Source organism: Mesocricetus auratus, unplaced genomic scaffold (assembly GCF_017639785.1).
Source record: "Mesocricetus auratus isolate SY011 unplaced genomic scaffold, BCM_Maur_2.0 Super-Scaffold_6730, whole genome shotgun sequence".
Classification (NCBI taxonomy): Eukaryota; Metazoa; Chordata; class Mammalia; order Rodentia; family Cricetidae; genus Mesocricetus; species Mesocricetus auratus.
Window position 1 is genome coordinate 72,571,335 of NW_024429184.1, and position 576,716 is coordinate 73,148,050.

Consider the following 576,716-nt stretch of genomic DNA (forward strand, 5'->3'; position numbering starts at 1 on the left):
AGTGGTAACAGTGGAGAAGACCCACTACCCTCCCATGAATGCTACTTCTCGTAGAGAGGGAATTGCCTAGAAAGGAGTGGAAGCATGTTTAGTTCACCCTCTGTTGTGATAACAGAACAGCACAGAGTGGGAAATTTATTGGTTTATCATTCTGGACACTAGGAAGAGTTTGGTGGAGGGGCTGTGCCTAATGAGAGCTTTTCTACTGCTTCATAGCATGGGGGAAGGTGTCATGGGAGTAGAAGGATACAGGGAGAGAGACTCAACTTGTCCTCTGATAAAAGCATCTACTCATAAGGGCAGAATATATATGGCTTTATGCTTTCTAAAGGTCCAAGCTTGAAATACTGTCACAAGGATAATGACAATTCAACATGGGCTTGGGTAGAAAAACATGTTCAAATAGTAGCAGAGGCTTTGAAAATCAGCACCAGTTGCATGGGTGGTTTAGGTTAGTCATGGCTTCAGATTCTCTTACAAGTCATGTGAGATCCCTCATGGGCATTCTGTGCTGGTGCACTTGAGTCACTGTTGAACAACCCAGAGGAACTTTTCTCATATCTCCGACAGGCCCAGCTTCTGGTCCACCATTTCTTATTGATGGGGGATGTCCTTCTGTATATATGTTTCTCTTATTGATTGATGAATAAAATACTGATTGACCAGTAGCCAGGCAGGTAGCCTTGATGGGGCTACCAGATGAGGAGAATGATGGGGAGAGAGACGCAGAGGGAAGCCACCAGGAAGAGACGCCATGTAGCTGCCCAAGGAGTAACATGCAGGATTATGAGTAAGCCACAGCCTCATGGCAATACATAGATTAATAGAAATTGGTTAATAATTAAGATAGAGCTAGACAATAAGAAGCCTAATCCACTGGCCAACAGTTTAATTATTAACATGTCTCTGTGTGCTTATTTGGTGCTGAAGGGCAGCGGGACCTGGTGGGACAGAAACCTCCATCTTCATCTTATCACTTCTTCTTTTTTGTGTTTTGATTTATTTTCTTTCAAATGTATAAGTGTTTTGCCTGCATGTGGGCATGTGCATCACAGGTGCTCAGTGCCTATGGAAGTAAGAAGAGGGCTTCTGTTCCCCTGGAACTGGAGTTGCAGATGCTTGTGAGCCATCATGTGGGTTCTAGGAATTGAAGGCTAGTCCTCTGCAAGAGCAGCACTGCTCTCCTAACTGCAGATCCATCTCTCCAGCCCTTTCCTTGTATTTACTTAGTCTGAAAAATAGTCAGACTTTCCCTAAATTTACTCTCATGGACTATATAAAATAGTACTACACGCAAATCATTTCTGTAAAGTTACAAGTATTACAAGGTTCCTTTCTCTTAAAAAATCTGTCAAATGAAGTCTGTTCACACCTTACACAGTCGTGCGTTTCTTACACTGGTTACTGTGTGTCAGACAAGATGATTTCCAGGTAGTTGTGAGCTCATGCCAGCCAGCTGTCTTCTTGTTGGCACTCCTCCCATTAAGCCTGCATTTGCTTGGTACATAATATACTTAATGTATGTGTCTTGTTTGTACTGTGTTATTATTTATGGTTTAATCAAGACCACCACACCCTTTACTTTCAAAATGCATTTTAACAGTTAACATTCTTATTTATTGCAGCCAATTTACTGTGACAGAATTTACTTCTTTTTTATCATTTTTTATTTTAATTTTAAATAGCTTGTTTTACATGTCAATCCCAGTTCCCTCTCCCTCCCCTCTTCCCGCACTCCCCTTCCCCTCCTCCATCCCACCCTATTGCCAAATCCTTCCACATAGGGGATATCTAGAGTCTGTCATTTTACTCTTGGTAGGGTCAAGGCACTCCCCTAAGAGTCCAGACTGAGAGAGAATCTCTCTTTGTGTTATAGGCACATGAAGACAGTTTGTATACCAGGGATAGACACTGATCCACAGCTCAGGGTCCCATAGGTTGCCCAGGCCTTCTCACTGACACTCACATTTGGGGGGTCCAGATCAGTCCCATGCTGGCCTCCCCACTGTCGGTCTGGGGTCCAAGAGCACTCCCCTGTTCAGATCAGCTGTCTCTGCTGGTTTTGCCAGCCCATTCTTTGCCAATTTGCTCATCACTCCTCTCTCTCTGTCACTGGGTTCCTTGGGTTCAGTTCAGTGATTAGTTGTGTTTGCCTCTGCTTCCATCAGTCACAGGATGAAGGCTTCCGGATGGTTATAGACATCAAGTTCATTATCAGGAATGGGCATTCGAGGTGGTCCCTCCACTATTGCTTAGCTTGCCAATTGATGTTATACCTTTAGATCACTCGAGGTCACTCTGGTGCCTGATCTGTCTTCGATCCTATGATTCCCTCTTCCCCCTATTCTACCCGCACCCCCTCAACTTCCTGTTCCCCCATGACCAACTCCCTTCCTCTTTACCCCCTCTATTCTTCCCAGGTCCTACTCCCCCCCCCCACCCCTCGCCGTGTTCCCCATCCATTCAGAGGATCTTGTCTCCATCCTCTTCTCTTGGGTACTATGCATATATGCATATCTTTTAGGTTCTTTCCTGTTTCCCAGACTCTCTATCTGTGGAAGTGCAGACTGGCACTATCCTGATCCATATCTAAAATCCATATATGAGTGAGTACATACCATGTTTGTCTTTTTGCGACTGGGTTACCTCACTCAGGATGGTTTCTTCCAGTGCTATCCATTTCCCTGCGAATTTCAAGATTCCATTGTTTTTTCTGCTGAGTAATACTCCATTGTGTAAATGTACCACATTTTCTCTATCCACTCTTCAGTTGAGGGGCATCTAGGTTGCTTCCAGGATCTGGCTATTACAAACAATGCTGCTATGAACATAGTGGAGCAGATGCCCTTGTTGTATGAACCTGCCTCATTTGGATAAATGCCTAAGAGTGGAATTGCTGGGTCTAGTGGTAGATTAATTCCCATTTTCCTGAGGAATCTCCATACTGATTTCCAAAGAGGCTGTATGAGTCGGCATTCCCACCAGCAGTGGAGGAGTGTTCCTCTCTCTCCACATCCTCTCCAGCATAAATTGTCTTCGGTGTTTTTGATTCTAGCCATTCTGACAGGAGTAAGATGGTATCTCAGAGTTGTTTTGATTTGCATTTCCCTGATGGCTAAGGATGTTGAGCACTTTCTTAAGTGTCTCTTGGCCATTTTAGCCTCCTCTACTGAGAATTCTCTAATTAGCTCTGTACCCCACCTTTCAAGTGGATCCTTTGGTGTTTTGGAGACTTGTTTCTTGAGTTCTTTGTAAATTTTGGAGATTAGCCCTCTGTCAGATGTAGGGTTAGTGAATATCTTTTCCCATTCTGTGGCCTGCCTTTTTGTCTTTTTGACTGTGTCCTTTGCCTTACAGAAGCTTTTTAGTTTCAGAAGGTCCCATTTGTTAATTGTCGATCTCAGTGCCTGTGCCACTGGTGTTATGTTTAGGAAGTGGTCTCCTGTACCAATTCATTCAAGGGTACCTCCCACTTTCTCTTCTAAAAGTTTCAGTGTGGCTGGATGTATGTTGAGATCTTTGATCCATTTGGACTTAAGTTTTGTACAAGGCGATAAACATGGATCTATCTGCAGTCTTCTGCATACCAGTACCCAGTTATGCCAGCACCATTTGTTGAAGATGAATTCTTTTTTCCATTGTATAGTTTTAGCTTCTTTGTCAAAAATCAAGTGTTCATAGGTGTGTGGGTTAAAATTAGGGCTTTCGATTCAGTTCCATTGGTCTACCTGCCTATTTTTGTGCCAGTACCAAGCTGTTTTCAGGACTATAGCTCTATAATAGAGCTTGAAGTCAGGTACGGTGATGCCTCCTGAAGTTCCTTTATTGTATAGGGATGTTTTGGCTATCCTGGGCCTTTTGTTTTTCCATATAAAGTTGATTAATGTTCTTTCCAGGTCCTTGAAGAATTGTGATGGAATTTTGATAGGGATTGCATTGAATCTATAGACTGCTTTTGGCAAGATTGCCATTTTTATTATGTTGATCCTACCAATCCAAGAGCATGGGAGATCTTTCCATTTTCTGGTATCTTCTTTGATTTCTTTCTTCAAAGACACAAAGTTCTTGATATACAGGTCTTTCACTTCCTTGGTTAACATTATCCCCAGATATTTGATGCTGTTTTTGGCTATTGTAAAAGGTGATGTTTCTCTGATTTCTTTCTCAGTCACTTCATCATCTGTATATAATAGGGCCACTGATTTTTTTGAGTTTACCTTGTATCCTGCCACATTGCTGAAGGTGTTTATCAGCTCTAGGAGTAACCTTGTGGAGTTTTTTGGTTCACTTATGTAAACTATCATATCATTTGCAAATAGTGAAAGTTTGACTTCTTCTTTTCCTATTTGTATCCCCTTTATCTCCTTTTGTTGTCTTATTGCTGTAGCTAGAACTTCAAGTACAATATTGAAGAGATATGGAGAGAGTGGACAGCCTTGTCTTGTTCCTGATTTTAGAGGAATTGCTTTGAGTTTCTCTCCATTTAGTTTGATGTTAGCTGTTGGTTTACTGTATATTGCTTTTATTATATTCAGGTACGTTCCTGTTATCCCTGATCTCTCTAGGACCTTTATCATGAAGGGGTGCTGGATTTTGTCAAAGGCTTTTTCAGCATCTAGTGAGATGATCATGTGGTTTTTCTTTCGCAGATTGTTAATATGGTGGATTACATTGATAGATTTTCTAATGTTGAACCATCCCTGCATTCCTGGAATGAAGCCTACTTGATCATGGTGGATGATTTTTCTGATGTGTTCTTGAATCTGGTTTGCAAGTATTTTATTGAGTATTTTTGCATCAATGTTCATGAGGGAAATTGGTCTATAGTTCTCTTTCTTATTTGTGTCTTTGTGTGGCGTGGGTATTAAGGTAATTGTAGCCTTGTAGAAAGAGTTTGGCAGTGAGCCTCCTGCTTCTATTGTGTGGAATACTTTGACGAGTATTGGAATGAGCTCTTCTTTGAATTTCTGGTAGAATTCTGCACTGAAGCCATCTGGGCCTGGGCTTTTTTTGTTTGGGAGACTTTTGATGACTGCTTCTATTTCATTAGGGGTTATAGGTCTGTTTAGATTATTTATCTGTTCTTGATTTAGTTTTGTCAAGTGATATCTATCCAGGAAATTGTCCATTTCCTTTAAATTTTCAAATTTTGTGGAGTACAGATTTTCAAAGTATGCCCTGATGATTCTCTTGATTTCCTCAGAGTCCGTTGTTATATCCCCTTTTTCATCCCTGATTTTGTTAATTAGCATGTTCTCTCTCTGTCTTTTGGTTAGTTTGGACAGAGGTTTGTCTATTTTGTTGATTTTCTCGAAGAACCAACTCTTTGTTTCATTGATTCTTCTCAGTGTTTTCCTGGTTTCTACTTGATTGATTTCAGCCCTCAATTTGATTATTTCCTGGTGTCTGCTCCTCCTGGGGGAGTTTGCTGCTTTTTGTTCTAGAACATTCAGCTGTGCTATTAATTCTCTAGTATGACTGTTCTCCAGTTTTTTCATGTGGGCACTTAGTGCTATAAACTTTCCTCTCAGCACTGCTTTCAAAGTGTCCCATAAGTTTGTGTATGTTGTGTCTTCATTCTCATTGAAATCAAGGAAGTCTTTAATTTCTTTTTTATTTGTTCCTTTACCCAGGGATGGTGCAATTGTGCATTGTTCAATCTCCATGAGTTTGTAGGGTTTCTGCGATTTGTGTTATTGTTGAATTCTAATGTTAATGCATGGTGGTCTGATAAGATGCAGGGGGTTATTCCAATTTTTTTGTATCTGTGGAGATTTGCTATGTTTCCTATTATGTGGTCAATTTTAGAGAAGGTTCCATGTGGTGCCGAGAAGAAGGTATATCCCTTTCTATTTGGGTGGAGTGTTCTATAGATGTCTGTTAAACCCAGTTGGGTCATAACTTCTATTAATTCTTTTGTTTCTTTGTTAAGTTTCTGTCTGGAGGTCCTGTCTAGCGGTGAGAGCAGAGTGTTGAAGTCTCCTACTATTAGTGTGTGAGATTTTATGTGCATTTTGAGCTTTAGTAATGTTTCTTTCACGAATGTAGGTGCCTTTGTATTTGGGGCGTAGATGTTTAAAATCGAGACTTCGTCTTGATGTATTTTTCCTTTGATGAATATGAAGTGCCCGTCTTCATCTCTTTTGATTGATTTTAATTTGAAGTCTAATTTGTTAGATATTAGGATTGCTACGCCCGCTTGTTTCTTGGGGCCGTTTGATTGGAAGATCTTTTCCCAGCCCTTTACTCTGAGATAACATCTGTCTTTGGTGTTGAGATGTGTTTCTTGTATGCAGCAGAAGGAAGGGTTCTGTCTTCGTATCCATTCTGCTAGTCTGTGTCTTTTTATAGGCAAGTTGAGGCCGTTGACATTGAGGGATATTAATGACCATTGATTGGTGATCCTTGTTTGCGCTTGATTTATTGTTAGTGAAGTTATTTTGTGTAGTTTCTCCTCCCTTTTTCTTTTGGTGTTTTGTAAAGTATGATTATATATTGCCTGTGTCTTTGTGAATGTAGTTATCTTCCTTGGCTCTAGGTTTTCCTTCTAGCATTTTCTGTAGAGCTGGATTCATGGATACGTATTGTTTAAATCTGGCTTTGTCATGGAATGTTTTGTTTTCTCCATCTATGGTAATTGAGAGCTTTGCTGGATATAGTAGTCTGGGCTGGCATCCTTGTTCCCTTAGCGTTTGTAGGACATCTGACCAGGATCTTCTGGCTTTCATCGTTTCCATTGAGAAGTCAGGTGTAATTCGGATAGGTCTGCCTTTGTATGTTACTTGGCCTTTTTCTTTAGCTGCTCTTAATATTTTCTCTTTACTCTGTAGGTTTGATGTTTTGATTATTATATGGCGAGGTGACTTCTTTTTCTGGTCAAGCCTATTTGGTGTTCTGTAAGATTCTTGTACTTTCATAGGCATATCTTTCTTTAGGTTAGGGAAGTTTTCTTCTATGATTTTGTTGAATATGTTTTCTGTACCTTTAAGTTGAAGTTCTTCACCTTCTTCTATACCTATTATTCTCAGGTTTGGCTTCTTCACGGTGTCCCATATTTCCTGGATATTTTGTGTTAAGGATTTGTTGGTTTTGAGATTTTCTTTGGTCGATGACTGTATATCCTCTAATGAGTCTTCAACACCTGAGATTCTCTCTTCTATCTCTTGTATTCTATTGGTGATACTTGCATCTGTAGTTCCAGACTGTTTACCGAGCTTTTCTATTTCCAGCATCCCTTCATTCTGTGTTTTCTTTATCGTTTCTATTTCAGCTTTCAATCCTTCAACTGTTTGAGCTGTTTCCTTAATTTTCTTGGTTGTTTTTTCTTGGTGCTCTTTAGATTCTTTGAGAGATTTGTTTATTTCTTGAATTTTTTCCCTCATTTCATGGATTTTTTGTTTTTTTCTTCTATTTCTTTAAGGGATTTCCTCGTTTCTTCTTTGAGGGTCTCCATCATCTTCATGAAATAATTTTTAAGGTCTGTCTCCTCTTCTTCATCTATGTAGTGCTTTTCTGGTCTTGCTGGTGTTGGATCCCTGGATTCTGGTGGGGTCATGTTGGTGTTTCTGTTGCTGAGTGATCTCTTATTCTGTCTTCTTCCCATCTCTTCTTCCAGTGGGTGCTGGTGGGGTCTTTCCGTCTCCACTGGTCTCCTTCCTTACTGCAGCTGAAGCTGGGGATGCTGAAGCTGGACTCGCTGGGGTTGGGGTCTTGGAGGGGCTGATCTCTTTCCTGTGTGGGCGGGTCTTCTGGAAGCCGGGAGCGGCCCCGAAGATGGAGGGGGATGGGTGATGGGCGGGCGGTCCCCGCTGGAGACCCAATCTCACCTGAAGCTGGGCTCGCTGGGTTGGGGTCTTGGAGGGGCTGATCTCTTTCCTGTGTGGGCGGGTCTTCTGGATGCCTGGAGCAGCCCAGGATATCGTGGGGGATGGGTGATGGGTGGGCGGTCCTCCCCGCCGGAGACCCAATCTCACCTGAAGCTGGACTCCCTTGGGTTGGGGTCTTGGAGGGGCTGATGTCTTTCCTGTGTGGGCGGCTCTTCTGGAAGCCGGGAGCGGCCCCGAAGATGGAGGGGGATGGGTGATGGGCGGGCGGTCCCCACTGGAGACCCAATCTCACCTGAAGCTGGGCTCCCTGGGGTTGGGGTCTTGGAGGGGCTGATCTCTTTCCTGTGTGGGCGGGTCTTCTGGCTGAAGCTGGACTCCCCGGGGTTGGGGTCTTGGAGGGGCTGATGTCTTTCCTGTGTCCAGAATTTACTTCTATTGTTTTGCCTCTCATCATAAGAACAACCATAGGTTTGGTTTTTTACAATTATTCTCAGTTTTCCTGTGTGCATGTCTTAGGACATCTGTTCAATCAAAGGAGGTATAATGGCCAACCTCTCTCATTGTCATCTGTGTTTAAAAAACTTTAATGGAAGAGAAAGAAATTAATGATCATACTCTTACATTTGGTACAAAATTTACAAGATGGTTTTCATTTCAAGACAGTACCAGTATATTATTTTAGTAGCTGTATTTTTCACATGTTATTTGACCTATGTGCTATTATTTTCCTGTACGATGTCCTTTGTGATGACCATTGCTTAAGATGTCATCTTTTCTCTACTGACCTCAAAATGCCATATAACTAAATTCATTCCTATAAATATATAGAGATTCTGTTGCTATGTTTTTGTGGGGCTTATTGATTTATGTTTTCTTGTGCCTGTGGCATCTATATGGATATTGCAACCCATACTATGTTGAAAGGATAAGTCCATCATGTCCTTGTCTTAAAACAGCTGACTATTCTGAAACATTTGACCTTTAATTACACTTCCTAATTACTTTGTCAAGTTTTATAACACAACACTGGTGCATTGTCTGGAGTTAAGTTTATAGATGCTTCACAAAAATGGCATTCTATATTAAAGTTTCTAAGTCAGGATTATGGTTTGTTTTCTTTAAAAAACTTCCCTTTAAATATAAACCTTATTTTTCATATTGTGTTAACAATTCTTACACATTGTAAACATGAAGTGACATTAATAAATACTCCTTCTTCTGTGCTGTCAGGCAGTGGATACTGAGTTAATCATGTTGTTAGTTGTTTTTGCACACTGTTGGGTCAAGGACTGTAGAAACCAGGAATGTCTGTGTCTATGCATATCATAATGCCAATTGAGGGCCCACGAGGGCCAGGGATGCTGCTCTTCTCTGACTTGAGGATCCAGGCTACCTCGGATTTCTTTTCATGCATTGGCCTCTTCTGGACTGTGTTTAATGGTGTTAAAAGCACATCTATGCTGCTTTTACACAGGTAGTCATATTTTGTGTATCTTGCTTACTTTTCCTTTCAGGCTACATTAAGAATAAATAGGTTTTATTTATACTTGTAACCCTAATATAATATACCACATGCTTATTTTAAAAGTTTGTTGAATCAACAGAGTTAAAAACATAAATACTACAAAAGGATTCTCTGAGCCTACCAATTAAAATTGTAGGTTTCAAATAATTTTACATTTATCGTGTAATATTTGATTTAAAGAGCCATATCCTACTAAGTTACTCTAAAGAAAGAAAGAAGGACCTTGCAAGATGGTTCAGCAGGTAAAGGTGCTTCCTTTGTAAGCCTGACAACTGATTTTGATTTTGGACTTAGTGCAAAAGCAGGAGAGCAGCAACTCCACAAAGTTGTCCTCTGCCTTCCATTCTTGCTTTCATGGGAATGCTCCTATATACTCATGATGATGATGGTGATTATGACAGGAATGCTCCCCACAAACTGATGATGGCAATGGTGACAGTGATGGTGGTGGTGGTGATGATGGACATATTTTTAAAAACAAGCAAATTTTTGAGACAGGTTTCATTTAGCTCAGCCTGACCTTGAATTTTCAGGGTAGCCAACATTGAATTTCTGGTCTTGCCTCTACTTCTCAAAAGCTGTCATTTTGGGTACTTGCTGCCATGCCTACCTGAAACAAGCAAATCTTGTAAACATTTTCTTGCCTGTCTTACATCTAATCTTTTCCTTATCAGGTTATAATATTTTTACTTAAAATAATATTACTATGTGTATTATGTGTGTGTCTCTCTCTCCCTGTGTATTATGTATATAATTATGTTAAGATGACCACAGTATATATGTGTGTGCTTCTGTGTGTATGTGCATGATGTGTGTATGTGTGTGCTATTCTGGACTTTGATGAATGAGGGACAGACTTCTGTTAAAATGACCCATTGTGTGTATGTGTATTTGTATGTATCTGTGAGCATGTATATGTATGTGTTCATGGTGTGTACATATCTGCATATGTATATTATGTGCATAATATGTGTATGTATGGGAGCCCACGTGCCATGGTATATGTGGAGGTTGGAATATAACTTTATGGAGTTGCTTCTTTCCTTCTACCTTTACACAAGTTCCAAGAATTGAACTCAAATGCTTTCACTCATTGACCTGTTATAATTGCTGGCCTGCTTCTAATATGTTTAAAAGTTTTATCTTTAGTGAGTGTATGTACAAGCAAGTGTCTGTGTGCATGTGTGAGTGCCTGCATGCGGGCATGCGTCCGTGTGTGTGTGTGTGTGTGTGTGTGTGCATGTGCTTGTGAGCATCTTGTGCGTGTGCACATGAATGCTAGGTGACTGAAGAGGTTAAAGAGTGTTCTGGAGCCTGTGAAGTTGGAGTTATAGTAGGTGTAAGCTGCTTGATGCAGGTGCTGGGATCAGAACTCTGGGCCCTATGGTAACACAGCAATTACTCCTGGTGCTGAGTGTGTTTCAAGCCCACCCACGCCCATTTCTAATTTTTATCAATTGAGATTTCTACATATGCAATTCACTCTTACTTTACCAGTGTTTTGGAGTGCTCTGTAAACCTGTGGAACTTATATCGACCATTTTTAGAACAGAGACAAGTCTTCAAAAATAGACTAAGAAAAACAATTGCATGAAATGTAGGACTAATATGTAGAAAAAGGAAACACTTAGACACATGACATTTTAGAAAGTACATTTGTTTGTGGGAAAATTTTCTCATTTAAAGTCAAGAAATTTAGTTTCCCTTTTAAGTTTCTGTTGCCACAAACATTTCTTTTTGCTTTTATATTGTTTCTAGGAGAATATTCTTTAATGATTTAAAAAATACAGTAAATAAAATAAACATTTTAAAAATGAGGTTTGGCATAGTGAGATATATTTAGAACCCCAGTAATTTGTTACTCAGAATACTGAGTGAGGCAGGAAGAGCTCAAGTTTCAACTTGGGCAACATATGAAATGTCTCAAAACAGAAGGAGAAAAAGAAAAAAGTGACATAGTTTAATCATAGATATTTATCAAGTTTGTTGGAACTCAGGCTTCCTTATTTATGTCTTTTGGTCCTAATGTCTTGAAAATAAGTGTGTGTTCGTTCCCCTGACCATCACCTCACCCTAACTGTACCCTGGTCTTCTGGACTTCGGAAGAATGAGGAACAGACTTCTGTTAAAATGACCACAGTGTACTTTATTTAATGATTTTGGTACCTTGTGTTGCAATAAAATAAAAAAAAATCTACAAAATCCAAATATATAAAATTTCAAGTTTTCTTTTTTTAAAGTTTTACAAGAAAAAAATCAGATAACCCAGGAAATTTATTCATTATGAAGCACTACTTCCCACTTCATGTCATCACAAATTGCAACTTACTTAACTGACCAAAATAACTATGTTACTGCAGTATAGCAAATACTCCACGCACTGTGCTCCGAGCTAGAGCACTTGGAGTCACTGCCCAGGACAGCAGCTCCCGCCAAGAAAGACACACTTACAATCTGAATGCTAAAGGAATGTCTGGATATATGGGATTGGAATATGCATATCTCTCTATATATATTTACAAAAAGAATTTAATAACTCATTTAATTCTTTTTTTCAAATAAAATTCCAAATACATTTGTACAGTGTTTACAAAGTAAGAGCACAGGGCTGGCAGGTTTGCATCTGAGGCCAGGCACCATGCTGTCCAAGGGGAATGTCTTCACGTTGCCTGCACACACCTTATTTTTGAAACGGAGAAACACAAAGGTGGCGACTGTGTATCAGAATACTATGTATGTTGAAGTTGGGGAGCTGAGAAACCAGTGGCCCATTCTCTTCAGGTTGCTTTTCATCTACCACCATTGCTTTTTTTCCAAAGATAAGTTTAAAAAGCAAAAACTAGACAGAGGAAGAAAACCACAAAATATTTAAGGCAAATAAGCAAATATATACAACCTCTCTTTGTGTTGGGTAGAAGTGAAGTTTTTTTTTAAATCCCAAACTATGCTTAGAAACAAACTAGATAAAATTCAGATGATGGAAGTTGGGTTGCTTATGCCATTAAAAATTTCTGAAAATTGTTTCCCACCAAATAACATTTTGAAAATTTCAGTGAAATAATTTGTTAATTGTGAAGTGAATGGTTTGTGTTTCTAAATCAAACAATAGTAGCTGAGGTAGTTAAATGTGAAACTTGGACAAAAAATAATGGGAGAGCAAAGAACCGATGTCAGGAGCACAAACCCTTGCAATTTGAAAGCAGGTTCACGGTTCACCCTATATAGTGGTTTTATGCACAGCAAAGTGGTTGTCCTCTTGGATGCCATTGGTTCAGCTAGAATGTCAACACGACTAATGCTTTCCCAAACTCTTGCTTGAATGCAAATACTGAGGAAGCAAGGTTCCCAGTCTTCCATTTGTAACCAGTTCTTTCACTCTATATATTAAGCCATTATACAAAATATCTGTATTTATCATTATTAGAAATTCCAATCTTAACTGTAAAAGAATGAGGGAGAATGGTTAAGAACCAAAAGGTGGGATAGTATTCTTTCACGTTAGCTCTAAATCCAGGCTACTGTTTGGCTTCAAAAAGGACAGACATCTCTGGTCTCCTGTTGACTCTCTGCCTTCTGAGAACAGAAAGTCATCTTCATATCCATTCACCCTGTCCTTTTGAGATTGCTGAGCTATCTGGCTACTGAGAAGAAAAGCAGGATTTTTTCTTTTTTCTTTTTTTCCCTCCCTCTCTTCCCTCCTTCCTCCCCTCCCTCCCTCTCTCCTCCCTTCATTCATTCCTTTGTTCCTTCCTTCCTCTCTCTCTCTCCTCCCCCTCCCTCCATCCTTCCCTCCCTCCCTTTCTTCCTTTTTAATGCAGAAGCTTTAAACTCCTCATCCATTGTGTCTCATTGATCACAGAAGGGCTTTAATGAGGCTTAAACAAACAACTGACCAAAGGGTTTATGGAAAAAGTGCTGTGAAGGTAATATATTAGTGATCTAATTGACATAAATAAGCTGGGAGATAATTCTTTGAAGCAGTAGGGAATTTATCTCTGTGTGTCCATGTTTACTACTTGTTTATTGAAAAGAATGCTAACCAGATGTAGCCATAAACCTTGACAGTTGTAGTTACAAAAATGCAGTTACGTGATGCTTAGTGCATGATGGGCCTATAGCTGAATAATCACATACTTCTGTGCTAACGGACGTGTTGTTGGCACTTGTGCTTTTCTCTGCTGGTAAAAACTCTTAAGCCATTACTTCAAGAGGCTGTCTGGCTCTCACAGACTTAGATTCTATGTTGCTCTGTGTGACAAAAATCTCTCCATAGCATGTTCTCTTCACTGCCTCCTGCTAGTTCTAGCAAACCCACCCGAAGCTAGACTGAATAGTCAACTTTAGTTTTCTGTATAAAACTGAATAAATACAGACGTTTATTTTCATGATAAAAAGGACACACTTTGAATTTGTGTAGAAAAATATTGATATTGGAGGGGATAGAAATTGAGGAATATCCAAATTACTTTTACTCATGCATTGTACTTACATGATCATTCTATGGTAACAGTCTATTCTGGCGGTACAGATACTTTTAAGGTGTTACACAATTTTCTATGTTAAAGTCATACTTCAGAAAGCCTAATGTCATGTATTAGAAATGTTTAACCAATTTAGAAATTTAAATATTTGATTAAGTCCATTGGAAAACAAAATTTAGAGTTCAAAAAGATTATACTGGATATCAATATAGTATATAATCAAGCACATTGTGATTTTGAATTCACTCATCAAGGGAAAATTTGGAAACTATTTTAATTTTTAAGACTATAAAATTTATTTTGTAAGTGAATATAATTGTTAAACAAGGGTACTGAATAGATCACATCATAAAAATATTACCCCTATTTCTAGAATAGTTCCACAGGTGTATTATTACTTCATAATATCACAACTATGATTCAATAATTACAAATGTTTATAACACCAAATCATATTATTTGCACTTAGTTCTGGTTAAGTTTAGTAACTTAAGCAAGGGGATATACATTGCTTTGGCGGAGTTGTACAGGATTTTCACTCAGGCTGTTTTTCCTACCATTTTCCTGCCTTTTTAAACCTTTCATGGAACTAACTTTAGTGTATCACATTTATGCAAATCCATGCACTTCCCTATATTGCTGAAGTCATTGTATAAGCACTTCTCTGAAATGTTTGAAATATATTTATAATGTGGTGAAGACAAATCAACTCAAGAGTTCTAAGCAGTAAGAAGATTTCACAGTCTTCCATTGCAAAGGTGTTGTGTTAGGAATGAAATGTGAACCAAGTTAAATGATTCCAAATCCAATCTTAATACTATCTTTATCCAGGAATGGATTCTAGAATATCAGTTGGCATCACCAGTACTGAACTGGTTCTGGAAAATGGGGGCAGTCATGAAAACTCTAACAAAGGGCCAGATTTTCCAGATGTGTTTAGTACAATTCATGTTGATTAAGAAGAAAGTGGCCCATCTATGTGGAAACTCTGTGTCTATATGAGGGATTACTTGTTTTCATTAAAAACTTACTATTTATACCTAGACCTTTAATGGAAAAGTTTCCCATATAAACTGGAACAGCTGCTGCTCCTCAGACAACTGTGGCACCCACCCTTCTTACCCCTGTGATGCACACAGTTCTCTGTGTTTTTGCAACTTAGCAAGAGGCATGGTGCTCTCTAGCCTCACGTTCTTTACAACACCCTATGAGGTAGGTAAACAAATATCCTCACTCTTTTACATGGGGTCAATGAGGCCAAAAAAGTTTTGAGGTAAAGAGATAGAGTAGGGATTAGGACCCAGGTGTCTACAGATTCCTGGTTTCTTTACTACTGTCACTGGACCACATACCCTCATGCCACCATACCCAGAATGGAATATATTCCATAATATAAATGGATATTGTTTCACATAGTATCTTTAAACATGTTTAAAACAATCATAATATTCAACACAGGGATTTCTGCTTTTCTATTAATCTATAAATTTCATATCAATCACCTTTATTGAAGGTCATAGATGAAAGAACTTTTCTGTGTGTCATTGCCAATCACTGGCCACCTTTTGTTGCAATATCAGCCAAACATCAGAGATTGATGATTTAAAATCCCAAGGAAAAAGGGAAAGGCAAAACCTTAGAGGGTGGACAAATGTGGCTTAGTTGTGAGGTTCAGGTGTCAAGGGAAACTACATCTAAGAAAAGGAGAGACAAGAGGAATTTTATCATCTGCTTCATGATGTTATTCTTGGTTCTGAATGTAGAATTTCACACAATCAAAATGCTACCTGGGTCCTTGGGAACGTTTGCACTGTCTTTGGAAACCCCTCAAGATGTTTGTATAGCTCAATGCCTCTCCAAGATCTTAGTTCACCTACAGTAAGTGCTTCAGAGCAAGATGTGGTGCTGAAGTGCTCTTAAAGGGAAATAGGTTGGACAGCTTGTGTGTTTTTCTGCCAAACTTCAGATCAGCCAGTGAGGCAATCATTTGACTGAGGATATCCATATCTTCATCACCCAGCATATCAGAAGGGGCAGGATCAACTTCCTAAGGCTACCAGGAAGAAAGAGATCTGGGCCAGTGTGGCATCCTCAGTCCACCTTCTGGAAGGCAGGTTTCCTTCAAGGTCAACACTTCTTTTTCCCCTCATGAAGAAATGTGGCAGGGATTAACTGGGGGAATACTAATATTACAATATTCACAGTAATCAGCAAGCACTTGTTAACTAGAATGACATCAGCAAACCAAATCCCAAAGCTAGATAATTAGTTTGATCTGGGGAAACAGACCTTTTCGTCCAACTGCAGCCATAAAATTCACCATGAAGTAATTGCATCAAACAATTTAAACAGTTTTAACTTTAAGTTTATAAGGGACACTTAAAATGAAAAGTTCTATTTGAACAATAAAAAGATAGAGATTTTATATTTCCCTTAAATCATTTTGCCCAATAGATTTTGAAAATGTTGAAGATTTACAAACAGCAAAATAGCAATGATAAAATTCTGAAACAGTGAAGGCTAAAAGAAGTTTTCTTGCCCAGAAAAGCCAGTGAAGGGCCTCTAAGAACTGCCACTTTAAAGAGGTCCTCATGCAGTTATGTTTAGCATACCTGAGACACAGCCATCCAACATCTTACACTCATGCATTTTCAGAAGGAAATAGAAATAGACTGCAGTTGCTCTGCACTATTTATTTCTCTTTGTATAACAAAGAGAATTGTTAGCAGCAGAATGTCACCATCAAAAAGTTACTGCACAAGAAAGTCAAGTTCCACCTGCAACACCTGAGCAGTTTGTCTCTCTACACCAGACAACAGGATTGAAAACAGTATGCTTAAACACCTGATCTCTCGCAGAGAGTTTCCTGATGTGTGCTATCACAAAACCACATGTGCTCCTTGAATGATTGACTTCTTGATTTTTCATAGGGATGTTTGCATTCATGTGAACAGTCTTTTACTTTTTAATAATGCTTCAGTATCTACTTTGGTTTGGTGAAAATTATTCAGCAATCATCTGGAAAATTCAAATGGTGAAAGCTGATAAATAAAAAGAAACTCAGTCATGAGGAAAAGTCAGGACTTTGGGGTGATCAACAGTCTAATGTTTTTTCCTGTGGGAAAATTGCACGGCTATCTTCTTGTTTTCTTCTATTGTTCTGAAAATTACTCACACAGGACTTATGAATCGTAGAGTGGGTACACAGATAAGATGACTGACTGATAGAATCAAGATCCAAACCGTGTTGCAAGAAAGATGATACTAGCTAAACTGAGCTGAGTGCGTTTGAACACAGACCTGTTGTGACTGATATATTTACAATGGGATGATGAGTAAGGCCATGGTAACCCTGAATCTCATTGTTATTAAAAGAGTGATACTTAAATAGCTTATGTTTAATAAGTAAGAGGGATTTGCAATCTCTTGTTTTATAATCCACCAGAAGCTCTTGATGGACAGACATTACAGGACCACTAATCAAGGAGAACCATCAGAGGGAAGGTTTTCCTAGAAAGAGCCACTCAATATGAAGCTTCCTGCATGACCTCTATCTTTCCATATTAACCAGGCCTTGTCCCTTCATAAAAGGATATGTACATAGCCATAATTATGGAATGGCAGAGATATTTTATGTGTCTACGATGTAAAAACGTGAGTGTTCCTGACAAGTGATAGACAGGTTTTCTTGGGCCTCTACATTAGTAGAAATCTTCTGTCCTGGTACTCAACACTCCTATGGTCACACTTACTCCTGAACCTTGTTAGAGAGGACTGTTACTGTTTCTATGTCCCTGCAGTTAACCAACTCATGATACATTACACAGGAGGGTGTAGGTCAGAAAATGAACATTTTTCAGCTTGTTAGTTCTCGTTGTCTGGCATGTGAGGGTAAGCCACAAGGGAGGAGGCTACCTTTCTACCATTCTTTCTACTTGTAGTGGTTATACCCAGAGGTTGCTCTGGTACATGGCTTGCCTGGGCACCAGTGTGGATTCCCAGAAGTACACTCATAAGCTCTGGGAATGTCCTCATAGAGCAACTGAGATGCTTGTGTGGGGACATGGTGATCCCTGCTCCATCTTCTTCTCCTTCCAGAGTGCTTATTGGACACACTTGTTGACTTTCACCCTTTTATCTAGATCTGACTTCTAAAACTGATGCCAAAAGTGTAGATATAAATTTAACAGGGTCACACGCACATCAGACTCTTACATACTTTGTAATTATATCTGAACTCTGACAACTTCACTTTCACCTTTATTTGGAGAGAAATGGAAGGAATCATGATTGTAAATTCTCAGTCCACCTGTTTTCTTATAATAAAAATGTAGGCATTAAGGCCATTTGGTTGGTCATCTTTAAGGTCATAACAAGATTTTATGTGATCTGAGAAGCCATAGGCTAGTTGATTCCTTGTTGAAATGGGTTTTGGTTTGGGACTGGTAATGTTACCACTTAGGAAGGCAGGCATCAAATCACTCTATAACTACACCTTTAAGTTAAAACTGCAGATTTAACCTCTGAAATTGAATTATCAATGAAAACATTACACATTGGTTATTATCATGCTGACAATGGAACAAATCAAAAGCGGCGATGGTACTCAAGATAGATCAGTTATTAAAAGATGACAGACTCTTTCCATATCCAAACAAGTGGGCTTCAATCCACTTGAAGCAAGTCCCTTTGACCCATACCCATTTCTCTGAGCTATACAAGCCCCCAGGAAGTCACTGACTGTTTTTTTTAAACAGTTCTTACTAGAGAAAATAAAGAAAGAGGATGATAACATGGACACTGATGGCATTTGTGTCGAGGGACCAGGTAGCACAATTTCCTTAGCTCTACTTCTCAGAGGTCTGTTTCTTCAGGCTTGCATACATCGGGCCACAGCACTGAACCAAGTGTTCCTTTTCCATGAACTGATTCATGTTCTGTTCCAGTAGCTTGATTACAATATTACAAGTCAAGAATTTGCAAGATTAAAGTGTCTGTTGGATTAATTAACTGCAACGCATCTCCAGTAAAACTTGACAAGTTCCAAGGTACTTCTGTAAAAAAAGAAAGGGACCAAAGCATGAGTACTCTGAGCAGTGGGACAGCTTGGGCCTTGTCTGCAGGCCCTGACCCATTCCACTCCTCTGTTCTCTTTACAGATCTCTGCTTCTAAGTCAGACCAAGGGAATGTTTTCCCCCAAGTCTTTCCGACCAACTTTGGAGATCTATTCCCTTATTATGCACAACACATTTGAAGGGTTTTAATGGAATTTGAGTATTATAGTGTTTAGAAAGCAAGTTCTAAAATGACAATTCTTCACCAGCCAGCTAGTATCCTTTAGTTACAGGGCAGTGACCTGTTTTTCCTGTTTTTGAGTAGAATAAAAAATCATGGGTGCTCTACAGAAAACCACTAGTCAATATTTAATTGCTGTGTGAACTGCATGGCGCTCAATACACTCAAGTCAAATGCTGGCTTTCCAACCATAGTGGATTGCAGTGTTAGTGTGCATTAAGACATGTTGTTGTTTTGTAATAAAAACAGGATTTTTTTTTACAGTGATGGAAACTCAAGACATATTTTCAGCACACTTAGGGGCATCTTAGAACTTACTGATAATGAACTAATTTGAAATAAATAAAAGTGTTGATTGGATACAACTCCATGCCAGAATGCCACTACAATTGTTAAATTAAATTAGCTTAAACACAACATCTCCATTTGTTCCTATTTGCAACACTTGAAGTAAGAATTTGATTAATTCCATTTTAATGCAAATTAAGCAGCAGAGAAAGGAAAGGGCAACCGGTTTAATTTGGTAGATAGAAGTATAATAAAAACACAAACCTCATATTTTCTGATACTAATAACAGAGTAGGTGGCAGGTTTCAGTAATAGCACAAAAGAAAATTTTGTGTTATACTATGCTACTAATATTTGCTTCTTATTGTAATTAATTAATTTGATGTTAAGTGAGATCTTTGTTCTGCAAACATCTCATCAGTAACTATATGCTTCTATTGTGTGTCTAAATGTCTAAAAAGTAATAATCCGGAACTGAATGTAATGATGGTGGTTTGAATCTCCGTGGTCAGGATATAGCATTACTGTTCCCTTTTTTCCCTTATTAGTACTGGCGTAGGATCACATTTATGTTGTTGTCTCATGTCTGTCACTGAGTGCCAATTGCTTATTGGTAGAATTATAAGAAAATCCTAGAAAAGTTTATACTTCTTTACTGTTTTAATATAGGATTAAGGTCTGATGTGATAAGAGAAATGTCAGTGTGCTGCAGTAGAAAAGGTTGGGAGATGAAGTCTAGAACCAGCTAAGCATCTAAGAACTCCCTTTGAGTTGCTAGGATGCATGGCTGTTTTGTACCTGCTTATGATCTAGTGGCTGCAGCACAAGGGTCAGGCTTGCTGAATAAATGACCAAGGGAATCAATCAGGGTCAATCATGTGACACTGATTACAAAACTCTATAAAATAATGCGGATTCCTTTTATTATTCTATTAAAATTACTGACCTCTGACTTACCGTAATTTCTCTGAGACCTGCTTAACTTAAAGTACTGTAGTAAGATGCTGCTTTGAATTTGCAATAGAAACTGAACATTGGGAGGATTACAAATCCAGCAGCAGATTTGGGAAACTGGTTTATTATTTGCTACTTTTTAAGCATCTGTTCAAGCAACACACACAGTTCCTATGTAATGCATGTTTCTATGCACTGGCGTCAAGGGGTGGGCTAGCACTCTTCCTCCTATTTCACTGTCTTTAAACTAAGAGGGTAAAGAATATGCCAGATGCTTTAGAATTCAGTAAATATTTGATGAACACTTGGTATATTCTTTGAATCTAATTCTTCAATTTAAGATAACATTTCTAGATTAGTGCTAATGCTTTAAAAATTCTCTTCAACCTTCGTGACATAAGACATTAAACAGAATTTAGCAAAAAATAAGGCAATGGAAATGAATTACCTTATAGTATTAAGATGATGTTGTCTCAAACTATCTGTTTCACTAAGTAGCTTTGAAAAGTTATATTTCATTCTGCTTAATTGGTTAATAATGTGAGACACAGAGTACAAGGAAAGAAGTCTCAGGTTACTTTATATTTCAGATTTAATCTAGTGCAGAGTGGGGTCATGGAGTGGGGACAACTACCTAAATGGAAAACAACACTGATCCTCACACAATATTCAAGTTCTTTTGATAGAGACCTTCATTTCTCACCATAGACAGTTCTTTTAGATTTTCATTTTGGTAGACATACTTGAGTTTTATGAAATGTTCCTGGAAAAAATAGGGACATGATCTGGTTTTCCATTTGACTTGCTGTATCACAAGTAGGCTTGGTGGGGTTGCCACAATTCTTGGAAATCTTTCAGGTAGTAGAAGCTGGGCCTAAGTTTTATTTCCATGTTTCCCTAGCCTGGCTATGCTGCCTTTGACAAGCTGCTTACCATCTCTGGGCTGAAGCTGTGTCATGGGAAAGTGATGTCACTCACTGGTGGTTGTGAGGAGTAAGTGGGATCTCAGAGGTGAGTGTTTTCAGCACAGTGTTAGCAATGTTGTAAATTCTTAATAATGATACTCTATCTGACATGGGAATCAGACAGCAAGGAAATCTACAGGCAAACAAAATAACCAAAGCAACATTCCATGTTTGTGTTATGTCATTATAATGTGCAAACATTTTTAACCAAATGATTAGGCAAGTCAGAGACATCCAGCATCCTTGAGTGGCAAACCTTAGGACACCCAGTTTACTAAGTTTTGTGTTTCTTGGCAGGATTACTGCATGCAATACAATAAGAGTCTAATCATTGCTTCCTCATGGAATCTATGGAAGAGTTCAGGTAGATGGTGAGGTTATCTGATGCCTTGACCACTCTTCAGAGAGTTTCTGAGCCGTCATTTCTGTGGGCACATGGCTGCTTGCCACTTCCTGCATTTGGCTCTCTGCTATGGTAGATGCTTTTGATCTAGCCTAATTGCTACAATTAGCAAAATTAAATGACTCATTACATTTTATCCAATTCCACCCACATGCTGCAGTTTTCCTTCCAAATGGGTAATGATCCTGTTGAGGCTGTCCATCGCAAGAAAGTACCCTGAGTCTAGCATGGGCCTACTTTCAGGGCAGCAACTGGACAAGCCCTGTTGGCAGATGTTTGTCATTACCTGATGCTATAGGTGCCTGAAAGAGGAGAAGGGATGTGACCTAATGTTTAGGTCACCTCCCATCTGGATATAGGTTGGGGAAAGAGATTCAGAAATGGGAACTAAAGTGAAATCACCCATTCCTAGTCACATAGAAACATTGAATGTTGGGCAGCAGAGGGCTGGCAAAAGCATCAACTTTGACTGTTTGCAAAAGTGACACTGATTAACTAGTCAAAGGAAGGGGAAATGATCTGTATCCATTACTAAAATTATAACAAGGTCCATCTCAGTCCTGCTGTGTTGTCAGCTTCTGCCTTCCCCATTCTCCCAAAGTCAGCTTCTGAATGACAGTTGGGCCTATTTTAAAAGAGGGTTTAAGGAATTCTCCTTGGAAACATAAAAATGCAGGCATCTAATCCAAGCTGTATATAGAAACAGTCATGGCTAATGGCAAAGATATGTGGTGAATGCAAGGGAGCATATATTTAGTCTAGAAATTGGTTCATTAGAAAAAACTCTCTGGATTCTTGTCTAAACATTGTGTCAGAACTTGCTTCCACCTGGTAGCATCTGGTACATTTGAAAGTGACTGTATCACCTTACTTAGCACTGTGTGGACATAAGAGTTTTCATTTGCTTAATACAATGTGCTCCAGGATCTTTGAAGTAACACAAAACTACTTTACTAAGTCACTTAAAAATGAGATGCTTAAGGAAGATAAAGTTCACTCAAACCAAGAAGCATGTCTTATAGGCCTGGACTGTAAGGACAGTTGATTTTTAAAAAAGCATGGAGGGTTCTTGTCTAAAAAGTCACATGTCAATAACATATCACTTCCTATGTATTAAAGAACAGAATGTACTTTAATCTTGTCATCTATATGTTAGCAACACACCTATAAGTGATATATCAAAAAGTCATGGAGATTAAGTTCTTCCCATGAATTTCTAAATTTGTGTGTGTATACTAATATGAGTATCTATCTGTTCTTCTGTCTTTGTCTGTGTATATATCATGTATGTGCTGAAGGGCATATGTGTCATGGTGGGTATGTGGAGGTCAAAGGACAACTTTGTAGAGTTGGTTCTCTCCTTTCAATATTACAACATTCAGGGTTCAAACTCAGGTCAGGTTTGCATCTCTGTGCAGTGAGTAGCTTTGTTACTGAGCCATCTTATATACACATACCCCCAAGCAATCCATCAATCTATTCTTTCTTTCTGTCTATTTATCTCTATATCTATCATCTATCTCCTATCTATCTATCTATCTATCTATCTATCTATCTATCTAACTATCATCTATCTAATGTATATGTGTGTGGGCAATCACATCCCATTAGATGTATTTGAAAGTCAGGGGGCAGCTTGATTGAGTTAGTTTTCCCTTCTATCATGTGGGTTCAGGGTGGTCTGAATTCATGCTATCAGGATTAGTAGCACCTTGGCCTGAAAAACCATATTGTCAGCCCACATCACTTCACTTATACACCAAGTAATCTTTGTGCTTGGGGATTCACTATTTTACATTTATCCTCAGATTATGGTTATCTTTGGATAATCTTTGTAATTTGTCTGTTGCTAACACTTGAGTTAGAGAATCTTAAACTCTTGGTAAGGGGTTTTATTTCATCTTTTGAGTTAACAGTTTTCATTACAAATGAATTGTCATGGATATCTGAAAAGGCAGTTAAGACACAGTTAAGCATGATAATATACGTATATAGGGAATGTAAAGGACATAATTTCTTGGGAAGCAGACTTTGATAAGCATGGAAAACTGCTTTTCACTCACACAAAGGAAGTCTCAGCATAGCTCAGATGTATGTATGTGTGTTCTTTAAGTATATATTAATTCAGAAATGCTAATTAGGGAGATTTTGATCTCTTTAGAAAACATCACCATCCCATGGAAACAACGACTACCATAAGATAGTAAGATCATCCTTTAAAATGAATCAAAGCAGATTCAGACCCTGGCATTCTCAGCCCAAGACAGAGTCTTGCTTTCTCATTTGGATGCTAGCCATTGCTCACCCTTTTTGACTATTTTTTAGCTGCTCTGTGCAGAGCTTCATGTCAGATGAAAATAAAATTTTAGGAGAATTAAATTTGTTCATTTGGGCATTGATGATGCCTCATTGACTCCTGCCTCCTAACTCTGGAGTCTGTGTTTATGTTCTACATCAGTCTGATGACAGCATGTCCTTCCTGAACCAGCAGAGCAAGACTAAGTTCTGCCGGAGCGATAATATGATTGCTGCTTGCTTTTCTTACATTCAAGAGTCACACCTGGAACATGGTAGATAGCTTGTTTCCTTAACAAGAATTCATCTTTCATTGAAACATCATGATCTCTGCATAAGTCAGATCCAAGAACATTTGCAGTATTTTGGAAAGTTTTGGAAATTCAAGCTTTTTACATCTGTCTGACTAATTATATTACTATCAAGACAAAGCACAGCATATTATCTTCTATATATACCTCAGCTGTTTTAACCCTTTACATGTTACATGCGAGATCAAGTTGAGAAGTAACTTAAAACTTACATGATCAAAGAGTGGATGCTCCTGTTGTCTTGTTTGGCTGGACACTATTCCGACGTTAACTGTTATTCACTCACAGAGTCAAAGCTGCAGACCACCTGAGAACGGCAGTCTCCGAAGCTCATCAGTGAAAAGTTGTCTTGGAACTAATGAAGTTAATAACTCATGGTTCTGCACACCAATGAAGTATCTGCACAAATTAGTGTGATTTCCTTCTACACTGGAATGAGGTGTGTTCACCATTTGCTGAGTGTCTTCCTGAAGCTTTACTGGCAGCAAGGTAGTATTTCTTCATTCCAACAAAAGACCAGTTAGTGTATCATAGTGGAAATCTTGCTTGAAGGATCAAATCATTGAGTATTAGGAAATATGTCTGGTAAAAATTGTCTTAAAAAATTGCTTTGGGGCTTTGTACCAAAAGATGTCCTAGGTTGAGCCCTCTGTCCCTTCCTGTGGATGTCATGTTGGGGACCACAGTCCTTCGATGACATATCCATTATTGGTGGTGGCTCTAGAACTTGACTATTATAAGTGAATATAAATGAAGCTGACTTTCTTTCTTCTTTTTTTGTGACTTGATGAATCTTTAATATATTGGCTGGGTTAGTATAAAACCAGGGAAGGAAGTTTAAGACATCTTCCACTGTGGTCAGGTTGTTCTAATGGATGGATGAAAGAAATCACTTACATCTTTGATTTCCTGGGAGACAGTGATCAGTCTTCACAAGCCCTTTCTAGTTAGGCTACTTCCCTCTTCACTTGATGCTCAGATAGCACCCTGGTCAGGTTCCTGGGCCATCAAATTGCAAAAAGGAAGGTAATCTCATCGAGGACAAGTGTTTTCATTCTGCTGAGGCAGGCTGATGGATTTGTAGACTGAATTCTAATGTCCCAAGTGAATATGACATTTAATGTATTTTAAATAATTCCAAGTCTATAAAAAAAGCAACAATGCCTATATGTACACCCTATATTTTTATTACAAAAATATTGAAATAATCCATGAGTTATTCCACTCTGCACCAACTATAAAAAAATACTATCAAAGTTTGACCGGCACTTTTAATGCAACAAAAAGCACCATGACCAAGGACGCTGAGAACAGAAAGCGGGAATGTTTACTTGCTTTATGGAGGTATTAAAACTCAGAAACTTGTGGTAAGAGCGTGACTTCACAGATGATTTGAATACAAATGTTAGCTGATGGTGTCGTGTGCCCTCAAGCAGTTCAGGCAGTTTTCTTACAGCATACACACTACATCTGTATGCTTACCCTTGCTAAAAGGTGTCCCAAAGTCCCTAGGAGACACATCATGTTGACCTTGAATGGGAAGGGATAAGTCTGTACACAGTGGATAACCTGGTTATTCTTTTCTTGTCTGCTTTGGGATACCACTTATTCTCTGTTTGGGGGGAATTCCATATCAGTTCTGTGATTGGACAAAGTTTGGCACTAGAAAGATGTGGCATGTGGTTTCCAGAATCACACCTGCTTACCATGCTCATTCTGCACCTGGAAACAGGCCCTCCCTCTCTTGTGGCTCTGTGGGTGCATTCCAAAATGAACTGCACACACCTGAGAATCTCACTCTTATTTTGTCGCTCCCCCAACTACTCTTTGCATATAGATTGTATTTTTGCAATTGAATACTGAATCATGAGTATCATTTAATTTACATCACGGACATTGAGCTCCTTGGTCTCATCCAAAGCCATACATGTGCTGCATAGGATTTCTGTCATAAAGAATGTTTGCAACTGCAAAAACCTAAGGTAAAAACAAATCCTGAAATGAGTAGAAAAAGAATCATTCAATCAACACTAGTACATGTGTAAACACTTGAGTTTGCTGTCCACGGTGCAGGCTCTGCCACATATGCTACTTGCTTCCAAATTAGAAAATGGTTTGTGAAATCTTTCTAAGCAAGGTTGCTTTCTTCCTGGAGTCTGCTGTGAGCTTTGCATCAAGGAAATCACCTAAGATATTTTTTTGAGATTTATTTTATTTCATGTGTATGGGTGTTTGCCTGCATATATGTCTGTGCACCATGTGTGTGCAGTGCCTGAGGAGGCCAAAAGTGGGCATTGGACCTACTGCAACTGGAGTTGCAGGCAGTTGTAGCCACCAAGTGAGTGCTGGGTCCTTTGGAAGAGCAGTCAGTGCTCCTAACTACCGGGCCATCTTCCTAGCCCCACCTCAGCTCTTTCAATAGAGGGCGGTGGTGGTAGTGGTAGTGGTGGTGGTATGTGTATGTGAACATATTTATGCACAAATCAGAAAACGCCATCAAAATACCTTAATGATGAGAGGCAACATTTTTTTTTCATAATAATGGTGCCCTTCTGTGAATGTGCTCCAAGCCTGTGCTGGAGGAGTTTGGTAACAACAGTCATACTAGGCTGGCATTACCCCTTTAGGTGGACTAAGAGACGCTCAGCACTGCTGGCTTGAATGGACACCAGCAGCAGGTAGTCAGCTAATGGAAGATCAAACCATACCATGACAATGTTTGCACTAAGAACATATAGCTCATTGCCCTACTCTTAGATGAAGTGTCATTATTGCCACAGCCCTGTTGTCATCTCTTCATGGGGACGTTGTGGCTTCTTCTGTTTTATAAAGTGGTTTCATACTCCAGCCTCTCTTGAATAAGAGCATCGTCTTTGTACTGCAGCCTCGGAGGAGACGGGGAACATTCAAAGGCTAAAATAGCCTTTCTCAGGCTTCGGTCCAACACATGTCTCTCCCACGCTGGGTACCTATTCCTGAACAGGTCAATTTTAATGACTGATTCTTCAATCCGTGGTGGTCGAGATGATGGGGTGGGTGGTGCGGTTGGTCTCACCTGAAACACAGGGACACATCCATCCCTCTCTGTAAATTTCTGATCGCGGTCACTGGCAACACTGCGGTTGTTGGAGATGGACCGTAGTGTGCTCGTGGCCACTTCTGGAGGCAGCGAGAAGGCAGTAGCAGGGTCATCACAAGCACAACTTGGTGACTGCCCAAATCTGGGCCCATTGGGATGGAAGAAGGCATAGTACATGAGCATAAAAACAACGCCTGTTAAAAAACTGCTGAAAACCACACACAGCGCCGGGATGGCAAATGCATCTGCAATCTGGGGAGCTTTGTAGAGGTACCAGAGTGCACTCAAGGCTGTGTTTTCCAAAAGGATTACAAAATAGTAAATGAACAGCCTGCAGCGTGTCCTGCCTTCCTTGACATTGAACCAACTGAAGATGTAGATGATGCCCACCACCATGTCAAACACAATCTCTTCCCATTTGGTGATACAGAATTCTGTCTCACAGTGAACAATCCAGAAGGTCATGATGCACCAGTGGAGGACAATGAATATCCCAAAATATAGCTGGAAAACTGAAGCGAAGAGGGCGAACGTGATGACTCTGGCGGCGATGGTGAAGAAGTGCCAACAGAACTGGATGATGACGGCCATGTAGCCAATGGGTTTTTTGTCATCTCGGGAGTCCCGAAGAGCCTTCTGGTAGGAGGCTAGGGCCCACGCCAAGGACACAAGGGAGGCTGCTGCTGTAAAACCTACAAAGGCAAACAGGAAGACATCTGTCAAAAGTGAGAGACAGTGATTGTAGGGATGCAGGCATTATGTTGGCCTGCTCCTGTTACCTGGCAGAATGCACTCAAGTGGTATCCTGGTCAACCCAGAGTTCCATGATTGTGTAGTCTTCACGCAGGTGCAAAGAACCCCTTTAAAAGAAAAACTCTGCCCACTCTCTTTCCCGGTTCTCTTTCCTCTCTCTCTTCCTCAAGGTTTCCCTGGGGAAGACAGGATTTTTCCCTGTCTCCCTCTTCTCTTCTGTCCTCTCTATGTCTCTTTATCTCTTCTCTCTTTCCTTCCCTCTCCCTCCCCTTTCTAATAAAACCTCACTTAAGCTCTGTCTGCTTGGTGCATTTGTCCCCCACCATGGTCACCCTTGCCTGCCATGGAATTCGCCATGATCTGCCACTCAAGGATACTCTCAAGCTTTATCATCACAGTGATGGTAAAGGAAGTCAAGTCATATGGGTCTGGTGGGTTGGGGCAGGCTAGCTAGACCTCATCAGAGGCGATGAATGTCTGAGTTAAAACTCAGACACTGGACCAGACAACCAGATGGAAGTCCTAAAACTGTCCTCTGTGAAGTGACAAAATTCTGAAAAGGCCTGAGTTAATGGGACCACAAATCCAGCACAAGGTCTGGGAAATAATGGTGGGACTAGCTTTCAGTAAGGGAAAACTGCCATGTGCTGTTGCTTCAACTTAAAAAAGTGTTGCCTTCATATGTGACTGTTTGCTTTTGAAACCAGTGTCCTTTTTTAAAAGTGCTAATCTCATCAGCTTAGAGAGTCTTTCAGTATTTAAAAGGGACAGACCTAAGAAAAAAAACCAGACCGACTAGTAGCTGAACAAGAATGATGGAACTCATTTCCAAAGGCAGCTCACTCCTTCTTTATGCTAAAGATGAGAGTCCGTGGAACAAGTTTGCTCTTATTTCTTGTGACACCTGGTGTGTGAACCATTCCTCTAAATGTCATCCAGTATTTTCCCTGCAGATTTTGTACCTGCTTACTGCCTTACTCTTGAAGGAAGAAATGTCTGCTCACTTTCATATACTCTTTGCTTTTCATAAATTAAAAATTGTACAGAAATCACTTTAGTGATTTTATCTTCAGCTCTACTTGGCTAGTATTCTCTCAGAAAGCAAGATCTTTCCATTGATTTCCTACATTCTGGCTCTGTTCACTGTGTCTCTAAGTTCATGTGTATGATACAGATGTGGATACTATTAACCTTAAAACACCAAGGTTCCCAGGAGAGACCTCTTTTGGAGAATCGTGTTTTGTCAACCTATGTTGCAGCTGACTTGCTTTGGGAGCACTGACAGAATTTTCCAAGACTAAGAAGGCCTCATGGCTTGTAAAGTTCAGCTGACTTCTCCATTGCCAGTCTGTCACTAATCATAGATGGGCTGCACCATAGTTTTTCTTCTTCTTTGGGAGCAATGGAGGGTACATGGAATTGGTACCTTTCTTTAAAAAGTACTTTTTTGAAGAAACCTTACTCTCTCCTACTCATATCAAATGAATTTTAAAGAAGTTATAATGGAAAGGAGTAAAACTGATTGGAAATAAAACACTTCTTACCAATCATCTTTGAATGTTCCCAAATATTTACAAAATAGTTCCCAGCAGTCACTTCTCAGCCTCCCTGCAGTTCATCAAACGGAAAACCTGTTCATTTTTGTGAGCACTGGGACCTTCAATTTTTTCCTAGCCAGCATACTAATTGCTAGAAGTATTACTCAGCTATGAATGGTCAGATATCACCACACAAATGAGTTTATGATAATTCCATTCCTGCACATTGGAAAATATCAATTACAGAAAAGTCAGGAATGAAAAGAGAAGGAAGAGTAAAAACAAACAAACAAAAAAAACAGAGGAAATGAGTGGATCGGAAACAGGTGACAAGGTCATATATGTGACCAACGTATTTATGATGAATTTGTGATCAAATAACAACGATTTTGCCATTTGAATCTTAACATCTGCTCCACAAAGCCTAGGAGCTGCTCATTTTCTCTTTTCATCAGTACCATTTGCAAAACTACAGCCTGCATGACCCCTTTTCTGAGATGGCCCCACATAGGCTGACCCCAAGCTCCAATCCCCCTGCCTCATCCTTGAGCAGTGGGGTGACCGTGTGCTGCAGGCAGCCTCTTGAACAGATTGTACTCTGTTTTTAAGGTCGCTCCTGGGCTGTTGCTGTGCTAAGAGGCCTCTTCTCTTGTCTCACACTAGCTTCCTTCAGCAAGTGCTCCAGGATAGAACACTTGGGAAAGACAGTGACTTATGGGCAGGAAGTTGTAACCCAAGTCTGTTTTCTAGCACTGTGAAGTATGTTGAACATCCTTAATCCAAAAGGTGTGCTTACATGACGTTCCCTACCAGGCCTCATGGGATGGGTCACTATCAAAATGCAGTCACACTAAAAATACTGGGTAAGGTGACTTTTAGAGCATGTGTGCAAGGTACATATGAAACAAAAGAATTCTTGTTTGACTTGAATCTCATATTTAAGAATGTATAAGCCCATCTAAACAAGTATTCTGAATTCTTGCACCCTAATTAAAAATTTGGTTCTAAATGTTTTAGATAAAGCTCAATTTGTAGTAGCTGGAGGACACAGCATTGTCAAGGTACCTGTTGCCAGTGGTAAAAGAATAGAAAATTAATTGCTTCCAAATTTCCGTGTAATCTTTGTGAGCAATTCCACCTGTGTGACACACTGAGCATTGAAGATGACAGGCTGGAACTACAAAAAAAGGATCACTTTGACTTGCCTTGATTTCTGCATACATGACTTACAATTAAGAGGACCTATGTCAGAGAGAAATTCATGCCAACCTTGATTCTTTTACCAATGAGTGGGCTTCTCTTTTTCATTTTTTCCTATTAAGTCATTAATTTTTCTTGTGTTTTTAATTGAAATAGAATTAATCACTTTCTCTCTTCCCTTTCCCCCTCCAGCCCCTCCCAGCTACCATCCCTTGAGTCCTTCTTATGACTTCCCCCATTCTCAAGTTGATAGCCTTTTTCATTATTGTTACATTCATTTGTGCATGCATAAATGTGTATACGTAAATATATTACACACTTCATTTAGTAGTAAATTATTACAAAACAAATACAGATCTAATCAGAAGTTCAAGGCTATTTTAGAGTTAAGTTCCCTAGGGTTAATTTATTTTCTAAATCTACTGTCAGTAGCCCAGTTTCATTTCTTACAAATTACAATAAATCAGTTACAAATTTGCACCTGCCATGGAGTGCTTAGAGTAAGTTCTTTATGCAAATACCATCAACTTGGTTGCTTGCAATGCTAATGTAGATTCCCTTGTGCACCCCTCACAGATTCTGTGAGTTGTGGAGTCCCTTACCCTAAAGTACATCAGTGCATGCTTACTATAGTAGGGAAGTTTTCTTCCGTAATTACACCTCCAGCCAATTTTGCATCAGTGCAACACATTTTACTCACCTACCATGAGTTTTCGACTTTTGTCAAATGGCCTAAATGATGTCCACTCTAGGCTGCATCTAGGGTAAGGTTTTACATTTAGTAGCTCCCTTGATTTAGTTTTCTTTAGTATGGACTATTTCACCAGGCTCTCTTTGCCTTATCATGATACTGGTATATCCTGAAGAGCACAGTATCTCAAAAAGGAAAGTAGTATTCTTCATTTGAAATTTGTTTTTCTTTCTGTATGACTACACTTAGGTTATACATTTCAGTCAGGAATACACAAATGACATAGAAAAACAAAGTTTTACCACATTAGATACTAAAATATAAAAATTCTTTCTATAGTCTCTGTGTTTCATATTGCTTATGAAAATGTTATTCTAATGGTGAAACTGGCCAGAGGGAACTTAAGAGGTTTATATTACTCTTTAATGTGTAATATAGATATAATACCCTTTAGCCTACCTAGCCATGATTCATGTTTGCTGAGAAGAAATTGAGCCTTACTTTTAACAGGTTAAATGGTTCATCTCCCCTCCTTAATCTACCTCAAAGTTAACTCTTGCTTTCTCAAGACCAACCTTTGTTAGTTATGTCAATTTTCTCTCCATTCTATTCTTCTATCCATCTCCTTACCAGCTTCTTTCCTGGACCTCCAGCGTCTTAAGAAACACTACTCACTATTTCAGATATGCTTCTTGCTGCTTTTGTCTTTCCACTTTTGTCTGTTAGTCTTTGAGCTACTAACATTAGGAAGCAGCTACCCTGGGGGCCTTTTCCCTTCCCAGTCTGAGTCTTTCCCTATCCTACAATACCTCAAGCCTAGCACTATCCTGATCACCCTCCTTTTTGAGTTCTGGAGTCATGTCAGTTTATTTGAGACCTCATCTGGAAGCAGCCTAGTCCTTTGGTGACAATCTCTGATTTCTCTTGGAGGGTTTTTTTTTTTTTTACTGGGGGAAAGTTAATGGGAAAGGGGGAGATGGGAGATGGGAGAGGGGAGACTGGCCTCTGGGGACAAGAGCAGCAGAAGAGAAGAGAGAGAGGGTGGGGAGAGGAGGATAGGAAGTAGCCAGGGCCCTTTTAAAAGGGAACATAGTGAATTTGCACAGGTGGTGATCTCAGTGGCTTCAGCTGAGGGCATATCCTGTCAGAACCACAAGGACAGGACAGTATGGATGCCTGAATACTAACAGCATTGGTTGTAGTTTGACCCTCAAAGTTCATGATTTTGAATCTTGACTCCCAGTGTATTGTTGGTGACATGGTGGACACTTTAAGAGGTGGGATCTGATGGGAAAGTGATGAGGTATCCCTATGCTCATGAATAGATTAATGCCCTTTCTTAGGGATGAGTCAGGACTTTCCTGCCAGAATGGATTCTTGGGAGTCTAGAAATTCTCCAGATGCTTTTTGTTATGCATGCACAGTGCCCCCTCCCACTCCCCTCCCCACATTCCTATCATTGTGATGCCAGGTGCCTTGAGGCTTTCTCAACAAGAAAGCTTTTACAGGCTGGCTGCTCCTGAGGTCCTGGTGTTTGGAGAAGGAACACAGCTCCTTCACTTAAACCAGGAACATGTTCAGCAGAGACAGTAATGGTCTGGGGTCAGGGTCTCGGGTGAACTGTGCCTTCTGATCCTGAGAACCTTTCTCTTCCACCTGTATGGAGGAGCTGTGGTTATCAGTCCCACGGCCACTATGCGCTCAGTCTCTAAAGTTCTTAGACACCCCGTGTTCCCCTGGTGGAACATTGTTTGATTAGCTTCCTGCTAACTTCTTCCCATTTCCCCTTTCAGGAAAACTCTTAGATGTTGTACTTCTTAAGGAGCTTGCTTGGTATAAGACATAACTTGTGCAACCGTTCCTTGCCCCAAACCCCAGATTTCCTGTCTGTCTGTCTGTTTCTGTCTGTCTATCTTCTCTATCTTCTATGTATCTATGTATGTATGTATGTATGTGTGTATGTATGTATGTATGTATGTATCTATCTATCTATCTATCTATCTATCATCTATCTCCTTTTTTTTTTTTTTTTTTTACTTTGTCATCTCTTGACCATTTTCCTCTTAGGACGCTGTCATTGAAGAATGGTCTGCTTGTCCAGGCCAGGAGCAAGAACTGTCACCTTGTTCTGCTTGAACCCCATAACCAAACCAAACCAAACCTATTTTTTTTATAAGGTATAGCTTTGGGCATATTACTACAGCAAGAGAAATTAATGAAGAGCTTTCTGCAGTTATTTTTCTCCAGTGTCCCAACTGTATTCCATGGCTTTGTTCCAAATCCTGACCCACTTTCAAGGCTTGTCATGGCTCCCATCAAAAGGATACAGCACTGTAAATCTTTGCTTTTTATCTCAACTAACCTGTGCTCATATGATCTTTCTGAGATTTTGTATCTACAGGCAGCTTTAGTGAGCAGTGCAGGAAATTGATTATATTAGGATTTTAAAGATGACAATATTTCCCCTTGGAAATAATGAATACAGGGCTGGGGGACACTTGGGAATATACTTGAATGACCCCTTGGTTTTGTAGCTTCAAGACTATGAAGGGGCCACTTCTAGGTTTTAAATGTAAATTGGCTCTTTTCACAGGTGTGTTTCCATGTAAGGTGCTACCCTCTGTACAGCACTTAGTCCTGTTTGTAATTATGTTTGTTTAATTATTGTGTTATTTTTGTTTGTTAGAGGAAGCCTTTAGGCAATGTATCTTGCTTACCACAATGCATTACACGGTGCCTGAGACACATCAGAATTGAAAGTAGCAACTGGGGGCAGAGAAAGCATACTCCAAATGCTGAGCCAGCACCATTGTGTGCACAAGAGCTCCCCCATCCTGCTCATTTGTGATTTCAGTGAGGGTTGCAAATGTCCCAGACACTGTAGAAGAAAACCTGTCACTTTGTTTATGGCCTGGGTGTAAACAAGCTTCCTGGAAATCCCTAGGGACTGCTTCATAGGAGTGATAGTTTAATTCCCTAGACATAGGAGGCTCAAGGGAATTGAATAAAGTGCTCTAATTCTTTGATCCTTCAACAAAAGGAATGGACCTGTCTCTCTCCTCCTTCCAGGGGAGAAGAGTACACAACCTTTTCCTGCATCAGGCAAGCCAAAACTTGTAGCCACCAACTGATTTATAACTGGACTGCAGGAAGCAATAAACAGTCAATCAAACAAACTAACAGCACTTCGAAAGATGTTGCTGTAAAAAAAACTTTAAACATATACAAAATTGGAGAGGGTGATACCAGTATCGCCTTCCGGTGGAATCAATAAAGGCTGTTATCCAACGACCATTCTCTCTCCTCTATGGCAGGCAGAGCTAAGTCACTGCTTCATTGCAAAAGAGCAGCCTTGCACTGAGTCTTGCTAAGAAACTTTATAGTTTTTCCAGAGTGTTGCAGCTCATAAACACTGGCAAGGAGTTCAAAACTACAGAGAATGAAGGAGTTCAAAGTTGTCACCACACACAGGCTAAAGTGATTAGGATGGGACACAGATAACGACAGTAAATTTGACTCTTCCATAGTCAAGACACAGGGACTATCTACGTATGAACGGTTGATGACCTAGAGGTCCAATTAGTGCCACCTTCTTAGGCATCAGACTTCTAATGCTAAATTAGACTTCATTTGCTTGTCTCAGCCCATAGCAGCCATGTTTGTACCAGGTCAAAGGTTCCTATTTGGAATTCTTTTCATGAGAGGGATCAGAAGCACAGGCCATGGGGGAGAAAGCTTTCTTTTCTCTTTGCGCTTGCTTTCTCACTTATTAAAATAGCTCACTCTGTCTTCTTGAATTTTCATCTGAGGGAAAATGTCATCCAGTTTGAGGTAAGATGCATGGTCCAAGAGGAGCAGGTCACAGAAGTAATGTTGAGAACCAGAATGGTGTCCAATTTCCTGACAAGGTCAGAGAATTCTTTAGAGTTGCAAATAAAGCGTCAACTCGGCATGTGAAGGACATGATAACCAGAAAGTACAAAGCTTTCTGTTCACTGACCTTTGCTGGGTAAGTACTGTAACAGTAAAGAAGACAATTCAAGGTTGGCCAAGTCTAGAACTCTCTGTTTCTCATATCCAGAAGCCAATTTCTTCTTTATTTTGAACCCTGTAGTAGTTCTGATTAAAATATTTGCATGTTTCAATATGTTCAGTGTTGCTAGGGATACACAAGCATTTTGTAATCCATCTGAGGATCTCATTTTCTCTGCAAATCGAATTGCAGGGTGGCTGTGCTGTGCCAATAATAAGAGCAGCACTACATGGAAAACCTGGGTTTTCATGTGAAAGGAATTCAAGAAACTTGTGGGAAAAAGTAAAGTATCTCTCTTCCATATAGCGTGAAAACTTGTTTCCCTCAAGTAAACCCTTAAAAAAGTAAACCTTTTCTTAGAGTCCACATAGTAGTTTGAACTTCGTAAGACACATGGTTCTCTGTCATCACCATTAACAGTGAAAAGCAGCCAAAGACACCGTGTGCACCAGAAATGACGGGGTAGTTTGGGTGCAACACACACGGTTTGGCTTCTTCCGGCCTGGAAGTTAAGAAGCCTTATGTCCAGCCAGTGAGCCAAGAAAATTACAGCAAATGTCTCAGTTTTGCTACATCCCACACATGACTGGAGTCAGGAATGGGTCAGGTGGAGAGGGCTGCCCCTTCATCCCTAAGAGGATCTAGGAAGGAGCACAGGAAACACAGTTCTATAAACCTGATAATTTTAAGGAGAAGTAGGTGGGGATATACTAAGCGGAAGGACTAGATGGCCCTGCCTTCCAGCTGACCTGGCACATGTCATATGCTCTCTTCTGTACCCTGCTTCCTGGGAGGCAGGCTTCTTCTCTCAGTCTGACCCCTGACTATGCTAGTACAAATGGCAGATGGGAGCCTTATGTTCCTTCTTGCCCAATGCTCTCAAGGTGCTCTGGAACTCTGAGATGTGTGTGGATTCAGTAGCCTACATGCTGTAAATCATATACAAATGTTACCAGCATTAATGATTACTGGTCTGCCTGGAGGGCCTGTAATGCTGTTCAACCCTGGAACAGTGACAGTGACTGGTCCTGAGTTTAAGTTTCATGAGGTCTGTCCGATCATCCACACTCACAGCTATTAATTCTAAAGGATTTGAAAATGAACCTGACATGGTAACATTAAGCCTTACTGACCAACTAGGACCTGGGCATATAAAACTGGGAAGGGTGAGGTATGTGTGGATAGGTGGAATTGGTAGAGACAGTGTTGCCATGTGGTGTTCATGATGACACTAAGTGAAATGATACTTGTGTTGAAGACCCTTGAGAGACAAAGCTGTTTTTTGGTTAGGAGAGATGGGAAGAAGTTAAAATGTGACTCTGTCCAGAGAACTAATGTCTATGATAGGAGAGTTTCCACAGGAAAGTACATGGTATGGGACATATGGGCTTTGCCAAGCCATAGTCATCTTTGATGTACATGAAGAGTACTGGAGCTCATGAGCTCCAAGATTAACATCCTTGTCCTCTCTCTTCTCTACCCATCCTTCAATTTATCCCCTTAAAATTAATTATTGAACACCTGCTACTAAATGTAAGGTCTGATGCAAATACAGATCTATTGAGGAACTGAAAACTCATCGTGGAAAATATATATTTATAACACACACCCATATTTACAGCAGGGGAAAGGTAGAGAAGACAGAAACAACTATAATCGGTGGGTTAGTTTTGGAGGAAGCAGTGGTAAGGAATGAAGAGAGGGAGAAATTCGTGAGATGGCTGAGGGTAAAATTGTTTGCCATGCAGGCTTGAAGACTTGAGGTCCATCCTTGGAACCTGTGGAAGGATGGAAGGAGAGAAGCAACTCCACAAATTTGTCCTCTGATTTCTGTATATGTACCATGACACTCATCCACCCCCATAATCAATACACAATTAATTAGCTAATTAATTAATTGCACAGAGTGTACAGGTGTAGCTGAGGCCTGGCAGATATATTTCAGGTGGGTTGCAGGAAATGTGACCAGCAAAAGATGGAGGTCATGGCTGTGGGTTCCAGGCTTTGAAACTTTACTTGATGACAGTGAAATCTACTGCACCCACTGGGCTCATGGGCTCCTTAAGTGGGGTGGTGGTCTTGAGTGAACCAGGGTGATAGAAACATACCTGAAGGAGGTGGAGGCATTGACATACATCTAGGGATTTCAATAGTATAGGGAAGTTTGTGCTGGAGTTCCAGTTCCTATTATAAGTTGATGGGTCTTGTATTTATTGTAAATAGAAAATTACTATTAGTCATTTCAAATTCTGGCTCTGTTCTTAATTTTTCCCATAGCCACCCTCCTTCCCAAGGACACTTTTTTTTGATATTTATGAGACAGGGTTTCTCTGTATTGTTTCGGAGGCTGTCGGTCCATCGGTCCAGCCTGGCCTCGAACTCACAGAGATCCGCCTGCCTCTGCCTCCCGAGTGCTGGGATTAAAGGTGTGTGCCACCACCGCCCGGCCCCAAGGGCACTTTTATGCCTAAAATTGAAAGAAGTTTTATTTGAGAAGGTTGTGTTAGCTGAATTTGAGATGAGACTGCATTTTTTTTTATTCTGTTCAGAGATAAGCAAGACTCCCTTGGTAGGACAATCTTAAACTAGAAGGAGCCCTTGGTTCTGTTTACCTGTGCAGAGTACGCATGCCATTTTATTTGGAGGAAGGAGCTGTTCAGCAGAAGCCATGCAATTGAAAGGAAAGGCATAGTCACCTATGATGGTTAAGTTTAAGAGTCAACTTGATGGTACTGAGAAGCTACTGGATAGGATCAGTAAATTACATCATGCTGTATTGGTGAGGCCTACACAATAGGGAGGACACACTCTGGATGCTGGAGGTGTCATCCCATCAACTGAGATCTTGATAGTAGAAGAAGAAAGAGGAGAAAGCCAGTCAGCAAAGGCTTTCTTGCTTGCTCCTCCCACACTCTTGCTGCTGTATGACTTCTCCTCTATAACATGATGACCTGAAACCTTTGTCATTGGTAGACTGAAATTCCCGAGGTGAGAAGCCACAATAAGCCCTACTTCCCTCAAGCTGTTTTTCTCAGGGATTTGTCACATGAAATGAAAATCTAACACCACACCATGTCTGGGTTTTCAGAGATGTATTATGTGGGAGGGTTGGTGACTCCTTTTTGGTAAAGCCCACGTAAGAGGGACAGTTGGTCCTTGGGTCTTCTTGGAATTGCATGCAAGAAAGAAGGGTGGCTGTCCAACTTCACATGTGGATCGTAACAAAGGGGTCATACTTAGATGCCTTGTAGGTCAGAAGTCAGAGAAAGAACAGAGAGGATGTAGAGATTGGAGGTAGTGGGGAAAGAGAAAGGCTGTCTCAACTCTGCTGAGGTACCTATATCACACAAGTTCATTTGATTATTCATGATTGCTTATTTTTCTGAGTTTTCTGCCCCTCACCAGTTTCTGACAGAATTTGAATTCTGTTAAGAACACTCTGTCTTTAACCTGACGTAGTTTTCTGTATCTGTGTCATGATCCCCAGTTACTCCGCTGTCCTCTGGAGTTAAAGAGCAGGAAAGACCTTTGCTGGGATAGAGGCTGGCATCTTGCTGACCACTCTATTTTCTAGTGCCTCTCCTCCTTGGGTTACCTTAGTTTTTCTGCAATCAATAAGAAGAATGTCACTCTGTTGGGACTGTTAAAGATGGTTGCTCTCTCATACGGACTGCTTAGTAGTCACTCCCTATGTCTCCTCATATTTTGTCAAGCTCTTTATTTTGGGGGGGCAGGGAGGCAGGAGCCATGTAGCATTTATCATGTACTAGTGTCTTGCGGGAGACACTCAGTGCTTTTGAGAAAAGAGAATTTCAGAGAGTAGAGGTCTTCAGAGCAACTGGCCAAAGGATAAAAACCACCCAAGAGCACATCACTTTGCTCCTCCATGCGGCTGCTGAGCCAAGCTAACAGTGTTCAGGATTTAGGATTAGAATCAGGTGGGTATGGGTCTGTGGCTCATCCTGCAGGCTTTGAATGAGTGAGTTGGATGCATTCCCTCTTACTTCTTCCCTAGACTGAGATCCCCATCAGATTCCAATGTGTCACTTTATGATTAAAGTGAACTGCCTGCAATGGTAACTTCCCAAGTTTCTCCCTAGTTAAAACCCCTCAAAGACACTCTTCATGGCCCCATAAAACAAGTGACCATGGAGTCTTCACACATTCCTGCAATACCAGGAAATGCCCTTTTCCATTGTCCTGGAACTCAGTGTCCCACCTGTCCATGATATCTGACTACAGATCATAAGACCCTGCCTGCCCTCAGAGATTCCAGTCACACCCTCTGCAATACTTCCTTTCTAGGCATTTGTCTTCACTGAGACTTACCTGGTTCCTTCTCCCCTAAAATGCAGTGGCGGCCCTTCTGCCTGCTACATGCTTGTGTGCCCTAACCACCTGCAAAGAGTCTAGATTTTAACTCTCAGCATGAGGAAAATGGGCTCTGTGGAAGTGTTTTTAAGAAAGTTCTTAAACAGTAGGTACTGTCTTCATTGTTAAAAAATTACAGTATAAGGGAAAGTGCCTAGTTATGTAGGTTACTAAACAGGACTGTATAATTTCTTGTAGATAATCCCTGGGTGTGTCAAAAAGACTAGGAGGTTTCATGGGGGGATGACCAGAACTTCCTGGGAAGGGAAAATAGAAGAGATTTCATGAGTGAACTGTGGGCAGGTGCGGATGAGAGCATGAGAGATCAGGTTTCAGGGAGGCATATGGGGAGAGTACTGAAAGAGACTACTAGAAATGGGGTGCATTTCAGGGTCAGGTAAAAGTCTGGCAAAGGAAATCTCCCAGTAATCTACAAGGATGACCCCAGCTAAGACTTCTAACGATAGTGGATACAGAACCTGAACAGGCCATCTCCTCTGGCCAGATAGATGGGTGCCTAGCCCAGCTGTCATCAGAGGACATCATGTAGCAACTGATAGAAACAGATGCAAACCCACAGCCAAACATTAGGTGAAATTCAGGGAATCCTGCTGAAGAAAAGGAAAAAGGATTGGAGCCAGAGGTCTTGAGAACATCCCAAGAAAGCTCATAGGATCAACTAACCTGGACTCATAGGGGCTCTCAGAGACTGAATGGACAACCAGGGAGCCTTCATGGGACTGACCTAGGCACTCTGCATATGTTACAGTTGAGTAGCTTGGTCCTCTTGTGGGATTCCTAATAGTGGAAACAGGGGCTGTCTCTGACTCTTTTACTGGCTCTTGGGATACCATTTGTCATACTGAGTCACCTTGCCCAACCTTGATACATGGGGAGGTGTTTACTCTTACTGCAATTTGATAGGCCTTGTTTTGTTGACACTCATGGGAAACCTGCCCTTTCCTAACAGAAACAGAGGAGTCGATTGGGTGATGGGAGCAGAGATGGATTGAAGGGAAATGACTGGCAGGCAAGGATGGAAGGGAAACTGAAGCTAGGATGTAAAATAAATACATTTATTAAAAAAGAATATCATTGGTGTGAGAGATGCCTTCCTTCTAAAAGGCTAGAAGATGAAACCTATCATTCTTACAAGGCATGGCCCTTTGGGAGCCCTCAAAACTTCTAAGTGATGACTGGGTTACAGGATGAGGAGTATTGAGACCAACTCAACTGCTGTGTACAGCTTTATTTTGGGAACTAAAAGCCTTTCATCAGCTGTGTCTAGAAGGTCCCTCAAATGCTGAGTGTTAAGGCTTGATCCCCAGAGTGGTGCTATTGGAAAGTGGTGGAAGCTTTGAAGGGGTGGGACCTGTTGGGTCCCCAGCCTCTTTTCTTTCTTTTGTGTTTTTTAGCTATGGAATGAGTAGTTTTGCAGAGAGATACTCTGACCATGATGTGTGACCACTGGCTCAAAGCAACAGGGTCAATTAATTATGGACTGGAAACCCCTAGACTATCAGACATGGTGAACCTTCTCTCTTATTAAGTTGACTACTTTATATATTTTGACACAGCAACAAATATCTGACTAATATATTTACCATATATAATCATGGCAAGATTCATTCCTAATCATAGTTCTTAGGGTAGAGTTTTCTTAATTTTTTAAACAAGATTCTATATAGGAAGATACAAACCTCAACATGACCTAAGAGATGACTAGAGATATTTATAGCAAGGTCAGCAAAAGAAAGAGAAGTGGAGAAAATAAATGTTGTGTTTATGGGGCTGGGGGACTTGCCGGTCTGGCAAGCTTTTGTGGGGCCTTTAGGATATGGTGAACTTACATCCAACTTCTGCAGGGCAACCTGTGCCTGACATTATTGGGCATCTCCTGTTGGTTAAAAAAGCAGCAGCTTATTCTTATAGCTGCTGGAAACAACAGGCTTGGCCCTGGGCCATTCTGTGCCTGGGCTACTACAGTATAGCTTTGGGAACACCACTTTTCTTCTCAATACTGACCCATTAATTAAAACAATCATACTTTGGCCTCAATTCGACTTGGAGTTGGCTTTTTAACTGGGGAGCATGACTTTTGTCAACAGTTCCTGTGGGTTATCTGTGTGCCTGTCTCTATTTCCCTGGAGTCATTTGGACACTCATGTCCATGCTGGGATCCTAGAGGCTGGAGCTTGGAGCCTGGTGAGTCAAACCACCCCTACTGTGTTGCTTTTTCTGGCATAGGAGCCAATTTGGCTCACTCACAAATTTATATACTAGATGCCCACAAGCCTGAGGACCAGGGGTATAAATTTACCTCCACCACACAATAGCAATGTGTGGAAAGACTGAGCAAACAAACAAATCCCAAGATGGTAGAGTAAAAATTAAATAAGCTGGGCTTGGTGGGGTAGCACACTTGTAACCCCAGTATCAAGAAGCAGAAGCAGGAGATTCCTGAGTTTGAGACCAGTTTTGGTGACAAAAAATTCAAGGCCAGACTGCCAGGGTCATAGTTCAGTGGGAGAGCACATGCCAGCCATGAGTGAATTCAAGGTCTGTCTCTAGTAAAGAAAGTTGATGTAGGAATGAAAGAGGATGTCATCAGACACCCCTGGGGCTTATAAGCATATTGTTGGATTTGGGAGACTGTTCTGTTTAAGAACAAGATAAGCAGCACATATTTGCCTGATTTTAATGCCGCCATTCTTAGCATAACATTTCTCTGTCATAGCCACTGGGTATTCTTCAGGTTAGCTAGAACAAGGGATTGAGTTTGATGCACTGTCCTGGCCATTGGCACTCTCGCCTGTAGTTGGGGAAACAATGTATGTGCATCTAATCTAATTGGATTGCTTTCAGAAAAGTGAACTTCTGTTACATTTTTTGTTAAGATAGATGAAGAAGCTGGGTGGATTAATCTTTATTTTGGTTTTTATTCATAGCTAAAAGTTGAAAATTCAAAAATTCTGATTCTGGATGTTTTAGAAGAAATTATATAAGCAAATAAACATTTTACTTATCATACACATATAAAAAAGAAGAGAAAAGCAATAAAAGGAACTTAATGAAGTTTGAGGGTTACACTTACAATATGAGCTTGCAGTTAAGTTTTTGGCTGTTACAAATCGTTCTTTAAAGGCAACATAGGCAGTGATTAAGCACATCAAAAGTAACTATGGAGAATTGTGGACAGGTGCTGTAAACCACCATGAACTCAGTGTAACAAGATAATGACATGTTACAGTCAGGAGTAACCACTGAGAAGTATGGACAGGAACTGGAGAACCACCATGAACTCAGTGTAACAAGCCAAAATCCTGTTATAATCAGGAGTAACCCTGGGGAAGTATGGATTGGCGCCGGAGAACCACCATGAACTCAGTGTAATATACTAATGGCCTGTTCCAGTCAATATCTAATCCCACTGCTATTGTCAGGGTATATCATTAATGCTGAGTTGCTAACAGCAACTTGCTAGTTCACATTCATGCTGCTTATGCTTCTCATACAAACACGTACAATCAACAAACACTGGTGCCTGGCCTGGCTCCAGAATGCTCAGGGAGACCCTCTGTCTGCACCTGTACTAACCCATTTGAATTCCCTGGGCTTGCACTTCCATTTTGTACCCGCACTTCACACTCTAGGCTGACTTCTCACTGATATACCATGAGATACCTCCTCTCGGAACCCATAATTTCCCATTCCTCTGGTATTGGAACCCCTCTGTGTGTTCCCTTATGTTCTCATGCATAGTTAAAATTAGGCTTCAAGCTACTTATCAATCTTCCTTGCCTGTGGAATTCATGAAGCCAGGAATTGACTTCTGTCTGCTGCTGTGCTCCCAGAGACTCTGAAAAGGCTTAGTGCATTTGATAATTACTTGATAAATTGCACTGGGTTGAGTTGAATGGAATTTGGAGATGTTCTAAATTGAAGTATTGCTTGGGTGCCATTCTGGCCCACAATAAAGACACAAATAATGTGTCTCTGGGACTGTTTATTAGTGTCCCTGGGGATGAATTGGCCCTTGGGGACATCGTATAAAACACAAATCATCAGGAATCCAATGTGCATTTATTCCCTGATGAAGACATGCTGCTAATAGGACAGAAGTAAATTAAATGCATGCCATCAGCAAGGGTAAAGGTTTTTCAATTAGGATATCGTATGCTAGTGAGCAGTAAAGGAACAGTCATTTCCCAAGACAAGGACCTTTATGTAAAAATGATCAACTACAGAATCAAGGCTCTGCCAATCTCCTGAATATGTGAGGATAATTTACATAACTATTCAAATGTGTATGCGGATGTTTTCATAGAGTGAAGTCTGGATTGCACTTGTCTCAGAATTTGGAGGTTAATAAAGTACAGAGAATTGGACATATAATTTAAACACACATATACTTATGGTAATGACATGTTCACTCTGAGTCAAATGTCACTGTTATGCCTGTTTTGAATAACAAAGTAACAAGAAAGACGAGACAATTTACTGTAAAAAAGAGAAACTTTAAGTAAGTGATTAACAGAAAATAATGAAAAAGTAGTAGCATAATTCTAGGCTATTTTCCTTTCAACTGATACTTAATTTAAGCTGGAGGTTCTGGAAAACCAAAACGAAGGGAAAATAGTTGGTTAAATAATTTCCCCATTGTATAAAATGAGAACTGGTTCAGGTAGACTATGCAAACTACAGTGATTAACCATGGTGACCATAACTGCACAGTGTTATTTGCATAAGGAACTGATAGAATAAATTAGATCCATTTGCATTTACAGGAGGCCTACATGGGTTTCCTACCCATGCAGCATGAGACATAATGCATGCAGAATGAGCCCAGCATCTCAGTCAAGAAAACAGAAAATCTGCTTTTATCAGATACTGACTAGGGAGGGGAGCGTTGATCTTAGACTGGCATGTAATCTTGGACAGTGAACTGGATGTAGTCAGCATTTCTAGCAGAGGGGATACTAAAACAAAGCTAGGCAGGGACCATGAGCTGACAGTCTGAGGGTTTCAACCAGTTCTTCATGAGACTCCTAGACAAAGCAAGTTACACCTGAAGATTTGTTGCCGAGAGCTATGACAGAGCAATGTACTGCAGACACACCTACTGTGTGTATTGACACACACTGTTCTTTCTGGTTAGGGGCCTTGATTGGCAGCTTTTGGGGCTGAATAAAATTCTCTGGAAGCTTTTCAGGCATAGCCCCCAAACATACTCAGGAGATCTCCCCCCACATCACCCACCACCCCCACCTCTCTAAGTGTATTCTTGTGTTCTGTGGGCTGGCAGAAAACACCAGTTGAGTGGTCTGGCTATTGAATCTCTATCAAGATACATGCTGTGTGACGGGAGAACCACTTTAATGTGTCTTTCTGTCTTAAAAAATGAAACGGCATCTACTTGTTTGTTAGAAGTAAAAATAGTCATAAAAAATCCATATTGGGTTGTTCACAATTACCACTAAATTGATAACCCTGCCTGTAATGTTTGAGCATGCATGTTTTTGCATGGCATAACTGTGTAATGATCATCTTCCAACTGATTATTACAAGTATCCTGCTGTCTGATTGAGTTTCCCTAAGATTTTCTTCTTAATATATGAGACATTAACCAACCATAAAGAAAACCAATAATGAAACAGGAATAAAATAAGAACATAGACCAATCGAACTGAATGACATTATGTCAGATAGAACACAGTGTAGCCACAGACAAGCTCTAAAGTGCTAGTAAGATTGAAAGTACACACACACACACACACACACACACACACACACACACACTTCATAAAGAGACCATAAATTTGAAAGATACCAGAGGAGGTGTGCTTGATAGGGGTTGCAGAAAGGAAAAGGAAGGGGGAAAATGATATAATTATACTATAATCTCAAAAACTAAAAATAATCTCAGAAAATATAAAGTACAAATTCATGTTTAAGTAAAATGAATGATCACTGGCAGATATGTAGAAGTTAAGTGACACCAAGGAGCCAAAATGATAAAGCAGAAATTGCAAAGGACAATGGAAAATAACCCAATCACATAAAAAGAAACAGGTTGCCAGGCGTTGGTGGCACACGCCTTTAATCCCAGCACTGGGGAGGTAGAGGCAGGTGGATCTCTGTGAGTTCGAGGGCAGTCTGGTCTACAGAGTGAGTTCCAGGACAGCCTCTAAAACAATACAGAGAAATCCTATCTCAAAAAACCAGAAAAACAGTAACAGGTTATCAGAAACAATGAAGCACTAAATCAACCGTCTAGCTTCATAGCTTAGGAACTGGGAATGCGAAAGAGACCAAGTCCACAGGTGCAGCGCACGGAACTGGTGATGATGAGAAGCTGGAGTAGAGGGCAGGGAAAACCAGGTCAGGAGAAACAAGTTTGGTACCAGATATATCAGCTGTGTATATAAAAGACCGATGGCACTGGCCAATCTTTATCCAGACTGACTTGAAAAGGAGAAAGCATGCAATTTGTTAAAATTATAAATGAAAGTGACAGTTGTGACCCTGCTCCTTGAATAATCTAGAAGAAATAAATATGTCCTTTGCTGCACACATTATCAGGATTGAGTCATGAAGGAATAAAGAATCTAAACAAACCTGTAACTTGTGGGTTACTAGATCAGTAACAAAAAGTTGTTAACAAAGAATATCCAAGAGACCTGATGGAGCCACTGGTGAATTCTACCAAACATTCAAAGAATAATCAACAACAATATTCTGCAAACACTACCAGAAATTTGAAGAGAGTTCAATGATTTTGTCTAATCCCACGAAGACAACACTAGCCTGACAACAAAGGCAGACAAAGAGATTGCCGGGAAAGTACACGCCTAAGTCATCGATAAGCATCGAAGCAAAAGTACTCAATAAAATTCTAGCAAAGTCCATTCGGGAATCTGACAAAAGGTTTACATTCCAGGACCAAACAACAAAATGTACGGCTTAATTAAATACAAACGGACCGAGGATGTAGTCACTGAGCCAGCTTGCCTGGCACAGCATGCAAGGCCCTGTTTAGGTTTAATCCCCAGGACTAAAAAACAGCAACAATGAAACAAAACAAATACCCAAAACATAAAATAAATTAACATAATGCAACACACATTGACAGGATGTGGGGTGGAAATCATTATCTCAATAAACAAAAAAGGTGTTTAATGAAATTCAATACAATAATAGTAATGATGATGATAAGCTCGTCCAACTAGGAAAGAAAGAAATTTCTTTACCATGCTAAAGGTTATATATGAAAGGTCTATCAATGTTGAAAGTCTGAAGGCTTTTCATTTTAAGATCTTGTTAAAAACATGAACTGGTAAATTAGTGTTTAGCAGGACAGAATTTCAGTTTGAAAAGATGAAATATTCCTGGAAATGGATGGTAGTAATAGTTTTAGAACAGTGGTTCTAAATCTATGAGTTGTGACCCTTGAAGAGTTGAATGACCTTTCACAGGGGTTACATATCAGATATTCTGCATACCAGATATGCACATAGGATTCATAACAGAAGCAAAATTACAGTTATGAAGTAGCAATGAAAGTAATTTCATGGTCGGGGGTGACCACAACATGAGGAACTGTATTAAAGGTCACATTAAGGAAGGTAGAAAACCACAGTTTTAGAACAAGGTAAATGTGATCAGTTTTGTACCATTCACCTAAAGTTCGTTAACATACTATAGCCATTTTGTACCATTTGTATTTCGCCACAATATAAATTCATTATACTTGGTTAAGTTATAGGATCACTAAATGCCAAATTTGGTATATGTCTAAATTTCTACAAAGATAAATCACATGTGCTGCTTTAGACTCACTGGCCTATCTAGTCTGCACCAACTCTCTTGTCAGTGTCAGACCTTGTGTTCGTCTCTGAGCTCATTGCTTTCCAGCACCCAGTGTTTTACAGGTCTGAAACTCATGTAATTCCACCTCACGTCACCAGCTGGTATCGTCTTACCACCGTGAATCTGCTGTGTGAAGATGTTCTCAGTTACACACAGAAGTAAGGGCTTTCCTGTGCCTTTAGCTTTGAATTAGGCTTTGCTCTTATCAGTCTGACACATGGACCTCAGTTTTGTCATCTGTAAAGTAGGAATGGCATTAGTCCTTCAGAGCACCGAGCAGATGGAAGGAGGGCACAACCATGGAGCTCCTGGTACTGCTAGAAGCCTCTAGAGGGTCAACAAGGTTCAGTTTCCTCTTTACCCCATACATTCTTCCTGGTAACTGTGCCACATCTCAGCACACAAAGAAAGGGGGAGCACAGAGAAAGGTGGCTTAGCACATCATGCGGGGAGCTGACGAAGTGTAACCAATATTCTCTTAGCGTTTACTGAACAGCATGTTAAACCTCAAGTCAAGAGGCAAAGCAGACATGGCAGAGGTGACAGGAAGTCCTTAGAGAACACTGGTCACATTTTGTCAGCGTGATAAACTAAGTATCAAATGACATTTAGTCAGCTTTACTGACAGACCTCAGGGAGAATAAAGTTGGCCACATGGATCTTTGTGAATACAATATGGTTTAGATACTGTTATAAATATTTTAGTTAGCGTACAAATAATGAGTTTCACAATGACATTTTAATATTAATGTATTACTGTACCTTGCTCATATTTGATACCCCATCGCCTTCTCACATTCCTTCTCTCTTGTCCTTCCTCCCCTTTGCAGGTTCTCTTTGTCTTTCTATAGTCCCTCTTCTGCTTTGACATATTTATTTGTAAAAGTTTAAAACTGTGGTGTGTGTGTGTGTGTGTGTGTGTGTGTGTGTGTGTGTGTTCTCGACATGTGAGAGAAAAAAGATACCTTGTCTTCTTGGTCCCTCTCCCTGGTTTCTTCTTATAGACTATTTTCTCCCCCATTACAATTGTCCTTCTACTTTCTGTCATTTATGTGCATACATATATTTCTCCGTCAAATCAGACACATGCACATATTTCTCATTTGAGAGAAAATGTGGTGTTTGCCTTTCTGAATTTGGCTTAGGATATGCCATTCAATAGTGGTGAAAATAATGCTAATGTTTCTAGAAATGCAGACAAAAATAAAATTAATGGCAGATAAAAAAGAACCCGTGGATGTTCACTTACTGATTACTTGCCTCTTGTTGCTGCTGTGTTTGTGTTTGTCAGGTTTCTTAGTTTATTTGAGGGAGAAGATGTTTCCCTATAACTTCCGTTTTACTTGCACTCAGGTGCTGGTCATTTCTATGACACACAGAGAGTCCCAGGGGAGATGCTGTGGATAGGAGGAGGATATCCTACCTTTCAAACTCCAGGGAAATAAGATGCAAGAAGTGAGAAGGACAAAAGAATATTACCAATGTCCTCTCTCTCTTACCTTCGAGACCCACAAACACTGTAGTTCATATATAGACACAAGGAAGACACATATAGGGGTAGATATACTCGTTACCTGGAAGGAATCTCTAGGCTTCACACTGAATTCTGGCTTCAACACAAACAAAGCAAAATCAGAACAGAAAAATATGAGCAGAAGACAGGGCAACAGCTGGATTTTAGTGGACCACTACTTAAGTGTGAAATTAAGAACAGATTGATACTGTTAGTACATGATGGCTCTCCTCAGCTGCAACCGCTGCTGCTTCTTCTTCCCCTCTTTGTGAGTTTCGTCCTGGGGCTCAAATCTTCGAGGGGGCTGTCTCATACCCCGTCTGTGTAGCTGTGGGGAAGGTTAGCCCTCTTGTCCTTACAGAACACACATTTGGAACACTGCTCATGGTTCTTTGTCATAAATTTACAGCAGAAAAGACATTGTACAGGCCACTCAGTTTTCTAAAGGTAAAGTTCCCTCCCACCAATTTCTGCCTCCAAGACCTCCAGAGATAACCAGGGTATGCCACATGGTAGGTGGAAATGCTTTTCATATGAGAACAGGAGCACTGTTAGTTGGCCTGATTAAGAAGCATGGTAGTCACTGATCTCTTTAAAGGAATTCTAAATATACTTCAAGCACTTAAAATAAGAACAACACCTTGATCTTACATTTGAATGTGCTTTCTCACACACTGTCTTAGTACACACTGTAGGTTTGATACTGTGCACTCTCAGTATTTGACGTTGGTATCTGTAGCATCTTGAATTGTGAAGAGGGAAAGCTCTACTGAACGGAACTAAGGCCGTTGAGGAAACAGGTGGTGTGCTGGTTTAAGCTGTCTCCTGCTCATGAACTTTTGGTTACTTCCTTCCTTTGAAGGCCAGATACTCAAGGTATCATAAGGCTTTCTGGCTCCTTCCAGTTCCACAGACGCCTCGACTTGGCTGAAGCATCTTTTCTTTATCATTTACTGGGAATGCAACTGCTCACACATACCCCTGTTCTTTTCAACTCCAGTAGATGCTTCCCACTGGCTGCTGGCTGCTGGCTGCCCAGCGTCTGCCTGAATAGGTCCATTTCCTGTAGAACACACATATTTCAGGCTACCTGAATTAGTGTTTCACAAGTTTCGACTCTTTAAAAGACAGCCTTCTCACCTTGTGGGTGTTCGGTTTGAATTTATTGGCATGCTACTTTCTTCTGAATTCTAAAGGTGCTTTCTCATTTAACTAAATAAAATTGATGACACTTCATCTTTTGTCTGAATTAAATGGTCACAAACAGGCTTTATGTGTGTCTAGTGAAGATGTTGCTCACTCCAAACATGAGCACTTGTCAAAGCAATGTCCTCGAGGCCAAAAGCCTGTGAATTGGACCTGATGAGGTAAGTCCCTCCATAGTACATATATATGTCAATTAACTGTGAAATCAGTACAAGAATCCAAAGTTAAGGATGTAGGAGGAAGGAAATGAGCAAAATCCTGATGACTTTGTTCCTGTGAACTTGGGTTTCAAGGGAATGAAGATGTGGAGAAAGCAATGTCCCTGAGGGTGAATGATTTCTGAAAAGTTTGATGAAGAATAATTGGAAAAATAATAGGGAGCATTATTTCTTCTGTGTAGGGAGACAGTCCCAGGTAGTATAGTGGTGACATGGGCTCTTTGAATCAGAGGAGCATCTGTCTAGACAAAGCAGGACCTCATTGCCCAGTGTTGTGATGGGCCTGCATGATGGAGACACTTCAAGCAGTCCAGCAAGGCCAGCTAAATAACACAGGCCAAATAAACATCCAATGTTAACAGGAATTGAAGGGCTCTGTGTATGACTGTCACCTCACTTCATAGCAGACAGATAACCCCCAGAGACTACAACATCTGTCTCTGAACTGCTGGACTGCTCATATCAAGATTAGTGAGTGCAAACATGCTCGTGTACATGCATGTGTGCATGAGTGTGTGTGTGTGTGTGCACGTGTGTGTGTTTGTAGGGGTACATACTCTGACTGTTCCCACGCCCTAACCAGATTCCCTCTAGGAGCAGAGGGTGACCATAGATATTGGCCTTTGTTGACACTGAGACTTGATTTATTCAAAAAGAGAGATTCAGGCTCCTTTGGTCTTTGCTTAACAAACATGCCTTAGATATACTTTTATCAGGCCTGGTAAAATGGTAATACAAAGCCTGGTCTGGTTGCCACTGGTATGCTGGCTTCAGGGTTATCTTGAGGAATGAGTGAGAGAGGGACATCCACGGTGAGGCCAGATATCCTAGGTCAGTGGGTGCAGATGCTTGCAGAGAACAAGAGATTTGAGGTTTCATTCTGCACAGAGGAATAGTGTTGATGGGCCCTGAGAAAAGAGGAGTTACCACTAAGCTTGCATTTTACAGGAATCATTCAGGCTGTGGGATGGTCACTAGGCTGAGACAAGGGCAGAAGCAGGACAGCTAATTAGGAGCCTAAAAATAGTTGAGGAGGATGGGAAAGTGAAGACAAGAGATACTTTCAAATAAGCATCAGGAGTGTGCTACTTGCTGCTCTGGGTTTGGATTGGATGTGAGTGGGGCTGACACCAACATTTGACTGAACAAATAAAGAATGGTGTTCATACTTCTTGAAGTAGGAGTCTTCTTAGGGAAACAATGAAGACACTGAAGTGAATGACTTCACTGAACCAATTTCAGAGTAAAATTACTAAACAGTAAATACTGGCCATTATTTTCCCAAAGGAGAAGCACATTTAAAAATGCAGCAGCAAAAAAAAAGCAGCATATGGGTATTATGGTCTGTTTAAATATATACATAATTCTTTTGTAACTATTTAAAGATCCAGTGGAAGACTTTTTCATAGTTATATTTTAAATAACACAAGCAAGTCTATCGTTAATTTCCTATTTGACTTTCAGAGTCTAGATTAATTACACAATGCTGTGGGATTGGCAGTTTGGTAAATGGGCATCTGGAGAATATTGCTTAGGATCTTTAGAGCCTGAAATGTTTTTTCCTGGATCATTAGAGAGAAATGGGGCATTTTCATGCAGAAAGCTTTCTTGGTAAGTCAGTCCCTTGATCGTGAGGCAAGTGGAATGAAATGTTTATTTAACTTTCAGGTGTAAAGTGGTAGAGACGCTGACAAATCCCGTTTTTCAGGTGGGGCTCAGTGAAGAAGGGATAGACTGGGTAGACAGTCTATTCCCCTGTCTATCTATGGCCCCCTGTTATACTGGAGAAACCTTATTTGTCAGACAATCTTTGTTATGATGTGATGACTGTTCATGAGAACACTTCAACTATGTGAAAAGTGTCAAAGTAGGAAAATTAATTTCCTACTTTACTCATATATGTTATTTTATTTGAACTGTATCAACAGTACATATGACACAAAAATATTCAAATATAAAATTACTTGCAACAGCTACCTACTCTCCCTTTATTTCTTGGGTCTACATTTTTGGCTGCTGTCCCCTATGGAGGATAATTAGTTCACAGCTCCCTCTAATTGCAGTTTGCCTTTACAATCCCAATGCCCATGGTTTATGTGAGGAGTACTCTGCAACCACGAGGTCTTTTCTCATTGTTCTTTATTTCTAAAGGATAAACTGAGGTCAGAGAAGTTACTGTCCTAAGATCATACGTGTAAGGCACAGGATCAGAAACTGAACCATGACCACTGAATGACTCAAAATCATGATGTCCTCAGAAAGCAATGTATGACTTGTTGATGACCACTATCTAGAGATGTCTGTGCAGTCAATCCCTAGTCCAGGACTTGGCTCAGATACAGGGTAAGAGAAAACAAGGTTGCTGGCAGGAAGGGTTCCCGAGTCTCTATTCTGTCCATTAGGCGTAACTAGAAGAGCTTGCCTGCCCCTGAACACTTCCACCCACTGAGGTTTGCATGTACTTATTGCTCCTTACCACTGCCTAATGTTTGTCAGTGCCTGCGTGTTGTGGAATATTATTTTAGCTTGGCAAACATGTGTTACATTTGTTTATGCTGTAGAATATTACTTTAACTGCGTAAAGGCGTATTACATTTGTTTCTGCTGCATTTATTTAACAATGTAAGGGTGTGTTTAATGATGTAAAGATGTATTGCGTTTGTTTCACCTTGCCTGACTAAGTCACATGATTGGTCTAATACAAGGCTGAACAGCCAGTAGCTAGGTGAGACAATAGTTAGGGCTGGCAGGGAGAGATACTAGCAGCATGCTCCTCTTGATGTGCCTGTGTTCCTTCCTCTACTCCAGTCATCCGGTACTTCCTCATCCTTTCAAAGACAGAGTGATCTGCACAGCCACCCTGTGGGCCGTATTTATGGGGACAGTTAATGTCATCTTCATGATAAATGACAGAATGAAGCAGCAGGATTCGGTCTTTAATATATCTCTCTGCTGGCTCAATATAAAACATGCCACCACGAGTCTGAATGAAACCTTCAAATCTTCCATCAATGACAGACCCATGACTAAAGCTTCCTTCTTCACCATTAATATGTCCAGTGTAAATATGAGAGGTATCATAATCAAGTACTTTATTTGATGTTTCTGCTTTAAATTCATCACTAAAAAGGGAAGTGCCCCTCTTCATTCATAGGTTGAACTGTCTTCCATGGGCATGGAAAGCTAGGAGGAAAGAAGAAGAGAAGAAGGTAGGAGAGGATGAGGGAGAAAGAGAGGGACACGCTGGGGCCAGAAACCAGGCAGCCACCATCCAGCCATCTACTGGAGGAAGCAGGAAAGTCAGATATACAGAAATAAAAAAGATTTTAAAACCCCAAGGCAAAAGGTAGATAAAAAGAAACAGATTAATCTAAGTTAAAACAGCTAGCCAGAAATGAGCCTAAGCTAGGCAGAGCATTCATAACTAATAACAAGTCTCTGTGTCATGATTTGGGAGCTGATTGGTGGCCCACAAAGAAAAATCCTGGTACACCTGTGTGCCATGGTCTCCTTGCAAAACACATGTCAAAGTCCTCCAAACTCCAAAGAAGCTTCTGGAAGGCCATCAGGGGGTCCTTGATTGAAAGACTGAATTGATTCCTAAAGAAACATTTCTGAGTTCACATCCTTAAGTTAACTTGACCTCAGTGTTATATCTGGGGCAATTCTAAGGTCTTTTATATATGATGACTTTGGGGTGTGAATATGAGCTTTTGGTAAAGAACTTCATCCACTATGGATATACAGATACAAAAGTGATTATCTTATGCAGTGTGGACCATAAGCGATTACTATGATGATTGGCAGAAAATCAGCATACTGATTTCATTCCTAAACTGGAAAGATGAATGCTGTCCTGGACAGGTAGTGCTATTGGGTGAAGTGTATGGCTATCAGTGGCCATACTGCTTACATATGACAAATAGCAAAAACTGCCATCATTTATCAAGAGCTTAAATCCATAGTTCCATTACTTTTCACAATAACCTTCTGAAGTAGGGATTAAGACCATTGCTATTTTATGACCAGAAAGACTGAGTCTTAGTTTGCAGAGTAGCTGACCTCAGAAATGATGCCAAGCAATGTTGTTGATTCATTTGCATGCTTGGCGGTTTTCACTCTCCTCTAAAACACTGTAGCTAGAACCCTGCAAACTTCATTTTTCAGATTCTCTGCTCAGTTTGGTTATTTTGCTGGGTCTGGGAAGACTCACAACAAATAAATATGGGTAGAAAATGGAAACGTCCTTGTCCTGACAGTGGACAGTGTCAGCAGTTACACTATCTCTGGAGGGAGGCATGGATAGCATGGATATAATAGCCAGAAAAACTTGGTCTTCTGGAATCTAGAGCCTGTTCAAAGTATGAGGTGTGTGTGTGTGTGTGTGTGTGTGTGTGTGTGTGTTTGTGTGTGTGCATGTGCACACGCTTGCATATATGTACACTTGGTGATATCACTCTCACTTGGCATTCTGCATTCTGCAATTTCTCACCAGCATATTTCCTAGATTTGCTTGAGGGCCTAAAGGGCTCACATTTTCCTGAGGATAGCATCCTCATATCCATTTGGCCTGAACTACTTCTGAAGCCTACTGTGTACAGTCCACAGAGGTAGGAAGGATCCATTCTCCAGTCCTGAAAAGCATTTCCTAGCATAATCACCACTACCTTGCTACCAAGGTTCCATGTGAGTGTCGTGTGCACAAACTCTTTAGGACTGCACAAGTATAGTGCTTGTAGGTTCACAGGGCCTATGAGAATAAACTCAGATGGACAACTGTAAGTTTGACAAGTCTAAATTCTCAATTCAAATATATCACCTGTAAGTTTTGGAAATGAAAAACATAACTGGTGATTGATTAGGACATAAAGGTGTGTGTGTGTGTGTGTGTGTGTGTGTGTGTGTGTCTGTCTGTCTGTCTGTCTTAGGAATGAAAAGACTTCCAAGCCTAATTAACTGGTTTTCTGAGTGGGGTTTTAGACTTCTTTTACTAGAGGGATGAATTAGGTAATGTGCTTACCTCGAATCCAGAGAAGGCTCAATGGTGTTTCTTTAGAGTTATGCCATCATTTTTCCGGTAATTACAAATGGAACCCTGCAAGTCTACTCAGGACCCATGTTGTGGTTGAGTTCTGTTCAGTTAACTAGGATAGTTATTGCCTGTCCTAATGGATTCAAATCTGCTATATCAGTAAGGTTGAAAATTAAGTATAACAAAGGGTAAGAGAAGTAAGTTATGGCATCAGGTTTGTGTGCAAGGAATGAACACGTGCTTGTGCTCAGGTACTTTCAATCTTTAAGATAACTTGCCCATGAGAAGGACTATCTTAGACTACTACTGAATTTGTAAGACATTGACAAAATGGCTCCATTTTTTTCTTACTCTAAACATACAGACATGCAGGCAAAGCATGTTAGAAACTGTTTGATGGTTCACACAACAAGCATCCCTGGGTCCACGTCATCAGCAGAAAGGAAACCATTTGAGACTAGTCATTTCCCCAATGTGTTGACACAGGAAGGGGATCTCAGTGGACCGCTTCCCTGGAGGAGAATGATGCTGATGATCCAGAGACTGAGGGGTTGCAGCATGTGTGGGAAAAGTACTGGAGAATATGGGCAGAGAAAGAACTATAGATCCCTGCCATCTAGACTGTTGATGGATACAGAGTGAACCCACGCATAAACCAGACAAGAATCAACTACTATGCACTAAGCTGAGCTTACAAGCAGCAGGGGCACTGGAAGTTCTGATGAACAGAGTGCTTAGGATATTGAGAAAAGGATCCAGAGCTGATGGACGTGGTGGCATATACTCATAATCCCTGCACCTGAGAAGAGGAGACAGGAGGATTACCGGTTCTGTGCCAACCTGAACTACCTAGTAGGTTTGACTTAACCTATATGACAAGACACTGCAACAAACAAACAAACAAACAAACAAACAAACAAACAATCCTCTCCAAAAATCTGAAACCAAAACATATAGCCAGCCACATACCCTACACAAAAGCAAGTAAGCAAGCTGCACAGATGCTTGCCTATACAGGCCCTAGAGTGGAGGATCTTTCAGATTTGCCCTAATATTGCTTAAAAATAAATTCTTAAACTGTCAATCTTATTAGCAGGTGAGTTAGCTTCCTACCAGGACAATTTCTGCATTCCTCAGTTTGAAGGAAGACAAAATCTTTCAGACTCGCAATGCTCCACGTCCAAACAGAAACCACTGGCACATATACATGTTCAAAATAATTATTAATAAGTCAGCCAATATGAACAGATCCCTGAGTAGTAAATATGATGCAGCCAGCCAAGAGGCTTAGGCCCACTGTAGTGAATGTGCCCACGAATGCAGAAAAATACAAACAGTGTGAAAGACATGGAAAATGGAAAAAACGAAAATGATGTTTCAGAGAAGAAAAACCAAGACCAGAAACAGTATCTGTGCAGGATGTGACTAGCAAGATAGACTTCATAAACCCAAAGTCAGCAAACACAATGCAATGTGCTAGAAAATGGGGGTGGGGGGAGGAGAAAGAGCTCACTGACCTATGAATCAGTAGCAAGTTGTGTACCATATGTGTAACTGGAATTCCCAAAACAGGCAGAACAGTCCTGGGGAGAATAAGAACTGAAACCCGAGGTTTTCAAAAGTATAAACCAAGAATCACAATAAACCACCCGATAAACAAATGGGTGCACACTCATATATGAACAACACACACAATCAGAACCATTTCCTAACCAAACTGCTAAAACACTGCAAAAAAAGGGGGGGGGACAAATTTCCAAAGAAGTAAGACACAATAGACACCTATGAGTCCAGAGAAAAAAAGTGGGAATGAACCCATGCAAATACCACAAGCCCAGACAAGCTGTTCTGGTGTAATTGCTGTTGTAATGTATGTGAAGTAGGTATAAGATATGTGACCAAAAACAACTTCAGGGAGAGAGTATGTTTGGTTTGCAATTCCAGTTATAGTCCATGATTTGGGTGACCTCAAGGCAGTAACTCAAGCAACTAGTTGCATCTCTTGCATGGGCAAGAGCAAGGAAAAAACAAACACATCGTTGCTTTCATATTCTCAACTACCTTTCTCCTCATATATTGTTGGGGACCCCTTGCCTAGGCAATAGTGCAGCCTGTAACTGGATATTTGACTAGACCTTTATATATCAACATATGTCAACAACCAAGACAAAATCCAATGGACACGCCCACAGGCTAGCCTGATTCAAGATAACTGTGAGAGGTTAACATTTAAAGCTAAGCAGCGCATGAACCCGAAGGCCTTTTTTTTTTCCTTTCCAAATCCGGTGGTCAAATCTAGGGCCTGTGCACTCCAACATACCTGAAGCCCAAGGAGGAAAAAACCTTAAAACAGTTGGCATGAAGATGACAGAGGCCCTTAAAGAGGACGTGAATAAATTCCTTATAGAAATCCAGGAAACACAAACAACTATTCAAACCTGAAGGTAGAAATAGAATCAAAGAAGAAAACACAAATGAGGGAATTTTGGAAATGAAAACTATAAGAATTCAAACAGGAACTACAGTGCAAGCTTCACCAACAGAATGTAAGAGATATAAGAAAGAATCTCAGGTGTTGAAGATATGCTGGAAAAAAAATGGATACAACAGTCAAATAAAATGTTAAATCTAAAAAACTCCTGACACAAAACATCCAGGAAATTTCCAACCCTAAAAATAACAGGAATACAAGAAGGAGAATACTCACACCTTAAAGGCCTAAAAAATATTTTCAACAAAATCATGTAAGAAAAACTTCCTAGCTTAAAGGACATGCCTATAAAGGTACAAGAAACTTACAGAACACCAAGTACATTAGACCAGAAAAGAAAATCCCGTCGCACACAATAATGAAAACACTACACATACAGAAAAAAAGAGAATATTAAAACCTGCAAGGGAGAAAGGTCAAGTAACATATAAAGGGAGACCTGTCAGAATTATTCCTGACTTCTCAATGGAGACTCTGAAAGTCAGAAGAGCCTGGACAGATGTCCTGCAGAACCCAGGAGAGTACAAATGATAGCCCCAACTACTATACCCAGAAGCATCTTCAGTTACCATAGGTGGAGAAATTAAGAAACTCCATGATAATTTTAAATAATATCTATCTACAAATCCAGCTCTTCAGAAGGAGGCTTAACTACACCATGAGAACATAAGTGATATATTTCTGTGAATTGTGTAACATTTGAAAAAAATGTTGAGTATTCTCAGCTTGGCCACCGAAATGCTGAAAGAAAAAGACATTAAACACACTGAAGTTTTTGATCCCTTTCAAAACTAAATTTCTTTAAACTTTTTTCTGTTTAAAATTAATATATATCATTTCCCCTCTCCCTTTCCTCCTCCCAAAGCAGTAGTTCTCAACCTCCATAATGCTGTGATCCTTTAATACATTTCCTCATGTTGTGGTGATCCAACCATAAAATTATTTCATTGCTACTTCACAACTAATTTTGCTACTGTTACAAAATGTAATGTAAACATCTGATATTCAGGATATCTGATATGTGCCCCCAAAGTGGTTGAAACCTACAGGTTGAGAACCACTACCTCCCTTCCATGTGCCCCAGACCTGCTCCCTCTCAAAATCATGACCTCTTCTTTACCTATTATTGTTACAAATGTATGTCAATGTATGTGTCTATGGCTAAAAACGTACGTCTGTCACATCATCTAGTTGAGGCAGGACCAAGGCACCTCTTCACCCCCACACCCCTGTGTCTAGGCTGGGCAAGGTATCTCGCCATATAGAATGGGCCCCACTAAGTCAGTTTGTGCATTAGAGTTAGATCTTGGACCCACTGCCAGTGGCCTCATATATTGGCCCAGTGACACCATTGTCACCTGTATTAAGGGAGCCTAGTTCAGTCTTATACAGGTTCCTCATTTGTTAGACCTGAGTCAGTGATCTCTCACTAGCTATGGCCAACTGATTCTGTGGGTTTCCCCATCACAGAATTAATTCCTTTGTTCATATTTTTGTAAATGTTTTCTTAACACAAATAGCAAGTGCTTGAAACCTTCTTGTTGGGAGATAGATGAATAATTTTTGAGAAAGAAATGCTGTTACTATTGAAGAATGTCTTTGAAAAGTTAGTAGAGTGTTTTTAGAGCTGCAGTAGGAAGAGTAACGGATTCCATCTCATTCCTGCTCTACTTCCACTTGCTGCTGACACCTTGCATTTATTCCCCTTGATGAACTGATAGTGATGCATTATTATCAAATGCAGCCTGACTCCGTATTAGCATTCTGTTTCTTTTGTATATTTTATGGTCTTGAATGAATACTCACTGTCCTGTATCTATCCTTACAGTATATAGAATCGGTTCTGTGCTGCAAACACACTGTGTCCTGTTTCCTCATTCCTCCCTCAACTTCTGCCAATCTTTGATTTTTTTATTGTCTTTATAATACTACTTTTTCTAGAACATTATTTTGTTGTTGCTGTTATATACAGGTCAATTCAACTGAGATAATTCCTCAGATGAGGCTTTCTTCTTGGATGACTCTTAGTTATGTCAATTCAACAATTAGGCTAACCAGGACACCTTGAAGGTAAATATTAATGTCATAATCAATATGGCCTATAACTTCACACTTTGGAAGGCAGATTAGTACAGTGTACCAATGAAGTTGTCTGAAGTTGCCAAACTGCTACAGGGGATGAGGATGCTTAGCACTGGAGGCCCAGGAACTGCACAGACTGTAGCAGCAGCACTGGAGAAAACTATGGATACTGCATGGTACAAATGGGTACTAAGGACAGCATAAGGTAAAAGTTTCATACTCCAGAGTTCCCCGGGATTTGTACAAAGGATGCACAGGCTGGGTCTTTAGATCCACTGAGCACAATACACAGCAACATGACCAAAATCACCTTAAGGACTTGGGGTACCAGAGGAACACATGTCCATAAGGCCAGGAAAGGCAGGACAGTGGAGCAGGAAGCAGAGAGATCACATCTCAACCGCACACCCAGGAAGCCAACAGCAAACAGGAAACAGGTCAAGGCTGTAAACTCTCAAAGCCTGCTCCCAGTGACATACATTCTCCAGCAAAGCTACCCCTTCTACAGGTTGGTTCTATAACCTCTTCACACAGCACCACCACCCGGGGTCCACATGTTCAAATATGTGAGCCCATTAGGGTCATTTCTTGTTTAAACCACCACAAAGGCCTTAAGAGAACTTTAACAAATAAGCGATGCAAATGACTTTAGCAAGCACACGAAAAGATGTCTGTTTTCAGGAAATTTAAAATTGAACTAATAAATAATCACATTATGAGTGGCTAATGCAAAACACTGGTGACACCCAAGTGTAAGAATGTGGAATATTCACTGCAGGTGGGAATGCCGAATGGAGCAGCTGGTTTGGAAGACAGTCTCGTGGTTTGTTATAAAACTGATACTTCTCTAATCACATAACCCAGCATAAGTACTCTCACGTGAATTACCATCTCATGTCCACATAAAATGTGTACAATGACGGTACTTAACTTGTCACACCTTGGAAGCAACTAACAAGTCCTTTGGTAAGAGAACAGATAAGTAAATTGTGTTGCATCCAGATAATGGACTACAAACTAAAACCAATTGAGCTGCCACGCAATAGAGTCTTGAAGAATATTTGAAGGCACAATGGGAAGTGAAGCAGACAATCTGAAAACCATACTGTACATGGATGGGTAGGACTGACTGTCAACTTGACAGAATCTGAAGTCACCTGGGGGAGATGGGCGTAGGAATGTCTGTAGGCTGATGTGGGAAGACTGGACCTCTGTAAATGGCACCATTTCCTGGCTTGGATGTTTGACTGTACGCACAGAGAATGGGAACTAAGGAGTATTGTTCATTTATCAATCCCACCACCTTGAGTTCCCTGCCATGGTAGCCTGTACCTTTGAGCTAATCAATCATAATATCTGCTATTCTGTAGAAAACCAGTTACTATTGTTATTATAATGTAATTATTTTTAGGAGTCAGCACATTCAATTATGAAGTCTTGTGAAGCAGAAATACCAGCAGCCCAAGTTCCAGTATAATTTTGTGTTTAAATGGAGCAGAAAGCTGATGTTCTAACACAAACATCCATGGACAGCTATATTCGTTCTCAACTTTAGTGCTAGCCTGGCCTTTAGTGGATTGAATGGGACCCACCTAAATTGCATAGGGCAACTGCTTTGTTCAAGCTAATAATTCAAATGTTAATCATTTCCAGAAATACCCTTATAGACATACCCAGAACAATATACAGCTAAGGAGCTGGGCATATTATTGCCCACTCAACTTGACATATAAAATTATATGATTTTCTCCTTTAGCACATCAGTCAGGTAATTACATTGATTTTCTGATATGGAGCCAGACTTGTATCCTTGGATTAAACCAGAGTTTAATATAAACCAGGGTTTAACATGATCTTGCTATAGAATTCTTTTTAACATATTGCTCCACACTAGATATTAATGTTTCATCTGGATATTTTGCATATGTTCTCATGAGGAATATTGCTTTGAAGTTCCTTAGTTCCATATTGTTTGGGAATTAGGATTATATCAGCTTCATAGAGTAAGGTGGAAATGTTCCTCCTTCATTACTGTGGGAGATTGTTAAGTCCTAATGTGAATTCTTAAAAGATCTGCTAGAGTGTCCAGTAAAGCATAAGGCTGTCTTAACCTTGAATGGTTATTTCCTTCCTTCCTTCTCTATTTTGAAGTATTTTAATGTTTACTTTTATTTTTTAAAACAATTTTTAAATTTTATATAGCAACCCTTGTTCCCACTCCCTCCCCTCTTCCCAACCCTCTACTTCCCCCATTAACGCCCCATTCACTGCCCAGAGAAGGTGAAGCCTCCCATGGGGAGTCAACAAAGTCTGTCATGTTACTTTGAGGCATGACTAAGCTCCCCCCACCTATATCTAGGCTGAACAAGGTATCCCTCCACAGGGAATGTCTTAATGTTAACAATTCAGTATTATTCACAGATATAGGCCTATCTAAATAATATACTTTATATAGTTTGGGTTAGGGAAGTTTTACATGTATTGAATCATTTAATGGAAGTTGTCAAAACTTGAGTGTAATGCTATTCCCAGTATTCTCTTATTTTCCTTTGGAGGTTGCAGGATCTGTAATGATGTATTATGGCATTGCTAACATGCAGTTATTCAGTATTGTTGGAAGTTTGTCAGGTTTGCTGATCTTTTAAAAGGTCTAGATTTTTGTTTCATCATTTTCCTGTTTTTAGTTACATTACCATTTCCCCCACTTCCTTTTATGACTTTAATTATGTCCTTCCTCCTCATTATTTTGACTTTATTTTGTTCTTCTCATAGGTTTATATTCTTATTTCATTATTATTATTATTATTATTATTATTTTGGCAAGAGGCTTTGAACTTCTCTCCGCACTGCTATAGTCACTTACAGGTTTTTACATGCTGTATTTACATTTGGCTCTGGGTGATTATTAAAAACAAACTTTAGGCTTCATTCTATACCAGTGTATCATTGAAGCCTGTTGTTCAGCTTTTCTCTGTCCTCTGCTGATCATCGAGGAACTTGGAGGTCTGCTGAGATCTTAAATGCTGCAGATTTGCCTCTATCCATTTTATACTTCGACTTGCTATTGCTTTTTCCGACATAAAGCCCATTTCCAGGCACACTCAATGTTTTATACCACACCTTGAACATTCCCTTCTTGAGCCTTCCTTGACGTCTCATTTTTGTTAATATTTGGAATTCTTTGGCTATCAAGTTTTCATTTCATAAGCAACAGTTGCACAGATACCTTAAGGTTATTCCATAAAGAAATCTATTCTAAGCTTTGTTAATTTAGAACAACCCTGTGGCTAATAGAGACAGAATGAAGAGTGATGATTCTGGAGAAAAACCTGATTGCCTGAAAAGAGCAATCAGGTCAGTGTGCAGGACATTTTTTCTGTCTATGGACATCAATTGTTTGCACACAGCTGGAACACTTGCTGGTCCTAACAACCTGTGCCGTGTCACCCACCTAAAAGGTTAAGTTGTGTTATCAGTTCACACTCATGTTCTTTTGCTTTGAGAAGTTGAGAAAATTTCTCATGTTTTCTGACTTATTTTTCTGAACAGAATCGATTACTATTCACTTGCAAAATGCCTGGAGTAAGAAAATCCCGTGTCTGCAAAGTTTAAAAAATATATAATTAATACCAGTATGGCATGCAATTTCACAGAATATGATTATAGTCTTTAGTCTGAGGGAACAAATATATCTAATTGAGGCCTGCTGAAGAATAAAGAATAGAAAATCATTTTTAGAAAATACACTCAAGGAAACTTACTAGGTAGTGAATCTAATGCAAACAATTATCTTTTATTATAACCCTTTGAATTTATATTTCTAAGTTCAGTGAGTTTAATTAAATGATTTTTTTGGTTAGTAAATGAATCGTAAAGTAATACTTTCTATGCAGGCTAGTACATGTGTTTATAACTTCAATTTAATAAGAAATTCGCCAGTTAAAGTGACATCTGCTTCTTGCCTAGAGTGGCATTCTGACCTTATGTGGGATCATTACAGGATCTCCATCTCTTTCTTTGTGTTGCTCTGAACACCACTGTTGCAGTCACTGTGGACCTCATGGCTGTCTTCCCCTTCATTCTCACATAGACTGATCTCGTGTTAGTGCCCTAGGCAGCAGTCGTCACAGGGGGATACTTGAACTCACTCTGTCCTTGGGAATATTGAGAAAGGTTTTCTCATCTCTAATTGCTGTTCGTATCAGTTGTTGAGCATGGAAGTCACCGGCTGACCCTTCACACTGTCAGCCCTTTCCTCACTGCCTTGATGTTTAATCTATTTAGCATCACCAATCCCGTGTTATTTGTGTATTATTTTGCATATGCTCTTAGCTGCATAACCTGTGTGTATATTTTGTCTCTTTGACCACATTTTAAATGCCTCACAGATGGAGAGAATGACTTGTTTCTTTAGTATTCGGGACCAATGCCTCTCTCAGGCCTCTGAGGCCAGCAGGTGTTCATTAAATGCATTTCAATGGACTGGTTTTCCACATACACGCTCAGTTTCAGAAGACTGACCATGTCCGGGGAGCACTATGTGATGCAGCGCCTGGAAATCCATGCATAGACTTCCTAATGAGACACACAGCTACAGCATAGCATGCATGGCTCATTTGACTTTATGTGAGGGAAGGGACCATTTGATACAACCTTATTGGCATCCAATAGGGATCTGTGATTAATTAAAAGCATTAGTGAGCACTGGTGCCTGAGAGGCGGAGGAAAAATTATTTGGTGTCTATTGTGATTATTTCCTAAATGTGCCTCAGATTTTGTCTGATCTAGTTCTTTTAGTGTACATTTGTTTGAGGAACATAGAATGATAGGTGATATTTCATTTAAGCAGACCATTTCTTAAAATCTCAATATTTTAGTTTCTTTTTCTTTGTTTTTGTGGTTTATATGTGCATGTGGATGCACATGCATGCTTGTGTGTGTGTGTGTGTGTGTGCATGTGTGTGTGTGTGTGTGCACCTGTTTCACTGGTGTAGATATGTGGATTCTTAGAAAGGCTACCTGACTTTTAGATCAATGGAAGAGCACTAATCCATGCTAAGGAATGCACAGAATTTAGTCACATGTGTGAACATTGACATCTAACCCAAGATCCAAGGTTTAATGTTCTTGTGGCAGCTAAGTGATCATTACATTAGTGCACATGGACTAGCTCTAGAAAGGCTGTTTTAACTCAAGGGCTCCTATGGAATTTTATCTAAAGAAAGAAGTAGGAAGGAGGTACTGCACTTGCTTAGAGAAATGCTGCCTATGTGAAGATGAGAACTTGAAGTCTGTTTTGGAACTCAGGCAAGTCTGTACTTTGGCTCCTTTCTGAAAACAGGAACTGCATAATTGACAGTGTCTGTCTTTTTGCTTGCCAAAAATCTTAGAGCTAAATTTAAAGCCCAGTCATGCCATTTCCGTAGCACCATAGCAGCTAAATGTCTGTGCTGTTTTGTCCCCTGGTTCTGACATTCCACTCTGTAGTTTTCGGGTGCCTTCTGCCTGAAATCATCCATGAAAAACTGCGAGTGAATACATTCATATACATTCATACAATAAATGAGAGGGGTGGTCGCTTTGCAGTACAGGGCTGGTGAGGATCTTGAACAAGTCACTGAGCTGCAAAACAAGCAGGTATTGTTTTCTCCCGTATCACAGGAGTGTAAGGATGGATTCAGGCCAGTACCTTTGTAAGGAACCATGCAATTCACATTTTGTAAGAAGGTCTGAGTTGTAAAGATAGAGCCATTTTTGCTCTAAGAATTCAGAATCGTCACTACTGGGTGTGCAAAGATGGAGGTTTCTGCCACGAAAGACAGAGGACATCCCTGGGAAGGATTCTGCCTGCAGGAAAGGAAGGCATTGTGAGCAATGTATCTGAGAGGTTGGACATCAGTGGGGCAAATGATGTTATGACCTGCTGGCCCTTCCTTCCATACTGATGCCGGGGTCTCTTGGGAGAGACAGATAGAAATGAGGAGAACAGTTTCCCTGAATCCCCTGTGAGGCACTGAAGTCAAAGGCTACAACACCAAGTCACTCTGTGAAACAAAACCTCCTCTTGCTGTCTGCATTTCCTACCATTCTCCATATTCTTCAGACTTCTGCAGTCTCCGGATTGACTGGTTACCCTGTCCCTGGACATCTTCAGAAATATCATCAACAAGGTTTGCCTTTTAATGGCCAGGTCCAACATCTCATTACACCAATACCTTTGGAGTCTGTCAGTGTTCGTCATGAGTTCTGTGAGTTCTCTGCTTGCAGCACTCTGTCCTCTCAGACTGATCCCTTTTCTGTAGCTTGTCTTCTAACACTGGAGGAAACCAGGGCCCTGTCTTGCACCTGTTCCCTATCTTTTTAACACCACACTTTAGGATTGTGTGTATTTTCTTAACAAGTTATAAATGCTAACAATAGGATAATGGCGCATGTTAATTATCTGGCTTCTAAAGTAGAATATGTTCACAGATATCTGACTGAATTTACATTTGAGAGTCCTCCAAGAATAAGTGGAAAGAGGAATTGAAGCTGGAGAACTGCAGATAAGTCTAGACATGGCCAGCCTTTAAAAGACACATACTTTTACCTGAGTAGTCGAAAGTATTGAGGCCCACCTAGCACATCCTGTCCTGGCTACAGTTCATCTGTCATGTGGACCCTGGCAAGACTTAAGATTCATCTCTACCTCAGAATTTTCTTTAGTTTTCTGGGGTGACAGTTCTAACTGCAGAATGATCATTACTATGCCCTGAGAATTCAAACTCATCACCTCTCTTCATTTTTCTGTTCAACAGCCTGTCTGGGAGAATTCTAGATACGTTTTCCTCTCCATACCCTTGTGTGGCCTAAAACTTACCTGCATTTCTGTGCTTTGTTTTGTAAATTTTCTTCTTTAAAAATTATTTGTATTTTTTAATTTTAATTTTTAAATTTAAATTTAAATTAGAAACAGGTTGCTTCACATGACAATCCCAGGTCCCTCTCCCTTTCCCTCCCCTCCTCCCACGCCCTACCAACAACCCCCTCAGTACTCTCTCTTTTCCCCAGGGAGGGTGAGGCCTTCCACGGGGGTGTCCATAGTCTGTCATTTCATCCAGGGCAGCGCCTACACCCTACCCCAAGAGTCTAGGGTGAGAGTGAATCTCTTGTTGTTAGATGGACACCCAAAGTCATTTGTATGCCAGGGATAAACACTGATCTACTACCCAAGGCCCAATAGATTGCCTAGGCCTCCTCACTGGCACCCACATTCAGGGGGTCTTGATCAGTCCCATGCTGGATTCCCAGCCATCAGTCTGGGATTCAAGAGCTAATCCTTGTAAGGTCAGCTGTTTCTGGGGGTTAAACAAGCCCAGTCTTAATCCCTTTGATCATCAGTCCTCCCTCTCCGTCACTGGGTTCCTTGAGTTCAGCTCAGTGTTTAGCTGTGGGAGTCTGACTCTGCTTCCATCAGCCACTGGATGAAGATTCTGTTTTCCAGACTTTCTGGCCGTGGGATTGTAGGCTGGCATTCCTAAAATCCATATATGAGAGAGTCCATACCATGTTTGTCTTTTTGTGACTGGGTTATCTCACTCAGGATGGTTTCTTCTAGTGCCATCCATTTGCCTGAAAATTTCAGGATTCCATTTTTTTTCTGCTGAGTAGTACTCCATTGTGCAAATGTACCACATTTTCTCTATCCACTCTTCGCTTGAGGGACATCTAGGTTGCTTCCAAGTTCTGGCTATTACAAATAATGCTGCTATGAACATAGTGGAACAGATGTCCTTGTTGTATGAATGTGCATCTTTTGGATATATGCCTAAGAGTAGAATTGCTGTATCTTGGGGTAGGCTGATTCCCATTTTTCTGTGGAATCTCCATACTGATTTCCAAAGTGGCTGTACGAGTTGGAACTCCCACAAAACTGCCACTACCAGCATCTCCTATGAGCCTCGCTCTACGGCACAGATGAGCAGGCTTTAATTCCAGAGGCCAACCCTGCATGCTAAGGTGGGGCTGAGAACATCCATTTCTAATAAGTTCCAAGTTAATGCTGAAGCTGGAGACCCCAAATTTTTTGAGGTGATGGGCTTCTTCCTTCTGTCCCACACTGTTCCACAGCCACTGGACACTTGTGACTACTTAGCATTTTAAATGTGACAATGTCATTGGAGGACCAAGACCTCAGTGGTTTTCTGTGGCTGGTGGATATGCGATTGGACTGCATAACTCTGTTCACTGGCAGGCTGTTCAGGACAAGAGTTTATCCAGATTTTATCTCCACTTAAAATTCTGGGGTGAGTATGCCCGAGATCAAGGACTTAATAGACATGCTGCTTTTCCTTGCTTCTCAGTCTCCTTGTCTGCCAACATAGAGCATTTTCACAGTGATCACAGAAAGTGATTGTCAGAACTCAGTAATTATATTTATAATTATAATCATTAACCACAACAATAATTATTAATTTCTTGGATTTTCAAGTCCATTCTTTATAGGTGACAATCTTGATTTCCAACCAAAAATTTCATGGTTTATCTTATACATTAACTTCTTAATTCTTTGAAATGCTTGCATTTCCCACAAATACTTTAATCTCACATACTTTTACGCTTTTGGTAGTGTTGGTTCCTTAATGGTGCATCCAAAGGATTGTTTTTTTAAATCTGTCTGCTTTTCCTGGTACATAAAATAGAGTCAATCCCCTGTTTCTATCACATACCCTGTCCCCTTTATTGTCCACACTGATCTTTTGCTAGAATGTATTCAGGTCAAAGACGGTTCTCTTTCAGTTTTGTTTGTGCAGACCCAGTGCTTCACAACTGCAGGTACTAAAATACAATACACTTGCTAAATGTTTAGAAGGTAGATTTTAGTGTTCCCTAACCAGAAGAAAAGTATTCACACCTCTGCTTCAAAATTGTTCTAACTAGCTATGTGACCTCATGTCAGCTGACCTCACGCCAGCCACTCTTCCACCTGCACAGTTGGTTAAGACTTTGTGTCTGATATTTTTAGAGACACAATCTTATAGCAAACCCCTCGTTCCTCTGGCTCTTCCAGTCTTTTGCAGTGATCCCCAAGCCTTAGTTAGGTGCAGGGCTCTTTGTCCACAACTCTGCATTTTAAACAGTTGTGGTTTTGGTAGTGGTCTCTGTAGTTCCAAAGAGAAGTCTCTGTGGAGGAACATACAGAGTTCTTTTAAACTTATCTCTCCATTTCCTCTGGTTCTGTGTTTATGGACTCAACCAACAGCAAATAAAAAATATCTGGAGAAATTTTGCATCTGTACTGAACAAAGACTTTTTATTGTCATGATGATCTAACCAGTACAGTATAAAACTATGACATCTTCACTGAACTAAGCATTGTAAGTGTATCAAGATGTGCTAGTTATGGGATGATGTATATAGCTTCTATGTAAATGCAATGTCATTGCAAGTATGAGCCTTAGCAGCCTTAGATTTTTGCTTTTTAAGCTTCAGAGGGTTCTGGACCTAGTTCCATGCATGCTAATGCATGGGTTATATTGTTTTACTCCCGTATTAATTACTGAGATTTCTTTTTTAAAGGAAGGATTTTTAAATGATCACTTTGTCTTAAACTATATATTCTCAAATATTTACAGAAATATGAAACACTGAAATTGAGGCTTTGAAAACAAAGCTGAAAGTCAAATAGCTGCCCAGGTACAGAGTGTGTTCAGGCAACAGCAGGTATTTGGGAGGCTGGATCATAGGCACCCTCCCAAGAGGAGAAGACAATAGATCTTAGAAAGCAAGGATTATTCCTACTGTTGAAGAGTTTCATTGCCAGGAGCTGCAGTTTGTTCCTATTCAGCAGGAAACAGGGAAGCACAGGAATGCTAATGTGGTTATGGTGTTTTGTATTAATCCTATCAAAAGAGGTAGGGGGGAGATACAGAAATTTCAGCACTATTCATAGGACACTGGAAGTCTGAATTGATGTCATGGGAAGAACTGCAAGGAAGTTAAGGAGACAGAAGTTATTGCAGTGGACACAAATAGGGTGAGAAAAAGATGAAGAGTTCCTCGTGCCCACACACCGAGGAGGATTGTGGCATAAGTGCAAGGACTGTGGAAAACAAGAGGCCCAGGAATCCTCAATGACATCAAATAAGGAAAAATGGCAGAAAACCATGAGCCAAGGCTAAGAAGAGTTAGAACAGGAAGTGATTGGTGTGAACTTCCTGTTTCATAGGTGGGGCAGATAAGGACCTTAAACCCTTTAGCTATGATTTGATCATCTGTGAATGAAGGAAGAATCTGAGACTGACTTTAATAGAGAATTCATAAAGTGGTTGATGTTGTTTTGGGGAAACACTTCGTTATTTTGAGCATCCACAGGAAGGATGGATCTTGTCTGAAAGACATGCCTGCATTGGTCATCCAAAGGTTTTTGTTTGTTTGCTTGCTTTTATGCCATGCCTTAGATCACAGTATAAAATGAAAATGTAACAGGGAAATAGTTATTCAGAAGTGGGGAGAAAACTACAGAGCAAAGCAAAACACTTTGGAAAACATATGTTCTATCCGTCTGTTTTCAAATACTCCCAGCAATAATTTGATAACCCAAAACCAAGAATTAGAGAGACAAAGATTAAAGGTGACACCTGTGTCTGGAATGTTTACTGAGTGATGTGATGCATTTCTCTTCTCTCCGGCTGGGTACCTCAGGTCAAGCACTGTCTTATGTAACAGTTAGATGACTGGAGGACACTGTGTCTCAAACATCTATGCATGTTACTGTCCGCCCACTATCCCTGACCATGGCCTTCTGAGATGGAAGCTGGAAACCTCACTTGACGTTTTAGAAACAAAAACCTAAGAAAAAAATGACAAGCACAAAATGCTTTGTGTGAGCACTTTCTGGGAAGATGCCTGGGACTGGAATTGCTGCTCATGTGTTAACTATATACTTAATTTTCAAGAAGCCACCATAATGCTTCCCAAGTGAGATGACTATATTATATGGGCACTGACAAGGGATAAGGGCTCTGGATGAATGCATTCGTACCAACACCTGGCACTGCCAGTCTTTTTACGGTGAAGCCATTCTGCTGGGTATTTGGCTTTACTTTGTATTTTCCCAATTACTAAGATGTTGCCTGTTGTTTCACGAACAGACTGTATAACCACTAGTCGTCTCTTTGCAGTGAAGAGTGCAATCATGTCTCGCTGACCTTTTGCTGAGTTTCTTATCATGTTACCGAGGTATAAGAGTTATTTAGCTCTTAATGCAAGTTTTATTTTACAATGCAGTTTTAATGTATTCTATTCCAGCCTACAGCTTCTAATTTCATTTTCAAAAAGTTCTCTTCTGGTAATGAGAAATTTATCATTTTTGTGAAATTTAATTTTGGTTATACTTTGTAGATCAGGCTTACAGTGTCACATTCAATAACATTTTTCCTAAATAACAAAGTTTTTTTCCTCTGTTCTCTAAGTTTTCTCGTTTCAGACTTCATATTCAGGTTTATGCTCTGTTTTGAAATACTTTCATGTCTGACCTGAGCCAAAGGGCTAGGTTTGTTGCTTTTCCAGATGACGATTCCATTTTCCTAGCAGTTATTGAAATGGCTTTTCCTTCCCCTGATTTGCCTTGGTGCTTGTCAAAAAGAATTTATTGTGAGGATCAGGGTTTGGCAAGGGGCTCTATGTCGGGCCATGAAGGTAGCAAAAAGAAGCCCCCTGAAACAGCCCAAGAAACAGGCCAAGGAGATGGATGAGGAAGATAAGGCTCTCAAGCAGAAACAAAAAGAGGAGCAGAAGAAACTCGAGGAGCTGAAAGCCAAGGCTGCTGGGAAGGGACCCCTGGCCACAGGTGGAATTAAGAAATCTGGCAAAAAGTAAGCTGTTCCTCATATCTGAGATGATGGTGACCCTCTTCCATTCCTCTTTAAATATCTGGATTCCCTGCCATAACATCTTTGCCACCTACAGCTAGAATGAAGTGTTATCTTGGAGTTTGTCGTACACTGTAATAAACTTTTGTAAAAAAATTAATAATACAATGGCTCATTGTCCTAGTGTTCAGCAATTCCTACCTCAGCTGTGAATTTAAAGTAGATCCAGTCTGGAATCCTACCAGAGCCTGCTGTTTCATCTTTGTTGTACTCTGAATTCTGTGTCACTTTGAATTAAAGCAACTCATTAAAAGGCTTAAAAAATTGATTGTAAAGGGGAGAGGTTATTTCTGGACTCTGAAGCTGCACAGTTCCATTTGTGCTTATTACAGAATGACTATATTCTTCTGTAGCCTTGTGGTTAGTTTTGAAATTAGCCAACGTACATTCACCAGATTTGTGTTTATTATTTAGTTTTTGTCTCTTCTAAACTTTATGCTTTTCCTATAAACTTTTAGGATCATTTTGTCAACATTTGCTAACCAAAAGCCTTGGGCAAGTTTTGTAGGATCGAATAGACAATGCAGATCAATAGTCACGCAAACAACAATGTTTTCCAGTTCATGAACATGGTGTATCCTGTTTCATCCATGTGTGTGCACGAGTGCGCTTGTACATGCATATGCATATTGAGGTGGGATTTTGACATCAGACGTCTTCCTCAGTTGTGCTGCATTTTATTTTCTTGGGCAGGTTCTCTCTCTGAACTCAGCACTTACAATTTGGTTAGCATAGCCAGCTGTCTTCATTGGGAATCATCTGTCTCTACCTTAGAAAGTAGGAAATAGGCTATTATCCCCGCCTAACTTTTATGTGAATGCTAGGGGTCTAAACACCCATCCTCATTCTTGAGTGACAAGTGTGTTTTCCACTGAGCATCCCCCTAGTCTCATGAAAATCTTAAAAATTTCCCATATCTTTTATGCATATATATAAATGCATTTTTCTTACAGTTACCCATCATCTTCTCTTGTCCTCACCAACTCTTGTTGACCACCTTCTTCCCAAGAAATCCCTCTTACTTCTGTGGGTTTTTTTTTTCTGGGGGGGAGGTGTGACTCGCTGAGTACGTTGCAAGTGTGTGTGTGTGTGTGTGTGTGTGTGTGTGTGTGTGTGTGTGTGTGTGTTGGGTGTTGTAGAGTACCTAAGACTTATAGTAGTTTCTTTTCAGCTTTGGGAGGATTCTGAGTGTTATTTATTCACAGACATGCTCTTCCCCAAACCTCTTTTCTTTTTGCAACATCCATTTCACATATGTTAGTATGGGTAATATTTCCTCATGTTTTGAGGGTGTATTATTTGTTAGATTATCGTGCTTGTGTTTCCAATGGAGATACTATCTATTGATCTGTCTTTCTTTCTTTTTTTTTTTTTTTGATTTTTACGAGACAGGATTTCTCTGTATTGTTTCGGAGGCTATCGGTCCAGCCCGGCCTCGAACTCACAGAGATCCACCTGCCTCTGCCTCCCGAGTGCTGGGATTAAAGGCGTGTGCCACCACCGCCCTGCCTGATCTGTCTTTCTATTCACTGCTTTGGATTTTTTAAAAATCAAATCTGCTGTTGACATCACATTGTTTATTTACTTTTCAGCTCTATAATTACTATTTGACTCTTTTTACTTTTTAAATGTTTGGTTTGATCTCATTATAGAAAGTACCTATTGGTTGGGTCACAGCAATCATACTTTTCTTCAGTTGTTTGCTAAATTTTAGCATCTGGGTGTACTCAGAGTCATCTCTATGGCTATATGTAAAGAGAAACCTTCCCGCCAGCCTGGTTCCAGAGCCGCATCAGTCCCAAATAAACACACAGAAGGCTATATTAATTATGAAGCTGTTGGCCTTGCTTGTTTCTTACTGGCTAGCTCTCACTTAAGTATTTACCCCATAATTGTTAATCTAAGTATTTCTCTTACCGGAGGAATTTCCATGCTTCCTACCCCATGGAGGTTACATCTCAACTCCCTATGTTTCTCCTACCCAGAGTCCTCCTGGGCTCCTAGTCCCACCTATCTTAGTTCCCTATTGGCCAACAGTGCTTTATTGACATATACACAGGACTTCCCCCATTAGCTATATATGTTTTTTCCTGGGCATTTGTTACCTGATTTTTTTTGTATATATAACTAATTCTTCTTGAAAATGGAAACTTTGGAAAATACATGCTGGCAACTCTGAATTCTGGTTTATTTTTCCTGATGATTCTGCTGTTTGTAACTTCCGTATATTTAAACTGTTCAGTGGTTTCTCTCCTGTGTCTTATGGCTACTAGGGTTGCCTGGATAACTTAGCGATACATTTGGGGAGAATTTTCTCAAACGGCTCCAGCCCACAAGCCTCTTCCCACAGCTGGCTGGTGTTGACACTTTTGAGTTCTACCACTCTCAGGTCTGCCTTGACATTAGCTGCCTGCCAGGCTTCCAGGCATCTCTTCTGCAGGTCACGACTGTGTGGGAAGCTTATGCAGCCATTCTATGGACCTCTCTCTGCTAGTGCAGCCATGTGTAGTAGTTTTCATGGGAAACACCCATAGGCTCATATATTGAAATATCTAGTCCAGGATGGTGGTACGACTCAGGAAATCTTTAGGAGGCACAGCCATGCTGGAAAAAGTACATCACTGGAGAGAATTTGTGGGCTCGCTATAAACAAGCACCTTGTTCTTTCTCTCTGCTTTCTTCATGTGGATAAAAATGTGATGAGTCAGCTTCCTGCTCCTGCCTCTGTGACATCTTTCCTGCTACGAAGAGTGGGCACTATCCTCTGGAGCCGTAAGCCCAAATAAACTCTCTCTTCTACACACTTCCTTTGCGAAGGGTATTTTGAGGTGACTAATGCTGTCTGTTTAATTCATCATTGTTCCACTGCCTGTCATAACTGCACCTGCAGCCTTGGGCTGGCATGGCTGCTGAACCTCTGGAAAAACTGTAAGTCATCTTTTGCTTTCTAATGAGTTTGTTACTGACAGTTGATAAAGCAATGATTTTTTTTTTACTCATTTCCTAATTGAGACAACCAGTGCCACTGACTTCATGTCTAGTTTCAGGTGGGAAAAACAACTGTCCCTATAGATTGAGTCTGGAGGAGAAATGTTTGGGCTCTGCAGAAAACCACAGGCTTCTACTGTCCTTGCCGGAAGCTCTACAAACATATTTTTCATAAAGATAAATCTATTTGTTAGCTATGTTGGTCAGTTTTCAATTAATTTTAGGCTTTATAAAGATGAGAGTTTACTATCTTTTAACATGAGCTGTGGTGGAAGCTACATTGTTTATATAATAAAGAATATCATATCCATTCTAGGACTACGGGAAAAATTTAAGGGTAAGAGCTGTTTCCAATCAACAGAGTCCTGGCCACAGAGCCACCAGCACTGACATGGCCTTCCCTGATACTTGTGCCACCCTGGCTGCTTCCTGGTAGCTACCTATAATGCCATGAAACATGAGACACATGCTCTGTCTCTAGTTTCCTCTTGTGCGGAGAAAGAAAATGCTGGCCCACAGGCTTATCACACTGTATTTCACTAACATAATATATGATGTTAACCATGAGGGAGATCTCTAGCTGCAGCTGAGACAAATAGTAGGTAAGAAATCCAAAATACAAGAACGATATGGTTTTATAAAATAGCAGGGGCCAAATAAGAGAAAATTTAATAAGATGTAGTAGTTAGTAAACTCTCCCTAGAGCCTGTTCTTCAAACCATGTCCTTTCCATTGGACAAAAGCATCTCACTTGAGAGATAGACATCACATAACTAGTCAGATTTCTGTTCAATAGATAAAAACCTGGCCACATTGTTTTCCTGGTTTCATGTGGATGCCTAAGACCCCTTTAGTCATGATTGCTGAGAGAATGTTTAGATTTTTCAAAGTAAGTTTTATTTCATACTAACTACTTTTCATGTTAGTGACTGATCATTGTGCACCCTACATTCTGTCCTCTGGCTGAAAGTACAGCTATAGAGGAAGATGGTCATTTGATTGAGTCACTCATTCTCACAGCTGTTACTACGTTATACAAATATAACGAAGTTTAATAAATTGTCTGGCAACAGCAGGCTTCTGAATAGAAATGTAGAAAATATGGAAGAGGAAATCAATTCCTGGTATCCTAAAAATAATCAAAAGATGGAAAGAAAGTACAAAATTGTGAAAACTTGGCTGTTCTTTTTTAGCAAACTTGACAGGCATCTTGCCTGCAGGGACTTTGTCACTAGGGCTTAGTCTTAAGAGTGAGGGAGGCTGCTGAACAGCTTTCACTCTGTGACTCATAGCCTACATCTTACCTAGCGTGTCTGACAAGGAGGCTTCAGTTACCGAGAGGTTAATGTTACCTCCTTCAAAAAAGATAGCTTAAGAGACCAAGTTAAAGACATCTCAAAGTCCCCTGTCTTGGGCTCCCACTCCTCCAGCTCCAGAGAAAGAACAGGCAGAAGTGTGTAGATCTTGTTAGCAGTCCTTAAAAGCCTACAGCATTCCAACAGTAAAGACCTAGGGAAAAATGTCTTGCCTGAATTACATTGCAAGCTGAAACCTTTTCCTGTGTGGGGCAGCCTCTGGGCTATCTGCTAGACAGCATGAGCAAGAATCCTTTCTCAGCACTCATTTTTAAGGAATGAACTGTAGCTATGGAACTATCTGACATTGACATAGTAAAAAACAGTGTCAAAGCATTACAGACCTTGCAAGTGAAACTGTTAGTCCTGCACCTGTTACTATAGTTTACCCTCCTCACCCCATCAACTGTTTCATTTACACTGTTCTAACTCAGATCTGGGTGAAGATCTTTCCTTTGTCTTCACCCTTGGGATGACCCATGAACTTAGCCTTTTCCAACTCTTGGACATGCGATAGTTTTCTTGACCTTTAAAGTGTCACATATTGCTGGATAGATCACTTTGTGACAGGCTCTGAATCCTGAGACCATCAGGATAAATACCTCCATAGATATAGAGCTCTGTAATTTTGTAGTTAGCCACTTTCTATCCTCCAACATGGTCTCAGGTGGTGGTGGCTCAGGCCCCAGGCATCTGCACAGTCTTCAATAGTAACAGGAGCCGTGGACATTGACATAGACCTTGACTGCATTAGGACCTAGACATGATCCTCGGCAGCAGCCTGTTGGGCCTGGATGTTACCATGTCCCTGTGATTTGAGTTTAGTAAATCTTTGTACCCTGGAAACCCCGTTCCCAGTGGAGATGCCCATGGAGCAGCCATGTGGCCATGACTTTGGGTAGTTTTAGAAGTCTCAGAATAGGCATGCTGGTGAAGACACTAAGCCATTATCCCTAAACTTTATTGGGAAAACTCATTAGAGTGGAACAAGCACCAATATCCTTTTAAAGTTTTCTCCAACCTCCATTTTGAATAGCCTCCCAGTGCCCAAATCTTGGAAGAGTGGCTGAGCCTCTCAAGGCACAGCCCAAGTATCACATGGGGATTTAATCTCTAAGACTTGATAACCCAAAGCCAAGCACCTGTCTCTGCAGATGCATGGTGGAGGATGACTTGGTATTGAGTGAGAAGGTGAAATCTACCAATATGGAAGATGCAGGTTGGGACATCAAAACTCACAACTGCCTGAACTCAAGAAGCACAAGAAACTTGATCTGAGGTTTGCATAAGTGTATGTGTGTGTGTGTGTGTGTGTGTGTGTGTGTGTGTGTGTGTGTGTGTGTGTGCCTTGCTCATACAGGCCAGAGGCCATTTGTGGGAGTCAGTCTCTCCTTCTACCCATGAATCTGGGGATTGGAACTCATCCCAGTTTTCATTAGGTGACTGGAGCATTTTCTGATAGGCAATGTGGGCTTTTGCACCCCCATCTGCTGTAGAACAGAACACTAGCTAAACAGGAATGGGAACACCCCACATGAGCCACCACTGCTCCTTCTGGAGAAACAGCCATCATGTAGGCGTTTTTCTTCTTTTCTTAAGGTGTGTTGTGGAGGGAGGTACAGATCATGTCTTCTTATCTCAGAATGATCATTATCAAGATACATTTGGTCAGGGGCATTCCATTTTTCCCCAGTCTGTATTGCTCTGGGAAACCACTTACTTTTCTCTGGTTCTAATGTAAAAATATCTGGGAAGGATATTTTTAGCATGAGAGTTGAATCTATGATTTTTCAGCCCTGTTCTCTGTTAGCTACCCCTTCTCTACAAGTCACTTTCTTACATTAATGTCATTTTGTTTTATTTTGTGACCCACTGAGATTAACCAGGACTGTCTGTGTGACCATAAATTTGAGACTGTTTTTGAAGCCTCATGGTCATGCCTACATGGTTGAAGACAATGGTTCTCTGTCCCTTAGAATCTATCAATAGCCAATATTTCAACAATGAGGGATAGGACCCTGCGAGGTCTTCCTTGACTCATTACTGATTAATGACAGGCCTAGTCTTGTTCAGGCCTAGGGAAGCAACTTTAGCTGATGTGGGATCATGATTGTGTCATGCACAGAATATACCACTTTATGACCTCCACTCTGGTTTGGATAGTCTTCTTGTTATCTTATATATGGTGCTCCCAAGCCTTAGAGGGGTGGGATTAATGTCTAGTTCAGGTCTGAGCACTCAGCCATCACTTTTTTCCTCTGAACTTGGAGCAACATGAGTCTCCTTTACATTTATCATTGTTTACTGCAAAGAGAAACATATATAATTAAGCCTGAGAGTTACATTTGTCTATGGGTATAAATATTTAGAAGGAAATTTGGAACCATGGCAATTTACCAACATAAAAATAATAAGCTCCTCCATAGATCTGAATTTCTCCTTAGCCTTGGGCTTATGACTGGATTTATAATACCATGAATGAATTCTGTCTTTTGGCATATGCTCAGAGTCTAAGTGATTGGTTACCCCCATAACAGTCATGTCACTATTGTACAAGTGGGCATACCTTGTCTTGCAGATTGACATTTAAGTTTATAGGATTCATAGCTGATGAAGCTTGTCAATTCCTTTTCATCCCCAGTAGCCTGAATGGTTCTTTCAGCAGTCTGGAAGCTAGCCAGCAGAAAGGAAGCTTCCAGCTCTCATTTCCAGGTTAATTTCTCCATGTCTTACAACTAAAACATGTGTTCTTCAGCAATTATGTTTTATCATTTAGATATGATGAGCAGTCAAGAAGAACTCCTGTGTTGTTTTGGGGGTTTCTAGGGCTGCGCTAACCATTAACTTCAGAAAAGTGGCAATATAAAAAAATGACTCTACAAAATAATCAGTAGCCTTTCTCTATACCAAATGGTAAACACACTAAGAAAAAAAATGAAACAGTGGCATTCATAATAGCTGCAATAACTCCATTGGAGTAAATCTAACCAAGGAGGTAAAGGACTTCTCCAATGAAAACTTCAAACTCAGGTTCTCCATCTTGCGTGGAAAGTACTTTTACCACTGAGTCGGTTTCCCAGCAGCCATTACTTATTTCTACAGAGAAGCCTGAGAATTCTTACATGTTAACTGTAGATATCATGCTTCAAATTGCTCCCCTCTTTTTTCTCACTTTTATTTTTTGAGACAGGGTCTTACATAACACAGGCTGCTGGAACTCGGTGTGTGGCTTAGTCTGACCTTGAACTCTTGACTCACCTGCCTTCCCTTGCAAGTGCAGAGCTTACCGGTGTGCACAATCGTATTCATGCTTTATTTTTAACTCCTCCTCTGGCCTATATTGTATTGAACAATTTCTCTTTGCCCATTCCACTTGACATTACTTTAGAGGCCACATGCTTTATTCTTAGAGGCCACTTTATAAATCATCCCCTGAGTGTCTTGACCTAAAGTCTAAGTCTGAATCTTAGTCTCCCTCTTACGTATTCACCAGACTGGGACTTTGTTTAAGTCTATCTACCCCATAAAAATTTAACTGCTTTTATTTTTCCAGGATTTAAATTCTATCTTCAATGTTAAGTCCCACAAATAAGACATTTCTTTTTTATTATTTAATACCATCATTGCTTGTTTATGTTTACCTGCATACTAATCTCCTTTTACCTTTTGTCTCATTACATCTTGCATGTCGTGCTTTCTTTATACAATAGTACTTCTACCTAAAGATCAACTGTTTTATGAGCTTATTTGGTACTTGTGTGTTCGTATTAAGTCCTGTTAGTTTTGCTTTTGTATTATGGGGCCAAAGTATGTTTCACTCAATACATGCTACTAGGTTGATAAATTTCCCCTTCTCTTCCTCTTCTACTTCCTCCTCCTTCTCCTCTTCCTGTCCTCACCTCTACACTTTGAAGATCTTACTCCAAAACAATATGGCTTCCATCTCTGTTGAGAGCTAGCACTTAGTCTAAAATGTATTTGTTTTCCAGAGCCTGACATCTGAGACAAATGTATTTTTTCAAGTGGTTTTGAGCTTTTGAGCCAGAGGCTGTGCTTGTGTCTACAATAAGCCATGTTTTCAGGAACAAGGACCACTGGTCACTCCTTAACATTGATTTTGGCAGGTTCATTTCCTGGCATCTTCTTTATAAGATTTCCTTTTTATCCTCTCTCTGTGATCTGCTTCCCGTGTCTATAATTCACTTACCTTCTGTCATGGGGAGCCTGTTTGGGCCCGCTGCTATAGGTGGTCCCCTTTGAATTGAGCTCAGACTGAGTTAACTGATCTCCTCTGCATCTATATCTCAGAGGGCTTTGTTCACTTAGACATTTTGCATCCAGGATCTCTCCTGCCATCCCACTGGCTATCTTATCTCTCTTGGTTGCACTCAAGATGGTCAGCTTTTTCTCAGTCCCCCCAATGCTACTGCTTTGCTCACTGCAAGCCACTTAACATTTTCTTTGAAGATTTTCTTGTTCTGATTATCTACACACCCAAACAGTTACTATCAGGCCTGTCTGGAAACCATATAAAAAACCATTTTTAGTGAGTCATGCATTTTTAACAAATGCAAACCTATTATTTATTAGTTTTCTTCGGTGTCTTCTATTTTCCAGATATACTTTAAAGACTATGTAGTATTGTTTTATTGAATCCTCCCTATCACCTCCCAAAGTTGGTCACATTAAAAATCCCAGTTTTATAAATGAGGAATTGAAACCCAGGTAGGTTAATGCTATCTTTTCTTGCTATTCAATACTTAGGGTGGAATTACCTGGACAGTCTGCTTTCAGAGACACAGTGTGCTCTGTGCAGCATGGCATTTGTCTGAAGTAATGGATTTTAGCAGGTCACAGAGGAACATTTGGCCAGTGTTGTCTCTCTGGTGTCATTACATTCTTACATCTGTAGGATTTTGAGGGAGTGACAGCAGTTTACCCACAGAGCCCTGAAGCTGACTACATAGATGTTCATGAGTATCGTGAAACTGAAAAGCTCAGGTGGCTGCCACCAAACCTGAGAGGAGATGATGATCTTCAGACAGGCAGCTGCTTTGCTACTTAAGCCCAATTCAAGAATCATAGGAAAACTTCTAAATCTGATTTGGGCTAGAAACCTCCCACTTTAATATAGCAAATTTAATAAGCCCTTTGCTAAAATTATTTGCGGATTTGGTTTGGATAGTGGAATCTTGTTATCAACACCTTTATGTTCAACATACTGCCTTAACAAAAACATAATTTTTTTCTCTTTTCTGTGAGGGACATATATTCAATCTATGTTGAATGCTTGAGTTGGAACAGCAAAATCTCCTAACTCTTTATATCACGGATTCCTCTTCTTTGTTTAAAAGACTAGATAGGGCAGAACTACACTACAGTGAAAGAAATAAAAATGCTACACATACACACACACATACACACACTCTAAGACTCTGAGAGCTTCCTGGCACACACAATCTCTGGGATCAGTACCCCTACCCACAGCTTCTATGATATTCAGATCAATGAACCTGTGAAGCCTGTAAGGTTCATGAAGATAATCAGTCCCAGCACCTTTACTTTGTAGAAGGGAAATGGAGATTCTTACTAGAGAAGTGACTTGCAGAGTGGCCACTCATGATCTATGCCCCCAAACTCTGTGGATCCTGTTATAGAGGCATGAGATAAAGCCATATTTGATGACATATACTTGGCAATAAATCATCAGTGTCTGAGGCTGGAGGTCAAAAGACCATGGGGAGAAAAGTCTTCTTTGAGTTATAAGAAAAAAATCACAACCCAAGAAAGCAGAATGCTTTTCCAAAGTAATGGAAAAGGACTTCTGAGGTCAAATGCGAATCCAGCTCAGGAATTTTCCAGGATAGACATCAACTTTTGCACAACACCATTCTAATTCCGTTGTGGTAAATATAGTCTTCTGATCAGCAACTTGTCAAATGCATTTATTTTTAAATCCCTCTTTAGTTAAAAACACATCTGCAGATGAATCTCAGCAAAGCTGCAGCACCAGTGGCTTGCTCTTTACTTCAATGGTGGTGCCAGTGATAGATGGGCAAGAGTTACGTCTTGGCTGTCTAAATATTGTCACTAAAAATAGAGTCACAGTAAAGCAGAGCACCTAGACATTCCATGGGAGTTGAGAGCCTGTTAAATTGTCTGAAATAAGAAAATCATTTCTGATTGAATGACTCATACAGCTCACATAAAAATCCCATCCATAGCCGGATGTGTTCATTAACGATTACCACAGAGCAAGAAAGACTTGCATATGTAGGGGAAATGGTGTGCTTGATAAGCATGAAGCATTGGATAAAATATGGTGTATTAAAAGCAATCTGTAGTAAGGTGCCCTGTTTGGAGCAGTTCAATATGGACACAATTTTGCAGAGCAGTGCATGTTTCATTCTCAAGCAGAATGTTGGTATCTGCCGACTGTTACCTGGAAGGCACCAGGACCGTCTAACTTGTCTCTAGTATATTTATTAACAGACTGTGCAGTTAGGGTGTAGGGTACCCATCTGAACTACCTTATAGTGAATGTATGAGTGGCCTTGTTCACTAATTATGGATGTTTAAAATGACTTAAGCATGTTTAAGTGTGTATAGCAAGCCACAAACTAAAGCACTGCTGATTTTTGTAGTGTTGTAACAGGTCTGCAGACCTTAGCATGACTGATTCCATCATGGAAGTACCATTCAGCCCATAAAATTCAGCACATAGACAACACTGCCTGCAAAAATGAAAACAAAGACCTAATCCATTAAAGTTCACAGATCTCATAAAGTCCTTGAATGTATTAAGCTTGCTTTTTGGCTTCTGTAGTTTTGATTCCAGCTAACTTAAGTATGTCAATCCAGGATGTGTTTTATGTACTTAAAAAACTCACTCTGAAAAAGACTCAGGACTTTGCTGGAGTGTAGTTGACAGGCAGCTAATAGTAATTTCTATTGACTTATAAACCTATGTCTGAGTAGCCTTCTCTGGTGGATACCCTATAACAGGTTAAGGTGTTGTATGTGAGGCTAGAGGGTAACTCATTATTTGTATTCTTAAGACTTACTTATTCTTATTTTATGTGTATAAGTGTTTGCCTGCATGTATATCTATGTATCATGTGTGTGCAGTGTCCATAGAGGACAGAGAACATGTTTAATCTCCTGGATCTCAAGTTATGGACAGTTGTAAGCCACCATGTAGGCATTAGGATCCAAACCCAGGTCTAGAGAGATAACATTAATTAGCATGCCAGGTAAGCATGAGCTGGTAACTATGTCCACATTGACTTTGAAGACAAAGACATATGTCATACAATGGGCAGATGCAACATTCCTATTCCAAGTCCATTTGAATTAGATTGTTCTTTCACTGAACAAATGCAAAAGTTACAAAGTAAAAAATTCAGTGGAGATAATCTTCATGAACAGCCAAGGGAGATCCAATTTTTATTAACAGTTTTACATACACAAGGTCAGCATATGCACAGAAGACTGTGTTTGCAAATACTATGTGAGGACCATGACTTCTATGCATGCTAACAAAGTGAAAGTTTTGTCTCCATGCTACCAGCCCCATGATGTGATCTCCTTTTCAACCTCACATGGATATAGCAATTGGATTTCAGCCAATTAATATATATATATATATGTATTATGACATTTGCACATATTTTGAGCATTAACATGAGTAGAAATTTAATAGCAAGAAGAATAATAAAAAATGAGGGTTTTCAAGCTTACAAAGAGTTCTTTATGAAATGTTTTCAGAGCTGCATTTAATTTTTGTTCTGCTAGTGAGGATATTTAAGTAGACAAAAGGTTAAACTAGGAAAAGTTCCTTTAGAACTGTTAAAGTCAGTGCACACATTGAAGTATAGGGAGAGTGGCATATGTATGACACAAGTTTAGTACTCCAACAATGGGGAGGCCCAGGAGTGAGGCTTAAGAGCTCAAGGTCATTGTCAACCCAGAAATACACAGTAAACTCAAAGCCAGTCTGACCTACATGAGGCAGCACATTTCAAATAAAGAGAGGATGTGGAAGGAGAGAGAGAGAGAGAGAGACAGGGAGAGAGAGAAAGAGAGAGAGAGAGACAGTGACAGAGAGAGACAGAGACAGAGAGACAGAGAGAGACAGAGATAGAGACAGAGAGAGACAGAGAGAAATAGACAGACTAAGGAGAAAATGCTGTAATATTTTAAGTCATTTTTATTTTCTTAATAAGTTGACTATATTTCATATTTTTGTGTATGTGAGTTTCTTGTTTAGTAAGAAAAGGTGTGTGTGCGTATGTGTGTGTGTGTGTGTGTGTGTGTGTGTGTGTGTGTGTGTGTGCTACTCACCAGCTGCTGATAAAGTACATGTGGTACCTTACATTTTTATAGTATAATATGCAGAGAGGAGAAAAAGAAAGGGGAAACAGAAGCTGACTAAGGACGGACTGCAGGTAGTTGACAGTTGTGTCATGCAAGGGAATAGGAGCCTATTGTTTTACTAGTTTTAGTTCTTACATGAATTTTTTCCCCTCCCTCTCTTCCTCCCTCCCTTCATCGCTTCTTCTCTCCCTCCCTCCATGTCTCCTTCACTTCTTACATTTTTTGGAGTCAGGTAAGTGCATAAAATGTAAATTTGATAGTGAAAGTGTCATCTCCAATTCGAAACTTCACAGTGTGGGGGTGAATGTTTTAACTTCTCTTCTTTGGTTCTGGTTAGTTTCACTGAATGACATTTTGTATTTGCAAGTTATTAATAATACATTTTAATGAATTAAAAGGGAAAACAAAAGGCGATGCACACTATATTGAAGACAGAATCTGATTCCTGTGCTCTGCCCCTTTTCTCCACAATTCCTTCAGCTAACCCTTAGCATCTGTCTGCTCAACACCACACAGTTAGCTCCTTCTCTTCAATTCTCTTGATCAAACTTGCTTTCAAAGGCTTCATCTGCTTAAGGAGTGAACCCCACCCCACCCTACAGATGACAGTGCCTATTTCTCTGGGGGTAAAATAGACTCTAGAAACTCATTTACAAATATCAGCAGAGTCATAAGAGAGCAATTCACGAACAACAGGATCCAGTAACCTTGGAGCACTTTTCGGTTATTAAACAAAGACCACAGAGCCAGATGAAGGATAACTCTTTATGAGTCATTGGTCAGAGAAGCTCCAGAACCCCCCTTCATGTAATAAAGAGGCAAGCCTCCTCAAGACATGCAAGAGAGAATCTCAGGCATTGACAACATGATAGAAGAAATGGATACTTTAGTCAAAGAAAATATTAAGTATATAAAAAAAGGAGGATTCTGGCACAAAACATCCAGGGAACCTGGAACACTATGAGAAGACCAAATCTAAGGATAATAGGAATAGAGGAAGGAGAAGAAACCCAAGTCAAAGACACAGAAAATACTTTCAACAATATCACAGATGAAAATTTCCCTAACTTAAAGAAGGAGATGCTTATAAGGGTACAAAAAGCCTGCAGTACACCAAGTAGATTGGGTCAGAGCAGAAATTCCCCTTAGCATATAATAATCAAAACACTAAATGTACAGAATGAAGAAAGAATGTTAAAAGCTGCAAGGGGGAAAGGCCAAGTTACTTATAAAGGACAATCTATTAGAATTTTACCAAATTTCTCAATGGGGACTGTAAAATCCAGAAGGGCCAGAACAAAACTCTACAAACCCCAAGGGGCCACAGATACCATCCCAGAGTACTATATCCAGGAAAACAAATCACCATAGATGGAGAAAATATGACAATCCACAGTAAAACCAAATTAAGCAGTATCTATCAACACATCCAGACCTACAGAACTTTTACCTGAAGAGTATAACCACACCCAAGAAAACACAAAGAATGAATACTCCCAGTCCAGTAAATCAAAAGAGGTAACAGCAGGTACCACATGGCAACAACAAAGTAGCAGGAATCAACAATCAGTACTCATCAATAATTCTCAACATCAATGATCTCAATTTCCCAATAAAAAGACACAGATGGATATGAAAACAGGATCCATCCTTCTGTTGCATCCAAGAAATAAACCTTAACATCAAGGATAGATATCATTGCAAGGTAAAAGAATGGAAAAAGAAATTCCAAGCAAATGAACCTAACAAGCAAGCTGGTGTAGCCATTTTCATATCTGACAAAATAGACTTAAAAGTAAAACTAACCAGAAGAGATAGGGAAGAACACTTATATACTCATCAGAAGATGTGGCACATTTACACAATGCAGTATTACTCAGCTGATGGGGGAAATCTTTCTTTATATTTGTTTCTCTTATTGGTTTATGAATAAAACACTGATTGACTAATTGGCCAAACAGGAGATGATGTAGTTGGGCAGAATCAGGATATAATCAGGGACAAACAGGAAATCGTGCTCCTCTTTTCTATGGAGGTGCTGAGCAGTCATCACATAGCAAGCAAAGGAGTGGCAGGTTCAGCATACCCCGGTAAGATAAGACCACATGGAAATACTTGGATTAATAGATATGGGTTAATAATTAAGACAGAACTAGACAATAAGAAATGCTACTCACCGGCCAACAGATTTATAACTAATACAGCATCCATATGTTTATTTGGGGCTGACAAGTGCAACAGGACCTACTAGGCCAGAAAGCTCACAGTACACTTAGCTGCTTAAAAAATGAAATCATGAAAGTTGCTGGGAAATATATGGAACTAGAAAAAAATCATCCTGAGTGAGGCAACCTAGACACAGAAAGGCAGATATGGTATGTATTTGCTCATATGTGGGTTTTAGATGTTAAATAAGTGATAAGAAAACTAAAACAGCAAAACCACAGAGGTTTTTCATAGAGTAAGGGACTAGGATATACAGACAGATCTCCCTATGAAAGGGAAATAGAACAGATAGGGATGGATGGATGGGGGCAGGGATTGTGGTGGTTTGAAAGAAAATGGCCCCCAAAAGGAGTAGGAGTATTTGAAGTTTCCAGTAGTGGGAATGGGTTACATTTAATTGAGTTGTTGGCCAAAGAGGAATTTCGAAACAATCTAAGCTGTTGCCAAAACTATAGTTTGCTCTCCATAAACTTATGGCAAGCCCCATTGTTAAAGAAAACATCTACACAACCCACTGAACTTGAATAAGTGAAGCTGGTGCCTACATAGAGCTTTTACCCTTTCAAGATAGCACATGTGATATAGGAAGGCACTGTACAAGCTACTAAAGAAGAAATGTAAACACCAACCCAGCTACAAACTCCTCTATATACAATGGTGTCTTGATGTGGGAGGTCCTTCTGTATCCTGCAAATACATGTTACTTTTATTGGTTGATAAAAAAAGCTATTTTGGCCAATGTATAGGCAAAATTTAGCTAGGCAGGAATTCCAAACAAAGAGGCAGGGAAAAGAAAAAGGGCAGTTTACCATGTAGCTTCCAGGGAGGCAGGATCACAAGGCATTACTTAGGTAAGCCACAGCCAGGTGAAGATACATAGATTAATAGTAATGGCTTAATAATTAAGAGAGAGCTAGCCAATAAGAAGCCTAAGTCATTGGTTAAATAACTGTAACTCATGTTAAGTCTCAGAGTGGTTATTTCATTAAGCAGCTGTGGGACCCAGTGGCTGGAGAGAAAACCTGTCCAGTGGGATAGAGATAGATGGAGACAATTTCCTTCTACAATGTCCTGCCTGCAAGATATGTTTGTGCAAGGGTGGCACACAGCTTATGGGAATAACCAGCCAATATCTGATTTGATTATAGGCCCACTCAGAAGATAGAGTCCATATCCAATGTTGCATGAGTGACTAAGAACCTGAGACTAGATACCACAGTGGCCTAGGGTAAAACTGAAACTACTATTCTACTAAAAGATCACAGTAATAAATAACTCCTAATGGCATTCTACTAAACTCATATATCAGGTATTTGCACAGCCATTATTAGAGAAGCTTCCTCCTATAGCAGATGGGAACAAATACAGATTCACAGTGAGACAACATGAAGAGAACGAGAGACCTCAGTGCTAAGTGTGATGTCTCCATAAAATTCCTCCATTCAGGCTTAGGGAACACTGAGGAAGAGAAGGCAGAAAGAGTGTAAAAGCCAGAGGACTTGGAGGACACCAAGAAAACAAGGTCTAACACAACTGGACTGACGCAATATGAGCTCACAGAGACTGAGGCAGCGTGCACAGGGCCGGCATGGGTCTTCACCAGATGAGGTCAGGGCTGAAAGGATAAGTGGACACGCTCCCATCCCTAACCCAGAATCTATCTAATTGATAGCCACTTGCAAATGAAAGTTTAGTTTTTTCCAAGGTAGTCTTACTGGGGAAGCAAACTATTCTTAAGGGTCAGCTGCATGCCCAACAGTAGATGGCTGACAGAAAATGAACTCAAAGGCATCTTTGGAGTTCCAGTCTCACAATGTCTTGTCAGATTTTTTTCTTTTTCAAATTTTAAAAATATTTTATCTTTTTTTGTTCTCTCTCTCTCTCTCTCTCACTCTGTCTGTCTGTCTGTCTGTCTCTCTCTCTCTCTCTCTCTCTCTCTCTCTCTCTCTCTCTGTCTCCTTTCCCCTTACCCAACAGGTCTTTTGTGTATATATCATGGCTGCCAGTTTTGTGTTTTTTTTAGGATGCCTGAGTGTGTGAACAAGTGGGTTTTTGCATGTGTATCTGTTTATCGTGCCTTTTGTGGTATTTTTTTCCTCCATTTGTTTGTTTTGTCCTATTCCAGTGTGTTTGTTTTATATTATTTTATTGTATTATTATCCTTTAGAAGTCTGCTTGATTTCTAATAAGAAACAGAAAGTGGGACAGGAGAGGAGGTGGGGAGGAAGTGGGAGGAGCAGAGGTAGGGGAAATTGTAACCAGTATATGTCATATGAAAAAATCTATTTTAATAAAAGAAAAAAAGATTTATATGAAAGTAATAGTAATTTTCCTTTTTATACTTTTCAATTTTTATGCTCCTTGAAAAGTATACCTGCATCTATCCATAATAAAAATATTAAAAACAGAAAAATATGTCAAAGAACTACTTTTTAAAATAGGGATTCTAATAAAATGTGCAAAACAGACAGACACAAAATATTTAACTATTTTAAATAATATCAAATTCCAAAATTTAGACAAAAAGATCATAATAGAAGAAAAAATCCCATTCTGCCAAGTTCTGTGGGCCAAGGTAATCGGTCTTCAGCTGTAGTCACGGCTATCAATAAAACTGGCATTTAAACCACTTGAACTTTGATGCTGAACAACTTTTAACTGAAGTGAATTTGCAATCTATCTACATGCAGCTCAGCATTTGCAAGAATAAAGAAATTCTGTCCACTGAAACCACCAAGAGGTTTCTGTGTGAAGTAGGGCATTTGGTGGGTTTTGTCTCCTCTGGAGTCACTCTGCTCCATCTCGTGGAGAAGACAAAACATCATGTGAGCGCATTCTGTTTATTTTCCTGCCTAATCAAGGTCTAGATAGTCTATGACATCTGAATTATTAACCAAATTCTTTTACAAATATTCTTAATTAGGGTTTTCACTGTGAGATATTATGGTTGACATGCAGCTGTAAGAAATAATGCAGAGTGATCTATAACTATTTGCTCATCCGCCCTACCCTCATGCTAAAGTTCCAGATGAATCAGGGTAAACCATGTCCCAACACCCCATAACTCATATGCTGAAGTTTTCATGCCCAGATAGTCCAGAACATTCTGGTGGCTGAAGACAGGGTCTTTAAAGAGGTAATGGAATCCAGTCATTTCTGTGAGCCTAACTGCAAAGCCACTGGTATAGAGAAAACCAAGTTTGGCACAGGAAGAACTAAGAAGGGGAGAGAGGCCTTAGCAGAAACCAGTTCTGCCTGCAGCTTGGTCTTACATGTCCAGATCCAGATGCGAGAAATGAATCTCTGCTGTGTAAGTCTGATACTGTCGCTGCTGCCTTGGCATGGGCATAATATCATGTTAGGGAGTTAATGTCATTACACAGACCCAAGCACAGCTGCTTCGAGTGTTTCACCAGTCATAAGAGCTACTCCTACGGTTGCCCATTAGCCTACCCACCTCCCCATCTTTACACTGAGGGAACAGGTCACCCTCCCTTCTCTCCTTCCTTTGCCTCCCCTCACTTTCCCCCTTCCTTCTTGATTTTCTTCATCTTTTTCCCAGCAGTGATGGGGACTGAGCCCACAATCCTTAACATACCTGGCAAGCCATTCTACCAATCACATGTATGCTCCTAATCTCCTAGTGTATTCTTTATCTATGTAATCTTATCATCTGAAAAATTTTACAAAAGGGGTGCATTTTGTTTGCTTGTCTATTTTTATTTATCACTTGTTTCTAGTTTAGGAGTATTTAGGATAAAATTGCTATAAACTTTGATATGTCACGCTTTGTGTGAACATGAAGTTTAGTTTTTAAACATGTGTCTAAGAATGCAGTGGCTGAGTAATAGAATACAGTGATCTCTAGCTCTTCATGAACATGCTGAACTGTCCTCTGGACCCGGATTGTCTTCCACATCTATCATCTCTACATGAGGGAACCTATTTCTTTGTGTCCTCATAGGCATTTAGCATTGCCACCATTTGTAGTGTAGCTCCTCAGAAAGATGTGTGGTGAGTTTAAGCCATACAAAATCCCAGCACGGAGGAGGGAAGTGGGCATGAAGCCCCACTCCCAGTCAGGAAGCCATTAGCAATTGATGGCTGCGTAGAAAGGGACAATCAGTTTTCTTCTGTGAAGTGGCACTGGGTATATCAACCACACTCTTGGGTGGGCTCCAGGCTAAGGAGTGTCCGGCTAACACAAATTGGCCTCTATTTTTTTAAGAGAAAAAATAGAGCATCAAGTTGGGGGAGTAAAGAGGTGAGGGAGGACCTGGGAGGAGTGAGGGGCTGATAATATGATAAAAATGTACTGATTGAAATTCTGAAACAACAAATAAAGACGTTAATTTTTAAAAAGGTGCCTCCATGTGGTTTAAAGCTCCATCTTTGTGAGGGTTATGATGTTGGACATCTCTTCCCATCTGTATGTATATATTCTCTCTGGTGATGCATCTTTTTTACAGCTTTTGCCCATAGTTTCCATGGATTGGGTTTGAATGTTATGTTTTGAAATTTCTTTGAGTTCTGGCTCCTGGCCTTTGTAAGCTGTGTGATTAATGAATATTTTCCACCAATCCACAATTTACTCTTTAGCTTCTTTTATAGACTCTCCTGCAGAGAAAACATTTTTAATTTTGATATAGTTAAATTTATAGTTTTTAAATGTTTTTTTGCTTTAATTCTAGACATCAATGATTTTCTTAGGTATATCTTCTAAATGTTTTTAGAATTCAAGCTGTACATTGAAGTCTGTGACCTACTTTGAGTTAAATTTTGGTAAAAGAACTCAGATTGTAGATGCAGGTTTTCATTTGTTTACTGCTAAATAAAAGTTGCTACCTTTATTTATTGATCATCCTTGAAATTTTTTTTGTATAAAGGAAATGATTTCGGTACAATTTTGTATCTGTTCTATGCTAGCTCTATCCATATCTTTATCTCCTAACAGCCCCATGCAGTCTGTATTACTACCACTGTGCTTTGCAATTGGATAGTCTGAGCCCTCCTTGTTCCTTCTTCTCTTTCCAGACTGAGATAGTTTCATTTCCTTCTATGTGAATGTTTCAAAAAAGTTATCTATATCTAGAAAGTATATGGTTGAGATTTTTAGGAACTTTATTCATTCTGTATTGATTAACTAGAATTGATATTTTTATCATTTTCATGGTGCATCTCTATTTATTTGAATTCTCTGTGATATATGTAAGTAAGTTTGTAACTTTTAACATAGGTAATGCCATAATGGCATGCTTTGTTATATTTAAACTGATGTGAAGGGTTTGGAGTCTCATGTCCTCATTTGTCTCTACTGACACAGGGAAGGCTAGGAAAAAGGGATTCATCACCACCTGGTAAGGATGAATGCTGAGGCCCCTTTGCTAACACTACCCAAAGGCATATGGGACATTGTACTACAACCTGGTCAATTTGGGCCCAGAAACTGGGTTTTTATTTGTTTGATTGTTTGACAATATTTGACAAGGCATACTAGCTGTCATCTTAAAGCATTCTGTCTTGCTAAGAATGGTTTTCCTGGTTATTCCCCTACCCCTGTTGGGAATAAGGCATTGTGAGGATGCATCAGACAGCTATTTTATCTGTACTTACTGGCATCATGATGTTCCAGATTTGAGCTCTGTGACATAAGAGGTAAAAATGAAAGTTTGGAAACTAAGTGCTTTGATGCTCATTGGGCACTGAAGGCTCCTCTCTGGTCTATATCACTCTTCTGCCTTTCTGAGTCTTTAAAATGTTTATACCATCCATATTTTTGTTTCCTCATTGTGAGGAATAGGGACAGATAGTGTATTTCATCATCCTGGAAGTGGAAGTGGTACAAACATTTAGATGTGTAACAAGTTGTAAAAACTACACCATCTCTCCATGTGCTGGAAATAGTCTTACTAAAATTTATTATTATTTTATATAATATTTGTGGTATTGAGGATCAAAACCAAGTCTTCCCAAGAACTCCACCACACAGCTGCATCCCTGGCTCAGTCACGATTAGTTCAAACCAGTGCTCATCTGGACTGAGAGGCTGCCTCCAGCCTGTAGAAGCACAGTGATGACAACTGCAAGGTTGACCTTCAGTTAGCTTGACTGTCTATCAGGTAACAACTACACCCTGTAAAGCTGTGGCTACCAAGCTTCTTTCCATCATTCTAGACTTGGAGAACACAGCCAGGACTTAATACACAAATATTGGATCAATACACAAATGATATGTGTGGGATGATATTAGTATCTAGTAGGTAGCATATTTCTGAAGCAAGATGTTAATATAAGAGAACCTGTTATTTAGTTTAGAAGAATTGGTGTTGCTAAAACTAAATTCAATAATTGCATAGAAAAGTTTACATAGGCTGGTCCTCTTCTGCCCACACTCAGGGCAGGGAACAGAGGTAAGCCCTGGGTCCCCATCTTAGACCCAATTTCCTCCCTCTCTGGGATCCCCTGACCTGGGGACTGCAGCCAGGTCGACTCTAACCCCGACTGATGACCAAGCTACCAGAAACCTGCAGAGAGAGCGGGTCCACTCCTGCCCGCACTCAGGACAGAGGACAGAGAGCAGAGGCCAGAGAATATTGGATTTGCTTGCACCCACCAAAAGGGAACCCTGGTTGCCTACCCACCAGGAGAGGAAGAGGCTTTTACTACATCCACTGGAAGAAGTGATGGGAAAGAGGCAATATAAAAAGACACTCAGCAACTGAAAAACAAATATGACACCACCAGAGTCTAGAGATTCTACATGAACAAGAACTGAACACCCCAGTGCAGATGAAGCAGAAAGAAATGACCTTAAAAACACCTTCATGAAAATGATAGAGGCCCTCAAAGAGGATATGAGTAAATGCCTTTAACAATTCAAACCGTACAAGGCTTGAGAGATGACATGGAGACAATAAAAAAAAACATGGTCTGAAAGAATGCTGGAAATACAAAAACTGGGGAAATGGTCAGGTACTAAAGATGCAAGCATAATCAATAGACTACAAGAGATGGAAGAGAGAGCCTGGCGTTGGTGGCACACGCTTTTAATCCCAGCACTCGGGAGGCAGAGGCAGGCAGATCTCTGTGAGTTCAAGGCCAGCCTGGTCTACAAAAGTAATAGATAATCCCAATTTACCACCAGCCATAAGAGAAAAGGGGTGGAAATCAACACACAATTCCACCACCATCAACCATTCTAAACAAACAAGAATGAGCAATCAAAGGTCATTAATATCCCTCAATATTAATGATCTTAACTCTCCCATAAAAATGCACAGGCTAACAGAATGGATTCGAAGATAGAATCCATCATTCTACAGCATACAAGAAACACACCTCAGCTTCAAACACAGAAGTTACCTCAGAGTTAAGGGTTGGGAAAAGATTTTCCAATCAAATGGACCCAAGAAACAAGCAGGGATAACAATACTAATAACAAACTAGACTTTAAACTGAAATCAATCTAAAGAGATAAAGAAGGTCATTTCATATTAATCATATAAGAAATCCACCATGATGAAGTCTTGATTATGAACATCTATGCCCCAAATACAAAGGCATCCACATTCAGAAAAGAGACATTAGTAAAACTCAAACCACACATAACACCTGACACACTTATAGTTGGAGACTTCAACACCCCACTCTCACTACTAGACAGGACTACCAGACAGAAATTTAACAAAGAAAGTAATAGAAGTTATAACCCAATTGGGTTTGATTGACATCTATAGAACATTCCATCCAAACACAAAAGAATATATCTTCTTCTCAGCACCACATGGAACCTTCTCAAAAATCGACCACATACTTGGCAACATATCAAACCTGAACAGGTACAAAAAATTGGAATAACTCCATGTATCTTATCAGGCCACCATGCTTTAAAGTTAGACTTCAACAACAACACAAATTGCAGAAATCCTACAAACGCATGGAAATTGAATAATGCTCAATTGCACCACTGCTGGCTCACAGAAGAAATGAGAAAAGAAATGAAAGACTTCCGAGAATTCAATGAGAATGAAGACATAACATACCCAAATTTATGGGACACTTTGAAAGCTGTGCTAAGAGGAAAGTTCATAGCACTAAGTACCCACATGAAGAAACTGGAGAATAGTCACACTAGGGAATTAACAGCACACCTGAAAGCTCTAAAACAAAAAGAAGCAAACTCACCCTGGAGGAGTAAACAATAGGAAATCATCAAATTGAGGGCTGAACTCAATAAAGTAGAAACTAGGAAAACAATCCAAAGAAACAATGTAACCAAGAGTTGGTTCTTTGAGAAAATCAGCAAGATAGACAAACCTTTATCCAAACTCTCCAAATGGCAGAATGTGAACATGCAAATTAACAAAATCAGAAATGAAAAGGGGGACTTAACAACGGACACTGGGGAAATCCAGAGAATCATCAGGTCATACTTTGAAAACCTGTACTCCAAAAAATTCAAAAATTTAAAGGAAATGGATAACTTTCTGGATAGATATCACCTGCCAAAATTAAATCAAGAACAGATAAGCAATTTAAATAGACCTATAACCCCTATGGAAGTAGAAACAGTCATCAAAAGTCTCCCAACAAAAAAAAATTCCAGGGCCAGATGGCCTCAGCAGAGAATCCTACCAGAAATTCAAAGATCAGGTTATACCAATTCTCCTCAAAGTATTCCATGCAACAGAAGCAGAAGGGTCTTTGCCAAACTCTTTTTAAGAGGCTTAAATAACCTTGATACCCAAGCCAAACAAAGACACAACTAAGAAAGATAATTTCAGACAAATATCCCTCATGAACATTGATGCAAAAATACTAAATAAAATACTGGTAAATCGGATCCAAGAACACATCAAAACAATCATTCATCACGATCAAGTAGGTTTCATCCCAGTGGTGCAGGGATGGTTCAACATACAAAAATCCATCAATGTAATCCACCATATAAACAAGTTGAGAAACAAAAATCACATGATCATCTCACTAGATGCTGAGAAAGCCTTTGACAAAATCCAACACTCCTTCATGATAAAGGTCTTGGAGAGATCAGGGATAACAGGAACTTATCTAAGCATAATAAAAGCTATATACAGCAAACTAACAGCCAACATCACACTAAGTGGAGAGAAACTCAAAGCAATTTCTCTAAAATCAGGAACAAGACAAGGCTCTCCACTCTCTCCATACCTCTTCAATATTGTACTTAATGTTTTAGCCAGAGCAATAAGACAACAAAAGGAGATCAAGGGAATACAAATTGGAAAGAGGTCTAACTTTCACTATTTGCAGATGATATGATAGTTTACATAAGTGACCCAAAAAACTACCAGGGAATACCTACAGGTGATAAATACCTTCAGCAAAATGGCAAGATACAAGATCAACTCAAGAAAATCAGTATCCCTACTATATACTGATGATGAAAAGGCTGAGCAAGAAACCAGAGAAACATCACCCTTTACAATTGCCAAAAACAACATAAAATACCTTGGGGTAACCCTAACCAAACAAGTGAAAGACCTGTATCACAAGAACTTTAAGTCTTTAAAGAAAGAAATTAAAGAAGCCACCAGAAAATGGAGAGATCTCCTATGCTCTTGGATAGGTAGGATCAACGTAGTAAAAATGGCAATCTTGCCAAAAGCAATCTACAGATTCAATGCTGTCCCCACTGATATCCCAGGACAATTCTTTATAGACCTTGAAAGAACAATTCTCAACGTTATATGGAAAAACAAAAGAACCAGGATAGCCAAAACCACCCTGTTCAACAAGGCAACATCCAGAGGCATCACCACCCCTGACTTCAAGGTCTATTATGGAGCTATAGTCCTGAAAACAGCTTGGTATTGGCACAAAATAGACAGGTAGACCAATGGAATCCAATGAAAAACACTGATATTAACTCACACACGTATGAACATTAGGTTTTTTTTTTTTACAAAGAAGCTAAAGAAGGCATCTTCAACAAATGGTGATGTCATAACTGGATGCTGGCATGTAGCAGACTGAAGATAGATGCATGTATATCGCCATGCACAAAACTTAAGTTCCAATGGATTAAAGACCTCAACTTAAATCCAGTCACACTGCACCTGTTAGAAGAGTAAGTCGGAGATACCCTTGAATGAATTGATATAGGAGACTGCTTCCTGAGCATAACATCAGTAGCACAGACACTGAGATTGACAATTAATAAATGGAACCTGCTGAAGTTGAGAAGGTTCTGAAAGGCAAAGGGCACATTCAACAAGACAAAAAGGCAGTCAGTCCATAGAATGGGAAAAGATTTTCACTAATCCCACATCTGACAGAGAGCTGATCTCCAAAATCTACAAAGGGCTCAAGAAGCAAGTGTCCAAAGCACCAAAGGATCCAATTAAAAAGTGGGCTACAGAACTACATAGAGAATTCTCAACAGAGGAGACTAAAATGGCTGAGAAATACTTAATAAAGTGCTCAACATCCCTAGCAATCAGGGAAATGCAAAACAAAGCAACTGTGAGATACTATCTTACTCCTGTCAGAATGGCTAAAATCAAAAACACCAATGACAGTTTATGCTGGGGAAGATGTGGAGAAAGGGAAGACTCCTCCACTGCTGGTGGGAGTATCAACTCATACAGCCACTATGGAAATCAGCATGGAGATTCCTCAGGAAAATGGAATCAGTCTACCACAAGACCCAACAATTCCACTGTTAAGTATATACCCAAAACATGCACATTCATAGAAGGACATCTGTTCCATTGCTTTATAGCAGCATTATTTGTAATAGCCAGAACCTGGAAGCAACCTAGATGCTCCTCAACTAAAGAGTGGATAAGAAAATATGGTACATTTACACAATGGAATACTATTCTGTGGAAAAAAAATGGAATCTTGAAATTTGCAGGCAAATGAATGGCACTAGAAAAAGCCATCCTAAGTGAGGTAACCCAGTCACAAAAAGACAAATATTGTATTTACTCACTCATATATGTATTTTAGACGTGAATCAGGGGAGTGCCATTCTACAATCCCACTGCCAGAGAGGCAGGGAAACAGGGAGGACCGTAAGAGACATATACATGGTACTCCAGAGAAGGTGGAATGAGGCAAGATCTCCTGGGCAGATTGGGAGCACAGCATGGGGGAGAGGAAAGGGAGCCAGAAAAAAGATAGGGAGACAAGAGGAAGGGAGAGGAGGACATGGGGGAGCAGGAAAGTTGAGTTGGGGGAAGAATAGAGGAGAGCAGGATGAGAGATACCATAATAGAGGGAGCCATTCTAGGTTTGAGGGGAGATCTGGCACTAGTGAGAACTCCAGAGATGTACAAGGATGATACCTAATGTCAAACTAAGCAGTAGTGGAGTGACTACTTTAAATGCCCCTCCCTCATATTTATTTTGATAACTATCTTACATACCTTCCTAGACCCTCCATCCAGTGACAGATGGAAGCAGAGGCAGACACCCACAACTAAACACTGAACTGAACTCCTGGGACCCATTGACAGAGAGTGAGGAGTGATGAGCAAAGGCGTCAAGACTTGTCTGGTGAATTCCAGAGAAACAGCTGACCGGAACAAGGGGGAGATCTTGGATCCCAGACTGATGGCTGAGAGGCCAGCATGGGACTGATCCAAACCCCCTGAATGTGGGTGTCAGTGAGGAGACTCAGGCAATCTATGTGGTTTTGGATAGTAGATCAGTTTTTATCTCTGGCATACAAATGGACTTTGGGGACCCATCCCACAATGAGGGATATTTTATCAATCTGGACACTTTGGGGAGGACCCTCCCCGGGACGAAATGACAGACTCTAGAGATCCCCCATGCCTCCCTGGGAAATTGAGTGGGGATAGGTTGGGGGGTTGCGGGAGCTTGGCGGAGGGAGTGGGCGTGGATGGGAGGGAGAGGGAGCTGGGATTGACATAGGAAGCAAGCTTGTTTCTAATTTAAATGTATAATTAAAAGGTATATAAAAAAGAAACATTACGCTAAGGGCTGTGCCTGTACCATCTCATTTGTCTGGTCAGCGTGCCAGCGTGGCATCCTTGTTTCCACCTTACAGATGGAAACTGAGGCTTTCTTAGAATAAATCGTTCCCCAGAGAACAGGACTCCGCTGGATTTCAGAGATTTAAGGAGTCACTGCCCAAACTCTGTCTCTGGATCCGGAACAAAAACCAAGAATGACTCCAGTGAGTCCAGTGCTGTCCTTATAAACTAAATAGTACAGAGTGTGGACTCAGAGGTCTTTCTTCCTTGCCTATTATGAGCAGTCTTAGGGATTTTGAGGAATAGAGATGTTCAGTCTCTAGTTCTCACGACCTGATGCTGCTGAAATGTCATCAGGCTAGGAGAACTAAATCAAGAAGGAGGAGGGGGGGAGGGGAGGAGGAGGAGGAGGAGGAGGAGGAGGAGGAGGAGGAGGAGAAAACATGTTTAAATATAATGCAAATATAAAACTTTCTGTTTTGAAATTTTGTAAAGAAATGGTGATAAATTTTTCACATTGTGTTGAATACTTGCCTGATAACTGCAGTTTTAACAATAATTAGTTCACATTTACATCATGAAAAACAGCTTTAGTATTTACGTTCAGCTGCAAAATTATCACATTACTATTAACATATTCTTTTAGTCTGTAACCATCTTGGTAATAACCATCTTATATACTTCTCCATGAGCACATCTCTTCCTGTTACTGGATATTACTTCTATTGTGGTGGAGCATTATTTATTTCAGCTGAAATATTTTTGGATTGCTACTGAACATCAAATTTAGTAACACTATTATTATCTGAATATATGTTATTACTTGAATATATGTTTTATGTGAACACAAAATGCAGTATTACAGTAATAATCTAAAAGGACTTTTATTTACAGTTACCATAATTTGCATGCAGCATTGACTTAATTTGCTTTTACTGCTTGAAAATTCTGGTAAATAACTTGTTGCAAATAGCAAATGTGGTAGGAAATCATTATTCCACAAAGGTTATTATCATCATCTATGAACTTACAGAATGTTACTCAATATTTAAAGAGAGATTTATTTCTGTGACAGAGGGAGTCTGTTCCTTTGTGTTCACATATTAAACATATATACAATAAACAGATTTGACTGCTTAACTTTTGTTTTGCATTGTTTGGGTTTGTTTTCCAATTTCAAATCCGTGGTTGACTTGATTCTAATCCAATTTATTCTACATCTCTGAGTCTATTTTTAGTGTTTGATTCAAGCATAAATTTCTGGTGTTAAAATTTGCTCACTCATTCATTCTCTCATTTATTTAGATTCTTTTGTTATTGGTTCTAGGGATCAATGAAGAATACATTCTTATTTTTCAGCATGTGTAAGTTCACTAGTAGAGGAAGAAATGTTCAAAGATGATGTATATATGTTTGTTTTCAGCCTGGCAAATGACAAGATGGTTGGGAAAGTGACTCAGTAGACAAAGTGCTTGCTGGGCAAACATGAGGACCTAAGTTCAGATCCGGAGAACCATTTTAAAGGATATAGTTTTGCTGTTTCATTTGGTTTTGATAAGCTGGATTCTGGCAATCTGAACTCAGGTTATAGACCTGTACTGTAAATGACATTACCCATTGAGCCATCTCTCCACCTCTGGAATTTTATGTAGAACATCGTGCCATTTGGGTCTTAGTAGCTATATTTAAAATTCTACACTGAGGCCCATGGGAATTTGTTTTAAATGGCTGCTGTCTACCATCTGATGTTTTCAGTCCTGTGACAGGCAGTTTGGGTTGGAATAGCTGAGAGTAGTAGTGAAGGACAAGAAGTGATGATTATACTACTTTCATCAGGGATTACTTACTGCATTCCCCTAGCATGTGCCAGGTCCAAGAGATTTATTGGGAAATACAAGTAAAATATTCCATAAAATGTACTCCATAAAATACCTTTTTCCACCTGTAGTTATTCCCCTGGTGGTATTGATATGTACTAGAGGCAAGTCTTTGTGCTTTTGGAGAAAGAACAATGTGACCCTTGGTTACTTAAGCCATTGGGTTCATAATTAGGTCTTCACTTATCAGATACCACATACTCAGCGTTAAAACTATTAGAAACACCTTAGATATGTTATGAGTTTCCTTGGGCTTCTTTTCTGTCTTGCTTATAAAATGAACATTATGAATAGCTACTGCTAAGTTATTGTAATAAAGTGAGATAATGTCTGTAAAGCATTAAAACAGTGCGTAGGCTCATATCAATTGACGAAGTTTAGCTATAACAATTATGAGAGTGGCTGACCAGGCACGCTTTCCCTGTATCAAAGCAAAGGTTTGTCTAGTGCTAAGAGGATATAAATGTGTCCTTTGTTTATGGAACCATGAGTAAACATTTGAGAGACAAGCCTATGATTTAAAAATTTCGGGAGTTCAGGTAATGTCCTGAGGTGATATGAAGCAGGTGAAAAATAGATTAATAGTTAATCAGTGTATAATACATACTCATGCAAACAAGATCCCTCAGCTGAGTTCCTGGGAGAGGATAATGTATAGAGATGCTATAGGGATGCAAGATGGGGCTGCTCTTAACACCAGGGTACTTAGCTGAATCACCTACTGTTTACAGTACTACAAACTTTGTCTTTGGAGGGATGAGATTCATGAAAAATCTACTGTTGTGGTGGTTTGTAAGCTCCAATAAAACATACAGGTTCTGTCATATATAATCAGTTTTATTGGAGCTTATAAAAGTATACAACTCAAAAACATATCTTTCAGTATATAGTATTTATATTGACATAAGTGCTAGATTAAAGAAGACCATAAGTATATTCCTAGTTTTCTTGAAGTTTGTAGGTTAAGGAGGAAATCAAGACATTAAGGAAGTACTCACAGAAGCCGAGTGTTCTAGAGTAATACATAGAATGAACCGTCAACCTGAAGAATAGCAAAGGTTTCCAAGCAGAAGTGATTTGAAAGTGAAATTTAAAGTTGAATAACAGAGTAAGCCATATGAAGAATGGTGATAAGAGCCCCAAGAGAAGCAGGAACAAGTATTTATTGAACAATCCAGTTATATGGAGAATATTTCTGCTCAGCTGGCCATTGTGGTTAAGTGTTTAAGTTATGAACCAAATTTGGTATTAGAATGGTTTTCAAGGTGAGTGTTGTTCAATGGATTAAGCTATTAAAATACACATTGTCATGAACTTAATCACATGGTATTCATTCTATAGGTCTCACATTCATGTATTTATTGATGTTACAGAGACAAGTAATCCATCAGTTATTTATCCTTTCCTCTCCTATCACCATCACTCTAGTTTAGACCTTGTCACCTTTAATGTATTCATGGATTTCCTTACCTCAAGGTGTGTTTTCATACTCCAATTTCTGTTAAGCTGTGCTGCAAAATTGTTTCATGAATTGTAACATTGATTATATCAATCTTGTTCTTATAGATTATCTTACTGTTTCCTGGGTCTGTCAGTCAGAGTAGCTAGTAACTATCTGTTCACTGTGGCATTCAAAATCTCTTGTCTGACCCCATCGTGCATTATCAGTTGATTCTGCACCACTATTTCCCCTGGAAGTGCATGCACAATGCTGGGTCTTTCTTTGCTTTCTTGTGTCCTTAGCTTTTGTTTAGAGTAGCCTTCAGTTTCAGAAGATTTGACTTCTCTACCTAGGATGTGTTGACATAGTCGCCTCATGGACCTATTCAAATGTTCTCCTTGTGAATTTCTCCTTTGGCCTTGTGATTTCAACTTTGATTTCTCTCTTTCTCTTAATTTTGGATTGCTATGCCCATACACAAACATAGTAGTGTATGTATCTCTGGTCTTTCACAAGAAACATATTCTGATGCTCTGGAGATAACTACTTTATTACTCCATATTGTATTTTAATATATTTTAACACAACCTTTTTCATACTTTAGGTGGCCAACATGCATTGACCTCTATCGATTATATAGTTATTTCCCATGCTTTATTTGATTTATAAATTGAGAGGTCCAATTGTATTCATTTTATTTGGTATGGCTTTCTATAGGAAACCACTGTTTTAAGGATTTGTATATCTTGTATGATAAAGATTATAAATAATCTGTATTCACTCATTTATTGAGTCATAAGGCCCATGGGATATCAATATATGCATCATTATAGCACCGGTGAAAGCACAGGAAGAAAGACACAGTATCATAGACTTGGTGAGTAGCCAAGTAGAGTCTAGAACCAACTTCTGCTTTGGGTTCTGTCACCATAATGCAACTATTTTTTCCTAATTTTTTTTGTCTTCTGAAGACTTAGTTCAATATAAGTGCCACTGCTGCAAGCAGTACTTTTACAGTATACACAAATTCTAATTAAAATCAAATATGGATGCCATAGCAAAATGAAAAGAGGGATTACAAATTAGTTTTGTATAGTTGGTATCGTACCACTGAATTTTTAAGTAATTTTCTTTTATGTATTCCTATCTCATGAGAAGAGATTGAGAGAGGAGGGAGAGAGACAGTGAGAGGGAGAGGAAGGAAAAGAAGGAGAGATTTGAGTGGGAAGTTATTAGAAGGCCTGATACTTGTAAGTTATCACTGTGGTCCATTGGGTAGACCAGAAATCTCTCTGTCTCTGTCTCTCTTTGTGTTAATGTGTGTGTGTGTGTGTGTGTGTGTGTGTGTGTGTGTGTGTGTGTCTGTGTGTCTGCCTGCCTGCCTCTGCTCTTATCTACATAAACTATTTGGTAAGGTGGGATGATTCCTTAACTTAAATTTCAATGACAAGTTTTCATATTTCGCCTCTTTCCCAATTACTTATGATCCCTGGAAAATTGCTTAAAATATCAGGGTATTCATATCTTAATCTGTAAACAAAGTAACTGTGAGAATCAAACAGGATAATATATGGGAAAACACTTGATAAACATCAAAACACTTCAGTAAAGTGAAGTGCTGTTAAAAGTGTTATTGTTATTTGAAGAGAAAAATAAAGCAAGGGCTCGAATGCAATCTTATCCAAAGAACAAATTAAAAGTCTAATTACTTGCTTATTACTGCCTTAGAGAAGCATTTTATAAAGCCAAGATAGCAGAGCTCTTGCTGAGTTATTTTGAGTATTTGCAAGTTCTTTATAATGCTCAGATTTATTAATTGTATTTGTAATTGCACCATGGGGTAAGAACTTTAATAATCTGTAAAGAAAATAAAAACTTAAAAACATTTTAAACAGATGGTTTAGCATACTCTCTGAACAATAGCCAAACGATAGTGATAGATATCTTTGTGGATAGTTCTTGCTCTAGATTTCAGAAATGAACATCTTGTATTTTGCATAACATTTTTGAGGGTAGTTTGCTTGATTTATTGTCTGTCTTCTTAGAGAAACCTATTTAATCCAGTATGTAAAACACAACAAATTACAAAACAGAAAAAAATCACAACACAACAAAACAGGTTTCCTCCTGTGTTTGATTGGAGATGCTGAGCTCTTTACTATAATTATCTGGACCCACTTGTAACCTCAGAATGGCTTTATGTTGCTATCATTAGGTCGTGTTAAGATCTGAATGTAGAAGAAAACAATTATAAGACAAGAAAAGACAGGGGGATAGTTTCAGTATCTATTCTTCTCTCCAATTTCCCTGTGCATCTTGAGAAAAAATTGTCAAGCCAAATCCAAACAGAAACATTTTTGACTCTATTTGTGATGAAGAGATCAGTCAACTATTGATCTAAATGAGTATCTCGACAGTACTGAAGGACAAATCAATTCATTATTAATTTGATAAGTAGCAGGACTATAACTAGGCCCCAGGAGGTCATCTCTTAATTCCTCATCTACTTAATAATGTATCATTCCATTTAAAAGCCTCAGGGAGCTAGACCAATTATGTCATGCAGTAAAATATTTGGATAGCATTAACATGGTAATAAAACATTAAAATAAAAATTGTTAGAACTCTTGAAGTAGATTGGACCATAGAGTTTAGAACCATTAGAATAAAGTTGAGTTTAATACATTTGAATAACAAACCTCTCAGGTTTGCAATTCCCTGTTCTCTTCTTGGTTTTAATATTAATTAACTGAGCTTGCACCATATACTGGATACTGCAGTAGATAGTTAGAGATATTTAATAAACAAAGTGCCCCCAAACTCTTTTTCTCTGACAGCCTCTTAAGAAAGACCATCAATCAACATGTCTAAAATCAGAGATGTAAGTGTGATGAAAATAAAACACTCTGAGACAAGTGGGAGAAAGCCTTCAGCATCAGCACAAGAGGAAAGTATGGACTGCAGGCCCTTTCTAAGGTGGCATTTTATTCGGTGCCCAAAGAAGGGAAAAAATGGCCAAGGGCTTTGGGAAGGGCCTTCAGCAAAGCACACAGCGGTGGCCACAACATCTTTGAACAGACTCAATTTGGTTGAGGTTGAAGCAGTGAGTTTGGCCTGGGAGGGTTCAGGGAAACATGGGAAGACATTGAAAGATTTTGAACAGAATCTTTCCATTTTAACAAGGTCAGCTTGGCTGCTGTGCCAAAAGTAAGGTGACAAGAGCAATAGAAGAGACAAGTTAGGGCATCCACCCAGGCTAAGCCAGGTCGTGGAGACCCTGGATGGGTCAGGCTTGTGAAGCAGGGAGAGGCTGCATAATTATGGATCTATTTTTTAAGTTAAAATCAATGGGCTTTGTTGAGAGAAGAGGAGTCGCTCCCTCCCCTCCCGTGTGTGTGTGTGTGTGTGTGTGTGTATGTGTGTGTGTAAATGCATGTTTTCATGGAGAGTAGGACTACTTTCAGTTGCAACAACTGGAAGGATAAGCTTGGCATTAACCGACATGAGAGTGTGACCATTACCAGATGCAGGAAGAACCATCAGACCCATTGTGCCACACTGGAGTTTTTATGCCTTCTGGTGCACTGCTTGACTCCAATGCAAAGGCTAATTTGGGCAGAAGTAGGAGGGGGTCACCTCTTTCCTTAATGAGGAGCAACTTGAAGCCTCCACCTTCAGAGGCATGGCTGAGGCTTTTTTGATAGTAACATCTATGATGGTCCCTTCCTGGCAAGTCCTTCCTCTCCTCCCTTCACAGGACCGTTGTACTGGAGCTCATGCCAATCATGTTTCTGCTTTTAAACCTCAGTCTGTTTCCCTAGGAGTCTGCCTTAAGTAAGACACCTGCTGTGGGTACCCCAAGTAGAAATCATCTTTTTTCTTTTGGCTTAGAAGATGTTCTTTACATTTGATTCCATATATTTTCTGCAGGGGCACAGTGAACATGACCTAGTCCTTCTCGGCATTATATGTTCAGTAAGTATAAAATGACATCAACACTTTACTGTGATGTTTCTGAAGAGAAACTAAAACAGAAACTGAAGGTGGGAAGCATCCCTTTAAACTGAATACAGAGGTCATTTCCTTTGTGATTCATACGCATCAAGAAAAACCAGAAAACAGTTTAGCTACTGTACTTTTTCTTTCTTTTCTTGAAATTTGAGGTGTTGCCTCATTCTCATTGGTGATGGTGATGTCACGTTGTAGTCAGTTTTCTCCTCAGCCCTACACCCTAACTGTATTTGTATTCTGCAAAATTTGACAGGGGAACAATCTAAGCAATCAGCAGCAGCTTTTCTGTGCATACCACACAGAGAACACCAGCTCTGACCATGTCCTTCTGAGTGGACTGGCCTGTGAACTGAATTTCTCACTGTGTGAGATATTTAGCCAGCTACTAAGCCTGGGAAGAAAATGGAGAAGGTAGCATCTCTCAACCTGTGCTCTAAGTGCAGAATAAACCGAAAACTTCCACTTATCCATTCTCAAACAGCGCTCCAAGGACATGCCCACAGACCTGCTAAAGTCTCCAACTAGGGGAGAGGGAGCTCTGGATTTACTGGTTACGAGGGGCTAGAACTTGTGACCCCCCAGTGTGTGTAGTGCAGAGGCTTTGGCTCACAGTGTATGTAGTCATTTCAAACCAATGTGTGGGTTCCTGGACTGAACTCCATTATTATCTTCCATAACAATGGCTGTCAACCTGGCTGTTTGTGGACATTCAAATACCTATCTGCCATGTGCCTGGATCCTCAACCTGAAACTGTGGTGCAATCCCTTTGCAGTATGGCTTGGATGTCAGCATATGTAAAATTTTCCACAGGTGACTTTGATGTTCACACCAGTTTGAGAACCTCAGGTCTTTGAAGTTTTTTTTTCCTTGCCTAAAAACAACTAAATAGAAAGCATTTAGCTAGATATAATAAAATGACAAATTGTTGGTGCAACCAAGTTGTCAGTTGGTGAAACTAAGTTGTCAGTTGGTGTAACCCAGTTGTCAGTACCCCTCTGACAGATTCTACCTCGAGTCACCCCTTGGTCATGATCCTACAGCTGCGCTGGCCTCTACAGTCCGCCAAGCTCTCACAGCTGTCAACGATTGTCTACCTGACTCAGATTGTTTAGCGTATCAATGCAGAAACCATCTTTCTATCAACAGAACTGATTTCTGCCAAATTACAGGCAGTCAGATCCCTGCGTGTGCAGCAGTTATTCTTAGTCCAGCAAGCAAAACTGCAGTTAAGAAACTGGCAGAGTGAGCAAGAGATGGGCATTCATCCACACTCAGAGCCAAGGCATCCTGGGAAGAGCTGCTGAAGAGGTCTCTTCTGAAACATAACCACACGCCCAAGCAAGAGTCTTTCTTAGCTTTCTCTTTTCCATACATTTTTGCTTTGTTTTTTACTGGCTTTTTTTTATTAGCTGGATTTTCCAGCTGTTTAATCTCTTTCAGTGTCTTCCTGCAGCGATCTCTCCTAGCTCAGCATATTCATTTAACATGTAAGTCTTCAGATCAGGCCTTTAATTACAAATTTAAAATTATGATGAGTGTAAACATAATAACCTCATATTGCTTGGTGTTCTCCCTGCTCCTAAAGGCACATCACTCTGTTTCTGTGGCCTCAACTTTGGCCCTGCCAGTACTCCAAGCTCCAAGCTATGAGGTTACCATGGTTTTATCAGTATGATTATTATTGATAATTTTGATGGCTTTCATTTACTACTGGGTTACTTGATGCTGGGTACCAAAGTAGAGGATGTGATTCAATTTTCACAACTATAAGCTGTTCGTGTATGTAAATGTAGGCGTTTGTGTATGTGCATGCAGGGAGTATGTTTGTACACGTGAATGTGTGCATATGAATAGGTCTATGTCAAGGGTCTCCCTCAATCACTCTTTAGTTTGTAAGACAGAATCTCTCAATGGAGCTTGATGATTCAGAAAGACAAACTGTCTAGCAAGTCCCAGAAATCATCCTATGTCTACTTCCCCAGCAATGAATTGCAGACTTGCACTTCCATATCTTTCTCTTTAATGTGACTTTTAGGGGACTGAACTCAGGTCCTCATACTTGGCTGCAAGCACATTGCTCACAGCCATCTCCCCAGCCCAAATGATAAGGCTTTGACTTGTTCCACCATGACCTCTGTCTCTAACTACATAATTTATGTACTTTTCTGCATGTTCTAAACTATTTCCTGATGAAATCTTTATGGACTCACTTTGACTTGTGATGGGATGACACATGGTGGCTTAGAACCCACTATAAAGCTCAAAGTGGCCTTGAACTCGTAGTAACCCTCCTTCTTCACTTTCAAGAGTACTGAGTTACAATATTAACCAATATTATCTAGAGTCTTAATAAAGTATAACTTGTCTTAATATTAGAAAATAAAATGATGTATATTCAACTTTCTTCTTCAGTAGTGAGTGACCTTTGAAGGAGCCTAATGGTTTACAAGTATCAAGATGTACCCTAGTGTTCTGTAATAATAATTAGTTGACTTATATTCAGATTTTTCTTCTCTTTTATCCCTGATAATAGTATGAGACACTCAACAAATATTTTCTGAGAACAAGGTGATGGGGAATGTTCTTATATGTATATGTTTCTCTTATTGGTTAATGAATAAAACACTGATTGGCTGATTGGCCAGGCAGGATGTGATATAGCTAGGCAGAATCAGGATACAAGCAGGAAATCGCTCTCTTCTCTGTGGAAACAGTGAGCAGTCATCATGTATCAGGCAGGTCCGGCATTCCCTGTAAGCCAAGACCATGTGGAAATACATGGATTAATAGAAATGGGTCAATAATTAAGACAGAGCTAGCCAATAAGACATCAGCCAACAGTTTCATAATTAATATATAGTGTCTGAGTGTTAATTTAGGGAATTTAGGGCAAGGTGGCTGGTAGAAAGAGTGCTCCTAATAGCAAGGTATGGACCGAGGGGCTTATTTGTCTTCCTGTACTACATGAAAGTAGCTAAGATGTAGTGCGTTGGGTTCTGACATAGCTATTCTTTACAACTGAGGTTGCATATTCTTTGTTCTGCCTTCTCCCAGGGTCTAGGTGTGACCTTCTTCAGTTCTGAATCAATGCCTTTGCTGCCTCTGAAAAACTGAACAGGATAATCAGAATTCTGAAGGGCAACACTTTCCAAATAGCTGAACTGAATAATCTTGGATATAAGCAGGGATTTTTAAAGGCAGCACGTATTGTTGTCTGGCACTTCATTGTCAAGCTGTCTTTAAGATTTCAGGGTTTTTTTCCTGCATGATCACAGATTATTGATAGCAATGCAAGACACACTTAGCCTGTTTTGACAGGACTAAATATTCTAAATGGGAAACAAAGAGAATAGAGTATAGCTATCCTGGGTATCTCTCCTTAGTCTCTACCCTGTAGATGTCGAAATACCATGGCACTTTTCTTGATGCTGGCTGGAAAAACAGTCTTTAATAATATTTAGAAGGCATGGGAGGACCATATGGTGCCTTTGTGTTATTCCCAGATTCCTTACAGACTTATGATTTAAGATGTTTTTGGAAAATAGCATGGGCCATAGCAGTGAATCTTGTGGTTTTGTCCTGACATTTGAATAGAAAGAACAATATATTTGTGTCAGGATTTTCTCATATAGTGTTTATGAACCCCACATTCTGGCCTTCATATACTTATGTAGAGCTTTTTTCTTGAGTACACAATGTGTGAAAAGGAGATTTGTTTATTAAGCTACACACAGTGGCATCTATCTTGGGAGCTCTTTCTTAGATTATTTAGCATGGAGATGTCCCTTTCAGAAACTCACAGGAAGAGCACTAAGACTGGCTAGTAGATGTGCTTGAGAGTATGGAAACACAGTCCCTTCCCTACCTTTGGTGGTTAATATCCATTGCTAATTTAACAGGATTTAGAGATACCTAGGAGACATGCTTCTAGGCATGTCTTTGCGGGCATTTACAGAAAGATTTAATGGATGAGAGAAGACCTACCCTCAATGAGGGCAGTCCTATGGGCTAGATCTCTGGAATGAATAAAAAGGAGAAAGTGAGCTGAGTCCCAGCATCCATCTCTTTCTGCTTCTCTACTGAGGATGCAACTGGACCAGTATCCTATTGCCATGCCTTCCCTGCCAAGTCCTTCCTTCCTTCCTTCCTTCCTTCCTCCCATCATACCTTCAATCCTTTCTTCTTAATGTTGCTTTTGTTAATTATTTTCTTACAGCAAAGACAAGAATAACTTATACTGAATCTTAGCAGAAACTCCCTATGATAATGGAGTTCCCATCTGACAGCCTACCTACAGCCAACCACTCACACAGCTGAAACTAAGATAAGGAGGATTTATTTGTTTAAATTTGTGATTTTGATAACTAGCAATATATAATTAATACAGTATTAAACATATACAAATCATTTCCCTTTTATACCTACAGTTCTTTTCTCTGTCCCTTGTGAGAAAATACAAATTTATTTTCTTGAGGCATTCACCATCTTTTATTCTACACCTCAGATATCTGCCATTTTTTGTACTTTTCTATAAATGTATAGAGAACAAAGACTCAGTGCTGATGGCTTTGGAATTCCTGTAGATCCCAGGAATGTGTCATGTTCAATGCAGATACTTACTAAATTTCTGACTAGTAAATATGTAAGCATATCTTACCTCAAGGACCAAAGAATGTCTAGGTAACTGATGAAGACAAGGCTTCAATTTGTTCTGTTAACCATTTCCCTTGATTCTTCATGTATCTTAATATAGCAGTGAGTGATTTACCAATATGGTCTCTGAATGAGTTTTCTTTCTTACCGTCGAAGATCCAATTTAAGTTTGATTAAATTACTGGGACCATTGTTGTTCTACAATGTAGAATTTACCACAAGTGCATAATCTCCACTCTACTCCTAAAAGGACATAGTTTGTATGAGGGAGTCATTATGGGAAAGCCAGCAGGAAAAAGAAAAATTGTCTTGATTAACAAGAAGAACTGGGCTCACACACAGCAAAACAATATTTTTTACCTAAATTTTAATTATATTCTTCTCTCCAGGTTTTCATCATCTTTTAGTATAAAATATCACCAGTACAGAGAAGTGAGGAAGTCACAATTAGGTGGAAATGTGAGTCTGTGCACTAATGCTGCTCATCAAATGGACACGGTAAAGAAACCACTGTATCTCTTTAGGTAGCCCAGGCTGGCCTGGGTCTTGAAGTCTTGAGCCTCTAGAGTGGTAATGTGATGGGCCTACACCACCATACCCAGCCTGACTGAGTTTTATAGGTCAAGTACCCAGTTATTTTTGGAAAGAAAAACAGTTGTTTCTATTAAAGGATATTTAAGGGATACCATTTTGCTGCCATCACAGAAATCAGCAGTAAGGAAAAGAATCAAGCAAATCTATCTAAGTCTGTCATAAGAAAGAAAATTTGACATACTTCTTTGTCAGAGGGCCAGTATAGCAGCTGATGTGTTTTCATTTCTTCTTACAAGGAAGAAGCAGTAAGCAGCTACAATTGTGTCTGCGCCTTTGTGTGTGTGTGTGTGTGTGTGTGTGTGTGTGTGTCTGGACTAAATATTATTAACCCCCAAAAGGGGGGATGTCAATAAGAAATCCAGGATAGATGGGGTTTTGTCTCTGAATCCCACTCTTCCTCAGGTTGCTGTCAGTAACAGTGTCATCTGACTGAGACATGGGGATGCTTCTGCCAGTGGCTTTAATTACTTTCCCATCAAAGACCCATTGAGAAACTTCAGAAAATGTATCTTTGCTTCTGGGGACACTTTAAAGGACAGGTGATTCTCTGGACTCTGTTGCTCATTGTCAATGGCAGGAAATCACTTGGTTTTGCTCCCCTAGCCAGGTTGTTCAGGACTTGCATAGATGCTGTGGGGAGACAAAATCCTGAGAGGGGTGGTTCTATGTCTTTTCACATCATTGATGTGTCTGTTTCTTCCTGAATCAAGATTCTCTGACCCAAATTCGATCAAGAAAGTATTTGAATTTTCTTTCTTTCAAATATTTTTGTAAGTGGATTTGGGGTGGGGTTGGGAATCCAAGTGTTTTAGTTTCATATTTGTTTTATCTGGCCCATGTGATTCAAGGGAGGAGGCAATGTACCTGGGGGAGGGAGGTCCTGGTGCATATGTAAGTAAAAGCCTTCCTGGAAGCCAGGCCATTGGCTGCTGGTCTGGATGGCTTAGATCTTTCATTGCAACTTTAAGGATTTTGCTGCTGTTGCTGTTTTGTCTTTTCTCTGCTTCCCCCTCTTCCTTTCTCTCCCCTTCTGCGCTGCTGCAGCAGCTGCTGCTTTGAGATGCTGTGCTTTCTCCTTCCTTGCTTGGGGATTAGGCACTGAAATCACAGACTAAAAGAACTTCCTTATCATACAGCTTTCCCTTCCCCCTCAACTTAACAGAGAGGTGAATTCCATTTTCCTGGTTGATCACTGAAGCCCAGGCTTCAGTGATAATTGGCTGGGGCCATGTGACATCTATTCTTTGTCTGCTATTCTTCCATCATTAGCTAGTCAAGGGATCCACACACAACTCCATGGGCATCGACGTGTGCTCTGAGGCCCCTTTCCTGCCTCCAGTTGAAGATGTGAGGTTTCTTCAGTTGATGAGCCTTATGGAATTCCCCACTGTCTTCAAGATGTTGAAGTGAGATATAGTTACCCTGGGTCTGTTTTCATTTCTGATTTGGGAATACTAAGTTCAAATTCACTCAGGTGAGCAACTTTAAAGGCGTGGCTTTTCAGGGATGCATACACCGATTCAGTAGGTGACAAGATGTCTTGCCACTGACCTTCATGTACAACTTACTTCAGTGTCCTCAGGAGATCTAGGCCCAAGGGACGAAGTGGATAGTGTAGTGTGCCTTTGTTACCTGGGCTGTTTCATTAGGTGGTGATGGGTAAAGCATTTTATCATTTTTTGTTTCACTCAGCTTGACAGTGGTTGCTGGGTGTCCGGAAAGGGGGAGAAAGTTTACCTTCTTCATGGGTTGCCAAGTTCCCTCAGAGCAAGAGGCAGGGGCTTCAGTTTCTATCTTGCTTCTTCAAGTTTGCTTTTTGGGTGTCAATAGGTAAGAGTTGACTAGAATGAGAACTAACAAAGTTTCTAAGTGTTCCTCATCCTTAGATTCACTGCATGTGTCCTGGCATCTCCAAATTAAACAGTTTTCCTTGAAAGAATTGGATTCTGACAATTCACTACTTATTGTACTAGATATAACAATAATAATAAAAATTTTAGGAAATCAAAACATATTTTCTGGCACACGTAATGTGCTGGATTCTGTGCTAAACATTATATGTGTTTTGTGCTGTTCTGTTCTAAAAAGGAAGGAGTATCAGTTATAATCCTGATAATGAGGGTGGGTAACCAATTTTTATATCTTTCCTTCTTTAGCCTCTGCAGTGGCACAATAAGAGATGAGGTAGAAACCTTAAATTTCTAGACATAACGAATAGCTTACATATAAAGAAGAGTGGTGATAGAGAGCCCTAGTTACCAGTATAGGGATAGTGGGTGCTCTGAATTGGTCTAAATAATAAAATCCCAGAGTTATTTACTGAGGAAAATGCTGAGAAATCAGAGAGAAGGAGCAAGTCACAGCACACCTAACCTCCTTAGCATCTCAGCAGACAAGGGAGCCAGTTCCTGTTTCTCCCTGCTTATATCCTCCCAGCTATTTCACTTTTTGTCTGCCTCTCTAGACCTCCAGATCTCTGTGGTTAGCTAGCGGCAAACTCCATTCTCTGATCTTCAGACAGGCTTTACTTGTAAAAGCAAGGTACCACCACATATCCACCCTTTTGTCTAATATGAGAAAAACTATATACAAGTACAATAAATATATGCAATATACAGGCAATAAGTAATTAACAATGTTTAGTCCACTAGCATTGACAAATTTAGAGAAAATAGTCCATTATCTGTTCTTTCTTGATGAGTCCAAAGTCTTGTATCTAATTTACTTTCTATTCTTATTTTCATTATCAAATTATCTTTTAATGTCTTTCAAAACTATTATACTTTACACAGTTTTAGTGAGTTTCTTAACTCAATCTGGTAAACAAGGAAAACTACAGCTGTACTATCTAGTCTTCAACTCTCCCTGAGACCTGAGAAGGAAATGTTAGCTTAGTAAACAGGAAGTTCGAGCAAGCAAGTTCCAAAAAAAAATGTGAGAAATGACAGAAACAGCTGTCTGCCTGTTTCTCCCTGCTTATATCCTGTTTCCTCTTGGCTATCTCATTTCCTGTCTATCTGTACAGACCTCCAGACCTCTATGGTTTGCTAGTGGCAAGCTCCACCTCTTACTTTCAGATAGGTTTTACTTGTACAAGCAAGATATCACCACACTGGCCTAGGAAGGAAGACCTCGGGCACAAACAGCTGGGGAGCCACATCAGATCAAGGACTGCAGCCCACTTGAAGACTCAATTCAGGTGAATGCACTAGACCCTACAGATCCTTGTTTGGAGACATCATTGCTTACCCAATGGAGTCTCAAAGCCCAGGAAGAAGTCAGTGCTGGAGTGATTCATGAAGATGATTTAAGAAGTCAACAGTGTGGGTCAGTGGAAGAAGAGGAGACACAGATAAGAACTGGTTGGCGGATATTTTACCAGGTTGAACAGAATTGATCTCAAGCAGAGGACAATGTGTTTTCTTGTCACTGAAGATGTGCAGCAGTCAGTGGCAGTACCGTTATGTGGCTTTCCTTCTGCAGCTGCCTGTTCTCCTCTTCTTAGTCATCAGCACCCTTACATACAGTCTTTTCTGGCTACTAGGGTTAAGTGGGAACTCTCATTTTCTCATGCAAATTTATGTTTAAAAAGAGATCCCAGGGCAATAAATTGTAATTATTTATAAATTTTAACTATGTTTAATTGATGTGTAACAATGGTACATATTTGCAGGCATAATTCTGCTGCTATTACTAGCATGCTCACATTGTGTGATAATAGAATCTGGGTATTTAGCATCTTCATTGCTTGGTGTATTTATCACTTTTGTGATGAGGACATTCTAAATCTCCATTTCTATCTATTTTGAGATATCCTATACAATATGAGTAGCCTCAGTTACACTACTATTTATGCTATATGTGCCATCTAAGCACAGCTAGATTGCTCTACTAAAACTGAAGCATGCCTAAAAAACTCACAACTCTTTCCTAATTCATGGATGAGCCAATCACAGACCAAAGTTCTCCTGATAATAACTGCAATGCATGGGCATTGAATAAAAGTATCGTCAAATGGCATGAGTTGGTCTTAGTTTCAAGGTCCCAACAAGGCATTTGTTAGCTCATGTTTTCTCTTATGGGAGAACAGACCTTGATGATCCTCCTCTACAAAAGAAGGAAGGGAAAAGTCACCACCTAGAGTGAAGTCCATGGAGTCTTCTCAAAAGAAGCTTTCCCAGAGGTGAGCTGCAGTGCCCTTTGGGCACTTGGATTAACGAACACAGGCCAGCATCCATGCGTCATTGGTAATACCTTACCTTATCCCCCAAATTCTGAAGGTGGGCATTCGTAAACACTTAGGAAGTGGAATTGGGTCTCAGAGAAACTCTTTCCTGGATGGACAGGAGGAAGCATGGGGCAGCTTTGGACTCCAAGCTGAGTGCATTTGCTGTACCGGCCCTCTTGGAAGTACCTATGCAGCTGCCTGTTAGGTGAACAGGATCATGGATAAGAGGCTGGACATGTCATGGTTGTGGTGGCATCCACGGACAGTGCACAAGGTGAGCTGCAGGTGACATTGAAGCTCTTCTAAGTTAGTGACCATCAGGTGGGACATTGAAGATCACCTGGCTGATTAATGGGCCTCCATAATCTAAGAGTGTCTTACTTCCTTATACTGGTCACGATATAGGGAATGATAATCAGAAGCTCTGTGTGAATTTCAGGGATATTCCCTTTGCTGGAGACTCCTCTGGCTTAGATCAGATTGTGAACACATAAATAAAAAAAATCCGTGACAGAATTAGAAGAAGGGCAGTTAGCTTTATAGCCTTCTTTTATAACTGATGTTCGTTACCTGTATGGAACCCTTCCTTGTCCCCTAACATTTAGCCTTTCTTCTCTTTTCTACTAGTTGTGCTATAACACATGTTCATTAGCTTCCTCTCAGCCTGTCCATTTCGGCTGCCAGGCTCAATTCTTTGCTACACATGCCCACTCCGACCATTATAATAAAGACACCTTGATATTGAAAGCCTGGGAAAGGTTTTCCTCCATCCAGTGAGTGCTAAGACAACTGGGATTGTGCTGAAAGCCCAAGCAAACGTCTCAGGAAGCCCAGAAACACTTGAAAAGAAATGTCTAAATCATCTGGTCTATTAAGGCATCAAATATTTCCACAAATTGTACCAGACATTTCTTCTTTGTGGAGAGACAGGGATTTTGCAAAGACGTCAAACCACATAAGGCAGCAGGTACAACACAGCATCAAGACATAATTTGTGCTTGTCGTCCTGTGAGGCAGGAGTTACTAGGAATATACCCAGTGAGTGAAACAAAATACAAACACCATGTGTTGCCCTACCATGATAGACAGGAAGATGCATTGGCAAGAGTTACTGCTGTTTCCTCCTACACCTGCATATCTATTTTTTTCTTTCTCATGCACAAAGCAATACAGGCAAACATCAAGAGAGCTCTGGTCAAAGGCTTACACTGAGAGACAGAATGTGCTTGGACTGGACAGATCGCAGCCTGTGAAATGCTGAATTTGTTATGTGTGTATTGACTACAGAGATTAAAGTAGTGGAAACAGGTTAGGAAGATAAGAGCACGGGGACGTTTCTGTGATCAACATGGAAATTATATGGGCTTATTTGTTCTTTTTGCTAGAGATTCCCGATGCAATGACTCAAGTGCAAGGCACAGTAGAGTTTAACATACAGGAGCATTCAACAAGAGTTTATGATGATCTTAATTGCTGGATACAACTTCAGCCTAATTTTAACAACCTCAATCAAAGAACGAAGGGATTGTAATCTGAGGATTGTTTTTAACACTAATAACAGGGCATAGGGATGCATACCTCTAATGCAAGATTTAAGATTGTGTTAACAGTAGGATTATGAGCTCTTGATCAGCCTGAGCTACACAGCAAGTTTCAGACTGTAGGGAGAGACCTGATCTCAAAAATACTGTAGTGGTTGTATGTGATTATATTTCCTTTTATCCATCTGTGTTCGCATCATGTATTCTTCTATTCACTCAATTATATCAGTTATGTACTTATTACCATTCTGTAATACCAACAGATACTAAGAAAATCTGCATATCACTATCTTCTGCAATACGGGATACTCTAAAACAGAGTTTAATTTAATTAAAATGAACTATTCAAAAAGTATGTATACACTTTTAGAAGCTGCTCCCCTCTGCTTTTCCTTTTAAGACCTTAGCAGTCTGGTTGTCAGCAGTAAGGGGTCTGAACTAATAAGGAACCAACATTGGGGCCAAGCTGTGAGGAGAGCAGCCAAGTGGGTCCTGAAGACCAGATGGATTTCTGCAACTGGACACTTGCCAGGCATGAGCAGTGAACACTGTTCCATTAATTCAGTTCCAGACAATGACTACGGCCATGATTCAGGCCTCTGCTTCACTTGCCTTACAATTCACTTTGTTCATCATTATCCTGAATGCCATCCTAATTCTGCTGAGTCCACAGAATCACCAAGGCAGGAAGTGCATACTGATTTTGTTTTTTTCTTTTTCCATTTTAATGTGTGCATGTGTAACACGCATGTGCGTGTGATGGTTCGAAGTTGATTCCAGGAATCAATCTTGATCGTCTTCCATCTGATTCCCGGGGAACAGCTCCCAGTTAACCCTATACTTTTGCTAGTCTGCTTGCTCTAGGATCCTGTCTCTGTCTTCTAAACCTGTCACCCCAGAAAGCATCTCTATGCTGCACATCTCCCCTTCCTGCATTTATTGCAGTTTTTCCAGACTAATTTTCATGACAGTGTTCCCAAAGCCTTGGAGAGAGCAACATACATATCGTATTTATAGCCAACTCCTTGCTATTACTTCTTTCCTTTTAGTCATATTATGGGTTTCTGCATTAACCGCTATCTGGTTCAGTAAGAAGCTCCTCTGATGACGGCCATGCATACCACTGATCTATGAATACCAACATGAATATTTAGAAGGCTAATTGATGTCATGACTATTTAACAAAACAATAGTAGTAATTCCCAGGATAGGGCCTATTACTAATTTTAGCTCCAGCTGGATTTTTCTGTCTTGTGACCAAAGTATGTAGTGCCTTCAGAAATAGGGTCTTACCATCAAGTTCTTATAAGCCTCCAGAGTTCTGGAGGAGGAGCCTTGGTTGGCCTCTGGACTCCCTCTGGCCAACAACTCATAAGGAAGCTTTCCACACCCAGCACTGAAATTTTTAACTTATAACTCCTGAGAGGAGCATTATTCTCCATTTGTGTCACAAATGTCCAAACTTAGTTTTTAGGTTCTATTTTTAATAAGCTTATAAAATAACAGTTTTCCACATGGCTTTTCCACACATTCTTAGTTTGGGTTACTTCTTCCTTCCTTGTCTTTTCCCTACCCTCCCACTCAACTCTCCCCTTAGATCTTTCTTACTTACCCCCAGTTTTCTGCTCCTCTACTATCATGTCTGATATTTTCTGTTATTCCATATATCTCCCTCCAAGGGCTCTTTCCATCTTCATGGACTTTACAAGCATTCATTAGTAATTATACAACTCTAAAAATTTATACCTAGGATTTGCTTAAAAAGGAGTACATGTGGTTCTTGCATTTCTAATCCTGGGTGACCTCATTTTGCGTGTTTTCCAGATTCATCCATTTTCCTGTAAATTTCTTCTTTACTGTTAAATATAATTTCATTATGTATATATACTACATTTTTGTTATCCATTCATCAGTTGATGAACATCAAGGCTGATTCCACTTCCCCACTGTTTTGTATAGAACTGCAATGAACACGGAAGTGAAAATATCTCTTTTAGTATGGAGTTCCATAGAGGAGTATATGCCAAGTGTTATAGATGAGTCATATGAAGTTCTGTTTCTTCTTCTTTTTTTTTCTTCTTCTTCTTCCTTCCTGTATTCTTTGTGGAGCTGATTTGGTGGTCATAAATTCAATTCAGTCTGACTTTGCAATGAAGACCTTTTCTTTCTCTTCAAATATGATACTATTGCAGGGTATATTAGACTGGGTTGACAACTAGGTCTTTCAGAATTTGAAATATCTTTCTAAGACCTTCTGAATTTTAAGTATTCCATTAAATTGTCAGCTGTTATTCTGATGGGTTTGCCTTTAAAGGTGATTGGGCCCTTTACTCTGGCAGTTTTTAATATGCTTTCTTCTTTCTACATATTTTGGTTCTTTCACTATGATATAATGTGAGGGTTTCTCCCAGTTATGTCTTTTTGGTCTTCTGTGAACCTCATGAACATGGACACCTTTTTTTTCAATTTGAGGTATTTTTCCATGTGATTTTATTGAAATTATTTCCTATTTTGTTGTCATGGAGTTTTTATTCTTTTTGTGCCTATAATTTGTAAATTGTGCATTTTCATGACGTCCCAATGACTCTGAATGTTCCATTCATAAGCTTTTTAAAAATTATTAAAATTTATCACTGACCTTCACTGAGTGATCCAACGCCTCCCTCCACCCTGTCTTGAAATTCTATCATCTGTGTGATTCATCCTCTTGGTGTGACTTCCCAGTGAACTTTTTATTTAACCATCTTCACTTTTCATTTCCACCATCATTTCAGTTGTATTTTCCTCAGCACTTCATTCCCTTTATTTAATTTCATATTCATATCATGATTTGACTTCCTTATTTCATGCAACTGCTTGCGTTCTTTCGGAATATATTCATGTTCTAATTTTCCTTTTAAATTGTGTGTCTGGAATTTTGTCTAGGTCATTTTCATTGGGGACAATTTCTATGGGACTGGTAATTTTTTGAGGATATAAGTTGTCTTGCTTCTTCTTGTCACTAGTGCTTTTGTACTGGAACCTCGTCATCTGGGGTCAGATCATTGCTTAAGATTTTTGTTATTTTTCATTCAAGTCATCTTTATACTTTCAGTGGAGGTATTTTCAGTGTTCAGGAAAGTCCAAGTTGTGATCAGAATGAAGTGACATTTTTCGTCTTTAAACTGATCCTCAGGCCATTGGGCTCTAACACCAGACCTTTACTGGCAGCTGAGCACTGCCTGCAACTGCAGTAATTTTCCAACAGTAAATACACTGTGAAAATAGTGTCAGTTGGCCACTAGGCAGTCATTCCTTAAGTACCAATTATTTGGTGGAGAAAAGGGACCTGGGGGGTACTGTGCATGTAAGCATGGTAGTTATTGAGGCTATGAGTGGGAAAATAAGAAAAAGAAAAAAAGCATCCCAGGGGAATTAGGTTTCCAGAAGCATAGGAAGTAGAGCAGACACAGAAGGATGGTAGAGTCAAAGAGAGAAGGTGATGGTGGGCGATATATGGATGTTTTAGATAAAAGGCAGACTGAAAAGAGAGGTAAAGATCTGCACTTAAATAACAAAACATCTCTCAGGTGTGTGAGTCACAAAGAACTCTGTAAACCAGGGCACTGCGTATTCTCTAGGAGAGGTAAAGGAAAGATGGTAGGGTACAGAGACAAAGAAGAAAAAGAGATGGGAACAGTGAGGAACCGAGGCGACTTATTCCATAAATAAAGAACAGCTAAAGAGGGAAACAAGAGGTAGGTGGAGAATGATTTGAGGCCTCAGCCTTAACCCTTATCTGCTAGGGAGGCCTGTGGTGGGAAATAAAGTATCAAGTACTTGCAAATCTTATATGGTGATCAGGATCTGGGGCTCAGTTTGGGTATTCCCTGCCTCCAGTCTCAACCTAGAGCTGGGGCAAGAGTGTGGGCATGCTTCCCAATAGAGCTGGGGCAGGAGAGTGAACATGCTCCCCAATCTCAAAATTTTGTGTCTTGCTCATCACACAAGGAATTCCAGGTTACAAAGCAAAAATGAAAGGGGGAGGGGAGGAGAGAGGGAACTGCTTTGAATTATTCTAAAAGTCCCTAATAATTTTGAACATGAGCTGCATTTATAACCAAAAACACCTGAAATCTGAAATTCTCCAAAATTCAAAATGTTTTTGAGCATTTACATTCCATCACTAGTGAAAAATTCAATACATGGCCTCAAAATACAGGTTCATTCAAAATATTTTATAAAATAACCTGCAGACTATCTATATTTGGATATTTTTCACTTGTCTTGTGATTTATTCACTGGAATTTTAAGTTCGTATAGTTTCGTTTAATTCATTTTCTGTGGGGGGTCTTGTAGGTCCAGCTTACCTTGAAATCATTATGTAGATGATGCTTAGATTTCTGATTTTCCTTCATCCATTTCCCAAATAACAGATTGCAGGCATGTGCCACCATGCCTGGCTAGCTGTTAGGGCTTTGTAAAGGCTATATAATTCTCTTTCAACACTTGAATATAGTAGACAAGAAAATTTTCTGGTATTGATCAGATGGGCAAAAATTTTCAGAGATATAAAAAATGTCATTTGCGGTTGGTATTTTCATAAAAATTACTTACTTTTGTTAACATATAAATATTAACTTTATCATTAATTTAATTTAAAGTAATGTGATAAATCTGTATTTAAATTTTTTTTTTTTGGTTTTTACGCGACAGGGTTTCTCTGTATTGTTTTGGAGGTTGTTGGTCCAGCCTGGCCTCGAACTCACAGAGATCCGCCTGCCTCTGCCTCCCGAGTGCTGGGATTAAAGGCGTGTGCCACCACTGCCCGGCTGTATTTAAATTTTTGTTTTAACTTTTAGGAGGGGGACAAATGCAAACACACACATACACACATATGTATGCATTATTTATTTACCTACCAAATCAATACAAAGGCCCTTTCCAGTCCTCAATAATCTTTGAGAGTGAAGGAGAATCCTACTCACTAAAGACACGAGAATTGCTTGTCCCGCTAGGACATCCACAGACCTAGGTGTGAATCCTGACACATCCCTTAGCATGAAGGGCTTTGCAAGCTGCTCTTCAGTGTTTTACCTTTGGATGTGGCTAATGTTCATGTCAAGGGTAATTCCGCAGGTTTGATGATGCAGGAAAGCAAGAAGTCAAAGCATCAGTAAAAACTGTGGGTAGAGTGCTTGGCTGCTAGCCTGTCAGCTTTCTTCAGCTCCAGTAACTGCTGGGTGGAGATCAGGGGTTGTGTCAGTCCCTTTGTCCCCAGCTGGGTGAAAAGGCTGCATTTGTGTCCTTCAGGGACATGACTATTGCAGGTGCCTTCTCTTTGCCTCTTTATCTATGCTCTCTTGAAACTCCATGATAATCACAATACCTCCCACTTGGTCTATGCTCTGAGACACCAGATGGAAAGAAACGGACCATTTCCCTCACAAAGGGAACTGTCCTCAGGATAGGCATAATAAACACCAGCACAGCCAATGTATCCTGTCACCTCAGAGAAAAAAAGCAGAGGATAGAACATTTGGATAACACTTTCAGTATTGGAGTGGGGGAGTCAGCACACGTCTGTATATCATTTGGTGCTAGCCTGTGGTCAGTAGGTTGAATATCACTAAACTTGTGAGAAGTCTGTAGATGTCAAACACTTGGATGGGGTGAATGGATATGCTAGTGTGATATCGTGTGATGGTACTTAATACAAAATTTCATTTTGTTACCTATATATCTAATGCCAAATATGGAAAGATTATCTTATTCGATGTTGTAAGTGTGCTTGTGCTTTGCCTGCACTTAACATGACGTCAAGTGTAGAAGTTTCAGCATTTTTAGATTTCAGAGCATTTTGGATTTTGTCGTTAGATTAGGGAAGCTCAACATATATTGTGCTTCTCTTTGGAAGGAGTCTAGGATTGTCCTAATGAGGTGGAACAACACTTTGCGAAGGTATAAACAAGGTAGGCATCATTGCGTGAGTGCATCCCAGTTTTGTGCTTTTCCTACTATGTCTGCCTTTAAGTTTGTATCTCCAAATTTCTTTAGGCATTGACATATGTTGCTGTTGTCTTCAAGCCATCTTGGAGATGAATATCCAGCCATTCAGCAGATACAGGCAAGCTTGTGAACACAATATTAAGCTAGAAATATAAAGCACAGCTGCTCTGGACTCAGATGCAGTCATTACATAGGTCTAGGCCTCCATCATTTCGTGGAATGTACTCACCAAACTCACGAAATTCTAGCCCCTTCTACTCACCATTATAGTGAAAGCCTCTTGAGATTTGAGTTAGTTCTGCGGATTCAGAAGCATGGGGATGAGTCAGACTTGGCTTCAGTTTGTACTTAGTCTTTCTGTCACAGTCTGCCCATGGCGCCCTGACGTCCTCATTACCAACAGGAGGTGTTTCCACCTCTCTGCTTGAGCCCATGATCTCAAAGAGGAAGTGATTTGCAGCATTTCTCCAAGTCTCATGTCTTCTTCAGCTCCAGTTCAGACACGTGGCATCAGGGTGACCAGGGTCAAGAGGTGCAAGGGGAAGTTTGATTTGCAAGTCTCAAATGGCTCTCACGTAACTCAAATTTAAGAATTGTTTATGATGGCCTTGGGGTACTCATATGTCACAACGGCAGTTTAGGGAGTTTCAAGAAAACACTTCCCAGAGCCTTTTGAATGGAGCCTTACTTAAGTGTTTCCATAGAAGATTCCAGATGTATTCATAGTTGGTAACCAGGATAAGGAAGTAATTCATGGTGTATAGAACAGAGTGAACAGTACCTGTGTGGACGGTTCTGTAATGAGGGAAATGTGGGAATCCTGGTGTGAACTAGACACTGACATGGTATTTAGACATTACCCCGGGGCATGGGAAGTAAGCTAGAAGTAGACACAAGAATCTGAAGATTGGCAGTCAGTCGCACTAAGGACAATTTAGCTCAAGTACAGAAGGTATGTTTCTGCTTCTGCTGGTTTCTTTAGCCTCTGTAATCGCTCCCTTGGAGGTATGGCTTATGTATTCCCTATTATAGGAGTCGGTGCACTCTTTCTCCAGCAGTAACCCTAGGCATGCGAAGACTCATAACCAATTTATTGCTAAGATGTTGAGAGACAAAGGTTCAGATGTAGGTGTAGGTATCCTAAGTGTGAGGTTCACACATACTGATTCTATTTCTATATTTTGCATCTTTAGATTCAAACAACTTTGGATTGAAAGTAATAGGAAAAACCGTGTGTATATTTACAAACCTCTAAAGTTGTATACTTTTTGCCTTGCAATTATTCACTACATGATGCAATAGAACTATTGCTTATAAACTGTTCACATTATATTAAGTGTTGTTGGTAGTTTAGAGATGATTTAAAGTCTATGGAAAGATATATGCAAATTATATACAAATGCTACCCTGTTTATGTAAGGGATTGGAACATCACAGGATTTTGGTACCTGTGTGTGTCCTGACACTGACTCCCAATAACGCCAAGGTTCAATTGCATTATCATGTTGGGGCACTGGGCCTGTGACACCTGGGTTTCTGGATGTTCATTCCCTGGCCTGAAGTACCTAGCTGTCCCTGCCTTGGAAGTTTAGCATTTTATACACACACAGATTATCTGTACTGGGTTTTGGTGACGACTTTCACAGCTTCCCTGTCACCTCTATTCTTATGTTCACTTTGACCATGAGTTCTTCCTCCCAGGAAGAAAGTTTGGTGCTTCTGTCTGAATTCTGTTGTCAATCTTCTGAGCTCTGTCCTTGCCCATGGCTTCATATGCAAAAGCATCAAAGTCAGAGAACCAGAGGAGCAGCCTCCTTCTTGCAGAATCCAATGATCACATATTTGCTTTCCTTCTGCCCTCATTCTAAGTTCTCAAGGTCTCTAGAGGGTTTGTACACATTTTTTCTGATTGAGCTGCCTTTTCAGCTCCTCTCCTTATGGGGAAAATATGCAAATGACTTCCTTGGAAGAAAGAGAGTGATAGCACGTAACAATGGAAAATCTAAGAAATTTGTCAGTTGACCTTACGATTTACTTATAAATGAGGTTGGCACAATTCAGCACATTACAGTTGGAAAATTCAAAAACAAATACAGAAATATTCTTAAAACACATTTAGTTTCTGAAGTCTTGCTAGGCATCATTAGTTTATTTTTTAAAGAACTCAAATGTGTCTGAAATATTAATATGAACAGCTAATGGCATTCACGATACATTCTTCTCTGAAGAAACCACAGCAAAGTAATTCTAGTTTTTCTTCCCCTTCCTTTCTGTTCTAGTTTATACTGAGAGTGCCGTTCTCAGGCCCCAGTGTTGAAGGCCTGATACCCAATGTCCTCTGCAGCATCTGATGGTACTGAGAGATGCTGGGACCTTTAGGAGGTGGGCCAGCAGGAGGAAGCTAGTTCATTAGGAGTGGATCTTTGAAGGGGATGTTGAGATACTGGCCCCATCATCATCACTCTCTTGGCTTCCTAGCCACAATGAAGTAAACTTCATGTTCTACAAAATGCTCTTATCATGATACACCACAGGCTCATCCGGTGATGCAACCAATTAACGTGAACAGGAGCTTGATGCCATGAGCCAATATAAGCCTTTACTGTTTATTTTCTCAGGAATTTTGTCATGGACACAGAAGATGAAAAATAATAAAGGTAGAGACTCTGGCTATGATATAGATGAACACTGTCTTTGGGATCTTCCTCCTGGACTAGTTTTCAGTTTTCATCTTCCCTGCTGCTGCAAGCCCCTGGTGATGCTTTGCCTTTCAGCTAGACCACACTCTCAAATGGGTCCACAATTGCCCTGAATTTTCCTTCACATTGATTTCTATCCTTTGCGAGAAGTTCCCTTTTTGTTATTTCCAACAGATTATGTGCTGGGCATTTGTCCAACTCAGTGATACACACAGGAGTATGAAGTCCAGCTTCATTATCCCCTAACAAATTGCATATATGTATGAGTTCTGGATGGACTGAGTTATGTGGAGGTCAGCAATCTATGATTCCAAGTAGAATATAGTGAATGGAAGGGCATGCAATGCCTGTTTTCTCCCCCCCACTCCCACCCCAATGTGTCTTCCCTGCTTGCAGAATGTTAGTGTTCTGGCTAGTATTTCTGAGGAAATCCAGCGGAACTCCTTACCAAGGTGACTCAAACACCCATCACTCTTTCTCAGTGGCTCCCATGAGGAGAGGAGTATGCTATAATCATTTTAGGTGCCTCCTCATATTATTCCTAAGCCTACTGTCACTACCCCCAAATCACTTCACAAAGCTCTGTTGGTGGTCTGAACACCTCTCAGAGGCAGAGATATTCACACAATTAATTTGATTTATACAAGAAAGCTGATAATTTCAGTATTCATTATCCTAACCAATATTTATACCACTTGCCATAGGACTAAAATATATCACCAATAGAGTGATCATTTATAAAATTATTTTTTAAGTCACACACCACCTGATTAACACTAGCAGTTATTTTGGTGGTATATCTCCATCGGCCTTGATTTTTTTTTTTGGTTTTTCAAGACAGGGTTTCTCATGGCTTTGGAGGCTATCCTGGAACCAGCTGGTCTCGAACTCACAGAGATCTGCCTGCCTCTGCCTCCCAAGTGCTGGGATTAAAGGCATGCACCACCACCGCCGTTGGGCTCAGCCTTGATAATTTTTGAATGGCAGTTCAGTGCAAAGTGATTTTAAAATGAAGGTGAACATTGGATGAGGGGAGACCATAATCAGATCATATTGTTTGAAAAACTATCTATTTTCAATACAAGAAAAGTAGGAAAAATGAAAGCAAAAACAAGAAAATGTCCTTGCACACATTCTGATGTTGGGGACTATCAAACCACAAACAAGAAAAATGGATTGTGGCACATGAAGGACAGGTAGCTGAAATAGAGCAGACTGAACAGCATAGCAGATGCTCCCAGAGAGAATAATGGGAAGGCAGCTGAGCCAAAGAGGATCATGGGAATGCTGGTAAGCCTGTGTGTGATTTCAGTAGCTCTCTATGACCACACTGTGAAAGTCAGACATGTTACATGTTACATCATGTTATAGTATGTGTTGGTAAGATTATACCCTTACCCTCCATTAAAAATGTGTAATTCTTTGCTCTATGAGCACTGCACCATTAAAGTCTAAATCATGTCTTAGTGAGTATAATAAAGGAAATTTATTTTAGTAGTGCTTGGTTTATTTTTTCAAGATAAAGATAATAACTGTTTTAGGTGAATGAGAGCTATTTTAGTTGGTTCCCTTCTGGCAATGGCTTTCCTCAAATAGCAAGGGTGTTCTGTTGTCAGTTCCTAAAGTTTCTAAATACTGTAGTAGATGGTAAACACATTGCAGCCACAAGCCACTTCTTCATTCTTACATCTGTAGAAGGCAGTCAGTATCCAAGGGAGACTGAATGAAAGAGCTAGTTAAAATTATAGTGAATGCAAACATTGGTTTGGATTTCTGTTGCTTGGGAGAACATTGAGAATGTAGTTCTCTTAACTTCAGAAGAGCAGTCTATTTTTGTAATCTTGACTACCAAACAGAGGTTATTTTTGCCTACTCCATGCATCTACTTCTTACATTTGTTCTGTGTTCCCAAATAAGCGTTCATTGGTGGGGGTAGGGGATGCTTTTTATTCTTCAAATTTCGCTTTACTCACAATTCCAAAGTTCTGAAGCCCTAGCCAGTCACCAAGGTGCTTGGGAATTAACATGGGGAGGCATACAGGTACCACCTCCATGTGTTTGAAAAATGAAAAGTTTTTAGGACTAATTTATTTGCCTAGAAAAAAACAGAAGCATCTGTATTTTATAGGCAGTGATTTAAGACAGCTCAGTCTGCTTAAAGGGAATGTTTGATTTTTACCAACCTAGCTTCCTTGCTTAAGATATTTAGCTGGAACTATCATTTCGTTTGCTTTTGTTTAACATTTACCCTCTTGCCAATTATTGTAGACTGTTCTGCACCTTTACTTGATTAAAATTCTGTTCTTTTTTAAAGTGAGTCTGGTAATGAGCCTCTCATAGTCTATTATTTTGGGAAAAACACAATGTATTGTCTCACTTTTCAGATTATGAAGTTTCCATCATTTTCTTCAAATGATTCCATTCACTTATTGATCCTTGCAGAATCAGTCATTTCCATTGGCATTTCACAATGTTGTCGGTACTTCTAAACACCCTCAGACTTGTTAGGTGAAATTCCTTTTCTGTCTAGAGTTCCCCTCAACCCTTAGGGCATTTGATGATTCTGAAATACAGTTGTAGAATACTAACCAACTCTACAAAAAGAGCTTTGTCCACTTTCATGTACATGATTTCTGGTTTGAGTCTCTATCAGTCTTCTACAGTGAACCATGACTATGCCTAACAGTGATCTTTGAAGTCTCCAAAAGGAGGATGGGATGCCATAAAGACAATTTCAGTAGGTCTATCACACCATTATGCTGAACAACACCAACTAAAGATCAGCTTTGGACTACAAACTGCTCATAACTATTTAGAGGGAAATGCTGAGAGATCAGAGAGAAGGAGCAAGCTACAGCACATCTTACCTCCTTAGAGTTTCTGCAGACAAGAGAGCGATTTCCTATTTCTCCCTTCTTATATCCCGTTTCTGGCCAGATACCTCACTTCCTGTCTGTCTGTACAAACCTCCAGACCTCTATGGTTGGTTAGTGGCAAGCTTCATTCTCTGACCACCAGCCACGCTTTATTTGTACAAGCAAAATATCATCTCACAGTTCCTTTTGGAACGTGAAGACTAATGCTTAGTTCATGTTTACAGTCAAATTTCAAGTGAAAAGGTGATATTCCCATTTCTAAGATGTAATTTCATTACTTTTCAAATAGTATTTCAAATTTACTATTCAAAATAATAGAACAGACATATTTTCTATATTTAATATGTTTCTGCCAGATGCATCTACTATTCTTATAATTAAAATTGCCGTTGGTTGTCATGCTGTATTTTGTTTCCTTTACAACCCTACAAGCTTCCTATCCCCTAAGAGCCATATTTTCATCTCCCCAGAATGCTTCCTCCATGGCCTGGAGTAACTCCTCCTTCAATGACCCTTCTGTTGGTGTTGAAAGACATGTAGATATGAATGGCAGGTCTCTTACTGTGTTTTGCTGCAGTTATGTTGTTGTATCATCTATTTATTTTTGTAGACACAGATTAAAACACATAATTTAAAAAAAATCTTTAGCTAATGTCATTTTAAATAAATTTGAACTGTAAACCAGTAATTTTTTACTTACTTCCTTATTTTTTTTACTTAGAACACTTTTATGGTTTTTCATCATTCTGTACTCTAGGAGAGTTTAAAAATGATTGAAAATAATATCACAATTGCAAATGTGATTATTAAATTTAAGATTCCTTTGCAAATTTATTTTTGTTTAGACTATTTATCTCAGTAAGCCAGTTTACCCTAGTTGTCTGCAGTTATTTCTGTAGATTTCTCCATCATGATCTTGTCCTCCCTTGCTCATATGTTCCCTCCTCCCTCTCTTTGGAAAAAATACATTGAAATATCCAAAGTGGGTTTTTTATGTTTTTTGATAAAAAGCAAACCTCAGACACACTGAATCTGACAGAAGAGAAAGTGGTGAATAACCTTGAACACATTGGCACAGGAGAAGAGATTTTGAACAGAACACCAAAGCACAGGAACTAAGATCAGCAATTCATAAATGGGGGCTCATGAAATTGAAAAGCTTCTGTAAAGCAAAGAATGCCAAAGCAATAGCCTATAGAATGGGAGAGATTTTTAGCAGCTTCATATTTGATAGAGGGCTAATATCCACAATATATAAAACCTCAAGAAACTAGACTTTTAAAACAAAATAATATGATTTAAAAGTAGGGCATAGATCTAAACAGAGAGTCTCAACAGAGGAATCTCAAATGGCTGAGAAACACTGGAACAAATGGATGTTCACCATCCTTAGCCATCAGGGAAATGCAAATCAAAATGACTTTGAGTTTCCATCTTACCCCTGTCAGAATGGCTAAGATTAAAAACACAAGTGACATCTCATGCTGGAAAGGATGTGGAGAAAGAGGAACACTCTTCCACTGCTGATGGAAGTGCAAACTTGCACAGTCACTATGAACATCACCATGTTAGTTCCTCAGAAATATGGGAACTGCTCTACCTCAAGACCCAGCTATACTACTCACTGGCATATACCTAAAGGATGCTTCCCCCTACCACAAGGACATTTGCTCTACCAGGTTCATTGTTGATCTATTCATAATAGTCAGACCTTGGAAACAAACTAGATATCTCTCAACAGAATAATGGCTAAAGAAAAATGTGGTACATTTACACAATGAAGTATTACTCAGCTATTGAAAAAATGATATCATGAAATTTTCAAATGTGTAGAACTAAAAAAAAATCATCCTAAGTGAGATAACCCAAAACAAGAAAGACAAATATGGCATGTATCCACTTATAAGGGGATACACTAATTCAAGTTATAATCCATAACCCCAGAGAAGGTAGATATAGAGGAAGAGGTTAGGGAGGACATGGATCTCCCTGGGAGAAGGTAATAGAATAGATTTTATGGCTAGACTAGAGATGGGGATATTGGAAATGGAGGATCTAGTGAGGAAGGTAAAGAGAGATGGGGTTGATGGAGGTAAAGTGGGGAGAGACAGCTGGAATTATGGGGCATTTGAGAGATGGTACAGAAACCTAGTTAAGTGTAAACTTTCTAAAATAAATGAAGGTAATTTTAATGAAGTCTCCTAATAATACAAAGTTCCAACTAGCCATCACTCATCACCAAATGAAGTGTCTAGTACTAGCAATGGGTTATATTCAATTGAGTTGTTGACCAAAGGCATCCTATGAGAATCCCAAACGACTCAGGCTGTTGCTAAGACAATGAGGTGCTCTCCATAAAGTGGCAGCAAGGTCCCATTGCTGAAGATGACACTCACACAACTCATTGGACATGGAGAGGTTGAGATGGTGCCTACATAAAAGTGTCGCCCCTATGTTCTAGTGTCTTTGATGCAGGAAGGTACTCTGTGGACTACCAAAAGAGAAACGCTGTGATCTACAGTGCTGTCCTACCTTCAAAATATGCTAGAGTAATTGTGGCACAGAAATTTTGGGAGTAGCCAACAAATGTCTGATTTGACTTAAGGCCCACTCCATGATAGAACTAATGCCTGACACTTCTTAGGTAACCAAAAATCAGAGACTAGATAGCCAAGAGATCTATGGTAAAACCAAATACTACTGATCTGAAAATAATAAAAAAATATATGTAGAGATAAAGTGACTCCTAATGCTATTCTACTATACTCATACATATATAAACTTCAATTTTTAAAACCTTTTTAGAACCCACTAATAAAAGAATAAATCACATAGTGTAAATACTTGTAATTTCTTTTTGGTATTAAAATTGTATCTCTTATTAGGCTTTCTATTGCTAATCATTGTTCAACTGAAATTGACAAATTATACCCTTATTTATGATACTTATGTTTTCATTGTGATTCATACAAATATCAGGAGAAGCCTAAAGCAGTAACTTAACTAGAGATAAATACTTGTCTTTTGTTTTGGGTTTCAAATATAACTTAGCCAGAAGCCTATATCTGATCACGGACGAATGGTTAAATTTATCTCTGACCTTGAAGACAACATTACTTCAAGCTTCAATAATCACAGGCAGGTTTCTACTTATTATAGTTTGTTTCTGTCCTTAGAATTTTTGTCCTATAACCAAAGGTCTCTTACCAAAGGTCTCTTTAGGAGATCTTGAACATAACAATTAGAATGTAAGAAACATCCCTTATCAAGGATGTAGACCGTAGTCTTGAGTCAGAGGGGGGAAAAAGATAAACATTAGATAGATGAGTTTTAACAGGCACTAAGAACCTGAGGACTTGGTCATGTTTCCAAGGAACTGGAAACAGCAGTAACCAAGTAGAGGAGAGTGTTGCCATGGATGTAAAAATACTCTTACAACTTCCCTTTATTTCAGTAGACATTTAATAAGCACTGGGACTAGCAGAACCTGGCAAACCAGAGGTACTCAGTAAATACTCATTATGAGGAAGTGATTGTCAAACCCTGGAATAGACTCTCTAGGAGGATAAAATCTAGTACTGACTTTATTTTTTTATTATATGGCTGTCACATCTATATTTCATTTTTACTATTCACCAGCAGATTCATTCCATCTTTTTTGAAAATATATTAAAGCACACTCTTCCAATGTATTTTCTTATGGATTCCCTGAAACAAACAGAGTCCACAGGGCACTATGCCTACTTTGTTATATATTGCACTTTATTTTAAGGGGTCAGTTTCATGGTAATCTGAAGTCCCCTGAATATGACATAGGTTCTAAGCAGGTTACAGAGACTCTGGAGTGACATACCAGTTACCAAGAAATCATTTTTCATTACCATGGAGACTGTATGACTTCTGGGGCTGCACTAATGAAGTATTAGACCAGGTAGCTTCAACAAGAGAAAATCATTGTCTCATCGTTTTAGAAAGTAGTGGTCCTAAATCAAGGTGTTTACAGGAGTATACACCTCTTAAGGTGGTAGGGAATATTCATTCAGTCCTTTCTCCTAGCTTCTAACTACATATCATCACCATTCCAGTTCTTGCATAGCATTCTCCCTTCATGCACATACCTATGCCCAATATTTTAGAAGTTTTATATTGGATTAAAATTCTTCCTAATGCTCTCATTTTAACTTGTTATATCTGCAGGGACCCTGTTTCCAAATAAGGCCACATTCTGAGGTCCTGGGGTTGGGACTTCAACACCTCAATTCAACCCACAACATAAATATTAGTGGTAAGTTATCAGTGGAAACCAGTTAACTGTAGTTATGTATATAACTACAAGTTTTCCAACTGGCTGGAGAAACTTCCTGCTACAATCTGATATGTATGACCTCAGGAACTGCTGTTAAATCCTAGTTTCTAATCTTTTATAAGGTGGCACCTCTGGGAGTGTGAGTAGGTCATGAAGAGAGTATGCCATGAGCTGGATTAACACCCATGTAAAATAGGTAGTGTTCTCACCTCTTAGACTATGTGAGCTCACAAAAAGAAACAGCCATACATAATTCAGTAAGCAGATCCCTACCAAACACCATAGATACTAGTCTACATCTACAAAAATAAGACAAAAAAAATTTGTGCTTTTAAGCCATCTACACTATCACATTTGGTTATAGTAACCAGAAAGGAATATTGATAAGGAAAACTTAAGAATAATAGACTGCTCTTTAATTTTCATTTTCCCAAAAATTCTTTAGAGTGTGTGTCTTTAAAAACAAGCTATGGTCTTCATAATCTCACTGCATAAAAGACATGCAATAAAAGCACTGTGAATTAAAGGCCAACCTCCCCCCTCTCTCTCTTTGTGTGTGTGTGTGTGTGTGTGTGTGTGTGTGTGTGTGTATGTGTGTGTGTGTGTGTGTGTTGCAGGGCGTCAGACAGATACCTGGAGGTCCGTGATCTCCAGGTTCAATGAATGTGTGACTCTGCCTCAAAAAATAAATTGAAGCATGATTGAGGAGCACACCCAAAGTTGACTTCTGGCCTCCACATGAATGACCCCCTCAGATCTATTGAATGCCTCAGAAGACATACTTCCAAGAAAAGTAAAGAAGAAAAAATTGCAAGAAGAATTAATCCTACTAATTAAAAATGAAGAACATCATTTCTACTTAGTCTCACATTGAGAAAAGGAGCCACCAAGAGGTGTTTTTACTTATCTACATGCATTCTTAGCTCCTCTTCGGGACTATATCCCATGATAATCAGAATTTCTAAAACTCTCTATATGGAAGGCAGTACAAAGAATTTGGATGCATAAAATACATCTTTTCTTGCTATTGCATTTGTTCTATGTCAATTTATCTTTTGGATGTAAAGTAATGTCTCTCCTGTGGGTTTTCTGAATGGATTTAACATAATATCATAATATACTCACATAAGTTTATGTACTTTCTAAGTGATGAGACTACACCCAGGCTGTTTTTGTTATTGCTTTTATCTCTTAGCAAATATGCCAATGTACACATCAAAGGCACAATTTCTCAGAACAATTTAAGACTATGAATTGTGACACAGTATCTGTGAGGACACCGAGTGGTGCGAGAGTTACTTATAATCTAACAAGATGGAACAGGATATCACAAGATACCATTATACTATTCATACCAGTGCACAATTTAACACCTGTGAATTACTTATATCCAGAATTTTCCATTTGTTGTGAAAGAATTATCTGTACAGACTATCTACTGTGCCAATAAAGCAACCTTGAATCAAAGGACAGAGTCAGCGATTGGCTGACAGTGATTAGCAGTAGAGTTCTCAGAGAAGTTAGGAGTGGGCTAAAGCGACAGGAAGTGAGGAGGAGGACTTTGACAACACAGCCCAGGAGGGACAGGGTGTGGCCATTGTTATGGCTGCTCTTGTCCAGCATCTTCTGAAAAGGGAGTGCCCTTCTTCTGTGTTCGACTTACTGATCCACTTTCTCTCTTGCTATTTTCTGGGTCATCTTCTTACTTGCTCATTCCCCATATTTCCATTGGTTTTGACAATATCCTTAGGCTTAGAATCTCTCTTTCCTCTGTCCCAAACAAACTTAGATCCCTTGAGGCAGAAACACTATAATTCTCTTTGTCAGACTTCTCCATTGGCAGAGCCCCTCAGCCACTGCCTGGCAGGTAGGGGACAATAACTTTCTTCTTCTGGAATGAGCTCCTGTTCTATCGTTGGGGTTCTGGGATGACAGATGACCCGAGTCTGTATCAGGGTGTACAGCACTTCTGCCTCTGAGTGAGCTGGGGTATGGAAGACCATGATATAATTTCTCAGCTAGCTGAGAGCTTCAAGGCTTCAAGTGGGGGAATGGACCAACTCATCTCCCAGCTTTGGTTGTAGAAGCTCTTTTCCATAGGTGTAGCCAAGAATCACTGTTTTCCCACATGGATCCCCCACTTCCAGGATGGCTGTAGCTGTGATAAAAGAAGACCACTAGACACACCCATCCAGAATGGAGCTTCTGTTAGCTGCTGTGTGAGGTGGGATACACCCATACCAAGTAAAATAGAAAGACTCCCAAATGCTTACTCATTTTAGAAGACTAAGTAACTCCTTGAACAGGAGCTTCATTACATTTTTCACATGTGGATTCAGCCTGGGGCTTGTTCCTCTCAAGTGACTTTTTCTAATCCTGGTAACTTCTTCAACTTAGCACCTTTAAATACTGCACCCATACAGTGTTTCCATCTTGCAAACTTTCACAATATGGACACAAGACTGTTCTTTGGAGGTAATAAAGATTATGTGAAATTTGGAAGTTGGGTATATTTGCTAATGAACCAGAGTTACCCATTTTCACCACACTGTGTGGGATGGCACTTTCAGAGATTCCATCTTTCTGCTTCTCGTTTTTCCTGGTTTCTTGACAGCATGCATGGACTTACTGTTATCATACCATATTCCCTGATTACCAACTTGTAAGCGTCTCCTAGATGTTTTGCTATATCTCTGTTTTCAGGAAAATATCTGTTCCAGTCATGATAAACTTGTTTCAGAGTCATTATTCAACTACTCAGTGGAAAATAAACAAAACCCACAAAGCCCTCACTTAAAACTAATATTTGTTGTCCTAACTTCCAACTTTTGACTCTTCTCCCCCCTGACTATATAAATATGGGTACCAGGGATGAATGTGCATCTCAGAGTACTTGAATGCTTGCATGGGGTCTTGGTGTTGATCCCTAGCACTGTAGAAAGCATGCATAATGGTAATGCTAGCATGTAGAAAGTTGAGACACGAGGGCCAGAAGTTCAAGGTCATCCTTGACTTATCATGAGTCTGGGGCAAACTGTCTTTAAAGGCAAAAGAAAAGAAGAACCATCCCTTGCCCCCCCCACACTTCTGCAGTTCAAATGTAAGCTATAAACACAGTTTCTAGAACACTTCCTCCCCACTCAAACACTGTATCCATGATCTGATAAGTTCAATATATATTAAATAAAGAACTATAAAATAAACAATATACTTACTGCCCTGCACATATCTCCCAGTGTGCATTCACCTTTTCCTCTGGAATGTTATAAGGAATTTTCCCTGAATGGTTTTAAAGGTGAGTGACTTTGGCTTGCTCCTTCTTCTGTCTGATCTTTTTATCTGTCTCTGAGTTTTTCTTATTTAGACCAATTAAGAACTACATTTACATTTTCCCATGTGGATTCAGCCTGGGGCTTGTTATTTGGAGCCTATAGATCAGCTAAGGAAGCATGGTGCTGTTCTGTTTCTATTCCTGCTTGGAATGACGAATACTACTCTTCCCAAGGTTATATCTGTGTGTACCAAAATGATGCTATGACACCAACGACTTGTGGAAGTGAGTTCTAAATTCTCACTTGTTGCCTCCCTCACTAGTTATAGCACAAGTTGGAATGTGAGACAGATTTAAAAAGTGGTGTCTCCAGGATCACTTTTCCTGACTATAAATCCTGACTCTGCTTGCTTTCTTCCTGTAACAAGTTAATTTTTATAAATACCATTAGGACCCAAAAATAACTTCAAAATTTTCTCATCAAATTTGAAGTTATGCAATAGGGATAATAATAAAACTTGGTAGGTTTTGGGAAGACTAAATCAATATATTCATTATATTGTAATTAATAGGAACATAGGAATGATTTCTGGAATTTCACTAGTTAACATAATCTTACTAATTCCAAATTATACTTATTATTTTCCTATAATAAAAAGTCAGATAAACCAGAAAATTAAAAACCTACATGGAAAGTTCTTGCTCATCCAAACATGAAGACTACATATACAAAGTACCTCAACATCCCTTTCTATTGAAGTGACTTAGCCTCCTTGTCCCTTTCCTGGACATGTCCAATGTCCATAGCCTCTGCTGTGTGAGGCAAGGATCCAGACCCATTCTAGAGATTTGTGATTTATAAAAGAATGTCTTAAGGCCACAGATACCATAGAGCAGATCAAAGGCTGGGTGGACAAGCTTGCATTTTGCCCATGTCTGGGGTTTATAGTTCTACAAATGTGGTTTCTCTCAATGATTCAGTAAAGCTAGAATCATTTGGCAATTAATGAGTTAATATATCTAAAATCTCAATGTTAAAAGAGATACTTTATAAAATGAATCAAAATCCCATCATTGGTGGAAACACATGAAACTGGAAGCCCTTTTGTCACATGAAACTAATCAGACACAGAAATTTGTTGATGCTATGTTCTTAGAAGCTGAAAAAGTTGATTTAAACAGAAGTAGCAGAATAGTGTTCACTGGGGCTTAAGACAGGAGACTGGGGGAGTACTAGAGGATGGATAACAACTCTCTAGGCCCAGTCACAAAAGAAAGACAAGGTATAATGTTGTATGGTAGGGGATTATTTCACAGTGATGTATATTTTATAAGGAGTAAGAAGTGTTGAAAATTCCAAACACATGGAGGGTATAATTTTCCCAATTCATTTTTGAGACTCTTATACATTGTGCTGTTTTACCTCATCTCCCTGTCCTGCCACCTCCACCTTCTGTGTCCCTGTCACTGCCTCCCAAACTCATAACCTCATAAGAACCAGAAGCCAGGATGTCTGCTACTCAACAATGTCCTACAGATAGAAAAACAGTTCTCATGAGATCTCACCAGTGTAGTCAGCTAAACAAATCAGCATAAGGACAATATCAGGTGGCATTCTGGTGTAGATAAGGGAAATTTCCCAAGGTCCATCCCTAAATGAAAAAATATAGGCAATTAATTATGTTTTTGAAAAGGGAGAACCAGTCTTTCCAGGAGCAAACGCCTGGTAGGGATAGGACATCTTATCTCATGTAGTCAGCCCTAAATAGATGTACACAGGAACAGCACTAAATGCAACGTACAATTATGAAAGGATATGGAATGATAACTATTCTGATTTGATCATCACATTGTGGATAACACTGTAGCACACGAGTATACACAATTCTTATACATTCAAGAAATAACACATTAAAAAGTGGGATGTTTGCTCAGGACATAGGATGATGAAACTTAATATTAGCTGGTTATATCAAACTATCTAAACTATCCACTGGCTATCCAAACTACCCCATGGCACAAAGCAATTTTTCACAAACCAATTCGCCGTTTTGGATGCCTCACGGATGGAATAAATACCTAATTGAAGTCTTCCAGAACTGAAGCTACGACTTCCATCTGCCCTCTCTTTCTCCTTTCTTTAATAAAGCTGCTACAGTGGCCCTGGTGACATTAAGAATCTCCCAGCCACCTTCATTGCTATACTGTCCAGAACAAACTGCCTCAGACACATCAGCTGAAGTATGTTCACCCTTCAGTAACACAGTATTGTCTTTATTCTGCTTTTCAGAAAACCTACCAGCTTGCACTTTGTTCCTTGGGATACATTCATAACTGCTTTAAAAAGTGGCTATCTGAAAATAAATGCTATCACTTGTGTAATGGTGTCATGTTCAAAGTGATCTTGTTCCAGGTCAGTGAGTTCCTCCACTGGAAGAAGGAATTCCATTAAAGACTTCATTGGAATTCCATTAAAGACAAGCCATAGTTTAAGTTCTCCTAAAACATCAAACCTCAGCATCAGACAGGTAATCACTGCCTCCTTGGTGGTCTAGGATGAGGCAAGTTGACAGAGGCAACTCCAGCAATGTCAGAGAGATTTACAGAGCAACTCTCCTTTTTTACTAGCTGCATTCAGGATTTGCATACAATTTACATTTTTGAGGTACTTCCCAATAGAAATAACTCCTAGCAGGAAGGACAGTGTCTATTTCTGACTCTAATTTGAACTTTCCCCTTGTCCTCGTGTCTATCTTCTGAATCTCAGCTTCTATTTGGAAAGGGACAATAAGAACATGTATTACTCATGTGCTAGGAAGACAGATGTATGAAATGAGTAGAGAGCTTCAAAGGAAACTTTTAATAGGGATGTTCTTTGCTGAACCTCACTTAGCCTGAAATCTTAGCAACCATTCAAAAGACCAGCCATAGTTAAAAACAAAGATACCAGGTTGGGGTCCATGAGCTCCCTCTTGTTCAGGTCAGCTGTTTCTGTGTGTTTCACCAGCCTGGTCTTGACCCCTTTGCTCATCACTCCTCCCTCTCTACAACTGGATTCAGTTCAGTTCAGTGTTTAGCTGTGGGTGTCTGCTTCTACTTCCATCAGCTGCTGGATGAAGGCTCTAAGATGGCATATAAGGTAGTCATCAATCTCATTATCAGGGGAGGGCATTTAAGGTAGCCTCTCCACTATCGTTTAGATTGTTAGTTGGTGTCATCCTTGTAGATCCCTGGACTTTTCAATAGTGCCAGATTTCTGATAGCTGGGAAACCAGCATAGGGCTGATCCAGACTCCCTGAACGTGGGTGTCAGTGAGGAGGCCTCAGAAATCTATGGGGTCTCTGGTAGTGGATAAGTATTTATCCCTAGCACACATATGAACTTTGGGAGCCCATTCCACACAAAGGTATACTCTCTCAGCCTAGATACGTGGGGAAGGACTAGGCCCTGCTCCAAAGGATATGACAGACCCTGGGGAGCAGAAAGGGTATGGGATAGGGAATTATTTGGGGGCAGGGGAGGAGAGGAGAGGAGAAAGAGGGAACTGGGATAACATGTAAACAATTTTGTTTCTAATTTAAATTAAAAAGAATAGAAAAATGAAAAAAGTAAAGAAAAACCAAAGATACCATATTAGTGATTCCAAAATACTTTCATTTGCATTGGCAACAAAATGTGAGATTTCTAAGTTGAGAGAGCAACAAAGTATTAAGAGTGTAATATGTAAAAGCAAAGATCCGAAATATACCATATTTGGAGTAATTTTAACTTTTTCATTTATTCACTGAGGCATCTTTCCAGCCCTACAGCTAATTTTTTTAGATAGATATGGGATTGGTTTAGAGGTAAATATTATTAATATTAGATCCACCAAAAATAAAAATGAACAGAATATTGGTGAAGTGTAGTGGGCTTTTTCTTTTGGGTCACCAACCAGCTCCCAAATCATGACAGGGAGACTTATTACTAGTTACAGATGCTTGGCCTTGTCTTATGTTGTTGTTGTTTTTTTTTTTTTTTTTTTTTTGCTAGCTCACTATGTTTTGCCTCAGGGCATTTTACCTTTCTTTCATTCTGTATATCTTACTTTTATGTTTCCTTTGTGTCTGTCCGTTTTGCAGCTGCCTGGCTTCTGACTTCATGTTTCTCCCTTTTCTCCCTCATTCTCTCTTTTCTCTCATTCCTCGAGCCTAGATTTCTCCAACTTATTCTCTCTGCCCATCAGCCATGTCTATTCCTCTACTGCTTACCTATTGGCTGTTCATCTTTTTATTAGACCAATCAGCTGCTTTAGGCAGGCAAGGTAAAATAGCACACATCTTTACATATTTAAACAAATACAGCATAAACAAATGTAGCACATCTTTACATAGTTAAAGTAATATTCCACAACAGTGACATGCTTTATAGATTGAAGTTAAGATCATTTTACTTGCTTAGAAGACTGGGCTTAGCGATGACCTGGCTAGTGATGTAGTTCACCACCTATGTACGTATACGTCTTTAGTCATGCCTAAAGTGGGTGTGGTTAGTGGTGTGGTAAACTGCTCTTTTATTACCTCATCTGTATGCGTCTCTAGTAAGTCACATGGTTAATGGCGGCATTGTTTTCCTCCTACAATAACCTACTTTGATTTTTTTTATTAAATGTATTTACATATTTGAGAGTCTACTACTTGAGTCAGTAGTAGGTACAGTGGTGGGGCCAGCAAAGTTACACCGTGAGGTCAACAGCAGCAAGTAGGTAGAGAACTGGGATTCCTTTTTGGTGATATAGTTTCATATCTCTGTTAATTTGAACTTCAATCATACTTAGTGTCCCATAATGAATTATGTTAATAAAGTGAAAATGTTAAAAATAAGTGTATGAAATGTTCAAATATCTTCTATGTTTATGTTGCTTTATAGGCTTGTTGGGAAAGATATCACAGAACTCACTTTTGGTTTCCTGAAGGAATTTTTATTAGAATATATAGAATGAATACATATTTCTTGATTGTTTAGATTATTATAAGACTAGTTTGTACTATCTGTATGTTATTACAGATATTTCACAATTTTTTCTCATTATCCCTTAAGTTCCCACTTAAGGGTGCTAGAGTAACAAGTGTCAAAATCAATCAGGGTTTTGAAGACATCAGGTCTTTGATTCTGTTTTCCAAGATGCCACAATGGATTTAGCACCAATCATCCTTCCTTTCCATTTAAAACCATGCTACATTTGATTACCCTGCAGGGATGCTTGGACATGTTCAGGGAAAAATGATGTTGCCAGAGTCCCTTAGTCAGGCTCTCAGCAAAGCAAAAATAAATAAATAAATAGATAAATAAATAAATAAATTTTAAAAAAGGCAGCATTGAGGGGACATAGTTCCTCTACATGCAGACTCTTTCCATTTAAATTGTTACTTTAACAGCAGAAGGATACCCAGATAATGCCATCTGAGTCAGATAGGTTTATGTTTAGAGCCTTAAGGTGCATGACAGTAATGAGCATCCATAGTGCTCATAATATTTGAGCAAGTGGTGAATTTTTGTAGCCTTGGAGAGGAAAGAAATTTGCTTCACTTTTTAGATTGATGCTCAGTTTTTAGTCTTTCTCAGTAGAGAAACAGTGAGTGAGTAAATGTGGAAAGACTGTGTTCCTGGACTTCAGTGGCATAGGAGATAATAGCAAGGATTGACAATTGTGACTGCATGAGATTAAAAATCATCTATTTAGCAAATGAAACACTCAGGAAAGTAGGAGAAATATAGATTGAAACCACACTAAGAGCCCATCTCACCCCAGTTAGAATGTCAAAGATCAAGAAAAAAAACTAGCAAGTGTTGGTGAGCGTGAGGAGGGAGGTTGCACACTATTGGTACAAATATTACTCAGCAAAGCTACTATGCAGTGTAGTGTAGCAAATATACAAAGAGCTAAAAACATGCTGCCATATGGCCCTGCTATATCCTAAAGAAGCCAAATCAATATATAACAGACACCCACAAGCCTGTTTATTATAGCACAGATAACAGTCAAAGTATAGGTGTCTGTCAACAGATGAATGGAGAAGATAATAGCATACACACATACACAGGAGTATTAATCAGCCATTAAGAATGAAATTATGTCATTCGTAGGAAAATGAATGGAAATGATGAGCAATATATTAAGTGAAATAAGCCAGGCTCAGAAACATAAATATGTCATGTTTTTTCACATGCAGGATTTAAAGTTTAAAAGTACTTAAAAGAGGAAGAGACACTGAGAAGAGGAATAAGAGTAGAGTGGAGGTAAAGGCAGAAGAAGGCAATGAAGAGTGGATGAAATCGAAGTAGCTGATACATGTGTACAGTGAACCTCATTAGTTGGAACAATGAACATATGCTAATGAAATAAATAAAACAATTAAAATAACAGAGACATTAAACTGAATAAATTTGACATGCCTTGATGGAAACTAAAAAGCAATATTTCTTTGCAGTAGTCCAAGTGATTTAGTGATGAACCCAGTCCTACAAATGTAATTCTTTCTTTGGTAATGGGGGAGGGGTGGAAGGTGCAACACCTGACTCCATCTGAGGCACATTTGGTGAGCATGAAGCAAGATGGCTCATGGATGCATTATATTGCTCTTTTACATTCAGAGAAGGGAGGAAGATAGAAACAGACAGAGTGGGGGAGGTAGGCAGGGCCCTTTTAAAAGTGAATGCAGTGAATATGCACAGGTGGTGTCTTAATGGCTGCAGCTGAAGGTGTATTCTGTCAGAACTCCAAGGGCAGGCTAGTACAAATTCCTAAGTACTAACAGTAAGCCGTCTTGATGACTTATAGTATCACACATTTGAAGGAATCTCAGCATATCTACTTAGCCAACAGCAATGGTCATCTATGGTGGTTTATCTGGAACAGGAGACTAAATCATGGTGAACTGGAATGAATAATTAGATGATAACTGTCAGGGTTTTATTTGATTCAGTTTTGCATGCTGACCATTTGTACGTCTAAATAGCTGAGCAGTAGTCAAGTAGAAGGGAGACTGGAGACTCTGATGGTAGCATGCCTTTTCTTCACAGGTGCAAAAACAGGCATCATCTAAGGGGAGTGAGGCTCACTCAACCACTTAGGCGTGCTGAGACTTCATCCATTGCCTGCAGTCTGGTTACTACCATGTTCTACTTCCTCTCTTCTTTTAAGTCAGTTTTATTGTGATGGGTAAAGAACAAGGTCTACATGGAGTTCTAAAAAAAATACAATGCCCTTCAACTTCCGGAATTGAACATTACTTCATCTCATCCCCACAGGCAGTTCTACTTTCTTGAATTTCATATTAATCATCCCCTTGTTTTGTCTATGGCGAGCCACTTCTCTTGATTTTCAATACTTCTTTTATTATGAGAGCCAAATGCACAGATGTTCCCTGAAGCACAATGGATATTTTATAGCACTAATATAAGAATTCTCAAGCTGTAAAAACAGCCAATTAGGCTTCCAAATCAATTTTGCACTTGGCCTGCCCTATTTAGCCACCAAGTGTCTCCAGATCTGAGATGACACCACTGATTTTGACCACTAACGATTGCTTTCTAACTTGTTCACATTGTTTGGTAATCTAGATTTGTAAAAATAATGAACTCCTCTGGGAAATTCTGCTTTATTTCCTCTACACTTACTGCATTATTTTGTACTCTTCATTATAACACACTGTTGTTTCAAAAGCAGAACACAGCAACAACAAAAATCCTTTGCAAGCATTAACACTGCTCAGAGGAACAAACAAAAACTTTTGTACTCCAGCACTGTCGGTTTTAATTTCTATTCCCCAATGGAGACTAAAATCTGATTGGTATCATGGTAACATGTTGCCTCAAGCATTGAGTAGGTATTACTCCACGTAATCTCACTCACAAATTCTTTTTATAAGTGTTAGGAGAGGTGTGATCTGCTCCTGGAACTCACTAAATTAAAAAAAACTGAAGAAAATCTAATTAGTATTTCCAGAGGTGCATTTCTGGGTCTGGTAATATCAGATTACTGCTTCCGTTTCTTCACCCTTGGTCCACAACTACATGGAGATGTTCCAGCCCCAGTGGAGGGTGGCAGGACACTGGGGCAGCAGCCAGGAGCAAAGGCACAAACATCCAAAGTTTGGGTTTTATTTAACTTGTCTTTGCATGGGTTCTTAAAGAGTTGTTTTTTCATTTATGCTTTTACTCCTCCTTCTACCTGTCTTCTTTCCTCTTTGCTTTGAGGAAACAGCAGTGACATACCCCTGACTCCATCCCTGGGTTACTTTGGTAGTGCAGACTGGGATCTGAGATGGACACTTTTGACTTATGAGTAACTTTTGTCTAGGATCTAGATTGGTACATCAGAGCCAATTATTCTCCATGTGACCTGAAGGAAAGAATAATACCCAATTACTTGTCATGTGTCAGGATGACACATGCCATCCTGTATTATGACTGTCATGGTTTATGGTTTATGTTACAGGATCAGCATCCCAGCTGTGTGTGAACTTCTGGGCAGGGGGTTGGGGATGAAAAAGTGGACTTACTTGTTATGATTTATTATTTGTACTCAGGCTATGCACTCACCCCAGACTTGGTTTAACATGATGAAGCCATGTTTTAAGGAATTCCAAAGAATCTCGGGACTATAGAAATGATGTTAACACACAAGAAATATTCTAATTAATGTACTGAGAAGCTAGTTTCCATGTCTAATGGAGTAGATGAGATATGTTAAGAAACTTTCAAGAAAAGGTGCAACTTTTTTGTTCTAAAAGATGCATATTCTTTTTCTTTCTTTCTTTCCTTTTTGTTTTTTTTTTTTTTTTGGTTTTTCAAGACAGGGTTCCTTTGTATTGCTCTGGAGCCTGTCCTGGAACTGGCTCTGTAGACCAGGCTGGCCTTGAACTCACATATGAGCCATAGCTCTGAACCTTTAGATTTTAATGCTGAATTATGTTTCATTGTGTGGATGCCGCATATCTGGCTTATCAGTCATCAACCATTGGGATCATTGCTACAAACTTTTGCTACTGCAAATCTTTCTTGTATTAAAATGATTGTGCATGTGCCTTTTCCAGACCCCATTTTTAGGTTTTGGAACAAATGCCCCGAGGAAGCATTGCTTGATCACCTTGTAACTGTGCTTCTGTTTTTCCAAGTAACACAATATAGATTTCTGCAGTGGCAGCACCATCGCGTAATCCTATGAATTATATGTTACATATATTAGTGCATCAAGTCCTTACCATGCTCCTGAGCACTTATTTTTGTGTGAGACTTTTACTTGTCTGTGCTTGATAGTAGCCATCCTATCACCGCAGGTGTAAGCTGTATCCCATTGTTGTTCTAACCTCATGTCCCCTGGTCACTGGTTCTGCTGGCCATGTTTCATGAACTCACTAGCAATTTTTATACTTCCATAGAGAAATAGCTCTTCAAGGCTTCTGTTCAGTTTTGAATTAGGATGTTATTTTTGTTGTTGCTGTTGTTGAAATACTAAGGATCTCCCTTCCACGACTCCCTTCTGGTGTTAGGAGTCTATGATGTCTATATTACTTATTTCTTTCAAGAATAAAACATTGTAGTTTAGATAATACAGTTTTACTGCCAAAGAAAACAAGACTATCCGTGGTTAATACAAGCAGGCTGTGAGGTTATTGAAAGCATGAGCCGATCCATGATGTGTTTATCCACATTGAAGCCCTGCCACACCCTTCAGGATACAACAACTTCCTCTATACCCAAGTCTCAAATCTCTGCTTCAACCCATAGCCTGGAGTTATTTGAATCTTGACCTTCAAGGAAGCCACTCTTGGGGTTTGACTTGAGCATGGCAGTTTTCCCTTTGGATGTATAGTTTCTCCTTCCCTGGACTTCCCAGTTCCAAGTTCACTTCTGTGGACCAGAACAGGAAGGGAAACTTTCTTGTTCACCTCTTTAACCCCATGCCAGGGTCCTTTTATACTGATTCGCATGTTGCTGACCATTGCTAGGCTATGAACCTTTAAGGGAAAATGGTTTTAGCCATCTTCCCTTTTGGAATATCCAACTCAGTGCCCGGCATGTGCACATGTTCACTAATGTATTTGAAGTAAGTGAATGTAACAATTAATGAGGATTTCCTTCAGGTTCTAATTAAAATACCACAGCCTGCCTTTGTAAGATGTGTTGCTGGACCCATTAAACAGAGTGCCTCATAGGACACTTGAACTTCCTTAGCATCAGAGTCAATGTTTCCAGCCTCCTAGGTGAGCAGAGATAGCACCAGGTCCAAGTAAGGGCATGCAATCTCCTAGTACTCTGATTTTTCAATATATTTCTCTCGAAGCAATTTTTTATTTTAAGGGTCCAAGATTAGCACTTGATTGATTAGAACTATATATCTCCTTCTATATTCACAAAGTATTTACACTCTAAAATAAGCTCCAAATAGTTTCTGTAAAAGACTCACTTTCACTTTTGTAAATTCCTATTTATCTTTGAAGTAGTGGTTTGCATTTATTTATTCCAAAGATCTATGCTAAAAATATTTGCTTATATTTAGGAGTTATGTTCTAATTGGTTAAACTTGAGTTTTAACTCATGGTTTTAATTAACAACAATGAAACCTGGAGTACCAGCCTGGGGTTAAACCTTGTGCTATGGTTTGAATGTGGAGTTTTTCCCCCAGGCCTGTGTGTTCAATGTTTTCCTCAGCCTGGTGCTAATGGGAGCTTCATAGTAGGTCACTGGGGATGTGTCCTTGAAGGAAATTCAATTTCCTTTTCTCTTTAATTTCCAGTCACTATGAACTGAACTAGAGACCTCCTTTTTGGTGTTCTCCTACCTTGTTGTGGGTTCAAATCACTGAGGTCAAATGACCAGGACTGGAACCTTCAGTAGCATAAGTTCCAAGTAATCTTTGCTCTTCTTAAGTTTACCATGCAACTATTTGGTTACCATAATGGAAAGCTGTGTAACACATCTCCAGGCCTGAAGCTCAGCTGTTCCCACCCTGTCCCAGAGAAGTGAATGTTCTGTAGCCTTTTTTCCAGTGTTTGAGCTGACAACATTAGGGATGCTTAGGAGCTTTTGGAATTGTCAATTTTCCTAAGTCTCATGGACTCTTAGACGTCTCGTACAGCTGAGGAGTATAATGAAAACGCTGACGAAACCTTAGTCAGGCAGCACTCAGCAAGCCTGTCCCTCTGCAATCAGGGGCTCATTGTGAGCGTTGAAGAGTGAATCTTCATGTGATTTCATACCAGCACATTTCACATACTGATTGAGTCAGTTGCTATCCTCAGTCTTTGACTCTCTCCTATGTACATGAAGTTCTTGTCTTAAAATTTTTCTTATGCCAATCATAGGAAATATCCTTATTATTATATCATGAGCAGTGCTCTTTTTTTCAGCTGAGTCAGTAGAAAGTATAAACTTAATGTTAAAGAATGCAATCTAACTTCAGTCTATTGAATAAACAGAAAATTCAGGAGTTTGCATTTTATCATGAAGCAACTAGGATTTTGTGGGAGCTTCCCTCACGAACCCGCCCAATCAGAGTTAGGTTAAAAAAATCACAACTGTACAACTGTCTGAAGTTTCATTTTTTTGAAGCCACTGGATTAGACAATAAAGAAAAACACTTGAATTTCTTATTAGGTTGCCCTCACCTGTCTCCCTTTGTGTCTTCACTCATCAAACAGTTTGATTGCTATTTACAGTGGCTATTTTTAGAGTTTAAAGGATGTAAGCATAGCACATGGGTGTTCATCTGAAACAAACATCAGCTCTAAGTTTGAGCACTGGTTAAAGGGCAGATAAATGGAACTCAAAAGTGGGATTATGATTCCTTGAGGGTGCAAAGTGCTGAAACACTGTTGCAATTTTGGGGAGGTTAGCCTTCACCAGAGAAGTCAGTCCTGGGAAAGTAGAGTCAGGAGGGCTTGCACATCACTCATGGCTAGCCCATGGCTTCTGCATGTCTCCTATTCATCTCAACAAGGTTGAGACAACAGGGTAGACACTTCTTCCCAGCATCTTTCTCAGTCACCACAGCACATGTACCTTCATCACAGTTTTGTCTGTCACCCTGCACCTGGACACACGAATTTGCTCACTTATTAGAAGCAAGGAGAGAAAAGGGAGAGGAGGAATATTGAGTGGAAACCTACCAAGATTTGTGCTTGATTATTGGAGATAATTAAGAGAACCTAAAAATAGTCAGAGCTCTTATTTCATATTATGCTGAAAATGACTCAAATTCAGAGCTATTCACAGCTGTGTTGGGGGCTGATAAAGCACACAGTTGATTTGAAGCACTTGAATTAGTGATAAGCAGATGCAGTCTGTGGTCTGCTAAGTATAACTTGGTGTGGTACCATGACTCAGACACTATGGACGGTAATAAAGAGATCAATAATATCATTACCTATCCTTTATTCTGCCAATACACTTAAGCTGGGTGAACAGAAATGGCCCCCAGACAACATAAGCTTTGTAAGACTCTCCTTGCAAAGTGATTGCTGGTGAGTCTTTGAAATTGAAATCCATGTATGTATTGATTGAGCAGACTGGTAGTTTTCTGTTTTGTTGATTTATTTTCTGATATCTCTAAACGTATCTGCATTCATTGGGCGATGCAAAACTACGGGTTCACACGATACATGGAGCTAGGGATGCACCTCAGGGACAGAGGATGAGCCTAGCAAGTGCAGGGCTCAGGGTTTGGATGCTAGAAGCACTATATAAATAAATATGAAACAGGGCAGGAAACAGCTGCTAGTGGACAGCACTGCTGTTAGACAAATATGTCAAGTGTTAGCAATCAACCCAATTTTGTGCAATAAACTTCCTTGATTATGTTACTCAGAGGAAGCTATGCCACCCAAAGACACAGACATGTAACAAACCCATGGCCTCTCCCTCTAGTTCTCTTCACTCTGCCAATTCTTACATACAGAGCATGCCTTTTTCCTGTTGCTTCTTCATAAAAATGTATTAGGTATTATTTGCAACCCATCTGGAAGTCTGCTCTTCTCTGGAAAACTTCTGTCGCTCTGTCAACCTTTTCTGACACTTCACTTATTTGAATGGAGAGGCAATTGGTTTCTACTTTCTAGTATTAAAGAAAGAAAGAAAGAAAGAAAGAAAGAAAGAAAGAAAGAAAGGAAGGAAGAAAATGGCTAGGTAAACATATACCAGGATTCTCCAAGCCAATACATTTTGAGTGCCCATGGTGTTTGCCCTCTTCTCTATAGTCCCTATTTCCATGAAGCTTGTCCTTAGAAGTGGGTGAGAATATGATAGAGTATTAATAACACACAAACATGAGAGTAAATTCCAAATACCTTTGGAGAAAGTATTGCAGCATCTGTCAATGACAGAAGAAGCTATGTTCTTTCAAAGTGACTGCTGAGCTCTGTACTGAATGAAGAAAGGAGGCCATGTGAAGTTATGGGGGAAGAGCAGGGAAAGGACCAGTTCACACAAAGCCTCCACTGAGGTAGCAGACATGGCCTGTCTAAGGAATGGGGCATGGCTAGTGCTGCTGGACATGGGTGACTGCAGGAAGAATGGAGCAACACAGCGTTCAGACCAGAGCATTTTGCCACATACTCATCCTATTTCTAGTTGGTTGTAGGAGTCATCAAGGAGTTTAAAGAAGGGGGAAAGGAGACATGAATACCCAGCTTCTGTGTGGCATACGGAGTGAGTACAAATTGGGCCCACTGTAGAGCACAGCTGGGCTTTGTTTAGGACTACAATGTTCTTGATGGGATAGTGAGGGGGAGTCACATCTGGATAGTATTTTGAATGTAGAACAGGCAGTTTTCTAAAGGAATAGATTAAGGGGTTAGTGAAGAAAAAAAGAACCTTTTAAAGTAAATTAAAAGAAGATTGAGATACTGTTCATTAAGAAAACTAAACTCACAACATCAAACTTCATAGATGATTTGAAATAATCTCATACATAGGCTCCTATTGCTGCTGGGAATATAAATTGTCAGCCTCCCTGTGGAAAATGATTTGGCTTTCTCTCCTAATGTTCAGTGCATACCTGATGACTCAGCAATTCGCTCTTAAAAGTATTAACCCAACAGAAATATGCAAATAAATGCATAAAGTCATAAAACATCCCTAATAAGAATCACCATAATACCTCTGATGTTAAGAAACACTTCAACAACCATTGGATGGATAACTAAATTGAGGCTAATCATTACAGGGTAGTAAAAATGAGTAAATTCCTATCACATACTATGTATACATGCCTGCAGACACACACACACACACACACACCTTTATAAAAAGTTGAAAATAAGTCGTGTGTTGGGGGGCATATGCCTTTAATCCCAGCACTCGGGAGGCAGAGGCAGGCAGATCTCTGTGAGTTTGAGGCCTGCCTGGTCTACAGAGTGAGTTCCAGGACAGCCTCCAAAACAATACAGAGAAACCCTGTCTTGAAAAAAAAAGTTGAAAATACTTTCTCAGAATAATGGTCCCGCTTATAAAAAGGACCAGGACGCTGGGCGGTGGTGGCGCATGCCTTTAATACCAGCACTCGGGAGGCAGAGGCAAGCGGATCTCTGTGAGTTCGAGGCTGGGCTGGACCGACAGCCTCCAAAACAATACAGAGAAACTCTATCTCGTAAAACCAAAAAAAAAAAAAAAAAAAAAAAGACCAGGACATCATGCAAGGTGAAAGCAGAGCTTCTGTGGCATTAGTCACATTCTTTCCATGTTGGTAGTAGTTGCTTACAGTTGCATATCCTGCTGTATACTGTGCTAGACTGTGTATATGTGCATTATATATCTATTGCTTATGTGTTATAATGCTCACAATTATTAGGCAATACAGAAAGAGGGTGAGAAGTGAGGAAGAGGATCTAAAAGACGAGACAGAGCATTAAGGAGCTTTTCTGCCAAGAGCAGGAAAGAAACATGATGACAAGTAATATGGGTCCACTTTTCTCTTTAATAAAGATGAAAATTATTAGTCTGTATAGTTATATATTGATGAAAATGATACAGTCTATTTTTAAATGGACAATAAAAGAAAGGAAAGAGGGAGGGAAGGAAGAAGAAGAAGAGAGAGACTTATTGGATAAGATATGAACAGATGAGAAAAGGAGGTATAGACCTAGAGTCACAGCACATAGTCTTGGTCCACTCAGAAGAAGAGGAGGGAGGTAGACGTAATGATGGAAAATAAGTAGCTTGTATTGTATTCTTTATTCTGTGCCACCAGAGTAAGGAGTGAGTTCACTTGTTTAGAGTAATGAAAGTTGGCCATTAGAAGTTTGAGGTCACAGAAACCAGGAGATTAGTCATCATGGAAGCAAGAAAGTGAATTTCAAGGAGAGACAAGGTAGGATTGCTGGATAATGCTGAGGGGTCACTTGAGATCTCTGGGTGTATTCTTAAGGAGAGACATACCAAGTGTTCGCTTATCCACTGGGATGTTGGTTTTACCTGATGCCTCCTACAGTTCTTGTCAGGAAAGCATCTCTGAAATTGCATTGATGAACTTGGTTATGAAGCCTGTAAGCTGGGAGCAAACACACCGACAGAATGAGGCTGATGGAGGCTCTGTGGGCTATGTTTTCCAGACTCCTTGAATGGGAGGGTTCTGTTAATGTGTCCTTTGTGGGAAGGTGCCAGGTGGGTAGCAAGCAGTTCTTTGTTCTGGCTGCAAGCCCAAGCTGGAACCCTGTTGTCAAGCCCTCCAAAGCTCTGGCCTCTAGTCTTCAGCTCTTGTCACCCTGGGTACCAGACCAGTTACCCCATTCCTTGAGAAAGTGTTTATACTTTTGGGCAGTGAGAATATAACAGGTGCAAGTTCAAATAGCTGAAGGGTTTTCTTGTGTTTGATATAAATAGATGTGGTAGGTCACCAGATCCTACTCTGTCATCACAAGCAGCCCACTGCTCAAACCAGACCTTAAACCTTTCATTTTCTTTTTAAGACTAAGATGTAGCTAGTTGGGCTATCTTTACTTTCTTTAGTTTTTTTATGTCACTTTCTTTTCTATGGATAGTAGTGTAAGCTGACATTGTGATTCTTCACAGAATTCTGTAACATTTTGGGTCCAGAATGCTGTATGATTCAAAGATTACATATAAAACCAATTGTAATCTACAATATCAGATTTTCTGTGTTTTTCTCTTTTCATATATGCTATATTCTTGCACTCCCTGGCTTGCTTCATGGTAGACCTACTGGTGTTGAGATCTTGTCCCCTTGGTCATCTAGAATTTGCCTGTGTGTGCCCTTCATTTGTAATCTGAGAAGCTTCTTGACCCCAGCCCTGAAGCAGGCATGTCTTTCTAGGCACTCATCTCTTGTTTTCTGCACAGCTGCTTCTCATCCTTTCTACCTCCGGGGACTGGTATATATGATTGCCTGACGTGATGTCTTCATTTTGAAACATCTGACATGTTCTTTCGGGGGGGTGTCCTCTAATTATCACATCATCACAAAAAGAAAAAGGCAGCACCAAGCCATCTTAGATACTACAGTGAGGGATGCAATGGCTGGGGCTGACTGCCACTCTGCAGACTGCTCTTCCTAAGTGCTGTGCAGGGCAAAGGAGACATTGCAGAGCATGTGGAAGGGGGGGAGGCAAGGCACAGCCTTCACCATCCACTGCATGGGAGGAAGCACAGATCCTCCACCCAGGCGTCTAAAATCAGGAATTTTCCACTGTACCCTGGTCCCACCCAAGCTCCCCAAGGCTGTCAAAATTCTGTTTTCTCACTCGTCTTTCATCAATCAGTTTATGTGTTACTAATTAAGCTACTTTAACCAAACTACACAGCAAGAATTTAAGTTTAAATTACAAAGAACATTCAAATGAATAGTTCTAGGAGCCAAAGGAGCCAAACTCTGGTTGAGTGTTTAGCTCAGCCTAAGGAGAACTCTGGTGATGGGCTGGAGGGAACATGTTGGACACTTCCAGTATTAGGAGTATGAGGTAGAACATTGCAGGGAGAAAAATGCCCTTTGAGTTCTTAACTGCCTCAGTTACAGTACTGAACTGCCATTATGTGCAGATTATGGACCTGGGGTTGAATACAGTAAGTAAAGGAAGATTTGATCAAACACATATATCAGATGGTTCCTTTTAAGTTGGAATCTGGAATCTGTCAAATCTGTTTTAAGATGAACAAAGGGCCCTGAATTCAGACAGAAGTTTACGAAGATGTGAACTGTGGGCAGTTAATGGTTAATGGTTTCTTCAGTGGTGTAGCCATTTTTAAGTCTCACTGAAGTAATCCTTTGTCCATGCTCATGAAAGCAACCCTACCTCAACTCAGTGGGTTATTAAAAGAAAGAAAGGAGAGAGGGGTGGAGGTCTTAGCATAAGGGACTGGTTGAGAAGAAGAAGGGGATCAATGACAGTGGGAGGGAAGGTGCTGGGGTGACTATAATCTGATTAAAACACATATATATGGATGAAAATGTCATTACAAAAACTGTTCCTATGCATAATTAATACATACTAATAAAACAAGTTTTGCACACCACACACACACACACACACACACACACACACACACACACACACACACTTTGAAGGCTCCTTCTAACCTTCTAAGCTTACATCCAGATAATGTAACTGTGCATTCTGGAATACACACAGACATATTGTGTGTTTCTAAATATGTTTTGTTATGTAGTTTTTAGTGTCACATTTAACACAATAGGAAGTTTTGGAGCAGATTTTGCAGAGTTTCATGCATCATTAAACACATAATAGACATTCAATAAAGGTGCCAATGAACTAACTAAAATAGAAACTGCAAAGCAGATAGAACTAAAGGGACTTGGATGACAGTCCACTCCCAGATTGGCACTCTGTCCTGTCCTTTGCTTCTTGTACAGAAATACAGATGTGGAACTGGCAGGTTCAGAAGACAGTGACAAGTGCACGAGGCAAAAGGAATGACAAAGGACAGAGCTTCTTCTCTGAGGGGCCATAGTAAGGTCTCTATCCATTTTACTATATTGTAGATCAAAAGCCTGTGATTTAGATCCTGAAGCTCATTGCTAGACCATGACAAACAAGGTGGTTTTCATGATGCAGAGAAGTCTTAGTTACTGATGGAACCATTTTCTGGATGTTTTAAGAAAGCCTATAATTTCTGAGTTCTCCAGTAGATTCACATGATACAAGACAGGAAAAGAACTCCTAGGACTTAGGACCTCTACTTTGATATATGGTACAAGGCTGGTGTCAAATTTGCCATTATAAGGATGACCTTGAACATATGATTCTCCTGCCTCCACCTACCAAGAAAGTCAGGGATGAAATCCATGGCTTCTTCATGCTAGGCAAGTGCTCTACTGATTGAGGTACACCCTACCCACTTCTCTTGTCACAAAGGCACACAAGGACATTTGGATTATGAGCAAATGTGAGCAGAAGTTGTTATAAATTATTTGCTTTTGGTTTAACAAAGATTTCCTGAGTACATGACTTGAGGACAATATCAGCTTCATAACTAACTGACTATCAGTTTATAAAGAGTAAAGTAACTTTTGGCTTCCAATCTTGGAAGTTTTGGTCCATGGTTGATTGATCAAGGTGGTTTGGGTGGTTGGTGAGGAAATGCTAGTGGCTGGAACATGTAGTGGAAGATGATGTTCATGTCATAGCATCTGGGGACAGAGTCAGAGGAAGTACCAGAGCTCAATACCCCTTTCAAAGACCCCTTCATGCCTAAGCTTCTTCTAATCACCTCTTGGATATTCTGCTGTCTTCCAACAGCACTATGCTCCTTTGGGAGACATTTTATATTCAAAACACAGAAGTCAGTAACTCAATTGGCTTACCACAACTGATTATACTTGAAAGATAGAGAATGTCATCTTTCTAACCATTACAGGCAAAGTGGGCAATTCAAAATGAAGAATTAAAGCCATTTGGAAACATGAGAAGATCTAGGTTGGTAGATTGGCACTGGCTCAATCTTCCTTCTTCCATTCCTTCCTTCTTTCCTTCCTTCCTTCCTTCCTTCCTTTCCTTTCATCCTTCCTTCCTTCTTTTCTTTCTTTCTTAACATACATGGTTCCTATGAGGAACATTGTTTTTGAATAAGGCTTCAATGTAACTAACTAGGTGTGTACCTGGCTTTCAGAGCCTAGTACTGTACTGTACTTGTGGTTGACTGTGGCATGGGAATAGCTAGTACAAACATTACATAGTTCACTGTGGTCCTACACAGCAATCCTAGGGCTGCTGTACAGAGTACATCTTTGGACACAGGGATTCTGCTGAACAAAGTCTGTGGACAACAGTCTGGCATGAGTCACTTCTGAGAGATGTCTTTAAACAAACTAAACTCTAGTACTTCCTACATATGCCAAATCTCTGGGTTTTCATCTAAAATAACAGAGTAGTATATCCACATCATCTACACATATCCTTTTATGTACCTCAAATCATCATCTCTGTATTGCTTATGATACCTCATACAATGTAGATGCTCTGTAAATCATTATGTTTGGAACACAAAGACAAGGAGAAAATAGGCAAGCTCTGACCAGATCTACTTAAGGCCCAAGACTTTTTTGGTTAATTGAATTTCCAGATGTGAACCCACGCACATGTGTGTTCAATACAATCAGAAGGTCACCACCACAAAGTCAGAAGGGACTTCAGAGACCCTCTACTCAGCCTGCCACTTCACTGTTTCCTTGATATGTCATGACAGCATAAGCCTGACCTTTGACTTGTGCTTCCACTATTACAATGAAAACAAAACTCCTAAGTTCTTGGTCATTTGTTCAAAGTTCTAATCTTCCTTGTATCCTTAGGACTTTCTAATTCCTTGTCTTTTGACATCTCAAAATGAATGTAACTGACTGTCCTGGAGACCTGCTGTTTTTATTGTCACCAGGCTTCCTTTTAGTGAGGTTCAGGCATATCCCTGCCTGGGACTTTGGTTTTCTTTCATACTTGTCAAAAGGCCTGGTCATTCTTTCTTTAGGAAATTTCTTGTACTGCCTTTTCAATACAGACCCATTAATTTGCAACTAAATTTTGAACTGTTTTTTTCTACTTTCACGTGCTGTTTCCTTGTTTTAAAACATCAGACCCCTACCCAAGACTCACTCATTCAGAACTTTTATTTTAGCAAAAGTCTCAAGTAGATAGGTGGTATGCACATTCCAGCCTTGGAAGTGATGCCAATGGTCTTTGCCAAGCACACTGCATTCATTATCTCACTTAATTTCCACAGTCTAGTGAATTAGGCACCACTTTCATCCTCCAGTACACACAGGCTAATAGAAGCTTAGCCATGATGCCTAGCTGCCCACGGATCTTGGCTGAAGTTCAGGATACTATAAGGAAATACTAACTAGGCCACAAAAACTAGACTAGGCAGCAGGCAGGCCTAGCTGAGGAGGGTGCACTGCATTCTAGAGTAGAGGCATGGATGTGCCAGGCTAAGGCATAGGGGAAGTTAATTAACATCTGAGACAAGGCTAACACCTGTGCAGAGGCTTTAAGTGGGGAAGAACATTCAGACATCCTCAACACACAGAGGACAAGAATGTGACAACTAATGGAGATGATCAAGTGACACAATGACCTCGAAACTTGCTCAGGCATTGAAGTTTCAGTGAGTGCCAACAGAAGGGCTGAGAATATTTGTAGGTCCAACCAGCTCTAAAGATCTTTGCAATAAACACAAAGAGGCTAGCAGAAAAGGAGAAGGGTGGATCCCAAGTGGTAGACTTGGTCATAAGGGCATGTGTCAGGGTGGAGCTTGTTTGCCAAGGGAAGTGAGAGCACACAGGCTGCCTCTGTTTGTCAGTCCCTATACTCTTCCTGCCAGCCTTCTTCTCTCTCTCTCCTCCTGGTATATGACACAGATATAGGGAGTGCTGTTGGTGGGAGAAGTCCTTCTGTGTATATGTTGTCTTACTGGTTGATTAAATAAAGCACTATTGACCAATAGGGAAGCAAGATAGGTGAGACTAGGAGTTGAGGGGGATTTTGAGAAACAGAGACACAGTCAGTTATGATGTAGGATGCAGGAGAGGTAAGAGGTCCGGACCCTTTCTCCAGTAAGAGAAGACCATGTGGAAATACTTAGATTAGCAGTTATGGGTTAATAATTAAGTCAGAGCTAGCTGATAAATCATAGCAAATGGCCAACAGTTTTACAATTAATATAGTGTTTCGTGTGTTATTTGGGGGCTGAGACAGCTCAGGACTCAGGAGGCAGGCGGGAAGACTACACATTACACATCGTGATAGCCTTGTATTTCAAAGCAGAGACTCCTTAAGTGCTCCTTACACACAGTAGGACTGGACCCAGGAGTGCTCATTCTCTAGAGAGGAGCAGCTGGCTAGCTCATGTTACAGAACTCAATTGAATAAATGGACGAAAACCATTGGTTTCTCAGGCTTGAGAATTATCTCTGTCCTGATTCATGTTCTCAGATCCGTACTCAGGCTGTCTTCCAAGACCAGGAGGAACTGAAGGATGATTCTATTTGCCAGCTCTCCCCTAAGCCTGTCAGCCTCCAGTACAATGAGGCAGCACTGACTTAATAACTCAATAAATGAGGAGAGAAAAAGGATTTTCACAGTTAACAGAGTTTAGGCATAACCCACTTTTTACAAGGAGAACTCAATTTTTAACCTCTGTTTTTAAAATGTCATATTTTTTGTTTGATTTTCTTTTTGTTTCCAAGAGTGTCCATCAGAGGAGGGGTGGCTATAATTGGGGAAGAAAAGCAATTTTCCTTTTATGGTGTAACAGTAGTTTTAGTCATAGTCACGTGAAATGGCTCCCAGACTTGGGATGATACTCAGGCTGCTAAGCAAGTATGATTTGAGATTTTAATTGAAAGCTCTTTGGAAATACCTCACAGGTTTCCTGTCTGTTGGTATATGTTTGGAGGACTGTGCTTTTCCATTCAAATCCCATGAATTTCATCACTACAGATGCATGAAATGCATGTCAAACTAAGCTCTTTTATTGAATTTGCTTTTTTTTCTCCAGAAGGAGAAGGCTCAGTTCTTATAGTGTATATCAATTTCATTCATCAGGTGGTTCATTGTAAGAGGTCATCCTGTAGAAGTATCTCCTCTAATAGATGTCCTTTCACAGCAGGGAGTCAGTGAGCAGACTCATTGGTATTCAGCTGTGGAGGGTTTGTGGAAGACCCTCTTGCTTGGTGTGTTTTCATTCTATTGTCTTGTAACAATATCCTAGTCCCTTCATTGTTAAAAATCGGCAATGATAAAATCAACCTTATGGGCTTAGTCACCATCTATATTCAGGGGCTTCCCTGACTCTACTGGTGGTTATGGTCACTGTGCCCATTGATCACTTAGGGAATGACACAGTCCCTGCTTCTCTGAAACTTGATAGTAAGCTTTCTTTGGCCAACACTGAGGTCCAATACATAAGCCCAGAGTATGGCTGGCAGAAACGAAGGCTTAGTAGATAAAGGAAAAAGAAACTGTGTCAATGAAGAAACTCATTTCAAAGAGACTCAAACTCTGGTGACCTTATTTAGGACAAATAATCTGAGAAGACTGAGTACTGGACCAGGCATGGTAGTATAAACTTGTAACTTGAATACTTTGGAGAATAAAGGGTTCCTTTGGGGCTATAGAATGAGACCCTGCCTCAAGAACACCAAAAACCAAAGCAATCACTTACATGAAGGATTGCCTTCATGTTTGTGGTGTGTGTGAGTATGTGTGTCAGAGTGTGTGTTTGTGTGTGTGTGTAAGTGCATGTGTGGTGTATGTGTGCATGTGTGTGTGCATACATGTGTGTGTATGTGTGTGTGGTGTGTGTGCATGTGTGGTATGTATGTGTCTGTGTGTGCTTGTATGTGTGTGTATGTGTGTGCATGCATGTGTGTGTGCATGTGTGTATGTGTGTGCATATGGGTGTGCGTGATTGTGTATAAAGTTCTCTAACTGAGAACTTGGCCTTTCCTCCTTGTTGGGGCCACAATAGGTAACCCTTTAATCTTTGACCCTCATCCTAGTGTTGCTAATTATTGTTTTGTTCACATTTGAATCTCAGCACTTAGGAGGCAGCAACAAGAAAACTGTTTAGCTATACCAGAGTTACTAAGTTGTTCTGAAGGTGCACCCTGTGTTTTTGGAGGGTATTTTAGTTTTAGCTTTTTTATTCACAGAACACTGAGCATTTACCTGACATTAGCTACCCACTAGGCATTCACTCACTAGAAGAGATGCCAGAACTGCCAGATAGTTGGAGATTGTCTAGGTATGTTTGTTTATGTTTGTCTTATGTTTTATAGAGATGAGGATTCATGCAGCCTAGTGTGGCTCAAACTCACTTTGAAGCTGGCCTTGAATTCCTAATCCCCTGCCTTTATCCCCAAAGTACTGGGATTAAGTAACAACACCCAGCTCAAGGTTGTCTAAGACACCAGATACCCTGTGTAGTGTCTTACTGTGGAGAGAGCTGAATGCCAGCTCACTGTCTACACCCATCAGGTTCCACTGAGCAGCCACTCACAGTTTATATAGTCTCCCTTTCTCCGTGGTGCTTTTCTCTGCTGTTTCTGTGTGAATGCCCAGTTTCTCTTTCTTACAACTTGTTTTCTAGCACTTGAGAACCACACCTCATGAACGTTTGTTCCTTTCTTTTACTTAATTAAAATTATTTTCATACACTATATTTTTATCATATTCCTTCCCCTCCCTCACTTCACCCAGATCCACATTACTCTCCTACCAACCTAAGTTCATGCTCTCTCTCTCTCTCAAAAAAATTAACAAGAAGAATACAAATCAAACAAACAAACACCCTCTAGCACAAACAAGACCTATACACATTTAGACCAGCAAAATTCCATCCATGGAGAAGAAAAAGTGGATACAAAGTCCCACTCCTTACCAAGAAGCTAGTTTCAATTGATACCTGCTGAGAAGGGAAAGCCAATCTTCTCTGGTGAAGTAATACTGGTGTAGGAACCCCAGCCCAAGAGCAGCTGGCCAGCAGAAAATGGAATCCATGTTTTTGTGTGCTTTTTTTTTTGAAGCTTCTGAATATAATGCTCCATACATAGTGTGGCATCACATGGAACATTTGCTATTATGACTCTGGGAGCTCAATGAACTTCTCTGAAGCAGCCATATTTTTTACAGATCTACAAAGAGCTCAACTTGACCGAGGGAAACATTGTGACTGTAGAAAAGGGTAAATTATTTTTGGGCTGTTCTTGGTGTCTTGTTACCTGCTGCTGCAGCAGGCATGGCACCTCTTACCTTTCAGAATGTTTCCTAAGCTCACCACACTGATCTTCTACCAACCTGGCAGCTGAGAATATGACAGGGACACAACTCAAACCCCCTGCCTGTCTATAGCTCACTAGTCCAGTGACCCTAGTGTGGGTTTTATAAATACACTAGATCATGTATTTTCTTTTCTCTGAATATAAAACTTTCTATGAAGGTGGGCAGATGTCAGATATCTGTAATTGCCCACTTGGGCTAGGAAGGCAGGAAGTTAAAGAACTCAAGTCAAAGCCTCTGCTACACAGCAAATTTGAGGGCAGTCTGTGCTACATTTGTTTCTGTCTTTAAAATATCCATTAAAAGCCTGAGGGGTCAAGTATATCACAAGAAAACCCACAGAATTAACTAACCTGGGTTCATAGCTGCCCATAGAGACTAAACTGACAATCAGGGAGCCTGCATGAGACTGAGTTAGGCCCTCTACATACATGGCAGTTGTGTAGCTTGGGACTTCTAACAATGGGAGCCGGAGCTGACCATAGTGCTTTGGTTGGGTTTTGGGAACTTACTCCTCATACTGGTTCCTCTCGCCTAGCCTCAATACAATGGGGTATTGAGTCCTACCACAGCTTGATATGCCATGTTTTGTTGTCATCCATGGGAGACCTATTCCTTTCTGAACAGAAACAGAGAATGAGTGGATGGGGGGAACAGAATGGAGGTAGTGGTAGGGGCTGGGAGGAGAGGAGGGAGAAGAAACTGCGCTCAGGATTAAAATAAATAAAATTAACTAATAATAAAAGTTGATTAAAAATTACAAATAAATAACAATAAAATAGTGAACTTCCCCATGGTGTAATATGCCATTCATAACCAAGTTTCTGTCCCCAAGTTATAACTACTCACATTTGGTTCAGAACAGACAGATAAGATACAGTTGGTAGTTTCATCTCCACAGCACCTTCTGTATTTCTTTTCTGTTATATCCATCCTGGCATCTATCTCTAATTGAAAACACCCTGAAAAATTTAATGTGCTCTTTCTCTAAAAGCTAGAAAGGCACTGTAAATTCCAACATCATTCAGATCAAGTCTCTAGCTAGAGCATGACAGAGCAGGGCAATGATGTGTGTGACTCAGACAGCTCTGCTGAGGAGGAAACAGCTTGCACGCTGCGCTGTGCTGTTCACAGACATTATCAGCTTGCTTACAAGATTGAGAAACACACCAGGAAACATGTTAATCAGAAGTGTCCTTTACCTACCATATTTAGACCAATTTATTCACTTATATCTATAGTAAACCCACCCTTCTTCGTGCCTTATTCTAGGATGGATCTGAGCATCAATCCCCAAAGAAATATCAGGACAGCTTATTATGAATGCAACAGTCTTGCTGATGATATGACAAAACAAAATATTAACCAGATAATTGTCTACTTGCCATAAAGCCTATAGTGCAAAACAATATATTGTTAAATATTTGGAACATTTTCCATATGATTTTTAAAAAGAATCATCAAGGTAACGTTTCTTTTTCATCTTTCCTTTTCTATTTCCTAATGTCAAAGACAATGGTATAGATTATCCATATATGTATTAGAGAGAAAAAATAGTTATTGTTGTCTTTGTAACTTTTGCAAAGTATTCTACTATGAAAACAAGGGTTTGACTCTGCCTATAGGGAACAAGCACAAAAACATAAATCATATTTTTTGCTAAAAAGACAGCTGAAGGACAAAGGGGATAGTCTTTCTATTAGTTAACCATGACAGGCAATGGTGGAGGAAATATCATGCATAATTCACAAATCATGTGCAAAACAGCAGACATACAAGAGTCCTGTGTCAATGAAGGACTCCAGGCATCCTTGGATTGTGACAAAAGTAGCCAGTCTCTCCCTCAATTCAGAAAGCAAATTGCTAATACTTACCTTGGAGGGCCTGTAAGCTGTGGGTCTGTACAATAATGCAGAGCTGCAGGACCAACTGTGGAGCACTTTCCAGAAAGGTGGCTAGCAGGTGCAGCATGCTCACATCCGCATACTCGTACACCATCCTCCAGTAAAACCGCCACCTGCCACTCTCCCCGCTCTGCCGACTTCGAATACCTAAGTATATTGTGTGCAAATACCTGAGAGGAAACACAGAAAGAGGATAGAGATGAGTGACATCTTGAAATTCCAACTCCTAAGTCATTTTCCTTTGGTACAAGTCAGCATATTCAAGCATGTTCATAGAATGAGGAACTTGGTCACTATTAGAGCACCCACAGTCTCACAGCTCAGTTTGGAGATCACAGTTCTGTAAGTCTCAGCCATCACACTGAATTGCAATATAAAGGTGGGAGGTTTATGCCAACTGTTTTTATTCATAGTTTGAGCAGAGGAAAAGAATACTTTTGCATTTATTTACTGCTATGTTAGTAATGTACTCCAGAACATTAACTACCAGAGAGTAAAGTGTCTTTTATTTATGTACTCTTATATACTTTATTCACTCAGTGAGTTCGTACTGAACACAAGGAGCATCTAATATTTTGTACCCCCCCACCTGAGGAAATATAGACCTGTTGGAGAATTTTGGATAGAAAGGAAAGGAATCTGATTTTCATTTTATCACCATTGGTAACTGCTTGGGAAATAGAAGGCAATAGGTACTAGAAGAAGCACAGGCATTGGACTGAACTATTGGAGGACCCCAACTGGGAGAAGATGCAAGTGGTTCTTGCAGTGGAAAGGCATCTGAGCTGGGGTGTGTCCTAAAGACTTCATGGACAACTTTTGCATTTTGAGGGACCAAATAAATAAATAAATAAATGCACAATGTCATTGCAATTGTCTTTGAATTCCCACAGAAGGCTCCCCGAGTTATTTTATTTCTGGGTCCCATTGGGAGAAAATCATGAATATTCATGACATTTTGTTGCCATGAGTTTAAAGGCTACAATCAGCTTCATGGTCTGTGGTCTTCAAGGACTGGGACTCCTGAAACAAGAAAACATGATTTTCCTACCACTTTGAACTCACAGTAAACCTAATATTATTGATAGGATTCTTCTAGAGAAGAAAACACGTATTTGGTGTATTGGAGTTTCACAAGTATGAGACATAAAATGAAGCCTTCCAACAACACACATATAGAATCCAAATACTTTAAAACCAAGGAGAGTGAGGAAAATTATAACATGTCTTAGGTAGTTTTCCTAGATTGTATTTAGTGTGCTAGGATAAATAACATCAAGTGTAGTAAATTACCTATTTTCTGTGAACAGCTCAACATTGGTACATTAATATTGTACACTCGCCTCCATCTGCAGAAGTCCTTTCCTCTCACAAAGCTGTTTGTGAGTCCCTATTCTGATTCACAAACCGCTCCTACCCTGACTCCATTCTCCATGGCCCCTGGCCTTTGGAAACTTCCAGTCTCCTTTCTGTCTCTGTGAATATCTTTCTCCTAATTATTTAAGTTTGACTGTACATTATCTGTCCATTGACTTGTTTATTTCAATTACTATAATATCCTTAAGGCTTATATCTACACTGTGGTAGGTGTCAAATTCCATTCTGGATAGGAAGTTTTTAAATACATGAGTCTTTACAATATACTACTTGATGTGTCTAGTCTACAAAAGAGTGAAATAAAAAATATTCCTCAATAATTTCTTGTCTATTACAGCCAAAAGTCTTCCACTAGGAGACAGGAGCAGAGGAGGTCATGTGAAGTACAAAGCTAGTGATATACCTGTGCTCTTTATATTTAAAAGTAACTACAGGTGAAGAATATGCATAAGAATTTCACTAAAAATTGGTTACAAAAATATACAATATGAAATCACTTATAGAACAAGAGGGATTGAAGTTCAAGTGCCCAACAGGGTGTGAATCAAAACAGTCTGTTCACTCATTGTACCTTAGGGGTACAGGTCCCAGGACTCCCTTCAGATACCCAAATCTTCAGATGTTCAAATCCCTTACAGAAATCCTGTGCACATCCTCCCCTATCTGGATATAATCTCCTGATTACTCATAACATTTAATATAAAGCAAATGAGAAGTATCAAGAAAGGTGTGTACACATTCAGCTCAGATGTGATTTCCTCCATTTTGGAAGCAATGTTGGTTAAATCTGCAGGAACTTTTCTAGTCTTCCTGAGATTTATCATTTGAATATGCCTATTTCTCTTTGTACTTGTGTCTCTAGGGTTTCCCCACAGATCATTTTCATTACTGACATGAGTTTTTAAAGTGCCAATCCCCAACATGGCTTCTTATATGGACCATGGTAACTAAATCATAACAATCCCCACTTCATATTTTTACTGCAACATTATAGCCTAGAATCATGGGATGGATAAGCTAGAGGGATTTAGGGATCAGTTGCCAGGGCTACAGGATTGAGAAATGAAGAAGGGACCAAGATCCCAGGTATTCTGATGCCAAGACTGTAATCGTTTATCATGTCCATCTGGCTTTAGTAATTCTGAAATTTACCACATATCAGACACAGATATGATTCATTATATTTTCCTGTCTTCTACATGCTTTTGTTGTTATAACTGAGAGAAAATAAGTGTCAAGGTAAAGAATTTTAGATCTAGATAGAATTTGGATTGTGATAGCAGTTCCAGGACTCTGAAAGAATGATATGTTGTCTTAGCCTGACATTTCCATTGTGTAATTTATAAAGGATACTGAAATCTTTAAAAAGAAGATGAGATTATCTGTATAAATTATCTTCTGAGCAGTCAGTAATGTCAGATTCATTTAGAATAAGTCTGTCTCTTTCAGGAGTTAATTGGAGAACAGCAAAGATACCATAAGCTTTGCATTTTCTTATCAGTTATCTTCAGTTATACTCATGTCATCATGCGACTTAAGGATATGTGAGAGCCACCTTATCTCAGGTTTTCTAAATCCAGTAGACAGTCATAGCTCTGTTTCGATCTCCTATCTTTTCACTGGTGTCACATGTAAGCATCTATCTGTCTGTCTATATATCTACTCTGCTCATTCATCTACTATCTACCTATCTATACCTACATACCTACCATTTACTTATCTATCTGCCATCAGTGTACTTATTTAATCTACCATCTATAATCACTATCATCACCATTTTTCAGTAATCTGGTCAACTGAGATGCAGCAGATTACATTATAACTATACATTTATGGCAGGAGATAAAGATGGATAATGGCCAGTGTTTAGAAAATAGCCTTTGTACATTTGAAATAAACAAACAAACATACAAAACCCTTGTTTCTGTGACATCTTTATTAGCATGATCCCACTGGAAAAGTATTTATTCTTCTTGGATTCTATGTGTCCTATACTCTGACTTGGAGTTTCTATAGATGAAATTAGCAAATATGGTACCTCCCTCAAAATTATTGTGAAGGATAGATGATATGGGGTTTCACACTTCTTCCTCATTTATTTTCCAGGTGTGTGGCCCAAAAGGACAAGCAGTCTTCTAGAATGAAGAAACTCATGGTGAAACTTCTATGGGCATCAACATATTATGGATGTTATAGCTATATAGACAGATAAAAATACATATATACACATTTCTATTATATATGTATATGACTCATTAAAAGGAAAAGGTGATTTGTTTGTTTCTGCTCCTGACTAGAAATTTTGTTTGTGGTCATATTTATTCAACCATGGAGTCTAACAGTGTTTCTGTCAGGGTGTATCCTTTGGATGCTCTTCCAAAGGGGAGAGCTTTTCACCTACCATCCTACAGAGAAACAGGAGGCTCTAGGTTTTTTTAATAAGTTGATAATCTAAGTTGAGCTTCATGTCAGGTGAAGAAAGGGAGCTCACTATGTTTACTTTTTGAGAATAAACTTCTGAATCCCTGTTGGTTAAAGAACATACATCCTAGAGGATAGTGTTGGCCAGGGACAGTCGTAGTAATGGAAGCCTCATTTCTTTTCTGATACTCATAGTACGGCAGGATGGACTCACAAGAATCATACTTATGGCTATAATTTGCTTGGCATAATTACCAAAGAGCACCATTTAAGCAGGAACAAAGTTTGAAAGCTTTGCCATCAAGGATGAATTCCTTTTGAACCTAAGGGTAGATTAATCAGCATGGGTCTTTCGTCACTGCCACTGAAAATGCTCCTCAAAAGCCCTCTTTGAATTATAACTGTGTCATCTACATCTTTGGAAGGACAGTCATGGACACAGCATTTGCCTTTCTTAGAGTAGGACTCGGTCTTTCTCCAACTGGGTAGCTATCATTATTTATTCCAAGGGAAGCATGTTAATGGAAGGTGTAAGTTTTATTACACTATCAAAGACCATCAGCCATTCTGCACCAGTTTTCTCAACATAATCTCAAACCAGCAATATTTCACTTTCCTAATTGTTGAAGATGTTTCCACAAATACACTAATAAAGACATGAGTATGTAACCTACTCCTACCACAACACAGATAACATCAAATCGCTGGGCATTCTGAAAATAGAAACTGCATTGAAACTCCTAGCTCCTTTTGATCAACAATTTTCAAGTGGAAAAAAAGCACAATGGAGCGAAGTATGGTGTCAAAGGTCCATAACCTTCTAGTCTACTCAAGAGACTGAGGTAGCAGTATCACAACTTTAACTCTGACCTTCACTACAGAGTAAGTTTAAATTACCCTGGGCAACTTAGTAGATCCTTTCTCAGAAAATACAGTTTTAAAAAGAGAGTTGGAGTATAGCTCATTGGTAGAGAGATTACGTAGTACAACACGTTTCTAAATTGAGTCTCCATTACTGGTAAAACTTCAGACTGAAACACAATACAACAAATGTGACAAGCTGGGGGAGTGGGTTTTCCCCAAGCATTTGGTTTGTGAAGCATTACATAGATAATATGTGATTCATTTAAAATTTCATGAGATTGAGTATAATACATATATAACTCATGTTTCAGGTGGCCCTTATATAAGATTTGATCACGTGTCCTATTAGATTCTGATATATGCATAATTGAATCAGGAATAGCTCTAAATATATTAGGCATATACATGCTAAGCCTGAATTCTTTCACTAACTTGTGGCACATTAAGTAACTTAGCTGCTAGCGGGTGTTATTTTTGTTGCCTGCAAAATAGAGTAAAATCTGGTCAAAGAAGGCTTAGATATACAACACTAATAGACAGCAATCTCAGAAAGTGCTACTTTCTTCTGTCGTCTGACTACAGACTTTACTGAGTAGAGGTATGTTAATGAGAACTGTACAACCTGTGCAATAATTTGCTACCACAGCAAGTTCTGCACTGGCATCCTAAGGCACAACCACACTGTATACAAGGAGCTCTGACTCACACCTAGGCTCCTGACACTATCTCCTTCTATGTTGCCATTGTCACAATGCCTGACTGCTCCACCTTTCATCAGCAGCACAAAAACTCTCCCCAAATAATTAGCAGTTTGCAGTGTCCTTCTCAGAGGGCAGGCTGTGAATATTCAGTGTGGAGACAGGGAGAGAGCTTCAGGATCTTCCTGGAAATCCTTGACCCTGACAACTGTTTCCTCTCTGCACTAGCCATGTTTTCTCTCCAAGAGGGCTACAGTGCTTCTCCAAGTCCCCAAGCTTTGGCTCGCTCTGCATACAGCCCACCCCAGGCTGTATTTCAGTCTCCTTTCTCTCCCACCAGATAGAAAAATAGTTAGAATTAATTTGGGTTTCAAAGAAGAACACAGATCTGATGAAGGCTATGTTGCATGGTGTGCACCCTTGTCTGCTTGTACAATACAGGCAGTTTGTATTTAATAGAGATTATTTTTATTGATTTCAAATGTATTTTGTGGAAATACAATTCATCTATGGTATAAGGCTATTTTTGTTTTGTTTGATTTTCAGGCGTACTTCCTACATAAAGATACCAGTTATAAAAATAGTTCCCTTTCATAAATTCCCAGAACTTAGAGGCAAAAATAATGAAGATTTTTCTCTGATAAGTAATTTCTCTTGTAATGGGCAGTGTGATTACCCTGTGTGGGACAGCTTGGAAAATCTAACTGAGCTAGCTGAAGAAATTCCTGAATGTGGAAGGGAGGTTCTACATCCACACATGATGCTTCATAATGATTTTAGCTATATCTCTGATAATAAACAGCATTTATTATCATTTTTATTACTGAGTAAAGTTCCTGGTATGTAGCCCAAGCTGCCCCAGATTTGAAGTTCACCTGTCTTCACTTTCCACATGTTGTGGCTGTAAATGTATACCACCATGTCCATTCCAAAGTCACTCTTTTTTTCTAAAGTACTTCTTTGCAATGATATTTTAAAAGAAAATATGTGTTAAAACTGAAAATAGAATCCTGAAACAAATACAACAGTGACTGTTGTTTGATATTGGCATGGTAGCTGCTGTAATCAAAGCCCTCAAACAGTTGTGTTCATTGGCAGAAATGCTTAGCTGTACTTTAAAAATGAGGCTATTGATATTTATTCAGGATATAATCAGAGCCTTTGTTCTAAGCCTGGTTTGACAGATCTTATGACAACCAGAAAAGACTGTCTGTGTGTCTGTCTCTGTCTCTGTCTCTTTCTCTATCTGTCTTTGTCACTGTCTCTATCTCTATATGTCTGTCTGTCTCAGTCTGTATGTTTCTCTCTTTCCAATTATATACAATGCTTTCTTCTTTTAAAAAATTAAGATTTTGTTTCTCCAATAGCTCCATAGCACTTGATGTTAGCAGACCTATGGCATGTATCATTTTTAAACATAACTGAAAACCAGTAGTCCTGGGGCACCCGACTCACCACATCTACATTTGAACAAGTAGGCAGGAGGGATGGGAAGGGTAGAAAACATGGGCTTCTATATGTCAAAAGGTCCTGGTGCCTTGTATGGGTTCTGCAAGAAGATGAATATCATAGGCTTGATTTTGCCAGCAAAGAGCCAACTTGCAGCTGCTTAAAATTTGAGGGTGTCTACATCCATACTATTTTGAATGTGCCAGATCTTGCTTGAATGGTTCAAGCTACTTAGGTCCAAGGGCAATGATTTTTTTTTTTTTTGGTTTTTCGAGACAGGGTTTCTCTGTGGCTTTGGAGGCTGTCCTGGAACTCGCTTGGTAGTCCAGGCTGGTCTCGAACTTACAGAGATCTGCCTGCCTCTGCCTCCCCAGTGCTGAGATTAAAGGCGTGTGCCACCAACGCCCGGCGGGCAATAATTTTTTAATGAGGCTTTTTAACTTCCATTGGAATTGAAGTTTAATTTTAATAAGTATGTATTCACTCATTCATCTTTGGAGAAGAAATTAAAACTGTTTCTTTTCAAAATCACAGCAGAGCTAGACAATATAAATATAGTGCTGCTAAAAGACAAGGAGAAAGGACCCCTGAGTCGGAGCAGACGGGTCGAAGTAACTGATTGCTTGTGACCAGAAGTGGTAGCTTGTGAGCATCGTGCTCTCCGTTGGTATATTAGGAGCCTAGCGGAGTTTATTGCCCATGGAGGTCATCAGCCATCCCCTGAGAAGCAAAATGCAAAAGGAAGAAGAAGTTTCTTTCTTCTCCAAGCTCTTAATGATTGGCTTAGTCTGGAGTTTACCATAGGTCTCCTCTGATTGCCTAATCTCCAAGACTCACTGAAACACTCTTGAAGGGACTCTGGTCAGTTCAAGCATGGTGAGCTTGGCTCTGGCAGGTCTTGCTCTTCTCCCCTATTCCCTCTGCCTCTGTAAAAACCATTAGATGACATTCCTGAAGGTCTGTTCCCTTAACTGGCTATTTTTTCCTCCTGAGGCTGACTGCCAAGGTGCAGCTATCAAAGTGTTATAGTCCAGCAATCAAAAGTCCCTTTTGGCTAACCTAACTAACATACCCAGTTAAAATTGAGCACCTCATTCTAACACAGGGTTTCCCCTCGTACTGTTATAAACTGCCATGTGCCGTGTCTGTCTCCTCTCTCTCCAGTGGCAGTCCTTTGTCTTCCCCCCACCCCACATGTCAAATATCCTGGCCCCCTTTCCCTGGTTCCTTTCTCTTTCTCTGCTCTTGTCTCTTATTCCTTGTTTCTTATCCCCTGCCCTCTATAACTCTGGAATCAAATAAATCTCCTTTGTACTGAGAACTGGGTCTTGGGGGTCAGGAGCTGATACTTTTCCTTGCAACTCTGAGGTATGAGTTTGTGAGATGTGATGTTAATTCATTAGAAAGGAAGCACACACTCATTGTACTGACTTTTCACTTAGCCTGCTTGCCTTATACCTGGAATTTTCCTGGAAATATCTCTACATAACATGGCATAAAGTTTAACCCATAGTTATTTTCTGATAATATTTGTGGATCAGCCTGTGTTCTCAACTGTTGTAATACTCCAGAGAAAACTGTCAGACTAAAAATGGTTGTAGGAATTTGACAAATGGACTGTGAAAAGCAATGTGTTAATCATAGCAGGGTTTGGATGGTTCCCCAAGCTAAACACTACAATTTCTAGTCTTTGCAGGAAAAACTCAGAGCCTTGGTGGTTTCCTACAACAGTAGTTACTATAAAGATTTCCACCCCCTGCTAGGAGGTGTCCCTAAAAATAAAAGTCCTGTATTTTTTTATTTATTCATTCTTTAGTAGCATTTACTGAAACAAATACTGGAATATTGGCATTCTTTTAGCACATGAAACATGTTCTTGTTTGTTAGGGGGAAGACAAGTATGGTGGTATATTATTTATGATATAATAAAGATTGTCTGACGTATTAGAATGCAAAGTCAGCCACACTAGTTAGCTATAGAAGGTAGGCAATAGTGGCACATACCTTTAATCTCAGGACTCAGGATGTATCTTTGTGAGTTCATGGCACACAAGAGTAAATTAGTCTAAAAGATTAACAGAATTTATGCCTTTATTCCAGCCCTGCCATCTGAGATTTATTCTCCAATCACACCAAGGAGAGGCAGCAGTCTGAGGCTTGGTGGAGAGCTCATGCAGACAGTATCAGCTCTATCAGTCTGAGGTAGAAATAATCTAAATGCCTAGGATGAAATAAGTCAGGAGTAGGGCAAGGAGTGTTGAGGTACTTTCTGGTTTAGATGTGGAGCTGGGGAAATTCAATGGAAAGATTTAGTCTTTGTTGAAATCTAGAAGCTGGGAAGCAAGTCCTCTCCATTTGAAACCTGAGCAGAGCATGCTAGGCAGAGGATAAGGAGTAGATACGCTACACCAGAAGCAGGTCTTCCTGTAGGGAAGCTCCTTAAGACAGAAGGTAAACAAAGAAAAGCCTGAGATCAGACCAGGTGCCTCAAGGCAGGGAGCCTGGTTGAGATGCCTGGAAGAGGTATAGACCAACTGAATCACTTAGAACAGGCTCTTCAACCTGTTGGGCTACCTGCAGGCTGCACAGTATATTCCAGGCTCCCAGTTTTTGTGAGCTATTACCTGTGCTGAGGTGGACTTTGGTGATGCAGTTGACTGAGTTATTTCTGCTCATGTAAGTATCCCTCACCCATATTTCTGTAAGTAACCCCAACAAAACTCACTGGTTCACCAAGCTGGACTTTGGTGTTGTCTGTACTTTATCTAGTGTAACTAGACATGTGTGTAGCATCTCCCTAGGAAAAGTTTCATCTCAGAACACAAGTGAAACAGTTTCACAATTTGAAAGATAAGAGACATGACAGGCTCATCATTTCAGGAAAGCCTGCAGAAGTTGTTTGGAAAACACATAAAGGAAAGCAAATGTGGAGTTCAAGAAAATGCTGTGGTATCATGACATGTGCTAAGTGCTATTTGCTCCTGGATAGTACTGTGAGGAAGAGGCCATGGTAGCAGCATGGGGAAGAGGCCATGTTGGGTCTCTAAAGTTTGTTCTGACATGCTGGAAAATGAAATACCATTAGCTGAGACTGTTTAGATGAGTGTTAGCAAGTGACAGCTCTAGACCTTTACACTTGCAATGTCTCTTAAGTACTGGAGCAGATACTTGGAGTGAGCATTTGGATTTAGGAGTTTGAATGGAGGCCTAATCTAAGGGGCAGTGTTTGGGCATTGCAGCACTTAAAACTTTAATACAAGACCAAGCAGTCATATTTCTATTTCTACCCTAAATAAATTTGATGGGTTTGTGTCACCAACTAAGAGAGCTTTACTATTGTGGCTAATTTTTAATGTTAACTTGCCACAAATTAGAATCACTTGAGTAGGAAGCCTCATCTGAAGAAGTGAACTGATTACCTCAATTGAAGGAAGATGATCCACCACATTTGTGGGCAGCACCTTCTGGTAGAGGAATGATGGAGGGCGATTACTGTTGCATGTTTGACCTTCCTAGCTTCAGAGTTTATTTTCCTTGTTGCAGCTGCAGCTAATTCCATTAATTGTGTCAGAACCAGAGTTTCCAGATGTCTATCCTAGAATAAAGATCAGTGGGAACTTCCAGGTTTTCAGTGACAGATTGAGACCGCTGAGGCACCCAGGCTTGTATGACCTGATTGTCAGCCTTCTCAGTGAGGGACAGCTCCTGAAGGACTGCTCCAAAGATTGAGACAACCATCCTGGTGGAATGATTAGCTGCTACGTTCTTAGTCAGCTGTTGTGCCGTTTTAATGTAAACTGACTTAATCAACTCATATATATATATATGTATGTATATATATATGTATGTATATATATATATATATTCCAGAGATTCTGTTCATCTAGAGCATCCTGACTCATACAACTACTAAAAGCATCATGCCCAAACACATCAGGTATCTCCTATGAACAGGAGATCCAGCTTTTCTTGGAGAAGTATAGATATTGGTATACTACATGTCAAGGCCACGAGTGGAGGTTAGCTATCTACCCATGAAGATACTAGATTTTCAAGCTTGGAATGTTTTGTGATTCAAATTATATCAACTTGGTAAACTTTCTACAGCATCTAAACAAAGATGGTGTTTTGCCTACCTTTCCCTGGGTATGCTGGTAAAATTGCTAGCCTGAGAAAAATCTTTTTAAAGTAATCAGTTGTGTCAGGACAGTACCATAATTAGAAAATGAAGAAAGGAAATTGAGAATCGAAGGGTTTCTTCCTGGCAAGTACTGAGATACTGGTGCCTGGCTCATGGCCCCTTCATATTCATATTCTGAGAATTTTGTGTGAGTCTATATGCAAGGCATCCTGAAAGGAGTTTGAGTTGATGCCCAGGGCACAACACTCTTCAACAGGCTCACAGAAATGGTCAGACTATTGCTCCATCCATCAGATGATATGACTCTGATAAATATTAGCTAATAGCACTGAGAGTACCCAAGGGTCTTAAGTTCTAACTGCTCACGGCGCTGTCATTGCTTTTCTCCATGCTTCTTTTCATAAAATGACCTTCAAATAGATGTCTTGTACACAAATTTTTATAATAATTAATTATAGACTTCCAGAAGCACAAAATGGTGTACTTTCTCCCTTTGGACACAGTGTTCTCTTTGACATTGTCACTGCAAATTGTATTTTGATTCTTCAGAGTCTCTAGTATCAGGTCTACTGTCAGTGGTTTCTCATTGCATTGAGATGCTGGTGTCATTCATACAGAATACTTTCCCTGGGTTCTGCATGCTCACAGTTCTCCTGAGAGATGGTTCCATTCACATAAGGCCCAAGAACCTCCCTCTAGGTTAACTCAAGATTACCCAACTGCTATCCATTCCATTCTGAAGTTTCTATTTTATTCACTCAGTGAATGTAAAAAGTCTTGATTCTTGATGATTTCTAAGTAATGGGTAACAAAGAGGCTTACTTGTGAAACATGACTCTGATCCATTGTGGGTAACTGCTGAGGATTCTGGGACATCCATGGAGCTCCCCAGCACCAGAGAGTAACACTGCCCATTGATGAGCAGGAGCTAGTGCAGCAGGAATTGGCTTGACTCACCTTTGTGGCATTTAGTCTTCACTCTCTTATGTTGTCAGCTCTTTAAAATAGTAATACAATTGCACAGGCCTTCCTTCTCCTTCATGTTTATCTAATTAGTCTAAATCTTGATTTAATAATCAAAATTTAAGGTTGAATTATGAAATTCAAAGGTACACACATGCTCATATACACATGTACAGTGCTAAGAACAACTTAACACTATACACCATGTAAGCAGATTGGAAATTATACTTTTGTCGACTGATCACAGTTACATGAATGTACAACGGAATATAAAGGGTTTTACTTTTTCTTTGTATTCCGCTATACAGACCTCCCTGACAGTTCTCTGTCCTTTTATGTTATATGCATATTATTATCAAGTAATATCTCCTCAATGATTTTCTTTAGATTCACAAAATCAAAAAAGAAGGGCTATGAACATGAAGTCTTTCAGGTTGTAGTCTGAACTGTTCCTGTCATTTGTGTTACATTTGTCACTGTACTATGGATTCAATTCATCAACATCAATTAAGGCTTGAATTTTTTTGTAGATGATATAGGAAAATAACTTGATTTAGTGGATGACTTTTATTAATAAGAATAATAGCAAAAGCTATAAAACACTGGTAAGTTTTTTCCTGAACTTCTATTGTATATTTTGGAAAAGTGATTCATGGTGATGTGTTAAATATTAAAATTAATGTAAGATTAATTTAAATTTACAGGGCAGCTTTTCTTAATTCACTGTCTAGCACACAATTTTTAGCAAGCTGTATAAATAACAAAGACTGCCTACATCCTTCTGTTGTTTCACTGTGGCCCAGTATATTAAAATTAAACTTGCTAAAATTTTAAAACATACCACCCAGACTTAGACATCAACTTGGCATAGACTACCTGCTGATGGAAGCCCCAGGAACTCGTCTCAGCAGTGTGGACCTGGATATTCTCAAAGTTTGTTGTGTCACTCAGCTTTCCAGATGAGCATACACGATCAAGCATTGGGAATCCAGGGTGATGTTCTGTCTAACAGATAGATGGGGGAAATTATCAGGCCTCTCAAGCATTATAGAGGTGGTGTAATCCAGTCCCTCTGATTTATGAGGAGCCATCAACATGGGAAGGTTAGGTCATGTATGAAGGTAAGCAGGAAGTCCATGCTACCTCTATATAGCTAGTCCAAATCCATGTCCTACTAAACTTGGAAGCTTATGTTGCCAGTTCAGGAAAACATGTATTGCCCTTGCCAAAACAGGAATTTGCCCTTCTTCCATTAAAATTATATTTAAGTACAGATTATCTTGCTCCCACACCAAACCTGATACACAGGATAGAGGCACCACTCAAGTGTTGATTTCAGGCAAGCAAGGCTGTAACTGGGTTGTGGGTCCTAACACCAACTTATCTTCTAGGTAGTGGCTTGGGAGACATCTCACTCCATGTATAGCTCAGCTTTATCTGGAACAACCTTAAGCATCATCTGAGGAGTCTTAACTTTGGAACCCGATAACAATCAAAGATGATTTTTCTAAGTCAAACCACAGAGTGTAGCTTCTTGGTACTTTTCACTGTATTGTATCATGCTTCCCAGAACCTACAGTACTCTCTCCATCTTCTATCCAGCCATTTGCCGAGTCTTGCATGGGTATAATCTTACAGTACCTTGGCACTGTGGCCTCTTCTGCTCTTTTGTTTGAGGACTTCTTAGAAACCAAATGTTAACCCAGTAACTGACCAGCGGGGGTGACAGAAGCTTTTCTTCCCTCTCTCTGCTGTGTGTCTCCCCAGTTTTGCATGGTAATGACCAGGTGGGCTGTGTGCTATGGGCCGACTTTCCCTCCCCACTTTTCCTCTACTCCCACTCTCTGTAACACCCAAAGTAAACCAAATCTCTGCTTCTGTCTGGCTCCTGCTTTGTAGGGACACAGGCTAAGATGTCTGCCGTCAGTGAACCTGCAGCTTTGTTCTTCTCAGGAGCTTTATGGGAGGGGTAGTAAGGAAAACAGCAGTCATCCAGGTTAAACATGCGAATTTTAAAAAATCGGGAGTACAATTAGCACTTTGCACATGAGATACCTCTTCATTTTTAAGTGAAAGTATCTCTCACATCTGTGGGGCTTTCCTTTTCTGTTTGCCTTTGCATTTTTAAACTTAATGCTCAGCTCACTGAACCGTACAGTGCACGTCAAGTTCTGTGCAGCTCTGAGGCTCACCTTTGTTTGCCAGAAGTGAGGGTGGGAGAAAAAAACAAGAGACACGCTATTCATAGCAAAAGGAAGATGTTTCATATTTCACACAGCAGTGAGGCATCCGTTCTCACCTGTTGGACTTTCTCACAACACAGTGAGATAATCAACCTCTCTTTTCTGTCAATAATAATAATAATGATAGCAATAATAATAATAACAAAACAAACTGTTGTCCTATTCCCAGGAGGACCATGGGATACAGAGCTAGGGAAAGCTAACAACTTCTTTGAGAAATCCTCCACCTCATATATTTCACTAATGGTTTTGGATTAGGCAAACATTTCACAGTCACACCCTTATATCTACCCATTTTTTCCTGCCCCTGTCACCACTATATGTAAATTCATTCCCTCTCATCTCTATCCGATTGTCCCTGTCACTTTCATTGCCTTTTTTTCTCTCTCTCCTCACCTCAAATTTTAATATGACCTGACTACATATTTTCACTTTTCTCGGGTATAAATCAACAAAAAGAAGTGAAAAAGTATAGTATGCTATATTTCTGAGTCAAGTTTATCACATATTTAGGAATGTGATTATTAGGTGAAAAACGTGGTCTTTAACCACTAAACATCTAAAGGCAAGCTGAGTTATACACACACCTCCTGAAATGAAGAGCAAGCCAAGCATGAATTAGTCACTGGGATTTTTGAATATAGCTTGGTCACAGAAGTCTTGTGTTGATATTTCTAGGAAGTATAATTTCTTTCCTAGTGATCATGTTGGTGGGAGGGGCCATGGACATCCATCTCAATGAGGAGGATGTGGTGTAGCATTGCTATGACTCACAATGTAAGGATAGGCTTGGGATGGGTAAGACAGGACTGGGGAACCTTGGAAAATGACTGGCTCTGGCCTTGTGTAGAATGCAAATCCAGCTGAGTGTGCTACAGTATGTGTCCTGGCTTTGCTTGGAACTTGGGTGATGCTCTTGGCATCTTCTGTGAACAGACTTTAGGTTGAAGGGAATCCAGCTGGCAACATTCAGGAGGCTGAAGTCATGATACTTTCTAATGTCTGGATGTGGGAGGGAAAATCAAACATCTCAAGGCGATTGAGAAAGCTGAAGACATTATGCAAACATTGCTCAATTACTGGTGACATTTTTGGGACACTTAGAGACAACAAGAATTGCTCTTTCCTCCTTCAGTATGTGTCATCCAAGGAATGATAAGCTTCAACCTGAAGCCTACATGTGACAAGTTCAATGGACAGAAACTGGAATGGATGTTCTCCTAAGGTTTGGATGATACTATTGCCACACCATGCTTGCATTTCTATTGCAAAGCTGTGTCTCATTTTCTGCTGCTGGGAACCCTATGACTTTGGCAATTGGCATCCTATTTTTGCTGGCTCAAAGGTCAGGCATACTTCTTTTTCTCTATTTAAAATGTCACAGAAGTCAAAGTTATTATGGAAAATATTTGTTTTCCCTCACATATTTGCTACAATCCTATGTCAAACATAGCTCTTTATGTCTAAAGAATGTTAATTTAAGATGAACACAATCACTGAAAAGGAATTTTGCTACATTTATTTTTTATTAAAGGAGATAGTTCTACTTGATTGCAAGGTCTTGTTGAAGAATGGTTCTGGTGAAATATAACCTTAAGGTTATTTAAACTGACAATAACCTTAATTATGATGCACTAGAGAAGCTCACAAAAGTTCAGTATGACCTCCCAGCTACCTCCAGCAATGAATAGATGATACTGTTGGTTAGAAATTGAAGGGAGCGCTCTCTTAAACACAATGCTTTATTATTGGTTCTGCTAAGGACAGCTCTTTTCCTTCATTCTCTTAATTCAGGGACAGTATGAAAGAGGTCTTAGAAACAAGAAACGGATTTCTGTTTTGCTTTCTTTAAAGCAAAATGGATATTTGTAAAAAAAATTGTACATGTTTTGTTTTTTTTCTAGATGGGAGAGAAACCTAACAAGTTCAGTACAACCACCCTGCCATAATGCTCTATTTAGATGAGGGTGCTAATGATGCCCCTGCTCGTCTCTTGTATCTCCTGCCTTAATCTGTTTTTGCTGCTATAACAGAATTCCCAAGACTAGGTAATTTGTAAAACAAAAGTCTTACTTTGTTATATGATTCTGGAGGCTAGCTAGGATGTCCAAAATCTGTCAACCTCATCCAGTAAGGGCTGTTTCATTGTGGGATGTAGAAATAAAGACGTTTGTGCAGATAAGACTAACCATTAGGATGAGCTCTGTGACAGCCCACTCTCACAACAAATCCAGTCATGAATAAGTATGGACCTGGCCAGTGTCCATGGTCCTGGCCAATATTTCATAAAGCTTATTTCAAACTTGTCTCACAAATTGCAGTAATGTTTTTATTCTCATGTGGTGGAATCAATACAATGTGCCTCAAATACTTGAGACTTGATTTATAATCTCATTGATCAAGGCACAAAAACAGTGCAGGCATGCTCATGGTCTTAGTACTTTAACTAGTGAATGGCTTGAACAGAATGTGTATCAGAGTAAAATAGATACACATAGGATTGCTACACATTGAGGATAAAGGAGTTACTGGGGTTAAAACTTGGACATATAGTATTGAATGAATAAAGCATATTGAAAAAACATACTTGGAACATGGTTGTGTCAGTGGTGAGGGACAGACACACAAGTTTACATCAACCTTAGTAACCTGGGTATATATTCTAATCCTTCAGGGATATGAACTCAGGCCAAATGCAGGATTTCTGGCTTCAGTGCAAAAAAAGCATTTCTGTGCTTGCCAGTTTTAAGCAGATAGTGAAGTATTATTAAAACTATTTTAATATAGATTGAAGAGAGTTAAGAGAAAGAGAAGTGCTCACAGAGGAAGACACAGCCAAGTGGTGCCGCATGAGAGACATACCCAACTGTGTCAATGCAATTTCCCAGGTTTTCTATATTGCTTGCATTTAATTTATACAAAATTCAAAAACAGTGATAAATGAACTAATCAATTGCTTTTCTCAGTGATACAATACAAAGTGATAAATATTATAAGAATAATAATTTTAAGAAAGTTATTACTGTAGGGAAAAGCAAGATGGGATTTGAAAAGTAAGAAAGATTTTAAGACTATGAGTATAGTAATTAATGACTTAACACAAGTAACATCATCTGGAGAGAAGGAATCTTTACCAAAAGAATGTCTTCATAACAGTGGCCTATAATAATTCTGTAGGGCATCTGCTTGATTGATGATTGACTTGGGAGGGCCCAGCCTATATTGAATGGTGTCACTCTAGGAAGGTGGTCAAAAATGTATAGGAAAAACAAATAACTGAGCAAGATAGGAGGAGCAAGCCAGTAAGCAGCATTCCTCTATGGCCTCTGCCTCGGCTCCTGCCTCCCAGTTTCTACTGTGTGAGTTCCTGTTCTGATTTCTATCAGTGATGGACTCTGATGTGGAACTGTAAAGCTAAAAAATAAGCCCTTTCTTCCCAAGCTGTTTTTGGTCATGATGCCTTATCACAGCAATAGAACCCCCTCTACCTCTACACACACACACACACACACACACACACACACACACACCACCACCACCACCACCACAACAACAACAACAATAACAACAAATGATACATTCATAAACATATATTGAATCATTGAACTTTATCTACATAGTCATTAAAATATCTTTTCAACATTAAAGAATTAAGAAGTCTGGGGACAGAGATGGATGAGCAGTTAAAAAGGCCCTTGCTATTCTCACAGAGGACTTGAACTTGGTTCCAAGCACCTCTGTGGGCAGCACCTCCATGTGGCGGCTCATAACTGCCCATAACTCCAGATCTAGGGATTTGATACTTCCTGCTAGTCTTCCCAGGCACCAGCCCTCATTTGCACATGCCCTCACCTTCACACACATAATAAAAACCACAGTTATGATGGGTGGATGGAGAAGAATGAGACTATAAGGAAGACAGAATTGTGAGAAGGGACACGGTGGTGTCACAGAAGTCAAGGCCATGCATCCCAAATGCAGCCCTTAAATAAAAAAAAGGACAGAAAAAAAAGTTCAATGGGAAGTCAAAGGATTCCATTATGCCTTTCATCTGTAGAGCAAGGTGTTCGTCCTGACACAGTTCCTGTGCTAATGGAGTTGACTTGATCAAAGACTACAGTAGTGTCCAGTAAAATTGGCAGTCACATGAGGCAGTGGCCCTGATTTCTACCAGATATGTTTGTTCTGATAGAAGCATTTTGGCACTCAGTGGTGTCCATTTGCTCTGGTTCACCTGAGGAGTTGGGTTCATACAGGATGGAGACCTGTTAGTTGCAGTGTCTAAGACACTGAAGGAGTGTCTTAGAAAGCAAAGATCATGAGGTATTTGAGGGTAACAAAGAAAAGGGAAGACAGTTCTTTCATTCGAGGACATTGTGGCTACCTTGTTTCTATAGTATCTTTCAGTCAAGGACATTGTGGTTACCTTATTTTTTTATAGTTCTTCATCATAACCAACTCTGAGTCCTCAGCAGTTGACACTGAATGTTTTTTTGTTTTTCTAATGTTTTTAATTTTATTCACCTTTATTCATGTATGAATGCATTGTGTGTCATGTTCCTGCCAACCTTCATTGAATCTCTCTTTCCCAGCCAGCCATCTCCCTCATTTCATGTTTCTTTTGATGTGTACTTAATCTCCTTGTGCCTCTTAGGCTCAGGAAGACAATCAAATATTTTGGCTTTTTCCCCAACTGAAATTATTTGTTGCTTGAATGGACAGTTAAATCTGTTGTTTAGCACAGGAAAAGCACAGCTTTTCAGCCACTGTGTTTTCAGTGACAAATAAGGCTTTCTGGACTGGCTAGCCCAATAGAACCCATTGAAAGCCATGGCTACTGGGCTATTAAGCCCTTGCATTCTGTAGTAGATGGCACAAGGAGAATGAGTGCTAAAATGAATGTGGAGATGGGAGAAGTCAAGTTTCGTCTTTTCAGTAAGAAACTGAGAGTGGAGGTGTGTATATAATGACTCCCATTAGACTGCATCTTTGTTCTGCTCTATCATTGGGTGCTACCTCCTCCTAGCCAACCTGCTTGGCTGGGAAGCACAGGTTCTACAGCATGAAACCATAAAGACATGGAATTTAACTCTACCACCGCTTATCTGGGAAAACAAGGTGATTATTTTTAGGTCTAAAATATATATATATATATATATATATATTTCTTAGGATTATAAAACCAGAAGAGATGAAAGTAGTTCTTCCTTTGGCACTTTTGTGGTGTGTATTATGTATGTACTGTGTTCCTACGGGGGTATTTTTCAGAGTGTCTGTTAGATACCCAAATTCACGAATGCAGAAGTCTCATCTATAAAATAACATTGTATTTGAATAAAACTTGTGAATATCCTCCTGTACACTTTTAAATCAACTCCAGGTAGTTCAGATACCTAACACAGTGTAAATGCTTTTACAACTCATTATTTTTTTAGGGAATAATGACCAGTAAAGACATCTGCCTATGTCCAGTGTCGATGAATATTGTTTTAAAATATTTCTAATTTGTTGACTTTGCTGACATGGAATTCACAGATATGAAGAAAAATTTGCATATTATACAGTTTGAATTTTAGTGTAATGCACTCCAGCAGTCTATAAGCTCTTTAGGGGAAGGAGTCACAACTTAACTTCCTTTGGAAAGTGGTGACATATATTACAATTTTATACCCGGGAATGGACATAAACTGGAGAAATATTGTCTCATACTATTATAAGAGAATGGCCCACGAGGAGCATGGCAAATGACATTAGCATGTGACTTGTTTGGTGTTTAACAGTGGTTGTGTCAAAAGGGTGACATATCTAATGTGTACAATGAATACTTACATTTTATATATTATGCTAATGTTCAAATAGCACTTTTGATTTTCATAGAAATGGAAATTCATCAAAGAATATGGAATAGTGAAGTGTTCATTTCTCCTCAGTATGAATTTGATTAGAAATGTTCTTATAAAAATATCAGAGAAAAACTAGATTATATAAGAGTTCCTTTGATATAACTTGATTATGAGTCTTCCCAAAGCAGTTTTCTCTCTCCCCTTCTCTAGTATTCCATGTCACCATGACTTTAATGGTTTTATGTGGAAAAAATTAGTTTCAGAGAGAGCATGCTAGCACAAAAAGAAGAAAAAAAGAACAAAACTCAGACAACTTACCAATTTCCTAGGAATCCCCGATCTCTTGCTCCAACAAAATGTATTATGCCAGAACGTTCCAATCCTAAGACATTAATTTTCATTTTGAAACCAAATTTTTATCCTGAGATGTTCTTCATTGCTTTGGATCTGTTCTGTCCTACTACTGAATTTGTCATGTTTGATAAGAGGCACCTGCTGCTGCCTCAGGCAGCCTTCTTGGGGTGTGCCTTCCTGTCTGCACCAGAAGTTGATTCAGGACAGTAACAGGTCTGTGTTCATCTTTGCAACGAACACTCCAGAACAGCATCATGCTCAGTGAAGCAGGACTTCAGTGGACACTTTAAGATAGCAAGAGCAAACCCCAAATGAGGTGCTTCTCACTTGACAGGGCATCCATGTAAATCCTTTGTCATTACATTTTCCTGCTCCTTGGTTTGGGGCTGTACACTGGTTCACAATGGGGCATACGTGATAAAGGGGACAGAATAGTCAACTAGGTCAAATCATTTTGTTTGCACAATCTAAGTTTCCTTCACTTTCTGAAGTTGAATAATATGTATTTAGTACAGTGCATGTAGCCCTTGTCTAAAATTCATGGGGAATATTTGAGATGGTGTTATTTATGTTCTAGATTTAAGAATATTTGCATATATATAGGAACTCTCCTAAAGATTCAAATGTAAAGTTTATTTATGTTTTGTGCATAAAAACATAAACCAAAGACACTTATTTTTGTTACCAAACAAAACCACTTTGTTGTTTTGAGACAGTCTCACTTATGTCCTGGTTGGTCTTAAATTCATTATGTAGCCTAGGCTGGCCTTAAACTCATAGAAATCCCCCTGACTTTAACCTCTCCAGTGCTGAGATTATCAGCATGAGCACTACTCCCAGCTTGAAAGGTAACCTTATAGATATTTTGAGTGTGCTTGTTTTTTGACAGTGACATATCACATGAGGCCAGTTATGAAACTCGCCGCTTATGACAGCATGTGGTCACTCAGAAAGTTTTAGATTTCAGAGAAGTTCAGGCTCTCAGATTTCGATTGCTTTAACTGCATTCCACAGCAGCTACTTGCTGATGCTTGAGGTATGTATAATTGTACGTCCGGCTTCACTCATCTCAGGATTGCCTTTTCTGTTGACAGTTATGTGTTATGCTTCAAACAAAATGGCAAAGAATAGGCTAATTTAGTTTCAGATTAGTTTGAAACTCTTTAAATGCTCTTTTACTTATATACTCATATTAAAAGGGTTATAGGATAACACTGATAAACATTCAGTATTACAAACAATTCAAAACAAGTCATTAAATTCAAAACAAGAACACAGAAGCATTAAAACAATGGTTAGCAGAGAGCAGAGCAGGAAGAAAAAATATTAGCTATCATGTACCTTTTCATTAAATAGCAACATGCTTAGGGAAGTATCAAATAAACAAGTAATCTTATTTGGCAAAATAATACAAAGAACAGTATTATGCTTTAATTATATTTTTACTGAGTCACTTTATCTATCTTCCTCACACTCATCTCGGGGAAATAAAACATAATCTGAAGAAAATCATATATTCACTGTTATTCAGAATGAAAAACGGTTTTCGTATTCTTGCATGACCAAGTGTTTTACAATGTGGCCACATGTGGGCTCCAACGGACAAATGTATCCTCACTCTTTCCTCACTGAACCATCTTGTGGACCCTGAATTGTTTGTTTCCTTTTGACAGTGAAGTATGGGGTTACTTTAATTCACTAAGCTCTTCCTCAAAGAATTTAAACTGAAACTCCAAACTCAGAGTCAGTGACTATGAGGTTACTATGGCTGACTGTGTGTGTGTGTGGGGGGGGGGTTCTTCAACGTTCTGTGAACAGTCATTAAAGAAACATTTAAGTGCAGAATTCAGATGAGTTAAATATAAAGTGATTGTTTTGATGCCATATCAGTGGCAATCTGGATAGAATGCCCAGAAAATGAGAAGAAAATTCTTCCTAAGTGAGCAAGATAAAGATTATCAAATTTTGAGGCCCATGCCATTCTTTTCAGTTTTGCAGGACTGCTGTTTATACAGACTCAGTCATTAGAAGAGTTTTGGTTATTTTTTGAGTTATTTTGCTAATTTAGAGGCAGGATTGATGAGCAACACATAAGAGTTAGGGAGTGAATTGTAGTGAGAAAACCAAAATTAGTTTCTGAGGTACAATGAAATGAGTTGGTATACTCTTCTGCTTTGGCACTGTCCTACCCTCATGATGCTGAAACAATTTCCTTTTAGGGTTTAAGAGCTCAACACCACAAAGTCACAGGTATTTTTCCAAGGATGACTTTGGAATATTTGTTCTGATTTGGTTTTTTATCTTAAGACACTGCAGACCAACTTGACCAGTAAGCAGATGAAGCAACAGAGTTACACCTCAGCTCTCTAGGGGACCTGGGAAAACCCTTGGCCACCACAGTACTCTGCTTGAGGTTTTCCAATGTTTAGGCAGTTATACATTTGGGTCTTTTTCACCTCAAGGTTAAAGGGAAAGTTTACTAACAAAAGATTTCACTCCTGGCAAATGTTGGATGGAGGACAGGCTCAGTAAATGAAATTGCAAGGACATTTTGTCTGATGGAAAAATGACCCCACAAAGAAAGTACATACAAGGGGCAGGACATATGTAATGCCTGTAGCCACAGATACAGTGCAAATGATGTTTCAAGATGGAAATTGTAAAGCAACAAACACGTAGCAAGTAAAATCCCAGGTGATGCCAATGAGCCATGCAGAGAATTCCAGCTACTGCTAACTCATCTTCCTGAAACACTTACCTTGAGATCCTGGTTATGGAAGCAACTGAACAAACAAGTGCCTCTCACATGTAAAGGAGGAAACTGAGTGTTTAAGCACACCCACAAGATTAATCAGCCCTGGGGTGTACTCCTCCCATGACATGTTACCACATTTCACCCACTATTCTGCCAGCCTTAGTTTTTAAGCCATAGGAAATAAATGTTTATTAAAAGCTTTCCAGCCAGATAGTCTTTTCCATTTAGTAGTTCTCTGAAAATCTGATATCCATGTTATTCCCCTAAGAATCCTTTTGGCTGCAATTTACATTGAATATTGAATTTGCACTAGGGAAAATTCATTAGAAACAAAGAGTGCAAGCTTTCCTTTTCACTTCCATCCTTTTAATTCAGTCTAAACCACCCTGGCTCTGACTCATACTGAATGCATTTGAGGGTTGAAGTGGCGAACTGGTGGGGTGAAACCAGAGTAAGGGATGAAAGGAAAGGAGGGATTGGGATTTACAGTGCTATGCAGAGGTGGGGTACAACCAGCCAGAGGAAAGAGCAAAGAAAAGAAGAAAGAACAGGGTGTCAAGAGCGTGAGCTGAAATATGAGCCTCCATAACCCTGTGAACTCTGCGAGCCACGCTTCTAAATCAGAATCAACATGGCTGTTTTCTAATGCCACCTATCATGTATGCTTCCGGCAGCTTTCCATTTCAAGGCTTATGAATCTGTGCCAGTACAAACTCGGGAAAGGAGGGTTTATCTAGATACACCATGGCTTTAATGGATACTACTTTTTTTATAGACTATTGGTGAAGCACATCTTTGGGGTTTTCTGTACTGACATGGCACAAGTATAAGATGTGGTTTTGAGGATTAAAAAGCTCTTCTCAGTGAGAACGAGTTGTCTGTTGTGAATGGTACAACCTAACAGGCAGTCACCTGAAACAATCCTCTCTGGAAAGTCCCTGCACGGAATAGATGACATCATGGCATAACTCTGTTTATTCTACATCACTGGCCAAGGCTGGATAGGAAATGTAAACACGTGCATGCTTCAAAGAATTCCTCTGGAACCACTGAACTGTCAACTCTTGACTCTTAGAGCCCTAATCCCTTATCTGTGTGTCTTTGGAGCTCAGCTGCATTTTGACTACACAACAGTTGGGCATACATGAGTGCTGAAGCTCATCGCTAATGAAACCAGTCCATGGCACTTCAAACAGGTCTCTGTCTAGCTCCACTCCGAGGTTCAGTTGATAGAGTGTTCTAATATGGGATGCCCTCCCATTAGAGCATTCAGAAAGTGCACATAAAATCTTGAAGATGCTCCATGATGAAAAGATGCCATGATGTCACCTACTCCAGTAATGCCACTCCCAAGCATTGCTAATTTCTTCTCCCTGGAGCCTACAACAAAAATGGTCTATCAGGACACTCCTTCAGTGGAGACCTTCATATGACTTGCCAGTTCTCCAAGCAGCTGGCATTGTAGAAGAAACTACCCTTTCTTCTTGACCACATCCTCCTTGTCATTTACTGGATAAAATAATAATAATCTATGCTCCAAGTTATAGGAATCTCCCTTGTTGTATGGGGAGGGGGTTGGTCCTCCGAATTCAGTAGACTGTAATCCATCGTCTTTCCCTCTCCCTCTTGCCATCCTCCCCCTTTTCCTCCTGCTCCATTGCAAAATTATCCTACCTTCTTTTTGTTGTTGCTGCTTTGAGGGGAAGCTTAGGAACAGGTTGCACTTTCAACCTTATGTATTTTTTCCTGTTTTTTAATGAAGAAATTATAGGTAAAATGCTTTAAATTTCTTAACAGAAGAAAGGGAAACTCAGTCCTGTTTGTTTTTTAACTGTGCTTTGAAGTTATTTTATAAACACCATTTTAGATGCCCACTCACTATCATATAGAATAATCTTTCTTTAAATGTAGTGACATGTAGAATTTTATTACATGAAAGGTCTTGCCATAATGGTAACATTTAGTGATAAGTAGTAGTACTTTAAAGACAGAATTATTAATGCTTAAAGGCAAATTCTATGGTTAAAAAGAAAGTTTGCATCTCAAAGAAAACAATCCTCATTTCCAGATCTCTTGGGAGTCCAGCAGCCCTCAAGGACTCACAGGCACATCTCAGTGTGACAATTTCCCAGTAAGCCTAATGTGAGGAGAAAAGGCAACATTTGCAGCTATCCTTAGTTCAGTGCCGCCCAGAGAAGGATGCTAGAGGAGGGTGGGTGCACCAGGGTGCCTTCAGACAGAGGAGAGCTATTATAACTCTGAGGTCTCCCAGGGTTTGACCTGCATGCCTATGGCTGGATGTAATTGAATTATCTCTGGTAGGAGGGACAATATTCCTGACCTAAATTCAGGATATCTGCTTGTCAGCATTTGGCATGAAGCTGGCTCATAATTTGAGTCACATTGAAAAATCTTAATTGCTGTAATAATTGAGTCTGCCAAGTTTGCAGTTGGCTAAGGTCTAATAGAAGAATTTTAAGCAAAGGATGGAATTTCCACCTGGTGTTGGCTGAGTCTGGAGATGTGGCTACTGTTACTTGGACACATTTATTTTAGGACTTCCTACATGTCCTGCTTATCATCAGTCATAACTTACTGTAATCACTAGCAGTCATGACCAACAGAGATTAATCTATTCTTTGGAAAGGTAGAGCACTGCAGGTGTCCAGAGTTTAAATGTGAGGCCAGGATAACTCACAATAATGTTACAGAGGAACTAGCTCCAGGCCTTATCTCTGCTATAATCCATCATTCTGTATACACTGGCTGCAGAGAGTGCTCCTGTGTGCTCCACCACAATGCCAGTGATCCCAGGGTGAAATTTAATGGTGATAAGTCACAGACCTATCATTAGAAGCAGCTGGGCTGACCTGAAGTTACTATTGACATTCTGTAGAACGACTTTGAACAGTATGGGATGTGCCCTCAATGTGACCCTTGTATCTTTAGATTTTTTTATTCTGTGTGTGAGTGTTTTACTTGCATGTACATTCATGCACCCCAAGTATACCTGGTGCCCAAAGAGGTGGTGTTGATGTGGGTGTGGAGAATCAACATAGGTCTTTTGTACCAACACCAAGCCAAGCTCAACCCTTGTTTCTTTAATGGCAGCTTGCGTATGGGCTACTTGACCAGATTAAATAAGTGGATACCCACATCTAATGGTTTTGACAGTACCCTGTTTCTCACAGGATCTTGGGTCTCTTCTGCCTAAACATTATGTTGTCATTGTTAGCTTGTGCACTTGTTTTGACTGGAGACAGCATGTCAGCAATCTGCTAAGGCTACCATCTCCAAAGCATAAACACCACTTTGATGTTTTCCTCAAGTGGATTTTAACAAATTAGCCATTCCTTCAATTCACCCATTACTCTAATAGCATCCTCAGAAAGGACTGGACATGAAGCCTGGGCAAATCAATGTTATATAGCTTCTTGCCAATTACTGTTTAGCCTACCCTAAAATATTCCTCCTACTCATGATAATAACATTGTAAAAAAGAACACAATGTATATAGCAATTTTATTTTGAAGAGTCAATTAGGAAATCTATCAAAACACTAACAGACTGGGAAATGCATAATAATAACACTCTACTTCTATGGGTTTTATCCACCAAGGGAATTATGAATGCTTTATATAAAATACAGGATTAAAACAGCAATTAAAATGCTATAAACCCAGAGAAAGGAAGCAGAATCATGTAACCAAACAACTGTGTTATGTGAAATTCTTTAAGAAAAAATAATCAAAAGCTCCATTTTATTTAAAGAATCTAAATGGAGAGCTACCCAAAAAGGTTCCAGTTGGATACATAATCTGACAGCTGATTTCCTAATCATCTTGCTCTGACCTTTTTTTGGAAAACATATATTACACAAGCAACACTCAATAGGCTTGGCAGGTTGTACTTGAATATTTATGCATATTTGTGTAAAAATAATAATCAAAGAAAAACAGGCCATCAATTTGAGAAGTCAGAGAGAGTAAGGGAGGAGGTTTAGAGGGAGGAGACATGGAAGAAGATGGAAGAAGGAAAGGGAAGGGGGTTAGTGAGGAAGCTGATTTTAATGAGCAGTTTTTAATTAAAAATAGGGGGAAATGCAGATTCCACATAGAAATCCACCAAATCAAGTCTAGTCTCTTCTGTCTCCATCCCATTAACAGGTGGACGACAGCCAGGAGGAGTTCAGCATGCTTAGGATTCTAGTGATTAGAGCTTTCTCGAAAAGAGGGGGAAAAAGACACCGTTTTCTGGTATTTAAATCTGCATTGTCCCTGATGAAATTCATTTCGAAGTTCCTAAATTATTGAGTGTTGCTTTCTTCTCTGAGAGGAAATGCCCACTGCTAATATGAAGCATAAATGCCTTTGGGGACAGTCATGGTGACAAAATGCACAGTGACAGACTGATCAAAGGTAATCATAATGAGACTATTAGTATTCCCCTGTACAGGGGTGATGGTCATCACATCCACACCTGAGTGTCTAGCTAATATTCCCTTCTTGGTCAAGCTGCACACAGTCTTGTCTTGTGTTAGAAGATGGGAGATGGAAGGTCGAGTGTGGGGAGGGGTCATGAAGTTGCTGAGCTACCCATGCTTATGTAAGTAATCCTAGCACATTTACTGCTTCTAAGTGGGGCTTAGACAGAAGTGTGTCTTGGTCTGTTGGTGCAGTATCTGTAAGGAATTTCTATGTCTCTGTACGAAAAGTCACTCAAGGACGGTATAATAGTGCCGAAGGGGGCTGGAGTCTCTGAGGGCTGTATGGGGTCCCCAGATATCCACCACATGAAGGGATTTGTGCTTTTCCACCATTTGCGAGGGAGTTCTGGCTCCCTAAGCACTTGGGCGAGCCTCCAGGAAAGCAGGCTGTTCTAAGGGGAGCTCGGATTCCCCAGTTTGTTCTTTTTTCCTCTCTGGGACACAGACTCTTCTATACATACTCATTGCCTTCTGTTTTCCACCCTGAAGCTCCTACTAGGGACCTCTTGACTTTCAGAACAATGAGCTCCTGCCCCCAAGTATCTCCTTTGTCAGTTATACAGTCTTAGACATTTTGTTATAGCAAGAGAAAGTAGACCAAGGCATCCTTCATTATATAAAAAGTAATCTTTGGAAAACCATGGAAAGAGAGCATCTCTAAACAAGATCCTTCAGGGTTACACTACATTAAAGATAGACTATTGTTTTAATATTCTAACATAAAATATTGATGTTAAGATTAAACTTCAATGACCATACCCTAAAGTGCATGCAATTTTGACAATTTACAGACTAATTGTACAAATTTTTGGGTGTTAAATTAAAGTCCTACCTAAATAGGGACCTGAGAGGTGGCAGAAATGCAGAAGGACATCAACTTATTAAATATGCAATGAAATTATAATGCTGTTGTAATTGGACATAAAAGGAAATGGAGTAGACAACAAATTTATTATTAAATCTCACTTTCTGAGTCTTTAAAAAAGGCAATTTATTTTTATCTATTTTTTTGTCTTGAGTTGCCAAGTTATGAATTGTTGGTGTTACCTCCAACTAATCTGAGAAAGTAGTAAAGAAACTTAAAGCAGCAGAAAACCCCTGAACTAGTCTCCCATTTTGAAATGGAAATGTCTGATTTTTCTCATTGAAAAGAAAGAAAATAAACAAACAGGTTGAAAAACAAATCATAGTAGGCATGGGCAAATTCTTTCTTGGCTCTCTGCCTAAAAACTGCAGCACAGGTTTTAGAAGTGGTTACATGTTGCTCTGAAAGAGGAAAAAAGTCACAGGAGGAGGTACACGGCTGAAAGCCTCTTGGAATAATTATCCCCATTTGACCATGAAATTAAATTGTGCTAGAACAGGCTGTTTCAGAACACATCTAAACCAGAATCTAGTTTAGTGGATGCTTGACTACTGTGTTTGGCTAGATGAGGAAAACCCAGAGCATTGTGAGTGCAGAGCCATGGACGCTCCTCTTTCTTTTGTAAAAACTAAATCACAGAGATGCTTTTAGTTATTGTGGTCCTTATATAACTTTTCTGCTACCATCCAACATGCAAGAAAAATGAAAAGGAGCTTAAGCCTTCCTAACATGGGCTCTTTCAAAGAGACCACATGTCCCTGGTGCCTCTTCCCCTGTAATGTGGGGACTTAATGGAGGCATCTTTTCTTAGGATGAGAAACTGGAGTTCTATTCCTGGCTGCTCATCTCTACCAAACTGCATTTGACCCTAACAAGCAGTTCATGCAATTTACTTAGCACCTGGCTTCCACATTCTTTTCAACTTAATCTCCAGTAGCTTTCTCTCTTCTGATCTGGTCAAGCTGGGTTTCTTTTAGTTCCCCAATATCATGTTCTCTGTTTTTGGTTAGGCCATTTTGACTACCTGTTTTGTTAAATCATTCCCTCCCCCTTCACCTAATGATGAAAGCCCTATATCACTGTTACTGCCCCAGTTACTCTCCTCTGTGGTCTTTGGCCTCCTCATGCCTACCTTTTTCTATTTGGTAAGGGGAAAGCTGCTGGCCCATTTCCCAGTCTCCTACATATAAGAGCCATTTAGGCTCCATCTTGCAGATGATATTTATATTCTCCTGTATTCCCTTGGGTCCCCGTTCCAATTTCAGGCACAGCAGCCTCCTGTGTGGTTCACTCCCTAAAGCCAGTCACATCTCTTTACCAGGAGCAGATCACCTGAGGCCAGAATTTCTGATCTGACTCATACTCAGAGCAGGAAGTGTCTGCAAACTGCCCTTTAATAACTGTGATGAGGTCATCCATACCCTAGTTTCCAGCAAGGGATGATTCTGGGTGGCTTCTATGATCCATCTCATAGCAAGACTGACATCATCCCTTCTCTGTCCCACTTCTCTCTCCCCAAGTTTTGTTCTGTGTGTCCCTGAATAAGCATTCCATCAGCAAGGTTTTCCACAGAGAAAAAGAGTGTTAACTTTAGCTGTGTCATGTCATCAAACTTGCTTGTGAATAACACTTTTGATGTCAAATATAAGAACTTATCATCTAGGTCTAGGTTTCTATTTTACCCCAGCTTTATAGACTAAAATTTTACACTCACATCTATGATCCATGTTAACTTAATTTGTGTATTAGGTGTGGGGTTTAGGTTGAGGTTACCAGTTTTCTTAGCATAGGAATGCCTAATTGTTCCAGCACCATGGCAAGTGATTCAAGGAAATCTTGATATTTCATGTAGAAATCTAGAATTTCCACATTTCTCCATGATTGAAACTATCCTTTCTCCCATTGCCTTTCTCGCACATCCTTTTCAAAATCAGTTTATACAATGTCCTGTTATAAAATTGTGTGTCCTGCTTTATTAATTTCACAGTCTGAAGGGAAAATTTTAAAATCTGTAAGCATGTTATATTTATTGGTGGCTCTTTCTCAACGTAGATCTGGACTGAACATTTCCTTGTGCACCGGGAGGCAAGAGGTAGATACCAGATATCCTCCTCAGTGACTCTTGATTTTGTTGTTTTGACACAGGGACTCTCACTGAACCAGGAACATACCAATTGCCTATCTTTGCAGGCTGGTGAAGTCCAGAGATCCTCCTTTCTCTGCTTCCCCAGCATGGTCATGCCTGGTATTTTATGTGAGTACTAGTGATCTGAACTCAGGTCCTCCATGTTTACATGGCAAGTACTTTACTTACTGGGCTATCACTTATCCCTGGACTAATTCATTCTTTAAAATATTTGTTGCAATGAAAGTAAATAACTCAAACCAACTCAGCACAATTGATTGGTTCCAGTCTTTTTGAATCATGTCTTGCCACCTTATAGACCATTCAATCTGCTAAGGAATGGGTCTTTTTCATTGAATTATAGTTTTCTGCTGTGTCTCTATATTTAAAGTTGAATACCCGCCTATAAAATGGAGATGCTGAATATCAAGACATAATAACAATGTCTCAATAAACACTTCTTTAATGAATGAAGACTACTATTATTCCCAGATTATAGGAACTTTCTCTCCCTACATGCACAGTTTCCTAGTAAATATGCACACAGCCTATTCCTCCCTGTATAGTAGGCAAGTATACCTTCCTGTAAACATGGTCTTGCCTTCTCTAGTGCTGGAAACTGTAGTCTGCCCCCTTCTTCATCCAGACCTTCTAGCCTCACTTACTACTGTTTAGATTTAGCTCAGAAGAAATCTATGTCACATATCCACTTACAATTCAGATGCTTTCATACTTTTTTATTCTTGTCATATCTATCATAGTTTATACATTGGGAGGTATAAGGAATAAATATGAATTTTGTTTGTACAGGGGAAGAGTTTGCTAAAAATACCTTCATAACTGTATCAAATTGTGTTTTTCTTGACAGTGATTTGGGGGGTTATTAGTTTTTGTTGATTGAAAACAATTTTTGGATCCCATCTTTCCCCTGTAGTACTAGCATTTGTCACATGCTTACATGTGTTTGATGTTTGATGACAATCATATTGCACAATATTTAAAATTTATATCCTCAAGACTATTGTGAGGTATTAAATCCAATTTGGGCAAATAAGGTCTGAAAATTGGGGTTGTTAAATGACATAACCAAAGAACAAAGTTAGCATCTCCAGTATCAAACCATAGAGCTACACATTGCTTAGTGACAGCTATACTTTCTGAGAGATTCACTATTAACTGTCCTTGTGGTCCATGATATAGAGTGCATTTTTATGAGCAAAAATAGCTATATTATTGGAGATAAAATTTTATGAGACTACATTATCCATGCAGTCCATTAGTGATCAGGTCATTGTTAAGAGGCATAGACCTTTCAGGCTAATTTGGAAGAGATGAGAAATGTTCCCAAGGCTGCTCTAATGTTCTCTACTGTCTCCAGATTCTCTAGGAAATCCTCACACCAGGAGCATCAGGACCCAATCTGCCCAGTTCTGTGTTCTTGGTCTGGGGGAGCCCTCTTTAACATTCATTCTTCATCAGTGAAATGCCTTAAGTCTGTGCTGTACAACACGGCTGTGGATGACCACTTAAAAACTTAACATATGGAACTGTGGGAATGGAAATGTGCTGATAATTAAGCTATATATGAGCATCTGAGTCTAGACCTTCTCCTTGGTGCTTATGTTTATTGGCTGATAAGAACTTAACTACCTCTTCATTTCCTACTTTTTCTGATTTATTACCTAGTCTTACAAAAATGCAAATAAAGTATTTTAAATTTTATTAATTTTACTTAAGTATTTAATAATCTCACTTTTATTATCTCTGATATTATAAGCTTATCCTTTTGTCTCTGTTAGTAGACTGTTAATGAGAATGTGAGAGAGTATTTTGGTCCTCATCTCATCATAATTATTCTTAAAGTGTGATCTTAGCTTTCTTCTCCTGTTTTCTCTTCCTACATCATCATTGACCTTCTGGAAGTCCTATTTGCCTGGAAGTTCTTGAGTGTGTGTGTGTGTGTGTGTGTGTGTGTGTGTGTGTGTGTGTGTGTGTGTGTGTGGTTGGGGTCATCTTCTTGTGTGGGAGGTCACTATGCTGCCTTGACTTTTGTCTTGCAGCTTCTCAGGAAAAGACATCTGATCACCTCACATTGGTGATGCCTCATGGAAGACAGACCAGCACCTCTCCCCTCTTTTCAGAAATGTTCACACACTGCTATGACCAAACACCACTCGACCCCCTCCTTTCAATGGTACACTGAACTCTTTTGTTACTTGTTCATAGATGTCCTTTTTATTACCAAATCCTTCACTGTCCAAACATTTTCATTATCATTGCTTAGACTTTTTAATATGGCTATAACAGAATATCTGAGACTGGGAAATTTATTAAGAATAGATAAAACCCAAGGGTTGACTCTATTTTATAACAAGAATGTCCTATGGGAAGGTAGAACCACACCTCCTTCTTTCACAGCTTCTACTCCTCTCAACATTATTGAAGAAGGGGTCACATTTAACATGAATTTGGAGAGAACAAGCCATATCCAAACTTGATCAATTTACTCTTGCCATGTATGTCACAACCACTTGAGCTAACCAGCCAAAACCTATCAGAAACATCTACTCAAGAAATCTGGATGCTGCACATATCCATTCTCTGATTTGTATCTTCTATGAGCAACATCTTCATTGTCACTCAAACACAGTTCCTGCTACTTTTATTTGACCTTTTCAGGCTCTGTCTCCATATGCTGGGCCTTTTATACAGCCTCCAGTATGCTCTCCATCATTTAAGTTGTTTGTTACTAATGGTTTCAACTCCTTTCCTTTGCTGAGTCCTGTCTCTCACTTGGCTGACCTCCAACCCAAAGCAATTGATCTGCCTTGTTCCCCTCTTACAGAGCTACAATGTACTGCTGGAAAAGCCAATCAGTCAACTGACAGTGACCACAAATTTGTGGTTATTCAAGTTCCCCAGGGTGCCAAAACTACTAGTGCTGCTGGTGTTCTCAGTCTCCTTCAGTTCTCTTCTCCAGGAAGCTGCCTCTCTCCTCTAGCCCAGCTTTCCAGTCACTGTGAGTTCACGATAACTAAATCTGCCCCTGGTTCAAATTCCTCTCCTAAGGCACCTCAATTTTTCCCATATACACTACAAGAACATACCCACTGTGGTTTGCATGAGAAATGTTCCCCAGAAGTTCATGTATTTGGTCATTTGGTACCAGCTGGTGGCAGACTGTATGAAGCTTTTCAGATGTATAGGAATTGTGTCACTAGAGGTGGACTTGGAGAGTTAATAGGCTCACTCCATTTCTGGTTTGTTCTTTCTGCTACTTGCATGCATAGCTGAGCTATAGTCTATCAGCTTCCTGCTCTGCCTTCCATATAGACTATTACCCCTCAGGAAACTTAAGCCAAAATAAATACATTCATCTGTAACTTTCTTTTAGTTATAGCCTTTCATCACAGCAATAGAAAAGTAACAATGTCCAAAACCATTTCCAGCCTCCTCTGCCACGAAGGGGCTTTGTCTGTGTTCCCAGCCTTGGTAGATTGTGAATCTGACCATATGCTCACTGGGGTATTACAGCAGTCATGATGGTCATCACTGTTTCATTACTCTTTTTTCCCTAATTCTCTCCTACATTTCCCCCTGTACATTCCATCTTTCTATGCCAAGCAGTTCAGTGCACATTTATTTTACCTGAACTCTGGTATCGTTTGCTGTATTTTCACTCATTTCTAGGCACTGAACTATCTTTAAGAAATTTTTTTCTCAGAAACAAAACTACCACATACTTAACTGACATTCCTTGGTAATCCCCACCCCTTTCAGTGTCAAGTTCACATTCTAATCCCTTTGGCCTCCAGAAAAGCTCTCTGGTCTCCAGGCTTGTACCTCCCTATGCCCTTTATCTCCTCAAATTGACAATCAGGGCAAACTCAGCGTCCATCGTCTTCTCATTTGTGACAAGGCTAGTTTTTTTTCTCTGTCTTGTGCTGTTCATTCTTCAGGGAATATTTTTATCCTCTATTTCTTTCTTAGTGGGTACTTATTAGCACCTACTTATTAAAATTAGCAGAGCCAGACAAATCTGTTTTGAGAATCATTCCGTAAAATCACTGGCTGGTGCTTTCCAAAATGTCAGGAATAAGAGACAAAAATAAACACATTTTTGATGGAAGAGGATGAGGACTAAAAGCAGTAAGTGGAGAGAAACTAGACACCACCTAACCAAGAGAAGATTCTGTAACAGTTGGACAGTTGAAGAACATAGTCTATGTACTGCAGATCACACTGGAGTTGGATCAGTGTTAAGTTCTTGGAAGGCTGTCATATTAGAGAATGACATTTTTCTTTAGAATACCCATCAAGTATTAAAGGTTTAAGGTACAGGACATCTCAAATCTATGATATGCCAAAATAAATTTTATGTAGAAGAGTTATTATGTGTGCAGATATAGTTGTATGATGCTAAATATGTTTATAGCATGTGAATGCATATATATGTGTGTATACATAAATATGAAGAGAGTGTGAAAGCAGAAGCAAGAATGAGGGAGAAAGAGAGTAATAATAGGGTAATGTGTTAATTTTGTTGAATTTGGGGAAAATCCATAGGAGATCCAGGTATTCTGGTGACTTTTTCTGTGAGTTTGAAATTATTTTTATAAAACCTGAAAGAGGAATTATAGGACTCTTTTATTCCAGCTTTGTATGTTGACTAAGTAGATGTGGGGAATTCTTTTCTCAACATTATTTTTGGCATGTAAGAGCTAAAATTAAAAGGTGCTATAGAATTCTTACAGTGTAAATATTTTATTTAAAAAGTTTCCGGATAATGCACTTCTGTCACTATTTCTCTACCCTGGAAAGAAATACTATGGTGGGCAGAGAATAGGCCTCAGCACTTGAGTCAGTTGACCAAGCTCCCATCCCTAGCACAATCAACAAAATTATGATGGAGAATAACCTTGAATAAGTCACAAGATTGACTCAAGAAAGGCTAGATTTCCAGATGAGAGTTTATTCTGAAATATGGCTTTTGTATCTTTTTCTCTCTCAATGCCCTGCTTCCACCCCTCACCTGCAGTACCAGTGTAGTGAACACAGGAATGAACCCTGAATGCACACTTATGAGTACCAAACCATGCCCTAACGACAAAGTAAAATCTAACGTGTGGAAAATAGCTATTTTGTATTTTGTTTTCTACTAAAATGTACTTAGTCTCAAAAAGTGTTTATGGATAAAAGCCAGAAAATTATACTGTAAATAAGAATATAAAGAAAAGAAAGCTTGTGCATACATCCTCCCCAGAAGTCTGGCTGGAGATGTCTGATGGACAAAAGTCATCTAGACAAAGTCCTCTTGAGAAATGTCTTAGATTATCAGATTGCCCATATATCTAAGGAGGCTGATCTTGCAGTTTTTAAGAAAAAAACTATCCCCCAAATTTTATAGTTTGAAAATTTATGACAGTTCTCTGATTCTCCTTCCTCATTTCATGGGCTTCCCAGTAAAATGGTGACCCTGGTCTTTTCCCTAAGAAAGCATATTTTTGTAATTCATAATTATGTTATATGGTGCTCTATGTTCAATCACAAAAGTCCTAAATGCAGAATTCTCTATAGTAACTGTGTTGTTATAGGGGTTTTGAGAGCAAGCATCATCTTGTTCCAACCTCTGTTAAGTATCAGGCACATACACATTTCTTTTTTGGGGGGACAGGGTTTCTCTGTGCAGCTTTGGAGCCTGTTCTGGAACTAGCTCTTGCAGACCAGGCTGGTCTTCAACTCACAAGTGCTGGGATTAAAGGCGTGTTCCACCATCGCCTGGCTAATTCTCTAAATTTCCAAAGGAAGTCGATTGCAGTAATGGGCTTCTAGGTTTCATCTACATTTGTTTCTTCTACAAGGAAAATAAAATCTAAGCATTGGAATAGATAGGAAAGTCTTTTGTCACTGAAATTAGTTGTTTAGAGTCCTAACAATTAATTATGATCGAACTATTAGCTTCTACCCAATATCTAGTAATGGGATGACACAGGTTAGCTGCTCTGATGGGTGTTAAAAGACACTTCTGCAGAAAAGAGAAGCAACAATAACTGGCTCCTAGGTTTTATACTATACCTACAGATTACCCCCCAGTAGATGGTGATCATACAGAGACCACAGAATGGAATAAGAGACTTTCAAGTGCTCAGCTCCAAACAGGACATCTGTACTATACCATATTCTCAAGGCTCAAGGATCATCATGGAAGAAGGGCAAGTGTTTGTCAGAGCCAGAGGGAGTGAACATCTATAACAAAAATTTATTTGCTGGCTATGACAGCATTGTTGCACACATGAACTCATAAAATCTGAGGCTACATACATGCACATGTCAATCCCAGAGATCTTCCTGGATCTGCCTCCATGGAAGTGGGATTACATACATATGGTAAGTACACAGCTCTTTCTATGACCCTGGGGATACAAACTCAGGTTCTTTTGCTTGGGCAGCAAGCTCCTCACAAACAGAGCCATCTCTCCAGCCGTTTAATGTTGTGTCTTGTGTGGAGAACAAATTAACTGTTGCCGTGATGCAAACTGTGAGTGAAAGGTGGGAACTGGGGATGGCTGCAAAGGGCAACATGACAAACGCTCCTGTTGGGACATCATGCTTTTCAAGATTTGACCATTGAGGCCAACTGAATAAAAGGAAGGAGAATTTCTCGCTATTATTTCTTACAGCTGCATGCCAGTTTGCAACTTTCTTCAAATGAAAAGTGGAGTTAAAAATACAATAGAGAAAATGACAGTTGGAAGAGCCAATGGATGTCTACTTCAAGACATTTTGCTCTATGCTCAGCTTAAATATTCTCCAAGTATAAAATTCATTATTGTTTGGCACAGAGTGAGGGTGAGACTGAAATTACTTTTACAAGTGAATTAAAATATCTTGTTTCATTCCAGAAAGCACCTTCAGGATCCATTGTAGAAGCACTATTTTGGAAAATTTGAGCATAAAGTTCTTTAGTGAATTAAATGAATTTTTACATCCCTTACTTTTCTTGGCAACACATTTGGCTATTATTTTTTAATTAACTGCAAAGCAGCAAAGCCTACAATTAAGTCACCAGGCATTGTATTCTTCACATTCAACAGCTCTTTCACCCAGCCCTTGAAAACTGAATTGCTGCCTTTGTATATGACTGAATGCTGTGCATTCCCTTGGAGAGGACACAGTGGCCTGAAAATGGATAGCAAGTCCCATTAATCTTCTTGGATATAAAAGAGGAAAGAGAAGAGGTGGGGATATACCATGTGTAGTGAGATTCCTTGGGTTCCAACAGTAGGGCAGAGTTGTCTTCCGTTTTCTAACTTGGTTTGAAGGTGGAAAGCCTTTAGGGAGAATAGAGATATGAAAGGGAGGAAAGCCCAGCAGGTCATTGTCCTGCAAAAAGCAAGCTACCAGGAGCTACTATCATGAGACTTTACTGCTTGTCAGCACAGTGACTGGGGAGTGGGGGGAAAGCAGACAGGGCACAGCTGGATATCCAGCTTCCCTTGGTTCCTGGGCTTTCTCAGCAGAAGTGGAGGCCTTTTGTGTGCTGAGGTTACTCATGCCTGTTTGCATGTCATAATGAGTATACATATTTGAAGTCTCTAGAACTTTTGTATGCCCAGGTTTAAATACATTTCCTTGAATTCCGCAATGCCACATATATGGCCTCTTTGAAATTCACCCCTGGCTGGCACCTGATCACTAAACATGAAGATTGAGCTCTCACACCTGTATTTCTAATCTGCTTCTCTATATGTCTATTTATTTTTTGTTAAAAGTGGTGTTTTTTGTGTGTTGTATATTTTAAGACCTATAAATCTTTCTGTGTCATTAGAGAGGCCCATCTCTGCTTTATCTGAATAAAGTTAGTGACCAGGTATCTTTTCAAACTTTGCTGGTTTGCTCCCTCAACAGTCACTCTGCAGGGTCATTGTAGTCTTTTCTTACACTTTCTTCGAATTTATCTACCCCTTGGAGCAAAGCCTTTGGCAGACTCCTGTTTTCAACCCTCACAATAGAAAAATGAGAAAATGTCAGGTAGAAGCCCTGGAGATGTGCTGCTGGATTTTTCTTGTCCCACCAGGTGCTACTGACACTTCAGTTCCAAATAAACACAGAGATGCTATATTAATTATTAAACTGTTGGCCAATAGCTAGGGTTTCTTATTGGCTAGCTCTGTCTTAATTATTAACCCATTTCTATTAATCTATGTATTTCTACATGGCCTTATCTTACCAGAAAACGCATAGTGCTTCCTATCCTCCCTTTCTTCACAAGACGACTCTCTAGTGGGCTCTCTCTGCCTTCCTCTCCCAGAATTTCCCACATCTCTTAATCCTGTCTATCTTCCTGCCTCTATTGGCTATTAGCCAAACAGTGTTTTATTCATCAACCAATAAGAGAAACATACATACAGAAGGACATCCCCAATCAGAGGTAAAGCAGGCAGGGATGACTAGTGTAAACTGTTCACTTGGCTAAATCCAGAATGACCAGGGGATGGGCCTTAGACAGTAGTTTGGGTATTACCTTGGTTAGGTTAATTGATGTAGGAAGATTCATTGTAGATGAGACTATTCCCCAGGCAGGGGTTGTCCCTAATTGTGGACATGGCATGACCAGTTGTTTCAAGTGTCTTGCTCCCCTGACTTCTCTTAAATTGTGAACTGAAATTAACCCTTTATGTAATGGGTTCTTTTGTCATGACATTCTACCACAGGAACAGGAACCTACTGAGACACATTTTCCAGGGCACTCAACTTACTTCCCATTTTATGAACTCCATGTTTCTCTTCATAGACTAATTCTACCCTTCCCATCTTCAGGCCTTCTAAGACACTCTTTATGGGGCTTATTGCTTTTTCCTGTTCTGTCATTTCACCTTTCATTGTCATCCATTTCACAGTTGCTGCCCTAAGGAGCAAAGCCTGGGGACAATCTGACAACATCTGTAGGAATTCATTCTCATGAAAACAAACACCATAGCTCTTCCAGACCTAGGTGAGCAGGGCCCCTACAGCACTCTCAGGAGGCACACAGTCATCAGTGTCTCAGGAATTCCTGGGAGCCTCTCTTCATTTCCACCAGAAGATAAGCACAGGGTTGTTTCTCAGTGTCCAGACTTAAGTCATTGCCAAGCTGGAGATGTGCTTGCCTTGCCTGAGTGAGGTGCTGAACTCAAACCCTCATACTGCTACGAAGGACAGTGAGGATGAACCATGGCCCTGTTGATGTTGGCTAAATGCAGTGACTTGCTCTTAAGAATGGAATGGCATTTCAAGTGAAATGTGTCTCATTTGACACTACTACACTCTGTGACCAGGTCACAAAAATCACTATTAATTCCACCGCCCATGCTTTGGGGGAAGCCAACTGGATGCTCTGGAAATATTCCTGAAGCCATATAGCAAAGAGGCCAACAGTGGTCTGGGAGATGAGCTGTGTCAATAGCTTCATAAGTGAGGTATTCTTGGAAATGGATTCTATAACACAGTCAAGTCTTTGAATGGTACAGTGGTACAGTCCTGGGTGATTTTTTTTCTCAGCAATCTCATAGTTCTCTCAGCCACAAAACACTCTGTTATGCTAATTCTGAATTCCTGATCCATGGAAATTAGGAGAAAATAAATATTCATTTAAAAAATACCAACCAATAACCAAAATTTAAGATAATGTTTGCAAATGCCAAAGAAGTGGCACATTATACAGGTTAGCACACTTATAGGTGTGATTCCTCATCTTGTCATGGCAAAAGTCTTTGTACATCTTACTGGAGAAGCAGGTGACAGGTAATTCTCCAGTTATCAGTATGAGATGGAAGAAAAGGAGTACGTGCTTGGACACGTCAAGTACTTGTATTAACTTCTGTTACCAGCCAGTCTTCACTGAGGAATCATAGTGAATGTTTAGCCCCAAAGAGGTACCATTTGGATTTCTCACATTAGAAATTGACAGAGGCAATGCCTGGTGTTGTCCTGTTCCTCTTTCTTAGTAATAGTGTCTCAGTATCACCAGCTATGAAGTAAGCTGACCTTAATCCTGACCCAAGGCCAGTAGGCAGGAGGAGTGCACAGCCTTTAAGGACAGGGCCTACAAATACATAAGCACACATGCATATGTGTATTTCAAGTGCAGAAATATGCCTAGCTAATTATTTTACTATAACTTAGCTATGAGAAAGAAAGGTCTGCAATGTCTTTTAACAGGAGGGAAATATAACTGACATTTCTTCTCAAACATTTCTCTGACTGTGGAGATGGAAGTGTTAATTCCAGGGCTCATTTATTAGATGCTTTTAATCCAAGTCACAGCTAACATATGCACAGCCCTTTACAGTTTGTAAAGCACTTTCACATACCCTAGGAGATTTGTCATCTGTATCACCGACATGTCAGGAAATGTTGACAGACAGCATTCTGAGACTCAGAGGGATTTAGAACAGCTTGCACCTCAGCACAGTGGGTGGCAAGAGCCCATACTCCAAAGAGGGCCTTTAGCTCTGTGTATTCTGAGGCCTTCCCCAAGTCTCTCCACTGTCGTGACAGGTGAAGCTCTCAGTCCCCTATTGAGCATACAGAAGTAACACAAGTCATTATCATGTGCATCAAAGGAACAAAAGTGGTGCCACGGCTCCAGCTTCTTTGACTGGAGTGGAGCCAACTGCATCACAGAGCTGACAGAACGCAGCTTGCCCTGCCAACCTCCTGGGAAGGATCATTTAGTCAAGGAAGAGGCACCAGTAACTTTGCCAGATTGATTTGGGAATGTTCAGTATCATCCACAAAATCCTGGACAGGGTAGCTTGTCCATACAGATTTCTTCTCTGAGAATATACAGTTGAGGATGCTTTGGAAGTTGTTGACAGAACAAACCAATATTCTATAACATGGAAAGAGAAGGGACTCAACATATCTCATAGCTAAATGTCTCCTATTCCCTTCCAGTCAGGAATGAATCCTGACAAGTCTAGGTTCCTCTTCCCTTTCTGCACACCAGTGAAGCAGCACTGGCCACAGTGCTTACGGTTCCTGACAGGGAACTTTCTAAAGTCCTCACCTGGAGTAAGCATTTTTCCCAGCTAAGCTCCAACTTAGGAAGTTTCTCACTTCCCATTTTTTTGAGACACTTTCTTCAATTATATATTTAAATTAGAAACAAGCTTGCTTCCCATGTCAGTCCCAGCTCCCTCTCCCTCCTGTCTACACCTGCTCCCCGCACTAGTGCCCCCAGTCCCCCACCCAACCCTTACTTCATTCCCCAGGGAGGGTAAGGCCCTCCATGGGGGGGGAGGGAATCTCTAGAGTCTGTCATTTCATTCCGGCCCTCCCCCAAGTGTCTAGATTGAGAGAATATCCCTCATTGTGGGATGGGTCCATTTGTGTGCCAGGGATAAATATTAATCTACTACCCAAAGCCCCATAGATTGCCTAGGTCTCCTCACTGATACCCACATTCAGGGGGTCTGGATCAGTCCCATGCTGGCCTCTCAGCCATCAGTCTGGGGTCCAAGATTTCCCCCTTGTTCAGGTTAGCTGTTTCTCTGGGTTTTACCAGCTCAGTCTTGACCCCTTTGCTCATCACTCCTCCCTCTATGTCACTGGGTTCCAGGAGTTCAGTTCAGTGTTTAGCTGTGGGTGTCTGTCTCTGCTTCTGTCTGTCACTGGATGGAGGTTCTAGGATGGCATATAAGGTAGTCGCCAAAATCATTATCAGGGAGGAGCATTTAAGGTAGTCACTCCACTATTGCTTAGTTCGTCAGTTGGTGTCATCCTTGTAGATCTCTGGAGCTCTCGCTAGTGCCAGATCTCTCCTCAAACCTAGAATGACTCTCTCTATTATGGTATATCTCGTCCTGCTCTCCTCTATTCTTCCCCCCACTTCCCATTTTATACCTCCAATTCCTCCTCTGCCCTCTTCATGAGCACACATATCCCTTTAGATTGGTGATATACATGCATGCTGCTGAGCCAACAATCACTCTATTGAATAAAAGAGTTCATTTCTTTTAATGGGCATACGTTCCTATTTGATGAATAATTTAATTTTGTCAACAGAATTCAGTTGAGGACATTGGATCATTATTTAGGTTAAATCACTATCTCCATCAACCTAATAATTAATTTTACAAATGTACAATTAGTAAATTTTCAAACATTCTTAGGAATGACAATAGCCAGATACTAAGAGAGGGTAAAAATAAAATCTAGAGTAATTTTGTGATTTCTCCTAGAGGCAAATCAGAGTTTCATTTTCCACTGTACCTATTGCCATTTAAAACATGGATATCATGAAAGACCTATGTTTTCTCCAGAAGCAAATCAGAAAAGTGGTAGACAAGACACTCTTTGTATAGTTTGTTTTGGCAAAACTTTTAGTTCAAATTCAGAATAAAATCTTCTGAGATCAACTTAGAACTGTTGATTTGGGGATTTCAGTTTGATGCTCACTGGGAAATGGGTTAGAGATTTTAGAGAGCAATTTTGGAGTCTTTTGACCTAAATGAATGGTAATATTTTCATCTAGTAGAAACATTACTAAGTTTTGTTTTCCAATTTTATTTTCACTTTCAATAAAACCCTGGTTCACATAATGGCATATGAATAATTGTTGTTTTTACATCTCAAATCAAGTACTTTTAAAAAAATCAGGTATCTTATTAGTTCAAAGTGATCTAACTCCTTAGCAATGATTATAAATGGATAGGAAAAGTGAAGCATTGATATTATTGCAGTCATATCTTAAAAGCTTCCTCTCAGCAGGCTGAAGGTTTGCTGCATTCTGAGGTGCTTCTAAGAGCTGAAGGGAAGATGCAGTGGAGGAAGCAGGTCTTTACAGGCATGACTGTGAAGGGATACTGGGGCACAGGCTTTCTGACCTCTTAATGTGCCTCACCTCAGACCTGAAGCAGTATGATGAAGCAGTGATAGATTGAAACCTCTGATGTTGTACAAAAACCAATTCTTCATTTTCTTCTTTAAAAGTTGATTGTTTCCTGGAGCCCATTCTCTTTGGAGGGATACCTTGCTCAGTCTAGATATAGGGGGGAGGGCCTTGGCCCTGATGCGGTGTAATGTGCCAGACTTTGTTGATTCCCCATGGGAAGGAAGCCTTACCCTCTCTGAGCAGTGGAGAGGGAGTGAGGGAAGCAGAGAAGGACAGGGTGGGGGGAAGGAGGACTGGGATTGACATTTAAATGAGAAAACAATGCTTTAAAATAAAAAAATGATTTAAAATGAGTAGATTATGATTAAAACTAAGAAAACAAAAGTTGATTATTTCATTTCAGGTATTCTGTCATGATGAACATCAACACAGGATTTTTTTTATTTTATTAAAATAAACTATGTTTAGAAACTTGTATGCATGCTTCACATGCCAATCCCAGCTCAGTCTCCCACCCCTCCTCCCTTGTCCCTCCACCAGCCCTCCCCCAGTCCCCCACCCAGTCCCCATATCATTCCCCAGGGAGAGTGAGGCCCTCTTTGGGGGGGATCTCCAGAGTCTGTTACTTCATCCAGGGCAGGACCTAGCCCCTTCCCCATGTGTTCAGTCTGAGAGAGCATCCTTCCATAACACATAGGATTAATCAAGTAAACTGTGAGCTAAAGTTGTTCTTTTCAGTGATTTCAACATCAAAAAAATGTGAGGAGAGCTAGGGCACATAATTAGAAAACTAGAGAGAGTGGCCCCTACTGCCATAATGTGGGCATGTACAAGCTAAATAACAGCAGGCCCTTTACTAACCAAATGCTGTGTTTAGGAGAGTCTGAATTAAGTAAGCTTACTTAGTGGGTTTTTCCCATTTGTTAATTTATTCAATGTTGACAGCATAGTCAGATGCCAAGTCCAAGGCCTTACTGTCTAGAGAGCAAACTCCATTTGGGGTCAGATGAAGAGGAACACGGTTCTCACAAAGAAACATACCCATGTTAGCTAATTCGCACTAAGGCTCCTAATGCAACACGGAAGGGGGAATGCTGCTCTGCTCATTTGCATTTTCCTGAAACAGAGTTCCAAAGCATGGCCTTAATACCAGGTAGCTTAAACAGAACAGAAACACAGTACAAAGCCAGAAAAACATATCTGGCTGTCAGTATTGATGTTGCTGCCGTTACTCACTGGATGTATTGCTCCACAAACAGATTAAAAATTTGTTATGATCATGTAGTCCCATTGTCATGAGAACATGAGGGGGAAGAAAGAATGAACACATGGCTAGAGGGTCACATGGACAGCATTTTCTACTGTAATAGTGTCACCACTTTTGTTCACTTTATGCCCACCTTACTGTTGGCTTACACTGGAGAAAGGAAAAATGATGACATTATTCGGTGGAAAATTACAGCAGCTCACACCTGTTCTACTCATCTAATTATTTGTTGGTTTGCAAAAGGTAAGTCTCTCAGGGAACAATACACCAAACAACTATCTCCTCTCTGGAGGAAGCCAATATGTTCTCACCACAGACTTGTCCATACAGATAATTCACTGAGAGAAGCAGGCACCCCAGCACACCATTCAGTCTCTTGGCATATGCACAGGTGCCCTAACCTGAAAACAAAGGCCCTTCTTGGACAAGGGCATGTCTTAAGTTGTCCAGCCATGACAGTTGGGTTACCAATATTTAATCTCAAATCCAACGATCTGAAATCCCAAAGTGACTATTGATATGATACCATAAGTAAAAAAAATCATATATCTGACTTCTTGTGACAGCATATAGTTAGAATGCTGACACACTGAAAATATATTCTAAAATTACCCTCTGAAAAACTACATTATCATCTCACTATATGCTGAAAAATCCTTTAACAAAATCTAACACTGTTTCATGATAATGATCTTGGAGAGATTAGGGATAACAGGAACATACCTGAACATAATAAAAGCTATATACAGTAAACCAACAGCCAACATCAAACTAAATGGAGCAAAACTCTATTCAATTCCTCTAAAATCAGGAACAAGACAAGGCTATCCCCTATTCAATATTGTACTTGAAGTTCTAGTTAGATAAATAAGACAGCCAAAGGAGCTCAATGGGATACACATTGGAAAGAAAGAACTCAAACTTTCACCATTCGCAGATGATATGATAGTTTACATAACTGACCTGAAAAATTCTACACCTTCAGCAAAGTGATAGGATATAAGATTAACAACAACAACAACAACAAAAAATCAGTAGCCCTACTGTATACAGACGATAAATGGACTAAGAAAGAAATCAGAGGAACATCACCCTTTACAATAGCCAAAAACAAAATAAAATATATTGGGGAAATGACAACCAAACAAGTGAAACACTTGTATAACAAGAACTTTGAGTCTATAAAGAAAGAAATTAAAGAAGATACCAGAAAATTGAAATGCTCTTGGATAGGTAGGATTAATGTAGTAAAAATGGCAATCTTGTCAAAAGCAATCTACAGATTCAATGCAATCCCCATCACAATCCCAGCACAGTCTTCACAGACCTTGAAAGAACAATACTCAACTTTATATGGAAAAAAACAGAATAGTAAAAACAACCATATACAATAACAGAACTTCCAGAGGCATCACAACCCCTGATAGCAAGCTCTATTATATAGCTATAGTATTGAAAACAGCTTGGTATTGACACAAAAATAGACAGGTAGACCAATGGAATTGAATTTAAGATCCATATATTAACCCACACACTTATAAACACCTAATTTTGGCAAAGAAGCTAAAATTATACAATGGAAAAAATAAAGCATCTTCAACAAATGGTGCTGGCATAACTGGATTCTGACATGCAGAAGACTAAAGATAGATCCTTATCTATCACCATGCAACAAACTTAAGTCCAAATGGATCAGACTTCAACATAAATCCATCCACACTGAATTCCTTAGAAGAAAAAAAGGGAGGTGCCCTTGAACAAATTGGTACAGGAGAACGCTTCATGAATATAACTCCAGTAGCACAGACACTAAGATAGACAATTAATAAATGGAACCGCTTGAAACTGAGAAGTTTCTGTAAGGCAAAGGCTGGTGGGAGTGCAGACTTGGAAATGAATATGGAGTTTCTCAGGAAAATGGGAATCAGTCTACGTCAGGATCCAGCAATTCCACTCTTGGGCATATACCCAAAGGATGCACATTCATACAACAAGGATATATGTCCAACTATGTTTATAGCAGCATTGTTTGTAATAGCCAGAACCTGGAAGCAACTTAGATGCCCCTCAACTGAAGAATGGAATGAGAAAATGTGGTACATTTACACAATGGAGTATTTACTCAGTGGAAAAAAACAATGAAATCTTGAAATTTGCAGGCAAATGGATGGAACTGGAAGAGACCATCCTGAGTGAGGTAACCCAGTCACAAAAAGACAAGCATGGTATGTACTCACTCATATATGGATATTAGACATAGAGCAAAAGAATACCAGACGACATCCACACCACAAGGAAGACCTTAAGAGAAAAATAACATGGTTCCCGAAGAAGTGAATGGGACAAGATCTCCTGAGCAAATTTGGAGCATGGAGGAAAAGGGGAGGGAGGTAGGAAAAAGAGAAGGGGAGAAGGGGAGGGGTGAAGGGGGACAGGAGGGATCAGGAAGACTGTGTCAGGGGAGGAATAGAGGAGAACAAGAAAAGAGGGAGCCAGTATAGGTTTAAAGAGAAAATTGGCACCAGCGACATGTTCAGAGATCCACAAAGATGACCCCAACTAAGAATCTAAGTAGTAGTGGAGAGGCCGCCTTTGATGCCCTTCCCCTATAATGAGATTGATGACTACCTGAATTGCCATCCTAGAGCCTTCATCCAGTAGCTGATGGAAGCAGCAGCAGGCATCCACAGCTTAGCACTGAGCAATACTCCTGGAATCCAGTTGCAGAGAGGGAGGAGGAATGAGCAAAGGAGTCAAAATCATGCTGGAGAAACCTACAGAACCAGCTCACTTGACCTAGTGAGAACACAGGAACCCCAGTTGTAAAGCTAGAGAACCAGCATTGGACGGAACCAAATCCTCTGAATGTGGTTGCCAGTTAGGAGGCCTGGGCAATCTATGGGTCCTCTAACAGTGGAACCAGTATTTATCCCTAGTGTATAAATGGACTCATTTCCTTTGGAGTGATACTATTTCACCCCAGATACACAGAGGAATCCCTGGACCCTGGACTTTGACTGTCCCCCATGGAAGGCCTCACTGTCCTTGGGGAGAGGGTATGGGGTGGGTTGCAGGGTTGGTAGGGGGAATGGGAGGATAGGAGGGAGAGGGAATGAGGGGATTGATATGTAAAATGATTGTTTCTAAATTAAAAAGAAGAAAAAATTTAAGTTACCCTCCAGTTAAAAAAAAAAACCTCTGAACACATTAATGAAGTGTTTTTTTTAAAAAAAAATCATGAATTCAGACTTGTATCCCACCTTCAAGATATCTCATTATGAATATGCATATATTTCAAAATAAAAAACATTTCAAATAGAAAATTCTTCTGATTCCAAGGATCTCCAATAAGAGATAATAACTACACTAGATCAATTGATTTGAGTTAGGGTGAAGTTCCATGACAGAGTTCCTGTTTAGCATTTGTAAAGCCCTGGCCACCATCCCAAGTATCTCTCACAATAAAACTATGTAATTTGCTTCTGTCTCATTCTCCCCTGAACTCCTAAAACACAAACTAGAAGAGACAATTAAGCAGGTTTAACAACCTGTGCCATACTTATCATGGATGGGTAAATAGGTCAGTAGCCTAGAGTCCTTGATGAGATAGTAGCCTAATAATGGATATCTTTTCCAAGAACACTGGCAAGATGGAGAGAGTAATTCTTATTTTGCAGAGTTGGGGAAACTGGAAACACACATTAATGAAGCAAACCTGTCTTCAGATTTCTCTGACATCTGCTGTTGTCTTTTCTGGGCTGATAGGTAGAAGAAGGATTAACTTCCTGTCTTGGGACAGACAGAAGACAGGGAGTCTCCGATACCCCACCCCACTACCTGACTCCCACATCCACCGATGTTTATCTCAGCTCCACAATCTTCAGTTTTGGCCCCATCACTACCCTTCACAGTTCAGGTATATCACATCACAGAAGGGCAAATTACAGGTTTATGTTGACAATAGCTGGACACTTTATAAGAGAGCAACGTCACTGTTGAGACAATTCTAATACATTCTGCCAAGGAAAGAGGAGAGTACTTGAGAATATCCCTGCCTCATTCTCCTGTGTGAATTTACAGACACTCTGCATGTCAGTGCCTTGCAGAGCCCTGGGTGTGGAAGGTGGATCACACAGCACTTGTAAAGCTTCCTCATGTTGCCTGTATTCTAACTAAGGCAGGAGACCATAAAGAGATACCTTGAAGTTCTGTGTTATGATGTCCTTGGTATTGGATGCACCTTAATGTGTCAGGAGAATTTCAACAGTGGAACTGATTAAACAGGAAAAAGGAAAAACACGAGTCTTGGAGTCATCCTCTGAGAAGGTGTGGGGACAACATGTTCTTAAATAAACATGATTTTCCAGCAGCAACCAAAGATCCAGTTTTCATGTTCCAATTTGTGCTTCCTTGATGTACCCACAAGTTGGCTTAATGCTCCCAGAATTACCCAGGAAGCTCACACACTGTAAGCAATAGGCAGTGGACCCAGTGATCCTTCCCAGAGGCAGTAATTGCAATGTGCTCTGTGAAGAAGTTAAGCATAGAGGCGGGACTATGAGTGACACATAGATCTCCTTGGGAGGGGGAAATAGAATAGGCTTTATGGGTGGGGCTGGAACTAGAGCATCGGGTGGGAAGGTATGGATAGACAGCTGGAGTTGAGGGGCATTTGAGGGGTCCTGGGGAAGCAGTGCAATGGAAACTTCCTGAAATATATAAAGGTGATCACAATGAAGTCTACAAGTAATGGGAGAGAGTCCCAAATGCCCATCTCTTATCACCAAATGAAGCTTCTACTTCTGAGGCTGGGTGGCATCCAATTGAGTTATTATCCAAAACGATCTCATGGAAATCCCCAAACAACCCAGCTTTTGCTAGGGAAGTCAGTTGCTCTCCACAAACTGTGAGCAGAACCCCATTGCTGAAGACTGTATCCACACAACTCATTGAACAACAAAGAGGTTGAGCTGGCCTACATAGAACTTTTACACCTAGTGTCTTTCAAAATAGGGAATTACTTTGCAAGGTACCTACAGAAATATATACACCAATTCAGCCACAAAGTCTTTGATTTACAATACTCTCCTGACTGAAAAATTTGAGAGGCCAATGGTGGCATAGACATTCTGAGAGTAACCAACTGATATCTGATTAGACTTAAGACCCACTCCATCATAAGGAACCCACACCAAACACTGCTTGAATGACCAAGAACCAGAGACTAGAAAGCCTAGAGTTCTATGGTAAAATCAAATACTGCTGGTCTTAAAAAAATCAGTGATAAAATGACTTCTAATGACATTCTGCTATACATACAGATAAGTGTCTTATTCAGCTGTTATTAAAGAAGCTTCCTATAGCAGATTTGAATAAATACAGAGACATGCAACTGGATATTAAGAGAGAGGGAGGGAGAGAGTGGGCCTTGGGACCCCAAGCTCTATTTGGGATGGAGGACAGCCAGAGAACAAGGCCCTCTGAATCAATTGAACAAAGCTCATGTGAACTCACAGAGACTGAAGCAGCAAGCACTGGGCCTGCCTGAGTATGTCCCAGGTCCTCTGTGTATGTATGAGGGCTTCCAGTCTAGTGTTTTCATGGGATTCCTGAGTGTGTGAACGAGTAGGTCTTTGTTTCTTGTGCCTTCTCTTGGGCCCTTTTTCTTCTATTGGTTCTCCTTGTCCAACTTTGATACGATGATTTTTGTCTTTCCTTAACATATTTTATTTTGTTATGTTTTATTGTTATCTCTTAGAAGCCTGTTCTTTTCTACTGAGAGAAAGAAAGGGAGTGGATCTTGATGGTAGGGCATGGGGGGACTGAGAGGAATGGAGGGAGGGCAACTGTAACCAGATGTATTGTATGAGAAAAGGATCTGTTTTCAATAAGAGGGAAAAAGAAGAGACAGGAGAGTGAACCTATGAAAACTAACAACAGATTCTGGTCTTGTCACCAATAAATAAGAATTAATTTTGCTTATAAAAAAGCTGTGTGATAGCACGTTATATAACATTTTAAATAGTTTATATTTTATAAATTAATGGCAACTTGTCATCTATGACTCCTCATTATATTTTAACACAATTTCTGAACCTAAATCATGATATAAATTTTCATTAGCAACCTAAGTTGTTACTGCCTTTACAAAAATTCTTAAACAGAAATTAGCAAAACAAATTTTAAAAGTTACAGTGACCCAAGGAAGCAGATTATTTTAGGACAAAAGTGTGAAGATGTTGATTACAACAGTGTGTTTACTGATTTTGCTGAAGTAAAGAAAGACAATATTTTCAAATAATACATAATAATTTGTGTGTTGTGTCTGATGTCTAATCCTGGTCTCTGTGAGCAGACTCCCCCATTTCCCCATGCCATACATATAAAGAAAATAAGTGTTTGAAATTCATTTAGATATGATAGACTAGCTTCCCTGTGTATTGTCCTACAAGTTTAGAATGTCACAGAAGTGTGCATATGTGCAAGCATATATTTGTACTTGTTCCATACCTTTGTCTGTTACCAACACGCTAATGGTGTACTTCTCTAGTCCACTAAATACTCATTTACCACACTTATGAGTAGCAACTTGGCATATCAGGTTCACACAGGATAATGATGTCTATGAGATGCAGCAATTGCACAATAACCATTTTGAAGACCACGTGTCTGTAGTTCAAGCTCACTTCAGTGAGGTCTTTATATTCTCAAGGCAGGATGTTCTATAAACCCAAGTCGCAGCATTTTGCCAAGGCTGGCTTAACATGCTCTGTTGCTTTTGCATGGGCTTCCTCTGAGTACTGTCGCCTCAGCTATTTGTAAAGACAGTTGATTAAGCCTGGTCCTTACTGTTAAACCATCCATAAATAGCTTCATTGTTCCTGGCAATACTGTAGTTTGCATGGCTCTACCTAAATATGTTTCTTATTTTTGTTGTTGTATGATTGGCTTTATTTTCTTGTTCCCTTTCCAGTTCAGGTATGGCATGTTGATGCTTTTCTGGAATATACAAAAATAAAATAAAATTGCCCTCTTCTAATGATTGCATAACAGAACAATCGATAATGATTTGTTTCTGTTTTGAAATTTCAAAAACAGCAATTAATGTGTCTAATATTTACCAAAATAGAGTGAGTCAAACTTATCTCATTCCTTTAAAAACTAAGGCAAATAGCTCGTTTCTATAACAGGACTCTCAGAATCTGAAGGGTTCAAAGGACTGAATAGCAAATGGAAATAAACACAGATTTTATTATCAGATAACTAAAAGTCAACATGAGGAACTAAATTTCAGTCAGCCAGTGTTCAAGCCATCTTCTGCAAAAGCTGACAGATGATGGAGAGGGTAGCTACTGGTTTCTACAAAAGTTCTCATTTCTTCACTAGTTTTTATATTGTGATGTTTACTACTATGCTGCAGCTGCTTGAACACAGGGCATTAAAAGGGCACTTAATCTTTTTAAATGCTTTGCAGACCACTGGAACAACACCCAGAACCATCTATGTCGTAGACTATATAATGTAATTGCTGAGAAACTTTGTCAAAGTACTTTGACTTTACATTATTCATTACCATAGCAACACAAGGGAAGAGTACATTGATGATGTTGTATTAACATGATATCGGAAGCCTAGGAGAATAATGGCACTTTAAATACTGCGGTGCATGCAGTTCTGTTAGTAAGGGTACACCATGCAGAATGATTTTGAGCTTTCAAGAAAAGGACTTGTTTTCCTTAAAAAGTTTTTTTTGCCAGTTTTACAAAGGCCTTAAAAAATTCCACTTTGAGAAACAATATGAAGAGAGCTTGGAAGATTTTATGTTCAAAGAAGTACTAAAATATTAATGGAGCATCTACTAGGCTCCTTTCTTTCTTTCTTTCTTTCTTTCTTTCTTTCTTTCTTTCTCTCTCTCTCTTTCTTTCTTTCTTTCCTTTCTTTCTTTCTCTTTCTTCCTTCCTTCCTTCCTTCCTTGCTTTTTTTGACAAAAGGGGAAGCAGATGTCCCAGCTAGGGAAGGACAGTGGAAGAAAAGGTGAGCTCAGGTGCATTTCTTGGCCAATTACCCTCCAGTGAGCATGCTGCATTCAAAGCGGAATTTGGAAAACACAAAAACCAAAAATGTATTTCCTAAATTCACTCTGGCTGTACCATGTGATTTGAACTAGTAAACTTAGTATGACTCAACAAATACTTTTGAAATTTGCTTGGAATAGGAAATTTCTTAAAGAGACATTTCTACAAAGACAATAACATCCTGTTGAAATGCCAAAACATTCTATTTCAAAGTATAAGTGCTAAAGATCAAAGTCCTCAGTTGATAGATATATTTCTCCATAAAATGACCTGGTTACAAGGAAAGATAATGCAGTCTAATAGCAGTGTAACATAATTAAGATTATTTTCTGACATTCTCTAACTTAGTTACATCTAACCCAAAATGCTTTTATATTGTTCATCTCTAAATGAATATATTTTTATATAATATATTGAAAGAACCAAGGATAATCACATATCAGTTTTCTTCCCCCTGTGTAATTGAAAACCAGGTTTGATTTTCCATATTCTCTTTCATTTCAATTGTTTAATTTGAATTATCCTTTACAATAGGTATTATAAAATCCATTTGTTCTTTCTTTATAGTAATGGCATGGTATCAGCTAATGACAATATCATACTCTTAGAGATCACATGTTTGTGTCTGCGTGTGTGTATATGTTTGTATATGGTGTATGTGTGCACATATATGAGTGAGTATGGTATATGGGTACATTTGTGTGTGTGTGTGAGAGAGAGAGAGCTCATGCTGTGTGCATGCAGATGCACATGTGTGTGCACAAATGATGGAAGCCTTTGTATCTTCCTTGGTTTCTCTGTACATTATTTTTGAGATGGTGTCACTCACCAAACATGAACCTCATCAACTCGGCTAGACTCACTAGACAGAGAAATCCAGGGACCCACCTTCCCTTGCCTTCCCAACTCTGAGGTTATAGGCAGGTTCTGCTATGGGCAGTTGGGATCTGAGCTCAGGTCCTCATATTTGTGCAACAAGCAGATTCTGGAGTGAACCATCTCCCAAAGCATCCAAAATCTCAGGCTTTAAAAGTGTTATTGTATACTTTATTTCCATTTAGTACCTTAAAATAGAGATTTGGAGTAATCAATATTTTAACTTTTTTTTTTTGGTTTTAAGAGACAGGGTTTCTCTATATTGTTTTGGAGGCTGTCGGTCCAGCCTGGCCTCGAACCCACAGAGATCTGCCTGCCTCTGCCTCCTGAGTGCTGGGATAAAAAGGCGTGTGCCACCACCGCCCGGCTATTTTAACTTTTTAAATTGAATTGATTTTCTTCAATATGAAAACATATTATTTTCAAAATATTTGTACAAATGTTTTAGTAGCAATGATTTTATGTAAAGTATGTAAAAGTCTTGGTGAATTTAAAGTAAGATCTTAAAATTGCAATGTTATAATCTTTCCTTAGGAAGGAAGATGTAGTTTAAGATAAGTTTTCATATTGGAATCCTATTTTTTACCCCAGGCACACAAGAAAGGAACCCTCTCATACTGGAATTTGTATTTGGTATGGATTAAGATTTGCAAATCATTAATTCCCAAATTATATATCACAAAAACCTATGACAAAACTCTAAATGGATATAGGGTTTTCATTGAGGGCACTAAATTAAAATGGAGTCTGTGTACTGGCCTCCAATCTAACATGGCTGATGTCCTTTGGACATAGAAAGACAAGCAGCAAAGCTGCCCATGTGCAGAGAAATGATTCCTGAACACAGAGGTTGGCATCAGCAAGGCTCCAGGACAAGCTTTGCCTCTCCATACCTTGATGTTAGTCTCAAAGATCCAAGAACTGTCTCAAGCCACCCAGCCTATGGCAGTTCTCATGGCAGTCTTAGTGACACATTTTCCCAAAGGAACACTGCTATCCATTTATCTCCCCTTTTCTCCATTAGGGTTCTCCTAATCACTTGTAGGTTGCTTCAAATCCTGAGGCTGTTCAGGGTCTTCATGTCAGTTGCTGGGAATATGCATGGTCAGAAAGAAGTAAATGGTTCTGAGAAACACAGACTTTTCTGTGTTTTTCATGGGTTTTTGGAGCCAGGATCTTGCTACACAGCTTAGGTTATACTTGGAATAGCTGTGTAGGCTCAGTTGTCCTCACACTCTCACTTCAGCTTTCTCAGTGCTGAGATTAAAAACATGTGCCACATAGCCATTGTATAATTTTCAGAATAAGGAAACAATACAAAATTAAAGGGCTCTCATATGCCCCTTCTTTGAGCTTCACAATATGGTGCTACTGATTCATAAGGAATCTAACAATGACAGTCTTTATTTTAGCCATGGCAGCATATAGATGTACACAGGCACAGATGCACATACGTGTCTCTCCATTTCACCCCATACATACATCCTTCTTTTGCTAATAGTATGTTTCTTTGATCCTGTTCTAGAAACCCTGGGAAAATTAAGCTAATGCTACTGTACTGCTTTCTTCCATAGAATGGAGTTATAACACCACTTCACACCATTAGAGACAGGCAGAGGAATTCTAGACATTTTAATAAAATCTTAGCTAACTGCCGAAGGGGGCAGTGGTGTTTATCAGAAGAGTTTATGCCCAATAGCTTACATATCTCCAGACATGATTAATTAATAGAGGAAAGTAAGTCATTCCATAGCTAATTAAAATTACTCTGAAATCTAATTCTTGGAATTCTCCTTTAAAGAACAGAATACATTAATTAACCATTTGCCATAACAGCAGCTGAACACGCCATCTGGAGAAAATCTGCAGTCATGAAAATGTTTACTATGTACAAACCAGTGATGGTTGGGTGGGCTGCTGGAGCCCTGCTTGGGTTAGAAGAGACCAGAAACCAAGATTGACTCAGGTTAATGTTGGATCAGGCAGCATCACAGACAGATTGAGTGAGAGCAGTTTTAGCTCAGGCAGAGCTCAAGGCTGGCAAAGAAAACAGTGCAAGAATCTTGTATGGAATGCACAGACCCCAACTGTGCCATCCCTGTTTTTAAGGTTCTCATATTACAATTACTTTACTTGGAAACATCTTCAAGGCAGAGCTTGCCCTGTTCTACACTTCACTCATTCCCCATCTGCCTTTGCTTCTCAGGATCCCGAGGAACCCTGAACTTATCTTTCCTTCTTCTCCTTTTCTTTTTAAGATCAAAAGCCTTTGACTGTGTGCTTCCTCCAAGAGCGGTAGTGGTTGATCTATTCTCGGATAAAATGCCTCAAGACACTGTGGAAACTGCTTCTTGTGGACTGAAGCATATTTGTTAGGATTTTTGAAGTTGTTTTACATGCTTGAGTTTTCTGTCTGCATGTATGTCTATGTGTCATATGTGTGCCTGGTGTCTGAAAAGGCCATAAAATGATGTTATATATCCGATAAGAGGAGTCACAGATAGTTGTGAGCTGCTAGATGGGCACCGGGAATCAAACCTAGGTCCTTTAGAAGAACATTAAGTGCTCCTGGCTGCTGAACTACCTCTCCAGCTCCCAGGACATTGTTTTTTGGTCTTCATTCTTTTAACATTTGGTTCTCCCAGGGCCTTGCTCCACCTATATACCTATATATATGTATATTCAACTCTCTTCCATCCACTGTGACTACCCCTCTCATGCACAAATGTAAGAGCCAAAGTCAACCTGGACGTCCCACATGCCCAGGACCAGGTAGTTTCTTGGAATGCTGGGAGCTGTAGTTCTTGGAAATTAACAAAACCATATGAGAAATACTGTGGCCATATGGTTTTGTCCTTAAAATCCCCTGCAACATGTCTTTGCCACTTGATGGGATTCCAGGGAGTGGACTTGGCCAAAGTCCCTGTACCTGGCCAGTCTTCAATGTTTATTTAAAGCTTGCTTCTAATTTGGCTCAAAATTGTGGAATGAGAGTGTCAGTTTTGACACAAACCTGCAAACTGTTCAAATCTTCATCTTGAGACTGGGCATACAAACTGTCAATGATAAGATCATGTTACTAATAGGATTTTGGCCTCCAACACAGCAATTTTGCCATGAAGCCAACCTCCCTGATAGATAATACACAGCTCAGAAGGGCAGCCTGTGTTTAGCCATTTTCAGGAGGCCAGATTTCTATCTACAGTCACAATCAGAGAAGCCATACAAGGACTTCAGTAACAATTAGCCCCACGTGGTCTGATCTTGATTTACAACTAACAGTTCTCTTAATCTATTCTCCTGTTTCCAAATTGCATAAATTAGCTGAAGCCAAAATGTACTCTAATCACTGCACAGCTCTCTTCATCCAGATAATTTCCTGCAGCTTCCACATGCTAATAACCTCCAATCAGACTTCACCTAGAGTGTCATTTTCCTAGCACGAAGCCCTCCCTCTTCTCTGGCTGGCCGGTGAGTCTCTATCAACTGCAGTGACCTGGCTAATCCAGTACTCTGCCACACTCAGAATCAGTAGCCTTTCTTTCACACTTGGTTTGTTTTCCTTAGTTCCAAGCTTTTCCTTCAACAATTCCTCTCTTCATTGTTTCTTGCAGGAGTTCCCACAACAAAGGAACCGAAAGATAGGCTGACAACTTTGTTTTCCATAATCTTTTCAATTAGTATCTTAGTTAAGGTTTCTATTGTTGTAAAGACATCATGACCATGGCAACTCTTAAACCTCTTTTCAGAGGTTAAGTTGATTATTTTCATGGCAGGAAGCATTACAGTGTGCAGACACACATGGTTCTGGAGAAGGAGCTGAGAGTTCTACATCTTGATCCACAGGCATGAGAAAGTGAACTGTGCCACTATGTGTAGCTTCAGTATAGGAGACCTCAAAGCCCACTCCCATGGTGACACACTTCCTCTAACAAGGCCACACCTCCTCCAACAAGGCCACGCCTCCTAATAGTGCCACTTCTATGGATCAAGCATTCAAACACATGGGGGCCATTGCTATTGAAGCCAGCACAGGTTCTAAATATTCTAGCAGTAGTTTTTATTGCTACTCTTCTCTCTACTTCTCTCATTACCTTTCCTTTATGTGGATTAATGATGACCCTTAGGATAACATGTTCTCTCTTAATCTAAGAAGGAAGCAGGGGACAAGTAAGGAGGTTTCAAGTGTGAACATGATCTAAAGATGTACACGTTAAATGCAATTCCATTAAAAATACCAAGACACGGGAAGGGTTAGGGGGAGGAAAAGGAGAGAATTACTCATTTTAATAAAAATACTAAAAAGAAATCAAAACATATACAAAGAACAAATCAATTAAAGTTGAGAATTGTCTTTTAAAGTAAACAAAAAACAACAAAACGAAACAGAAATAAACACACACACACAAAAGACATTTTTCAAAGAACTAGAACTAGATTGCATCCTGAAAGCCACATGGAAGCACGATTGACCCCATGACACCGGAGTAATCTTAAATAAAAGAACAAAGCTGAACACATCACATGCCTGAATCCAAGTCCTGGTGCAGCATCATAGTATAGCAAATGGCATGGCATGAACACAAAAACGGACCACTGAAGGAGAGCAGAGAGGGGAGACAAAGACAGATCATGCAGCCACAGCCAACTGGTGTTTTGCAAAGGTCCCATAGCACCCACTGGAGGAAGGACAGCCTCTTCAACATATGGTGCTGGAAACAAGAAATATCCATGTACAGAAGGATGAAACTTGCTGTTTATCCCTGTGGTGGTTTGAAAGAAAATAGCCCTTAAAGGAAGTGGCACTATTAAGAGGTAGCTTTGTTGGAGTACATGTAGCCTTGTTGGAGGAAGTGTATCACTGTGGGAGTGGGCTTTGGAATGTCCTATGCTCAAGCTACACCTAGTATTGTCAGACTTCTACTGCTGGCTACGGATTAAGATGCGGAACTCTAAGTTCTTCCTCCAGCACCATGTCTGCCTGTACACCACTATGTCCTATCATGATAATAATGGACTAAACCTTTAAAACTGTAAGCTAGCCCAAATTAAATGTTTTCCTTCATACTATTTGTTGTCTTCATGTAGTCTAATCACAGAAACAGAAATCCTGACTAAGATAGAAATTGGTACCAGGGACTGGGGTATTGCTGAGATAGACCAGATCATGTTTTTGCTTGGAGAAATATGGACTTTGGGACTTTGGATTAGAAAAGCAGTTGAACACTTTAAGTGGAGCTTAATGGGTCTTCCTAGTAGGAACATTGAAGACAGTGGTGCTCAAGCTATGTTCAGTGAGGTAGAGAGTTCACTTCCTGTTAACTACTGGTCAAGATATTGAACTTTTAACTGCTTCTCCAGCACCATGTCTACCTTCATGCTATCATGTCAACCATGATGACAATGGACTAAACCTCTGAACTGTAAGCCTGTAAATTTTGAAATTACTAATTTACTAGGAGAAAGCATTATGGTAAGACAAAGGCCATGAGTTTTTAATATGACTCCAACACACAGAAAACAAAAGAAAATATAGACAAATTGGATTATATAAAACTAAAAACCTAAGAAGTTATCTAAAACAACCTACAGCATGGGAGAAAATATTTGTCGATGATTTATATTTAACTGAAAAATAATCCAATTTTATATATGATAAATAATTTGAAACTATACTGCTTTGGGATTCTTTTTTACAGGTGTGTTTGGGGGGTTAGGTGGGGATGCATGCCTGTGTGTTGTGTACTTGGTGCTTATTCATGTGTGAGCTTGCACACATGCCACAGTGTACACATGGAGGTCAGAGAACAACCTTTGTATATCAACTTTGCCTTCCTACCTTGTTTAGGAGAATGTCTTTCCTCCAGTGTGTGAGCCATGCTAGCTGGCCGTGAGTTTTTGAAGACTCTCCTGTTTCCACTTTCCATTTTCCTGTAGGGACACATGGAATTGCAGGTACTTGGACTACTGTGTCAAGATTTCACATGAGTTTTACATGTGAAACTCAGGTGATTAGGTTTACTCAGTAAATCCTTTTACCCAGTGAATCATCTTCCCAGGACAATAACAAAATTCTTAAAATAATAAATGGAAAGCTTATATATAAAAATACTCAATAAATGTATATCAAAATACCATAAATGTGAAGAAAGGAGAATTTATGGGAATGTAAATTAGTGTAGCAACTGTAGAGAAGAAAATGGAGTTTACTGACTGATAAAACTGAAAATAAACATATATGATTCAGCTATTTTGAGTACATATCTGAAGGAAATGAACTCAGCATTCCAAAGAGACAGCTTTGTGTCTAACAGTAATACAGTACTATACACAACAGCTAACATGCTGAATCAACATTGGTGCCTACCAGTGGATAAATGGATAATGTTTGTAAGGGTCTAATCTGGTTCCATCTACTGTTGTATGGTATAGTCCTGTGAAATCTGGATTGGTGACTTCAGGTCCTATCTGCTGTGGTTTTGTGCAGTACAGTACAGTCTAGCCCAGTAGGGTCCAGTTAAGTCAAAACAAGGAAGTCAATACAAGATATGAATATACATTTTTTTTTTGGTTTTTTAAGACAGGGTTTCTCTGTGTAGCTTTGGAGCCTCTTCTGGAACCAGCTTTTATAGACCAGGCTGATCTTGAACTCACAGGGACCTGCCTGCCTCTGCCTCCCAAGTGCATATGCCAGCCAAAACAAAAAATTGCTGAAGAGAAAACAGATTGAAAAGATGATTGAAATGAAAGACGTAAGAAAACAATTTTATAAAATAAACACTACTCTATGTAAAGTAGCATATTAATCCCAGCACAATGATGTGGGTGACATCAGTACCAACTCACACCAACAGACAGAAATGCTGGTAATAAATAGCATCTTTAAGTCAGACACCTACAGAATGACTCACCTGAAAAAGGAAGAATACATGACAGTCTTCTGTTTGTTTTCTAAAGAGAGAGAGAGAGTGGAATAAGGGATGTGGAGAGTAGTAAACCATGGTCTGAAAATATTGTGTAAAAAATTAATTGTTCACCCATAAAAAGTAAAGAACCAGGACTAAAGAAGTTCCTAGTAGCTGAGAATACCAGCAATCCCTCCAGATGCAGGCCTTCCATCCCCTTTGAGCAACTGGATACATGTTCATGACTATGCACTGGTAACAGGATCCAGTCACGTGTTCTGGCCACTTCCAGTCTGTCCCAAGTGACCATAGGCACAATGGCCAGAAAGTCATGTGTTACTTGAAGGGAGCCATCCACAAGGTAGAGTGTTTGTGTTTTGTTACCTGAGAAAATAAAGCCCCACACTCTTCAGCTCTAGGTCACTTAAGGCTTTCTGTTAAAGCAATGTCTTCAATATTGTTTAATATGGGTGCATGTGAATATTTTGTTCCTCAGAGACTGTGGAGGTCAGTTCTGGGATGGGTGCCCCTTGGATGATCAATTAAGTCCCTTAGGTAAAATGACATATATTTCATTCACAGTTGGCTGAATCTCTGGAAGAGGACTCTGGGGATTCAGAGGTCTCACTGGACTTTTGGAGAGGAACACACCAAAGATCAGATAATATTGCTGGAGTTCTGAAGCATCACAGACACTCTGGTAAAATGCAGGGGCATAAGTCTGATTAACACATGATACCCCTTGTAGGAGGCTCATGCTTGTTAGCAACAGATGGCAGCAACAGCACATGACCAGTGCCCCAGTAAAACTGGGTCAAATCCATTGAGGCATGCCATGAAGAAATGCCTAATTCTTCCAGGGCAAGTGTCAGGGAGTGTTGAGACTTTGAGCTGTCACTCAGTGGATGATTAGAAAGTTGCCTAGCAGTCAAGACCTCAACAGAGATGAAATATAGCAGCTAAGAGGAATACACCAATAGTCCCACATACCCAGGGGCTGAGGTAGGATGCCTGGTAGAATGCAGGAGTTTGAGACTAGCCTGGAAAGTTCAGCATGTCCTCATGTCAAAAGGAAGGAAGGATGTTGGAAAGGAAGGAGGAAGGGAGGGAAAGAAAAGAGGAAGGAAGGTGGGAGGTAGGGAGGGAGGGAAGGATGGAGGGAAGAATTAGTTTGGGAAAACACAGCTGAGTCAGAGCATTCAAGGTAAAGGTAGGAACCTGAGTGGAAGCCAAACTTCAAAAGTGATTGCATCCACTGTTAGCATCCAGGAACACCTGGCCCTGCCCCTTGAGGACCTTGCTGGCACAGCTGGAAGTATACTAGCCTGCTGTGTGGTCCCTTTATAAGGCAGAACTCTTCCTCCTCCCTTCTCTTCTTCCTCTTCCTCTTCCCACCCCCCTCCTGTGCCTGTGTCTCTCTCTACTTCCCTGCCCCACCCTCTCTCCCTCTTCCTATGAGGCCACTCTCTCTGTGCTCCCTTTCTCTCTCCCCTCTCTCCTTTCTCTTCCCTCACTCTGTTCCCTTCCCCCAATAAAGCTTCCCACATAAGCTCTGTCTGCATGGCAGGTTTGTCCCTCAGCCTGCCTTGGTTTGGACCCCATTCACAAGGTCCCCCTTGCCCAGAATAATAACATCCACTACGTCTGGTGCCCAGGCCTCTCTTAACCTTATGACATCCATCCTCCTAGAGCTCCTCCATGCAGGAGGCAGCACACTGCCCCAAGGAAGGGTCTCTGTCCTGCTAAAAATACCCAGATGTGAGACATTTGAAGTGATATAAGTTAAAAAAATTCATACTGATTTATTGGTTCATTTATTGGCTTACTTAAAGCACTGGATGTATTGCCCATTTCTAAGCATGATTTTGCTTGCTTGCTACTTGGAATACAAGGATCTGTAGAAACAACTTAAAGAATGGGCTGTTGCCCTTAACAACCTGACCATAAAAGCTTACACCTGCCAACCACAATATATGCATTTAAAAGCAGTAGTTCTCAACCTACGGGTCACGGACATTAGTGTTGAAGTGCTTATTCCAGGAAAATTCCTGCAAAACATTTCCATTTATAATGGATTAAAGCAAGAGGCTGTTGATAAAGTGAGAGTGACAAATTCACACTTGGTCCACTGCTGTCAGTGTGGAGAGAAGTAAACCTGGAACCTCGTTACATAAGTGTCAATAAACTGTTCTGAGTCAAAAGACCAGGAGATTCTCACTGAGGCAGCTTGGTAGTGTGATGGTGATGTTAGGAAGTGTTGTTTTGGAGTTATTGGCATAACCTTCTTTTTGTTTTATTTTGAGAAAGGGTCTTCCTGATTTTCTCAGGATGTTCTGCAACTCACAATCTTTCTACTCCAGCCTTCTAAGTACCTGAAACTATAGACATGTATTTACACCTGACTTCTCTAGTCATTTTGAAATGTGTGATTAAATTGTAGTTTACAGTAGCCCCAAATGAATTATAGGCCATTAGAGCTGCCCCACCCATTGGAAGCTAAAATGTTGATTAGACAGCGTAGAGTAGAATAAAAGTACCTGACAGGGCTAGGGAGAGAGAGGTGGGGAACTGGTTAGAAGGTGGCTGTGGGTACCAGTACAGTTTTTATTTTGGTCATGCCTCTTTCCGTTGAATGTAGTTACACGTGTGTATAAAGATCAAGCCAGCACAGAACCACAGCCACCTTAAACTCTCATCAGACAGCTTCATCTGGGAGAGCCTAGCTGCTCTGTGCATGTGTGCTGATCTGTGATGCTCACATGATGACAAAATCACCTCACTGGAAACTCTAGACATATTTCCATTGCCAGGCTTCTGGGAGAGGTATTTACCTACCTCCTACAACTCTGATCACAATGGATGCATATATAATTTCATGTTTTTTTATCTTGAAGGCTAACATTGACTGAGGGCTCCAACAGGCCCAAGCATGGAGACTTAGGTTCCTGCCTTCCCTCCTTCTTTCTTTTGTTAAACCACTACTAGACTTCCCGATTTGGCCACTTCCTCATTCCTGAGGCTGACTACCAAGGTCCCACTATCAAAATTCCTTATTTGGCTACACTAAACAACATGTCCAATCACTACTTGCCAACTCACCCTAGCATGGACTCCCTTTTTTCCTTCAAGCAACCTGCTGCTGTTTCTCCCTGATTCAGATTCAGCCAGCCTATCTCTCTATCTTGCATAATAAAGGATGTCTTTGCTCTGGAAATTGATGTTTGGGTGGGCTTTGTGTCTAATCTGAGTCCAAAATGGGGCATCCCACAGTGCAGGCATCTCTTCATAGACAGCAAGGTCTCAGTTTAAGCATTTAACAAACTATGCAAAACTTAAGCAATCCTAAATTAATTTAGGTGCAAACATTGCTTATAGTTTCTCTTTGTAGTACATTCCACAACATCCTCTTTTGGGGACCTGATACCTCAGAAGAGAACACAAAACAGAGATTAACTCATGTATACAAAGCCTGTGAGCTGCAGGTTCATTACGTTCAAACAAGATGGGAAATGATAAAGACTGCTGGTCTCTACATAAGCACACGCATGTACACTTCCACACTCATAGAATGTACCACACACACACACACACACACACTATCACACACAAACTATTTAGAGCCAATTCACAGGGGTTTCATTCAGAGAGAATTTCTTTTATTTTTTTCATATGATGTTATGCTTGCCAGGCTGTCACTGCTCAGAGAAGGTGTTGCTGTCTCCAATCACCGAATTTCAAACCTGCAGAAACATGAGTATTGCCACAGTTCTATTGTTTGGCCTAAATTTGGTTAAAATGATTAAAACCTGTAGAAGCAGACCATGCAGAGCACAAAATGTATTGGAAACCCAAGAACCACTCACTTTCCAGAACCAGGTGCTACCCTGGCACACTTCAAGTACTCAGTGCCAGCAGCCTCTGAGTCATCACCAGCCCCCAAATGTGACACATTTCCATTGTTGCCTTGACTTGTATACTCTTTATAAAGCCTCCACCATCACGGCCCCCTTCTCCCTCTCTTATCCCTGCTCAGAAGTACCCTCTGTCCCCTCCCAATAAATCTCTTGGGTTAGGTCTGTTGTGAGGTTTGATCTCTGCTGCTACATCCCTTGGCTTTCAGTTCTCTGGAACTTTAAGTAAACAGAGCTCTTTTCTTGCTCACAGAACCACCTATATGTGGGAATGTTAGCTCTACCTGGGCAAGACAAGTCCCAGGCAGCAGGCTTGGCACTGGGAAAATGAACCAGTACAAGGTAATGCCATAGACATCTTACATGTGCAGCCTATGCCCAGCAAGCTATTACAGCTGCTATTTGTGTTGTTTCCAAAGCCAGCTCTCCCTCTTCTTGAGTGTTTTGTCCTTGAACTGGGACCACTAGTAGAACTGGGTTTACTAGTGTTACCTTTCCAGCCTCAATCTCCTTTCCAATGGCAAGAACTGAGATGGCCAGGAAACTGTCATGTCAGGCTCCTAATAACTCAGTTAGGAACTAGGCCTCAGTTCCTGCACATACTAGGCTTGGAACACACACCCCCAGACACACACACACACACACACACACACACACACACACACACACACACACACACACACACACGATAACCAAACAAGGATAAACCTGGAACCTGTCCAGACATGCCCAAGAGTGGAAAAACTATATAGCCACAGCACACCCCTGCTAGCCTTAACCAATTAGAAATGTACTAATATTATTGCCCCTTGGGTAAGCCTACCCTAAGTAGAATGGCCACACTACTTTTAAAATCCCTGTAGCTGTGATTAAAAGAAGCTTACACCTCTCTCTCAGTGTCATCATCATTTTGTACAGGTGTGTGGCTCCTCATGTATGTGGTATAATAGTGCTCTTTCTAATTGCTTTGTGACTGGTAGTCTTTTGGGGACTTCTCAACGACTCTAACAAGAACCACACAATAAAATTCTTCTTTAGTTTTTAAACTATTTAGAAGCAGAGTTTGCTTTTGGTGTATTTGTATTACACTATTTGTATTATCTCTAACATTAAAAATAGATTTTCTAATATAGCTGTTGTACCTAACAAGTATCAAAGTATGTGTGCCAGCACAATTTCCTCAACATTGTACTTCCTGGCTAACAATGCTATCACCAGACCTACTTATTCTTAAGCTGGAAATAAATTCCATTTAGAATAATTACTTTGTAAGTTCTCATCTGCTAGATCTCAATTATATATATTCTAAAAGGAAATTAAGGCTGTCTCAGTTGCTTAAAGCCATGAGCTATCTAGTAAGGACACAGCATTTTATGGAATTCATTATTTCCCAGCTGACCTCTTCCAGAAGCCTATGGGAAAATGCCCATGAGACAAACAAGGAGAGGGAAGCTCCAAACTGACTTCCCCATCCATTCAGAGTGGTGACATCTTCCAGTGAACTAGTCATGCTTCATGATTCATAATATGATTCATAGTCACTATAAAATAAAAAACTGCATTATAAAAATGGAAAAAAGAAAAGGAATAAACCCCCAAGCTCACCAAAATATATCAACTACTGTCAATATGACACAGCTTACTACTGCATTTTATTATTTATTGCAAAAATACATCTTCTCAAGTCCCTTTGCTTGGTTATCTTTGTTTTATCATCATGTGTACATTGTTCTAATTAATGATGATGTTGTACCTTAGAGGCAATTATTGAACTTTCTGGGTTTTAATTCTTCACCTGTGAAGTGAGAATAATAATACCAAGCTAACCATAGAGTGGCTTGAAAATTGAGGTTTACATTTTATACAGATATTCCTTATATATGTAAAGCCTCACAAATATTAATTACTAGAATTAGGCTCATTGCAGGGTAGAATTTTATTTCATTTGTCATACCTAATCATATTATATCCTGAGATAACTCAGATATTTTATATTTTGAATAGTCTCAGCTTTCTTACATTTTTGTCCGAGCCCCTAAGTTAACCCTTTTGATCTGCAGATGATTGCTTTTCCCATTCTCATCTCATACTCTGATCTCACAAGTCTTGGATATAACAAAACTGACATGTTCTTACCTCAATCCCATTGGAGTTTCCATCTTAATTTGTTCTAGTGCTTATGAAAATACCTTTAAGTTGTGATACTATCCTTGTGTGCCAGTAGAAGAGACAGAAAATCACGTTGGAAATGGCTGTGCACACTAGCTCCAAGTTCCTTTCCCAGCACCACATGTGGCATTCAGTTCATCCCACAGGCATGGCGGACCTCTGTGCTCAGTGAATTCCACTTGTTTGTAATTAGAAGAGGAAGTGGCCATGTCTTTTTAAGAGGACCACAGCCTCAGCTCAAACATGGGCAGCAGAGAGTTGCTGGTCATAGATCTCAGTTTTCTGATGCTTTAATAAGAATATGTAGTCACACCATCCAGAACGTCACAAAACCTTTCATCTCTAATCTTGGGTTTGAGCAAATTGCTTTTCCTCTGTCTTCCTTTATCTCTTGTATTTGATACTGGATCGTCTCTTCAACTTTTTCAAATGTGTATTAAATTTCTATGCTTCTATCTGAAAAGACTGAACACTCCTATTTTTGTTCCTTGTCATTAGCAATGTCATGCCATTCTTTCTGCTCTATTATGCTACTTTTTGAATGAAGCCTGGTCCATCGTTCTGCAGACTCTAAGTCAGGCCTAACTGGGGCCACACTATATACTAAGACAAGGATAAGGCTGGGAACACAGGCCTCTGAGCACACTGGAATGACTCTTGACTCTCCTCTGCCTTGTTCTGACTACTCTCTCTCTCTCAACTTGTCACAATATCCATGTACACATTCATGGATAAGTCATCAGTCTAGAACCTGACTTGAAAGTTTTCTTTTCTTGTTTGTAGCTTGAATGTGACATTTGCATTTTAAACTATTCTCTTTCTCTCTATATATAAGTTATCTCCTGATAAGTTGGAAAACACTTAGCAGAATGGTTGATTGGCTAGTGGCCCTACTGATGGTCAAAATTTTTATGAAGACTATTTTTTTCTCTGTGGACCAACAGGAATGAGATTCTGCATTCTTTTCTATTTTCTGAAATATCTCTGCTTGTTTGGATCTTAGCTAGATGGCAGCTGACAATAGAATATAGAAGCAGATGTTCTATGGTGATTGTGAACAGAGTGGTCAAATGAAATGTGTCAAAGTCGTAATTGAAGACAATGCAGATAGCCTGTGGAATTCTGGGAAACAGCTGCAATAGAGAGAACCATCTGGCACCTAGCAGTTGGAAGAGACTTTCCGTTTGGTTTGGTTTAGAAAGTCTCTGAAATTGTTGACATGTACCATGTATATAACAACTATATTATCGCTGTGTTTTCAGAAGCAGCTGAAAAACCTGAATGTGATATATGTGTTGGGAATATTTGTTGTGTCTCAGATGCTATGCAGACAGAGGCAATGCTGTGTAGGAAAGAAATGATGACTAATGGCATATGTGCCCAGTAGTTCATCACTTAAGTTTATCGTCTATCTGTATGGCAGTATAGATTTTCTGCTTAATGACAAGTTGCAGAGCATGAAACTGTCTTCCTTTAAGGGAGTATTTAGTTAAAATTACAAGCCTATGGAACCTCAAACACATCTGTACTCAGTAAGGTACTCACTGCAGCTGAAGCAGCAAGTTTAGTACTTTACTGTGACTAGCAATCACAGCTGTAAATAGTTATGCTGATTACCTTTGCCCCACAGATAGTAGCCAAGGCAGTTGCTCATATACTTGTTTGCTCATTCATAAAACATTTCTTGATGGCTTTTATGTATTAGGAATTGTTTTTGGTAGTAGCAGACAGAGAAGATTCCAAGTGTCTATTTACATTCAAGGTGTAACATGAGAAAGAAAAATAATAATAATGAGCCAATAAAAAGTCTGCCATGTGTTGAAAAAGGTGAAATTAAAGAAGACATAGGATGAGGGGGAAGCTAAGGCTCTTTAGAGACCCTGGTTTGAGCTCAAAAAGAGGGAAGGAGTTGGGATAACATGTGAGAAGAGTATGCAGACAGTGACTTCACATAGAGTGGTCTGGAATTGAGTCAAATAGACAAAGAGTATAAGGCAAGACAGCGAGTGAAGGCATATGACACAGTGTGAGAGTTAGATGGAGAAGACTCACCCTTAACACAGCTCATGCATGGACATTCTGCAAACTTCAACACCCTCACAGTAGTCATTTACATAGTTTCAATCAGGAAAATTAGAAGTGGCTTTGATGGATATAAATTTCTGCAAGCCTAAATGTATACAAAGCCTCTAACACCCAGATATTTGTTTCACCTGTGATGCAATTCAGTATATATCAGCAAAGGCATTACCTCTGAATGTGGCCCCTTTGTGAACACAAAAAATTGCCACAAGATAATTTGGTAGATAGGTGAAAGTTAGAAAAAGATCTACGGTTCAAAACAAATATGGACAGAATAACCTATTGATGAATGGAGACTATTTGTAAACTGCTTTGCCACTTTGGGTGATAAAATTCTATACAAAGGGCTGGGAAAATGTCTTAGCTATCAAGAGCACTGGCTATTCTTCCAAAAGACCTGGGTCCAATTTCTAGAACCCACATAGCTCACAACCATCTATAAATCCAGTTAGGAAATCTAACATCCTTTTCTGACCTCTATATGCATTTGCATAGCACAGACATACACGGAGGCTAAACATTATATACATAAAATTTAAAAAATATTTAAAAAAGATGTTGTATACAAAAAAACAAAACAAAATGCTCGTGGTGATGGTGCACGCCTTTAATCCCAGCACTTATGAGGCAGAGGCAGGCAGATCTGTGTGAGTTCGAGACCAGCCTGGTCTACAAGAGCTAGTTCCAGGACAGCCTCCAAAGTCACAGAGAAATCCTGTCTCGAAACCCCTCTCCCCCCAAAAATAAGTTGTATAAATAGTATTACAGTGATTAATTTAAATATGCACTGTTTATATTTGCATACAATTTCATCTACAAAATCTTGGTCTGTTTAGTATTTATTTCTCCATTTATCCCTAGAAAAGCCTAACTGCTTAGCATAATTCCTGACTGTACTTAAGCAATCCTAGAAAAAAAGGCAGGGAAAGGTTTAAGAAGAATGCTATCAGGTCACATGTAGTGGGTATACCTGGTTCGTTATGTTACTTGGTTAATATATAGAACTCAATCCCACCCCTCCTTTTGACACCAGAAATGGCTACTTCAGTATTTTCTGTCTATATGTTGTCTTTAGAGCAGAAACCAGGTAACTCCCATATTGGTTAATGTCCCATTATTGTCACTATGTCCCCTCTCCTTGTATATACAGGGGACTTGAAGCAAGGAGAAAGCATAGATGATTGTAAGATGATCATTCCTGAATTTAGATGGGCTGAAAGTGTCCGCCAAATGTTAAAGGGCAAATGAAGCCCACATGTGGTACCTCTGAGGCAGGAAGACAGTGGACACTTGAGTACTAATGGGAAGACAGTCAAGAAGATGCGGCAGAACTCAGGAACCCGGAAAAGTAAGAGAGAAGAAGGCATTGTCCCCTTGCTGGAAGTCTATCTCTGTAGGACAGCGGCCACTTCTATCAGGTTATCACCCACTAAGATGGACAGATTCACAGTCCTTTGGTCCATCCATGCATCCATCAAATCTGTCCTACTGTCTTTTATGTCAAAACTTATATAGTATGTATTATATTGGTAGATTATCATGTGCTATTTGAGCTCACTGAGAATGAAGCTCCAGAAGTAGGTTGGACCCTCCCACATCAGACCAATTTATTTATGTCAAAGTTCTTCCCAAAATCCCTGTCTTAGAGCACGCTTCTCCAACTCTGTGATGGGGGAAAGAGAACAGAAAAAACAATAAAATCCTTATGTCCTTGAACACAACTGGAGGGCAAATCAATCCCGAATACCTCCCCAGAGCAAAAGGATCAACAGAATCAACTACTGCTTATATATATTTATATATAATTATATGTATTATATATATAATTATATGTATTATATATATATATAATCTGCAATGGAAACAGTTAATTGGAAGTCTTGCCCAGGGGAATACATTCTGGGTGGGACCTTCTTTGTCAATCAGTGTCTCTAGGTCTCTAGCACTGCTTCCCAACCTTCCTAACGCTGTGACTCTTTAATATAGTTCTACATGTTGTAGACTCCCAACCATAAAATTATTTTCATTGCTACTTCATAACTGTAATTTTGCTGCTCTTGTGAACCATATTGTGAATATCTGTGTCTTCTGAGCTACTCCTATGAAAAGGTCATTCAACCCCCAAAGGGTTACCACCCACATCTTGAGAACCTCTTATTTGGGAGGTTTTTTTTATCCAGTCAGTTTCTATTGGGTAATATAAACATCTTATCTGATGCTCTGCTATCTATATGCTGCTTGCAGCTTTATTATTTCATTCCTGCTTACCATATACATAATAAATTCACTCATTCAAAACTAATGCATTGTTTTTGTGAATTATTCATGTCAAAAAGATAATTGCATAGTCAGCAGGATACTATTTCTGTTTTGAAGGAGTGACTATTGTGCAAGCTTAAGGGGGGACATATAGAATTACGATGAGACCAATGATGGAGTGATGATGTCCCTATAGAAACCTGACCTCCCTGTGTTAACCACTATAAAACCAAAAGGAGTCTATATACTTGATAAACTCATTCACTCAAAACTGAAAGCAAGGCTATTATAGATCATTCTCCATATCATACAGCATGAACCTCATCAGCATGGGCGGAGCAGTGCTCCACTGTCAGCCCTGCCACGTAACTTGGGTTCCTATAATAAGGCCCACAGACTTTGTGGGCTGACACATAGACATTGATGTTTCACAGTTCTGAAGGCTAGAAAGTCCAAGATAAAGATGCTAAGACTATGTTTCTGGTGACAGCTCCTTGCTTGTACACAACCATGCGATTGACACATTTTAGATGGCATATTTTCTGTATTTGTGTATGGAGGAGAGGTGGCCCTTGTCTTTCTTTTTTTTTTTCTTGGTACAACTGTTATTTGGTTTATTTATGAATGGTGTACTTGCTCTTCCTCACAGACATAGCTTTTAGGCAAGGTTAATCCAGTGTTGGCGACCCCTGTCCTAGCACAACATCTGTAAGTTAACATAAGATTTTTGCAAGGGTGGATATATCACTGTAAATAAATTATACATTGTGACATCACTATAGAGCACTATGACCTCACAATTATACACAGTGACATCACAATACTGCACTATGACATTACAATTATACATTGTGACATCACTATGCTGCACTATGACATCACATTTATACACTGTAACATCACCATATTACACTGTGACATCAAGATTATATAGTGACAGCACTATTCTGCACTGTGACATCACAATTATACACTCTGACATCACTACTCTGCACTCTGATATAACAATTATATCTTTTGACATCACTAGCATGCACAGTGACATCACAAATATACATTGTGATATCACTAAAGTGCACTATGACAACAAAATTATCCATTGTGACATCACTATATGGCACTGTTAAATCACAATTATGCACTGTAACATCACTATGCTGCACAATGACATCAAAATTATACACTGTGACATCATCACACTGCACTGTAGCTTCACAATTATACAATGTGATATCACTATAGTGCACTATGAGATCAAAATTATACACTGTGACATCACTATACTGCAGTGTGACATCACAAACACTGTGACATCTGTATGCTGCACTATGACATCACAATTATACACTGTGACATCACTATAGTGCACTATGACATCACACATATACTCTGTGACATCACGATAGTACAAGGTTAAATCACGATTATACATTGTTACATCACTATTGTGCACTAAGACCTCACAATTATAGGTTCTGACATCACAATTATACACTGTGTCATCAAAATTATACACTGTGACACCACTATTCTGCACTATGAAACACAATTGTACACTGTGACATCACTATTGTGCACTGTGACAACACAGTTATGCACTGTGACATCACTTTAGTACACTATGAAAAATGGGGCATCATAAAAGTGCACTACGACATCACATTTATGCACTATAGTGCACTATGACATCACAACTGTACATTGTGACATAACTATTCTGTGCCATGAAACACAATTTTACACGGTGACATCACTACAGTGAACTGTGACATCACAATTATACAATGTGTCATCAATAAAATATATTATGACATCAAAATCACACACCTTGACATCATTATAGTGCACTATAACATCACAATTATACACTGTGACATCACTATAGTGCCCTATGACATCACATTTATACACCGTGACATCACTATAGTGCAATGTGACATCACAATTATACACTGTGATATCACTATGCAGCCCTATGACATCATAATCCTACATTGTGAGATCACAGGCCCTTGTCTTTCTTCTTCATCACAAAGGCTCATTTCATGAAATCCACTTAGTTCACCAAAGCTCTGCCTTATAAGCCCATCATATTCCTGGCTAATGCCTCAGCATATGAATTTTTGCAGGGATAGCTAGTGTGATAATTCAGGCAAATTGCTGAACTTCAGGAAGGTTAGTTTTTTCAGGAATTTGATGGGCAAATAATACCATCTTCATATCTATTGCATGGGCTATTTTTGACAACTTCTAGGATTATTCTTGGCAATTTCTATGAAGAGCTTGTTCAAAGAAGGTTCTTAATCTATGTAAGTATCATTCCCCTTAACATTTTTTCCATAATGAATTGATTTATCAGTATCCTACCTGTTTGTTAATGCTCACAAAGTATTTATATAAACTTTCTCTTCAGTCCTACCCAAAGTCAAAGACATTTTCAAATTCATCTGAGATGCTTTTCAGATGTCGTCTGAGGAGCACCTGTCATTTCCTAACTCAGTGTTTTCTGACTTCTCATTTTATTAAGATGAGCAATCCTCTTTGTTACAGGTCTTGCTACTGGTACAGTCTAAAATGGCAATTGGTCTGGGCATTGTTTAAGAAGAAAAGACAAAAAAAACAAACAAAAAAACCATGACTTCTTTTCTTCTGCAGATATCAGCAGCAACCTTAGGAAGAGTGACTCTTTGACTTACTAATAACCAGAACCTATTTTTAAATTGTTTGCATTTCCTGTACCCCATGAAGAGACTCTTCAACTGCCTATTTCCAAATTCCTATTAGTTGAAAGCCAATTTTTATTCTAAAGCAAGCTTGAACCTTATTTTGCATGAGCCTAGGGAACAAATTTAAAAGATTGCCAAAGGCCACCTTCCATCAGCTTTGAAAATCCTGACAGTTTATTTTTATTAGAAAAATAAAGGGTTAGGTGCAAAGTTACAAAATAAAAAGATCTTTTAACTAACTTGTGGGATCAAGTCTAGTACCTGCACAAAAACAATTGCTTTAGTGTCACACACACACACACACACACACACACACACACACACACACACACACACAGGAGGGAGATAAAAACAGAGGTAGGGAGGAAGGGGAGAGAGCGAAAACTTGAACAGCATTTTGATAATAGAAATGTTAAATTTTAATTTAACAAAATGATAAATTAAAGTCACATGCTTATTGTTATTATTTAATGAGTATGGGTATTTTATTTGTTTGTATGTCTGTGCACCCCTTGAATGCTTGGTGCCCTTGGAGGTCAGAAACAGGTGAGAATGAATACCCTGTAACTGGAGTTACAGGTGGTTATGGCCCCACCACGTGGATGCTACAAATCAAACCCAGTCTCCTGGAAAAGTAACCAGTGCTATTAACTCCTGAGCTGTCTCTCCAGCCCCCAAGCTGAGAACATTAGCGCTGATCAGATCAACTGATGAGATGACCTAAAATGAAAGTACTTTAGAGAAGGTGTTTCCAAGAAGGAAATTTGGCTCATTGCTTTTCCAAGGTCACATGGTTAGCAGCCTCCAGTTAGTGATTCTCCATATTCTCTGTTTATTATTCCCCCTCTCCTTTCCCTTTTCACTGTTACATGATTTCTCTAAAATCTCACCCTGCACGTAGGACAATAGAAATGTTAGATAATTTCATTCCATCAAATAATTTAAACATCACTAAAGAAACCCACATCTGTAATATCTATCTATGGATAGAGATGATGTCACTAAGATCAACAGAACAGAGACAAAAGGCCAGGGAGACTAGGAGCAAACTGTAAAAACAGTGGGGAACTTAATCAGCTGGAAAATTTGGGTTCTATAGTCAAGTCAGAAGGAAGAGTGAACAGATTCAGGGCATCTTTTATACATTCATTGTGGATCTGCTGTAGATGTTGACATGGCAGGTGTAAGTACGTGCATATTCCTGCAGGACTTACGTTCCAGGAGATAAGAAATTCAATCAACATACATAAGCAAAGTAGAGAATCCTAGACACTGAAGGGCACTAAAAAGACATATGAAGGGTATCAGGTTTTTTCCTACACTGAAGGTATATGTGTGTGCATGCCCATGTGTTTTCTGAAAATTTAGATTAAATAGCTAGAATAGGGCTTACAGAAGCACTATTTGAATATAGGCCAGAAGGGAATTGGGTTCAATTATGCTTAATAGTAGCTTCCTATTTCTAAGTGTCAGACAGCCTGTTACAATCCAGATTCATTAATTAGTATTTGTATTCGTGTTCTTCACTGAAACGTGCCATAAAAACGATCAACTGGGAAGATCAATAGGGCTAATGATTTACAGCCCTGCTATGCAGAAACCTTGCAGGAGAAAAGTCACTTTCTCAACTCCCTGGACACTCCATCCTCACCAACCAAGTGGGCTTCCTCACACATTTAAAATCGTGATTCCATGGCTTTGGCAAGTGGGCTCTGAGGTTACAGATACTTGAAAACAAATCCTGACCTCATTTATTTCGTAACAGATCTGTGGCAGTCTTCATTCAAACACTGCCCTTAAGAAGGACTAAACCTACTTGTATATCATGCTTAATTAGCACTAAGCACTTTACATACAGCATGTTATTTAATCTTCACAGTTGCAACTCAGCATTATCATCACCATTTCATATACGAAATTAGAAAATTCATATACAAGCGTTAGAAAAAGGAATATTCCAAGAGGACCCGAATCCTGAGTCAGGGACCTGAAGCCCCAGGGTTTGTTCTCAGCCACACTGCAGCTGGCCATTCTTTCTACAGGTGCAGTAGTATCAGGGGATGTGTTGCTACAAGGGTATTTAGTCAATGCTATCTCCATCTCTTCCCTCCACGTTCACTGCAGCAGTGAGTGTAATTGCTTAAAGAATATCAGAGGTTTCCCAGACTTGACTGTTCCAGCCAGCAGAGCACCAGGAACTTAGTGAGCTAAACCCCTCCCAGAAGCCAGGGGATCCTTGCCGTGAAAATCCACCAACCTGTAGGAGATCCTTGTGTTCACATAACTATTGTTAGTACTAATAAAAGAACATGTGAGATTAGTGAAGTGGTCAGTGTATCTGCCCAATGTTCCTGACAGTCTTGACTCTAATCCAGAGAAACAATGAAGATATGTGGATACAATAAGGGCTTATAGTGCACTCTAAACTTGATGCACAGCTCAGAGTTCAAAGGATCAAATGAATTGTTGGTTTTCCTGGAATCCTCCTAGACTTCAGCTGCAAGCAAATGTTATTTTAAAATGTGAATGTAAGGTCCTTTTGTGCATCAAAATGGGGGAAAGATGAGGAATGACTGAGGGGGGAGGAAAATGTCTAGAGAGGCTGATAGAGATGTTGGCAAGCCAGAAGAAGTCCCTGTCTCCTGGAGTCCATGGCTCTGCACACAAAGGATACTTGGTAAATTCTTCAGATGAAGCTCAGAACCTGATAATTCTTCAGATAAAGCACTTATTGTTTCCTAGAGTCCACACAAAAGTTAGCTGTGCTTTCAGGCCATATATGACTCCCAGTTATAAGCCTATTTCCATAAAGTGTGGGTCCTGCCATACAGAGTACAATGTCAGACATGTACAAGTTCTCCTGCTAAAGCTCCTTTTAGAAAGGTTATTCATGTCTCTCTAAGTAGTCATGGAAAAACTTACTTCTTTATGTCCCAAATAAAGCCCCAGAAAGTCATAAGGAGGTCTTTTTATGGGTAAAATTTGTCATTGACTTTACAACGAACAGATTGTATTGCCCCAGGTCTCATACTAGAGGAATAAATATCAGTCCCTTCTCCAAGTACAGCCAGGTAGGATTTAGACAGCACAATCAGTGACAGCCTACCCTGGGGAAAATCCCAATCGTATGACACCAAGGAGAATGAGGGTCACATCTGTAAGCTAAGAGGCAAGCCAATATATACTATAACCTCATTTATTAATTTCTCTAAGACAACTAATTTATGACTTTGCAAACTTAAACACAATCTTTTCATAACAACTGAAGATTATTATGATTCTATGTTCTCAGTAAGCTGCTCATTCTTATGTCTTATTATGAATCTCATGTGTACTTAAGCATATAACTGTAATTATTACTTAACATTATTCTTTACATTAGGTCATTCATTCATTCAATAGACCTATACTGATTTCTGCTTTTAATTGTACACACAGCTGTAACTGATGAGACTCTAAAGACCAAACATTCAGTGTCTGTCCTCAGGAACATTATAGTAAAAGTTGTGGTGACTAGTGTCAGTGGCCTACCTGACACAATTTACAATCCCCTGAGAATACATTCCCAGTGAATCACCTCTAGATTTGTTTGGCCATTAGCATGTTTGTAGAACACTGCCTTGCTTAGTTAGGAACACCCATCCACTGTGGATGGTACCATTCTCTGGGAAGTTTATTATGACAGTTTTTCTGCCTGCATGACAGTAAAGATATAGCACTGTATTCCAAGAATTGTGTGGCAACTGATAGTGGTAGTTAATAAATAATAACTAGCTAATTTTTAATTGTTTTGTGCCTTGAGTGTTCATAACATACAAACACTTAATATATCATGTCTTCAGTTCTTCCTATGGGCACTAAGAAAGAAATAAAATAATTCATTAAAGGTCACATAGCTAAAAAAAATACCAAACAAGGTCTGTTAAATTAAAAAACCCAGGACTTTCAGCATCCAGAGGAAGGCAAGACAGCATCTACACAGGTTAGTTTCTCTTCAAAGCTCATCAGTGCCTGAGGCACGGGTATCCATATTCTATTTGTACTCATGGAAGTTTTGAAGAATAATAAAAATCTATTATTTTGCTTTGTTTTAGATCAAATTACAGAAAGTGGTGGTGCTAGGTCTTTCTTGAGTCCCGGAAGCTTGGGTTGGCTGTCATGTGTGACATTAACTAGTACAAGAGTAGGCTATTATTTCAGAAACACAATTTCCTGTTACAACTAGGGCTTCCTTTTGAGGGGCTACTATGTTAAGGAGAAACATCAGGAGGAGTCTTAGTCAGTCTGGAAGTTTTCAGCTAGTAAATAAAGCTACTGAGATGTCTAGGAGATCCATCCTTGGTTCAGGGAACAGTATGCCTAGTGGTAGAATGACTCCCAGGGCTCATGGGTCCAGTTTGGAATACTCTTTCCAGTCTGCAGGTAAAACCCAAGCCTCTAACTAATGCTTGCTAGCTCTATTCCATGACATAGTCTATAAACAATTACGGTGTTGGTGGTTTCTTTATCAAATCATAAACATTCCTTCTCATTCAAGGAAAGAGTAACTGTTCTTATGAAGCTAGGTGGCAAGGCATTGGATGGGACATTGCCTGACAGAAGAGAAGCCCCTGAGGTTTGTGTCCTTTGAGCTGTGACCCACTTTGACAACTGTAGACAGAAATGATGCCCTGACGATTTGGTTGCGATAAGCGGTTACTGTTCATTTAACTTTTGTTCAGGTTTATTCTGGCAGCCACTGTATGGGCGAGTAATAACTTTTCATATTTGGAGAGTAGAATAGTGGCTGTGAGAGCAGAAAGTATAACTCACCCCTCATACATAACCTTGTATACACAGAGTTTCTTTCCTGCTTGGTCCCACTGCCCTTCAGTCCCAAATAAACACACAGAGGCTTATATTGATTATAAGCTGTTTGGCTGATGGCTGATAGCTTAGGCTTCTTACTGTCTTGCTATCTCTTAATTATTAACTCATAACTATGAATCTATGTATTTCTAAATGGCCTTATCTTACCAGAGAATGCCTAGTGCTTCCTATCCTTCTGTTCTCAAATGACCACTTTCTAGTGGGCTCTCTCTGCCTACCTCTCGCAGAATTTTCCACATCTCCTAATCTTACCTGTCTTCCTGCCTCTATTGGCTATTGGCCAAAAAGTGTTTTATTCATCAAACAATAAGAGAAATTTATATACAGAAGGACATCCCCCAACATCTTTTTTCTGTTTAGATAAAAATAAGGGTTTTAACTTTAACATAGTAAAATTATATATAACAAAATAGTTATCAAGCAAGAACTAAAGTTAACAATATTTCATCTATCAACATTTGGCAAAATTTAAAGGAAATATTATATCATCTATCCTATCTTTGTGAGTCAAAACTTTTATATGTAACTTATCTTTTATCATAACTAAGGATAAAACCATAACCATAACTATCTGTCTCAAACTCCATAAAAGACCTCAGAAGGATAATATATATATTTTAGAATTGACAGAGACATCTCTCTGCCTGGACTGTCACCCAAAGTCCCTCAGACATCCTTTATTTGTACAAAAAAGATATCACCACAACCTTGTCTTCTTGGAACCACACAATAAGAAAGAGAGCCTTAATGGAAATTTTTATCAGTTTAACAACTTTATACCAGGTAGTGTCACACGCTGGTGAAGGGAAGGGTAAGACCAAGCAGAAGTAGTGTGTGTGTGTGTGTGTGTGTGTGTGTGTGTGTGTGTGTGGTGATCAGTAAACACAAGATACTCTCTGGGAGAGCTTGGTCAAACCAGTATCATGTCATGAAGACAATAAAGACCCTTCCTTCCTGGGTTTTGATCTTTTTAGAATAAAAAATGACTTGCTGTTTGCATTAAGGATCATCAGAAACCCAGCCATTAAGATCTTTGAACATTACAAATAACCCACAGAAACAGTTGAACTGAGCAAGTGGGAGCTCACAGACTCCAGACTTCTAGACTGACAGTTGGAGAACCTGCATAAAACAAAACCAGAATCCCTGAACATGGGTATCAGCTGGGAGGCCTGGGCAGTATATGGAGCTTCTGGTAGTAGAATTAGTGTTTATCCCTAGTGCATGAATTCGCTTTTTGGAGCCCATTCCCTATGGAGGGATGCTCTCTCAGCCTAGATATAGGGGGAGGGCCTCTGTGCTGCCTCAAATGATATGACAGACGTTGATGATTCCCCCATGGGAGGCCTCAACCTCTCTGAGGGATGAATGGAGGAGTGGAATGGGGAGATGGTGGGGGGAATGAGAGAGCAAGAGGGAGCTGGAACAGGGATTGGTATGTAAAATAAGATTGCTGTTAATTTAAATTTTAAAAAATTAATAAAACAAGATCTTGAACTATAGTTGTCCTGGAAAACAATCATCATATGAATGTGTTAGCCTTTTGAGTTTCATAGTGACTAATCAGAAAAAGCCACAGGATTGGAAATCAGCCCACTGTGACTTAATTATAACTATATAAGTAAGCCTACTAAAAGGCGTAAATTAAAATTACCCACACATGTACTATCCATCTGATAAAAAGAGTCTGATCCATCATCTTTGGGATACAGCATCTCAGAACACCACTGCCTTTCATTTGGTGCCCGTCAGGGAGAAAAGTTTTAGTGGTGGTTTTCAGCCTCCATGGAGCCAAGGAAGGAAGTGACTCTTTATACAGGAAGAAACAGTATAGTGGAGAAGCTAAATTAAGATAACTGAAAGATTCCATTTTCTGCAAATAGATTCTGTTTGAGCTTGAAGAACTCCTTAGTGCTTAAAATCAAGCAAACTTACTTGTTTCCTGTCCTCTGTTCTTGACTTTTTCTACTCCCATTTACTTTTTTGTACCATATTGTACTGCTGTGATTTTAGGGAAACTGGAGTCCAGATGACTTCACCTTCTCTGTCCTCCACCTAAATTTAATATGAGACTGGGCAAGCCAGAGGCAGGGAATTCCAGAAATAGCCACAAATCTCTCCTGTGCTCTCAGCTCTTACTGGTTTTTGACCCACACTTTTTTCACCACTACAGGACTTCCTCACTCTTTCTGTTCCTTCAGAAATCTTTCTGGGGTTTTGGGAAGGTTATCCTCCACAACCGCCCATTAGGAAGCAATAGCCAACACATTTTCTGACACAAACAACACATGAATATTTTCACTTTTATATGCCCTTTTATAAGCCCTTGTCCATTTATGCCCAAGAATGTGTCCAGGCGAATCTTACAGAATTTGCAGAGCATCCTGACATCCTGCCTATGGAAATTGTTCAGGTCATCCATCCCGTTTACACATTCCCCACAGCCAGCTACTCCCTTTTTCAGCAGTACTTTAATATCTGCTTGTTTTCAAACACAGGTAACCAAAATGTAGTGAGAACTAAAAATAGTCCTTGCTTTTTGGGGTGCATACTTGATACCAAACAGTTTATACAATTTTGTATCTGGACTTTAAAATTTCCAGTAAGAGATTTAAGCAGATATTGACACTATGCTATCAAGAACTTAACCAAAACCAAGTCATCACTGCCATCAGCAAATTTGCTTTCACATCTCAGTAAGCAGTTGCTGCCACTGAAGGGTCCTCTGTCATAACAACTGGGACATGATCTGCATGAATTATTCCACAAATGCACATGATTTAAATCTGTTGGCCAAGATAGGACACTTTTACAAAGTTTTATCCATTCTAGCATAACATAGTATAAATATGGATTTCCCATTTAGGTAAAAGGTGCCACTTGTATAGGCATCTAAACCCTCTAGTATTCATGGGGTCGACAGCAGGAAATGTTTTGAAAAATTGTATCGGCTTCAGCAATAATAACACATAGCATGAGCCTATGATATGAAAATTTGCCAGGATGAGGATGAGAATGGAGAGATGCTTCTTCTAGAGACCAACAAATTGTGCTGCCTAAGATCTGAGAAGTCCCTACTGCAACGTGAATGTTCAGTAACAAGTCCTAACTGCTGCGGACATGTGAGGCAGCACAGGAAACAAGAGAGTGAGAACACGTGGACTTCACTCATCCTCATCCTCCAATCCTATAGTGTTCAAATCAAATAAGGGGAAATGGGCTTTCTGCACAGCTTCTAAAAAATTCTGAGCTTTTATTCACCATGCTTCCAAAGCATTCATAAGAAAATGCTACTTTCTGTCTTTCAAAGCTAGATGGGTGTATAGAAAGCATCCTCACCCAGACCCATACCTAATTATGTCACTGGTACTATTTATATTTAAAGTCAGTTAACAGACAGACAGTTGTGGCAGTGGCAAATTCCTGCATAAACCTGCAGAGGAGCTGCTGCTGCTTACATGAATTTAAATTCATTATCCTCATTAGACTCAGTGGCTGAAGTTATTCCTGACTCCAACATTCCTAATATTAATGCACAGAAGTCTAGACTATAGCTCAAAGTAATAACAGTGGTGTTATAGGCAACAGAAAATAATAACACCATTATCTACATCTATACTTACAACCATTCCTCTACCTGTCCCTGTCCCCAATGGGTCTCCAGCACTGCACATTGTGCCACATAGAGATTTTGTAGAATCTGTGAGTACATGGCTCTTCCAGACACAGGAATGTCTATGATGGTCATAGAAAGTGACAATTACCTTCTTTCAACATGCCAAATATCAGTGTTTGCATGGCGTTAAGGTAAAGATTCACTTAGGGTTTACATTGTTCAAAAAGTAAGGGGATGCCTTGTACATACTAAGTATCATTTCAACTCTGATTTAAATTATGCACCTTAAAACTGTTACTGACATTGATGTCTCAACTTTTCAATGTCAAATTAGATGACAATCAAAGAATACCAGAAATATCAGAAAGCATAAATTGAAGATTATGTTTTGTAAGAATATTTTCATTTGAGGAGAATTCACAGCTGGGGCCAAGTATAATGTATGAAATAAACTGATAAGAAGTAGATAGGACCTAGGCAAGGGCATTTGAGGTGTCCTGAACAGAGAAAGAAAAGTCTCCGCTAAAGTCTGAAGTTAGATCAAGGACAATATTGGAGATGGAATATGAGAAATAAGTAACAAACAAAGGAAAGTTGTATGGTGTCTGGATGTGTGTAAAATGAGCATGCCAATTTCTTCTGCTGTTGCTGGAAAGAAATAATTTGATGCTTTAGCCTTATGCATGGAATTTAATCTCTAAAGCTCTTTTGATTAACACATAGCATCCTTCAGCTGCCTTTGAAGTTCATATTTCTTATGTAAGATTTTCTAGTACAGCTGCCAGATACCTAAGATACTGTTTGTAAAAAAGTGTTACAAACTAAACTTTACACACACACACACACACACACACACACACACACAGATTTCATTAAGGTTTTAGTGGTTATGAAAATGTTTATGACATTTTCTAGTGCTAAGAGAAATGGCTTACATGTAATTTTGCATTTTAAGTTTCTTGCTTCAAAGGACATTTTAAAAGTAGTGTGATACAGTTCCTAGGCTACTTAAGTTTGTAGTTTCCTACCCACACCTATCCATACATAAGAATTCCTTTAATGATATTCAATAGCACGTAACTGTATACCCAAAAGAAAGTAGTTGATATAGATATGCAGATTGTAAGAGCTACACATTATACAACTACATACTCATTTCTGGCTTTCTCTCAATGGCTGATCATAAACAAGTCTTTCCATTTGATCTTTATATGGGTTTTCCCACATATTTCTGGTGCATCTTCAAGTAGCCAAACTGTCAAATGCTTGAAAAAAGTATAGTCTGATCTTGCAGAGGTCCACAAGCTTAAGATTTGATGGCAATTTGACATGTTGTTGTATGAACCACACAAACAGGAGCATGTCCTTGGGTCAGCATGTCCTGATAAAGGAAGCATTGGCTAACTGCTAAATTCATGAGGTAAATCATGAGAATTGGGCATTCAGACTATACAAGGACAGTACATCAAGGCAGCCATTTTGACTGTGCATAACCTTAGTCCAGGGAGTCAGTGAGCAGGGAAGAGGAATGATGACACAAAACACCCCGAGGCTGCAGCAACAAGAGGGAAAGACAGTTATTGCCATGGCTGATCTTTAGGGTTGGGATTGTTCTATGTTTGTTTGTGTGGTTTTGAGGCAGAGCTTCAATTTGAAGATTAAGCTGGCACAGACTTTACTATGTAACACATACGATGGACTCATACTCATCACAGGCTTCCTGCTTCAAGCATCTGAGTGCTGAGATTACAGGACCTAGTCACCATGCCTGACCTTAGACTTCATGAATACTCGTTATATTTACACCTCTAAATTGTATAAGACATCCCATTCAAGACTCTTTTTGTATCTGGTGCTAGTGGTGTACACTTTTAATCCTAGCACTCTGTGAGTTGAAGGCCAGCCTGGCCTACAGATTGAGTTCCAGGACAGGATCCAAAGTTACACAGAGTAAACCTGCCTCGGAAAACCAAAAAGAAAAAAAAAGTTGGGGGGGTGGAGGGCTGGAGAGATAGCTCAGTGGTTAAGAACGCTAACTGGTCTTCCAGAGGTCCTAAATTCAATTCCCAGCAACCACAAGGTGGTTTGCAACCATCTGGTACCCTCCTCTGACCTGCTGACATACATGCAGGCAGAACGCTGTATATATAATAAATAAATAAATCTTTAAAAAACAACACAAAGAATCTTTTTGTATTATTTTTCTTTGCTTTGATTTGGCCCAAATGACCTTGAGTGGGTTATATTTTTTCTTACCACAACAATTTCTGGACAGAGTATGAGCCTCACAAGCAGATACCCCATCTTTTAATATGGTTAAAGGATTACACTTAGCAGCAGAAAGGATTACTGATTGAACTGAAACCGATAAGAGAAAGACAGAGAAACAAATAGAGAGACAGGGAGTCACACAAAGAGGAATATTCTGCCAAAAAAATCTTAGAAGACTAGACAGTGAGGCTTTCATTGTCCTCTGTAAACTCAAGGTTCTACAAGGTTTATATTTATGTCTCCATTGATATCTGATAACGAAGAAACTCCAGGAGAGGACAGCCCAGAAGTCTGTGTGAAATCACACCATACTAGACTGTTCTGTGCTCCGGGCCTGACAACCTCTGTCATTGCAGCATTTTGTATGTCTTCATTCATTTTGTGTCTTACAGAAAAATACCCGAGGTCAGTTACATTATACCCCAGGCCAGGTACATTATAAGAAAAGTAGTTGATAATTCTGTTGACTAGAAGGCCAGTGTGATGCTTAATATTAATTGTCAATTTGACTATATTTAGAGTTACCAGGAAGACACACCCTCGATGTTTCTCTAGAGGAATATCCAAAGAGATTTAACTGGGAAGACTCACCAGGGATGTGGGTAGCATTATCCATGGTCAGAGACCAAGACTGAAACAACAAAATCACTGCCTGCTGCCCCGTGATTCCTGGTCTGCTCAGATGTGCACAGTCCTCGTCATATGTTTCTGCTACCATGCACTCTGCTGTGCCTTCCTGTAATGATGGACTGGACCCTCTAAACCATGGGCCAGTATACATCGATTTCTTTTATCAGGAAAAGACAGCAAACACAGACACAAATGTAACTGGGGGCCCATCTACAGCTCTGAGAGTTTACTTTGTGTCAAGAGAACACTGGATTCACAGTTGAAAGACTAGTTGGAAGTCTATTGGCTCTGTCACTTGGTCATCTAGAGTCCAGCACGGTGTTTAATTACTCTAAACTTCAGTTGTTCCTCATTAAAATGACAATAATGGCTTTTGCCCCAAGTAAGGAGTTGTGCTAATGCTCATGAAAGTGTTTTCAAAGCTAGTGTCATAGTAAAGCCACCACTTAAGAATTCCATTGACAACATGCCAAATTGGATGGAAAAAGGCCAAGAGGCCCCAGTCCTACACAAAGAACTACAGGCAACTGAGGAATTCTAATGTGAGAAATAGTCTTCCCCAGCAAAGAGCACTCCAGTTGGTTATCCAATACCAAATGGCCAGTCCTGAAAACAGACATACAGGTAACATTATGTAGACTGAGCAAGTTGATTTTATGCATTTAGTAATATATACACATATGCATGAACATCAATTCATGAAAAAAGAGGCTGTGAATTTTAAAGGGAGCAAAGAGTGGTATGTGGGAGGGTTTGGGTAGAGGAAAAGGAAGGGAAAATTTTGCAATTATATTATAATCTTAAAATGAAAGAAATAATAGTAAAATATAAAAAATGAAAAAAATACCCATTTGGATATCTTGAGCAAAGTCAGAATCAGGAAGCTTGGGAAATAGTCTAAGTAGCAGAAAACAAAGGGTTAACCTTCCCACATAGTCCAGGAAAATCCTATCTTTACCCATATTTAACCCTGGAAACTAAGGCTTCCTTTCCCAAATGAAGGCACATTTTCAGTTTTCGAATATTAATACCATTTCTCTTCTTTTGATTTCAAATATCACAGTGACAGAAGAAGAAAATAATTCAATATCAGAATGTTCTCCTAAGAAATGCTGCCCCCTTATCCTCATGGCAACATTGCCTATGACATTCCTCTAAATGCTAAGTGGTGTGTGGGGGGTGGAGTGGGGTGGGGTGGGTGTGTCCGCATGTGTTTGTGTGTGTGTGTGTGTGTGTGTGTGTGTGTGTGTGCATGTGCTTGTGGAAGCCACGGGTTGATATCTGGTCTCTTAATCACTCTCCACCTTATTTTATTTTTTCAGAAGGAGGTCTTTTACTGAACCAAAAGCTCACCAGTCAGCCAGATTGACTGGCCAGCACACCCTCAGGACCCCCATCTCCACCTCCCCAGAACTGACATCACAGGCATTCTCACAGCCTCACCTGGCTTCTTACACTGCTGTTGGGGATGAGATTCAAGTCCTCCAGATACAGTCTTCTCCATAGCCTCTAGATGCTAAGCTACATCTCTTTTTTTTCTCTAGCCTCTACTCAGACCATCCCAGAGATGATCCTCCAAAAAGTCCAGGGCACAGTAAACACAAAGGACTCTGTAGCAGCTTCCATTCACATGTTGCAGGTGAGGAAGGTGCAGCTACAAAACTGACAAATTTCAAGAACCACCCAGAGTCATTGAAGAACCTGAAACAGAAGCCATGCCTCCTCGCTTTGGATTCAAGTATGAATTTAATGAGATCCTTCTTTTTGATGTCCAGAAACCCTGTAGAATTCATTCCAGCCTGAAGAACAAAGGAAAATTTACTAAGAAACAATTATATACTTCACAATGAAAAACCTTTTCCAGGGGTTTGGATGAGGATACTTTCTTTTCTGCAAGTGTATGTCGCCAAGCTTATTTAGTCATTTCATTTGTCTGTCAGTGCACCTAACAACCAATAAATTAGATTTTATTGTTCACTCCTGTCCTTGGATTCTACTCCAGCCACTGCCTTCTGGTGAAAAAACATAAGGGTTTTTGGAATGAGCTCTTACATCTTACTGCTGTCTGTGTCACCTTATTGGCCTGCCTTGAGCTGTGTCCTATGCTACCAAGGATCAAGCAACAACTGGATAAACTAACACAAGTGTGGAGAGAAAACAAGCTGGGAAAATGGCACATAATATTCCAGAAGTCTCTCCCAAATCTGGGGTGAATGTGCCCATATTAACAATGGCAATCAAGACAATTTCCCACAAATATACCCACTATAAACAATTCTGCAACTGAGGCTCTGTGCTGAGGTGTTTTTAAATTGTGTCAAGTTGACTTTATAACCTACCATTGTAACCATATTCCTTGCTATTTGATGAAGAGCTGATATGTGAGAGGTCACCAGGAGAAAGGCACCTGTTTTAAAGTTGCCTGTGGTCTGCAGCCTGTATACTAACCATGGTTATGGATCTGCATCATTAGTCAGGAAAAGGAACCTGAAACCACCTTAACTGTCTTGTGTTTGGAGGAAAATAGGAACATACACTCAATCAGCCAGACTCTCTATGTTCATGTGCTAACAGGTCTAGGCAGCTGTAGAAACAGGATATTCATCCTGGGTGTGAACCAGAAGCACACTGGAAAAAAGTTCTTCTGGACCATTGTTTTGAAGTGCCAGTTTCCACGGAACTAGGGTGTCAGGTCTCATTTCTCAATGCTGAAGGATGGAGGGGGAGTTTGGACACAAAAGTTCAAGGAGGCAACCAAACGATCATTTTGTCAAAGGGGTGATGGCTAGATGAATGAATTTGGAAAAATTTTTCCGAACTACTGAAATAATGGAAGCAAGAATATAGCATTCCAGGTGAGACTGTTATGAGAAGGGCCACAGGGAAAGAATGGAGGATGGAGTGAGATGAACTCGGTAGATGCCAGGGAGGAGGACACTCAGGAACCAGCACAGGCTAAGCAACAATGTGCTCCGCAGCTCTGCAGAGCCAGCCATCAGCACAAATGTGCTGCCAGGTCTCACTGAACAAGTGGCACTTCTAAATGACTCCGGGCTGCAGGCACTATGCCTTTTGAATATAAAATGTCATATATAAGAGCATGGAGTTTATTGATATTGATCTTTTGACTTTCTGTTCTACCCGAACACAGTTCATGCTCTCACTCATGACCAAACAAAATATTTCATGTAAAAAGTGACATAGATTCATGACCTCTCCACCCAACACAGAACATAAAGTTAATCATCTTCCAAGCCCTAATACCCTAAAAATTTATTGATACATCAAATACCTCTATACTAGTACATTATATCATTTTAAAAGAGAATATAAAAGACACAGCTCCAATTATTACAATTTTCTCTATCGTGACATGAAGAAGTTTGCTAGCCATCTGTAGAAATTTAGACAACCTTAGAATTGACTCCCTGAAGCATACTGACTGCTGCCGTATAAGGAAACAGAAGCATCAATGTCAGGGTTAGGAGTGAGTCCTAACTCTACCACTGAATAGCTATCTGCCCATACAGACATAAATGAGTTATTCTGATCTCCATTTATCATCTCTAAAATGAGCCATAGCCTTGCTGCCAGCACAGCTGGATGACATGTGATACATGACGTGTGAAACAATTGTTTTGTCCTGTGGGACTAGGCTAGGATTGGAACTGTCAGTTAAATGCTCTGTAGCCAAATCTTTCAGCTGAGTAGTCACACTCAAGTCTGGGTTCATCACGTTGGCCTGGTTGTGCTTGCCCTGAATCAGACTTTTTTCTTGCTTTTTGGAGTAGGAGGTGGCAGTTGAAGCAGTAGCCTTGGATGCAGAGATGGAGGCTGCTGAGGATGCTGAGCCGACCTTGTGATTCACAGCCATGGGTGCAGCTGCCATTTATGCAGCGGAGGCCCACTAGCTCCTGATTGTTTTTCGTGTTTTAATGAAAGAAAAGTGTTGAGTCAAGCTGCTGTGTTTGGAGTTGCTTTGCATACTGACTAATTGTCATTTGTCCCCTGACTTCCCCAAATCAAATATGGTCTATATATTATTGCTACAGGGAGTACACATGACCTTTCTTTTTCTCCTTTTTCTCTCTTTGTTTTTTAATATTTTCATTTATTGTAATATTATAATATAATTATTTCATTCCTCCTTCCCTTTCTGCCCCCCAAACCCTCCTATTTGATCCCCTTTTCTGTCTGTCATATTCATGGCTTCCTTTTCTTTACTTTACATGTCTTATGTTTTAGTTTTTCTTTTTCTTTTTGGCCGATAGTCAAAGTTCTTATCAATTGGAAGATTTTAAAAGGAAGAAAAATAAAAGAAAAGGATTCTGTAATATAAAAAAGTGTGTCTTAACAACCTGGCACAGACCCACACAGACCCTGTTATTGCTGCCTTAGTGTCTGGGCTGTGGGAGCCCTGCTGTCCTCATTCATTGGGTCATGTTCTCCTGGTGTGCTCCACGCCCTCTGGCTCCCTCAGTCTCCCTCTCCTTCTTCGGAATTCTGAAGGGAAACTGAGGGGAGGGGTGGATTTGGGGAGGTGGCGGAAATGAGAGGAGAGGAGGGAGAGGAAACTATGGTCTGTGGTCTGAATTATTGTATGAGGGAAGAATCTGTTTTCCACTTTTAAAAAAGAAAAGAAAACCTCGCACACTACAGAGCTTCTTAAATTCCTTTCCCTACCTCAGCCAAGGTTAAGAAAAACATTTCTCTTCTGCATGGAGAAGGGGAAGAAGGACCCTAGCAGCCAAGACCACAGCACTAGGCCTGGGCCTGTAGGTGCCATGTGGTAGTAACATGGGCCTTGAGGGCAAGCGGTGGAAAGACCCTCCACCGCTGAAATGGCACCCCTGTCCAGAGAGGAACACACATCCACCAACCAAACTTCACCAAGAGAGTAAGGCTGACACGTGTGTTTTTCCCTTTAAAGTCCTAGGGACCCAGAGGAGGAGAAGGAAGAAGAAAGACAATGAGGAGAATAAGAATGACAATATTCTTTTGGAGAATAGACGAAAACATCAAACCTGGAAGTTGAGTTTTGGACAAAGAATAATGACGAGGACATCAAGGGTGAGTTCATTCTGCCGCCCCCCCCCGAGTGTGCACCTCTCAACAGCAGATGGCTAATAGTTGAAATGAGTCTGTAAGGAGTGGGTCATTAAGAGCAGCAGCAGGGACAGCAGCTGACAGTGTGACTAGAAAGAGAGGAGCATACCAGATAAGGGCTGTCTTGTTTTCTGCCAATCCTTTGTCTGCCTCATGCTCTGAGATAGGAAACTCTTGCCACCCAAGCTTCTGCTCTAAAGAGAAAGCAGTTTTGCAGGTGACATGCAGTGGAGATTGTTACAAAATTAACAATGAGAAGAAGGTGTTTAAAGGGCAGTCAGGGAAGGGTACACTGAGAGGAGCGGGGTAGCATCACCCACAGGAGCGTTGGTCCATTACAGGGCTGTATTGATTTTCCCTAGTCAGTGATGGTCACCCACAGTCTGCAGACAAAGCTTATTATTGTCATGCAGTATTTGGTGATAGGCAGTACACCGGGGCCTGCTTTATGTGTCAGTCACTTGATTGTCTCTCCTGTGGACAGTAGGAGCAGGTGGCTCCCTTACATCTGCATTTGGAAAGGTCTCCAGCCCCATCTGGACAGCGCTGGAGTAAAATCAAATGGTTTATCTCTGCAGAGCAAAGCTCTCGTTCATGTAGACTGGAAGACACAGGCTCAGTGCACAGGAAGCCAGGCCAGCAACAGCAGCTGCAGCATCACAGAGCCTTACATCTCACCTTCCCAGCACCTCTCTTAGAACAGTAAGACAGGAGAAAAGCTCTGATTACTAGCTAGTTGCTTCTCACTAGATAGGTGCTTTGGCCTCTCTCCATCCCCTGATGGACTGTATCCTCCTGGAAAACATGCCATAGTGCATGGGCAATACAAACTAATCTGTTGGTGACACCAGTGACCTGAGCCTGGAGGGAGTCAAGCTGGGGAGCTTAAAACAAGGTCCAGTGAACACACTGCTGAACATTTTAACACAAGGATGCCCAAGCTGGCTCGCCACAGCCAAATTCAATATGAAAAGCATAGCCCAAAGCTCAATCAGAGACAATTTAATTAAAAAGACTTAGTGATCTAGTCCCAACAAGGCTTGCCAATTTGTAACTTGGCAACCTTCAACCGTGAGCTTTTATATATTTATTTATTTTGAATGAATTCCTGGTTTCCTGTCACTCGGGACAAGGGTGCACATTGGTTTCGCTCACTTTCTCCTTGCTACTGCTGTGACATCATTTTGTGCCAAGATTTCCCCTCAGTTTCTAATTTAAAAACAAACAAACGTGGAGGCAATTATGACTGAGCAGAACAAGGAGACCCACACGCACAGGCAACAGTTATGGTGAGCATATGTATGGTATGGTATTGGAGAGAGAGAGAGAGAGAGAGAGAATCAGAGAGAGAGATACAGAGACACACACATACGCGCAGAGAGACAGAGGGACAGACAGAGAGAGAGAGAGAGAGAGAGAGAGAGAGAGAGAGAGAGAGAGAGAGAGAGAGAGAGAATGGTGAATGTCCCTTGTAGAGGGGTATCTGTAGAGGTAAAAGCATGGAGGAGGTGGCTGAGGCAGGTCCCATGGTGCTGTCCAGGCTTGGGATGTTCCAAGGCCCAGGCCTGAGTCCATGGCCCTGCTAAAGCTACAGTCTGTGTTAATGGCTGTGGCTCCTGTTGCCACTGAAGGCAAAGAGGATAGGGCTGCAAAGAGGACACCCCACCTCTCACAGGCTGAAACACTAGGAAGAGCTAGAGCTACTCCTCACCAGCTGCAGGTCTTAGGAGAGTGGTTCCCTCACCTTGCCTGGGCAGCACAATGGAGCTGACCCTATCCATAGGGGTGTGGGTGAGCTGGTCCTGAGGGCATGAGAGTGGGAGAGCAGGTTCTGGCCCCTCATGGTGGTGTGGGTGAGAGAGATGCCCTCCCATCTCTGCCTGAGGTAGTGGAGAGAGCTGGCCTTGAGGTTATAAGAGCAAGAGAGCTGTCTCTGGCTCTCATCAGCTGTGGTACTCAGGAGAAAGGTCCCTGCACCTTACCTGTACAATACAGTAGAGTTGTTCCTGATGGTGTAGGTGTAGGTGAGCGGATGCTAAGGGTGTGAAATCAGGAGAATTGGCCCTACTAGTATGCAATAAATTTTAATAAGACTTTGAATTTGGAGGTAATAAGGCTTTGTGAATGGTACAATGCCCAGTGGTTTTAGTATGAGACAGTTACTCCTGAGTGATGGAATCTAAAAAAAAATCCCTGGTCAGAAACAGTCCTCAGATTTGGTCTGTAAACATCTACTTAATAAGCAGTGACCTACAAAATACTGCAATTTCTGTTTCATTAATAGTTTTAAGTCAACATTCATGATCATCCTTTATGAGAACTATTTTCAAGGTTGCTTGATGCTTACAAGAATGGAAAACAAATTTTTAAAAAAATTGACCTTTTTTTGCTTTGGATACATTAGAAGCAACATAGTTTCAAAGACATCCAAATCCTTGGGTCTCATTGTAGGCTGGGTATGGGGGGTAGACGTCTGGGCTGTGGGTAAGGCTGGCAGCACTTGTGGGTCTGGGCAGCCCTTGGCTGTTAACGTTACACTATTGTGAAACTGAAGGCCGCCTAATATCAATCTTGACCACAAGTTCCTAAGTCCAGTGTGCCATTAATTCGTACTTCTGGGCATCAATAATGAAATTGACTCGGACACACACCCCTGTGTTCTTTCTGGCTCTGACCTACATCTTCTAGGTTTCCTGTGTGGGGCAAGTTTTCCTATCTGAGGTTTGTACTTCATCTGTAAGCCCACAATGCAATACTCACAAGCCTGCAAATGCCACCTTTTGCTCCTACAATTTTCCTAAGCCCATTGTGTGCACTGTGCTTGAAACTAGTGTAGGCTTGCTGCATTTTCTTGGCACAATATTAAAGAAAGGTGTTTGCGTTGGATAAAAGAGATAAAAACAAATGTTGAGTTTCATGGATGTGTAGGGTTCTCTTAAAGTCATAGTTCAGGCATCTGCATGTATGGTGTATTCTTCTGTACCTTCCAGTGATTTTGTGACTAGAGAACCCAGTACACAATGGTGTAGCAAGATCATGACTCTTGGACATAATTACTTGTGTTCTGCCTGTATAGATACATGCTCCCTCTCAAGGACCCCTATTCCTTCTCAAGCCTGTGGAATGCTTGCACACACGAGGCTGCTTGTTGCTCATGCATGGTTGACTAGACCAAATATGATTCTCTTGAGCTGAAGTGATCTACTGCCCGACTGGCTCTAACTCTAGCCTGGTGATGGAAGGTGGCATGGGCCATGTTCTCCTTGCAGAGGAAAAGAAACTAAGTTGGTAGCAGTTAGGAGAACAGAGAACATGAGGAATACAAACAAAATTCCATTGATGGTGGAAAACCAGTGTGAAATTGTGAACCACTGCTTCAGAGCTCAACAAACAGGCTCTACTCCTACCTTTTCTGGTGCCAGGTATTGTAACTTCCACATTTCTGCACAACACTTCTGTACCCTTTAGGTGAACCACCATTTTCAATTGAGCTCGTTGAATTTGTAGTCAGTTGTCTGAATGAGAACATAGACTGTAAACTGCCCTCTGAATAATCAGCACATATTTCCAGAGACCCTCTTCTTTTTTAATTCATGCATTGTCCCTACTGCCTGCCCAATGGGCAGCAAAGATAGATAGATGCAGCTTGAAAAGGATATGGGAACAGTGAAGGCAGTGAAGGACCACTGATTACACAGAACCAGAACAGAGAGAGAAAAATAGACCACGATAGACCACGATGTATGGAACACAGAGAATTGGGGCCTAGAAAGAGGGTCCAGTAGCCAAGAGAATGTACAGAAGTGGGAGAATCCTGTAATTCATTAGAAATGCCTCAGTAAATGAGGTCACAGACCTGGAGGGCGAAATCTGCCATCTTCTAAATAAGAACAGTGGTCATCATCCTCAGATCTTGAAATATTGTTATTATCTTTTTGATTTGCTCACAGTGATTTTTTAGAGTTTTGTATTAAACAAAAATCTTATTATGGGTAAAACATACTATGGCTATACAAGCAACTTCCAAATTGATTCTCTCAATTTTTATATTCACAAACAAAAAAACCCTGTGATTCCTATGCATATAAATGATATGTCTGGGAAAATAACTACATTTTCCCTTTTCTTCTACCTTTTTTGTGTCTTAGGAATTAAAGCACCACAGCGAGTATAGAGGAAAATTCATCTTTCATGCTTCCCAAGCCATCTGCAGTATACTGAGACAAGCACCATTTCTAGTTTGTGAATATATGGGATGCTCCACATTCTAATCCCTGCCTGGCAGCTGGGTGCTAATGGGTTCTTCCCAGCAATGAGGCAGCTAATGGCTTCTTCCTGGCACTCAGTCAAGCATCTCTAATGGCTAGCAAGTTGCCTGCCCACTCCTAAAGTGAGAATGACACTTTCATATTTGCAGAGAGCTACCTAGAAGACCCTCCACTTGGCCACAAAAGCCAGGGGACTTGGCTATGCAGTGCACTAGAAAATGAAATTGTCAAGGCCAGATGTGATCTGTGGTCAGAATGGAAACAGAGATGGAATTCTATTTTGAACTAGAAATGACTTGTCAGAGAGATGTAAAATGGGAAAGGACAAAGGCTTCATTTTATGAGCCCATCTGTCAGTTTAATAGTGATGTCAATATCAAAGATGTATTTGGGAAATCCTCAGTTATTATGGGATGTATCTGAGATGGTGATTGGCTGTCAGGTGAGGACAATGGATGTGGATACATTGCAGTCTAGTATATGAAGCTCTCTCATCTCTATTTATCACATACACACAGTGGAGTCTTTCAAAATGGGGAATGTTCTGAAGGTAATGTTTTCAATGCAAAATCCTGTATTTGCACTTTGTTTTCATTTGGTTTTTACTGGATGGAAAAGTCTCCAACTCAGACTCACTAGGTTGCATCCATCCTCCAAGAGGCAGAATCCCAAACTTGATAAATTCAATTGCCAAAACAAATCAACAAATAAATACATTGACATGATCAAATGATTGTCCATGTATTCTTCTGTTTGGCTATATCTATTTGCACTCTACTTTCGGGCAAGAAGGATAGGTATAGTTTGTGATGAATAAATCCACCACCAATGGGATCCAAACCAGCCGCCCTATTTAGCTAACTAAAACCTAAGGGCAGATGTTCTCTTATGTTCCCCAGCACACATCAAATTTTTGAGTGTGAAGCGAGAGTTTTGTTACCCTGTTCCACTTTACTCCCTGCAGGTGTCAAGCTAAACAGGAGTGAATAAAAAGATTTCTGGCTGCATCCTTTGAGTTATCCTTCACACTCCAATGGCAAAAAGCCTGCCTTTAATCCTTAGCATTTTAAATTGAGAAAGCCAGATTTAAATGAATAATAGTTACCACTATTGAGCAAGCCAATTAGTTGACGGCACTGGGAAGAACCTTCTGATGGGTTCCCACCTAGCCAAGGTATAACAGAGGAAGCTAAGTCCTGCAGAAGGTAGACAACCTGCAATTTGCAAGATTCCACAGGGCTCATCCATGATTGGAATGAGAAGCTAAATGGCTGGAGAGACACACAATGCTGGGGAAACTCACTGTAGCCCTCTTCTCTCCCAAGCCAGAGGCTCAGCAGGAAACCCTGGGAAAGCTTAGTCTGAGGAGTATGGAGATGATTGTGGATGCTGTTTAAGCTCCCCATAAAATGTAGTTTATGCTGATTGTTATTGTCTCATTGTTCAAGATTGTGTTCTACTCTGAGGTTATCACTCATACATTCTAGGTTTAGACTGCCTTTTCCTAAATGCAAAAAATGGCTATTTTAGATAACAGTTTGAAAAAAACTATTATTCAAAATCAATATGAATAAGTCATTTATCTTCTTTTAAAAAGTTATTTACCTTTTTAATTGTTTTCTAGTTTTGATTTTTTTCTAATTGCTTTATTTATTGCTCTATCATATCTAACATTCTGGGAAGCCACTGTCTTAAGCCATAACAAGGCACCAGAGATTTTTAAATCAAGTATTAACATGAGCAGAAAAGTAATTTAGTAAAATTAATTGTGCTTTAGTGGATAGTATCAACTTTAGTGGGAAGAAAATGGAATCATGAGGCCTGCTTAGAAAACCAGGGCAACGCAGCTATGTGGAGTGGGAGAATGAGCCAGTAAGAAGAGAGCACGGCTTGAAACAAGAGCAGGGTGCTGAGAATAGCAGGGGAATGACTCAGTGGTCCTATGTCCATTTGCCCATAAGGACTATGATTTACATAGCATTTTAACTGTGCAATCCATTTGGGAGCGGTGAGGAGGGTAGGCAATGTATTTGCTATCTTTAGTACTGTGCTCATGTTGGCTCTTCACTGGTTATTGACTTAATAAAACCATGTTCATGAAAACATGCCTGTGAAATAAGTGAGTTAAGTATTTCAAGTGTGTATGTAGCAGGAAGTGTGACTATTGAATCATTCATGTGTAATAATAATATCAGTAGCTCTTGAGGCTACCAAATGGCAGAGCTACTTACGGGCTAGGGAAGAGCACAAATAAGAACAGAGACAGGTATGATTGCATGCAACTAATGTCATGAGACCATTGCACAGGGTGCCAGGCACAGGGCTCCTATTACACACTGGAGGGCACATAGTGTTGGCTGTTTCATAAGGGCTTCTTGATGTCAGGCAGTGATATCTGAGACTTTCCAAAGATAAGTGACAATATTTGTGAGGCACAGTTTATGAAGTGGCCAGAAAGGAGGAACAAGGAAATACATATCTTCACGTCTTGTTCTAGTTCATGACTTGTATATTTAGAGTGTTAGATAGCCTCAGTGTCCAAATGATGGGATCACACTCATGTTTTAGGAAAACCACTATGTCTACTAAAGGAGAAATGGTGAAATGAAGTGGGAGGACAAGATAAGTTAGAAGGTGACTTCAGGCATCTGGGCAAGAATGATGAGGGCTGGACCTAATGGAGCAGAGTGGAGATAGAGGAAAAAATCAGTGATATTTAGAAGTAGGGCAGGTCACTAGATGATTTATTAGATATCAGGAAGAAGGAGGAATCTAGAATGAAGCTTTAAAAAATGAGGGAGAGAGCTATTTTCACTCAAAGGATGCATTCCTCATACCCCTACCTCAGTGTCTCAGACGGTCTCCTTATTGGGAATAGAAGAGCTTCATTGTGTGATGAGGCAATCGTCCCCCGTGTTCCAGGCTGCAGGAATGTCCTCCTGTATCATTGCTTTAATTTCACACCTAGCAAAACTTCTGTTTCAGTCTAATTTGTATGCTCATCATGCATGCAATTCTCTCTTCTGAATTAAGGCAGACGCTCTATTTTATGTATTTTCTTCCTTAAAGGTCACTGGACCACATTTCTTGAGGCTCCTTTGTGCTTCTGGGGAATCTCAGAAAAAAATTGTACTCATTAAATGTTTGTATATAAAGATAATAGTGACCTGCATCTATCAGACTTTTGGCTGCATAGATAATGTTTTCAAGGGTGCTGACCCATTTATTGCTTTGTTTTTGGCCTGTGTGTTACTGAGTAAATCATAGTTACTTCCAGATGCAGAGTGGGAAGTTGCAATGGATGGCCGAGGTGTCTGGCTATGGGTTGGTATGGGAGCTGTGACTTTGAATTCTTTTTTCTTACCTATTCTAATCTTCCAATGTCCCTTGTAAAATGGATTTCTGACTCTTAAATAGCAAACAAACTAAAACACTTGAGATGTATGTATGACAACGTATTTGATGTGGATTGTCCAGTTTCACTTATTGGTTGAGCCTTGTAGAAAATATTTGTTTGTTAGCCTCACACATGTGGCCATTAATTACAGTGACCGTGTGTGACAAGTTTCATGTGCGCATGTAAATGTGGGCATTTGTTACAGTGTTGTAGTTTCCTCCAGAGTTCAGCTTTTGCTACAGAAGAATTATGAGTAAATGAAAAGAGGAACAGGAAGAAGGTAGGTCATTGCTAAACCTTCCATCTGTCTTCACAGAAAGAGAATGGTTCCATAGACTTTTCTATGGGTAAAATGTCATCAATGTGCCTGTTTGCTGCAAAGCACCATGCTGTGGTCAATGACAGCAATGGTCTCCTCATGAGGCTGTATGAAGTACAAATGACCAAGAGGAAGGATATCACATAGCTCATTATACCCTCTAGACCTCCTAAGGTGCAGTTTCTAATATGACAATTGTGCTACACCACATATGGTAGCATGGAGAGCTAGTCATTAACTTTGTTAACTGTACACTGTGAGTGAAATATCAACTTACCAAAGCTAAAATAATCAAATGAAGAACCAAAAAGGCCACCATCTGTGGCCTCTGGAATTTAAGTCACACAGCACAACTTCATGCTGCACAAGTCCCAAAAGAGGCAGATATCATCACAGAAACAGATCAAGAGAGCCCTAGCAATGTATAGTACTAAAGATGAAGGAAAACATGAAGCAAACTTTATTCTACATCTACTGTAATATAACATAATAATGGACATTACAATTATTTTAACTTACTAGTACAATGCTTTACACCAAAAGCAAGACAGGCATCAGTCCTAATACTATAATTGGTAGTAAATCAACATCTCTAAAGTTCCTTTTTTTCTCAAAAAATTTATAGTTACTTAGTGCATTTGAAAACATTACGTAAATGCAACCATTTGAAATAATTGCTTTTGCAGAAGTAGATAATGTAGCATTTAACAAATGTTTGCAAAATATTCCTTGTGAAAAATAGAAATAAATTGTAGTTAAGTAAGTTTAAAAGGTTTTGTATACTACATCTTATCTTCAGGGATACTGTGTATTTGAGAAATGAAAAATTTTAAATCTGGGTAGCCTGGTATTTTCCAAAATTTCATATCCTCTTATACTGGAAAACTAAATTCTCATGAAGATGTAGCTGAATATTGTATACCTTGAGAAGTATATTTCTAAGTCATTTTATAATCCAGGTCAAGTATGGAGAGTTAATAGGAAAAGCAAACATTGAGAGTTAACAAAAACCTACGATAAAACCATTTAAGGATCCTGTACACAAATACCACTTAAATTTCTACTCCAGTATTTCAGTAATGCAATCGTAATTTGGATCGTCTTTGTTTGGGAATTGTCTATATCTAAAATTAATTGTTTGCTAAATGTCTGAATGGAAGAATGATATGAGATGAAGAGAGGGAGCTCAGGACAGTATAGAACAAGAAACTCCCAGGGAAGAGATAAAGACGAAGAGGAGGGAGAGAGGAACAGAGAAGAAAATTAGAAGGAACAAAAAGGGAAATATATAAAACTCAGGAATGCATTGTACTGACTAAATATAAATGGATTCAAATAATTATTTTTCTGAACTTTACCTTTCAGTGCTCTGCCTCTTTCTCTGATTCCTTTCCTGATCTGCTAGTGTGGAGAAAGATAAAGTAGCCTTGCTATTCCCCATCCACAATTCGGCCATTAACTCTGGGACCCAGAAATCCATGTTCTCCAAGCAAAGGCAATGTCTGGCCATGAGCATTTGATGGAGGCCTGGCCTTGCCTGAACACCCTACTCTGTACCCATGAGTTAGAGCTCAAGCAACGGTTTAGGGATGTTTGCAGTAAAGGCCAAACATTTTACTGCAACTAATGCAAAGACTGAAAGAAATTTCAATTATTTTTCTAGAAGTTCATTGAAAGCCATATTGTATTTCTGGAAATACAGAATAAAAATGCAATTATAAGCTTTGAAAAGTTTAGTACAATGCCACAATTCCACCACTTTCTTGTAGTGTCACTGCCCTTGCTTGGACAAGAAGGGACATGAGACACAAGTTCAAACTTACGGCGTTACCTAAAGATTCATGTTATCTGTACCCACTGCCCTAATGCCTGAAGATGCGTTTGTTTCTGCCTTTCTGTGCCACAAATGTCATTGCTGTGCCCCCTACAATACCATTTTCCTTTAAAATATATAGAATCATCGGAGTAAAATTGGCAGAATCAAAACGGTCTTGGTGAGCCAGACTTCATATTATATACACATGTACATAGGGTTTAATTCACTCTTTCAATAATTCAACCAAAGGTTTCCAGAGACTTTGTGCTATGTCTTATAGGATCTCTTGTTTGGGGCACAGAGAAATAAGGGATAGATAAATGAATACAATGCACATAGTTTTATGTAAAATTTGTGAAGATAACTAGCAAAGTTTTATAATAGAAAGGAATATTAATTTATTTTCCATCCTAGGATCCCAGGGTGCTGTAGTGCATTATGGCAAGTAGCCAACAGTTTGATGTACATATCCTCATTACAGAGTATTCTTTTCAAGTATGGGCTGTGACTTATTTACAAGTTAAAAAAATAAATATAGCATGCGGAGGCCAGTCATTTTAAAGGTGCAAATGACCAGATTAGAGTAGAAATATTAAAAGGGTATCATGTATAGCAAAGCTTTTGCATATATAGGTCATAGCTAAGTTTTGAAAACATGATCTCGTATAAAAGGTCTTTCCACAAAGACTATGTCCACAACAATAAACAGACCTTGAGTGAGATCTAACCATGGTTGACAATGACATCAAAAAATGTTGGAGTCAATGAAGGCAGGAGAGGACAGCACGTATCCTGTGGCAGAGGTGATAATGTAGTGCACATGTACTACAGGCAAAGATAGGTCAGCCTACACTTAGGCGTGAACACATAGCACACAACAGTGGACTAAAGCTTAACATTTAATTCTTAACACAGTTCTATCAGTAAATATCTTTATTTCAAAAAATTAAAACTTGAGATTAAATTATTTGTTTATGTTTGGACTTGGTGAAGATAAAAATCAGGTGCATATCTATGGCTTACAGTCCCCAGAGGACAAAAGGACCAAGCTCTAGAAGCTGGTTAGAATGCAAAATTTTGAATCAGCTGTAGAATATATGGAGTTCCACAGGAGGACCCAAATATGGGGCTTGGGGGACCCCAGAGCCAAACTAAGAACTTCCTCACTTCCCAAGGTACTTGTTAAAAGATTGCGGTCTGTTACATGGAACTACATGGTACTAAACCAGACAGAGTGTCTTCTCCTTTTAAGCATTTGTGTTTTGTTGTTGTTTGTTTGTGGACTTTGTTGTTGTTGTAGCTGTTCAGGCTAGGATTTTGAGACTCACTCCCTATCATCCTGCCTCAGGCCACCAAGTGCTGTTACTATAGGATACCATACATTGTTCCTTTGAAGCATTTTTAAAACTTATCCTCTATGGCATGAAAGTTAAATATTTACATTCATTTTCATTGGTATTGCCGCATCTATTTATCATGTTTAATATCTAAGAAAGCTTATGTATTTCCTTTCCCTTGAGGACTATACTTGGATATTTTCAGAGTATTTACACTTGCTACACCAAATCACTTGTTTATCTTATTTGTTTGATTATATCAACCAAGATCTGAAATTTATAGTTGTCAAGGCATACACCTTTTAATTTTTTTGGCAAATTCAATTGTTGGATATATATTCATAGTGTAAAATGTAGTGTTTATAATTTATAAATATACACAGCAAGAAGATCTCTATGTGTCCACACAAGGAACCACATAGAGACCCTCACTTGCATATGTAAGGGACCACATACCAGCAGCCACTATGCCTTTGCCCAAGTAACTGAAGAATTAGAGATAGCTCTGGACTCTTCCTTGTAAGTTACCACAGACAGACGACATCTCTGTGTGGCTCTTCATTCTGCAATTTCAAAGGTCTAATTTCAATTTAGTAAACAAGTTTTCTCTTTTCTAGTCTCCTTTTTCCTTTGTGTATTGTTTATTGTATTATTGTTGATGTTGTTACCTCTTTCAAAGAACCTAGAATTAGGGTCTCCCTGCCTGAGGCTCCTAAGTGCTGAGGTTTTGTTTTGCTCTGTCTTTTGTCAATTGCATTTCTTTCTCTTTTCACTCTGCTCTTGACTAGAGCTGACCTCTCTTCTCTTCATCTTCACTATCCCACCTTCTGTGTATTTTCACTTCTATTTTTTCCCGTTGTTTAGTACTAATCAACAGTATTATCTTGTTTCTTTTCTTTACAATTTTACCCTTGGTATCTAACATCTAGAAAGCACTGTATTATCCCTCATTCTTTACACCAATCCCCCATTACTGCATTTGAAGAGGCAACTATTGTAAATTGGATATAACTGCATATCCATCCCAGGTCCATCAGACAGTTGTGGTCACTTCTGCAATTAGTGCTCTTCCAGCTCTACTAGACATCAACCCTGCTGTCCTGATACTGAGGTCCAACCTAGGTGCTATCCACAGGTGAATAGATAAAGATAGTGTAGTGTGGTATATCTGCACGCTGTTAAAACATGGGTATATATAGATTATCTAGCCATGCAAACGAGTGAAATTGTCTTTACTGGAAAATTGATGCAACTGGAAATCACTGTACTGGGCAAATGAATCCACACTCAAAAAATATATATCTCAAGTTTTGTCTCATTTGTGGATAATTGGCTATATAGAGGCATGCAACTACACACACACACACACACACACACACACACAAGCACCCTCTGTGTATGTATGCATATGTAAGGAAGCAGAAAAGGGATGGAGGAAGAAAAGGAGCTGTAGAAAGCAGGGTGGGGTGAGAGAGGGAGGTGCATGAGAAGTAGATAAGGTCGTAGTAATAATACACCCGAGAAGGGTTATCTTAATGGAAATCAGCATTCTGCTCACTGAATATACACCCGTAAAACGTTAATTATAGTAGGGCCAGAGAGATGGCTCCATAGTTAAGAACAGGCGCTCCTCAGTCATTAGGAAAATGCCCAGATAGCTATCAACAGGCACAGTAAGTCTGGGCATCCAGCAAAACACCCTAATTCCAGTTCCCAGGGGGTAGGAGTGGGGGCAGAGACAGGAGGAACAAAGTTTGCCTCTAAGGAATAGGTGGCAAAGAGTGACAAAGAAGGATACACACCACCCTCTTATGGCTTCTGCATGTATGTACATGTTACATACCCCCCTAATGCATATATGTGCATACCCACATCAGATTGCCGTAATTCTTCACTGCTAATGCTAGAGAAAGCATTGCCACTTTGTACATACCTAAAGGACTTAAGTAGACCTGAATAAATCATGTGCCTTTTATTTTATTTAGTAATCCTCTAATAGGATGTAAAAATGTGTTCAAGAACTAACTAATTTTTCAAGTTGGATCACTATGCAGTAAACACAAAGTCCTGAGACACAGAATAAATCAAATGATACTTGAGACCAACAGATACAGGAAGCACGCTTGGGGTAATAAGGACCTCAGGGCCAAGCCAGCAGATAGCATGAGTTGGAGGTGATGAGCAGGGTGGGCAGCCAGCATTGCATAAAAACTTGGAAGGATTAAATCTCCTTAGGAACTGGATGTACAATGTCAATTTGCATAATGGCAAAATGCATAATATTCTAGTACTGTCAAAGACTGTAGGAAAATGGTGAATCCCACATCAAGCTCTGAAAATAAGAAATGAATAAGAAAAGAATTGCAAAACTGGAATGTCAATATGTATCAATTTCTTCTGAGGTAAAAATATGTTTTTTTCTATCCCAGTTTTATTGAGCATTCTTTATTGTTTGCAATATAAAAACAATGAATAATTTGTAGCTTATACTATGCAATCATTTTCAGAAAATTGTACTTTAGTATCCCAACATTGTTCAATAAATTGTTCTCATAATCTATAATAGTTCACCACCGCTTCATAATCATGATGTTTTAAATAGCTTAGCTATTACTAAAATCTGATATAAATACTGGGTGAGTAGCAGATAGCAATTTTATCCAAGGTTGGAGCTCACACAGTACCACCTTTGCCCAATGCTGTTTTAATAAGATTTATTTCAACACGGATGTGATGAGTACTGCTTATATTGACATCTGGATGTATGAAGCCGACCTAACAAGGCAATGAGAAACACTTGTGAGAATATACTTTTCTGTTTCTTCACTGAACCCAATACACTGATATTTGACTGTGTGGGGCATTATTCACACACAACTCTATGTGGCTCTATTGAAATTACTGCCTAAAGGGAAGTGAAAGTCTTTTAAATCCAGAGAACAACTGTCCCAATTCTTTCACATTATCAAATGAACCAAATTATCAAAGGAAACTCTCTTATTACTAATCACCCAAAGAAAGAGACGGATCTTTTTAAAAACTGAAACTGACCCAGTGGGAACAGTGTGGTGTGAAAGTCAACTGCTCACTTCCTACTCCAGACATCCTGACAGGCCCCTGCTGCAGAACTTGTGCTTGGACTCTGCATCTACACAAAGGTCATTTTGAAAAAAGTCACTTGCCCTAATGTAGTTAGCCAACTTACAAGTCTATATACAACTTAGAGGTCTCAATCAAATTTTCATCTTCTATGAAATACATATAAGGCAAAATTATAATTAATCAAAGAATAAATGTGGACACACTTTGAGCTTAGTTCCATTAGGACTCCTGCATCCCTGCAAGTTAAGCTGTCTAACCAATTAATACTTTAAATATCAAACTGGAATTTCAGTTTTTTATTATTTTAGTCATTACTTATAAACCCACCATGTTGTTCACTAAACAGAAATGAAAACATAGAAAAGCTGTAACTATTATCATAGGAATGATTTGAGATAGCACATTAGGGAACCTTGATCACGAGTACATGTCTTGTCAAAAAGAAAAATACAAATGACAAGCTCAGCACAAATGTAGGAGAAGCAGAGACAAAAACTCTACAACAAATGAAGTCTGTAATTCTTGGCTCAGGCTTCTGAGTGGGTTTGTTGTTCAGCCTATGAAGAAACACTGGAAGTCTTCCAATAATGACGTCTGCAAGAACAAGTCCTTCCAATGATTCTCTATTCTAGTCAAAGCTTTTTTGATTTACCTAGATTCAAAAGTGTCAAAATATATCTTCCATTTAAGTCATTTTTTAAGAGTTCAGCAAGAACCTAAGCCCTTTCTGGACTCTCTTTGTGAAATTGGATGTCCAAAAAATGGGTAATGTCCTAGGGCGGTGATTAAAATCACCTAGTGGGTGATTAAAAGAAGAAGGAGGACTCCTGGCCAGGGAAGCATCCATATAGCTACTTATACCAACCCATACCTAGCTTTGAGGCCTGATTAACCACACAAGCCACTTGCAGGTCTTGAGGCCATACCTGGAACCCCCAAGATGGATTTAATAAGTTAGTCACATTCTGTTGTTGTAATAAAATGTGTGAAAAGTCCATTTAAAGGAGGAAAGAGTTACTTCCACCATTTCAGAGATTCTGGTCCATGGTTACACACCCTATCACTGTGGAGCTGAGGTGAGGGACAGTGTCATGGTAAAGAAGACAGAGGGGAACAGAACAGATCATCTCACAGAAGCTAGGTACCAGAGAGAAAGGAAGGAGGCAGGGACAAGGTGTCCTTCAAATGCTCACTCTCAGTGGCCTACTTCCCCCGCAGCCCCACCTCCTACAAACCCACAAATATGCCATCAAATTGGGAATTTTTCAGTGGGTAACACACTGATGAAGTCAGTGTCCACATAGTTCAGTCACTTCTCAGAGAATAATCTGCCAGCTGAAGGTGGAGCCTTTAACGGGATTATTGAGCAGGCCATCTTTCCAGACAGTAGTCTGACCTGTTCCATGTTTTTTACATGTGAAATTATAACTAGTAAAACAGGAAGGTTGTAGAAAAATACAAGTCCTTTCCACTGAGACAGGGCTAGAGAAGACACAAAACTGGGAAGCACCCAAGCACATTTCTCCTCACTCCTCTTTGTTTTTAGGAAAACAAATATCATACTTCAGCACTGTTTTATAATTTAGAGGGACCAGGCTATGCTGTTTTTAAAAAGTTAGTATTTTTATTGATTATTTGGGAATTTCACATCAGGGACCCTGATCACACTCGCATCACAGTCCTCCCAGCTTTGTCCCTCAACCCCCAAAAATAAGAAAAAAAAAGTCCAATTTGTATTGCCCACATCATCACTGAGCATGGTCAGACCTCTAGTGGTCAGGTCCTTAAAGAAAACTGAGGCCTTCTCCACCTGCACCTCTGCCAGAATCATCATTTATGGAAAGCTACATTTCAGCTTCTTTATCACAATTTTTAAGAGTTCTCTTGGATGGCTTTCTGTCTAGAATGTTAATGGGGGGGAGCTAGGGGTTAGAGGTTGTCACAGAAGCCTTGTTAGTCCATTTTGCTCAGCTGTGAGTCTACAGGCATCAAAACCATTGCAGAAGAAGTTTCCTTGCCCTTTACAGTCACCAGGAGAAAGGATTGTGGACTTTCATGTGGTTTCTGGTGACAGCATGGACTGCAGACATCCACATGGTTTCTGGCATCAGTATGTGCCACAGACCTCAGCATGGTCTCCAATGGCAACATTGAACATCACTGACAGTATGGGTCATGGACACCATCATAGCCTTCTCAGTAGCATAGGCCATGGATATCTGTGTGAACTTCATTGGTAACATGGACCACAGACATCATATCTGCCACTGGCTGCAGTAGGACCATAGATCCAGAAGGCATCACAGAGCCCTTGGCAGCATCAAAGACCATATATATCAACATGGCCTCAGGTGGCAGCACAAGCCACTCACATTAACATGGTCTCCAAAAGTAACATGGTCCTCGGATATCAACATGGCTCTAGGTGCACAGCACAGACCATGGACACCATGTAACCTTTGGCCAGAACTTGGGCCATGCGCATCAACAGAGCTCTCGGTTGTTGTAGGACCTTGGCCATCTACATGAACTTCAACACAGCCTGGAGCAGCAGACCATGGATCAAAGTGGCTTCCAGGGGCAGCAGAGACCACTGAGGTCTTTCAAGGAGGTCCAGTATAGAAAATGAACTGTTCTTCATCTCAGACATCCCATCGATGCTCAGAACCAGGGCATTCATGCACCTGGGTAGCATGTTCGGGGAAGAGTCTGCTCTGTGCAAGCTCCAGGCTGCTGCACACCATCCTGACAGTCCTACTCAGCAGTAACATGATCCCCTATGCACCACAGTCTTCACTCACACTGCTTGTCTCTACTTCCATCTCTCCTCATCACACACTCATTGCTCCATTCTTCTATCTTTCCCAACTCTCTATCCAATATTCGCTTGTCATAGTGACATTACAAACTGCACTGTGTCACATAGTATATATTTTTGTTCAGACAGTTTTATACACAAATATTCATTGCAATGGATCTTTGGTCTAATTCAAGGTTTCTGGTTTCTGAAGCACCATAAATACTGGACCACTGCCAAGGTGGTTTAGGATATTCTGCTGTTGCTCAGAGTTCTGGTGATGCTGCAGCTAGTGAGGGCATCTGTGGGCAGGTTTAGTGAGGATTCCTGGCTTCTGCACACCTCCTTGCCCTCGATGTCTACTAACTGGAGGCTCACCATGCTAGAACTTTGTGCTTGTATCCCAAGGTTGGCTGTTGGTGCCCACTCCCATGTCTTCCAGCAGGGAAAGCAACACGGGCTGCAGCCAAATTAACCCCATGATAGGTATGGGCTGGTGGACCGAGGACAGGACCTATTGAGTAATGACATGTTTCTGCAGGAGCTCCAGGTTGCTGCACAGCACTCTGTTCTCAGAACCAGTACTAGGCATGACAGTTGTGCTTGTAGGCAGTGGGCAGTGCATATTAATATCTACATAACAATACAAAACATTCCAACTTTTAAACGTCTCACAGTTTTTAAATATCCAAAGACTTTAAAAGTGCAATCTCTTTAATTCAAAGTCTCTTTAAGATTCTTGGAGATGAACAAGAAAGGAAAGGTTATAGATTATAAGTGACGTGCTGCTATGTCAAGCTAACAAAAGGTCAGTTGTGCTGGTTGGATTTTTGTCAACTTGACACAAGACTAGACATATTAGGGAGGAGGGAATCCTAATTGAAAACATACCTCCATAACAGGTAAGTCTGTGGGAGTATCAGCCGGATCAATGATTGAGTAATGATCCATACTGGTGGTGCCTAGATGGTATGAGAAACCAGGCTGAGAAAAAACATGAGGAGTAAGCGAGTAAGCGAGTAAGCAGCATTCCTCCATGGCCTCTGTTTCCAGTTTCTTCTCTTGAATTCTTTTCCTGACCTCCCTTTAATGATGGACTGTGATGTGGAAATGTGAACAAAGGACTCCACCCCTAGGTGATTTTAGTCATAGTGTTTTGTACAGCAATAGAAACCCCGACTGAGACAGAGGCTGGAGAAGCAAGACACACAGGATAACATGGGGTATAAGGCATAATGAGTGACAGATATTGGATACAGGGCAACGGCTGGCAGGCACTCTACTGTGATCATTTTTACAATGAGTTATAGTTGACACCAACTGTGACATGCATCCCACATGCCTGTCATTTTATTCAACCCTCTGGTGGATTACTCTATGCCAAGCTCTATGTCTTACCCTATTAAGCCTGAAAGTGTTTGAAATTTCTATCCTCAATAAGAAGTCAACACAGTGGCCTCCCCAATCATTTCAAAGGATAACTTCAGGATAACTATGCCACCTCAGATTAGCTGCTAAAGATACCTTCTCAGGGTCTAGAAGCAAGGGGCACCATTCTGAAGCCCTTTTAAGAACTTGGAAATCTCTATCTCCTGTGCTTGCTCTAAAGGATTTCATTAGCAGAACTGACAAATGGAATTACATGCAAGTAAAAATCTTCTGCACAGCAAATGAAACTCTCAGACAGAAAGATGAGACATTTCCAGGTGATCTGGGAAGTATGACAAAGGGGTTCACTAGTAAGCTAAAAGCTGAGCAAGGGCTAGGCGTGCAACTCCCCAAGTTCCATCTCACACTGACAAGAAGGGAGAAAGTTCTGAGCAGGAAAACAGTGATCCCGAGAAGCAGAAAGGTTCCATTACTTGTAATCCCCAGGATGTTCACTGTTGGTCCAGAGTTACTGGAGCAGCGGTGAAAATAAACTAAACCTATGAAGAAGCCTTTTTGGGTATTGGTCCAGCCTGAAATCTACATTGTTGAGCCTTTGCTTCCAGTTATTTTGAGGCAACTCTGAGCTTTCCTTAGTAGCCACTTTGCTCAGGTCCTATAAACTGAACCACTTCCAGCAAGGCTGTGAGCTAATTGGTTAAAATGAATATCGAATCTTGGAATACTTGTGTCCATGACAAACTGTATACCTTAGGTTTTACAAAAGTAACTCATTTTCATTTTATGTGTATTGGCGTTTTGCTGGCATGTATATGCAGTACCTTCAGAGATCAGAAGAGGGTGTTGGAATCCTTGGAACTAAAGTTACTTAAGTTTGTGAGTCTCCATGCACACGTTGGGAACCAAATCTGGGTCCTCTGAAAGAGCAGAAAGTGCTCTTAACTGCAAGCTACCTCTTCATCCCCATGTGCTTAAGAGCATTAGAAAGTTTGACTTCCAATTATCAATGGCCTGCACATTCAGAACCAATTCATTCTCATCTTTATTAGAATCTGAATAGTTCTGGACATCAGATCTTTCTTCATCTGACTATTTGTCTAAGTGGGGAAATTCCTTGAGCCTTTACTCTCTAATGCAGGCAATACTGAGCAAAACAAACCATGAAATCCTATAAAGAACTCATGGGTCAGTTTTAGCAGACAGAGACCAATAATGTCTAGATGACTTTGACTCAAGCAAAATGCACAAGACCTTAAGGTCTTGGAATCCATCTTCCTACAAACACCTTTACTGCAGGCAACAAGAGCCTGGGTGGATTGAGTAGCCATACATGGATATTGCAAAACCTCTCCTGAACTGCTAGAATACTGGCTTTCCATATGGCCTTACAACTGTCCTTTTCACATGAAGCACTGGGTATCTCCAGAAGAAGTCTAAGGCTTGAGTCTCTGTTGCTCACAGTTGTGTAATCTCCTGAGAATGTCTCAAATTGGCAGCATGGAGACAACAAGCTTGAGAGAGATTACACACAAGGATAGACTAGAAGGTAGTCTGCAGGCTGTACAGCAGGGGTGTACTGGTTGCCAAGTTAAAAATTTCCTAGAAATGCTGAGACAAGTGACAGTTTCTATTTCTCTGGAATCCAGAGAGCACAGAAGTACTTAAATATAACATAGTATTCTTCTCAGTGCTCAGGTTAAACCAAGCCTCATTATCACAGCAGGACTCTACCAACATAGCAATTGTTGACACAGAAGCCTCCCAGTGATGTGACAATCATCCAGCCACACTGTCTTTACAATCTGACTGCAGCTAGTACTAATCTTTTATTCCTTTTTATTTGTCTTAAGTGTTTGTAGATATATGTTGAAAATACAGAGAGAATACAAATCATACTTTCAAGGCATTTGCTCATGGGATATAAAGTTATCTTCATTAATTTGAATTCTGTGAAAATTCATATTTGTTTCATTGCCATAGTTAGAGTCAGTGAAAATCATTAAAACAGCAACAACAATAGAAATCTAAAGAGGCCATGCCGATCTGCTGTCCTAGGAAATGGCATCTAAGTAGTAAATTATTAGTTAATACATGCTAATGGAATGTTTTAGTTAAGTATGCTGTCTGTTGTTGACTAGGATTCAATACTGGTATAGCTTAGAGAAGTTCAGGATATAAAGTTTTGTCTGAATTTTCCACCTAGTATTTAACTGGTGTATCTCTTCTTAAAACATGAAAACATTATTGTTCCTGCTGATATATGTCATGGAAACAAGCAGATAACACTCAGATACAGAGCGAACCATGCCACACACGCAACACTGTCTCCCTTTAATAGCACAATGCCACTGTACCAGCATATTGCAAATCTGATTTATAAAAGGAAATGATTTATTGGATAGGTGAAATATTTAAACCACAAGCCTGGAGTGCTCACAAAAGCCATGGTTGTTTCTATTTCCAGAACTATTTTTACTGATATTTTCATATTTAACTTTCTTGGTGATTTGATCAAGTATAAACTATTGGGTTGCCTAAACTCCTTACCAAGTGTTTGGAGCATTAACCTGTATTTGTACTTGATTTTCTGGGTGCCTTTCTCCTGACTGTCTCTTCCTCAACTAAAATCTGGATAGGCCTTGTGCTCTCACATCAACACAGATGAGAAGTGAGAACTGAGTATGCTGGGATGAGACACTGTGTTTGGTAGATGCTTCTACAGGTTGTCTGCCATGAGACTTCAAGCAAGTAATGTAACTTTCTAACACCTCAGTTTTTCCATGTGAAAAATGCAGATTCCATTTTAAAGATTACATTGTAATTCTCATAAGAAGCTTATTTTATACATTTATTTAATCACGTCAGATACCCCAAAGATAAAATCTTGTGTCTATAAAATATTAGAGTCCCCAAACCCCATTTTTTGTCACAGCTCTTTAACAGTTGCTACTTCAAATAGTATTGAGATGCCAGCAGAATCTTATGGAGTGAGGAGTCTGTGCATAGACACACTACATCAAAAGTTTCACAGAGCACAAGAGAATCAAATTTAAAATATCTGAAAGAGACTAAGATAGTTACTGGATTGAATCAGCAGTTGCGATCTGTAACTTTGTCACACTCAAGTCAGCAAGCATTGATGACCACAGGCCAGTCATCAGAGGTGCTGATCTTCATAACTTACATAAAGAGGCATGCACATGTCCATGGATATGCTATCTCTCTCTGTCTCTCTCTGTCTCTCTCTTTCTCACACACACATATATATACACACACACATACACACACACACAAGGCAGAACCTCAAACCAGTCATCAGAGGTGCTGATATTCATCACATACGTACAGAGGCATGCACACAGGCATTCACACAGGCATGCATACATGCACATGCACACTCACATGCATGCAAATGCATGTGCACACAAACACACCTTTATCATGGGCAATAACTGTCTTGCATCCAGAGATGCTGAAGAGGCAGCACTTGGACGTTCCTCCTGACCCTTTGTTACAGGTAAAAATGTTACCTACTTTGTGTAAGGAGAGATGGGTACAAGAGAAAGCCAGGACCACACTCCCTTCCTCAGATTCTAGACAGTCCTCTATGGTGTGGGTATGGCTTATCTCCCAGAGGCATGTCTTGAAAGCTTAGTTTTCAGTGTGTGGAATGGAGGGGTGGAAGGTTTACAAGGTAGGTTATTAGTTAGCTCATTGCAAGCATAGCCTGGAGTAATTAATGCTAGTTTCATTTGGTTAGTTGTCTCTAGGGCATACTATTATGAGAGGTTCCTTTTCCAATCTCAGTCTTCCTGTACCACCAATGATCTCTTCCTCTCTAAATGTATCACAATGATGTTGTCACTGTGATATGGAATAGCTGAGAGGGAATTTATGAGAGACTAAATAGATGGGACAACTGATCTTAGACTTTTAGCTCCAAAACAGTGAACTAAATCAGCATCTTTTAAAAATAGAGTGTTTTGTTTTAGCAACTATAAAGGACCAAATATAATGCTATAAGCAACATTTCACTTCATTTTCCCAGTCCCTCATTCATTCATGCTATCTCTGTCTGTCTCTGTCTCTGTCTCTGTCTCTGTCTCTGTCTCTCTCTCTCTCTCTCTCTCTCTCTCGTGTGTGTGTGTGTGTGTGTGTGTGTGTGTGTGTGTGTATGTAGATGTACCCTCATAAGCATAGAGCCTTCTCTCTAGTTTCTTTGACAGAGGGTCTTGTGCTGCATCCATAGAACTTACTATGAAGCTCAATTTGGTTTTGAACACACAGTAATCTTCTGCTCCAACCTTCTATGAGTTGAGATTACAAGTGTGTACACCATATTTGGCTTCTTTGTTTAAGTTCTGTTGTTGTCCTAATTTTTCCAACACTTCAATTATTTAAGTAAATCATATCTGATCCCACCAATGACATTTGCTTATATTATAGTTGATGTTTTTAATGTTCTAGAGAAACAATTCAGTGTTTGAAATGTATTCAATTATGAACCTTAAAAGCAGATTAAAAACACAAGTGTGTGCACATGTGGGAGTCACTATATTCTATGTAAAGAAGTAGGGGCCCACTGCCTCTTCAATCCCTTAGTGGCTCACCTGCAATGGTCTATCAAACCATAGATTCTAAGAAATATAGGGAGAGGCTCTGACTTAGCAGGTTGTGGGGTTACCTAAGCTTTAGTACTGGCAAAATGGAAGCATAGCACTGGAGGAAAGTGTGCTGGCTAGTTTCATGTCAACTTTTGTCACAAGTTCAAGTCATATTGGAAGAGGGATTCTCATTTGACAAAATGTCCTCTTCAGACTGTACTGTGATAAAGCCTGTGGAGATCTTTAATCTGATTGATGGGGGAGGGCCTTGCCTATTGTGGACAGGGTAACACTTGGGGAGATAGTTGTGATATATGTAAGAAAGTTGGCTGAGCAAGCAATGGGAGATAAACAAGTAAGCAGCATTCCTCCATGCTTCTGCTTCAGCTCCTGTCTCCACTTTCTGCCCTGACTTGGATGATGGATTATAAGCAGAAAAATGAAATAAACCCTTTCCTCCCCACAGTGCTTTTGGTCATGGTGTTTTATCACAGCAATAGAAACCCTAATTAAAAGAGAAATTGGTACAAGGTCATGGGCTATTTTTGTGACAGACCTGACAAGCTGTATTTTGGGGAGCACTTGGGTAGCATTTGATCATTGGGCTGGAAAAACTATGGAGTGCTCAGATCTCAGTGGGCTGTTGTGTGGGAGCTTGGCAGGGAAGAATGTTGAGAGCAGTTCAGACAATGGTACTGTGAGAGGCCAGGGAGGCCATTGGTGGAGGTGCAGCTTCTCTTGCAGTAAAAGCCTTGGGATTGAAGAGATCATGAAGAGAGGCTACGGTTTGCTACCAGGAGGTAGGCTTAGAGGCCTTGAAAGATCCCAGAAGAGGCTATTGGTGAAGGTGTAAACCAGCAGCATCTGAAATTCCCTCCATTTTGAGATGTCAATAACATGAGAAGACCACAGATGACAGCAGCAGCTGTGGAGTGGAGCCGGCCTGAGTCACTGAGATGGAGACAAGCTGCATTTGCTGCAGCCAGCAGAGCTGGAGAAGCACCACTGCCAAGCCCTTTGGAGCCTAGAAGATCATTGAGACCCAGCAGTCTGGCATTGACCTTTACACAGCTGAACTTGGATTTTTGCTTTGGTCTGATTGTGACTGTGCCCTGATTCATCTCTCTTAGAATAAAAAAGTACATGTAAATTATTTTGACTTCACAGGAACCCATAGTTGAGAGACTTTGGAAGTTTAGAGACACTTTGGATATTTTAGAGAAGCTTGAACTTTGAAAGACACTTTGGGCATTTTAGAAAGCTGGACTTTTAAAGTGTTTGAAAACAGTGGGACATTTAGAATCTGTTGCCATGCAGGTGGAGGTCAGAGGACAGATATGTGGAGGTGGATCTCTCCTTCTACCTATGTAAAGATTCTAGGACATGAACTCACATTGTCAGGCCTACTGCACAAGCATCTGTATGCATCAAGCCCTCTCACTGCATATATATATATATATATATGTATATATATATGCAGTCTATGATCTCTCCACCCTGTAAAACAGCATGCCAACCTTGTCCCTATCATCTATGACTCAGAACTTGTGAGACACTACTTAAGAAATTACAGTACACCTTCAGGTTAGCAGAAAGTGCAAGAAGACAAACAACCAGGAGGCTTAGCCATTCAAAGTTCATGTGAGTCGCTTTTATGAGTTCAGAGGCTCCACTTTTTGGTAAAAATAAAACCTTAAAATTAACTACACTGATCAAGACCCCCTGACTGGGGGTGTCAGTGAGGAGGCCTAGGTAATCTATTGAGCCTTGGGCAGTAGATCAGTACTCATCCCGAATATACACACGGACTTTGGACTCCCATCCAACAATGTGAGGTGCACTCTCACCTTGAACTCTTGGGGGAGGGTCTGGGCCCTGCTCTGGATGAAATGACAGACTATGGACACCCCCATGGAGGGCCTCATCCTCCCTGGGGAAATGAGGGGATATTGGGGGGTTTGGGGGGAGGGCATGGGAGGAGGAGAGGGAAACTGGATAGGGACCTGGAACTGACTTGTGAAGCAACCTTGTGTCTAATCTAAATTTAAACTTAAAAATAAATAATAAAAAAGATAAAAATAAAAAATTAACTACTCACTTCACAGTGGTCCCGATTTCACTGAAATGAAAATGAGCCCTTAGGGGTCCATGCAGAAGATGATCCTGTTTTCATAAGAATGGAGCTTGAATGGCAACCATGTATTTAGATTTCTAGTTCTCCATCCTGATAGCAGACAGTCAGATTGCTGGAAAGAGACTTTCATTTGACTTGCTTCAAGTATCTGACAAGTTCACTATTGCCTCTCTGATGGTTTTTATTATCAGCTTGATGGGATTTAAAATCACTGTGAAAACAAACCTCTGGCATGTCTGAGAGATACACCCTACATGTAGACAGCACTGTCCCATGGACTAGGATCTTGGACTGAAGAAAAAGGGGAAAGACAGTTGAGCACTAGCCTGCATCAATCTGTGTTTATTGACGGGAAATGAAATCCAACCAGATACTTCACACTCCTGCGGTCCTGCCTTCTCTGTCAATGATGGAATGTACTCTGTAACTGTGAGCCTAAGTAAATTCTTCATTTTTAAGGGTGTTTTTTGGTCAGTTATTTTGTTACAGCACTGAGGAAAGTAACTAATACAGAAAATTGGTACTAAGAGTGGGGTTCTAGCTCTGATAAACCTGACCATGTGGTTCTTAAGCCTTTGGAATAAGCTTGCAGGAGCAATGAGGAAATGTTTGGAACTTTGGGCCAGATAAGCAGAGTTTAATGCCCCATTCTGCATGGATTTTGGAAGAGCTGAAAGCCTAGAGAAATAGAGACCGTGGAAACCTGGGTCACAAAATTTCAGAGAGTAACAATGATTCCATCAGGATCTGGGTTATAGAACATTCAACTGATATCCCAGAAAAGAGTCTTTCTGCATCATTCATGCTTCCTGATAACTTGGGCAAGGTTGGATTTAATGGATTACTTTATTTGGTGAAATTTCAGGACAGCACAGTATTCTAGTGCAGCGTAATGGAGAGCAACAAGAGAAACAAAAATATATGAAAATGTGTAGTTTATTGGGTAAAGGAACAGGTTCAAAGTCACACACAATAAATGTTCCAAAGTATCTAATTGTTAATGAGATTAATGCTATTAAAGTGAATTTTACATCTCTGCACTTTGGCAACAGGAGAGGTATGCTGAGGCAATGTCTACCAATGGAGGGCTCTAACTTGTGAAAACCAAAGTGTATTTGAAAAGTCAGAGCCTATGCTAAAAATGCCACTCAGGTGGTTCCTTGCTCAATATAAATACCTAGGAAAATGTTCCCCACAGTCAGCACATAGGGACTGACCAACAATGCCTAGCTTCATTCTGAGGAAGTGTCAGAATGTGGCAGCATTGTCCATGTGGCATTGGTCTTTCAAGAATAAAAATGTTGAAAGACTGAGGGATTTATGGATTCTTTTTTGTGCCACTGTTTCAGAGAGTTATTGCTTTAACTTGTTTGTGATTGTGTGCATGCATGCGTGTGTGTGTGTGTGTGACAGAGAGAGAGAGAGAGAGAGAGAGAGAGAGAGAGAATCAGGATTCCTGTCAGGAGATCCTGACCACTGTGTAAACCTGTGGATGTTCAACCTAAGCTGCAATAAAGACTCTAGGGGGTGGATATTCCAGATACCCAGGACACTGAGCAAAGTTGCATGTACAAAGAGGAGTCGGTCCAAAAGACAGCACATGAGTGCTGCAGACAGCAGAACTAGAGTGGCAGAGCATTTATCCAGGTATGTGCCTATATGATTCCATTACCAGCCCCAGATGCCACATGAAGCTGCATGATTTGACGGGTTTCAGCTTGCTTTCATCTGATCTTTCTTTGCCATGCTCCCATGCCTCTCTTTTGGAATATGCACATTTACTCTGACAATATATGGTAGAAATATTTAGCTTCTTTATTATTATATAGAGAAGGTCTCAGATTTTTCAAATTTCATTGAGTATCAGAAGAGTTGTTAGGCTTTCCAGACATTTTGATGACTGTTAAAAACACTATGGGTGTATTTAGAGATGTATTAAATGCACTGTGCACAATGAGATGAAAATGAGATATTTGGGGCCAGGAGCAGAAGGGCACAGCTCAAGTTTGGGTGTCAATGACAAAAGGCAGATTTGTGATGATGGTACCTGCACTAGATAAGGAGACATCTATATGAGTACCAGCATCCTTCATTCTCATGAATGCTCCATCATCTATATGAGTACTAGCATCCTTCACTCTCATGAATGCTCCATCATCTATATGAGTACCAGCATCCTTCACTCTCATGAATGCTCCATCATCTATATGAGTACCAGCATCCTTCACTCTCATGAATGCTCCATCATCACACATTACGAATACCACCGGTACCTGTTTGAAATTGTACATGACAGATACACATTCTTTCAAATACAAATGTTATCTATGGATTAGAAAATGAGTCATATAAATGGCAATGTTTTAAAAAACACACAATAATAAATCTAGAGAAACAGGCAGGCTAATTTCAGATCATCACCCCTTCCTCATCTCCTTCAAATTCAATCCTACAATCTCATCCCTGGCTCTGAAGCAGAACATCTGTGATAGCCTCCACTCCACCCTTGTGCCCATTTCCAGTGGATTACACAGATTTTCCCTGCAAATTTAGTTCTGCCCACTCTCTGCTTTATCCAAGTTCTCAAGCTCACAGGCAATTCCTGGAACTCCCAGGCCACACTGCCTAAAGAAGCAGGTAGCCTAACTGCAGATCTTCACCTCTTCCTCTGCTCTTCCAAATACAATTCCTCAGTAACATCCCTATCTTTGTATCAGAACACCTATTATGGTTGCCCCCATCTCTGGCCCCCATCTACACTGGATCAAGCAGATTTATTTCAAACTTCCTCACTAGTTATCCTGTTATCCCAGCCCCAAATCCAAGAGGTACTCCCTGAGAACCCTCAGCCAAGCCTGGAGGAGCAGCAAGTAGGCCAGCAAAGCAGGTAGGTTCAGATCTTTAACCTCCCTCCTCTTCTCCATATCCAACCCCTTGGTTCCATTCCCAGCTCTGTAGCAGACTACTTGTTCTGGGCTCTCTGCCCCCATTATTGGTGGACTAAGCAGATTCTGTAGGAATATAGCTTTCTTCTCACCTGTGGACACACACAGAAAGTCCTGATTGTAATACCCATTCTTAAGTTCCAGCTACTAATACCTAGCAACATATTTTACCAGGAACCACCATTAGTCACAGCTAGTAGGATCCCAGAAGAATTCCCTACCAGGAAACCCATAGCCACCACACTCTTCTAAGAACCAGAGACAGCAACCAAGAACAAACCACAAAGCCAACAGACAAGGACATATACCAGCACGTAGAACTGCAATCATCCTAAACCCAGATGTCTAGATGCCAGCATAAAAAAAAATCAAGAACAACTATGATGATACATCTCCAATAGATCCCAGAAGCTCCAACACTGTATACCCTGAGAACTGCAATATAGCTGAAGTACAAGACAAAGACCTAGAAATAATCTTTTTGGATATGATAGAGTTCCTTAAAGAGGAAATGAATAAATCCCTTAGAGAAATCTATGAAAACACATACAAAAAAAAGCAGTGGAAATAAAATACTTGAAAGTAGAAATGGCATCAATAGCGAAAACCCAAACTGAGGAAAATCTGGGAATGAAAAATTTAGGAACCTAAAAGGAACAACAGAGGAAAAAAATGGAAGAGGAAATCTCAGACCCTGAAGATATGAAAGAATAAATGGAAACTTTGGTAAAAATATATGTTAAATCATACTCTCTCATATTTGGATTTTATACATAGATCTTGGGAGTGCCAGCCTACAATCCCATGGCCAGGGAGTCTGGGAAACAGAAACTTCATTCAGTGGCTGATGGAAGCAGAGGCAGACTCCCACAGATAAGTACTGAGCTGACCTCAAGAAATCCAGTGACAGAGAGGGAGGACTGATGACCAAAGGCATTAAGACTAGGCTGGTTTAACCCCCAGAAAGAGCTGACCTGACAAGGGTTAGCTCTTGAATCCCAGACTGATGCCTGGGAATCCAGCATGGGACTGATCAAGACCCCCTGAATGTGATGTCAGTGAGGAGGCCCAGGTAATCTATTGAGCCTTGGGTAGTAGATCAGTATTTATCCCGGGTATACAAATGGACTTAGGGCTCCCATCCAACAATGAGAGATGCACTCTCACCCTGCACTCTTGGGGGAGGGTCTAGGCCCTGCCCTGGATGAAATGACAGACTATGGACACCCCCATGGAGGGCCTCACCCTCCCTGGGGAAATGAGGGGATATTGGGGGGGTTGGTGGGAGGGCATGGGAGGAGGGGTGGGAAACAGAGAGGGACCTGGAATTGACATGTGAAGCAACATTGTTTCTAATTTAAATTTAAATTTAAAAATAAAAATATCTAAAATAATATATATGTTAAATTAAAAAAAACTTTTGTCACAGGAAATATGGGATACTATGAAAAGACCAAAACTAAGAATAAAAGGAAAAAAGGAAGGGAGAAGAAACCCAGGTTAGAGGCACAAAAAGTATTTTCAATAAAATCATAAGAGAAAATTCCATAACTAAAGAGGGAGATGTATATTAAGGTATAGGAAGCATACAGAACACTAAGTAGACTGGACCAGAAAAGAGCTTCCTCTTGGCACATAATGATCACAACAGAAAACATACAGAACAAACAAAGAATATTAAAAGCAGAAAGGGAAAAAGATGAAGAAACATATAAATGCTAACCTACTATAATGATATCTAATTTTTTAATGGAGGTTTTAAAAGCCAGAAGGGCCTGTAGAGATGTGCTGCTCCAAGAAACCACAGATATCAGCAGAGACTATTACATCCAGAAAAACTTTCAATCACCATAGAAGGAGAAGATAAGACAGTCCATCATAAAACCAAATTTAAACAATGTCTATCTACAAATCCAGTCACACAGAAGGAAAACTCCAATCTAAAGAGGTTAACTACCCCCAAATAAATGCAAGGAATAAATAAAGTAAGATGGGCAAATCAAAATACACATCCACCACAAAAAAAAGAAACAGCAAACCAGCCATAACTTCTCATTGACATTTATCAATGTCAATGGTTATCAGTTCCCCAATAAAAAGACACAGACTTATAAAATGGATAGAAAATAGGATTCATCTTTCTGCTACATCTAAGTAACACACTTAAACCAAGGATAGACATAACCTCAGGGTAAAAGGATAGAAAGAGATATTCCAAGCAAATGGACCTAAGAAGCAAGCTTATGTAGTTATTTTAATATCTGACAAAATAGACTTCCAACCAAAGCTAATCAGAAGTGACAGGGAAAGTCATTACATACTCATCAAAGGAAAAAGTCCACCAAGATGACATTGCAATTCTTACCATCTATGCATCAAACATAGGGGGACCCAAGTTCATAAAAGAAACACTAAAGCAGTTTAAATCACATATTGACTCTCACACATGGATAGTGGGGACTTCAATACCAAACTCTCATCCATAGAGAACTAAACAGACAAATGCTGGGGCTAACTGATGTTATAACCGATAGTTACAGAACATTTCCCCCCAAACACAAAAGCATATACTTTCTTCTCACCATCTCATGGAACTTTCTCCAAAACTGACCACAAAGCAAGTCTTAACAGGTACAAGAAAATTTAAATAACCTCTGCATTCTATCTGACCACCACAAATTAAATCTGGATATCATCAACACAAACAACAGAAAGCTTACAAGATCATGGATACTGAAAAACTCACTGCTGATTATGAAAGAAAAATTGGTCAAGAGAGAATTTATGAAAGAAATAGTAGACTTACTAGAATTGGATAAAAATTTAAATACAGCATACTCAATCTTAAAGGACACAATAAAATGGTTATAAGAAGCAAGATCATAGCATTAATTGTATACATAAAACCAATCAAACAATCAACCAACCAACTGTCCAAGTAACCAATCAACCAACCAACAAACAAACAGCGACAAAAACACTGGAGAGATCTTACAATAGCAACTGCACACTTGAAAGCTCTAGAACAAAAAGAAGTAATCACTCCCAAAAGGAGTAGATAGATGACAAAAATATAATCAAACTCAGGGTTAGAATCAATAAAATAGAAAAGAACAAAAAATACAAAAGAAAATCAATGAAACAAAGAATTGCTTCTTTGAGAGAGCCAGTACAATTAAATAAAAGGTGGAGAGAGATTATCCAAATAAGCTTTAAAAAGGGAGACATAACAACAGACACTGAAAAAATCCAGAGATCATAAGGAAAGACTTCAAAAACCTGTAGCTCACAAAATTGGAAAATCTGAACAAAAATGATAATTTCCTGGATACCTACTACATACCAAAGCGAAATTAACATCAGATAAGCAATTTAACCAGATCCACCGTCCCTAGTGAAATAGAAGCAGTCATTAAAAGTCTCCCAACAAGAAAAAATCCAGAGCCAGATGGATTCAATGCAGAAATTCACTAGATTGTAAAAAATTGTTAATGCCAATACTGTTCAATTATTTCACAAAATAGAAACATGAGGTACATGCCCAATTCATTTTATGTGGCTACTATTACCCTGAAAATTAAACCGTATAAACTCAAAGAAAGAGAATTATATTTCCTTCCCTTGTGATCATAGATGCAAATCAAATCCAAGAATACATCAAAAAGATCACCCACCATGATCAAGTAGGCTTAATTACAGAAATGTAGGGATCATTCAACATATGTAAATTGATAAACATAATCCACCATACGAAAATACTAAAGACACTAACCACATGATCATTTCATTAGATACAGAAAAGACCTTTGACAAAATTCAAATTCAACACCTCATTCATGATAAAAGTACTGGAGAGATATTAGAGATACAAGGAACATACATGAACATAAAGGCCATTTAAAGCAAGCCCATAGCCAACATCCACTGGAATGGAGAGAAACTCAAATTCCACTAAAATAAGGAACAAGACAAGGCAGCCCACTCTTCATGTCTATCCAAGATAGTATTTGAAGTTTTTGTTTGTTTTTTCTTTTTCTTTTTTCCTTATTCTTTTCTTTATCTTTCTTTTTTTTTTCTGAGACAGGGTTTCTCTGTGTAGCTTTAGCACCTGTGCTGGAAATTACTTTTTAGATGAGGATGGCCTCAAACTCACAGAGATTTACTGCCTCTACCTCCCGAGTGCTAGGATTAAAGGTTTGAGTTATCACACCTGGCAGTACTTGAAGTTTGAAGCAGAACAATAAGACAAGTGAAGGAGACGATGGTCATTTAAACTGAAAAGGAATAAGTCAAAATATCCTCAGTTGCAGATTATATGATAATGTATAAAAGCAACCCTAAAAATTCCACTGAGAACTCCTACACCTAATAAACAATTTCAGCAAAGTAGCTAGATATGAAATTAGCTCATACACAAAAAGGGGTAGCCTTCCAACATATAAACAACAAACAGACTGAGAACAAAATCAGATAAATAATACCTTTTACAATAGTCTCAAATAATATAAAGTACTTCAGGGTAAGTATAATCAAGCAAGTAAAATACTTGTATGATTAAAACTTTAAGTTATCGAGGAAAGAAACTGAAGAAGATATAAAAGATGGAAAGCACTCCCGTTCATGGATTGGCAGGATTAATATAGTAAATAAGGCCATTCCTCCAAAACCAATTCAATGCAATACCCATCAAAATCTTAACACAATTCTTCACAGATCTTGAAAGGAAAATGTTCAGCCTCATCTGGAAACATGCGTACATAAAAAAGAAACATACAAAAAAGCAACAGGATAAAACAAGACTTAATAATAACTGAAGGAGGTATCACCATCACTGAGTTATTTCATGTTGTACTATAGAGCTATGGTTATGAAAACAACATGGTATTGGCACAAAAAAACCCAACATTTTGATCAATGGAATTGATTGTTAGATCAACAATGGTGTACTGCCTGAAAGATATACTAAGGCACTGGTGGCACAAATATGGGGAAGTAACCAACCAATATCTGTTTTGACTTAAGACCTACTCCACAATGTGAAACCCATACCTGACCCTGGGTGATCAAGAGACTGAGATTTGAAAGCCAGGGAGCTTAGGTAAAACAAAGCACTATGGCTATAAAAACAAAACATAGGAATAAAATCACTCAAAATGACATTCTGCTGTATTCATAGAGCATTGTCTTGCTCAGCCATTATCAGAGAAGCTTCCTCTTGCAGCGGATGGGAACAAATACAGAGATCCACAAACAGGCATTATGTAGAGAGTGAGAGACCTTAGAACACTCAACCCTAAATGGGATATCTCTATCAAATCCCTCCTCTCATGGTCCCCTGCAGAAGAGGAGCTGGAAAGAATTTAAGAGCTAGAGGAGACTGAGGACACCAAAAACAAAAACAAAAACAAAACCAGGGCCCTCTAGAATCTTACTGGAGAAACAAACTACTCTTTAGGGTGGACTCTATGACCAATACTAGATGGCCAGTAGAAAACAACCTTAATGGCATTATTGGAGATTCCTTGTCTCATAATGTACTGTCACTTAAAAACTTTTATCACACACACACACACACACACACACACACACACACCTATATATATTCTCTTTTTACCCTACAGACTTTTGCATTATATATTATGGCTTCCAGTTTAGTGTTTATATGGGATTCCTGAGTGTGCCAACAAGTGGGTCTCTGAATTTACATTTATTTCATGTGCCTTTTCTTGGGCTCTTTTCATTCTGTTTGTTTTTCCCTGTTCCAATGTATTAGCTTTCATTATATCATATTATGTTATTTTATATTATATTACCTTAGAAGCCTGTTTGTTTTCTAGTGAGAGACAGAAAGGGTGTGGCTCCAGATGGGAGGTGAGGGGGAAGAACTAGGATGAATAGAGAGAGGGTAAATCATAATCAGGATATTGTGTGAGAAAAGAGCTATTTTCAATAAAAGTAAAAAACGCTGCTATGAGAGGTTTATTTCTCATTTTTACTACTTTAATAATTATAGCTCATATAATCTCTTATTCACCAGATACCAGCCATCTATTCAGTGAATACATGATGACCAATTATAAATATGACAATCTATTATTACTATTATTATCTTAATGTTGGAAGCATATTTTCCTTCAGTAAAAATGAGCTATAGTTGAAGCACACCTGAGAGTGAAAAGTATATATATATAAATTAAAGACTCCAAAGTGTCCCAAAGGTCCCCTCCTGTCACATGGGTCAGCCCTAAACTGATTTTAAAAATTAAACATTATTATAAATACTAGCTGTTTTTACTATTTATTTGGATTAATTCGCATTTTGATAACATAACTGAGTGGGTGAGACTGCAAGGAATCGGAAGAGAATTCTAAACTATCATTGCCCTTCCCTGTACGAAAAACACCGATTATCAATTTTGTTAGAAAGGTCAACTCTGTACCTGCAGTACATTTTGTATTACTCTCAGAAGTGAATCCCTCCATCACCAGGTGGATTTGGGAAATTGGATTACTTTGTTTCCATTCTGCCTTCTTCGCATTCTTTGGGGTACACTGAATGTCTGGAACTTAATCTCAGTGTAATGTAAATATAAGTTTAAAAACTGTCACATATATTAGTTTTTCATCACTGAGACAATTTTCCAAAAATAATCAACTCAAAATGAGAAAAAGGCACAGTTAGGCTCGATGTCTCAATGTTCCATGCATGAGTGCTCTGTCATGGTACATTGTGGCAGGAAATACATGGTCAAACCAAACCTGTTCATCCCACAGAAGACAGGATGTGAAAGAGAAGGGGCTGGGTTTCTAACACCCCCTTTAAGGATATACCTCTAATGGCGTAACTTCCACCAGGTCCCGGGTCTCAAGCTTTTCTACCACCTCCAACTTACATACAGCTTAGGTTCCAATGGGGAACACTTAGTATTCATGTTAGAACAGCCAAATTTTTGATAATCTTTTTTCTTTGTTTGGGTTTCCAACACTGAATTTTCTAATCCTAGGAAGTAATTTTTCTGCAGAAATATATATTTTATTTAACATTATCATTATTTTGTTTGTATTTGTTTTCTGAAACAGTCTATGTCTGTCCTGGAATTCACTTTGTAGACCAGACTAGCCACTAACTCACAGAGATCTACCTGCCTCTGACTCCAGTATGCTGGGATTAAAGATGTGAGCAACTAAGTCTGAGTCAGAACTATATATTTAACTGTGTGCCTCTTTCCTAACCACAGAAAGTGCCAGCAAACATTTAGGAACTTAGATGCTCCTGAGTTTCACATGATACTATTTACAATATCTTCTCATACAGAATTGATGGTACTGCATTCTTATTACTTTAAATATTGTACTAATGGAGATACATGCTTAAAAGACTTTCCATTAGCATCTGAATTATCATACAAATATTAAAAGGTCATTCAACTTGTGGTTATTTTTTTCTACATCCATTAGAAATTCTAGTGTATATGAAGAGAAGTTTCATGAGAAGAAGTGTGGGCCCTCTGGATGTATAAAGGAGTTATTTTTATATTTACATATATTTGTGTGTGTATGTGTGTGTGTGTACAGTTTATCTCTATAAAATAGTGGAATGTGACCTACCAATGGGAGTCATTACCTTGGTGCCACCAGGCGAAGTGACATTTCTAATTTAAACATATGAATACTGAAAAAAGTTACTGTTTTGTTTCCAGTGTGATAGATTGAACTCTGGTTTTAATGATTTTGCAAATCAGATTGCCTCCAGCAATAAAGTAGAGTCCATATATATTGTCCAACCCTTTCCACTAAATAAGGATATTGAAAACAAATTTGTTCTATTTTGTTGCTTATGTTTCTTATGTCTCAAGTCAGTTCAATGCTGTGTTTTTACTGTCTTTATTTATTATTTCCTAATTGTACTGAACTACAAGTCACAAAATTTAATGAAATGCTTGTATTAATGGAACATGTTACTGGGTATCTCAGCATTAGTACCCATGCCTTTCAAATTTCAACAATCCTTCAGCTGCCTTCTAAGATGACCTGAATAATAGTTATTTGTGATAAAGGAAAAGCAGATGTACTTCTTTAAAAAAATGGCTTCTACAGCCTAAGCACAGCATATGCTCTGGACTCAAAGCTACTCAAGCTGAAGTTAGTACTGGAGAAATAGTTCTTTGGAGAGTGCAAGCTGACTGATGTGTGCCCCAACATCCGTGAGAGTGTCTCCCTTTCTTTAACCTGTACTCAAAGTGGGGCAGCATGGCCTAGAGAATCCTCTACAATGCAACTGTATACACACATGGAACAGAGCATAGAGATACACATTAACATGGAAGAAAGGGATAGAAAGCATATACATTTCCACTGTGAGAAAAATCAATAATTAAAAGTGAACAGCTAGCTATAAATAAAACTCAGAGGAGACCATCCTCCAATAGTTATTCCTCCAACAGGGGGCGCAAAGCTATAATATACAGCATAAGAACTGTGCACACACATATAATCTCACATGAATGGCAAAAATGAACAAGCAAAACCACAGAGGTTTTATTTTTTCAAAATTCGTCAAAAGAAATCTGTAAACATTTCTGAGGACTGGTTGAGCTTTAAGATACACACAGCATGTATTCACAGCTGGAAAAGACTGTGGAAGCAGCAGGAACTTGGTCCTGCTTTTAAGTGGTGAGAAGGCAGGAATTTGAAGTAGCCCATAAGTAAACACTGGGCATAGGAAAATACAGCCGTGTACAGGGAGTGGCAGAACCCAGCAACTGCTTACCTTTGGAGTCTGTGTAAACTGGTGGGATTCAGCTTAATTCTTTTTTAATCAAATTTGTCCAGATTAAATATGGGCTAGGACGCAAAGTGAAGTAACATGAGGCAGAGCAGGAGTATTCAGCCTCTTTCTTAGGACCTCACTCCACACACTGCCAGGCACTCTGTGGTGTGGTAAGTCCTGAGACTCTTCAGTGGTTCTGGTTTGGGGGAGGGAATCACAAGTACTATCTTAAATGTGTTCCATTACATAGAACAGGAAAGAGAAATAGGCAAACATGCCGCTCTGCTTGGAGGCGTCAGCACTCCATTGTTTGATAGAACAAGTGGGAAGAAAGTAAAGAGGGAAATGGATGACGTGAACAAGTATCTACAACTGAACCAAGTTGACACTTACAGAACATTCCACCTAACAGCAGCAGAATAAACATTCTTCTCAAGCACACTCAGAGCAGGGCCACAACAAAATGGGCTATGAAGCACAGATAAAACTCGACAAATTTACAAGACTAAGAATAATACAATGTGCTCTCAGGCCATAATGGAATTAAACTCAAAATCAATAACAAAAATACAGAAAATTTCCAACTGTTCTCATAAATAACCAGAAAGTTAAGAAGGATATTTCGAGATAAGTCTAAGTGTGCTGTGAACAGAATGAAAATGACAATCTAGCATACAACCTGTGGGGTCAAGTGAAAGCAGAAAACACAGATGGGACTGGAGATAGAAGGCTAGTTCCAAGTAGAGCAGTCTCAGACTTTTAACTTGCATTTTCATCTAAGAAACCCAGGCAAGAAACATCAATTTAAATGCAAAGTATACAGAAGAAATATGATAATAAATATTAGGGCAGAAATCAATGAAACTAAAAATAGATCATTTTAGAAATCCATAATACCACAACAATTCATAAAAACCAAAGAAAGACTGAACAAAGTAAATGAAAGAAAACACGGTTGCTAATACTGGAAATAAAAAAGGAAATGTCTATTGATTTTGCAGACATTAAATGGATAATAATAGAATGGAATACTTTGAGCAATTCCGTCTTCAGAAATTGGACAACTTGGGTGGAATCAATCAATTCATGTAAGACATAAACTTCCAACTGTTATTTAAAAGAAAAGATAGTGTGAATGCCTTTGACATATTGAGACTAAATTCTGGTCTAATAAAGACATCTTTTCTGAGGTGACTTCACTGGTCTACTGGTGTCCAATAAGAGGGCTATCAAGGTCACAGAATATAAGGTCAATATTTTAACATGAACTTTATTTCTAAATGCCAGCAACGAGCAACTGGAATTGGTGGGGGACAGGGTCCCTTCTAAGTAGCTATGGGCAAGCATAAAGGCCCGTGGACACAAGAAGGGAGCATATGAAAGAGCTCTCCACTCAAGTCAAGTGTTGCTAATGAAAATCATTCAAGGCAGGCAAATGGCGTTGGGTGCCACAGTTGTTTTCTAAATTGATCTAAAGACTACATAATCCCAATGAAAATCCAGCAAGCTTGTTTGAGGGATACTTACAAGTTTATTTTAAATTTATGTGGAAGACAAAGAATAGGTAAAACAATATTTTAAAAGAAAAGCAAACATGAAACACTCAGATCACATAATTTTACAGTATTCTTTATATCTACAGTAATCAAGGCTGTATGATATTGGTCAAAACACAGGAATAAAAGCTGGGCGGTGGTGGTGCATGCCTTTAATCCCAGCACTCAGGAGGCAGAGGCAGGCAGATCTCAGTGAGTTCAAGACCAGCCTGGTCTACAAGAGCTAGTTACAGGACAGCCTCCAAAGCCACAGAGAAATCCTGTCTTGAAAAAACCAAAAAAAAGGACAAAATATGCTTTAAATAATTATGACAATAGTTACTGCAAACAAAAATGTATTGGTAAATTAAAATTAGTGGTAAAACTTTTGAGCTAACCCAAGACACACTGACTGATGGTATCACCTTTAAAGTGGGATTTATTTCCATAATGGTATTAATGCAGTCCATAAATCCTCTGAATTTAAAACCTCTTTCTTTAAGTATGAGATGTACTTATCAATTTCTGCCAGAAAGAACACAAACTGAAAAGGAGGGAAAAGGAGATTTTGAAGTACGTAAGAAACCTGGTTCATAACATCTGGGTCAATAACGTCATGGTAAGAAGGTATGGAGACAATATGCACCATGGTATTGTATGATGCACCCATGTGCTGTTCTTCCCTGGAATGCAGAATCCCAGCCTTATCAGAGGTCAGCAGCAATCCTAAAGTGAAGCTTGAGGGATTTGGGCCTTGGAGAGACTGCAGGGAACCAACATAAAATTAAAGAGAATTTGCAATATCTTTTTTTTGAATCCTGAAACAAAACAAAGAATATTGGTGAGAAAACTTGGAAAAATATTAAATCTGTATTTTATTGAATAGCCTTCATATGAATTATTGACACATGATATTTAGTTTTATATATTATAATAACTTTTATTATTTGTTTTTAAAGTTTATGGCTATGTCATGGTCATGCATGATGCTAACAGGAACAGGGATGTGCTAATACGTGTGCTATACAGGACCCTTGTACTATCTTTAAAACTCTGCTGGATGTCCACATTACTTTTATAATAAAATATAAATTGCTCGAGAAATTCTGATGCACACTTCATGGCAGCCTGAAACATTCATGGGAGTGGAATGCATTTCACACGGTCATAAAAAGTGTGGCTAGTTCACACAGCCAGCAGAAGGAATACCACTGCATGGGTGTCTGCCTGTGACTCATTACCTGGAGCCATCCGAGCATGCAGAATTGCATCATATTCAGATTCAGCCTTGGTCATAACTTTAACATGCTGAAATTCTACAGAAACCAGTCATTCCCATTTAAGGTGATGCCACAGCTATCAAGAGAGGACAGCATTAAATGTGACCTGGAAAGACTACCAGGAAGACGATGTCAAAGCCAGATGGATCTTAAACCATCCAGAACTTTAGTTCTCATCTTCTTGATGCCCACTGTGTTTGTGCACATGAGCTCTTCCACAAAACTCAAGTCTAAGTCCTCTCAAGTTCACATTCAACTTTTCTGTTCTTCCTTTTCAGCCTCTATCCTCAAAGTTACTGCCATTACCTTCTCCCTGTAGGGATGAGGCACATTTCTGGGCTCCTTGTCACTTTACAGTAATGCCCATGAATTCATACATTTGTTACCTAAATGTGTATCCACCACCCAGTAACACAGGTTTCTAAGTGTTTTCTGGGATGTTGAAGGAAGAAAAGTTTAAAGCAGTAAGGGAATAGAGGCTGTAAAGTGCAGGTGCACAGAAGAAAAGGGTCTAGGGGTTTTGGGGACAGTCATCAGAGGAAATGACAGATGGGGCTCATGAAGAATGCACAGAGATGTTGATGGTGGAGCATTTAGGTCATGATGAAAATGTATACAGAAAGAGAGTTAAACAGATGGAGAGAGGGAGGGAAGGAGGAGGAGAAGGAGAGATGGGGGACAAGGAGGAAGAAAGAACAATGGTACGATTTAACAATTTATCCAAGGATTATCTGAAAAATGAAGACAATTATTTGACAAGGAAGTCTAAGTCCTAAGACAACATCAGAACTTATGTCTGGGAAGATATCACACTTAGTTCAAGACCACGGAATTACACATTTGCCCCTTGAGACATTAAGAACTCAGATGTTTTCACAGAACACTTGCCAATAGGATAGTAAGTCCAAATGTATTTCAAGATTTTTACTCAATAGATTCAAGCAACTTGCCTCCCTAACACTAGACACTGTGTCATTTATTTATACTTTTTCAAGCTTGTGGTACTGTGCCAGGTACCTGCTCAATATTTGAGAACAAAATTAATCCCATTTTTGCGCACAAGAGAGGCTAAGGAGACAGAAATAATTACACAAAATACATATTTTTAAAAAAATAAACACTAGAAAAATAACTCCTAAGGAGGTATCCATCATTAGCATTGTCAAATACAATGCTCATTTCCCTTAGCAAAGACTTATATATCCAATCTGCAAGTATTGTTTTCAAAGACAAGTATATTTCATATACCACTCTATAGAGTCATGCCAATATAAATAATCTCAAGACAAAGAACCAAAACATGCTGAACTATGTTATTCAATTAATGGCCTTTGCAGCTTTTTCCTAACACCCAATCAAAGATGATTCAGTTCATCTGAACCAGCACTTGATTCTATTACAAAAGTCTGAAATTCATATATTGACATTAAGATATAATCCACTGTGCACATAGTTATGCTAATTCTATATTCAAACACCACTGGCCCAAAGCATGATCATACTCCAGGTCTTCCAGAAGAACTGATTACCCTAGTATTGAATGAGTCAACATGGAACTCTCTTTGAAAGACTTCTCAAAATGTGTAGTTTCATGAAAGAAACCAATATCTATATAATTTTATTATAATGATATCAATGTGAGTAGTACAAATGGAAACTAAAAATAACAAGCATGAGAGACTTCCTACAATATTCCATAACTCCAGCCACTCTCTATCATTTACTACATCCATTTGTATGGTGAGTACCCCTACTCATTCAAGAACAAAAGCCAAGCTAGCAACAAAAATGGATCCATGTAGCCTTCTACCTAGAAATATAAAAATAGATGCCATGTCTCAAGCTTCTATGTCTTTGATATTTACACAGCTGCATGAACAGCTAAAGTGCACTCTTTTAATATTCACAAAAAGTTTAGGAACAAGATTTTATAGTCAATCATATTTAGACCTCATACCACTCTCTAGTGACCAAGAGCACAGCAAAAAGCCATTAATTGGTAGAAACTCACAAACAGGAAATATTATTTCTTGTCTTGACAAAATAACACCCACCATGAAAAGTTAGAAGACTTTAGGAATGAAGGACTTTGAGAAGTCTTCTAAGTCAGCAGTGGCATACCACAGGCACCCCTCACTCTGTGCCAGCTCAGTAAACAGACTGACAGGACATTATCAAAGGTGTCTTTCAGCCAACGCAGGGAAATTAGTCTGTCTCATTTTCTCTTCTATAACAAGCTTATATTCTATTTTTCCAGCTCACTGTTCAATTTCACAACTTCCAGTTGGCCCTGCCATATCCAAGCTTTCCTCTCGTCTAATTCCTCAAAGAAAACAAACAGGTTCTCACTGTTGCTCATGTCTACCCAGAACTCAGGCAAATCTGTGCTAGTTCATTATACTAAAGTCACAAGACACAAAAAGTTAACATAGGGAATTATGCATGCTGGGGAAGGATGGCACTGCACTGTCTCTGTGAAATGATAAAACAGTTGAGCATTCAGGAATGAATCCTTTCACATCTGTAAAACCATGGCTGACAGAGGTTCAAAGAATTTTCCACCCCCGATTGTAACATTTTATATGAGAAAATGGAGATCAAATGAGTTTGGCAAAGTTTTCTAAGGTCACATCACTCATTAGTAACACCACAAGCATAGAATTCAGGGATCCAGTACTCATGGCCAGCTCAGGATTTTCCTCTGCCACAGAGCATAAACCACTGTGCAAAGACAGCACATGATAGAAAGACAGAAAAAGTCTTCCCAGAGGAAGACTCATTGTAGTAGCAGCAGTAACAGCTGTATAGAGAACACTGTTTAAAAGATAATTGACACTATATCAAATACCTGATCTTTAATATCCTTTCAATCACCATAACAACTATCACCATTTCTACCTTACTGTTGAGAGAATCAGAAATCAAGGCATCGAGTTAAGGTTTGACGCCCAGAACCATATGCAAGAGTTAAGTTCAGTTATCTTTGACTCTTCACAAATAGATTGTTTAATTTTCAAAGCTATGCCTTAGCCACAACAAAATCAAGATTAAGCTCTGTAACCTCTATGGACCCACACATGAGGTCTTTGAATGGAAGAACAATTCTATATTCTTCATAGTCATGTTGCTTCTTACCTTGAGTCTATCTTTATACACATAGCACAAGAATCTGTACAACCTTGATTAAAAGTCAGTGCATTGCAAAAACTGGTCATAGTGATGTCCTTTCCCTAGAAAATGCTGTTCTTAAAAGGACAAATCTTCAAAGTAATGAATGAGCCAATGCTAGAAATGACAGGACAGTAATCTCTTGGGATCTTCATAAATCTGGATAGGCCAAGGGCATTTGCATAAGAAAGGACTAACATTGAGCAGGAAAATTATAGACATCACATCTTTTATAAACCAGCTTTCAAGAGGTGGTGCATGTCTATAATTGTAGTGTTGGATAAGTCAGGACAGAAGAGACAAGAAGTTCAAGGCATTGGGATAGAAAGTTGGTTCAGGAGTTAAGAGCACTTGGCTGCTCTTCCAGAGGACATGAGTTTGGTCCAGAGGACATGAGTTTGGTCCCTGGCACCCAAAGCACCTACTTTGGGCAGCTCACTACTTCTAAGGATCCTAAGGAATCTGCTGCCGCCTTCTTCTGGCCTCTGTAAGTAACCACATATACCCACATACACACACACACGCATACACACACACACACACGGCCACATGGCATACAGAAGCACACAGTTTCTCTCTGTGTGTGTGTGTGTGTGTGTGTGTGCATGAGCATTTGTGCATGCATGCATGTGAAATCTCAACAATGATTCCCCATAAAAGACCTGCTTAATAACTATACCACCTGAAGTGCCAGTATGAATTAAGAAAATATCACAAGTTTCCACTTCTAAGTAAAGAGGTACAGGGAGTCAATGGGTCCTGAGAGATGGAAAAATTAATGCCCTGACAGGTTATCCAGTCCCAAATGGTCAGCCATAAATATATTCACATATGAGCAACACTAGATGGACTCACTAGGTTTGACAGGTGGAAAGAAGGAAAGACAGACAGATGATTGACAGACACAGCTGATAGATCGGTGTAACAATAATAATTTTAAAAGAAATCCTTCATTTGATAAAGAGTACTGAAAGACATAAGAGAAGTTAAAGAGGTGAGGAGATGAAAATACAAAGACAGTATCCATGCATGAAATTCTCTTAAATTTCTCTAAATTCATAAAACTGAGCTAGACTACTGACCTTTATCTATTTAATATGTCAGGCTGTAGTTATTTTAAGTGTCTACATTGCTTTGTTATTTTGCTGAGCATAAATACACACACACATATGCACATGCAAACACATATGCACATGTGTGGGAGAATATGAAATTTATATTAAGTTACACAAAAAATGCTTATAAACAAGAAGCACATGTTTACCAACAGAACAAAAATCAGACCAAAGTCAGAGCCTGTCCATAGTTGACTATTTGAGCCTGTAAATTGTCTAGAGCAATAACTGCTTTGCATGTCTAGTGCCCACCATAAATCAAATGTATATGCTTTATCAAGAATGAAATGACAGACTCTGGAGATCCCCCCAAGGAGGGCCTCACCCTCCCAGGGGAATTATGTGGGGACTGGGATGGGGTTGGGGGTTGGGGGTGGGGCTGGTGGAGGGAGAAGAAGGGAGCTGGGATTGACATTTGAAGTATGCACGTTTCTAATTTAAATTAAAAAAACATACTTAAAAAAAAGAATGGCTTCATGCTGCACTTCCAGTCCTGACAATCAGAAACACACACACACACACACACACACACACACACACACACAGAAGCACATACACAAAGACACACACACAGAGGCACACATACACACACAGGCCCACACAGACAGGCCCACACACAGAGACACAGACAGTGGCACACACACACAGACACACACACACAGAGACACACACACACAGAGGCATACACAGAAGCACACACACACAGAGGCACGCACCCACACAGAGGCACACACACAGAGACACAGACAGAGGTACACGCACACACACACACACACACACACAGGCACACACACCCAGAGGCATACACAGAAGCACACACACAGAAGCACACACATACACACAGAGGCACACACACAGAGACACATACAGAGGCACACACAGAGGCACACAGAGAGAGAGAGGCACACACATGCAGAGGAACACACAGAGGCACACATACACACACAGGCACACACACACAGGCACGCACACACAGACACAGACAGGTACACACACACACACAGGCACACACACAGAGGCACACACAGAAGCACACACACACACACAGAGGCACACACCCACACAGAGGCACACACACAGAGACACACATGCCAGTTCCCAGTTTTGTGAATAGGACTTTGTCTTTGAAACATGCAATTTCCTAAAGCAGACACTGAGGGTTGCTGAAGACACAAAGTTGTCATAACTCAGTATGATGAACTTTCAGTGACAAAGATAATTCTCTGCAGCAGTGGCCACACCCTATCCTGAGACGATGCAATCTAGAAGAGGCACTTCTGAGCTCCTTGAAATATGATAGGGTATAAATTCCACATGCCAGAGATGTAGTGAATTTGTTCTTTGGTTCTGCAAATACAGGTCTGCATTTTGCCACAGGCCAAATGTATACTGATTATTTATTTCATTGGGTAACTTAGGAGAAGATGTGTGCTCATCTTTGGCCTTAAATGAGAGACTTTATTTCATGTTTGCTCAGTAAAAAAGGAAAACAAAAACCCTCACATCTTTATGGCTACAGAGAATTTCATTCTACAGAGTATGAAGTAATAACTCATTTCTTCTAGTTACAGTAACTATCAAGAAGGGAACACACACACAGTCACAAATATCTAAATATTCACTTTCTTAGAAATTCATGTCTTGTTTGCATAATGAATATATGCTAATTTTATGTGCTGTTAAATATTTTTACATATTAGTATAGTCTTTCTTATCTACCCGTGACTCCAAAGCAGACCACTTCTTTATAAATAGACCCAAATGTAAACCTTAAGCAAGAATAATACTTTATTCTTGTTTTGACAGAAATGATAGTCTTTGCTGTGCCAGTTTGTACAGCACTGACAGAGCCATCAAGGAAGCTGCCGTTCCAGTTAGGATGTGATTTCGCTGTGGAATCAGTGTTGTGATGTAATTCTGGGTGAGTTGTTAAGCGCCTAAAAAGGCTTCTTGAGGCATTAAGTGAGCAAACATAAATCTTGATTGTGTCAGCGAGTACTGCCAGTTGTAAAAGTGGACATTTAAAAATGGAGTCAACAATCATTCGTCAAATACCTGCATCTCTCAAACCTGGCACCCACTCTTTGGAAGACAGACCTTGTGCTATTCTTTATTACACATAATCTGCTTAAATAGACTCTAAACAATAAAATATTCAATCTAAATTTTCCTCCTGACAAAGCAATTTCTATGAAAGTTTTGATTTTCAAACTCCAAACCTCTCACAAAAATAACTTAGGTAGGTCTTTAACAGTCAGAACATTTGGTTTTGGGTCTCTCGTTATTCCTGGTAGACCATCATCTCCTGGGAACTCTGCCAAATCTCATACAGATGATGGAAGTGTTTAAAATCCCATTTGCTGCATGTTCTTTGCAGAATGTAATGGCATTTTATCATTTGAATTTCACCATTGTTCATTAATGGGTGCATATGTGAAAATCTTAAATCTAGTAATGAATGTACACCACCCTCCATATTATTACTGAAAAAGTCACACTGTCTTAGTCACCTTGGTCTTTAATTATTTTGTTTTCAGAGGTTAAAGCTAAGTCTCCTAATGAGATAAATAGGCCATGGCATGGGATCAATAACTCTGTGTCACATGCCTTTTTGTGAAACATTTCCGGCCATGCTTCTTCCACACTACCTTAACTCTCCTAAATGACAAAGCATCCCTAAGTTACCTTCAACTACTACAAGAATTTCCTGTCAACTGAGATGGCCTGGGGATGCACACGAACTATTTTACCTGATAAAATAGGACTGAATGAGGTCAAAGCCCCAGATCTTTCCATCTTTAAATATGTATTGACCAATACTTTATAATAAGAACCAATGTTTATCATGGTTTATGAATGATCTTTGGGAGCGCATTCCAAATAGAGGGATGCTCTCTCAGCCTGGACACATGGGAAGGGCCTAGGTCCTGCCCTGGATGAAATGACAGACTTTGGAGATCCCCCCAAGGAGGGCCTCACCCTCTCTGGGGAATGATGTGTGACTGGGTGGGGGGCTGGGGAGACTGGTGGAGGAACAAGGGAGGAGGGGTGGGAGAGGGAGCTTGGATTCACATGTGAAGCATTCATGTTTCTAATTTAAATAAAAAATAAAATAAAAAGAACCCATTTGGCCATAGGAAGGAAGAAGGTGGGAACTACTTCATTGTTTTAGAAGACAACAAATAACAGCATCTAAATGCTTTATACCAAGTACTGATGAAAGATGTTGACACATGTAAGAAATGCATCTCCGACCATCTTTAAGGCAAGCATCCTCCTTATTTTATTTGGAATGAGAACAACACAGGATGAAATGAAGTCAGTGTTGATCTTCTTTGAGGTAGAAGCATGTATCATTTGCCCCAGTGTTTGCACCATAAATGGAAGCTGTCCCATAATAGGTAGGTGGATAACATCTTAGCTTAATGATATAATGCAGAAAATTACAAAACCCCTAAATATTCCAATTGTTAATAAAAAACCTCTACCATGGAAGAGGAAACCCTTCATGGGATCAACCTTTGTCTGCATGTCTGCTGGTGGTATTGCCTTCTAAGTCAGACACTCTGAGGACATTATAATTATGCCTTTGAATGATGACATGTAAGTTTAACAGAGTCAGGTTTTCCTTGCAATATTTCCATACAGGCATATAACACAGCATAGTTGATCATATCCACACTAGCATTCTGCCTTATACCCTTCCCACATCCCGAGTAGTTTTCTATTTATTTTCATGTATTTCTTTATTCACCCTAACTGGAATCTACAACAAAAGAAAAGTGATGTTTATCTCTCAGCATCAGGTTTATTGCACTCAACATGATAATCTTTAGCAAGATGCATTTTCCTTGAAATGTCATAATCCACTTCTTTATAGCTAAAACTCCATAGATAATGGAGGGAAGAGAACGCTTAGAAATCAAGCCAGAATAGAAAGAAGGGTTGCGATGATTTACATATTTCCCTTAGAGTTCACATGTTGGAGATAGTACTCAGTGGGACAATGGAGGAAAGTGGGACATATGTAAAGCGCTTAGGTTAGCAGGGAGCAAAATGCATTGGTCACTCTACCTGGAGTTCTTTAGTGATTGTGGGAAAGAATTTCTAACACAGATGAGCTTGTTGTCACTCCTTTTTCTCCCTGCCACACATGCCACTCCACCTTCCAACGACAATGAATGAGTGAAATGTCCTTGGCCAATGGTAGGCTTTTAACTTTGTACTTTCTTACTTGTTTTGTATAAATTACTCAGTCTCTTGTTAGCCCAGGGACCCAAATAATACTGATCTAAAAGCCATAGTGGTAAATGACCCTTACTAAAATTTTCATAGATCAATGTCCCACCCAGTCATAATCAGAGAAAAGTCCTTCTGTACCAGATAGGGAAAAATTACAGAAACTTCAAGTCATTCATGAGTGAGAGAGAGAGAGAGAGAGAGAGAGAGAGAGAGAGAGAGAGAGAGAGAGAGAGAGAGCACACTTAGAACTCTCAACCTTAAATGGGAGGTCTATCAAATCTCTCTCCTTGGGGTTCACAGAACCCTGAGAAAGAGGAGCGATAAAGATCATAAGAGTCAGAGGATAGAGGACACCAGGAAAATAAGGTCCTTCAAATCAACATGATTAAAGCTCATATGCACTCACAGAAACTGAGCTAGCATGCACACTGCCTACATGGGTCTGCACCAGGTCCTTCTGTGTATATATTATGGTATCTAGTTTATTGTTTTTTATGGGATTCCTGAATGTGCAAATGAGTAGGTCTCTGATACTTTTTTCATTTTCATTTTTACACTTTATTTATTTTTAATTAAAATACAGTCACATCATTTTTACCTTTTCTTTCCTTCTTTCAACCCCCTTACTCCCTTTCAAATTGATGGCTTCTATTTCTATGATTACTGTTGTGATATATATATATGCATAAATATAAAAATACACCATTCTTTATGTGTTCAGTGCTGCTTGTATGTACATGATTTCATAATTGATCTCCTTGTATTGAGTAACTAATTAGGGGCTGATCCTTGAATGCTCTCTCTTTCAGTGTTCATTAGCTGCCTATAGTTCATTGTCTAAGGGTGGAAACCTGTTATATTTCCCTTTCTACATTAGCATGTCTACTGGTGTTGGCACTGTTAAGATCTTCTTTAGCCATATTGCTATTGTCTATAGCTTCCCTGTCATTTCTTCCTTTTTTTAAAAAACGTTTTGCCTTGAGAATTACACTCAAGATTTTATAGTTCCATTAAACTAGATATTCAAACTTATATGAATTTGTAGTCCATAGAAAAGTGGTGGCATATACTTAATATATTAAGAGCAGCACATTATTCAGTAAGATTACAGTAAGGGGGCCATGACTCTGAGGAGGTACATCCATCTATATATTTTAATGTAACATAATTTGTATTGAATCTTTGGGCATTTCATATCAAGTACCCCAATCCTATCCATTTTTCAGCCCTTCCATATCCATCCCCCACCCTTGTAGTACCCCTTCCAACAGTTAATACATATAAAAACAAAAACAAAAATCTTATCAACCTCTCTGGTCAACAACCTGCTTCTCTATCAACAGCAGCGTTCTGTGCATGTACCATTCCACTCCTCCATCTTTCCAGCATCTTCATCACATATTTATTCATCACAGTGACATTAGAGGTTGTGGTGTGTCACACAGTTTACCCTTTTGCTCAATCAGCCCAAACAGCTTTTCTTTCTGAATGTTAATTGCAATGATTCCCTGGGTTACTTCAAGGTCTCAAGTTTCTGTTACAACATCAATGTTGGACCTTCATAGAGACTCTCAGATGGCTTGCTCTTACCCTGAGCTATGGGGGATTCTGTAGCTGTGGATCTGCAGATACAACCCTTTTACATACTTCAGTAGCTCCTAGGTGGGAAAGATGTTGGAGTGGGCCAACTCAAAGCCCTAAATCTGGGGGTGGGTGATATTGAGTTGGTCAACCTGGTAGCTTTCCCTCATCCACACTACCAGAGATGCTCTCCTCTGGCCAGGTGAGGGCATGATCAGTTTTTCTGCTCTTCTACGCTCATGCCTCTGAGGCTAGCTCTCCCACACCGCCCAAGAAAGGAATAGGGATAGGCTCTCCCGTGCCCAGGTCACTGGAACCAGATCTCCCTCACTGAGCCCCAAGGGCTAGCTCTCCTTCTCTGCCAAGATGAGGGTCAAGGTCAGCTCTCCCAAGTGCATCTGGGGCAAGCAGTAGGTCCAGCTCTCCCAAGCCCACACCTCTAGGGCTAGCTCTTCCATGTTGATCCAGGTGAGGTGTGGGACCAGCTCTCACACATCCATAACTATTCTGCTTCTCCAGAGAGATGCAGGAACAGCTCTCCTGCATCCAAGTAGCTATTTGGACCAACTCTCCCAAGCCTACATTGTGGTGGCCTACAGAGGAGCAGATTAAGCTCAGAGCAGATATCAAAATGGCTTCTGGCTACAGTACAAACCCTAGATAATCTCATAGCCTTGGGTGGTAGTATGGCCACTGACAGAAACACAGACCCTGTCTGCATCAGGACCATAGACCCAGACTAGGCACTTAGCCACAGCAGGAGCCCAGACAGCATTACACATCTAAATGCATGTGTGTGGCTCTACCTACAGGATGTGCCTCATTGCTATAATGCCTCCAGTTCTACCTCTCTTTATACTGAAAAGGCTTCTCTGCTTCTCTTTTCTCCCACATCTCCCCAAGAGATTTTCTTGCTTGTTTCTCTGTCATCTCTCCTCCAAATATTAGCTTCTTTTGTTCCACCACACCCAATCCTGGGCCTCTGAGTCTCATGCCTTTTCTTGAGTTCTTTTCCTTAGGTTGGTTTGTCTTCTCCAACTTTGATGTGTTAGTTTTTATCTTATTTTATTTTGATATATATATTTAGAAAATGAATAAATGTTTAAAAATTTGCTATGGTAAAGGTTAACAATTCAACTGCTGGGAATGGAAAAATAATTTTTCTCCAATAGAGTGAAACTGGGTACATCAACCACTCCAAGATAGGCCTCATGTAGCTGACCAACATATTATGGAGCCCACAGGATGTTTTGTTGTTGTTTGCTTGTTTGTCTTTATTTGGTTGCAGTTTGGTGATTACTTTGGGGGTGGTGGGGGTAGTTTCAAATTGTTTTCTTGGGTTTTTTGTGGGTGGTTCTGTTGCTATATTGGATTTTTGAAAATGAGCTTTAAGTTGGGTGGGTAGGGAAGGAGAAATGATCTGGATGAACTTGGAGGAGGCAAAGTATATGATCAAATATAGTTAAATTTAAAAAATGTCCTAAACAATTAAAAATCAAATTACTCAGTCTCAGGCACAAAACAGACTATGACTGGTCAATACCAACAAATATTATTAAGCCCATGTGACATGCCAGAAGCAGATTGTAATGTGTATGTGAACACCTTACCTGTGCCATTCTTACCACATTGCTTAGAATGTGAGTGACTTACCAAGGGGGCATAAGCAGATATGTACCTCTCAGCTGAGTATCTGTATGTGTGGAGGAGGTAATCTGTAGAGAACAACTGTTGAAGTTCATGTCTATAGTAGCAATCCAGTGTTTCAGGATTGGTGGTGGTAATCCAGTGCTTCAGGACTAGGTGGCATATGAAATGCTCATTCACAGTAATGCAAGTAAGAAAGCCTTTGCTTCAGCAATTAAATGTGTGAGGAGGCACACTTCCATCTTCCCTTGATGTCACGAGGAATAAACATGCTTCACATTCAGAAGGAGAAAGACAATAACTGAATTGAATGCTGAATCCAAATTAAATGAGACAGAAACGCAAAGACCCCAGCATCCAGCTCTGCTCTCAAAAGCATGAAATATTAGGTATTTTTCCAAGTTGCTGAAACTATGAAAAACTCATTTATCCTTTCATTTTCAATTGCTGATGCCTAAAAACATATCAGAGACTTTGTGGATAGGATAATCAAGTAAAAACTGGCCAGTTTTCTATGTGGTCTACATGATGAATTTGCAAGACCCTGTGAGACATTTTTATGTTTTGAAAACTAATATGTATTAATCTAACTGTCCAATGCTTTTATTGTTTTAAATTTGGATATAGTATTTGTGCAAACACATATTTGCAGTTTTGTTTTTCACTCCAAAATGCTTTGATTCTAATAAAAGAATAGGAAATTATTTCTATAGGTAACACTATATGATGCTATCTGTGTATGTACATTTTATTTGCATGAAGAAACTCATACAGGATGCAGAAGAAAATACTTAAAAATATATAAATTGGGAGCTGGAAATAACTGGATGGGTAGTTCTGTATGGGAACAAGACTTACATATGCCTGAAATAATTTATACATTTAAAAACAAACTACTGCTATGTCCATTTTAAAGATGAGGAAATTGAGGGAAGAAATAGGAGGTAACTCCTGAGGTCTGTTTTGTGCATGTGGAAAGTGCTCCTGCAGAGTTCAGATGAATAGGGTGTGTGATGCTGCAAAGCTTCCAGCAGAGAGAATGAACTGGAAGGGGCTAGAAACAGAGACAAGGAGGCCAGTGAAAGCCCCAGTGTGGGTGGCAGACAGTGGATTTTAACTCAAGAAAGATGGCATATAACAGAAAATGCCATTCAGGAGACCTGAACATCAACACCACCAGTTACTGCATTAGCATGTGAAGGGCAGAAGCAGAAAGGTTTTTTTGAGGGTATGTAGGTGACTGGGTATAAGCATCATCAGGCCCAGTCAGAGGCAAGAAAAACAAAGAGAGGAAAGTTTAATCACACATCTTGGAATCATCACACATCTTGGAAATGTGACTTGGTGCCTGGGAAGCACCTAGATAAAGAACCAAGTCACATCACAGCTTCCAATAAAAATACACAAGGAGATAAGGTAGCAAAAGGCATGGCACCCTGTGCTGTGCAGACCTGTGTCACTTCTGCAGGTGGACCTTGAGCTGCTGACAAACTTTTTGTAGGACCATTGCTAAGTATTAGGAGTTGGTCACCTGTCTCAATTCCATTCATTCTATCTCATTCTGCCTTCGATTACATACGTTAATAGATGATGGTAAAGATTCATTCGCTTTTGAAAACCTCATTATTAAATAAACTATGCATGTAATCACTTGTCAAATAATATTAGTCATTCAGAAATGCATTTTTATTTTTTTAACTATAACTTCAAAAATCATCTTTGCTGTTTTAAACCAATTTTCACCATCCCTTTAATATATAAACCCTGTCATATTTTCTGCCCTTATATATTGGAAATACACAATTCATTAAGTAAACGTATTAATTTCCAGCAAGTGTATAACCTCCACAGAAGAATTGGCAGGTTATTATAACACTGACAGTAAGTAGAACGTGCATTGTTAGGGGGAGGGTTGAGAGTCTTTGACCTTCTATAATCTGACAAGCAAACAGCAAGCTGTTCATTTTAACCTTTGCTGGCTACAAGACTGTTGACAATAAACACATTGGAAAGTCAAGAAACCCAAGTGTTCTGGCTTATGGCTACAAAGAATAATGCCAATTGAAAAACTGCTCTCATCAGATTGCTTGTAGGCAAGACTGTAGGATATTTTCTTGATGTATTATTGATGTGGGAAGGCCCAGTCAATTGAGTGATGGTACTATCCTTGGGGCATGTAGTCCTAGATATTATAACAAAGTAGAGTAAGCAAGCCATGAGGGAAAAGCCAATAAGAAGTGTTCCTCCATGGTCTCTGCTTCAGTTCCTGCTTCCAGGTTCCCGAAATGCTTGAATTCCTGCCCTGACTTCCTCCGGGATACAGTGCTACCCAGAAGTACAAGATAAAATAAACTCTTTCTTTCCCAAGCAGCTTTTGGTCATGATGTTTTATCATAACAATTGAACCCCTGACTATTATGCCAATTTATGGGGGAGCACAACTACTTCAACTGCTCTGTTTTCAGCTAAGTGACCAAAATGCTTACATCAAGCCTGTTTATGGTCACTGAGAGAAAAGTCAATGGATATTAAATATGAGTGCAGCACATGCCACAGGGGTTGGTACCTTCTTAAATTTCTTATCATTGATGTCAAATGTTATCACAAACCGGGGCTTAAGCAACCATTTGTATTTTATTATAGCACTCTAGGTCAGTAGTCTTGTATAATAACTAGACTAAAATTGAGATGTCAGCATTGTTGTGTTCCCTCTGTAGACTCAGAAGGAATCTGATTCCTTTCTTTCCACTCATATTTCCTTATTAGAGGTCCTGATCTTTCATCCTCAAAGTCTGCTGCACAGCATCTCTCTGGCTGCCATTTCTGCTTCATACTTCTACTTTCAAAAAAAGCATACAAAAAATCAACATTTTTTTTGAGATAGAGCCTTGAAATTTGGCTAAGGCTAGCCTTGAACTCATAGCAATGGCAATACTCCTTTATCAGCCTTCCACATTCTGGGGTTGCAAGCATGTGTCCCATGCCCACCTGCTCTTTTTATCTCTTTTAATTGAGTCTCCACTGGATAGCTAAGAATAACTTCCCTGCAGAGAAATCAGCTGATTAGTAACCTTAATTTCATCTGTGTGATTAAGCCCCATTTGCTTTAAAACCAAACATAGTCACACATTCCAGGGATGACCATGTGGACACCCTTCGGGGGAGAGAGAACACACTCGTCATTTTGCCCAAACTAGTGTTTCGCATATCAACTGTTGAACTGTTTATAATGTAAGAGGTTATGCTGGAACACACTGCAAACTTATGCCTGGATAATAAAGGATATATTATTCAAAGGAGAGGAGAGAAACAACCATTCAATTGGATTATAAGAGAATTAGCTACTGCAATAAGTCAATACTTACATGGCATTGTAAAATAACAGATTAATAAAAGTTCAACTACAGTCAAGACAAGTTAGACAAGACATATTGATTAGAGCACAGAAGGAACTCTTTGTAAAAAATGGCTCCCTTTCATCTGATTTTTTTGGCTACCTACATATCCTCAAAACAACACAGCTTGCAAACAGGCCAAATAAGATGATCTCACTGTAGTGGTTTGACCTCCCCTTTTTATCTAGTTGATATGAGTTTATCACTACTGACTCTGAAATCAACAGAGTATTGAGACAGAACACAGGGAAATATGGATGATTTTGTACATGTGTTTCTCTGGTCACAGAAAAGAAAGATTTTCCTGGCCTGGATGCTCCTTAGATCCTGAAGATTTTGTGGAACTGACAACCTATGAGTGGAACCTCTTCTACCTGGTATTATGTTCAAAATGGGGCATAATATACAGAGGGTCTTGAGAAAATAACAGGTTGGTGGCCTTCTGTGACCCTGAATTGATGACTTTCATATTGGCTTTGGCATTTACTGCTCAAATTCTTTGTAAAAGGTTGAATCTACTGATGGGTACTTTTGCCATTTTCCCTCTTTCCCTTCCTCCAGCATTATATGGAATAGACTTGCTAGAATCCAATATTAGCAGAAAGGCTTGGAAAGCTACTAAACCATCAGCAGGACAGAGGTAGTGGGAAATAATAAAGATGAGCTATTTTCGGTTTTATTTTAGAATTTTGTGGGGATGGGGAAGGTAAGACATGGTCTTACTATGTAATTCTGGCCTGCCTAGGAGTCATTATGTAGACCAAAGCAACCTTTAACTTAAAGTGAACTTCTTGCCTCTACTTCCTTATTGCTTAGATGAAGGGCCTGTGCCACTATCCACTATCATATCAAGCCAACTGATGTGCATTATATCTCATCTTACACACAGAGCAGCTGTTGATAATAGAGCTTCACTATTACCAGTCAAAGCTCATGTTAAAAATCCAGTTGCTTTTTAAATTTTATTGATAATTTAAGATTTTAAATTTAAATTTTTACTGATATCTTGAAAGAATGCACCAAAATATTTTTAAAGAATCACTCATTTCTGAAATGCTAACAAGTCTGCAGGTCATGTCAACTTGTCTGCTGTACCACAGTTAGGTGACTGGATACGGATAGGGGTCAGATTCAGCATCCTCAGCACAGGCCCTTTGAACTATGCTCTCAGCTTTTATTTATAAATTGCCTTATTCATTACAAAGAATAGGATGATCATCACATAAAGCTGAGACAAAAATGTGAATTGACCTACAAGTGTCCCTCCAGTATGATCTGCAGTATTGAATTTCTAAATAAAATATTTGATTTATGTGTATTGCATATGTTTCTGTGCATATGGATGTGTCCCTGACAAAGCCAGAGGAGGACACTGAATCTTCTAGAGCTGCAGTTACAAGTGACTGAATGTTTGAACCAAACTCCAGTTCTTCAAAATAACAGTATGTGCTCTTAACTTCTGAGCCATTTCTCCAACTCTCACAATTTTCATTTTGTTATATGATACTTAGGACTTGACAACAATATAGTAGACAAAAACTAAAGCAAACAGATAAGATTAAACATGATAAGTGACACCAGAAAGCATGTATTTCTAGACAAAGGTCAAGATCACCCATTAGATGCAGAAGAGACAGCTTAGTCAATATACACTTGCTGCACAAGCAAAAAGGCAAGAATTAGATTCCTAATACCCATGCAAACAAAAAGAGATAGTTAAAAAGACAAATGTGTTCATGTACACTTGTGATTTCATCAAGAGAGATGCCAAAGGCAGGTCCCTGGAGGTAGCTGGCCAACCAGCCTAATCTAGTAAATTCCAAGCCAAAGAGAGATGTGTGTCAAAAAATAAAAACTTTAAAAAATGGGCAGAAATTGAAAAATGACACCAGAGGTTGACATTTGGCATCCACACACACATACTTTTACATGCATGCAAGCATGCATGTGCGCACGCACACACACACACACACACACACACACACACACACACACACACACCCCTAATTTAATAAATAATAAAAATTAAATTGTGAAAGGTCTCTTGGCAAATTCAGTATAATTCTCAAAGTAAAATTTCTAGATTGAGTTTCTGGACTATGAAATAATGTGCAGCCAAGGAAGAAAGGACACAGAAGTGGGAAAACAGGTCCATTTTACAAAGTGTTAGAAATCATTTTGTGATATTAAACTATCACATCCCACATTATTTAGAGTGAAACAAGGTAATATGATAAATTTAATGTATGATAGTGGAACCACTTGTCCCTTTTCTCCAATTCGAAACATCCATTCTGTCCTCTATGTTCTCCATGACACAAATCAGCAATTTTTTGAAATCCCTAAGCTATCAAGGTGTTTCAATGGGAAAGGATATTTGCCAGTGAGAAACAATCATTACAAGTCATCCTCTGCCCTCCACATATATACCATGGTATCAAGTATGCACGTGCACGTGCGTACACACACACACACACACACACACACACACACACACACACACGGGGTAGGGGGGGAGAGTAATAAATAAGCTAAATTAAAACCAAAATTGAATGGTATTTTGTGGTTCCTTATGAATTTTAGAGTAGCTATTTTTAGTTCGGTGAAGATTGACATGGTAATTTTGATTGAGATTTCATTGAGTCTATATGTAGCTTTTGTTAAAATTGTCATTTTCATAATATGAACTCTACCAATCCATGTGTATGGGATATCTTTCCATTTTCTGGTATCATTCACTATCTCTTTAGAGATTTAAAGTTTTCATTGTAGATGTCCTTCAATTCCTCAGTTAGGTTTATTCCTAGATATTTTATTTTCTTTGAGGTTGTTGTGAATGAGTCTGTGTTCATGATCCCCTTCTCTATGTGCTTGTTGTTGATGTATAAAAAAGTTATTGATTTGTGCAAGTTGATTGGATATCCTGCCATCTTTATGAATTTCGTTATCAGTTTTAGAAGGTTTCTAGTAGAATTTGGGAAATCTCTAATGTATAATATGTCATCTAGAGGGATAGTTTGACTTCTTTCCCCATTTATATTCTTCTATTATCCTTCCTTTGTCTTATCGATCCAACATACAGTATATGTATATACATATGAATGCATGAATATAGTAACAGTTCATGAAAAAAGATCATGATTTGAAAGGGTGAATGGAGAGGCATAGGGGAGAGTTTGGAGGGAGGAAAGAACAGGGGGAAATGATGTGGTTATATTATAATCCCCAAAATAAGAAAATAATAAACCAAACAAACAAACAAAACCCCAGAAAGTCTCACTTTGTCATTGATGAAGAAGGGTGTGTATCCAACTTTGGCAAATCAGACTCAAGTAGCAAATTGGAATTTAATATCTCACTGAATTATCACACAGAACAACTCTTCTCAAGTACAAATGTTAACTAGAATTTGAATACTATTCTTAAAAATTCTAGAGTTTACAGTTTTCAGAAATGCAGCATATTCTTTTGTAAATTTATCTTCACATGCAGTATGTGTGCTTCCCATAATGAAATGGCCAGTATTTTAGCTTTCTTAAGCAACCAGCTTCATTCTTCCTTAAATTCTGCTGTGAGTGAGCCATCCTGGAGACCACCCTGCTGTTTAAATGGAGGTCTTAATTGGTCTAGATAATAAAAATCCAGAGTCAGATAGAGAGAAAAATGCTGAGAGATCACAAAAAAGAAGGAGTAAGTCACTGTCACACCTTACCTCCTTAGCATCTCAGCAGACAATTGAATGAATTCCTGTGTATCCTTGCTTATATCCTGTTTACGCCCAGCTACCTCACTTTCTGTCTGTCTGTATAGACCTCCAGACATCTATGGTTAGCTAGTGTCAAGCCCCATTCTCTGACTTTCAGATAGGCTTTATTTGTACAAGCAAGATATCACCACACCTGTCCTGGAGACAACCTCACTGAGCTGTCCTGCTTCAGTGGCCATGCCTGATGACTTATTAAGACACCTTGGGCTTCTTGCTGTCCTGAACATGTCTTCAAAGCTCTACGTATATAGCCCACCTACTCAAAGATCCTCAATATCATCCTACAAAGAGACAAATAATTCCTCACAACACTCAGAAACCTTGTGCCAATCTTTGCTTTGAGTTTGATTCACAGCATTCATTATTATAAATGCTATATACTTTCTTTGGTAGGGTGTTTAATTTTGTCAAAACGTAAGTTAAATCTGGAGATTTCTGCATTATTTGCCTACTAACAATTGTTCCTATATATTTCTGTCTCAGTTGACTTATATGCTACTATCACGAAATCATGATAAAAAAGAAAACAAAAAACTCTGGGTAGGATTGTGTTTATCTGGATTGCCCTTCCATAGCACGGGCCATCACTGAGGGAAGTCAAGGCAGGAATTCAAACAGGAAACTGGAGGCAGAAGCTATGCAGAAACATTGCTTACTGGTTTGTTCCACCCGGTTTGCTCAGTTGTCTTTCTTATACAGACTATCCCAACCTGCCCAAGTATGGCACCAGGCACAATGAGTTGGGCTCTCTACATAAAAAAATGCCTCACATGCCAATCTGATGGAGGTAGATACTAAGTGTGGTGTCTTTCATTCTATGTGGCTTTAGTTTTTATCAAGTTGAGAAAGAAAAGCTAGTATGGTATCCACAGTGTTATGAGACTGTTGAGCACTGATTGTTAATGTGTTTCTGAAATGAACAAATGAAACAGTAGCCTTTAAAGACACAGGTGTTATCTTGCTCCAGCCAGTCTCCTCATGATAAATTAACAGTTGAGGGTTCCAGAACATCCATTGGTGTGGATTCAAGGTCTACTTGCCTCCAAGATTACCAAGTTGTCATGCATGGAGCAAAGGAGAAGAAAAGGTTGTTCGTTGGCCCATAGCTTTAGTAGCCCCTGCAATATCAAGTCTTCTCTTCCCCCAACTTGTTTGTATAACAGTCAAAGTCAACTTCCTATGTGTCCCTATTCCCATTAATTTTTCTCAATGTAATCTAGAGTCATTTATAAATATGTAACACTTGACCCACTGTTGACTAAACTGGATTGGATGTCACAGTTATATAGTCATTAGCATCATATTTTTTCTATAAATCTTGTTGATTGTCAATTACCATGTATCAGGTATACATTCAGGTCACTTTCTGAAATACTTTTTTGTTGGAACCAATTGTGTTATAAAATTTTACTGTCAAGTATTAATATATAGTGATTATTTTCTACATTACTTTTAAGTTGGGTCTTTAAGCTTATTTCATGATTTTTTTCATGTTTAGTGTTGCCAAAATCTTATATAAACTATTCTGGCAAAAAGCATCTTTATTATTACTGATGATTAATATTTTATAACACAGAAAAACTTTAAAATATAAAATTGTCATGAATACTAATGGTGCATAATAAGGCTGAAGGTCATGACATGGTCAAGAAATGTCTTAAAATGGCTGGCATTTTGATTAGCCCTGATTCCTCTTTTATCTCCCTTTACACTGGTTCATTAATACATCTCTAACATGTCATTAGCCCACATTGAGACACTGTCACAAATCAGCACTCTAGTTGTTAAATAAAAACTAATGAGCAATTCAGTCTCTTCATCACAAAGGGCTCTTGGAAAGAATAAGCATACTGAATTTTCATTGTCTTCTCTTCTATAGAACCCATTCTGTCCATTCTGCATCCCATGATCCTCCTACTTCCTTCCCACTACTGGGCTTTATTTGTCAGAATTTTGCCTTCTAGCAGTAAATGACCACTTTGCCTCTGTGTGAGGTCAGACACTGAACCTGAATCCCAGGTCTGAAGGATATGGGAGATGGGGGTTATTAGCAACTGTTCTTTGAAGAATTTGAAAGAATCTGAAAAATATCATCCATTTTCTACCTGAACACAGAGGACCATCTGCTAACTTTTGCTGAAATATGATAAAACATAAAGTAATAAAAATGTTAATTTGTCTCACTTTCCTTTAAAAAATCAATTTCATAATATGAGTGTTTGGCCTGTGTATATGTCTAGGTGCTATGTGTGTGATTGGTGGCCACAGAAATCATAAAATGATGTCAGGATCTCCTGAGACTAGTGCTACATGTGGTTGTAAGATGCCATGTGGTTACTGGTAGTCAAACTCAGATCTTCTGGGAAGCAACTATGTGCTCTTAACCACTGAACCATCTCTAGCTATCATTTTTCTATTTGTAGTCCTTTCCCTCTGGAAACTCTAAATAAAAACAAAAAAAGGAAAATTCTCTGCACTCTCCCAATCCATGCCTGATGGTCTAGTGGTCTCAGGGATGGCCCAGTGACCATTTATTTTGCATGTATATATATTTCTAAGGTAAAATAGTGCTGTTATTGGTTCCTTAAAGATGACCTTGTCAAGACACCATGTTCACAGCTGTAGAGAACACCCAGTAAATGTATCCACCTCTGACTTCAAGGTAGTTCCATATTGCTTTTGAGTGAACCAGTGAACCAGGAATATCCGCTTGTTGGAGGCTAGATCCCCCCCCCACACACAACAGTAGAATTACTTATACTCATTGGTTATCTACCAAGTTGTACAGCAGGATGTTGAACAAGTGTCATCATAAAGGAGACACAGGAGAGGTTGTGTGCCTGAAGTCATGGCTAGTTCCAAATCTATCTACTCTTTGTAAACTACATAGTTAAGGTCTTATAGCATCACTAAGCACTTGTTACATACTGTGCTTATAATTTCTGGCAGCTCAGATATGACAGCAAAACCACCATGAGTTTTTTTTTTTTTTTTTTTTTTTTTTTTTTAATCATTTTTTATTTTAATTTTAAATAGCTTGTTTCACATGTCAATCCCAGTTCCCTCTCCCTCCCCTCCTCCCGCACTCCCCTTCCACCCTCCCTCCCACCCTATTGCCAAATCCCTCCACATAGGGGATGTCTAAAGTCTATCATTTCACTCTTGGTAGGGTCAAGGCACTCCCCTAAGAGTCCAGGCTGAGAGAGCATCTCTCTTTGTGCCATAGGCACATGAAGACAGATTGTATACCAGGGATAGACACTGATCCACAGCTCAGAGCCCCATAGGTTGCCCAGGCCTTCTCACTGACACTCACATTTGGGGGTCCAGATCAGTCCCATTCTGGCCTCCCCACTGTCGGTCTGGGGTCCAAGAGCACTCCCCTGTTCAGATCAGCTGTCTCTGCTGGTTTTGCCAGCCCATTCCTTGCCAATTTGCTCATCACTCCTCTCTCTCTGTCACTGGGTTCCTTGGGTTCAGTTCAGTGCTTAGTTGTGTGTTTGCCTCTGCTTCCATCAGTCCCAGGATGAAGGCTCCCGGATAGTTATAGACATCAAGTTCATTATCAGGAATGGGCATTCGAGGTGGTCCTTCCACTATTGCTTAGCTTGCCAATTGATGTTATACCTTTAGATCACTCGAGGTCACTCTGGTGCCTGATCTGTCTTCGATCCTATGATTCCCTCTTCCCCCTATTTTACCCCCACCCCCTCAACTTCCTGTTCCCCCATGACCAACTCCCTTCCTCTTTACCCCTCTACTCTTCCCAGGTCCCACTACCCCCCCTCGCCCTGTTCCCCATCCATTCAGAGGATCTTGTCTCCATCCTCTTCTCTTGGGTACTATGCATATATGCATATCTTTTAGGTTCTTTCCTGTTTCCCAGACTCTCTATCTGTGGAAGTGCAGACTGGCACTATCCTGATCCATATTTAAAATCCATATATGAGTGAGTACATACCATGTTTGTCTTTTTGCGACTGGGTTACCTCACTCAGGATGGTTTCTTCCAGTGCTATCCATTTCCCTGCGAATTTCAAGATTCCATTGTTTTTTTCTGCTGAGTAATACTCCATTGTGTAAATGTACCACATTTTCTCTATCCACTCTTCAGTTGAGGGGCATCTAGGTTGCTTCCAGGTTCTGGCTATTACAAACAATGCTGCTATGAACATAGTGGAGCAGATGCCCTTGTTGTATGAACCTGCCTCATTTGGATAAATGCCTAAGAGTGGAATTGCTGGGTCTAGTGGTAGATTAATTCCCATTTTCCTGAGGAATCTCCATACTGATTTCCAAAGAGGCTGTATGAGTCGGCATTCCCACCAGCAATGGAGGAGTGATCCTCTCTCTCCACATCCTCTCCAGCATAAATTGTCTTCGGTGTTTTTGATTCTAGCCATTCTGACAGGAGTAAGATGGTATCTCAGAGTTGTTTTGATTTGCATTTCCCTGATGGCTAAGGATGTTGAGCACTTTCTTAAGTGTCTCTTGGCCATTTTAGCCTCCTCTACTGAGAATTCTCTATTTAGCTCTGTACCCCACCTTTCAAGTGGATCCTTTGGTGTTTTGGAGACTTGTTTCTTGAGTTCTTTGTAAATTTTGGAGATTAGCCCTCTGTCAGATGTAGGGTTAGTGAATATCTTTTCCCATTCTGTGGCCTGCCTTTTTGTCTTTTTGATTGTGTCCTTTGCCTTACAAAAGCTTTTTAGTTTCAGAAGGTCCCATTTGTTAATTGTTGATCTCAGTGCCTGTGCCACTGGTGTTATGTTTAGGAAGTGGTCTCCTGTACCAACTCGTTGAAGAGTATCTCCCACTTTCTCTTCTAAAAGTTTCAGTGTGGCTGGATGTATGTTGAGATCTTTGATCCATTTGGACTTAAGTTTTGTACAAGGCGATAAACATGGATCTATCTGCAGTCTTCTGCATACCATTACCCAGTTATGCCAGCACCATTTGTTGAAGATGCTTTCTTTTTTCCACTGTACAGTTTTAGCTTCTTTGTCAAAAATCAGGTGTTCATAGGTGTGTGGGTTAAAATTAGGGCTTTCGATTCGGTTCCATTGGTCTACCTGCCTATTTTTGTGCCAATACCAAGCTGTTTTCAGGACTATAGCTCTATAATAGAGCTTGAAATCAGGTATGGTGATGCCTCCTGAAGTTCCTTTATTGTATAGGGATGTTTTGGCTATCCTGGGCCTTTTGTTTTTCCATATAAAGTTGATTAATGATCTTTCCAGGTCCTTGAAGAATTGTGATGGAATTTTGATAGGGATTGCATTGAATCTATAGACTGCTTTTGGCAAGATTGCCATTTTTATTATGTTGATCCTACCAATCCAAGAGCATGGGAGATCTTTCCATTTTCTGGTATCTTCTTTGATTTCTTTCTTCAAAGACACAAAGTTTTTGATATACAGGTCTTTCACTTCCTTGGTTAACATTATCCCCAGATATTTGATGCTGTTTTTGGCTATTGTAAAAGGTGATGTTTCTCTGATTTCTTTCTCAGTCACTTTATCATCTGTATATAATAGGGCCACTGATTTTTTTGAGTTTACCTTGTATCCTGCCACTTTGCTGAAGCTGTTTATCAGCTCTAGGAGTAACCTTGCGGAGTTTTTTGGGTCACTTATGTAAACTATCATATCATCTGCAAATAATGAAAGTTTGACTTCTTCTTTTCCTATTTGTATCCCCTTTATCTCCTTTTGTTGTCTTATTGCTGTAGCTAGAACTTCAAGTACAATATTGAAGAGATATGGAGAGAGTGGACAGCCTTGTCTTGTTCCTGATTTTAGAGGAATTGCTTTGAGTTTCTCTCCATTTAGTTTGATGTTAGCTGTTGGTTTACTGTATATTGCTTTTATTATGTTCAGGTACGTTCCTGTTATCCCTGATCTCTCTAGGACCTTTATCATGAAGGGGTGCTGGATTTTGTCAAAGGCTTTTTCAGCATCTAGTGAGATGATCATGTGGTTTTTCTTTCGCAGATTGTTAATATGGTGGATTACATTGATAGATTTTCTAATGTTGAACCATCCCTGCATTCCTGGAATGAAGCCTACTTGATCATGGTGGATGATTTTTCTGATGTGTTCTTGAATCCGGTTTGCAAGTATTTTATTGAGTATTTTTGCATCAATGTTCATGAGGGAAATTGGTCTATAGTTCTCTTTCTTAGTTGTGTCTTTGTGTGGCTTGGGTATCAAGGTAATTGTAGCCTCGTAGAAAGAGTTTGGCAGTGAGCCTCCTGCTTCTATAGTGTGGAATACTTTGACTAGTATTGGAATGAGCTCTTCTTTGAATTTCTGGTAGAATTCTGCACTGAAGCCATCTGGGCCTGGGCTTTTTTTGTTTGGGAGACTTTTGATGACTGCTTCTATTTCATTAGGGGTTATAGGTCTGTTTAGATTATTTATCTGTTCTTGATTTAGTTTTGGCAAGTGATATCTATCCAGGAAATTGTCCATTTCCTTTAAATTTTCAAATTTTGTGGAGTACAGATTTTCAAAGTATGCCCTGATGATTCTCTTGATTTCCTCAGAGTCCGTTGTTATGTCCCCTTTCTCATCCCTGATTTTGTTAATTAGCATGTTCTCTCTCTGTCTTTTGGTTAGTTTGGACAGAGGTTTGTCTATTTTGTTGATTTTCTCAAAGAACCAACTCTTTGTTTCATTGATTCTTCTCAATGTTTTCCTGGTTTCTACTTGATTGATTTCAGCCCTCAATTTGATTATTTCCTGGCGTCTGCTCCTCCTGGGGGAGTTTGCTTCTTTTTGTTCTAGAACATTCAGCTGTGCTATTAATTCTCTAGTATGACTGTTCTCCAGTTTTTTCATGTGGGCACTTAGTGCTATAAACTTTCCTCTCAGCACTGCTTTCAAAGTGTCCCATAAGTTTGTGTATGTTGTGTCTTCATTCTCATTGAAATCGAGGAAGTCTTTAATTTCTTTTTTTATTTGTTCCTTTACCCAGGGATGGTGCAATTGTGCATTGTTCAATCTCCATGAGTTTGTAGGGTTTCTGCGATTTGTGTTATTGTTGAATTCTAATGTTAATGCATGGTGGTCTGATAAGATGCAGGGGTTATTCCAATTTTTTTGTATCTGTGGAGATTTGCTATGTTTCCTATTATGTGGTCAATTTTAGAGAAGGTTCCATGTGGTGCCGAGAAGAAGGTATATCCCTTTGTATTTGGGTGGAATGTTCTATAGATGTCTGTTAAACCCAGTTGGGTCATAACTTCTATTAATTCTTTTGTTTCTTTGTTAAGTTTCTGTCTGGAGGTCCTATCTAGCGGTGAGAGCGGAGTGTTGAAGTCTCCTACTATTAGTGTGTGAGATTTTATGTGCATTTTGAGCTTTAGTAATGTTTCTTTCACGAATGTAGGTGCCTTTGTATTTGGGGCGTAGATATTTAAAATCGAGACTTCGTCTTGATGTATTTTTCCTTTGATGAATATGAAGTGCCCTTCTTCATCTCTTTTGATTGATTTTAATTTGAAGTCTAATTTGTTAGATATTAGGATTGCTACGCCCGCTTGTTTCTTGGGGCCGTTTGATTGGAAGATCTTTTCCCAGCCCTTTACTCTGAGATAACGTCTGTCTTTGGTGTTGAGATGTGTTTCTTGTATGCAGCAGAAGGAAGGGTTCTGTCTTCGTATCCATTCTGCTAGTCTGTGTCTTTTTATAGGTAAGTTGAGGCCATTGACATTGAGGGATATTAATGACCATTGATTGGTGATCCTTGTTTGCGCTTGATTTATTGTTAGTGAAGTTATTTTGTGTAGTTTCTCCTCCCTTTTTCTTTTAGTGTTTTGTAAAGTATGATTCTATATTGCCTGTGTCTTTGTGAATGTAGTTATCTTCCTTGGCTCTAGGTTTTCCTTCTAGCATTTTCTGTAGAGCTGGATTCATGGATACGTATTGTTTAAATCTGGCTTTGTCATGGAATATTTTGTTTTCTCCATCTATGGTAATTGAGAGCTTTGCTGGATATAGTAGTCTGGGCTGGCATCCTTGTTCCCTTAGCGTTTGTAGGACATCTGACCAGGATCTTCTGGCTTTCATCGTTTCCATTGAGAAGTCAGGTGTAATTCGGATAGGTCTGCCTTTGTATGTTACTTGGCCTTTTTCTTTAGCTGCTCTTAATATTTTCTCTTTGCTCTGTAGGTTTGATGTTTTGATTATTATATGGCGAGGTGACTTCTTCTTCTGGTCCACCATGAGTTTTTTTAACCTTTACAAAATACCTTTGATAGACCTATTCTTTGTATATACATATATGTGTGCAAGAGCGTGGAGGAATACAAGTATATATATGCACACATGAAGGTCAGAGATTAACATCATGGTTGTGTCACTGGAACACAGTCTAATTTATTTTTGGACAGAGTCTCTCATTGACCTGAAACTCACCTTTTAGGCTAGTCTGGCTGGGTAGTGAGTTCCTGAAATTACTCTGCTTCTTACTCGCCAACCCTGGGGTTGCAAGTACACACCATCATGCCTGGACTTTGGGCTTTTAATATGTGTTATACAGATTAAATTCTTGTCCTCACACTTCTACAAAAGGCACTTGCTGATTGTGCTATCTCCCAACCTCCAAGGTTTTATTATTATGGTGATGCCAACAACCTCAGCATGGGATTTTTTTACTCTGTTCAATATATCCATAACTTCCATTTCTAGACGTAAAAGGAAACTCTTGATAGTGCCTATTTAGCTTAGAATACACAGAATCACTACTTACGTGCTTCTGGGTCTTTATTATTTATAGTGAAACATCTTGAACACAATTACATACAATTACTGTCAATCTGACAAGGCTCTCTTAAGAGACTCATGGGTGGGTGCTGTATACAATGTGTATTCTCTGGACCTGAACAAATAAACAGTTTGTTCCATGATCAGGATGAAGTGAGAACACGTGAAACTTTACATTTATGAATTGTGAAATCCTGAAATTCAATTTTTCTATGTAAAGTTTCCAGACTGCAATTTGCTTGAAACTGGAAAGTGGAGTATGAGATGAAGGTGGCCACTGTGCTCATACATATCTTCATCCACTTGCAAGTACGTGTAGGCACTAACCAACTTTGACTTTCTCACTCTAGTTTGGTGAGCATAAATATTAATTTTAAGTAATTAAATTTTTTACATGACATTTCTAATCACTTCTAAAATGCAAGTTGTATATTGTAGTGACCTGAGCTATGGATCCCAAAGTCCATAGGAGCAATTAAGAACCCACCTAAAATGAATGAGATTCTCTCTGGAGCCCCATAGGTCATCTACAAAATTAGAGCTGTACTTTGCACCATTACTTGTAGCCATGTCTCCTCCTGGACTCATAAGAACGGTAGGTTTAATCTTCTTTTCCAAAAGTCCTAAGTTAATGGGTTTATTATAATGGCCAGATCTGAAAGTTGCCACACCTAAAAGCCAGTCACATAAACTAATTAAAATCTCCTCCCAGAGCTCTCTCCTGTTAGCAGAAATTGGAGAAACTTGAGCAATTAGTGAAGCTTCCCATGTCCCAGCAGGTCTGTAGATGGGGGGCATTCTATTAGGGAAAGAGACAGGTCCCCTGTCATGGAAATTGTAACACAAAGGCTGTAGCCTGGTACAGGCAAAGGCAGGACTTGGAATGCACAGGAATTCTAGAGTCCTCATGAAAAATTTGAAGCATCATTTAGCACCCCGTAGTTACAAACTTCTTAACATTTTGCATATTAGACTTTTTGAAATATACCTTTTTAAAGATATTCTGAGAGGCATAGCATTAGGTCAAGAAATTTAACTAAGAATAATAATTCTATGGGTATATTTAGTATTATAGTTCAGATATTCTAAAGGTTAGCTAAGAATAATAATTTCAAAAATTAATTTAAAAAATAATATAATTTCATATAGTGCACATTTCTCAGGAAAAACAAAGAATCTAGTGTAGAATTTGATCAGTTTGACTGAGTAGATTAACTATCCAATGACAACAATTCATATGGTCAAGTTTTACTCAGTAAAATCCAAAATTGTTTTCTTGAATCTCAACAACAGATATACATTCTGTATGCCTAGACTGGATTTTTTTAAATTTTCAATTAGTTGTTTTCAAATTTCATTACTTGGTTTCCTTCTTTGTTTACTTAAGTTATTATGTTTTATTGCATATAGCTGTATGTATTTATGGCCTACAAAATGATATTTTGTTTTCTTTTTGATACTGCATCTAAATCAAGGTCATTAGCCTAATCATGACCTGAAATATTTTACATCTTCTATGATCAGAGCATCAATGACGACAACTACATGACAGTGATATATATAGAACTCAAGTGTTTGTGATAACCACCTCAATAGGTATATGAATGACTGAGTAGGAAATCAGACTCTTACCACACAAAACCTGGTTTTCTTGGTGTAGTCCAATCTGTCTGGGTCTTACAAACTTTCTGACTCCTAGAGATATCCCTGAACCCTGAGCAGAGGGATTTAATAGACACATCCTTTTTAGGACCAAGTGAGGATCAATGAACATATGAACTTACAGAGACAAAGGCAGCATGCACAAGTCTTGTATGGGTTTGCCCCAGATGGGGTAATAGAGTTGAGAGGAGAAATGGACACAAGCCCCCATTCCTAATCCAGAAGCTATTTCCAATTGATTGATAACCACTTACAGATGAAAAATTCATTTTCCCGCAATGAGTCACACTGGGGATTCAAACCACTCTTAGGGGCAAGCCCCATGACCAACAGTAGATGACCAACACTAAATGAACTTAATGGCATCTTCGGGGGTTCTTTGTCTTAAAATACGTTGTCAGATTTTATGTTTTGCTTGGTTTTAATTTACAGATCCTTAGCATAGATACTATAACTTCTAGTTTTGTGCTTTTATGAATTTCTGTGTGTATAAATGTGTATATATCAGTGTTTATATTTATTTCTTTTGATTTTCTTTGGGCTTTGTATTTTTTTCTGTTTGTTTGCTCTATTTGTTTTCTGTTTGTCCTATCCAGGATTGTCTGTCTTTGCTTTATCTTATTTTGTTTATCATTCTCTAGATGTCTAGATGTGCATTTGTTTTCTAACAAGAGACAGAAAGAAAGGGTGTGAATTTAGATTCGGGGGAGGATCTTGGAGTAGTTGGAGTAGGGGAAAGCATAATCAAAATATAGTGTATGAAAAAAATATTTACAATAAAATAAAACAACCTAAAAGAGATAGTTACTTAAACAAAAACTCTGAAAGTATAAAACTTCTAGAAGAAGATATAGAGAAAAAAACAAAACAAAGCAAAACACATGACCTCACCTGGAGAAGGATTTCATAGATTTGACTCCCCAAAATACAGGCAAGTAAGGCAAATTAAACAGTATAAAATCAAACTATAAACTTCTGTACCAAAAGAATAGTAATTAACAAAGTTAAGGGCTGATTGCCAACATGGAGATAATCTTTTCAAAATATCCATCTGAAAAAGGGTTAACACCAAAACAGGTAAGGGCCATAAGGGACTCTGCAGAAAGAAAACAAGTAGCAATGAAAAAACTGGCAACCAGTCTGAACAGGCAGTTCTCAAAAAACACCAGAAATACCATCTCAAGAATGGAAAAGTCCTACTTTGTTTCTAGTAGAGGATTTCAGAGGCTGTAAAAAGAACAATCCTGGGTTTGAATGCTGGCTTTCCAAAGAGTAGTGATTATGACAATAGCAAAAATAGTGCTTAGTGTGAGTGAACTTGGACAGTCTGTTTATTAAGTCCTTACAAAGATTTACAGAGAATACATCATTGTCTTTTGGATGAAGAGGATGTTATTTAAGAAGTTAAGAAGCAAAGTTCACTTATCTACAAAACCATAGAAGTGATGTGAATGGTAGGACCACACTCCATCAAAGGACTCATTACCTCACTTGTTTTAAATTTCATTTTGCATTCACTTATTTATTTTGTGTAAAGAAGAAGGATGTGGAGGTCAGAAGACAACTTTCATGAAATGATTCTCTCCTTCCCCCATATGGTCATCAGGCATAGGAACAGGCATGAGTCCTGAACAGATGAACTATGGCACTGGTCCTAACTCACTTATTGTACAAGGCTCTGATTGTAACTGGTTTTAGGATACAAATAAATTAGAAACAAGCTTGTTTTACATGTCAATCCAAGTTCCCTCTCACTCCCCTCCTCCCGTGGCCCCACAGACCCCCCTATCCCATCCCCTTTACACTTCCCAGGCAGGGTGAAGCCTTCCATGGGAGATCTTCAAAGACTGTCATAGCATTTGGAGCAGGACCTAGGCCCTCCTCCATGTGTCTAGGCTGAGAGAGCATCCTTCTATGTGGAGTGGGCTCCCAAAGTCCATGCGTGTACTAAGAATAAATACTAGAGGCCCCATACATTAACCAGACCTCCAAACTGACATCCACGTTCAGGGGATCTGGGACAGTTCTGCACTGGTTTCCCAGCTATCAGTCTGGGGTCCATGAGCTCTTCCTTGTTCAGGTCAGCTGTTTCTGTGAGTTTCACCAGCCTGGTCTTGACTCCTCCCTCTCTGCAACTGGATTCCAGAGTTCAGCTCAGTGTTTAGCTGTGGGAGTCTGCTTCTGCTTCCATCAGCTACTGGATGAAGATTCCAGAATGGCATATAAGATAGTCATCAATCTCATTGTTGGAGAGGGGTATTTAAGGTAGCCTCTCGGCTATTGCTTAGATTGTTATTTGCGGGTCAACCTTGAAGATCAAATAAAAACAGTAGTTCATATTCTTAAACTTCCAGTTCCCTGTGTCTGTTTCCCAGAACTGGAGTAGACTGTGCCAAGTACCAGAAGAACACAACAAACAAGGCTCTCTGAGAGTAAGGCATAAATGACTAGCGGCAATACAGAAAGTAAATCCTTATGCTCTTCCACTGTGCAAATCAGCTCTTCTGTAGACCCAAGGCCTGTGGTAGATAGAAGAGCAGAGGCAAGAATGGGGAAGTACAGAAACCACATCATAAAAAAGTTTATATAAACCACTAAATACAGCAGAATTTAAGGGGAAAAATGGGATCAAAGTGTTGTTTATGCCTTCGTTGTTAACTTTGCATTGTGTCAGTGTTTAATGGAGAAAAGAACTGGTGCATATCAGTAGCTAACAGAGAGCAATTAATTGGCAGTCCCAGGTGCTTCCAAACATGTTCAGTGATTACCTGCCATCATTGCAGCCTGGAAACACGGGCTATTCTACTCCGCAGCCAAATTTAACAAATGAGAATAGCCCTCTGTTCTGGGGCAGCAAGCAGAGGTGGAGAGAGATTGGCTCCTGCCTTCTTCCAGATGGTGGCTGTAAAGGCCAATCACTGTCCTACCTTTGGCAGCTCACTGTGCTCCTGGAACTTTAGAAAGAGGCTGTAAGTCATGAAATCATGATATATATTCACATGATATTAGGGAAGTCCAACATGTCATCATACACACACAAAGATGCCACAGACACATCTAAATAAGAAAAAAGCTATACCTTGTGAAAACTCATCAGCTAATGAAATACATGTATCCATAAAAGCAGAAATGGGATAATCCAGTGGGGTGCTGTGTTGTATCTGGGGCTGTGTAAAAAGTTGTTGCTTCTGTACTTTGTCATGTAACTACAGGACACCTCCTCCCCCCCACACACACACCATGACGTCAGCCACCCTCAGAAGCACTGGCCATAACATGTTGGTCACGACAGGGCCCTAGGCTGACCAGGTTAATAATGACCATGCATCCAAGCACATGGAAGCTCAAATAACAGATCCTGCTTGGAGTAAGGAAGTCACTGAACCTCCTTGCTAATCACTGTTTCCTTGCTTCCTGGGATTTCTCTTGTCCTCTTCTACCACCCACTGGAAGATGGCAGGTCTTCCTTTCAAATTTTAGGTGGATTGTCACTAATTTATTCAGCAAACTTTTAATGAATCCCAATGACATGGAAGATTCTGGGATAAATGTCACACACAAAGCTCTTTAAATAGTGGGATGATGATCACATAATGTTATTGTTACTTTGTTTTGTTTTTAAATTTGCTTTTAGTATACACTAAATTTACCATAGAAAGAGGTGCATTTTCCATATATTATGGAAATATATTTCCATAATCTAGTTTAAATTATCATTTTTAGGTGATTTAACAATGTTCTGTTCATATTTCTAAGAGCTAAGTATTTGAAGAGTCTCTCAAAAAATCATTATAAAAATGGCAACCCCAAATCCCATCACTGGGGTTCAGGTGCTGTCAATTAAGGAATATGTACAGACAAGTTTATCTCTACCCTGTGATTCTGCTCTCTGGTAAAACCATTGCAGTGTTGACTATGTACTGACCAGAGAAAGAGAAAAAGGAAAGTATGGCCAGAAATGAAGATATAAAGATCGACTGTGCTCATCATGAATGTTGCCTTCTCTTTAATGCTTTTAAATCAGTAGTCCCCATAGGCCGTCATTACATCCTGAGTGTTATGGTTTGACTAGAAGTTGTTCTTAAAAGCTCATGTGTTCGACATTTGGTCCCTAAATTATAGTACTCTTTTGGAAAGTGTTAGAAACCTTAGCAAGCAGAATCTATCTGGATAAATCATTGGGGGTGTGTCTTTGAAGGTTATACCTGTCTCAGGTCCCTTTCCTTCCCTCTGCTTCCAGATGGTCATTAAGTAAAGAAAATTTCACTAATAGTCCCATTGCCATGATATTCTGCATAAGAATATGCAGCTGAGAAACTCTAGACTGGATCCTCTAAAACCATCATCCAAAGTAAATATTTCTTCTTTTCATCTGTGTCTCTCAAATATTTGATCAGAGTGATGCAAGTCTGGCTAATATACTGGCTTTAATTTATTATTACCCAATGTGTCACATTAGGACAGGGATGCCTGCAAGGCATACTCCTTATTCAAGTGAGTATTGCCTCTCTATATATAATAGAATACTTCCTTCAACAATCTGAGGAAGGAGGTAGTCATTTTAGTGATGAATTCTGGCCTAGTGATAGCAGCAGCAATAATGCAACTGCTGTAGATATCTTGATAGCTACCAGAAAGATATATGAATACTTCCTATGAGCTAGTGAATCTGTATTTCATACAGGCTGTCTGTAACATCAGGTATGTTGATGTTTGCAATCATGCTTGTGCACATGGCAACACATTCTGGATTATCTTTCTTTTGCCTGGCTGATAGTTCTTTTTTGATATCAATCACATTCTTTAATGACTGTATCAGCTTTGCCAACAACTTCTATTTTTGAACTTATTTGCAAATATCTCTATAAATAATGCAGGTCATGGATCAATGTTTGCTCAGTAGAGAAAGAAGTATCACTAAGTTCACCATTTGTTCAAAGTCACACAAAGCAGGTGGTGATTTGCTCTTGAATTCCATAGAATGGCTAGGCCAAGCCAAGCAGCTACACAGTGGCACTAACATCTAGGATAATGTAGGATTAGGATGTTCAGTTTCTAATGGTGAACATGAATACAGTGGGATCAAGCATCACCTTTCACTATATTAGTGTCAGAATCCAGAGAGAAAAATGTTCCTGCAGAATGGATGGCTAGCAAAATAAGCCAGGTGTTTATGAATGCTGGGAAGTAAGTACCCACCTGTCCATTATCCACAAGAGGAGGAAGAAGAGTATCAAACAGACAGTAAGAGAGAGTAAAAGTCAGCTCATCCTTGCTGAGTGGGGTAGAAGACACCTTATTCTACTTGTATTTCCACTGTTCAGTTGGCAGACTAGACATCTTGAATATCCATGCAAGTGAATGCTGACAAGAAACATTCATTGAAGAAGACAAAAGAAATCTTAAACACACACCATGCACATATTCTGATATTTAAAATTTCACATGTGGTGAGCAGAAAACCCTCAATCAAAGGCAGTCCATTAACCAATCAGTTGCTTGACTAGATGGCCAAGGGATAATTTAATCTACTAGCTGTCCAGATAACTATTGGTGCCCAACTAAAGGCATGAATTCACAAAAAATGTCACTTGCCTGTGGCTCTGCAGCAACTGACACAGGCCGGAACTGCTCACTGGACTCTGCCGGACTCTTAATCTAAGGGTCATGGGTTCAATCTTCATGTTGAGTACCAATACGTAACACGAGTTCTAATAGGTCTTAATAATAAAAACCTGGAGTCTGATATAGGGTAAAATGTTGGGAGATCAGAGATGGAGAAAAACCACAGCCACCTTACCTACTCAACTTCCCAGCTGAACAGAGATAGAGCTCCCGTCTCCTACCACCTCATCACTTCCTCTCTGCACCCAGCCATACATATCACCTCCTGTATGTCTGTACAAACCTCCAGACCTCTATGGTCAACTAGTGACTATCTCCACCCTCTGATCTTCAAAAAAGCTTTATTGGTATAAACAAGGTATCACCACATCCATACAGATAGTATTTTAGTTAAGATGATAGAATGGTGAATTGCCTACTAGAACAGCATAAACCTTAAAGCAAAATAAAAATGAGTATACACATTTACTGAGGAGTTGTTCAAAAGAATATGTGATACATGGTCTGTGCTGTATGTTTTATGGTCTGTAACCCATCTGGAATTCCAGGCTTGGGTAGTCTCAATTGTGAACAATATTCTCAGGGACTGCCTTACACTTATATTTAACAATTAACACTTACTCAACATGTTGGCATAGACCTTTGTAAGGTTCAAATCAACACCGTGGTCTATGGGGGTGTAACAAGATTCTGGCTCCATGAACACTCTGGGAAAACATCATTTTCCTTTCTCTACACTTCTGTAAGGACCTTCAAAGCTTAGTTTAAAAAAATTAAACTGTATCAGAAGACATACATAATGCGAACAAAAGCAAGCTCCTTCCAGCTTGGATGGACAATTTTACTTTCAATTCCTTTTTGATTTTTCTTAAAGCACTTTCTCTATACTCTTTATGTGGCTATTTGTTGCCCTAAAATTTTTATATGTGATTAGAAAACCACCCTTTATTGATTTGTCTGTTACAGAAGGTAAAGATTTGGACCCTAGCCTCCCCTCACCTTCTCATGTGTACTACGTTTTATGTACTCCGTAAGTTGCATATGCATCTACAATTCAGTGTGCTATGATTGCATGCCCTTACTAGTGAATCATTATGTATTCATTTTAACTCATAATTTTTTCATTTAAAAACTGGGTTGTTTCCTTACATATTAATCTCACCACTGTGTTTTCTAGTATATGGATACAAAAACCTACCACAATTTTTTCAAATGCCCCTAAACAATAAAACATTATCTCATATTTTCCCATGGATGCAGCTTTCACAAGTCATACTTTTTAGAACTGATCATAAACAGGTCACTCCCACAGGCCACCCTCCTGAGCTAAGAACTGTCTCCTGATCTTATTCTTTCTCAGTTAAGTTCCTTATTTGCCTAAGCTTTCTCAGATAATTGAGAGGTAGTTTGCATGTGTGCTAACTCTTTAGTATCTAAATGTATCCAATCTTCTGTTTTACTTAAAGGATGTAGTTTTGGTTAAGCAAACAAGTTTTTATTGAAAATCATGTAACTCTCAGAATTTTAGGGTGTCTCCACTCTGTTTCTGTTACTTATTGTTGATACAAACATTGGTTGCTCCTCCTTCTAGATGAACCATCTTTCGTTTTGACACTTAATATTTATCATTTATTCTTGTTATTCTGTTATTTAATAATAATTAGATTTGTGGGTTTTATTGTTAATTAGACTAAATATTTGGTGGTCCACTTAAAAATTTAGAATTCTGTATCCTTCACAATTTTATGTGGTATTTTTGAATATCTTGTGGTTTTATCTGTTTTTACTTGGGGAGCTCAGTTACTTGTGCTAAACTTTTTAAATAATTATCAAAAATGCCTCCTTTCTCTTTTTTTTTTTCGAGACAGGGTTTCTCTGTGTTGTTTTGGAGGCTGTCCTGGAACTCGCTTGGTAGTCCAGGCTGGTCTCGAACTCACAGAGATCCGCCTGCCTCTGCCTCCCGAGTGCTGGGATTAAAGGCATGCGCCACCAACGCCCGGCTGCCTCCTTTCTCTTAAAGTTTTAACTAACTTAACAACTAATTTTTTTTTTTTTTTTTTTTTTTTTATATTAATATTTTTTTTATTTTCCATTTTAAATTTAGATAAGAAACAAGGTTGCTTCACAAGTCAGTACGAGGTCCCTCTCCCTTTCCCTCCCCTCCTCCTGTGCCCACCCCCATCCCCCCCCGTTATCCCCTCATTCCCCCAGGGAGGGTGAGGCCCTCCATGGGGGTGTCCATAGTCTGTCATTTCATATAGGGCAGGGCCTAGACCCTTCCCCAAGAGTTCAGGGTGAGAGTGCACCTCACATTGTTCTATGGGAGTCCAGAGACCGTGTGTATACTTGGGATGGGTACTGATCTGCTGTCCAAGGCTCAATAGATTACCTAGGCCTCCTCACTGACACCCAGATTCAGGGGGTCTTGATCAGTCCCATGCTGGATTCCCAGGCTGATGCCTGGGATTCAAGAGTTAACCTTTGTCTGGTCAGCTGTTTCTGGGGGTTCAACCAGCCCAGTCTTAATCCCTTTGATCATCAGTCCTCCCTCTCTGATACTGGCTTTCTTGAGTTCAGCTCAGTACTTAACCAGCCAGTAAATGAAGTTTCTGTTTCCCAGACTCTCTGGCCATAGGATTGTAGGCTGGCACTCCCCAGATCTATGTCTAAAATCCATATATGAGAGAGTACATGCCATGTTTCTCTTTTTGTGACTGGGTTACCTCACTCAGGATGGTTTCTTCTAGTGTCATCCATTTGCCTGCGAATCTCATGATTCCATTATTTTTTCTGCTGAATAGTACTCCATTGTGTAGATGTACCACATTTTCTCTATCCATTCTTCGGGTGAGGGACATCTAGGTTGCTTCCAAGTTCTGGCTATTACAAATAAAGCTGCTATGAACATAGTGGAACAGACATCTTTGTTATATGAATGGGCATCTTTTGGATATATGCCTAAGAGTGCAGTTGCTGGGTCTTGTGGTAGGTTTATTCCCATTTTTCTGAGGAATCTCCATACTGCTTTCCAAAGTGGCTGAACCAGTTGGCACTCCCACCAGCAATGGAGGAGTGTCCCCCTTTCACCACATCCTCTCCAGCATAAATTGTCATTGGTGTTTTTGATTTTAGCCATTCTGACAGGAGTGAGATGGTATCTCAGAGTTGCTTTGATTTGCATTTCCCGGATGGCTAAGGATGTTGAGCACTTTCTCAAGTGCCTCTCAGCCATTTTAGACTCCTCTATTGAAAACTCTCTATTTAGTTCTGCAGCCCACTTCTTAATTGGGTCCTTTGCTGTTTTGGAGACTTGCTTCTTGAGTTCTTTGTAAATTTTGGAGATCAACCCTCTGTCAGATGCGGGATTAGTGAATATTTTTTCCCATTCTGTGGGCTGCCTTTTTGTCTTGCTGACTGTGTCCTTTGCCTTACAGAAGCTTCTCAGTTTCAGTAGGTCCCATTTATTAATTGTTGATCTCACTGTCTGTGCTACTGGTGTTATGTTCAGGAAGCTGTCTCCTGTACCAATTCTTTCAAGGGTACCACCCACTTTCTCTTCTAAGAGGTTCAGTGTGGCTGGATTTATGTTGAGGTCTTTGATCCATTTGGACTTAAGTTTTGTGCATGGCGATAAACATGGATCGATCCGCATTTTTCTACATGCCAGTCTCCAATTATGCCAGCACCATTTGTTGAAGATGCTTTCTTTATTCCATTGTATATTTTTAGCTTCTTTGTCGAAGATCAGATGTTCGTACGTGTGTGGGTTAATACCCGGATTTTCAATTCGATTCCATTGGTCTGCCTGTCTATTTTTGTGCCAATACCAAGTTGTTTTCAGGACTATAGCTCTATAATAGAGCTTGAGGTCAGGGATAGTGATGCCTCCGGACGTTGCCTTGTTGAACAGGGTTGTTTTGGCTATCCTGGGTCTTTTGTTTTTCCATACAAAATTGATTATTGTTCTTTCAAGGTCTGTGAAGAATTGTGCTGGGATTTTAATGGGGATAGCATTGAATCTGTAGATTGCTTTTGGCAGGATTGCCATTTTTACTACATTGATCCTACCTATCCAAGAGCATGGGAGATCTTTCCATTTTCTGAGGGCTTCTTTAATTTCTTTCTTTAAAGATTCAAAGTTCTTACGATACAGGTCTTTCACTTGTTTGGTTAGCGTTACCCCAAGGTATTTTATGTTGTTTGTGGCAATTGTAAAGGGTGATGTTTCTCTGATTTCTCTTTCAGCCCTTTTATCATCTGTATATAGTAGGGCTACTGACTTTCTTGAGTTGATCTTGTAACCTGCCACTTTGCTGAAGGTGTTAATCAGCTGTAAGAGTTCCCTGGTAGAGTTCTTTGGGTCACTGATATAAACTATCATATCGTCTGCAAACAGTGAAAGTTTGACTTCTTCCTTCCCAATTTGTATCCCCTTGATCCCCCTTTGTTGTCGTATGGCTATAGCTAGAACTTCAAGTACCATGTTGAAAAGGTATGGAGAGAGTGGACAGCCTTGTTTTGTTCCTGATTTTAGAGGAATTGCGTTGAGTTTCTGTCCATTTAGTTTGATGTTGGCTGTTGGTTTACTGTATATGGCTTTTATTATGTTTAAGTATGTCCCTGTTATCCCAGATCTCTCCAAGACCTTTATCATGAAGGGATGTTGGATTTTGTCAAAGGCTTTTTCAGCATCTAGTGAGATGATCATGTGATTTTTGTTTTTCAGCTTGTTTATATGGTGGATTACGTTGATGGATTTTCGTATGTTGAACCATCCCTGCATCCCTGGGATGAAACCTACTTGATCGTGGTGAATGATTGTTTTGATGTGTTCTTGGATCCGATTTGCCAGTATTTTATTGAGTATTTTTGCATCAATGTTCATGAGGGATATTGGTCTGAAGTTCTCTTTCTTGGTTGTATCTTTGTGTGGCTTGGGGATCAAGGTTATTGAAGCCTCATAGAAAGAGTTTGGCAAAGACCCTTCTGCTTCTATTGTGTGGAACACTTTGAGAAGAATTGGTATAAGCTGTTCTTTGAATTTCTGGTAGAATTCTGCACTGAGGCCATCTGGACCTGGACTTTTTTTGGTTGGGAGACTTTTGATGACAGCTTCTATTTCCATAGGGGTTATAGGTCTATTTAAATTGCTTATCTGTTCTTGATTTAGTTTTGGCAAATGATAGCTGTCCAGGAAGCCATCCATTTCCTTTAAATTTTCGAATTTTGTGGAGTACAGGTTTTCAAAGTATGACCTAATGATTCTCTGGATTTCCTCAGAGTCTGTTGTTATGTCCCCCTTTTCATTTCTGATTTTGTTAATTTGCGTGTTCACTCTCTGCTTTAACAACTAATTTTTTTTTTTTTTTTTTTTTTTTTTTTATTCTACTATGTAGGAGACTTAAGGAATTGGTCAGAACCATTAAAATCTTTTCTTTGTATGTCTTCATCATTTGCTCACATTGTTATTAAAATCTCACAGTGATTTCTCACAGTGAGGGTATTCTGCTTCTATTGAGCCTACCTGTCTGCTCAGTTCCAGCATCCACTATTTCATTTCTTTGGGGCTGTTCTCCTTCCAAAGAGACCACAGCTGGCTGCAGACTCTCTAGAGTGTGAGAATGGGAAGGCATGGATGTCTCACAGACCAGTGAACAGCTTTATAGTCTATGTCTGAGTTTTAGTCGCCACCTTAAAACCTGCTTTGCTTTGGACCTACTGACCCAGGTCCAGAGGGCTGAAATCAGTTTCTCTGGTCTGTAGAAAGAGTGAGAACAATAAGCCATTTGTCAGCCTAGGAGGGAAGAGAGAGCAGCTTCACTGGCCATGTTGAAGACCTTGCCCGTTTTCTGTGTTCACACTGACATTCTAGCTTGGTCTCGAGTTGCACAGTCACAGCACCTTCTGAGCTATGTGATTGTAAATTTTACTCTGATATTTCTCAGACAATACGTTCCTTAAAATCTCTGTTTAATTGACCCATTTATTTCTCAATAACCAAGCTGCATTTTAATTAATTATTACTGCATCCAATTAAAGTATTTTATGTAACTTTAGGCTATTTGCTTCCACTAATAACCTAATGATAGGAATATGTTTCATACCTCTATAAAGAACAGTGTCCTGATGAGCAGAACTTTGGCCCCCGTGTATATCTCCTGAAAGCATCCCCAGGGAAACTTTGCCTAGCACCAAAAATACACAAGGAATTATATGAGTTCTGTAACCCAAGCCATGAGAAGTTGGGGAGGGTTAAGAATTTCCTATTGAGGGGCTGGAGAGATGGCTCAGTGGTTAAGAGCACTGCCTGCTCTTCCAGAGGTCCTGAGTTCCATTCCCAGCAACCACATGATGGCTCACAACCATCTGTAGTGAGACTTGGTGCCCTCTTCTGGCTGTATACATAATAAAGAAATGTTTAAAAAAAAAAAGAAAAAGTTACAAAATATTAAAAAAAAAGAATTTCCTATTGAATGGTTTACTTATTTGGAGGAAACTTGATATCTAATATTAAATTAAAATTTTTTCATGAATCTTTAATTTCTAAAACCTTAAGTAAAGAAAATATAAATAGAAAAGTTTCCACCAGTATTTGGAAGCACTGCATTTGGCTGGGTTTATGTTTCTAACACACATGATGGACATTATATATAGAAAACATTACAAATTAAACTTGTTACCAGGTTTCTTCAAGCAACAGGCTTTAAATGTACACAGTTCAAAACCATGACTTGTATTGTCATGTTTAAAACAACAATATTAGATAGTTAAGGATAATGGTGGACACATCTCTTGAAGGAATTACTGAACAGAAAGCAGAATCTAAAAGCAGAATTATAAATTCAAGGATATGTTAGACTAGGACAAAAATGTTACTAACTTTCCCTATGGAGAGAAATTCAATCCTTTGTCATTGAGAGCCTTCCACACAATCAATGTCCATATACTCTTTAATCTGTGCCTGGAGCTGACAGAAATTCAATAGAAACTGTGTTGGCAGATCAAGGACAATGAGTTTATCAATGTGTTTACCTTCCCTGGGAATGCACCTTCATCAAAGGTATACACTAAGGCAACATGATCTATCAGTTCCCCAGTATCTTTGATTTGCCTGTAATTTTAGTATCTTCATGAATTACAAAAACATGGCTTTCCTTTTTCTGAGTAGATTTGTACAGAATTAAGAAAACACTAAACTTTCCCATTAGTAGCAAGCAAATATATGATCCATCAATAATAAGGACTTGATCCTTGTCTCCATTTTAAGAAGGGCATCAGATTTGGGCAGTTAATAGGTATTTAAATTTTGGTGTCAAAATAAATCTTTAGGGAGAGAGGAAGTGCTAATAATTCAGGTGTGTTGCTTTTGTATTAAAATTTGTGGAATGTCCTCAGAATGTGCTGTGCACTGCAAAGTCTAAACAAACAATTGATATCATTAAATTCATGTGGCTTTCATCTTTACCACAACCCTATATACACATTGGCATAGACAGTTCTCCTAGCAATAGATGCTAATTTGCCTCTTGTCTCCCTAGGAGACCAAAGTACTGATGCGCACGCTCTTTGAAGGTACTCAGGTTACTGAATGGTCTTTGACTATTTCTCTCATTAAGGTTCTAGTATTTTAAGAAGTGAAGAGCTCATTCACCATTACCTTTTCCCTTGGGAGAAATGCTGTAAGGTGATAACACTAAAAGTGTCAATTTTTTGATGGTTTCTCTAGCAAAAGATCTCCTACAACACACTTGGACTAAGAATTGCTTGTAAGGTAGTAGAACAAGAAGAAATCACCCTGATTTTGAATATGTGGCACAGAAAACAGATACTGAAAAGTTCATTACTTTGATACTTTAACTTCAGTGAAGACAGCTGGGGTTCCTCCAAAAGTGTACCTTGAGTGTTGGCCATTCTCAGGCATATGAGCACAGGAAAATGAACTCAGTAGAAACCTAGACTCTCCCAGGGAAGGAGGGCCAGATGATGACTGGTTGAGAGACATGTCCCTATTCACCTTCCATTTCAGTCCCAAAACCCTGGGTTCACATTCTAAAGAACAGAATCTGATTTCAAGCAAGAATAACTGAAGCTTGAAACCATGGAGGCCTGGGACCAAATCTAGTTAAGGATGAGCTGGAATTGGATCTCAGGTTCACTCACAAACATACACTCTCTTGTTAGGTGATAAATAGACTTATAAAAAGTTCTCTTTCAGTGAAGGCCTGAACCTAAAGCCTGATGCATTCTGAGAAAGAGTTCTGCTACTGAGCTATACCTCGGCCTCCTCTCTACTTCTTAGTACATGATCTTGCTCTCGTTCCTGTTCACACATCATTTGTATTTGTTTTCACTGTTTTGTTTGGTTAAGCACCATTATTAGATTTTATATAAAATCTGGACAGAATCAATTAACAAGTCTTTATTTTTCACAAGAATAAGAATTTTGGATTGGGTGTGGTGGCATGTGCCTTTAATCCTAGCACTTTGGAGGCAGAAGTAGGTGGATCTCTCTGAATTCGAGGTCAGCCTGGTCTACAAATTGAGTTTCAGGACAACCAGGACTATTGCAGAGAAACCTTGTCTCAAAAAACCCGAGCCAAACCAACCAGCCAACCAAACAACCAAACAAAAAAACTCAAAACACAAAAGAATTAAGAAGTTTGGAGTCTAAATGATAACTGATCATTCAATAATCATTCCATAAAAACAATACAGAGTTTTCATAGCTGGTATATTGTTTTCTTAGGTTTTATCTCACTAAAATGTTTTGTCTCAAACCTACCATTTGTTTCTTCATAGGGAAGAGACATGGTACTGAATAAACCAGATTTCAGACCTTGAAACTCTCTGGAGAGACTACCAGGAAACTCCAACCCCAATAACCTCCAGTGAGACTGAGATCTACAGTTCCTGCTCTCCAGTTCTTGCAGAAGCACTCTGTTGTCTTTGTATTCTTATTCGCAAGAAGCTTCCCAGACAAGGTGAATTTCAAAACTACTCTTTTTGTCATAAGAGTAGAAATTACTCTTGTTTAAGTAGACATTGCTGCTATTAGAATACATGTGAGATATGATGGGCAATTTGCTTCCCTCTCTCATGGGGCCTTAACAGTCTTCATATTCTGACCCAATAATTATGCTTCTGGAAATTTAGTTTAAAAATGAAGATATCTAGAAAGAATTATTCTCAAAATTCTTCATTGTATTTTGACAGTAAAAAAAATAGTGGTGGCATTTGGTACATGGTTAAATAAATCGTGGCAAATTTGCTCACTGAAGCATTAAATGGGATTAAGTCGTGTGGCTGAGAACTATTTGATGATATGCATTGAAGCTCACAATGAATCTTTAGGTGGGGACAGTGGGACTCAGAACCAATCGGAGCTTTGATTCTAATTCTTTTTATTACTCCAAGTCTCCATTCTTCTGTTTCAGTTTTAGAAAGGTACAAAAACTGTGATACTGACTACAGTGGTTTAAATCTCACTAAACCTCTTCATTTGTATGAGAAATACCTCTTATGCTTATGAAAAATATATTTAAATGTTTATATACACTCCAAATTCTGTGATCTTATTTTTGTCATGTAGCAAGGCACTTGTGCTGGAAGTCCATACAGCGTGGTGCCTGAATTGTCATATTCACTGACCACTGTCTAACCCAGTCATGTCTGAGACAATGAGGAGACAGAGTTTGCAGTGTGACTGACATCACACCTCTTGCTTCAAACAGAGCCCATGGTGGAAATCCACCGCAGAGCCCCGGTTATGTTTCCCCATCCACAGCTTTCTTGCATCTCTTCCCAGTGTCATGTTAGATCCCATAATTATGAAGCCAGGCACTGGCTTGTGAAATTTACCCAGGAGGTCAGAAATGGAGTCCAGAATTCTCCATGTAAGACAGTACCACTATCTTGTTCTCTGAATATTTTTATTTGTTTCTCATAGTGCTTTTCTGTAGCTGGTGGTATACATGAGTTGTGTTTTGAGAGATGATAGTTACATTGAGAAAAAGTATTAATGGATGGATATTCAAAAACTTCCATTAAATACAGAATACAAATTTAGTAATTTCTATAGTGAGACTTACTTCCAACCAACCACACCTTATCTAGACTATATGATCCTGAGAGTTGTGAGATGGAGTGAGGAGGGAAGGAATACAAATAATACTATGATAATTTGATAATGATACTATGATAATGACCATGATAACCTAGAGTGTGCTTAAGAAGAATATTTAATTTTTATGTATAAAATATATTTCCTTTAAAATTTAAATTTGTGAAAATTTAAACCACTTTATTCATTATCACTGGTTTTGAGCCTATGCTATATGAGATTCTGGTACATAAGAACTACATTCCAGAATAATTAAAAGCAAACATTTAATTGTCTGGTGAAACCTTAGCTATTTTAAGGAGTATGTTGAACATAAGAAAGGGTTAAGGAGACATAAAATATCACAGGCAGGGAACATGTTAAGCTTGGATCTCAGAGGTAAGAAGACACATGATGTACTGGTAGAACAGACACTGCCCTGGCATGGGCAAGGCAAGTAACCAGGTAGGGGCAGGTGAGATTGGATGAAAATGAAATAATTAAGAAGTATCATGAGTGGCTTGCTAAGTTTAGTTTTACCAAGGTCATTCTACGAACACTGGATGCTCAAATTATAGTTATCTACATAGTCTAGAATAACTAAGTGTAACCCTCGATTAACAACTTTCTTCTTCCTACTTCCTTCCTTGGAAGCTCCAACTGTTTACTAAAACACACTAGCATCGGCCTATGAGAAATTTATTGCTTTACTCACAAGCAAAGATTTGAAAACAAACAGAACCCCAACAAGAGAAGCAAATGGCAGACACACAGTAATAGTTACTTAGCAAGATGGATACTTAAACCAACTTTCTCCTTAGTTTCAAAACTCAGTTACTAAGTCCAATGGCAGGTATGGTAAGTACATCATGAAACAAGGTTCACAGAGTCTTACAGTTCCAAGGAGAATCTGAGCCTTTTCTATGAGTTGTGCAGGACTGTGGTTAGAGGTAACACTAGTGCCTGTGTCTGTACCTTCCCACAGTGCACCTTTGGAGGACAGCATTTCCAAAATAAGCATTAAGCCAAAATGTCTTTCTGCTGTGTGATTTTTTTAAACCAACAACTAGTGGTGCCATTGTGAGTTTAGATGGACCAATTTTCCCAGGTCAAGCACCAAGAATGCTAGGAAATGTTCTCATTTAGATAAGATAAATGGAAAGTTGTTAAACATCTTCATAATTATTTTTGTGTTTATTCACTGATTTATTGGGTGTATTGGTTTTGTTTGGTTGTTTGGCTTGGTTTGGGTTTTGTGCATAGAGTCTCACTCTGCAGCTCAGGCTGAACATGAACTTGCACCAATTTTCTTGCCACCATTCTTGGTTTGCTCATCCTGCTTTCTTAGGGAACTTAGGACCTCCCGACTAAGGGTTGTTCCACCCACAGTGGGGTTGGCACTACTGCATCAACCAAGAAAACACCCCACAGATTTGCTCACAGGCAATCTGATGGAAGTGTTTTCTCAATTGAAGTTCTTCAATAACTCAAACTGTGGGAAAGTTAAATACGCAGAACCACGACAAATAATAAAATTATTGCAAATGAGCTGAATGAGGGATTAAAACTGAGCCAACTGCAACTACAGATTATGCCATGCAGGGCTCTAACAATGTGAGTCAAAGAAGTCTGGCATTGAAGAGTAAATTTCAGAACTGGGGTGTAAGTAACCCAGTGACAGACTGGTGAGGTCCTGGATTCAGCCACTTCACCACATTTGAAAAAAAAAAAAACAGCAAAGTAATATGTGCCAAATGGCTCTGTTTCCAGTAAGTTCTTGAATATGCAAATGATTGTGAACAGGAACAGATTGTTGGCTACCAGGGGAAGGTGAATGAACCAGGCAACAGGAGGAAGAAACGTAGGATTATGAACAGTTTTTACTTTAAACTCAAAGTCTGCACATTTATTGGATATAGATTATTCCTAATAAATATTATAGCAAATTACAAAAACCAACCATGAAAAGAGTTAGATCTTGAGGGGCATTTGCTTCTGCTTTAGGCAGCAAAGAACTGGCTCCAACACAGGAGCTAAGATCTTACTTACTGCCCGAGTCTATGTATTCAGCCTGGCTATAAATACTCTAAAGGGCAGAGCTCCTGGCAACTTCAGAAATGTTCTTCCGAGTTGAAGACCATTCTAAGAACCATCAATCTGCTAGTTGTCAAAAACGAGGCTCGCATTGCTATAAAACCCGGATGAGCACTGTGTAATGTCTAAATTTAAACTTCTCAAGTCCAGCAGCTCCCCATGGCTCCCATGTAGCGCATTCCTTTTCTTCCGTTTCTTTTGCCCTCTGACTTGCCTGCTAAGCCTTTCAGACAGACCCTGCCTCTCTGCTCTTGCATCCACCTTTGGCTCTCACAAGTTGCTTCCTTTATCTAAGGCAGCTCTTCCTGACAATACCATGCTTTTGTCTCTCACTAGCAGCTGAAAAGAAAAAAAGAAGTTCATGGGCAAAAGAGGACCAGTTGGCAGAGGGAAGTGACAGAGGTAATAAGGAGACTCCATGGGCAATAAGGCTACCTGAACAAGCCAAGTTCGGTATAACTCATCACAGACCCTGAATGGTATAGACTCTACTTCAAAGCTGTCCTGCCTGTTACCCAAATAAAATCATTATGAACCTGTTTCTCAGAAAAGAAATTAAATAGGATTATAATTTAGAGGTTAATAAATGAAGAATGAAAACAAAAACGGATAGTATATTTCCAGAGGATTAATTCTTGAGTGTCCCTTGGTTAAGTCATGTGGATAGGCTAATTTGTGCCCATACTATTTTCAAATATTTTAAATTTTAAGTTCTGAATTCTCATATATTCTCTAATAAAAAGCATTACATTCTATCCAATTAATTTATCTGCATAATTACAATTCATCATTTATATATGAGGTAAGTTTTATGTTCTCTTATTTTCCTTCATAATTAATGCCCACATCCAGCTTCATCAAATAGTCTGTGAGCTTACTACCTTCATGCTCAAGGACATATAGGTCAGAGCCAAAAAAACAAAGTATTAATGGGAAACCCATCTTATGCTAGACAATTTTTACATTAAAGAGCCAAGGAAGTGGACAGTCAAGCTCTGGGAAATAAAACCACTACAAACTCCAAGATGTGAACTCACAGCTTTAGCCCCTACCTAAAATCGCCGACCACTTCATAAGTCTGGGTGTAGGCACTGACTGTGAAAGGAAATAAGAGAAAATAAACTTTATTTGAGCTATAAATGATAAGAGTATAATCTTTCAGATAATTTAATTGGACAGAATGTAATGTTTTTTTTTGACAGAGAACACACAGCAGGCCAGAATTCTACTTTTTGCTTTGTCTCCCAGTTTGACCTGATGATTTAGCAATGATTTGAAAGAGAAAGGCACAGAAGACAGGGACTCGTCAACTTCCAGTAAACTTAATCTGAGTTCATTATCTGCCTGTGTGGCAGTGTTTTCCCTGACAATTTACATATCAAAACTAGGCATGATGGCACATGTGTGTAATCTAACATGTGTAAGACAGTTCACAGCCAACCTGTCTATGTATATCACTGCTTCAGATCCATTCTGTAATAAAAAGTGAGACCCTGTCTCAAAAATGAATGAATGAATAAAAGTAAGAAAGTAAGTATGAGAGATTTAGTATTTATGGAACTATATGAGCATTTGTTACTAAATATTAACATATGGCTCAGGGCCATGAGCTGCCAATGAAACCCAGCCCTCTGTGACAGGTGGGAAAATGATGAGGGAGAGAAGGCTCGGTTTTTGTCCCTTTCTCCTCAAATACTGAGTACTGTCCTCTTGAATTGGTAAACCTACAACTTTTCATAGTATAGCTGTCTTGTCTCACATTTGTAGTGGCTTTGATTGTATTGGTTTATATCATTTGGGAGGTTATGCTTTTCTTTCTGGACACAATTTCATTCTTATGTCTGCCTATTTTTGTTCACAGATATTCTCTCCAGATCTAGACCACAGTGTCCTATTAGAACCCGCATTCTAACCAGTGAGAACTGGGAAGACACAGAGGAGCCCCTCCCACTCCCACATGGTAGCACTCTCTCCCACTCTGTGAAGCACCAGGTAGAGAGCCCAGAAAATCCCAGGTTCTCCGCAGTCCTGGGAGAGCTACTGTGTTTATCAAAGACTGGAGACTCTGAAGGTCGTGTAAATGAGAATCTGAATTATGGCATTCAGCACAAAATAGGATGTTGCTCATCAGAAGACGGTGATTATTGGGGGAGGTTATTAGCCATGGATCATTAGCATAAGAGAAACTGCCCTTTCTTCAGCATGGCTCCTTCATTCTCCAACTCATTCTTGAGGTGAAGTAACTAGTTGCTGACTCCAGATCTTTCTCCAAACTTTACTGAAGTTTATGTATTATACTATTTGATTGTTTACTTATTTTGCCTGGATCTTACCGCTAGGGAGATGCAAATTCTGAAAAACAGACACCTGGCTTTAGAGATAGGGATCTCTGTAATGATGAGCATGGCTGTTTAATATGTGATCTATGAGATGTGCTATTCTGACTTAATAAAAAGTCCAAGTTATTTCTAAAAAAGCATTTCCTTGAGTTGGATATTGTGTGCATTCTCTCTAAATTACATCTGCCCCAAATACTAGTTCTGACAGTAGAAGCCACGAGAAGTAGCTTAACAGTGGACAGAGGACATACTGCTTCACAGTAGCTCTGCCTCACATTCAGAGCTCTTTTGCCCTATTTCCTCCTAGGGAATCTTCACCTTGAAACTAAGAAGTACAGAGACATTGACATCTTTTATCTTTGATTCAAACAGAAGAGCAAAAAATATTTGAGTCCCCTCTAAAGACACAGAACAGGTATCATTTCCAGCTCTGTGTTGTTCAATATAGTGGGCACAGCAGGTGACCTTTCATTTAAGCTAATTTTTTTTTCAAGAAAGTTCTTCATAGCTGCTGCATTTGCCATATGTCAGTGGTGTGAATAAATAGGTTGGAAAGCACAAATCCATCACCTCAAACTTTTACAACAGAAAATTCACAACTGACTGAGACTGTCAAACTGGATGCTTGTTAAACATTTTCACAGTTATTACATGCTATTAGCACATGGTCTCTTTCATTTGAATTGGCCCTTCTGGTATCCTCTGCTTAAGTCAATGGCTGCTGGTTAGCAGGGGTCCTGTAATAAAGTCTTGCCTTTCTTTAGAGTGGATAAGGAATACTACACAAGGACCTCTTGTAACATCCCTAGTGAAGTCACCTTACACCTGACACTACATTCATGTGCACTGGTAGCTCAGGTTAATTACACTTCATAGTTCAGATTTCCAAAGCAGTAGCTTTGCTTGGCATGTTAGGTAATGAGTGAAATTACCCAAGATAGTGTTGACATGAGTCAAAAGCATTATTTCCAAACCTGAATGGGTGTTAATGTCTTGGCTTTACAGATTCATCTGTTTCCACTAATGAACTTACTCAAACTTCTTCATAAGAATCTTGAGTGAACTGGCTAACAACATGCATTACTTATACATTTCCTGCACACAAAACACATGCCAGTGAAAGAAAGATAGGTACCTATGAGGACTTCATGAGAGAAAGGTACTTTTATGACCATACATATAATTAAGGAAGTTAATTTTCAAAGATATATACTATTTAAATCCCTTTCAGGTTTTTAAATAGCAAACAAAACATCTTGAGTTAAATTACATATGTACCATAACTAACGAAATGCTTGCTAAAATGTTTCGATTGTTTTGATGTACTGTAAATGCTATCGTGTGGTTCATTTAAACCATGTAGGCAAACCAACCCTCTCTACAATGCCCCAAGTGGCAACAAATACCGCTGGGAGGAAGAGTGCTACTAAATGGATCTAAAGCATGAAAGTAAACAATTCTGTTCAGGCGATTAAATTCCTTCAACTCTAATTTGACTGCTAGTTGTATTTATCAGTGGTATTAAATGTGTCTATGCTAAGTATAGTCTGTTCAGTCAGCCGTATGCCTGGCTTCATGGGTAAAGCATAGCATCGGCTCAGCATGCAGGAGAGAAGGGAAAGGCACAAATGGTAGCAGAGAACATGAGAGGAGTTATGCTCAAACTGATGGCCACAGGCATGAGAGGACTTGTTTCATGATGAAATCAGGAGAAATGGCCTAAATGAAATACATGTTGGGAGAATGGGAGGAGATCTTAACAGGGAAGGGAGTAACAAGCTACAGTAAGCTCTCTATCATTGTGGTCTCTGTGGTTGCTATTATTTCTAGGAAGACACCACGTATGGTTGGTGTTCTCATTATCAGTGATGTTAAAAGGGAATCAAAATTTTCTTGAGAACTCTATAAAGCTAGAAAAATGAAAAGTACAGCAAGAAGTCCTTAGATTTCTGGGGAAAGAGAAAACATTATTTATATACTTAAAGAATTTTGCTAATTGATAAACATACAAAAGCCATGTTTATTTTTATTACCTGCCCCTAGGTATTTGGCATACAACCCCTATTGAAGAAAAGTGAGCAGAAGAGATCCCACATGAGTAATAAACTTCTGAGATACATTAGTAAAGACAGAAGATACAGGTGAGGTAAATACCACCAGGTTACTGCAGTCATTCAGTTCTGGGGTGAGAAGGATGTGTGTTAGAGATTAGCACTAAAATAATCCAAATTTCAAAATATAGAAATCAAGAAAAAGTGAAGACACGTTGAGGCAACTTTTGCCTTTCATGATGCACAGTAGAGCTGAAGCTTTCCCTTAGGGAGAGTCCAGGAGGGAAAAACTAGGCCACTGAAAACCCACGGGGTGCCACAGGAGACCTAGAAGAGGGGTGAGGGAAGGGAGATGGCAATACCAAGGACAAGGAGACAGGAAGGAACATGGTCAACCAGATGCCTAAGGAGAGTGCCCCCCCAGCAGTTTACAGTGGAATGGAGACTTTCTGGAACTGTGAGAAAAGGAAGGCGGGAAAAGAGAGTCTAAGAACCCCACTGCCCAGGAGATGAGCAGCATTAAAGATGCAGTGTGAAGAATCTGGGTTCCGTGCTCTGAGGCTCCTTAAGTGGGAGGGTTAAAAGGAGATAAACTTTATTTCTCAGTAGCTGGAAAAGTCCAGGCAGTCTGTAAGGCCAAAGAGACAGCAGAGAAATGTACATGTCACCCCTTGGGATAGCAGCTTAAGAGCTGTTCCAACCAGGAAGTCAGCTGTGGGAGTGCCAGCTCCTGCAAGTGCAATGAGTACCCAGACCACTGCACTTCTGTCCAAAGCCAAATTTGGTCCAATCTGTTTTCTTTATTGTGAGCCTACCACGGTGATTCTGAGATTTGAATGTCTTACAGGTTGTACTGGGAGCCAGTGCTTGATAGAAAAGGGGAAGGAAGAAGAGGTGTGCTATGGGTGGATAATTAAAGAAAGGGTGGGGAAAAATGAGAGGAACAGAGATGAGATAGGCCCTGCAGGTTCATCAGGTTCAGTAAGTGACAGGTATGCTCAATGCCCACAGTTATGTTCCCTAGGCCTCCTCACACTCCTTTAACTACATAGGTTTGGGGCTCTTGATTTGTGTGACCAAGTAGCTGTTAAAGTAGAGGTGACTTGAAGCTCTTGTGGATACTGAGAAGCAGGACCAGAGTGTAGAAGAGAAAATGTGCATGCCTAGTGTGTCAGGAACACCTAGAGCAAAGCTATGACAGGGCTAGTGGAGAGAAAGACAGAACAGAATGAAAGATGAAACTGTGCATGGAGGGCGTTAGAATTTGGGGAAGTGAGCATTAACAGCTAAGCTGCCAGTCAGGGATGTCCTACTACAAGGTTAAAAATAAAACATTTGCCACAAAACTTCTGGGGATAGACAGTGCATTAGTGGTTGCTTTGTGCCACAAAGGGGTGGGTAGGAAGGGAACCCAGACTGACTGCACACGAATTTCTTTTTCCTGAGGGTATAAAAGCAAATGGTCATGCTTTACAGTCTGTAAATTTGCTGAAAAACAATTATTATAGATTTAAAGTGGATGAACTATATAGGTAATATTTCAATAAGCTGTCTTATAAGCATTTCCACAGCGCACAATGAAAATACACAACGGACAGCTGTAGTTCACCTGACAGGCCTACTCTGGTGGCCTTGAGATCACCATGTCATTCTTCTAGTTCACAGAGAACAGTGTTGGAAAAACAGGCCATACTCCAGAAGGAAGCATCCTTGGCTATGCCAGTTGAACCAACCTGGAGCATAGTGGAGGAGTGGATTACAGAGAAGGAGGTAGCAAATTACCAATCCCTTCTGGATCCATGTGGCAATGCTCACGGATTCAGGCCATATGATCATGTGCATGCATTTAATACATACAGCACAAACAACTTGAAAAGCCCCTACAAGCCCTGATGCACCCACAGTGCTCTATAATAGGGCACAGTTATGAAGGACTTAGTACATTGCTTTCTAGCTAACTGAATGGATGAATGAATAGACAGATGGATTCAGAAATACACAAATAAATAAATAAACAAATCTTTTTTCATGATTGAACAGAATGTCCAAGACATATTTATTGACTAAAAATATTCCATCTCTCAGCATCTACATACATGAGATGACAATAAGATGTAAAAGATAGAAAAAAATGTATTAAAGTTTGAAAACAATAGACTAATTAAGAGGCAGTTAGGAAAAAATTGGAATAGAAAATTCTCAAAGAAGCAGGACAGGTAATAAACAAATATTTAACTTAATTATCTTTTTGGGTTTTTTTGGTTTTACGAGACAGGGTTTCTCTGTATTGTTTTGGAGGCTGTCGGTCCAGCCTGGCCTCGAACTTACAGAGATCCTCCTGCCTCTGCCTCCCGAGTGCTGGGATTAAAGGCATGTGCCACCACTGCCCGGCCTAACTTAATTATCTTAAAAGTCAAAACTTGTTAGTTAATTGAAGTGAATAAATCAATGACTTGTAAATACATTAACTTCAATAATACATGATTTAGTAAAAAACAGCATTTGACTAAGCGTGTACACATTTAATTAATGAACAGATTTTAGCTTTACGGTGAAGCAAAGGACAACAGTAAGAGCTTACTTTGCTGAGCTCTAGGTGTCAGAAATACATGAAATATTCAGAAAACCTTTTGGGGAAGCAACTACAATCGTTCCCATTTTTAAGTAAGTGGATGGATGTTTTAAGGACTAGAATACTGTGAAAGATCATCACATAAAAGCACAATTATTTTTTCCGCATTAAAACTTTTTAAAGAGCTTTACCTTAAAGTATACCATGGGTGTCAAGTATATTCTCCAAATAATTTAAGTTGAACTTTTTTCAGTTAGGGCTCAAAATCATTGAGATAATGTTTTAAGCAGTTTCAGGAATCAAACTCATGATCCCCTACATGTTAAACAATATGGGGTTCCTCAGAAACTAAAATCAGTGGCTGGCAAGTCAGCAGGTGAAGGTGCTTGCCTTATAATCCAGGAAAGCCCTGCTGGCCCAAAGGTAATGAAGTCAGTGGGCCAAAGAGACCTGTGTACATGGCAGCACTCTTCCCAACAGTCAAGAAATGTAAACAATCTGTTCTGTGCTACAGGAATGGACTTTAAAGCAATTTGATTACAGAAAGTGTGCGGTTCTTCCATGAAATGAAGCAGGCATGAAAATACCGGTACATTACAATTCCACTCATAGGCGAAGTCTGAAAGAGTTATCTCAGAGGAGTTGAAAGTAGAGTAGTGCTTTCAGAAGCTGCCAGGTTGGGGGAGGGTGGATTTAATACCTGGCTACTAAGTTGCAGTGAGACCTTACTTCCTTCTCACTCCTGTCACCAGGACGGTGACAAGAATGAACTAGACATCTCCAAAGACTAAGAGATGCTGGAAATTTTCTGTAAAGAAAGGGTGAGTAGTTTGAGGAAACACACATTTGACTTGATTTAAATACATAATACATGTGTCTAAAGATTGCATTAACATTAACTCTTTAACGTATGTATCCGTTAAGACTTCAAAAGTTGGGTTGGAGGATTCGATTGGTGGTTAAAAGTATTTGGTGCTTTGAAGAAGTAGCAGGTTCGATTCCCAGCACACACTCATGGGCCCTCACAGCTGTCTGAAACTTCAGTCCTAGGGGACTCAAACACTCCTCTGATCTTCTAGGATGACAAGTATGCATATGGTGTACATACATGCATGCTGGAAAAAACACTCGTCCACATACAATAATAAAATAAATAAATGTAAAAATTTTAAATTAAAGTTAAAATGAAAAGTATTTTAAAAATTCTTCCTATATTCCCCCTTCCTAATGGGAAAAATAACAGGACAAAAAAGAAGACAGAGCAGGTGAAAAGTTAGACCACAGGTGTATTGGATTTTAAGTTCCAGAATCCTGCTCCAAAACAGGAAAACATTGGCAAGGTATCTCGTTACATTTTCAGAACATAGCTACAAGGCAGTGAGCACACTTGCCTAGAAAGCACAAGACCCTGGTTTCACTACCCAGTGCTCACACACACACACACACACACACACACACACACACACACACACACACCGACTTTCTTTCCCCCATGCACACTTCAGCTCTCTACTGCATGCCCATTCTTTATTGTGTATTTAGTAGGGCTAGGGATGGAGCCAAACCTTGTGCAATCTGTGTTCCTGTTGCTAGTGACCATTCCTACCCTGCTTCCACCTCCTGTCCCCACCCTTGTGCACAGATTATCTCAGCATTTAAAGGTTCAGGACAGAGAGCCGTCTTCTTTCTTATCCAAGGCACTATGGGGGATGAGCTGTCTTTTTGCCTCTGGTCCTAAGGTACTTGCTTCTCCACTGAGTTTCTCTTTCCTAAAGATTCACCTTATCCACTTGTCTTGCTTGTTTGCAACTAAAGTCAAATTCTCTCCATTTCCAGAAAAATATAAAAGGAGCAAAACCCAAAGAACTACTTCTTTTCACCCTGCATGCCAACTACAAAGTTTCCTGCCATCTTTCCTTGAATAGAGCCTGCACACACAGGCTCTGGAGAATGTTTGCTGAACAAGGAGCCAGCTGAATGGAAACCTTGTTGCACAAGAGAAAATAGTAATTGATAGTTACTTTTCGTGAGAAATACACTCATTGCTTTGGTGGAACTCAGCATCAACTTTAGATATCATACTTTAAAACTAAGTGTTTTGCAACCATTGTTATATAATGTGTTTCTAGACCATCTAAGAATCACCTCATCTTAGTTACTGTGCCTTCATGCTAAAAGGGCACAAAGATCTGGGCATTTGCCTGGATTGAATGAAATGAAAGAATTTCTCATCTCCTCCTTCCAGACACTTCCTCTTTCAACCCAGGAGAAACAGCATGGACCATGGACGGGGCAACCTAAAAATCATCTTTTAAAAGTACACTGTCTATTGAGCAGCCACAGGAAGACATTCCAGTCAGAGTGAGGCGCCTCTTTGCTTTTGATCCACTGCAAACATAGGGGGTGGCATTGTGGCTTTAGAGAGTTAATACGCCCGCTCTTCCTTTGTTAGCCTGTGAGATAGACATGCAAACAGAAACCTTTGAAGGGTGCAACAGACCCTTCTTAACACAAATAATGTCGCTCAATTGCTTTTACGGTGTATCATAAAGTTATTATTAACTAAATTATTCTTTCTTTCCTGGCCTTTCCCTATAATTGTGTGACATGAACTAGCCTCTTTCAGTTCTAGATTGCTAGTTATCCAGATTGTTGACTTCAGATAGTATACAATTTTTCTCTCTAATCATTCAACAATCCCCTAATAGATGTGATAAAGCCTGTCATTCATTAGACTCCTCTTCAGTTGAGCTAAGTATCTAGATCAGATGCTCAGACTATAGTCACTGATTGGATGATCATGGACGACTGGGACATTTGACCTCAGGGGAAACTTTAGAGCCTCTTGGCAGAGATTTGAGAAATGTTCCTGGTTACCTCTCTACTCCCCCAGTTTTATTTTGATTTTATATTGAGTTCATTTGTTTTACAGCACTACATTTTGAACCCAGGGACAAGTACATGCTTGGAAATATTGCCAGCTCTTGCTTTATTGTGAGAGGGGGTGACACTAAATTCTTCAGGTTGACTTTGAACTCAGCCTGTTGCTGACAGACCTTGAACTTGGAATCCTCTACCAGTAGCTAGGATTATACTTATACATGCCAGTGATTTTTTTTCTTCTAGCCAAACTTTTGGAAGTTGACATGGAAATCCAAATTGAAAGAACACCAAATACAAAAGTGCTCAAAATAGAAGTTGCTTCCTATAATCTCATAACATGTGCTTGACAAGTTTATCCAGCTAACTTTGAAAAAATGAGAAAGGAAATACCTCACTCCAAATATCAGTCACTATTCTATGTTTTTCGGAATGCCAAAGTATCTCAGGAATTTTATCTCCATTATTTGAAATTATGTAATCAGACAAAGTTAATGAAGAATAATTTTCCACACATTTGTTCTTTTTTTAATTTACAACAGTTACTTAGAGAATCAATCATCATTTATTGTGTACCAAAATACTAATTCAAGACTTTAAAACTTTTCATAAAGCTGTTAAGTACAAATGCAAAGTAGTATTGCTGCAACTGATTTAGCCTAGCTCTGAATATTAATTGGCTGGATAATCTCTAGTATCAATCATGATAAGAATCAATCATTCTGTTTATACAGACATTAGCTACCTCAGCACCAAACTCTGACTGAGACAGCTCAGTGCACGCTTCCCACTCATGCACGCTTCCCACTCATGAAACATCATTTCATCCTAACCTGATATATTAACCACTGAACCAAATCAATGTAAAAGATGCTCCTGTGCAACAGAACCAATGGACCAATGTGTTGTCTTGCACATGAGTCAGACAAACATGCATGTCTATCTGTGCTCCTCTACAAAAATGCACAGCCAATTCTGGGTCTGGAAAGAGCAGAGTAAGCTGCAGCACTGTCAGCAGTGTAACTGTTTCCTACTCAGCTCTTCTTCCAAATTTCTGGATGTGCCTCATGCTAAATATTCTACAAATTCTATTTCATGTATTTGTTGATTATACCTCCTGAGAAGAACGCAAAGTACTCAAAATCTGAAATTGCTATATGCTGACAATTTTGGAACCTCGGCATTATGGTGACCCCAAAAGTCCAATGATTCAACATGCAGAAATTATTTAATATAAAAATAATTGAAAATATTGTATTGAATTTATTTGAGGCTATTTGTACAAAGAAGTATATATGAAACATAGGTGAATTTTGGATTTATATGGGAGTTTCATATTCACTCTAGTAGACATATGAAAATACTTTTGAACATGACAAAATGTCCAACACTTGCATCCCTAAGTTTTTTGAATGAAAAGCATTCATCCTACTGCTCTATATCTTCATCTATAAATTTTGGGATGTTTCCTATTAACTGTCCCTGTAAAAATAAGTACATGTTTGGAGAAATTGAAGAACTAAGCCATGTGAAACATTTTTTCCACTCAGGCAAACACATTTCTCTTTTCTCTTATCCTGCTTTCTCAAATGTACCTACCCTTACCTATTTTTCAAAGCCTTCCTGTCCACTTAGTCATTCTTGTCCTCAGACTCAACCACACCCCAGTAAGAACTTGTTTTTATACACTTCAGGCTGTGCTCCTCAATATTCTATAACCTTTCATGCCATCATACAAGACTGGGTACTCTATCTTGTGTAAACTGTTCTATGTGAGCCTTTGCTTTCCCTCTTGGTACAGTTCTAGCCTGATAATATCCCATACATTTTATGGCCCTCCTGTATCTGAGTGTTCCCCTCCTGGTTTCTTCATCAGGCAGGTGAACTATGACCAGCAGTCATCCATTGTGACAGGAGGTTCTAGTACAGAGGTTAATATTGTTTCCCTGGAATCACATTTTCCTGGACTTGAAGGTTAGTTTTGCTTGTTAATTTTATGGTGGTAGGCAGATCCTTAATTTCTCTCTCAACATCTTGAAAATTGGGATGTAACAGTATATTGTAGGAATTATGAAGATTTAAAAATTATATATACAAAGCACAGTGTGCATGCACTCCAAGCTCAGAAAAACTCACAGCTATCAATCCAAGTTACACTTGGTCCAATTACTTCTATAGCCTGACCAATGGCAAGGGTAACTCTGTGCTTTGCCTACCAAGTGAAACTGCAGTGCTGGAGCGGAAACAGTGCTTTTCTATCCACAAAATGACTCTTATGAAGACTATACACAAGGCCAGTCATGAATAGTTGTTCTCTGACTGAACCAGCTATCAAGAGATGCTGGAAAGCCTTTGGGATAATTAATCACGTAGTATGAACTATTTAGCTCCACTAAATTCAAGGAAAGCTAAAGAGAGGCATCTGATGTAGCTGGAGTAATGCAATCTGCAAGGCCAGAGTCTTTTTATCTAGAAAGACTAGGGATCTGGATCTTTGAAGGACAGATAAGATGAAAAGGCAATGATTTCTCATTACAGCAGTGATTAGATGATGCATGCTCCATTTTGGAGCAAAGTAATTATATAAATTTTTCTGCTTTGGTCAGAGAAAGTAGCAAAGGCCTGTTAGAACTGCTTGAAGTAAGAAAGATCTCAGAGAATTTCTTAAGCAAAGGGAAAAAGCATTTTCTCTGAGGTTCTCAAGAGCAGGAATTGTCAGGTTAAAAGTATCCACACATCACATGATGATCTAATTAACTGTGGTCCTAGAGACCACAGTAGACCACACTAGAGAGATGGTCCATGAATCTGGATGTCTAACAGGCAAGTTAAAGCAGGCATGGAGTAGCAAAACCCCAAAGGTTTTTGCAAAGTTAACTATAGGTCATCAGGTCATGCTAGATTGCCAGGTGGTGACTTTTGTTTCTTCCTACCATGGAACATTGTGTAGTGTCTCCATATATATTCATGTGCATGTGTGCCCACATGAATGTGCACTTGCACACACACACACGTTTTATAAATTATATGAATGCTATTATTGTTAAAAGGTCATCTGGTCATTCAAACCTGGAACAGATACAGATACCAGACCCACAGGCATTGCAAACAAAGGTTCAATACAAAGGCATTAGTGTAAGGTAAAACTGGAGAATGGTGGCTTCAGGCTGGGCTATAGGCTCTTATTGCTGTTACCTATAGCTCCTATGTGAGGGTGCTATTTCTCTCATCTGTCCATCACAGCTAATGCCTGGACCTGGCAGAGTTACTGCCAGGTAGTCAACACTCAGTAAATGTCTACTGTACATTGTTGCAATGCTGCTAATCACACAGGTGTTCTCTGCATCCTCAAATACAACCAAAGCAATTGTTCCTTGAGGTCATGAGGGACGGCCTCAAAACACTTCTCCAATTAATTCTTCCTCTTTTTAACTCATTCCCTGATCAGCCTTGATCTTCATCTCCAGCATCTTCTTCCAAATGCCTTCATTGCTTATTCTTCTCCCAGTACTGCAGACAAAAACCCAAGGAAGACTGACCTTCATCGTCAACTTTTTCCTACCTTCATTTACATACAGGATGGCACAACTAAACTCTCTCTCTCTCCTCTCCACCACTTGTCATTGGTAGTACAGCACACAAGAGCCTTCTCTCTTGTCATCAGTCTACATCGTCACTGAGTCCAGAACACTTCCACCTCAGGTACATGCATAGCTGCTACTCTCACTCTCTTCGGGTTTTTGCTCAGATGTCACCTACATAACCTGTTGCTCAGTGTGAAATAAAATACCTTTTCCCATGCCAATTTCCCCACACTTTGTTTTTGTTCTTTTAATAATTGATAGCATCTAACTTTTTTAAATCTTCTTCAGTATTGTCTGATTTCCTTAGGTTACTACATCTTTGGTTCCAATATGATTGGAGCTGATAAATTTCTAATTGAATGCATATGAGAATCTGACTGCTACAGAAAAATTTCAAAAGAAGATACACAGAGATGTCACTGGATCAACATCATCAAACTCAGCTGGTTTCCAGGGACACTGACCTCATCAAACTTCCCTAGTCAGCTTCTTCTCCCCTTCTTTCCCACCATTTCCTCAAAACTGAAACCTCCTTCTCACGACATCTACCCAAGTAGATGGCTTTGGTGTCAATTCAAAGCCAGAACAGAAGTTACAAGATTCCAAGAAGGCTAGAGTCTGTGCCTCTCCTTGCCTAATCACCCAAGGGTGACCATTTGTTCCCAAAGACCTAGACCCAATTTCTGTTTGCTTCTTAGAAACATAGCTGACCCCTGTCTCCAGCGTCTCCTATCTGAATCATACTATATCTCTTTCCCTCTCTGCTCTGGATTTGACTTGTTCTGTCAAATCCTATAAACCACTGCAGAAAATTAATAACTATCATGAGATAGTAAATGTAGGACCAGGTGAGACAGTTAAAAGCTGACAGAAGCTCTGCCTTCATGAGGGAATTAACCAATTCATGCAGCTAATAGATTGGTAAATTATCTCAAGTGTTGGTCTGATTGAAAGCCAATTTGTTAGGTTTTTCACATTTTCTATCTTTCTCCATTCATCTTAGTTACTTTTCTATTGCTGTGATAAGACACCATGACCAAGGCAACTTTTAGAATGAAGCATTTAATTTGGGATTCACAGTTTCAGAGTGTTAGGTTCCATGATGGCAGAGCAAAGGCATGGGAGCAGGAACAGCTGAGTGCTTATATCTTGATCCATAAGCTGGAGGCAGTGAGGGACACATGGAAGGATACAAGACTTTTGAAATCTTCATGGCCACCCACAGTGATCCACCTTCTGAAATCAGGAAACATTTCATTTTCTTCTTCAGTTTCAACACCGGGGAACCAAGTATTCAAATATACTTGGTTTAGAACCTTCTTATTCAGACAAAAAGGGGAAGTGGAGTGAATATACACTCTGCCCATGACCTTGGCCTATCTGGCCCAATAAAGGCAGTGCTTCTTACCTGCCTATATGACCTCTTTGAAGAAAGGAAAGAAGGGGTCGAGTTCTCTTGGGTGGTGAAGACTGGGTCAAGTGACATGAAGCAGCATGTGATAGGTCCCCATCTTTCCAAGTACTCTGCAACTGGATTTACCATTTTCTGTATTTGTGAGTGTTTTTCCTCCTTTTATATATTAATAAATTTTTAATATTCCTTAAACATGTGGATTTCTCTTTACAAGATTTGGGGAGTCATTCTCATTCAAAGTATCACATCATTAGACACCCATACTGCTTGAGAACTCAGAGCAATAGCCACCACCATGTGCAAGCCTATTTGGCTTAAGAGTAAGCTCTCCCCTATTCCCTTTTAGATGAAATCTGTTTTTTACTTGGTGCTACCTTTCTGGGACCACAGGCTTCTCTGTCCCCTATTCAAATCCTCTCACCAAATCTTGCTCATGTGACCCACTCAACTTCCCCCATCCCAGTCCACCAACACCCACAAAAATATAGTTTCAGCATTAAGTACAGTAAAACAGTTTGAGCGTGGGTCTCCAACAGAGCATCATCAAATCACTAAAGCCCACAGCCAAGTAATGAATTATGATTCCCACAAATGATGTGGTATACTAGTGAAGACATCAACTGGGAGGACCCAAAGACCACTTTCAGTCTCTCCTTGTGTTCACAGGCAGTCAGGACTCCCTTCCCAAGAAACAGCACAGAACATAAGGCAACTCTGCCTCCTGGCATCAGACTTGCAGGGATGTGAGAGGATGGTGATATTCTCATCAGAATTTGCCCAGAGGGATAACTCCCTCGTGAGCATCTCTTCATCTTAGAAAGTCTTTACTTGACTCAGAATATAGAATGACCAGACTTATAAGCCATAACTGAAAAGTGTATGCTTTCCTTTAAAACTGAGGCTGTTTGCTCTTCCCACTATCAGAGCTCAGAGGTATGTGTGTCTTCCTAGGATTTTGATGAAAAGCACTTGGCTTGACAAGAGGTTAATATTTCTCTGTTTGAGCCCCAAGGCTCCCGAGTGTAAGAATACTTATAAAAGCTTCTATTTCTCTTAGAATCGTGGTGCTGAAAAATCCAAGGAATTCTTTCATAGACAGGGCTGTTAGCAGCTAAGAAAATGTGTAGGATGAGCTATCTGTGTTTCCCAAGAGCAGCTATTCCTTTAAATGCCTGTCGATGCTCCCTCAACATCCATCATGCATCTGTTTATAGATCAAGCCCTGCAGAGGAGCTTACCCAGAACTACCCATAATCTCTAAACACCCTGACTCACATCTTTTAAGTGACCTAGAATACATTTTGCTCATTATTATAGTGAATTCCCTAAATAGGGGAGGTCTCTCATACCAAATCTAAATATGTGATATAACCTCAAATTGAGAATCCTCAGGAATGTGTTCCCTTGCCCATGGATCACCGCTTCTTGCATGAATATGTGTAATTTCCCCACAAAAGCCAATTGTTTTGAGAATGATCTTTGTGTGCCACTTACTTGCTGCAAGTAACAAGCCTCTTCTCTCTTTTTACATCCTGGTTGAACTTGCAGCCTTTGCGTAACCCAATGGATTGGGTTACAGAGTTGGCCCTAAAGCAAATCCTGAGTACACGTCTCTCAAGTTCCAGCCTCAGTCCACCTCAGGATCAAGTACATGTTTCCACACTCCTAAGGCAAGGAGGTACTTAATCACCTATGTCAGTTACTTCTTGAAGGCAGATTCTTTCATAGCTTTCTCCAAAAGGCAAAGTAGGAAGACATCCATTTGTAGCTCTAGCCAAAGCAGTCAGGGGCCACCAACTGCCTGGTTTAGTAGTCAGAGGGTTTCTCCAGGCTATGTCACCGACGTAACTTCAAGTTCTTTACTAACTTGGCAAAGTTCAAATTAGTTGACAAATGCAGTCAGCTGAGACAGCCTTATCCCCCCTCTCTTTGTTACAAAGACACACAATGCACTTTGGTTTGTCTCTATGACAGACACTATTTCTGGACTTCCAGTAAGAATGGTGACATATTGACTGGAGTGAAGTCAGGGCTGTCGGTACTACCCCAGCAGTTGTGCGTGTCTTTTAATACCACTGTCTCTGGGGTGTGAACATCTCCATGCATGTGAGAGCTATCACTGAGGAATTCCAAGGGAATAACCACTCTAAGAGTAATCAACACATCTTTTCAATAAAAAAACTGGTGTAAAGTGGAAAAATATTGAGCAGTCACCCAGTCTCCTGCATGCCTCCTGTAGCCCACTTGTGGGGCTGCCACCATAAAGAGTGAGCTAGCCAATAAGAAGCCATAAGCAAAACAGTTTATAGTTAATATAAGCCTCAGTGTGTTTATTTGGAACTAGTCAGCAGCAGGACCAGGCAAGATAGCAACTGCTGTCTACACGTGGCACCCAAATGTTTGGCAATAATTCCCACATAAAACCTGACAAAAGCTTTAAAAAGGTTCTGAACACACAGAAACAGAGCTGCATTGGCCATGCAGGCCATGGTGCAGGGACACTGTGACAGTAAGGCTTGAACACAGTATGGTAGATTCCTGCTGTGGTACACAGATGCTGTATCTCCAAGCTGCACAGCAAGCTGATGGTAGATTTAGCTTTTACTCATACAGACAAAAACGGTTTATGAGCAATGGGCTACAAGGTACTAGATGGCAGCATAGACCAGACTCTAGGTTGTGAGCACAACTCCCAGGGCTGGCAGAAAACATACCCCTGCCATGTTGGAGCATAACTAGGTGGAATCAGGTAGCCAAAACTTCCCCTTTAATCCTAGTCATGCTGTTTAGCAAATTAAAGACTCACATGGACGGAAAAAAAATAGGGAATTACAGTAAAGGCAGAGTCAGAGAAAAAACTCTCTAAATGATTTAGAGTGTTTAAAAATATACATAGGCTTGGGAGAGGAAAGAAAAAGGATAATGAAAGTCCTTTAAAAAATTTAGTAGTGACTTCCCTCCAAACCCAGGGCAGAGGGAAGAGGTGAGCACGCTCGCCCTCTCAGATCTCCTGGCTTGGGGACTGCAGCCAGGTCGACTCCCCCTCCCCCAATGGACAACCAAGCAATGAGGAGCCTGAGACAGAGCTGGTCCACTTCCACCCACACTCTGGGCAGAGGATAGAGAGCAGAGGCCAAAGAGTATTGGATTTGCTTGCACCCACCGAAAGGGAATCCTGGTCGCCTACCCACCAGGAGAGGAAGAAACTCTTTCTACACCCACTGGAAGAAGTGATGGGGAAAAGGCAATATAAGAACACACTGAGCAACAGAAAAACAAATATTACACCACCAGAGTTCAGAGATTCTACACCAGTAAGACCTGAACACCCCAATGCGGACGAAGCAGAAGGTAATGACCTTGAAAACACCTTCATGAAAATGATGGAGGCCCTCAAAGAGGATGTGAGAAAATCCCTTAAAGAAATGGAAGAAAAACCAAACCAAAAAATGCAAGAAATAGAAGAAAAAACAAACCAAAAATTCCAACAAATGGAAGAAAGGGAAGAAAACACAAAGTAAAAATTACAAGAAACAATTCAAACAATGCAAGGATTGAAAGCTGACATGGAGACAATAAAAAAACACAGTCTGAAGGAATGCTGAAAATTGAAAAACTGGGGAAATGGACAGGTACTACAGATGCAAGCATAACCAACAGAATACAAGAGATGAAAGAGAGAATCTCAGGTTTTGAAGGCACAAGGAAAAATAGATTCATCAATTAAAGAAAATCTGGAGTCCAACAAATCCCCAACAGAAAATATCCAGGAAATATGGGGCACCATGAAAAGACCAAACCTAAGAATAATAGGTATAGAAGAAGGTGAAGAAACCCAACTCAAAGGGACAGAAACATATTCAACAAAATCATAGAAGAAAACATTCCCAACCTAAAGAAAGACATGCCAATGAAGATACAAGAAGCTTACAGAACACCAAATAGAGTGGATCACAAAAAAAGTCCCCTCGCCAAGCATACAAAATAAAGAAAGAATACTTAGAGCAGCTAAGAAAAAGGTCAAATAACATATAAATCCAAACCTAAAAGAATTACACCTGACTTCTCCTTGGAAACTCTGAAAGCCAGAAGGTCCTGGATAGATATTCTATCAACACTAAGAGACCATGGATGCCAGCCCAGACTACTATACCCAGCAAAGTTTTCAATCACTATAGTTGGAGAAAACAAGATATTTCATGACAAAACCCGATTTAAACAATATGTATCCACTAACCTAGCCCTACAGAAAGTTTTGGAAGGAAAACTGCAGTCCAAAGAAATTAACTACAACCAAAAAAACATAGGAAATAGATGATCCCACTTTACCAATACCAAAAAGAGAAAAGGGGTGCAAATCCACATACAATTCCACCAAGAACAACCATTCCAAAACAAACGAGAACCAGCAATCAAAGGTCATTAATATCCCTCAATATTAATGGTCTTAATTCACCCATAAAAAGGCACAGGCTGACAGAATGGATTCGAAGAAAGAACCCATCCTTCTGCTGCATACAAGAAACACACCTCAGCCTCAAAGACAGACATTACTTCAGAGTTAAGGATTGGGAAAAGATTTTCCAATCAAATGGCCCCAAGAAACAAGCAAGGGTAACAATCCTAATATCTAACAAACTAGACTTTAAACTGAAATCAATCAAAAGAGATGAAGGAGGTCATTTCATATTCATCACAGGAAAAATCCACCAAATGAAGTCTCAATTCTGAATATCTATGCCCCAAATACAAAGGCATCCACATTCATAAGGAAACACTACTAAAACTCAAACCACACATAAAATCTCACAAAGTAATAGTGGGAGACTCCAACACCCCACTGTCACTACTACACAGGACTACAAGACAGAAACTTAACAAAGAAACAAAGGAACTAATAAAGGTTTGACAATTGGGTTTGACAGACATCTATAGAACATTCCAACCAAACACAAAAGAATATATCTTCTCAGCGCCACATGGAACCTTCTAAAAATTTACCACATACTTGGCAACAGAGCAAACCTCAACAGGTACAAAACTGTTGGAATAACTCCATGTATCTTATCAGACCACAGTGCTTTAAAGTTAGAGTTCAACAGCAACACAAACTACAGGAACCCTACAAACTCATGGAAATTGAATAATGCACAACTGCACCATTCCTGGGTCAAATAAGAAATAAAAAAAGAAATTAAAGACTTCCTAGAATTCAATGAAAAGGAAGACACAACATATCTAAACTTATGGGACACTTTCAAAGCATTGTTAAGAAGAAAGTTCATAACACTAAGTGCCCACATGAAGGAATAGGAGAATAGTTATGCTGGAGAATTAACAGCACAGCTGAAAGCTCTAGAACACAAAGAAGCAAACTCACCTAGGAGGAGTAGATGCCAGGAAATAATGAAATTGACTGCTGAAATCAACAAAGCAGAAACTAGGAAAACAATACAAAGAATCAATGTAACCAAGCATTGGTTCTTTGAGAAAATCAACAAGATAGACCAACCTTTATCCAAACTCACCAAACGGCAGAATGTGAACATGGAAATTAACAAAATCAGAAATGAAAAGGTGGAGATAACAATGGACACTGAGGAAATCCAGAGAATCATCAGGTCATACTTTGAAAAGCTGTACTCTACAAAATTTGAAAAATTAAAGGAAATGGACAACTTCCTGGATAGATATCACCTGCCAAAATTAAATCAAGAGCAGATAAGCAATTTTTTTTATTTTATTTTCCAGTTTAAATTTGGATAAGAAACAAGGTTGCTTCACAAGTCAGTTCCAGGTCCCTCTCCCATTCCCTCCCTTCCTCCCGAGCCCTCCCCCCCCCATTATCCCCTCATTTCCCCAGGGAGGGTGAGGCCCTCCATGGGGGTGTGCATAGTCTGTCATTTCATATAGGGCAGGGCCTAGACCCTTTCCCAAGAGTTCGGGTGAGAGTGCACCTTACATTGTTCTATGGGAGTCCAAAGTCCGTGTGTATAATTGGGATGGGTACTGATCTGCTGCCCAAGGCTCAATAGATTCCCTAGGCCTCCTCACTGACACCCAGATTCAGGGGGACTTGATCAGTCCCATGCTGGCTTCCCAGGCTGATGCCTGGGATTCAAGAGTTAACCTTTGTCTGGTCAGCTGTTTCTGGGGGTTAAACCAGCCCAGTCTTAATCCCTTTGATCATCAGTCCTCCCTCTCTGTTACTGGCTTTCTTGAGTTCAGCTCAGTACTTAACCAAGGGAGTCTGCCTCTTCTTTGATCAGCCACTAAATAAAGTTTCTTTTTCCCAGACTCTCAGGCCATAGGATTGAAGGCTGGCACTCCCCAGATCTATGTCTAAAATCCATATATGAGAGAGTACATGCCATGTTTCTCTTTTTGTGACTGGGTTACCTCACTCAGGATGGTTTCTTCTAGTGTCGTCCATTTGCCTGAGAATCTCATGATTCCATTATTTTTTTCTGCTGAATAGTACTCCATTGTGTAGATGTACCACATTTTCTCTATCCACTCTTCAGGTGAGGGACATCTAGGTTGCTTCCAAGTTCTGGCAATTACAAATAAAGCTGCTATGAACATAGTGGAACAGACATCTTTGTTGTATGAATGGGCATCTTTTGGATATATGCCTAAGAGTGGAGTTGCTGGGTCTTGTGGTATGTTTATTCCCATTTTTCTGAGGAATCTCCATACTGATTTCCAAAGTGGCTGAACCAGTTGGCACTCCCACCAGCAATGGAGGAGTGTCCCCCTTTCACCACATCCTCTCCAGCATAAATTGTCATTGGTGTTTTTGATTTTAGCCATTCTGACAGGAGTGAGATGGTATCTGAGAGTTGTTTTGATTTGCATTTCCCGGATGGCTAAGGATGTTGAGCACTTTCTCAAGTGCCTCTCAGCCATTTTAGACTCCTCTATTGAAAACTCTCTATTTAGTTCTGCAGCCCACTTTTTAATAGGGTCCTTTGGTGTTTTGGAGACTTGCTTCTTGAGTTCTTTGTAAATTTTGGAGATCAACCCTCTGTCAGATGTGGGATTAGTGAATATTTTTTCCCATTCTGTGGGCTGCCTTTTTGTCTTGCTGACTGTGTCCTTTGCTTTACAGAAGCTTCTCAGTTTCAGTAGGTCCCATTTATTAATTGTTGATCTCACTGTCTGTGCTACTGGTGTTATATTCAGGAAGCTGTCTCCTGTACCAATTCATTCAAGGGTACCACTCACTTTCTCTTCTAAGAGGTTCAGTGTGGCTGGATTTATGTTGAGGTCTTTGATCCATTTGGACTTAAGTTTTGTGCATGGCGATAAACATGGATCGATCCGCATTCTTCTACATGCCAGTCTCCAATTATGCCAGCACCATTTGTTGAAGATGCTTTCTTTATTCCATTGTATATTTTTAGCTTCTTTGTCAAAGATCAGATGTTCGTACGTGTGTGGGTTAATACCCGGGTTTTCAATTCGATTCCATTGGTCTACCTGTCTATTTTTATGCCAATACCAAGCTGTTTTCAGGACTATAGCTCTATAATAGAGCTTGAGGTCAGGGATGGTGATGCTTCCGGACGTTGCCTTGTTGAACAGGGTTGTTTTGGCTATCCTGGGTCTTTTGTTTTTCCATACAAAATTGATTATTGTTCTTTCAGGTCTGTGAAGAATTGTGCTGGGATTTTAATGGGGATTGCATTGAATCTGCAGATTGCTTTTGGCAGGATTGCCATTTTTACTACTTTGATCCTACCTATCCAAGAGCATGGGAGATCTTTCCATTTTCTGAGGGCCTCTTTAATTTCTTTCTTTAAAGATTCAAAGTTCTTATGATACAGGTCTTTCACTTGTTTGGTTAGCGTTACCCCAAGGTATTTTATGTTGTTTGTGGCAATTGTAAAGGGTGATGTTTCTCTGATTTCTCTTTCAGCCCTTTTATCATCTGTATATAGTAGGGCTACTGATTTTCTTAAGTTGATCTTGTAGCCTGCCACTTTGCTGAAGGTGTTAATCAGCTGTAAGAGTTCCCTGGTAGAGTTCTTTGGGCCATTGATGTAAACTATCATATCGTCTGCAAACAGTGAAAGTTTGACCTCTTCCTTCCCAATTTGTATCCCCTTGATCCCCCTTTGTTGTCGTATGGCAATAGCTAGAACTTCAAGTACCATGTTGAAAAGGTATGGAGAGAGTGGACAGCCTTGTTTTGTTCCTGATTTTAGAGGAATTGCGTTGAGTTTCTGTCCATTTAGTTTGATGTTGGCTGTTGGTTTACTGTATATAGCTTTTATTATGTTTAAGTATGTCCCTGTTATCCCAGATCTCTCCAAGACCTTTATCATGAAGGGGTGTTGGATTTTGTCAAAGGCTTTTTCAGCATCTAGTGAGATGATCATGTGATTTTTGTTTTTCAGCTTGTTTATATGGTGGATTACGTTGATGGATTTTCGTATGTTGAACCATCCCTGCATCCCTGGGATGAAACCTACTTGATCGTGGTGAATGATTGTTTTGATGTGTTCTTGGATCCGATTTGCTCAACATCCTTAGCCATTAGTGAAATGCAAATGAAAATAACTCTGAGATGTCATCTTACTCCTGTCAGAATGTCTAAAATCAAAAACACCAATAACATCTTATGCTGGAAAGGATGTGGAGAAAGGGGAACACTTGCCCATTACTGATGGAATGCAAACTTGTACAGCCGCTCTGGAAATCGATATGGAGATTCCTCAGGAAAATGGGAATCATCCTACTACAAGACCCAGCAATTCCACTCTTTGGCATATACCCAAAAGATGCCCATTCATACAAGAAGGATGTCTGTTCCACTATGTTCATAGTAACATTATTTGTAATATCTAGATACTGGAAGTAACCTAGAAGTAACAACTGAAGAGTGGATAGAGAAAATGTCGTATATTTACACAATGGAGCACTACTCAGCAGAAAAAACAACCGAATCTTGAAATTTGCATGCAAATGGATGGCACTAGAAGAAACCATCCTGAGTAAGGTAACCCAGTCACAAAAAGACAAACATGGTATGTACTCTAAAATCATATATGGATTTTAGACATGGATCAGGGGAGTGTCAGCCTACAATCACAGGGCCAGTGAGTCTGGGAAACAGGGAGGTTCCCAAGCGATATGCATTATACCCCAAAAAAGTGGAAAGGGGCAAGATCTCCTGAGCAAATTGGGAACATTAGGGGAGAAGAGAGGGAACCAGGAAAAAGGAGGGGAGAAGAAGGTATGGGGGAGCAGGAAGGTTGAGTCAAGTTAAAATAAAGGAGCCCAGGATGAGACATACCATATTTGGAGTCATTATAGATTTGAGGAGAGAGCTGACACTAGTGAGATTCTCAGAGATCTACAAGGATAACACCAACTGGAAAACTAAGTAATAGCTGAGAGACTACATTAATAGCCCCTACCTGATGATAAGGTTGATGACTACCTTATGTGACATCCTAGAAGCTTCATCCTGTGACTGATAGCAGTAGAGACAGATACTCACAGCTAAACAATGAACTGACCCCTTGGAACCCAGTGACAGAGATGGAGGAGGGATGAGCAAGCCAGTCAAGACAATGCTGGTGAAACCCATAAAGACAGCTGTGACTGGACAAGGGGGAGCTCTTGAACCCCAGACTGATGACTAAGAGGCCAACAGGGGACTGATCCACACTCCATGAATGTAGTGTCAGTGAGGAGGCCTCAGAAATCTCTGGGGCCTTGTGTAGTACACTAGTGTTCACCATGGCATACAAATGAATTTGGGAGCCCATTCTACATAGAGGGATGCTCTCTCAGCCTGGACACATGAGGAAGGGCCTAGGTCCTGCCCTGGATGAAATGACAGACTCTGGAGATCCCCCCCCAAGGAGGGCCTCATCTCACTGGGTAATGATGTGGGGATTGGGCTGGGGGTGCAGGGTGGAGATGGGGCTGGTGGAGGGAGAAGCGGGGAGCTGGGATTGATATTTGAAGCATGCATTTTTCTAATTTAAATGAAAAATATACTTAATAAAAAACTAAAAAAATTAGTAGCTGGTAAGTAGCTGGGTGTGGTGGCACAGGCCTTTAATACCAGCACTTGGGAGGTAGAGGTATGTGGATCTCTGTGAGTTCAAGGAAAGCCTGGTCTGCAGAGTAAGTTCCAAACAGTCAATGATTAACAAAGAAACCCTGTCTCAAAAAACCAAAGAATAAAAAATAAACAAATAGAGTAATAAAATAAAGCCACATACGATGGAAACTACACAGAAAGTCTGGATACTGTGTGGTATGTGTTGTCTTTGAATTGTTTAATTACTGAGGAAGGAGCAACAGCTGCTAAAAGACATTTGATTATAAATGTTGCTGGATTAATCCAACCTATATATTTTGAAAATGCCTCTATTTCAAAATTTACAGTCTAAGGATATGTTACTTGGGAAAGAGGTTTTGGTTATGTTTCCACAGAAGATGAAAAGTTGTGTTTTTTTCCATACTAATACGTTTTGATCAAGCAAGACCCCCTGAAGTAGTGGCCTAAGTGATCCACCATCCAAAACAGCTGAGATGATGCAGCTTCACAGACTACTACAGTCAGGTGTTGGCAATGGTTCTGGTTTTTCTCATTATACCCTTGATATTGACATCACCTCCAAACATCAGGAAGCATTTTGAAGAGAACTATGCCCAAATTCCCAAATATTGTTTATAAATGTTTTCATTTTATCAGGGCTGGTTATAATTGGTTAATGATCACAGCCAATTTCTTTTTAAAGAAAAAAGGGAATATGATATAGAAATGAATACTTTTCATTGGTATGGATTTTGGTTTATTGATACAAATTTAAGGTAAATTTTGTTATATGTGTTTTTCTACTCTTGTTTAGGTGCTGTGTTTATACAGATAATTTAAAAATGTACTATGTAATTAAATACAGATTATAGAATCTCATCTATAATAGTCAAAACTTATGTAACTATGTTAGCTAGGTTTTCTAGATATACAGAGATAAATTTCAAATGGATTGGTATCCTTCAAAATCTTTTAAATACCTACAGAATAGGGCATTTAAAATAGTTCATTAGAGTTTTTCATGACAATAGCACACAAATTGCTCCTGGAAACACCAATTATGTCAGAGAGGAAGATGGGCATCAAAGAAACTTGTTATGGAGTTTGCTTTCAATATGGCAAGACTAGCCATTTGGGAAAGAAACTGCTCTTGCCTGGACTGTTGGACTACTTGTTGTATAAACTGGACATACATGACCCAGAGGAAAGTGACTGTTGAACTTGCCAAAACAAGATGGAACAGTCGTTCAGAATTCCTGCTTCATAGATGAGTCTGCCAGATGTTCTTCAGAACACAGAGAAAAATGACTAACAAACTACCAGAACAAGCATGAGTGTTTCAAAAATCCTGCCTGACAAGTCTGCCAGACACTCCATTCCTATAGGCTGAAGAGGGATGCACCAATATTACAGAGGAACACTGGGTGACTATCCAGGCAGTGAGATGTTTCTGTAAGTTCTAGAGTGTATATATTATCCTTCTGAGGTCTTTGATGGACTTGAAGACAGATAGTTATGGTTATGGATTTTCTTAGTTATAATAAAAGATAAGTTACATGTAAAACTTTAGATTCAGAAAGATAGAATAGAAGATAGCATATTTCCATTAAATTTTGCCAAATGTTAATGGACTAAATATTGTTATCTATAGTTCTTGATTGATAATAGTTAGGTTATATATACTTTCACTGTGTTAAATTTAAAACCCACCATTTTATTTAGACAAGAAAGAGCAGATAATGAGGGATTTCCTTCTTATGCTGTAAATATGTTTTTCTTATTGACTGATGAATAAAGCTGTTTCCACCAAGGGACAGAAAGGAGGTAGCCAGGGAGAAAACTTAGACAGGGCTACAAAAGTAGGAGAATTCTGGGAATAGGAAAGGAAGGGAGCAATCCCCAGAGAAAGACACCATGAGGCTACTGGGAATATATAGTGCCTGGGCATTCTCAGGTAATATAAAGCCATGTGAAGATACACAGATTAATAGAAATGGATTAATAATTAATAGAGAAATAGACAATTATTTCAGAAAAAAAGTTTAAAAGTCCTTGCTTTTGGAATTTTCCCTCGGGGTTCAAAAACAGGAACTGCAAATAAGCAAAGAAACTAAAATCCGAGGGAAAAAGGAATTGACTCACACACAATTTCTTCTTTACATGTTCCTTTATTCTTCTTTTGGTCTCTTTATTCCTTGTTGTTTCCTCCTCCAGTACTTGGGGTATATGTTTGCAACAGTAGTTCTTTTTGTAATACAATGTGAGGTTTGCATTTCTCATAATCAGCAAGGCAGATAACATTTACACACAGAACAATATACTAAAACTGTTAGGAGAAACTTTTAGCATCAGTTGCTTAGGGCTGTAGGTCAAAGAAAGGGTCTAAGTTTAATTACATAAGAAACAAAATCTGCACCTTCTAGTGCTCTGGCCTCAGTGGCAGCACAGGCCTTCAGGAAAGTTTACTTTTCTCTGAGGATGAACAAATGTGCTGATTACCTTTGTCTTTATCTTCTCAGGGGAAACAGAAGAGAGCAGTAGATCTTTGAGTTAAATCTTGAGTTAATAAAACAAGAAGTTTGAGCATCGTTTAGTGCAGAGTTAGTTTAGGTTATCACTTCTCTATCTGTCAATTAGGTAAAGTTAGGGCATGCTTATTTTTTCTATCCATCTAGGCAGCTATGAATCAACAATTTTGGACATGTAGTAATTCTATGTCCTTGGATATCTGGGAATGTCTTAGATAGGATGTTTTTGCATAGTCCCTAAACACTGACAAAATGCCTGTCAGTTAAGGTAATTGCAGGAAGGCAGACCTCTGCAATTACAATGGAAATGGGAACAAAAATCTCACAGGTATCTAAGGAATGTAATCAGTAAACTGGGACCTGTTAATGGAGAACAGGTTTTACACATATCTAGGAAATATAATGAGTAAACTCTAAATGCAGGGATAGAAATTGTTCCCAGTAAATGATCATATAAACTGTGGGAAGTAATTCTCAAGTTTGTTGCAGAAAGGAACAAGCTACAGAAGAGTCTACAGCAAAGAACAGCCAAATCATTCACAAGACTACACTTACTGCCAAATACAGCTTTTGTACTTGCTTATCCATCAGAAGCGTTCTTAATTCTTCTGAATTGTCTCATGATGCTGTAGCTGTATAATTACTGCGTGATCTTGCGGCTTGTAGGAATGGGCCAAACAGTTTATAATTAATGAAGCTTCAATGTGTTTATTTAATACTAAACCACTGTGGGACCAGGCACGACAGAAAGTCCATCCTCAGCCATGATGCTGCACCATAATGCAGTGTTCCTACCCAGTTTACTCAAATGGATGAAATGTCCCTGAGGGAGAGAAACTGTACAGTATTCATATTTCAATTCTCCTTAATTTATAAAGTGATTCCTACTTAAAACTTTAAAAATAGTGCATATATATGTATCTTTTTCAAGATTTTGTCTCTCTGTATAGCCCTGGATATCCTAGAACTGATTTTGTATAACAGGCTAGCCATGAACTCAGAGATCTACCTGCCTCTGCCTTCCAAATGCTAGTAATACAGGCATGTACCATCACTGCCTAGCTGGCTTTGTATATTTTCAACAAGATATACTACATAAACAAAAGTTTGCATGATTTCTGTAATTGTAGCTAATTTTAAGACACACTGATTGATAGACATTATTTCAACAAATGAGTGAGCACATAGGAAATTATACTATATGAGTTTTAGTGGGGAGACCTGAAATTAAATTTAGATCTAGTTGATTAAAAACTTTCTTCTTAAGTAGTGAAGAGACTAGAACTGAAAACTAATGAATGTCTCAGGGTTAGTGGTTAAGAGCCTTTTCTGTTCTTACACACTACCTGGGTTCAGTTCTCAGCACTCGCATGATGGCTCACAATCATCTATAACTCCAGTCCCAGGGCAACTGAGTTCACACCTTCTTCAGGTCTCCATAGGCACCTGCACACCTATGGTACCCATACATATAGAAAAACACTCATATATGCTAAATAAAAATAAATCTTAAAACAGACAAAACACAAAACCCTAGGAGATTTCGCCTTGTTTTGCAGACAGTGGCAAAGGGCAGAAGGATTACTATAAACTATTGTCCAGTGACAAGGGAATAAATGAAAAAAAAACATGGCTCTGCATTTTTTATTCCTTAATTATAATGCTAAGTGCAAAATGTAGTTTTAGAATCTCAAATAATGGCACAAATTTCATCATCTACTCATTCTACTCCACAGGGAAAGACAAGAATGGGACCACCTGTTGTAATTAATCATGGCTGTCACACAGGCTCAGTGTCACACTCTGCAAACATACAGGCAGGAGAATGTTCTACACACAGGTCTCTGAGGCTTCAGGAAGTGAAAAGAACTAACAGCAGGGGTGACTCTCTATTGCTTGGTCCATGATGGAAGGTACTAAATATTCTTGATGGTTACTGCTCCAGAGATGGTCTCAAAGGAAACTGGCAGGCAATGTTACTGCAACTGTGGTGTCATGTGGTTCTCCAAGCTCACACTCTGAGCTCAAAGTTCTCTGATGATGCAGAAACCCACCGCTTCCATCCAATGCCTAATGCCTAATACAAACCTTAACAGGCATCAGTCATAGCACTGAGCCTGCTTCATCAGATGACCTGGGCACTGACATGCATTACCCTCCCACCTTCAGGATGTCCTTCACACATAGAGCAGAATGTAGAAGAACTAAGAATGTATCTAACTACTGTTACAATTTGTGCAAAGTCCTCTAGGAGTTTTAGTTTTAACTCCATGCATTTAATCAACCATTATGGTAACCATCATCTGATACCGTCTTAAATGCTGAGGACTGTCATGAACAAATCTGTTGCTGTCCTTACAAAAACACACATTTCAGAGAGTGGCAGCATTAAGGAATGTAACTAACAACTTTGTAATATGAAGAGATGTAAGTAATGCTTATTTAATACCAGATACAACATTTAACAAAGTGTTTCTATCAAGCATGAAGTGAACTGGAAAATACACAACTAAATAACTTGGTTTAAAATTATTCATATGGCCATCATTTTTGGTGTTCATCTAACAGATGAGAAAAAATTGTAAGCAGTTTCTGTCTTTAAAAATTACAAAACTAATTCATCTCCATTATATCTATGATCATAGAAATTCAAGAAAATACCTTAGCCAAGCCTTTTAATAGTTAAGGAAGCTAATCTTCTGCCACTCTTGTGTGTATAATTCCCATCAAGCCCCTTTGAGATGAAGCCTGATGTAACAAAGGTAAGCAAAGCAGGCCTACCACCATTGGAAGTTGCAGAACCCTAAAGTATTTTAAAATGTATGTGTGGGGGATGTGGTATCTATTTTTGTGTATGTGGTATGTTTATGTCTGGGGTGTGTGTGTGTGTGTGTGTGTGTGTGTGTGTGTGGTGTGTTTGTGTATATGGTATGTTTGTGTGTGATATGTATGCATGTGTGTACTGTGTGTGTGTGGTGTGTGTGTATCTGGTGTGTGTGTTTGTGTATAATGTGTGTGTGATGTGTGTTTGTATGAGTTCACTGTACAATTTTGTCCAAAAAGGAAAAGGATTTATTTACCTTGGGTTATTGGTTTTATTTTAAGACAGAGTATCATGTAGGCCAGGCTGACCTTGAACTCCTGATTCTCATGTCTCTACCTCCCAAGTTCTGGGGTTATCGGTATGTGTTAACCACCATTGATTTAAGTGGTGATGGGTATTAGAACATAAGCATATTAGAACATGGGTATTTACATGATAGGCAAACTGTGCCAACTGAGCTATCCTGCCAGCCCATGGAGATATATATTAAAGTAATAATTACTAAGCAAGTTAATTTATCCACAAAATCATTAATTCCAAAAATATAGGGAAATTTTTTTCTAATGTTTTTTTCACACTGAGAAAATAGAGTTGGTGCTAGAACCCATTATTTGATGTTTAGAATGATTTCATATCACTAGCCAGTAGAACAATGTTCTATAATTGATAGAAAAATTTAGTTTTTTACTATTTTATTACTTTTTTTCCAAGAACTAATTGTGCCCTTAATATGGTGCAGCATGGATCCTAAATAATAAATGACTATCTAATCTGGAGAGTGTCTGCAACTTGAATGAGGGTGCGACATCTGGAGTGTTCATGTGCTCCCCAGACAGTTTCACCTGACATACGAGGCAGGTGCTCAAGAGTTGGCAAGTGTGGGATGCAAAGCTGGTGTGTCCATTTTTGAACACAGTTGGCAGCTTCCCACAAAACTGGCCATTCCTCTCCTATGTAATGCAGCAGTTGTGCTACTTGGAATCAATTAAAAATAAGATGAAAACTTATGCCCATGAGAAACACTTCATATAAATGTTTATAGCAGTTTTTTCATAATTACTACAAGTTGGAAGCAATAAACATCTTTCAGTTGATGAATGGATAAACTAGTGATTAATCCATATAATGGAATATTATTCAGAAGTTTAAAGAGATAAGCTATCAAGTCACCCAAAGATATGGAGGAACCCCAAAAGCATGGTGTCATGAAAAAGACAATAGACAGCAATATAGCAGCATGATTTCAACTGCAGGGCACTTTGAAAAGGCAAACTTTAGACGGTACAAACATCAGTGGGGGCCGGCCATTGGTGGCGCACGCCTTTAATCCCAGCACTTGGGAGGCAGAGGCAGGTGGATCTCTATGAGTTCGAGGCCAGCCTGGTCTACAAGAGCTAGTTCCAGGACAGCCTCCAAAGCCACAGAGAAACCCTGTCTCGAAAAACCAAAAAAAAAAAAATCAGTGGGTCTGAATATCAGGGCAGAGGAAGAAACAGAGCAGAAGGGATTGGGATGGGGTGTGGGATCGTGTATTGTAACGTAATGGTGAATACACATCCTTAAACACTTCTTAAATTCGTAAAATATACAACTGTGGGTTTTGCCTCACAATAACATGTCAATAATTGTACTAATTGGAACAAATGCATCACACTAACACAACAGGGAAACCTGAAAGTAGCATCTGGGGAAAGTGGCAGGGACACAAGGGACATTCTGTACTTTCCAGTCAATTTTTCTGTAAACTTACCACTCAAATGAGTATAGGATGGAATAAAAGGAGGTGGTCTCAGAAGTCCTTCCCTTGGAAGGTCATTTAATGAGATGCTCTGAGCTCAGGATGTAAAACTATCTAAGGGAGAAGATTCATCACATCCTTATAATATGAATGGCTCACACCAAGGCGGTGCCTGCACTTCATCGGCATAGCTCTCTCTAGGTTAGGGTCCACATCCTTGCACAGAAAACAGAAGCTTGCTTTTGAAAGAAAGAAAGATAAATCCATCTTCTGACCCTGGATCCTCAGTATTAGCCAATGAGGGAATGGAATTTTGACCAATCTCATTTTAGCCTCAACCAGAGACCCATGAATAAATAACAAAGTTAGGCATCTCTGGCTCAGGAAGTGGGTTACTCAGCAGGCTGGACTCCAGGAACCTCTAACTTCTTTGAAAACATTCCAGCTAACTGGTGTAATCATAAGAGCCAGCCCTCCCTCTCACACGCATGTGTTAATCGCCATTGTGTAAGTTCAGGGTGGTTATTACAGGGTTGTCAGACGCCCATTAATTATCCACTACTCTGTATTTAGCTGTAGTCTGGTAAATCTTTTTAATTGCCTAGGCTGCATTTACCAAGCATCTTTATTTAACAGGCTCCCAACTCTGTTTATGTTTATGTCTTTTCCAATAAGTCATTAAATAGAGTCTTTAACTACGACCATATGACTCTTCAGTGATAACTCCTGCATGCCTACCTCCAGTCTTTCTTTTCCTTCACTCCTTATGCAGTATTTTAAAGTTCTGAATAGTCCCTTCCCAGTCATGTTTTCATTCCCCTAACTCTAAAGAGCACACAGACACCTTTCTATAATAGTGTTAAACTGAGGTTGAAAGGTAGCTTTATGCAAATACTCATTTAGACTGACTTTCTCTGCTACACTCAAGGTTATGTGTCCACAAAAAATTACATAAAGTTGAGATCCCTTAGAAATTCACTTATAGTACTGGTCAAGTTCATATCCAACTTCCCTTCCCATCCACTGACATTGTTTGTCTCAGACCTCTTGCTAGCCCTTTAGACAACAGAAGAAGTTTCTTTACACATGCTTTCTTTCCATCTTCTTGGCACTCCTCTATCTCCCTCTCAGGAAACTCTCATTTACCTGCTCTGCCTAGCGGTTTTCTCTCTGACCTCTAGGACACAAGTCACCAGTGAAGCATAAACTATTAGAAATAAGAGATACATTTGCAAGCCAGGGAAATCCTTGAAACTCAGAACATATTACATTATTAATCTTGTGAGCATGGAGCCTGCATGAATTGAGTTTTTGATATTTATTGAGTGAGTATTCTGAGTTAAATAAAATCAAAGGCATTTTTCCAACCCATTATACCTGACCAACCACATGATCGTGTTTTCATAGAACAATATCAGGGAAAAGTAACAAAGACATAGATAGGATATTTTTTTCTTAAAGCATAAAACTTGGAATTAAGAAAAAGTAAATAAAAACTCATTTTCTGACATAAAATATATTGGAAATCACTTAGTATCTCTGGTGCAATTATAGTTTGCAAAAATGTCATTGAACTTAAAAGGAATATGACCCTAAACATGTTTAATGGTATGCTAGCAAAACAAGGAAGTAGGATCGGCCTGTAGCTAGAGAGCTTGTTTCCACATTTAAGGGATACCTGTTAGGTCATAACAATGAACTTCTTCTGAGTCTTAAATGTGACCATTCTGAGATTTTGAATTTTTTGCACCTAAGAACAAATCTAGCATTTGCATAGTCTAGTCCACAGAGATGGGTCTCAGGAGATGAGACTCAAGTAATGTCACATACTGTAGGAAGGGTAGGGAGGAAGAGAGAGGGATTTCCTCTGTGCCTGTGTGCCTGTGGTGGAGTTCTCAATTCAGGGGTTATAACACTAGCATATTTGAAGCATGATTACCTGAAATTGAGACTATAAATCAGGCTAATTGCATACTATTCACATGGGAATGGGCCTTCCACAGTATTCTTTTTAAAAACTTTATAAAATTTATACAGATATAAAAAGATGTTAAATGGAATTTCCCTACATTGGCAGAGATGACACTCTCAAATCTGTGCCCCATGGTAGCAAATGCAAACTAAGGCACTGCATATTTGGATCACAGAATATGAAGACACTTGAATGTGGGTGCCTGAGTAGATCATAAATTTGGATCACTCTTGAGCTGTAGCTCCAGACAGTTGTGAAGTACTCAAAAAGGATACTGGGAAGTGAGGTCAGGCCTTTGGAAGAGCAGTAAACACTCTTAGGGATTGGACCATCATTCCAGCCCCTCCTTAGTACTTCTTAGTGATACGTTTCTCAATGGAGACAATCTATATTTTCTTCTCGGTAGGTATCAAGTGAGCATGAGACATTAAGAATCAAACTGATCCATAGTTCCTGTACTTTGTTTGATCTATCACATCAATGTCAGTCACAGTTTATAAAAAAAGTTTAGACTCAGACCAATAAAACAGAGAGGCTTCTCCGAGTAAATATTTGATAAAGTATATAATGAGAATTTCTTTTTTTATGAGACAGGGTTTCTCTGTATTGTTTTGGAGGCTGTTGGTCCAGCCCAGCCTCGAACTCATAGAAATCCGCCTGCCTCTGCCTCCCGAGTGCTGGGATTAAAGGTGTGCGCTACCACCGCGCTCAGTGTAGAGCTACAAAGAACATCAGAATTAAGCTGACACTACTCTCTCATTTTAAAGTGTAGAAGATAATAGCAGCACCAAGTCTCTGTGTGTCTCCTACTCTTATCAGAGAAAAATATGTAGTAAGTCTTGACTCATTTCCACTCATGTCAGTGAATGCAAACTCCCTGAGGTTATAAGCATAGCTGGCTGGTCTGAAAGGGAGGGACGATGTATTTCTCCAACTCACTGCCTTGCATTTGTCTCTGAACAGTAACCTATGAGGGAGGCTTGAGGCTTGCTGACATGTTGTCAGTAGTCACAGCTATTCAATATTTATTAGCTCTGTGTACCCTAGCAACTCTCTGTCCTTTTCTGGACCTCAGTGGGAGTATTCTTTAGATGGGAATAACAAGCTGGATGATTTAGAATAATTTATCTTATGGGGTTAGATACAGTGGTGCTTGCAAAAATAGCATCCTTATTGTCCTCACCAAATGATGTTTACTGTATGTCAAAGAAACCCACCATGCCACTAGGCAGTAAGCAGGAAAAAGGTAGGAGGCACAATAAGCTTCTACATAGAAGGGATTTTTGTCTCCAATGAATCATAATACAACAGTAGGCAATCTATTTTGTAAAGTCCATTGTTGATCTGCCCAAGGAGAGAAATACCACATGGTCCTTTCCCTGGTCACTTCCAGTAAAGTCTTACTAGTTATTTGAAACACTTCACTTTAGACTTCCCCTAGAAGCTCTGACATTCTCAAGCCTAACAATGTCTAATAGAAACATAATGTAAATCACACATGTAATTTTATATAATAACCATGCTGTAAAAGAAGGAAAATGAGGGCTTGGCATGTAACTTACTGTATGTTTAGTGTACACAAGGAACTAGTACACACACACACACACACACACATTAAACAAGTGAAATTCATTTTAATCACAAATTTTATTTAACACTATACACCTAAATCATCATGAATTTAACCTGTAATCAGTGTGAAATGATTAGTGGACATCTATTATCCCTTTTTTATACCAAGTCTTCAAAGTCTCTATGTGTTTGCTATTTGGATCAGATCTCAGTAGGAAGCAGGTACATTTTATGTGATTGGGAACCATGTGTCAATGGTAGCTAACTGACTAAAAACTCACAGTGGTCCATTGCCTAGGGACATTACCACAACCTTCTTGATAAACAGTGGCTCTCCCAATGAGGACTAAACAGTCACATCCTAACATCTAAAGGGTGGGGACTCTGGCAACAAGAGTGGTAAGACAGCAACAACACAGGCTTCCTGAAGAAGTCTGGGGAAAAGTACTTAGAAAAGTAATATTTCTGGTATGGCCCTAGTCCCTCTAGTCTGCTAATAAGAAAACTGATACACACACAGATATATGTGTAACAAGTCCTATTATCGGTATCATTTTATTGGAATGTATAGACACAGGGCAGGAAAGAAGGCTCAGTGATCACAAGCCTGTTGACTTTCATTCAATCCCTGGAAGTCATATAAAGTTGGGAGAACATAACCAACTCCACAAAGTTGTCCTCTGACCTCCATGTGCAACTATTGAATGCTCCCCATCAAACACATCACACACACATGTACTCAAGAAGAACTCTTAGATCCTAAGCAACAATTCTCACTGTCATGCTAAATGAGCTAACTTTGGAGCCAGAAACACTTATAATGTCTGGATCATCTGTTTTCTGTTAAAGTCCATTTCCAACTTTCCTGATCACTTAATATGAGAGGTCCCTTCTCTGAAACAACAGGGTGGCTGGCACCTTATGCTTTTTCATCTCCTTGTGTATACTAATCACCCAGGGAGGGTCCTTTTACAGTGCAGGTTTCCATTCATCATGTCCAAGGTGAAGCTGAGATTCCCTTCATCTGGGAAGCTCCCAATGCTGCTCATGATCACAGCAAGGCCACAGCTCTAGTTGTAGTCAAGACAAGTGGAGAGGAGGAGTAGACTCATTCCTTAGCAAGTAAATTTTGAGAGTTATTCTTTTCACACATTTTTCTTCTTATAATTTTATGCAGATGCATGTGGATTCATAAATAAAGGGTCATTATTGGTCAATTATTTTTGTTCTAGTCATGGAAAACAATGACAGTGACCAGGTAGTAATTTAGTCAAGGGAGTTTTCATAGCCTTGTATGTTACCAACATTGTTAAGTGTGAACTTGTGTGGGGCTCCACCTCTCCTCACTGTAGTGGGATTAAGAAATGAACCACCAGTCCTGGTCTTGTTCTTCATGTCTAATCATGAAGGTATATATTAGAGCAATCATCAGACCAAGCTCCCTTTAGCTATACATTTTGAAGCACAAGCCATGTCTTACATGTTGTTGGCCTATGTCTACTAAAGGCTGAGGGACCCATGCAGCACGAATTGCTCCTTTCCAACCTGGATGAAGTACAGATCACATGCAAGCACCAATTTCCAGTACAGAAAGACCCTTTATTAAACAAGATGAGAGACCGGTGACTGAATCTGAATCAGGCAGAAACAGCAGCAGACGGCTCTGCCAAAGTGAGTTTTAAGGAGATACACTGGACCTTGGTCATCAGCCTCAGGGATAAAGAAGAGGAGAAATAATGGAATATAGTAGTTTAGCAAAAGGTGGGTGGGTGGATGTGTGGGCCAAGACCTATTAACACCACATTCCGGCCTGTCAGGGTGCTTCACCTGCAAAGTCTAAGTGTGGGGTGCTCCAAACTCTAAAACTCTTTGAGCTCTGACCTGACACAGGTGGAAACCTCAGCCTCTGCATATGGATAGTGTCCAAGTTTGCGCCTCTGTTGCAGTGATAAAACATTCTGATCAAAAACTACTTGGGAAGAAAGGGTTTATTTAGCTCTCAGGCTGCAGGCTATCATCCGGAGAGGCCAAGGAAAGAAGCAAAGGCAGACAGAACTGAAGCAGAGGCCATGGAGGAGTGCTGCTTAATGGCTTGCTGCTAGGCTCTTGTTCAGCTTCCTGTCTTATACAACCAGGACCACCTGCTCAGTGGCAGCATTGCCAGTGCTGGGCTGAGCCTTCCCATATAAACAATCAATCGAGACAATGCCCCACAGACACACCCATGGGCCAATCTGATGGAGCAATTCCTCAACTTTGGTTTCCTCTTCTGTGGTGTCCCTAGCTTGTGTCACGTTGACAAAAACTCCAGGACAAGTGTCTATGAGAGTTACACATTTTTTCTCTGATGCTTCAAGGTATATCAAATTGGCTTCATGAATAAAATTATTCCAAAATACTGCATAAAATTACAATCAGGCATGTATCTAAGGCATATTGAGAATATCCATGAAATCTGTGTTTATACTTGGGCCCTTTCCCTAAAGTAACTCATTGTGTGTATACATATATTCAGAATTCCATTTTTAAAAAGTGAAATCTAAATCACTTTTGCTTTCAAACATTTTGACTAAGGCCCACTTAACTTTTACCACAAGTTGATATCTGACCCTAGTTCTGTATTTTCTTCACTAATGATGTGTGCTACTGGCTGGACCCTCTGAATGGTGATTTCTTTCCTTGCTCTAATAACACAAAATCTCAAGTTGGGGAACCTCAGACAGAAGACTCACTGGTGCTCTCAGTATCAAGTCCATCTCATCAGCCTGGCCACTTTACAACTTGAACTTGCTTCTCTGACAATAGAACATACTCATCTAAGAGGAACTTGGCCAGGCTAATGACTCTGCTTTGAGCTTGGTGGTAATGAAGTTTATTGATGCCTTCACTATCATTTCCCCACTCCTGTTTCTAAGATTTGTAAACTCACCTAGTCATGGAATAAAACTCTCTGTTTTTGTTCATTTCTCTCATTGCTAATGTTTGTCTTTCTCCAGCTAATAGAAGCAGGACCTCTGAATAGCTTCTATTGGTAAACCAGAGGTTGAAACTCAGTGATGTCATCTAAAGCACTTGAACATGTTTATCTGATAAAATACCAGGCTCCTGCCTCCCTACTTAGCATAGGTAAATGATATTACTTTAGTTAACTGTTGCTATTGATTGTTTTTCAAAAATCAGGACACAACTAATGTGTACACTCTCAGTCTGTGCCAGGCTACTCTCTCAAGTCTAGAATATGTTTCAAACCAAACCACCATTTTAACAGCAAAAAACCCCAGCAGGTTACTTGCAACTTCCACTTTTAATAGTAGTACATCCCCTAGAAATGTAAAGTCCCGGAAGACACACTTCTCATTTGTGCTACAATAGTAGCTCCAATGGTGATAAATTGTTTGAGGGAAGCCTTTTTGAATTGACCTACATTTTTGAAATGATGGTTATTAATTTTACTTTTGCAAAACAGGAAATTAATTAACAAGCTGAAAGTCTATTAAAACAAAGGAAGCCATTCCAAATTCTTTCCCTTGCCTCCCTGAAGATCATCTCTTTCTTATCACTGTCACAATGATACAGTGCCTGTGCCAGGAACTAACGACGGGCACAATGGGAGACTGACTGCCTTGGGACCAGTTTGCTCCAACTGCCCACTTGGCTTTGATTATTTACTCGCTGCTGCTAGGTAGACAGAAGACCTGAAAAGAACTGGGCCTCAAACTGAAGTCTGTATTCATAACTATTATCAAAGATTCAAAGGAAAAAGGGAAATCAAATTGTGTTTTACCATAAATCTCTCCTATTTGTAGCTCAGATAGCTAACTCCGTCCCTCTTACACAGAGTATAGTTTATGGGAAGTCAACCGAAAGTCATCTAAAGGCTTTTCAAGGCATACTCACTGTCTATTCCACTTTTCTACATGGGGGTGACTTTGCTTGACTCATCCTCACACTCTCCACACACTGCCCACTGTTGTGTTTGTACGGAGGAATCCCCTGGCAGAGAAATTCAGCATGTGTGTAAATTGAACAAAAGAAGTGGAACCAGTTCAAATTCTCTACTTATGAACCACAAAGACCAGAACATAGAACATACTTTGACATAATACTCGGTTTAGAAAATTTTAAAATAGGTGCTAAAATGTTTTACAACTTTCCAAATCTCTAGTGTTGGCATGGAATTGGAAATTGTTCTGACATTCAGGATTCCGGGTACTTACCCCTCAAGAAAGGCTAAAGCGCTGATCTTTCCTAGAAGAGGGCAACATGTCCCAGCACAGGCCTGGGGATGTAGCTTCACATCATCAGTAACAGCATAACCCATGACACTCTTTTAATTGTACAGCAAACTGAGCTTCGACAAGGTCTTCTTACTAGTGTTGCAGACAATCCTTTCAAAGCTATGAAACATGATTCTGATTTATTAATGACAGGGCCCCCGCTGTCCACACTATGTGCTGATGGTAATTTTGAATTCCCAAGTCTGTATGGTACATATTTTTAAATTGGTGGAAATAGGACTTTAAGCACCCATTTCAAATACTCAAGTATGTGTTTTCATGGGAATGGTTTTATTTGATTGGAACTAGAATTTGAGAAGCACATAAAGTCAGGAGCATTATAGTTTATGAGTCCCCCTTCACATGTAAGTCATATCAGTCCATAGTTCTCACACTGCTACTATCAGCTCCTTAAAAACCACTGTAAATCTCTTGTGACTTACAGAAAGAAAAGGAGTCTATCTCAGGGGTCCTGAAAAAACCAAATGGGACTTCCTGGTATATGCACTCTGGGTATCAGGCACAAAAAGACTTATAGCAAGAACAGAATCAGAATTTTACACCTGGAAAGAAGCTTAGAATAAGAAGTATGAACAAAAAGATCTAAGCTTCAAGGCATTATGGATGCTGTACTATGTCTCAGGTTACACATGCCCCAGGATACAAAGCTAAACCATCTCATCCAAAGCCAAGTTTAGTTAAAAAGGATAAATGCATCTCTAAATATCACCATCAGGGGCAATCTAACTATAGATCTATCCGTCTTCTTGGGAGTTAAAGAAAAACTAATAGTGTCAGTTTAGATCACCCATTTCTTTGTTTAGTCTTTCTTTGGAGTCCTTTGCCATCAGCATTTCTCTATGCATATTGTGCATATGAAATTATGCTTCATCGTAACAAGGTTATAAATTTTGAAAAAGAGATTGAAGCCTTCCCTCAAAACACCCAGCTAATTCCACATAGAGGCATATTATCAGTTAAATAAACATAAGGCAAACAAAAACATGGATCCCAAAGATTCCCATGCTCACTGTTCTATCAGCAAGAATGGAGCAGTAATCTGGGCTTGTAGATGTGTGTTTTTTTCCTCAGAGAGTGACTATGAAAATGAAACTTAGGCCCCTTCCCTAAGATTAGCAATATGAAAAAGAGGTAGGCTGACATTTCTATCCTTTCTAGAAAATGCCACACCTTTTCCAATGCACTGTACCATTAGAAACCAGATACCTGGGTTTTACCCACAGGTCATGACATGATCAGTGAGTATGTGATGCTTTATGGCAAGAAAGGTATCAGAGACATATTCCTGGAATAAGGTCTTTGTAAGGGTGGTCAGATTCATGAAGTATTCTGAGCAAATATATCAAGGAAAGCTGATAAACATTGAACATGATCTCACAACTCATCAAAACTGTAAACTCTGTACTAACAAGTACTTTCTCATGAATGGCCCTCAATGATAACTCACACTTCACACTATAGAACGACAAATCCTGTCCTAAATCCCAAGGTCCCATTAGTAGTCCACATGACTGTAAAACAAGTCAAAGAAATGGTTAATCTGATTAGCTAGTAAGCATGTAAAGACAAGCCATTGCACAGCTAAATGGTCATTTGTGTTATTTAGACTTATAGAGTATCTGGTTCCTTTTAGACTGTAAAATACAAAAAATTTAATAGCAAATGCATTGGAAATCTAGACAATGAGAATTTTCAAAGATTTATTCACTGTGGGAGTGGAGAGATAGCTCAGTAGTTATGAGCACTGACTGCTCTTTCATAGGTCCTGAGTTCAATTCCCAGAAACCACATGATGGCTCACAACCATCTGTAATGAGAGCTGGTGCTCTCTTCTGGCCTGCAGGGATACAGGCAAACAGAATACTGTATACATAATAAATAATTAAATCTTTTTTGAAAAAGAACTGTTCATTGTATTTTATGTGATGAGTATGTTCCCTGCATGTATGTTTGGGCACTGCATGCATGACTGATGCCAGTAGAGGTCAGAAGAGGATGTCAGATCCCCTGAGATTGCAGTTACAGACAGCTATGAGCTGTCATGTGGATGCTTGTAATTTAACCCACGTCCTCTGCAAGAGCAGCCAGTGCCCTTAACTACCAAGCCATCTCTCAAACCCCCAAAAGAATCTTTTTGTGAGTAACTGATCAAAAACTTTCAAAGTTACTACATTAATGAACAATTAATTTGAACATTAATGAATAATGTTCAAAATTGTGGGTATATACACTTACATAAGTGCTATATTATATTCAATCACCATGTTAAGATATTTGAGGTGCTTATGTAATAAATACAAGATTTTCACTCTCATGAAACAAATATAGCTCACAGTTCAAGGAAATGGAAACAATTTTGGACTTTCCTTTAGTTACCGAAATGATGTGACATAGATATATCCATCATGTGGTTTATGTGTAAATTATTCCAACTCATACAGAAATGCAAGTAAATGCATAGGGAGTTCTCTGATTGTGTGTGAATTTATAACTATTAACTAACTCAGGAATTACTCAGAACTACTGTAGGGATTTGAGGTGCTCCAGGAAAGAGATCAATTCCACAAACTGATAGCTTATAAAGCAGCGAATTTGCTGTATTTTAGGAAAAGTCCTTCTCCTTCATTTACCCATGGAAAGTGGAAGTTAGTCTGCTACATTTGGAGCTGACTATAACGATAAAAATGGTTACGAAAGCACAGGTCTGGAAGACAATCTTCCACCACACCCCTCCACTGGAAGTCAAAGTGTCTCAACATTGTCTCTAACTAGCTCTGTTTTCACTGCTGAGGTACCCTAATAAGACAGTCACTGCTGATTCATAGGTATGTTAGAGTAAACAATTCCAATGAAATTCTCTTTTCATTTCTCCCATTCTCTTGTTTTTCTGTTTTTGTTTTACTGATATAGATTCAAAAGTACTATCAGTGAAGTAACATCATTATCTGGTTGTACTCATTTTGCCAGAGTGTCTCCATGAAACTGCAAGGTCTCTTTCCATCACAATTTTTCACCTCTCATCAGAGCATCCTCAGATGTTCTTACTTCTCTTCTCCATACTGTATCACCCTCAGCTTTGTCAGCCATTTTTTACTTGCTTCTATCCCTTAACTAGGAATATTAAATTATATCCAAGGATGTGCACAAAACCATGTGACCTATAAAGGATAACATTTACAAGACTTGTTTCAATTTCCATGTATGCAAAATGGAAGTGCTCCATCAAACATTAGTTGAGAATCAAATGAAAAATAGAACAAGATTTTAGGGATTTTAAACTACTATCAAACTTTCTCCTAACAGATCAGAAAATGTAGCCAATCAGTGGTGGTGCATGCCTTTAATCACAGTACTTGGGAGGCAGAGGCAGGTGCATCTATGTGAATTCGAGGTCAGTCTGGTCTACAGAGCTAGTTCCAGGACAGGCTCCAAAGCTACATAGAGAAACTCTGTCTTCAAAGACAAACAAGCAAATAAATAAATAAATACAGACCAGGAAATGTAAATTATATATGGTAAAGCTCACCATATTCTAGGGGAAAGCTTTTGTAAAAACAAAAAATAAATCACACAAATACATTTTGGTACAGAATTTTCTTTTGCATTTTGTATAGGTAGAATGAAACAGTCTGTTTCTCAAAGAAATAACTATTGTATTGGGTTTATTTACATATTTCAATAATACCCAAACCAAGCCCTGTGATGTCTATGTAGTTCATGAATGGAAGAGACACTGTTGAATCAGAGGAAATAGTGACATCTCTTCTGAGACTTTCAGCTGTGAAAATTTGCTTTGAATAAAACAAGTTTGTAACACTTTTGCAAACCAGTATCCTTTATAATCATTCCAAAGCTCCTCCTTGACTTTAGAGTAAAATCTCATTCCTTTTCATTGTCTAGTACAAAGAATCATTCAGGCTTTTCTCTAGCTACTCTCTCTCAGCCCTGTGTTTGGGTACACACAGTGTATCCTGTTCACTTTTTGCCCCCTAGCATTTATGCTTTGTTAGACTCAAGGCTATAAAGTGAATCATAATGTTTTCTAATCACTTAAACTTTTATACAGACATCTCCTGACCTATATGAACCATCAAGGTTGTTTGAATTTCTATCACAGGACTTAGCCTTATTTTGATGTTATCTGTATATATTCTGTCTTCCTCATGAGAGAGCAAATTCCAAGGTGTACATTTAATTCATCTTAGGAAAACTAGTACCTAAAACAGTGCATTGCACATAGTAGGTACTAAATAGAGGTTGAATGAATTAAATAATAAATATGCACAAAGAAGGAATATGAATAAGACAGAAAAATAGTCATTCAAGGAACCAGCAAAAGGAACCAATATTGTGTGAGCCATATCAGGATTCAGGACTAATGCTGAATCTGTAAAGCACATATTTTAGAAGTTTACAGTATGACTTGGGTTCTGCTTCCTATGTATTCCTTATCTCTAGGACAAAATTATTTACAAGTGCTTTTTGCGTATTCACATACATTGTATGAGCTAATCAGAAAGGTCACCACACGATCATGCTGTGTAGCCAAACTTAATGGAACAACCAAGTAAGATAGCAGGAGCAGTGCTGGACTTGGACGTGTGAGCAGGAGTAGTCTGCCCTTATCTGATATTTGCCCACCAGGGAGATTCCTCCACTGATCTGTACTGCAACTCCCTTGCCAATCTTAGTGCAGAAATTTTTTATTTTTGCACATTTTTATCATTATCATTCAAGTGGGCACAGGGAGTTAGTCAATGATCCATGGTGAACATGAACTTTAGAGTAAGACAAACCTAGTTCTGAATGCTAGACACAAGATTCAGTATCAGGGTGACCCTGGAAAACACTTCCTTATTCTAAGCTAGTTTTCTTATAAAGAGGGCAACTAACCATTCCCTTCCACTTTACTGCAACTTGGGAAATTAAAAGGTAATAATTTTAAGTTTCTTGATAACATTACCATCATTGTTTTTACCCAATCATAGAATAACTTTTCTTGCAGACCACCTTACCACAGGCATAGTTAATGGTTGTGCCATCATGATTCTCACTGGATGAGTTGAATTGTTAGTCATTCTGGAATTATATAAAGAGAGTAGTAGAGAATCATGTTCCCCTTCACTTGCAGGCACAGTGCCTTAAACTCATGGTTGCTCTTTCCACGTATTAGCAAAAGCTCACTTCATTATTCTGCGTGGCTTCTTCTCAGCACCACCTCCTATGACTTTAACAGAGTCCATTAATTTCCCATTAGTAAACTTTAATTAAAATGAACATGTATCATTGCTTTTAGCAGTTGTATTCATTATGCATGTATAACACATGCAAATTTTGATCACAGAGTTTCAAATGGCTTATTTTAGAACAAACAAACACAAGGATGTTATTTTTAAATATTTTATCTACAGAAAGATTTTAGAGTCTTATGCTTTCCTAAAATAACTACAATTTCAAGGCAATGCAAAGAAAAATTAGCAACCTTGATAAAAATCTATCTTCTTCGAGACAGTGGTAGGTTAAAACATGAATAATGACCTTGGAGATTTAAACCACCCTGTACTCTGGGTTACTGCAGTATTGGGGTAGAATTCATTGAAAAGTAGAGCTGGAGGAGGTCAAGGGATACTTCTAACTTAAGGATCTACATTGGTCTAACATATTACACCATTTCTAATACAATAAACTTAGCTGAGTCCTTTTTACCACTTATTATAAAAGGTACACTCCACGCACTAAAGTTCTATTCCAATGAAAATTGGAACATATCAGAAAGTATCTGAGTGTTAAATTGCACGATCATTATCTTTCTTTAAAGTTCTCTACTTATGTCAAATAATTCAAAAGCATGTTTTAAGGAAATAAAGATAGTTGCTTTAGATCATGGTTCTACCAGATTATCATGGGATTCCTCAGGCATTTATCAGTCAAGTAACAATTGAGATTTCCACAGTGAGTCCTTCATTTTGCCAGGATGAAAAAGACATGGTATTTCCAAAAAGAACAGTTCCACCCTGACAAGCCTATTACCAAAACAAACAACAATATCTCTCAGGAATATTTTTGTAGGGCTGCTTAACAAAAATGGAACCGTGTTTTCATCCAAGGCTTGAGCCAATTAGTGCACGTGTCTGACAGCCTGATAATCCCTTTCTGCTTTTAGTCTTACCCTTTGTCCCTTGCCCTCTTGTGGCTCTTCTGTTAGACCCACTGACCCAGTGGCTATTGTCTCGCTGTGGTATTTTGTTCCATATGTTTTCCTACTTCTCACTTTCTGAGTATAATAATTTCCTGAAGAAATGGGGCATTCTTTTCAATTGGGAAAATGCTTAGATTGGAAAGTCTAATAAACACTGCAATTAAAATTACTCTTCAGTTCACTGAGTTTGACACCACTTGTTTTTCAGAAAATATCAATCTGAGGAGACATGCACAGCTTTTCGGTGAATATAACTAAGAAGTGTTTGCATTATCGATGTACAGATAATTAAAAGAGAAGTGATTTCAAAAATCTTTTATAAAGTTTCTACAAGTTACCAAATAGGTTGGTAAGCTTTCTATACCATGTTGCTAAAATTGCTAATCTTGTAATTCAAGCCGCCAATAAAATAATTTCAGCAATTAAATAAGCCTTCTAGTTCTTACTCATATTGAAGAAGAATAACTACTCTGGGTCTTCCAATAGTCTTCTGTGAGCAGTAGAGCTGACACTGATAATGGGTGTTTTAGAAAGTCTCCTTGTGTTTGAGATATTTCCACAACAATTTGTCTGAAAACATACCATTCTTTTCCAGAAAGTATCTTCTCTAAATATTTTCTAAGGCAAGATATCACTATCTATGGTCATGCTCACCCTGTTTTACAAATATTGATCCTAATAAGTGCAATGGAATTATTTCACTTGCTGTACTCAGATGAGCACCCTACTGTTCACCAGAAAGGAAAAGAAGTTTGTGAATGTATTCTGCAAATGCCCTGACCTGTTTTATCATGGGATACTTCACCATGCCAATGACTTACAATGCCTGTCATCATAACAACTACAGGTGAAAGTGCAAACTACTGACCAGTATCAGCCCACTTGGGAGGAAGTTTCCACCGACTGCAGTACATACTTACTAAGTCATTTTAAAACCAAGGAATATGGAGGGTATTAGCCTCTATATTCTTCAACACATGCTTTTGTGTGTTAAACATTGCTTTCCAAAATTCTAAACACATAAAAGTCAAAAGAACAGATTTTTGTGCACATTGTTACACTACATTCCTATGACTTTGCAGTGATGTCTGAGGGATCTCCCCCAACTAGTTTAGTCTTGTACTTCAGTTTATAAGTGGAAGGATAACTATGTAAAGAGACTTGGTAGATGGAGTGATAAGCAGCAAATCAACCAATGAAAATTCCAAGTGCAATTAAAGTTTACCCAATGTGCTTACTACCCCTTTCTCAGTTACAGGCAAAAGTAGACTCCTAGATACTACAAGATAATCAAAAAGTATTCTATATGAGTTAGGGTGTCCTAAAGCCTGATCACTTGTACACACACATGCAGGAGTGTGCTTGCGCATGCACACACACACCCAATACATAAAATGATATACATATATATTGATTCATGTTATATATATGACAAATCAAATATTTATTAGCACTATTTTGAGCACAGTACTTCTTTAGCAGTTATCATTGAGGTGTGGGTTCCTTTGAGTATTAACAATTCCTATTTAACTGGAATTAGTAATCCTATCACCCAGAACAAAGGGAAGTCTACAAAGTGCAATCCACCACAAATTGGAGATAAGAGAAAATGATTTTTAGAAAGTGTGACAGGAATCCTCTACTAATGAAATGGTGTGTCTACAATCTGGGAAGAAGTTGTAGCATATACAGAAAAGCTTCAAGAAGATGGGGTGCATGAGAGACCACAAACATGTCCATGCCCATCCCTGGTTTCTCTTTCCTCACCTAACCTAAGCTGGGGGGGGAGCACTTTAGAAAAGAAAAAAAAAAACCAAAAAAACCAAAGAGTGACTAGGCTCACTATGACAGTCATCTTGGACGATTTCATGCAAAATCAGAGCACAGTGCACATAGGAAGCAGCAGTAGTCTCCCTCCACCCCCATTCTTGATACAGTACCTCCAGATTTGCCCGAGCTGCAAGATGTGGATGAGTGACTGCAGGAGCCAGATGCAGAAGGAGCAGGACGCAGACCTGTGTTTGCCGCTGGTCCGGGTGGCCTCGTTGCTGTTGCTGCCGCTGTTGGTGGCGGCGATGTTGCTCTTACTGGCGTTGGATGCTTGCCTCTGCGGCGTAGAAGGGCGAGTCTCGCCTTCCCCGGCTGCAGACCCACCACTGACCACCGTCTTGCAATCGGGTGCAGGCTGCTGGCTGCTGGAGGCCATAGTCGTGGCGCTGTCCTCGGTGCTGAAATCGTGCACAAACCAGCGGAAACTGAACACTTGCACAGAGAGCGAGCCCAGCACCACGAAGAAGAGCGTGAGCCCAAACCACCAGCGCTGGCCGCGCAGGTAGTAGTCCACGGCGAGCCAGATGTCCGTTCCCACGTCCGCGAAGTACACGGCCACGGCGGCCAGGATCCAGAGGCAGTCCCACAGCGAGTAGCGCCGCTGCTCCCTTCCCAAGCGCAGGCACAGCGCCGCCGAGCCCGCCCCGCTGCCCGGGCCGCCGCCGCCAGAGCCGCCCGAGCCCGCCGAGCCACCGCTCCCCGCGCAGCAACAGCAGCAGCGCGAGCAGCCGCCGCCGTCCGGGCAGCAGCCGCCCCCAGCCGCTTCTACATCCTCAGCTCCGGGCCCCGACGGCAAGCCAGGAGCCAGTCCTTGCACCGAGCCCGAATTGTCCGAGTTCTGCAGCGGGGTGAACGCCACGTCGCTGCTCTTCTTCATCTTCAGCCTCCCGTCTGACTTAGCGGCCATGATGCCTCAGCAGTGGAGAAGAGCCCTCCTTTATCTGACACCTGTCCCTGCTGTCTCCTCCTCCCGCCACCTTCTCCCTTCGCCCCGGCTTCCCTCCTGGCCGCTCCGCTCTCCCGCTCCTGCTCCTGTGCCCGCCCGATCGCCCGCCGCCGCCCGCGGGGCTGGGCGCTGGGCCCGGCTAGCCGCACGTTCGGGGCCCGCAGGAGCGCCGCCTGGCTGCCTGCGCCGAGCCCAGCTGCTCGCGCCGGCCCGCGCGCGCCCCTGCCAGCCGCCCGCGCTCCGCGCCGTCCCAGCCCCGCGGCTGCAGCACGAGCCGCCGCGGCCGCCAGCAGCAGGAGCAGCAGCGGCCGCCGCGGCGCTCCTCGGACCTGCACATTCCTCTCCTCCCCTCGCGCGCGCTCCCTCCTCCCGCAGCCTCTCCTCCACCAGCTGACTCCGAGGGAGAGGATGACCTCATCCCTTCCCTTCCAGCTGCCGCCGCTCCCACCCTGGCTGGGGAGGGGCGAGAAGAAGGAGGGCCCCGGAGGAGGGGCCGGGACAGAGGGGAGCGGCGGGCGGCGGGGGGAAGGGGGATGGGGGCTTGCTGGCCAGTGCTGGACGCGGAGGGCAGCAGAGAGGCAGTTGGAGGCCCGGGCTCGTGGGATTTCAGAGAGCGCTGGGTCGATTTGACCGACGCTGTGGGGGTGGGGGACAGAGCTGGCAGAGTGGTGGAGTCTCCGAGTCGGGCCACCACCGAGGGCAGGGGCCGGTGGACGCGAGCGGGCGTGGTAGCGGCGAGGGCTGGAGAAGCGCAGGCCTCTTTGTGCTGCACCGGGAACTCGGGCACCTGGCCGGGTTGTGGTGTGCCGCTAGCGCCCGCGAGGGTGGAACAGAGTGCTGTAACTAGGAAGCTATGGCTCCGATACTGGCAGCGATAGTGGGCGTGCCAGGCTTTGGAGATCCAGGGAGGTAGAGAACCTGCAGGGCTGGAACACCCAGAGCAAAGCTGGCAGCGGAGGGCGTGCCCTCGGGGTAAGGAGAGGGCAGCCCCAGGGATCGAGTATTGCCAAACCCCACCCAGACTGGGGAGATGCGAAGGCCCTCAGGACCTACCCCTCTCAGATGGCCAGTGCCCACACCCCGCGTGCTTAAGGAGTCAGAGGCAACCAGAACTAGGCAGACTAGGAGGTGGGGCCACTCTTAGCCGCAGGTGGGAAACGCAGCACCCCTGGCGGCTGCTTAGTGAGTGTCGGCGGGCGGAGGGACACTGCTAGCAACCAGGGAAAACAAGGGCCGGCCCCGCCCTAGGCGGGGAGTGGAAGATCGCAAAGCTGGTGCCACTTCTCTTATTCCAAAACTGAATTACCTTCCTTTAACCTTCCCTTAAACTATAAACGTACAGACTCGCTGTGTGGTCTCATAATTACAGAAATGTCTCGAATTTAGTCTATCTTCCGAGAGAATGCAAGAACAACACGTGTTGCAGGTTTTTTTTTAATCTTCAAATCCCAATAAAATATGGGATTTCCTTTACTTTTTTTAAACCAAGAAAACCTGTGCTTTGGTTTATCTCAGTTTTTGCAAATATAAGGGACAAAGAGGGTAATTCTTAAATTGCAGTGTGACTCACACATTCTGTGTGTGTGTGTGTGTGTGGGCAACCTGTGCTGCAGCTAGGAAGGGACATCTTCAGGGACCTGGAGATAAAGCTTAGCATTCCCCGGAGCCTGCCTGCACCCTAGGGCAGCAGCAGGTGAGTTTGCACGAATTCATGGCGATCTTGGCATCAAGCAGTGAAGGTACAGGGATTTCTCAGCACGCAGCAATCCTCACTGACATGCCAACACCACATGCTACAGAACTGCTGTTTTAACACCAGCCCCACCAAAGGGAGCTCTTCTCAAGCAATGGATGCAGAGTTAGTTGTCCTCAAACACTAGTGCCCAGAGCTTCTGCGACTTGATCTTTGCCTCACATCCTGGAAGGAGAGTTTGTATTCATGAGGCACATAAGTAAGTGGTTATATGGTACATGGTATACTAACTTTTCTAGGAAAAGACGGGTGGTGATTGGGGAGGACAGCACAGCCCTATTCCACTTAGGGTCTAGCATTTTAAAATCCAGCTTCAACACCGGGCCGTTTTGAATAGAAGTTCCTTTTGGAAAATACCCTGGTTCTTTCTCTCTAGAGTCCTGATCTAAGATTCCATCTCCAGGGCTTTATGGCTGAGCATGCTTTGTGCCAAACCATCAGGGAGACCAATGATCTCTTAGGTAACTAAGTCCTCAGAGATAGAGTGTATTTTTATTTTTGGACAAAGGCAAAGTTAAATTGTACCAAGCTCAGAAAGCTCTGTGGAGCAGTGGAGGTGTTTGCTATCAACAGTAAGCAGACACTTCCTGTAGAACTGGGAGGTTCCTGTTAGATGGTATCCTCTGTCCCCAGAACAATACTTGCACAGACTATTTGCTCAATAAATATTAGGGAAGTGAATGCATGAATTTCTAGAGAGAACATTCCATGACAGGACGAATGCTACATTCTGTGCTGACAAGTGTTCCCATGGAAACATAGGAATTGTGAGACTTTTCTGTGAGATTCTGAAAAGAAATAACTGGTAATGGTTTGCTTATTAGTATATTTATTCAAAACCACTTAGAGTCTCTTTGAAGTTACACTGTGCATCTCTGAAAAGTAATGGAGACCCATAGCTAGCAGGAGGAGTATATGTAGAAAGGTCAGAGTGAGTTTTTCACATCCAGACTGCTAATTGCTGGTCCCATAATCATGCCAAATTACTTAATACACAGGATTGATATGAGGATTAGATATGATCGTGAATATTGCTGGGCTTTGCATGCACTATTGTTCTCTACAGACTCTAATCCCATAGATCTAGCAATCATATCTCAGAATTACTTGTTAATTTCACCTACTCAATCATAATTACTGCACCTGTCAAAACAGATGGACATAGTGCAGACACAGAATTTTTCTTGGTCATGGTATTTAAGCTCCCTGCCCTGATTCTCATTCTTTCTAAAGTGGCTATCTCTGGATGCTGATCCCTGGAACTCAGTCATGTCAGGGTCATATTCAAAAGTATAAAGGAATATGTCCATGTCATTCCCAGTACATTATTTCTGTGATGTTCCCCCATTTCTTCTACCTATGACTTCAGGTTTAACTAATCCTTTTGTATGGATATTTAACTTCTTCTAAAAGTAGGCCTTCAAACACAGTGATACCACCACTTGCCTCAGAACCAACACAGATTCCTGGTCCATCAGAAATGTGACCTTTTCTTCAGTGACTCAAGCATAAAATGCATCACTATTGTTATAACCTAACCCCATCATCACTCTGCAGCTTCATAGTCTCAGCTTTAAGCATCCTGCTTTGATTAGTCCCTCTTCTATAGTCAGCTCATTCCAGAAAGTCCACTTGAATCTGGAGTCTTGTGTTTGCTTTACCCTTTCTACTTACACATTACAAATCGAACACTTAATCTTATGCTTAGCACTGTTTAAATACATTTTCATCTGTGAAGTGCCTCCTGATTGACAAAAGACTACACACACACACACACACACACACACACACACACACACACACACACGTTAAAGTCTGCTCTCCACTCTTCAGGTCTGAGCCTGTATAGTCATGCACACCTGCTGGGCTGAGGCACAGCTGTTCTTAACTAAACACCTTTTAGATCCTTGACTGTTAACCCAAGGTGGAATCTGAGGCTATTTGTGAGCTCACCACATCTCCTTAATCTATTCAGATTCCACTTACCGAAATGGTTGTTTTTCTCTTAAACCCTAGACGTCTTCTTTCTCTTCCTCACCCTCATTTCACTGAGCAAAAATGAAAAGCATCAGAACAGAGCCCATAAGTTACATCATTTTCTTTGCCACCTGCAGGCGTCAGTACCCACTTATTCTGATTCCCAGTTTTGATCTAGCCACCCTTGCTGTTTTTGAAGGTTTTTTTGTTTTTGTTTGTTTGTTTTTGGAAAAATGTTCTATGCTTGCTTTCTTCTCTGTCACCCATCCTCCCTTGCATGCACTCAGAAACATGATGCACAGCTATTCCCCAGGCACGGTCTTCTAAAGTCACGGGTGGTGTGTTCTCCAGAGCCCTCATGAGGATCGGTGCATTTGACATAGGATACCATTCTTTTCTTGATGAAATCTCTTCTTCACCACACACCTGCCTTTTTTTCTGTTTCAATTGCTTTTCTTTTTTCTAATTCTATACTTCTGCTAATGCTCCTTCATTTCCACTATTTTAAATGAGACCAGTGCACAAAGTCTTCTTTATAGACTCTTGCTTTCTCAATAACTTGATGGAACAGTACAGTGAAAATAGCTCCTGTATGTTGGTGACTCCTGTGCGTCTGCAAGCCGGAGGCACTGTCTGAACACTGTGCTTTCTTTGCATTTTCACTTAGATGCTCAGTAGAAACCTCAGCCTTGAAATTGTCCAGAGCTGAACTAAGATCTCCCCATATGTTCCTTCTTTCTCCTTTCAGCTGAGCTTTATTCTCAAGACAAAAAGACAGTCCACCTCAGCTGTGATTTCTCCTTAGATCCCCATGGCTAATCTGCCAAAAATACTTCAGATTCCACTTTCAAAATATATCTTATCTGGCCCCCTTCCTGTCCTTCTTGGTCATACTCTGACTTGATTCACATGATCAGTCACCTGGATCTCCACCTTCTTCCACTCTTGCTGTCTTCTTCTCTGCTGTCCCACCATCAGCTCCACAGTCAGGGAAAATCCTTTACAAAGCAGAACAGATGAAGGGGCAGGGCATGGGGAAAGGGGTGGGTGGGACTATGGGGGTATACTAAATATATGCATGAAAATATCTTTGTGTAACAGAGCACTATGCACCAGGAATATATGTAATGAAAATGTTAAACATGTTACGAAGTATAAAAGTTAAGATGGCAGGTTAGCGGTAGGCAGCAACTTCTCAGAAAGCAATTGGAGACTGAGGAGACACTGAGGTTTGACTATGAACAGAGACTTGAGAAACCTAGAAACTGTGGTTATGGAACAGATGGACAGAAGACTCTACAGAACTGAGTACACTGAAGTTAGGTAGGGTAGCATAGTGGATAGGTAACAAAAGAGAGAGTGGGAGCCACCACCAGAAAAACATGGCAAAGATGCTGAAGAGAGCAATTTGGAGTGAACCATTCCTGGACTGTACAGGGCACTGACTCTCATGACAAGGCAACACCGATTTCTCAAATGTCAGCTGGAGGTAAGGGTGAGAACTGTAACAGCGATCTTGAGACGGTACTAATTGCATGTGCTGCTTTGGGAAACAAGTTCTTGTGTTTTCTTTCCCTTGGAACTCAGACATATGGTCATACCACATAATCAGCATCTACTAGATAATTTGGCTTGGCCCAGTGAAACATGACAGAAATGAGATCACTGGAAACACATCCCATGGGATTTCATTTGGAGACACAGAGGAGAATAGAGTTTAGATTCCCTTTCAGACTGCTGACTTGAGATTCCAGCAAGGGAGTGCACAGAGGTCTTCAGAGCCTTAGCCTCAGAAACCATAGTCAGAGAGATGCTAAGCATACAGATGGCCTCACTTTTACCCAGTATGGCATGATGCTTCCTGTGGACTTCAAGACATCACCTGGGAGTGTGGCATCTAATTAGAAGGATGCAAGTAAACACAGCACTGGGAAACAACTGAGATGACATTTTCAGAGAAAATCCCAGCCTAGAGAATTTGATCCCTTGCTACTTTTTAATTGGGAGCAGAAAAAATTAAAGCAATTCCAACCAGATTCCAACAAGGCTGGTCATTTTCACTGACTGACTGGTGAACAACATACAAAGGGGAAGATGAAGAGCCCAGCCTTGCACACTTCCAGAGGCACATGGCCCAAGAAGGAAGTGCAGACTGACTGAGGTAGAGGCACCAAACATTCACACATGCCCTCACAACTACCCAGCAAGACAATATTTTCTTATTATTTTAAAAATTGATGCAATGTTTTTACTCACTGATGTTGTGTGTATATGTTTTTCTTTAATCATTTTCTATATATTTTATTATCCTCTTCTTTCTCGTCTCTTTTCCTTTCCTAATAACAAATTTCTATCACCTATATGTCTGTGTATGTATCTTTCTATGTCTCTATATACGTATGATCTAGCTTGCTATCATCTTGTTTTGATTCTCATTATGTTTCTTCTGACTTCATTGGAGGCTCTGCTCCCTCTGGGTCTCTTCCTAAAGGGTAGAAGAATGCTTTATGGAATCAAAGGGACAGAAAGAGGCAGCACAGTTTTCACTTTAAATCTTCTTTCTTTTTAGTAATTTTCTTCTCTCCTATTTATTTGTTTTTTGATATATTTGAGATGTTTTGGTTATATCTTCTCCTATAATTCCTGCTATGTTGGTTATAGTTCTAGATGGGATCATTGACACTTAATTTCTTACTACTTGTTTCTGATATTGGTTCTCCTTTCTACATAAAATTGGAATGACAAATGTCAGCAGTGTAGATGTCTTGCCACTAACCAATAGCCTTGGATCAAAGGGCAGGGGAGACAAAAACAAAAACAAAAAAAAAACTCCAAGTCAACGACTGGGCTCCAAACAGATATAGCAAGAACATGGAAATTCTGATGACCCATTCCTGGAATTCTGCCCCTACAACAAGGGCAGAAAGAGGCAACAGGAAGTGCGTGGACACCACATGTAAGAGGGAGTGCAGCACACATCCTTTCAAAGCATGAATGATTGATAAAAAGAGGAGTAATTACAGGGGTACATCCTATAGGTGGCACCATCCACAGAACATCTGCCTGATATATTACAAGTCTTCTTTTCTTGTGAAACCTGCAAAAAAAGCAATACTATCATGTTTATATATATTGAATACATAGCAGGTATACAGTAAAATCCCCAACTGGAAACATAAAGTCAATATCTCAGGAGATAGTAGCCAGAGAAAGCTGTTACCTGAAAAGAGACGTCCACATAAAACTGTAGAAGACACATATCAAATAAATACAATAAATATTAAAAGGAGAACAAGACTTCATAAACTCACAATTCTCTAGTCAGTGATTTCAAAAATGTTAAAGTGAAAAGAACACTAAATAAAGAATTCAAAACATGATTATTTTAAGGAGCAGTGAATTTATAAGAATACATCAAAAGCAAACAAGGAAGAAAATATGAGAAATGAATGAGTTCAATAAAAAGAGATCTAATTATTAAAAAAACAAATATTGAAAATGAAAAACTGAAGAAGATAAATTTGTAAATCTCAATTAGTGTCTCATCATTTGATTATATCAGGTGAAACAGAATATCTCAGGTCCTGGAGACAAGATTAATGAGCTAGAATACACAGTACTGATAACAACAACAACAAGAAAGTTATGAGCAGAACATGCAACACAATTAAAACTCCAGGTCCACTTTAGATATAGAATGTGGCAAGGTATAAACTGAAAGCATAGAAAATAAATTCAGTACATTGCTATGAAAAAAATTTAATTTAATTTGGAGAAGTATATGGAAAGAATTACAGCTCCAAAATGTACAGGTTTAAATGGACACAATGAGTAAAAGAACTCTCTGTCACATGCTGAGGTTAAAATATGAGGATTACAAGACAAAGACTGACAATTGAAACCTGCAAAAAAAAAAAAGTACTAACTCATTAATAAAGGCAACTTATCAGAATAACAGATTTCTCAACACAAGCTCAAAAGAACTAGAGACCATAGAATCACACACTAGAAATCCTTGGGGAAAGTAAATAAATAAAAACAAAAAACTCTGCCAACCTAGATGACTATCCCAGCAATGTTACCTTCAAGATTAAGGAAGAAATAAATACAAGCCAAGCACAATCCAAAGCAGTTCATGATCAGGAGATAGCTTCCAAACACACTTAAGGAGATCATATACACAGGAAAGTAAAGTAAATGAAATTTGGGAGTACGGAAACAAATTTAAGTCAGAAAATAAATAAGCCATTGAGAGCAAAGGAAGAATCAAACATTAATAAAATAGTAGTAGTAGTAGTAGTAGTAGTAGTAATCACCAATCAGTTATAATAACCCTTTTTGTAAATGGATTTCATTTTCCAATTTAAAGATACATGGGATGATTTGATTAAGAAGCAAGACTCAATAGTTGATTTCAGGAATAAACCTACAGTTATAGACATATGACTTATTGAAAATAAAATGGTGACTATCTCCTAGAATGAAATGAAAGTGGAAACATATCAAACTCTTAAGCAAAGAGCAGAGGCAATTCTAAAAAGAAGTTTATAGATGAGACATTTTGAAAACCCAGAGAAATATTTCATAAATAACCTAATGAGTCACCTCAGGGCTTCACAAAAACGAGAACTAGGCAAACCTGAAATCAACACAAGGAAAGAAATAATAAAGACTGAGCTAAAATTAATGAAATAGTGCCGAAGGGAATCGTAGACATTATGAATGAAACAAATAGAACTACTACATGTGGTACAATGGAACTACAGAAATCAGTAGGGATTATTTTGGAAATGTATATTCTTATCTAGAAAAAATGGGTAAATTTCTAGATATATATGACCCACCCAAATTGAATGATAATGATATAAAATGATAATAGCCATTAATGATAAAAATAAGACAATAAAAGTTTTCTGACAAAAAAAATCCAAGACCGGACAGATTCAGCAGTTACTTTTCCCAGACTTTAGGGAATAACAATTTTTCTTAAGCTATTCGATAAAACTTGAATGAAATGAGCACTCCTCAAATCATTTCATAAGCAACAATTATTCTGACACCAAAACTGAGTAAAGGCACAGCTAAATATTATAGCTATAGGCAATAGTCTCAAAAATCAAAATCACCAACAAAGAGCACAACTAAAATATATAACTATAGATCAATGCTCTCAAAAACCAAAATTATGAACAAAGTATAGTCAAACTAGACTCAGAGACACAATAAAATATGATGATGTTGGTTTCATTTCAGAGATGAATTGCTGGTTCATAAATCACTTAAATATAATATAGCATATGAATAGACTCTAAGACAAAATTTACATGATCATGTAAACAAAAGAAGAAAATACCTTTGACAAGAATTTAAGAGACTTTTATGGTATATCTTTTAAGGAGCTATAAGTAGAATAATCAAACTCTAGCATAATAAAGACTGAATAACATACATATAATTGCATATGTGAGTATATGTGGACATATATCATATATGCAAACACATAGCCAGCAACACACTACGTAGAGAAATACTGAAAGCATTTATTCTAAATAAAAAGGAAGGCATGGAATGTCACTCTCTCTATTAATATTGTATATCTATTGCTTGTATATTATTCAGAGAAATAATGTAAGAGGCCAAAAATATTAAACAAATAGGAAGGAAGACATCTTATTAACCTATTTGCAGATGACACAACTGTACATGTACAAGACCCTGAAGACTCTACTAAAAGACATGTGCTCTAGACAAATTCAGCAAAGAAGCAAGATTCAGCATCAAAATACAAAAACATGTGGCTTCTATGCATCAGTAATGAACCCACAGAAAACTATATCAGAAGAACAGCAACCTCAAGAAGAATAAAATACCTAGGCATAAATCTAAGCAGTGACATAAATGATTACAATGAAAAATCACATAACACTGAAGAAAAAAGTGAAACAAAACATATAGAAAATAGATCAACTTTAATATATTTCTTCTATAGCACACACCAAGAAACAAAGAACTCTCCAACTGCCACAGGGGCAGTGTGAGACTTGCTGCCACTGACATTCTTGCTTGCTAGCTCATGAGGTGAATCACGGAGACATTGTTCCCTGAAAGTCATAGTGAAGATTTGGTCACACAGTTGTGCAAACCTTAGAAGTCTTCAAATCCTTCTAAAACAAAATAAAAAGACATCTTACTCTGTTACATGTAAAGGTAAATTATTTTAAAAAGCCAAGGATGTCTTTTACTTTGATTTGTTTCGTTGTTCTTTGAGCCACTGTTGATATATACCTGCAATGATTGAAGCCTCTTTTCAATCCACTCTGCCACTGTTCCTTCTGGGAATTATACGTTGGTGGATTTTTCTTAATTCTTAATATATAACACCCTCCTTCTCTCTGTGTTTCTGTCTCCTGTCTCTCTGTGTCTTTCTGTCTGTCTGCCTGTCTGTCTGTCTGTCTGTCTCTCTCTCTCTCTCTCTCTCTCTCTCTCTCTCTCTCTCTCTCTCTCTCTCTCTCTCTCTCTCTCTCTGTGTGTGTGTGTGCCTGTGTGTCTGTGTTCACAGCCCAAAGGATCCCGTTATTAAACTCAATAGTTAAAGGAGATGAAGACAGCTGTCCTACAAAATTGAATGGCATTTGATGTTTGGCAGCAACACAAGGGTTGCCTGTGCCATTATTAAAGTGCAAGTGGGAGTGTAGCTCCATCCTCTCAGACAATGTGTTCTTCAGTTCTCTATGATTTGCATACCTAAACTGAATCATGTCTGTGAGTTTCTTCCTTGAGATTTCATTGTTCACTAGATCTGCGATGCTCAGGCACCTCTTAGTGGGGAGTGTCCTCCTTTTTAAGTACTAATCTTAGGTTAGCATAGAAATCTTCTGTGTGCTTCATTGCTCATGTCTTAAAAGAAAGCATCTTTTTCTTGCAGGTTCCCATCAGATGATGATAATTTCATATCCAAGATTGTGTCTTCTTATACAGAGAAAATTATTGAAATATGACACTGTGTGGACGTTCCTGGGACCTGCTACCTGAGAATGAAAAGAATTTCACAGACATTAATACAGGCCATGTTTCCAGTATCTCTCTGTCTTGACTTCTTTGTGGCCTATGTATCCTGTAGATTCCTTTGTCATCATTGCCCTGTGGTTTTATCTTTCCAGCCTGTAAACCTGAATAATGCACAACACAAAATACTTCATACTCTCATTTACTAAAGTTCTTGACATAAAAGTAGTATACCAAAACACCTCATTTAATCTCTCAAATCCTTTGAATAATGGAACGCCAAAACCCACTGTAATCCTGTATTCCTATTTACTGTTAAGATACTTCCATACTCCCCTTTGATAAGTCCTTTCCACATTTAGCATTTAATACTCTGATTTTTACAATCTCTCTTTCCTTAATGTCCGTGCTTAAATCTATATAAAATATATTTCTTAATAAACTCCAAAGTTTGCTTCATAAAACACAATGGAAAGACCTCCCATGCTTATGGATTGGCAGAATGAATATTGTGAAAATATTATTAAAAGTAATATGTACTCAATTCAACCCCCATCAACATTTCAATAGCATTCTTAAAAAATATAAAAATAACTCCAAAGTACAACAATTCATGAATAATCAAAATAATTCTGAACAAATGAACTAATGTGAGAGGCATCATAACATGCAATTTCAAATTATGTTGCAGAGACATAGTAGCAAAAAATAGCATGATACTAACACAAAAATAGTCACATTAACTAGTAGATTAGAAGAAAGGATCTAGAAATAATTCCATGTAGCTACAACCATTGATTCTTAACAAAGGTACCAAAAAATGTGTTAAAGAAAAGATTTCCTTAGCAACATGGTTCCAGGAGAACTAGAAATCCAAGTGAGGAAAACTGCAATTAGATCCCAGCTTAGATCTCAGAAACTGTTGGAAGAATGTATACGGGAATGGACAGAGACTTTCTTAACAGGACTCCTGTAGCTCAAGAAATGACAGCAAGAAGTAGATGTCATTGCATCACATAAAAAAAACCTCTGCAGAGCAGAAGGAGCTCCAGAGGGAATCAAGAGCAGGGTGGAAGAAAACGTGTCAGCAATCCATCCAACAGGGGATTGCCACTTAGCTGTTTAATGTGAGGCAAGTCTTCTTAATTCAATAGGATTTTTCTCTGTCTGAAGATAAGGAAAATGTGCTTAGTGTTCCGTGAATCCCATAATTTATTCTCACATAACACCTCCTGTAGGTAAGGGCTCTGAGCAAAAAAAGCATGCAATCACACTCCTTTCCAGGTCTATTATTCCTAGTCATAAGCATTTCCGTTTGTGACTCTGAGATAATCATACACATATGTTAAAAATCACAAGTACCAGGAAGAATCATAAGTTCTTTTAATACATTGCTTCATCAATTCCATGAGAATTGATCACATAACTTCCTGCATCAGACTGCATGAATTAGGTATTATTGTGCTTTAAATGATCCTGGAGTTTGAGATTAACTAACAAAATTTCATTTCGGACTGGTGTCTTAGATGTTTGTCTTGACTTTAAGCCTTAATTGTCTTACCTGAAAATAAAAAGGTAGGTGCTCATACTCTTTGCATGATAGGTATAAACCTATAAATTCTTGGTAAGGCATTAAGTAAGTAAGATTATAGACAACAATTTTGCATATATATTTACAGACAGTTAAATTAGTACCTGGAATATGAGGGTAAAGTGTGAAGAACATTTAGGTCATTTCTTCAAAACATTATGAATTTATTTATATATACCATTTGGTCTATGTAAATAGCCCAAAGGTAATTTATACAACATTTTAAATGTACTTGAATTTTCACTGCAACTGTCTCCTTTTAAGGTCAGATGAACTACGTGTGTTGTCCAGTCAACACTCAATCTGGAGTGTCTCTTTGGCATTCACATATGAATAACCTGCAATAAAGGTCCATGCCATGTGTAATTAACCCTCTGGAACCGGAACAATTTTGGAGATGAGAAGGGTATGAGACAATCTGAAGACCTATAGATCACTGAGTGAAGTCATAAAACAAGGCACATGCAAAGCCAGTAGAATTTCTTAAAAGGGGTTGAAGCAACTTCATTAAATAATACATCATTACATTGCAGAAGAAGGCAGGTGCATAAAGACTAGGGACATTTCAAAGCCATGATACTAACTCAGGGGGAAACAGTCCTGTGGAAATCTGAATTGTAATGGAAATGCCTCTGGCCACAAGTGAAGAAAGTCTTTCTGTACCACTTGATCCCCACTACCCTAGTAGTTCTCTAGATCCCCTCTGTGGCTTCATTTGAAAGGAAGGGTAGATTGGAGTGCCCAGACACCCAAGCATCCCAGCTCCCTCCCTTGATTCTTCCTCCACATGAGGAACTCCCTTTGAAGTCTCAATTAGAACTGGGCCTGGCTCTGGCCACTGCAAACATCTTCTTAATTACATTTCCAAGCTCCTTGAGAAAGAGGATTACAGCAAATTAAGGCGGTTCATACATGCTTCAGGGAAAAAATGATGGTGGAAAATGTGGGGGAAATGAAACTCCCTATTGTTTGTCTAACACCAAAGGAAGGAATTAAAAACCCCAGTGGCTTCAAGCCTAATTCTGCTTCTTCATAAATAATAAGTAGATTTAAATTGTTTTAAATTATTCTGATAAGAAAGATGTAACTAAAATGCTCACTAAAATGTGAAATAAAGAATAGTCCTATTTTCTCTCATATTCAAACATACATTATACTTTAAAAATGGGATAAAAACAGCAACAAAAGCAAGCTATAGAAACAAAATCATTCAACAACAGCTAGACAGAAATGTAACAGGTATTTCAAATTTTAACTTTCCTACTGCTTCAAAACTGCTCGAGGGTGTCTTGTGGATAAATTGTGGAGCTATAATAAAGGACTTGTTGAGTTATCATGAAGAGTAAAAGATATGATAATCTTTTACATAAGCAATCAGGAGAATTTGAATTTGATTGAATTAAATTAAATTTGATAGCACTTAAGGTGGTAGTAAACCAATATTAGATTATCAGGTACCCTTCAAAATGTACAGGTATCATTTGCAATGCTGGAGACATCTTAAGGAATTGCATAAATACATTAGAAATGTACAGAGGATTAATGTGAACAATTAAATTAAACAGCATAAAAAGACTAATAAAGTAATTTCTCTACTAAAATATAGTTTTATTTTCTAAATTTATGAAGTTTAAATGTAATTGTCTGCTTTACACATAGAACAAGAACAAACAGAAACGTGGTCTCTGGTAAAATAACCCACAGGAAGAGAGGCAGATGAGAGATTTGGCTCAACTAACCATGCCATAGATACGTAATAGATGGCATGTGCCCTTCCTACACAGTGCAGCCTCCCCAAGGACTCCAATGTCTCTGGAGTAAGTGAGCAAATGTCAGTCATACATTCAGCCCAAGAAACGTTTGGAATAGGCAGATTGCTAATGAAACCAGCATGTACTTTACACACAAAGGAATTGCTTCCAGGAAAAGGAGGGAGCCACTGTGTTCAAGGGCACAAACTTCACTTGGACTTGGTTCTCCTGAAAATAGGCTTAAGGGACACCAAATGCTTTTCTAAACCAAAAAAACCACACACACACACACACACACACACACACACACACATTATGATCTTGCCTTAAAGCCTAATCCTGTGAATAAAAAGTGGAGATTTAGTTACAAGACATACCTCAAGAGACAGAAGATGATCTTAGTTGGGCGAACTTGCTGGTCACCATTGCTGGGAATCTAGGGCTCAGAGAGAAGAGTTGAGATATGTTCTAGACTCCTGAATAAAGTTTTCTCTAGACCCATCCTCTGGTTTTGGTCCTAGAAAACTACATTGCTGTTAAAACAGAATGACCTGAAAGCTGTGGCCATTTCAATTTATTCTTGTTAAATATTCACGGGGTTGTATTGAAACACAGAAACTTGTTAGAGATGAGTAAGGTGACAAAGAAGAAACTGTTGTCACTTCAGGGACCTAGGGCCTAGAGTGAACTTTATTCTGGAGTCTAGAACTTAAGTCAAGTCTTCTCTTTGAATACCAGAATCCCAGCAATGGTGACCAGCAAGCTTTACCTCACCCTCACCCAACTAAGATCATCTTCTTTCCCTTGAGGTATGTCATATAATTAAATCTCTACTTTGCATTCATAGGATTGAACTGTAAAGCAAGATCTCATTTTTTTAATTCAGAAACTGCCACAGGATTTAGGTATATGCTTTCTATCTTACACACTGATGAGAGGGCCACACTATTGCATCAATATTTAGTATTGTGGATTCTTTTCATATTAGTCAGGTAAAACCACTCTACGTATTTTATGGAAATGCAGCATAAAAGAATGTGGGAATTGAGCCCTTCTAGGCTCCAAACTCCGGTGAGCCCAGCTTCAGGTGAGCTTGGGTCTCTGGGGTGGGGGGACACTCCCCATCCTCCGCCCAACACCCATCCCCTTGATCTTCCAGGGCTGCTCCTAGCATCCAGAAGATCCGCCCACACAGGAAAGACATCAGTCCTTCCAGGCCCCAAACAACTACAAGCCCAGCTTAAGGTGAGCTTGGGTCACTGGAGGGGGGGCACTCCCAATCCTCCGCCCAACAGCCATCCCCTTGATATTCTAGGGCCTCTTCTGGCATCCAGAAGACCCACCCACACAGGAAACACATCAGCCCTTCCAGGCCTCAAACTCTGGTGAGCCCAGCTTCAGGTCCCAACCTCCAGCGACCCCATGTTCAGCTTAAGCTTCAGTGTCAGCATCCCCAGCTTCAGCTTCAGGAAGGAAGGAGACCAGTAGAGACAGAAAGACCCCACCAGCACCCACTGGAAGAAGGGATGGAAAGAAGACAGAATAAGAACTCACTCAGCAATAGAAAGACCAACATGACTCAGAATCTAGAGAACCAATGCCAGCAAGATCTGGAAAGCACTACATAGACAAAGAAGAGGAGACAGACCTTAAAAATTATTTTATGAAGATGATAGAGACCCTCAAAGAAGAAACGAGGAAATCCCTTAAAGAAGTAGAAGAAAAAACAAACAAATATCCATAAAGTGGGGGAAAAATTCAAGAAATAAACAAATCTCTCAAAGAATCTAAAGAGTACCAACAAAAAACAACCAAACAAATGAAGGAAACAACTCAAACAGTTGAAGGATTGAGAGTTGAAATAGAAATGATAAAGAAAGCACAGAACAAGGGGATGCTGGAAATAGAAAAGCTGGGTAAATGATCATGAAATACAGATACAAGTATCACCAATAGAATACTAGAGATAGTAGAGAGAATCTCAGGTGTTGAAGACTCATTAGAAGAAATACAGTTTTCAACCAAAGAAAATCTCAAAACCAACAAATCCCTAACACAAAATATCCAGGAAATATGAGACACTGTGAATAAGCCAAACTTGAGAATAATAGGTATAGAAGAAGGCAAATAAATGCAGCTCAAAGATACAGAAAACATATTCAACAAAATCATAGAAGAAAACTTCCCTAACCTAAAGAACGATATGCCTATGAAAACACAAGAATCTTACAGAACACCAAATAGGCTGGACCAGAAAAAGAAGTCACCTTGCCATATAATAATCAAAACATCAAACCTGTAGAATAAAGAGAAAATATTAAGAGCAGCTAAAGAAAAAGGCCAAGTAACATATAAAGGCAGACCTATTTGAATTACACTTGACTTCTCAATGGAAACGATGAAAGCCAGAAGATGCTGGACAGATGTCCTACAAACGCTAAGAGAACAAGGATGCCAGCCTAGACTACTATGTCCAGCAAAGCTTTCAATTCCCATACATGGAGAAAACAAATTATTCCATGACAAAGCCAGATTTAAACAACGCATATACATGAATCCAGCTCTACAGAAAGTGCTAGAAGGAAAACCTAGATCCAAGGAAGATAACTACACTCACAAAGACACAGGCAATATATAATCCCAATTTATAAAACACCAAAAGAAAAAGGGAGGAGAAACTACACAAAATCACTTCACTACCAATAAATCAAGCAAAAACAAGAATCATCAATCAATGGTCATTAATATCTCTCAATGTCAATGGCCTCAACTTGCCTATAAAAAGACAGAGACTAGCAGAATGGATACAAAGACAGAACCCATCCTTCTGCTGCATACAAGAAACACATCTCAACACCAAAGACAGATGGTATCTCAAGTAAAGGGTTGGGAAAAGATTTTCCAATCAAATGGACCCAAGAAACAAGCGGGTGTAGCAATCCTAATATCTAACAAACTAGACTTCAAATTAAAATCAATCAAAAGAGATGAAGGAGGACATTACATATTCATGAAAGGAAAAGTCCATCAAGATGAAGTCTCAATTTTAAACATCTATGCCCCAAATACAAAGGCACCTACATTCATTAAAGAAACATTACTAAAGCTCAAATTGCACATAAAATCTCACACACTAATAGTAGGAGACTTCAACACTCTGCTCTCACCGCTACACAGGACCTCCATACAGAAAATTAGCAAAGAAACAAAGGAACTAATAAAAGTTATGACCCAAGTGGGTTTAACAGATAACTATTTAACATTCCACCCAAACGCAAAAGAATATACCTTCTTCTCAGCGCCACAAGGAACCTTCTCTAAAGTTGACCACATAATAGGAAACATAGCAAATCTCCACAGATACAAAAAAAAATTGGAATAACCCCCTGTATCTTATCAGACCACCATGCATTAAAATTAGAATTCAACAATAACACAAATCGCAGAAATCCTACAAACTCATGGAAATTGAGCAATGCACAATTGCACCATCCCTGGGTAAAGGAAGAAATAAAAAAAAGAAATCAAAGACTTCCTGGAATTCAATGAGAATGAAGACACAAACATATGAGACACTTTGAAAGCACTGCTGAGAGGAAAGTTCATAACACTAAGTGACCACATGAAGAAACTGGACAACAGTCATACGAGAGAATTAATAGCACAGCTGAATGTTCTAGAACAAAAAGAGGCAAACTCACCTAGGAGGAGCAGACCCCAGGAAATAATCAAATTGAGGGCAGAAATCAATCAAGTAGAAACCACGAAAACATTGAGAAGAATCAATTAAACAATGAGCTGGTTCTTTGAGAAAATCAACAAAATAGACAAACCTCTGTCCGAACTAACAAAAAGACAGAGAGAGAGCATGCTAATTAACAAAATCAGAAATGAAAAAGGGGACATAACAACGGACTCTGAGGAAATCCAGAGAATCATCAGGGCACACTGAAAATCTGTACTCCACAAAATTTGAAAATTTAAAGGAAATGGACAATTTCCTGGATAGATATCACTTGCCAAAACTAAATCAAGAGAAGATAAACAAGCTAAACAGACCTATAACTCCTAATGAAATAGAAGCAGCCATCCAAAGTCTCCCAAACAAAAAAAAAGCCCAGGCCCAGATGGCTTCAATGCAGAATTCTACCAGAAATTCAAAGAAGAGCTAATTCCAATACTCCTCAAAGTATTCCACATAATAGAAGCAGGGGGCTCACTGCCAAACTCTTTTTACTAGGCTACAATTACCTTGATACACAAGCCACAAAAAGACACAACTAAGAAAGAGAACTATAGACCAATTTCCCTCATGAACATCGATGCAAAAATACTCAATAAAATACTAGCAAACCAGATTCAGGAACACATCAGAAAAATCATTCACCATGATCAAGTAGGCTTCATCCCAGGAATGTAGGGATGGTTCAACATTAGAAAATTTATCAATGTAATCCACCATATTAACAAACTGCGAAAGAAAAACCACATGATCATCTCACTAGATGCTGAAAAAGCCTTTGACAAAATCCAGCACCCCTTCATGATAAAGGTCCTAGAGAGAGCAGGGATAACAGGAACGTAACTGAATATAATAAAAGCAATATACACTAAACCAACACCTAACAACAAACTAAATGGAGAGAAACTCAACCCTATTCCTCTAAAATCAGAAACAAGACAATGCTGTCCACTCTCTCCATATCTCTTCAATATTGTACTTGAAATTCTAGCTACAGCAATAATAAAACAAAAGGAGACAAAGGTGATACAAATAGGAAAAGAAGAAGTCAAGCTTTCAGTATTTGCAGATGATATGATAGTTTACATAAGTGACCCAAAAAACTCCGCAAGGTCACTCCTAGAGCTTATAAACACCTTCAGCAAAGTGGCAGGATATAAGGTAAACTCAAAAAAAATCAGTGGCCCTATTATATACAGATGATCATGTGACTGAGAAAGAAATCAGAGAAACATCACCCTCTACAATAGCCAAAAACAGCATCAAATATCTGGGGATAATGTTAACCAAGGAAGTGAAAGACCTGTATATCAAGAACATTGAGTCTTCAAAAAAGAAATCAAAGAGGATACCAGAAAATGGAAAAATCTCCCATGGTCTTGGATTGGTAGGTTCAACATAATAAAAATGGCAATCTTGCCAAAAGCAGTCTACAGATTCAATGCAATCCCTATCAAAATTCTGGCACAATTCTTCAAGGACCTGGAAAGAACAATAATCAACTTTATATGGAAAAACAAAAGGCCCAGAATAGCCAAAACAACCCTATATGATAAAGGAACTTCAGGAGGCATCACCATACCGGACTTCAAGCTCTATTATAGAGCTTTAATCCTGAAAACAGCTTGGTATCGGCACAAAAATAGGCAGGTAGAACAATGGAACCGAATTGAAAACCCTGATTTTAACCCACACACCTATGAACACTTGATTTTTGACAAAGAAGCTAAAACTACACAATGGAAAAAAGAAAGCATCTTCAACAAATGATGCTGGCATAACTGGGTACTGGTATGCAGAAGACTGCAGATAGATCCATGTTTATCGCCTTGTACAATTTTGGGCTGATCTCCAAAATTTACAAATAACTCAAGAAGCAAGTCTCCAAAACACCAAAGGATCCAATTAAAAGGTGGGGTACAGAACTAAATAGAGAATTCTCAATAGAGGAGGTTAAAATGGCCAAGAGACACTTAACAAAGTGCTCAACACCCTTAGCCATCAGGGAAATGCAAATCAAAACAACTTTGAGATACCATCTTACTCCTGTCAGAATGGCTAAAATCAAAAACACCGAAGACAATTTATGCTGGAAAGGATGTGGAGAGAGGGGAACACTCCTCCATTGCTGGTGGGAGTGCCAACTCCTATATCCACTTTGGAAATCAGTATGGAGATTCCTCAGGAAAATGGGAATGAATATACCACAAGACCCAGCTATTCCACTCTTAGGCATATCCAAAAGATGCAAATTCATACAACAAGGGCATCTGTTCCACTATGTTCAGAGCAGCATTATTTGTAATAGCCAGAACCTAGAAGCAACCTAGATGCCCCTCAACTGAAGAGTGGATAGAGAAAACGTGGTACATTTACACAATGGAGTATTACTCAGCAGAAAAAAACAATGGAATCTTGAAATTCGCAGGTAAATGGATAGCACTGGAAGAAACCATCCTGAGTGAGGTAACCCAATCACAAAAGACAAACATGGTATGTACTCACTCATATATGGATTGTATACATGAATCAGGATAGTGCCATTCTGCACTTCCACTGACAGAATCTGGGAAACAGGAAAGAACCTAAAAGATATGCATGGTACCCAAGAGAAGAGGAATGAAGCAAGATCCTCTGAACAGATGGGGAACATGGTGAGGGGTGGGGGGGAGTGGGAGCTGGGAAATAGAGAGGGGGAGAAGAGGAAGAGAGAGTAGGTCATGGGGGAACAGGAAGGTTGAGTAGGGGGGGTAGAATAGAGGGAAGAGGGAATCATAGGTTAGAAGACAGATTGGGCATCAGTGTGACCTCTAGTGTTCTAAAGGGATGACACCAATTGGCAAGCTAAGCAATAGTGGAGAGACCACCTTGAATGCCCATTCCTGATAATGAACTTGATGTCTATAACCATCCTGGAGCCTTCATCCAGTGACTGATGGAAGCAGAGGCAAACACCGACAGTTAAACACTGAACTGAACCCAAGGAACCCAGTGACAGAGAGAGAGGAGCGATGAGCAAATTGGCAAAAAATGGGCTGGCAAATCCAGCAGAGACAGCTGATCTGAACAGGGGAGAGCTCTTGGACCCCAGACCGACAGCGGGGAGGCCAGCATGGGACTGATCTGGACCCCCCCAAATGTGAGTGTCAGTGAGGAGGCCTCGGCAACCTATGGGGCCCTGAGGTTTGGATCAGTGTTTATCCCTGGAATACAAACAGACATAGTGTGTCCATAACACAAAGAGGGATGCTCTCTCAGCCTAGACTCTTAGTGGAGTGCCTGGACCCTACCCTGAGTGAAATGACAGACTCTAGATATCCCCTATGTGGAAGGAATTGGCAATAGGGTGGGAGGATGGGGGGGCGGTGGAGGGGGGGCGGGAGGAGGGGAGGGAGAAGGAACTGGGATTGACATGTAAAACAAGCTATTTAAAATTAAAATAATAATAAAAAAGAATTAAAAACAAACAAACAAAAAAAAAAGAATATGGGAATTCCAGCAACATGGAACCAATTCCTAACAGGTCTTTGAGTAATGTTCATTCATGGCTATAACAGCTTTAATGGCTCCAAAATGGATATATTCATGTACATGTTGTTGGGAAAGGCCTAACTGAAAAACTGAACAACTGCGGTGCCTTTTCTGTTGTCTGACAGTGTAGATGACAGTGCTAACAATCTTGTTACAGAGTAGTGAGAAGAATAGAAGACAGCGACATTTACTTGGGTCAACTAAATAAATATATAAATTGATTTTTCTATTCTACAAATATTTTTCATCTTAATGAATTTTAAAGTCAATTTTCTTATTTAGAACAACTTTTAATAGTTAATTGATTTTCATAATGTTCATAATAGTACATTAATATGTGTGTGTGTGTGTGTGTGTGTGTGTGTGTGCGTGTGTGTTGGAGAGAGGGGACATGGGAGAGAAATCTTATCCAGGTTTAAACTATATAAAACATTTGTTTGAAATCTTGGAAATTTTAGAGAGAAGAAAAAGAAATGTTCTTTTGAATTTTTGTTGAAACTACATATCCCATTCTTAATTTTGAGCCTCCTGTTCTTAATTAATATGGAAGTCTTTCTACTTAGCTTTTTATCCACTTTTTCTCAGTATTCCATTCATAGAAGCAACCTGGAAATTACTCTCCTTAAAAGCCTAGTAGAGTCATCCCCAAGGACAATGTCTAATATTAGAGAGGAAATTTGCCACCCACTCCTACTTGACCACTGTCTGTTCTTGAGTGAATTGTGAGGTCAAAACGAACTTCCCATGTTTCTCCCTAATGGAACTGCACATAGATTCACAGATACATGCAGCAAACTAACTCCTCCACCTACAGGGAGCAACAGGGACACTAAAATAGAATATTTCTTATCACTAGTAGGAAGCAAATAGATTAGACAGGGGTTATCTATACATGAAAATCAAATATGGCATGAAAGAAAATTAATATGAGATACAATTAATTAAAGGCAGGTTAATGAAACAACATAGCAGATCATAATAAAATGTGTTAGTGTATTGGATCCTGAACTTAGCAACCAAGCTACACTCCTGAGATTGGAGATAGGAACTATTCAAGTCTCTACCAATGAACTAGAAGAAGAAATGGCATTTATGTATGGCAAGTGTCATGCTGCTAGTTATCAACTTGGATCTTAACAAGAGTTATCTGCATTGTTACTAACAGAACACTGGGAAACAAAAATTATCTTCTAAGGGGACCTTGAAATTTTCTGTCATAAGAAAGGACAGACAGAAGATAATCAGTCAATGTGATTGATAAAAGCAGAATGGTTATCACAGTACACAGTACCGTGAATTTAGAAAGTTACTGCTATGAAATGGTCCAGTGAGAAATTAACAGAATGTGGGTGACACCAAGGTCTACTATGTTTGAAATTTCCATTCCTGTACAGTACTAAGTCCTCTCAGGTATGTTTTTTCTAGTTAGCTTTCTCCAGCCTCTAAATTTTTATTTCTGATCATACCAAGAGACAGATGCCAAAAACTCATGAGAGGCTGTTCACAGGGTATTTCTAGCCTGTCTGAAAATAGGAGGTGCTAGAAATTTCATAGGAAACTCCATTCTTGTTAGTTTTTGATTCCATTTTTTAGACAAAAGTGATCTAAATAATGAAAGCCTGGAAAGAAGAATAATACAGTTATTATAGATACATCAAGAGTCTATCTGAACAAGCAATGAATGTCCCTGGGCCTTGGGACAAGGAATCAGGAGTAAGTTTTTATCAAATCCATAAATGAACTGTTAGAAATGGAGCAATCACTTAGCTCTTTAGTCTTTATCAATTTTGTAATCTTTTAGATGAGAATGTTACACAAAATTAGTAATATGTACACTTAGCTGCATAATATTTTCTTCAAAATACAAGTGTGGTCATCAAAATCATACAAATAGATAAAATTGGAAACTTCCTTTGAAGAGAAACTCACAGTTTGCTTTTTTTCTGTGATATACACCATTGCAAAAAGCAACATAGGGAGGAAAGGTTTATTTGATTTACAGTTTCCAATTCTAGTCCATCATTCCAGAAGACCAAGATAGGAACTCAAAGCATGCATATGAAGACAAGAACTGAAGTATAGACCCTGGAGGAATGCTGCCTACTGGCTTTCCATGGATTAATCAGTTTTATTTCTTATGCAGCCAAGGATTACCTGTCTAAGGGTGGCACTGTCCACAGAGATCTGGGTCCTCCTTCCTCAGTCATTAAGAAAATACCACACAGACATGAGCCCAGGACAATTTGATGGAATAAAATTCTCAGTTGGTTTTTTTTCTCTTCCAAGAGATGTATCAAAAGCCAAGAAATGCTAACCAGCATTCATAACATGTTCTTAGTGAACAGTGATGGAACAATCGATTGTCATCTCCCCATTTAAGAGATGTGAAGACCTCTATAGAGCATCTCAGCTAAATTTATAAAACTTTAAATTGAAAAGGTTATGCCTTTCTGCTATAGCTAAATATTACTAGAAAGGGAGAGAACCCTGGGAAATCCATCTCTGATATGAAATGAAGCATTCTTCTTGGGTATTTGGAAGCGTTACCCATTAGTAACCTATGGTGTCAGGAACAGAAACATGATAAAACAGAGATACAGCAAAACTGATAACATAGAGACTGTGTAATGAAACTACTGAAAGCTCTATCCTCCAGCTCCACCTTTTCTCCTGGCAGTTCTCTCAGCACTAGCATCTCCAGGACCACTCCCTCCTGAAGCCAGTATGGTAGCAGTTGTTCCAGCCTCAAACTCAGAGTACAACCCAAAAACACAAAACAAAACAACAACAAGCCTCAGATGGCTTCTTTCCAAAGAGATCCCAGTAAACAGCTTAGTAGCCCTAAGTGTTTGTCAATCCACTACTAACTACAGCATGAAGGAGCACAGCTAATAGACTTGGTGGATCACCATTCTTCCAGCAAGTCACATCTGGAAACTTACAGAAAAAGAAAAAGAGAGGCTATCAGCAAATATTCAATTTAGCTACTAAAAAATTTAATGAGTTGTTATGATACTTCATACAAGAATAGAATGTATGTGTTCATATCTTATCATTGCTGTTTCATGCCATCTTATAAAAGGCCATATGGGAACCTTACTGTTCCCATAACAAGGAAGTATCCATTCTGTCCTCTTGCAGACAGGGTGGAAGGATAGGAGAGATGATTAAACAAAAAAGAGGGGCAACCAAAATGAATGTTGCAAAAGCCATGTGTAAACCTACAATATTGTAGCCAAAGTAAAAGTAAGCAAATAAATCAGTAAATTAAAAAGTTGGAAGGGACACACACTGCATGGTTGGAAAACTCTCATACTTGAAATAGGGTCTCTCTCTCTCTCTCTCTCACACACACACACACACACACACACACACACACACACACAACGATGAAGAAAGAAGAAGAAAAGAAAGTAAAAAGGCTGTACTAGGAGTGATTTCCTGGGAGTTTTGATCCAGGAAGTCATTGAGACCCATAAAACAGCACAAGTTCTTGTCATTGCTCTTGGTGGACCACCAAAACTAGATGATAAAACATTTCGGTTACATAATATAGAGAAACAAAGGGATGTGTTAGAAGCTTCTTCCTTGTGGATAGATTTCATAGTGTTTGTTAAAAGATGCTTTTCTGAGAGAGAACAAGTATCAATGATCTTGCCAGCTGTGAACTCTACAAAGTATAATATCAACCTACCAGTCAAAAATGATCCCACTTGTGCCACAGTGGCATGACTGTTACAGATTAACTAAACACTTCTCTGATTGAATTTAAAGTCTACTTGATAGGAGAAAATAAATACCTGGCACTGTAAGCCTCCTCTCACATGGTGAACAAATAGAGAGTATGTAATGGGGTGGTGTGATTCTGCTAGTTAAATGGACATAGTGTTGAATCACTTTCTAAATGTATGTCTTTATGCAACACTGTCAACCATAATCATAGGAGCATTTCTTTCCAGTGAATTGCAATGCAGGCAGAGACTGGTTGTTGCACAGGGTGCTGGGAATAATCAGCAGTTGAGAGCTCAGTCATCAATAACACTTGTACCTTCATCTCTAAATACCAGGGAACATTGTGGATCAGTGGTAGAAAGATTGTAAGAGCTGAAAAATAGGGAAGAAGGATTTGGAAATGCCACCTTCTAAACAAAACACGATCACTGCAGTCCTAAACGCGCAACATCTACCAGTTACTACACTTGCACTGCATGAGAATGAACCCATCAACAGTCAGGCAAAGACAGAAGAAGTACTCAGAATTTCCTAGCCATCATGCTGAACTGTTTCCGGAGGATTTCCTACACTTCAGTGCTGAAAAGTTTCTTCAGTATTTCCCACTGCTTACTGCTGACCTGTTTCTTACTGATAGATTCAGGGAAAGAGGAAGTCACTGCCTTCAGTTGTACCCACCAGTGACCCCACCAGGCAAAAAATGTATATTATCAATCCAATGATTTAGTAGATGCCCTTGATTAAACTAAATAGTTCACATACACAACATAACCAAAGTCTGAGAAAGGGAGCAGGAGAGAGGGGGCAGCTCAAAGAGATAAAAGGTAGATAAGAAAGAGTGTGAAGGGAGGATATACATGAAATTGTCAAAGAGCTAAATTAATAAAAATAAATAAATTAGAAATAAAATAAAGGTTCATGAATGGGGGAACCATCACACATCACATGGACAGTTTTTTTAGCTAGATGGAAAGGCTAGAAGTGAGTTTGTTTGAGTGCATCAGAAATACAGGTAAGAAATTCACAGCACGAATCTTTATCTTTACTTGCTCCTTATTTATATGTCTTTCTAACAAAACTGCTTAGTATTGCCAATGAATAGATTATGCATTAAAGAGTTTTAAACTTCACAATGCTATTAATGCATTGTTTTGACACGCTTCATAAATAATTGTGGTACTCTTGTAATTTCACATGAAGAAATCTGGGAAATAAAATTAGCCTTTATTTGGAAAAATGGGGAAGTAAATGGAGGAAAAAATGCTTAGGGGGAGCAAAAGTAGATTCATAGGTGATGCTTCATAGCAAGGACCCTATCATATCACACTTCACCCAGCTCTTGTGGGGAAGAGTGGCATGCTTTCTCCAGGTATAACCCAATGCCTGCAAGAGGCAGTGTACAAATGATGCACAGCAGTAGTAACTAATGGACTACTTTCCACTTCACCCAAAGCCCATTTAAAGACTTAGTCATGACACTAATGTAAAATAAACTGCTATTTCTATTACCTATTTTGCACACCAGTGAAACAATTGATTGTCATCCAAGACTCTTTCTTTCCAAACCTCAAGAAATAAGTGTTACTATGAACTTATTCTTTTTTTCCTTTTTTTAAATTTAAAATAGAAATAAGCTTGCTTCACATGTAAAGCCCAGTTCCCTCTCCCTCCCCTGCCCTGACTGACCCCTTATCCTATCCCCTTTCTGTTCCCCAGGGAGGGTGAGTCCTTCCATAGGGGATCTTCAAAGTCTGTCATATCATTTGGAGCAGGGCCTAGACCCTCCCCCCTTGTATCTAGGCTGAAAGAGTATCCCTCTATGTGGAGTGGGTTCCCAAAGTCCATTCCTGAACTAGGGATAAATACTGATCCACTACCAGAGGCCCCATATATTAACCAGACCTCCAAACTGACATCTATGTTCAGGGGATCTGAAATAGTCCTATGCTGGTTTCCCAACTATCAGTCTGGGGTCCATGAGCTCCCCCTTGTTCAGGTCAGCTGTTTCTGTAGGTTTCTCCAGCCTGGTCTTGACCCCTTTGCTCATCAATCCTCCCTCTCTGAAACTGGATTCCAGAAGTTCAGCTCAGGGTTTAGCTGTGGGTGTCTGTTTTTGCTTCCATCAGCTACTGGATGAAGGCTCTAGTTATCAATCTCATTTAAGGTAGCTTCTCCACTATTGCTTAGATTGTTAGTTGGGGTCAACCTTGTAGATCTCTGGATATTTCCCTAGTTCCAGATTTCTCTATAAACCTATAATGACTCCCTCTATTATGGCATCTCTTTTCTTTCTCTCCTCTATTCTTCCCCTGACTTGAACTTCCTGCTCCCTCATGTCCTCCTCTCCTCTTCTCCCCTTCTCTTCTTCTAACTCCCTCTCCCCTGCTCCCATGCTCCCAATTAGCTCAGGAGACCTTGACCATTTCCCCTTCTCCAGGGGACCATGTATGACCCTCTTAGGGTCCTCCTTGTTTCCTAGCTTCTCTGGTGGTGTGGATTGTAGGCTGGTAATCTTGTGCTCTATGTCTAAAATCCATATATGAGTGAGTACATAGCATGTTTGTCTTTTTGTGACTGGGTTATCTCACTCAAGATGGTTTCTTCTAGTTCCATCCATTTGCCTGCGAATTTCAAGATTCCATTGGTTTTTTTCCGCTGATTAGTATTCCATTGTGCAAATGTACCACGTTTTCTTTATCCATTCTTCAGTTGAGGGCATCCAGGTTGCTTCCAGGTTCTAGCTATTACAAATAATACTACAAACCTATTCTATGTTACCAGTTTTATTCGTTTCCTTAGAAGGACAGAAGAATTTAGGACTCATGAATAAGTTGAGTGTGTTTGTTTGTTTGACAAACGTTCATTCAGTATAAAATTTTTCAGCAAGTAAATATCTGGCTTCTTTGGGATATCAGTTTGAACAGTTTGAAGATGAACAAAGCACATATCTCTCTCTCCTCTCTGTCTCTCTGTCTCTCTCTTACACACACACACACATACACACACACACACGCACACACACACACACAACCTGCACGAGACTACCATAATGAAATTTATCATTTTGTGCAATATAGATAAGCTATAGTAATAAAAAGGAAAATGTATCATGAAGGTGACAGGAAGTAGTTGTTAAAAAGCTCATGGCAATGCACACTATACTATGAGGCCTCACTGTCCTTGGGGAATGTGTGGGGAGTGAGTTGGGGAGGTCTGTGGGGGGGCATGGGAGGGTAGGAAGGAGAGGGTACATGGGGGATTGATATGTAAAATAAGATTGTTTCTAAATAAATACAAAGGAAAATATAGCTCAGAGGACTGAAGAAGAAAGTGAAGTATTGAGTTCCAAGTGTAGACAGAATCATTGTACCAGAGAGGGAGCCAGGGCCTTTCCTTGAGAAGTGTAACTTCCTTCAAGGGTCCAGTGCTGAAAAGCAGGTGGCTGGCAAAGATCCTGCAGCCACTTCCCGATAAAAGGGGTCTGTCTAATCATTGCTGTTCTATGTTCAGACCTAAGAATAACTTTATGAGGCTCTGATGGGACCCTAACCCAATTTTTTCTTTTTATGCAGATCACAGATTTGTTACCTGACACACCTCTCTCTCCCTCAGATCCATTACTCCTCCTTTTCCCTCTGAAAACAGCAAACCTCACAAGGTTATCAACCAAACACAACACAAAAAGATGCAATAAGACAGGGACAAACCCTCATATTAAAGCTGAATGCAGCAACCCAATAGGAAGAAAAGGGTTCCAAGAGCTGACAAAAAGAGTCAGGAATGTCTCTACTCCCACTGTTAGGAGCCCCACAAAATCCCCAAGCTAAATCACTGTAACATATATGCAGAGGACCTAGTGCAGACCGATTCAAGCTCTGTGACTGCCGCTTCCATCTCTCTGAGCCTCTCTGAGCCTTGTTTAGTTGATTCAGTGGGTTTAGTGTTCCTGGTGTCCTCTCTTCCCCTCTTCTACAGGTTTTCCCAACACCACCTAATGTTTGGCTGAGGGTTTCTGTATCTGATCCCATGAGCTGCCAATAGAAGCCTCTTTGATGATGATTGGTCTGGAACCAACCTGTGAGTATAGAAGAATATCCTAAAAAATCATTTCATTGACTTTTCCAGTTGTTCTTGGTTCTACCCTAGGTCTTTGGGCTGCCCAGCCTCCTTTTCCTGGCTATTCAGACAGTGTCAGGCATGGGTTGCCTCTAAAGGCATGGGCCTGAAGTTGGACAAGTCTTTGGTTGGCCATTCCCGAAAACTCTAAGACAAAATTGCTCCAACAAATCTTGCAGATAGGTCAGATTGTAGGACAAAGGTTGTGTGGCTGATAGATGCAAACATTGCCCCTAGAACCTTCCTTGTTAGTTAACCCTCTGGGTCTGTGAATTGTAAACAGATTATCCTTTACTTAACAACTAATGTCCACTTATAAGTGAGAATATACCATGTCTGTCTTTCTGGTCTGGGTTACCTCACTCAGGAATGATTTTTTCTTCCCTCCATTTGCTTGAAATTTTCATGATGTCATTTTTTAACAACTGAGTAATGTTCCATTATGTAAATGTATTACATTTTCTCCATCCATTCTTTAATTGAGCTACATCTAGGTTGCTTCCAGTTTCTGGCTATTATGAATAAAGCTGCCACACACACCTTTGAGCAAGTGTCCTTGTGTTGGGAAAAAGCATCCTTTGGGTATATGAGCAAGAGTGGTATTGCTGAGTCTTGAAGAGATCAATTCCCAACTTTCTGTAAAACTACCATATTGATATCTATACTGGCTGTACAAGTTTGCACTTCCACCAGCAATTGTGGCATGTTCCTCTTGCTCCACATCTTCACCAGCATGAGATGTTGCTTGTGTTATTGAACTTAGTCATACTGACAGGAGTAAGATAAACTTTCAAAGTAGTTTTAACTGGCATTTCCCTGATGGCAAAATGTGTTTAACTTTTAAGTGTTTTTTAACCATTTGAGTTTCCTCCACTGAGAATCCTCTGTTTAGATCTGTTTCACCTTTTAAAATTAGATTATTTGATTTGTTCATGTCTAGTTTCTTGAGTTCTTTTATAGATTTTGGATATTAACTTTCTATCAGATGGGAATTTTGTGAAAACCTTTTCCTATTCTGTAGGCTACCATTTTGTCCTATTAATGATGCTACAGAAGCTTTTTAGTTTTATGAAGTCCTGTTTGTTAATTGTCATTATTAGTGCTTGTGCTATTGGTGTTCTAGCTAGGAAGTTGTCTCCTGTGTCATTGTGTTCAAGGCTACTCCATATTTGTTCTTCTATCAGGTTTACTGTGTGTGGTTTTATGTTGAGGTCTGTGATCTAGTTGACCTTGAGTTTTCTGGAAGGTGGTAAATATGGATCTATTTGCATTATTCTACATGAAGACATCCAGTTTTTTCCCACTGTGTATTTCTGGTTTCCTTAACAAAAATTATGTGTTCATAGAGTTTGAATTTATGTCTGGTTCTCAGATTAGATTCAATTGATCAATGTGTCTGTTTTCATTCAAATGCCATGTTTTTTTTAATTATTACTATAGCTCTGTAGTACAGCTTAAAATCAGGGATGGTGATACCTTCAAAAGTCCTTTGTTTGGCATTGTTTTATCTATCCTGGGTTTTTGTGTTTCCATATGAAATTGAGTATAGTCCTTTTAAGGTCTGTAAAGAATTGTGTTGGAATTATGATGAGGATTGCATTGAATCTACAGATTGCTTTGGTAGAATGGCCATTTGTACTATATTAATTATGCTGATCCATGAACATGGGAGATCTTTTCATCTTATGATATTTTTACTTTCTTTCTTCAGAGACTTGGAATTTTTGTGATATAAGTCTTTTACTTGCTTTTTTTTAGCATTACTCTAAGATATTTCATATTGTTTGTGGCTATTGTTAAAGATATTGTTTCCCCTGATTTCTTTCTTAGTCCATGTGTCATTTGCATAGAGGGGGTTACAGATTTTACTTTTGAATTAATATTATATCCAATCACTTCCCTGAAGGTGTTTATCAACTGTGGGAATTCCCTGGCAGAATTTTTGGAGTTACTTATGTATAGTATCAGATTATCTGCAAATAAAGATACTTTGATGTCTTTCTTTCCAATTTGTATCCACTTGATCTCTTTCAGTTGTCTTTTGTGCTAGCTTAAGTATTATATGAATAGATAAGGAGAGAGTAGACTGCCTTGTCTTGTTCTTGAGTTTAGTCCAATTGCTTTGAGTTTCTCTTCATTTATTCTATGCTAGCTATGGTCTTGAAGTAAACTGCCTATATTTTTCTTAGGTATGTCTCTTGCATCTCTAATCTCTCCAAAACTTTTATAATGAATAGGTGTTGGATTTTGTCAAAGGTTTTTGTGGCATCTAATGATATGATTGCGTGGGGTTTGTTTATATGGTAGATTCATGGACTGATTTTCATATGTTGAATCATCCTGCATCTCTGGAATTCAGCATGATGTGTTTTTGGATTTGGTTTGTGAGTCTTTTGTTGAGCATTATTGTATCTGTGTTCATAAGGGAAACTGGTCTCTTTGTTGTGTGGTTTGGGTATCAGGATGACTTGCCTCATAAAATGAATTTGGCAATGTTCCTTCTATTTCTGTTTTGTGAACTAATTTGAGAAGTATTGATGTTAGCTTTTCTTTGAAAGTGTGATAGAATTTTGTACTAAAACCATTTGGCCCTGGGCTTGTTTTGGGTGGCTAAGATTTTAATATCTGTTTATATTTTCTTATGGCTTATGGGTCTATTTAGATTGTTTATTTTATGTTGATTTAACTTTGTAAGTGGTATTAATTGAGAAAATTATCTATTTTTTAGATTTTCCAATTTTGTGTAGTACAGGTTTTGAAGTATGATATGATGATTCTTTTGACTTTCTAGCTGTCTGGTGTTATAACTCTTTTTGTTTCTGATTTTTAAAATTTGGATATTCTATCTCCTCCTTTTAGTTACTTTGAATAAAGGTTTGTTTATCTTGATTTTTTCAAAGAATCAACTTTTTGGTTTATTGTTTCCATTGATCTCTTTGTTTCTATTTTATTCATTTCATCTGTCAGATTATTTCTTGCCATCTACTCCACTTGAATGTGTTTACTTCTTTTTGTTCTAGAGTCTTCCAGTGTGCTCTTAAGTTGTTAATATGAAATAATCACTCCATTTTTTGTTTGTTTTTCATGACAGGGTTTCTCTGTATTGTTTTGGAAGCTGTCCTGGAACTAGCTCTTATAGACCAGGCTCGCAGAGATCAGCCTGCCTCTACCTTCCAAGTGCTGGGATTAAAGGCATGTGCCACCAACGCCCGGCTCACTCCATTTTTTTAAAAGTAGGTACTTAGTGCTATGAACTTTCCTCTTGGCACTACTTTTATTGGTCTCATACATTTGGATATGTTGTACATTTATTTTCATTAAGTTCTAGAAAGTCTTTAATTTCTTTCTTTATTTCTGTTTTGACTTAGTAGTCACTCAGTATAGAGTTTTCTAGTTTCCATGAATGTGTAGGCTTTCTGTTCTTTCTGTTATTGAAATCAAGTTTTATTTCATGGTGGTCTGATAGGATGCAGGGGATTAATTCAATTTTCTAGTATCTGTTGAGACTTGCTTTGTGATAGAGTATGTGGTCAATTTTGGAGCAAGTTCCATGAGGTGGTGAGAAGAAGGTATATTCTTTTGAGCTTTGGCAAAATATTCTGTAGATGACATAGCATTTGTTAGCTGAATTATTTCTCTGATTACTTTTGTGAGAATGGGGTACTAAAGTCTTCCACTCTCAATGTGTGAGGGTTGATATGTGATTTAATCTTTAATAATGTTTCTTTTACAAATGTGAGTGCTCTTTTGCTCAGGGTATAAATATTTAGAATTAAAATGCCATCTTGGTGGACTTTTTCCTTTGATGAGTATAAAGTGTCTTTCCCTGTCTCTTCTGATTAATTTTTATTTGAAGTTTATATTGTTAGATATTGGAATGTCTATACCATATTAAATGTCTTAGTTTCATTTATTTTGAAATTTGTTTTCTAACTCTTTACTTCAAGGTAATGTCTATCTTTGATGTTGAGTTATGTTTCTTATATGAAGCAAAAACATGGATCCTATTTTCGAATCTATTCTGTTAGTCTCTGGGGAAGTGAGTCCATTAATACTGAGAAATATCAATGACTACTGTTAATTCCTGTTATTTTGTTGTTGGTAGTAGTGGTGGTGTGTATGTTTGTGCATTCTTTCTCTTGGTTTTGCTAGTGTGAACGACTTAATTCCTATTTTTCCATGGTTGTAGTTAACCTCCTTAGCTTGAAGTTTTCCTTCTAGTATCTTCTGGATTTGTAGCTAGCTATTATTTAAGTTTTACCGTATCATCGAATATCTTGTTTTCCCCATCTAGGGTGATTGAAGGTTTTATGGGGTAGAGTATCTGGGCTGGCATCTGTAGTCTCTTAGAGTCTGAAGGACATCTGTCTAGGCCCTTTTGGTTTTCAGAGTCTCCATTTATAAACCAGATATAATTCTAATAGGCCTGCCTTTATATGTTACTTGCTCTTTTTCTCTTGAAGAACTTATTATATTTTCTTTGTTCTGTATGCTGAATGTTTTGATTACGATGGGGCAAGGTAATTTTCTTTACTGGTCCAATCTATTTGGTACCCTGTATGCTTCTGTACCTTTGTAGGTATCTACTTCTTTAGGTTAGGAAAACTTTCTCCTATGATTTTGTTGAAAATATTTTCTGGCCTTTGAGCTGGGATTCTTTTCATTCTATTTCTAATATTCTTACATTTGGTCTTTTCATAGGTGCCCAGATCTCCTGGATATTTTGTATCATGGATATTTTTAGATTTAAGATTTTCTTTGATTGATGTATCTTTCTTCTATTGTATTTTCTCTCTTCTAGCTCATGTATTCTGTTGGTAAAGCTTGTGTCTATAGTTCCTTTTCACTTACCTAGATTTTTCATTTCCAGAATTCCTCAATTTGTAATTTCTTAATTGCTTCTATTTCTATTGTCAGGTTATGAAAAGTTTTATTCATTTTCTCCAATAGTTTTTTTCTTTTTTTCTGTGAGGGATTTATTCATTTCCTGCATTTTTGTTTGTCTTTTCCTCACTTTCTTTAAGGAATTTATTCACTTCATTTTTAAGGCTCTCTGCCATCTTCATAAAGTTTGTTTGAAGGTCTTTTTCTTGTACTTCAACTGTGTTGGAATATTCAGAGCTTGCTGTAATAGAATAGCTGGACTCTGGTGGTGGCACAATGTCTTGGAAGCTGTTGATTGCATTCTTATGCTGATACCTAGGCATCAGGGTTGGGGTGATTATAGGTCTAGCTGCCATTTCTGCATTTGTTTTTGTTGGGTAGGTGTTTTGTTTCTTGGTTTCTGTTTCCTCTCTGGTCTTCTGTCCTGTGAGGACTGTGGTTGATCAGGGGATCTCCACCCAAGTGGAGGGCTGGAGTTCTTATAGCCTGGTGGTCTCTGATCCAGCAGGGGATCTGCCTGAGTAATAGGGTGGGACATGGCAAGGAGGAAGAAAAGGGGGATTAGAGATAGTGTTCTGGGCATCAAGAGTGGTCTGTGGGTATGTGGTCTACCTGGAATTCTGGTTGTCAGTATGTGCTCTGGTCCAGTAGAAAGACTCTAGCTGAGCTGCTGGGTGGGACACAGGGATAAGGAAGGGAGGAAGCATTGAGGGTAACACCAGAGGGGGTTGCTGAGAGAGTGGAAGAGGTCAACAGATGTGCAGATTACCTGATCTTCTGGCAGATGTGGTTGGGTAAGGAGGTGTCTGCCTGAGGAAACCAAGAGAATGGGGAGACTCTAACCTGTTTTAGGTGACTAAAATAATGTAGATTTTTATATTACAGTCCTCAGGAAAAACATATTTGATAACAAATGCCTGTACTTTATCCTGGTCTGAGGCCAGCATTCTGACTTTCCAATGAGGGTTTGAGACAAACTACTGCATTTCCCTGAACCTTACTTTCCTATTTGTAGAGTGAAGACATCAATGTGTCCTATTCAGGATTTTTGTAGTTTTAAAATAAAGTATATCTAAAATGTCTAGAGCATAGACATTGTTTGGAAATGTCTTCCTCTTCCCTTTCATCTTGTACATATATTAGTCACACACAGATTCTTTTCTGATTTTAATCTAGTTGTGCCAGGACCTGGTGAATGAAGTAATGCTGAAGATAAAAGTTGACCAAAGAGTCTAGGTGATGATTTATTATTTAATTCTGGGGGATGGATTGTTTGGATATTTCAGGACAGGAGAAAAATCCTTGCTTTATGCTCCCTATAAATGAGATGGTTCTTGAACTATGTGCTTTATTCCTGGTTCATAAACCTATTTCATAACAGTCAGTGATGATTTGAGGGCTGTTCTGGAGCATGGGTGATGGCCACATTTCCTGCAAGAGCATGCAGGACTTGAACAGCATTTTTATTTAGTCCACACAGAGAAAACTACAAGAAAAAGTAAAACTGAAAAACACCCATAAGAATCCAGGGTTGTATTTACCCATTTAAATTCTTAAGCTTGTCTTTTGGAGTGTTAGGTCCCTCTAAAATCATATGACTTCTGATATTAAATGGTTGTAAGTCACTATATGCATTCTGGAACTCACAGGTCTTCAGCAAGAACAATTGTTCTTAACTGTTGAACCATCTCTCCAGACCCAGTCATATGGCTTCCATAGGAAAGAGACTTGTAGCAAGCAGGGATGAATCTAAAGCCATATTTATGTTAATTACATTTCTTATTTAATTTGAGTGGTCCTTGTTATGGATTACACGCTTTTGGTCCTTGAAATTTATGTCTTGAAGCTCTGAATCCCAATATCATGGTATTTGGAAGTAGAGTTTTTAAATGGTAATTAGAATAGATGAAGCCATTATCATGAAGCCCTAGTCTAGTGGGAATTACTCTCCTTGTAAGAAAATACTAGAGCTGTGGTTTTCAACTTTCCTCATACTGCAACCCTTTAATACAACTCCTCATGTTGTGCTGACCCTAGCCATTAAATTATTTCTGCCACTACTTCATAACTGTAATTTTGCTACTATCATGAATCAAAACATAAATATCTGACATGCAGGATATTTGATATGCTACCCCTGTGGAAGGATCCTTCAACCTCCCAGAGGTTACACAACCTACAGGTTGAGAACCACTGCGTGAGAGCCTCCCTGCTTGCTTTCTGTCTACTTGCCTCACCCTACTCCTGTGTCTACCAAGGAAAGGTAATGTGAAGAGAATAACAGAAAGGCAACAGAACAGAATTGACTAGCACCCTGGTTTCAGACACCAGTGTCCCTTGAACTACTAGATTTGCCTTTCTCTTTTTCAAACACAGACTTGTGGCATTTTGCTAGGATAGTGCAAGTGTGTCAATTACAGGGTATAAATTTTAAGACAGTTAAGACAAAAAGGACTTACTTTTTAAGATGTGAACCGTAAATTTTGAAATTTTTTCTTCTATTTCTTGAGAATTTCCGGTAACCTGTTGATCTATGATATGCAATTCTCTCTATTCTCTCTCTCTTTTCCTCTCTCTCTCTCTCTCTTTTACACACACACACACACACACACACACACACACACACACAGAGTGAAAACTCCTATTGCTAAATAAGTTCATAGGCAGAAGTACAAGTTGAAGATAAAAGCTGAAACGTATCTCTCAAGAGAGTTGGGGTGACACTTTGACCACATTCTGTGCTCCCCAATTCTGTGTCCCAATGCCATAGTGAGAACAGAGTCAGAAAGGGATTAGAAAGGGCCAGAAGAATGAAGCAGGGAGAGGCAGAAAAGGTAAGAGGCAAGACTGTTGCAGAAATAGTCTATACAGATGACATGGAACTATAGGGTAGGAAGAATCTCTTCCTCTATCCACTTTAGCTTCTTTAGCTGAGATCATGTAAGTCACACTAGGCAAAAGTTGGGTAGCTAGCAATAGAAGAACAAATCAGTTGAGTAGCCTGTGAATTGTATTGGTAACATATGACAATGGTCAGACACGAGTATGGGGATGTTAAGAAAAAGATGTTTATAATTTAGGCTTAGATTTTGTCTCAGGATAAAGAATGAAAGATTTGAGGTTTTAGATGAAGTAACATGAAAACATTACCAGGAAAAGCATAGCACATATTCATGTTTGGATTTCTGTTGCTTTGATAAAGCACTGACCAAAACTAACATGGGGAAAAGGTTTTATTTTATCTTACAACTCTAAGGACACACCATCCCTAAGGAAAGATAAACTGGAGCAGAGACCAGAGAGGAACACATCTATTATTTGATTTCTCTGATCATGTTCAGCTACCATTTGTATACAGCTCAGACCCACCTGCCTAAGGATGGTACAGCCTATTGTTGAATGAGATCCCCTCTATCGATTAACAATGGAGAAATGCAACTACAGATTTGACCACAGGCCAGTCTGGTGGAGGCAATTCCTCAAGTGAGGTGTTTTTCTTCTCTTGAATGCGTGCCAAGCAGACAAAGACTACCCAACATACTATGCATGGCTGTTATTGAGATTTATTATGCAGATTTAAGACTGTACCTATCTTAACGAGAGTTATTAGATTCCTTCTTTTTTCTGTTGTTTGTTTGTTTGTTTCTTTTGTTTTTTGAGACAGGGTTTCTCTGTATTGTCTTGGAGACTGTCTTGGAACTCTCTTTGTAGTCCAGGCTGGCCTCGAACTCACAGGGATCCACCTGCCTCTGCCTCCCGAGTGCTGGGGTTAAAGGCGTGTGCCACCAACGCCCGGCCCCTTCTTTTTTCTGATCCACAGAAGAATAGTTAGTTCACAAATGGAAATTGTCTTTATTGCAATTAGGCCTTTTGTAAAAGGAAAACCATGATGTCTGAGCTTTTCTATCCCTTTCTTGATTCTTAACAACCTTCAGCTCATAATAATTCATATGCCTAATAGCCATATCCAGGGACATACCATTCCTCATTTTCTCATTTTTTTCACATATCTTACTGGATCCCTGCTAAAGCCCTTTGTTGGGAAGGGCTGGGCGTTAATAACACATAAGGACAAACACAAGCTGAGGTATAGGCTCTGAAGACAGAAAAGGCCAGGTCAGGTAAAAAGAAACAGGGACTATCACAAAGCCATTTAGGCAGGCCTCTCTGATGAAGACCAATGTCTGAAGAGAGAGGTGGTGAACCCGCTAACAGAACAGTTGGAGAGCAGAGGGTGCCTGACAAATGGTTTGAAGCAGAGATATCCTGGCATATTACTATTACACTCAAGAAGCCTGTGAGGATGGAAAGGGAGAGTGAGGACACAGAGGCAGGAACAGAGCGTGAAAGGGGACAGAAGGCACAGACTCTTTAGAGCCTGGTTGAGTTTTCTATGGCCTTGAAGCTTTATTCCCCCTTGATTCATATAAAAAACACTTTGTTTCCTTTAAAAACAGGCTTTCTCATGTTGAATTTGAATGAATTATAGGTCCTCAAAGAAAACAAACGCACTGAATCACCAATGTCTTGTAGCACTGGTAAATTTCCATGACTCTGTGACCAGGTGTCATATTACTAAGCCTGAGTCCCTGGGACATGTTCCCAGGAACCTTTTGTTGTAGTGGATTTGTTGTCCTTTTGCAGGACAAGGACGACGACTGGGGGACTGGGGGACAGGGACACTGGAAGGGTTGGAGGGGCTGGAGTTGGGGATTTCCCTCCTTGGGGTAGTTCCCCTGATAAAAGCCTGTGTTAAGACCAGGGTACTCTGCTACATCTAAAATGCTCCCCATCTCCCTCCCTTGCCCCCACATCCACTCCTCCTCTTCAGAAAAGGGCAGGCCTCCCATGAATATCAACCAGCCATGGCATATCTAGTTGCCCTCATCGGCTTCTGCAGTCTGAGCCCTTTATCTTAAAGGCTTCACGGCCTCCAAAAATCGCAGTACCATGGGAAACCAGCCTGGGAGGGTATTTCAGTTCAAATGCTCAGAGTGACTTAGGGGTTTGATCCTTAGGACGACTGTCTTAGCATTTCTGCAGCTCTCACTTGTGTATGCCTCTCACCCCTGTGTGCACTCTTGCCTTCAAGGGAACTTAATGACTCTTCTCTAACAGGAGCTCCACAGATTGCCAACTAGATGTTGACAGTGGGTTTTGAAGTCATAATTTAAGATTGAACGCCATGTTCACATTGAATAGACTAGGGTTCTAGGGTGATGTTTTAAGTCATAATATATACAATTTAAATTTTGAGTATTTCACGAGATAGTAGGAATAATTTAAATAGGCAGAGGGAATATTAGTTCTAAAGATTAAAATCTAAAGATTCACAGAGAAAATATAATTCAACTTATACTTACAATGGTCATTTTCATTTCCCTTTTACAGATGCTCAAAGTATTACTTGTCTTTGATCAAGATTACATTTTCTTTCACCTAAAAGTACAGTGGAGTTAAAAAACAGACAACCCCCCCCCCCCCACAAATCCTTTGGCTTCTTACTAGTCCTGATCAGGCTGTTTAATTTCCCTCACCCATCTTTCTTTTTTTTTTGTTTTCTTTTTTTTTTTCTTTATCTCATGTGGTTTCTTTCCCTTAATTGTTTCTCTTGTCTCTTAAACAGGTCTCAGCTTGCCAGCTATTATCACCTTCTGGGACAATCCTTGGCTAAAGGTTCTAAAGCTTGGTGACCTAATGAGAATCCTCTGGGTCTTCTCAGGTCACAGTTCTTGCCTGTTATCCCATCTGATTAGCCATGATCAAGCACATGCTGGGTTCTCAGAAAAGAGGTCTCTGCAGTGTGGTATGATTATGACAGAGTAAAATCTAGTATCCCTTACCTGGAAACTGCATGATAATGAAATCAAACTCAGAAGCATCTTTGAATGCTAAATAAGAGAATGCAGAACACTCACATAAAAGAATTCTGGGTACCTCTACAGACCATTGTATAATCGGGATCTTAATGCAAGTGGTCTCTACATACCAGTCTGGTACCCTTCATTACCGACTTGAGAAGTGGATAACAAAGACACATGACCATACCCTTGATGATAATAGTGACTACTGCTTAATTAGCACTTCCTTGTCACTGGGGTAGGTTTCTGGCCTTATACCTACATAGAAGTACAGAAAGGTAGATGGCATTTCCAGATACTATTTTAACAACTCAAGGAGGTGGGAACTGAACATCAGAAAACAGTGTTTTGAAGCAGCTGACTTGTCAAGCTAGGATTTATCTCTAGGTGTTCTATGAGATGGAGACCTGTATTCCACTAATTGTCTAACCAGCTTCCACAAACTGTATCAGCACTTGCTTATTGACCCATGGCAGGAAAGCACTTCCCACACTCCCCTGTACCAGAGAGACTTAGCTCATGTAAGGCACAGTAACTGTGAAATTTCTTACACCCTAAGGAAGTGGTACCATGTGTCATTAGCAGAGGCATCACATGCCTTTTGAGGCAGCATGTTTGGTTTGAAGATGAGCTCGGCTAAAAAACCCACAGACAAGCCTGCAAGAACCACAGCAAATGGCATTTGTGGTTCACAGAAATCAGCTCATCTGTTGGAAGAACATTCCTGTCTCCTGAGGTTCTAGAAGAGCTAGAATATGACCCATTCCACTATGCTGGGAGGGCGGTTCACAATTCTAGGCCTTCGTTACTCTCACAGCAATTGTGCTTTGGAGGTAGATAGAACTCTGAGACTGGGCCCTGACCGAAGAAGGCTAGTTAGAGCTAGACTGCCATTTGCATGAGGAAATTAGGATGCTTGTTACACACAGTGCCAGGGTCAGAAGGTCAACCCTGAAGGTCTCTCTCTTCCTCTCTCTTGCTACAGTATAGTATGCATATCTTCTGCAAGAAAGAACCAGGCCAACATTTAGAGGAAATTAAAGGGAAAGGTGGAGAAAAGCTGGTATAGGTCCTGCCTTGTCTGAAGCCAAAGTTCCCTCTCAGATTGCCAAGGACCCTAACCAACAAAATTCCTGGTATGAATTAATTTTAGTTAAATCTATCCCTTTCTATTAAATGTATCTCAATCCAGATGATTTAATAGTGTTAAGAAGGTTAGAAAGTTCATAACTAGGAAATGAGAACCTCTCAATAGAATAAGACTTCACAAATCATACTTTCTACTCAAGACAAAATGCAGATTTGTATGTACATTTATCCAAGTACATCTTCTCCTTGGACATTTCTACTTGAAAATCCAAACAAACAACAGCTACAAACCATAAGGGAAAATGCTCAAGAGGTGAAATAATTTCAAACACTACATGCTGAGGCTATTTAAGGACAAGCTGTTTGTATTGTTACACTGGTCTGAAGTCTGAGAGAAACATGGTACTACCCTCGGCGCACACCCAAGCTAGAGCAGAAATCACTCTGGTCCTTTGAGGAAATTGCTTAGTAGTGGGGAATGTGAGGACAAGCCTCAAAGCCTTGAAGGCAATCTCCCATCTCATTGAAATATATCCCAAAGAGCAGCCTATCAGAGTTCGTATCATCATCGATCATGAAGTCACATCAGGTCATTTCGGCTTTCTAAGTTGTGCTTATTCTAGCACAGCAAGAAGCTGTCAGAAAACACGGGCAGCACCCAGAGATGTGGGTCTTGATGCTGTGGCCAGAAAATTGGAGCCTTTGCTTTCCTTCTCCCAGTTTCTCCTGATTACCTCCACGCCCAGAGGAGGTAACAGAACAGAGCAGAGCAGCTCACAGATGAGAAGTCATGCACGGCATGCATGCTTCGTGTTTCAATTACCAAATGTGCTTACTTCATTAGCAAGGCTTCCAAATTTCTGTTTGAATATTTCTCACTCTCTGTATACCATTAAAAAGTGGCTTTTACTGACTTAGACAGTATAATGGAAAGTTCAAGTGAAGTGGCGAAAAATAACCCCCTTTGTGTCCTTCACCTCTTAGAGTTACCTTTATTTACAGTTATTTCATATGGCTCCACTAGGCTGGAACTGTCTATGAATGTAAGCCCTCACCAATATCAAAGAATATACTGTATATTCATCACAGTTGCATAGAATCTGCTCATTCTTCATTAATTTTTCATCATAGTTCTGGCATTTAATAAACATGAGTGGTTGTTTTCCTTGGCCTGAGTGATTTCGATAGTCTAGTTGATTTGTGTTTATAAACTATAAGAAATGTACTTTTCTAGCACTGTTCCAAGGACAGAGGTTGGCATGTAATTCATTGAATTGACTCATGGCAAAACACATTAAGAAAATAGTAGCCTCTGGTATGTTTAAGTGCATTTGTAAGTTCCTACTAAGATATGGTTGAAATGTATGGCTTTCTGCATAGGAATATTTTAGTAATGGCCCCTGTGGATAGAAATTGGTACCCAAAGATAGCTTGATGCCAAAATTTGAAAATGATGGGTAGATTAGGACTTGCTAAATGCATTTTTTTCTTCCTTACCCTTAAGTTCTTAGGAAAGATATACATTTCAAAGAAATAATTTTTATGGTTACATCCAGGAAGGGGAAATGTAAATCATAAAATATAGATCAAAGCATATCAATATATTTAATTTCCCAGCTATGTAAATATCATAGTCAGTTAAAATATTCTAAAATCCATAGTTGTGGAGATTCTGAATATTTTTATAAGGTGCTTGCAGAATTGATTACTTAAATAATACCTCTGAAATCTTCTTGATATGTACTTACATAATTTACACATATTAAACACTTCTTTCTCACAGCAATCCTATGATACTGATATTATTTTCCTGGTGCTGGTGTTTAAGTGAAGAAGACAAAAGATGAATAGTTTGTAAAGGTCATAAGTTCACAGAGGTCAGAGATCAACCAATCCTGAACCCCACTTTCACAGTCACATAGTATCTATATGTGATACCCCTCACTAGGACAAGGAAAAAGACACCAGGACTTACTTCAGGGTGTCTTATGTCTTTCTGCTACACCATGGTCAGTATATATGTATGTATGTATGTATATGTATATGTATAATATATGTATATGCATATATATGGATATTTTAGAATGTTTTTTATGAGCATTGTTTATAGAAAATACCAGACAGTCTTTGTTTTCTTACATGGAGTCCTTGGAAGGTGGAGAAACACTGAATCCGTGTGACATACCAGTGGGAACACTTGAGATGCCTAGCTAAAGAGGTGTCACTGATGAACAAAGTACCCTAGGGGCACATAAAGGCACTGGTGGGTGGAAGGGAAGGATCTTTTATGTCAGTAAATAGGGGTCAGAGGTTCAAATGTTTGGAGGCCAAAGCACTTTATGAAGAACTGTGTTCTATTATTCAGTCAACACAGCGACAGGGCCAGCAAGCCAGAGAACGGCTGTTACAGATCTGCCTGCACACAATGGAAGATTTCCTTCACTAATGAAGTGGCGATTGCACTTTATGTCCTGAAGTGCAAGGTGGTGGCCATGCCCATGTTAGGGCTACCAGATCAATCAAGTCAAGCTTCGGAAAGTAGAAATGCTGACAGAACATCAGGAATTGCAGGCATGTAGCTAGAAGACACATAATACCTCACATGGATATTTCTGGGGGAATGCATCTAGTGTTACTCTGGAGCCAATGTCCATAAATAAATATGGAAACAAACACTTGAAGCCTTGGGATGCAGCCCTGGAGCTGGTGCTACTGAAACATGGCTTGTGACTTTTCTGCTGATCCAGATGTGAAGCTGATGTACAGCTGTGGTTAAGAAAGCAGCCACTGTGGTGAGGTGAACAGAAAATGAGAGAATATTGACTGCTTTACACTGCCAAGCCTGGGCAGGGTGGACAGGGAGCAGCTGGACATGGTGCTATCAGAGAGGGTGTAACTTTTTGCTTTTCATTTTCTTCTTTTCGAAGAAGGCTAAGCCAAAAATAGCAGCAATTTCAGCAAACACTGTCTACAGCTGCTAAGGAGAGAACAGCCTTCATTCAAATGCGCTGCAGAAAGGACAGCTGGTCACATTGGTCTTTTCAGCCTTTCTCGTGCACATATTTAGCAACATACTCAGTGGCAGTTCCTTTGAGAATAAAAGACACTGGTAGATATCTGGGATAACAACAGCTCTGTCACATTTGCATAAAGAGAACTTATCAAGTCCTTTCCCATTATGTTCATATTCAACTCTCTCTAGTTATCCCCAATTTTTACTTTTAGTATAGAATGCATTAGTCTTTAAAATATGATGGGGTCACTAATAAAATATAGAAGAGTCAGCATTAAAATTCAAGACCTAGATTGTGTCAGTCTTGTGACTACACCAAGAAGAAGGATGGCAGGGTGTCTCCTATACTTGTTAACATTCTCTTTACTGTATCAACTTACTATTAACTTTTAAGTGAAATAAATAAAATAGGAGGGGCCTCAGAGGTACTAATCTTCAAAATGATGCAACTTCTGGGTTTATGACCTATAGATGACATATATAGACACATCATCTGCTTTCACACCACAAAAGTGCCCAGATCATTCAGATCATCACAAATGATATATAATGCTAGATGTAGGGCATTAGGTATACACAATGCATCCATGAAACACACACAACCACACCAACATCCTGAAGAGGTAGAGGAAATCAAGAAGTAACCTGTAGAAAGGTCTTAAAGAATTGACAGAATGTTGAAAGTTGGAGATTCTGTATCAAGGGAAAGAAGATGAGGGAGGACAACATCTCTAGTTTTTCGTGGAGAAGAAAGAAGGAAGGCTGAAAGTGCAGCTTCTGTCCAATATGGACAGGTTTGCTTCTGGTTTTGAAACATTCTGAACAGGAAACAGGTGTGTTAGAAGTGCAGGCTTAGAAAAGAGACAACATACTTAGGTGGTTGATTTTCTCTTACTTTGCTCTCTATGTCCAGGGTAAACAGAAAGGGAAGGGTTCAATAGAAAATGATTGGGTTATGCCAGGACACATCTTTCTCTAGGTCAGATTTAAAATGTGAGATTATATCTCATCAAAATAAAAAATTTCTTCTACAACACTATATATACACTCAGATAGGAGAAAATAAATATGATTGCTTTGGTTCTATCAATGAGAATAATCAACATACTAGATCCTGGCAGTAGTAGAGGAGGCTATCTTTATCTTTTGCATCTATCTAGCCATTAGATGTCAGTCTCTGGTCCTGGCCTCCATGTCTCCCACGACCTTCTGCCAACCTTTCTTGGGCATATTTGTGTTACTTTTAGGCCTCACCTTCATACAGTTAACCCGCTGATGTCAGGCATTTAAAAATGTCTTTAGCAGGTTAAGATGGTCCTCACAAACCTTTATTGAGATCTTCCTTCAAGACAATACAGGTAAATATGGCTCTATGGACAGTCATCTCTTAAAGGACTGTGGAGTCAATTAACAATAAAATGAGGGATCTAGACCAAGAAAATAGTTCCACTTCAGCAGACACGCATGACTGGTTCTTGGGTGTGTGGTAAAGAAATAATCTCACAAAGGAACACCAGGACAAAGGGAAAGGAATTCCACAAGGCTATTATGTTTTTGCAAAACCAGAAGGCCAGAACTAAAACTGGGCTAACACACACACTTTGCCAATGTGGACTCTGTCTTCTAACCCTGACATAGGTAGTGACTGTGTCTTATCCCATTGGTGGAAATATGAGTTCACACTCTGATGTGACTGGCTCATCAATGCAAAGAGGAAGAGGAGGTTGAGGAAACATAGGCCCTTGTCAAGCTAACTAGCTATAACAACAACAATAACAATAAAAATAATAATGCATTTCTTATAGGTGGAACATAGGAATTGGCTACAGATTATGGAGTTGTGGGACAAAAGCAGATATGTAAAGATTTGAAGATCTCTGAGGAACTCATCCCTGCAGTATTTGAAGAGTCAAACCTTCCTATTTCATTTCCAGACATTTTTTTCAGGTAGATAGTGACATGGGACAGAGCCTCTGTCTCAGTCATCAGGGAAAGGAGATAACCAAAATAACAGGAATGGTGAAAGTGTCCTTTCTATCAGAAGTGAATAAGGGCACCAGTGTGAGTTGAGGTGACTGTGTTCATCACCACAGGCTTTTCAACACTCCCTTTCTTGTTTGTTAGGGTGTGAGCAGGCCTGGATAGAAAGGATGCTGCAGTGGCAGGTGCATTCTCCTAAGCAGCTGTGAAGATGTCCCCATGGTCCTCTGTACCTCCAACATCAGCTTCATGCTGAATGTTTGGTCACATGGTGTCTAAAGCCTTGATCACCTGGGAGCTCTGAATGACTTCAGTAATCAACTCTACATTTTTGTTTCCTTTGTCAGTTAATCAGCCGTGGAAGAAGTTCAGGCATGTTTCTTGACTTTGAGGCTTATCAGAATTTATAATGAACTTTCTACCAAGTAAGTCAAATAAAAGTGAGATTTTTTAAGGGTCTTGGATGGGAAAAATAATTTAAATTCCAACAAGAATGTCAGAAATTTGCCTTTGAAGGTCGTTGTTGATTGTTTCTCTAGAAGGAATTCCCAGGACCCCACTATGGAGAAGGAGAATTCAGACCCTGTGCTCTAGACATTCTTGCCTGTCTTATCCATCTAGGTCTGGATGGCAGAGTCTAGGTCCAAGAATGACTCTTGTTTTTCCTGACTGTGAGACCATGCCCAGAGACCTTTCAAGTAGTAACTGCTGTCTGCTAATGCTGGAGTCAAATTTATGTCAGAGCAAAGTCATCATCACACTTCTAATTCTAAGGTGGGGCTTACTGTTTTGGGAAAGATCTTGGCAGAAACAAGATATTTAGTGAAAGAAATGGCCACTTGGAAACTGTGCTGTGTGTGTGTGTGTGTGTGTGTGTGTGTGTGTGTGTGTGTGTGTGCGTGTGTTTACAGACAGGGAGTGTTTCAGTTGAGCGAAGTAGGTGGCAAAAGAGAGCTCTACGGGCAGATAGTGATGATGCTGTGAGTTTCACATTGACTAATGAATCATAGCATTCTGTCAACTATCTATTGTTAATCCCAATCCTAAATGAACTGACAAAAGTTTTCAACTTAAAAGACAGCTTATAAGACACCTCACTCTCTTTGGAAAGCAGCAATCTTACTTTCCCCACTCACTTAAATGGTAAGGAAAAACAAAGACCAGGAATAAGGCCAATGAGAAACTGCTGGATCTACTTTCAACTTAATGCCTAATTTTGAGTGAATTTCCTCTCATGTGCCAGCTAGTCCCAAATGGGAGGATTCTGACTCCCTCTGTGACACCACAGATCACCAGTATGCCATAAGGACTTTCAATTATCTGGTCTAGTTATCTATCTATCTATCTATCTATCTATCTATCTATCTATCATCTATCTACCTATCTATTACTAAGAGTTGAACAATTAAGAGAACAGGTAGAATTTAAGGTCAAAGATGAAGGGAGACAGCTCAGTGGTTGAGGCACTTGCCATGCATACTTGAAGACCTGAGTTCGAACCCCCAGCATACATATGAAGGCTGTGTGCAGCAGTGGTGTGTGCTATAATTCCAGTGCTGGGGAGAGGGAAATGGGAAGATCCTAAGGCACTCGCCAGTTCCTCTGAAATCTAGTGTGAGACTATCTCAAAACGTAAGGTAGAGAGCAACAGAGCAAAACCATCAACCTCTGGCCTCCACATGTGCATGTTTATGTGAGGACATTATACACAGGAGAATAAGATGGAGAGGAAGGAAAGGAAATAGGAGGGAGGGCGGGAGAGAGGGGGATGAAAAAATGTGAGGACTAAGTATAACATGAAACCTAAAAGACCCAGAGACAGATATTGGGGTTCAAGCTTCAAGCTGAAGATCAGAGAAGCAAGGCAGCCAAACCAGTAGATCTTACCTCTACACAGCTGAAATGACAGTCCTGTCTCCACAAATCCTCAGAGGCAAAAGTCTCTCAATTTCGGTCTCCTCCTCTTTATACTCCTTTCTCTATCCAGCCATATCCTCCTGTCTCCACATCCCTAGTGCCGGGATTAAAGGCATGTGATCCCAAGTGTTGGGATCACCTTTGTGTGAGCTGTTTCTTTTAGAACTGGATCACTTTTATATAGTCAGTGTGGCCTTGAACTAACAAACAGCTGTCTACCTCTTAATCCTGAGTCCTGGTATTAAAGTTGTGTACCACTACTGCCTAGTTTATGTAGTTTTATTAAATCATAAATAATATATCTCCACACCTATGTGCACTATGTGATTAGTAGAACAGACTTCTATTAGTGTTCTAGAATGAATCAATTTTCTACCAGGTTTGTGTTTTTAAGATGTTGTAGAGACTTTAAGAGGTGACATCTAGCCTCCAGTCAGGGAAGCAGGTGGATTAACTGCACGTCTTCACCTCTCCCTCAGTTCTCCAAAATTCATTATTCCCAGTTCTAGAGCTGACCACCTCCTCCCCACCCCACATCTCCAGTAGACCACTGTCTCACTGTCTCACTCCACCCTCTCACTGCCTTATCCCAGGCCCCAACCACAGAAGGCTGCTCCTGGGAAGCCTCAGGCCAGAGAAGCAGATAGACTGACTGCAGATGTTCAACTCTTCCTAAGTTCCTTCAAAACTGATGCCCCAATCTTATCCCAGGCGCCACAGCAGACCATCTGTTGCATCCTGCTCCCTTCCCTTCTCCGGTGAAGCACACAGATGTTTTCCTCCAAACTTCCCCCCTGCAACTCCCTGCTTTTTTCCAGTCCCAAGTTCAGCAGGCCTTCCCTGGGAACATAGAGCGCTCCAGTCAGGGAAACAGGTAGACTATCTGCAGATGTTTACGTTTCCATCCTCTCCTCAAAGTCCAGTCCACCAGTCTCATTCTCAGCTCTGAAGCAGACCACCAGACCGCCTACTGCAACTTCTCCTCACTCTGCATCTATTCCCAAGGACTAAACAGGTCAGGAGGGACACCTGTGTCCTCCCTCCTGTGTGCCTACCAACTCCCCCAAGCCCACCCTCATTCCTGAGTCTCAGCTCCCAATACCCAGAAACACATTTTGACCACACCCATCAGAATCCCAGAGCGATTTCCTACCAAGCAACACACAGCCACCACACTCTCCTAAGAACCAGAGAAAAGAAACAACAAAACACCAACCAAACAAAGGCAAAACCAGATATCAGCACCTAGAATTACAATCTTGCCAAACCCAAATACCTAGAGGACAGTGTAAAAATTCAATCAATATGTCTTCACTAGTGCCCAGCAATACCAACACAGCAGGCCTTCAATATTTCAACATAGCTGAAGCACAAGAAAAAGACATTAAAATAAGCTATATAAATATAATAGAAGCCCTTAAAGAGGAAAAAATTAAATCCCTTAAAGAAATCTGTGAAAATACAATGGAAGAAAATTTAAAAAGCAGTTCAAGACCTGAAAGTGGAAAAAGGAGAAATAAAGAAAACCCAAACTGAGGGAAAGCTGGAAACTGAAAATTTAGGAACTTGAACAGAAAACTCAGAGGCAAGCCTCACCAACAGATTACAAGAGATGGAAAAGAGAATCTTAGGCATTGGAGACAATATAGAAGAAATGGATAACTCAGTCAAAGAAAATGTTAAATTCAAAAAAGAAGAAAGAAAGAAGGAAAGGAAGGAAGAAAGAAAGAGAAAAAAGAAAGGAAGAAAGAAAGAAAGAGAAAGCAGGAAGGAAGGAAAGAAAGAAAGAAAGAAAGAGAGAAAGAAAGAAAGAAAGAAAGAAAGAAAATTCTGAGCAAGACAGTGCAGTTTCCTACATCTTACTTTCTTACTGAGGCCATTTTCATTTTGACTATAGTTTGATCTCATCAATGGAGAATCCCATGGAAAACTCTCCATCTCTGTTCCAAGAACCCAAGGTCAGGATATCCCAGCTAATTTATGTTGAAATTGCCTGCCTACATGGAGGCCCCTGCAGCTAACTGCTTATCTTAGCTTCTGTGAAACTTCTTGCTTCATACTGCTTGCTTCTGCGAAGTCCCCCCCCCTTGCAGGTGCTGAATGAGATTACTTTAAAAATCCCATGTCATGGACACTCAAGACTATATACTGGAGTTTGCAAACACTTAGGTGTGGTCCCAGCCCCACTGGAATAAAGACTTGCAAGGCTTTCCATGGGCTATAAACTGTGTCTGAGTAGTCTTCTCTAGTGAGCTCCAGTAACACTGTGAACGTGGGTATTAGAACCATCATCGTTGTGTCCCATAAGCTAGGGTCTGTTGTGTTTTCTATTTTATTCAATTTTAGAAAGTCTTTAATTTCTTTCTTGATTTCTGTCATGACTCATTTTTCATCCACTAGTGACTTCTTCAGTTTCCCTGAGTCTGTAAATTTCCTATTGGTCTTGTCCTTATTGCTATTCAGCTTTAATCTGTGGGGGTTAAACAGGATGCAGGGAGTTAGGAATAAATAGAAATTTGTTGAGACTTGCTGTGTAGCTGAGCATGTGGTCAATTTTAGAGAAAGTTCCATAAGTTGCTGAGAAGAAGGTATATTCTTTTGTGTTTGAATGAAATGCTTTGTAAATACCTGTTAGGTTCCTTTAGTTTATAACATCAGTTAGCTCCAGCATTTCTCTGTTTAGTTTTGGTTTGGATGGCCTGTCCATTGGTGAGAGTTTGATAATGAAGCCTTCCACTAAAAGTGTGTTAGAGTTAATATGCGATTTAAGCTGTAGTAGTGCTTTTCTTATGAATGTGGGTGCCTCTATGTTTGGAGTAATGTTGTTAAGGATTGCAATATCCTCTTGGTGAATTTTTCTTTCACCAGTATGTAGTGTTCATCCCATTTCTTCTGATTGGTTTGTTTTAAAGTCTTTTGTCAGCTGTTAAAATTTACATAAACTTGCCTTTTAGGTCCATTTGCTTGGAATATCTTTTTACAACTGAAGTGATGTCTATTCTTTATGTTAAATTTTTTATTCTATTTTGTTAGTCTGTTTTTTAATTGGGTAATTGAGACCATTGATGATGAGAGATATCAATGAGAAGTATTTGTTGATTCTCGTCATTTTGTTGTGTCTGTGTGTGTGTGTGTGAGAGAGAGAGACAGACAGACAGAGACAGAGACAGAGACAGAGAGGAGAGAGAGAGGTTTTCCTCTTTTGACTTTCTCTCTGGGGTTTTGTGTGTTTAACCTCTTTATGTTGGAGTTTTCTGACTAGTGTCCTCTATAGAGGTGGATTTGTAGATAAATATTGCTTAAATTTGGTTTTATCACAGAATATTTTATTTTCTCCAACTGTTGTATTTAAACGTTTTTGCTTGGCATGGTAGTCTGGGCTGGCATCTACGGCTTCTTCAAGTATATAGAACATCTGTCTGTTCAGGTCCTTCTGGCTTTTAGAGTTCCCATTGAGAAATCAGGTGTTATTCTAGTATGTATGCCTTTACATGTTACATGGACTTTATTTATAGCTTTTAATATCTTTGCTTTATACACATAATATTTTGATTATTATGTGACAAGAGGAATTTCTTTTCTGATCCAGTCTATTTTTTGTTTTGTTTTCTTCCTGTATCTTGACAGCTATCTCCTTCTTTAGGTTAGGAAAATTTTCTTCTAAGAGTTTGTTGAAATTAATTTCTGCGTCTTTGACCTGGATTTTCCCCTTCCTCTTTGAGTATTATTCTTAGAATTATTTTTTCATAGTGTCCTAGATTTTCTGCATGTTTTCTGTCAGTGATATGGAGAGCCCACAGAGATAATAGCTAGCTGACAGTCTGTATTCCAGCCAGCTGGGACTATAGTCAGGTATTTAGAATCTATGTGTTGCCCAGAACATTTAGACCAAGGGGTTTTTTAATGCAAACACCACATCCTAGTACCTCACTTACATGCTAAAATAGCAGCTCATGCTGGTGAGGATGTGGAGTAGGTAGAACACTTATCCTTTGCTGATGAGTCTTCAAACTTTTACAGCCACTATAGAAATCAGTGTGGTAGTTCCTCAGGAAGATGGTAATTAATATGTTTCAAGACCCAGCTACATCATTCTTGGGCATATACCCAAAGGACTCTTTGTCTTATCTTAGAGACACTTGCTTCACCTATGCTCATTGCGGCTCTATTCATAATAGCTGTAAATTGGAAACAACCTAGATGTCCTTCAACAGAATAATGAATGAAAAAAAATGTGGTCCTTTTACACAATGAAGAATTACTTGATCATTTAAAACATAAAATCATGAAATTTACAGGTAAAAGAAAATAACTAAAAAAAACCCTAGTAAGGTATCCCAGAAAGACAAATATGGTATGTATTCTCTTATATGTGGACATCAGTGATAACAAAGCTATGATATGTAGAAACAGAGGAGATAGATAGATCTCAATAGTAAATGAAATATAATAGATAGTTATGGATGCATGGGGGATAGACAGGAATATCAAATCTGTAGGGGGAAGGAAAATGGATATGAGGGAGGGAATATGGGGAGAGACAGCTAAAATTAAGGATCATTTGAAGGGTATATAAAAACCTAATTCAAGAGAAGCTTTCTAAAATATATACATATATGAAGATTTAACTGAAGTTGGGGAGACAGCCACAACTGGCCATCTCTTGTCACCAAATTAAGCTTCTAGTCCCAGGACTGTGTTAAATCTAATTGAGTTGTTAGCCAAAATGGGTCCAATGGGAATCCCCAAACAATGTGGGTTGTTGACAAGACACATTGTGTTGATCTTCACAAACTGCTAGCAAGTCCCCATTGTTGAATACCATACCCATTCAACTCAATAAACATGGAGAAAGTCAAGCAGGTATCTACATGGTACCTTTAACCATATGTTGTAGCATCTTTGGTACAGGAGAGTACTCTGGATGCTACCAAAACAGAAGCAAAAACACCAACCACACCACAAACCATTGGACTGACAATATTGTCCTGCCTGAAAACATGCTAGTGCAATGGTCACTCAAAACTTGTTGACCAACCAATACAACCAATATGGGATTTGACTTAAGGCCCACTCCAGGAGATGAAATCCTTACATGATACTGTGTGGTGGCCAAGAACCTGAGAATAAACAGCCTAGGGACCCTGGGTAAAACCAAATACACACACACACACACACACACACACACACACACACACACACTTTTTTTTCCTTCTGCAGCAGATGGGAGAAAATACAGAAATCCACAGCCAGATATTACACAGAGACTGAGAGACCTTGGAGTAATCAACCCTAAACAGAATGCCTTCAAATCCCTCTCCTCCAGGATTAGAGAGTTCAGAGAAAGAAAGGACAGAAAGAATATGAGCCAGAGGGGATGGAGGGCATCAAGTAAACAAGACCCTCTAAATCAACACAATCAGAGCTCATATGAACTCACAGAGACTGAGGCAGCATTTAAAGGGCTCCAAGGGTCTGCAACAGATCCTGTGTTTATATGTTATGGCTTCCAGTTTAGTCTCCAGGGTATGCAACAAGTGGTTTTCTTATTATTCTGCCTTCTCTTGGCTACTTTTCCTTCTGTTTTTGTTCACTTCTGATGTTTTAGTTTTTGCTTTATCTTATTATATTGTATCTTATCATTATACTTAGAAGTCTGTTTGTTTTCTAGTGAGAGACAGAAATGGAGTGGATCTAGATGAGAGTGGAGGTGGGAGAAACTGGGAGCCATAGAGGAAGGGGAAACCATAATCAGGATATACTGTGTGAAAAAAGTCTATTTTTATACAAAAGTTAAAACAAAGAAAGAGATGACTCCTAATAGTGTGTCTTTGGGCCACTGAGAAATGCTCTCAGGAAGTTGTTCTTGAGTTTTCTTTAGAAGAACCAGACAACCCCACCTAGTGCTCTCTCCTCCAGCTCTGGATAGAATGTTTGCTCATATCCCCATATCTCCATGAAATGATGCAGCTAAGGTTAAGGTATGGAACTTACCTAGAGCCTTCAATACTGTGGAATATTATCTAACTAGGCAAAGATGTATTACATTTGCTTATGCTGTGGAATATTACTTTAATTGCGTAAAGATGTGTTATATTTCTTTCTACTGCGTTATTTAATTATGAAAAGATGAGTTGCTCTTTTACCTTGCCTGCCCAAGGCACCTGATTGGTCTAATAAAGATCTGAATGGCCCATAGCTAGGCAGGAGAGGGAACGGTGGGGCTTGTGTGGAGAAAGAATGAGATGAGGAGAAGAAAGTGAGAAGAAGGAAAGAAGCAAATCAGGAGAAAGAGAGGGACATTCTCAGAGCCAGAAAACAGGCAGCTACCAGACAGACAGACATGGAGATAGCAGGAAAGTAAGATATACAGAAGGAAAAACAAGTAAAAATGGTAATTGATGAAGAGAAACAGATTAAAATAAGAGCTAAGACAAGGCTGATCATTTATAACTAATAAGTCTCTGTGGCAATTTGGGAGCTGGTTAATGGCCCAAAAGAAAGTGTGATTCACTTCAGTATGCTATGCTATGCTTTGAAGATCCAAAACTGTGATGGGCAAGGCGTTTTCAAAGATTTCTGGAAGCCTTTGAGCTGTTTAGTTCTTATTTTACTGACGAATACATGGCTGATCTCAGCAAGCAATTGCATACCTGACCAGTCATTTTTCCCCCAGAACATGCTATTTTACTTTTTGTCAAGCTGCAAATTTTCCAAATGTTTCCCTTACTTTCTGCCTACCTGTCTTACTGTAAATCTGACTTCATGACCTACAAAAAACAGGAGGATCACTTGAGTTCAAGAGTTTGAAACCACACTGGGCAACATAACAATACCCCATAGTGTCAGTGAGGAGGCCTAGGTAATCTATTGAGCCTTGGGCAGCAGATCAGTACCCATCCCAAGTATACACACGGACTTTGGACTCCCATCCAACAATGTGATGTGCACTCTTACCCTGAACTCTTTGGGAAGGGTCTAGCCCCTGTCCTATATGAAATGACAGACTATGGACACCCCCATGGAGGGCCTCACCCTCCCTGGGGAAATGAGGGAATAATGGGGGGGTTGGGGGAGGGCACGGGAGGAGGGGAGGGAAAGGGAGAGGGACCCGGAACTGACTTGTGAAGCAACCTTGTTTCTTATCTAAATTTAAACTGAAAAATAAAAATGTACCAGATTAAGAGCTTTATTGTTGATGGTTTTCTTTTGATAAATAAAAAGCCATTCATTCTTATATTAGGTCTTTCAGAGAGCTCCAGTTATGACATAGTTCAGACAATATCTTTCCATGGTATAGCTGAGGTTACTGTTACCCATTTCCATCTTCGATTAATGCCTGGTCTCCTCTTCTAGTACTCCCTATAATCACTGTTCTAGGTCATTTCTAGTTTGTTTGTCTTCTGGTTCTAAAGCTGCTTCCAGATTTTCAGAAATAGAGCAATGACCATAGTCCTTGGAACCACCTTTTTCACTGTTGTAAGAACATCCTAAGAGCTGAAGGATATGAAAATAGAAGATGCCGATTTGAGTTGTGTTTTTTGAAGGTGCCAAGGGTCATCTTCTTGCCTCTAATTAAAACACTCTGGCTTCATCACATCATGGAAAGCCAGGAAGCTAGAGACATAAGGAAAGACAGTGGAGTTGCTTTTATAAGAAACTCTGCAACATCAAGATATGGTCCCATTAAAACTACATTAATCCTTCTGAAGGTAAAGCCTCTTATGGCCTTAGCATTCCATACAGACTCTGCCATTTTAAGGAACCACCATTACATTCTATATTACTTAATTGGAAGTCAAAGTTTTGACATTTCAACTTCTGGAAGACACTGCACTGTCAGGCCAAAGCCCAGTCCACATCACGAGGATGACCTGTAGGAATCAGGCGTGTCTGACTTTCATTGTAGTTTACATAGTGGGGATACTAGAAGTCTGTATATATGCTAAAACCTCTCTCCAAATTTATACACATTAGACTGGTGAATTTTAAGGGTCACCTTTATTTATGCTCTTTTGAACCACTTTTCTGTGACTCCTTGAATATTAATTTCTAAATTAATTAATTAATTTTTAGTTAATTAATTTAAGCTCTTTCTGGCTCCAGTCCACCCATTTCTGCTTTTTTCTTATAGTCTTTCAAGGCCCAGTAAAAAGGCAAAGGGCAACCACCAGGAGGACAAAGACACAGGCAACTGTGCTGCCTCCCTGGGATGTGGAAACAAACATCATTAACTTTTGGCTGACTTTTTACTATTACAAAGCAATTGCATTTTCTGATCCTTTAAATTTGACAATACCCTGAATATTTCAAATGATTCCATCAAATACTACTGAATATAACAATTATATGCAGTGCATATGGCTTTTATTTGTTTGTGAGAACTTGTAATGTGCATATTTTGTATAATTATTTACATTTTGTTTGTCTTGTATAACTGCACTGAATTCACTGTATTTTTCAGAATCTAAGCTTGTTCACGTATTATGATCTCATTTGCAAAGAAAGATAATTTTAAATCTTTTTCTCTGATTTAAGTGTTTTTATTTTTCTTTTTTAGTTGTTCTTCCTTATTTAGAACACTGTTGAACAGATGTAGGAAGGAAAATGCATCTTTGATTGCCATCAGGTCCTAGAAAAAAAACTTTCAGTTTCCCAAGGTGATGTTAGCTGTGGGTATTTCACAAATGGCCTTTATCATGTCTCACAATTTCCTTCTATTTGTAAAGCATTGAGAGTTTTTTAATATAGAAGTTCATTCTCTTTTTTGTCAGCATAGATGGTAAACTTTAATTTTATCTTTCATTCTTTTAATGTAATATTTCACATTGATAAATTTGCAAAAGTTAAGTCAATGTTGCCTGCCAAGGACACATCTCACTTAATAGTCATAAATTTTTGTTATGTTTTTGTATTTACTTTACAAGTATTTTACTTTGGATATTTTTCTTTTTATTTATTCATTTATTTTTCAGTTTAAATTTAGATAAGAAACAAGGTTGCTTCACAAGTCAGTTCCAGGTCCCTCTCCCTTTCCCTCCCCTCCTCCCGTACCCTCCTCCCAACCCCCCCCATTAGCCCTGGGATGAAACCTACTTGATTGTGGTGAATGATTGTTTTGATGTGTTCTTGAATCTGATTTGCCAGTATTTTACTGAGTATTTTTGCATCAATGTTCATGAGGGATATTGGTCTGAAGTTCTCTTTCTTAGTTGTATCTTTGTGTGGCTTGGGGATCAAGGTTATTGAAGCCTCATAGAAAGAGTTTGGCAAAGACCCTTCTGCTTCTATTGTGTGGAATACTTTGAGAAGAATTGGTATAAGCTGTTCTTTTTCATTGATATTAATCAGAGACATAGAGTTATAGTTTTTTTTTCTTCCTATGCTGTTATTTGGTTTAGAGAGTAAAGTGATGCTGGCTGAGTAATATATGTTTGAAAGGAATTTCTGTAACTACCATTAGAAGAGTTTAGGAAGCAGGAGAGCTTGGGTCTCTGGGGGGGCCACTCCTCATCTCAGACCCAACACCCACCCCCTCAATCTTCTGGGCCCCCCCACCCCGCTCCTGGCATCCAGAAGACCCGCCCACACAGGAAAGGCATCAGCCTATCCAGGCCCCAACCTCCTGTAACCCCAGCTTCAGGTGAGCTTGTGTCTCCTTGGGGCCACTCCCCAACCCCTGCCCAACACCCATCCCCTAAATCTTCCGGGGGGGGGGCGATCCTGGAGTCCAGAAGACACACCCACACAGGAAAGGCATCAGCCCTTCCAGGCTGCAACATCCAGCGACCCAAGCTTCAGGTGAGCTTGGGTCTCTGTGGGACTATTCCACATCCCCCGCTCAACACCCTCAATCTTCTGGTGGCTCACACAGAAAAGGCATCAGCCCTTCCAGGCCCCAACCTCCAGCAACCCCAGCTTCAGTTTCAGTGTCTCCAGCTTCAGCTTCAGGAAAGAAAGAGACCAGTGGAGACAGAAAGACCCCAACTGCACCCACCGGAAGAAGAGATGGGAAGAAGACAGAATAAGAGCTCACTCAGCAATAGAAAGACGAACATGATTCCACCAGAATCTAGAGACCCAATGCCAGCAAGACCTGAAAAGCACTACATAGACAAAGCAGAGGAGACAGACCTTAAAAATTATTTTATGAAGATGATAGAGACCCTCAAAGAGGAAATGAGGAAATACCTTAAAGAAATAGAAGAAAAAATAAACAAAAAAATCGATGAAGTGGGAGAAAATGTGAACCAAAAGCTCAAGAAATAAACAAATCTCTCAAAGAATCTAAAGAGTACCAAGAAAAAACAACCAAACAAATGAAGAAAACAACTCAAACCGTTGAAGGATTGAAAGCTGAAATAGAAACAATAAAGAAAACACAGAACAAGGGGATGCTGGAAATAGAAAAGCTAGGTAAACGATCAGAAACTACAAATGCAAGTATCACCAATAGAATACAAGAGATAGAAGAGAGAATCTCAGGTATTGAAGACTCATTAGAGGATATACAGTTGTCAACCAAAGAAAACTCAAAACCAAAAAATCCCTAACACAAAAAATCCAGGAAATATGAGACACTGTGAAGAAGCCAAGCCTGAGAATAATAAGTATAGAAGAAGGCAAAGAAATACAGCTCAAAGGTACAGAAAACATATTCAACAAAATAACAGAAAAAAACTTCCCTAACCTAAGAAAATACAAGAATCTTACAGACCACCAAATAGGCAGACCAGAAAAAAAAGTCCACTTGCCATATAATAATCAAAACATAAAACCACAGAATAAAGAGAAAATATTAAGAGCAGCTAAAGAAAAAGGCCAAGTAACACATAAAAGCAGATCTACCTCAATTATACCTGACTTCTCAATGGAAACTGAAAGCCAGAAGATCCTGGACAGATGTCCTACAAATGCTAAGGGAACAAGGATGCCAGCCCAGACTACTATATCCAGCAAAGCTTTCAATTACCATAGACCATAGATGGCAAAAACAAAATATTCCATGACAAAGCCAGATTTAAACAATATATATCCATGAATCCAGCTCTACAGAAAGTGCTGGAAGGAAAACCTAAACCCAACGAAGATAACTACACTCATAAAGACACAGGCGATAGATAATCCTACTTTACCAAACAACAAAAGAAAATGGTAGGAGAACATACACACAATAACTCCACTACCAATAAATCAAACACAAACAAAAATCATCAATCGATGGTCATTAATATCCTTCAATGTCAACGGTCTCAACTTGCCTATAAAAAAACACAGACTAGCAGAATAGATACAAAGACAGAACCCATCTGTCTACTGCATACAAGAAACACATCTCAACATCAAAGACAGATGTTACCTCAGGGTAAAGGGTTGAGAAAAGATTTTCCAATCAAACGGACCCAAGAAACAAGCGGGTGTAGCAATCCTAATATCTAACAAACTAGACTTCAAATTAAAATCAATCAAAAGAGATGAAGAAGGACATTTCATATTCATCAAAGGAAAAGTACATCAAGATGAAGTCTCAATTTTAAACATCTATGCCCCAAATACAAAGGCACCTACATTCGTTAAAGAAACATTACTAAAGCTCAAATTGCACATAAAATCTCACACACTAATAGTAGGAGACTTCAACACTCTGCTCTCACTGCTAGACAGGACCTCCAGACAGAAACCTAACAAAGAAACAAAAGAACTAATAGAAGTTATGACCCAACTGGGTTTAACAGACATCTATAGAACATTCCACCCAAACACAAAAGGATATACCTAATTCTCGGCACCACATGGAACCTTCTCTAAAATTGACCACATAATAGGAAACATACCAAGCCTCCACAGATACAAAAAAAAAAATGGAATAAACCCCTGTATCTTATCAGGCCACCATGCATTAAAATTAGAATTCAACAATAACACAAATCGCAGAAACCCTACAAACTCATGGAAATTGAACAATGCACAATTGCGCCATCCCTAGGTAAAGGATGAAATAAAAAAAAAAAAAAATCAAAGACTTCCCGGAATTCAATGAGAATGAAGACACAACATAACCAAACTTATGGGACACTCTGAAAGCAGTGCTGAGAGGAAAGTTCATAGCACGAAGTGCCCACATGAAGAAACTGGAGAACAGTCACACTAGAGAATTTATAGCACAACTGAATGCTCTAAAACAAAAAGAAGCAAACTCACCCAGGAGGAGCAGATGCCAGGAAATAATCAAATTGAGGGCTGAAATCAATCAATAGAAACCAGGAAAACATTGAGAAGAATCAATGAAACAAAGAGTTGCTTCTTTGAGAAAATCAACAAAATAGACAAGCCTCTGTCCAAACTAACCAAAAGACAGAGAGAGAACATGCTAGTTAACAAATTCAGAAATGAAAAGGGGGATATAACAACGGACTCTGAGGAAATCCAGAGAATCATCAGGGCATACTTCGAAAAACTGTACTCCACAAAATTCGAAAATTTAAAGGAAATGGACAATTTCCTGGATAGATATCACTTGCCAAAACTAAATCAAGAGCAGATAAACAATCTAAACAGACCTATAACCCTTAAAGAAATAGAAGCAGTCATCAAAAGTCTCCCAACCAAAAAAAGCCCAGGCCCAGATGGCTTCAGTGCAGAATTCTACCAGAAATTCAAAGAAGAGCTAATTCCAATACTCCTCAAAGTATTCCACATAATAGAAGCAGGAGGCTCACTGACAAACTCTTTTTACAAGGCTACAATTACCTTGATACCCAAGCCACACAAAGACACAACTAAGAAAGAGAACTATAGACCAATTTCCCTCATGAATATCGATGCAAAAATACTCAATAAAATACTAGCAAACCAGATTCAATAACACATCAGAAAAATCATCCACCATGATCAAGTAGGCTCCATCTTAGGAATGCAGGGATGGTTCAACATTAGAAAATATATCAGTGTAATCCACCATATAAACAAACTGAGAAAGAAAAACCTCATGATCATCTCACTAGATGCTGAAAAAACCTTTGACAAAATCCAGCACCCTTTCATGATAAATGTCCTAGAGAGATAGGGATAACAGGAACATACCTGAACATAATAAAAGCAATATACAGTAAACCAACAGCTAATATCAAACTAAAATGGAGAAACTCAATGCAATTCCTCTAAAATCAGGAACAAGATAAGGCTGTCCACTCTCTCCATATCTCTTCAATGTTTTACTTGAAGTTCTAGCCTGAGAAATAAGACAAAAGGAGATCAAGAGGATACAAATAGGAAAATCAGAAGTCAAGCCTTCATTATTTCAGATGATATGATAGTTTACATAAGTGACCCAAAAATAACTCTGCAAGGGAACTCCTAGAACTGATAAACACCTTCAGCAATGTGGCAGGCTACAAGATTAACTCAAAAAAATAAGTGGCCCTATTATATACAGATGATGAAGTGGCTGAAAAAGACATCAGAGAAACATCATCCTTTACAATAGCCATAAATAGCATCAAATATCTGGGGATAAAGTTAACCAAAGAAGTGAAAGAACTGTATATCAAGAACTTTTAGTCTTTAAAGAAAGAAACCAAAGAGGATACTAGAAAATGGAAAAATCTTCCATGCCCTTGGTTTGGTAGGACCAACATAATAAAAATGACAATCTTACCAAAATCAGTCTACTGATTCAATGCAATCCCTATCAAAATTCCGGCACAATTCTTCAAGGACCTGGAAAGAACAATAATCAACTTTATATGGAAAAACAAAAGGCCCAGGATAGCCAAAACAACCCTATACAATAAAGGAACTTCAGGAGGCATCACCATACCTGACTTCAAGCTCTATTATAGAGTATTATAGAGCTATAGTCCTGAAATCAGCTTGGTATTGGCACAAAAATAGACAGGTAGACCAATGGAATTGAATTTAAAATCATGATTTTAACCCACACACCTATGAACACTTGATTTTTGACAAAGAAGCTAAAAATATACAATGGAAAAAAGAAAGCATCTTCAACAAATGGTGCTGGCATAACTGGGTATTGGTATGCAGAAGACTGCAGATAGACCCATATGTATCGCCTTGCACAACACTTAAGTCCAAATGTATGAAAGATCTCAACATAAATCTAAACACTTTGAAACTCTTAGAAGACAAAGTGGGAGATACTCTTCAATGAGTTTGTACAGGAGATCGCTTCCTTAACATAACACCAGTAGCACAGACACTGAGTTCGACAATTAACAAATGGGACATCCTGAAACTAAGAAGTTTCTATAAGGCAAAGGACACAGTCAAGAAGACAAAAAGGCAATCCGCAGAACGGGAAAATATATTCACTACCCCCACATCTGACAGAGGGCTAATCTCCAAAATTTACAAAAACTCAAGAAGCAAGACTCCAAAACACCAAAGGATCCAATTAAAAGGTGGGCTACAGAACTAAATAGAGAATTCTCAATAGGGGAGGCTAAAATGGCCAAGAGACACTTAAGAAAGTGCTCAATATCCTTAGCCATCAGGGAAATGCAAATCAAAACAACTTTGAGATACTATCTTACTCCTGTCAGAATAACTAAAATCAAAAACACTGAAGACAATTTATGCTGGAGAGGATGTGGAGAGAGAGGAACACTCCTCCATTGCTGGTGGGAGTGCCTTCTTGTACAGCCACTTTGCAAATCAGTATGGAGATTCCTCAGGAAAATGGGAATCAATCCAACACAAGACCCAACAATTCCACTCTTAGGCATATATCCAAAAGAGTCAAATTCATACAACAAGTATATCTGCTCCACTATGTTCATAGCAGCATTATTTGTAATAGCCAGAACCTGGACGCAACCTAGATGCCCCTCAAATGAAGAGTGGATAGAGAAAATGTGGTACATTTACACAATGGAGTATTACTTAGCAGAAAAAAAACAACAATGGAATCTTGAAATTCGCAGGTAAATGGATGGCACTAGAAGAAACCATCCTGAGTGAGGTAACCCAGTCACAAAAAGACAAACATGGTATGTACTCACTCATATATGAATTTTAGACATGGATCAGAATAGTGCCAGTCTGCACTTACACTAATAGAGAGTCTGGGAAACAGGAAAATCCTAAGAGAGATATGCATGGTACCCCAGCGAAGAGGTATAAGGCAAGATCTTCTGAACAGATTAGGAACATGGTGAGGGGTTGGGGGAGTGGGAGCTGGGAAGAAGAGAGGGGGAGAAAAGGAAGAGAGTGTAGGTCATGGGGGAACAGGAAGGTTGAGTGGGGAGGTAGAATAGGGGGAAGAGGGAATCATAGGTTAGAAGACAGATCTGGCACCAGTGAGACCTCTAGTGATCTAAAGGGATGACGCCACCTGGCAAGCTAAGCAATAATGGAGAGACCACCTTAAATGCCCATTCCTGATAATGAACTTGATGTCTATAACCATCCAGGAGCCTTCATCCAGTGACTGATGGAAGCAGAGGCAAACACCCACAGTTAAACACTGAACTGAACCCATGGAACCCAGTGACAGAGAGAGGGGAGTGATGAGCAAATTCGCAAAGAATAGGTTGGCAAAACCAGCAGAGACAGCGGATCTGAACAAGGGAGAACTCTTGGACCGCAGACCGACAGCTGGGACTGATCCAGAACTCTTGATTGTGAGAGTCAGTGAGGCGGCCTGGCCAACCTCTGGGGCCCTGGGCAGTAGATCACTGTTTATCCTTGGCATGGAAACAGACAACGTGTGTCCATAACACAAAGAGGGATGCTCTCTCAGCCTGGACTCTTAGGGGAGTGCCTGGACCCTGCCCTGAGTGAAATGATAGACTCTAGATATCCCCTATGTGGCAGGAATTTGCCATAGGGTGGAAGGCTTCCGGGGATGGTGGGGGTTGCGGGAGGGGGGGGAGGGAGAGGGAACTGGGTTTGACATGTGAAGCAAACTATTTAAAATTAAAATAATAAAATAAAAAAAAATTGTTTAGGAAGTATTAATAATAATCTTTCTGTGAATATTAATCCTTTTGTGAATATTATTGGTATAATCCTTCTGTTAAAATTCATCTGTGAATCCATCTGGTACTAGGCTTTTTGACCTTTGACTATTGGCACATTATTGACAATTTCTCCTCAATCTTCATTTGTTATTGATTAAATACAGATTCCCATTTCGTTCTAGCATGGTATTAGTAGATTTTCCTTTCATCTAGGAAATTCCCCGTTTTCTCTTGGTTATCTCATTTGTTGACCTAGTCTTGCCCCAAAAGATCTGTTTAATTTCTGAGACAGCTGCTGTTATTTCACTTTCTATTTTATTTAATGGCCTATTCTACTTTCTCCTAAGCAAACTATGAGTTTTGCTAACCTCAATTTTCAAAACACAAATGTATTGATTATTTCCTTTCTTTCTCCTATTTCATTGTTTCTGCTTTAGTTTTTAAATTACTTTTTACTTAGATTAAAAGCAATCATTGTATATACCATTCCCAGTTCCCTCTCCCTGCCATCATCCCATTCTTTCCACCATCTCCTCATCCCACCCCCACCCACTTCTCCTGGAGGGTAAGGCCTCCCATGGGGGATCATCAAAGCCTGTCTCATCATTTTAGTCAGGACCGAGGCCCTCCCCCATGTATCTAAGCTGAGATATTACCTCTCCATAGTGAATAGGCTCCCAAAGCCCATTGGTGCACTAGGAACAAATACTATTTCCACTGCCAGAGCCTCCAGAAACTTCCCAAGGCCGCCAATTGACACCCAAGTTCAGCGGGCCTGGTTCAGTCTCATGCAGGTTCCCCAGCTGTCAGTCTGGAGTCTGTGATCTCCCACTTTCCCAGGTCAGCTGTTTCTGTGGGTTTCACCAGCACTGTCTTGACCCCTTTGCTCATCACTCCTCCCTCTTTGCAACTGGATTCCAGGAGTTTGGCTCATTGCTTAGTTGTGAATCTCTGCTATAGTTTTTTTTGTTTGTTTGTTTGTTTTTTATGAGAAAGGTTTTCTCTGTATTGTTTTGGAGGCTGTCAGTCCAGCCAGGCCTCGCACTCACAGAGATCCACCTGCCTCTGCCTCCCGAGTGCTGGGATTAAAGGCGTGTACCACCACCGCCCAGCCTCTGCTATAGTTTTTTAATTGTTATTATTTCCTTTATATTGCTAACTTTAGGTTTACTTTGTTTTCTGTTCTGTAATTCCTTGAAAAGGAATGTTATGTTGTTTACTTGAAGGTCTTTTATTCCTTTTATGGTGAAGACATTTACTGTTTTATAAACTTCTTCCTAAAAGTGTTTACCTCCACAGGTTTTGGTATCAGACTGAGATCTAAATGATACTAGACAAGGATTCCAGTCCTTCCAAGTTATTAATCCTTGCTTTGTGCCCTAACCCACATTCCACTATGGAGAACGCTCCAGGAGAAAGTGTTACATTCCTCCTAGGTGGGAAATCCTTCCTATGTCTGTCAAGCCCATTTGGTCAGAAGTGTTAAATCCAGAACTGACTTATTGATGTTCTGTCCAGTTAATCTATCTTTAGTAAAAACTAGGAATTTTTGCATCTATCTCCATTTCAGAACCCTACCACCCATGACTCAGGCAATTTTTCAGTTGGCTTCAGTCTCTTTGGGTGTTACAGCACAGGACCTTACATTTCCATTTCCCCCTTAAACGGTTTTGCTGCTCTTATTTGAAATTAATAAGAAGTGTGTTAATGTGTGATACTTGCACAATCATGAGCATTTCTCCAAATTAAGCAGTGTCATTGGAAGTTGAACTTTCTTGCCAAAGCATTACTTCAGCCCTCATTTGGGTCATTTTATCCTAGACAACAGTGTTTCTACAGGGATATGTGGAAATGAATGCAACAATTGTCTGCATGATAATGATGTCTTCCCTTCCTCCATTATTTGAGATATTCCTTTTGCTAGGATTCATAGATATTGTTATTGTAAAAGGCTTTTCCAGAAATGAACAAACAAAACCACCTGCCTGTATTCTTCCCCATTGAGACTATGAAGAAATGACCTTTGCTCCTATTTCACTCCCTCAGCTTTCCCTAAAGAGAACACCAAAGTCCCTGGGGAAAGCATAGCTTTCTCCCATCTGGCAAATGTCTAGGCCATTTTTCTGCCTTATGCACAAGGTTTTCATATCTCTAGCAATCTATATTGTGTATATTTTCCTTCCACTCTGCTAACTTACTTAAAAGTATGTTTGATTTATTAATGTAGAGAAGAATATGATGCAGATTTACCAGCTGAGCTGCCTAGAGGAAAAAATACAAGAGCAACAACAAAAACACCCAAGATTATGATCAAGCTGTTGAAAAGAGAATTGGGAAAATAGTATTAAATCAGACAACAGAAAAATGAATTCCATTTTCTAAAGAGATAGGAGGGCCCAAAGGTTCCCTGCCTCCTGCAGCTGTAGTTTCTAGTTAGACAACAGGTCTGTGTGTCTCTAATGCTTTTGAAAGTGAGCTGAGCTCACAAAGCTAGAAAAATGGCTAGGAATCATATAATATAGAAGTCATACAATACACATTATAATACCATAAAATATAGAATTCATGTAATATAGAAGTCATATAATACTCACAGAACTGTTTACCCTGTGATAAAAAAGATAGTGTGGGTTACTATTCTGAAAACAAACAATGAATTTGATTCCAAAATGCTGCCTCATTTCAACTTTAAAGTAACACATCCAGAGGCTGTGTATGTACACCACTGTAGAGCATCTGCCTAGCATGGCAAGGTCCAACATTCTGTCTGCAGCTTGGCAAGATTATGTAATAAATAATGTAATTAATGTAATCCTGGTGTGGTAACAAATGAAACTTGAGAAATTTTTCATGAAGGAATAATATGGGGCAGGAGAGACAGTTGAGTTGATAAAATACTGACTGTGCAAACATGACTACTTGAGTTCACTCCTTAGAACTCATGTTTACAAATTTGTTTTTGAAGTTGGAAGCCTGGAGAGATGGCTCAGTGGTTAAAAACATTTGTTATTCTTGCAGAATACTGGGTTTTGGTTCCCCGCAACACACTAGGCAGCTCACCACTGCTTCTAACTCTGGCTTTGAAGCCCTCTTCTGATCTCTCCGGGCATACACCACATACGATGCACATACTTACACTCAGGCACACATACAAACATACATTGAACAATGTTTTCAAAAAGCTGGCCACGGCGTTATCCATTTACAACCCTCTTGTTTGGGAGTCAGAGATAGGTGGGTTGCTGGGGCTCCCTGGCCTGGGAGCCTAGTTAATTGGAGAGTTCCAGGAAGCTGAAAGAGCTAGTAAATCAATATTGGACAATCAGTATTGGACAGTGCCTGAGGAACAACACACATACACACACACACACACACACACACACACACACACACACAGAGAGAGAGAGAGAGAGAGAGAGAGAGAGAGAGAGAGAGAGAGAGAGAGAGAGAGAGAGAGAGAGAGAGAGCTACTTTGTTAGTCCAAAGCCGGCCCCCAAAATGGCAGTGCTGATGACATGTCCTAAACGGACTCTGGATAAACAAAATATTGCTATCAGGTAAACAGAAACCTAAACTCAGCATTCCTTAGAAATCTTGTGAAGCATGTTTCTGTTTGTCAGCAAATGCCTTTACATCTTTTATCCACCCCAACGGTCAACTATCCTAGACAAAGGTCATCTGGTTCCAATTAACCCAAACAGCCTACAATAAATCAAAGCTACCATGCTTACTCCCAGGCTTTCCTGCATGCCCCCTCCCACCACACCTGTCCACATAAAACTTCCATTTGATAGACATTAAAAAGGCTTTTCCCTCTAGCCCCTGAAAGATAGACAGCCTGGAGATTTGTGTCTCCCAAATTGTCTTTCTCTCCATAGAGTAGTTGCACTGTGCCTCACTTATACGTTCCAATTTTTACTACAATTTTAGTGGTTGTAATACAGTCACAAAAACTTAAACACATCTTATTTCATACATCTATGCTGTCCCTTCATCATATTTCAGGATAATATTTATAGTGTTCTAGATTCTGTAATATATAAGCAACTTTTTCCTTCACTAAAATATATTTTGGTTCTTGGAGCTTTGGAGACCAAATTCAGAAGTAAATTCAGAGAAACAAATGATAGCTTAAAATTTAGCAATGGTATTCATTAAGTTATAAATCATAAATATTATATACTTTGATTCTGATGGTACATGCTAATGAAACCTGAGCTTCATGCTATTACTCTGGGTTAGGTGTTAAAAATGTGGGAAAAGTAAGTGATGCAAAGTTGACACTTTTTGTGAGTTAAAAGGACTTAATAGCAACATAAACAATAATTTAACATAATTTAAAACACAGTTAAACATGAACTTTTTCCTATGGGCATCATTCTGTTGAAGAAGATACATATCCAAGTGTACAGTGAGCAATGGATTTTTCAGTGGTGGGTTATATTATATTTTTCCCAGTGTTAGAGCAACATTAGTGATATACTAACAGGCAGAATAGGCTGCAATGGACTAGAACATTTGATAGGCATTAACAGTAGAAATAGGAATCACAATATACCATTTCTAAAGTTTGGTTGTGAATCAGAAAAGCATCAATTATATGTGGGTGTGAGTGCAGTTCAAGGCAATTTGTTTTTCACTTATGATGGAGAACATGTTCATATGCTGAGGACAAAAAGTCAGGGGATAGGTTATGAGAATAACCTTGTAGAAACCATATGGAGTGCTTCTGGCACCATGTGACTCACTTCATTCCATAAGCTGTGTGCATGACTTAGGCACGAGATAGTAAAAATGCTATAATTTTCTAATTTTTTAAATACCATGATATTCTCTATGGAACATAGGTGATGCAAACCACTTCCAATAAAGACTTTTGCAATTTTGCTTTTTAAAGAACTGAGAATGTAAGTTAGTAGTTGAGGAGAGGAAGAGGAACAATGAAACAGAAACTGTTAATAGATGGGGAAGAGTGCAAGGGGGAGATGGGAGGAATAACTAACACTAAAAAACTTTGAGACTCCCATATGGAAGTCTGCTACTGAAGAAGTGTCCTATAAAGCACATATAAACATATAGAGAAGGACTTAAATACAGTTACTTTATTATGAGGTGACAATGCCTCCCCAGACATGAAAAGCTATCAAATAAAATTCCCAGTCTATATATGAGTAGCCTCTCTGAGGTGTTGGCCAATGAGGTCTACAGTGGGGTGGTAGATACTACACTGCAGTTACTACACTGTAGATACTACAGGCTGTTGTCATTGCTCTTGGTTACTGTGATGACTATTCTTGGTTGTCAACTTGACTGTATCTAAAATGAACTATAATACAAAAACAGAGGGCACACCTGTGATCCTTAAAGGCAGGAAAACCAACATGTCTTCAATTCTGATCTTGCTGGAAGGCACACCTTTGTTTTGGACCACACCTTCTGCTGGAATCCTACATTGGGACAGTGGAAGAAGGGAGGTTTGTTCTTTGCCTGTTTGCCCTTCCCTGTTCAGAACATCCATTCCTTCACTGGCATTAGAGCCTATTTCTTCAGGATTCCAGCATATACAGAAGACCAACTGAGATACCCAACTGGGAGTGAGCAGATACTAGATTCTTGGACTTTCTATTCACAGCTACCAATTATTTAATTCACATACACACACATACATATTTGAATAATTTGTCATTCATATATATATGTATATATATATATTCATTCCTTAAGTTCTGTAACTCTAGGACCCCAACTTGCTGGTAATACCCAATTGCTAAAGATACCACATATCTGAGACACAGAACATAGAGAAATCAACCTTGTGTTGATCTGAAATCTCCATCCCACTGAATACCTTTCACAGTGTGGAAAGATGGTATGCAAACCCTGAGCGGAGAAAAGAAAAATAATGAAAAGTTCTACTCACCTGTGAATCCTATGAGCTACAATAATGACAGGTCTGGCAAAATATTTCCCAGGGTACTATGAAGGCATGAATGTTATGGAAGTATCCAACTACTTTCTTACTAGAATTAAAGTGAGACTCATGTCTGGTACTGTTAAATGATCCCTAAACCCATGGATGCCTAGGTCAGAGGACCTAGATAAGAACCTAGTGCTATTATTCTGAGAAGTGGGCATAGTGATGAACTGCCCTTGAGCTCCTATTTCACATGCATAGACTAATGCATCTTTCAACCCCATCATAGAAGCTCATTTTTACAGCAGATGGTGATGAACACAGAGACCCACACCCAAGCAGCATGAAAGGCAAATACAGCTACCATGAGTTCATAAGTGCCATATCCAGAGGACAGAGAGGACTATAGAAAGCTAGAAGTCCTGAGTGAGTGGAGTTCTGAGTGAATGTGTATTGTTGACATGAGAATGGCCTGTTAAAGAATCCAAGACTTCACATCCAGGGGAAATTGGTAAAGCGGTTGCCTGTATAGGCCAGGCTTAAGAAGAAGAGCAAAACTTTCCCCAGGAATTTGAGTATGAGTGTTTATGAATGCAAATTGATCTATGTGAGCAAAAACTAACAGCTGCATCTTCCTCCTCCAGGATGTTTACAGCCTGAGACTGCTGGGCTATAGACACCTCCTACTGAGACTTGCTAACTGCTGTCCCGTGGTGTACCAGACAGTCATGTTCCAGGCAATGTACTTGATCCCAGCTGACCCCAGCTTTGTCGACCATATGCCTATCTTTTCTTTATTCCATCACCGCCCCCAATCAAGGTTTCAGGACCCAAGCTGCATAGGACTTAGCAAGAGTACTGCTGTGAAATTTCACTGTTAAGTGCCTTAACTAAGTAATGTCATAGGAGAGGAAAAAGGATTAAAAGGGAAACAGATCTCTAAAAGGACTTTGAGCAAAGCCCAGAGCCCAAAGTTTAGTAAAAGAACAAGTTGCAGTAAAAGAAAGAAAACTGTCTTGTATGTAGAAATTTGTGACATACATATGAATAATTAGTTAATGAAAATATGGATTTAAGAATGTACCACAGAAGGAAAAATAATCTCAAAAACTGGAAAGGATCTTTTGCAACTCAAAGCAAAAACAACAAAAGAGCCTTTAGTCTCCGTTGACAGAGGGCTGTCCATTGACTTATGCACATAATAGTGTTCCCTGACTGACAGGAAGCCAATACAAGTAGAAAGGAGTGGAAAACTAGTGTTGGTTGCATTCATCTCTCCTGTGCTGTCCTGGAGAAATCTAGAAGTAGGCCCACATTCAAGTGAATGCTAAAAAAATCTTTCTAAATTATGAGGAGATAAAGACCCAAATAGTCAAGGAATATAATTATTTTCTCTAATTTCTTGCCTGGAAGAAAAGAAAGGTCTAGATGATGATTTAAATTATCTATGATAAGTATGCAAACAATCCAGAGCAATTCAAATCCCACTCCCATTTTACTCTTTAGAAGACAAAGCTTGTGCATAGCCTGAAAAGGTAAGAAGAAAGAGGACCAGCCCTGCAGAGAATGGGTGACCCCAGGATGCTTCACTAAGACATCTTTGTGATGCTCAGCTTAAAGGCTTTCTGTCACGTTCTTGAATGTAAACAAACAAGCAAACCAAAAGCTCTTACTTTTGCACACTAGCTGCACAGTGCTTTATTATTTCTAATCCCTGGGGCCTCACTGTGTTCAGCTTCCCTGGAAGCTCTGCTAAGTGAGCCAGTGTGTGTATCCAGACTTCTGGTTATTATACTAAGAGCTCTGGGGCTATCGAGTGTGTATCTGTTTGTGTATATTTGTTATTTCTTCAGCTGGGGCCACTTTAAAGCTAGACCTATCCCAACGCAACCCTCTTCATCTTGACACCATGTCAGGAGAGCTGGCTTAAAACTCATTCATTGCTCTTCTTCTGGTACCTTAAGCACACCAGCAAATACACTCAGCATTCCTGTAAGTAGGAAATGAGCTTATTTAGGAGAACATACTTCAACTTGGAGTTACCTAAATTCAAATACTGACAGTAGCTAACACCACATACCTGTTTAGAAGTGGTTTGACCTTTCTGAGTTCCAGTTGTAGCAAATGACAAAGGAGATTGTCTTTATAAGCCCTAATGCTGCATTTGAAATGGTAAGGCCAAATTCCTGGTCATCTGCCAGAGTCATGGAAACTACTAAGTACATGGTTATTAATATTATTTTTAGATGAAGATCTATATTTTTTTCATAATTTTTAGCAAGGTAAAGTCTTAGAAAATCTGCCATTGCTCAATGTCAAGGACCCAGATGAAATGGCTTATGAAAGGCAATACATCAGCATTAGAGTAATGCTGGAAGCAAAGCTGCCTGCATAAGAACACACCAAGGCGGAATCAATAGCCCTAGCACCAATACTTCCCTGTCATAACATTCTACTTAAACAATCAATAGACAGATAGGAAGGGCTTAATGATTTAGCATATCATTAGCATAATGCCGTGACTGCTTGCATAGCAGCTTTGAATTATAGCTGGAACTTTGAAGCACTGATTTTTTTTTTAAAGGCCACTCTGCTTTTTGGCAACTGTCCACTGACAGCGTGTTACTTTTGCTTTCTTTGTCAAGCGCAGAAAAACAGGAAGCACAAAATCAATTTGGAGTGGAGATGGGGGCGGGAGAGAGCAGGCACTGTGGCTGCTGTCTCTCTCTGTAGGGTCTGATCCACAGCAAGCAACCAGAGGCCACTCTGTCCTAGGCTTGGGTCTCCTGCCAGGTGCCTCTTTTAAACCCTTTTGCATACAAAAAGAAATTCTCCTGCTGAGGCAGCGTTTCTGGCTTCTTCCAGGGCCCTGGATGTTTTTCTTGGTGTCTGATGGAGTATGCCAGAGGAGTAGAGTAAATCAGAAGTAGAGATGTGGCAGAGTCCCAGTTTTGAAATGACTTAGTCATGTGACCACGGACAGAAAACCTCGACTTCCTTAACTGAGAATGCCTCGAAGGAAGGTGCATCTCACAGGAAAACTCCAAGCGAAGCTTATCCCTTGATCTTAAGTATAGGAAACCCCACACCAAATTTCAATTCCATCAGGAAAAGGGAGCCACGATTCTCCACAGAACATAACACTGCCTGCTAACCCAAGGTCTCTGAACTGGATAATCTGGAGAGCGTTTTCTGGTTTTCCAATTTGGGTGCTCTGTGTCGTAAAGTAGCACCCAAAGGTGACAGGGATGTGATTTGTCAAGTAACATTCATTTATACTTGGAGGAAACGCCTGACATCTGAAACAGGAAGGAAGGGAGGAAGCTTCAATAAAAATAAAATGAATTTAAGTTTAATTAAAATTAAATCCAGGAAAAGAGGTGGCTTTCTAGGAATTTTTAAACATGCAAAAAGTAGTGAGGAACTTGTCTATTACCCGCATTAGCCTCCAGAGCCATTTATCATCCTCAGTGCAGTAAGACACATACCTATCAGACAGTTTCTCTTAATGGCTACTCAGTGGGGCTCGATCCATCTGTCTCCATTAGAAGGAAGAGGAAGTGTTTTATTTATAGAATGACTAAAAGTACCCATCATTGCTTTCACCTGTGTTTTAACATAATGAAGAACACAGATCTGTGGCTTCCCAATCTTTTCAGCTCAAGTAGATTTTCATCAATTGTTCCCAAGTGAAAGGGATGAGAACTGAGAAGACAATGACCCAAATTATCCCTTGATGAGACCACTTCCTCCAGAAAACCCCACATGTACTATAGATGGTCCTAGGGTGGTATAACACAGAATGTATCCACAAAGGTATATAGCCAAATCTGATTTTCAAAAGCTGTTTTGAGCAGATCTCAGTGGTAGTATGTGCAGTTAGTATACACAAGGTCAAGGGGTTTGATCCCTAGTACCATAATAATTGCTTCATACAGAATAGCAACACAAAAAGAGCATGAGAACAATAGAATCATACAAAGATATCAGAAATAAAACCATGCAGCTACATTCATCTGCTTTTCAACAAGGAGTCAAAATCATGTTGGAGAAAATGGTCCTGAGTAAACTGTATATTCACATGTGGAAGGAAGGAACTATATATCTCTTACCCTGTACAAAATCAACTTCAAATGGAGCAAAGCTTTAATATGAAACCTCAGGCTTTGAAATGATGAGAAGAAAATAGAACTCCAAGAGCAGGCGGAAGCAACGGACTTTCTAAACTGAAATACAATAGCCCATGAAATCTTAGCAAAAACTGGCTGTGATTGAGAATAGGATTACATGAAATTACAATGCGTCTATAACAAAAGAAACAATCAGCAGAGTAAAAGAACAATCTACAGAAAGTGAGAAAATCTGGCTACTCAACAAGGGATAAACACTTAGAATGCATACAAAACTCAAAATATTAATCCCTAAAACTAGTCCCTCCAAAACTAATCAATAAATTATGAATGAATTGAAAAGATGGGTTCTGAATGAAGGCTGGTCTTGGGGCATCCAACTGCTCCCCAATTTGAACGAGACCCACTTCATGGGAGGGAATACATACCTAGTAACCTAAAAATGATTGAAAGCATGTGGCAAGGGAAAGCACAGGCTTTATGGGGGATATCTGCTACTGGTATCTTTCTAAATGGACATGTAGTCAAAATGCCTTTTAAACACTTATGAGTATATCCATAGACTGCTTTAGCTTTCACCCTTTCTACAGTGGGCAGCAATCAGGTGATACACGCTTAACCTATTAAAATATGGAGAATGAGGAACTGCTGGGTGGTTAGCCCTAAATGGGACATCAGCACCACCCACTCGGAGGCACAGGGAGTATCACTAAGTGTGGGCAGGAAGACTGGAGGAGCCAGAGGGTGACAAAGAGTACTATGAAAAACTATTATCTGTTTATGACATAGTCAGTGCAATTGTGACCCACAGTAACTGTTATCATCTGCACAAGTCCTGGGTACACACACACACACACACACACACACACACACACACGACATGAAAATAGGAAGGGAACTAGGTTAGGAAGGAGAAAGGGCCATCAGGAGTTATAGGGATATAGGAGAGTGTATTGGGATATAAATATGTACATCATACACAAGTATGAAATTGTCAAAAGTTCTAAAATTATTTTTAAAAGTACAAGTGACAAATATATGAAGAAGGATATCCAACATCCTCAGTCATCAAGGAAATGCAAATAAAAATACATTGACATTATATCTCACTCCAGTCAGAACGATTCTCATGAAGAATTTAAAGAACAAAACTGCTGATGAAGATGTCAGAACGAGTATCCATTTGACACTGCTGATGCAGACACTGTGGAAGGCAGTATGGCAGGTCTTCCGATGACTAGAATAGGACTATCATGTGATCCAGCCATACCACTTATGTATTGGTTTGATTCATCCATAAAGAGAAATGAGATGACATCATTTGCAAGAGAAGACCATCATATTAAGCAAAACCAGCCAGGCTCTGAAAGAGAAATATCATGTTCACACATATGCATAAGACAGTTTAAAATAAAACTGAGACATTAAGGGACTAAGTGGGAGAGAATTAATGGGGGATGACTAGGATTAAAGCACAATTATACATGTATGAAAAAGTCATAATAAAGTCCATTCTGTACAGTGATGACTGTGCTAATTTTAAAAGTTTGCTTTGAAATGATTATATCCTCACAAAAAATTGCAAAGACATTACAGAATGAACCTGTGGATCCCTCACACAATGTCTCTCACTGGCTGCTTGTTCTGAGAAAGCACTTATGGAAAGCTGGAAATTGACACTGGCTGTCAGTGTGTGCTCATTTCTACTTCGTGTTGCCACAGGAACAGATTCTGTAACACTCATAATTAAGATACAAAATGTTGTCTCACAAAATTCTCCCTGGTGGTTCATTTTGTAGTCTGGGGCATAGAAGGTAAGAAAACCCAGTGGCTTCATCACCAATGACCTTGAGATCCTAAAGTCCTCAGCTATCTTCCTTCCTTGTGTTGTCTTTTCCAGCATCTAGGACTAGAGCACTAGTCCTGTCAGGAAAATCTATGCTCCCATTGTTCCTGAAGCATACAACCCTTACCCCTGTTACACAACTCACATTCTTGCCTTTGCTTCACATTTTCCTTCATTTTTGGCCTCATTTTTGTCTAACTTTCATGAATAGTGTGTGTGTGTGTGTGTGTGTGTGTGTGTGTGTGTGTGTGTGTGTGTGTGTGTGCACCTTTCAATAACATTACGTGAAGAAATAATACAATGCCAGGTAAATGTTTTTATAATAAGAACGGTGATAGTAAAAAAGAAAAGTAAGTATTTTCCCCATGTTTTTTGTTTGCATTCATCTATGCCAGACACAGCCCATGAAGCTTCTTTCTACCATTTGTGCTTCTACTTTGAAGCAGGCAGGTATTCATTGTAATTGAGCTGGCCCAAAAAAACCCATATATCTCTTTGGAAGCCAAAATTATAGCAGGAGTAACTTAAAACCAGAAAGAAATTGTTATAAAAAATAAAAATGTATATTTTGGCTCGCTAATACACTCTAAAATTATTTTTATTTTTGAGTAACTCAAAAATATAAGCTTTCTTGTAAGAGGCAGTTTTTACAAGCTCTCAACAGCTGACCCTTGACTCGGCACAGGGTGTCTGGGTGGCCCAGGTCTCACCTGACTTCCATTATTGCTATCTCCATGGCCAGGCATTTCAACTATTTGATTTCCTGAATTTTTAGTTGAAAAGGAGATTAAAATCCAAATTAATATTTTGGCCAAACACTATTTAAATATAGCGAGTATGTGTATTCATTTGCGGTTAAACAGTTTTGACCATTTCCACAAGGATTAAAGTGAGAAGCTCGCAGCATAATCATTCACTTAGCTTTGTCCTCCTAGACAGTATGAACATGCACACTACTTTGAAAAGCCTTAGATTCAGACCCTCTCCATGTTTTATTTATTTATTTTTACATATCATTTGCATCATCGTAGTTGGGCTGTGTCCAACCTTTAATATCAAACTAACTGCTTGGGATAAGGCACATTTGTGTACAATTACATACAAACTTTCTCTGATAATTATGTAAGATAAGGTGCAGGAGGACACCAGCCTGTGTGCTTTGTAGTTCACTAAGCACTTGACACCAAAGCACTTAATATCCAATGTTATTTTTTTTTCTTTTGGTTTTTACGAGACAGGGTTTCTCTGTATTGTTTTGGAGGTTGTTGGTCCAGCCTGGCCTCAAACTCACAGAGATCCACCTGCCTCTGCCTCCTGAGTTCTGGGATTAAAGCCGTGTGCCACCACTGCCCGGCAATATCCAATGTTATTAAGAACTCATTGTTAAGTCTATTGAAGATTTGAATAACACATAATCTATGCTTAATTTTCTATAAGTAGATGTCAGTCATTCACTTCCTTCTAAAGAAATAAATATTAAGATCAGATGAATAAAACTGGATGGCAATGTTGATACTAACAATAGCGGCAGCAGATTAGGGCCCCCTGGAAACAATGTAGAGGAAGCACCAAAGATTCCATAATATAGAAAATAATAAAATCCACAAAGGGTGATCATTTTGCTATTTATAACTCTAGGGGCCTCCCTGGAGCCTTTTGAGACCAGTCACCAAGCTGATCTAATAAATTCACAGACTTCAAAATCTGGGTATTTCCTAATTAAAGAGGAAGAAATACAGGACTGCTCTACCATTATATAATTCTGTATTTTGTGACATTTCACATGCAGAATCTTCCAATTAAAGCTCACAATTTTTCTCAGTGAATGTTGTTTAGACAATACAGTTTTCGTTGTGGTTGCATTCTTTTCTCTCTCTAAATTCTTCCAGTAAGTAAAGTCTAAAATGGGAAAGCTAATCCAATTCTGGGATTTCCTCTTGCCTGCTATGGAAGCCAGCCAAAGCTCTTGTATTTGCTGGATGCTAGAGATACTCACAGTGCAGGTTGCAAGCAGCACCAATGCTTTATTAAATCACAGCACTTGCAAAACTATTTTAAAAAATTATGAACAAATGTATAACTTTTACAAGGAATATCTAAAACATGTACTCATGGACAGAGGCCCAGAAAAACCACCTGTTTTTCAGTGTCGCTAACACATATTTGGTTACATTTCTGAGCAGTTCTGCGCACTACACAGTGCCTCCTAACAGTCATTTCCCAGTGCCAGTGAAAGCCTTGCCCCCCTTTCTCATCCAGTGTGTGAATAAAGAACAAAGACAGCCATTTCTCAGAGAACATCCACCTGCTATGTATTCCATCATGGTTCACAAGGATGAAATCCCCAACTGTCAAATATCAAAGGTGTGACAAAACTTTACTCTGGGAAAAGACACTGCTGACGGGCTGAGTCATCAATTATAGGTGCCTCTCTTGGAGATGGGCTTGAAAACTTGGATTTGCAAGCCTATTTATCCATGGGCACAATTCCCCAGTTCTTTCCTAAGTCAGAGTTCCTATGATGAATGCAAGAAGCTCTTGTTAGAACAGGTCCTACCACAGTCATGCATGTGTGTGACAGCTGTGTAACTAGGTCTGTTTGTGGGGCCCTAAGTAGTGGGACCAGGATCTGTCCCTGGTGTATGATCTGGCTTTTTGGAACCTGTTCCCTAGGGTTGGATGCCTTGCTTGGCCTTGATGCAGTGTGGAGGATCTTGGTCCTGCCTCAACTTGATATGCCATACTTTGTTGACTCCCATGGGAGGCCTTAACCTTTCTGAGGAGCAGATGTCAGAGGAGGGGGGTAGAAAGGAGGTGTAAGGAGGGAACAGGAGGAGAGGTGAGAAGGGAAAATGTGGCTGGTATGTAAAATAAATAATAAACAAACTACAATTCAATTTGTGGATCCTGGTTCAATCTTAGAGCGAACAAGTCATGTATTGTCTGAAGTAGAGAAATAAACCCTCAAAGAGTTGGGTTTTTCCATTTCAACTTCATTCTAAATGAATCCCTGATTCAGAAACACTATTTGGTTTATTGACCAAGGGAAAGGTGGGATGAACAACATGCTCAACACCATTCTGAATATTTTAATTGTTTATCTTCACAACACCCCTTTGAAGATGGTGTTATTTTCCCTATTTTGTCAATGAACATAGAGACTCATAGTGTTTAAATAACATGCTGACTTTAAAAAACCCAGCAAGTAAAATAAAAAAAAATTTAAAATCCAGCAAGTAACACACACAAAGGAGAGAAATATTACCGACAACTATGGTCACCGTACAAGTTAGTAGACCACAGGGATGTATCCTTAGAGCCTCCGTGACCTTATACTGACCAAGTTCTTGCTGGTGCTTCCAGTCTCTGATATCTGTTCTGATATCTACATCTGAGAATAATATAAATAGCTGGATGGAATGTGGTGCTCATGTAAGAAACGTTGAAGGAATGTTATAGTTGATAGATGTGTTAAGTCCCCAGATTTGTCATTATACAATGCATATATGTATTCAGCTACCACACTGCAGCCTGGAGGGTGGGCAGCTCAGGGATTAAAGTTCTTGCTATACAAGTGTGAGGATCTTAGTCTAGATCCCTAATACCTGTGTTCAAAGCAACAATAACAACAAAAATGACAGATATAGTGACTTGTGTCTATAATCCTGGAGCTGGAGAGGTAACTGGAGTATCCTTTGAAGGACACAAGTCAAGTCAACCAATGGTCTACAAGTTCAGGAAGAGATCCTGTCTCAAAACATATGGTGGAGAGAGGTAGAGCAAGACACTCAACACCAGCCCCTGGCCTCTACATATCTGGGAATGTACTCACAGACACATGCACCCATGTGTACATATATGTAACACAGAGAAATAAAAAACTAAAAATTATAAATACCACATTCTATACCATAAAATAGACAAACAATACTAAATTCCAGTCATCTGCTGCTGTAACACTATCCTATTTTTTATCATGTGGCATGTCTAAAGCTAAGCCTTGGGAGGCCAAGAGTTTTGGCCAGTGTTCTGTGGGTCCAGGTCTCTAAAGGCTGCTTGCCTGACTCCAAGCTCATTCTGTTCATCTGCTTATTATTATGTCTCAGTGACAATTGCAGCAATAAATGATTGTAATAAAATATCAAGAGTAGATTGTTTGAACTGTGTGAAACATCTCAGCTTAATTTGAAAGCCATCTCCTCCCATTAAAGGAGAATTTGGAGCATTCTTCTAGTGAAGCATAAAGGGGAATTAGGAAAGCAACTGTCTTGCCTACTTCATTGTTCTGCTGCTTCCAAGGTCCCTTCCCCCTCTGAAAAGAAGCCAGAGTTGCTGGATTAGAGTAACTTGTCTCCATTACTGCCTGCACAGGTCTCCAGGGGCCTAATTTTCTCATTTAGAAAATTAAATGATTTTATTTAATAATAAAGCTAAGATCCTTGGAATATTTTACAGTCTATGCATGGTATTTAATATTGCAGGGTATCTGATACATCTCATCTATGGTAGGTTTCTTTCTGAATATAGGATATCTAGAAACCTTAGTAGTCCTTAGTTAATACATTTACAATAACTTTCATCCATAAAAGGAAACACAATAAGTTCCTTTTTAAACTTGAAAGCTCTTTGAGGAGATGGCTTCATCATTGTGCCATTGCACATAAAGCCAATGAACAGATGAGTCTGATGCTCAAAGCCAAGAGAAACTGACTCAAATAAGGTTCTTAAGGCACCAGGCAGGAGATCTAAAGACATTTGGCCACTTTGAAACATTCTATGGCTGGTCTGCCACTCACTGTAAGAATGCAGACTGAAGTATACATGCTCATATAGGCTTGTTTTACAGCAAGGTACTTGTCTGCTTGTCCACTGCTTCTCAAATGCTGATGCTCAGTGGCAAACAAATCCAATGGTCAATCTGAGCACAGAAAACCAAGCAGTAGGCAGCAGGAGTGGTGTTCAGGTACATGTCTCTTACTGTAGGTGTCATATATAATTATTTATTTAAGCTATATGAAACATGTCACAACAGTGCTAAACAGCATAACAGGGAACACTTTGGTTAAGTAATAGAATAAATTTGGCCATTTGATATTTTTTATTTCAATGTTGTTGGGAAACATATTCATCCAAAGTGATATTTAAGTTTATGAAGGCTATTGTGGGTGTCCTTAAATAATTTTTGACAAAAAATAGTATATATGCATACATATATACATACACATACAGGCATACATACATGAGAGTTGAATCACATAATCAAAATATAACCAAATTGTAAGAGAGCCACACATCAATTTGGACAATTGATAGCAGCTTCTATTTATGGTGTATTGACTACAGTTGATCACACATATGAGCCTTTGTTGAACACATGCAGGCTTGGTTATCAATGACGACAGCAGCAAACTAGAAATAACCTCTCTGCTATTTCTGACATTGTCTGCAGCCACGTTCATCACCCAAGTGAGACATAATGGAAAATACTAGGAAATTTGTCTTCAGTTCCTGTCAAGGAGCTTCTGAATACTGTGGTGTAGAAGGACAACAGGAGCTTTCTAGTGAAACTGGGTTCATGCTAAAGGAGTGACCCTTGTTGAGTCTCTGGATAACTTTATAGCTGCTCACCAGAAAATGCAAGTGTAGAAAGAGAGCTTGAGCCTCCAGCTCTACTGATCCCTGATGGGAGAGGTTAGAGATTGACTCGTTACTTTCTCACTGATCTGACAAAGTACCCGACAGAAGCAATGTAGAAAAGAAGGCTTTGATTCTGGATTGCTTCAGAAGATCTTGGAATCACCGTGAAAAGCATACAGACACAGGTGGGGGTACAACTTTACAGTGGTTGGAGCTTGAGGCAGTATCCCTCACATCTTGGTGATTAAGAAGCACAAGAAGACTTCTAGCAAGGAAAGACTGTAACCCTCAAAGCCCTGCCCCCAGTAGCTTATATCTTCAACCTAGGTACCAGGTCAATGAGTTTTTACAGTCTTCAAAATTAGCACCATCAGTTGGTGACCAAGAGTTCAAAACTTGAATCTAAGGGAAACATGCCACATTTAAATTGCAACAAATACTAGTGGCCAACGGTCTACTCAGTCATACACATCAATACACTTTCCATAAAATCTGCTAAATGATGGCATTTTAGAACTTTGGGATTAGCGAACACACCAAGATACTGAGGTTGGTACCCATGAAGAGAATGTGGAAGCAATGACCCCTCTTCCATCTTTCCCAATACACCTTTTCCATTTGGCTGTCCATGTGCTATGTCTTTTATAATAAATCAATAAATGCAAGTATTTCCCAGAGTTCTGTAAGTTATTCTCATGAATTGTAGGACTCAAGGGGGATTGTGGGAGCCTCTGGGTATGAAGTGATGTGAGACAAAAGGTCAGGTATTTTGAAGCTGGGACTTGCTATACTTGTCTGAAGTGAGGCCATTTTGATCTACCACATTTGTTTGTGTGGTGTGCACCAAGGTGTAGTTAGTGTCTCAGTCTATTTGAGTTGCCCACAATAGGATACTGGGTGGCTTTGATGAGGGAAATGAATTTTTCCACAGTTTTAGAGGCTAGATGTCAAAGGTCATTGATGCTTGCTCTTTGATGAGGCTTCTCCTCCTGTCTTTCCAAAGAGCACCTTCTTGGTATAGTCACAGATAGCACCTCCTTGTATGCATGGAAGAGAAAAAGCAAGCACAATCTGGTATGTATTATAAATGTACAGTCCAGAATTTCACCCTAACTACTGCTCTTGGTTTTAGTGCCTTCCTTATTCCAAATCAACCATACTGATAATAAGGGTTTTATTGCGACATAGAGATTTGGAAAAGAGTTGGTAGAGTAACATAAGGTTCACTCGTTATTGGTGTGAGAGAACTAGAGATTTAGTTTTGGGAAAGATGTCATGGATTTGGCATCTGGGATAAAAACCAATCATGAAGTATACGAAAGTCCAGCTTCAGTGAAAGGCTCACCTATTCGATGAGGAAGGATGCTTATAGACTGTGTTGGTTTGCATGTCGATGGCCCAGAATTCGGTCAGAAGTCCTACAGTAAGAGGATAGGATTACATCTTCTGCATCTCTCATCATGATCCTCTAAACAATACATCAGCCGTTCAGCTCTTTGCCATCTTCCTCAGAAAGAAAGGCCTTTAATCTCTGCTTCAGTCATGCACTCTTCAGGTCACGACTTAGAGTTGTCACCATCAGAAATTGATCTACTGAGTGGCCCATATTTCCCCCAAGTTCATTATCTCCCAGGTGGGTTCACATCTCCATGTTGTGTGGTATTCCATGGTTGCTGGTGCCTACCATCTGTTTTTGCAGTGCCAAATAATCTAGACTTTCTTCTGTTTCCTTTGCTTCTCTGTTTATCCAACTTTATTCCATACTCTTTAAATTTAGAGGCAGCTTTGTCAATACCCTGAATTATCTTTCTCCAGTTTTCCTCATATTCCTCTAAAAACAAGCACAAAAAGCAACAAAACTCAATGATTTAGCCACCAAATCCTGCTTTTCTTCTTGGTTTCCTATTGCATTTTATACATCTCTGTTATGGGGATGTCCTGTATGCTATGAATATACGTTTCTCTGATTGACTGAAGAATAAAGCTGCTTTGGCCCATAGGCAAGATTTTGCCAAGTGGGAAATCCAAACAGGGATAGAGAAAAGTGTCAGGTGGAGTCAAGGAGATACCATGCAGCTGCCAAGGAAGCAAGAGACCCGGACATCATCAGTAAGGCAAGACCACATGAAGACAATGAAGATACACAGATTAATAAAAATGGGTTAATAATGAAGATAGAGCTACCCAATAAAAAGCCTGAGTCATTGGCTAAAAAGTTTACATTTAGTATAATAAGCCTCTGTGTGTTTATTTGGGACTAAGCAGCTGAGGGATGGGGAGGGAGTGATAGAAGTTTCTGTCTACATCTCTGAGACATGCTTGTGGCAGTCTTCATTTTATTTCCTCTCATTGATAAATCTAATCCATTTCAGATTGCTATTAACATCTCCAGATAAACTCTTTTATTTTTGGAGGGGACTATCTTCATACTGCATCAAAACAATTCTTTTCTTATAACTGACATCTGAGCTTCAGCAAGCCTCCAAATCAATGTTCAGTTTGGCCTTTCTGCCTCTCTCTTCAGCCTCATTGTGGGGCCTTCTGCTATTGTCCTCTTCAGTCAGACTGAACTCTGTTGACTTCCTGAGCAGCCCAGTGCTTCCCTTGCCTGCAAAGTCACACTTATATACCCACCCTTCTCTCTCTGCCTTCTGATTGCTCTTTCCCATTAGGGGACATTTTCATGCGTCTACAACAAAGTTTCTCACCGACACTCCCAAAATGCCATGTTTCTTTTCTCAGAACACTAGCGTCATTTTATAACTATACACTCATTTGCATAATTGTTTTGATGAACATTTCCTGAGAATGTGGACTGAATGTTTTTCCCTTCTATTGTATCTTAATTCTAGCAAATGTTGGCACATAGTGAGAGTTGACACACATTTTATGGAAATATTTGTATTCTCACACAGCAGGAAACTCTTGTTTTAAGTAAGGAATTTTACTACTATTTTTCAATGTAAGCTGGAGAAGATAAGTAGAGAGTGTAGAAGATGAAGACAGCAAGAATAAAGAAAGAAAAGTGATCTAATCTGTACTTAAAGAGAAATTGCCAGTAAGGAATGGTTTATGTTGATCCACGGCCAGTAATCTTTGGAAGTAGTGATATCTATTTTCTCTTTACTCCTTTGCCTTGTATTGAGGTTCCCCAGACCTTTATTGCTATCAGATCAGGAAACTAGTACAGTCTTGTGTTCTCGTTCTAGAGATATTAAGAAGCAAGCTGAGATAGACAAGTGAAAACTACCACTGCCTGCAGCCCCTCCCTCTGTTGCAGTCTCTCCAGACCTACTCTTTGTCCTTCTGCAGCCCTCCTGCAGGAACCCCTCCTCCTAACCCATCTCCTACCCTAGGGTCTTCACTTCTTGGTGCATACCAGGGTCCCTGTAGTTCTTTTCTGCTGCCTCTTTCAAACTTTGCTTCTATCCCAGCTTCATCCCTTTGTGTCTTCCAGTCAACAGTGGAACAATTCTCTAAGAACTGGCAGAGGCTGCATTAGAATAACTAGGCTAAATCTGAGGCCAGTGCATGCTCAACCCTCACCAGACAAGCCTCTTCTTGCAGCAGATGGAAATTAATACAGAGACCCACATCTGGACAGTGTGCAGTGAGTGAGAGAATTCAGAGGACATGGTACCCTTCTCTGAAAGCTCAGGGAGCTATATGGAGAAGGCAGAAAGATTGGAAGAGGTGGTGGATGACTCCAAGGAGATAGCTTCTTCTAGATACAGTGTCACTGATACACAAATGAATGCACAGAGATGGTGACAGCACACAAAAAGATTGCACAGGTTCAAACTAGATAAAAATCCCCTCAGTGAGAAAGAGAAATGCACAAAAAGCTCCACCCCTGACCAAGAAGCTATTTACAACCGATGCCTGCTGGGAAAGAGAAAATCAGTTTTCTCTAATGGAATTTCAATGAATATATTAAATACACTCCAAAGTAGGAGTGGTTGACCAAAAGAAAATGGGTTCCATAGACTTTTTGTGTGTAGGGGGGCATTTCGTTTTCACGCTGCAATTTTTTGTCTTATATCTTTTGTTTTGTTTGTGCTTTTATATTGAGAGAAAGAAAGAAAATGAAGTTGGGTGAGTAGCAAAATGATCTGGGAGAAGTTAGAGGAGGGGAAAGAATATGATCAAAGTACATTGTGTAAAAAGTTTAAATAAAAGGAAAAAGAAAAACAAGTAACAAAACACCATTCAGTGATAGGCACAAGGTAGCCAGTTCAAGTGGAATAGGAGGCATCTATGAGCAGAAGTTTAGAGTGAAGAACAAGATAAAAAACTGAGAAGTGACTGAAATATTCATAGTTATGCCATATGTCAGTCATGAAGTGATTTACTTGCTTATTAAAATGAAGGTGTGATTCCAGAAGATAACAAAATTCAGAATGATAATGTTATGCAATGTAAAGCAATAACCCACAGTTCAAACAATTTGGTGTCTATCTGTCTAGCCAAGTAAACTGAGGAACAATATTCTTTGTCAAGGGAATCACAAAGTATAAGATTAACTTAGTCTGATGTCATTAAATATTTGAATCACTTATTGGTCTTTCCCTTGATCTGACTTTACATTCAATCAGCAAACCTCTGATTATATCAAATTTCTCATTCAGAGCTAACCATGAGACACTGGCCTCAGTCCATTTCTCACTGCAAATTCATAAATCAATACACCAATTTACCTGCCAACCCGATGACAGAGTTCATTCTTAGAATCAGTACTTGGGTGCACTGAGATGACATTGAAGCATGAGCAGGGCAGAGAACCAGTAGCCTCTATTACTATGAGGGACCAATAAGCAGAGTATCTGAGGTCTAGTCTTGGTGAGGTATCTCTCAAATTACCCTCCTATGGGTCACTGGCGAATTTGCTATTCTCTTCCATCCCACATACAGAGACCTATGCTTTTTTTTTAAAAAAAAGAAAAACCATGTTACTGTTTGTAATGAGCATAGTAAAAACTGCCTTTTAGACATGCAAAAATAGCTTAGTCAGGAACCCCACTACACCCAAGGCTGCACCTGAAAACCAGAACTCTGTAACATTTCTTATTCAAGATAACTAGACACAGTTATATAACTCTGTGTTACCCACTGGACAGTATATAAACAGAGATCAAGAGCAATGCTCTGCTCTGCACGTCTGGAGAGAGGCCACCTTGATTTGCCCTGCAGTTGGAGAGTCACCCCCAGGATCCTGACCCTGGAATCACAGACTTCTGTTAGAGACCGTACCTGATGTTCAGCTAAGATACTTCACAAAGGTGAGCAGCCTTAGGGAGATAGGCTTAGGATCCTATGAACCTTGTGTAATGACCCTCAGCATAATAAAATGTAATTCTTGTTATACAACTATGTGGATCTAGCTTCTGCTTGTGACATGGATTCTTTTATTCTAAGAATTTACAGTCCGATTTGGAATAAGAAGTACTTTAGAGATAACTTTATTTGCTTAAGTTATTTATTTACTGAATGGTATTGTAATGAAAACAATAATGAATAAAATGATACTGTTTTAAAGATAAATCATAAATATTGCTTTTAGGACCTCAAGTATTTTGTCCAATCCAGTTAAAAAGGTAGAAAAAGCTATGTGGACATTGAGTTATATTAGAAGCATGAGAAACTTCAAAGGGTAGGCATTGAAAAAACTAGATATAATAAGAGAGTAGGCAGTGGGTTTAATTTCATTTTCACAAATTCATGAGTTGGAGTTCTAACCTTCAGTATCTCAGAAGAAGACTTAATTTGGAAATAATGTAGATGTGACCTGCTGAAAAAATGTTATGGATGGTTCTAATTCATTTTGGTGTGTATACTAATTTATAAAAATTTTCCAGAGACACCCAAAAATCCAACACTGAGAAAGCTGAGGCATGAGAATAATGAGTTTGAGGCAAGTATGGGCCACATAATGGAAAGTTGTCTCAGAAAAAAATAAAGGCAGTTTGGACATAGAGATACATGTTTGTTTATGGAGAGAACATCCATCAATTACACATGAAGATGGCAGTCTACAAGTCAGTCAGAGTTGCCAAGACTGGATCTTTTCTCTGAGCCCTCAGATAAAATCATTTCCATTAACACTTCCAGTTTGGACTTATAACCTGTAGAACGGTGAGACAATAAAAACCTGATGTTTGTGCTATGCACTTGCTCTAGCAGTGTTCTAGGGACAAAAGGCAGAAGACCAGATAGGTGTAGTGGAGTCTTTTTAAAAGGGTCATAAAACATCACACAATGAATTTTATATTTTATCCTGAAAGTAGAAAACAGGAGCACAAAAGTAATTAGTATTAATTTATTTTTTACATTTCAATCCTAGTTTTGCCTCTCTTCTCTCCTCCCACTCCTCCCACTGCCCACCCCCACTCCCATCTGCTCCTCTGAGAGGGTAAGGCCTCCCCTAGGAAGTCTACTAGTTTGTCCCATCATCTCTCCATCCCCCACACCCCTGTGTTTAGGCTGAGCAAGGTATCTCTCCATATAGAATGGGCCCCACTAAGTCAGTTTGTGCATTAGAGTTAAATCTTGGACCCACTACCAGTGGTCTCAAATATTGTCCAAATCACATCCTTGTCACCTATATTAAATGTGTCTAGTTCAGTCTTTTGTAGTTTCCCCATTTGTCGTACCAGAGTCAATGATCTCTCACCAGCTCAAGTCAGCTGATTCTGTGGGTTTCCCCGTCATGGTCTTGACTCTTTTGTTCATATTACCACTCTTCCCTCACTTTGATTGTATTCCAGTAGCTTGGCCCAATGCTAGTTGTGGATTTCTGTATCTGCTTCCATCTGTTTCTGGAAGAGGGTTCTAGCTTCTGGTTGTGGATTGTAGGATGGGTAACTTTTGCTTTATGTCTGGTATCTACTTATGAGTGAGTACATACTATATTTGTTTGTCTTTCTGGTTTTGGGTTACCTCACTCAGGATGGTTTTTTATAGTACTGTCTGTTTGCCTGTGATTTTCAGGATGTCATTGTTTTTTACCTCTAAGTAGTACTCCATTGTGTAAATATACCACATTTTCTTTATCCATTCTTCATTTGAGGGGCATCTGGCTATTACAAATAATGCTGCTATGAATATAGTTTAGCAAATGTCCTTGTGGTGTAAATGTGCCTCCTTTGGTATGTGCCCAAAAGTGGTATTGCAGGATCTTGAGGTAGGTTGATTCCTAATTTTCTGAGAAATCACCTTACTGATTTCCACAGTGTCTGTACAAGTTTGCACTCCCACCAGCAATGGAAGAGTGTTCCCCTTTCTCCACATCCTCTTCAGCATAAGCCGTCATTGATGTTTTTGAACTTAGTCATTCTGATTGGTGTAAGATGGAATCTCAGAGTGGTTTTGATCTGCATTTACCTGATGACTAAGGATGTTGAGCATTTCTTTGAGTGTCTTTCTGCCATTTGAGATTGTTCTGTTGAGAATTCTCTGTTTAAATCTGTGAGCCAATTTTTAATTGGATTATTTGGTAGTATGATGTCTAGTTTCTTGAGTTCTCTGTATATTTTGGGGATCAGTCCTCTATCAGATATGGGGTTGGTGAAGATCTTTTCCCATTCTCTAGGGAACCATTTTGTGTTGTTGACCTTGTTCTTTGCTTTACAGAATCTTCTCAGTTTCAGGAGGTCCCATTTATTAATTGCTTCTCTCAGTGTCTGCATTACTGGTGTTTTATTTAGGAAGTGGTGTCTTGTGCCTATGTATTCAAGTGTATTTCCCACTTTCTCTTCTATGAGGTTCAGTATGGATGAATTTATATTGAGGTCTTTAATCTATCTGAACTTGTGGGTTGTGCATGGCAATAGATACAGATCTATTTGCATTCTTCTATATGTTGACAGTCAATTATACCAGCACCATTTGTTGAATGTTTTCTTTTTTCTGTTTTTAGATTTTTGTCAAAAATTAGGTGTTCTTATGTATGTGTGTTGATATCGAGGTCTGTGATTCAATTCCATTGGTCCACCAGTCTGTTTTTATGCCAATACCAAGCTGTTTCCATTACTGTTGCTCTATGGTAGAGCTTGAAGTCAGGGATAGTGATGACCCCCAACAATATTTATTAATCAACTTCTTACCCGTGAACAAGTATGGATAAGAAAACTTACTCATTCACTTCCTGGAAGAGCATGTCAGGAAAGTGTTAGCACAGATACTAACTTGAAAACTTGTTTACCACACTGAATTACCCCTGTGCCTCTCAACAAATTTGCCTAGAGTAGACACTATTCCACCTTTGCTTGGGTTCAACCACTCTATCTACTTGCTAAATTCTTGGTAGCTATTCCACATTATCACTTGATCAAGCTGTCCATTGTCCCAGCTCCCCAAGCTCTCTCATCACAGTATGAGAAATACATTTTCTACTCTTTCAAAGTTAGAGTTTTAAAGAAAGGGACTCACTTCCTCCTTCCTGTCACAGCAAACAAAACAAGTGTATTTTAGCCTGAAAAACACACTTCCCTAACTATTGTTCCATATGTTGCCTGCCTCCATGCCTTATCTTTTTAAGGAAAACTAATCATTTGGTTTCTAATTCATAGTCTCCTCTTGGGCAGAGATTATGGCCTCCGCCTAACAGCACCATATGTTCAGCTTCTTCTGCTCAAACATTCATGGCTAGGCTAGGTGGGAATTGGACCAAGGGTTCAGAGAAACCTTTTCTTTTTTAATTTAAATTAAAACAATGTCATTTTACATACCAATTCCAGTTCCCTCTCCCTCCCATCCTCCCACTCTCCACACCATCTCCCCATCCCATTCCCCATCCGCTCCTCAGAGAGGGCAAGGCCTCCCATGGGGAATCATCAAAATCTGTCACTTCATTTAGGGCAGGACTGAGCCCATCCCCCATATCTAGGTTGAGAGTGGATCCCTCCATAGGGACTGGGCTCCAAAAAGTCAGTTCATGCACTAGGGATAAATACTGGTTCCACTGCTAGTGGCCCTATAGACTGCCTAAGTACCCCAACTGACATTCATGTACAAGGGGACTAGTTTGATCATATGCAGGTTTCCCGGCTGTCAGTCTGGAGTTTGTGGACTCCCACTGTAGTGACCAGCCCCCCATTTTAGCAGCCATGACAGGCTAACATGTGCTTGCATAACCTTGCCGTTCCTGCCTGGTCACTAAGGTCAGATGCCCTCCTTGTGGCAAGGAACCAATCAGAAGTTAGCTGGCAGGGCTGTGCTTTATGGCTCTGGGTGTGCTTTATGGACAGTGCACAGCAGTGATGTGCAGAACATAGCAACCGCCCTGGGAGGGCCTATGGGCTATATCAACCAGTTGACCAATCAGCACAGGGCAGGTCACCCAAACCTGGAAGCATAGCAATCCTGAGACTGTTTCATACCCATAGACACTCCCCTTATGCTGCCCTTTAAGGTCCCTGCCTCGAGGTTGCTTGGGGTCTTTCTCCAGCCATCCATCATGGTAGCAGGGTAAGGGCCCAAGCTAATGGAGTTAACTCGTTAAACATCTACAATAAAAGACTCTTGGCTTTTGCATCGAAATGGGCCCCTTGGTGATTTTGGGGTTCAGAATTTGGGCACAACACCACTTGCTCAGGTCAGCTGTTTTTGTGGTCTTGACCTCTGTCCTCATTGCTCCTCCTCTACAACTGGATTCCAGGAGTTTGGCTCAGTGCTTAGCTGTGAATCTGTGCTTCTGCTTCCATCAGCTACTGGGTGAAGGTTTTCTGATGGTATTTAAGGTAGTCCTATTTTCTCTTTAGAGGTTGCATGTGTGCACATTGGTATGCAGATATCTGGCCATGAGAAGGCCAGAGGAGAAGTCAAGTGTGCCTTAGTGCTCTGTGCACCATCTCACTGACCCTGGAACATACAGTTTTTCTGCTAGACTGGCATGAGCAAGCCCAGGGATTCTCTGCTGGCTCCCTGCAGAGCCTCCTGGGCTGGGATCACAGGGGCACACGACCATACCCAGGTTTTATGTGAGTGGTATGGAGCTGAACTTAGATCCTGATGCTTGTGCCCACTGAGTATTCTCTCCAGCCCCATCACTTTTTCTAAGACTCCCGAGATCCCTTTAAATCCACTACACTAGGTGGACCAGCACTGCAGATCATTTGTAAGTGCTGTTTAATCAAACAAGGAAAGAAAACATTATACTTGGGAAACTCAATCCAACCCAACCTTGGATCACCCTTCTGAGCAGTTTCTCAGAATTCTTTGTCCTTGTTGCAAGGCTCACTGATACAACATGTATTTCTAAAGAGCCTTGGGGGTGGGCCTGTCACAGCTTAGCATGTAAATGTCCTTTGTAAGAGCTACTGTGAAACCATTGTATTCCTTCCTATGGATATGTCATTAATCTGCACAGTTGGAAGATTGATGGGGCAGGTGCCATTGTAGGAGAAGTCAGGGAGCTCTAGAAAAAGTAAGCCAAAGTAGATTCCCTTCCGGCTAGCTCAAAGGTTGAGTCGGAGGAGGCTTTAACAACAGATGTGTTGCTTGCTGTTCTGGCTTTCTCCAGCTGTGGTGACCAGACGCTTGTGATGGGTCCTGGGGAAAGAAGACCATAGTGGTAGAGGGTTGACAGAAGTAGACAGTTTCCCACACCACCTGGTATTGGCATAAGCAGCCCTGATAACAAGGCTGAGGACTTAGGTACCTGTAGGTTGGAGATGAAGTTTGCAGATGAAACCACTGGAGTTCCGGGAAAACAGGAGGCCATTAAACCATCTTTGATCTAGCAGTACCTCTCTTGTTACTGATCATAAGCTGCAAATGACACCTTCTTTGGTTTTGATAATCACCATGGATAAAAATCCTTCTCTGGGCTTCAGGCCAGTTGCAGAAAGACGGGGAAAGACACACCTAGCTACAAGTCTTAGGCTTTTCCTACGAGCTTCCTCTGACAATTCTACTGTTTATGTGCATCTGACCTTTGGGGGAACAGCACATAGAAACAAGACTGCACTTTACCAGCATGCATTAGAACCATTTTGTACTTGCTAAACACTGGATGTGCTGCTCCTGGGCAATTGTATTTGCAAAATGCTGTTGCCTCCCCCCATTCTCTTCTGGAAGCATGTTCTCCATCTCTAGTGTGGCTTGTGATGTGCTTTGCAGAGCCCAATTCCCCAATATTCTACTCCTCAACTAGCACCATTGTATGAAACTGCCTCCTTCCATAGACATTCTTCATAGCACTTAAAGAGACAACATTGTAGGATACATATCTCTCGTGTATTTGTTCTTGTAATTTATATTCATTATCATGCATCTCTTTCCCAGCGAAGTGAAATACCAAGAAACAAAGACACTTCCTGAATTTTCATTCTTCTTTCTCCAGGGTTTGAAACAGTCTTGAACTAAAGGCAAGTCTGCACTAACAACTTTTGGCCCTGTGAATTCTCACCATGAGGGAAAAGTCCTGGCATAACTTGGACATGAAATATTAAATTACCCCCATCTTACTATAGATGGAGCATGTAACATGATCCTGGAATTCACTGTGAGTGGGATTTCTGGGAACTAAGCAGCCTTGTTGAAGACCAGGAAGTAGCATGCATTTAGGGGGAGGTGCTTAAGGCTTAAGGACTCATTTATAGCATCCTCATCATGGTCTTGGGGATGGAGATGACAATGGTACCCATGACTGCCTTCTCTGTAGAGTCAAGCATATATGTTCAGAAGATGCATACTGCCCAGGCTAATACCTTTACTGCCCCTCAGCTGACCCAAGTAACTCTTTCCTCAGATCACTCATGCTCCACTTCACTAGTTTCTTTATGCCATGGTTACCATGGCACCAACCTGCCTGGTTGACGTCTAAATATAGTAATAAAAGATTTCATATGCTCTCAACTACTAACAGACAAATTCAAGGAGCAAAGAAGAAAATAGTGTTCTTCTGCTGCTATTTTTTTCTTTGAGGGGATACATTTTACTCTATTATCTTTTCAATAAGAACAGAATGATTTAAAGTTTCTATTTATATTGGAGAGGTAATGTTGCATCATCATACTGATGGTTTATTAAAGTTTTTTTTAAATCATAAGCTTCAGTTTTTTTGGGAGAAGAAAAAATCAAAGAACCATATTTTAGAATGAATGTTACAATAAATCTTGAGTCAGAATGTACATAGAAAAATCCTGAGATACACTGAGGGAAGAAAATACACAGTGAGAAGAGTTTCCTGTCTGCAGTCATAACTTGAGGATAAAAGGGACACTTTGTAGTCATAGAAAGTTCTCTGAGTATTATGGACACATCCTCTTAGGGATAGCCATGGGGTATGGTGATGTAAGTGAAACTGCTTGGGCACAGGGTAAGAATTTTCTCCTCCCTTTGTCCAGAACACTAAACACAGTAGACAAAGAGTATTAAAAGTTTACTCAAAGCTTGAGGCAGGCAGTAAAAATGGAAAGTCTGGAGCAACCTAGACTCAGTTGTTCTCTCACTTAGATTCTCTTATGACTTTATGATGTAACATTCAGAGAAGAAGCAAGGAGATTCGGGCAAGTGTGAACCACATATGTGTATGCTGTCCTACTGTGTTATGTGTGTTCTGTCCTACTGTGTTATGTGTTCTATACAAAGATGAGGCCCAGAACACTGCTAGCAATGTTTTATAAGCCTAAAGGTTTATCTGACCAATGAAAGGTCACTATGTTAAGTAATAAAATTCAGCATCTCTCTACCCTTGAATGCATTCTACTTGCTCATGTAGAACAGGATATTTATTTTTTTTAGTTTTTTAGCTTTTGTTTTTTTCAAGACAGGGTTTCTCTGTGACTTTGGAGGCTGTCCTAGAACTGGCTCTTGTTGACCAGGCTGATCTCGAACTCACAGAGATCTGGCTTATCTTAAAACTCACCTTCTTTTGAGAAGTGTGTCCAATATTTTCTACCCATGGAAATGTCATTATTTATTCAGGAAGCCTGGTCATGAGATCTTCTGCTCTAGACTACAGAATGAGTTTTGGCAAAGGTGGGATCTCAGCATAGTCATCTTCAAATGTCATGTATAAGGAAAAATCAACCCAGGCCACATGCCCTGGACAACCAGAACAGAGCTCCTGGGCACAATGCATGAGCATGGCAAATATGAGGATGACTCTAAGGAGGATCACCTTGTCATGCAGGCCATGATGCCCTGAACTGATGCCCCCATCCACAGTGCTTACAGGCTAGAGAGTGTCATCATCTGGGTGACCTTGCATGTAAGTGTTTAATGAATTAGATGCTTTCCTCTGGGTTCTGTTTATGTAGCATTCTATTAAATGTGGCTCTCTCCAGCGATAAGCTGGGGGGTGAACTCTTCACAAAAATGTCCTGTTTGCCTTTATCATCTAATTCATTCACTTCCTGGTTCTTTCCCAATCTCTTGAGACCAACCAAAAATTCAGTACCCTAGACACACACACACACACACACACACACACACACACACACACACACACACAAAACTTTCACAGAAGCTGAGTTCATTGCCAGCACCCAGAGGACAGCTCACATCTATTGGTAACACAAGCTCTAGGGGATCCATCTCCCTCTCCCTAGCCTTTGGGAGAACTTATACGCACACATAGCATATCCTTAAATAGAAATACATACATACATAAATAAAAATAATTTCTATGACATGTAAGACAAATAATATTCTAAAATACAGTATGAGTTGTAATAGATGTGTACACAATTTTGAATGCAATAATCCTTGTATACTGTTTATATACATCAAACCATCCTACGGTATATATCTCTAACACGTAGCTTGTATTTGTCAGTGGAATATTTTAAAACTAAAACTCTGAAATTAGTTTTTACTAAGACGCTAACCACTTAGTAGATTTGGACATCAAGGAATATTTAATTTTGAAAAGATAATTGATGATATAGTTCATTAGTTAATCCAAATTTAAATTGCCATTTTTTTCTGCAACTATTTTTCCATTGTCTTAGTCACTGACTATTCCAGTGAATAAAGAGGTAAACCCTTATAAAATAAAGCATTTAACTAGGGCTTGTGTAGGGTTTCAGAGTCTTAGTCCATTATTATCATGGTGGAGACCATGGTGACAGAGAGAAAATGGCAGCAAATAGGTGTGGTGCTGCAGAAGTGGTTGAGAGCTACATCTTGACTGAGAAGCAGAGAGGGAGACAGAGAGAGAGAGAGAGAGAGAGAGAGAGAGAGAGAGAGAGAGAGAGAGAGAGAGAGAGAGAGAGAGAGAGAGAGAGAGAGAGAAGATCTAATGTGGCCTTTTGAAGCCTCAAAGCCTATCTCCAATGACATACTTCTTTCAAAAGTCACACTTACTCCAACAAGGCCACAGCTTCTAATCCTTCTAATTTTTTTTTCTAGTCAAGCAGGAACTTTTTATTGCCCCATAGCAAGCACCTTTTAAAGCAAAAAACCACAGGGTGGGAAAACAGTCACCCTATGCTTTTAAAGGTTAGCCTATCATGTGCCTAGGTGCCCTATGCTTTATCTAGTGAACACAAGCCATTCATGTGGTGACTCCATCTGGTTCAATCTTGGCAACCAATCACTCTTTTTTTGTAAACATCTCAGGACTCACCCTCCTGACTTCCTCTCGGTGACATCTTTGACTAGCTCCTGTACCCTTCACCTGGAGATTTCCCTAGAGCCAAATTTCTCATTAAACTCACAATGGCTCCCTCTATTAGGGTATCTCTTTTCTTGCTCTCCTCTTTTCTTTCTCCAACTTGACCTCCTTGATCCCTCATGTTCTCTCCCTTCCCCTTCTACCCTCCTTTTTCTCTTCCTTCTTTTCCCCATGCTCCCAATTTACTCAGGAGATCTTGTCCCTTTCCCCTTCTCTGAGTGTTGATGTATGTCTCTCTTAGGTTCTTAGGTACCTCCTTGCTTCCTAGCTTCTCCATCTATAGTGATTAAAAGCTTTGCTGGGTATAGTAGTCTGTCATGGCATCCATAGTCTCTTAGTGTTTGTAGAACATCTATGCAGGACCTTCTAGTTTTCAGATTTCCCATTGGGAATTCAGGTGCAATTCTGATAGGTCTGCCTTTATAAGTTACTTGGCCTTTTTTCTTTGCATTTTCGGTGTTCTATTCCCTGATAACTAAGCATTCAAATATTTGAGGCAATGTGGGCCATTATTTTCAAGCTACCACACCTACAGAACTATTCTATGTTTTCATAAAGCCAAGTCAAGCCCTGTTAACTTTAGGCAGAGGAAAGCCTTGTGAAGACGGAAATGTGAGGGCACTGTGTAGCACAAAAAAAAATAACATAGAGACAGATATTGGGGTTCAACCTGAAGATCAGGGAAGCAAAGCAGCCACGCTACCAGAGAGCTCTTATAACTCTCTTATAACTCTTACTTATAACAGGACTGGGACATCCCTATTCTAAACATGGCTGGAGAATGAATGCCTCCTATCCTCAGTGTGGCTGGAGCATCAATGTCTGATACTGAATCCTTGCTCCTGTCTCCCTAATGCTGGTATTAAAGGCATGTGATCCCAGGTGCTGAGATCATCTTTGTGTGAGCTGTTTCTCTTTTAGGCCTGGATCAATATTGTACAGATCTGTTAGCCCTGGACTCAAAGAGATCCATCTACTTCTTAATCCTGAGTCCTAAGGTTAAAGGTGTATACCACCACCTCCTTGCTTCTGGCTGCTGGGATTAATGGTGTGTGTCTGGCTTCTGTGTCTTATGACTGACTTTACTTTCTGAATCCTGGGGCAAGTTTTAATAAATCATAAATAATATACCACCATACCGCTTAGGTCACCACACCTGAAAAATGAGCTTTTCTGGGGTTATCTCAACAATCACTATCCCATTACTGGCTCCGTTGCTGTTACTTTACTGTGAGTTCAGTGTTAGATAGATATGGTCTCAATTTATGGTCTAGTGCATCATGAATTTAGTTTCTACTTTTTTTGACTGGAGAAAAATGGTTATGACTATGTGCTGTTTAAAACAATCATTCTGCCTTCAAGATCTTGAAGGTAAGATCTACAGAGACAGCTGAAACAAACTGGTGGACACACATGAAATTGAGACCAACAGCCATGGAGCTTCCATGGAAATGAACTAGAACCCTTGTATGTAGGAGACAATTGTGTAGCTGGGTCCATCTGAGGGGCCCCTGACCACAGGACAGTATCTATCTCTGGCACATGAACTGGCTTGTTGGAGCCCATTCTCTATGTGGGAATGCCATGCTCAGACATAATGCAGGGGGAGGAGGGGAGCCTTTACCCTGTAGGAGGAGTGAATAAGGGTGGGCTAGGCGAGGGGAGGTGAGAGGAGCTGGAGGAGGGGTGGGAGGGAGAACTGTGGCTGGAATTCAAAATGAAATTTAAAAAAATTTTTAAAAACTCTTGCTGAGAATTTTAACCTGCTGTCTATGTTACATCTATAATGGTTTTCTCCTCTAGCACTTGCAGGGCAAGTGTAGAACTGATCTGTACTTCATTGTCTGGTGCCTCATTAAATCCTTGCTGTAGTTTTGGTATTAAATGTCCCCAATATGTCCATGTTCAACTATCCCTCTTCCTCAAGGAGACACTACAAGGAAAGGGAAAACATTGAAGAGGTGGGGCCCAGGAGAAGGTCCTCCTTAGGTCACTGAGGTCCTGTACTCTTCATCCATGAGGGAAATGGCTTTGCTCTGTATTCCAGTTCATCACAGTGCATTGTGTCTTTTCATAGGCCTGAAAGCAACAGGGTCATGTGATCATGAATAGAAACCCATGAAGTGAGAGTCAAAGAATCTTTGTCCTTTGCACATCGTTATACTGGATATTTATTATTATGATTGAAAGCTAATTAATCTAGACTTGGGCTGTTTTCTACTTGTCCTAAGTCTTGTAAATTCTGGTGAACATAAACCCTTACTAGTAATCTTTATTCAAGTATTTCCATTTTTATCGCAGCTCCTATCTCACCACAGTGTTACTTCGATTAACAATGGTAGTGATTTTTTTGTTTATAATTTATTAAAGTTTGACCACTTCTTTTCTAAGCACTGTCAGTAATTGAGCCTGGGATATCTCACCACGTCCCAGGGAAAGTCCATGGTTCTCCAGTTCTAACTGTTGGCTCCCAGTATTCTATTCACTTCTTCATGATTAAAATCAGGGATGTGCCCGGCACAAAATAGGCTTTTGACAATGTTATCCAAAGAAAAATATACAATAGGCCTCATAGCTTCTAAATTAGACCCCTTAAGTTATGTCGGTATGTGCTAAGTGTTCATCACATGATTTTAAACTTTTATTATACTGCCGAATGAATCTTCAATACTGTATTTCCATTTCATTGTGTGCTTTCATTTCATGTGTAATGCCAATATCTATTAAGATGCATTAGAACTTTTCTAGGCATGTATTATTTTCCATTTCTAATACACCACACATTTCAAAAGGGAAAAGAAGCCAATTGCAGTCTTTCCTGTGGTCTGGAACAACTGAAGCTCTGACACTCTCTCACTTAGATTCTATTATGACTTCATAATGTAACACTTGGAGAAGAAGCAAGGAGATTAGGGTAAGTGTGAACCATGTATGTGTGTGATGTTCTACTATGCTGTGGCCCATGTGTATGCTGTCCTACAGTGCTATGGCCCATGCTCTGCACAAAGAAGAAGCTCAGACACTGTTAGCAAAGCATATTGGAAGCCTAACAGTTGATCTGGCCAAATCATTTTCTTCTCAGTGTTGGTCAACTCTTGTTTCCCTGCAGGCTCCCTCACAGACAATATCATTCTCTCTCTAAACCATCTCCCAGGTTACTTGTTCTCCACCTAGGGGACCCCTTCTTGCAAGTTTATTGTACAACTTTGGATTTAATTTTCATTCAAACCCACTTTCCAGATACCACTGTGGCTCACTCATTTTTCTGACCTGCTATAATACATGTAGTGATGTCAGAACATTTTTTACATTTGATAATCTTTGTTTTATTTAAAACTCCACTTTAAATTTATAGTCCTATGTCCCTACAGCATTCTAAGTGTCCTTGAAGTCAGGGACCAATTCTTTTTTATCTAAGTAAGACTCACACATACCCCAAAAGTTATCCTCTTGAAAAGTTGAAAAGAAAATACTTAACAAACTACAAATAGGTGGTTATAAATTGTGATGATAATAAATACTAGAAATACCAACTAAAACTGTGAACAAGAAAGAAATTGGTAGATGATCCTGTAGTGAAGTTAGAAGGATATTCAAGGAGGCTCTTGGAAGTTACCATTAAGGTTCTATAGATTTTGTTCTGAGAACAAAGGGAGCAATGGGAGGATTTACCCTTCACATAGTTCTTTGAAACAGCTTGATATAAAACACATAGAAGTTTGCTATTCAGCCACATATACACTGTCTTAAAAGCATTTTCTATGGTTTGTCAATAACCTGATCTCTATTAGTCCACTCAACCACATCTGCTGGATAGCTTAGTCCATTATTTGACTAATGAGTGAATGTTGAACATCTCTGTGTAGCCTAAGCACCATTCATAATCTTATTACAAAATCCTGGGGATGGGACATATTACAGCCATGCATTCTCTCTGCTGTCCCTGTTACCTATTTATCTGGTTTATTTGTGGGCCCAGACTTGATTTTCACTATTACTGTCTTTGTGAAACTTAATGTGAAATTTCTATCATTCCTTACTGCTGGTGTTTGGTTTACAGAGATGAAGAATCTATCACTTTCTAAATGAGCTTTCCATCCATAACAAATCCATTGGAGTTTTTATGTTTTCTAATCTCTTTTGTGTCTTTCTGATTTTCAGATCAAAATAGACCTGATATTTGTGCTCCCAGTAACCAGATTGCTCTATAACTAAGCTTATATTTGACAGCACGTTTCTTCAATGGCAAAACACAGTTTCTATTTACTAGCATCTTTGAGGCAGGATGAAGTCTCATCAAGAAGAAAAAATTCCTTAAGTTTGCTAATGCAACTTGGAAAATGAAAATAACATTTCTGTTATCCTTACACATATTTTGGCTTCTAGTGATAACAAAGCATTTTTCTCTTTGATAACTATGTGGTACCTGGGTATAATTGAGTGAAAAGGACATCTTTTAAACATCCCACAACTCAGTATGCTCAAGCCAGTGTAGGTGATAGTCTACTTGTTACATCAGTCTGTTTAATAAAATTAGGTATATATGTTTAACTAGACTGTAATCTCTGTGTGGTTTTTCATTTGTTTGTTTTTGGTGTTGATTTGTGTTTTGTAGTGAACATTTTAACTAAATTGTTCATTGTTGTTGTTGCAGTGGACATTTTAACTAAATCGTCCATCATATTGTGATGGGTCAGAGTGTGGTTTCTAGAGATAATGGGTTTCAGCTAGAGACAGGGTTAGTGATCTCCTTAGGTTTAGATTGAAGTTTACAGTTGAGATTTGAGTTGAGTTCATTATCGTTTTGTTTCACTTTAAGGTTAGAGTCAGGATTGAGTTACTGATTGGGGTTCAAACCTTATTTTCTGGTCATATTTTACTTGATTCATAAATACTTGATGCTTAAATGTACCAAGAGAAATAACTAAATTTAGTGATGCCTTTATAGAATCATTTACAAAATAGATAACAAGGGATTGAGAATGCTTGTTTCAGAAACAGAATGCTTGACACATACAGTAATGAAGAATGGCTGGCACAATGGAAGGCTGGGAAAACAGATTTTTTCTGTCAAGTTTGAATATGACAGTATTAGACTGAATCATATTTATTTTAAGATAAATGTTGTCTTTGATGTCTTAGAAAAGTCTGGATTAAGGACAATATTACAGTGCACTTATCTCCTTGTTCTCGGCCCAGTCTCTCTGAGATTTAGACAGAGACATCATTGGACTTGTCGTTTCCATGTGCCAGAATAGCAAATGCAATTATGGAGCACAGAAGCAGCAACTCTCCTACATAGTCACTTGAATGACAGAGGGTTTGCTCAGAAACAGTAGATCACAATGGAAATCCTGCCAACTGTAAAGGCTATGAGCCCAAATAGCCCAGATGTCAGAGATTTTGCCTGAGCTCCCTCATTTGGGAAGTACAGAAGGTTTGGAATTAAAGCCTGTCTTCAGATTCTCTCTATTTCTTCCATGACAAAGAACCAACTGGTTGACCTGTCTGGCAGGACTGGGATTTGGAAATGCATCTAGAGGTTGTTACAGTCCACTGAGAACCCAGGCTTTTCTAGAGTAAGTATCTATTGTTCCAAGTTTTGACTTAAGAGCGCATAAAATTGAAAAACAGGCTGACACATGTGTGCACAAACTCCTTACCCTTACTAAGGACGCTCTGAGCAGTGGGGATGTAAATTGGCCTCTCAGTTCAAGTCAACTTGCTCACTTCCACTACTTAGTCTGGTGCACTTCCCACCAAAGGTTGTGTGTTGGAAGCTTGGGCTTCAGGGTAGAAATATTGGAAGATGTAACTTTTAAGAAGTGGGATCTAGTGAAATGTCCTTTGGTCACTTGAGATGTGCTTATGGCAGGGATGGAGTAATTCTCATTTGGACACTTAGTCGGTTATTTGAGAATGGTATGAAAAGAGCCTGCCTGGCCTCTTTCTCATGTTGCTTTCTGATTTGAGATGTGACTACTCTTCTACATGTGTTCCACCATGTGCCATCTCTCACGGGGTCCTCACTATAGCCTATGTTATGATGTTTTGATTCCGAAAATATAAGCCAAATGAATCCCCTTTCATATACATACATACATACATACATACACACACACACAAATACATGCATACATACATAATAAAATCTCCTACCTCAAAATATGTGATTTGGGAATAAAGCTGATGAATTTACTTGAGTTTGGTGTTTACCTCTGTAACTCTCAGGTTGGAAGCCAGGAATCCTGAGATAAATGAAGAAGCCTGGAGGAGGCAAAGACGTCTGTCAAGATAGAATATGACATTTTTGACCTGCACAGTCTCTGAATTGGGCATGAATTCATCAGTTTCTTCTCATTGACTCTTTAGCTGCCCCAAGTTTACCTAGTTTACATAGTTCTAATCATTGATAGCATACAAGGAAAGGAACACGTGCAGTTACACTAGCTTCTTAACAGACAGCATGTGATATTCCAGAGGGGACATTCCTTCATAAACGTGAAGCACTTGTGTTCTCTAGGAAAGGAGAATATTTAACCCAAGGAAAGTGTTTCTCTGGGACCTGTGACATGCTTCTCTAAGCCCAAAAAGTCATTTCAAAATCTCCTGTCAGAAAGTGAGGAGGATTTGACTCTGGAAGGAGCTGAGCTTCATTTAAACCAGCAAAGCACTCTTTTGCTTATTGGAGCAGGGAGCTGTTTTCTAAAGAAATGGCAACAATTTTGAGGAAATCATTCACTTTTAGAAGGTGAAGAAATTATAAGTTAGCTCAACTCAAGGACTCAGTACAGCTCCCAAGGAAGACAGGAGTTCCTGCTTTAAGTTTCAATAGGGGAAAATGAATCTCCTGTGTCCAGTGATTCTGTGTAAGGGATTGAGGATGAGATCTCTCCCATAGGCACCTACATGATGAAGAGCAAGGATCATGAGACCTGGCATTGACAAAGGGCTGAGTACATGCTGATACTATTCTGGAGGTTTCATGGGGTTTGTCTTCATAGAACCCCCAGGAGGTTATTAGTGTTTTATTTTACACATTAAAATTTAGAAGACATGTAATACCAAGTAGGTAGTAGAATGGAGCTAAGATGTGAGATGAGGCAAGTGCTCCAAGTAGCCTGTGTTCTAAGCGTTGCCCCTTGCTTAGGAGCGGAATCACAGTCTGCAAAACTGGCCTCAATGTCTGGAAACAGAGGGAAATGGGAAGATAAACAAGGAAACTTACATTTTGGGAGATGGCTGTTGTCAAGAGCTGAGACCCTTGATCTCTTTCTTCCCCACATTACAATCACCAAGAGATTTAAGTACTGGAAAAACTATAAACGTTAGTATTTACCAGATTGAAAATCAATGTCTCTAAAGTAACATATTTTAATATACATATAAGAAAGGCAGAAGAGAAGGCAATAAACACAATCTGAATACTTCCACCTCCTACCTCAGTCTCTCCTTCCTTTGCCAACAGCCAGTGCAGACTTAGAACATGATAATTGCCTCATCTCCACTGTCAGATGTGGATAGTCTAGCAGTCATGAAACAATGGTTTCTCTGTGGCACAATTATAATATAATCAAGCTCTACAGCTGGAGATGTGAAAGCAATTGCAGACAGGAAAGATTTGGGGGAAGTTGTGTCAATACTGTACATGCACCAAGTTGTTTCTTGTGATTATTCCAAAAACACAGTAGTTTATATGGTGCTGTCTTAGGTAATCTAGAAATGACTTGAAGTACTGCAAGAGAATATTCATAGGTTATATACAAATACTATGCTTTTACAAGAAACATGAGGGAGGAGGGGAGAGAGAGGGAGCTGGGATTGACATGTGAAGCAAGCTTGCTTCTAATTTAAATTAAAAAATAAAAAATTAAAATAAAAGATTCATGGGCATGTCAAAAAAAACCCCAAGGAACATGAGTATCTGTAGATTTTGGTGTCTGATAGGGGGGGGTGGGGCAGGGGTGGGTGGGTAACCGAGTTCCCTACAGAAATGGAGAGATGATTGTAGTTATCACTAAAATAACTGCACTGATGATCGGATGCATCCAAACTAAATCTTCTTTTCCTCCTAGAGCTGATAAGTTTCATGCTCTGCTCAGTACAAAACTGGGCTGCAACTCCTGCACCTTTGAATCACAAATTTATTGGATGATTTGATAGCCCATGAAATTCTTTGTCTATGATTTAAGGATCTGTTTCTCTCTCTCTGTCTCTCTGTCTCTCTGTCTCTCTCTCTCTCTCTGTTGTCTGTCTGTGTGTGTGTGTGTGTGTGTGTGTGTGTGTGTTTGCCTCTGTCTCTCTGCCTCTGTCTCACTGTTTCCCTCTCTCTGTCACTCTCTTGTTTTCCCTGGTGTTGCAGGTCAGTCTTACAGCTTCACCCATGCCCAAGAAGCTAAGCTCTCTGTCACTGACCTTTATTCCCAGTTACCTTCACCCAACCCTGGTCTTTTAAAAAACAATAACCTCATTTTTGTTTGATTTAAGCTAATTTGTTGTACGGGTTTCCTATTGTTGTATACACACCATTGAGCTCTTCTTATTCTTCCCGTGCTAAAACCTCCTATTTGTGGTTGAGAATCATACATCTGGTTAATGATTCAAATGGGGTTTTACTTGATAATTATTCTTTCTTTCTTTTTTCTTTCCTAAAAATTCTGAGGAGAACTCTGGTGGCACATTGAGTGTCCAGTGACAATATCGAGTGAATTTGCTTGTTCTGTTGCAACTTCATGTCTTCAAGTGCTGAAGGGTTATCTTTCCTTAATACCAATCACTATGAAAATGGTTAGTAGTCTCTTGACAGAATACCTGACAACAGCTACTTTAAGAAAGGTGGTTTTATTTTGTCATGTAGTTTAAGAACAGGAAAAACATGATGGCAGGGGTTTGACATTGTGTGTCAGACACTTAAATGCTGCTGTTCCATTTATACTTTCTTACTTTATCTTTTATACAATCCAAGACCCCAACTCATGGGATGGTGATCCCATATTCATTGGGGTGTGTCTTCCTCCTTAGTTAAAATTCTTTGGGACTTTAGAGGAGATTCTAAATCCAATCAAATTGACAATATAGGTCCCAAACCCATCACTGCCAAGGACTGCTTATTCAAATCTGGCTAGGAGAATGTGTGGCTGAAATTAGGGAGTGTTTTTCTTGATTTGCCTGATGTAGAATTCTCTCTGAGAAGAAAGAAGCACACATTCTTTAAGCTAGGACTAAGATTGAATCTTCCTTCCTGGTAGCTAGATTTCTTAGTACTAGAAGGTGCAATGCATCCTACTGGAAGAGAAAGATCACCAGTGTTGCTATTTGACTTCAAACCTTATATACTATGGTATCAATGCCCTAGGAAAGATGTTCTTATAGTTGCAATCATGACATAACTGTTATAGATGCAAGTAACCTTTTTCTGACTAGATTTAGAGCTTGCTCCATAGGCAAAAATTCTCAACAGGCACTGACACTCCAATTAACAGCCTATAGCTAGGGATAGACATAATAGCCACAGTGGAAAAGCTACCACTGTTGTTATGTTGAACAAATATAGTATGCCTGTCATATTGTCCAACTTCTAAATATTAGCATTCGTACTGATATGTACTTAACTGTTATCAGCCTTGATAAGGGGAGCTTCTTTTTATAATGGACAGTGGTAACTATGGAGACTCATGTATGGTTAGGTTTCTGAGAATTTAACTGTCAAATACTTAGTACTAAAAGGAATATTTATATCATCCTCTCCACTGCTCAAGGAATGTTATGGAAGAACTTGTAGGAAGGAAGGGTCAGGGGAAGGGGTGAATGATTTCTTCTGGGCATGATCCCTTGAGTTCTCAGCAGCTGTAATTACCTGAATGAGACCACACAGGATTAGACTCCACAATGTTCTGTCAGGAAGGGAAGAAGGGCTCACAAGACCCTCCCACACTTCCTTAAGATATATAAATTGATAGCAGCTTGGGGGAGCTTCTCCCTCTGAGATAAGTGCTCTTATGTTGCTCATGCTCATGCAGGAATCCCACATTCATTGCTCCTATAAAAAATCCCAACGAAACTTACGTTTTAAGCTTTATATTCTTAACTTAGATTTGGGTGAAATTATCTTTCTGTCGTTTTTGTCTGATCTATGAGTAGGTGCTTGTTCATCTCCCCATGGAAAGTTCACTTAACAGGGACATTCTTGTCCACTCAACAGGGCATGCTCAGAAATGAGTCAATCTCTATATTAATATGTATAAGCTCCCTGAGGAAAATCTCCAAGAAAAGGATTCCTATGCTATCCTTGCTACACAGAATACATCTTCCTCCATTCTTTTGCCCATTAGCTGTGCTTAGTTTGTCTTTGCACTCACTAAGAGGTGATCCTATTGCTTTTAGATATGTCGTTATCCTGTATTGCATACATCAAATAAAGTCAGGTTAACACTTAAAATTAAGGTAAATGATCCTCTGACAATAATCAAGTGTTTTATTGGAAAAAACAAAGACTACAAAGATGTTTATTTGAGTGATTCTTTTCAAATGAAAATGAACATCTAAAATAGATTTATATAACATACTATACTCTGATGATAGATATTGATTTTGCTAATATTTGCCAGTGAATTCAGGCAAAAAGTATCTGTCACATTTACTGATGAATGACACTTGCACACTAAAATATTTAAGTCCATCAAAGAGTTTCTAACATATTAAATTGCTAACAAATATTTCAGTATACCATGTGCCTAAGAACGATGACTCTCCTTTGCAGTCAATTTATATTACAAATCTGGGTCAATAGTTAGTAAACCTCCAAGTACTGTTTCTTTATTAATTTTGTTGTTTCAATGTTTGGAGGGAGACTCTGTTTTGCTCAGGTTGGTTTTGAACCTCAAAGCTCAAGAGCTCCTTTTTGCCAAGCCTCTGAATAACTGGAATGAAGAGTGCACAATATCACTAAATCTGTGTGACCACTGCTAGGGTTTGAAGCCAAGACTTCATGAAAGACAAGCACAAACATTACCGATGGGATACAGCTTTAGCCCCTCATACTAAGTCGGTCAGAATAAAGATTGCATTAGTTTTCTGTCACTGAGCCAAATAGTGGAGATTTTCAACTTATAAGGCAGAAGGTTTGTTTGGACCAAGATTTTTAAAGTTATAGTTAATTATTATGCAGAACTACTGTTTATAGGTTTCCCATTGGGGATGGGGAGGCAACAAATGCTAGTGAGAGCAACTAATATAGCAAAACATTGTTCATGTCATTGTTGCATTGTTGCAACATAAAGCAGATGGGTCTGGGGTCTCTGTTCTTCCTAAAGGCCGCACGTGTATTGACTGGTTCGACTTGCTTTTAGAATCACCTCTTACAGGCTTTACCAGTTCCCAGTAATGCAATGATCTGTTTACTAGACATGTGATGCCTAGGCCCCTGAGCATCCTTGTCCTAGATATCACACACACACACACACACACACACACACACACACACACACACACACACACACCTTTAAGGCCTATCTTTTTGTCTTGAGACAGAAGAGATTGGTGGCTGGTAACATTTGGGGGACACTTGCTAGTTCCTCCAACATGACATAGCTCTTGGTTTGCATTATCTTTTTAATGTCCTATAAAACAAACATGTGTTAAGCTAACCTTTATCAGCAGATGCGGAAACAGGTCACGTGTGAGAAGTCTCCTGCTGCTGTAGCTAATAAGACAAACCCAAGCCCAGCCCTGGATACTAGGGATTGAACTCGCAGCAGAGATGCCCACAGTGAGCTACGGACTATGTATCTTGAATCTTGTACTTTGTTTGCTTCCTGTACTCTCAGAGACCAATTGTCAGCAGACAAGTTAAAATATTTCTGAAAATGAAGATGTTATTCAAATTATGACCCACAGGCTATACTAAGATGCCTCCTGTTTCAATTATACCTTTTTTTTTGCTTTACAAAAATCTGATGTGGAAAAGATAGGGCAGAGCAGTCATTGCAAAGTGCCTAAGACATCAGTTGCCTTTATGAGTGTTCAAATGGTATGCCTTGAAGCACTGCTGCCTCCAGCATGAACCCTGCAGCCTCATTATGATTCTACACTGGTCCTTCTGCCTTTTACAACGCCAGGCACTCTCAGGTGGGCACATTCTATTTCAGAGACAATGAAATTCTGACCATGTCCTCCATATTAGAATGTCACTGGAGCTACACAAACCTTTAGGATGTGGTCTCCAGATATTGCTGGCTTAATGTTGTGCCTTTGGTAGACATTTGGAACAAATTTGTGTGAAGATGATCTGGATGTGTTTTACTGTGACTCTGAAGTAGTATGAGGCAAATCCTTGTTTGCGTCAGAAAATCCCATTGTGAAACATAGGTATGGCTCCTGGTTGTGCAGTGTTGGTCATGCAAATTCCTTCTTGGACATACATAGTACCAGTCATTAATGAAGATGTCTGGTTATTGTAATATTTGGATTTAGAGCTGACTGCTCAGGGAGGAAGCCATGATTATTCCTGAAGGGGAGGTACTCTTAAGTCAGGCATAGTTTGCAGACAGAAAAATTAGCCTTGGTTGCTAAGTTTTTTTTTTTTTTGCTAACTTGTCACAAATTAGTGTCATCTGAGAAGGAACATAAATTGATAAAATACCCCTATCTGATTGCCCTATAAGCAAGTCTGTGTGATATTGCCTTGTTTGATGATTGATGTGAAAGGGCCTACCCACTGTTGGCAGTGCTGTCCATAGGCAAGTGGACTTGGAGTGTATAAGAAAGCAAATTACACAAGTCATTAAGAGTCATTTCTCACTGTCTAAAATCCATATATGAGTGAGTACATACCATGTTTGTCTTTTTGTGACTGGGTTACCTCACTCAGGATGGTTTCTTCTAGTACCATCCATTTGCCTGCAAATTTCAAGATTCCATTGTTTTTTTTTTCCCGCTGAATAGTAGTCCATTGTGTAAATTACCACATTTTCTCTATCCACTCTTCAGTTGAGGGACATCTAGGTTGCTTCCAGGTTCTGGCTATTACAAATAATGCTGCTATGAATATAGTTGAACATATGTCCTTATTGTATGAATGTGCATCTTTTGGGTATATGCCTAAGAGTGGAATTTCTGGGTCTTGTGGTAGACTGGTTTCCATTTTCCTGAGAAGTCTCCATACTGATCTCCAAAGTGACTATAAAAGTTGGCACTCCCACATGGAACAGGAGATTTCCAGCCGACAATCCTACCCTCAGAGAGACTGGGAAACAGGGAGGACCCCAAGAGAGATATGTATGGTACCCTAGAGAAGGGGAATGGGATGGGATCTCCTGAGGGGATTGGGAGCATGGGGGGACTGGAAAGGGAACTGGAAGAAAGACAGGGGGAGAAGAGGAGGGGAGAGGAGGACATGGGGGAGCAGGAGGGTTGAGTCATGGGAAGAATAGAGGAGAGTAGGATAAGTGCTACCATAATAGAGAGAGCCATTATAGGTTTGAAGAGACATCTGGCACTAGTGAGATTTTCTGAGATATACAACGACGACATCAACTGGCATCAGGTCTACCTTAAATGCTCTCCCCGATAATAAAATTGATGACTACCTTATATGCCATCCTAAAGTCTTCATCCAGTGGCTGATGGAAGCAGAGGCAGACACCCACAGCTAAACACTGAATTGAACTCTTAGAATTCAGTTACAAAGAGGGAGGAGTGATGAGTAAAGGAGTCAAGACCTGGCTGGTGAAACCCACAGAGGCAGCTGACTTGAACAAGGGGGAGCTTGTGGACCCCAGATTGGTGACTGAGAGGACAGCATCGGACTGATGTAGACCCCCTGAATATGAGTATCAGTGAGGAGGCCTCGACAATCTGTGGGGCCTTGGATAGTAGATCAGTATTTATCCCTGGCATTCAAATGGACTTTGGGAGCCCATTCCACATGAAGGGATGTTCTCTCAGCCTGGACACATGGAGGAGTGCCTGGGCCCTGCCCAGAATGATAGGACAGATTTTGAGGATCCCCCATGGAAGGCTTCACCCTCCCTGGGGATTGGAGGGGGGATGAGATGAGGGATTGGGGATCCGGTGGAGGGTGGGGGAAGAAGGAGAGGGAGTTGGCATTGACCTGTGAAGCTAGCTTGTATCAAATTTAAATAGAAAAGAATCACTTCTCTCTGGCCTCTGCTTCAGTTTCTGCCTCCTGGTTCCTGTCTTTAGTTCCTTCAATGATGGACTGTAATCTGTGAAATAAAATAAATGCTTTTCTGCACAAATTGCTTTTGGCTAAAGGTGTTTATCGCAGAAATAGAAACCTGACTAACACAGGGTAGATAGCCCAGCAGCTCTGAACTTCAGCTGGAAATTAATTGCCAGGTCAGTCAGGAGCTGTATCTCTGGTCAGTCCACACTGTCCCTTGGACTCTTCTGTTGAGAAGGTTGGCACAAAAACTGTGCATTGTGTCCTCACTGGATTGGAGCACAACCATGTACATAGGGCACTAGCTATGGTGGTCACAGTCCCAGGGTGGGATCTAAACAAATAACCAAAAACAGAAAGAGAGAGAGAGAGAGAGAGAGAGAGAGAGAGAGAGAGAGAGAGAGAGAGAGAGAGAGAGAGAGAGAGAGAGAGAGAGAGAGAGAGAGAGAAGAAAGAAAGAAAGGAAGGAAGGAAGGAAGGAAGGAAGGAAGGAAGAAAGGCAAAACAAATGGGGAAAAAAGAAATCTCTGGCCACTCCCAAACTGCTGCCAACTAGTAAACATGGAGTCAGAGAGCAGGCCAAGAGCAACCTTCCACAGTGGAAAGATTTGATTGGTGTTAACCATTCTGTGCTTCTATGCCTCTATCCCAAGGGAAAAAATAAAAGCACATAATAATATCAATGATGCCAATTTTACTGTTCATATGGAAATGCTTTTTTAAAAAATATCAAAACAAGTCAGAAAATATGAATCCAAAAATTGAAGACTAGAAAATAAACATTTTGTAGGAAATGACACTGTTAAAGTGTCACTTTAAAGATGGCAGTGCCTGGCACAAGTTAGATGAGGGTGAATAAAACCTGAGATTAATTATTTTTGTGTGTAGGGGAAGGATGAGCTCCTATCTATACACACAGTGCACACACATACACTATTTTATGACTGGTGCTATGGGACCAACATCAAATATCCCTCACAGTCCTTCACATTGAAGCCTCTATGTCAAAATTATGCCTCATAGTGCATTCATTTCCAAACGCTTTATGGACAATTAGCTAATTACTCCTGTGGGGTAGGCATAGAACCTGGTGAATGTGATTGTCGTTAAGCACTTTAAACCCTTTATGTTTGTCACTAGAAAATGTGACATAGTTAACAGCTTAAGGGAGCACCAGTGGCAAATTGACAAGCCAGCTGTGAAAACCTTGGGTTGAATTATTATTATAAGGGAGTCACTCTCTTTCATACATGGCTTAGAATCCTCACTCTTTAGCTGAGGTCTTGAGTCCTTCATTAATTATGAGGTTCCTGCCTTTAACTGTGTCTGCCCTAACGTCTTCCAGACTGTGAAGGCTTTCAACTCACAACAGGCATTTGTTTCAGGAAGATGTGATGAAATTGGCAGGTGGGTCTTCAGATTAATGCTGGTCTGCTCCACCATCATCAGACCAGCTCAGTACTTCAGGATAAAGGGATTGCTTTTCTATTCTTACAAAGAAAAAGAATGAGATACACTTGTATGGGACTGTGAACTTTCAAAGGAGAGGGGCTCTCTGTTTCCCCTTGCTTCTTTCCCTTATTGCCAACACAATCAGCCCAAATCTAATCTTCATGCTATTGCTGTACTCACCCTGTGACTGTGATGTAATCAAAGCATTCTTTTTGACATCACAGACACTTGAACTATTTGTTTCACCCTTTCATGATGGACAAAGTGGCAGACTTGTGCAGAAAAACAGTTCCAACTTGTCAGTTCATTACCTTTAGTGGTTACTTGTTTGAGAAGCAAAACAGACATGTTGGAATTTTGGTGATAATCTCTTGCATTCTCACAAATGCTGAAATGGATTGGGCTGGGCATCTTTGAAACTTTTTTCCACAGGCATCCACCTTTAACTCTGCTCAGGTACTAATGAGTTTATAATTCGCATGTCATTTAATCAGAGTTCACCAGAGACCTGCTTGTCTATCACACATTAGACTTTTGATTATTCCCCATTCTATGGATTTATTCTAACTTAGGTTTTAACTGCTGTTTTATAACAGTATAAAAGCAGTACATATTTATGGGTCACTACATGATGTTTTTATTATTTCTTTAGAGTGAGCAATATTTAAAGCATTTCTTTTGGCTTTTTGAGATATGAAGCATATTATCCTCTTATCACATGAACTGTTTAATGCTAATAGTTAGCAACAAAATTGGTTGTATGTTTTATTTTGTTATTTTATTTTTTGAGGCAGGATTTCTCTGTGAAACAGTCCTGGCTGTCCTGGAACTCACTCTGTAGACCAGGCTGGCCTTGAATTCAGAGAGATCTGCCTGACTCTGCTTCCTGAGTATGACACCACTGGTGGCACAAAATTGCTTGTAAAGATGTAATTGACCTCAACACTATTGAAAAAGAGCCAGTCCATGGTGCGAGGAATCTCATTTTTGTTAGTATAAGGACATAGGAATCTCATATTTGGAGAGAACCAATCCCATCCCTGCCACACCACAGTACCCTCTGCACCTGAATATGAGACTCATCCTCCAGAAATCTGTAAGGAATGAAAGACGTAAGAAGTGAGAATGCCTCTTCTTCGATCAGCCACTAAATGAAGTTTCTGTTTCCCAGACTCTCTGGCCATAGGATTGTAGGCTGGCACTCCCCAGATCTATGTCTAAAATCCATATATGAGAGAGTACATGCCATGTTTCTCTTTTTGTGACTGGGTTACCTCACTCAGGATGGTTTCTTCTAGTGTCATCCATTTGCCTGCGAATCTCATGATTCCATTATTTTTTGGGGGGGGGGATTAAGACTGGGCTGGTTTAACCCCCAGAAACAGCTGACTAGACAAAGGTTAACTCTTGAAACCCAGGCATCAGCCTGGGAATCCAGCATGGGACTGATCAATACCCCCTGAATTTGGGTGTCAGTGAGGAGGCCTAGGGAATCTATTGAGCCTTGGGCAGCAGATCAGTACCCATCCCAAGTATACACACGGACTTTGGACTCCCATAGAACAATGTGAGGTGCACTCTCACCCTGAACTCTTGGGGAAGGGTCTAGGCCCTGCCCTATATGAAATGACAGACTATGGACACCACCATGGAGGGCCTCAACCTCCCTGGGGGAACGAGGGGATAACGGTGGGGGGGGTAGGGGGAGGGCACGGGAGGAGGGGAGGGAATGGGAGAGGGACATGGAACTGACTTGTGAAGCAACCTCGTTTCTTATCTAAATTTAAACTGGAAAATAAAAAAAAAAGTAAAAAAAAAAGTAAAAAAAAAAGAAGTGAGAATGCAGGCACGTTCTTTACTGTTTTCCCAGGCAGCAGGACCAGGTTTACCATTGTCATGTCTTACATGCAGGCTGTCATTATTCAGTATTCCCATAAATATATGCTGCTGTTGAAGGCACCCATACCATCTGGACAAAGCATGCTGGAAGCAAACAGAGCCCAGAAAAACTATAAAGTTCACCTCAGGGTGTATATTTCTTTCGAGCAGAAACACCAAAAATTATTGATAGAATTTAGACATTTGTATTGGCCTGGCCCTGGAGTTCTTGACAGATACACCCTCAGCTGCTGCCACTAAGAGCATTACCTGTGCCTACTTACTATGTTCCCTTTTAAAAAGGTCCTGCCCACCTCCCATCCATCCTTTCTCCCCCCCCCCACCTTTCCTCTCTCCCACTGCTTGTGTCCCTGGATGCTGGCCTTCCCCCTGTATTTTCCACTTTTTATGGTCCTTTTTCCCTAATAAAAAGCCCCACCCCTTGAACTCTGTCAAATGGCATCTTTCTCTTGAATGCTGCTTTTTTTGAATTACAACAATGATTTTTATGTGTGTAGCCATATTCTGCATTGGCTCTGTCGGGGGCCTCTTCCATAACTCAGCCATAGCATTATCACGCCCTCCTTATAAAGAAGATGTGACTCCAGGTCACATTGCTGAAATACCACCTCTTAAGATAGGAAGCAAGTTCCGAGAAAACAGACTTGCTGCTTATCTGCCTAGTCACTAGGGCATACATTTGTACGATAGAAGGTAGAATGTGAAAGATAAAGTTAGAATCTGTAGTTAGGTTATCAGAGGACACAGGATGACCTACCCATCCCACTGACCTTTGCTCTGCCAGGTTCATTGCAGCTGCAGTACATCCCCCATCCTTCCCCTCCTCCCTTCCCCTATATAAATGCCTTTGGGATGAAGTAGAGGTTGTAGACTTGATCAGAATCCTGTCTTGTTGTCCTTCTTCATATCTCCTGTCCCCCCTCTTTCTCCTAGATGTTCTCCAGTCCCCACATTGAATGTCCAGGAATTTTAACTACAACAGCAATCTCAGATTCCAGGTAGTTTCTTTCAGTCTTCAGAAAAACTTGAGAGGGCAATGATGGCTCTAAAATCTGCCCCTGTTCTTGTCCTACCCATAAGGGTAGAGAGCAATGCACTGTACAGAATATATGTAAGTGGTGTGCTTCATTGTAATTGTTTTTACAAGTAAGGGAAACTGGTGAAGTTAATTCTAACAACACAGTTTATTCAGTACAAATTCTAGAATAGTCTCAATCTAATAGTAATAAGTGAAATTATTAATGAAAACGTCTCCATCATTTTCATGCTTGGTTAGAACTGGTGGGTTTTATACTTTGAACTTATCTCACTCTGTTTTTGTTTCTTTCTCTGATTTGACTTTACTTATTATTATTAGCATGTGTCTACAGGTATAACATTTTTAGAAGTTGAATCTCCCACATTGTTGAGGTGGGATCTCCCCTCCTGTTTCTGCTGCTCTCCAAACTGCAGGCTACAAACTTTTAGTAAGTTCTTCCATACTTATTGCCCATCTCTCCTTAGGGTTCCCAGGAATGTGGTTGTGTGCCTTCACATCCAACTTTTAGTGGGGCCAGGGGTTCAATTCAGGTGGCCAGTTTGCACAGGAAGCACATTTACTCACTGCTTTGGACTCATGTCACTTTGAAACAGCCAGGTTTCAAGTGTTAACATGTACAGATGCTTTGTTGTCATTATTCACTGAGCAACATTTTTATTGTCTTTGCTCTTATAAATTGTCTAGAGTTGATATAAAACACATGGAGAATACCTGTAGATTATGCATAATTACTGTGTAATTTGATATAAGAGATTGGATACCCAGAAGTCCTGGATGGTTCTGTTCCCCTACAGGTTGTGAAAAACAACTGAGAATCTTACAGTACAATTCTGGATCAAAAGATATACATTTTAGACCTTTTCTGTAAAACTATATGATGTAAATTATGGCATTTAGAAATTTTCTATTGTTATTATTATATCTATTTTTAACTATATTCTTATTTTTTCTGTCTCATGGTTGATGTCCTAGGTTGAAATGTCATTGAACAATGACATTTTAAGATCTGACAAATAATTGAAATATGGTATGAATTTATCCCCCAAGATGTTATTTTTTAGCTAGAAGAAATAAATCAAAAGATAAATTAACAAGTAGACATGAAAATAAAACTATGCAAGTCAATAAGGTACTCTGGATAGCCTGAAGGATACAGCCTTTTGCAACCCTACCATGAGTTTTCTGTGTCTTTGGTCATTGGGACTTTGCTGCTGATGCAGTCTCTTTGCTCCTCTCTCTCATAATCCACCCCAGGATCATCGTACTGGGTCATGCAAATGTCCCTGATGTGCTCAAGTCTGATACAATAGAATTTTCACCACTGTATCACATGTAAAGGCACTAATCCATAGGGTAAAATGTCCTTCCCATGTTTTCAAATGTTCTTTATGGCAACATTGAAAAAAGCTGCACCAATATCCAGCCTACAGAGCTGCAGCTCATTCCTCTGTGTTTGACAAGCAAATGAGCGTACTTGAGTTTTGCACTGGAAGGGATACCACACAGTTACCATATACCAAGTTGGCAAGGAATTATGGTTTTATTTCCATTAGGAGGCATAATGAGTATCAGCTTCTGTCATTTCAAAGCAAATCAGTATGGGAGCCTGACAGAGTGCTTTGAGGGAGTGTTACAATTTGAAACTGTCAATGTGGCTTTGGGATTTCTCCTGTTGTTTCCAAAACTCTAACATTTTGAGTAGTTGAATAAAAAGTTGTTTTGGGTTTACTGCATGACTCGCTGCGTCATACTACAGTTCCCATGAGAAGATTTATCTTTTTTTCCTTTTGTTTTCTAAATTTCATTATGTTTTGAGAGTGGTTATGAGGACAGAGGGCGGATAAGAAGGGATAGGGAAATGAATGGGCTCAAGATGCATGATGTGCAAGGCATGAAGAAGCAGTAAAAAGAAAGTTGTTTTCATGTATGAAACTGCCAGGATGAGAAGAATGAGTTTGCTGATTAGTGAGTACTTTATAAGGAGTATCAGGCAGCAGCATATTAAAATCCTTAGGTATGTCTGAACTTTGGCTTCTCCACTTTAAATATGATGAGCTTGGTGATTGCCAGGCCTGTTTGTCATGCTTCTCTCTGACTCTGTGCACAACCTTACAGCAAGAAACAAGGTGCCACTAGCAGAGAATGACATGGTTAAATTAAACTCTTGTAGACCCCATTTTGGTAAGTTTTCCTCATTATATATTATAGCTGCTAGTATTTGAAATAATGCAGACATTTGTTCAAGTACATAAAGAATCGAGACCATGTAATCTATCATACATTTAAAGTCATGTCCAATTGGAATATGTACCAATTTAACTGACTGTAAAAACCTAAAAAGTAGTCGAATACAGATCATGAAAATGTATTAATTTTGGAAGCACCACATATAAGAATGGACTTGAAATGAGACAGATGATTTGAGAATGACAGTGTCTAATGAGGTAGAGCCGAGTTGAGAGAATCACCTAGTTAGCTTTGCTGATATGAAGGACAGAAGCAATGCAGTACATTATTCTGAGATGTGCATCAGAAGAATTTAGAGGGAGAGCATGAAAAGCAGCAAAGAGTACACTGTGCTGCAGAGTAAAGAGACACCTGCTCTCAAGAGTTCACAGTTTACAAAGACTAAATGAGTTTTATCCAGATCCACATTTTAGGCTTTAGATTATTTCAAAAGCTTCTGGAACAAGTAACTGTTTTTTCTGGGGGATTTCCCTGTCCAAGTGAATGACAATTCAACTTTCACAGGGAGACCCAGAGGTACATCCATATTCTTTACCACAAAGACTTCTGCCAGATAGTGATCTTACAAGGTTTAGGGCTAGTCAAAAAAAGTTTATATAGTTCATTATTGATTACTTTTATAGCAGTTCAGGGTGTCACATCTCCTCCCAGAACCCAGATATAACTCCCACTCTTCTGACTGGTGATTAGATTCCTGAAATACCAATACTTCATTTTATGAGCTTCTCATCATGAGGGAATAGTTCATCTGCATTTAATACAAACCTGCTCTATTAGGTATTTTTCATTGCTGTGATAAGACACATGACCAAAAGTGACTTCTGGAAGAAACAGTTTTTTTGGGATCTAGTTCTAGATGGTGAGTCCATGATGGTGGGGGAGACATGGCAACCAGCAGCTGTAACAGGAATCTGATGACCACATCTTAACCACCCACAGGAGAGCAGAGAGGGGGATCTGGAAGTGGGGTAAAGCTATGAAATTGCAAGACCTGCCCCCAGTGACATATTTCCTCCAGCAAGGCTTTGTGTCCTATAGGGTCAATAACATTCCCAAGCAGTTCTCTAAACTGGGAAGCAAAAGTTTAAATAAACGAACCAATCAGGGGCAATTCTCATTGAAACCACCACAGCTTCTAATATCTCGCTACCTAATGACACATCTCCCTAACAAAAACCCTAGAGACTCTAGAAATAGGAAATTACAAGGAAAAAAGCTAACATTTTAGTTAGATAACACAAAGAAGAAGTCTCTAAGCAAGAAGTCAAAAACCTGTAGGTCATTATCAAAGGAATTGACTATTAGACATCAAGGAGGACACTTAGTCCTTGTCCCAGTGGTGGATTATCATCTAAGTATGTTTATTCAGCTAGTCATTTTGGATGCATAAAAATTCCAATACTTCCCCCAGAGAATTCATATGTAACAAAGGAGCAAGCATATGTGGACAGACAATTACTAAAACAAGTCACACCTAATAAACTACTACAACATAAAAGAAATATTAAATAAGTGGTCATATATTTCTCTACATAAAAATTGACATTCTGAAATTTTGCATAATCTTTAACTTAAATTTAGTTTAACTTAACTAAATTAACTTAAAATTTTATTTTAATGCTAACTAAAATACAAGAACAATTCTTTTAAAACTAAATTAGTAGGCATGGTGAAACGCTGACAATGAACTATTCTAGTATTCTTCCTTAAAAAGTTTGGGAAAGACGAAGGCCATGCCAGCCAATGATGGAATACAAGAAAGCAAGTTAAAGTTAAAGAGATAGTAAACCCTTAGGCAAAACCCCTCTATATCCAATAGTGCAGCAAGGAACTCTCTTAGGGATAATCTTGACTTTTTTCTTTTGTTCTTGCATTTTGAATATTTTGTTTTGCTGTGTTTCACTTTACTTTGAGACAAGATCTTACCATGTGGGTCAGGTTGGCTTGAATTTATAACCTTTCAAGTCTTTGTCTTAGTTGCTAGAATCACAAACTGGTACTACCAACCAAACCCAGGCTGTCTTGATGACAGAAACTTGAGGGCGGACACACTCATAGTTAGGAACAGAGAACAATGAACTCACATGTGCTTGTTTTCTCAGCTCACTTTCTCTACTTTGTATAGTCAAGAGGTCCCTTCCTAGGGAATGCTAACACCCACAGCTGGTGGACATTACTACCTTAATTAATGTAATCATGATAACACTGCATAGATATGCTCAGGTGCCCATCTACCAAGTGATTCTAGATTTTCTTAAGTGGACAACAAACAATAACAATAACAGGTGATACATAAATAAGCTGACTGCACTCAAAAAGAGAACTTTCTCTTCTACTCAAATGATTCTAGTAATCTCTTTAAATGTGGATTTCAACCAAAGCTCCTTTATTGAGCATACAAGTTATGTTTTCAGTGGACAGTAGCAACTTACAAACAATATACTGAAATCTGACAATCACTGACAATTCACAGAAAAGCCTCTTGATTTTTCTCATTTTTTTCCAGTAGAGTGAGTGATGTGGGGACCCTGGGATAGTTCTGAGTGAGATAAAATTGGTTGTAAGTTTTAATATGAATAAGCTAATCTCTGGCTATATCTGAATTGGGGTGAAGTTAAGGCTATAATTAGTTTAAATAAAACAGATGCAGAAGTATGTTAAGAGTACAAAATGAATAGGCCAATACCTATAAAAAGGTATTTTTAAAAACTTCTGGTGCTTTTTAAAAAAACTGTTAAATCATTTTCTGCATTTGTTGAAGACTACTATCAAACATTTAAACAGAGAGTATTATTTCCTGAATACAGAGATGTTAAGAACTGATTTTCTTATGATGAGTAAGTCCTGCTAATTCAAAACACCATGGGCCTAGTGTGTTAATGAACACATATTTCTTCTCTTATAATCAGGAAGTCTGAAAATACCATAACTAAGTGATGACAGGATGCTTTCCCAATGGCCTAATTATTGGCTTGTACATGGCACATTCTTGCTGTGGGTTTACAAAGTCATCTATGCCAGTACATGTCTGAATGTCAGCTATTCTTTGGTATATCACCATGATCTTTTTTCTTATAAACCCAGTTGGGTTGCTACTAGGAACCACTCTAATGACCTTATTTTAACATGATTATTTCATTAAATTGACTTTTCTCACATACACTTGCATACTGACATTAGAATTATAGCCAATGTATGAATGTGAGAGGACATAATTCATCTGCAGCATAGTCTCACTGATGACCTTACTGGATAAAGAAGACCCTAAATGATAGATGCATGTATCATTATATGTCTATGAACACAATTCCAGAAAAGATTCCAGGGATAAAGACATACATGGATTTGTGCGTACCACCATTCGAAAAAAAAGGGGGGGGGAGCCAAACATCAGCATCCCTTTTCTCTGCTTCCTGCCACAACAACAATAACAAATCACAAATTCCTGAGAGGTTTTGGTCATTTTTGCTGTCCAGACTGATAAATCCACCAGGTTATAGATCAACATTCTAATCTCACAGTTTCTTCAGTCCACCACTGAAGTAATACCTTCCAGCTTTACTATGTCGAAGCACATTCTTAAATCACTCCAGGGTAAAGGTGAATCATTGCCAACCCCTGGTCTGGTATCCCAGTTCATGATCACCACAATCATCAGTAAATTGAGAAGGTAGACAACTGTTTTGATCAGAAAAAGACCTTCAAAGGTGATCAGGGAATGACCAACACAGTCCTGATGTCATGGTTTGGAACCAACAGTAAAGTATTTATGTCTGAAATGAGGCATGAAATGGAGAAGAAAGCTGGGCACAGTGGATCAGGAGCCTGACAGGAGAGAAATTTCTCACAACCAGATTCCCACATAAAAGCTATCAACACACTGATGTCCTCTAAATTTACACCTCTGTTGTAGGCTTACCTTTCAATGCCAAACATGAATATCAGTTTCTACTGTTAATTTGTTAGTCTTTCTTTGAAAATACTTGACATTTTAAATATAGGACACCTCAGGAAATTTTTGTATTTGCCCTTTTTTATTTATTAATTACTTATGTTTTTTAGCCTGACCACAGTTTCCCATCCCTCCCTCCTCTCCTCTAAGACCCCAGCCCCCCACTCACTTTTCATCCTAGCAAATAATTGTTCTGTTTCAATAGAAATAGATGAGAATTACATCAGATGTAATTCTCTAATTATTTAGAAGAAAGCCTATCAATAGGCATTGTAAGCATACTATGTGGTAGTATATACATATCATGGGTAGAAGGGCAATAGGATGTGCCTGCGTGTCACACATGTCTGTTTTCTTTTCTAAGTAGTCTGTAATGGAATAAAGCACAATGTTAAATATATATTACCAAAATGAGTGAATATGAAATCATTATAGTTATGTTATCCACTTCTTTATACATCACCTAGTTGTTATTCTATTGTTTACCTTAGTATTCTTTTAAATACATTCTGATTAATGTGACAAGCTGCATGATCCACTCACCATTGAGCTGCTATCCTAAATTGTAGTGGCTGGAACACTTACAGTATCCTTCTTGTAGATCCTTACAGCTACAGAGGGCTTCAGAATTGCTTGGAGCTGTAGACTTATGTGGAGAGGCTGAAAACTCCAGAAGGCTGAGGCTATTCAAAGAAATAAGATCATTATGGTGGGTTCTTGGGAATATTCTTTGGAGTTATTTTTGCCCTATCTCCCCCTCCCATTTGCTGTTATCTGAAACAGGTCAAGCCACATAATCATCACCCACAAAACCTGGGGCTAGAGAAATTCCCAGGAGTCCACAAGGATAACCCCAGCTGAATGGGCCTTCATCTTTAATCAGATAAGTGATAAACCTAATTGTCAACATAGAACTTACACATCCAGTAAATTATGGAAGCAGATGCAGTGACCCACAGCCAAGCACTGGGCTGAGCACCTGGAGTTCATTTGAAGAGGGGAAGGAGGAATCATATGAACAAGGAGGGTCAAGAGCATGATGGGGAGAACCACAGAGACAGCTCATCTGAGCTAGTGTGTTTTCTTTCCTACTTTCATTTTCTTTGTTGTTATGGTAGCTTATTAAGGTTATATATATATATATGTATTGCTCTAGCTAGAACTTTGAATACAATATTGAAAAGTTATGGAGAGAGTGGACAGCCTTGTCTTGTTCCTGATTTTAGCGGGACAAGTTTCTTTCCATTTAGTTTGATGTTGGCTGTTGGCTTGCTGTATATAGCTTTTATTATGTTTAAGTATGTCCCTGTTATCCCAGATCTCTCCAAGACCTTTATCATGAAGGGGTGTTGGATTTTGTCAAAGGCTTTTTCAGCATCTAGTGAGATGATCATGTGATTTTTGTTTTTCAGCTTGTTTATATGGTGGATTACGTTGATGGATTTTCGTATGTTGAACCATGTTTGCATCCCTGGGATGAAACCTACTTGATCGTGATGAATGCTTGTTTTGATGAGTTCTTGGATCCGATTTGCCAGTATTTTATTGAGTATTTTTGCAACAGCAAGGAAATCTCACACCATGGACTCCAAGGATTTAAAAAAAAAAGAAATACCATGTTGGTGTTTTGTGTTTGAGGCATGAAAAGACCAGTAGAGGTTATTTAACATGGAACTTTGATGCTGTGCCTCCTCAAGCCTGTAGAAATAGCTTCACCTACCCAAGCTCCAGTATCCTGACTTTTACATTCCAGGTCCCCTGTATGTAGGACCCATTCCTACAATGGTGCTGATCTTATTTTTAATGGCCAAATTACCTGCCTGCATTAAGGATTCGCATTCTCATATGCCAAAGATTCTATTAGGAGTCGCCTGGATTCTGGATTTGCTACCTGTACTTCTACTGCTCTGGATAATCTCTCTAAAAATTCAGTGAACCTTTCCCTTGGGCCCTGTAATACCTTGGTATAGGGTTGCATTATCTCTCCTGTTTCACAAATCCAAGGCATTTAAAGCAGCTGTACGGCATAAAGACAACATGTGCTCATCATATGAGGTTGAACCTGCATGTCAGCGTAAGGACCCTCCCCAGGAATCTTGTCTTGGGGTACTTCATGACCGTTCTTTAATTCCTGAATCTCTAAGGCTTTGCTTCTTGCCTCCATAAAGCTCTCCATTGAATTTGACAAGAATTTTTGAGCACTGCGGAGGCTAATTGGGCCCAGTCTTTTGGGGTTACTGTATTTACAGTGGCCCATGAGGTTAGCAGCTCTCTGCCAAAGGGAGAAAGAAGACCATATGAAACAATGGCCTCCTTGATTCCCTTTAGATCCTTCATCTGTATAGGTTCCCAGTGATAAGCAATGGGACCATGTGATTGTTTTTCATTGCTGGTTTTTCTGTTACAGACACTGGGAAAACCATAGGTGAATACATAGCAACCTTAGGGAGATCTTTCCGGCATTTGAGAGGTGTTGGGAAACTCCTGTCCTGACCTGTTGCCTGTATATCTGATTCTGAATTATCAGATTGAACGTCTTCTAAATCCTGCAGTCTATTCATCATTGTTTCTCTGAGCTCTTGAAGTTCTTGGGACAAATAATTTTCTAAGGACGTCATGGAATCTTTCATTTTTTTACATTCATCATTTACACGTGATTCCAAATATTCAATATTCTCATCCTTAGAAAGTACCTCAATGGCATGTAAACTGCCTTCCACAAATGACATTCTATCAGTTAGTTTGTCAGTGCTCTCAGACATGGAACAGTTCTTTTCTGTTAGCATTTCAATCTTATGTTCCAGTCTTTGTAGTTTGCTAGTGAAATCATCAAACATGGAACAGTTTTGTTGGTTAAATGTTTCAACATTATGTTCCACTTTTTCTATTCTATCTGTTGAACACATTTTTCCTGAAAGTAATTCAATTTTGTGTTCCGTCTCTTTAAACCTGTTTGTCAGACCTACATTATCATTTTTAATATCCTGAATAATTTCTACCAACCCTTTCTTACTATCCTGCAAGGAATTTTGCATTTCCTGAATTCTTTGTATTAGGATTTCAAAACTATCCTGTGATGACCATATGACCTGTATAAGTTTCTTCCTATTTTTGAGCCATTTCTTTAGCAAAATTATATTGATTATGAAACTAATAATCACCATCATGGGTAGGACGTACCTTTCAGGTAGGTCCTCAACCTTTTCTAAAATCCCATCCATACAAAAAACAAGAAAATTCTTAACATCCTGCATCATAATGTTAGCTGACATTGTATAAAGCAGTTAAGTTTGTTACCAGTGGAGTAATTCAGGCCGAAATCAACAGGCTGCCAGCGAAAGAGCACATGGCCGAAGTCAGCAGGCCGCCAGTAAAACAGCACATGGCCTCGAGGGAAATCCCGGAATACCACCTAACCTTACGACAGGTAGAAGGTGCTGGTTCCTGGCGGCAGGAATCGTGCTTTGCCGAGCGAAGTGGTGAGGAACTTAGCGAAAGGAGAGTCCACGTGTGCTTGGTCAGGCTGAGGAGCAGTCGCTTTTCTGGGCGCCTGGATCCAGATTCCAAAACTCCTGACACCAAACTGATGCTGTAACAATAAACGGCACACTTACTGAAAGTAAAACTAAGTATTTATTGTAGAAATTACTCACAAGATACCAAGCAAGTAACCCAGATGAGCCCAGTAGTTTTCCCCTGCCGAACTGGAAGCCAAAATCCGGGAAAAAAAAGACCAAGACTTCCTTTGTGCAGTCTTTTATGCCTTCCCCCGTAACGCCCCCTAGCCATGCCCAAAAGTGGGCCTGGCTAGTGACGTAGTTCACTACCTATGTACGTATATGTCTTTATGTCTGTCCATATACGTCTTTAGTCATGCCTAAAGTGGGTGTGGTTAGCAGTGTGGTAAACCGCTCTTTTATTACCTCATCTGTATGTGCCTCTAGTAAGTCACATGGTTAATGGCGGCATACAGGCTTCCTCCTACATAACTTAATATTTGGAAAAGAAGTGAGATGTTCATCAGCTATTATAAACCTGTTTAAACCTGACCTATCAGGTCCTGTAATACTGGCAAATTGCAAAACATAAGTCACTGCAGAAAGATATAGAGATATGTCTTAGCTTGGATGTGTTTGGCTATTATGAGTCAATCCATTCCATTACCTTGAGTAGTTTTAGAATCACTGAGGAAATGGTAAGCACTTCTCTAGGCATATAGATGAAATTTTTTTTAGGATAGAGTAAATTGAAGAGCAGGAGCTCCACAAAAATATGCCTGTTACATCCTATAGGCTGAGGGCACAGATGAAGTAAAAATGGAGCAGGCAAAGCTAGCAGACTGATAGCCTCTTCACTGTCTAATTACTAAAGTACCATGACATGAACTACGCTCCTCCTCTCCTCCTCTAACATGCCCTTGACTCAAGTGGTGGACAGAACCCTCTGAATCCATGAGGCAAAATAAAACTCTTCTCCCTTAAGATATATACATACATATATACATACATACATACATAGTGATGATTAGTATTAACTGTCAACTTCAAAGAGTCCCAAACAACCAGGAAGTAGACCCCTGGACACGCATTTGATAGCTTACCTCGATTATGCTAATTAATGTGGCAAAGACCCATCTTTATTATGGATAGTCATTCTCTGGGCAAACTATCTGGGACTGGGTGAAACAGGGGAACTGAATAGTGGCAGACATTCTTTGTTGTTCTCTGTTCCTGATTGTAGATGTGATATGGTCATGTCTCTCAAGCCCCTGCCACTATGTTTTCCCCACGATGAGGGACTCTATCCTGGAACTGTGAACCAAAATAAACCCTTTTATCCTTAAGTGGCTTTTTTTTGGCATAGCAATAAGGAAAGCTACTAAGACAGAGTTTTGTCTTTGTTAATAGCACAGACATGGTAATAGAGCATAGTTCTAATCAAGTGATTGATTAGGTTAGTATTTTTTAACTTCACTACTAAAATTGAGTCTATTTTTTGTAATGACTTTAGGACAAGTAGCTTCATGGCATAAAAAGAGACTGGGTAAAGGGAAAACCTAAGATTCAATGCATTGTATTGGCCACCATGCCTGAGAGACTAGAGAAGCCACTGTGGACAGATCTGGGGTCAACTATCTCCACCCATGCTGGTCTTCAACTCAGTATGAAGTCCAGTAGTCACATAGCACCCACTTGGAGTGGGTCAGATTTGATTCCTCTCTGCATGACTCTGCTTCTCTAAGTGAGGCCTCACAGAGAGACAGTGGAGAGAATAATATAAATAACTATATTTTCTCATCTAAACTACCTTTCTTTAAGCCAATTTTTATTTTTGGCAGTATAAATAATCCTTTACTTGGATAAATGTAGCCTGTGTGAATTCTATTCTCATTTTCCCTATTGTAAAACTATGCTTATCATCCATCCTTATCTTGATAATTGATGTGCCATTCTTGAAAATGTGCTGCTTATTCTATTGGATTTGAGTATTTATATGCTGGTCTTGCTGTTTGATTTCTGGAATCTGCTCTTATGTTCACCAAGTTCTCATCCAAGAAGAATGGGGCTCATAGATTTTCTCAGTTAAACCTTTATTGAACCTGTACTGTTCTTCTTGCCTTGCTACTTACATAGGCACCAAACCTATAGCATTTTTTGAAAACCAAACTACTCCTTTCCATTTTATCTTGGGAGTGCCTTTTTGGGGAAGAGATAAATTAACAGAATATATATCTGGCGTGATTCAGGACAACAGTATATGAAATAAGGATAAGCCAATAGACCAACAGATGAATCAGATGTCAGTCTTTGTGGAAGGTGAGGTAGAGACAGCAACTGTCACACACTACTGCCTTGCCTGTATTAATTTATACAGATGCTACTGATCATGGTCAGAGAAAATGTCCTGGAATTGGAGGTTGCCCTGGGCACAAAGTCACCTTAGTTAGCTAGTAACTGGAAAGACTCTTGATAAAGGAATCTGGGATTGTATAATCAAGAATGTATTGATACAGAACACTTTCATTGGAAATGCAGAATGAAAAGAAATCCCATGTCGCTTTGCCTGGTAACACAATAACAAGCTTAGGAAGATGAGTATGCTGGGGATATTTTGTGAGAACTGTACACCACCAAATGATTCTTTCCCACTAAATGACACAAATTGCAAGCCATTTACCATCGCCCTAAAAGGTGTGTTGGTAAAGGGGAACTTAAATCATATAGAAGCCTAGTGTGGCTCCTCCATAATAAGGTTGATAGCATGAGAGGCAGGTGCCTTGTAGAAACAGAAGTGATGGCATTTACAAAGCTCAGGACTAGGGGAGACATAGATCTCAGGAATCCACAAGATCATGACTGGCAACAACAGAAAGACATATTGTGAGGATTGGGCCATCAGAATTTGTAGATGATCTGGTTAATATTGGATAACATCTCTGGATGGCAGACAGGTAAGTTTTTGAAATATAGCACTCAAAGCAGAGAAGGCTGAGGGAAGTTGTTCTAGTGAAAAGCGATGGTTCTTTCTTACATTCCTACTTTTTTGGTATTTCATTCAGTTTCTATTCTTGAATTTTAAAATAGTTTAAATTGACACATAAAACTGTACACATTTATGATGTTCCATGAAATGTTTATATATACACGTTCAGTGAAATCATGGGAAACTACTTATATTCTCAAATACTTATCATTTCCATATGGTAAAAAATCAAATTCCCTTCTACATTTCTAGAAAATTGTACAGAACATTATCTATTGTTACTCTGCTATGACATAGAGTAACTTGTATCTGTGGTATTGTAGGTTACATTCCCATTTTTTTTAAATTTTATTTTCCAGTTTAAATTGAGGTAAGAAACAAAGTTGCTTCACAAGTCAGTTCCAGGTCCCTCTCCCATTCCCTCCCTTCCTCCGGTGCCCTCCCCCCAACGCCCCCCGTTATCCCCTCATTTCCCCAGGGAGGGTGAGGCCCTCCATGGGGGTGTGCATAGTCTGTCATTTCATATAGGGCAGGGCCTAGACCCTTCCCCAAGAGTTCAGGGTGAGAGTGCACCTCACATTGTTCTATGGGAGTCCAAAGTCCGTGTGTATACTTGGGATGGGTACTGATCTGCTGCCCAAGGCTCAATAGATTCCCTAGGCCTCTTCACTGACACCCAGATTCAGGGGGTCTTGATCAGTCCCATGCTGGATTCCCAGGCTGATGCCTGGGATTCAAGAGTTAACCTTTGTCTGGTCAGCTGTTTCTGGGGGTTAAACCAGCCCAGTCTTAATCCCTTTGATCATCAGTCCTCCCTCTCTGTTACTGGCTTTCTTGAGTTCAGCTCAGTACTTAACCAAGGGAGTCTGCCTCTTCTTCGATCAGCCACTAAATAAAGTTTCTGTTTCCCAGACTCTCTGGCCATAGGATTGTAGGCTGGCACTCCCCAGATCTATGTCTAAAATCCATATATGAGAGAGTACATGCCATGTTTCTCTTTTTGTGATTGGGTTACCTCACTCAGGATGGTTTCTTCTAGTGTCATCCATTTGCCTGCGAATCTCATGATTCCATTATTTTTTTCTGCTGAGTAGTACTCCATTGTGTAGATGTACCACATTTTCTCTATCCACTCTTCAGGTGAGGGACATCTAGGTTGCTTCCAAGTTCTGGCAATTACAAATAAAGCTGCTATAAACATAGTGGAACAGACATCTTTGTTGTATGAATGGGCATCTTTTGGATATATGCCTAAGAGTGGAGTTGCTGGGTCTTGTGGTTCCGGGTATTAACCCACACACGTACGAACATCTGATCTTTGACAAAGAAGCTAAAAATATACAATGGAATAAAGAAAGCATCTTCAACAAATGGTGCTGGCATAATTGGAGACTGGCATGTAGAAGGATGCAGATCGATCCATGTTTATCGCCATGCACAAAACTTAAGTCCAAATGGATCAAAGACCTCAACATAAATCCAGCCACACTGAACCTCTTAGAAGAGAAAGTGGGTGGTACCCTTGAACGAAGTGGTACAGGAGACAGCTTACTGAACATAACACCAGTAGCACAGACAGCGAGATCAACAATTAATAAATGGGACCTCCTGAAACTGAGAAGCTTCTGTAAGGCAAAGGACACAGTCAGCAAGACAAAAAGGCAGCCCACAGAATGGGAAAAAATATTCACTAATCCCACATCTGACAGAGGGTTGATCTCCAAAATTTACAAAGAACTCAAGAAGCAAGTCTCCAAAACACCAAAGGACCCTATTAAAAAGTGGGCTGCAGAACTAAATAGAGAGTTTTCAATAGAGGAGTCTAAAATGGCTGAGAGGCACTTGAGAAAGTGCTCAACATCCTTAGCCATCCGGGAAATGCAAATCAAAACAACTCTCAGATACCATCTCACTCCTGTCAGAATGGCTAAAATCAAAAACACCAATGACAATTTATGCTGGAGAGGATGTGGTGAAAGGGGGACACTCCTCCATTGCTGGTGGGAGTGCCAACTGGTTCAGCCACTTTGGAAATCAGTATGGAGATTCCTCAGAAAAATGGGAATAAACCTACCACAAGACCCAGCAACTCCCATTTTTTACTGCAACTTTGGATTTAGAATTTATTGACTGAACATGTAGTCAATTCCCTGAAGAATTGTATAATTTCATAAAAAAGTATGTATTTGAATGATGTCTTCAGTCTATCTGTGATAATATAACCATAATTTCCAGATTGGTGGGACTTACAACTACCTACAGGGGAAAAGCTTTAGGAATGTCTGTTAGTGGACCTTTGGAGAAATTGAGAACGGAGGCCCACCCTAATGCAGGGAGCACTTATTCTACAGAAACTGTAAATGAACTTGGGGTCTTGGATTAAACAGAAAGGAGAAAGCAGTAGAACACCAGCATTTACCAGCTTCTGCTTCCTGACTGTAGATGCAACGAGACCAGTGCCTCCCAACCCTGCTACCAAAACTTCCCTGCAGTGATGGACAGTACCCCCAAACTGTGAACCAAAATAACTTGCCCTTTCTTACATTGCATTTGTCTGGTATTTTTGTCATGACAATGAGAAGAGTAATAAATGCACTGTCCAAAAGAGATATATTTACATAGGTAATACATATTGAGGAAAGATGACCCAATGTTTAGAGCTACAACTTAACATCAGATCTCAACTGATGGCATGACTGGAAATGCGGAGTATTGCCATAGTCTCCTTTAGATTTGGGGGGTAGAAGAGTCAGCAGTCAGTTGGCTATCAGAGTCAACTATAGTCGAAATCCTTAATAAAGTCTAGGCTATATTTGCACAACAGTCATTTCCCAAGTTCCTAACATGGGATACTAAGCATTGATGTGAATGTCAGTGGGAATAATCCTCATATGATTGCTGGCAGGTTGAGAAACAATGATTACAGTGAGAAACAACAGATATCATCTCTGAATCTCTACTTTGCAGACCCTTGCCAAGACAAAAAAGTCGTAGGCAATTATAACCTGGAAGGAATGGCAAAGGTAAGTTCTTTCCTTCAGAGTCTCAAGAAGCACAAATGGTGACTTCATGTGGCCTCAAAAATAAGTCTACATTAAAATCCATGCATGCAATAAACATGAAGTTGTTTGAAGAGGTCACTACAGGTAGAATGAAGGATCTTTGCATGTCGTTCATCCTGTATTACCAAGAATCCTAATAAAATATTGTTCCAGCAGACAGGAGAGGTGAACCTGAGAATAAGGAAGAGATGCTGGAAAGATGAAATAGTTATGACCACAGGCCTTGCACAGAAGCCAAAAAAGGCCAAGAGAAAGAGCTCCATTTGAGCCTCCAGAAGACCTGAATGATAAGCTTATTTTGGACTTCTGCCATTCAGATTTGTGAGAGAATAAACTGGTGCTTTAAGTGATCAATATTGTGTTCTGGATTAATATAAGGAGTCTCTTATACGTTCATTTGATTTGTCTCTGGAGAAACCTGGTGGCAATCTATGAGTGAATTTTGACTCCTATCAGCAGCTCACCCACACAACAGATGGCAGGTGCTGTGCTGGGTGTGCAGTTACTACTTGTCAAGTGAGTGATGCTATTTTCAGTTTGGCGGGTGAGCTCTTTTCCATTTGAACTCGCAAAGAGGATCATAAGTTGATCTCATTTATATATGTTGAGCAGAAATATTCATTGGAAGTCAGAAATAATGTGCTTTAAAATACTGGAGGCTTCAGTCAGGATTTCATACTATAGAGTACAAAATATAAAGCACCAGGTAACCTCAAGACCCATCCAGGAGTGCTGGCAAATGCCTTTAACCCTCAGCCAGAAGGATTCATGTTTGAGGCTAGCTTGAGCTGCTCTGCAGGTTGTAGACTAATTTGAGTTTCATAGGAAGACACTACTTCTACCCCTAAACCTGAAATGTTGGGCAACCTTGCAAGTTAGTAATGCTTCAAGCTTCCAGGGCATTTAATACAGAGAACTATCCTGTTAAAATATAAGACAAAATTTTCACTCCCCATCACCTGGCTGGCCTCTATGAGTTCAAACACAACACAATACACACATGTGAATGCTAGTCCAGCCTATACACACAGGTGACACAAGAGGCTGATGCTTTCAATGGGCCCCAGGGCAGGAAAAAACTCTGCAATGAGTTCAGGCTGAGGTAATGATTTTTGTCTAGTCAATGTGTAACATGAATAAGTAAATGACGAAGAGACTCGTATTGGGATTCAAACTTCAAGCTGAATATCAGAAAGGCAGAGCAGCTGCTCACTAGCTTCTTACTTCTACCTCAGGCTGATCCTGTTTCCAGGAGCTCTCACCAAGCCTTAGACTGTCACCTCTCCTCAGCTTGCCTGGAGAATGAGCACCTCTAGTGAGACCTTGATTCTGCCTTACATACTTCTCTACTGTTGGGATTAAAGATGTGATATATAATTCTCTTTTAGACTGACTCACTCTTGTGTAGATCTGGGTGGCCTTGGACTCTCAGAGATCCCTCTATCTCTTAATCCTGAGTCCTAAGATTAAAAGTGTGTGCCATCACCTCCTATCTCCTGACTGCTGGGATTAAAAATGTGTACCTGGCTTCTAAGGCTTGTGGCTGACTTTGTTTTTCTGAATCCTCAGTCAAGCTTTAATGAATTATAAATAATATATAACTATACTAAGTAGTTGTCAATGACCTTGTCTTGAAGGAGAGGGAAAGGAACTCACGACAGACCAGCAGATAAAGGAGATTAGACACCAGATACGATAAAGCTCATAACTTATAATCTCCCAAAGAAGTCATCTAACAAGCAAATGGACAATATGATTCATTCATTTCTAGGAAGACACTTTCGTCATTTTCACGCTGTAACAATGAGCACATAAATAAAACGGTTGTTGTGACAGTGGTGGCTGTATGTTTTTACTCACATTAATTTCCTGCCAGTTTGCCTTTCTGGATGACCTAGCTGCTGCTCTGTCAGCAACAGACCTAGTCTAGGTTCCTGAAACCAAATTATTACCCAAGGAGAACCACCAGACATATCAACAAGTCCCCTCTATTGGTCCCTTTCATTCTTGGTTGGAGATCAATCCATTGTTACACAGATCCAGACATATTTGAGGCATGAGTTAGAATGACTTTCCTAGGCCTTGCTTGAGCCCTGAGAAATAGACAAAGAATCCCATAGATCACAGCATCCATAAAGAGATTCCAGTCATAACACAGAGATGAGTATGGGTCCAAGTCTGTAGAAACCACTGCTCATGTAACACAGAGCACCACCGGGAAACAGTCAGCTTCAAAGGACACCATTGTAATTTGCCAAACACATATGTGTTGCTAAATCAAGGAGTTGGTGAAGGAGGATTATGATGAAAATACAGTGCAGGAAACAAATTTATAATAAAAAATCTAAAACATGTATCTTGCTGTTATGCTTCTATATGGTTCTATTTGCAGATCTGCTTTGTAGGATATCTGAACTGTAAAATTTAAGTGTTAATTACCCTGTTTCTCTCTCTTTGTATGTCTTCTACGTTGTAATTTATACTCTAAAGAATAAATGACCATCATATTGTTAGCCTAGAATCCAGGAATTGGCACCACCAGAATTTGTAACATCTGTCCATACTTCAGAATGAACTGATGGATTAGCTGATGAAGTACAAACAAGAAAGATTCTCTGTTGCTCCAAACAGCTTTATGTTCACATTCTGATACTTGTCTGTAAAACCAACATGGAGCGTCCACCCTCTGTGTTAAACTATATTTGCATTCTAATAGTTGTAATCTGAAAATGTTGCTGATTTTTATAAGTAAAAAAGTCACAAGAAACAGTTAATTAAGTTATTTAAAGACCTACAAAAAAGAATAAATGACCATACAAAAGTTCATATATTCATAATTATTTATGAATTTATGAAATTGTGACGGTGGGAAATGCATAAATATTTATTGATATGACTAAGTATATTTATTTGATCAGAGCATACAAAGATAGGACATTTGTACAATGTCTAGGAGGAAGTAGAGTCAGGACATTGTTGCTGAAGATTGGTAGTGTTTTTGTCTCTTAATTACAGGTTTCACTTGTTTCAATTTATCTGATCTAGAAGTTTGAGTGTGTGTCCTCCTCTATCAGACACAGTGATTATGAATCTCGGCAAGATGACAGTGAAGATTAGGCCTCGTAGATAGATGATTTGTTTTAACTCACATGTGTTCTGGGTAATCTATGATTTCTCAAGAATTAGCCTTAAAATATAAATGGTGTACAACTCAAATACCTGACCACAGTTAAAGCAGATCTATAAACACGTTCCTGAGAACACCTCTGTGCTCTGACGCCAAATGTAATCCCTGCTGCTTTTCTCATAAGAAGTCAGACTGAGATACAGATATCCCCAGTCATGTAGCTAGGTCCAGTGGACCAGAAAAACGGTTCCACTAGACCAGGAATAGATTAGTCCAGAGAGAGGGAACAAATGTGATCATGTCATTTCACTACCTGCTCCAAGTTAATTCCTCAATTTCTTCACAAATATCATCAGTCTCTTTCACATCAAGTTTTCTTATTTGTGGTTTTAAAAGAATGTCTGGTTTAACCTGATTCTCAGTGGAGCTTGTGTTGGCTGCTCTCTGCTGCTAGTGGGCCCTGCTTTGTGAATACACTGACTTTTCTGTGTCAAGCTGTTGGTTTAATAATACAAAGGAAATTATTGTGCTTCACAGGTCTCATATGCAGCTTGTAATCTTTGAAGATCTGATACTTGGGTGAAACAGCTCACGCATTTCATTACATTAGTCCAAACGTGATACAAAGGAGCCAGCAACAAGGCACTTAAAATATTACTAGAAAAATACCTTAAAATAGACTCTATTGCCCATGTATTTGCACAAATATTAAATTGGATTTCTAAATAAATGAATTTAATTGCCTTTTCTAAGAAACACATGCTTGTTTTGTTTGGGTATAACTGGCACTTACAATTATGTTAGCACATGCCTTTCCCAAAACTTGACCTTATGCTGACAAAAATTGATTTTTACTTTACAGGAATTACTTTGTTCCTTTAATAAGTGATCGGGATGCCTTTATCTGTTCTATAAACAGATTGGAGACTGTGTGGACAATGGCCAAATAAAACGTATCTGTTAAATAAAGAACTTAGTCGGGGGACAGGAGCACTGAAAGTAACCCTAAGGTCACTGCTAATGCAAGCAGCAAGGAGTAAGCCTCATTAGTAGATATTTATTGCTTACTGGATACAGAGTTCACAGTAACAGTAAGACCTAGTTTGTTAATGCTGTATTTTTCTATTTTTCTTGGTTTTTCGAGACAGGGTGTCTCTGTATTGTTTTGGAGGCTGTCCTGGAACTCGCTTGTAAGACCAGGCTGGTCTCCAACTCACAGAAATCTGCCTGCCTCTACCTCCTGAGTGCTTGGATTAAAGGTGTGCGCCACCAACGCCCGGCTAATGCTGTATTTTCTTAAAAGCAAGTTAATATATGCAGTCATGCTTATTTTTTCCAAAGCTTCCATAGATGTTAGAAACCCTATTCATGAATCTTACATGTTGTTTTGATCTGATAAATGTCTTAAGACTTTATAGAGTGATATTTTTCAGATACTTCCAGAGAACCCAAATGCATATTTATTTAAATTCAGGTTTTGGTACAAAGTATGACATATCCCTTTGATTTCACTAATTTCCAGAACAGGGGTATTTGGTGATGGAGGTGAGTGCTAGTGCCTCACAGCAAAGCTAAAAAGGGCCAGTGCCCTTCTCATCAGGAAGTCTTGACATCCTCACAGGACACTGTGCTTCCTAGTTGACCATAAATAGGCAGTTAGTAAGATTTCCCATTAGGTACATGTCAGAAATATTTTTTCAGGGAATAAAGAAACTGTATGTAAAATAAAGTTTTATGAATCCCCCAATATGCAATTTCACCAGTGTCTTGGCTTTCAAATACGTTGGGAAGCCGACTCTATATATCGTTATTGATTAGCATTCTTCCAGGCAGATACACAAAAGCATTTTCTCCATGGGTCTCAAAGCATGCTTTCTGGTGTCTATAGAACAAAAACTGGTATCTAGTAGACATCTCATCTGAAATGCTGTAAATTTCACTGACAAAAATTTCTCCATTTTCCTAACCTGCCTGCCCCCTCCCTGCTTTTCCTACCTTTCTTGTTAATGAATTCAAAATTCGGAAATCAAAACAATCACTAAACAGGTGTTTGTGAAAAAAGTTCAATGATTTAAAATGTGTTTAATTCAAAATTCTGTAAGTTCAAAATAATAGAGGGAGAAAAATTGAAACACGTTAATCTTCAAAAATTATGATAATATATGTTTGAAATTCTCCAAGTGTCCCATTGGGAATCTTTTGAAACAAGAGGAACCAAGAGTAAGAAAGAAGTGGAGGACCTTAGAAGTGAAATGAGTTAGGCTAAAGAAGGAAAATACCTGACTCAGATGGGAAACTAAAAGAATGATTTCATGGTGCAGACTAGAATACTGGCCACTAGAGATTAAGAGGGGTGGTAATACAGGAGCATCAAGGGATGGACACCAAATACCCAAGCGCAGTGCAGAGCAAGCTACTGTTCCATAGCTGATTTAGAAGACTATTGCTCAGAACAGTTGATTATATTTGTTGTAAAGATCTCAAAGAGTTGGAAGCTGCCCAACAGAAAGCAGTAAGTATGTAAGGAAGTATAAATTCAAATTACCCTAATTTGATCATCACACTGTGCAATTATATGGAAATAGCACTCTTTAGCCCCAAAATATGTATAATTCAAACAAACAAATTTGAACTAGAGAAACAAAGAGGCCAGAGTGTCTTGGGGGCTTAGAAGCCTCCTCAGGTCACCTAGACACTAGGTCTTTATTGAGAGAGAATATTTCTCCATGTTTACAAGCTAAAGAAAAGAATACAGGCCCTACACAGGAAACTATTTTTGATGAAATAAAAATAAAATAAAACGTATTGACTATTACTTTTGGTGATTATCAACTCCAAATTGTGTCTAAATTTTATGAGTTGAATGACATTGAAAAACACTGCTTGCTTTGGGGCAGATTTTCATAGACATTAGTCAAAACATGCAAAGTCATTTTTAAATCACAGTTGGTATGTTGTGTGTGAAGACTGATTCCATAGAAAAGACATTTTATTCTAGTTACATTTTCTTCATCTTCAAAGATTTCTCTTCTTTCCCTTTCTAATTTAACAGTTTCTTGCCTCAGGCCTTTTAAATTAATTATATAAATTGAAGATTACCTGGAAGAACTAGCATGACTGCATTTTAAAAAGGTTTATGATAATAATACAATTGAATTTTATGTAAACGTGTCAATCAAGAGAAAAATCTACAACAATAGCAAAAATATTATATAGGAATATATTTTTTACTCTTGCATTTTATTTTTAAAATCTCAAATCTTAGGAGCATTAGCTTATCAGTAAATGCAAGTCACCAAATTCTATATAGTGAACTAACCATAACATTTTTTGAAATTTTCTTTATATTTCCAGCCACACATTACTACATGTATTTCACAATTCAGGCATTTGGCATGGATGAAATATTATCTAATGTACAGTGCATAACTAATACTTTACAACTGTCCCCAGGTATCCCATATGCTTCTTTATTCTTTCTAATCTGGGATCTGAGAAAAGACTATTGCTGCATTTGGTTGCCATACTGCTCCAGACTCTTCCCACCTGAAATGATCCCCTCCACTGTTTTCTTTAATGTATATATTTTACAATCTGTATCAGTTGTTTTGTAAAATGACCCACAATTTGTATTTCTCTGATTCTTTCTTATGGTTATATTCTGTTTCTGTTCTCTGGCAGAAGTACCACAGATGATCTGTGCTTTTCAGTAGCTATCATCACAAGATGCTTTTATCACGTGTCCTGTGACTGAGGGCATGCTTTTGTATTTGGTTCAGGTGGAGTCTACCAGGCTTATGGCAAAAAACAGTGATCAATAGTCAACTGTGGGTGAAATTTTTGGACAGAAGATAACCATGTTCTGCAACAGCCCTTCACCTAGTGGTGCTGATACTACAGTGTTTTCTTTCCCTCTCTGTTTACATTGGCAGGATACAGATAATGCCAAAGTATCCAGGATGGTAGAGTCTTGACAATGAATAAGGCTAGTGCTATGGTTTTGGTATTAGTGATCCTTCAAAAATCTAGGGACTAGAAACTTGGTCCCCAGTAACATGTCATGGTAAATGGTAGAACCTTGAAGTGGATAGTTTAGTACAAGGTGACTTATAGCTTTGGTTGTATATCATTTGCCCTTGCAGAGTAAATATTGGGTGAATTATAAAAATGCCTGGTCCCTTCTGCTCCCTGTGTAATTTACTGGTGCCTCCCACCTTTGTGACACTTTCCATTAATATCGAAAGGCTCCGTCAAAGCTGAATAGAAGCTCATGCCATACTCACAAACCTCCAGGCTTATGAACTACATATGACATTATATACCATCTCATGTATTTTGTTTCAGGAGCACAAAATGTCCTGGGCTTCTTTGATCACAACATGGAGGAAGCCTCTCTAGGAACTCCTCCAATACTAGAATAATGCAAGAGGAATTAACTTCTTCATCAGAAAGACCATAATTTTTTTTGTTTATTAAAATTGAAATTTGTATGAATCTAAGCAATACTTCCACACTTTTCAATCTGTTTATTTCAGTGACAAGTATTGGTCTGAATTTGTATTATTTTCAATTTGTGTTTAATGGCAATCATTTTTGAAAGAGATAATCAAATATATGTAAATTGAAAGGGGATAAATATCTCATTGTTTGTTGTAACAGGATTTTTATACTGATTTTCATCCATTGCAAATTTAACTAGTAATTATATCAATCAGTTATTATTGAGGTTTTAAGTTCCATATTTTTAACCAATGAAAATAATGTCCATGAAACTCCTCCTTTAAATTTTTTCATAGAATGTAGCATCTTCTTTCAAATGAAAGACAACCCCAATACTGGGAATGAAATACACCTAACTTAGCTGTTGGCCAAATAGACTGCATGGACTCCCTCAAATAAACCCAGGCTGTGGCCAAGGTTATTGATTGCTTTTCACAAACTGATAGTGAGGCCCTATTGTTAATGACAAAACCTAAACAATATGGAGTAGTGGATCTGATGCCTGCATAGAGCCTTCAGTCCTACTGACTAGTGTTCATGATACAAGAAAGTACTGTGTATGTTACCAGAGACGAAAGGTAAACACCAACCCAGGTACAAACCCTTTGCTCCGCAGTGGTGACCTGTCTGGAAGATGCTGCTGCCATAGTAGCACAAAGCTGATGGAAGTAACCAGCCAAGTTCTGATTTGATTTAACACCACTCTGTGAAATGAAACCGATCCGAGACCTTGCTCAGGTGGCTAAGAACCTGAGATTGGATAGACTGGGAACCTAGAGGAAAACCAAATACTGCTGTTCTATTAAAGGAGTACAGCAATAAAATGACTACTACAGACATGCTATACTCATAGATCAGTATCTTGCTTAACCATTATCAGAAAAGTTTCCTCCTACAATAAGTAAATGGAAACTAATTCAGAGATCTACAGCTGCACAATAAGCAGATAGTGAGAGACCTTGGAACACTCATTCCTAAATAGGATCTGTTCATTGAATTTCTCTTTTCAGGGCTCAAGAAACCCTGCTGCAAAGGAGGGAGACAGAGTGTAAGAGCCAGGGGGGATGGAGAACACCAAGGAAACAAGATCTTCTAAACACAGAATGTATATGTGAACTCTGTTAACCCTCACAGTGTTTGCATAGGTCTGCACCAGGTGAGGTCCTTGAACTGAGAGGAGAAATGGACACAAGCCCCCATCCCTAACACATTAACCGTCTCCAATGGATAATCACTCTCAAATGAAAAAAATATTTTTCTCCCACAGAGTCTGACCTGGGTTACAAACCACTCTTAAAGGCAGGCCCCATGTCCAGCAGTAGATGGCTGACACGAAAAGAACTCAACAGCATCTTTCGAGGTTCTTTGTCTCATAATGTTATGTCATGGCATATTTTTTTCTTTTAAACCTTACAGGTCCTTTCAGTATATATTGCAGCTTGCAGTTTTGTGTTTTTATGGGACTCCTGTGTGAACAAACGTGTGTATCTCCACCTCTATATGTATTTCTTGTGCTTGTTCTTTGCCTCTTTTTCTTCTGCTTATTTTGTCCTACTCCAGTTTTGTTATTATTGTTGTTGTTATTATCATTTAGGTGCCTGTTTGTCTTCTAACAAAAACCAGAATGTGTGTGAATTCAAATGGGAGGGGAGGTGGGGAGAATCTCAGATGAATTGAATGAGTTAATTGGTAACCTTGAGGGTTTTGGGATTAAAGGAGGGGCCAGATTTTTATTTGGGATTTTTTTTTATTAATGATAGAGGGGCTTTGAGAGCTGGCGGGGGACCGAGAGGACACCTTAATTTTTTTATATTAACAATTTTTTAAAATTATTTTTTGTTTGCCCAAAGCATTTTGTTTAATAGTGGACCTTTATGATTATTTTTTTATTATTTTTTTATTGATAAATTTTTTTGCCAGGGCCAGAAGATGGGAGACTTTGAAATGCTGTTTTTCTTTTCTTCCTTTCTTCCATCCTTTCATTTCCTTTTTGTCAAGTGAAGTAACACCTTTAAGTTTAGTAACTCTTTAAGACGCATAGAATAAAGGAGACCAAGGTTAATCCTATTTACATAATAACTTCAGCTTTAATCACAAAGCATTGTAAATACCCTATCATGTCATATAAGTTATATTTTAAATTTTAACTCTACAGGAGCCAGGAGGAGAACATGGGGGATCAGGAAGATTGAGTCAGGGGAAGAATAGAGGGGAGTATGAAAAGAGATACCTTAATAGAAGGAGTCATTATAGGTTTAAAGAGAAATCTGGCGCTAGGGAACTGTGCAGAGATCAACAAGGACGGACCCAACTAAAAATCTAAGCAATAGTGGTGAGGCTACCTTAAATAACTTTCCCTTAAAATGAGACTGATGACTGTGTTATATGCCATCCTAGAACCTTCAGCCAGTAGCTGATGGAATCAGAAGCAAAGACCCACAGCCAAGCACTGAGCCAAACTCCTGGAATCCAGTTGTAGAGAGCGAGGAGTGATGAGCAAAGGGGTCAAGACCAGGCTGGAGAAACCCATAAAAACAGCTGACCTGACCAAGTGAGAGCTCATGGACCCCAGCCTGACAGCTGTGGAACCAGCATAGGACTGAACCAAGCTCCCTGAATGTGGGTGTAAATTAGGAGACCTGTGCAGTCTATGGGGCCACTGGCAATGGAAACAGTGTTTATCCGTAGTGCACGAATGGACTTTGGGAGCCTATTCCCCATAGAGGGACACTCTCTCAGCCTAGATACATGGGCAAGGGCCTAGGTCCCACCCCAAATGATGTGACAGACTTTGATGATCCCTCATGGAAGGTCTCACCCTCTCTGGGGAGTGGATGGGGGAGCAGTGCAGGATATGGGAGGATTGGAGGCAGCGGGTACTGGGATTGATATGTAAAATAAGATTGTTTCTAATTTAAATAAAAATTTGTAAAAGAAAAAACAAATATTCCAAATAGAAAAACAACAACAACTGTACATATGTAGATGTTTCCTAAAATGTTTTATGCACCTGGCTACAGCTTCTTTGCCATAGTGACTCACACAAATATCTCACCTATGAGCAAATCAGTCTCCTAGACAGTAAATCCTAGCCTGTAATTGTGTAGGAGAAGTTTACAACAACATGTCTACAATGAAGGCCACACTGTAGTCTGGAATGGGCACCAATCAGGCAGCATGTCTATTTCAGGCATAAGGAGTCCTATTTTGTCTATTTTTCTAAATTTAAAGTAGACTAATATAAGAATGTTGAACAAGGGTGAGTATATACCCACTGAATGCATTGTGTTCATTGCTTTCTTGTAGTATCTGAGACAGTGGATATATTTCATATATAACTCTAAACCCCATTAATTTGTGTTTGGGGAAAACTAAGATTCTTTTAGCAATTATTGTTTGAAAGTTATGATAGAAACCGGGTTGGGCCTTATAGGAGAGCCTCAGAGTGTGTGGCTAGATCAGAGAGAAAAGGGAATAGATCTGGATTCAGTGAGTTGGCAAGGTTTCTAGAAGATAAGAAATTCTAGAAGAGAGTAGGTAGATACATGTGTCTGTTTAATATTCTCACCAAATATGCCTAACAGCATTAGGCCAACTAACTTTGGTGATGTTTATTTGAGTAGGAAAAAAAACAAGAAGATTCAGAAATCTAGAAGTTCTGAGAGTCAGAACTAATTCAGCAAAATTTTCACAACAACAAGATTTGATGATATTCAAAGAAAATAAAAGGAAGTAGAGAAATGGGTTCATCTGATCCAAATAGTCTAGAAGTCTGCTATATAGGATAATCCTGGTTCATTACAGGATCCAAGACCATCTGCCTGACACTTGTAAGGCAATTTTATTTGCCTGTCACTCAAAAGTCAAGACTCAAGTCTACCTACAACTGCATAAAAGCCAGTACTCAGGAAATTAGAGTTTGCTAGAAGTAAATTAGGCTTATTCTATGGACAATATTGTGAGAAGATAGAGGACCTATTGTCCCTCTCAACAGATCATTTTAGAGAACCCCAGGAATTAAAAATGCTTTGATAGGGCAAGAAAGGCCATTAAGAGGGTGCTAAACCTGTCAGAGGCTCTGCTTTTCCTCACTTGAAAAAAGTTTACAGTTGACCTTCTGGAGTTTGTTCCATAATTCTATCACAGTGATTCACATGTGTAGTCAATCAATTCAGAAGGCTGAAGTAAGGTGAGGGCTATTATATGTTAATGCCATTTGATGGCCATTAGGTTTTCTGGGTAAACAAAGATTATTTGGTACTTATCATCCTAATAATTTAGTCTTAACTTTTCCTTGTAATCTAGGATGTTGGGCAAGAGACCAGGAAACATCTGCCTAAAGGGATAAATTGCCAAATAACAGCCAATGCCACACACAGTAACACTGTGAAAGTGCAACATATTTTTGAGGTGGACACCACAGAATTGCTTGTGATTTGGACAGGTGACCTTTATATAGTTTGCTTGGTTGCCTGGGTCTAGATTGCCTAGGCTTGGTCTACAATTCTACATGGAAGCTCAGCAAATTTCTCACATATGATCTCCTATAACTGTCACCATTTTTAGGGAAAGGGATGAACTTTACCAAAATAACGTAGATGTATGTGGCCAGTTGAGGAAATTTTAATTTAGCTACAACAATTTATTTGCGAAATACATTAGAGAAAGGATTGAAGACTTCATGGAAACAATTGGACAATTTTTAGAATTATACCCAGGCTTTCAAAAATTAAGCAAGGGGAAACAAGATTTATTCAAATCAGGCAGTGTCTTGGATCAGTTAGGAGTGCTTTTTTAGCTATCTTGGCAGTATGAAGAATCATGGTAAAGAAAAAGGTTTGATGTACAGTATTTAGAATGAAGCTGCAGGTATATGTCTCTCTGTATGCCTCAAAGCAAGGAAGTCTGTGCTTGACAATTTAATGTCAACTTGACATAAGCTGAAGTCATCTGAGAGGACAGAACCTCAGTTAATAAAATGCCTCCATTAGTCCAGACTGTAGGGAATTTTCTTAAATAGTGATTGACAAGGGAGGGCCCAGCTCATTGTATGTGGTGCCATCTCTGGGCTGCTGTGCCTGAGTTCTGTAAGAAAACAGCATGAACAAGCGGTGTGGAGCAAGCCAGTAAGTAGCAGCCCTCCATGGCCTCTGCATCAGCTTGTGCCTCCAGGTTCCTGACCTGTCTGAGTGCCCGTCCTTATGCAATATAGCAACACAAATTGAAATGAACCCTTTTCTTGCCATTTGTTTTGGTGATGGTGTTTCACTGCAGCAATAGAAGCCCTGACTAGGACAGAGTAATCGAGCTTTTTTACAGTGTGAAGTCAGAGGGTTGAGTCTGTAAACAAACCTTACATCTGCCCACTGACTGTTAACTAGGACTTGCTCAGGTGCTTTGCTTTCTCTGGAAAGATGATCACATTCAGACTTCAAATCCTATTACAATGAGAAATGCAGATAGCTCTTTAAAAATACTATTTATTTATTTATTTTTCATCCTGGCCAAAGTTTCTCCTCCTACTTTCCTCTTAGCCCCTACTCTTTTCCTACATCCCAATATACTCCTTCTCCATTTCTGTTTAGGGAAGGACAGGTTTCCCATTTGTAACAATAAAACATGGCATATCAAGGTGCAGTAAGACTAAGTACCTCCCCATGTATTAAAGCTGGGTGAGGTGACCTAGTGCGAAGAGTAGGACCCTTCAGTGGAAGTGTCAAAGACATCTCCTGTTCCCACTGATAGGAGTCCCAAAAGAGGAACAAGCTACACAACTGTACCATCTATGCAGAATGCCTAGGTCAGTCCCATGCAGGCTCATTGGTTGTTGGTTCAGTCTCTGTGAGCCCCTGTGAGCTTAGATTAGTTGATTCTGTGAGTTTTCTTGTGATGTCCTTGATCCTTCTGTTTCCCACAATACTTTCTCACCCTCTTCTGCAGGATTACTTCAGCTTCACCAAATGTTTGACTGTAGATCTTTATCTGTTTCCATCAGTTGCTGTTTGAAGTCTCCCTGATGACATTTGGACTAGGCACCAATCTTTGTATACAGCAGAATATCGATAGGCATTTTTACATTGCCTTTTTTTTTCCCTCGGTCATATTTGATTCTATCCTAGGTCTCTGGGTTGTTTGGCTTGTTGGTCCTGGTGCTCTAGGCAGTGTCAGGGGTGAGTTTACTTTCCTGGCATGGGTTTTAACCTAGTCAGCCATTGGTTAGCCACTCTCCCCATCCCATCTTGAGGCCACCTTTAACCTAGAACATCCCATAGAAAGGACAGACAGTACGTTGAAGGTTATGTGGCTGAGTTGGTTTCCCATTCCCTCCATTTGAAGTCTTGCTTGGTTACAGGAGATGGCCAGTTCAGGCTACATATCTGACATTGGTAGGTGTCTTAGGTGGGGTCATCCTTGCAGATTCCTGGGATATTGTCTTGTACCAGGTTTTTACCTGACTCCAAAATGCCCACCTTTCCAGTAGTCTCTTTCAATACTATTCCCCCGGACACCCTCCATTCGATCACTGATGTTCCCATCCCTATCCACCCTCAGTCCACTCATGAAATCTCTTATATTTCCCTTCCTAGGGAGATCCAGGTATCCCTTATAACCCTCCCTAGTCTCTCTGGGTCTGTGGAGTGTGTCATAGTTATCCTTCATTTTAGAGCTAATATCCACTTATGAGTATGTACATACTATGTTTGTCTTTCTGGGTTTGGGTTACCTCACCCAGGACGTTTTTTTCGATTTTTTTAAAAAAAATTCCTGCTGTCCTTGTTTTTTTTGTTGTTGTTTTGTTTTTGATTCTGTTTTTTAAATAAATAAATAAATGTATTTATTTATTTATTTATTTAACAGCCCAGTCACAGTTCCCCTCCCTCTCTCCTCTCAGTCCTCCCCACTTCTGTTTCTACCTCCCATACTACTCCTCCTCTGGTTATGTTTAGGAAAGGAGAGTTTTCCATGAGTTTCAATAAAACATGACATATCAAGTTGCAGCAAGATTAAGCACCTCTCGTAGAGCAGTGGTGGTGCACGCCTTTAATCCCAGCACTCGGGAGGCAGAGGCAGGTGGATCTCTGTGAGTTCGAGGCCAGGCTGGACCGACAACCTCCAAAAAAATACTGAGAAAACTTGTCTTGTAAAAAAAAAAAGATTAAGCACCTCCCATGTGCTAAGGCTGAGCAAGGCAATCCAGTATGAGGTAGAGGGTCCCAAAAGCCAAAAGCCAATATAAGAGTCATAGATAGCCCCTGTTCCCACTGGTAGAAGTCCCATAGGAGAACCAAGCCACACAGCTGTACCATAATGTAGAATGCCTACATCAGTCCCACATAGGCTCCTCTGTGAGCCCCAATGAGACCAGGTTAGTTGATTATGTGAGTTTTCTTGTTGTGGTCTTGTTTTAACAGCTGAGTAATACTTTATTGTGTAAATGTACCACATTTTTTTTGTATTCACCAGCTGAGGAACATATAGGTTGTTTCCAGGTTTTGGTTATTACAAATATGTACTATGAACATAATTGACAAGTGTCCTTGTGGTATTATTGAGCATGCTTTGGGTATATGTCCAAGGGTGGTATACTGGGTATTTTGGTAGATTAATTCCAAGTTTTCTGAAAAACCTCCAATGATGTCCAAAGCGTCTGCACAAATTTAGCCTCCCACCAGAAATTGAGAAACATTCCTCTTGCTCCACATCTTCTCCAGCATGAGCTGTCACTTGTGTTTTTGATCTTAGCCATTCTGACAGGTGTAAGATGGAATCTCAGAGTCAGTATATAAAGAATTCAAGAAACTAGATATCAACATACTAAATAATCCAATTTAAAAATGGGATCTAAACAGAGAATTCTCAACAGAAGAATATCAAATGACTGAGAAACACTTAAAGCAATGTTCAATATCCTTAGCTATCAGGGAAATGCAAATCAATACAAATAGCTCTTAATTAAAGTTATAAGCATGTAAGTCAATCAAGAAAATTGCAATGATACTTGGCTCAAATCCATTTCTGTAATGAACAGAATGGTCTGTATTAGTTACTTCTCTGTTGTTGTGATAAAACACCATAACTAAAGCAATTTATAAAGAGCAATTTGACTTATGGTTCCAGAGGGTTAGTGTCCATGGTGGCACAGATGGGAAAGCTTGAACATAAAGCTGAGAATTTATATATTGAACTATAAGCAGGAAGCAGAAAGAGTTAATGAGGTGTAGCATGAAGTACCTTCAGAGACCTACATGCATCAATAAGGTCATACCTCCTAAGCTTTACCAAACAATACCACTCACTGGGAATCAAGTACTCAAGTGCAGGGATTCTGAGAGACAGCTCACTCAAACACCTACGTGCCTATAATGAGCAAACTTGAGAAGATGAATTAGCACTATGAGAACAGATGAGGATAATTACAAATCATTGTAGGTGTGGATGAAATTCCCTCTGTGATAGGAGTTATCTTCAGATGACAGTGGAAATCCATGGGAGGTGCTGTCCTTAAATAAATGAAGTTGGGAAAGATTTCCTTGTATTGCTATCTTCCAAGGCTCTTCACCTTTGTCATTACAACAATATATGTTAAGATGCCATTCTCCCATTCTGGCTATCATTACCTAATGAGCCAATCAGGCATAATTTTAAAAAATAAATATATATGTATATACAAATATGTATGTATATATATATGTATATGTAACAATAATAAATAAAACAGGAGGCCAACAATTTGAAAAAAGCAAGGGGGTTCCTCTGAGTGTGTTATGGAGGGAGGATAGGAAAGGGAGACCTGGCATTATATTATAGTCGCACAAAATAAATGATATAATTAAAATAATTTTTTGCTTTTTCCAGACAGGGTTTCTCTATATTGTTTTAGAAGCTGTCCTGGAACTCGCTCTGTAGACCAGGCAGGCCTTGAACTCACAGAGATCCACTTGCCTCTGCCTCCCGTGTGCTGGAATTAAAGGCATGTGACATCAATGCCCGGCAATTAAAATAATTTAAAAAAGAACAAGTTTATTAAGAAACTGCAAATGGATTGGACATTTGTATTTGTAAACTTCATAATTTTAACACTTTTCTTGAAACTAAAGTTACATCGGATTAGATATTATGAATATAAAAGTATGTAGCAGTGTATGATTATGAAATGCCTCAGTTACTTTCAAGTTAGAGATTAAAGTGTCTCCATTCATTCCCTAACCATTCTAATTATATTACTATGGGAGGATGCTGGATAAGTAAGGACTATGTCATTTTTGACTAAGAAGAGAATTATGATTCCCTTGCTGATGGAATGAACAACTGTAAACAATCTGAAGAGAAAACAGTTGCTTACACATCATCAGGAAGCATAGTTTGGCTCCAATCATCGACAAATACTATGTTAGAAAATGTATTTAGACAAATGATTACAAGTGATGTTTGACCACTTTTATATGCATAATATATATGGACAAAAGGTAAAGTGGTAAACGAGGTAAGATATTGTCCCTTTCTCTACACAATGTCATGGATGAAGCAGATGTATCACCATGCAAAAAGCAAGAAACAGAATATTAATAACTGTGTTAAAGCTTTTGAAGAAAAAAGAAAGAAAAGAGGATTTCTTTCTAATATTACTACTTAGTACTGGCAAAACAACAATAGATGAATGGCTGAATTAATCTTCTCATGCTAGATATGTTTATTACCAACAGTTTATTTCCCATCAGAGTGCTTTCCTTGCAGTTTAATATTTGGTAATTTAATATGTTATCCTCTGGAAATCCTTATTTTAATGCAGCTTGGGAAAGCTACTATATCTGAATATGTGGGTATATGCAAATAGAGATTTATTATGAAAAAACATGTCTCTGAAAATTGTAAAATGTGTTGATGCACCAACATTGATATAAAAGAGTTCAGAATTGTTTACTTTCTGGGATAACACTAGATATTGTTTTAAATTCTAACATATGGTACTTAAAACTTGAAATAATAGCCAACCGTCATATGAGGAAGGTAAGGCTGTTTCAGTTGATGATGCTGTAGGATGTGAAACACTAATTTTTAAACTAAAATAAAATTACTGGTTACTCTAAAATGAAAGAGAAATGCATATGATGAAAACCCAGATGGTCAGCAAGGCTGTCTGTGCACCAAGGTGGAAGATTCCACGAAAGCAGCTTCCTGTTCTATAACGTTGGCTAGAGCTAAAAGAGGATCATCCGCATGATTTTTAAAAATCACGCATCAATAAGAGAAGTGTATATTTCTGAAATTAGATGTTTTGGATCACAGGTTTTCTTTCAATTGGCCTGCTGTTAACCCCAAACAGATATTTTTTAGGCCCTGAGCATACTTTGAAAATCACGTATCGCTAGTGACTATATGGCCAAAGTAATTTTCTTGAATTTTGAGTGACTATGGCTATAATGTTTTAATGGAGAGTTTGGGATCTTTGGTATTTGATAGTCTTTCCTAATATCAAGTTCTTCATTTGGGTCTTTTGATTTTTAACTGACTCTGGAACACTGATTCAACTAATAAGGCTTATTCAGATATTAAGTTGTATGGGAAGCATTGTCAAACAACAGGTGATATTAAATTTTGAGTTGTATTTGAATAATGTGCTAATATATGATGAAACCTTGTGTGGTACAGAAATCTAATAGTCTGACACGAAATTATTGGTCATAATTTAGAAATTAATTTTATTATGTAAATTATGAAATATTTAAGTGTGGCATTAAATATCACTGATCATTGCCTTCAGTTAGTCTTGGTCTCTGGAAATATGGAATTGAAAGGTAAATAAATATTTGCAATGGATATTGGCAAAATCATTTGGATAGCTGTCACCAAAGCTATCATCATTGCCTTTACTGGGTCAAAACAATTCCTGGGTCTTGTTTTAAGAAACATATCTATCTCAAATTCTTCTAACACCCACTAAGTACTTAAGGATGTGAATATACTAAGGTAAATTTTTACCATGTGACAGAAGCCACCTGTGACATTTTGCTTGAGACTAAGTATTCTGAAATCATTGTCAAAGGAGTCCTTGAACAGGGACTCCAATATCATTCTCTCTCTCTCTCTCTCTCTCTCTCTCTCTCTCTCTCTCTCTCTCTCTCTCTCTCTCTCTCTCTCTTCTCCCTATTCCTCTTCCCCTCCCTCTTCCCCTTCTTTCTGTGTGTATGTGTACTCTTCATGTGGAAGCCAGAAAATGGAGGCCAGATGTCACTCGCAGCTAATTTCCGTGGGTGCTGCCTGTCTTGTTTTTGTCAGAAAAGTTTTCTTATACTAACCTAAGTAGGCTAAGCTAGATGGCTGACTGGCAAGTCCCAATGATTCTCTTGCCTTGTATACCATCATCCAAAAGTACTTAAAATGGGTTCTAAATATTGCAGTAAAACCCTCATGCATTTTACCAACTGAGCCCTTTCCCCAGCTTTAATGACTGCACTTCTGCCCTCAAGCTTCACATGTCTTTACCTGGGTACTTATCCTACTTGCTTCTATAAAACTTTCCAAAAATACTAGCCCTTAATAAACTCTGCACTCCCAATCTTGTGCATGTTGCAAGACATTACCTAGTAATTCATAACATATCTCTATTGTAAGCAACCATAGGAAATAACTTAGATGTCCATCAACTGAAAAAATGTTTAAAGAAAATGTCATACTGTTACTCAACAGATTATTACTCAGCCTCTATAAAAGTGACATCATGAAATTTGTAGGCAAATGGATACAGCTAGAAAAAAAGTCATCCTGAGTGAGGTAACACAGACCTAGAAAGACAAATATGGTATGCATTCACTTACAAGTGGATATTAGATTTTAAATAAATGATAAGCAAGTTACAATTCACAAACACAGAGAGGTTAATTAAAGAGGAGGGATAAAGATAGATTCATTGATTTCCCTGGGAAGTGCAATAAAACAGCTTTTGTAAGAGGACTGGGGGCAGGTGTAGATGGGGCCGGGAGGGAACAGGTTGTGGAGAAATGATGGAAGATAATTTTTGAGAGAGATGCCTGGAATAGCAGCCATTTGACGGTGACATGGAAACCTAGTGCAAGAGAAATTCTCTGCACTCTATGAGGATGACCCTATTGATGACTTGTAGCGATGGGGCATATAGAGTTTGATCTGGCCATCTTTTTTGAGCCAGGCAAGTCTTGCAATGTTGGGCCAGGGTTACATTTGGTCGAGTTGTTGGGAGATCCCCAAACAACCCAGACAGAGGGTTTCTCCCAAAATTGAGAGTGGTACCCCATTATAGAGGACAACAACCCCAGTGTTATTGAATGTAGACAGGTTGATATGATGCCTGCATGGAGGCTTCACACCAACATTCTAGGCTCTTCAGTACAGGAAGGTCCTTGGCAGGCTACAAAAAAGAAACTGAACACCAAACCAGACACAAAACTTCCAATCTACAACCTGCCAGGCATGTTAGGGCAATGGTGGCACAAAACTTGTGGGAGTGGCCAACTAATATCTGATTTACCTTGAGGCCCATACCTCAAGAGGGAACCCATGCTCAGCATTGCCTGGATGACCTGGGTAACTTAGAGACCTAGGGTGGAACCAAACATGACTGGATGAAAAGTCAGTAAAGTGATTACTAGTGATATTGTACTGTACTCCAATGTGTGCCTTATTTAGTTGTCATTACAGAAACTTCCTCTGGCATCAAATGGTAGTGGGTACAGAGACCCACAGCAGGCCATTATATAGAGAAAGAGTCTAAATTTGAGGTCTCCAACAGGTTCCTCCCCTTGGAGCTCAGGAAAACCCATGGAGGACCAAGGAAAGATTCCAGAAGTCAGTGAGGATGGAGGAGCATGTACACTAAATCAACTAAGCAGGGTTCACATGGGCTCACATAGACTCACATGGGCTCACATGGGCTCACATGGGCTCATATGCGCTCACATGGACTCACATGGGTTCACATGAGCTCACATGGGCTCACATAGGCTCACATGCAGCTTCCCTGCATATATGTTATGGCTATTACTTGGTGTTTTTGTGGGGTTTGTAACAGTGGGGGCAGATGTGTCTCTGACTCTTTTGTCTTATATCTTGTTTTGTCAAGTTATATCTTGAAGGCCTGCTTCTTTCAGAAGTGAAAGAGAGGGAGTGGATGTGGGAATAGGGGACATGGAACTATCTTGGAGGAGTGTGGAGAGGGGAACCTGTGGTCAGGATGTATTGTATAACAGACAAATCTATTTTCAATAATAATATTTTAGAAAACACACCAACCAATACTCTAGAATTCCAGTCTTTCTCACCACCCACACTGTTACAACTATGGGGATGGAAGTCTCAGATCTGCATGTCCAGCTCTGGGGCATGTCTCTGAGCTTCTGACACTGCTCATCTGCTTCAGGTAACATTGATGGGGGAGATCTCCCCTATAAATGGATAACAACATAGATGTGGATAGCTTTCTCATGACTTTTGAGCAACTCTCTAATGAGTGAGTTTCTCATGCCTCTGGATTTCCTCCTGATTATGCCTGCTTCTTTTCTTCAAAAGGATCAAGCTATAATCAAGATTCTAACTCACTTGTTCTCCCTCCCTGGTTTCATTTAACCTAGTTATGACTGTGAAATTGCATATTAAGCAATCAGGGAGGCATCTGTGCAGTTCCTAGTACCTTATGTTGCAAATGGATACATTGGATATTGTCCAGTATGAGTCATGACAAAGTTAACACACTGGCCATTTGATTCCAATGTGCAGACTCGCCTCATTTTTTGATCATTTAGCTCTTGCTTTATTTGGTTCGTAAAGAACCTTACTCAAGAAGACTGGCAGGTAGGCTATGCCAGCACCACCTCATGGGACCTGGTAATCTATAAATCTCAGTCTCCCCAGACTCATCTTTCCCATATGACATCAGAGGCTCCCTGAGACACAGACTGCTACTGCATAGAGAGGACAAGAGGTGAGTGACCCAACATACACCCAACTGGACAGCACAGACTCTAGGCCCTAGACCCTGGGGCAAAACCACAGGCCCTTCCTCTACCCATCTCAGGAGAACTAGCCAAACAGTAGGCAAGACTCCTTGCAGGCAGGCTGCACCAGCACTACCTAATTAGATCCAGTATTCTACAAACCAACTCTTCCCCCAAATCCACTCATCCATGAAGATCTCAGTGGCTCACTGAGGCAAAGACAGTGACTGTACAGAGCAAATCAAGAGAGGCTCCCTGAGACACAGAGAGTGATTGCACCAATTGGAGGAAGAGATGTGTAGGTGCCAATGCAAAAGTAAATTCAACAACCTAAAGAGTAACATGGCAACACCCAAACCTAGTGATCCTACAGTAGAAAGACCTGAACATCCTAACCCAGAAGAAGCAGAAAAAATGGCCTTAACTATAACTTCATGAAGGTGGTAGAAATACAGAGGAAATGAAAAATATGCCTAAAGAAATGGAGGAAAAGACAAACAAAAAATTGGAAGAAATCATAAATCTCCTAAAGAAAACCAAGAAAAAATAACCAAACAGGGGAAACAAACAGTTCAAATAGTTCAAGACTCAAAAATCAAAATAGAGGCAATAAATAAAACACAAAGCAAGGAAATTCTGGAAATGTAAAATCTGTGTACATGAATAGGAACTACATATACAAGCATAAACATTTGATACAATAGATGGAAGAGAGAATCTCAGCAGTTGAAGATACTATAGAGGAAATATAATCATCAAACAAACAAATATTAAGTCAAACAAATTCTTGACAAGAAATAGCTGAGAAATCTATGACACTATGAAAATACCAAACCTAACAATAATAGGGATAGAAGAAGGAGAAGGAACTCCATCTCAAAGGCACAGAAAATATATTCAACAAAATAATAGAAGAAAACTTATCCAACCTAAAGAAGGATAAGCCTATTAAGGTACAAAAAGCTTACAGAATACCAAATAGACTGAACAACAGCAACAAAACTGTCCCCTCACCATATAATAATCAAAGCACTAACATATAGAATAAAGAAGGAATATTAAAAGATGCAAAGGAAAAAGGACAAGTAACATATAAAGACACACCTGTCAGAATTATACCTGACTTCTCAGGGGAAACACTGAAAGTCAGAAGGTCCTAGACAAATATGCTGCAGACACTAAGAGACCACAAGTGCCTGCCCAGACTACTATATCCAGAAAAGCTTTCAATCACCATAGAAGGAGAAAACAAGATATTCAATGACAAAACAAGATTTAAACAATATCTATCCAGAAATTCAGTATTACAGAAAGTACTAGAAGGAAAACTCCAACCAAGGATGTTAGCTGCACCCAGGAAAACACAGACAACACACAACCTCACACCAGAAAACTCCAAAGAAATGAAATGCACACATACTACCACCACAAAAAATAACAGGAATTAACAGTCACTGGTCACTAATATCTCTTAGTATCAATTAATTCAATTCACCTATAAAAAGACACAGGCTAGCAAAGTGGATATGAAAAAAAAAGATCCATCCTTCTGCAACTTACAAAAAACACCTAAGTATAAAAGACAGATATCACATCAGAGTAAAGGGTTGGAAAAAAGATTTTCCAATCAAATGGCCTGAAGAAACAAGTAGGTGTAGTTACCCTAATCTCTAACAAAATAGACTTCAATCTAAGATCACTCAAAAGAAATAGAGAAGGTCACTTCATACTGAACACAGTAAAAGTCCATCAAGATGAAGTCTTAATTCTGAACATCTATGCCTCAAATATAAAATACCTACATATGTGAAAGAAACATTACTAAAACTTAAATTGTACATCAAACCCTACACTCTAGTCACAGGAGTCTTCAATACCCCATTTTCACCAATGGACAGGTCTATCAGACAAACATGTAACAAAAAAGTAAGAGAACTAACAGATGTCATGACTCAAATGGACTTAACAAACATCTGTAGAACATTCAACCCACAAGCAAAAGAATATACCTTCTTCTCAGCAACTAATGAAACCTTCTCTAAAATTGACCACATACTTGGTGACAAAGCCAACCTCAACAGATACAAAAAAATTGGAATAACCTCCTGTATTTTAACAGATCATCATGGCTTAAAGTTAGAATGAATGCAACTATAACACTAATTGCAGAAAGCCTACAAACTCATGCAAATTGAATCACTCCTGGGTTAATAAAGAAAAAAAGGAAAAAATTAAAGACTTTTTAGAACTCAATGAAAATGAAAGCACAACATACTCTAACCTGTGGGGCACTACGAAAGCAGCACTAAGAGTTCATAGCACTTAAGTGCCTACATAAAGAAAGTGGAAAAATCTCACACTAGCAACTTAACAGCACAACTGAAAGCTCTGTAACTAAAAGAAGCAGATTCACCCAGGAGGAGTAGATGTCGGGAAATAATCAAATTGAGGGTTAAAAATCAATAAAATAGAAACAAAGAAAACAATAAAAGAATCAAAGAAAGAAGACCTCTTCTTTGAGAAAATCAACAAGATGGGCAAACTAGCCAAAAGGCAAAGACCGAATATCCAAATTAAGAAAATCAGAAATGTAAAGGCGACATAACAACAGACACTGAGGAAATTTAGAGAATCATTAGGTCATACTTGATAATCTGTGTTCTACAAAATTGGGAAATCTAAAGAAATGGGCAATTTATGGATAGGTACCATATACCCAAATTAAATCAAGACCAGTTAAACAATTTAAATAAATCTATAACCCCTAAGGTATTAGAAGCATTCTAATCAAAAGCATCAAAAAAAGCCCAGGGCTAGATGGTTTCACTGCAGAATTCTACCAGAACTCAAATTGTTCCACATAATAGAAACAAAAGGAACTTTTCCAAACCCTTTTTATGAATCTACAACTACCCTGCTACCCAAATCACACAAAGACACAACTGAGAAAGAGAATTACAGACCAATCTCCCTTATGGACATTGACAAAAAATACTCAATAAATACTGGCTAACTTAATCCAAGAACACATCAAAAAATCATTCACCATAATCAAGTAAGCTTCATCTCAGAGATGCAGGGATGGTTCAACATATAAAAATTTGTCAATGTAATACATTATTTAAATATACTGAAAGACAAAAATATGATCATCTCATTAGAGACCGAAAAAGCTTTGGACAAAATTCAACACCCCTTCATGACAAAGGTCTTGGAGAGATCAGGGATACAAGGAATGTATCTTACTATAATAACAGCAATATACAGCAAGCTGACAGCCAATATCAAATTAAATGCAGAGAAACTTAAAGTGATTCCACTAAAATTAGGAACAATACAATGCTGTCCACTCTCTCCATATCTATTTAATGTAGTACCTGGAGTTTTAGCTACATCAAATGGTGCTGGGAATAACTGTATGTCAACATGTAGAAGAATACAAATAGATCCATATGTATTTCCATGCACAAAACTTAAGTTGGAATGGAAAATGACTTCAACATCAGTCTGGCCACACTGAACCTCATAGAACAGAAAGTGGGAAGTAGCTTTGAATGCACTGGCACAGGAGACCACTCCCTAAATATACCAGTAGTAGCACAGACACTGAGAGCAACAATTAATAAATGGCACCTGATGAGACTGAAAAACTTCTGTAAAGCAAAGGACACAATTGATAAGACAAAACATCAGCATACAGAATGGGAAAATATTTTCACCAACCCCACATTGGAGAGAGGACTGATCTCCAAAATATACAAACAACTCAAGAAACTAGACATTGAAATACCAAATAATCCAATTAAAAATGGGGTACAGATCTAAACAGAAAATTCTCAACAGAAGAATCTCAAATGACTGAAGGACACTTAAGGAATTGTTCAACATTCTTAGCCATCAGGAAAATCGCAAATCAAACCACTCTGATCTTACACTTGTCAGAATGGCTAATATATAAAAAAACACCAATGATACTTATGCTAAAGAGGATGTGGAGTAAGGGGAACACTTCCCATTGCTGGTGTGAGTGCAAACTTATACAGAATCTTTGGACACCAGTATGGAAGTTTTTCAGAAAATTGGGAATCAATCTACCTCAAGAGCAAGCAATATAATTTTGTACTTATACCCAATAGCTGCACACTCATACCACAAGGACATTTGCTCAGCTCTATTCATGACAGCATTATGTGTAATAGCAAGACACTGGAAACAACCTAGATACCCCTCTACTGAAGATTGTATAAAGAAAATGTGGTAGATTTATACAATGGAGTACTAGGCAACAGTACAAAACAATGAGATCTTGAAATCTGCAGGTAAATGGATGGAACTAGAAAAAAATTCTCAATGAGATAAACCAGAACAGAAAGACAAACTTAGTATGCACTCACTCATAAGTGGACATTAGACATAAAACAAAGAATCATCAGCTAGAGTCTACAACCCCAGAGAAGACAGGTAACAAGGAAAATACTAAGAGAGACCTATATGGCTTCCCCCATGAAAGGCAAATAGACAAGATCTTCTGAGAAAATAGGAGTATGTGTGGAGGGAGAAGGGAGGGCAGAAGGGGTGGAGGAGGGCAGGAGGAGAGGGGTGAGGAAAGCATCTGGGAAAGGGTTGGCCATCAAGATGAGGAAAGGGCAGAGAGGAAGAGCAAGGAAAGAGATATCTTGATTGTGGGAGTCATGGGGCTAGCAAGAAACCCGGCACTAGAGATATTCCAAGGAATCCACAAGGATGCCTGCTGCGAAGACTTTAAGCATTAGTGGATTAGTGGAGAGGGTGCCTGCACTGGTCTTCCCCTATAATGAGATTGATGACTATAGAAAATATCATCATAGAGCCTTCATTCAGCAACTTGTGGAAGCAGATGTAGACAGAGATCCACAGGTAAGCACTGAACCAAGCTCCCAGAACACAGTTGAAGAGAGAGAGAGAGAAGAGTGATAACATGAGTAAAGGCATCAAGACCAGTTTAGGGATACCCATAGACCTGAGCTACTGGGAGCTCACTGTCTCTGGACTATGTGGAGCTTGCATAGGACCAGACTTGGTCCTCTGAATGTGGCCAACAGCAGCATGGTTTGGGCAGTCTATTGGGTCATTGGTAGTGGGATGAAGATTTATCCCTAGTGGTTTTTGGAGCCCATTGTCTTTGGAGGAATAACTTTCTCTGCCTAGATATAGGAAGGAGGGCCTTGGTTCTTCCTGAAATTAATGTGCCAGACTTTGTTGAATCCCATGGGAAGTCATCCACTTGACAGAGTTTCTGGGGGCTGAAGTAGGGGGAAGGAGCATGTAGCAGGAGGAGGGGAGGAAGTGGGATCTGGAATTTGTTTGTAACATGAGAAAAGATTGTTTTTAAAATAAAATAATAATAAAGAACCTTACTCAGGAGCATTCTCCATGTCTTGGTATTATTTTCAGAGTAGTTATATTAGTAGTCTCTCAGATTGACTATAATCTCTTGAAAAGTCTTAAATAAGTAGTCATCTATAGAAGACTACATGATCACTCTTTGGCTAGAATAAGGACCTAAATACAATCACAAAAATATTATGATCTCATTGTAATCAAATGGCATTGAGACTGGAAATCTAAGATAAAGCTGACCAAGAATAGCACTGGTGTACCAATTTTGTTCACACTTCATATAACAGGAAAAAATGGCAGAAAACATTGACTTGCAACATGAAAAGCTCCAGGGTCTTTTCAGCTCTCTTCTCCTAGGCTTTTTCAAAGAAATATGGGTTCTAACCCAGAAACAACCCCGAGAACAACATTGCTTCTGTTTGTTTTGCATGAGTATCACCTTTGATCAGTTGAGCAAGAATGAGGGAAGTTGTGGTACTTTCAGATCTCAAGTTCTTATGACATTTTTAAATTAACTCTAACTTTGCATTTTAGGGAAGCTTTATGCTATTTCTAAAATATCTCACAGGCTTATTTGGACTGATTCTTATGTGAGAGGACAATGGTCAATTGATTTAACTGAAAGACTGGGTAAAAACTCCCAGGACTCCATCTTGGCCTAGAGTAAAACAATTTAAAAGGCCTGCTAGTTTGTGGTAACAATAAAATTGAGCCATGATAAAAGGAATTTAGTTTGTCAAAATTCTCCTATCATCTTATTCTCAAGAAAGTAGAATTTAGTCATTATGTCTCTTTAGAGATTCATGTAATAGCTAGTCCACAAGTTCATAACCAGGAATGCAGTGCCATATGTGACCTTTGGGTCTCAGAAAGACTCTAATTAGAAAGGACTGGACGATGGCTCTATTATGTCAAGGTATAAGGTGGAGTTAAGATGAATCCTAGATATAATATCTCTTTAGGAACAATAATTGTGTAGTAGATGTAGAGAGTCAGTATCATCTGTCAGATAAGAAATTTAAAACTTGTGATTTGGGGCCTCCAGTGAATGAGATTATATAAATATTGCAAGTTCATTCTGTTATGTGAAGCTAAGTCATTTCAGTCCCTGCCTAAGGCCTGTCCAAAAATAGTGAGGCAGCCTCTAACCCTCTGGGGAAGAATAGTTCAGAAGAGTCGTTTATTACAAACTCATGCATCAGTTCATTTAATTATAAAAAGAAAATGAGACCTGGAGACCTTGGGAACACAAATAAAGCCATCTTTAAGTTAAGTAACTATGAACCCTTGTGAATCATAAGGAACCAGAGTTAATAAAGCACAGGGGTTAGGGTCACTGAGCTGAACTTGTACATACAAATAACAGCGTCATTTATAGCGTAAAAGTCTTGTATCATCTCATATTCTCCTTTAGACTTTTCCATGACCAGTACAAGGATATTGAAAAGTAATTGGAGTAGAGTGAAAAACTGATAATGAAAACCTTTTCTAATTAGGGGCTAAAATGCTATTTGGGCTTCAAGACAAAGAAAACACTATTTTTAAAGCAAGGAAGGGCATATGGATCTATTAATCTGAGCGTTTCTGGATATTTATGAATATCACACCTGGTGTGTAAATAGTAGATAATTGGTGTTGATAGGAAGTCCTGCAACAACAGACTATTGCTTGCCCCCCTTAAAGGCTGGGGCAACTCTTTCTGTTTGTATTCTGTTATATTGTACCTATTGAAGTGTAGGTTCCTCTATGCTTTATTTATACTTCTGTTGCACGCTTAAGGCTAAAATTAACAATATCTCTTTTTCCTACAAGGTCAGTTGGGGATCTCAGAGATGAATCTTGGGGTTTTAGGTAGAGCTTCCTAGTTTGTTTAGGCTTTCCCTTACCAGCTGTGTTCTCTATTAGAATGTGCTAGTAGTGTCTTGCCCCTTGGGAACATTAGGGACATTTCTCTCTACAAGAACCCTTCCTTGCTGAAGTGCATTTGTTAACTTACAGAGTTTCTGTGGGTTCCCTGATCTTGAGGACAAATGGATTACTGAGGTACCAGGACACCTTTTGAGGTGTCCTATTATGGCTGGGGACTTGGCCGACATGGTTCAGGAGACAAAACCCAGGCCATACTCTTAGCCTAGGTGCCCTCATGGACTTTACCTGAAAGTTTGGTTACTAAATAATCAAATAAATTATACCACTCATGAAGAAGGAATAGACTTTAAAGTGAGCTGTTCCATAATTCTTGGATAAAGCTTGGCAAAGATAGAATTTTAAACAAATCTTGATTCTGTTAAGACTCACCTTGATAAAATATAATTATTTTCTATAAGCTAGTTCTCTGTAAATGTTACTATAAGTAGACCAATATTTTGAGAAAATTTTATTATTGTGAAGAGGGTTTTAAACTTATACCACTGTGTTAACTTTTGACCTTAGGGATTTTCATAGCTAACTTAGTAAGATCCATCCTATCTTTCTTTAGGTTTTAGCTTTCACAAACCACCTTGCCGCATACTTTAGTCTTCTGCAGCTCATTGTAAGGGTTCAGATTTTCACTCTTTCATTTCCATTTTGGAGCTATCATTCACTTGTTGAACAAAATTGTATTTTATCATCTAAACCCTTTCTCCTTTCAAAGCATTTTCTTCTTACAATAAATGTGTTTCCACACCTACAGCTGGATAGGCAGCTCTTTCTCACACTTGCAGGTTGTTTTCTGTTATATTCTTCTTTATAAATTTATGCCAATATAGATTCACCTAAGAGACGAATCAACAGGAATGAAGTGGGGCTTTCCGTTTGGAAGGGAAGGACACTGGGGCTCATGAAGAAAGCCCTCCCTCACTTGAGTCTTAACACTATTGCTGGTGAATGAATACAGATGATGTCATCATCCTTTTGTTTGGAGGCAAGGAATCAGGGAGGCATGCTCTGCCCAATTCTGCACTGCAATGACATGAAAGCCACATTCCACAAAAGTCAGAGCTTCCTTGGCTACAGGGACTCGTGTCTTACCTACTTTTTCAGGTGCCTAGTAAATGTAAAATGGCCTCTCTCCCACATAACATATTCTTTATAAATATCTGACGAGATCAGGAGAAAACCCCCAAAGAATGAGCTATTTATCCTGGCCTTATATAAGAGGCTACAGCCATAGGGGAATCTCTGGGATGGGTATTTTACCCTTTTACTCCAATACAATAAATCCAGTCACCTTATCACATGGCAACAAGGACATACAGAAAACTTCACATGGGTGTAGTCACCCCTTTTTGAAGATGGCATCTGAATTGAGTGATGTGGATGAAAAAAGAGAAAGAATGGCTACTGCCGCAAGAGCAAGTGACCTGAGCTGCATAGTCCTGAAAAGGGAAAGTAGAGTAACTCCCACAGGCAGGTCTAGGAGTCCAAACACAAAAGAAAGTTCTAATCACAAAGGAACAGACAATTCCATGGGCTCAGAAAAGGAAGAGAAGTCCAACTTTTACCATGTTTAAGATAAAGAAAATACAATTACAATAAGGCAGAAATACCCAAAGATGCTGCTGAACTCAGACTCTGGACTCTCCTCAGGCCCCCAGTCCTTGTGGTCAGTGCCGAAAGACTTTAGAGGAAGCAGGAAGGCAGGCTATTTACTGCAGGGTAGAGGAGGGCTACATTCTATAACACTAACCAAAGAGGCCATTTTAAAGATACTATTCTGTTAAATTAAAGATATTGTTCTGTTATTATTAATTTTATAATTAAAATTACATTTTCTGCCTCATTTAGTGCTCACATAATTGTTTCAGCTGAGTGAAAACCTTGTGTTACAATGAACAAAATCATATTCATTTCACTGTCAACAAAAAAACATCCTAAGAATTTCATGTAAGTTGTTCCCACTAGGCTTTGATGTGGTAATGATATAATTGCATAATTGCACAGGTTAATCTATATACAATCCTGAACAGTATGTTTGATAGCTTAGTTTCTCTTTTCACACATAGGCCAGATAACAGAAAATGAATTTAGCTTATAGAGCCGTGCCTTTAACAGAGACCTGCACAGTTACATGAAACCAAAGGCATAGAACAAGAATCTTCTTGCAGATAAATTGAAAGCATATTTTGTTGTTGGCATTTTTCTAAAAAAAGCATGAGATCTGAGCAGTTTTGCTTCCTTTCAACATGCTTGCTTGTAGCATTACAAAACTCAGAGTCTGGAAAATGACTTGCAGAAACCAGACTGAATTATCAAGGAGTCTGCCAAAATTCTCTGGCATTTTGAATTTGGCAGAATGTTGCAAAATAAGTTTGCTCAGACAATTCTGGTTCTGCTACAAACCCAAATGTCTGAGGAGTAATTGCAAGTGTGCCTGACCATAGGTTCCCCATGTACTGAGGAGCAACTGCAAGTGTGTCTGACCACAGGTCCCCATCTCCTGAGGAGTAATTGCAAGTGTGCCTGACCACAGACCCCTACCTCCTGAAGATATTTGTCTGCCAAGGTTATTGCAGAGCTTAGCCCTCTGAATGAGGAGAGCTAACTCAATGCTTTCTTATTCTGTTTTAATATACTTTTTCAAATTCTCTTCAAAATTGCATGTGACTTAAATTAATATTTTAAAGTAAGCTGAGTAAATGTCTGCCTTTTTCAAATCTTTAAGTTTCTATGAAATCCAGCTGTCTATCATTCTAAGAGAGTCAGGCAATGTAGAGACCACCACTTAACTTCAGGATGCATATGTGGCACTCAACCTTCCCCTCCTCATGTATAATAACCAGGTACTGTTTAGTTTTAACTTCAAAACCATAATTTTTCACATGTGTAAACACTGTCTTATAGTATTTTCTGTGCTTAAAGCAGATTACAATGGACAAGCACCAAAGATCCCTATACATGACAGACTTTTTGTATTTATGGTGTTCAGAAAGACTGAAATGAATATGTACACATGTGTGTGGCCTAGAAAGGAGTGGACCTTGTGGGTGTTCTGATGGAAGAAGAACGTTTTAGAGACCCAGGAGTCTCGCCCATGAAAAAGAGACATACATTACCTGCAATCAGGAAAGCACAGCAAAGCTATCAGGAATTCTTCTTAGGGGGCTTAAGTGACTTGTGAGAGAAGGAGAATGGGTTAGTGCAGGAACACCAGGCTGTCCACAAAGGAGATGAAAAGAGCTGGGCCCACTGTGTGCTTTCTGCTACCCATCTCCCTAGTGGGTGTGCTATGTCTCAAGTTACCATCACCTTATCTGTGAGAAAGATATTGCAGATAGGAGAAACGAGACAGACAATAAGCATCTTGGTTGGTATGCTTCTGTTCATTTTTCTCTCTCTGAGCAGGTCTGGGGAAGTGCTATGTCACACATTCATAAACCAATATGAAATTGTTTTTCATTTTGAATACAAATAAGCCATGTTCACTATGTGATATACGAGAAGCTCCCTGTAAGATGAAGGATGTGCCATACTCATTTGTACATCACAATAGAATTTGGTGAAAAAAGTTTAACTAAGTTGGGTGAACAAGAAGTGCACCAATGTGAACAGAATCACACAAAATTGTTTTGATGTGTCTCAAAAGCTTTTGCTCTATCTGAACAACTAGCTAACCCTAAGTATAGTAGGGTTATTATAAAAGAAATTCATTTTTTTCCTAGATAAGAAACATTAAGATCCAAACTTTCAGTGAGAGAAGGTAGAGAATTGTTCTTCCTTTAAAAAAGCCTCAGTAGGAAAAAACTATCCCACTGGTGGTACTTCTTCACAAGCTCTGCCTTTAATATTCTAATGGAATTAATGCATCAAATAACCAACAAATGGAATTACAATAAATAAATTATAAAATCTGCAATAAACCCATGCCATTTGATTTTGTAAACTCATCTGCTCTTTTGTCTAAACAACCTGCACTCTGCAGCACTGCATTTAAACAAGGATCTGTGTCTTGAACACATGACAAGAATAGACATCTCAGAGCTGCCTCTGGAAATGTGACTATTATGGGGTTTGTAAACACAGAGAATTGGAATGGTTTCCCTTTTTACACTTAACTTACTATTTAGTAGGGACACCATATAGTTACACAGCATTTGTCATCAATGTTTGCCTATGTCTATTTTACTCCAAAAGATGAAAGATGGGTATGTGTACACACATGTTATTCACTAATTATTTTTAATACTAGACTTATTTAATGTTTCTGTATGTCTCAAAGACTGCTGGCTACCTACCTAACATAATTTTTCTGTGTTTTTTGATTTTATTGTAGAGTTGCAGTGTACCCATCTGAATATTCCCTGACATCCTAGCAGTTTGGAAATTGACCTTGCTGAGGGCGAAATCATAAGTCATCAGAGTGAAGGTAAGGGTGTTATGACTGGGTAAGATCTTTAATGGAAGCAGGATCTTTGACTAAGCTGCCTTCTCCCCTCTTTATTTTTTGAGGCTGATGATGGTAGAGTACCACGTCTTCCTTCAGAACAAGAGAGAAGTTCTACCTTTCAGGTGGTAGAGCCAAGTACAGGCATTATATTCGACATTGGGTAGCCATCCCACAAGCTTTGGACAACCCCTACATGATCCTTATGCTTTATGAGGAAAAATAACCCCTTTTTTGGTTAAGTCAAATTCATTTTTGAACAGCTGCACTGAACCCAGTGCTATATTTAGCTGCTTAAAGTAGGAAAATTAAAAATGGGAAATCATGGATTTAAAGCCTTTCCATTTTTAGTATAAATGGTACTACATAACAACTACATATATTATGTAAATTTTAAATAAAGTACACCAAAGAAATAAAATTATAAATTAAAAATCATATAAGAAATAATATTTCTCCACCTTCATTAAAAAGTGTTCTGTGAATGGATGAATGGCTATTATCTCTGTCTTCTTCAGATTAAAATCCTAAGAAGTAGAAAGAATACATTAAATGAAAATAATTGAGGTTTTGATTTTTAAAACATATACAGTCAGAAAAGTAGTTCTCCTTACTCTGGATTGAAAATGGTTTTGACCGCCACAATCCAGGAGGTGATTGCCAAGAACTAGATGAGTCAAAAATTCTTGGCAAAAATAAAAGCACAAGTTTTGAAATTACCATATCCCTTGAAAAATGCTGTGTTACATCCTGTCTTTGATCCCTAGGAACATTTCTATACGATTAAAACCAAGGGCCACATACACACTCGAAATACAAATGAGACCCTGAATATGATGGGCAGTTTCATGTGGATCTATCAGTCTACATTAAAATTATTACATTTTTATCATTCAGTTATGATGGACAACTGAGAGCAATGAAAATTGCCTGTGATGTTTGGAGATGGCTAGTGGCCTCCCTGAGCAATAACTCACAGAGTGGTAGCCCATGCCTAGCATTAAGATTATTTAACAATTCTGACTTGCGGGGAGAAGCATTTCCACCCATGTAGGTTACCTACAGTCAAACTCCATTTAAAATATATAGTTTACAAACTAGTATATTTTCACAAGAATTTTCCATACATCCTTGGTTCTGATTGAGTTGTCACCAGCCACTCCTACTCTCATCCCTATTCTTGTCCCTACTTAAACTTTTAACCCTGAGTGTTCACTCTCTTCTTTTATATCACACAAGTTCTTCTATCATTTCCAATATATTTTTTTATTATGTTGCAGAATTGATGAGGGAAGTGCTTCTGTATATATGTTGTCCCATAGGTTGATAAATAAAGCACTGTTGGCCAATAGGGAAGCAAGATAGTTGGGACTAGGAGTTGAGGAGGATTCTGGGAGATGTAGTCAAGAGTGGGGGGTCGCCATGTGCTCCTGGGAGGAGAGGATGAGTCAGGATGGCGTTCTCGGAAAGATAAATCCTTATAAAATATATATTAGTGGCCTGAGCAGAATCACCAGAGACCTGAGGTCTGTGCACAGTGGATCTGGATCTCACGCTGATGAGATTCAGGCTTCCCAAAGACTGCCAGCTTCCAAGTCCCAGTCTCCACCCATGGGACAGGGGAGGTGATACAAGCCTAACTTCCAGTGGCTTGAGCAGAAACATCAGAGACTTGAAGACTGTACACAGCAGAGCCCGATCCCAGCCCGATGGGATTCAGGCCGCCCAGAGACTCCCAGCTTCAAAGTCTCAGTTTACACCCATGGGACAGGCAAGGCAAGGGTGTTGCCTACCCAGAGTTTGCTAAGATCCGGAAACTAGGACGGTCTCCATCCACGCGAGAGGAAAGCCACCAGGGTATTGGACCTGTTCCCACCCACTGGAAAGGGGTCCCATACCCCCCAAGGGAGGAAGAGACTCCTTCTGCACCAACAGAAAGAAATGATGGGAAGGAGACAATACAAAAACACACCCACTAACAGAAAAACCAATATGACACCACCAGAAACTGGAGAATCTACACCTGCAAGACCTGAATAGTCCATTGCAGAAGAAGCAGATGAGAAACACCTTAAAAGCAACTTCATGAAAATGATAGACACCCTCAAAGAAGATATGAGAAAAATCCCTTAAAGACATGGAAGAAAAAACAAACCAAAAAAAAATTACAAGAATTGCAATAATTGGAGGGAAAAACAATCCAAAAAATGCCAAAATTGCAAGAAATGGAAGAAAAGACAAACCAAAAACTTCAAAAAATGTAAGAAAGAGAGGGAAAGACACAGCAAAAATCACATGAAACAATTCAAAAAGTACAAGGGTTGAAAGCTGAAAAAGAGACAATAAAAAAACACAGTCTGAAGGAATGCTGGAAATAGAAAGATGAGCGAACAGTCAGGTACTACAGATACAAGCATAACCAACAGAATACAAGAAATGGAAGACAGAATCTCAGGTGTTGAAGATACACTAGGGGAAATAGTTTCATCGACCAAAGAAAATCTTTTTTTTCTTCTTTCTTTTTGGTTTTACGAGACAGGGTTTCTCTGTATTGTTTTGGAGGTGGTCGGTCCAGCCTGGCCTCGAACTCACACAGATCCAACTGCCTCTGACTCCCGAGTGCTGGGATTAAAGGCATGTGCCACCACCGCCCGGCTCGACCAAACAAAATCTTAAGTCCAACAAATAAAGCCCCACACATTTATAGTTTGAGACTTCAACACCCCATTCTCACCTCTAGACAGGACTACCAGAGAGAAACTTAACAAAGAAGCAAAGTGGCTAATAGAAGTTATGACCCAATTTGGACTATCAGACATCTATAGAGCATTCCACCCAAATAAAAAAGAATATACCTTGTTCTCAGCATCACATGGAACCTTCTCAAAAATTGACCACATACTTGGCAACATATCAAATCTCAACAGGTACAAAAAAATTGGAATAACTCCATGCACCTTATCAGATCACCATGCGTTAAAATTAGAATTCAGCAACAACACAAATTGCAGAAACCCTACAAAATCATGGAAGTTGAATAATACACAATTGCACCATTCCTGGGTCAATGAAAAAATAAAAAAAGAAACTAAGACTTCCTAGAATTCAATGAGAATGAAGACACAGCATACCCAAATTTATGGGACACTGTGAAAGCATTGCTATGAGGGAAGTTCATAATACTACATGCCCACATGAAGAAACTGGAGGATAGTTACAGTAGAGAATTAACAGCACAACTGAAAGCTCTAGAACACAAAGAAGCAAATTCACCCAGGTGGAGTAGATACCAGGAAATAATCAAATTGAGGGCTGAAATCAAAAAAGTAAAACAATACAAAAAGATCAATGAAACAAAGAGTTGGTTCCTTGGGAAAATCAACAAGATACACCAACTTTTATCCAAACTTACAAAACGACAGAGTGTGAACATGGAAATTAACAAAATCAGAAACAAAAAGGGAGACATAACAACAGACACTGAGGAAATCCAGAGAATCATCAGGTCATACTTTGAAAACCTGTACTCCACACAATTTGAAAATCTAAGGAAATGGACAATTTTCTGGATAGATATCACTTGCCAAAATTAAATCAAGAAGAAAAAACCAATTTAAATAGACCTATAAGCTGTAAGGAAATAGAAGCAGTCATCAAAAGCCAGATGGTCTCAGTGCAGAATTCTACCAGAAATTCAAAGAGCAGCTTATACTAAAACTTCTCAAAGTATTCCACACAATAGAAGCAGAAGGGTCTTCACCAAACTCTTTCTATGAGGCTTCAATAACCTTGATACCCAAGGCAAATGAACACACAACTAAGAAAGAGAACTTCAGACCAATATCCCTCATGAACATTGATGCAAAATTACTCTGTAAAATACTGGCAAATTGGATCCAAGAATACATCAAAAAACTCATCCACCATGATCAAGTAGGATTCATCCCAGGCATGCAGGGTTGATTCAATATACAAAAATCCATCAAGCAATCCACCATATAAACATTCTGAGAAACAAAAATCTCATGATCATCTCACTGGATGCTGAAAAAGCCTTTGACAAAAATCCATCACCCCTTCATAATAAAGGTCTTGGAGATATCTGGGATAACAGGAACTTACCTTAACATAATAAAAGCTATATACAGCAAACCAACAGCCAACATCAAACTAAATGGACAGAAACTCAACACAATTCCTCTAAGGTCAGGAGCAAGACAATCCTGTCCACTCTCTTCATACCTCTTCAATATTTTAATTGAAATTCTAGCTAGAGCAATACAACAACAAGAGAAGATCAAGGGAATGCAAATTGGAAAGGAAGAGATCAAACTTTCACTATTTGCAGATGATATGATAGTTTACATAAATGACCCAAAAAAGTCTACCAGGGAACTCCTGCAGCTAATAAATACTTTCCGCAAACTGTCAGGATACAAGATCAACTCAAGAAAATCAATAGCCCTACCATATACAGATGATAAAAGGACTGAGAAAGGAATCAGAGAAACATTGCCCTTTACAATAGCCAAAAACAACATAAAATACCTTGGGGCAATGCTAACCAAACAAGTGGAAGACCTGTATAGCAAGAACTTTGAGTCTTTAAAGAAGCCCTCAGAAAGTGGAAAGATCTCCCATGCTCTTGGATAAGTAGGATCAACATAGTAAAAATGGCAATTTTACCGAAAGCAATATACGGATTTAACCCAATCCCCATTAAAAACCCAGCACAATTCTTCACAGAGTTTGAAAGAACAATAATCAACTTTGTATGGAAAAGCAAAAGACACAGGATAGCCAAAACAACCTTATTCAACAAAGCAACATTTGGAGGCATCACCATCAAGCTCTATTATAGAGATGTAGTCCTGAAAACATCTTGATATTGGGACAAAAATACACTGGTAGACCAATGGAATCAAATTGAACACCCTGATATTAACCCATACATGTATGAATATCTGATTTTCGAGAAAGAAGCTAAAAATATACAATGGATAAAAGAAAGCATCTTCAACAAATGGTGCTGGCATAACTGGATGCTGGCATGTAGAAGAATGTGGATAGATCCATGTCTATCACCATCCAAAAAACTTAAGTCCAAATGGATCAAAGACCTCAACATAAATCCAGCCACACTGAGTGAGGCACCCTTGAACGAATTGGTTCAGGAGACAGCTTCCTGAACATAACTCCAATAGCACAGACACTAAGATCGACAATTAATAAATGGGACCTTCTGAAACTGAGAAGCTTCTGTAAGGCAAAGACATAGTCAGCAAGACAGAAAAGTACCCCACAGATTGGGAAAAGATATTCACTAACCCCACATCTGACAGAAGGCTGATCTCCAAAATTTACAAAGAACTCAAGAAGCCAGTCTCCAAAACATCAAAATATGCAATAAAAATTTTGGATACAGAATTAAATAGAGAATTCTAAGTAGAGGAGATTAAATGGCTGAGAGACACTTGAGAAAGTGCTCAACATCCCTAGCCATCTGGGAAATGCAAATCAAAACAACTCTGAGATACCATCTCACTTCTGTCAGAATGGCTAAAATCAAAAACTCCAATGACAGTTTATGCTGGAGAGGATGTGGAGAAAGGGGAACATTTGTACACTGCTGGTGGGAGTGCAAACTTGTACAGTCAATTTGGAAATCAGTATGGAGATTCCTCAGGAAAATGGGAATCAATCTACCACAAGACCCAGCTATTCCACTCTTAGGCATATACCCAAAAGATTTACATTCATACAACAAGGATGTTTGATCCACTACATTCATAGCAGCATTATTTGAAATAGCCAGAACCTGGAAGCAACCTAGATGCTCCACAACTGAAGAGTGAATAGAGAAAATGTGGTACATTTACACATTGGAGTACTATTCAGCAGAAAAAAAACAATGGAATCTTGAAATTTGCAGGCAAATGGAAAGCACTAGAAGAAACTATACTGAGTGAGATAACCCAGTCACAAAAAGAGAAACATGGTCTGTACTCACTTATTTGTGGATTTTAGACATCAGGAGAATGCCAGCATATAATCCCACTGCCAGAGAGTCTAGGAAACAGAACCTTCATCCAGCAATTGATGAAAGCAGAGGCAGGTACCCACAGACAAACACTGAACTGAACTCCTGGAATCCAGTGTCAGAAGGAGAGAACTGATGAGCAAAGGAGTTAAGACTGGGCTGGTTTAACCCACAGAAACAGCTGACCTGAACAAGGGGGAGCTCTTGGACCCCAGATTGATAGCTGTGTGGAAAGCATGGGACTGACCCAGACCCCCTGAATGCGGGTGTCTGTAAGGAGGCCTAGGTAGTCTTTGGGGCCTTGGGTAGTATTTATCCCTGGCGTACAAATAGACTTTGATTGCCATGGTACAATATGGGAGGCTCTCTCACATGGGACTCTCAGGGGAGGGCCTAGGCCCTGCCCTGGATGAAATGACAGTTCCTGGAGATCCACCATAGAGTGGCTGACCCTCCTTGGGGATGGGACTAGAGATTGGGTGGGGGCCTGGGGGACCTGGTGTTGAGGGAGTAGGAGGATGGGTGGGAGAGGGAGCTGGGTGTGACATGTGAAACAAGATTGTTTCTAACATAAATAATATATATATTAGTAATTATGTGTTAATTATTAAGTCAGAGCTAGGCATTAAAAAACATAGAAAACGGCCAACAGTTTGATAATTAATATAGTGTCTCTTGTGTTATTTGGGGGCTGAGACAGCAGCGGGACCCAGGCAACTGGCTGGAAAGAAATCACATTACACAGGATAGTAGGTTTCCACATGTCTTACATATACACCTTTTATTTTAGTCAATTGTTCTCCCACACCATCTCATATTTTCAGTTCCTCCACATACTTCCCTTCTTAAAACATCCTACTCCCAGTTTTCCCTGTCTTTATTTTAATTTTATTTATATTCTACCATCCTATTTATTAATTATATCCAATGGCCACTGTTCCCCTACTAAATTCCTGACTTCCACGTATATGCCAAGAACAACACACAAAGCATGCATGCCTGACACTAGTCCCATGGGCCTATAGGAAACCTGCTTTGTTAGTTTGCTAAATCGCCATGTTGTGAAACTTAGATCTCAACGTAGATCTATGCCATTCTAACCTTGATCAGACAAGCTTCTCTTTTCAGGGGCAGCAGTTAACACTTATAATTGCCCAATGTTATAATTGAAATAAGTGACTGTGAGTGTTTAACCTTAAATAAAACATTTATATCATCTCCACCTCCCAACTCCCACCCCAAGGCTGAAGAATATTGTGCAGGAGAGAGTGTGAAGAATGTAATAAACAGCATGGTGTGCCTGGGTCAGGCCGGGGTGGTGGGCAGCAGTGAAGCCCCAGCGATGGCCAGATCCCAGAGAGAAACTAAGGAGATGGTGAGGGAAAAGCGAGTCAGGACATTGGTGGTGGTAAGAATATTGCAGCCTGCCTGATTGGCAGTCAGAGTGCTTCTTTATTTATGCAGAATTTAGTAAGCAGAGATTGATTGTTGTTCCAAAACATAGATCATATCTTTTTGGCTTTGGACACATGGTTCACTTCCCCTTGCATATCTTTTAGTCATTATTGACAAACAGTGACAAAACAGAGTTATGTTTTACCATAATTTTTACTTATCAACCCATAACCCAATTTTTAAGAACCTAGAGGCATATGGTAGCCCATTCTCAGGATGACTGCTGTTGAAGCTTCAAGGACACTAGAAAGAAAATCTCTAAAATAGCCCAGGCAGATTGCCATGTGTATTATTGACTCTTAATGGTCAAGCCAAAGCTACTGCAGTTATTATTCAATTTCTGGCATAATACAATGTTTAAATTTTATATCTTTATAGAATTTACTATATTCTAGCCCTGTCATTCTTCCTTCAGTTGGTCATAACACCACAGAGACCCTTTTCTACAAAAAGGAGGTTCTGCTATCTCATTTTAAAAAATCATCTTTCCACACTATTCTTTGTCAGTTACTATAAGACCCTGTGTATGGCAAAGGTAACTCCAGCCAGCCATGCTTTATATGGCACAAAATAACCTGAGCATATAATGGGAAGAGATTTCTAATCTAATCTTTGGCCAACTTCTCTAGCCTGCCAAATCTTGTTGACTCCTTTAAGTTTACTTTGTTCTGACTGTCTTCTTCCTGATTCAGTACAGGGGTAGATGTTCCAAGAATATCTCAGAGCCTGTAAATAGTTCTCTAGCTTCTTTGTGTGTGTCACAACCTCCAAGGCACAAGGGGCACCTTCAAGTAGATAAGGATATCTCCTGAAAAGTGAGAAAGGTAGTGTGTTCAGGGCTTTCCTGTAGAAGCATAGAAGCAGTACTCCTGGAAGAAGACATAAATGATTCATAAGACATTTTCTATCCATCCAGTATCCTCAAATGGCACATATTAAAATCCCCCAAGCATGTAACATGTGGAGACCAAACCAGAAGTGACATGGTGGCTGTCATGCAGTTCAGCTTTGCTGAATCTTTGTCAAGCAGCTGTGCTGGCTTTATTGTAAGCCTGTCAGGTAACACAAATGCCCAAGGTCTTCCCAGCTGCCACGTTCTACCCACAGAATGCTCTAACTGCCCTAATTGCTGGACCCAGCCCCTAACTCTGCCAACTAAAAAGTCCAGTCTCTGCACTCATCTCCACCTTGGAAGGCTTCACCCTGAAAAGTTCCTCCCTTCTCTGTAAGAAACTCTATATAAGCCCTGTACCCTGTTAAGTTTGCTGCAGTTTCTCGCGTGAGAAGATGCAACCACCATCCTAGTTTTTTCCCTCCCAATAAATCTCTTGTGTGATGCTTGATGTGTGATGTGACTTTTTGGTATTCCTTGGCTCCTAACTGCCATAATACCCTTCCCTCAGAAGCCTGGGATAGGCTCTCTTAGTGCCTGAGTTTCCCCTCAGAGGGCATAGTTTCACTGGGACCCTTCCCCTCATCTCTTATTTCACGCACATCAGACTCACCCTCTGTATCACTGGCCATTCAGTATCCCATCCACCAGAAGCAATTAGGTAAGTTTCCCCTTTAGTCAGTGTAAACATTTCCCTGAGTCAGATAGTGACCTCTGAGGGTCTTGAACCCCTCTGGTATTCTTGGAGGTAGAGGTACTCTCCAGCTATGTTTTTATTTATTTATTTATTTATTTATTTATTTATTTATTTATTTTAATTTTAAATAGCTTGTTTTACATGTCAATCCCAGTTCCCTCTCCCTCCCCTCCTCCCGCACTCCCTCATCCCCCCCCAGCCTCCCACCCCACTGCCAATTCCTTCCACATAGGGGATATCTAGTCTGTCATTTCACTCAGAGTAGGGTCCAGGCACTCCCCTAAGAGTCCAGGCTGAGAGAGCATCCCTCTTTGTGCTATGGGTACACGATGACTATTTGTATTCCAGGGATAGACACTGATCCACTGCTCAAGGCCCCATAGGTTGTCCAGGCCTTCTCACTGACACTCACATTCGGCGGGGGGGGGGGGGTCCAGATCAGTCCCATGCTGGCCTCCCAGCTGTCAGTGTGGGGTCCAAGAGCTCTCCCCTGTTCAGATCAGCTGTCTCTGCTGGTTTTGCCAGCCCATTCTTTGCCAATTTGCTATCACTCCTCTCTCTCTGCTATGGTTTTTACAGTTATGACTGGCCCTTTTCACCTGACCCCACGCCCTCATTATTGGTGCTCCAATCCTGCATTTTCCTTGCGTCCAATTAGGCTATTGTGTCCCTTCTGCCATCTTCTTCCACCATCCCTTCAGAGTTTCCCATACTGGATCAGAGAAGAGCATGACTGCAATACTTTTTGCTGGGGAAACCCTCCTCTGCCAAAACAGAGTTGCTACAATTGTGTTAGGAAAACCTTTCCCAGAGCAGTACTGTAAAACTTTTCTGGGGAACAGAGATATAACACTTTTGTTGGGAAATCCCTCCCTTCAGGGCTGCCTGTAACCCCATAGCTTCTGTAGGCCCTCATGACTTTTGTGACTCAGCTTCCCAGCTCTTTCCTGTGGATAAGAACCCCTCCCTTAGAGCTTGTTTTCTTCCTCACCTTCTTGCCTCTACAAAAGTCCTGGTACCAGACAACAAGTTCCTCCTCTGGCTTAGCCAGGCTAAGGCCCTGGTGCTCCATTGAGTTGAGTATGGTGACAACATACTGAAAGGCTAGTCCTCATTTGGTCCTGTCTGAGACCTGGGGTCACATGCTAATACAGGCTGCAGTGATATTTTCTTCTTTCTTGTCCATGGGAATGGTGTCTTCCATACCGTCTGGTTCCTTCTTGGCATGCTTCATAGAAAACCTCTAGCCTCTACACCTGGCACTCAACCTGGAGGGTCCTAAACTTATTTGCTTTTGCAACCAATAATAAGTCCAAAGGGGTACCTAATGACACCCTGGAACCTAATATTATTTGGGACCTTTATAAATACTGTAAGTGCTCAGACAAATAGAAAGAGATTCCCCATTCTCCCTTTCTCTTTTGTCTGCTCCATGCCTTGTTTGTTTTTGTCTGGTTTCCCCTAACATACACTGTGTAAATGTCCCGTTCTTTAAGTCATCATTGATGCATCTGTAAGTTTGTTTAAAAGTGGGAGCCAGGAGCAAGATCTAGTGTGAGGGAGAGAAAACAAATTGTAGACCAGTTGCAACAGGAACACACCCAGCACACTTTCCTTGCTGGTGCTGTTCTCAGCTCCCTCTATCCTATAGCATTCTCTGTCTATAGGCAGACTCAAAATTTTCCTATCTCTAAGCCTTCTTTATCAGGGATTCAGTTATTTTTTAGGTACGAGTGGCATTAGACAGTTGTTTTTTGCTGTCCCACTTGAATTAAAACATGGCGCTGGAGTTGCGGTACAACTCCCCCTCCTCTAGACTCAAGCATGCTTGTTTAAATATTTCTTCCAAAATCTCTGTCCAATATTAGGTAAGTCTCTTGATTATATAACAAAGAAAGTAGAGCAAAACAAAATAAAGGGACAGACCATTCCCAACAGGGACTATTGCTGCTTACATCATACTCTTTTGGTCTATCTCAGGTAGACTAGAGGTAACAGATAGGGCCCCAGTGAAACTATGCCCCCTGAGGGGAAATACAGTCACTAGGAAAGGCTATACTGGGTTTTGGTACCAACTGTAATCATTACAACTTTTTCCTTTCTGTATCTTTTTGGGTTGGTCCAACATTAATGTCACCCTCTGCATTCAAAAGCACTAGCAGCATTCTGATATCTAAACTGTGGAGGGATAGCCTCCGAGCTCCACGTTGGAAACCTGTTAAAACTGGGCCCAGGTCAGTATGAAGTCCACGGAGGAGGTGCCTGGTCACTTGTTTGGCATGAGGGGCTTAAATTTCCCCTTTTTGTTTATTGTTGATAAACAGGTCATGGGGAAGGGGAGTGATGTTATCATTACATCATTAAACTAAGTCCTGCTGAATAGGGGCAACAAATTCCCTTTGGCAAACTTGATCTTCACCATCAAGATATAATTGGGAGTTGCTAGTCTCTGGCTCTGTAGCTAGGGCCTGGCAATCCTGTATTAACAACTGATTGCCTGGTTAGAAATCTTTTGAATCTGTTTTTAAAGAAATATAGACAAGAAGATTATAAGATGGCATGACTAGTAGGATTAAGAAAAGGAGGTGAAAGGGGGTTAAGAAGGGTTGTATTTAGTTCCATATTAGACTGTCAATGAGCCACTGGCCAGGGGCATCAAGATATTTCTTATATTTTTGGATACCCATATGGAGTTGTCATATTTTGTCTTTTACTATACCTGACTGGTTGACATAGAAGCAACCTTCCATTATGAGGAAGAGACAAAGACCATTTTTTCTGCTGTTAGTGAGTCTAATTCTTGCCAATTTTGTAGTACAATGGTGACCAGTGAATCTACTTGGCATTTAGGGTAAGTATGGACTGAACCACCTATTAGAGATCCTAGATGAACTGAGTAAAACTGATGGTAAATACCTAGGCAAGTAGTCAGTCCCAAGGCTCCAGTGGCAATATCAGCAGCTACACTCAGGACTGTTAGAGAGAGTATGACCTGAACTTTTCATTTGTTGTGCCATGCCTATACCTAGAGTGTGAGAGAATGGGATGTGTACTCTCTGTATTTTGATTGTGCCTGATGGACAGCTGTGATAAGTGCTACAGCAATGGGTGTAAGAAGGGGTTTGTGTGAGGTGCCGAGGGTCATCTCATATAGGGAGTGGTTGAGAAGAGGGAAGGTAGGAACCTAAGGGTTCAAGAAGCTGGTCATCCTTAGGAAGGTTAGAATTTTATCCTTGGTGGTAAGGGCTGTGAGTGACTGAATTAAGTGTTTTCCATCTTGTGTAATGGCCTTGTGAGTTGGAGTAATAGATAATTCCAGATAAATAACCTGAGTATTGGGCAGTTGGACCTTAGAGAGTAAGACCTTATATTCTCATCTGGACAGAAAGTTTAGTAAGGTAGAGATGTCAGCCTGGCTAATTTGCAGGGGTGGACTACAAAGGAAAACACTAGTTGTACAGTATGTACTCTTGGATTTAGGAAGACATAGAAAGAATAAGTCAGAGACTAGAGCCTGACCAAGTGAATGTGGCCTGTCCTTGTACTCCTGGAATACAACAGTCCAGGAGATTTTGGTGGAAATATGAGTATTTGTGTCAGTCTAAGTAAAGGCAAAGATAATTTGTGACTTTGGATAGAGAGGTATGGAAAAAAAGGCATCCTCAAGGTCTAGAACTTCTGAGGAGGTGGTACAGAGGAGAGTGTAAGGGTTGGGTACTATGGGATGAAGGGAGTTACTGCTGAGTTGATAAGCCAGAAATCCTGAACCAAATAGTAGGTTCTGTTTGTTTGTTTGTTTAACTTAAAGATGGGAATACTAAAAGGTAAAGAAGTGAGGTGCAGAAAATTATTAGAGGTCAGAGATAAAAGGCTTGAGTCCCTTGGGGCTATGGAGATAGAGTGAGTATTGAGCTGGGTGATATATATAGTAGGGTTTGGTGAGAGTGGTAAGGCTGTCCCCCAACATTACAATAGAGACATGAGGAGAGGTGCATTCATAAATCTCCATCAAGACTAAGTAGGTGGCCCTAGTGTCCAGAAGGAGAGAGACAGATCACCTGAGACTCTCTATCAGAGATAGTAGTAGTCAGGCAAAGGAAGCCTGTCCCTCCTCAGTCATCCATGACTAGATCTACAAGGTCAGCTGAAGGGCCATCGTGAAGGACATGGGGGAAGTCAACACCTCCCCCACGACACTTTGGACATAGTCTGGATGGTTTATGAGAATTCAGACAGGCCCAGGCCCAGTGATTCTCCTGACTGCATTTGAAACAGAGGTTCTTGAACTTTGGGAGGCCAGGGAATCCATGAATTTGTTATGGCCAGTTGAAAGGCCTTTGCTAGCATCTGGCATTTAGGGGGCATGGAGTTAATCTCTGCCATGGTATACCTTAATGGTCATGGTCAAGATTTCTGCCTATGGTGTCAGACAGGGGTTCTTTCTTTAGAACTTTAAGTTTGACTCCAATGTCAGGGAAAATCTAGGAGAAGAAGTAGGACATAAAAAGTTATTGACCATCTGGGGTCTCAGGATCCAAACGTGTGTGTTGCTAAGAGGGCCTTTGTGAGGCAATCTAGGAATTGATATGGATTATGTTTGTCCTGGATGACTTGTTTGAAATCTTTCATAATTTACCTCTTTAATGGTGGTCAGCTAGTTAACAAGTTACAAAATGATCCCTAGCAAGGATCCCCCCTGGGTTGTTGTATTTCCATTCAGGGTCCTGATGCAGGACTGCCTCAGCCCTAACTGGATGTGTAGTCTGGTCACTGAGAAGAGAGAGACGGAAACTAAAGAGGCTAGAGAGAGACAGAAGGGACTGAAGATTGAGGCTCCTTAGTGTAATTGAAACTACTGGAGGAATAATCTGGTTTGGGCCTCACAACTAGGAGTTGTGTTTTTTTTCTTGGTTGTCTTATGCCATGTAATCACTTTAACCAAGATGGGAATGAAGTCACATGGAGAAATTCATTCTTTCCAATCTCAGTAAAGATGACTGTCAGTCACATAGCTATCTATATCCCAATGTAGGAACAGCAGCTAAAATGGTGACAAGTCATATGTTTCCTTTAAGATAACCTATGTACAGATTTTTATGTATTACTCCCAGTGTTAAGCATTTTTAATAGACCTCTTCTTAAGAGCAGGTTTTACAGAGTTTTAAACATAACTAACATGCTTACATTTACGACATTTGTCATTCCCATTAGATATGCCTGCACCAATTGTGGAAGAAGGAATGGATAGATTATAAAAGTTTTGGGATGTAAAATGCTGTCTTCTGGGTATAACGTGACTATTGCATTCATAAACTCACAGAAGTTCTAATCAAACTGCAAAAGACCAAGCCTCTCAAAATTCCTGCATGAATCTGGAAGGGATTCATAAGGTACCACCCCCTAGCTGTGGAACTTTTGGCAATTGATGCCAAATGAGAAAGAGAGTAATGTTTCATTAGGGATATAAGCCACTTGGAGGTTGGCCTCTTAACCAATGCCCCCACCATGAGAATGTGGATATTCCCAAAGTGCTATTTGTATTTAGTGGGATACAGAAAGAAGAAGAGAAGGAAAAGAGGTGAGAAGATGAAATCTAGGGTGTTGGGGAGGTACAAAATTCATGAAGAATGAACCAAATACTTCTAAAAAGAAAGGTGCAACTATACCATAGGGGTTCCTCTCCTCCTGCATCTGCCCCACATTTCCTCTTGCTGTGCTCTGGACCTGCCATGAACAGGAGAATATACTTCCAAGGTTTTTCACAGCTGAATGAATTCTTTCTCCAAATCTTTTCTGCAACTTCTATCTAACTTACAAACCCAAAGCAAATCAGAGGATTAAAGTAGACGGTGAAGTTAGGGATGAGAAGGAATAAAAAGTCACATGCCATATCCACAAACTTGTGTAATACTTCCATTTAGCTCTCACCATGAAATAATTGAAAACTATTAGAGAAAATACAATTCTATAACCTCTGAATTCCTCACTTTTAGGTAGGGATATACAATGTAGGAACAAGAGGTGGTTCATTCATACAGATTCATTTCCTGAGTGCTAGAAAGAGTAAGACAATTTAGGGATTCAATGAGTCTTGTTCATTACATGTTTGACTTCAATTTTTCAATTTACTTATACAGAACTGGATTTTACCTATTGCTATCAAATATATCCAACTAATATTTTAGCCTATGGTTTGTGTTTGGTTATGCTTAAACCATAAAGTGTATTTTTTAATTTAAAATTTAATTTAAAATGCATAATTATGGGAGAGTGAAGCAGTATGCTTCCTGTCACAAGGTACCAACATCTGCACACAGCAGAATGTGTTGGAACTATGGGCCAGTGTACATTTGAATTCCTGGAAGTCTAAGATTCTTCTGAATTCAAATAAAACCAATATAGACTATAGAGATAACTTAGCAGTTAAAAGTACTGGCTGCCCTTCTAGATGACCTGGGTGCTAGTCTCAGCACATTCATATCAACTTGTTACAACCATCTGTAACTCCAGTCCCAGAAGACCCAACACGCTCTTCTGGCCTCAGCATCATGGCATACACATGGTGCACAAACATGTATGCAGGAAAAGCACCCATACACATCTTATTGAAAAAAAGGAAAAGTAATATAACTAATACATAAAAATAATTGTTCTTTAGAGATTCATTATTTCTCAGGTCAAAATTTAAAATACAGTGAGACTCAACTACAATACTGGAAAGTATAACAAAAACATCTGGTACTAACAGCCATTTCTCTATTCCTGGATTGTCATTAAAAATTAACCCATGATTCTCCTCAGCAACCATAGCTACCTTGAAATTCTCATGTCTCTATATTCACTGTGGAGAGCCTTAATCCCAATTCCATTGGATACAGCATCACTAACTTCCATGCAGCGCTTTAGAAATCAGTCCTCTTCCCACCACCTCCTTTGCAAAACTGAGCTTCCTGAAAGGTTACTTACAATCATATTACTTTATTTGAGGGTGGAAGTTCTAGAAATAAAAAATAAGGATAAACTGGCTAATTCATAGAATGATCACAATGCCATCCTAATGTTTTATTTCATTGATTGAGATGGACTATGATTAAACTCTGCTCCTTATTACTGAAGGTGTATGTGTGTTAGTCTCCTTTCTCAGCAGATGCCTGAGATAAATCAACTTATGAGGTAGGAAGGTTTATTTTGACCTATAGATTCAGACTTTTTGGTCCACAGTCACTTGCCTCAACTACTTCAGGTCTATGTTGACATGGGTTATTGCACTGGAAGTACTAGGTGGGGAAGCTGCTTCTCTCAGGAAGCAAAGGGAGAGATAAGATAGAATGGTTCTAATATTCTTGTCTAGGGCACACACCACAGGCCATACTTTCTTCTAGATGTTTCCACCTAAATAGTCCACCAATTTTGTGGAGTACCACAGGTCAGAGATTAACTCTTTGCACATAGACCTTTGGAGTATCTTCAGGACTCTACTACAAATAGAATCAAATGGAATTAACTTAAAAGCATGAAGGAAGTAAAATTAGAAACTATTTATCAAGCATTATCAATATGTAGCTGTGCATAACAGGAGGAATTCTGAGAGTTATGTCATTTTGGTGATTTCATTCTTATGCTACCATCAAAAGTATTTACAGTAAATAAGAAATCTGTGGTATTTTTGTTTTTTTGTTTTTAGAGACAGAGTTTTCTGTATTGCTTTTGGAGCCTGTCCAGGAACTCTCTCGGGAGAGCAGGCTGGTCTCGAACTCACAGAGATCTGCCTGCCTCTGCCTCCCAAGTGCTGATATTAAATGCATGCGCCACCAACGCCTGACTAGTCAGTGGCATTCTTAGATGATAATAGATGATAGAATATTATGAGGCTGCCTCTGCGTATGCATTACATCACTGAAGAAACACAGTTGATGAAACATCATTATGGACGCATGGATATGCATATATGTATGTATGTATATGCTATAGGCAATTATTTTACACTTCAAATCAATGTATCCCTTTTCTTCCTAAATTTAGGATAGCACATGGCCTGCTCTCAATTTCCAGAAGGCACTACTCCAATTCTCAGAGCTTTCAACTCTAGTTAAATAGTGAACAAAGTGGGATCAGTGAACATGCAATGAAAAATTTATTGCACAATTAATTTAGAACATGCCTTTCACTCCCTGTTTTTTGGCAGCATGTGAATATTTCTACATGATTTGAATTTGTTTTTATTTCTGTTACCTTCTTTAAAATACAACAGTTACACAATTCAGACAATCTTTCTATATCAGCATCTTTAGGAACAATTTCTTGACAAAGTGTAGGGTGCCCAGGTAAGCCAGGCTTGGGCAAAATACTGGTAGGTAGGCAGGCAATCCCAGCCCTTAAGTATCAGCTGTTATGTACACAACCTCCCTGCTATGACAGGGACCTGGGACTTTAAAGCAGTATCTCTAACAGTGATTCAGTGCTTTCAAAATCTTCTGTGCTCAGTTGAAAATTCTATGAAATATAATAGCATATAATTGCATCATTCCTTGTCAACTATTGGGACATACATAATCAAATACATGACAGTCTATAGGAGAAGACAGGCATGCATCTTAAAGGATAATTAGAACCCATGAATTATTATAACTCGTAATGAGTCAGTATCCAGACACATGAGCTCATAGGGCCACAGAAAAGTAGTTGGCTTAACACTGGTTTTAAAGATCACAATAGTTGAGAACAGGCATGATCAAAATGAAGACAAACCTTGGGCAACTGCTTAATGGTATCCCAAGTACCATGTTGGAAGAAAGCAATTAATGTTTTCCATAAAGGCACTTTAGTTCAAAAGGAGAAACACCTAAAAGTGAGATAAGATCAGTTAGTAAGGGAACAGTTTATACCATCTGAACAGAAAATATATAATGATCAATTTTGGGTAAGAGTGTTGAATTACTACCAATATTCTATGCGATCTTATTAAGAAGTCTGATGGTGCTCTACATCTTCTATTCTTCAGGAAAAAATACATTATAGTTATCAACTATCAATAATGTTTCAGTAAGCAATGAGCAAAGAATATCACAGTACATCAGATGATCATGCCACCTAGGAGTGTAAAAGTTCATATTTTCTGTGGTCATACAATAACAAAATAATCTGATAACACTGTACTGATTCATATTCCCTTTGAACATAAGAGTGTCTATCCAATTCCTACTTACATTAAACTTCAAACACTATGAGAATTTCAATTTTTGAGTTCAACTTGGAAAAACTTGAGACAAATTGTAGTGTCTACTAGCAACAATTCTGCACCAACATACACAACACCGTAAGTCATGGGGTATCATTAGAAGTGTGAGGAGTGAGGTTTAATAAGCTAAATCAGGCAGCAAATGAAGACACTTCAGTAAACGCATTTTAATATAATAACTGTCCTTGTTCTTGTACTCAGTCTTCTTGTTTTTACAAATAGTTCAAGGTATTTACTGTTGTGTTTATTGTTAATAATTTCTTTAAGATTGATTGTTTTCTGGGGCCCAGGTATTAATTTCTATGACAGTTAGGCCTAGTGACTTTAAATTTGTTTTTGTCATCCTGACTCTCTTTCTATATCAGCTGAGAGTTTCAGTAGGTTCTTGCCTTTCTATTGCTATTCCCATGGTGAGCATGAATGTGCTTATATCTGGAAAGTCTTGGCTACCATTTTATGAAACCTTTGTTCTCAGATGTAAAGAGATAACTGTTCTGTCTGTGTCATAGCCTGGAAAGTTGATTCAGATTTCCTTAGTTCAGTGTGTGTGTGTGTGTGTGTGTGTGTGTGTGAGAGAGAGAGAGAGAGAGAGAGAGAGAGAGAGAGAGAGAGAGAGAGAGAGAGAGAGGGACAGAGACAGAGACAGAGACAGAGACACAGATACAAATCGAGGAGAAAAATAGGAAAAGGAGAAGAGGGGGTAGAGACAAACTGATGAGTGAATGAGAAAGAGAGGTGGGGAGAGAGAGAGATAGGGAGAGAGAGGAAATATATATGCCACACATCATTAAGCACATGTAGGTTTTAATTTGTCTTCCTCCAAAAAGATCCAGCAGACTCATTCTCTTACCTAGCACAATCTTCTGGACAAAAGGAAGATAATTCCAAGGGTACCCTATAAGTTGAAAGCCACAAGAGGCACTGTCTCTCCAGGTCCACATCCTGCCCCAAACATGGCATTTCAGCATGTTTATTAATGACATTCCCTATTCCTGGTATACCCTGAATCTCCTGATACACATTTGGGCCATTTGTGCATGTGACAGGAAACATAACTTCTTTTGCCCCATTGCCTCAAGAGAAAAGTTCTGAATTCCTCCTTCCATTTCATTTCAAAAGCTGAAGGCTCTCCCTGTGTTTAAAGTAAAAGAAGCACCTATGAAGGATTTGCTCTGTTCTATCACTTATGTGTGACATTCCCCTACTCTTCTCAAAGGAACAGATACAGTTGGTCCTTAGGATGCTCTGGGGGTTAGGTTGAGGATAATTTTGTGTACCAAACTATACAGATACTCAAGTAATATATGTATACATAATATATATATGAATATAGCATGTATATCCTCCTGCATCTATTATACCATCAATGAAGAATAACACCCAATACAATACAAACATTAGGAAAATAATTGTTATCTCATATCATGTGTCAAAGAGGGAATGGTGAAAAACAGTATGTACATGTCCAATGTGAATACAATATTTTGATATCTGAGTTTGGTGGCATCTGTAGATGTGGCAATGTGGAAAATATGGATTGTGTATGCAGACTTGGTATCTTTCACTGTGCTCCACTAGCATACATATTTCTTCTTGATGTGTTGGGGGATATTTGATAACACTGTGAACCCTGAGTTTGCATTTTCATTTTGTAAATAAAATTCAACCTTGCATCTGGAGGCTGTTAGCAACTTATTGACAGAAAGTAATCATAGAACATCAGTGTGCATCTTGAAGAGATAAAGAGACAAGAGAAATAGTAGGGAAGGATTTGGAGTGGCATGGCTTTTTCTAGTTTGACACAGTGGAAGCATGTCTCTTTGATAGACACCAGCAAGGAGAGAGGGTAAAGTAGTTCTGACCCAGCCTCTCTGAGCTAGCAGGTTTTCACCCCAGGTTTTGAATCCTGTCTTATTTATAAATAGAACAATAGATATTTAGATAAAATTATCCTCAGCAGCAGTTACAGAGCTGGTGCCCAAGGAAACAGAATTCACAGCAGGCTATTACTTATGTGGCCAGGCCAATGCCAGAGAATGAGACCAGTACTATAGTCACAATTGCTGGTAGAACTAGCAGTGAATTAAGGCACAGCCACTGGCAAAGTTAAAATAACACTGATGTTCCAACATGTGGAATGACCACACAGATGAGAGAAGTCATGCCAGCTGGCTCTGCTGAAGTTGCCATCTGAGCCTCTTCATGTAAGCACTCAAAACTGGTGGTTGCAGCTTGCCAGGACTCTTGGAAATTGTGAGAGAGGCTGGAGTTCACCACCGACACTGGTGACAAACTACTAGAAGTCAGTGAGTTTGGTGAGATACCTGGGAAATCCTTTAGTAGAAAGTTAAATAATATTAAAAAGAAAAATCTTTTCCTTATTAAGAATGGGGAACATCACAATGCAGGACACTAGGACCCTTTATAATTCTACTATGGATCATTTGAAAGTGAAAAATTTAAATGAGAGCATAATTGTCTCAGCTGGGATTGACATAATTTCAGTTGTAATTACTGTCAGTTTTGGTAAGTAATATTTTATTCTAAAAAGTGGCTTGATAACCAAGACAAATATAATAATTTCACTGATAAGATACAAGACAGAAAGACTTGTTATTGATAAGATACAAGTTTTAGGAAAGCCTCCTAATAAAAATAAGTAAAACACTCAGACACTTAGAGCAGAACCTACTGCACTATTGCATTATGAAATGGAAGAGGAATGACTTAAGATTATTAGAAGCAAACTTAATTAATCCAGTTACCATACAAGACTGACCACCAGATAATAGGCACCCTCAAGGTTATGCAAAAGTTAATTAGCTTCCTGTAGAAATGTTGGCTTTGGAGAGATATAAGGAAGCAGTCATTTTATATGGTATGCATAGATGTTAAATTTATGGGATAAGAATAGAAGCATTCCACAAGACTGGAAAGATCCAGTTAAAGCAGTATTAGGAGTTGGCCCTCAGTTGCAATGGAAAATATGATGGAGAAAGGAAACTAGGGTCATGGAACAGCAAAGTAGAGCTACAGGAATAAAATTTCCCAAGATCACCTTGGGGAAGGTCAGTATGTTGATTTGCCTTATAGCAGCTTTGAATTCTTGGAACAGGTTTGAAGAATCATGAAAGAGGACTGAGTCATTTATAAAAATCATACAAGGACCCAAAGAAGCCTGACCTCAGATGTAAATAAAAGATAACAGGTCCAGATATTAGACAAATATTAATTGAATCTCTGGCTTTTGAAAATGCTAATTCAGAATGCAAAAAGATTATTAGTCCTCTAAAGGCAAGACAAATGAATAGATGAATGGAACTGAAATACAGCTGATATTGGATCTCACACTTGCTATGATAATTGAATGCAATTTTGAAAAAAATTAAGAAAAATCAAAAGGTCATATGTTTTAATTGTGATAAACTAGGCCATCTGAAAAGAAATTATAGGCAAAATATTCTTAGTAACAATGTTTTTTTTTCTAGAAATAATCCAAAGAGAATGCCCAAGCCTTTGGGGTATGCAAAAGGTAAGGCATTGGACTAATTAACACTGATCAACAAGGAAGAGGCAAGGCAAAATTTAGCTATTGATATTGTCTTTTTTTTTCTTTTTTAAGATTTTTAATTTTTATATTTAAATTTAAATTAGAAAAAAGGTTGCTTTCCCTCCCCTCCTTTCACACCCTCCCACCAATTCCCCCAATAACCCCCTCATTTCCCCAGGGAGGGTGAGGCCCTCCATGGGGTTATCCATAGTCTATCATTTCATCCAGGGCAGGGTCTAGACCCTCCTCTAAGAATCTAGGCTGAGAGTGCATCTCTCATTGTTGAATGGGCACCCAAAATCCATTTGTATGCCAGGGATAAATACTGATCTACTACCCAAGGCCCAATAGATTTCCTAGGCCTCCTCACTGACACCCACATTCAGGGGGTCTTGATCAGTCCCATGCTGGATTCCCAGGCATCAACCTGGGATTCAAGAGCTAACCCGTGTCAGGTCAGCTGTTTCTGGGGTTAAACCAACCTCGTCTTAACCCCTTTGCTCATCAGTCCTCCCTCTCTGTCTCTGGGTTCCTTGAGTTCAGCTCAGTGCTTAGCTGTGGGAGTCTGCCTCTGCTTCCATCAGCAATTGGATGAAGGTTCTGGTTTCCAGACTCTCTGCCCATGGGATTGTAGGCTGGCACTCCCCTGATCTATATCTAAAATCCATGCATGAGAGAGTACATACCATGTTTGTCTTTTTGTGACTGAGTTACCTCACTCAGTATGGTTTCTTCTAGTGCCATCCATTTGCCTGCAAATTTCAGGATTCCATTTTTTTTTTTTTTGCCGGATAGTACTCCATTGTGCAAATGTACCACATTTTCTCTATCCACTCTTCAGTTGAGGGGCATCTAGGTTACTTCCAAGTTCTGGCTATTAAAGGGCCTCTCATAGGGCCCAATTTCAAATTTGGTTCAGTCATTTCCTGTCAGCATTGGAGAAAACAATCCACAGAGCAAGTGAAAAACTTAAAGGCTGTTATTAAAAAACCATAGTACTCTGGAAGACAGAACAGCTTCAGCAGAAAAAAACGAAATTTTCAGGAGAGACTATAAAACAAGTATTTTGTCAAACTTCTATAAGTAATCAAAGACCAAACGGCAATGAAACAGGGTTTGGCAGACACAGATATGAATGTAACAATCACTTTACCTAAATCTTGACATCCAGATTTGCCTCTTCTGGAGGTAAATATTCAGTTTCTAGGAACTGGAACATTATCTCAGGTAAAACAAAGTGCAAGATGTGCCAGAAAGATAGATAGAATATTAAAACCATATGTGGCTAACATAAAATGAATTTATGGGGATGTGATTTGTTGCAGCAAAGGAAAACAAAGATTAACATTCCTCCAATCTCACAAACAAGCCACAAATTAATGTATGGTTAGAAAAGAAGTATTAAATGGTATTATTGAGGACAGTCACCACTGTTCAGGTTGTACATAAGCAGAGCATAACAGCTGCTGATCTATCAAAGGTACCAACAGCCCTACCTTTAAAATGATTGACTGATAAACCTGTGGGGTTGGAACAATGGTCTTTACCATCAGAAAAATTACAGACATTAGGACAACTGTTACAGGAGCAGCTGAATATTTACAACATATTAAAAAATCAACCAGTCCCTAAAATTCTCCTATATTTGTTATTAATAAGAAATCTCAATAACAGAGAATGTTAACAGATTTACAGCCATAAATCAGGTGATTCACTCAGTGGCCTATTTACAGCCCAAATTCCCTTGCCTTCTTTATTACCTAATGGATGGTCTATTATAGTTATTGATCTAAAACACTGCTTTTTTTACTGTACCTTTTCAAGAACAAGACAGAGAAAAACTTGGCTTCACAGTGTCTATTTATAATATTTCCCAGCCTATTAAAAGGATACACTGGAAGATTCTTCTATAAGGAGTGTTAAACAGCCCCACCTAATGTCAATATTTTGTACAACATCCATTAGAATTAGATTCATAAATAGTTACCTCAATCTATAATTTGCCATTATTTAGGTGCTATCTTATTGGCTGATTAAGACACAGATACCTTAGAAAAATGTTTGATAAATAAAAAGAAATTTGTCTTGTTTGGGATTACGTACTGAAATCCTGAAAAAAAAAAACACAAAGAGGAGATTCTACTAATTATTTAAGATATAAGATAAATTTGCAGAAAACTCAACCACAGGAAGTACAAATTGGGAAAAATCAATTATAAACTTTTAATTATTTTCAGAATTTTCTGGGAGATATTAAGTGGCTATGCCCCCCAACTAGATTAACAACTCAACAACTAG

At 39.5% G+C, this 576,716-nt stretch overlaps 1 protein-coding gene and 1 pseudogene across 1 annotated transcript; one reads left to right on the forward strand and one right to left on the reverse strand.

Moving 5' to 3' along the window:
• Positions 1-13,759: 13,759 nt before the first annotated feature.
• Xkr4 (XK related 4) lies at positions 13,760-389,006 on the reverse strand. The gene is made up of 4 exons (XM_005085925.4): positions 387,986-389,006; positions 162,907-163,106; positions 24,557-28,115; positions 13,760-18,886 (listed from the first exon to the last, which is right to left on the reverse strand). The coding sequence occupies exons 1-3, from the start codon at positions 388,780-388,782 to the stop codon at positions 27,169-27,171; spliced, it is 1,944 nt and encodes a 647-aa protein (XP_005085982.1). The 5' UTR covers positions 388,783-389,006; the 3' UTR covers positions 13,760-18,886; positions 24,557-27,168.
• LOC110339879 lies at positions 72,084-72,338 on the forward strand (annotated as a pseudogene).
• Positions 389,007-576,716: the final 187,710 nt, after the last annotated feature.

Coding starts and splice junctions, on each gene's coding strand:
- Xkr4 (XM_005085925.4), bottom strand. CDS start 388,782: ATGGCCGCTAAGTCAGACGGGAGGCTGAAGATGAAGAAGAGCAGCGAC. Junction 163,107..387,985: donor CAGCTCGGGCAAATCTGGAG/GTACTGTATCAA, acceptor GTTTCCTCTCAG/GTATTTGCACACAATATACT. Junction 28,116..162,906: donor CAGCTTACAGGCCCTCCAAG/GTAAGTATTAGC, acceptor TTGCCTTTGTAG/GTTTTACAGCAGCAGCCTCC.